This window comes from Microtus oregoni, unplaced genomic scaffold (assembly GCF_018167655.1).
Source record: "Microtus oregoni isolate MIOR12 unplaced genomic scaffold, Mior012 000088F_ref0000325, whole genome shotgun sequence".
NCBI classification, from domain to species: domain Eukaryota; kingdom Metazoa; phylum Chordata; class Mammalia; order Rodentia; family Cricetidae; genus Microtus; species Microtus oregoni.
The window spans coordinates 2,685,543-3,262,258 of NW_024544555.1; the positions used below are offsets into that span (position 1 = coordinate 2,685,543).

At 42.7% G+C, this 576,716-nt stretch overlaps 2 protein-coding genes across 5 annotated transcripts; one reads left to right on the forward strand and one right to left on the reverse strand.

Moving 5' to 3' along the window:
• The first annotated feature begins 30,434 nt into the window (after positions 1–30,434).
• Positions 30,435–31,615, forward strand: LOC121442244 (high mobility group protein B1). The gene has a single exon (XM_041643709.1). It carries the CDS (start codon positions 30,526–30,528, stop codon positions 31,171–31,173), a length of 648 nt encoding a protein of 215 aa, XP_041499643.1. The 5' UTR covers positions 30,435–30,525; the 3' UTR covers positions 31,174–31,615.
• A 22,759-nt stretch (positions 31,616–54,374) lies between these two features.
• Positions 54,375–463,615, reverse strand: LOC121442259 (serine/threonine-protein phosphatase 2A 55 kDa regulatory subunit B beta isoform). Of its 4 annotated transcripts, none has more exons than XM_041643737.1 (10): positions 463,255–463,615; positions 310,468–310,661; positions 152,586–152,683; positions 149,473–149,638; positions 138,425–138,537; positions 107,715–107,892; positions 92,145–92,309; positions 69,003–69,172; positions 57,833–57,924; positions 54,375–55,096 (listed from the first exon to the last, which is right to left on the reverse strand). In XM_041643737.1, exons 1-10 carry the CDS (start codon positions 463,326–463,328, stop codon positions 54,817–54,819), a joined length of 1,530 nt encoding a protein of 509 aa, XP_041499671.1. In that variant the 5' UTR covers positions 463,329–463,615; the 3' UTR covers positions 54,375–54,816. The 4 variants fall into 4 exon arrangements, with proteins under 4 accessions (XP_041499671.1, XP_041499673.1, XP_041499672.1 ...); XM_041643739.1 differs by lacking the exon at positions 463,255–463,615 and adding an exon at positions 310,779–311,107; XM_041643738.1 differs by lacking the exon at positions 310,468–310,661 and having other exon boundaries at positions 463,255–463,609.
• Positions 463,616–576,716: the final 113,101 nt, after the last annotated feature.

Here is a 576,716-nt window from a genome sequence, read left to right on the forward strand (position 1 = left end):
TTTTTATGGGCCCAGAATGGTCCTGGTTTATCATTTGGAGGCCAATTTAGTTGTTAAAAACGATCCATTCCCAGAGCAGTATGGTAGCACATGCCGTACTTGTAACACTCTGAAGGCTGAAGAAGGAGGGTTGCAAGTTCAAAGTTAGCTTGGGTTATATAATGAGATCTTGTTATTTTTTGACATTGAATTAAAATGGAATATTTACTAAAATACAGAAACATACCTTTCTCACATTACATTGTCCTTTTGTTGACTTTCCTCTCACCCACACCACCTTCTTTCAAATGAGAGATGGCTCAATGGTTAAGAGCACTGGTTGTTCTTCCAGAGAACCTGGGTTCAATTCCTAGCACCCACGTGGCAGCTCAGAGCTGGAACTCCAGGGGACCCGACACCGTCACACGGACATACACACAGGTCAAACACCAATGCACACTTTAAAAGAAAAAACAAATCTGAACCCTTTATTTAAGGTAAAATTCCAACTGAAAGAAGTCATGTGACCAAATGAACAAGACCAGAATAACAAACCTTGCCCTTCCATACAGTCTGGAATAGACTTGGGGTGCCGGGTCAGCTTCCTCCCACTGTGTGCCATTCCACAATAATCCATGCAGAATCCATTCCTGTGTGTCATTCCTGTTGTGCTTCTGGATTTCGCTTGTGTGTGTGTGTGGGGGGGGCATGCCTTGGCACAGCTGTGGTGGTCGGAAGATAACTCTGTGGGGTTCGTTCTCTCTAATGTGGGGTCTGCTGATTGATCTCAGGTTGGCAGGCTTGTGCAGTGAGCTCTTGACTCAATGGGACTTCTCACCATCCCCTTTAAAAAAATCTTTTTATTTGTATTTTAAGTTAAATTTCAAAATGTATTTTCTTTATTCTCTTAGTGTGGTCACCGAGTTCCCTGGAGCCTGTGAGGAGCTCGGAGAACAACAGCGGAGTCGGCTCTCCACTGCCATCTTTATGTGGGCTCTGGGGGTCCCATAGAGGTTGCGGAGGCTTGGGCTGCAGCTTCTTTAAATACTGAGCCACCCTCAGAGAACTAGAAATTGTCTCAAAGATTAACAAGAAGAAGAAGAAGGAAAGAAAAAAAGAAAGAAAAAGAAAAAAATCACAGAAGCCCATTGAAACCACCCTGTTGTATAATTGTTGCCACATTTCCAGTAGCCCCAGTGAGTTATAGTTTGCATATTACAGAATTCAATCATCACATTGTTCAATTACAGGTTTTATAATGTTTCTATCCTTCCTAGTCAGAGCGGTCAGTCTGTGTGATGATCTCTTTGGCAAACGGGAGCTGTTTCCATGGTTACTAAACCCAGCAGGACCCCTGGCATCTTGACACACATTTTCAGCATCCCTAAACATAACTAGCTCCAAGTGTTGCGTGTTCACTACCTTAATTCCTTGGTGGCGCCAGAAGGGAAGCTACACTGCCCTCTTCGAGATGACCGTGAACCCATTTGCGACCTAGAGATACCATCTGCTCTGCAGGCCATGGGTATTAATTGAAATTTCTCCATGCCTTAAAATAGCCTTAAATCCTACCCTCGAGGAGGAAGATGACACTTCTCCCAGCTCTCCCTGTGGCCACATCATGAGTACATTTTTTTTTTTCCAGAAGTGTTTTTACTGATTGGCATTCCTTTGCTTGGGTAACATTATTTTTTAACATTGCCAATTACAAAATGTATCAGAAAAAATTCAAAGGAAGAATAGTTCTTCTGATGGAGCAGGGAAGCTGTAAACTCCTGCTAAGTGTCCCCCACCCCCACCCCCTGGGTACAAAATGTTTGTGACTCACCCTTTCTGCTGAGAACATTGAGACGAAGAGCTTGAAGTACCCCTCCTTTTCAGTGCAGTGCGTGGTGAAGCCGACAGCAAAGTCTGTTTTCCCCAGCATTCTTCTACCTTATTATTTATCCCCTTGTATTGAGAAGTGGAAATATCTCTAATCTTTATCTTCCTAACTTTTGTTTTGTTTTTAGAGACAGAGTTTCTCTGTGTGGCAGCCCTAACTGTTGTGGAACTTGCTCTATAGACCAGGTTGGCCTTGAATTCAGGGAGATCCGCCTGCCCTGCCTCTTGATGTTGGAACTGATTGCACCACCATGCCTGGCTCCTAACTTGTGAATTGGCTAAAGGAGTTGATCATAAGCATTTTGTAGAAGGAAAAGGTGCCTCAGAGATGGTGACCTGCTTTTGGTTACAAAACCCATTAGTTGCTGAACTGAGACAAGTCTTTCTTCCCCAGATGAAATTTACAGATAAGGGGGTGGGAATCTAGGTCTAGACCACGTGAAACAGGTGTTGAGGTGGAATCATAGCCCTTGGTTTGGAAGTCCCACTCCTCTACTGTTGCTACACCCTCTGAAACTCTAACGGGCTGTACGAGTCCTGGAATCTTCAAGAGCAGCCGGAGCTGGCGGCAGAAGTCTAGAAACACAGCACTTAGGAGGCCGAGGCAGAAGTTCAAAGCTAGCCTGGACGAGATGAGATCTGTATCCCAAAAAAATTGTTTTTAAAGATAAAATACCAAGGAAAAACAGTTTTAAATGCCCAGAGGCAGAGGAGTACCTGGGTCTGTCAGGGGAGGCTCTGTGGCAAAGGTGAGGAGTGATGCCTCCCAGATCTCTCCATCTGCCTATTTTCAAATCCATTCCACCCTGTACGTGATTTTGAAGGGACCACACCTTGTACTGGCGGCGGCGGCGGCGGCGGCGGCAGCAGCAGCAGGGATAGAGACCCTAGCTTTGCTGTCGTCCACCAGCAGCAGCAGCAGCCGCACCACCACCCACAGCGGCAACAGCAGCAGCGATAGAGACCTAGCTTTGCCGTCACCCACGAGCCTAAGGTACTCCCCGAATCAGACACGCTGGCTCAGGTCAAACCAGATGCTTAGCTTCCACGCAGCAGAAAATTTCAGGACAAGCCAGTATGAAGTACAGCTGAAGGTCATTAGACGACATTTTGAAAAAGAGCTCGGAAGCACAAGGCTTCAGGGAATGAGGACACCTGGGGAGAAAACAAGTCACTCCTGAGTGTGACTGTGGGCCTCTCTGTGTTACCTCACTGTCTCTAGCCTTAGAGACCATTTTGGAGATCTTGAGGTTATCTTCAAAAGGTTGCTAAGGAAACTATATGAGGTCACATGTTGCTCCTGAAAGGCCACCAAACAGGATCTAAGTGGTAAGGTAAAACTCTAGGTCACTGGGAAGCTGAGAAGTTGGATGGCTTTACTGTCAACAGTCAAGAGTCCTATTTGTGGGTTTCTCTGAAAATGAAAGGGAGGGGAAGGAGGCCTGTGCTGGCTAGATGACACGGGCTAGCATCATTCTGGAAGCGGGAACCTCAGTGGAGAAAATCTGCCCACTAGATTGACCTGTAGGCAAGCCAGTGGTGCATTTTCTTAATTGGTGATTGACGTGGATAGGCCTATCCCACAGGGGGTGGTGCCAGCCCTGGGTGGCATAAGAAAGCAGTTTGAGGCAAGCCACGGGGGAAAGTCCATGGGGTAAGCGTGTTTCTTCATGGCCCCTGCTTTAGTTCCTGCCTCCAGGTTCGCCTTGGGTTCGTACCCTGACTTTCCTTGGTCACAAAGTGTGACCGATGAGTTGTGTGCCTAATTAAACATTTTTCTCCCAAAGTTGCTTTTGGTCATCATTTTTAAACGTTTATTTACTTGTATTTTATGTACATTGGTGTTTTGCCCACATATATGTCTCTGTGTTGGTGCCACATCCCCTGAAACTGGAGTTACACAAGTTGTGAACTGCTGTTTGGGTGCTGGGATTTGAACCCAGGTCCTCTGGAAGAGCAGCCACTGCTCTTAACTGTTGAGTCATCTCCCTAGCCCCTGTCATTATATTTTATCATGAAATAGAAAACTAACCAAGACAAGACCCTACCTAAGGCCAGGTGCTTTCAGGCCTGTGCTGGCTAGTTTTATGTCAACTGGACACAGGCTACAGACATCTAAGAGGAGGAAGCCTCAACTGAGGAAACGTCTGGGCTAGACTGGGCTAGAACCAAGCCTGCAGGGCATTTTCTTAATCAGTGATTGATGTGGGGGTGTCCAGCCTATTGTGGGTAGCACCACCCCTTGGTTAGTGATCCTGGGTTCTACAGGAAAGCAGGCTGAGCAAGCCATAGAGAGAGAACAAAGTCAGTAAGCAGCTCTCCTTTCATAGCCTCTGCAACAGCTCCTGTCTCCAGATTCCTAACCCTGTGTTTCCCTCGATGGGCTATGGAACCCAAATAAACCCCTCCCTAAGTTGCTTTTGGTCATGTTTTATCATAGATCATAGCAACAGTAACACTAATTAGGACAGAAATTGGTACCAGAACAGTGGGATATTTCTTTTTCTTTTTTTTAAAGATTTATTTATGTATTAAGCATACAATGTACTGCTGGCAAGGAGGCACGAAAGGAACCAGGTCTCATTACAGATGGCTATGAGCCACCATGTTGTTGCTGGGAATTGAACTCGGGACCTCTGGAAGAGCAGCCAGTGCTCTTACCCTCTGAGACATCTCTCCAGCCCCAGTGGGATATTTCTGTGACAGATATGATGACCATGTTGTTTTGGGAAGGATTGTGGAAGGACTTTGGAACTTGGGGCTAGGAAAACCGTTGAGAGTTTAAAGCTTGGTGAGCTTGGGAGATAAGAATGTTGGGAGCAAGGCAGACAGCGGAGGCCTGGCTTGTGACGTTCCAGAGGGACTTTTGGGAGTCACTTACAGACTCCACCATTTTTATGGTTCATCTTAGCTAGGGTTGAACAACCCACTGAGATTAACAAGAGACCAGACACTGGTTAGTTGGAGGTAAGAAATGAACAGTGATTAAGAAGAGGCCAGCATCACTGAGGTGTCATCTAGGAAGTGTTTTTCCTCAGAGTTAGCCTACAGCTGTGATCCGGAGGGGCCAGGGTTGCACCTTGCCCTGGCAGCTTAATTGGTGGTCTAAGAGTCACCCAGCTGGTCCTGATTTTGACGGCATGAAAAGCAGCTGAGGCTTGGCGCTGTGAGAGGCCAGGGGTAGGCTCAGTAGAAGCTGAAGTCCCAGGATTAAAGGGGTCATAGGGAGAAGCTGAGGCTTGGAGCCTTGAGGAGAGCTCAGGCCAGGCTATTGGTGAAACTGCAGCCCTGTTACTGCAGAGACTCCAGCATGTTGGAGACGCCAGTACCAGGGGATGACAAAGACCAGCAGCAGAGCACAGTTGAGAGACTTTAAACTTTTAAAAAAGAGGTTGGGAGGTTCACAGAGACTATGAATTTAAAAAAAAAAAGCCTGGATATTTTTAAGGAGACACCCTTTGATGTGTTTGATTTTGTAAGGCTGTGGGGCATTTCATAGTTATAAAATGTTTTATATTGTGATGTCTTTATTAATAGGTGATGGTGGGGATGAACAAGAAAGGAAAGGTTGTGGCTGAACATTGATGTGTTTGTGTGTCAAGGTGGCCAGGGGTCAGCTGTGCTGGCCAGTTTTATGTCAAACAGACACAACTTGAGTCATCTGAGAGGGAACCTCAGTTGAGAAAATATCTCCATAAGTTTGGGCTGTAGGCAAGCCTGTAGGGCATCTTTTTTTTTTCCCTTCTCCTTCCGGCTTTCTCTTCATCATCTTCTCCCTTTTTTTTCTTCTTCCTTCTTCTTCATTTTTCTTTCTTTCTTTTTTTTATTATTTAACTTTATTTTATGTGCATTGGTGTGAAGTGTCAGATTCCCTGGAACTGATCTTCAGACAGTTGTGAGCTGCCATGTGGGTGCCGGGAATCGAACCCGGGTCCTCTGGAAGAGCAGTCAGTGCTCTTAACCACTGAGCCATCTCTCCAGCCCCTTCATTTTTCTTTTAAAATTAAATTTAATTTTTTTGAGACAGGGTTTCCCTGCATAGCCCTGACTGTCCTGGAACTCATTCTGTAGACCAGGCTGACCTCAGACTCAGAGATCTACCTGTCTCTGCCTCCTGAGTGCTGGGATTAAAGGTGTGCACCACCACTGCCTGGCCAGCATTTTCTTAATTAGTGATTGAGAGTGGAGAGCCCAGCTCATTGTGGGTGAGTTCACCCCTGGGCTGGTGGTCCGGATTCTCTAAGAAAGCAGGCCGAGTAAGCCAGTAAGCAGCTCTCCTCCATGGCCTCTGCGTCAGTTCCTGTCTCTAGGCTCCTGCCTTGTCTTCCCTCAATGGATTGTGACTATGGATTTATATACCAAACAAACCCCTTCCTCCCCAAGTTGCTTTTGGTTGTGGTGTAATAGCATACCTGCCTAGGATAGGCCTTAGGCCTGGTTCATTGCTATTTTAGCATGTCAATATGTAAAAGGATTTACTGCTAGGTGTCTGCAACCTTCACAGTGTGGTGCTGGCATTCTCGCTTCCAACTGATGACTCAGACAGCCTGTAGGGGTAAAGGGTCACCTTTTCCTCATGTCCCCATAATTTCCCTGTGTTTCTATCTTGTTTTAATACGATTGCGAGTTTTCTTTTTCTCTTCCTAATATGTCATAGGTAACTTTTGTTTTTTCAAGATGGCTAGACTCAGACTTGCTATGTAGCTGAGGGTTACCTTGAACTCTTGATCCTCCTCTTTCTCTTCCCAGGTGCTGCGACTACAGGCGTGTGCCACCACATTCAGAATAAGTAACTTTCTATGCTGTCAGTGCTGAGGACACACAGCGTCCTCTGAATGTGAGAGACAAAAGGCTGGCCGGGCAAGATGGGTGTGTTCTTTAATGATCTCATGTTACTGATGTAAGCTAAGCCACCTCATCAGTGTTGGGTATATTCCTTGCTTGGAAACAGCAATTATTCCTTAGAACGGAGCATCCATACCTGAAAAAGCAGATAATGTTAGACATCAACGGCAAAGTGTTAAAAGCTTGACGTAGCTTTTCTTTCCCGCTTGTCACTTCGCAATGATTCTGTCATTTCTAAAGATGGAGAGAAAAGGCAGCGGCACAACAGTAGGGCAGGCAGCCCGGGATCCTTGGCGGGACTCACACAGCGTCTGCCTTTTGTTTTCCCAGCTTCCTTTCACCGTTTACTCGGTTCCAGTAATTACACAATCGCCCAGCATCCCAGAGAGCGGTGCGGTGGAGCCTGAGATTAGTACGCAGCGCCCCCTTGTGACGATTTAAAATATTACTGCCGAGCCAGGAGAGAAGGCAGCTTGAAGAGCCTTGGGTAGCATGAAAGGAGAGGTCTGGAGAAAACAAGGGACTATTGAAGGGGATATGAATGGAGTTACTGAAGAATTTTTAATCAGCATAAGAATATTTATAAACAGGAAAATGAACACATGGGTTAAAACGAGGCCCAACATGATGGAGGAAAAGAATCAGCTTCTCTTCTGACTTCTGGGGTGTGCTTCACACGTGTGCCTACACACCCACACCCCCACCTCCACCATCACCCCTGTCCCCAATCTCACATCCCCTCCATTCTTTCCACGTGTTAGAAAAAGTTCACAGCATCCATGAGGAGAAAGGTACAGCCTTCACCGCGGTTTGAGGGCGAGCAGCAGACTGACTTGGCATCTTGTTGGATGAACAGAATCTCTGGCCCCACACTGATCATCCGAGTTAGAACCCAGACTGGGTCAGCTCAGGCGCTCGCATGCGCAGTGGAGCACGGCAGGAGTGTTTGCTACGTGGATTCTAAGCATAACCTTGGGTTGGCTGCTAGCACTACTTAACCAGCTGTGGGAGATTGGGTACCATGTGCGCCTCAGTTTTCTTAACTGTGACTGATGAATTCTAGTGTCTGTATTGGCAGACAACCAACCCCACCATCGTCTCCAAGGTTTAACGAGGAATTATTACATTCTAGGCAACGTTTGAAGCTTTCCCACTTTCTTATTTTGGTATTTTTTTTTAAATATTTATTTATTCATTATGTATACAATATTCTGTCTGTGTATATGCCTGCAGGCCAGAAGAGGGCACAAGATCCCATTACAGATGGTTGTGAGCCACCATGTGGTTGCTGGGAATTGAACTCAGGACCTTTGGAAGAGCAGGCAATGCTCTTAACCTCTGAGCCATCTCTCCAGCCCTTATTTTGGTATTTTAATTAATGCTTAATTCATGTTTCCTCCCAATAGTTTTATTTTTCAGTTAACATACAGAATCATAGATTATAATTTTATCCTAGGGTTTCTATTGCTGTGAAGAGACACCATGAGCACAGCAACTCTTATAAAGGAAAACATTTCTTTGGAGTGGCTCGCTTACAGTTTCAGAGGTTCAGTCTATTATCATGGCCCGGAGCACCGGCAGGGTGCAGGCAGACGTCGTGCAGGCTACGTGTTGACCAGAACACAACAGGCAATGGACTGAAACACTGCGCGGTATCTTGAGCGAAGGAGACCTCAAAGCCTGCTCCCACAGTGACGCACTTCCTCCCACAAGACCACACCTCTTAATAGTGTCACTCTATTTGGGGGCCGTTGTCTTTCAAAACCCCACAAATATTTTCGTAGTATTCGTCATTGGCCTTAGCTGATTTTTGCCTCCACTCTGCTTCCGAGTCCCTCCTGTCTTCAGAGGTCCCCTTGCGCTCACCAATGTTTTCGTTTCATATGCAAATGTATATGTGCGCATGGCTAACTGTGGATTCTGTGTATTATAGAAAACCTGCAACATTTTTCCTTTCTTCCCTCTCCCAGGTCCCTTTCCCATTCCTCCCTTTCCATCAGGTACTTCCCACACCCTAGTGTCCTCCTTCCACTTTTGGGTCCTATTTTATTAATTTAAATTAGATAGATTCAGATGCTTAGATCTAGATCTCTTATGTGTGAGCACATATTTGCCCTTCCAGCTGTTCAGCTGGGCTGACTTCACTTGGCATTAATGGCATTTGGTCCCAGTCACTTCCCAAAGGGGGCATTATTTCATTCATTCTATGAGTGAGGAAAACTCCATTGTGTGTTTATATACCACATTGTTCTGTCCATTCAAGTGGGGATCTAGGCTGTGGGGAACCCAGGCGGTGCTGTGTTGTGGCTCTTGTTTTCTGAGGCAGGGCCTCATGTGACCTAAAGCTTGTGTAGCTGAGGATGGCCTTCAGCTCTGGCTCCTCTGCCCCCACCTCTACACTGATTTTGCTTGTGTCTCCTAATAGTTGATTAGAAGCCAACGTTGAAAGTGATGGCAAGGGGCTGGAGAGCGATAGCTCAGCGGTTAGGAGCGTGGGCTTCTCTAGAAGAGCACCTGAATTCAATTCTCAGCATCTAAGGCAGGCTTCCCGCAACCACCAGTAACTCCAGTTGCAGGGGACCAGGCACCCTCTGATCTGGCTTCTGCGGGTACTGCACTCGGGTGTAGCAGCTTATGCGCATATACTTATACAATTTTTAAAAATCAGAAAAAAAGCCATCCATTATAGGTTAATAAAAGTAATGATGTTTTCATAATAAACAGATTTTCAAGAAGCGTTGAGAGTCAAATGATTTCGTGTTCTTGTGTTTAAAAAGACCGTCTTCTGTGCTATCTGTTGAAGAAACACAGAATACGCAACCGTAGAAAATGTCATGGCATATTCAGGGGAGAAATGAACTAGGCAAAGATTAGGGAACAGTTTTATCTCATGAGTCCCTCTTTAAACTCTAGGGAAATTCAAAAGACTAAGGCACATTCACTGTAAACATAGGCATAAAGAACACAAACCATTTATATTTCTGCATTCATTGATTGCTTAGTGGGAAAGAATTCTGCTGGGGTTCCAAGTTGTATTTATAATGATTGAAGTGAGTTTCTCCAAGAGTGATAATTCTCAGTTCACTGATCTGAGCTAGCTGATGCTCCTGGAGCCTTTGCTTAGGTGTACTTGGCGAGCATCGCTTTCCAGTATGAGCTGCAGGAAATGCACATGGTACATTGTATCTTGAGTTGCTCCTGCTGCTAGAGGGGAGGGTGGGGGTAAAATGGGGATCCAAAACCAGAGATCTCTCTAGCTGCATGGATCTGTCAAAATACACCGATCAAAGTAAATTAGATTGGTATGGTTACAAAAGCTTTGCAGGCAGATTGGGAATGCCCTGTGAGGTGGTGGCTGCTCTGTGCGCCTGGAGGGTTTTCTTTGCTGTGACTCAGTGATGGAGAGCCTCCTGTGTGCTGGTGGTTGCTGCTTGTCTTAGTTAGGATCCCTATTGCTGTGAAGAGACAGCATGACCATGGCAACCCTTATAAAGGAAAATGTTTAATTGGGGTGGCTTAACATTCTCAGAGGTTTAGTTCATTTTCATTGTGGTGTGACATGGTGGTGTGCAGACAGACATGGTGCTGGAGAGGTAGCTGAGTGTCCTACATCTTGGCTTGCAGACCACAGGAAAGGGTCTGTCTCACTGGGTGTGGCTTGACCATATGAGACCTCACAGCCCACCTCCACAGTGACAAGGCCAGACTGTGTGATAGTGCCACTCCATTGGGAGCCATTTTCTTTTAAACCACTGCACCGTTTCCTCTTCTTATTTTCCCCGTTTCCTTTTCTTATTTTTCTCCCCTTTCCCGCTTTGCTTTTCCTATTCCCTTCTCTTCCCTTTCTTCTTCTCCTCCCGAAACCCCTTTCTCTTCTTCTCTTTCCTCTCCTCTTTTTAGTTCTGCTGTGGTTGCTATGAGTACCATGTTGGGATAAGGAATCTAACTTTGAAGTCTTAGATAAATACACTGTAATTCATAGATACTTCAAGACTGACTTAATCCACTAATAATCCAGACATGGGGGCCCATACTGTGAATCCCAGCACTTGGGAGACGGAGGCAGGTGGATGTCTGTGAGTTCAAGCCAATCTGGTCTACAGAGTTCCAGATCATCCAGGGCTATGTAGCAAAACTCGGTCTCAAAAATATTTTAATAATATTTAGAAACATGGTGCTGGTGCACACCTTTAAGCCCAGCACTCAGGAGGCAGAGGCAGGTGGATCTCTGTGAGTTTGAAGCTAGCCTGGTCTACAAAGCTAGTTCCAGGTTGGCCAGGACTGTTATACAGAAAAATCCTGTCTTGAAAAAAAACAAAGCAAAAACAAAAAAGTCAAAAAGCAAATATATGTAACCGGGCAGTGGTGGTACACAACTATAATCCCAGCACTCGGGAGGCAGAGGCAGGCGGATCTCTGAGTTCGAGGTCAGCCTGGTCTACAGAGCTAGTTCCAGGAGAGGATCCAAAGCTACAGAAAAACCCTGTCTCGAAAAATCAGAAAAAAAGAAACATGGTGGGAAAATTAATATTTTAAATGCTGGGGCCAGGGGTGCCAGGGAACAAAATGTGCTATATAAAGCAATCAATTCTGAATTCACAAATAAGTCTATGTAAAATATAGTACAAGAGAAGTCAGTATTCAGTATTCCCCTTTCACTTTTGAAGTGGTGGTCTGTTAAATTCCAGTTGCATCTCTCAAACATGTATCATCTGCTTCTGGGAGAAGATCGGGAATAGAGACGAATTTGGTTTTCCAGAGTCAAGGATCTTTTTGCTGCTGATAGAAAACAGGCCGGAGTCATTTGGCAGTTTTCTGCAGTTGCAGAATGTGGCCAGCAGAGGGAAGCAGAGTAAATGCTGCTCCTTGCCGAGGATAAGGCAGGGGCTGTGCAATCATCTCTAGTGGTAGCAGTGAGGCTAGCGGAGGATCAGCTTGCTCTTGGTGCTTGTTGATGGTTTCTGTGGGAAGAAAGCCCAGAGCTGCTGGTGCTTCTGATGCCTCAAGAGAAGGAAACATCCAGATTTCTCTTGATTTTTCTAATTTAAAAGCAGAGTTTAATTTCTTTTACAGCATCACTCTGAAGCTCAGAATCAAAACAAAACCAGCTGGAGGGTTGAATTTGGCCTGTGGTCTGCCAAGATCCAGACCCTTCGAGGGAGGCTGCAAATGGCCCGAATTTGTCCCCCTGTTTAAAATCAGTTTCTATACAGTTATTAGTGCATATGAATTTTATAATAATAATGGGTTCTGGATGTGTATAATGCATTTTGGTCCTGCTCACTGCTGTGTGGTTCTTTCAACCTATTTGTCTCTTCTTATAATGGAATATTCCGTGGTAAAGATAAGGATCCAGGAGACAAAGACAACACAGTTTCAGCATTCTTGGGGAAAGTCACCTTGTCTCCACTGGGATTAAAATTTCAAGATGATGATAGATTTATCTTGGAATCTAGCCTGCCTGCCGGATAAGAACCTTTCATCAAGAAGCATGTTAATTTTGTGGGCAGTTGTAAGTCTGTCACTATGCGTTGGAGGGGAATGACTATCCCATCCTTGTTTCGTCAAGCAATTTGACTTAAATACTCTGCTTTATTCTCAGTAGTTTCCACACTCATTAGTTTATTTCTTGACTTTTGATTTGGGAACTATAGTGAATTTCTGGGCCTTAAAAGAGCTTGCTCTCACAAATGACTCTGTCACCCCTGAAAGGGGTCTGCATTTCCACATAGCAACTGGACCATCGACCAGTCCTGCTATTCCTGCCTCCACCTCTCAAGTACAAGGATTACAGGTGTTTGTGCCACCACACCCAGCATAAAGTTGAAATAAAAATACATACTTTATTAAATTTACACGTATGTGTTTGGATGAGTGTATGCCATGTGTATGTAAGTTCCCATGGGGCCCAGAAGACGATGTTGGATCCTCTGCAGCTGGAGTTAAAGGCACCTGTGAGCTGTTCAACATAGGTTCTGGGAACTGATTTTGGATCCTTTGGAAGAGCAGCAAACTCTCTTAACTGCTGAACCATTTCTCCAGCCCCATAAAGTTGAATTTTTAAACATTCACTTTACGTGAATAGAAGAGATTCTGGGAAGGTAATTGTATTAATCAGGGCTCTTTAGGGAAACAGAGCGGATAGAATGTATGTATGTATGTATGTATGTGTCTGTCTGTCTGTCTGTTGGCAGAGGTTTTTGTCCTGTGCAGCCTGCAGTCTTTCAGCTCCAAAGAAACACACAGAGGTCTACATTAATTATAAACTGGTTGGCCTATTAGCTCAGACTTCTTATAACTCTTATTACTTATATTAGCTCATAATTCTTGTCTGTGTTAGCCATGTGGCTTGGTACCTTTCATCAGTGGGGCATTCATATCTTGCTTCCTCTGTGTCTGGGTGATGACTACAGACTGTGTCTTTCCTCCTGTTCTTGTTGCTCTGCCTCTACTTCCTGCCTGGTCACTCTGCCTATACTTCTTGCCTGGCTACTGGCCAATCAGCGTTTTATTAAAATACAAGTGACAGGGTACAGACCATTGTCCCACAGCATCCCCCCCCCCTTTTTAAAACAAGAACTCAGAATTGAATCTCCTTTGTTTAGCGCTTCTCCTGACCATTATCCATAACAACTTGTAACCAACATTCTAAACAAAGAAAAACATTCATAATTCATTTTTTGGAAATGTGGACATAGTTTTCTAGGCTACGTCCTGCTTATTGGGGGTGCTGATAATCTTACAGAGACCTAAAGAAAATTTAGGATTACGGTCAAATCCTGACTAGAAAATTCTGTGAGGCTTGATCATGTCAGCTATCAGTCTTGAAACTGTTCTGGATGTAGTACTCAGAGGAAACTCCAACAGAGGTCCTCTGAAACATTGGATCATCTGGGCCATCCGCTTCTACCGGAGATTTCTTAGGGGGATCTTCCTTGATCAAACCTGATTTTTCTTAACCTGGAATGAATCCATAGCCTCTCATTTTCTGTGGAAATAAAAACAAAACCTCTTCTCCAAAGTAACATATATTTTGACTTAAATTTTGAAGTCAGAGCATTTTCAAAATATGTATGCTGGATTAACCCAGCAACATGTATAATCAAATGTCTTTTAGCAGCTTTTGCTTCTTCTTCAGCATTCAAACAATTCAAAGAGAACATAATAACATACAGTATCCAGATTTTCTGTGTGTTTTCCGTCTTTATGTGTCTTTATTTTAAATTCTATTTCTTTTATTTTTACTTTTAATTTTTGGCTTTTTGAGACTAGGTTCCTCTGTGTATCTTTGGCTGTCCTGGCACTTACTCTGTAGACCAGGTTGTCCTTGAACTCACAGAAATCCACCTGCCTCTGCCTCCCAAGTGTTGGGATTTAAAGGTATGTGCCACCATATCCAACTACTATCTTTCTTTTTTAAGGACTTTATCTTTTTCTTTTCTTTCCCAAGCCTACATACATTTTTAAATACACTGCAAACTGTTCAGAGGTTTTCTTTGTCTTTGAATCCATCTTTACTGTATATTTCTCTTTTTTGCACTACATGAGTCTTTAATTTGCTGAGCAATATGGCTAGGATTAAAGCCCTGACTTTGATGGCTGGATCCACCCCGTTCCTTAGCTTTATGAGAGTCTAGCTTCATGGTGGAGGTATTGGCCAGATTCAAGCTTATTGCCACAACTCTATGGAGTTCCAAGGTCCCTGCCACCACCAAGAAACATGCTATTGGCTACTTATAAACATTATTTAAGTGTTTGGTGGTGGAGCCTCTTAAAAGAGTTGCAAGGTTTTTGCTTCTAAAGCTGAGTCAGGAAGCCTCTCTTAAATAAGGTGCACGTGCCTCTAGCAAACAGAGTCCACCTGAGAAAACGCTACCAAGAAGCCATGCTTAACTCTGTTCTATTTTGCCTAGAATTATTCCCCAAACTCTCTCAGGTTTTAAATGGATTTAGCTGTCATATTGACGCCATTTGTTGGCAGAGGTTTCTGTCCCATCTGGTCCCACAGCTGTTCATCCCCAAAGAAACACACAGAGGTCTACATTAATTATAAACTGGTTGGCCTATTAGCTCAGGCTTCTTATAACTCTTATAACTTATATTAGCCCATAATTCATGTCTGTGTTAGCCATGTGGCTTGGTACCTTTCATCAGCGAGGCATTCTCATTTTGCTTCCTCTGTGTCTGGGGTGACGACTGCAGACTGCATCTTTCCTCTTTCCAGAATTCTCTTGTTCTCATTGATTCACCTCTACTTCCTGCCTGGTCGCCCTGCCTATTCTTCCTGCTGGCGGCTGGTCAAACGGTGTTTTATTAAAATACAAGTGACAGGGTACAGACCATTGCCCACAGCAGCATCTATCATCTATCTATCTATCTATCTATCTATCTATCTATCTATCTATCTATCTTCTTATCTACCATCTACTTATTTATCATATGCCGGTCTATCATCTTATCTCTCATCTATCTAGAATTGGTCTAAATCTATCTGTCTATCATCTATTCTGTCTGTCTGTCTATGGGATTCCTTAGAGTGACTTACAGGCTGTAGTCCAGCAAGTCTAATAATGCTTATCTACTAACAGAAAGTTGAAGAATCCAGTAGTTTGGCACACTAGGTCCAATGTGTCTCTTTACATGCCACAGTTTACATGCTGGAAACTCTAAGCAGGCTCTAATGCCAGTGAATCCAGAGTGAGGGCAAGCAGGCACAGAGCAAAAGCGTCTTCCTCTCATTTCCTTCATCTAGGCCTACAGGAGAATGTGTGGCCCCGATTTAGGGTAAGTCTTTCAACCTTAGATGATCAAGATTTAGCCCCAGGGAGAATTCAGGAACATGAAGAACACAGGGGGTCCAGACCATGTGTTTAGGGTCTGACCTCAAACGAGAGGGTGTTCAGCCCTTCTGTGATGAGAGAGCAGATATGGAAAAGCAGATTGATGGTACCAGCAGCCATGGATATCTCTGGGTAGCCGCCTGGGGTCATGCTGTTGTCCAGTGACCACCCTGCAGCTGGGGCAATGCTGATCTGAGTGACATGTACAATCACCTAGAGCCTTGGTGACATCCAGGGATGTGTCAAAGACTGGGTCTGTGGCTCTACCACAGGCTAGCTCTCTGATGATGTCCATGGCCCACATTGCTACCAAAGGCAGTAAGAAACCTGGGCCTCTGGGCTGCTACCTGTGACCATGCTGGAGTCTGGGGGACATGTCACTGTTGGGACCTTGTCAACCTTAGTGACCTGTGCTGCCACCTGTGGCCATAATATTGCCTGGGCTTGAATTACTGCCATGTCCATGTCTGGGTCCATGGTCCCATTCGTCAGGGTAGTCTTTATCAATGTCCACAGCTCCAGTTACCACCAAAGGCAATGCAGATGCCTGGGGACAGGACCCCAGCATGGGAAAGCTGGCCAGTCTGGTCTACAAAGTGAGCTTCATGGCAGCCAAGGCTACACAGAGAAACTGTCCTGAAACTCCCCCCCCCCAAACAAAAACAAAAAAACCACTAAAAAACCAGCAGCAATAACAATAACAACCCCCAAAGCCCTCGATGTTAGGAAGATAAAAATAAATTTTTCTCATTCATATATTATGTTACAAAGTTCAGCTAAAAAGAAAGTCATTCCTTAGAAAATTATATTCACATAAAGTCAAGAATTTTAATATAAACCTACTAATAAATCATTTTATTATAAAAAAGAAAGATTATTGAGCATTAGGAGAGATTGATATTGGAAAGTGGTAAGATATGGGAGTTGCTGTATGACTTGTGCTTTCTGGGTGGATTTGGGGTGAAGCCAGACAGTGGGGGGCAGACAGTGGATAGTTTGGGTGATTGGGGCAAATTAGGTCCTTGCTGCTTTGAAATAGAATGGCATTTAGGACTGAAGAGACCAGTTTCCAATGACAACAGCCAGCTCATTCATGTCAGCTCATGCAAATGACTTGTCTGTCGGGCCAGTTGTCCAGGTATGGCGGAGGGAAGGGCACAGCTGGGTCCTTGGGGGTGAACAAATCAGGCTCCTTTGCCACTGGGAAAGGCCTCTCCTGCTTCTGTCTCGACAGTACATATTGGCTTCTTGCTGGTAAGAAGAGGGGGATGTGACCGGAATGTGTAGTTGAACTCTTAATGGCACCCCTCACATTCCTCTGTCCCTCTAACGGTGGTCTCTTACCTGCCCATATCTCCGTTACCTGGAAGATAGCTTGAGACCATTAGGATGTGAGGTTACGTTTTCTTAGCACTACTTAGCAATCTTACTCTTGGCTGACACAGAGTAGAATGGCCTTGTCTGACTTACTGCACAGGAGAATTGCCTGCTGGGATTCCTCCTCCTCCTCCTCACTATCCATAACGTGTCCTTAAAGGCTGTAGGTGGTCAGTCCACAGGTGAAGTGTCCCTGAAGTGGGTAACCTTCTCACATTCCGAAGAAGATTCTTTGCGGACGTGCTAACTGAAATAGCCTGGCCCTCACATGGTTGCTGCTGCGTGTGAGATCCAAAGGCCATAAATCCCATCTGCTGTTGTTAAAACAAAACAAAACAAATCAAAAAGCTCCCTCTTTAATTTAACATGTGATTTTCCGTTTCCTTTAAAATCAAATTTTACTTGGACAATTGCCTCCTCTCAACAGTTTTTCCTAAAAGTTAAATCTGAGAGATAGAGTTGTGTTCCCTCTGTATTTCTCTGTAATTGCAACCCTCTCCTGCTCCCAGAGGTTACAACTGATATTAGATTAGTGTATCTTGCAGACTGAGAGATTTACCTACTCTGTTATTTTGGTTTACATTTGGCTGCAGGATATAGGGAAATCACAAATAACAATAGTTCGAGCAATTTAGAAGTTTCCGCCAGATGTAAGGAAAATCTGGAAGCAGGAAGTCCAGAGCTGGAGGGTAGCTCCATGTTATAAAGGATCCTGGTCCCAGTCTGCAAACCTTTTATCTGTTCTCCATCTTTAAGTTTCCCTGGTCCAATGTGATGATAAAAGCTGTAGCCATTCCTCCTTCATACCAGATGCAGTAAAAAGAATGAGGGTCTTATTTATGTACACGTCTAACTACATCTCATTGAGCAGAGTTTAGTCAAAGGGCCCCATGTAGCTGCAAGAGATGCTGGTTACTAAATTCTTGCTAAAAATACAAATCATGCTTCTATTAAATAGAACAGGGTGAAGGCAATGGATCTGTCATGAAAATGTGCACAGAAGTGTGCAGTATTACTTTTGGCACATCAAATGTGATTTTGCATCTTATTTTTTTCCAGTTTAATGTGGTTTTGGGTCTCAGCATATATATATATATATATATATATATATATATATATATATATATATATCCTATTCTACTCACTGTTACCTAGTATACATATTATAGAGCTATAATTTGTTCAGTTGTTTCTCTATAAGAGATCATTGGAAGTTTTTGTTTTTTTTTAATATTTATTTATTTATTTATTATGTATACAATGTTCTGCCTACACGTACCCCTGCAGGCCAGAAGAGGGCACCAGGCCTCATTACAGATGGTTGTGAGCCACCATGTGGTTGCTGGGAATTGAACTCAGGACCTTTGAAAGAGCAGGCAATGCTCTTAACCACTGAGCCATCTCTCCAGCCCATTGGAAGTTTTTTTAAAAAGTACTTAGGTGCTTTCCTTTCTGTATCCAGGCACAGGAAACTGATATATGAAAGTGGTTGTTGGTAGAAAGGTTGCATAGGTAGAAAATTGTAAGGTTGGGCCCAGATCTGCCAACTACTCAGAATTTTACAGATTATCTTGGTCCATCACAAACAAACCATTATTGGATCCTCCCATCTTGGTAACCATCTCTGTATGCACTGAGCATAAGGACTGGGACAAAGGAGCCAGTGAGACAGGGTTAGGGTCCAGCTCTTCACTGGAAGAGCATGCAGTGCACATCTAGTCGATAGCGACCTTGCCTTTTCCAATCAACGCCACGTGCTATTGGAAACCCCAGGGTGGGAGGAGCCCTTGTCTGCACAGAGACAGTTTATGGGGAAGCCACCATTCGCAAGAGCCTCCTAATTTGTCTTCCTTCCACTTTTATTTGGCTTGGCATGCACAGCGAGCTTTTAAAAATAAAATGCCAGACAATGCTAAGCTCATACTGGGTTGAACCGCTTACAGTTTCTTTCCTACCTAAGGTTCTCCACGTTTATCCCTTTCCCAGAGTCTTCTCCTGGGTCTCTCACAGCAGGCTTAGAATCACATTCAGGTGGCAGGAAAAATTGTTCCTCTGGAAGTTGTCCCCACAAACGCTTCTGGTTCTGCAACAGTCATCAGCAGCTCCTCCATTGTTCTCTTGTCCCTTGTCTGAAATTCCTGTACGAGGGCATGAGTGGGTGAGCTCTGTAAGGTGAAGCCTTTGTTTCGGCCACGATATAAACAAGGCTTGTGTGTGTGTGGGTGGGTGGGTGGGTGGCAGCAGGTGAAGGCTTAGCCTTTTTGCTACGTGCTTTCTTGGAATCTGCTTTTTCTTTTCCAGTGTTCTCAGAGCCTGTACCCCCACCATCTGCCCCTCTAAGGTTCGTGCCTTTCCTGTGGTCTTATCATTCAGCTTTCCTGGCAGTGTCTTGTCTCAGGAATACTTCATAGGTTGGGCTCCTTAAAGATCCACGAAAAATAAAAATAGTATCTCAAATACAATAGGAGCCTACAGTGTGAGGTGGGACACCAAGCAGATGTCTTTCAAAAAAAACACTCAACATATACTTTCACCCCACCCTGGGGGAAAAAAATCAAATTCCACTCCTTTTACGGTGTTTTGTGTATAATTAGCTATTTATTTCTACAGTTAGAGGGGTAAGAGCAGGTGGAGTGGGCACATGCCCGTTCAGCTCCCATGTTGCTTCTTTGTCACTAAAATAAAAATTTTAGGATGATCCCCTTGGCAGGCGATCACACGTGTTATGTCAGTGTATTTAAAAAGTGGGTAATTCATTTGTTAAATGAATACGGCAATTATTAATTTCAATTTATCCTGTTTATTGGGAACAGCTGTTCATTAACATTTTATGTAACTGCTAATTTTAGAGCCAAACTAATTACCTCAAACACAGCGCTGTGGTATCCTGAATAGAAAAGCATCCTTAACTGTCCTGCCTGCCAGGATATAAATATAAAGACAGCAAGCCCTCTAGGGTGCTATTTTGCAGCTGGCCAGGTGGGGGCTCTCTTCAACTGGAGTTCAAGCCATATGTTGCAAAGAGGCTCGCCGAAGAAATGCTGAAGACCCACCGTGGCAAATCACCCCTAGGGGCCAGGCAGTTAGAAGAACGAAGTCGGAAGACCCTCATTGGTCTTTCTTTTGTCACTTTCGGTCAAATTTAATTATGAGAATCAGGGTAGTAAACGGTCATCAACCATCAGAGAGAGATTTAAGAAGACCCTGATGATGTGTAGGGACGGTGGCAAACGAGATGGGACGATGGCCATTGGAAGGGCTGCTGGGGTCTGGGTAGGTGTGTGCCGGGAGGTAGGAGCTGGAGCGGCTTCTCAGGGGAGCTAGCCATTGTCATCTGGGACTGTAACAAAAGTGCAGAGTTACCGACTTTTCAGCGGAAACCCAATATATGGGTTGTTTTTTTAACGGGAAATTTCCCAAATATGAAATGTTAGCTCAAAGTTTAGTTGAGCATGTAGACTTACGTAGTACCTGTGACGTCAAGGGCCACATATGCAGAGCTTGCTAGGTAAGAGCTGCTGCTGGGTGAGAGGTTTGTTCAGGCGGCAGACACTTACCAGCACACATGAGGCCCTGGCGTGATCTCCAGCACTGTGTAGACTAACGTAGTACCTGTGACGTCAGGGCCACATATGCAGAGCTTGCTAGGTAAGAGCTGCTGCTGGGTGAGAGGTTTGTTCAGGCGGCAGACACTTACCAGCACACACGAGGCCCTGGCGTGATCTCCAGCACTGTAGGAAAAAAACATATGGTGCGATATGCCTGTAATCTCAGCATTTAGGAGGTACAAGCTATATGGCAAGTTTAAGACCAGCTCTCAACATGAGACCCTGTCACTCCCCCTGTCCCCCTCCTAAGCACTCTCTCCTCTGTGGAAGGTAGTTAGGAGATGGTGAATTTGAGGACAACTCTAATTCATCTGGTATCTTTAATTTTTCAAAGAATTTTTTTTATTGTTTTAAATTATGTGTAAGTAGGGGTGTGTGTGTCTGTGTGTGTGTCTGTGTGTGTGTCTGCGTGCGGGTATAGGCACATGAATGCAGGTGCTAGCAGACGCCAGATGTGCCAAATCTCCTGGAGCTGGACTTACAGAGAGCGGGCATGGGGATGCAGGCTGATTGAGAAGGGTAGCAAACACTCTTAACCACCGAGCCATTTTTCCAGCCCCTCCTTTAGTTTCTTTTATACAATTGTCTATTTCTTTTTCTTTCTTTTTTGGATTTTTGAGACAGGGTTTCTCTGTAGCTTTTGGTTCCTGTCCTGGAACTAGCTCTTGTAGACCAGGCTGGCCTCGAACTCACAGAGATCCACTTGCCTCTGCCTCCCGAGTGCTGGGATTAAAGGCGTGTGCCACCACCACCCGGCTAATTGTCTGTTTCTTTAAAAAAAATTAATCTGAAGAAAAGCTCATAACCCTCACATTACCTCACTTTTCTTATACAATGCAGGAGTTAGGACTTATTTTTCTACAGATTCTAAATCAAATTTTCATGATCTATAACTTTGATATGACTAAACTCTTATAAAAACACAAAGCTTACAGAGAACACTAAAATAGTCTTTTTTTTTTTTTTTTTTTTTTTTTTTTTTGAGACAGGGTTTCTCTGTGTAACAGTCCTGGCTATCCTGGAACTCACTTTGTACTCCAGGCTAACTTCAAACTCACAGAGATCCACCTGCCTCAGCCTCCCAAGTGCTGGGATAAAGAAAGGCACCCCCGCCCGGCCCAGCTAAAGTAGTCATTTTCACGTAGGAGTGACTTTACTCTTTTTAAATCTTGCTTTTGTGGGCAAATTGCCTTTAACATGGAACAGAGGGCCTTGGGATTCAGTGGGTACGAAGACCCCCAGGCCCCAAGATTCTGCTGTTAAATGATCGGGGTGTGACAGAGAACCTCCAGGGATTCTGCGGTATGAAGGTCCCTGGAACACACTCCAACTCCTTATTTTTTATGCTAATCTAAAAAAAAAAAAAGAAAGAAAGAAAAAAAATAAGAAAGAATTGGAACGAGATCTTGTGTGTTGGCATTCAGCGTCTGTTTCTGTCAATTCTCAGTCCTCAGGTGCCTTCTCCAAAAGCCCGCGGTCACTGGTACTCTAGAAGCTACGTTAGGTTCCAGTGAGCAGACGCTCAGGAGACTTTGACGATAGATGGGAGGCAAAGGGCATTTTTCCCCCCGGGTTTTGTCGAGTCTGTACATGTGAATACAGGAAGCAGCCGGGCTGTATGTTCACTGTTCATTCTTGAGCTCCATGGTGTGAGAAAAGCTGTGCTCCCAGCGCTGGTGGTAGCCATGGAAACAGCGACAGCCTGGCATCTCCAGGGCTGTGACAGTTGATGATCCCGGAGTTTGAACCCGTTTCAGTCAGCACTGACAAGGTTTGACTGTGGTAGCAAGTTGCTGGGAACCTTAGACCAGTGATTCTCAACCTTCCTAATGCTGTGACCCTTTGTTTAAAACAATTCCTCATGTTATAGTGACCCCTGACCATAAAATTAGTTTTGTTGCTACTTTGTAACTGTAATTTTGCTACTGTTATGAACTGTGGTGTAAATATCTGATGCAGGATCCCTGGTATGTGACCTGTGTGGGGTCACGACTCCCAGATTGAGAAGCACTGCCTTGGATGATGGGTTTATGCTAGGCTGTGCCTGAGCACAGTGCTGCTGGCAATAAGACGCTCTGGCCTGGAAGCAATATGTTATGTCTACTCTAAAAAAAAACATCAGTGCACAGGACTGTCATGTGTCCCACCTCTCCACAACAGGAAGTGTCCCTGGGAAGGAGGTGAGCTGGGGATATTTGGGAAAAAGCACTTATGCGCCGGTTCACAGATGCCTAATTGTATACCTAATTGTGGCCTTGAAATCCCATTCAGCTGTCTCAGGATTCTGCGAGCTTCAAACCTAAGGTTTTGAATGAAGCCGCATGCTTCTAAATCAGTGGTTTTCAACCCATGGGTCATGACCCCTATGGAGGTCACATAGCAGATATCCTGCATATCAAATATTTTTACACTATGATTCATAACAGCAGTAAAATTACAGTCATGAAGTAGCAATAGAATAATTTTGTGGTTGGGGGTCACCCCAAAATGAGAAACTCGGCATTAGGAAGGCTGAGACCTACTCATCTAAAGGTACTTGGACTGGTTTTTGTTTCTTACCAAAACTTTAGCAAGTTCTTTGCATTTCCTGGGAAGGTGAACAGGATCCACCCACATCCTTTTGAGGAGCTACTTTGGGGTGTTTGCCATGTCTCTCCTCTCTTACCTGGGTAGCTCCAGCTATCACGGGTAACATTTGCTACTTCGCATCTGTCTACAGTCACATCTTTTTCTTCTATTGGCCTGAAAACACCTGAAGACCCTGGCTGCCTTCGTTCTTTTTGAAACAGTGTTTCTTCTGGGTAGCCCTGGTTGTCCTAGAACTCAGAGATCCACCTACTCCTGCCTTCCAAGAACTGGGATTAAAGATGTGCGTCACTGAGTGGTCCCTGTAGGTATCATACAGGAAAGTGAACCATGCAAAGAGAGGAGATTGAAAACCGGTGCAGATTGGCTTGGTCAACCTGGACCATACTTCAGGGAGTCTGATAACAAGCAGTTTATTCCCAATGTATTTAAACCTGGTGCAATTTGGAAAAAAAATGTCCTGGCTTAATACAATTCCCATTGCACATTAAGCGTAATTACATTGACACTCAACTAAGGATACATGTCATTTCTTCCACAAAGATGGGTTCTAGAGATAGGCTACCTGTACTAGCTTAAGGACCCAAGGAAAGGTCTGGCTTGGTCTCCCTCATACAGATAATGACTGTAGAGGTCAATTGGGCTATTAAGCACCTCTGGTCTTGGTTGTGGGAGTTCGGGGAGCCTCCGGCTATAAGGGTCACTTAGATTACTACCCATCTCGGGCTTGATATAGCCTGGCCCAACAGATAACACAGATTACCAGGCAGTTAAGCTTCCAATTCTCAGCGTTCTGGATGGAAAAACAGGCCTTTCATCTTTCCCATTGGAAAGATGTTCATGTATGCTTAACATTCCTGGATTATCTGGAGACTTGTGGGTGTAAGACCCTTGGTGCCGAGCTCCCAACATGCCACGGTGCCCGGCTGCCACCTTTGCTCTCAATCACACTCTCAGGACCCATTGCAGCTCAAGGCATAGAGTGTTTGAATGAGGGAATCAGTCCCTGCTTCATTAAACCTTAACTGGAGTTCAATTGGTTAATAACCATGATTTAATATTATTACTGTCCCAACTTGGATTACAACCTGAGTTTATTAAGGCAAGTAGAGAATTCCGAATGGTGTGAAATGTACATTTCTTCATTTTTTTTTCTGATACACAGATCTTACTAAGATTTGTCGCATGTGACAGCACAGTTTCCACTGCGTCCAAGTAGCAACTGAGAACAGCAGCATGTCATTCTGTAAGAACTGGCACTTGTGGAGTTTCAAAGTTAGCTCGCAGGAACTTTATTCTCAATTAAATCTAGTTGCACTTTTGAAAAACGCTTTAGGCCACTCCAAGCTTGGCAATTAACATTTGGCATCGATAAACAACCACAACAGATAAATAATAACAGACACAACCTCGCAGGCCATAAGCATTGCCCATTAAAGGAGATGGTAGCAAGTCAGTAGTTAGCATGTTGATAGGGGGATTTAGCAAAGATGGCTGGAAGCCCCAAGAGTTTGCAAAGCAGGGGCGATGTCTTTAGTACAGTTTACATCACTAACACACTAAGAACAAGTACAGCACGGAGAGCTCATTTGTATTAATGCTTTACATCCTTCGGAGTTGTCAACAATTAGTATAAAAATATTCAAGTTGCTGGGCGGTGGTGATTGCATGCCTTTAAACCCAGAGCTCAGGTGGTGAAGGCAAGCAAGTCTCTGTGGGTTCAAGGCCAGCTTGGAATACAGAGTGAGTTTCAAGACAGCCAAGGTTACACAGAGAAACCCTGTCTTGGAAAAAAAAAGTGATTCCAAAACTTTTAATAATCAGAATTTATAGAAGAACAATTTTGAATTAGAAATCAAGTGTACAGAGACTCAAAAAAGGAAAAAAAGAATTCATATAGAAGAGAGGGATCAACTAGAATCCCAGATGTGGGGTGCTTTAGAAAGTAGAAACACAGTAGTCACCTGCAGCTTCTATCATTGCAGTGAGTGTGTCAGGGACCACCAGAGGCTCTGTGATGCTGTCTCCCATACAAAGCATTCAGTGAGCACTGATGGCTGTTTCCCTGGAGTGGAGGTGAAGCTGCTTTCACTTTTTTTTTTTTTTAATTCACAAACTATTTCCATGGTGGTATTGTGTCTCCGGAAGCACACTTTCCAAGGTACTATTCTACTTCTAATTAAAAACATCCCTTATTTTATTTCATGTGCATGGGTGTTTTGCCTGCACATATGTCTGTGTACCACATGCGTGCTTGTTACCTCGGAGGCCAGAAGAGGGAGTCGGGTCCCTCTGGAATAGGAGTTACAAGTGGTTGTGAGCTGCCATGTGGGTGCTGGGACTCAAACTTGGTCCTCTGGAAGAGCAGCTGGTGTCCTTAGCTGAGCCATCTCCAGTCCTCTTCCTTTAATTATACCTCTAAGCCTCTGCTTGTGTGATCTGCACCTGTGGCGAGGAGTCCATAGACTGCAGGCAGACGTGAAGAGTTAACTGCCACGCCAGACTTCCTGTTCCGTGTGGTTACGCTAGGCTACTGTTTGCAGACTTCAGCTGCCTTCCTAATGCACAGTATGCAGGTCTCTGTGTGTTCTTAAGTCACTCTTCATCTTGGCATAATCACTATCTTTTTCCTTCCACTAGCTCGGGAACTCCCTGAGGCCTTGTCATGTTAAACACAAGAGAACCTCAGATCTATCTTTCCTTTACATAGGACTTGAGGCAAGTTGCTCAAATAGAAGAACTTCTTAGGCAAGCAGAGGAATGTACTCCTGGTATTGTGGACTCTGAGCACAACAGGGAGTCCCTACCATCCATTTTGGTCTTGAACAGGGAATATAGGCTTCCTCCAGCATCCACACCGACCGGGGTTTCCAAGATAGCCCATGAGTTGGACTTGGTCTGTCTAGGTATCATTCCTGGATGCTTTGGGTCCGTGTGCTGAGTGTCTTATATTGTGCCAATGTCACCCCTTGCTCTTCCATCATGAATTCACCTCAGAGGAATGTATTTTTATCATCTGCCATCTCACTCCTTATGGCTACCGTGGAAGCTGTTAAAATAATACTAATTATAGCAATAATAATAGCTGCCACTTACCGGCCATCTGTTACATTTTATTAAGTTGCTAAGAGCTTTATGTGCGTTACCTTATTTATTCTTCACAATCATCCCTTTGCCGTGGCTATTCACTTTGGGCAGAGTTGCCCTTGTGGACACTTTGATGTGACTTCCTTGTGTGAGGGGACTCTGCCTCCAAGAACACCCAACTTTGTTTTCTTCTGTCTCCAGTAAATGTGTCAGCCGGTTAGAGTCTTGGGTTGGATTCTCTGGGCATCATCCAGGAGACAGAGAAGGAATAAGGGATGGAAGAACCCACTGTGCAGCTCGCAGTAGCATCTGGACAGATGTCTTACTGCCCAGGCTGAAAGAACTTGCAACTACCGCTGGGCTTCTATGTGTGCACATCCACGCTTCTGTAGACTCTAATGTGTTCTTCTCTTGCTAGAATTCGGTTGTTATAAGTCATTCACCCTATCAAATCAAGAGTGGCACACTGTGTTCTATAGTTTAACTATGAAATGTCCCTCATAGACTTGTGTGGAAGCCTTGGTCCCTAAGTGGTGGTGTTATTTTCAGAATCTCTGGAAACTTAATATTTTGTATGTGTATGAGACCAAATCTCACATAGCCCAGGCTAAAACTCATTGTTTAGCTGAGGATGACCTTGGACTTCTGATCTTCTTGCCTCTACTTCCCAAGTGCTGGGATTTTAGATGTGTGTTCCTATGTCCCATTGTGGTTTTCTTTTTTTTTTTTTTTTTTTTTAAAGGACAGGTTTTGCCATGTAGCCCGGGCTGACTTCAAACTCACGGTAATCTTCTGCTCTCAATATTCTGAGTGTACCTGGTTAGGGATTGTTCCTGGAAGTTTTAAGAGTGTGGTCTCGCTGGAGGGAGCAGGCCATTAAGGGGCATGCTCATAGGGCTGTGTCTTGTCCTGACCCCTTCCTGTATGTTTTTGTCTGCTTCTTGGCTGCCATGGTATGAGCTGCTTTCCTCTGGCACAGCCTCCCTACCGTGGCCGACTGAAGCCTCTGAAACGGTGAGGAAAGCAAAACCCCCTCCCTTAAGCTGTGAGGTGCTTTCTCATAGCAACGAACACTACATGGCTGCTCCTCGCTGCTTTATAGGCCAGACTGAAACTCAGGTAGATAACTTTATTGAGGCCCCATGTGAGCATGTGGCGGGGCTGGGGCTCAACCCCATGGCCGTCAGAAATCCAGTCTTCCCACTGGCTCTGCTGAGTAAAGAAACTCCAGACTTTGTAAAGTATATCAGATGCGGGAAGGATTACCACCGGCCTGCTCTTCAGAAAGGACCCATGACTAGGTTTCTTCTCCATTTAGCTAGACATGCACTACCTTCACTGTTTTGACTTGAGATGATTAGAATCCCCCTTATTTAATCCTTTTCACCCATTTTAACCCACCAAAGAACTTTCAAACTCCAGAGTGATTGTTAATTAAACACCATTTTTTGTTTCTGCTTCTTGAAATCTATAACTCCAATTAGAAAACAAAAACACCCAACTGCATAAAACTTCATCGCTTGACGTCCCAAGACAGAGAGCAGCCATAAGACAGTGACAGGCCAGAGATGGATTCTGGGCATTTAACAGTAAATGAGGACGCATTTGCTAATGGGCTGTAGCCTGGAGACCTGAGGCTTGGCTGCAGCAAACTGGTTACCATGTCAGTTCATAAATGGGAGCGGAAGGAGGTTGGGCAACAATATGCCTGTCGATGGCTGCAGGTCCGAGAGGGACAGCTTTTCATGAATGTATCTGTGGAAGGAATTCTGCAGAACTGCTGGGGCAATCCCGGGGAGATGGACACAGGAGCCTGACATAGGCTCCCAGCAACTCCTGGGAGCTGTCAGTTACCGTTCCGGGAGGTGTCCTACTTTTGTCATTTTATTCCTAAGGAAGTTTTTTTTGTTTGTTTGTTTTTTGTTTTTAATAGAGGTGGCTTTAACTGTAATTTGTAGGTGTGAAAACTAGCATTCAGAAAAGCCATCAGAAATTAGAGAGATGGCTCAGCCATTAAGAATACTGACTGCTCTGCCAGAGGACCTGATTTCAGTTCCCAGTCCCCAGTGGTGGTTCACAACTGCCTGTAATTCTAATTCCGGGGGATCCGACATCCTCTTCTGGTCTCTGCTAACTCTGCATGCAAGTGGCTCATAGACACACACGCAGGGCAAGCACTCAGCTACATAAAAACGTGCATAAAAAATGTCACCAGTTGCTGGGGATTACCAGGAGGGCCATGTGGGCCACAGACCTGTTTTTTGACTTGAGAGCTTTAGCCTACGGCCTGGCAGGTGACGTCCTTCCCCTCCCTGGACCCATTTCTGATCCAGAAGAACTCTCAGGGTGAAAGCTTTGAAGCTGGGCAGACCTGGTGTCACTTGTCTTCTTACTGCTGGGTAAGTAGATGATCCTTCCTGAGCACTAGAGTCTGTTTGTCAGGGGCAATTTTAAGGACATGTCATAAGATATAAGATGGTAACAGCATGGGAGACAGAGCCCGGCACACGCTGACGACGGTGTCAACACTGCCACTGGGTTTTTTTTTTTTCTTTTTTTTCATTCCCCTTGGCCTTTCAGGCGCACAGGCATCTTGTGTTTATCTGCCTCAGCACCTGTGGCACTGCAGGATGTCCTTCTAAGCCCTGGTTCTTCACCTGCCCTTCTAGTCTGCAGGTGGTCCCAGCCTCCTCTTGTGCGAATGCTGAGCCTCCGTGTGCTGCTGGGAATACACACGGGCATGAGACTGTATTAGCACTGTCAGAAAGCTCACGTTGTGGAAAACTTCAAGCAAATTTAAGCAAAATGTCCTTGAATATAAACTGAAAAGTGGAGAGGATTTGTCCCATAGCTAGCCTCTGACTGTGAGACCCAGGCTCCAACCTGGTTTCCCTTTGCTGTTTTATCTTTTTTTTATAAGTTCATCTTTATCTTTTTAAAAATTTATTTAATTTATTTATTTGTGTGTATGTGTGTGTTTCTGGGGTATCCACAAATGTTAATTTTAATGGTATGCTATTTTTAAAATTATTTAATATTTTTTATTATTTTTGAGATTAAAATATAATCGCATTACTTCCCTCTTCCCTTTTTCCCTCTAGTCCCTTCTTTATGCCCTCCAGCTCTCTTTCAAATTTATGATCTCTTTTTAAATTTTTGATATATGTATTTACACATATATGTATATGTATTTTTAAATATATAAATACAACCTACTCAGTCCATATAGATTACGTATATGTATATGAATCCAGGTCTGGGGGCTCTTCCCTGAGGAAGACTATTTCTTCCCTTCTTAGTAGGCATTGTTTAATTGCCTGTAGTTTTCTGTCTAGGACTGAGGGCCCAGGATCTTTCCCTTTCCCATGGTAGTGTGTCTATTGGTGTGGTCTTTGTTCAGGTCTTGTTTAGGCATCCATGCTGGTGAGACTTCATAGGTGTAGCTTCCCTGACATGTCTAGGAGACACACTCTTACAGCAAACTTCCTTTTCCTGTGGTTCTTGTTCCTTCTTGTTCTTCCGTCTTCCTTCTCCTTCTTCCTTCTCCTTCTTCCTCTTCTTCTTCTTCCTTCTCTTCCTCCTCCTTTTTCTTCTTGTCAGCATGCAAAGTGGTGGGTCTCGCTTGACTTTTCCACACATAAGCTGTCATTATATATGTTCTCATCTGTTCCTCTCCCCTATTCCCCATCTAGAAGGAAATGAGAGTTTACATCAAAGAAAACTTAACGAAACAGAAGGGTTAGTAATGAAGGGTCAGAGCTGTTTTAGGCTGTACCTCTTCAGACTTGGCCTACATGGTTAGAATTTGATAAGAGCTTTCTTTAGTAGCCTCATTTGAGTTTAATTTGAATTATATGAGGGTATCTCTTTGTTGGTTTAAATACCTTTGGAAGCTAAGACCCTGAAGCAACAGCATACTTGGTCACATCTATAAAGGCAGCAACGTTCTAGAAATAGCCTTGGTTTAGTCAATAGTTTTCCTAACCTGAAGAGGTTGGCATGACAATTCATACCCTTAGATTTCCTCTGATTGTTTTTGTGAGGAACAAAGAAACAAAAACCAAACAAAAGAAAACCTAACTTCTAAACACCAAGTGTTTTAGCTAAGGGATACAAAAATTCTGAGATTAACCAAATAGGAAATAAAGGGGAAGCTTTGTTAGTCTTTGATTTCTTTTGAAAATATGAAAGTTATACATCAACATAAGAATTATAAAAGGAAGGCAGTACATTGAGCTCCATAGAGACAGCGCCGGGGCAAGCGAGAGCCGGACGGGCACTGGGCGACTCTGTGCCTCGCGGACGAAAATCAACTAAACATGGGCAAAGGAGATCCTAAGAAGCCGAGAGGCAAAATGTCCTCGTATGCATTCTTTGTGCAAACCTGCCGGGAGGAACACAAGAAGAAGCACCCGGATGCTTCTGTCAACTTCTCAGAGTTCTCCAAGAAGTGCTCAGAAAGGTGGAAGACCATGTCTGCTAAAGAAAAGGGGAAATTTGAAGACATGGCCAAGGCTGACAAGGCTCGTTATGAAAGAGAAATGAAAACCTACATCCCCCCCAAAGGGGAGACCAAAAAGAAGTTCAAGGACCCCAATGCACCCAAGAGGCCTCCTTCGGCCTTCTTCTTGTTCTGTTCTGAGTATCGCCCCAAAATCAAAGGAGAACACCCTGGCTTATCCATTGGTGATGTTGCAAAGAAACTGGGAGAGATGTGGAACAACACTGCTGCAGATGACAAGCAGCCCTATGAAAAGAAGGCTGCCAAGCTGAAGGAGAAGTACGAAAAGGATATTGCTGCTTACAGAGCTAAAGGAAAACCCGATGCAGCGAAAAAGGGGGTGGTCAAGGCGGAAAAGAGCAAGAAAAAGAAGGAAGAGGAAGATGATGAGGAAGACGAAGAGGATGAAGAGGAGGAGGAAGAAGAGGAAGATGAAGATGAGGAAGAAGATGATGATGATGAATAAGTTGGTTCTAGCGCAGTTTTTTTTCTTGTCTATAAAGCATTTAACCCCCTGTACACAACTCACTCCTTTTAAAGAAAAAAATTGAAATGTAAGGCTGTGTAAGATTTGTTTTTAAACTGTACAGTGTCTTTTTTTGTATAGTTAACACACTACCGAATATGTCTTTAGATAGCCCTGTCCTAGTGGTATTTTCAATAGCCACTAACCTTGCCTGGTACAGTCTGGGGGTTGTAAATTGGCATGGAAATTTAAAGCAGGTTCTTGTTGGTGCACAGCACAAATTAGTTATATATGGGGACGGTAGGTTTTTTTTTGTTCGTTTTTTTGTTTTTTTTTTTCATCTTCAGTTGTCTCTGATGCAGCTTATACGAAGATAATTGTTGTTCTGTTAACTGAATACCACTCTGTAATTGCAAAAAAAATTGCAGCTGTTTTGTTGACATTCTGAATGCTTCTAAGTAAATACAATTTTTTTTATAAAAAAAAAAGAATTATAAAAGGAAATAGTCAAATGCCTCCTTCTCACCCTGTATCCTTCCTGCGTGCTCCTGATGCCAGCAATTTCTGGTATAACCCTTGTGGGTATTTGCTATGTCAACACATGTAAACATGCCTCTTTTTTAAATTTTTTTTTTTTTTGAGACAGGGTTTCTATGTGTAACTTTTGGAGTTTGTCCTGGAACTTGCTCTGTAGATCAGGCTGGCCTTGAACACACAGAGATCCACCTGCCTCTGACTCCTGAGTGCTGGAGTTAAAGGTGTGCGCCACCACCACCCGACAAAGATGCCTCTTTTTTCTGCATCACTTTCTTTAAAACACAAACGAAAGCAGGAAGTGCACATTACTGCGCAGTACTCTGCTTTTCTCACTGACTGGTACCCTCCCCTAGGGAATTTGCTCTTCCTACTGAATCAGTGTGGAGATGAAGACAACGTGTATGAATAAGGGTGGGGAGTGTTGTCATGACCCCACAAAACTGCCTAAGGTCAGTAGTGATTCAATGTCTGCTTTCTGAAGCCAAGGGGGAAGCATTGTTTGGGAGCTTAAGAAGAAAGAGGCACATCATGGGGCTGGCAAGATGCTTCAGTGGTTAAGAGCACTTGTTCTTCCAGAGGATCCAGGTTCTCAGCATCCACACGGTGGTTCTCAACCATCTGTAATTCCAGAGGATCCGACACCCTTTTCTGACTTCCATAGGCATCAGGAATGCACACTGTGTACAGACATACATGCAGGCAAAACACTCATAAAATAAATATATCTAAAAGAAGAAAAGAAAGTATATTGTCGTGTAAACAGAAATGGTCAGTAGTAAATTAAAGAGCATGTAGATTTGGCATGCTATTTTTTCCCTTGGAATATTGCCACTTTATTGACAGGTACTTCCATTAGAAAGATGAAATTCTGTGGAGTTATTTTCTTGACATAGCCTCTAAATACTTCGTCTGGTATAGCAGTCCTGGAGACCCTTGAGAAATTGTCTGGGCTGTGGACTTTGACTGCAGGCAGATCCATTCAGATAAAGATAAATCTCTAACTTTTAGGGGTGACCCATACAAGACTTCAAGCTTACTGGTGCCAGATCTTAAGAAGTAGACCGTTGCTGCTGAATTTATGGGGAATAGAGTTTGTGTTATGTTGGAGTCTATTATTTTTATGACTATAGAAATTTTAGGAACTAGAAAAGCTGATTGCAATATTCTAGGATGATATGAGCTTATGAGATTTGTTTCCCACTGTTCTTTTCCTGATCGCCTCCTTCCAAGTGATGTTGTATTAGACCAACTAGTAATTCATGTACAGTAGTTGTTAGCAACCTGGGATTCTATGAGTTATTGGTCCAGGTGGGTCCTTTTACTTCCCAAACACAGGAAATTGTTACTGCTGTTGGTTGCTCAGAACTAGGCAGGAAGCTCCTAATCCTGAAGACATCTCACACACACACACACACACACACACACACACACACACACACACACTGGTTGTAGGACATAGAAATCAAGCTGGACCTGAGCTTGAGGATTCCTCTTGGCAGCCAGCCCTCATAGTGCTGGAAGGGGCTTTGGGAACAGTCATAGGAGAAAAATCATCAATCTTACTCGGCTGTGGTCTCTGTATGCTACACTACAAACCTGCTAGGCAAGCTGTGCCCACTGGTGCCAAAGAGACGCGGTGGTTTGAAAGAAAATGGTTCCCTAAGGGAGTGGGCCGAATTAGGAGGTGTGACTTTGTTGGAGTAGGTTGGTTTTCTTGGAGTAAGTGGGCCACTGCGGAGGCAAACTTTGAGGTCTCATGTATGCTCAAGCCAACACCCAGTGTCTCAGACCACTTTCTGTTGCCTGTGGGTCCAGATGTAGAACTCTCAGCTCTTTCTCCAGCTCCATGTCTGCCTGCATACTGCCTTGCTTCCCGCCATGATTATGGACTAAAACCCTGAACTGTAAATGAGCCACCGCAATGAAATTTTTTCTTTTATAAGAAAAAAGATCAAGTGTTTTCCTTTATAGGAGTTGTTGTAGTCATGATGTCTCTTTGCAGCAGTAGAAACCCTAAGACAAGTTACAAGTCTGTTATGGAGGAAACCGAGTGTTTTCTGATTGTATCTGAGGCAGGGATGGTGGTAAAACCTAGCAGAGAAGCTACTGCTGATGTCCTGCTAAATGGACACAATGTGACCAAGGTGTTTTCCAAGTATTTACATCCACACCCATTGATTACTACCTCGGTCAGTTACTGCCGTGAGAGTGCTGAGAACAGGTGACTGTTGCCTGTGTAAATGGAACATTTGTATCGCTTTCCCCAAGGTCCAAGGAACACTGTGGCGAGGGGTGGGAAGACTCTAAGAACTGGGGGAGGGGTGGGATGCTGTGCAGTGATGTCTTTCAGGCATGACAAGGCTGATGCGCTCATAAACTCACAGCAGGTGCAGTTAGGTGCAGTTACCTGCACAAGATTGGGCCACCATCCTGCCATAGAGTAGGGACGGGCTGTGAAGCTGGACCCCTCCCCCACGCCAGAGAATTTCTGGGCAGTTAATGAGGGCTGTGGAAGGAAAAATGTTTTCTTCAGATACTGGTAAGTTGTTTGTGCTTCTGCAAACAACCCTTCCCATAAGGTTTTACGAGCAATTCTAACTAAACTAACTGGGATCCTCCCTCCCAAAGTACAAGGGCAGCTGGTTGGCTAAAGGAAAATGAGCAGGGGTGGAAAGGGGACAAGAGAGGGTCATGGAGGGTGAATAAGATTGAAATAAATTATATACATGCGTGGAAATGTCATATAGAACCATTATTGTGTATAATTAACGTAGGCTAATGAAAAAATACATTTATAAAAGCATTGTCAGAATGTCAGAGCAGACGGACCTAGCTCAAAATTCTGTTCTGTCACCTACCTAGCTCAGGTAGGGCAAGCCAATCTTAAGTTCAACTTTTCATTTATAAACTAGGGCTAACTGCCCTTCCTGGCATGGTGTAAACACAGGACACCAGTGCAAGCTGGGAGTGCAGTGACCAACAGAAATGAGTGTTGACGTCGCCTTCCAATTTCACCCTGATATTAGGGTATTTTGTTTTATAGATGAATCTGTGGCACATTCATCACTGCTTTAAAGGAAAAACAGGATAATGACTTTGAAACCAATTTCTATGACCATAGACTGCTATTCAAAGAAGCATATCTCGTTGCTGTTTTGGGGTGGGGAGGTAGGTTTTTATAAGGACGCTAGAAATGCCAGGTAAGGTGGACGGTAGAGGGTGATTACGGCAGTGGCCACCATCACATGTATAGTCTACTCCACTATTCTCGGGGCTAAAAAGCAGTTTATCTCCACTGCGAGTGAAATTCCATCACCAGAGCGAACCGAGAAATGCCTAAAATCTTAATGCACACCTTCGCTTGAGTCGGTCCCCTGAATCCAGACAGTGAAAGGGAGCCTTGGGAATAAGCAGCCAGGAATGTCTTCCTGTCCACACAAGGGCTATTGAAAATGCTGAGTTCCCCATTGAGAGGATCTTTTCCAGTCATTTCTAGGAGTAGAGATCACCCTGTAGCTGTTACACCGATTTTTCAGCCAAAGCAGGGAACACCCTCACAGGCCTTCTGAAAATCAACTTCTACCAAGCCTAGTGTGTATGTGTGTGTCTCCCTCTCTGTGTACGGGTGCTTGTTTCTCTTTGTGTGTGTGTGTGTGTGTGCGCGCGTGCCCACCTATTCCCCCCTCCCCCATCTAAGTCATCTAAGGGCTGAGAAAAAGCACTGAGAAAGACATGGGAAGTCGATTTATCACTAGAACTTGCTTTTTTGCCAGCATAGTGGACCTCAAGGGAGCCTTAATAAGGTGCTGATGAGTCCCTTCCCTGCCCCCACCAAACAGTTCTGGAAACACTAATTTACAACTGTTATACCCCCTTCACCCTCAGGCTCAGTGAGACCTCCCCTCCTCCACTCCCCTCTGGACGCAGTAGGGATGCCGGTGTAGGGAGGAGTAGTATGGACAGATTGATGGTCTTGGGACCACATCATCACATCCCGGATATCGTGTCGATTATCCATCACCCAGAAATCCTGCAGGGAAAATCAAGAGGAGCCTGGAAAACGAAAGGTTACAAATTCCCATCTAGTTGACTCTGGTAGTTTTGGAATTCAGTGCCAGCTCGTTAGAGACATCTGGAGAACAGGTGCCTCTGGCTTTTGCAATCCTGGGGTGTCCTCCCAGAGTCACCCCAACAGGTAGAAAGGGCTGTGTGACTGTAAACACAATGCTCCTTTAAAAAAAGTTTGCTTGTTGTTCCGGAGTTTGATAGGTTTGAAACACTTTTCTCTCAGTCAACCCCTCAGTGAGGCATTTTTTTTTTATAGTCCTAGATGAGACCAAAAATGGGTGTTTGAGAAGATGGCAAATGCCACTAGTTAAATATAGCCCGACACGGCACCTCAGAATGGCTGGCAGACAGAATGTGGGGGCGCAGGCTCTGCTGCCAGGCAGTGATTCAACCTCTCCCAGCCCATTTCCCCATTTCGTGAGTAAGACATTGTATCGACTGTAATGCTTGCCGTGCGGATTAAATTAGGTCGTCTACATTGTATGTTTCCAGTGGCCAGGCTTCAGGAGGTTGCCCATCTCTTAATGCACACATTCAAAGTCTCTGTAGGTCTGGGTGAAGCAGACTATGCTGGCTAGTTTTGTGTTAATTTGACACAAGCTGGTATCATCAATGGAGAAAATGCCTCCCTAAGCTTGGACTGTTTCCAAGCCTATAGGGCATTTGCTTACTGATTGATGTGGAAGAATACAGTCCATTGTGGGTGGGGCCACCCGTTGGCTGGTGGTCCTGGGTTCTGTAAGAAAGCAGGCTGAGCAAGCCAGTAAGCTGCACTCCTCATGGCCTTGGCATGAGCTCCTGCCTTGAGTTCCTGCCCTCACTGCTTTTGATGCCAAACTGTGATGTGGAAGGGTAAATGAAATAAACCTTCACCCCAACTTGCTTTTGGGTATGGTGTTTCATCACAGCAATAGAAACTACCTAGGGCACTGGTACTTTTTCAGTTCTGTGCTGTAATATCTGGTACCTCTGGAAGCTGGTCCAGAAAGTGTCACGTGACCCTTTTTGTCCTGGTCCCAATATTTCCCACGATTCCCTTCCTTCATCCCCTCAGAGAAATGCCAGTCCAGCAACTGTGGATCCATCTGTCTGTGGGGCAGACATGCGTGCACGTAGTAGCAGCTTGCTATACACAAGATGAGCGAAAGCCTCTGCTTTCCAGCTGCCCGTGTTCTGGTGGGAAGGGCAGAGATCAGGCATACATGCCAGGGAGCAGGGGGTACTGTGAAGATGACGGGTCAGGAGGGGGGGGGATGGGATCTGAGCCGGTAGTGAAGCGTGAGTGCAAGGCAGAGCCGAGTCACGTAGAGTGTTCTGGAACTTCAAACCTGGGTGGAAAAGGGGGCGTGACAGGGAAGTGTGGCATGAGGTGAGAGAGAGGGGCACAGTCTAGGGCTTAGGAATCTCATGGACATGGACTCTGTTCAAAATGTATGCAAGGATTTTTTTAATTTTGAAAGATTTTAAAATCTCTTGCTATTAAATTCTCCATGTTAAAAACATTATTTCAGTTTTTCTAGACTTTTAAAGCAGACACAATTTGTCAGAAGTTAAAAATGAATTTTTTTTCTGTTGAATAATATCACATTTAACTTACAGATTATGAAACTTGAATAGCAAGAATTGAAGTTGCTGGGGAAGGATCACACATTTTTGTGGGTACCAAATTAGCTGTGAGGTCTAAAATAGAAAAATAATCTCTTATAAATTTTTTTTTATAAAACTCTCATTTCAAAATATTTTGCAAAGCATACAATTTTATTTCTTCTCAGCAGTTTTATATCATTCAGAAACTTCTAGAAAGACTTCTAGAAAGGTCAGTGGAAGTAGTTTGCCTTCAGAAACAAGAGTTCACACCAGGAAGATGAATCCTGAAGCCTGTTCCCTGCGCAGAAGTCAGAGGGGAGGATTTGAAGCCAGTACTTGGCAGGTGTGGTTGGGGGCGTGGCTGAAAGGCCGGAGAAGGAATGACAGACAGGCAAACGAGCAACTCTACTACAGCCCAGGCTCAACACAAGAAATCCTCGAAAAGGAAAGTCTTGGATTTTGAAGCCAGAAGAGCTTGACCTCAGATCTCAGACTTGGGGTAGCTATGGGTGCAAAGTAGGGGAGAGATAGGGACGAAGGCATAGATACCGAAGCTTCCTGTTTGTGGCCAGAGATTGGCTATCGCTAGAGTGACCAGAGAATGGTGAGCAGTGGAGATGGCTCAGTGGTTAAGAGCATTGCCTGCTCTTCCAAAGGTCCTGAGTTCAATTCCCAGCAACCACATGGTGGCTCACAACCATCTGTAAAGAGGTCTGGCGCCCTCTTCTGGCCTTCAGGCATACAGACAGAATATTGTATACATAATAAATAAATAAATAAATATATTAAAAAAAAGAATGTTAGGTGATTTGGAAACATCTCTTATGGGCAGCTAGTCCCCAGGGTCAACAGTATGGGGGAGGGTGATAAGTGTCTAGCAAAACAAGTGACTTTAGCTCTGGGAATGCTAATGACTGTGCTTTGGGGAAGCTGTCAACATTTAACCAAAACAGAGGGACTTTACAAAATGCCAGGTCCATGGCTAAAAGTGTTAGGGAATTGTTTTCATTCCTGTTTGTGGATAAGGTTACAGAGGCAGTTGACGGGGAGCAAGCAATAGCGGTCCTTAGGTCAAGAAACCGTGGTGGCTTAAACTAGAATAGCGTGAGCAGCGAAGGTGGGAAACGGATGGAGTCAGGAGTTTTTCAGGAGGCTAGGTCAAAACCTTGAGAAACATTGGTAATCTTGGCACCCAGGTAATGCAGCAGCGGTTCCGCCTGGATGCTTTCCTGCCAGCTATGCCTGTCTGTGAGCCCCATCTCTTTTCACCTTCTGAACTCTCCCTTCTGTGTGTTCTGCATGGGAGCTGGGCAAGGCGGAGCAGCGGCTGGCGCTATTTTTAGACCTTTTTATTGACAGCCTCCTAAATGCCCAGACTTGTGCCTGTCCTTTTAAGGACTGCGGAAAAACTTCTGGAGTCATTATCACGCTGGTGTTCATCATGATGATCCTGGGGAGAACGCCATTATGCTTACCTGATCAGAGAAATTCCCTTTGCACTCTCCCCAGGCTTTCTCACGGGACTCTGTTTCCCAGAATAGCACAGTGGTATCTCAGAACAGGGTTGTTAGAAGCTCGGTGTTCAGAATCTCGTATGCATTGAACATGCTGCCTAACATCTTGAAAGCTAATTTTCTATGTGTGAAAAATGGGAAACCACTTTCTAGGGCACTTAGGGAGCTTCCAGGAGGCTTTGTGTGAGATCTGGCAGATGTATAGGCAATTGAAAGTGAATTAGCTCGTACAGCCATTGTCATTCCTACTGTTGTTTTTATTGACTTAAGGAAGTCGTGCGCCTATTAAAATGCAATGCTGTGCATGAGTCCTGATGGCTTGCCTTCTTCAGGTGCTCAGAGACTCAAGAAGTATTAAGGACCTTAAAAGGCATGTAAGTGTGATGGAGGTGTTTTCAGAGGAGCGCCAGCTGTTTCTAGTGTTCTAACAGACACGGGGACCTCACCTAAGGGAGATTATGTAAGAGAGTTTTGGGGTCATCTACCTTCATGCCTCATCCTGCACACGGGTTTCTTCTGTGACCTCCTTGTCTGGTGCTTCTGTGGCATCCTTGTCCGGTGCTTTTGTGGCATCCATGTCCTGTGCTTCTGTGGCATCCTTGTTTGGTGGTTCTGTGGCATCCTTGTCCAATGCTCAGATTTCTGGGATCTGTTTGATATGTTCCGTGATGCTGTTTGGGGATAGTCATTTGTTTTTCCTATGCTCAAAGGATTTCCAATCCTGGAATATTCCATTCTGTATCCCATACTTTACTCACAGATGCAGACACTCCTCTTGACGGGCAATCTCATCTTCTTGAGATATTTGAAGGGCACTGCCTCATGAGAGTTTGCAGCTGGGTATCATGAGTGAGAAAATTCTTTCACATATTGAACTTCTGCTGATTCCATTCAGCCTCTATTCGTTTCATACTTTTGGCTTATTAAGTCATAGGAATGTTAGATTTTTTTTTTTGGTTTTTCTCTCCCCTTTCCCCTCTCCCTCCTTCTTCTTCCTCCCCCTTTCTCGCTGGTAGAGAGGAAAGGAGGTAGCAACTCAAAGTAAAAAGCAACTTTCCTTGACTTTGGGTTTGAATTCTTGTTGAGTCTGATATGTGAATCACTGGTATGAGCAGAAACTTTGGCCAGCAGTACCCTTCCTGCAGTCTGTAAGTTTGACTTTATATTTGTTTCTTATTAGATACAACCTAGAATTCATTTCCTATAGGAGATGTACAACCTTATTTTTGGAATTCTCTTTGAAAGGTAGGGTGAGGAAAGGGACCTTGTAGCAAAAGTAGAAGCCTGGGCCAATCACTGCAAAGGAGGTATTAAGTCTGGCCCTAATGTGGTAGTAGTTACTTAAGTTACTTCCCTGGATAGAGGCTCTTATGATAGAGCTCAATGACTCTGTTACCAGCTTCACAGACGTCATTCTCTCCATCAGACTGTCAGTCTGATGAGGGCAGGGAAACAGAGGGCAGGGTTTGCATCAGCCGGTGCTGACAGACTCGTAAATAAGAAAACAGTTTTCCATGCTGTGATGGCTAATGATTGTCACCCTGACAGGATCTAGAATCACCTAGGAGAAAATCCTCAGGCCATGCCTAAGAGGGATTATGCAGCTAGGCTGACTGAGGTAGAAGTATACACACTAACTACAGATGGCACCATCCCATAGACCGGGGTTCTGGACTAAGGAGGAAGTGAGTGGAAAACCAGCGTTCATCTCTCTGCTTCCTGACTGTGCTTGTCATGTGACCAGCTGCCTCAAATTCCTGTTCCCTGGTTCTCCCTGTTGTGGTGAACTGTGTCCTGGAACAGTGAGACAAACTAAGACCTTCCAAAGGGGGAGAAAAGGAAGATTTCTACTGAGTTCAGGGAGGAAATTAAAGGGCTGTGGATTGGAACAGTCGGTGCTTGCCAAAGTCTTGAAACCATAGAAAAACCTGCTGTGGCTTTCAGATTGACTGAAAAATGTTTTATTTCTCCCACATGGCTGTCTAGATTCAGATTCAAATTATTCTTGTGGTAGCATTTTGCTCAGAAAATGTGTATTTTCAATCTCAACTTAATTCCTTTAAAAATTATTTTTATTAAGTGTGTGTGTGTAGGTGCCCACTGAGTCCTGAAGTAGGTGTTACAGGATTCTCAGAAGCTGGAGTTACAGGTGCTTGTGGGCCACCCCATGTGGAAGCTGAGAACAGAACTCAAGTCCTCTGCAAGAGCAAGCAAATCACTGAGCAATAGTCTCTGTCTTCGCCCCCTAAAGCCGGGATAAACAGTATCTATGGCATTGACTTGTGGTGACCACGTAATGAGATCTGACGCGTAGCTACTGTTTATTGAGCATGTAATATTAGCGAGCTATGGTCTAATAGAACTAGGAACAGTACATTGTGTTTTTACAGAGAGCTGATTGTACTAAAATAGGTTCCTTTTATTTCATTAGCAGCATATGGGAAAAACCAATAAAAATTCAAGCTGCAACTTCTAGGGGAGTCTATTTGGAATGGAAGTTTTTTCTTCGCTTTTATTTATTTATTTTTCTGGACCTGAATCAGTATTCTCTAAACTGATCCCACGCCTCAAGGCGCCCAGGGCTCTCGCATGCATTCATCTTTGCTTATTGTTTGGACATCAGAGGATCTGCCTGGAGCTGACTGTAGAGACCTAAATTCAGAACGCGTCTGCCTATAAGGTCGAGAAAGATGGATGACTTCCGCCCCCCGAAACTGTTATTAGAGAGTGAGTGTACTAACCTATCAAGTGAACGGAGGGATGGGGGAGAGGTGTGCCCCACTGGGAGAGGGAGGACACAGCTTCAGAGAGGAGTCCTGATGGATTGGTTTGTATCGGTAAACCCAGATCTGAGCCTGGGGCGCTCTGGCTGTTGGAACCTTAGCCCAGATGTTCAATGACTCACACAGTCGCTGTTCAATTTGAGTCCGTGACATTTGTACAGTTGACGGGATTTTATGAGACGTTTTATAGCACTTCCCTGCCACTGTTTAGAGAAATAACCTCATGAGAGCCAACCTTCTTTCTTGTTCCATTTTATGAGGAAAAAAAAAAGCTCTTTGAGGTGGGAGCATACCTCCGTGGCACAGTGTCTGCCTAGTGTGTGTCCTGTGTGTGAGCACTTCCCCCACCCCCACCCAGGGGATGGGAAGTTTGATCTCCAAAGCCGCAAGAAAAACGAGGCCATTTATGTTAGTTTCTAACTGAGTTTCCCTACCTACTCAGTTCCTCTAGCATTCTACAGATGCAGGCCAGCATCAGGCAGCAGGAGCCTTTACCTCTGGTCTTCAGAAGGGGCTGCATAGTTGAAAGGATTCCCTGGTCTTTTGGAATAGGAATCAAGGCTGACAGAGATGGACTGTCCTGGAATACTCACTGTTCTTGAGGTCTGCCTTTTTGTTTCTGAGGTCTCTCTGGGTTGTTAAGGGTTTAGGAGTAAGACAGATTAAATTTGCATCCTGTCTTTCTGCCGTCTCAACTGTCATCTTGGGCAAGCTACGAATCCTCCTGAACCTGTCTTCCTACCTGTAGAGTGACTAGCAGCATTGTTTTAGGTCTGCTGGGATGGTTTTTGCGGCATTTAGCAGTGCCTGGCACAGCGTAAACCCTTCAGAACTGATACCGAATGTCGATAATGACAGTGGCTTCATTTCTTTCCTGCCTCCGTGTAGTGGTTGGTCTCTTTCCCTGGTACTGTATAATTTCTGTCTGTGGATCAAGACGTGTACCTCTCAGTTTTTTCTCCAGTATCATGTCTATCTGCACACCATCATGCTTCTTGCCACAAGGATAATGGACTAAACCTCAGAAAATGTAAGCCAGCCCCAGTTGAATGTTTTCCTTTATAAGAGTTGCCATGGTCATGGTGTCTCTTCACAGCAATAAATAAAACCCTAACTAAGACAGAAACTGGTACCATGGACTGGCATATTACAGTGATAGGCCTGGCTGTGCTTTTGTTTGGAGGACTGTGGACTTTTGGATTTTGGATTAGCAAAGCAGTTGAATGCTTTAAGTATCGTAGGAACATGGAAGACAGTGGTGCTGAGGGTGATGTGAATTGTGGGGGCCTGGTTCAAGCGGTTTCAGAGGAGAAGAATTTTAGTATGTGGCCCACAGACTGTTCTTGTGATATTTTGGCAAAGAATACGGCGGCTTTTGCCCTTGTCTGAAAAGTCTGCCTGAGGCTAAAGTAGAGTTTTGGATTAATTCTCTTGGCAGAGGAAATCTCAAATCAGCCTAGTATTGACTGTCATGTGGTTATTAGTGTTAACTCTTATGAATATCTACAATGAAAAGGAGCAAACCAGTAAGCAGCCCACCTCCATGGCCTCTGCATCAACTCCTGCCTCTAGGATCCTGCCCTGTTTGAGTGCCTGTCCAGACCATATTTAGTAGTGAACAGCAATAGGGAAGTGTAAGCCAAATAAACCCTTTCCTCTCCAACTTTCTTTCTGGCCATTTTGTTTCATGGCATCACTAAAAACCCTATGACATGGCTCTACCCTCCTTACAATTCCCTCATCACCAAGTGGAACACATTTCTCAAGTTCACTGACTTTGGACATCATCTTTAAAGCCCCTTAACCATTTTCTTTCTGGGTTTCTTTGAAAAAATATATAATTTGTAGGAACCTTGCCTTTCACAGAGAGAGTTCTGTTTTCTCATCCGGAGCCACTGCCCATGGGTCTTGCACTTCTGCTGGCCCCTTCCCTGTTACTTTGTGTGGTCCTTCTTATGTAGGTCCTCGGCTCAGCTAACATGTTCATGATACAGGTCCCTGTGTAATCCCTACTGCAGAGGCCACTACAAGCTAATGCCTGATTCTCTGTCAGGTCAAGTGACATCTAGGCGATAGCCATTTTGATTTCCATACCTAGAGTTCTATCCCCACCTCGGTCTGACTCACCTGACTCCCCACACCTCCCTGCTTCCTCATTCCCCACCTCATTTCAGAGTCTTCATTGAGCAACATAGCTGTCAGCCAAGGCATGTCAGTTAGCTTCTCTTTTGTTGCTCACACGAAACCAGTCTTTCTTTCTTTCTTTTTTTTTATTGAGAAAAGGAAAAAAAAGCAAGTTTCTACCTCCTCCCAGCCTCTCATTTCCCTCCCCCTCCTCCCACCCTTCTCCCCCTCTCCCCACTCCTCTCCCTATCCCTCTCCAGTCCAAAGAGCAGTCAGGGTTCCCTGCCCTGTGGAAAGTCCTAGGTCCTCCCCATTCCGTCCATATTTGTATTGATTTTACCTTTTCTGTTTTCCCCTTTATTCCCAGTTCAGGGTTTATCATTTCCTTCTCCTGGGCCCCTGAGGTGCAGCAGTTTCTTTTGAGTTTAAGACATTCTATCCTTCAGGGAAGTTCATTAAGACAGAAAGCAAAGAACTCAAAATAGTTTCAGGAAGTTCCTGAAACTGAGCAGATTCACTGGACCCTCGGTTCCTGGGAGTAAACAGTAAAGACGCTGAGAGTCACTCTCAGACAAGACAAGCTGCAAAGAAGACTCTCAGACCAGCTTTGCTACTTGGAAAAAGCTGATACCCAGTAGCCTGGACTAAGCAGAGAGAAGCTAAGGGCCGACAAGAAGCGATGGGTTGACCTGCCTGTAAGAGGACTAGACCACTGAGCCACCAGAAAGGGCACTCACTCTCCACCCTGTTGATCTGCCTGCAGGTTGGGCCCTTCAGCTTTCCCACTTTGGTGGACTGTCACCCGTGCTGGAGTGGGCTTTGGTGACAGAGCTCTCTGAGTCATCTATGCTTCTATATCTTACTCCTCACTCCAATTCCGGGAAGAAACCCCGGTAAAACTCATAGGTTCACCATGTTGGACTTTGGGGGCCTTTGTCCTTTGTCTGTCATCAGTTCCCTTATCTGGGGTGACTATATGTTTGCTCATGTCTCCCCGGGAATAGTGTCGCTGAACAGCCACTTCAACATTTTCCTAAGTACTCTCCTTACCTTCAGCCTTGTTCCCTTCAAATCTTCCATTTAAACAGTTGCTGGAGAGAACCTCAAAAACGCAATACCAACTAGGTCAATACTCCTTTCCGATCTTTGGGGGCGTTCCGTAGCCTACTGTGAGTCTAAAGTCTGGACAGTTCTCTGCAGACCGCTCTTCCTCTCTCAGCAGCATGGGAGCCCAGCTTTGCAGAGACGCTCCCCTTCCAGCTCAGCCAGACAGCTCGCGGTTCTCATGCTTTCATACCTAGGTGGCCTTTGCCGTTCTTTTGGACTTAACCCACTTTCCCCTCCTTCAGAAGAGTGGATGTCCTCACACAGCAAACCCACAGCAACCTCTGTATCTCTGTGTTTACCATGCAGCTTTTAACGGGCCTATTTGGGATGACACCTTCTATTTGTCTAGATTCTCTGAGGCCAGGGCCTTGTGATCTCTGTAGTTCACACCGAGGCATTGGAGCTATAAAGTAATTGGAGAGGAAATTATTATTTAACTTAAATTTTTAAAAAATAATCTTTTTTCATTTTACATACCAATCCCAGTTCCCACTCCTTCCCTTCCTCCAGTTCCTCCCCCTTTCCCCCCACTTCCCTTTACCCTCCTCACTGGCACATCACTATGAGGCAGGACCAAGCCCTCCCACCCGTATCTAGGCCGAGCAAGGTGTCCCTCCACAGGGAATGGGCTCCAAAAAGTCAGTTCATGCACTAGGATAAATCCTGGTTCCACTGCCAGGGGACCTACAGACTGCCCAAGTCACGCAACTGTCACCCACATTCAGAGGGCCCAGTTTGGTCCTATGCAGGTTCCCCAGTTGTTAGTCTGGAGTCAGTGAGCTCCCATTAGCTCAAGTCAGTTGTTTTTGTGGGTTTCCCCATCATGGTTTTGACCCCTTTGCTCATATTATTGCTCCTCCCTCTCTTCAACTGGACTCTAGGAGTTTGGCCCAGGGCTTAGCTGTGGATCTCTGCAACTGCTTCCATCAGAGGCTAGATGAAGGTTCTATGATGACAATTAAGATAGTCATCAATCTGATTACAGGGGAAGGCCAGTTCGGGCACCTGGAGAAGAAATTTTTAAGAAGACAAAACAGTTCACAGTATTAAAGCTTGTTGTTAATGATACTTAGTGTGGTAAATAAATTCAGTGTGCCCACCTGTGCTAACTAACATCAAGCACGTCAGCCTGGGTTTGAGTAGATTCATTATTTTGGGAAGATGGGAGAGTGAAAAATGACATCCATATGATGCAATAAACTGGACCTTCAGAGTTCATAAGACGTGGTTTCTAGCCCCACCTTGGAAGAAGTCTCTTTGTAGCTGTGAGAAATCGGCACTATGTTTTTGGTCATGAAAATGTCTGAGTTGAAACGTCTCCAAAAGCAGTAATCTGCAATTATCGCTCCTCGCCCAGGCGGTTATGTCGTAGCGAGCACATAAAAAGACAGTCATAACAGTCTTATGTAGAGTCATATAATCTTACTATGAACCAACCCAGTGGAGATTTAATTTGTAAATGGAGCCTCAGTCCCGATGTAAAAGATAATAAAAGCTTTACAGCCTCTGTTTTCAGGCTCTGTCCCTAAGCTATCGGGAAGCATCCTCCACAGCTACAGGGAAGATGAATTCAGACAGGATCCTCCAAGGGTCTGCTAATGTGGTGTTGAGCCCATTTGGGCATGTAGCGTGTGTGCATACATGTGTGTAGTGTCATGGCAAGAAGAATTTGTTTCATGCTGGAGAATGAGGGGAAGCTGTAATCACTGTTCATGCTGGATGGTCCCCAGAGTCTCTCCTGGGACACACGAGAGTGATGGAGTGGGTTAACCATCTCTGTGCTGGCCGGAGGCAAGAGCTGCTCAGAGCCAAGTTCCACCCCTGCGATGGGACACACTTTCTGTACCTGAGGAAACTCAGGTTGCTTTGAAAGTTTCTTCCTCTGTGACGGACAAACAGCTATGGTGACATTTGTCTAATAACCAATGGATGTGTTCATCTTAGCATCTGTCACCAACAACCATCACAAATGAATGAATGAAAGCTTCTGCCTCTCATTTCAAGAGGCAGGACATGAGGGGACGGAAAGTGGAGCTGACATTCATTAAGTGTTCCACTGACAAGAGGACACAGCTCCAGTCTCCCGCCCCTGCCCCCCTCCTGTGAGAATCCGAGAGAGGTGTTTACACCACTGCATGGTGTGTTTGTTCACATCCTGGGGATGCTAACCTGGGGCTTTGTGCATGTGAGGCAACTGCTTTATCCCTGAGCCACGTCCTTAGATTAATCATCATACCACTTTTGTATTATTGTCTTGTGTGTGCGTGTGCATGTGTGTTTACATGTGTGCGTGTGTGCATGCATGCGTGTGTGTGTGTGTGTGTGCACGTGTGTGATATTGGGAATGAACCCAGTACTTTGCACATGCTGGGCAAGCAGTAGGCCACTGAGCTGTGCTCTAGCCCGTCAGTGTGTTTACTATCAGATTTGTGTTGTATGCTATAGAATCCATTTTGCTTCATTGAGAAATGGGTTGTGTTTAACATGCAGTCGTACTTATTTGTTGCTTTCTGATTATTCACAAGCATCTTGTGTTTGGGGTTGGAAACCAATGGCTTAGAGGAAATACGACTTCTGGTTGTGCCATAACCAGAAAACCAGAGGTAAGAAAGCTATACTGGGGGAAATTCAGGTTTTTTTTTTTCAATTTTTCAATTTTTTATTGGTGTGACTTGAATATATAGAACAAAATCCAGCATTCACCCTTCGCCATCCTTATCAATCTATCACCGACCTCCTCTCTAATTTACAACCTTCCATTCCTTTCATTGCACTCAGAAAGTCCCCTCTGCACCATGGACACTTAGGCAAATGAGCTTTCCAGTCGTCTCCCCTGCCCGCCTTGCCCCGCCAAGCGGCTGCTCAACCCCAAGAGATTTCCTTAGGGAACTGGCCTGCTTTTCCTTAAGAATGTCCCAGGCAAGGTTTGTCTCCCCTTTTTTTGAGAATAATCACTCTTGTCACCCCCATAGCCTCATTATGGGGAATATTTAGTGCTGCAGCCAGGATGTGTGTGTGGGGGGAGCAATAACTCGGATGCGATAATACTGCTTCCTGCGTCAGTGAACACGGTATTGATTGTAGGCTGTCAACCTTTCTGCATGCTTTGCGGGGTCCCAGAAGACTAACAGCTGCAGGGAGGGTAATGCATCAGGCCCGGGCACATGTGTTCTGTTAACCAACATGACTCTGAGCTTGCTTGCTTGCTCTTAATGCATCTTGGCTCACTGGCTCTCAGATTTCCTTTTTAATCCCCTGAGTCCTCCAAGCAATCCTTTGGTGCTGTTTGGATCTCCAGATGTTGAGTTCCCCTCACTCAGCGGCCACTGTTGGTCTTGTGATCTTCCTAAGGGCGAGAGCTCGCACTGACTTCTGGGTGTGCCGATTCACTCAACAAACATTATTGAGCATCTAGGATGTGACGAACGTTGCTCTGAGGATCAAGAGTGGACTAAGCAATGTCTCCTACGTATGGAACTTAGAGAGTCAGGGAAAGGCCTTTCCGAGGAGGTGACAGTCCAGCTGAGGCCATTAGTGTATCCACTGGGGACTGGATAATAACTACTTGCTAAGTTAGGTTGGAAGCTGGAATTCCTCAGGTTAGCTGCTCCTGGACTAGTTTCAGACAGGCCCCACGGGTGACCCCAAATGAGCCAAGCATTATTTTCTCATTGTGTCCCTCACCCCTCAGGATTGTCTGTCCCTTGCCTCTTCTAGTCAGCTGCCCCGCAGCATGGTAAATTCCTTAAATACCCACATGTTGTTTTGCCTGCACGTTCTACCCTGAGGCCTGAAATATTATTTTCTCTTCCCCTGGACGACTCACTCCCGTTTGTCTTTTAGGTTTCACCTGAGGAATTGCCTCCTGTGCAGTTCCTCTCTTTGACTGAGGTGGTCCTGTGCGCCCTCCGTACCTGCTCTGCCCAGCAGGGCAGGTGTGGTTCTTTGTAGTTCTAATGGAGACGTACGCATACACATTCACACAGTGCCTCTTTGGGCCAGGCACCCTTCTGCGAGTTTGGAGGGTACCAGATCTTTCAGTTTTCACACTGAATTTACAGAGCACGGTTTATTATTAGTAAGGGCACTGGGGCGCAATGACGTCATTTGTCACGGTCGTTCGGCTTTTCAGTAGTAGAGATCTGGTTGCATCTAAGGAGGCAGGCAGGCAGAGAGGCTGGTGGGCTTGCCCCCTGAGGTGCTGAGCCAAGACCCTGAGCTGCCACTGTTGCCTGCGAGGCTGTCCCTTCCCGTGTGCTACGGGTTGTATGTAGACAAGGGACCAGCCCTACTGCCTTACAGATGAGCTTGGCACGTGTTTGTCAGGCATTGTTTGATCAGCTATTAAAGACTTAGTGAATGAGTGACTGCTCAGAGTTCCAAAATGTCATTTTTTCTTTGGCCATTGAAGTAGACATCTTTCAGCTCCAGTGTCTGAGATTCTTGACACCCACAAATTGAGTCCCACAGCATTCTGGCGGGAAGGGCAAATCATGACCCAACGAAGGCAAGAAAACGCCACACTGATGGCTGGTCCCAGAGGCCTCTGGGTTTTCCTCTTAAGGTTCATTTTGGGAGAAATGCACCTGCCTAGAGTGAAAACAATAGCTAGGGTGGCCATGGGGGACTCTGCCTACCCAAGAATCCCAGGGGCGACTTAGAGGGGCTGGTGACAAGGTGAAGGGCTAGCAGTGGCTATTCTGGCCCCACAGCAATCACTGTCTTCAGTCTCTTAAGTCAGGAGAAGGCAGACATGATAGGCCCCGCTGGGTCTGCCCTAGCAGTTTATCTAGTGTGACAGATCTGAACTGGGGTGCGGTGGGGATAATCAACATTGGGGTCAGAGCTGGAGGTTGGAAACCCCACAGAGTGTATGGACTTTGTACTTATTCCTGGTCATGCACCGGTATTTGCCCACAGTGTGGTCCGTTTCTGTGTCTCCTCATTGGTGAGAACGGACAAGTCAAGGTCTCTACACATCACCCATCACTGTGGAGGAAGAGATGCAGGATCTGGAGGAGGACTGACCTGGATTAGTCTCTGGGCTGTCACGCAAGCCTTTGAGTCTACCACGGCAATGCGTTTCTACCCATGAGGGATTGCAGTGATTTTCATAGTCACATGGTGACTGCTCGGTAAATATAGCTTTTCTTTTTTGCCCCATTTATTATGTTTAAATACTTGGATGTGGAGCTTGAGGAATATTTGTAACTGGGACTAGGGGCGTGGTAGTTTAGTGGTGGAGTGCTTGGGTGGCCTGTGTGAGGCTCTAGATTCAAACCCAAGTAGCAGTAATAACATTGTTACTGGGTGAGCGAGAGCCAGGAGGGTTGGGTTAGCTCTGGGGAGCTGAAAATGCACTTCTAGTAGCACAAGGAGAGTGTTAGCTTGGCATCTTGCTCCCATGCCACACCACACCCACTCTCGCTTCAGCTTCTCTGTGGGGTTCCATCTATTTGAAGCACTGTACTGTGTTTGGGTGCTGGATGGCATGCCTCAAAATGCTGCTTAGGTGTCAAAGATTCTGAGTAAGCTTTATCTTATCACTTTAATAATCCAGTCCCTCTGTAGTTCCTGTGCGTACTTCACCCTGCCTTGCCTGATACAAATGCACGGATGATGTGTTCAGAACTCCTACATGCTTGTTACCTCCAGCAGAGGCAGGGTCTTGCCTGTCTCAGTACCTCCATCCTTTTGCCTGAGAGCTAGTTCCTGATTTCCACTCATAAGCTGTCAGGCTACCTCTGATGTTGGTGAACTTAGGCTCATGGTTAAAACTGACTTTCCAATCAATACTTTCTCTTTCTATATTGTGCAGGATGTGGATAAGAACATAGACCAAGCATCCTGGTTTTGTCTTTTGTGAATTGTGTAAACGTTGTCGTTTGCTTCCTCTACCGTAACAGTTCAGTCACTCGCTACACAACAGTATATGGGTCAAAGGTAACTCACATTACCCATCACCCATAGGGTTATAGGAGTTGACAGATTCTTCTTGCCAGGTGCCACTGTGGTCATTCTTTTTTTTCCCCCTGTGGTCGTTCTCAAGTCCTAGTGTAACACATTGATCATGGTTATAATGATACTGGTGTAAACAAATCTGTCCAGATACATTTAGCCATAGAAATACCATTTCTCTCTCTCTCTCTTTCCTTCCTTCCTTCCTTCCTTCCTTCCTTCCTTCCTTCCTTTTTTTTTTTTTTGAGACAGGATTTTTCTGTGCAACAGTCCTATCTGTCCTGAAACTAGCTCTTGTAGACCAGGCTGGCCTCAAACTCACAGAGATCCGCCTGCCTCTGCCTCCCGAGTGCTGGGTTTAAAGGCGTGCGCCACCACCACCGGCAATGCACGTGTAATTTGTAGAGCCAAGCCTGGCCCGTGAGAAGTGCTGGTTAACGTTAGCTTTGTCTGTAGTTGAGCCAGGATTTCAACAGCTCGGTTTCAGTCAGACACACCGAGTTGGAGTCCAAGATCCATCTCTCACTGGTGATCTCCTTGGCTAGAAGGACAATCTGTCATTCTCCATTTGCAAAGTGGGATTCGATGGCTTTGAGTGTGGAGGGAGGAGGCGACAAAGTGTGCATGCAAAACACTCTCATAATCCTCAGGAGGCATGGCTGGTGTGGCTGGTCTGCTGTGCTTTAAGCAGCAGAAGAGGAAGGGCAGGAGCCCGGCCCGAAGCGGTTAAGAAACAATCAAATCCCACTGCCTGCCTGCCTATCCGGCACACTGCCCCTTGTTGCCGGCTTACATCACTCTTATTTATTGTGACTTTTCTTCCTCCTTTGGACAAGAAATCATGGCTGTCTTAAGCACAGGAAGGCGTGCCTTCCATTTTATTTAATCGAACTGATGCCCTCCAGCCGTAATCTGATGGCTCTTACCTCACGTAGTGCAGGGTCCTTGGAGCCAAACAAACTTGTTCAAAGTAAAGCAGGCTGGTTTTCAGGTTATCTGGGTTGGCTAAGTAAAGCTTACCTGGGGCTCAAGGAGACGAAAAGGAGTCACTGCTCAGTATCTGGCAAAGGGCCAACAAGTGGTGACAGATGGTGGTTAGTACCACCTGAGGGCTTGCTCTAGTGACATCCTTTCCTGTGTTTGTCTTTTTGGAGGTTTGTCTGAGGCTCCCTTTCAAGTGCAAGGCAGAGTCTGGTGGCCTTGTGCTCTAACTCATTCGCACGTCTCTAACCGACCTCCAGATCACAGGCTGCGCTCTGTATGGAGTTTGTTAGACAGTGTGGGGGCTTGTAGTTGTAGTGAGCCTGTGAGCTTCTTAATGATGATCAGAACCGAACTGTTCATGTATATGTTTTGGGGAGCAATGATGTCTCTATTATGTGCAAACCATCGAGATATGCTAATGCCTCTGAGGGTATTGATGCCATGCTTGTTCGGTGGTTCTCAACCTTCCTATAGTGCAACCACTTAATACAGTCCCTTCTGGTGTGGTGGTCCCCAACAATAAAATGATTTTCATTGCTACTCCATAACTGTAACTTTGCTACTATTACGAACCATAATGGAAATATCTGTGTTCTCTGATGGACTTAGTGACCCCTAAGTGAAAGGGTCATTGTTCGACTCCCAAAGGGGTCCCGACCCATCAGTGGAGAACCACCATGCCAGCTATTTGGACTTAGTAAGCCCACCTTTGGTGGCTCACAAAGTGACTCAGGAGGTGTGTGCATACATGTTTCACATACGAACAGTTAATGCAGCTTCTGTTTGAAAGAAACACTAGCCCAGCAGACCAACATTTTAGGGATGTTTGTCCTTGGGAGGAGGATAGCATGCTTCTGAAGAAAGGTGACTAAGAAATGTGTAATGAACAAGAGTAAAAGGAAGGCTAGTGTTCAATTTGCTATAAATGATTTGTATACACACCCCACCTGGCATAGTCAGAGGAGGGGGATCCCCAAGAGTTGGGAGCAGGACAAGAAGATGGCAAACATCTGTGACTTGTCCTTCCTACCTATTAATGTTCTTTAGGAGCTGGAGGAATTTCTCATCAAGGAAAGTCTCGCAGAGCCACTTTCCTTGGAACTTTCTTGGTTGGTGGCCCTGAAAGATGCCCAAGGTGCAGCTGGCATTGCAGAGAACTTGAGAAACATTAGGAAAGTCACATCATCACCCTAATGTGCCCGCTGCGTGGAGAGGCAAAGGCTTGTGTTTTAAGGCTCCTGAAATTGGGATGGATCTTACAAAATCGTTATGACTTAAGTAGATAGTGATTTCCACTCCACAAAGTCGTTAGCATACAGACAACAGATTAGAAATTGAGTCAGCATGATGCTTCTATTTTTTTTTTCATCCTCCAAAGCGCATTAAAATATTGGGAGTTCTAACAAATCTAGAAACGGAAGGAGAATTTTTGTAGTGAAAATCTCCCACCTCAAGTTATTTCCTGTCTATCAGATGAAAATGGGGGCAGATGTGTTAAAATAGAGCAACAAGTAGAAGCCTAGGTCCCACTTTTTGGACATAGCGAAGCACCTTCTACACTTCCTCTCTGAGTGTATAAATGCTTTACTTTTGAACTTGCTTATGGAAATGGCTTTTCAGAAGTGGTGCATTGCGTTATCTCAAGAGAAGGATAAACCGGCCGCTGTGATTAATGATGAAAAGAAATACTATTGGTCAGAATTGATGTTTCATGACAGTTCTTGGAGGAAGCTAAGTGTAAGGAAATGTGACTTGAACACGAGGCCAAGGCAGCAATGATGGTTTGTGTCCAGAGCCCATTCCCTCTCCCCCCACAGCCCCCCATCTCCTTGTTGTTTGTAAAGAGGGAGGGAGCTCTTAAGTCTATTTTTCCAGTTTGGCGAGTTTGAAGTGAGCTCAGAGATGTGTGCTTAGGTTTACAAACCAGCATCTTTATGGCCTTTGTTTTAGACCCAGTGAGGACTGATGGATGCCTGTTTCTGGAGAAGAGGAGGGGTTGCTCAGGAGGAATAAACCCACAAGAACAGGCCAGCCTTTCTTGGAGGGCTGCTGCTGTTATGCCTCACTGCTTCATTGAGACCTCCTGATACCAAGCAACTGGGGCACAGCCTTGTGAAGTCAATGGGCAAATCCTCTGGCAGAGGTTGAAGGGAAAGAGCCAAGGACCACGGAGGCAGGGATTAGATGGAGCCATTTAAAAGGAAACAAAAATAAAAGCAAGAGTAACAAGCAATGGAAGGGTTTTGGTCTCAGCTGGCCTTGCCAAGCAAACTCTGGGAAGCCCCGTGGAGAAAGGATTTTCTCTGAGTTCCCTAAAGTGTTTGTGGTGCTTTGGCCATTACATTCCCAGGCTGTTTCTATGGCATTTACCAAAAGAGAAAGCAGTGTCATGATGTCTTTTCCCTTCCCATTCGGTACCGCTTTCTCAGCCTCATGAAATAAGTCTCTGGCTTCAATGGGACTGTTTAAAAGGAAATGGGTGGGAAGGCATGGGAGATATATACTGGCTAGGCCTGATTTTTCACAAAGAGAAACTCTCTAAGAGTAAACAGTGTTTATTTTTTGTTGATTTTTTTCAAACAAATGGAATTGCTTTTAATTAAAAAAAAAACCTTATTTCTTCGCCTTAAATACTACAGACAATCTCATTTTTATCGCAGCAGACACCTAGAAACAAAACACGGAACCCACCAGAGAAAACTGGGCAATGATGAATGCATCAGAAATTCAAGTCGACTATGGGAGAATTAGTGCCAGTTGGCAGCTCTCGGTTCTAAAGAGAAGTGGCCCGAGCTTACCGAGTTGGACAAAAGTTTCTTAGAATTGGGGAGCTGGGAACATTGAACTCCTTTTTAATCCTATTCCAATTGTTTTATGCATAGGGAAATAAAATGCAATGCATCAAATGAAGACCCAAAGAAACATTTAAAAACTCGTTTGACTAGTATTCAGTATGTGAGACTAAGTAATAGCTTGTCCTCCTAGTTAACCTTGTCCTGGAATATATATAAGTTATTTGTAGCCGCCACTGCTATAATGTTTTCTGAAGGATGCCAAGCTGTATGCAGGATCTTTTTGCTAAAGTCCAGACTGTCCACACTGATCTCGTCTTTTCTTCGCTTGCCCCCGACGCACACTTTTCGGGGTTTGAGGATAGCCCGGGGCTTGCTGTTTTCCCTCGAGGCCTCAAGCGTCACATCACGCTTGGTGTTGCGGTCGAACATCCTGAAGAAGTTGTTGTAGGAGCCGGTCATGATGACACTGCAGGGGAGAGGGGAGACTGAGTATGACAGAGAAGGGTGGCAAGACATCCCCAAAGCATCTTTCAGGAGCCAAGGAGGCTTAGCATGGACATCTCAACTCACAGGGGCCAGAGGGCTAAACTGGGAGCACTAACGTCTTTTTGAGTCATTAAAAGTGCCAAGCTCTTTGACTGGGCTTAGGTTGAGATAACCATCAGTATTACTTATTTTTATTCCATAGAGACTTTTTGTTCTTGGGTCACTAATATGGTCCAGTTGTTATGATTCTAGAGTTATTGACTTTCCATTAGTGTGAGGTGTGGTGGTTTGAAAGAAAATGGCCCCCAAAGGATGGCACCATTAGGAGGTGTGACCTTGTTGGAGTAGGGGTGCTCTTGCTGGAGGAAGTGTGTCACTATGGAGGTGAGCTTTGAAGTCTCATATATGCTCAAGATTCCGGTAGTCCAGTGTCTCGTTTACTTCCTGGTGCCTTTGGATCAAGATGTAGAATTCTCCAGCACCATGTTTGCCTCTCAGCCATGATGATAATGAACTGAACCTCTGAAACCGTAAGCCACCACTTCAGATAAATGTTTCCCTTTATAAGAGTTGCTGTGGCCGTGGTGTCTCTTTACAGCACCAGAAACCCCAAGACAGGGGCCACAATGTGGAGGTGTAAGCAGGAACACATGGAACCAACAAACTATTTTCCAGGTTTGACACACAATTGTTGTCCTGGAATTTCTGGGCTGTCTGAGCTCAGGGAACTTAGCTTGTCAGTACTGAAGCAGTGACCACCACAGGGAGGCCTCTCTCCTTTTAGGAGCCAGCTCTATAATCTGACGTTTCAGAAAATGTGGCCAGAAAATGGATGCCATGATCTTACCCGGAGAGACTATAAACAGATTTGACTACCCTAAATCTAAATTTGGAGGAAAGCATTGTTTTTGCAATCTCTCTGTCCTCGGGGATGTCTGTGATTGAGTGGGAGAGTAGTGAAGGCCGAAGACCTTCCAGCAACAGGGTACTGAATCTTTAAATCTGGCATTTCAAATATAGGTGGCAGGCAGTGGGGAGGTATAGTGCTGCCTGTACCCCGTGTGTACCATCTCATGGTGGCACCCCAAAGAGGCTGACAGATTGTGTTTGGGAAGGAATGCCTGATGTCATCTGTGTTTTGGTGGAGGGAAAAAAAAACTGGTAAGGCTGGCTTGCTTTGGGAACTTCGTCAACTGTAGATTAATCAAAGGTTGAGTTTTGTTTCACTGGCTATGGATAAAGGGGTATCTATCTGTCCGGGTGACCCAGTGAACTGTCATGGGGACATGGATACAAGGGGCTCTACCACCACAATCACAGCTTTCAGTAACTCATGCAAGGCAGTTTCAGGGGAGATGAAGGTGTGCACACTGACAACGAGTGTGACAAACACAGAATGCACGTGTGCAAGGCCACTGGGTGTAAGTACCTAGCCACCTGATTCTGCAGCTTCTGGGACACTGATGTTCACTTCTCTATCAAGATCTAACTTACTTTTAGGTAAGTCAGAAGGAATATGTTTTACCCTCAAATATCTTAACTTTATCTGAACCCTGAACAAAATTCCCAGTTTTGATATGGAAGAACTGATCTCAGGACTCGAAGTCGTAATTATGGCTTGCTAATGTTCAAGGTTGAGCCATTGCACCAATTGTCCAATTTCCCGTCTCTTTGCTTCCTCAACTGGGAAACAGAGATGATGGAAACAACCTTGCTGGATTGTGGCTAGGGTAAGAGATGTGTGTAAAAATGTCTTGTGCATAGACACCTAGTCGTTGTGGTTATGAATCTATGTTAATGAGGGGAGAAATGGAATAACAACAGTTGTGTAAATTGTATCAACTAACAAAGACTAAGCGGTTAAGGAATAGGCTGGCTTCTTTCCCTGGGGACTCTGGTTCATATGGTTCAGCTGCTTTGCTCTCTTATCTTGTAATAAACTAGATAGTTGCAACCCGGGTCCTTCGCTACATGTTTACTACATCTCGTTCAGTTGAATTCTACAGAAGAAGATTCAGTGGCGGTTTGGGAAGAGGGCAAGATAGTCAGAGACCATGGCACTGACTTGAAGCTGGAATCTCAAAAAGGCCTGCTGTGCAAAAGTCCCATGCTATTGAACACTATGCCACCTTCATCAAGGAGCTAAGTGAGCCCCAACAGCCTGCATCTAGTTTATAGCTAGTCAGAGAATCATCTGTATTTGTCAGACTGAAAATGAACTATTGGGAGGTGATATGAAGTATTGTAGAAATCAAGGGCCTTAAAACACTAATAAATCACTCTGAAGGAATGTGATAAATGAGATTGGCTTGGATTCTGTTAATGAAGCACTACAGACTTCAGTCAGGTCTGCTCTAGCAGCTTCCAGGGGATAGGTCTAGTAACCAGAGTTATGCAGGGGAGGATTTCCTGGTGTTTTACCAGTGGTCTTGAGTAGGCATCTGGCCCTAGCTTTCGGGTGCCTTGTATGTCAAAGACACCATTTTCTTGTTGACACTGAACTGTCATCTGCACCAGGTCTGAAACAAACTTGGGGCCTCACTGCATCCTTCTTTTTACAGGCTTGGCCACAGACTCCGGTTCGTGGCCTGCATAATGTACCCTGGCCAGGTCTTGGGGTCCGCACTGAACTCCTTTTGGATGCACCCCATTTAGGGCAAATCATCCAAAGGCTCCTCAAGGAAAGACTCTCAGCCCAAACACAAATGTTTCTTACCTGTCGGACCCATTCCATACACACTCAAATTTATCAAAAATGCAGTCATTTTCATAGAGGGAGCACAACTTGCTGCGGAGGTAGTCATGAACCTGAGAGAAAACATCAAGAACATGGCATCAGCATAACAGGGGCGGAGTCCTGTGAACATTGACGCGATGACATGAGCTGTTTAACCCCCCCCCCCCCCCCGTGTGCCCTCTGGCATTGCAGCAGTTGGCTCTGCACTGAATGCAAGCTCAGGGCCCTGTCTCTAGGAGGAAAGCCTGCATCAGTGAGCTTCTCTCATGCCAGTGTGGACTGAAGAAGGTTGCTTGTGTAGAGAGTGGCATAATGCAGGAACCCGTAAGTGGTAGTATTATGTTTTGTTTTATTATTGTTGGCGTATGCCTGCATGATGTGTGTATGGAGGCATGTGTACCTGTGGCAGGCAGAGGACAGCTTTGTGGAATTGGGTTTCTCTTTCCACATCAATCCCAGATGTGGGCTCTGGGGATTGGATCAAGGTCAATACTAGGTGTTAGAACTAGTATTCATTTAGGCTTTTGATACACGGCTGCTCATTACAAGTCTGCTCTGGGCTCGAGGCAGAGCACTGGGGAAAGAGACCATAGAATGGAATAGATCCATGAGAAGTTTTGGGCAGCGCTAAAATCACAGAACATGGAAGAGTGGAGAAGGGCACTGAGAGATGAGGGACATTATTTTTTATAGGATGAGGGCACAAGGTTACATGTGATGAGGTAACACACGGCCTCTGCGGAGAGTGAATGAGTCTGAATGACATCTGGAGGTAAGGCTTTCTGACCTTAGGGAAGAGCATGCATGAAGGGCCACAGGTACAAGTCCGGGAAAGAGTGTGACAGACCAATGGAGAGTAAGCAGATTGTGAGCAAGGGGAAGAAGGACATCACAGGAAGGGCCACCAAGTCTGCATGTTCCAATGAAGGGTAAGCACGCATGGCCAAGGGCAAGAGACATCACAGGGAGGGCTGCCAAGTCTTCGTGTTCTAGTAAAGGCTAAGAGCGGAAGGCCAAGGGCAAAAGTTTGGCGTTTCCTTCACTGATGGTGGCTCAGACTAGGGCAAGGGCAGCTGCTAAAATCTAGTGGGATCTGGGATCTTTTGATAGGACACAGAGCAACCCTGCAGGGTGGAGCAGAAAACTAAGTCAAAGAAGGTTCCTGACCTCTCAGCTGAGTATAAGCTGTCTGGGCAGGAGGGGCTGCTGAAGTCCTTCTGAGGAGACAGAGAAAGCCCTTGATTTGAAAACTGAATCCCTTAATGAAAGAAAAACACTGATAACTCAAGCTAAAATGAAGGTAGAGGTGAAAAAATATTCAGGCTCTCAATTAGAAAACTCAGGGGAAAGCCTTTTAGATAGAAGAAAAAAGTATCAGGTCTCAAATATTAAGTAGAGGAATTAGATCACACAAACAAAGAACATGAAAGATTAGAATTCACACAGAAAAGGACTATACAGGAACTGTGGGACACTATGAAAAGACCAAATCTTTGAACTATAGGCATAGATGAGGGAGAAGAATCTCACATTGTCGGCACAGACTAGATCTTAAAGCTTATAGAAGAAAATCTCCCCTGAGGAAAGACACACCCATATAGATACAGGAAACACACAGAACAGCAACAGAAAAAGAGCTCCCCATGGCATAACATAGGAGAGAGAAAAGTATTCCAAATAAATGGAGCCAGGAAGCAAGCAAGCAGGTATTGCTATTCTAATATTATGCCTTCATACAAAAATTAACCGGGCAGAAAAGCAGATAGGCTAACTGCAGATCTTCACCTCACCCTCCTCTCTTCCAAACCCCGCCCCAGTCTCATCCCCAGCTCTGTAGCAAATCATCTGCTGCAGCCTTCCCTTCCTCTCTGATCTCCAGAAGATCAAGCAGATCTCTTTCCCCAACTCACCCTTTGGTCCCAGGTCACACAACTCCAGGATTCCCTGGGAAGCCATGGGCCACACCTCCCAGGGAAACAGTTAGGCTAACTGCAGATCTTCCCTCCTTTCTCTTCTCCTCCAAATGCAACCCCCCCCCCCCCATTCCTGTCTCAGCCCCAGCTCTGTAGCAGAACACCTGCTGTGGTCTGGTCTCACTTTCTGCCTTCATTAAAAGGCAGTAAAGCAGATACTGGTGAAACACCTTGCTTTCTCCTTCCTGTGGACACCCTTCTAGCCTATTCCTATTGCTAAGGGTCAGCTCTTTTTTTTTTCTTTAACAGTCAAATAATTCATTAGCAACAGAGCTCCTAATACCTAGAAAATCACTGTACCTGGAACCCCCAGTGACTACACCTGGCAGGATCCCAGAAACATTTTATACCAGGCAACACATAGCCTAAGAACACTGTCTTAAGAACCAGAGAAGGCAACATAAATAAAGAAACAAGGTAACCAACAAAGACAGGACCAGAAACCAGTACCTTAGAATTACAGTCATTCCAAACTCAGATGCCTGGATACCAGTGTGAAAACATTACTCCCCGGGCAAAGTCTCCACGAGAACCCTGCAACCCTACTGCAATAGTCCCTGAGAAATCCAACATAGCTGAAGCACAAAATAAAATTGAATATGATAGAGGTCCTTAAAGAGGAAATAAATAAATCCCTTAAAGAAAACTATGAAAACCCAAACAGTGGAAGGAAATGAATAAAAATAGTTCAAGACCTGAAAGTGGAAATAAAATCAAAGGAAACCGATACCCAAACTGTGGCAATCTAGAAATAAAAAATCTAGGAACTCAAAGAGGAACCTTAGGGGCAAGCCTCACCAACAGAATACAAGTGCTGGAAGAGAGAACCCCAGGCGTTGAAGATAAAAGAAATCGATACCTTGGTCAAAGAAAATGTTAAAGCTAGAAAACTCCAGGCATAGAACATCCAGGGAATCTGGGACACTGTGAAAAGATCAAATATGTGAACAAAAGGAATAAAGGAAGGAGAAAAAAAACCAAGGTCAATGTCACAGGAGAGATTTTCAATAAAACTATAGAAGAAAATGTCCCCAAACTAAAGGAGATGCAGATCAAGGTACAGGAAACCAAATGGACTGGACCAGAAAAGAAATTCTCTCAGCAGATAATAATCAAGACACTAAGTGTATAGAACAAAGAAAGAACATGAAAACTTGCAAGGGAAAAAGTAACACATAAAGGCAGACCTATTAGAATGACAGCTGACCTTTCGATGGAGACTCTAAAAGCCAGAAGGACCTGGACAGATGACATTCTACAGACTTGAGACCACAAGGGCAAACCTGGATTACTATACCTAACAGAACTTTTAATCACCATAGATGGAGAAGGACATTCCATGAGAAAACCAATTTTTTTAAATTTAAATTTATTTATTTATTAAGGATTTCTGCCTCATCCCCGCAACCACTTCCCATTTCCCTCCCACTCCCCCGATCAAGTCCCCCTCTCTCATCTGCTCAAAGAGCAATCAGGGTTCCCTGACCTGTGGGAAGCCCACGGACTGCCCACCTCTATCCAGGTCTCGTAAGGTGAGCATCCAAACTGCCTAGGCTCCCACAAAGCCAGTACGTGCAGTAGGATCAAAAACCCACTGCAATTGTTCTTGAATTCTCAGTATTCCTCATTGTCCGCTATGTTCAGCTAGTCCGGATTTATCCCATGCTTTTTCAGACCTAGGCCAGCTGGCCTTGGTGAGTTCCCAATAGAACATCCCCATTGTCTTAGTGTGTGGGTGCACCCCTCGTGGTCCTGAGTTCCTTGCTCGTGCTTCGTCTCCTTCTGCTCCTGATTTGGACCTTGAGAACAGTATCTATCTACATATTCATCGCTCCAGAAGGTGTTAGAAGGAAAACTTCAGCCTGAAAAGGTTAAACACACACACACACACACACACACACACACACACACAACATCACAAAGAATAAATAATCCCAGATCAGCAAACCAAAAGGGGGGCACTACCACGACAAAAATAAGCAGTAATCAATGAACACTGCTCATTGATAACTCAACATCAATAACATCAATTCCCCAATAAAAAGACTAAAAGAATACATGTAAAAACAGGACTCATCCTTCTGCTGCAGCCAAGAAATACACTTTAACATCAAAGATCACCTTGAGTTAGATAGACATCGTCTCAGGGTAAAAGGATGGAGAATGATATTCAAAGCAAATGGAACTAAGAAACAAGCTGGTGTAAGCAATTTAATATCTGACAAAATAGGCTTCAAGCCAAAACTATTCACAGGAGAGGGGGAAGGACACTACATACTCATCAAAGAAAAAATTCAAGAGGACACCGCAATTCTTTATATTTATGCAGCAAACAGTGGCACCTAAGTCATAAAAGAAACATTATTACAGCTTAAATTATACTCAGCCCTCACACGCTGACAGTGGGTGACATCACTACCTCACTTTTGCCAGTATACAGGTCATGCAAAGAATAAACAGAGAAATGCTAGAGCTAATTTATACCATAAACCAAATGGACCTAACAGATGTTTACCGAACATTTTACCCAAACACAAAAGAATATACATCTTTCCAGCACCACATAGAACTTTCTCTAAAACTGACCACATACTCGAACACAAAGCATGTCTCAACAGATAAAAATAAAGTTGAAATAGCATCTTGCATCCTGCCTACCTACCATGGATTAAATAAAGCTGGATATCAACAACTACAGAAACAACAGAAAGCTTACGGGCTCATGGAATGATGGAACATCTCACTACAGTCAATGAAAAAATGGGTCAAGACAGAATTAACAAAGAAATTAAAACTTTTAAGAATTGAATGAAAATGAAAACACAACATACCAAACTTAAGCGGCACAATGAAGGCAAGTCTCAGAGGCAAGTTCATGGTGCTAAGGACCCACATTAAAAAAATTGGAGTGTGCCAGGCAGTGGTGGTATACATCTTTAATCCCAGCAATTGGGAGGCAGAGGTAGGCGAATCTCTGAGTTTGAGAGCAGCCTGATCTACAAAGCAAGTTCCAGGACAGTCAGATCAGTTACACAGAGAAACCTTGTCTTGAAAAATAAAAACAAACAAACAAAAAACAAAAAAATCGGAGCGATCTTATAGTAACAGTACCTGAAAGTTCTAGAAAAAAGAACCCTCACCCAAAAGGAGTAGATGGCAAGAATTAATCAACTTAGGGAAGAAGTCAATAAAATAGAAACAAATAACCACAGAGCAGGGAGAATATCCAAATTAACAAAACTAGAAATGAAAAGGGGGGTGTACAACAGACACTGAGGAAATCCAGAAAATTAATTATAAGAACATACTTTAAACCTGAACTCCATCAAGTTGGAAAATCTAAAAGAAATGGATATTTTTCTTTTCCTTTCTTTCTTTCTTCTTTCTTTCTTTCTTTCTTTCTTTCCTTCCTTCCTTTTTCTTTCTTTCTTTTTTTTTTTTATTTCTCAAGACAGGGTTTATTTGTGTAACTGCCCTAGCTGTCCCGGAACTCAATTTGTAGACCAGGATGGCCTTGAACTCCACTTGCCTCTGCCTCCCAAGTTCTGGAATTAAAAGTGTAGGCCACCACTGCCTGTTGGATATTTTTTTTTGATACATGCCACCTACCAAAATTAAATCAAGATCAGATAAACAATTTAAACAGACCTATTACCCCTACTGAAATGGAAGCAGTCATTAAAAGTCTCCCAACCAAAGAAGGCCCAGGGCCAGATGGCTTTAGTGCAGAATTCTACCAGACTTTCAAAGAAGAATTAATAACAAACTCTGCAAATTATCGCACAAAATAGAAACATAAGGAACATTGCCAAATTCATTTTATGAGGCCACAGTCACCCTGATACCAAAACCATATAAAGACTAAACAAAGAAAGAGAATTACAGACTGATTTCCCTTATGAACATGGATGCAAATATTTTCAATAAAGTACTTGCAAACTGAATCCAAGAACACATCAAAAAGATTATCCACCATGATCAAACAAGCTTCACCCCAGATTTGCAGGGGTGGTTCACCAAATAAAAATCAGAAAATGTAACCTACCACATAAACAAACTGAAAGACAAAAACCACACGATCATCTCATTAGATGCAGAAAAGGCCTTTGAAAGAATTCAATACCCCTTCATTCTAAAAGTCTTGGAGAGATTAGGCATACAAGGGAAATACTTTGACACAATAAAGGCAGTTTACAACAAACCCATAGCCAAACACCAACTTAAATGGAGAGAAACAGAATAATTCCACTGAAATCAGAAACAAGACAAAGCTGTCCACTCTTCCATACCTATTCATACAGTATTTGAAGTCTTAACTAGAGCTATAATAACTGAAGAAGATCAAGGGGACACAAATTGGAAGAGAACAAGTCAAAGTATCTTTATTTGCAGATGATACGATAGTATACTTATGTGACCCTAAATTTTTCACCATCTAGCTCCTATAGCTGACAAGTTCTTTCAGCAAAGTAGTAGGGTATGAAATTAACTCACAAATCAGTAGCCCTCATATAGACAAACGACAAAGGGATTGAGAAAGAAACCAGGGAAATAATATCCTTCACAATAGCCTCAAAAAATATAAAACATTTTGGGGTAACTCTACCCAAGCAAGTCAAAGACTCATGACACTGAAAGAAGGAATTAAAAATAGTAGAAAATAGAACCTTTTCCCATGCTCATGGATTGGTAGGATTAATCAGAAAAAATGGTCATCCTACTAACAGCAATATATAGCTCCAATGCAATCACCAATAAAATTCCAATGCAATTCTTTACAGATCTTGAAAGAACAATTTTCAGCTTCATGTAGAAACACAGAAAGTCCAGGACAGCTAAAAACAACCCTGAATAATAAAAGAACTGCTGGAACTATCACTATCCCCAACCTCAAGTTGTACTACAGAGCTGTAGTGATAAAAACAGCATAATTTAGCACAAAAACAGATCAATGGAATTGAATTGAAGACCCAGACATAAATCTATACATAATCTATGGTCACCTGATTTTTTTTTTAAATAAAGAAGTCAGAAATATATACTTGAAAAAAGCATCTTCAAAAAATTGACCTGATCACATTAGATGGCTGTATGTAAAAAAATCCAAATAGATCCATATTTATCACCCTGCACAAAACTCAACTCCAAAATTGATCAAAGACATCAACATAAAACCAGGTACACTGAACGTGATACAAGAGGAAGTGGGGAATAGTCTTGAACTCGTTGGCAAAAGAAAAGGCTTTTTGAGCAGAACATTGCTAGCAGAATTAATAAGTATGGTCTCATGAAACTGAGAAGCTTCTGCATGGCAAGGGACACCAACCTCAGGATGAAGCAGCAGTCTACAAAATGGGAAAAGATTTTATCAACTACACATCTGATCGAAACCTAATATCAAAAATATATAAAGAACTTAAACTTGATATTAAAAAAGAGCCTAATTAAAAATGGGGTACAAATCATCATGGAAAATTCTCAAAAGAGGAAATGCAAAATGGCTGACAAACAAAGATATGCTCAACATCTTTTGTCATAGGGGATATGTAAATTTCCCTTTGAGATTTCATCCTACACCTGTCAGAAGGACTAAGATCAATAAAACAAATGACAGCTTAAGCTGTTGAGCAAGTACAGAAAGGGGGAACACTCCTCCATTGCTGATGGGACTTAGAACTTGTATAAAAACTATGGAAACCAGTGTGGATGTTCTTCAGAAGATCAGAACTGATCTACCTCAGGATTCGGCCATACTACTCTTGGGCATATATACCCAAGGGATGCTCCACCATGTTCACTGATGCTCTATTCATAAAAGCCAAACACTGGAAACAACAAACTACCCCTCAATGGAAGAATGAATAAAGAAAATGTAGCACATTTGCACAATGGAGTATTACTCGGCTGTTAAAAAAAAGTTAAATGGTGAAACTTGTTCGTAGATGGATGGGATTAGAAAAAAAAATTCTGACCGAGGTAACACAGACTCAGAAAGACAGATATACTACGTATTTGCTTATATGTGGATGTTAGCTGTTAAGTCAATAATAAACAAGCTACAGTTCATAGAACTGGAGGTTAGGTATAGAGTAAGGGACTGGGGGTAGGGATTGATCTTCCTAGGAGGGAAATAGAATAGATGGTTATGGATGGAAGGATGGGTGTTACTGGAAAGGGAGGACCAAGTAGGGATGGGGAGGGAAGACAGGAAAAAGGGAGGTAGTATGGGGGGAGAGAACTAAAATTAAGGACCATTTGAATGGCATTATGGAAGTCTAATATAGTAGTTTCCACACACACACACACACACACACACACACACACACACACACACACATATATATGTGAAGGTGATCTAAAAGGAATCCCCAAATAATAGACAGAGCCCCAACTGGATATCTCTTATCACCAAATGAAACTTCCAATACCAGGGACAGGCCACATCTAATTGGGTTGTTGATCAAAGGGGTCCCATTAGAAACCCCAAACAACCCAGGCTATTGCCCAGGCTATAGGTTGGTATCCACAAACTGATGGCAAGGCTCTATTGAAGACAACACCTACACAACATTGAACATGGAGTAGTCCAGCAGATGCCCACCTAGAGCGACCACTCTAGGTAGATACCGTTCTACTATGGTTGGTTTCGATGGTACTCTGTGTGCTACCCTTTCCTTCCTGCTTGTGTCTCTGAAGACACCGCCTTCAGCACTTCAGGATGATGTGGGGTTTTGTTCTCAAGTCCACATGCTCAAATGGAGTGCCCTGCTGCTCATGACTACTGTTCCTGTCTTATTCTCAGTTCCTTTGATGTCATACATTCAAATTCAACTTCTTGCTATCCACGTCATCAAAATCACAGAGTCATTCTTTGAAGCAACTTGAGTACCTCCTTCTCTCTCTCTGTTGAGTACCCCCCTCTCTTCCATTCTTTCTGCCATAATTTTTAGTGACTCAAACACATGGCTATTAACTACTAGATCCAACATATTCAATGATTTTCCTTCCTTGCCCCCACAGTCACATGACTACAACAGTATCTAATGTGCAAGTCTACTTCTATTGTTACTTCCTTTCTTTTTAGTTCACAGTACCTTGATTCTGTCAGTTCTTGAAGACCATTGATCCAAGCGCTTTGTTCTTCCTTAGCTCTTTAAGGTTGGCAACTTCGCTCATAATATGCAAGTTCAACAAACCTCTGTCTTTCAATTCTACTCCCTTAAAACTGCACCATTGGGTGAACTCCTTCTGTCACTTGTGCCAAGCAGGTGAATGTGATTGGAAGACACGATCACATATATTTGTCTTAGTTTATTAAAAATATTTTTTTTTGCAACAAGTTTTCATGCATTCCAAGCTAAGGATGTCTTTGAACTGATTCTCCTGCCTCCACTTCCAGTGTGCTAGGATTACAGGTGTGTCCCACCCTGCCCTGTTTATACATTACTGGGGAATGGACGGAGGGCCTTTTGCATGCTAGGCAAGTACTCTACCAGCCAAGTTATACTCCCAGTCCGTCCAGTAAGCAGCACCCCTCCATGGTGTCTGCATCAGCTCCTGCCTCCAGGTTCCTGTCATGACTTCCTTCAATAATGAACAGCAATGCTGAAGTATAAGCCAAATAAACCCCTTTCTCCCCATCTTGCATTTTGGTCATGGTGTTTCATTGCAGCAACAGAAACCCTAAGACAGATTGTATAAGAACTTTAAAATCTATTTATTTTCCTGTCTCTTCACTTGTCTCTGCTACAGTGTTTCATTTTGGTCATGGTGTTTCATTGCAGCAACAGAAACCCTAAGACAGATTGTATAAGAACTTTAAAATCTGTTTATTTTCCTGTCTCTTCACTTGTCTCTGCTACAGTGTTTCCTCCCCAGTGCGACTAGAATGTTTGAAAATCACAGTGACAAAATGTTCTGGAGTTGGCAATGGCTCTACAATTCTGTGACTATACTAAAACCCAGGGAGCTATCTGTTCTGAAATGAGTGAATCCTGTGCTAGACGAATTGTATCTCAAGCAAAACATTATAAATCAAAGCTGTCTGCCTAGATTCCCCTTTCCCTGCCTCATTTCTTTTTTATCCAATTAGAGATAATATAAAAATAAAAGCAGCTATTTTTGCCCCTTGATTCATCTTCTCCTTGACCCTTGCCTGGCTTTTAAAATTCCTCCATTAGTGTTTCTGTCATCTTCTACCCAGGGCTTAGGGCAAGTCCTTGGTGTTTCATCCTTTCACATTCTATAAGGAAGCAGATGTCACTCTCTCCATCTTCCCTGTTGTTCCATCATGCTGCTCACATCAGCACCATCTCCTTTCCTGCAGGCTGCTTGTCATGCTATAAGGTGGAACCCATTGTTTTCAATGCTATTTCTTTGTACCCAGTCAGAGACAAGGAGAGTTCTCAGTACCAGATTTCATAAGACCAGGCCCCACTTTAGTCTTCAGGCTCAACTTTCTGCCCCCCTGTTCCAAATCAAGGCAAGTTTTCTCAATCTCAGTTCTCTTTACTCCAGGTCTTTGGCCATGGTCGGTTGGTCGGTCTGTCTGTTTGTCTGTCTGTCTCTCTCTCTTTTCTTTCCTTTCTATTTATTTATTTATTTATTTATTTATTTTCAAGACAGAGTTTCTCTGTGGCTTTGGTGCCTGTCCTGGAACTAGCTCTTGCAGACCAGGTTGGTCTCAAACTCACAGACATCTGCCCGCCTCTGCCTCCTGAGTGCTGGAATTAAAGTCATGCACCAACACCTCCCGGCTGCCAAGTATTTTTCTAAGCAAATGTCATTGCTAATCAACTCATGATAGTTTAGTCTTCACCTTCCTTACCCTGCAAGGTTTCCCTCCCTACCTTGGGTTCCCCTGGTCTCAGCACCATCTCTTGCTCAAATGCAGTGAGTTCCTTGTTTACCAGTCAGCTTCTTCACTAGAGAGCTTCATGAGAGCAAGGCCATGCTTGTCTTGCTCACTCTAGCTATGGTACCCATTCCACATAACATTTTCAGAATATATCTGTTACTAGTCCAAGTCCACATGCATCCTTATCTTAAATCCTATGGCACTTGCAGCCTGTAGTATTTTATGTAACACATCACTCTGAACAGCCTTTCTCTCTCTGCACAGTAAACATCAGCAGGCAGAGGCTGACGTAGAAGCCCACCAAGGGTGGATTCTGTACCTGGTAAGTCTCGATGGGGCGATTTTCCATATTGAGATCCCAGACTTTCACGGTCAGATAGTCTCTGGTCATGATATACCTCCCACTGTGGCTGAACTTCACATCCGAAATGGAAGAGATAATTTCAGAGAAAAACGATCTGTTGCTTGGATCTTCTGGCTCTTCAAAAACTGTAGAAATAAAACAAAAGCAAAACATGATGAATACAACACAGGCTTGTGATCAGATTCTAAAGTTTGGGCCAGACAGAGCGCTAACAGTGAAATCAGAGTTTCTATGGAGGGCGGGTGTCTATAGAATATAAAGAAGTTGCCAACATGGTTAGCTCCCTGGAAACAGAAAAAGAAAAACAAAACAAAACAAACAAACAACTGGTGAACTGAAAGATTATCGTATTTTCAAGGGACTGGTGTGGGCCCTGTCTCACACTCTCCTCGCTGGGACACTGCCTGTCTGAAAACCCAAGATCTGGACCATGTTTTCCCCCCATGGATGTCATGTGCATGCTCATATGTGGAGACATCTTAGAATTCTCTTTTTAAATTTTCCTTTCATCTCTCCTCTTTTCTTCCCTGTCTCTTCTCTATTTCTTTTTTTCATGGTGTTAGTGATCAAACCCAAAGTCTTAGGTATGCTAGGCAAGGACCACTTAGCTATACCCCAAGACCATGGAGTCATTTCACATGCTTAAACATTTTTCAGTTTTTTCTAAAACATGTAATCTATATTACTCTAAACTATAACGCAAAAGTTAGTGGTTTTATATATAATGATGTATTTATGAATCATACCACAATCTAAATTCAGATGTTTCTACCAATTCCCTCTCAAAAAAAATCCCCTTTATTTCCCATTCCTATAATTCTAGGTAAATATTAATCCACTTTCTGGGTACTTTATGGTAGTAATTTCACATCTTATGCAACCACAGATCATAGGGCATTTGTGCCAGACTTAACATAGCATACTATTTTCAAGGTTCATTATGTTGTAGCATGTTCTTTCCTTGGCTAAATCCGTGCATGGAATTGCAGGATTCTGTTGACCCACTGAGAAGCTGATAAACATTCGAGCTGTTCCCATTGATACAATGGCACTGTGAATCTTCACATACAGTTTTTTTGTACAAGGTCGATGCGTGTTTTCATTTTTTTCTTGGATTGCGATGTAGAAAAGCTCCAGACTGTCTTAGGTCTAAGGTCAGGTTGCCCTTTGTTTGGATGACATAAGTGCCTCTGGTGTCCTTCTATGTAAATCTAAAACTTGGAGTTTTAGATTCTCAGGATCTTTCTTGCTGGCGATTCTGTTTCTAGCCTATGATTTTTCCTCTCTTTTTCTTTGTTATTGTCACATGGATACAAACATATAATTAAATAAATGCAACCTCCTTGAGTCCATTCAGTGTCATTGCTGGAATAGGCCATCTCTGGACCATTACTTCACAACCATCTCTTTGGTTTAAAAGTCTCATTTCAATGCCACCACCACGTCGGCTTTGATGATCTTGACAGATGAGAGGAGGTGAAGGTTTGCTTGTGATGAGGAAGGAGCAGACTCAGACTCACGCATGGGTTTTACATTGCTCACTTCTGCCGACTTCCCTTCCACGGAGAAGCACAGCTGGCAGGCTCTTCCGTTTGGAGACAAGGTCGACTATTTCCCATAATGGGGACACAACTGGCAATTTCCATAGGGAGTGAGGCAGATGGCCACTTTGCTTTGGAGATCTGCAGGCAACAGTTCTGCCTCTAGAGAGAAAAGGCTTACCGACTGAGATACAGCCAGCCATTTTTACTACACAGAAAGTTCAATAGTTTTTCTCAACGAGAGAATTGGCCCACAGTTTTCCCCCAGAGGGTAAGAACTCCCTAGGGCTGTCAGCATCAGCCTTTGTCCAGCTGAGAACAGTGAGAGAAATGGTTTAAGATTTAGTTGGTGCCTACTGTACTTAATATGCTTAGTGTCCTCATTTCCAGACATGGGCTAGAGATTGGGAACTGAGACCATATTTACCATTGGAGGATTCAGAGGTGGGAAACAGTGATATGTTTTTTATACACCCTTTATGATTCCACAAATTATTGTTCCTCAGTGAACACTGCAGCCCCATGGTGCCTTGCACAGCCTGGCGGAGAATAAGTGTATTGTGGAATAATCTCATTGTATTCCGTGAAGCTGTGTCTTTGCCAAAGTGCCTACTGATTGGTTTAATGAAGAGCTAACTGGCCAATAGCTAGGCAGGAAAAGGTTAGGCAGGACTTCTGGGCAGAAAGAGAAGAGGAGGAACTGAGTCTAAGCACTGAGAAGATGCAAGGGGATATGCAGAGGAAGCAGGACATGCAGGAGGAGAGGTAAAAGCCACGAGCCTTGTGGTAACACACAGATTAATAGAAATGGGTTAAGTTATAGTTATAAGAGCTAGTTAGAAACAAGCCTAGCCTAAAGCCGAGTTTTCATAATTAATAAGAAGTCTCTGTGTCCTTATTAGGAACTAGTGGTCAATAAGTTTACTACATAAGTGAATGCAGAAGACATCATATCTGCTCTTAACTTTTACATTTTTTTTTTCTGAGACAGGGTTTCTCTGTGTTGCTTTGGAGCATGTCCTGGAACTAGCTTTTGTAGAGCAGGCTGGCCTCGAACTCACAGAGATCCGCCTGCCTCTGGCTCCCGAGTGCTGGGATTAAAGGCGTGCACCACTACCACCTGACTTTTACATATGACTCTTAAAAAAAGATTCCTTATGTGTACTTTCTTCACAGATGTCTGAAAATAAGCATTCAAAGCCAACACTACACATGAGCCCCAAACTTATTTTGGGGGACTGGGGAAAGCTTAGTGACTAAAGTACATGCTGCACAAGAATGAGGACCCCTAGACCTGGATCCCCAACAACCATGTAAAAATCTGGAGGTGCAGTGCCCATATGAAACACTAGCCCTTGTTATGGGAGAGGCGTTTGGAAGATCCTGGGGTCTTGGGGCCTTGCTGGCAAGGTAGCTTAGCTGAAATGGTGAGCTTCAGATTTAGTGAGAAAACCTGTCTAAAACAATAAGAGAGAGGGAGAGAGGGGAGAGAGAGAAAGAGAGAGAGAGAGATAGAGAGAGATAGAGGGCGGGGGGCAAGGTACACCTATAATCCGAGATAGGTTGCTGTGAGTCAGAAGAGGCCAGCCTAAACTACACAGAGAGATCCAAGGCAGCCAGAGCTTCATAGCAACACTCCCTTTCAGAAATCAAGAAAGGGCTGGAAAAATGGCTCAGTGGGTGATGGCCCTTGCCACCAAACCTGAGGATCTGAGTTCAAACCTAGGAACACACATGGTGAATGGGAGAACTCATTCCTGTAAGTGGCCCTCTGACCCCAACATGTGTCCAGAGCACACATCTCATGTCTTCAATAACAAAAACCAAAGCAGCAAAAATAAAACCCTATTGATTCAGCTAGAAGACTCGAAAATACACAGCAGCTTTACACAGAGAGAAACGATGAGACAAGGGGAACTGGAAGCAATCAAGAAACATTTAATGTTAGAAAACACTTCGGGCTCTGCAGGCTTCTGTCGTAATAATTCAACTCTGCCCCAAGAGTGCAAAAGTAGCGTATGTAAGAAGGGAAGAAATGAACACTAGGACCAGCTCAGGGACACCAAGCGTTCTGTGTCATACCAGGCTACACTACCACCACGCACAGCACATGACCCTAAGTCGACAAGTACTGGGGACCCACGTGGCATCCAGAGAACAGAGGGTACAGAGTTAGCAGCTGGGTTGGATGAGTGAGCAGGAAGAGCCAGGTTCACTTGCTCTTTGTTTGTTTCCCATCTGCCTTTGCTCTCTTCTTTCTTGCACTTGAGATTCAACCTTCAGGGCCTTCATGAACCATCCAAGTGCCTGTGCTGTCTCCTTCTCAACTTACTGGCAAACTTGGCTCAACTTCAAACTTGTATAGATTGTGTGTGTGTGTGTGTGTGTGGCACGGGTGTGCTCTTGTGGGTGGAGGACAGAGGTCAATGTCAGGTCTCTTTATCACTCACCACCTTATATATTGAGACAGGGTCTCTCACAGAACCTAGTGCTTACTTATTTGGATACTGGCTCACAGACTGTCCAAAAAGCTCCAGGGATCCCCAGGGCTGGGATTACGGGTGTATGTCATTGTGATCAGCTTTTTGTGGGGTGCTAGAGATCAGAGTCAGGTCCTCATGTCTGTGCCTCAGTCACCTTCCCACCCCTCATATTGTTTATAGAAGTTTGTACGTGTTTTAGATCCACAAGGAGATTAGGAAGGTTCCAGTTCAGAGAACAGGCTTTGTGGAAAGTAAGTATTGGGGACAGCAACAGCACCCGTCATCTGCCCAGCACAGTATGGAGGTAGACTCAGCTCTGCTTCATAGCTGAGGAAACAGGATGGAGAGACTGGGCCCCACAGGACCCCATGGTCCCTGACTGCACACATTATAAGGGTTCACTAGCTCCGAGGGTGGAACCTCCTTGTGCAGGGGCCTCAGCTGGAATCTATGATCTAAAGAGAAGGGGAACGAGACCCTGTGCTCGGCTTAGCAAGGGCCTGTCAATCTAAAGCCGGCATTTGGGCTAGCATCCGCAGAGAAGTTCATTAACTGTGGGCCTGTTTGTAGTCCTTTCGTGAAGAATAGTCGTTTATTAGCTAAGCAGGTCTGGTCCCTTTTGCGAACTGCCATCCTGGAAGGATATTGATTGAGGGGGCTCTTTGAGCACATTCTCTCCAGCAGGCAGCAACCATAGGAGGCGGCTCCAGTCCAGACAAGATGATGAGTTGGCAGTGGGGGTCTCGACAGGAGCCTAATGAAGAAATCTGCTAACAGGCAGGCCTGGCTTTACAAGGGCTTGCATTGGTCTTTTACCCCCATTATACTCCTCTCCCTGCAAGGCGAGTGAGGGCCAGAGGCCCACGGGGGTCTTATCCTTGTCTCTGTATAACGGTACTTTTCTAAAGCCAGGGGTGCCGGGGCGCCAGGATCATGATTGCAGTGTCCTCAAGTCCTTGGAATCCTGCCACACAGCACAGGTTAGAGACTCGGGCTTCTCTGCACCACCCCCTTTCCCCACAGAAAGAGCTCTCTTTGCTCCCTCCTTTCCTGTCTCTGATAATTTGTTCCCAACAGGAAGCTTCTTGCAGCTGTTCCACAAGCAGCCCCAGCCCCCTAGGGAGTCTCTGCCCAGGTGGAGGAGATGGCGAGTGAGTGGCCCGTTATTAGGGGTGATCGCTGGGAAGCCGGTTGTCATGGCACCGTGGAGGCTAGGGCTGCACTCTCAAGCTGTCCCTGGTTCCCAGGATTTATACATAATCATTGCTAGGAGAGGCAGACACACGGAGGGGGAAGAGAAGAGCCGTGTCCTGCTGACAGCAATCTCTTTGTAGACCAAGGTGAGTAGTTCATGCTGAGCGGGGTGGTCCATCTCTTCAGGGAACAAGCGCTGCCAGGACCCTGTGTGGGCTGGTCACAGCCTCACTGTCTTCTCATGGCTCCTCGGGATGCTCGTGTATTCCCAGAGATGAATGTCTACAGAAATACATTGTTACGAATCCACTAACAGATCAGGGTGTGGTGTCCAAAGAGTGCCCAGGTGGAGCAGTGACATTGTTACTGGTGAAAAACTCTAGTGCTGTGTTGGAGGAGGCAGGGCGACTGTTCTGTGTCCTGGTCATGTGCTAAACTCTTATGGAGGTGAAATAAGGAGGCTCAGAGTTGCCTACCACTGGTCGTTGAATTGAGGGTTGACTCTACAGTCCACTACTACCTCCTCTATGGTCTTGCTTCTCCTCTGCTGATGATACTGAGAACACACACTTTAAGGCACTCCATATGTGTGTGTGGACTTGTTCCAGAAACATGAACTTGAGCTAATCCAAGTCTTAAACCTTGGGTAAACAGCCAAGCACAATGGTTCATTATCTCTGTGTACTCACTAGGCACAGCTAATGAGTGGAGCCATCTCTTTGTGGATTATCATAATGCACCAGGTGTAAATGTGGAGAATAGTCACCAAATTCAGTAAGCACCCACTACCCTTCTCCCACAGCTCCAGGCACACTGTCATCATAGGTTCTTCCTTCCTTTCCCATTTGTCACTTTTGCTGTTGCTGTGACCAAACGCTTAACCGCTGTGGGGAGGGAGGATTTATTTTAACCACTCCTCAGATAGATAAGCATGTTCAAAAGCACTTTCCCAGACGAATCCAGAGGTGTGTTTCTAGGTCCCGTTGTATTGACAATGAAGATCATCCTACATTCCTTCCCATCAGTGTTCTTTAACACAGGGAAGACACAATCTATAGCTGTCGCTGGAATTAAAGGCTTTATCCTTCAGTCGGCACTGCTGTTCATATGCTCTCTTCAGTGCACGAGGCAAGTCCTCAGCAAGACCCATGGAAACGAATCCATGTTGTGTTGAGCTGGGCCTGATGCTATATGCTTGTAATTCCGGTACTTGAGAAGCAGAGGCAGGAGGATCAGGAATTAAGGCCAGCGTTGGTTACACAACAAGTTTGAGACTAACCTGGACTCCAAGAGACCTTGTTTCAAAAATTGGAACTAAGCAAGCAAACAATAAAACTCATAATGTGTTGATTTTTCAAAAGCCAGACTCTTGTACAAACGCTTATGCTCTCTCTAGTTTTCTTAGGTACCTGTCTTATGCGGCTATATCTCAGGCCCAGTGAGGCAGAGATGGGTTATTTATCATATCACTGTCATTATCATCAGTGTTCACTCATGGGTTTCAGACACTGGGTTGAATTCAGCTTTCAGCTTCTTGTTTTTCTGAGCTTGCTTTTGTGAGCCCCAGTTTTCCCACCTTTATCTCTGACTTCATGGACTTTTGTGAACGACCACCAAATGCTAATAAATGGTGATTGTTTGTTAGGTGCCAGACATCGCCTCTTTGAATCCTCATGACGGTCATGTAACTCAGGCCCTAATGCTGACCCCATTTTAAACAGGTAGACAGATACTCAGGCTTGGAGAAGTTCAGTAGAAGCAGCCCAGGTTACATACTTGGGTTGGTTTTAGCCCAGAACCAACACTAATGACCACTATGATGTACATATATATTTTCTTCATTCTCATTAAAGCCAGCCTTCCAAGCCACAGGACTCTGACAAACATCGATAGCTGGCCTTTGAGATTTACTGTTATAAACCTCAACAGAATACAAGAAAGCCACCTGCTAGCAAATAGTTGTTCAGTGGATTTAAAATTTAAAATTCTCTAAAAAACAAAAGCCTTCTTAGCACCAGGCATTGCCCAGTTGGGTTTTCTCTCTATTCTAGCCTTTCCCCCTCCCTTTGTCCCTTGATACCCTTTCTGGCCTAGAAACCATTACTTTCTTCTGTGAACAATGGTGTCAAGATCTGGTTAGGACACAAAAGTCAATGAAGAATATATATATATATATATATATATATATATATATATATATATGTTGACCCATCATCTCTCTGGGGTATTAGGCAGGTATGGAACACCCTGAAAACATCATTAAAGATCAACATTAATAATGGTAAGTGTTTAACAAACAAGCATTCATTTTGATGTTGATTTTTCTATAAAGAAGTAAAAATGTTGAGGAAGGGTAGCTAGCTGCTAGACCCTCCTCTGGTGTCCTGGTTGCTTTGAGCAAAAGACTGCCAACCAATCACATAGATGAATGCTTTTTTTTTTTTTTTTTTTTTTTTTCCGAGACAGGGTTTCTCCGTAGCTTTTGGTTCCTGTCCTGGAACTAGCTCTTGTAGACCAGGCTGGCCTCGAACTCACAGAGATCCGCCTGCCTCTGCCTCCCAAGTGCTGGGATTAAAGGCGTGCGCCACCACCGCCCGGCTTAGATGAATGCTTTTTATGCCAGTATCATTTATTTTGGAATGCCTTGAGGCATTCAAACAATAATAATATTCAACAATAAGAGCTGCTTGCTCCAGCTCCTGAAGGAGCATCCCCGCCTTGCACTGTTTCATATGGTCTGTGGTAAACTTGCTGCTTCCATAAGCCTTGGCAAACTGTAGCGGATCTTGCAACTATTTCTATGGGGGTCAGAGGGAAAACTCTTCCCCTGTTCACCTAGCCGGTGGACTGCTGTGCTTGGTATACAAGGACAAGGCTGTGATTGGTGCAAACACAAACATTCATTTGGATGAAAGGTTTGTTTTGATTGGTACAAACTTTCTGTCTATTGAAGTGGAATTTTTAGACTATTTAATGAGCGAAACGGATGGGGGATAACATCCAGGACTGCTTATCGTCGTAATGTTTATTTTAAGTGGTCATCTCCTCCCTTCTCCCCTTCTTTTGTCTCTTTTCTTTTTCTCTCTCTCTCTTTTTTTTTTTTTTTCTGTACTGGGGAGTAAACATAGGTCTTGGTGCATGCCAGGAAAGTGATCTACCACTGAGAGATTGTCTCATTATCTGCAAGTGTTCTCCTTTCTTTCTCCCTTCCTTCTACTTCCTGTAGAACAGGCTGTACTGGAATTACAAAGAAAGAAGTGGTAGCTGGGCCATTAACAGCTGGTGGCCAATAGGCCAGCCAACAGAATCTTACTACGTGAGTGACTATATGACTATATATATGGCTATATAAAGGGTAGGAGAGCCATGGAGAGTACCAGAGCTGTAGAACAGACCATACGGCCTTGACTCCACTGAGGGGTCTTGACAAAGGCCAGGAGAGCTGCAGCACAACAATGGCTGACAGCAGCCACAGGGGCTGCAATGATAACAGTTGCAGGGCTAGAAGCAGCAGCGGGGTTATTAAGGGTCAAGATCCAAGAACAGCAACATTGGCTGCTGTCAGGGTGAAGGAATCTTGACTTCCAAGGCATGTACAAAAGTGCTGACATGTGTTACCATAGGACTAAAGGTCTAGGGACCTGTGGCCTGCATGAGAATTGTAACACCAAAGTGTGTCCCTGCTGCGTTTGCCTGCCTGTCATTGATGTCAAACTCACAGGGATACGAAACCTTCAAGACCAGCAATGAAGAGCTTCTGCTTTCAGTACAACTTCCTATTAGAGCAGGAGGACCCCAGGCAGTAACAGTACCACCCTTTAAGTTATCTCTTTCTCTCTCTTTCTCCCTCCCTACCTATCCATCTATCTATATATGTCAAATAATAATTTTGTATAAGACTCTATTATAGAGCTATGAGAGAACTTGGGGGTACAGATGTTTGCCACAGAACTTGAGTTCCTGGAACATAAAATGTGGGAGGGGAAAACCCACTTCCAAAAGTTGACGCTGACCTCCTATTATGTGACACTAATGCATGTGTATGCACACATGCATGGATGCACACACACATGCAGAATAAATTAAAATGTGAAATCATTAAGGTCTATTACATAGGTTATTAAAAATTTCAAGAAAGCTTATAGGAAAAAAGTTTAAAATTGAGATATTTCTGAGTTTGGGCTTGTTTGATTTTCCTAGGAACTGAGAAATCTTGTATACAGTGCCCTTTGCTTAAGAATCAGCACTACTGGGCCGGGTGGTGGTGGTGCACGCCTTTAATACCAGCACTTGGGAGGCAGAGGCAGGCGGATCTCTGTGAGTTTGAGTCCAGCCTGGTTTACAAGAGCTAGTTCCAGGACAGGCTCCAAAGCCACAGAGAAACCCTGTCTCAAAAAACCAACCCCCCCCCCCAAAAAAAAACCCACAAAAACTTACAAAAAACAAAAAAACCCTAAAATAATCAGCACTATTCTAATAACATATTTTTACACCCATAGATCAATGGATCACTGACCCTCAGCAGAGAAGCTTTTCGTAGTAGATGCCCCACAAATGGACTCTGCAGAAAAGGAGCCCTCTGAGTGCTCAGCCTCGAATGGGATGTTTTCCTCCAAGCCCTCCCCTTAGGACTTAGGAATCTCTATGCAGAAGAGGGGGAGGAGAGACTCTCAGGCTAGAGGGACTGGTATTTTGCAGAATCTACAAAGCAGATGCACTTATGAACCCATAGAGACTGTGATCATATACACAAGACCTGCAGAAGCTCAAGCTAGACAAAGTCCCATTACAGAGGGGGGAAAGCAGTGTGACGACCCAACCATAGTTGAGAAGCTATTTACAAGGGATACGTGCCTGGAGAAAGGCAAACCAGTTTTCTCCAATGGCGTAACACTGGGTATCAACCACACTCCAGGGCAGGCTGCATGATCATGAGCAGCTGGCCAACACAAATTGTACTGCATAGTTTTTAGTGGCTTTTTAAAAAACCTTCTTTATTTTTCCTTCCTTCCTTCCTTCCTTCCTTCCTTCCTTCCTCCCTCCCTCCCTCCCTCCTTCTTTACCTCCTTCCCTCCCTGCATTCCTTCTTTCCTCCCTTCTTTCCTTCTTTCTTTTTTTTTTTAAATCAAAAGAAATAATGTAAAATTGAGTGGTCATGAGGTCAGGGTGGGGGTCTCAGTGGAGAAGGGGGATGGGAAAGAATACAATAAAGCATGTATGAAATTCTTGAATAAAAAAAATCATCATTATTATGTTATGAAACACATGCCATTTTATCTCACATTTGATCTCACATCATTCATTCATACACCCAACCAGCATTAGTGTCTGTGTTATGCTAGGTTCTGTCTCGGGTCCTCTACCATGAAGGACTTCCTGAGGACAACAAGTATGCATTTGACTAACACCAGTTCATAATTCTGTGGTCCGACAGTGACAGGAACATGGGAGGTTCTTAACAGAGACCGGCAGTGTTTGGGAACACCTGGGATCATTTGGGGATAAAGGCATGCACCATCACTTTTTAGTCCAGTTATTTCCCACTATATTCAGAGTAACCCTGTGTGTGTGTGTGTGTGTGTGTGTGTGTGTGTGTGTGATGCTGGGGATGGGTTTCAGGGTGAGGCAAGCACTCCACTATACAGGCCACATGTGCAGTCATTCAGCTTGTACAGTTTGCAGTTAGCATCTGCTGTCCTTGACACTGGGAATCCAAATTTCACGTTCAGCTTAAAATGAACTTTATGTTCAAAACACTTCATAGTTTCCTGTTCTGCACTAGCATAAGCCTTCTATCCTGCCACGTACAGCCCAATATTGTGTTAATATTTGCTTTGATTTCCATGTTTTCTCCCCTAAGCTTAATGATCCCATTTCTCCCCCTCTCACATGTAACTTTTCAATTGACAACTTTGTCTCAATGCAGGGATTTTCAAAAGCCATTACAATTTCAGGATATACTGGCTGACCCTAGGGTTAAGAATGCCCACACAGAAGTTAATTCCTACTGAAACGCTTATACTGAGGTTAAAGATAGAAAAGAGAGTATCATTATGAGCTTTATGGGGTGAGCACTGGCTGCCCGCTGCTGCCTCTGGTCTGTGGTTGGGGATGATGGGAAGCAAGCAATTCAACAGAGAAAGGATTTGCAAGATAGCCAGAAAGCTGTTTGAGTGGATGGCGGCACTCACGATTCAGTCACTGATGCCACCTGCTAAGCTGTCAAAATAGAATTATGTGAACCACACGGGGGCTCGAATTAGCCGATATATTTAACACAGGTCAATTACACACATAAGAGATCCCCGCTTCGCTTCTTCCCCTTTCAGTACACACAAGTACTAAGGGTGAAGACATACATCATTTAAAGTAAGAAATAAACCGGATCCCTGTTAATGCTCTGAGTAGCCTTCCCTGGATTTGAATTCCTCAGCTACCAGAGCAAACACACACACACACACACACACACACACACACACACACACTAACCCAAACCAAACTAAGATAAGACAAAGACATCCAGCCAGGCACATCCATGCCTGTAACCCTAGCGCTTGGGAGATCAAGGCAGGACTGTCTGGGCTAAACAAAGGCTATGACCTTTAGGAGTTTTCAAAAGATAGACTATGGATCTTTTCCTTTGTTTAGAATGTTGGTTACAAGTTGTTATGGATAATGGTCAGGAGAGAAGCTAAACAAAGGCTAATAGATTCAGAGTTCTTGTTCTTTAAAAAAAGGGGAGGTGCCGTGGGACAATGGTCTGTACCCTGTCAATTGTATTTTAATAAAACATATGCTTTGAGGAGTGAAAAAAAAAGATTGGTTAGGAAAAAAGCTGAGGCAGGGCTTCCAATGTTTCCTAGCAAAATGTGTCAATGCAAATATTTTATGAGTTTTTTTTTTTTCAAATCTCAGCGCTCACAGAATTTATGAACCCCCTCCAGTTTCTCTCCTCTCTAATCTTTGCAAACCTACCAGTGAGCCCCTTCATTTAGACCAGTGCTCAGACTGGAGCACTGGGGAACATTTTTTGTTTGTTCGTGTGTGTGTGTGTGTGTGTGTGTGCACTTTCTCGCGTATGAGCCAAGGATCAACCTTGAGCCACGTTTCTCAGGAACCATCCATCTCATATTTTTGAGTCAGAATCCCTCATTGGCTGTAACTTGCCACTTAGGGCAGTCTTGCTGGCTGGTGACCCACCAGGATTACGAGTATGCACAATCATGTCTGGCCCTTTTGCATGGGTTCTGGAGACTGAACTCAGGTCTCCATGCTTTCACACTTGCAAACCCTTTCCTGCCTGAGCCATCTCCTTAGTCTCTTTAGCCTTGGCTTTCTTTCTGCTTACAAACAGACCTACTAGTTCATACTCCAGGCTGCTCCAAACTGTCCGGTTTGACATCTCAAGAACTTTCTTGATCTTTTTGTAATAACTATTTTTTTCTGATGCTTCATTCTTAAATGGTCCCTGAAACCTTCCTAGATGTCCCTTCCCCTATTATAATAACAAAGTGAGTCTTTATCAGGGCCATCATGTTGCCCAATTTCCTGTTATCTGCACAGATAACCGTGAAGGGTATACTAGTTGTGCAAAGGGGAGTTTGAATATAGCTCCTTCCTCACGTGCTCTAAGTCACCAGCTCCCGGCCAGCTGTCCTTCTCAACACAATGGCCAGTCCTTCCCATCCCTGCCCACTTGCCAAGCATGTCCCTCCCAGTGCCTCTGCCTTGCTGCAGCTTCTGCTCCAGGGACTCTCTTCACCAAATCTGCCTGTCCGTGTGACTGGTGTTTGATTTTTTTCTCTGTGAGTAGATGTTGCATGGGCCACAGGCTCTATCTTTAGTGCTTGGCAACAGTAAATGGTTACCGGGTACACGAGTCACAGATGATCACAGCTTCACAGACGCCTCCCCATACTCAAAAGTTACCTTGCATTTTTCCAGCTTGAGAAAGCACATTGCAGCTTTTGAAATTATGACCTGTTTACCATCATTTTTCCTATGTTCAGTGTTTAGGAATCTATTTTAACCGTAATAAAAGTTAGACATGATAAAGGGGCCCTTTTCCTAGGTCTCTTTCTGCCCCTTCTGTTCTTCTCCCCTCTCCCCCTCTGCAGGAGATTGCAAACAGGGCCTCCCACTTGCTAAAAGCATATGCTATCAGTAACCTAAACCCCAGCTGCTAGAAATGCAGTCTTAAAGTTAGAAATGAACCAACCAGTCAGCTTCTTCTTTATGCGGGCCTTCCCCACTCTTCAAAGGGAAGCGCCAGATGCAAACCATCATATTGCATGATTACAGCCGTTTGCCTCTTTAGGGGATTTGTTCAGCCCTGTGCTATGTGCCGAGGGAGTCGTAAATAGAGTCTAGTCATAGGGGAGGTCTGACTTAGTGAGAAGAAGCAAAGCAGATTAGCGAATACATGGCATTTAGTGTTCAGAGAGGGCATTTCAACTGGCTCGGGAGTCCAGAAGGTCTTTTTGGTCAAATATGCTTTAGCTAGAACTTGAGGGATATGGTGGGAAGAAAGTTGGCTCCTAGGGTATCTATCCCCTAACCCCTGCAGTCCTTCTATGACAGCAAGTAAGACCAGAGAGGGTTATGGTTGCTAATTAGCTGATCTTAAAATGAGGTCGTTCCACTTCATCTGGGTGGCTCTCATAAAAAAACAAACAAACAAACAAACAAAAAAAAAACAACAAGTGTCCTTAAAAGAAAAGGACGGGGCAGAAAAGGAGGCAGTTCTCATTTCCCTGTTTCTGGATTCTCAAAGCCTGGGAAGGGAGGCAGTGTCTGAAAGCTGAAAAACTCAAGGAAGTCAATTCTTTCCAGAATGCCCAATGAGAAGACAGCCAAATTTTAGCCAGCAACAGCCGTGTTCCAGGTCTGGACTCCAGAATGTCAAGATGACAGCCATGAGAGGGTTAAAGCCATTGGGGTTTTGTTACAGCGGCTCGGAGAAGCACTGGGTTTCCTTGAACTCCACTACGAGAACTCGCTTGTGCCTATGACTAGTTTGTTGGTAATGGCCCATCACAGACAACAATGACAGGTAAACTGGCCCAGAGGTATTCTGAGGGCCAAAGCCACTTATGACCCCACAGGTGGCCCTCCCCATCTTACATGTCTTGGTGTGGAGTAGGTGAAAAAGGCTGTAGCCATGTGCAGGTGATGATTTCAACCTCTAGTGCTTTCTTATCCAAGACCTTGAACAGAGAAGAGGGCAGGACCTGGGACGGTGTCAACTGTTAATGAATGACACTCGCTTCCAAAATTAATAAGCTTTCTAGTCCTTAGGAAAATCCACTCCACTGCAGTCTTCAGAATGACTAATTGACAGAACTGGTAAATTAATCAAAAATGGAAATGAAGATGGAAGAAGGGGGATGGGATTCTATTTTTACCTGGATGTGGGGCTTGTCTGCTCTGTGGTTAACTGCTGTTAAGCTTGAATGGGGTAGGCGTGTGTGTGTGTGTGTGTGTGTGTGTGTGTGTGTGTACTCTGTCTCATGTATCAAGGCTGTTTGGCTTTCCTCCAGGTGTGGTGTGTGTCTCTGTGTGTTTGCAATCCTGTCATCAGGAAAAAAGCCATTCTAATAAAGGGCTTTGTTTCTCTAACCTAACCAAGCTCGCCCACAGTAAACAGTGTTAATTATGCCCAAGATCGATACTGAACCCCCTTTGGAGGCTTTAGGATGAATCGCAGCTGCGGTTATAGTTGATGCCTTTGGACACATTCCATTAGGGGCCTGGGGAAGGAGACACAGGTTTATTAGGGGATCTAGTGGCTTAGAGAATCTGGGCTTGGCAATTAAGTTTGTAGATGAGGGATGAGACTGGATTTCACATCCTGTGCAGAAGCTGAATTAACCCTGCAACCGGAAATATTTAGGCTAGGACACTGGGCTGATGTGTGTAGTATAAACTGCAGACCCATGAAATTATCTTTCTGGATACTGAAAAACAATCGTGCATTTTCCCATGCTAAATATGCAGAATAGTAGTGACTTCTCTGGGAAGTAGACAGACATGGGTTCAAATCTGGCTCTGGCCCTGGAATCGGGCAAGTTTCTTCATCTCTTATCTGTTAGCCAGGACATTAATCTTTATGAAAATTAAATAAGACATAGAAGACTCTGAAACAAATTGCTCATCCTTCCGCATGCCTTCCACCTTTGGAGGGAAATGAAATTGCTGTTTTGGGTTAAGCATCAAGCTAGGGTGTTTTATTAACGAGGCTATTCACTAAAACCTTTCAGTATTTAAGACCTGCGGTACTATCACCTTTACTTCCTCAACATAAAAAGGCCTGGTGGTCCCTAATCATAGTCTATTCCAGACATATTTACATGCACTCCAGGATTGAATGCTGAGTAGAAAGTCTGCCTTCATGGCATTGAAGGAAGGAATTCCTATGGCCTTGATTTGGGCTATAGTCTTGCCCTTGTAGAAGGGCCCACTGGGTGGAAAAGGACCACAGATCTCAGGCCTGCTAGTGGAGCCATTTAAGGGGACTGAGGCTTCCAGGTGCTTGGGCTCCTTCCTTGGGACTCTCCATGACTACTTGGTTCTGAGTACAAGTTAATCTCTCCCAACGGGGTGGGATGGCCGGAGGCAGGCAGAATGGAGGCAAGCCTGCCAGAGCCACTGGGAAGCAGAGGTTCAGTTGAAGGACTGACCCCATATTTGTGGGTGATGTGGCGTCACATGATTGAGTTCGCTCAACAGAAGCACACTACAACATGCCAGGCAGGATATTCCTCCTTAACTTAACAGTGAAACGCTGCCACAGGACTAAGTCTCACGTTCATTTTACCCAGTCTATCTTCATTGGCTTCACAGAAGCATTCGGCAACATTGGTCCTAGCACCTTTCTGAGCTTTGCTTATGCACCTTGGCTTCCTCCTACCCCCAGAAACTCATCTCCTACCTTCTCCACACCCCGTTGTTCAGTGCTGATTGACATCCACTGGCCTTGGTCCTGGGCCTCCACTCTTCTCTACCCATACTGTGTCCCTTTAGTAGAACCATTCTGTCCCACCTCATGAAACACCATAAGATGCTTATGACCCCTCAACTTCATCCTTGTAGTGTAACGTCTTCCTGAGCTTCTAGATCAATGCAACTAAGACCAACAGACTTCTCTAATTGGATGGCTCCTAGGCACCTATATCTATAGACAGTTAAAGAGGTAGTCTTAGTCTTTCTACAGCAAGCCACTTCCCTCTCTGGCCTCCTCACTTTGGTATCTTTCCACTGTACCATCAGCCAAAAACAACACATGACTTCACATTTCCCCCTTCCAGCTGCTTCCCCATTTCAAATCTCTTGTCAAGTCCTCATAGCCTGACATTCCGAGAGGACCACACCTATGTTCACTCCTTGGTGGTGGCTATCATTTCTTCTGAGACAATGGAAGGAGTCTCCCGATCAGTTTCCTTGCTCTTAGGCTGACTGCCCCATTTTCAAGAAGTCTTTTGAGGGCATAAACACATTCCAACGTAGCTGTGTTCTGAGCATGTGTGTGTGGTATTCATCTGAACGGGGGCATGTGCTTATCTATGCATGCATGTGAAGCCAGAGGTTAATGATGGATGTCTTCCTCAAATACTCTCCACTTATATATTGGGGCAGGATCTCTCAGAGAACCTGGAGTTCATGGAGTCAACCAGTCTAGCTGTCTAGCATGCTCCAGTTTCTCTGTCTCTGCCTTCTGAGGTTTGAGGTTACAGGCAGGGCGCCATGCTCACCAAACATGTACATGGTATTGGAGATCTGAGGTCCAGTTCTCATGCCTGGGTCACACAAACACTTTACCCAGGGAGCCAGCTCCACACCCCACCCAAGTCTTTCTTCATGCTAAAAACGAGCTATTATGTGCTTTTGTTGTTTCAACATAAAAGACATTGGGTACGATGTCAGTAGGTGATATAATCTTAGGGGACACTGCCATTGACCCAAATGACTTTATGCAGCACTAGACTGTGTTCATTTCCTGCTAATGGCTCCTTATCTCACTTGGAATGAAATCCATGGATTTTTTCCCAGGCTGCACGAACGGGGTGGGATGGACGGAGGCAGGGCCAGAATGGAGGCAAGCCTGCTAGAACCACAGGGGAGCAGAGGTTCAGTTGAAGGACCGACCCCATATTTGTGGGTGATGTGACATCACATGATTGAGTTTGCTCAACAAAGCACACTACAACATGCCAGGCAGGACACTCCTTTACTTAACAGTGAAACGCCCACTTTTTGGCCATTCCTTCTACACTCCTCTCTGCAGATTCAACCCCATCCTCTGGCCCTTTGTCTGCTCTTCAAACACAGATGCTCCTGAGCTAGGCCTATCTCTGGATCCTTCTAATACTTCTGCTGTAGTTCAGAGGCTCACACTACCCCATGGAGGTAGCTCTACCCCAGTTACTCTCTGACCCTGCATTATTTCCTATTGCTTGCACCACTGACTGAAAATGCATTGCATGTGTATATTTTGAATGTACTTGTTCCTTTGTCCCATGGGATGTCACCTACTGGATGGCAAAAGCCAGAAGATGTTTGATATGTCGTAGTTGAATCATTGGTTCCTGGTGCTCTGGTGAATTAGAGGAGACACATGGACTGAATTCAAAGCACACAGCCCAGAACGGCCAGTTCAGCTCTTGATCCATGGATCCTCTGTAGCAGGAAGCTGATGCTTTTCTCAGGTGGTCAGGGTGGAAAGAAAACACAGCCATGGGGCTCTCACATCCCCTACACAGTGTGAGCACACAGCATGGCTCTTATCAAGAGCAATGGGGAAATCGACATGGCCAGAACAATAAGAAGCCAGTGAACTGCACAGACCTGAATTAACCCACAGCTAACATTTGTTTTCTACTCTCTATAATTATATCACTTTCTCTTCTGATTGAGTAGTGATGCTGGGTACCTCACAGGGTGGGCACGAGGATGGAATGGGCTCACACTTGTGTATTTGGCTTGCTTCCTGGACATTGTGAAATGTCACAGAAATCAGCTGTGGTTATGGTTGATGATGTTATTATTTCTTCACTATCGCTACCTATCCTCCTGGTCTCCCTCTTAAAACAAGATGCACATGGTAGGGAAGAGAGGGGGAGGGAACAGAGAGGGAGAAAAGGAGAGAGAGAGAGAGAGAGAGAGAGAGAGAGAGAGAGAGAACATCTTCATCACGCACCATGCTATCTGTCAGACACTGTTCTGAGGTCATGGGTGTTACTGTATTTAACCCTCCAAGCATCTACAAGGCAAGTACAACCAACCACTAGTCCTTATTTTGCAGGTGAGGAAACTGAGGTAGGGAGAGGCAATCGGCTCAATTTTGCCATTGTGTCATAGGCTGATAGTGGTCACCTTGTCTTCACTGTACTCCTTACCTAGGCTCTGAGTTTACTCACTGCGGTCTGGAAGGAAAAAGAGCCAAACTGTCCTGGGCCATGTGTGGAGGGAACACCAGTCTGGACTCCATGCCACCTGGCAGACCTCCTGTGTCTCTGATGGACACTTTGGGGTATAGGGAGTGTGGTTTATTCCTGCAGCCCCCACAGTGGAGTTAGGGCACCCTGGGTGCTCCTCCTTTACTTCATGGACTCTCTCTAAATTATACAACTACAGCTCCAACCGAGGGTCAATCTAGAAAACAGGCCCACATTCCATGCCACCCAGCCTCCCTCCCTGCAGCTAGTCTCTCATGGTCTCTGCGCAGTCACGCTCACACTGCTACATTGTAGCTTTGCAGCCCTTTTATCTCAGGCAACTCTGCTGTTCTTGTCTTCAAGTGTGTCCACAGGATGCCAGAAAGTCAATTCTCTCCATGGTTTCAATGTATCCCAGTCCCAATTGTGGGTTTTCCTGACTCTTTTTTTCTTTTTAATTAGTATGCAAATTTATATTAATTTTAGATAAATGGTAAAATTATGTGTATAACAAAGACTTGTCTTAAAACAAAATTCTTAATGATTTTCTAGCAACATTTCTGCTTTTCTTCTTTTATGCTGTTAGTACAGTTTGACTTATGAAGGGCTAAGCTCAAATTCTACTTACTGCTACTTAAGGATGACTTTTGAGGAAAAAGGCTTCTTAGCTCAGAACCTCTGAAAACAAATTAAAATCCTCCTTAGAGGAAAACTGCTTCAGGACCATGGAAAGTTCCCATCCTGCATGCTTCCCAAAAGCCAGGACCAGGAAGCCTTTCAATACACAGTTCTTGTGGTCCTGATGCTGTGGTCCTCCATCTCTGCACTCCTTTTAAAAAAGGGCCGCACTCCCTGCGCTTACTGTGTGTGAAGTCTGGGTAAGCCTGATGTCCACTATCTTTTCCTGCCCTTACTGCCTGGAGGGAAAGCAATGGCTTGCAGGAAGGGACACTTGCAGGACAGCTAGACTCGAGTGCACGGTGTGGCAGAAGCCACAGGAGACCCTGCCACCCAGGTAGAAGGAAGGAGAGAACTGACTCCTGAAAGTCCACTGACTTTCACCTGAGCTAACATGAACAGAATAAATAAAGATGTGGTACCTGCATGCCCTTGTTCACACACATGCCGCACACTAAATCAAATTTAAAAATTGAGCAAAGGATTGAGAGACAGCAACATTTTGTTGTCCATCAGTCAGGGGAACTTTGTTAAAGCATCCTTGTTAAGTGCCTAAGCCATCTCTCCCAGGTCTATGTGCCGCCGACCTGTCTCTTTCCCACAAGCGCTCAGTCTGGCTCCATGGCAGTTGTAAGATAATTGAGGGTCATGGTGGAAGGGTGTTCCAGACAGGGGAAGAACTTATACAAAAACCCCAAGGCAGGGAGGGGCTAAAAATGTTGGTGGTACAGGAAGTGGGCCAGTGTAGTCAGATTCCCTGGAGCCTAGAGGGTGGAGACGGGGGCAGAAGACGATCCCTGTGGGGCAGAACGGGAGCTTGGATTTGAACTCTTTTGGTCTTTAGGCTGGCTTCTATATCACCTGGCTAGTCTCTTCCCCCACTGCCCAGTACATGTGTGTAGAAAGAGAAGCCGGGCCCAGCCCAGCAGAGCAGAGCATTGCTGTCTTCAGCACCCTTTGTTTCAGGCGCCTTAGACTACAAACGCGAACACCTCACTGCCGCCAGGAGCAATAGGAAAAAAAAATCAGAAAATAGAGAGGAGAGGACAAATCATCTCTTCCAACCCCTGCTGAGCATGCAGAGTGAGGGACATATGGAAATTAATATATTCGGCTCTGATAACACGGTTTTCCTCGACGTTTTGATTAAACGCTGACGGTTATTAAATACCCTCCTCCTCCGTGCTCAGCTCCGAAAGCCAGTGTTGCTTTTCATTTTGAACTCTGATGGAACTGTTGCGGGCTGCTCACACACCTCAGCAGAGCCTCAGCCCGCTGCAGGCTGGCATCGGAGGGGAATGGAGAAAATCGATATGAGATGTCAGGCGGGAGGTCAGAACGCAGGCCTCCCCCTGTTGGCAGGCTCTGGGGCCGGTGGCTTTGGAACAAAGGGAGGTGTGCCCTGAAGAAGGTCAGCTTTTTGGCCCAGTCAGGGAAATGAATCTATTTCTTCTTAATTAGATTACCAGGCTGGTGCCTTGCAATGAAGAGCTGGACCAGGCTGGGGTGGGTAATGGGCAGCTTTGCTGAAGGCTTGGAATGTACCCACTAGCTCCTGGGTCTCCTTAGGGACTGCGCTCAGGACTTTGATCTTGTAGGGGTGGCTGGAGGGAGGAGCAGACTCTGGGGGCTCCTGGGCAGGTATCCTGAGAGACTTCCTGCTTCTGTGTACAGGATGGTCCTTTCCTATACTCCTCCTACTCCTTGGTCTTTATATTTCAGCTCAGCGACCATTGCCTTGTAAGGTCCCCATGATGCTAGCTGTCAGTGCAATGCTTCATGCCACTTGGGAAACCGGCGATGCTCTAGGTGTTCGTGATCCTCTAACAGAGGCAGGTGTCTTTACCTTTCCATGTGCTTCGTTTTCTCTGTCAACTTGACTGGTCACAGATGCTCAGCTGCTTGGTCTGACATTCTGGTGTTTCTGCTAGGGTGTTTTGGGATAAGTTTAACATTTAAATCAATAGACTGAATAAATATTAATGTGGAGGAGCCTCATCCAATAAGGTGAAGGCTTGCTCGAAAGAAAGAATTGGTCCTCTTGTGAGTGGCAGAGCCTCTCTCCACCTGACTGGTTTGGGGTTATGGTGATTGCCCATTGCAGTCGAATTGAGACTCTTGGCTCATCAGCCCGGTGGCACGTGGGTAAGACTGTCCCCTCTCCCAGAAATTTAGCTTGCTGGCTGCAGATCTCAGGATTCAGTCTTCATATGTGAGCCAGTTTCTAATAATAAATCTCTTTATGCATGCCACCTGCCATTCCCCCTGCTCTGTTAGACCTTGGCTAATACAGCGAGCTCCGAGAGACAGAGAAGTACTGCTTTTGCTCACCCTAGAGTCTCCAGAGTTGGATGTAGTGCCTAGCATATGGCATGTACTTGGTAAATCTGAATAGTGAGTAATGGGGCCTCCTGTATCCGGTAAAAGGGTAGGGGTTCTAAGTACCTTAACAGTGACAGGCCTGGGGGCGGGGTTCAGAGGAGGATGGGAGCCATTCTGGATGCTGTCTTGTCATGATCAGAAGATGTCAGCACTATCTTATTCAGGTAACAGTGTGGATCTCTGCCCACATGCCCTGTGGGGGATGTGGGGCTCAGGAAGATTACCCGAGGTCACATGGGTACCAAGTGCCAGAGTTCAGCTCTCCTCCCCAAGTACTGTTGTAAACCATTCTCATCTAAAAACCTTCGGAAGCCTTGTCCATTCTCCAGCTTGAGTGCTGGGCTCAACCGGCCAGTCAGTCCACAGTCTGTTCTTCTGCATTCAGGACTCATGTGGGCCTGCCTGACTTTAAAGCCCAGGCTGGTTGCTGCCACACTGGCTGTGATGGCATCACAGCTGCCCCCCCCCCCCCCCGCCTCAGGAATATCTGTGGGTCAGGGTCCCTCCCACCTTGTTCCATATTCACTTACCAGAGAGAACCCTCCCAGGTAGCTCAGGTTACCCCACACTCAGCAGGTCCCAAACAGAACACAAATGCTTCATGCCTAATAAGACTTCTGGAAGCCCCCATCCCATATACAGTTCATGTCAATCCTTGGGTGTGTCTTCCTCCCCCTTTCCCCTAACCCTGCATTTACTCCTACCTCTTCCTTTCCTGCTGCTACCATACCATGGTTCTCAACCTTTGGGTCACAACTCCTTTGGGGGACGGGGTCACATATCAGATATTCTGCATATCAGTTATTTATATTATGATTCATAACAGTAGCAAAATTACAGTTTTAAAGTAGCAATGAAAGTAATTTTGTGGTTGGGGGTCAGCACAACATAAGGAACCGTGTTAAAGAGTCGCAGCACTAGGAAGTTTGAGAACTTTCCCTCATCTCCCTTGTTTCTTCACTACCCACCCCTCATAGTCCACAAATCTGGGAAACTCTGCTGTTGAGACCAATCTGGATTTCTCTGCTGCTGACCACGACACCCCATTTCCTTGTCACCGCCCCCCTTTAACAGTCTCTTCACTGTTTCCCCAGGGCCGTTCTTCCTCCCCATAGCAGTGAATGACCTCCACAGAGAATTCAGATCAGATCCCACTGCTCAGCCCTTGCTGGCAGGGTTCTCCCTGCATCTGTGTGCTTCCAACTTGAACATGGGGCTTCCCCTTCTCAGGAACAATAAATGTGGGGCTGACTCCCCAGTCAGCCTAACACTTGTGATTTCTTTAGTCCCAGTGTTAAATGAGATGGAACCCTTCCAGGGCCCCCTCCTCCCACATGTCAGAGGCCAGGACACCTCTCCCCCAGGGCCCTTGTGCCGGGTACTCACACTTGGTATGCCTGTCACACAGGGCGGATGCCCGCATGTCGCACAGCCGGATTGTCCCCTTGCTGCTGCTGTATACAAAGGTGTTGCAGTGATGGGGGTGGAACTCGGCTGCCGTGATCACCTCTGTGAGCTCCTCCATGTTGGCTGGCTTGATGTCCACGATATCTGGCACAGACGAGTAAAGGAAGGACAAGGAGAAGCGGGGAGAGCCTGGGGCATGAGCGGCCCTTGCTGTGAGCGCTTTGGGAGCATCTACCGCCTACAGGGGCATCTCACTGGGAGGCCATTAGCAGAAAAGCAGGCAGCAGTCATTTCTGGCAGCTGAGGCTCAGGGACTTTAAGGGATGGGGGCTACCCCGTAGTCAGTGGTAGCATTAGAACTTAGGTCTAAGCTGGGTGTGGTGGCCCATGACTCTAATTGCTGAACTCAGGAAGCTGCAGGAAGAGGATTGCTGCGAGTTCCAGTCTAGCCTGGGCCACACCAGGGAGTTCCAGTCTAGCCTGGGCCACACCAGGGAGTTCCAGTCTAGCCTGGGCCACACCAGGGAGTTCCAGTCTAGCCTGGGCCACACCAGGGAGTTCCAGTCTAGCCTGGGCCACACCAGGGAGTTCCAGTCTAGCCTGGGCCACACTGTGAAACCCTGTCTCAATGAACTCAAGTTTCCCGACTCCTCGATTCTATTTCATCTTCTGTGACGTGTAGAGGAAGAACTCACACTTGGCCGGGAGATCACTTGAGAGTGTCTCCCACCCTAGAGCAGTAGCTAAAAATCCAGCCAGTGCCACTGTAGCCCAACTATTGATTTTGAACTCTTCCTGGGATCTCTTGGTTGGTAGATGACATCTGCAACAGGCTGCAAATCCTCTTCCGTGAACTATCCACAGAGCCATAGCAGGTGCCACTCAGGGAAGGGTCATTAAAAAGTCTCTCAGGATGCGTAGCCCGAACTTTGTCTCATTTAATCCTTACAACAATATGACGAAGAGCACTTTTACACCCATTTTCAGGGCTGGGAGTGGAGGCTGTGTGAGCATTCAAGAGGTTTCCACAAGAGACGTGCTTAATGGACTGGGGAGAGAGACACTCAGCAGGTGAAGGTGCTTGCTGCTAAGCCTGCTTGAGCTGAGTTTGATCTCTGAGACCCATGGGTAGGAGGAGACAATTAACTTCCACAAAGTGTATTCTGACTTCCACAGGCAGGCAGAGGAACATGTTCACTACTCACCTATACACACACTCTATCTATCTATCTATCTATCTATCTATCTATCTATCTATCTATCTATCTATAGATATAGAGGTAGATGTATATACATACATACATACATACAATACATACATACATATATATCCAGGTGCAAAGCCTGGGAGATTTTAGAATTGCCCAGATTATCTCAGGCCTTTTAGTCTCCATAAGCTATAATTTTCTAGGGCTGGGGTTTTGGGTGGGAGCTTAAGTGTCAGAAAGAAATCATCTATGTGGAGTGAGGGTTTGGGATAATGTGGGGTATACTCAGTTTTAGCCAGCAGATTCCCACCTCCTCACTCTCCAGTATATCCCTTTGTAATATATATATATATATATATACACATATATACATGTATCACATATACATATATATGCACACGCACACACATATGTATATATACATATATAGGCACAACGTACACATATATGCATATGCATGCATACATTTGAGGCTATAGCCTTATATATCAGAATGAAACATTTAGGCTTATGTTTATAAAAGCAATTCAGTGTAGATAAAAACAAATTCTTTCCAAGGATATATAGCAGAAGTGAAGGCATGGGCTTGCATATGCCCTGCCATATCCTGGCTGGAGCTGAGGTTCTGTCTGGGGACGAGCTGTACCTTGTCATGTGGATACTGTGGTGCAGCAGAGCTGAGCAAGGGACCTGCATTCCACCGACTCTACTACTCACAGGCCGCCTTTCTCATGTTTGCCCCATAACCAGTTTTTTTTTTAAACTTATCATGTTTTTCTTTAGATTGCCTCACTCTTCATCTCAGCTAAGTAGTCAGCCAATATTCACGAAGGGACGGGTTTAATCATCTACATGAAAATGAACACACACTGATTAAAATGAAAATGTGTGGGCCAGGAATCGTTGTGCCACGCTTTGGAAAAAAAAACCACGCTGCATGAACGAACAGTCGCTTGACAGAGGCCATCCTAGAGATGCTTCTGCCTAAGCAAGCAACACAACTCCCTCTTTGGCATGGAGACAGGCACAAACATGCAATAAGCTCATATTTTGAGTCCTACTAGCACCAATAAGGTAGCCATGTACAAACCAGTGTAGACACGTACTAGCTAACAGCATCTAGGTTCCCGCTAGATCTGTTGCCACATGGGATTTGTTCCAACGGCTTTGTACAGGGTTGTGCCTCTTGCTATTTGATTTATCTTAGATCATCCCGTTGCAGTCTTTCTAAAATTAGTATGAGCCTGTGCTAACATCACCTTTTGGCACATTTTCATCTACCAAAAGCAGATGCAAAGATTACTTGGTTCAACAGGGCATACACAGTCCTGGATTAACAAAACACTACCTCTCAACTAAGCCTCTGCTTTTGGGACACACACCTGGGACACCCAAACAGTTCGGGAGGGGCTGCAGGCTGCAGCTCTGATGTGCTTTCTGGCTGCTAAGCTGCGCCTTGGGCTTGGCGTCGTTGGATAGGATAAGCAGAGAGGATCCTGTTCAGTCGCTCCCTACCCCACAGTGCCAGCAAGCATGTTTTCCTTCTTCCAAAGTAAGTAGGGGAAAATCTGGTGTCAGCTTTCTCAGCCTTTGTAAGTATAGCTCAGCAAACAAGCTGCGCTGGGAGGGATCTTCACTGTGTGGGAGAGGGAGGTGCTACAGCCACAGCTATTTTTTATCGACCTAAAAATAAAGCCCCGAAGTCAGAAGATGAGAAAACAAAGTGCCTAAGCACATCTGCGCCTTCAGGAGCTTCCTGCCACCATTGAGGACATCTTCCTGGAGCAGAGTCCAGTTGATCTGCCTCTGTCCACTGTTTCCAGATCCATCCTGCCTCCCACCCACCCTTCATCTGAAGCCACTTGATTTGTCTCCAGGATCTGAGTCTCCCTCCTACAGTGCTTGGGTTTGACTCAGGTTTGGTCAAGGGAAGAAGCCATGATTCTATTCCTTTTTAGCACAACCGTAGCTGTTGTTTACCGAGTGCTGAGCTTGCCTGGACTAAGCGTCTTATAGTCTCATTTGTCCTTCATTCCAGGCAGACAAAGTCAGTGCCATTAATAATCCTAATTTACAGCTGACAAAATAGAGGAAATAAATTTTTCTCTCTAATAAGAACAACCTTTTGTTTTTTAAATCTGTTCTTTATCATTTTTATTCATGTATTTATTACATTTTGGTGACTTTGACCCCATCCTCCTTTGTCTCCTTCTGGCTCCTATCAACCTCTCATCTTTTTTTTTTTTTGTATATAAGCATTTATGAATATAGGCATTTATTTTTCTTGGGCAAGTATCTAAAACTTCTGGATTACAGGGCAGATGTATAGTTAGGCATATTTTTTTTTAATTTATTTATTTATTAAGGATTTCTGCCTCGTCCCCACAACCTCTCATCTTCATGAGGTTTCTCTGTGTAGCTTTGGTGGTCCTGGAACTTGCTCTGTAGGCCAGGCTGGCCTTGAACTCAGAGATCTGCCCGCCTCTGCCTCCCCAGTGCTGGGATTATAGAGGTGCACCACCAATGCCCACCCTTCACCTGTTCTTTATGTTCCTTTCCCATAATCAAACACTTTTGGTTTTTGTTTATTTTTTTGAGACCCAATGAGCTTACCCGGAACCATCTGTGTGACTGTGGCCTTACATTATTTATTTTGAGTGTGTGTGTGTGCACATATGTGCCAAGGTGTGCAAAGGACATTGGTGCAGTTGGTTTTTTCCCTTCCACTGCGTGGATCCTGGGGATTGAACTCAGGTCATCAGTCTTGGTGGCAAGAGATTTGCTGAGACAATTAGCTGACCTCTGAGATAAATTTCTTCGGGTTGGATATGGGGTAGAGCTGGGATTTGCACTCAGGCTTGTGCAAGGATTCTTTACATGAAGCCACACAGCATCCTGGGAAGAACGGCCCCACCCAACCAGTTTCCTTGAGTGGGTTTGTCTGGCTCTAGAGGAACAGTGACTAGCTACTGTGTGTGTGTGTGTGTGTGTGTGTGTGTGTGTGTGTGAGAGAGAGAGAGAGAGAGAGAGAGAGAGAGAGAGATGGAGATCTACCTCCTTCGAATTTTGTCCCTGAAAACTCACCAACTACATTTCAACGATGGTATTTTCCAGAACAAGAACTTTTATGTCCTATGCTATAACTGATTTGCTTGAACTAGATGTTGGGAGAAAAATCTGACAAGGGCTTTCATGTCCTATTTTCCAAGGGAGGACTTTGCTGAATTCTTGAAACGTGTGAGAGAGTCTGGCTGGCAAAATTTGCTGTCTTCTGAGGAAGGCAGGAGGAAACTCACACCGATGCCCGGAAACCCAGGCCATTTCTCTCTCCTGTTCCAAAGGGGGATGTGTGGCTTCAGCTCACAAGTTTCCCCCTTCATACTGGGAAGGAGAGAGAAAGGCGCTAAGCAATGTGAGGAGCCCTGTATTACTGGAAAGTGGAATGATGTATTTTGACAGTCAATTTTCTCCATCTGATCCTTTTGAGCACTCTATCCATATTATTTCCCTGTTGTTCCAAAGAACTAAACAGCAAAAGATATCACTGAGCGCGTGCCTAATATACAACCCAGACAGCCAACAGATTGCCATTAAATTAACCCTGGGGCCTGACAGGTCTGCTCTTTTCGACCCCAACTGCTTGGGGGTATTCCTTATTAATGCTAAACCCAGGCAAATTACCTCTATAACAAAAGGGGTTAATCTGACTCTTGGGGGGGGGGACTCTGGAGACAGCTCTGAGGATGAGATGGGGCATAGCCAGCCTGGCAGCTGAGCTCCATGCTCACAAGGCAGAAGGCAGGAAGGTGAGGGCACTACTGTGCCAGGCAGTTGCCTAAGGCATCATTGAAAGTAATAATTGAAGACATCGGGAGGTCACCCCTCCAGGGATTTGCTTTGAACAAATAAGCAGCCCAAGCCATAAATTACAGCACCAGTAGGATGAGGGGGCGGATGGGATCAGGACTGGGTGGCGAAGGGAGTGGGGAGCCTTTCACTCACTTATGTCATCCACGTTCGGAAGACCCAAGCTCTCTATACCTGTCCTTCCCCTGCCTCCCGTCAATGGCAACATTATGAAAGATTGACACCAACCTAAATAAATATGCAGAATCACATGATAAAGTGAACTTTAATAAACCTGCTATTAAATTATTTTTGCAGTGAAATGTACAAGTATGTAAAAAAAAGTCCGCATTGTATACAAAATTCTACTCTAGGAACCTAATGCCATTTGAGCCTATATCTGAAAGGGATGAGCTGCAAGGGAGGAGGGACATGGAGCTGCTTGTGGTGATTCTGTGAGGGAGCATCTATGAGTGGTTGGTCTTTTCATATCCGTACCATTCTCCCATTTTCATTCAATGAAATGGTAAGATTTTAGAGTATAATAATATTTAAGACAGATTTTATGCTGATTATATATCAGGTTAGGAAAATTGGATATAAAATACATACTACAGTCTGGTCGTTTAAGAAAATATGATGAAGAAGAGCATAAGAACTAGACAGGAAAGCCAGCCACATCTTGTAGAGAGAACAGGTCCCAAAGTCAGAGAGAGCATCACCTGGGAGCAACTGGAGTCCATTCATCTACTAATTCCATGACATTCCTGAGGATGAACAATGTGCTGGTGATCTGTTGGGTACAGTGGATAGGCTGGTGACCAAAGCGGGAACAATCCCCGTCTGCAGGGTCTATAATAAGGGGGCTGTGGCTGACAGACAAGGTAAATCAGTTGCCTTAAACAGTGCTCACTGGAAAGCAGAAAGGGAAGGAGGGCCTCTTTTTATCATTCTCTTTTTCCCTCTCTGTGTCTGTGTGAATGTGTGTGTGTGTGTGCGTGCGTGCGTGCGTGTGTGTGTGTGTGTGTGTGTGTGTGTATGTGGTGGGGGGGGGGGGTGAGAGGTGGAGAATTCCAGGCTGAATAGAAGAAAGGCTCCTAACAAATCAAGACTTTGAATTTCTTAGTTTTTTTCTCCTGCTACCTTCTCCCCCTTAACCAATACAGCTGAATTAGCTGGCGTCCTCACAACTGAGAGGCAAAATCAGTGGTGAGGTTATTGGTTATTTTATTTCATTTTCCAAGACCTCTACCATGACTGTGTCCTATTAAACCAAGAAAATAACCTTTGCTTAGAGTCTTTCCTGAGAGCTGAGACATGCCCCGAGCTCTGAGGGTAGAATGCAAGAAAACACTGATAAATACCATGTTTGGAACAAACGTGGCTGGGAGACCACTTTCATTCCTTCTGTTTAACTGAGAGAACTTGAGAAAGTCACTTTATCTCTCTGGGGTTCAATTTATTTGCCTTCAGATGAATAGAATCCTATTAACAACCTCTAAGGATTTTAATTATTAGAAGAGATAATGGAGAGAAATCATTTAAATCATTTTCATATTGGATAGAATCCCGTTTTCTAAAGGAAGTACACGTATCCGAGAAAACCATTTCCAGGCAGTATCTTGGGGTCAAAGTGGCTGTCCACACATGCCTCTGTCCCATTGCGTTGATTCTTATGATACCGACAACTATCTTCCTCCAGTTCTGGATAAACCAGGCAGGAAGGAGAAAGTTGAGGAAGATCCTTGCAGAGTCGTTACACACATATAGGACATGCTACATTTACAGGTCGAGGTTACTGGATTTTCAAAGCAGATAAGGCTGCCTACATGCTATTGAAAGTCTTCAGTTCTGAAGTGGGGAAATAGTTGAACGTTGGCTTTGAACTCCGAGCCTATTACAGTTGTACCCCCTTTTAGGGGACACATGTTATCATGCGATCTTTGCTTTTTTTTTAAGATTCAAATTTGAAGCAATGATCACAAAGGGCCTGATTTTGTCAGCTAAAATCACTGGTAAGGCATTGGTGATTTCTGAACAGGCTTCAGGGAATAGACATCCTTTAGGAGCTTAAAAAGCCAGTGTATCCATGGAGTATTTACCAAGTACCAGGTTCAGGCTGAGGGGCTGACAGACATGTAGGATGTCACAGTAAGTCTACAGGCTGCTTCACAAGACATTTGATGCAACACCCTTTATGACTGGGGAGTTCTTGAGAGCCCCACACCACAGAGTCTTCTACGTACATGTTAATAAGCCCAGAATTGTGTTTTAAAAAAATTCATAATCCAAGATTCTGTTCAGGCATTGTTTCCATCTGCCCAGCTGCTGGAACCCTTCCTGTCTATGCATCCTGGAGGAGACATGCCATATAGTATGTGTTTGGTTCATTGGCATGGCTGAATATAGATTTTACTGTATCAGATGACTTGGAGACAGGCTGATAAAATTTTAAACCTCAGATCTGATCAGTTATAGAATCTCAGATGATCTTGAACATAGAAACTCATGCATACAGAGGAAAAGTTTCTGGGTATGGTGGCATATACTAGTAATCTTGGCTTCCAGGAGGCCAAGGCATTGAGAGACATTGAGAGACTGAGTGTCAGGCCAGCTTGGGCTATGCAGTGAGACCCTGTATCAGTAAACTAAAATAAAGATGAAGGAACTCCAAGAGATGGCGTATATCTGTAACACACTTGGTGTTTCATATAGGCTCAAAAACCCTTGACTTGTCTTCCCTCAAAGGCCCTGTGTGTGTGTGTGTCTTTCTGTCTAACACTTACTTTGATGGCTTTGGGGAATGCTAGCATTGTTAAATTGACCTTGGGATTCCCCTTCTCCTGTTTCAGATTAGTCTCAGTTATAAGGGATATTCTTCTTAGAAAGTTGGAAGACAAAAGGAAGAAAGTGATGTGCATAGGCCCAGTCATTTACCTACTTACTCCACCTCAGTGTAGCCATAAAGGGATTTTGTAGACAAAACTGAAGACCCCATAATCAGTTGAATCTAAGTTAATAAGAAAGGAGACTATGTAATGTGGGTCTGTCTGGAAGACATTTATTTACTTATTTTGAGAGAGGGGTTTTCTATATAGCCCTGGCTATCCTTGAACTCATTTTGTAGATAAGACTGGTCTCAAACTCAGAGATCTTTCCGCCTCTGCCTCCCAAGTGCTGGCTTAAAGGTGTGCACCCCATGCATGGCCTAGCCGGAAGACATTGAATAGCGAGCTCAGGGTCGCAAAGTCCTGGGTTTGAGCCTTAGTCCTGCATGGACTAGGAGTGTTGGCACAGGGAGGTAAAGGTGGGAAGATCAGAAACTCAAGATCAACTTTCGCTGCAGAGTGAGTTTGAGGCAGGCCTCAGCTAAGGGAGATCCACTAAGAGAAACCTCAGACCTTCCTTGAGAGCTGGCAGGTCTTCCATTTCTGTTGATCACTCCCCAGTCTTTGCTCCTGACTGCTGCCTGTGGACCACCTTCCGCTCCTGCCTGAAGGGTTCCGCCTGCTTGTGGTTTTCTGTCCCTGACTCCGTATCTTAAACATGGATGGCACTTGCCTGGCCAGCCTTACACCTACAGGGACAACACACTGGAAAGGTCCATCACTAGTGTCTTAACCACTCCTTCCCAGTACTCATCTTTTTTTCTGCATTCACCCCAGTTCCATTCATCCCAGTTCTCCAAGTGAACTCTATCCCATTCTCCCACCAGACTACAGGCCGTGATAAAGGGAGGGAGCTGGACTCTTCGTGTCATCTCAGTTTGCTTCCTAAGTGCTCGGCAATGCTTATGGCATTTACGTGACTCATTTTTGAGACTTAGGGGTCTCTTCTAAGCTTCTTTACATTTTCAAGAGCAGAAAGTCCATGGTAGTCACGACGGGTCAATGGATCAAGTCACCAAGCTGGTGGAGTGTGAATTCTATAACCTTTGGTTGTCTGAGGAGAGGAAAGCACAAGACAGCATAGCAGAGAGAAAAGTAGGTTGAGAATATGATCTCCAGAATAACAACTGCCACGCATGGAACCTTCACCCTACACTAGGTAATTCATAGGATCGTCCATGCAGCCTTCACAATGACCTCCTGAGCCAGCTATCTTATTATTTCTATTTATTGATGACAGAATTGAGGGATGGAGAGATCTCAAATGACCAATCAAGATTATGCACATTTGGGAGGCAGTTCTGCCACGCATGGAACATTCACCCTACACTAGGTAATCCATAGGATCGTTCATGCAGCCTTCACAATGACCTCCTGAGCCAGGTATCTTATTATTTCTATTTATTGATGACAGAATTGAGGGATGGAGAGATCTCAAATGACCAATCAAGATTATGCACATTTGGGAGGCAGTTCTGGGTTCAGGTCTAATGCATCTGACACCTCAGTCTTTAGTCCTGAGTCAGGTGGGGAGTGCACCTGTAAGCCCAGAATTTCAGGAGGCTGATGCAGGAAGATCTCCGAAGTGGGATCCCATCTCAAACAAATAAAAAGTGCAGACACAGCTGAATGGCTAGGCTACCACCCTGCCCTGTGGGAACTGAGCAGTCCAAGAGAGGCATGCGGCCCAACTCCTGTTGTCTGTCCCAACTATAAGAGGCCCAAGAGGTGCACCTCTGGAGGAGAGAGACTAGGTACCATGAGGGTAGCCTCTGAAATTGGGGCTTAGTGTTTACACAAATAAGGCAACTGGCTTGGGGAAACCTTCCAGGGTGGCTTTCAACATGAGGGTGGGTGCTGCCTCAGCACAAGCAGGCTATGTGCTGGACTTGTCATCAGAGAGATGCTCTTCAGGACCAGGAATACAGTTCAGTGGTGAAGCATTTACCTAGCATGCATAAAACTTGATCCCAGAACCAGAAAAGGGGGAGGGGTGATCTCATTTTATATAAAATGCCAGCCTAAAATTAATTTGTGCCTTTGTTTGGTGTGGGACAATAGTCTGTATCCTGTCAATTATATTTTAAATAAACGCTGATTGGCCAGTAGCCAGGCAGGAAGTATAGGCAGGGTGACCAGGCAGGAAGTAGAGGCAGAGCAATGAGGATTCTAGGAAGAGGAAAGTTTCTTCTGCAGTCATGACCCAGCCACAGAAGAAGCAAGATGTGACTGCCTCACCGAAAAAGGTACATGGTTAACATAGACAAGAATAATGGGCTAATACAAGTTATAAGAATTAATAAGAAGCCTGAGCTAATGGGCCAATCAGTTTCTAACTAATGTAGACCTCTGTGTGATTTCTTTGGGACGTAACGACTGCAAAAACTGGGCAGGACAGAAACCTCAGACAACATTTGCTCCCAAGGTGGGATGAAAGACATATTAAGAAACAGGGAGTTGCTGTATCTGGCTTCTGTGTCCTCCGCCAGACTTGTGTAGCCCTGACCCGTTAATCTAAAAGGGAGACAACTGACCACGATGTGACCAAGTGTTGTACTAGAAGCTGGAAATCACAGAGTTGAGGCTCTGTGCATCCTGAATGGGGCAAGATGACAAACAAAACTACCTTATGAAGATGCTGGGATCAAATAAAAATATCCAGGTTTTTTTCTTTCGGAGATATCCTTACACAAAGAGTATCCTTGCCTAAGCTTTCCAGTCTGTGTCCAGGGATGGCCATCTGCTTAGAATTCCTCCTGCCACAGGGACCTTGGTGTGCACTAGGCAAATATCGCCACACCTCCTTGCCCAAGTTAGCTTATAGTCTCTCTCTGAATATCTCAACTCAACGATCAGTTCCTCAGCGAAGCCCCCTTCATTTTCTAGTCCAAAACCAGTTTTTAAAAAATGTATTTGAAGAATTTAATTCTCTTCTATTAAGAGCTTGTCTCAGCTCACAATGAAACACATATTGGTGTTATTATTTGTATCATGTCATTCTGAAAATTCAATTTTGTTTCTTTTTCTCTTTTCTTTTGTCAGGTTTAGTGCAGTACCTGGCACAAAACCTGGCCCCAATGTTTGCAATTTTACAAGATAAAACTCATTGGCTGATCAATTCTTAGCTCTCCTGACCAACAAAGAATTCAAAGGAATCTGTGTATAACATGCTTTTCAAAAAGAAATAGTAACATGTGTGTGTTGGGAATGTGTGTTCAGCATGCATGCGTGTGTGCATGTATATGTGTGTCCAGGGTGCAAGCCTATGCGTAAACATAGAGTCAGAAAAGGTTATTGGCTGTCCTGATTTATCATTTTCTGCTGTGTTCTCTTGAGACAAGTTCTCTCACTGATTCTGAAGCTCCCTATTTTGGCTAGGATAGTTGGCCAGCAAGCTCCTGAGATCTGCCTGTCTCTGTCACCCCCAAACCCCAGGGCTGGGGTTATAGTCATGTGCAATTTTTAAGCTGGGGATTCAAACTCAGGTCCTCATGTGTGTCCAGCAAGTGTTCTTACCCACTGAACCATCTCCCCATTCCCAGAGAAGCAATGTGTTAAGAGCAAACTTCGCTTATTAAAGCCCAGGGCCACCTCTTGCTCTAGAAAATTACTAACCTAGAAATGGGGTCCTGATGCATCAAGATAATTTTATTTACTTTAAGAAAGGACCCATTATTTGGGATGGCCTGGGTGTCCGTGGATAGAGAGGGCTTGTGGTCAAGTACCCAAAAATTAGGATGGGCATGCTCTTACCTAATGCTAAATGTGAGGCCCTAGACCTCAGACACTCTGAAAATGGATGCTGATTAGATTATAAGGAGCAACATTTGATAAAAATCACCAAGTCTAGAGCTGAAGGAGGAATGTAGACTTAAGAGTGTAATCTAGACAGTGACAAAGTAGAAATCATTGGTCATCATCTCTAGTTTTTTTTTTTTTCATCTCTTCAACAAGAAGCATAACTTTTATCAGACTTTGTTATACTGATCTGTTGTGGAATATTTGATAACACTGTGACCCCTGAGAATGTGTTAATAAAATCAATATTGGCCGATGGAACGGAGTCAGTGATTAGTTGACAAGAATTAGCCATAGAGAGTACAGGAGATCCAGGAAGATGGATAGAGAGACACACAGGCAGGAGTAGGGAGGGCCTTAGAGATTTACAGTGTTTTGGTTTGGGATGAATGGAGAGACGTTCATTCTCTCTGAAATGTGAAAAGAATGGTCAGCTGGTTGCTTCTCTGCCTCTCTGAGCTCCCAGGTTTCTACCCCAATATCTGACTCCTCAGTCTTTATGGTGAACAGAACTATAGAAACTTAGTTAAAAACTATATCTGGTGGCAGCAGCAGAGTCAGTGCCAGCAGGAACAGAAATCCTGCCAGGCTGTGGCCTGATCAACGGAGCACTGACCATGGGGCAGCAGGCCCTACAGACGGTAGTTAAAATATCATTGGATTCAGGAGTAGCCACTAAGTCAACAGAAAATCAAGATGTTTGTTTACTCAGTAAGGCATTTCTCAAAACGTGTGTGTGTGTGTGTGTGTGTGTGTGTGTGTGTGTGTATGTGTGTGTGTGTGTGTGTGTAAGAGCGTAGTCGGGGGGAGGCAGTTTTGCCATCTCACAGTTCTTTGGTGGTGTTCTTCCCTCCGGAGGACGAAGTGGAGAATGGGAGTCTGGGTAAATAAAAGGCATGTTGTGAGAAGGTTCACAGTCAGAAAGTGGTGGGCCTGGGTGTGAGCTCTGTTCTTGTCAGACTCTAAATCCTGTGTTGTGAGCTGTGACATCAGTGCTGTGCTTGTGTGTCCCCAGACAGACTTCCTTGCTACTTGTCTCACTGAGTTAATTGTGGATGTATACTGTGTGATTTAAGTGGAATTTTTAGCATCTGTGACCTCACAGGATGCGAGTTTTCTGCCTCTACTGTTATGAAAACGGTCCATGTATTTCTATGAAGCATCTTGCCTGCCACCCCAGGCATCCCAAGCCATGCTCCTGCCTCTGGTCGATAAAAGGCATAACAGAAGAAGGTGCTAAACAGGAGGTATTTAAGACAAGGGTTGTTCTTGATACTTTTCTGAGGATGTTGTGGAAGAGGGCTGCTGCCTGCTCCAGAGGTAGCTACACTTCAGTGCAGAGAGGCTAAAGGGCCTTGGTTTGCATACCTTCCTGCCTGGGGGCAGTCTGGCTGAAAGGCAGTATATAGATATCAGTTATCATCACCCACATGATGACAGTGATTATTTTACATATGGCAGCGGTAAGGGTGAGCGCTAAGGTCTCATTTGTATGCCAGCATCTGGCAGGCTGTCACACATCTGTAGAAGAGAACCTAAAAGGCACTATTAATATGTCCCCTTTGCATTCTCCCCAAGGCATCTGTCTCCCCAAATGCCTGAGAAAGTTCCTTTCCCTCTTGAAAGCCTGGAGGCAAAATTCAGAAAACATGCCACCTAGGCTGGGGAAGCATAAGCTCAGAGTGACAGCTGGCTGAGCCCAGGCAGATTCCTGGTTCTCGGAATAGATGTGAGGAGGCAAAGGCGACCGCCATCTACGTTCATTCTATCAGCAGCTGCTCTGCCAGGAGAACTCTGCAGTCAGTCAGCTATTCTCCGGCCCACACAGTGTGACATGTCTGTTCTGGGACCAATGAGAGCTACCCAGTCACAGTCCCAAAGACCAGTTCTCAGTGTCTCCAGATGTATCTCAGTGCCAGAACTTGGTTACGGACACCTTTCCTAAGAACCTTAGGGACCATAGGATGTCTCTGTGGTAATGGCTATCGAGCTGTGTGCCCTTGCACAAACATCCTTTCCATGTAGGTGTGTGAGTTGCATCCCCGTGTGCGGCTGTTGCTCTTCAGAGGACCCCCACACCTCAAATAGACAGGATCTCCTCCAGGTCTATAACTTACCAATAGGCTAGGAAGGCTGGAGAGTGAGTGTACCTCCACCTCTAGTGTTGGTATTATGAAAAAGTGCGGTCACATCTCGTTTCTTTTTCCTGAGTTCTGGGGATCAAACTCAGGTTCTCGAGATTACTGAGCAAGCACTTTGCCAACGAACCCATTCCCTCAGCTCGGCTTTAACACTTTGCAAGTTAAATTTCCAAGCTAGGCTTCATAGTGAAGAGTTTCCTATAGGTCCACTCTGACCACTGACTACAATGGTACTCTGGCTGTGTGCAAGGCTTTCAGGTACAGAATGCTAAAATCCATTGGAATAGAGCAATGGGCCATTTGGGGCTCCTGTTCTCATGAACATGAGAACATGGTGTCAGTGAGTGTAGGATGGGGGAAAACTAAAAACCACACATGCTAAAACATGCTAAAACATTTCAAGTTCTGATGAGCATGATGAAGACAGCAAGGATACAGTCACTTGGGAACTAATGGGAGCCTAGTCTCTATAGAGACAGTAGATTCGATTGAGACTGGAATCAAGAACTCTGGGGACACATTTCCCGATAGAGGGGACAGCAAGTGCAGAAAGAGGAAGAGCAAAGCTTAGCTGGGAATAGAAACATGGTTCTCTGGTTGGAGCAGAGTGGGTGAGGCAAGAGCGACATGACAGGTGTCGGAGGCAGTCAGGCCCAGATGGTGTGGAATCTTCTAGACCCTGGGAAACGACTTAGAGTTTCCAGTTCACTGGAAAGTTACGGGAGTGTTAGGTGCACAGTCAGGATGTCGTGTGGGTCACATGGTAACTGATAGGCAGGGCATGTGTGCTGAAGGAGAGGAATCAGGCCCCCATAGGGGAAAGAGACAATGGTGGTGGTGTCAGTGAGTGTAGGTAAGAGTGGGGATGGAGGCATCTCAGCTGTCCCAGGTTCACTGTGGACAGCTCAGGGATGGGCGGGGCTGGGATGGCAGGAGCCGGCAACTGAAGAAACAAGGTTGATTGGGAGCCAGAATTCAACTCCCTGAGGGCTGAGAGCAGGAACTGAGTTGGGAACTAGAATTAAGAGTCAGGTTTAGGATGGACTGGATGGGCACACCCTAGACCAGTGGCTCTCAATCTTCCTAATGCTGGGACTTTTTAATACAGTTCCTCATGTCGTGGTGACCCTTAAACCATAAAATCACTTTCATTGTTACTTCATAACTGTAATTTTGCTACTGTTACGAATAGTGTAAATAGCTGAGTTTTCTGATGGTCCTGAGCGTTGTGACCCACAGGTTGAGGTCAGCTTTTATCACTAAATACAAGATGAATATAATGATGTCAGATACTGGCCTCACACAGACACTCGGGAGTCGTTTTGACTTTTCCCAGTTTGAGTTAAGTGGAAGATAATAACGCTTATGGTTTTTGTTTTGATTGAGATGCTGGCATCAAACCTGGTGTCTTGGACCTATATCCTCAGTTGCATTAGGACTGCCATGTCAAGCTGCTTTGGGGCCATTATTTACTGTGTAAAAACATGATTTTAAGTTACATTCCAGAGCTAGTGCTGCTGCTGTGCCCACAATTTAAGATTTTCCTTCAAAGTTGCCAGGCATTTCCATTTTGATGTTTTTTTTCCTTACCTCTTTCTCCCCTGCCCACTCCTACCTGGATACCCTTGAGTCAGACCAATAGGCTATTGGCTTGGAAGGAAAGGATACTAAAACTCTGATTGGTTATCTCAAAGTTCCACAGATTAATCCTCAGGTCATCAGCAGACATGTAGGTCTCGTAGTCGCTGTTGACGGATATGGAGTTGATGTGGTATGTGTGCGCATTGGCAAACACTCTTCGTGGGGTGGCCTCCACCATCAGGTCCATGGGTCTCAGGACGGGCACCTAGGATATGAGAGAGGCACAGTGCTCAGGACAGAAGTCTCTTTTTGGTAGGAAATGGGTCGTGCTGTGCCCTTACCACCACACAGTAAGTCACAACCCTGAAGCCAAGAGTGACAGAAGGCAGCTGCCATTCTCACCACATTCTGGGCCTTGCAGTTGTTGACATCTGGCAGTGGGAGATAGGGGATGGTGACATCACATCTTTATAAACTTGAAACACTTCCCCAGCGCCCTTCAGGGGGACTTAGATCCCATTATGGGAACATAGTCTTCTAAGCTCTCTCCCAGTCTGTTTCCCCCTTTTTTTTTTAATTTAAACATTTTATTTTTTGAAATATGAGTGCTGTGTTTACATCATTTCCACCTGCTCCTGCCCCATCTTCACTTTGTCTCAAATTCATGACCTCTTCTTTGGCTATTATTGCTACACACACACACACACACACACACACACACACACACACACACATATGTATTCATACACATGTGCACATTTACACACATACACCCAACCTTCTGAGTCCATTTAGTGCTGGTAGTATGTATGTTCTTTCTTTTTTAAACAGGAAATCCATTCAAGGAAGGCAATTGTGGGAAAAATCTTAGGAATCTGTCATTTAGCTTCAACCTCCATTCATCTTTCTTGTGTTTTTACATCTTGCCCCCAGTGGCCTGGGTCCCCTTCTAGTTTTACTTTTAACCTTTACGGGACACTTATAGGAAAGCCTTCCACTACCTAAGACTCTAGTGACCCCAAATGAGCCGATAGCATACAAGTGCTTGGTGCATCCTGGTTGGCCATGGGGCATCTTTGTTTACGCCAATTGTCCACAAGTACGAATTAGCTAGTGTCACATTTAAACTGGTCCCCATTTGGACAGTAAATTATCTGGTCATGCTTCTGAAATTTAGAAGGTATTCTGGAAGTGTTTACTGAAGGACTGAGGAGAGCAATGTCAGCAAGCGTTTTCTTCATGGTGGGCTGGGGAGCTAGGCCACTGAGAGAGAGAGAGTTCTCTCAGGAAAATGTGAACAAAGACACACTCTTCTAAAAGACCCAAACAAGCTAAACTACAGAGCACAGCAGAGCTCTTAGATAGAAGCAAGGAGACAAAGAGCCACAAAGATCTTCTCCCTCACAAAGACTCTCGGAGGAGCCCTGGCTGGCATGACAACAGGGGTTAGATTAAGACTAGCTTCTGGATGAACATCACCCCAGGATGCAAGAAGAGGGGGCCCTAAACCCATTGGTAGTCACCTGACAGCACCCTCTAGAAGGCAGAGTTCTCCCAGTCCCAACTTGGAGCTGTTCACAGGCTCATGTGTGTGTGTGTGTGTGTACGCGTGTGCATGTGCGTGCACATGAACAACTCTGAGAACACACAGATGGAATAAGGTCTAGACAGAAGAGATGCTGGGTCCCAGAAGCCAGTGTTGGGGGTCTTCTATGTGTCAGGATAGAGGGGGGAGTTGGTCTCTTGGGTCTCATATGCCAGGCATAAATAATGGTTTTGTGGGAGAGTGGGAGACTTCCGCTTTGAGCTTATGTAACCACTGACTGATGGGCTGGGATGTGCCCCATGATCTGGTCATTGACTGAACCTACTTTGTCCTCTTCCTTTTGAGGATGGTCATGGGGATTTATTGAGGTAGTCACTCCCCATCCTACGCACTCTTTCAGCAACACCAACTGAGCCTTGTACAAAGTCCCAAGGGCTCACCTGGTAAGCACTCAGGACCCCTGCCTCACCATCACATGGCTGCCATAGCTGGGGGTGGGGAAGGGGTGGAGATGGGGTGAAAGATCACACAGCAATTGAGCAAGTGCCCCAGGGAGGAGGCACAAGGCATAGTGGGTCTTGAGAGGCTTCCTGAGACTGGGTGAGCGGGTGGGGACATGAAAGAGGAATGTGAGTCCCCAGGTCAGCAGAAAGGGGGTTGAAGCCGGGATGGTAATAAAGCCCACTGTGAGAACAAAGGTGACAGGGTAGATTGGGGGTAATCTACAAGAAGGGGCTCTGTCTACATCAAGAAGGTTGATATAATGAATGTGTTTGTGATGACCTAGACATGAGCAAGGTCAAGCTTTGATCAGACCTTTCTGGAGGTACAGGGGGGCTGAGCTCCAGCTTTCACAGGTAGGTGTGCACAAGTGAACACCCACTGAGGGCTTGTGTGAGCTGAGGTTTCACAATGGATAAAACTAAGCTTCCCCCATGAACTTGGCCCTGAACTAGCTACTGAAGCATCCGTGCCTGGCCAGGTACTCTTCACATAAGACTCCCAGATAATTCTTTCAACAGCTATGAAACAGGTACCAGCACACAGTAGGATTACAAACAGAATGCAGAGGTCAAGTTACTGTCCCAGGGTAGCCCAGATATGAGAAGGCACAGATGGGATTTGATCTCAGGACCCATCTGACTACAAAGATGAGAGTTCTTTCCTCATCTGCACTGGGCAGGAACACTGCACAAGGCGGGGACTGGCCATTGCTTTGTTAGTGACCTGGATAAATAGCCAGGGAGGCTTGTAGAAGAGAGGCATTATGGATGTCACACCATGCTGTGTGCATGATGTCACCACAGCCATCGCCAGTTTTTACAGTAAATGGGCAGAGCATCTATTTTGTGTGTTTTCAGGAACACACGGCACCTACACTTTTGCAGTTGGTCATAAGGATGCTCACACTTTAGAGCCTTTCAATGCTCCCCAGGGAGGCCTGAATGCCACCCAGGCACCAGGGCCCAGGACACTGGGATCTGTCAGGCTTCCATGAAATCCTTGCCCTCTAACCTGGTCCTTCATGTCTGCACTGGGTCTGCAGATTGCTCCTGTGGCTGTGTCTGATGCAGAAGAGAGCGTGACAACAGGGTAAAGAGGCATTTCAAAGTAGTAGCTGCCAGCCCAGGGCTGCTGCCTAATGTGATGAGCCTGGTTGCTAATGCAGGCTGACACCATCCATGATGGGTCGTCTAATGGGGAAAAGCTCGGAGCAGGTGTCTGGGGATGAAGCTCTCTGATGCTCTGCACAGATAAAGGATGTAGGGGTGTGTGTGTGTGTGTGTGTGTGTGTGTGTGTGTGTATGCATGTGCATGTTTGTCTGTGTATGTGTATCTATGTATATGTCGGGGGAGTCCCTGAATCATTCTTATGTTTAGGTAAAGGCTTGTCCTCTGTCCACGATGGTGTCATAAGGAGGACTCTCTGCAGTTCAGGAAGGACCAGATGGGCAGATTAGACAGCCATGTTGGGACCATGATTCCTGCATGGTCTGATTATTCCTTCTGGGACCATGCAGGGAGAAGAGCGGAGCATGATTTCAAGAGTGACAGGCGATGTTTGGGCTTTCTTTGGTGAGTACTGTTCTGGCAGCCTTCCTGTGCTGTGAGCCAGCCTTGGTGTTCAGAACCCCAGGTGTCAACTCCACCCCATCCATGATTTCATTCTGCTTCCCTGGAGCCAGCCTTGGAAAGGGCTCCATTTGCCACCCTATAAGGGAGGATGCAGCCCAGTGTCGCAGAGAGAGAGAGAGCAAGCTTAGCTTTCGATGTTGGGAGAATAAGACCTTGATCTGTAGCTCAGGCTGGCCTTGAACCTGTGACCTGCCTGCCTTAGCCTCCGAGGGCTGGAATCATGAGCAAATGCCCAGCCGGGCCTGGCACCACTTAACTCAGCTGAAGCTTTCATCGGAGGCTTCCTGGCAGCTGCAGAGGCGCTGCACCTGGAGTGACCCAAGCTGGGATGCAGCAGTGTCCTCTCTAGGTCAGCCTGCATCCCTCCTCCTCTGCTCAGGTCCAGTGTCTTCCTGAGGTTGCTTGTGCATGTGAGTATTCTCACACGCTTGTGTGCGTGGTACTGGGAGAGACCAACCCAATCCCATTTTCCCCCGACACCTGGCATCCGGCTATTATATCCACTGATGGATTTCCCTGGGGACGAGGGGCAGCCTGTGTCTGACCTGTCATATAGGCTTACGGAGAGCCACTTTAGTCAATTCCCCTTTCCAGTGGTGCCCTCTCAGTGAGACCTTCTATGAACACCCCCACATTAAGTGACACCCCCCATATCTACTGCCTGGAATGTTTTAAACACTTAAGCCAGTTATCAGTGGATGATCTTATCTTCATGATCCCCCCCAAGGGGCAGATAAGAAAGGTGCGGCACAGAATGGTTGAGCAATTAATCTAAAGTCACACAGCTGGCCCGAGGCAGAATCAAGAGACCTGTACTCCTTGGATCAGGAGTCAGTCTGACTCTCTGTCTTCCTGGTTCTGTACCAGGCTACACAGATACTTGAGGAAGGGGTGCTGAGCTGTACTGGAGTTCAGTGGGAACTTCTTAGGAGGTATCTCCTAGGGATGTGGTGGCAGACTCAGAAAGGAGAGGATGCTGACACAGATGGACTAGAAGGGGGGCTATGAGGGAGTGTGTGTGCTCCTGAGAGTTGGGCCATTAGCTTAATTAGTCACTCAACAAACACAATTAGATCTCTTCTCTTTATCAGGCATGCCTCAGGGCAGACACAGTCAAGTTTGCTTCTGTGGAGTCTCTGTCTATCTGTCTGTCTGTCTGTCTCTCTTTCTCTCTCTTTCGCTATATGACATGGCTTCTCCAGGAAGGCATCTCTGAGGGGTGCCATGTGAGCAGATGCCAGAAGGGCATGAGGCAGGGGCACCCATGGATACAGATGTACCAGGGCTGAAGGGCATGAGGCAGGGGCACCCATGGATACAGATGTACCAGGGCTGAAGGACATGAGGCAGGGGCACCCATGGATGCAGATGTACCAAGGCTGAAGGACATGAGGCAGGGGGACCCATGGATGCAGATGTACCAAGGCTGAAGGACATGAGGCAGGGGCACCCATGGATGCAGATGCACAAGGCTGAATCATGTGCAAGGCATCAGAGAACCATGAGATTGGAGAGGATGCGATGAGCAGAGAGGAGCTGGAGAAGATGCCACGGTCAGGGTGAGGATGCTCAGGAAGCTGGGAGGAACAGTCCTGCTCACACTGCTGAGGAGCCTCTGTTCTCATTGTTATGAAACCTTGAACAATATGGATGCTTGTCCAATTATCAAACCCACCTGGGGGGGGGGTAGAGTCTGGCATGATGTACCCGCCATTAAAGGGTAATTCAGTGTAACAAACCAAATCGAGTCTGTACAAAGACTGTCAAATAAAATAAGCCACTAACAAATTAAATTACTCTCCATTTTTGGTGGGAAGAATGCCAGTCAGTCATTTTTCATTTAAAAAATTATGCCTCTTAATTCCATTTTTAAACATGAAAAGGAGCATTAAGAGGCCTCGTGGGCTGTCTCTGATGTCACGTCCCTTCTGGTCCTCAGAGAACCGATGGAGCGTCAAGCCTCACTCTGGTCAAAGCCTTGTTTCCTCTGTGAATTGGTGGGTGGGTTGGGGAAGCAGGAAGGACAGGTTGGCTCAGCTTCTGATGACATATCAGAGCTGTTGTTTCCAGAATGAACCTGCCAATCAACAGCACCCCGCCAAAACCCCCCAGGAATCCTATCCAAATAATATAATTTTTAGACTTTCCTGCTCACACCCTTCAACAGCCTCAATATGGCCCTAATTTCTTCTTTTATAGGCTTTGCTGTATAGACTGAAATAAGCCCCCAGAACAAAACCCCTTCGAACTAAGTCAGGCTTTGTGCTTCAGGATATTAAATAATCCTTTCATTTGACATATACTTATTAAGTGCCAATCACTGTGCCAGGCAATATGTGTACAGAATGAACAAAACAGATTATACTGTGGAACTGGAGGTGCAATAGGAAAGAAAGACATTCATGTCTCAGGCAAGTGTATTGTTACAGTCTGTCACTCACTCCACACTGACTTTTCATGAGAGAGAGAAAGAAAAAAACAAGGTTCCCAATTTAGATTAGGGGATCAGGTAGGCTGTTTGGAAAGAAGGGAGAAGCTCACTCTCTCCAGAGCACCCTAGTTCTTAAGTCAGCTGGTCTTTTTGGGGACCTTAACTCGGCCATTAGGTGATGTCTGGAGACAGCTCTGGAGTAGCTGAGGGGATACTCCTGGCATTAGCGATCAGAAGCCAGGGATGTTGCTAAACACTGCACAGTAGACACAACCGTCACAGAGAATTATCCAGACTAGAATGGCAGTGGTTCTGAAATGGAGAAGCTGAACTCTTGAGGAAGCCCTTCTGAGATACAGTATAAGCTGAGCAGACAGAGGAAAACCTGTGTCAGCTTACAACAGGTTGCCGAAGGTTCAGCTCAGGCCTGGGGACAGAAATCAGTGAGGGTCCACGTGCTCTGTATGTGCAAAGTCCTGGCGTGAATTTCCATACATGTGCATATGTAACATACACACATATATGCACACATACCTAACATTTACTTATATATACCTATCTATGTATTTACACGCATTACCTATATCCTATAGATCCACTCCTATCTATCTATCTATCTATCTATCTATCTATCTATCTATCTATCTATCTATCTATCTAATCTATTATCTATCTATCTATCTATCATCCATCTTTTCTTTATCTTTATTTCTTAGAGATTTAACTCCTATTGGCAGAGTATGGATCACACCCCCACTAATGCCTGGTGGAATATATAGATGTATAAATATATATGTATCTATACATAGATATGAAGGAAACTCAATGCATCAATGGTGACTGTCACGGCAGAACAACAATTTCACATTCTCACTGTATGGAGAAGGGAGAAGAAACACCTTCCCCGCAGAAGATAAACTTGCCGTCTAATTACCACTTTGGGCAGAAGCCCCAGCCGCTGCCAGTTCTGTGCTCTTTTCCCCCAGACATTTCCATGTTCTGCCAGCATCACTGCCTTTCAAAGCGTGTTTCCCTGATGACTGCCTCCTCTGTTATTTCCCTCAGTGTTACACGCTGTATAATCTCACATGAAGGAGGAAACATCCTGAAACGTTACAGAGCAAGGCAATTCGAATTAACACATAGCTGGGGAAGGGTGGGTAGGGAGAGGTAGTGGCTTTGTTTGGATGAGTTTGGTTAAGATTCGTCGCAGAAACTGCCTCTGCCTCTCACATGGATTATAAAATCCAGTGATGTTTGTTATTAGGATAAAGAGTCAATGAATATTTGGTGGCTAGAGATACCAGGCCTTGAGCAGTATCATCTAGTCTGCTATTTATGACTACAGAAGATGCAGAATCAATGATATAAATGTAAATTCAATACTAACTTGACATATCTTGCCAGCCAATTTCCCTGGGAAGTCATTTACACAAGGAAGGCCCACATGCATACAATGATACCTTGCCAATACCCTGAAAATGGGGACCTTTCTTAGATCTGGGCTTAGAGCCCTTTGGAGCTGATCTGTGTCAGTTCTGCCTCCCACCTGCAGGTGGTAGTAGTGATCACTGGTGCCTGTCCCACAGGACCGCTTAACTTTCAATGCCCTCCCAGGGTTGAATGATCCAATTCCTGGTTCTGGCTGCATACTCAAATCCAGTAAGCATTCTTGTTTAAAATCGATTTCTGGGCCTTGCCACCAGAAAGTTAAGTCACCATGCCTGAGAGATGAAACTCAAGGACTGGTATTTTAAAAACCAACCCCCTAAACCAGGTAACCTGTATAAACGCACAGCTGGGAACTAATAACTCTGGGGCTAAAGGGAAGAATTACCAAATATTCATCACTTAGCAGAAGCTTTTTTGGGGGTATTTAAAATGATTGCCACAGCCAGCCAAAAGAGAGCGATTGCCCCCCACAAGCCCTGCCCTTTACTGAGACGTTATTGGCATTGTAGGGAAAGAAGAATCACTTGTGTTTGAGGGTGTGGCCACTGATAGGTTCTCCATGTTCCTGTGGCTGGTCCTGCACCTAGACACATATAGGCAACACTAGCTGAACTCAATGGGTTATCATCATCATCATGACAAAATAATGTTAGAAAGGGAAACAGTATGTATAGGGTTATATTTCATTATACGCATGCATGGAATTCTCAAACAATAATAAAAAATAATGAAATCAAGTATTTTGACCCTCCCAATACAAATGTTTTATACTGGTGGGGGTTTTTGTTATTGTTGAAAGAAACTTTTTCTGATTATTTTTATGAGTGCACAAGGAGCTCCTTCATGGAATATAAAAATGATTAAGGACGTGGAGTAGGGGAAGGGCCTGCGAGGAGATGAAGAGGGGATGGTGGGTTGACAGGATCAACATACCTTATACACATATATACATAGGAAATTATCAAAGAATAAATAAAGACAGGAAAGGGTTTTTTATTTGTTATATATAATGAGTTCCTAAGAACTGGCAATAAAGCAAATAGCTCAATAAAAATATAAATCGAAGATATACACAGAAAATTCAGAGGAAGAGAGAGCCAGACATCATAGGTATGCCGATCTAGCAGCAGCCTGCAAGAGTCTCTAAAACCCTCCATCTTGCAAAAGATGGGTCAGATTCCTTTAAAAATCTTTATTCATAAAGAATCTACATGGCAGATCCTGCTCGGAATTCACTACAGTTTTATGACCAGGGTAGCTCTTGAGACACAAAACAGTCGCTTCATTTTCTTAGCTGAAAGCATTCAGGCCCTGGGCTGGGGTGACCCTAGGGTGACCCTTAATGTGAACTATGCCGCCTGGATGTTGTAAAGGGGAAGGTCAAGATGATCTTCTCACCAGAGGTGAAAGCAGTGGGTCTCAGCCTTCCTAATGCTGTGACCCTTTAATCCAACGACTCATGTTTTGGTGGCACCCCCAACCATAAAATTATTTTTGTCGCCTCTTCATAACTATATTTTTTATGAATCATAATGTAAAGAACTGTGTTTTCTGATGGTCTTAGGCAACCCCTGAGAAAGGGTGGTTCAACTCTGAAATGTGTTGCGACCCACAGGTTGAGAACCCCTGCCACTGGCCAGCCAAGTAAGAACTGCAACAATAACAAAAAGTCAGAAGTAGATACTAAAAGAAGAAGAATGCAACTTTTAACTTTAGAAAGTCCTTCTTAAATGGAAACTTATCAGCACCTGACGCCCCCGCCCGCCCAAAAACTGTTGGAGAATACTAGCTTCCTTTGTTAGGTATGATCACAATCTATTGAAATCTAGATTCCTTGGGAGAAGAGGCTGCACAAATCACGGTCTACCTAGACACTAGAATGGCTACCATTTCAAAGAAGACGAATTGGCTCAGAGGGTTATCTGTAGAGCTAAGTGGTGTGGGCAGTATAAGAACTGTATCCCCCCACTGTTGTTATAACAACATGGGAAGGCAGAAGCATGGAGAAGATACAAAAACACTCATACTCCAAGCAGTAACATTCTTACCTGGGAAGAGCCTCTATATGTTATTGTCTGACTTGTTGCTATAAACATATTTTCCTTTTCTAATATACAAGGAAAGGAAGGGGAAAAGAAACAGAACACAAAGTTGAGGACTAGGAAAGTGGGAGGTGGATCTGGGAGTCAAGGGGAGAACTTGGAGGTAATATAAAAAACACACACAATTCTCAAAGAATTACAAAAATATTTATAAAAACATTTTACAACAGTAACAGTGCAAACTGACTTTTCTATAAATGCTTTCTTTTTTCTCCACTTTGCTTATTTCTCAGACATATACAGTAATAAAAATCTGCTTACCATGTAATTATTATTCCCTTGGTGAGTTTATTAAATTAGGAAAGTGTTTTAATTTGGTATAAGTGTTTCAATTTATTTGGTTACCTTATCTATTAAAATTACTCATTACATTTATAAAAAGAAGAAAAATCATCATATCTAATACCTCACAGGATAGAATTCTTAGTTTTCTTCACTCTGGCCTATAGCCCTAGTCTCTGGGAGTCTGAGCAATCAGCAGTTACCCACAATGCCAGATCAACAAAGTAAGACTGCATCTCACAGAAAGTTCAGCAGGAAAAGGTCCTTGGCTGGCGATCTTCGTTTGATCTCTAAGACCTACACGGCAGAATGGATGGAGAGAAGGAACTCCTTGAATTGTTCTCTGACTTCCACATGTGGACTTGAGCACATGCATGCACACACACATATACAAAAACAAACAAACAAACAAAATGACATTATAAGCTTACTTCATCATGCACTCGCCTCTCCCTGGGGGAAAGTTGAGCCCTGTAACAACACCCCCATTCCTGTGAGCTAAGAGCTGCTTTGCACACCCCAACTGTCAGCACCATCAGCATGGGGAGGGGACAGGAGGAGCCATGCCAAGCAGAAGACAGGAAGGTCAGACACTCCCATAAGCCGTTGGTACCACTGCATTTACTATACACTGTTTTCTGTGATCTCCCCACTTCTGTCTCCCTAGTTTCCCCCCAGCCTAATGAATCCCACTGTTACAGTTAGCAGGACATTCCTCATGCTGTGCAGGCTCTCCATCCTGCTGACAGTGCTGAGCACTGTGAGAATCCTGAGACAACAGACCTCCAGGTTCTGTCTTTAAAACAGAGCACCATTCCCAGGGTCACTTCTCCCTAATGCTCCTTTGGCAGAAATTATGTTTGTTTGGAATGTTACTTACAACTACCTTTAGTCTTCTTCAAGCAATGAGCCCAGTTATCTCTCACAAATTTTATTCCAATCTTAGAAGTTCAATGAACCCTTTTCATGTAAATGACTCTATCTATATATCTATCTATCTGTTTATGTGGTTCTTCTGGGGCTTGAACTCAGGGCCTTGAACATTCTAGGCAAGGGCTTTACCAGTGAGTTACACCCTCAGCCCTGTAATGTCCTTTTTAAAATTAGATTATAAACCATATAAACCATATTATGTAGGTAAACTGTACAAAATAAGAAGGTCATCCTGGGTGGAATAAGCGTAGGTAATTCCATCTTTTGGAACAATGTAGTCTTATTGGCACTAAGAGTCTGAAATCTTCTGTCCTTTACCCTGGCCACGTTTCCATATCCTATTAGCAAGCAGCTGATTCTTCTCTTCACACTCACCCATGGCTTTGTGCTATAGTGTGGCATCCTGTGTCTATTCCCTTCAAGGTTTTCAGGTCACCATCCATATCCTGAGTCATCCTGACCCTTCTTTGCCCTCTGATCTCTGATTTGGGGAAAGGTGAGCTATAAAAAAAAGGTGGTGGGTTGGAGGCCATTGCCTAGGACTTGAAATGTTCACTGTATTTCTCTCTTCCTGAAGGGAGGGGCATGAATTATTTTCCCCAAAGTCAATGCCTGCTCCTGACTTCTACCCAGGTTCCATTCTGTTGAGGACACACAGGACCTATAACCCAGGAATAAGAGTTATTCACCGAGTTCCATTCGCGTGTATTTGACATGTGGATTCGGTTGATCATGTGCACATACAAGAAAGAGGGAAATAAATGCATGCGTTGATAACCCACTGCCACTGTGTCCCCAGTGGGCAGAGGCCCCCGAGTGAGCATGAGGTAGGGAGGCAGCAAACTGCCCTGTGTAGTCAGATAGGTGGACCTCATGTCTGTTCTGGGGGGGAGCATGGACTCTCTGTAAGAGGTTTCTTTTCTTTTTTTCTGGAACTCTGTCGCTTTAAAACCGCCTGCCACTTCACCACCCTTCCCTGCCTCGTGGAAGCTCAGCACATACTATCTCTTATAAACTATACAAAAAACTTGGGGATCTCAGTGTTAGGTTAGGCAGATTGTAAGGGATGAAGTCACTTAGTTAACACCGTAGGGTGGGATATGACAGTAATCTCAATGTCACCAATGTTAACAAAAATAAACAAATAAATAATTAAAAATTTAAAAAGTTGTTCGAGACCAGCCTGGTCTACAGAGCTAGTTCCAGGATAGGCTCCAAAGCCACAGAGAAACCCTGTCTCGAAAAACCAAAAAAAAAAAAAAAAAAAATTTAAAAAGTTCAAAAACTTGTGACAGTTTTAATATATTCATTCAGGTGGGATTTGGCATAAGCATAAGTATAAGCAGAGAGGGAGAGATTGAGAGAGAGAGAGAGAGAGAGAGAGAGAGAGAGAGAGAGAGAGCGTGCTCAGCACAGAAGAGCTTGTACTAGTATCTAAGTACCACGGTGGTGGGGCCTCTTAGTCACAGCCCTCAGGGAATCACACGTAGTTGCTTCTCAGCACATTTTTAGGAAACTTTTCTAAAGATAAAGATCACTATGGCAGTGAACTTGCAAATGAAACACATTATGCACCTAGTAGCCCATCAAACAAGCGCATGTCCAGACAGAAAACTTGCAGAGCAAAGGAAACGGAAGATTTTCTCATGCAGGGACTTCTAGTATAGTCTTTCACCAGAATCATTTGAGAGACACAGCATACACGGACTGCCGAGACCTGCAGTCTGAGACTCTAGCTCAGTTGGTACAAGGTAATGCATACCGACTTTTAAAAGTGCCCCAATAACTGAAAAACAGCTACAGTAGTGCTTGTTAGACCTCAGATACCTGCTATTCCTTTTTAGATATTTACCATTGATCTATTCTACACAGGCAGTAACTTAATATTTACTTTAAATGGATCTATTTTTTAGTTTACAACATTTATTTTGATTGGGAATTTTACAACACTGTAATATATATAAAAGAAAGTTTCATGTAAATTGTCAAAAATCATAAAAATATATTAAAAAATTTGTATTTAAATTCTGATTGATACAGTTATCTGGGAAGGATCTAGAGTTTAAAGTTAGCTATGAATTAAACAAAAAATTATAAGTGTTCTGAGTGAGGTTGAAACTATTATTGCAAGAGCCAGTCTTTGGGCTTGGCATAACCAGAATGATAAAAAGGGAATGGGAAGACCAAGTTGCTGTGTGTGTGTGTGTTTTTTTTTTTTATGCTTCCTAAGGCTATGTCTTAGACCAGTATAAACATAATGGACTTTAAGAAACTTGGTGACATAGGAAAGTGACCACCATGCTACCCAGAATGATGGTTCACACAGTGGCTTCAAGTACTGATAGAAAGTTTATTTTCCCAGTGTGGTGGCATATCCCGATGATTCTAACACTTGGGAGGCTACACAGTGAGTTCCAGGACAGAAGTTATGACCTTGTCTCAGAAAAAAAAAGAAAAAAAACAAAGAAAAAGGCAATTTTCATCAGGTGTAATATTGGATCTCAGTAGATTGTTCATTGCTAACTCAGGCATGTTTTCATAAGTGGGGACTGAAGAGCTGGTTTGACAAGTTCCACTTCCACAGTGGGGATGCCTGGCTGGGCACAGAGGGTTCCTCTCTCTTCCATGTGTAACTCAGGCCTTCAGATGCAGTGAATCGTGGCTGTGTCTTAGATACTTGCTTCCCTAATGGCATCTAATCCCATGGGCTTGCCATGTGTGACCTCATGAAGCATGTTCTCCCACACACCTGATCATATAAGTGCCCTCAGTGAGCCAAGCTTTATTACCCAGAGAAGACTGAGGTGCCATTCTACTGGGAGGTCTCATCTTTCCCAGTGAGCACACATGGCACCCTCTAGATACATGGCATCTGAAGCCATGTCATGTCTTCTTTCCATTGTACTACTGGCTTCTGTGACCTCAAAGCCCACACATGTCCCTGTGCAATAAGAAAAAGAACGAGATTCTGCCGAGGGTCTGCTTAGCTTCTAGGTAGTAAAGGGGACACCCTGCAAGGAACAAATGGGGATAGTGGGCTTGAGAACTAAGTTAAATGATATGCAAAGAGAGAGGAAAAAAGATATAGCTGGAGGTGAAGAAGAAAAATAATGAGCTCCTTTTCCCATCTGAAAGGAGAATTTAAGTGGCAAAGGAGGAAACCAGGAAGCCTGTTGGAGCTTGGCAGGGGGTGATTTATTGATCAACACCTTAAATGTGTGCCCAAAAGAAAGGCACACACTTTCTTATTATTTGAGCCAGCGTGCAAGACAAAAGGCATCCCAAGAAGCAGGGGCAGATGTAAATTTCTCAGGAGGAGAAAATGAGGAAGTAAGATTCCTTTCTTCTAAGCCTCTGAAAACAAAGCACTGGTTTTGAGGTTGAAGAAACCTCTAGGCACACAGCTGGCTTGGGCACTGACGGACAAACCGCTGAGGCACAGACTCAAGTGAAGTCTTAGGTAGAGTCAGAGACATCTTAGCCTTGCCCTAGGAGCATGCAAGGGGTTTCAGCAATTTCTCAGGGATGTTGCTAGTGACGGGAGATGCGGTGGAAGGGCAGGAAGCTTTGTCCCCATGTGAAGCTTTGTTATTGCAAAAGTAGAGACTGCTAGCTGAAATAGTAAGGGCAGCTGGAGAGAAAGGGAACCAAGGTAAGGTGTTGCACGTAAACTCTGAAGGCGGCGGACGAACACCCTTCTCTGTGCGCTTGCTTGAAGAGAGCACAACAAATCTCGACGCTATCTCTAGAGTCTGACTCAACAAGCTTCCCAACTGCTTATTTTTCCCTTCACAAGAACTGTTAGTTTAAAATGGCATTCTATTCTAGCTCTATTTATAGCCATGCAGGAATTTTTTTTTTTTTGGCTTAAATTACAGAAAGTAAGTTAAACCTAGATCTTGAGTTATGACACCAAATATAGGGAGACATTTTCATTTCCTAAGGTTGCAGATTTAGGCAAGCTAAGTTTACATTGCATTTGGAATTTTAATCTCTTAACGTATATGCCACTTCCACTGCTCATAATTTTATTTCTTTCTCAGAAGGGGCGAATGCCAGCTCCCCTGTGCTGTGGAATCTTTCCATTTGAGAATCAGTAGAAATTACAAGAAGGTACAGTCTAACTAAACACAAATACAGAGAAATCTATTCCTCTATGATAATCCACCTTAGTACTAATGCGGATAGAAGCATTCCTCCAAGAAAAACTGTCCAATTAAGGGTGGGGGCAGATTCTAGAAGACACTTAGAGTGTCAGTGTTGCATTTGAGTTTTCAAAAGTTCTAATCACTTCCTGTGTGTGTGCATGTGTATATGTGTGCATGAGTGTGTGAGTGTGTGTGTATGTTTGCATGAGTGTGCGTGTGTGCATGTGTGTATGTGTGCATGAGTGTGTGAGTGTGTGTGTATATGTGTGCATGAGTGTGCGTGTGTGCATGTGTATATGTGTGCATGAGTGTGTGAGTGTGTGTATGTGTGCATGAGTGTGTGAGTGTGTGTATGTGTGCATGAGTGTGTGTATATGTGTGCATGAGTGTGTGTGTGCATGTGTATATGTGTGCATGAGTGTGTGAGTGTGTGTATGTGTGCATGAGTGTGTGTGCATGTGTATATGTGTGCATGAGTGTGTGAGTGTGTGTGTATGTGTGCATGAGTGTGTGAGTGTGTGTATGTGTGCATGAGTGTGTGAGTGTGTGTACGTGTGCATGTATGTATATGTGTGCATGAGTGTGTGTGTGTGAGTGTGTGTGTGTTGGGCCAGAGGTTGACATTGGATATCGTCTTTCTCAATCACTCTTCATCTGTATGTTCTAAGGCAGGGCCTCTCACTGAACCTGGCATTCACCAATGGGCTAAACTGGCCCACCAGGGAGCTAGGGCTCAGCCTGTCTCTACTGTCACATCTTAGCTAGGGTTACAGTGGCATCATAGGACCACAGACCCTCACCACCACATCCGGCTCTCACTTAGGAGCGGGTGGTTCAAACTCAGGCCATTGCAAAGTGGGTACTTTATGGACTGAGCCCTCTCCTGAGCCTGAGTCTGAAAATGTAGAAGGGGTTAAAAAACTTCTGCCAGGAGGAAAATACGCTTGTTTTTTTTTCTTAGTGGTCAAGATGAATTAGAAACCGAGAGCGCTTTCTGTCCTGTCCTTATTTAAGGAAAAATAATCTCCTACTCAGAAGCGGGGTGGCAAATTTTAGTTCTTTATTTGTATTTTTTACTGGTGCCCACAAAATAAAGACATGACACATAACATTTGACAGTGACTCCTATGACCTAAGGGTAAACTGGTTCAGAAAGAGAACTCAGCATTTGGATGACTGACAGATGGAAGCAGAGGCAGAGAATTTAAAGGGAGATTTACAGCCAGAGTCCCGAGGGGCTCTTAACAGCTTCCCAGGTGCCTGTTCTTGCCACCACCCCAGGGTCCCTCATGGAGATGCCGAGGCTTCCGTGTCTTGCATGAAGTCACTCTTCAGCAGAGCTCTCCTGGCTCAGAAAGAACGTTCTCCCCAAATTGGGCATTATAGAGTGAGGGACCTGCTTACCTCGACTTACTGCAGAGATTCGGGTGGGTTGTTTTCTATTGCCACCTTATCTGTACTTCCAGAGACCAACTGACTACGAGATGCTCAGCCCCCGTTGACATAACTAACTGCAGTACAGCTACACCCGATGCTCGGGGGAATATGGAGGGAGGGGGGCAGAAAGCTCGTCAGAGCTAGAGATTGCCCTCTGCTTTGGAGGATAACTTCTTTCCCCCAGTTTTGTCCGTTCTGCCTCAACTACCCCAGAAGCAGTACAAACCTTTTATTTCTCAGAGTTTGTGCACAAATGAGTCCTAGCCCTTCTCTAGCTGGAATCTTCCAGGCTGTCACATTCTGCAAGCTGTGCGGTGTTTGTTACACAACATGCAGGATGAGGAGCATTTGCCTACACTGTCTAACCAATTTGAGTCTTCTTTTTAATTATTAATTAATTAATTAATATGCATGTGTGTGTGCCCCCTTGAACTTATGTACACCAAATACTTGCATTCAGGAGCTAGATCCCCTGGTACTGGAGATAGAGGGGGTTGTGAGTCATCATGTGGGTGCTGGGAACCAAACCCAGGTTCTCTGCAAGAACAGCAAGTGCTTTTAACCACTGAGCCAAACCAGGTTGTGAGGGCACACATCTTTAATCACAGCACCCAGGATGCAGAGGCAGGAGGATCTCTGTGAGTTCAAGGCCCGCCTAGAACAGAGCTAGTTCTAGGTCAGCCAAGGATACACAGAGAAACTCTGTCTTGAATACCAAACAAAACCCAAACAATATCGAAACCAAAGCCCAAACAAAAAATCTTATTAAATGTGTTTAACTTGTTGTGCTTAAGTTTTTTGCTTTCTAAGTTTTATGCTGTTAGTGTGTGCCTGGAAACATCCCGATGTCCTAGACTGTGGGACAGGATAACAATGGTTGGCCCACCTCAGTGATGGATTCCCTTGAATGAAAGAAAACTTGCAAGAATAACAGCCATGATTGTTAGGTTGATTATACAATGAGAAAATTCAGGATCAAACATACAGCGAGTGTCATGCCCAGCACGCTGCCCCTTGGAGTCTGAGAAAGCTTCTATGGGCTGTATTGTTACATTAGCAATAAGAGATGTTGGCAAATGCCTAGGGAAACAAATTATCCCTTCCAGGAACCACTTGAGTATTTATCCCTGCCATTCATCTGGGTGTGGGGCTCTGATTTTTTTTTTTTTTTTTGCATGGATAGCGGAACTAATCCTTCTTTGAAGCTAAGTGGAAGCTCTTTCTAGGGTGCTGCACTCCTAACCCAAGCCTAGTCATTCCTTTCTCTCTCCAGCCTCACCCCTGCATGGGAGATGGAGGTAATGATTTATATGTGGTAAACAGCTTTGACAGAGGCACTCCATCTTGACTTCCTCCGTCCCCAAGACTAATTGGAAGCTTATCTTTTCCTTTCTGTAATAGGGAGCTGTCAGGTTCTATGACCCACCACACAATTCAATCACTCATAGAAGGGTTCACCTTTGGTGACGACACCTTGGTATTGGAGAAACTAGGTGGAGGCCGTGCCTTGCCATGTATCAAAATAATGGCAGTTAGGGTCTAGAGTGCAGCACAGCATAGCTGACAAATGCCACCGGCTTCCTGCATTTAAACTCTCTGTCACAGCTGGGTGTGGTGGTGCACGCCTTTAATCCCAGTGCTTGGGAGGCAGAGGCAGGTGGATCTCTGTGAGTCTGAGGCCTGCCTGGTCTATAAGAGCTGGTTCCAGGACAGGCTCCAAAGCTACAGAGAAACCCTGTCTCGAAAAACCAAAATACCAAAACAAAGCAACGACAACATCAGAAACTCTCTGTCGTGACCAGGAGGTACCTACTCGAGTGCAGTGTCTCTAGCTTGGTATGTCTCCTGTCTTGGGTATAGAATATTTAGCCATCCAAGCAAAGAAGGAATGCTCAAATAAAAAAAGAAAGAAAGAGAAGAAAAGCAAAGCAACCCACCCAGAGAAGAGAGCACCAGCCAAAGCTGAGAAGAGTCCTTAACAAAGCCCCCATGCTCAGTGTGGCCTTGCTGGCAGCACACTCCCCTGCCTGAAGTCACTGTCACCCTCTTCCTCCCCATGCTCTGCTATGCTGACTCTCACGTGGGTTTTCTGTGGCACTGGGGCTCAAACCTTAGTCTGTTGACATGCCAGATGAGCAGTCTACCAACTGAGCTACACCACCAGCCAAAGTGTATTCTAGGCCGGCCTTAAACTCTTGCTCTTCCTTCTTCACGTTCTTTAGTATTTGTCTACCTGGGTTTGGCACCATGATGGGACAGGTTGTTTCTAAGTTTACAGCAGGATTCGTTATAGTGACGAGCAAGAGCATAAAATTGGTACGTCTACTATTTTAAAAGATATATTCCAAACTCATGAGATCTAAGCCTCATGAGAGCAAGGATCACATATTCTTGCCATAATTGTATATATGAAGAATGAAACCTTTATATACATATATATATGTGTGTGTGTGTGTGTGTGTGTGTATGTATATTAGACAGAAGTTAAATAAGACAGAGGGTTTTTCATGACCTAATGTGGAATTTCTATTTCAAGAAATCCTGACACAGGGTTTGAGTGAAGACTAAATGTGGATACAGTGCCTGCCATGGTGTCAGGCAGAAGGATGTTCTCAGCTGATGTGAATGAACTTGAGCTGTCAAGAAGGAAGGTTACTAAACATCCTTCACCATTAGGTGGCTTGGTGAGTGGGAGGCAGTAAACCCAAGTGAAGATGCTGCCGGAAGAACTGGTCTCCCAACTCTTTGACTCAGTACTCTCAGCTAGCATTTTCCAAAGTCAGGTTCACTGCTATACCTGTTCCCCCCAAAAGATCAGTGGCCTACTGTTTTGCAGTTCATGATAAGGTAAAACGGGTTCAAACCCAAATCGATGACTGACTTCATGAACTGGAATCTTGCTATGGAAAACAGGAGTGAGTGTCAGTAGAACAGTCGGGTGGCGTAGAGTCACTGATGACTCTAACTGTGGACCATATTTTTAGTAGAATATCTTAAATAGTAATTCTCCTCTAAATTGAGAAAAAAGTTCCTTATGGCCAAATAAGCTTGACGGAAAACACTTCACTCCAGAGCCTTTCTGGACAGTACATATTACTGACTTAAAGTTTTACAGAAACTCTGAAAAGCATGGATTTTCTTGAACTATAGCTTCCCATGCCATGCCAGCAAGACACATTGGTGAGCATGTGTTTGTACTATAGTGGCTTCTTATCACTTCTAGAGTAGAGAAGGCTTCAGATCACAGCAAATGCCTATGAAAGCATGACCCGGCCCTAGTAAACACCTTCCAGGTGGACTGCTCTTTTCCTTGTGGCTCAACCATTCTAAGGAAACCGAAGAATTTTGTATTTTCTCTTCTGTTGAAAATGTTTCCTTTAAATATAAAACTAACCTTTTATAAAAGTTTTTCTCTCACCAGTTTCTTGTTTTATGCATTAAAAAAAGACTGTCTTCACATTCTCTACCCTCAGGGATGGCTTTCAAAGCCTCTACTGTCTGGTGAGGACTGGTATTTAAAACACTTTCATCAGGGCATCAGTTGGAGCTTGGTTGGCAATGTCCTAAGATCAAAGTGATCATGTCCTCTGCTGGGCTTAATTCTAAATCCATTTGTGCTAATTATTTTCTACAAAGATCTTATGTATAATGAGCAGAGGACCTAGACACCCTCTTGTGATTTCAAATTAATTTCTTAGCATAACTTGGTAGTGAAAGGGAATCTGACATACACATTTGATCTGCTAAGAAAGCCAATTTGGAAAACAAATCCAAGTCAGGCAGAGACCCTGTTAGCGTTCCCAGGTAGTGAAGCCATGAGCATCTGCATGCCTGCATGCTCATTTCAAGGACTGAGAAATTCTTCCCCACTTCCATCATCCAATTATGCCTGCGTGATCATTTCCTTTTAAAAGTATAACCATATATTGCTTAGATGAAAGATGGGAGGAACACACGCCTCTTGTAAGAGAAAGCTGCGTGGGTCAGTGTGACCGAAGGTTGAAAGGGTGACGTCATCTATACTTGCAAAGCCTGAAAAAGCCCCACGGACTGCCTGTGCTCATCAGCCTTCCTACAGACCATCTCTGAATTCAGGTCAATGAATGACCAAAGGTAAGGAAAGAGAGCGTTCCATAACCTGGAATCATGTTTAGCCCCCTGACCATGGTGTCCTAAGATAAATGACACCCATAACCATGGGAGCATTTGGACTTTGTTTGGGTCAAATGTGACTCTTTTCTAGTACACATTTCAGCATCTTACATCCTTGAGGATTAGTCCATGGGGCACATTCCAAAGGGCTGGCGAACAAGATACGATGATAACTTGATCCTAATTCAGGTATACAATTCCTTTTATACTGCCATTCATGTTGGATCTAACTCCAGAATGTTAAATGTTCCATACTAGAAGAATCTCTGGGATGAGAGATAATGTGACATTGTCAGGGAACATGCTCTGACTTCAAGGGAGCTAAGGAGAGCTTTTGCCATGTTAGATAGACTCTCCACCAATTTCCTATTTTATCATCCCGACTTGTGCAAGAATATACAATCATCCTCATGCTATAGATGATGGCTGCCATCGGATCGAAGATTGATCCCCTTCCTAGTGACTCTTATACAAGATATAGTGTTAAGAACACTGACTTTGGAGTCAAACTGAACAGGTTAAAAACACAACCCTGCCACTTGGTAGCTGTAGACGTGGGCAGGAAGCTTCAGGGGTCATAATCAAGTGTCCCCATTGCAACTTGGGAGTTATAGAATTATCCATTCCACAGTTTAATGTCAGGGTATAATAAAATGTGCTTATAATCTGTCTTCCAGGTCTGGCACATGGCACACGCTTAATAAGTGTTTTTAGTAGTTACTTAGTTAATGCTGGAATATAGCATTGGGCATAAGGTAGCTGCTGCCATGAAGCAGCCAGAGTGAGAGGGGAAAAAGCTTGAGTAACAAAATAAGAAACAGCTAGAGTCAACCATAGCGAGAGCCACAGCAAATTGATCTAAATCAGGGCAACTGTATTCTGATGCATGTTGGTCTTTACAGATCTTAGGAAGAACGGAAAACAAGTCAGAGACTCTCCAGTGTGAAGCTGATCTTAGAGGCTATTATGACAACATCTGCCAACACCAGTCTCTTGGTCATAGAGGGTAGACATGAGTAAGTGCCTTTCTGTACTTCTGAGTAGTTGGCTAAGTGTGTGTGTGTGTGTGTGTGTGTGTGTGTGTGTGTGTGTGTGCAGGGAATGTGCATGGGGATGGGGTGGGTTTACACACACACACACACACACACACACACAGCAAATTGATCTAAATCAAGGCAACTGTATTCTGATGCAACGCTGCTTTCATGTTGGTCTTTGCAGATCTTAGGAAGAACTGAAAACAAGTCGGAGACTCTCCAGTGTGAAGCTGATCTTAGCGCTAGGTACCCTTCCTACTCTCTTTCCTGAAAAACAATGAACGCACATTGTCAACACCAGCAGCTTCTATTGCCCGTATGGCAAATTGCTCTCTTACCCCACGCTTATTTATATGGATTTTGGCTTGAACCTCAATTTCAATGCATACAACAGACATTCAGTCTTAATAAGAGGCAGGACAGCAATATGAACTGTGGAATTAGAAAGACAGTAATTCAAGTCCAAGCACCACCACTTATTAACCTCTGACCTTAGGTAAGTGCCTTAACCTTTACAACTTGAGGTGCCATGCCCTAAAAAATGAGGACCACATTAGTCCCGCATTACAGGTTTATCTGGAAGAGGAAATTATGCCAAGTGCTTCTGGAACACAGTGGATGCTTGCTAAACATGAGCTGCTTTTATAATTCCAACTGAATTAGTTCATTTGGCTACCGCTGAAAACTAGTATTGTCTCCCTGGATATTAGCCAAAGGAATCAGGCAACAAGGAGAATAGAAACACTCGCAATTCTCACTCCTAAAAGGCTAAACGGGTCCAGACATGGAGGCTTGCCGGGAGCCTAGCTGCCTGAGGTTCCTGTACAGTGTTTTCTGATCCCCTAACTGAAACTCCTTGACACAGACAGATATAATCAGATAACGACAACAATCAATAATGATAACAGAAATTATTATTTATTTTCATAAACACAGAATACGTGCATCCTGCTGCGTTACACACATCACATGCCAGTATTCACTTTTGGGGCAGTCAATCAGTGAGAGCTCTCAATATCCACCCACAGAGGTAGGAGGTTGAGAACGGAGCTGGGGATGAGAAATTACCCTCGGCAGAGTGACACATTCACCAAGTTAATCTAATCCAGGGGGGCCATCGGGGGCTGTGGCAAGCCTGTGAATATGGAACAGACTTGATTGATTTTCACTGCAGGAGCTAAAACTCCATTGTTATTTGCAACAAATATCAGGAAAGATGAAGCCGTGAAAGGATTGTATATCAAGCTTCCAGTGCAGCCATAAATCAGAAAATGAAGTTTAAAAAATTAAAAAAAGGGTTAGAGGAAGGCTAGATCTGTGTCTGAAGAGGCCTCGGTTATTAAAGCATAAAGCCCAAATTAAAACTAAGGGCAGTAAAAGCCAGTCTCAACTCAACTGAACATTTGCCCTGGAATAAAGATGACACCTTGGCTGCTCCTTTTTGTGGGTGGGTATTTACAGCCACATCACCAGAAGGAAACAGACAATAGTATACTTTTTCCTGCCTTCCAGGTGCTACAGCCACAGCATCAAAGCTGGCATAACCCTGAAGACTCATCTTGGAAACCCCGTCCTCATCCTGCACCTCCTTCGTTCTGTGCATCCTCCAAATTGCCATGGCAACCTTTTGTGTTACTCCCGAGAAGTAACACTGAGCCTCTCAGCCAGCACACTTCTGTAAGCGTGCATCGGAATTCTCCATGGGTTGCCTGGGGAGTCCTTTCAGAGTTACCAAGACCAGCATTCCTTGTGCTGAGGTCAAGTGAAAGTTGCTGAGAAAGAATACTGGGTGATTACGAGGCACACTGCATTTTGCTGATTTCACAGGCAGCCTGTCTCCTCTCTGCACTGTGAGGATTGAGTGGTTCATTTGCCTTTCTAAGACCACCTTTGCAGTACCTGGTTTGTGCGGTACCTACCATGTACCCAACATTTGGAAAGTTCTCATCATTGTAGAAACCAAGGACCAGGCCAAAATAGCTTGCAGAGTGTGGAAGACAGGATTTTAGGTGCACACAAATCTTGCACCCTATTCCTGGGTCTGCTTGTTACTATCTTTGTTACTATCTTTGACTTCTCAAGCCAACACTCACCTCTCAACATCTCTGCTTACAAATCTCTAAAATGGGCAGAATGCTGTAAAATACAAAACTGCTAGCCCCAAACCTATGAAGGGCTGGAAAAATGCAGTTAGTATTCTATAAGTTAAACTGGTAGAGTGTCTAACCAGCTCCCTTAAAAGCAGATCAGGTAGCTAAATTGGTAGTTCCCTGAGAGATTGTTCTTTTGGGAGATGCTAACTTGCTTAACCCTACGACCTATGAGAAAGAACCCTCAAGAAGTTCCCATGGGGAGCAAGAGCCAGTTGATGTTCACATCTGTGAGGCTGTGGCTCGGAGGCATCTAAATGGCCACCAATAAGATTTGCAAAAATCATGGTCATATTAAAAGGATAAAGGTTAGTTCTGCAGAGTCAAGAATACGTAACTGATCTTAGGGGTAGAACAGGTATGTCCTTGGGCAGGAGGCAGGAGAGTGGACACATGACACCGTCTAATCATCCAGGGAAGAGCCAGCTGGTTCCTGTGAAGCCACCCAGTATGAAAGTAGCCCTTTCGGCCTCTAAACACAAACTGTTGAATTAAGAAAGCTTCGTTAAGGACTTCCGAGAGATGGAAATCAGTGATGGAATTCCCCGGAAGTATGGTCACAAAGTATCATCTTCTTAATGAGTAGAAACCATGGAGAGAAGGAATGAAAATCCCCATTAGGTTTTGGGTTGGACTGGGCTTCGAATCCCAGCACTACCATATCAGAGCCATGAGACTGTGGGCAAATATCTTGCATGCATCCCTTGACACTTAGTCTTAGCTCTGTGTGTAATCCATTCTCGTGACAAATGGTGACCTACTGCCTAGCACATGCCCACACTGCTCCAACGGCTGAAGCTTCGCCCCCTCTCTTTCCATACAGAGTATGGCTTTCTGAGGGATGAGGCGAGGCAGGCAATGAGCAAATGGCTTATTAAGTTATGCTCAGAGCTAAGAAAAATGATCAAGCAAAGGACACGGAGAGTAACCGTGAAGGAGCGTGCGCCATTTCTCACCAAGTATTCCGGGAAAAATTATTTGATAAAGTAGAAACTGAGCAACCACTGACAGGAAGTCTATGGCTTCAGCTGGCCTAGAGAATAACACAACCTTCCTGGCAGAATTATGGCACTAACACAATGGGATAAGGTCATAGAAATCAGTGCATAACGTCCAGGTACAACCAACAAGCAATGCTGTTATCATCGTTACTTAAATACTATTTCCATTAGCTGTTAGGGGAGTCTGGATGAAGTCCATTAGAAAACTTATCTCATTATGTCTCCCTCACCTTCCAGAAGACAGGTTATGACAAGACACAGCTTGAGTGCTCACACCTTCGAGAGTCTATTTATAACAGGTTTAAAAGCAAATGTCGCCCTGGCCTAGGTTCCCAGGGCAATGTCAGCCAGTCATAATGAGACACACGGTATCTCCAGGCTCATTCTGCCCGGAGAGAGAGTGCCAAGGGTGATTTCTTACTACCTAGCTCCCATCCATGGCTAATTAATTCACTCGACTACCAATCCTGTTGCCTAGAAAGGGCTCTGGGAGCACATTGCCCCTGGGTACTGGGAGCCCAGGAGAGTAGAGCATAGAGGAGCTTCCTAAGCACATAAAGACTCAAGGTGTTTGTTTCTCTGTGCCGTCTTGGGAAACTCAAGTGAGTGAGTGTCTAAGTGTGTCTGCATGTATGTGGGTGTGGGGGACGTTGTGAGCACTCTGCCCAGGTATAATAAAGGCACCAATCACTAGGAGTGGCATTTCAGTGGCTGGAAAGATGGCTCTGGGTATAAATTATTCGCTGACAAGGGGGAGGATTGGAATTAGGATCTCCACCTCCCATACAAAGGCCAGCTGGGTGTGGTGGTCTGCCTGTAATTCCAACTTACAGAAGGCAAACCAGGGAATCCCCAGAGCGAGCTGGCTAGTTATCCTGTGGCAGTTACATGAGAACTCAGGGTTCAAGCGAGAGATCCCTGAGGAAGAAGGCGGATAGCAACCAAGGAAGACAGCTGGTGCCAGCCTTGAACCTCCACATGCTCGCGCACACACACACGTGCACGCGCACACACACGTGTACCCACAGATGGGAACTTGCACACACACCTCTACTCAAACCACACACATATACGTATGAGAGAAAGGCATTTCAAAGTCCCGAATGTATGTGTATAAGGCTGAGAGCCCTGACTTTTGGTTTAGGTCTCAGCCGTGAAATGGCAAGCAACAGAAAGACAGGGAGCACGTTGCTTTCTCTTTTGGATCCTGCATCAGATGTCAGGGCCCAGTGGCAAAGCAGATCCATGTCTCCTTTACAGATCCGGAGGCTGAACTTGGAAGTCCCCTCTTGGAGCTGTCACGGCACACAAGGAAGACAGCATGCTTGTGTCTAGCAAAGCCTCAGCAAATACTAGATTCCAGCAACTTGCTTGCCAAACACCTGCCCAGTCCTCCTTATTGTGTGTTCTGAAGATGAACTGAGGCATTATGTAAGAAGGCGTCCAGTGGGTGTTGCTCAATTATCATCATGATTATCTTGGGGACATAAGGATACTGAACAGGGAGACAGTCTTCTCCTGGGCTCCTTGGGTAACAAGTGATTGGATTTGAAAGAGCATCTTCCATTAAAGAAAAAAATAAGCCAGATTTGCATTCTTGCTTTAAAAAAGCTGAGCCTCTCAGAAATAAAACAGGATGGGTTCGTTACACAGTGAGGATTAATTAGCTGTCGGGTATTATTAAGTGTCCCTACTCTCGAGACCCACGTGGAATCGGATACTGTGAAAATGAGCAAGTGGGAATCATCGTGGGGGTGGCTGGGTGGGAGACACAATCGCTGGCAGTGCAGATTTCAAGAGCTGAACATTGGTAGATTACAGTCTGACTGATGTCATATCGGAGCGCTCTCTGGTGGGGTCATGGTCCCGAACCCAGGGTTCCTAGGGCTGCCGGTGGTAGTGGTTTTTTTGTTTATTTGTTTGTTTTGTTGTTCTCAGCTTCTTTCTCCATCATGATGGAAAAGGAAGGGAGAATGGCCCTTCTGGAGCTTTAAAGGGGAGACTGTGAAAGATGTGGCTATTTACATGAAATAGGTGCTATTTTCAGGCCTCAGAGTGAGGAGTTGAGTGAAACATGGGTAAAATAATTTTATAGCAAATATGTCTCCTAAATTATTATAATTATGGCTCACATGATTGAAAAGTAACAGCTCAAAAAAAAAATTCACAATTCTAAGGGAGTTGGTGGATGCTAAAACCCAGTGACCACCAACCCTGGTGTTTTAACAAGTGCCAGTGTCAAGTGTCAAAAATGCAAATTGGGTCTCAGAATGAGAATTTTTCCCAACCCTCTGCTTGGCAGCTTAAACATACGGTGAAAAAAACGGGAGTGTCTTGTCCAGTGCCACACCGCTGTTATTAACAACTGGAGTTTGAACTGTTATTTTCTAACTGGTAACCATACCTCAGGGCCTCTGTCAGGGTGATGGGGGCCCACTTCATTAGCATCATTGTCTTTGCCTCAGTCATTCTCGCTCTCTACTCCAGAGGGAATGTAAATAGGCCTTCTTTCCTCCCTCACTGGGATGGAGCCTCCAGGGGGTTAGGCACAGATCTCCGGAATCCCACAGCATGCCATTGGCAATGGGGAACCACAGTGGGCACTACAGATGGCCTCTGAAAAATTTCATGCACGTAGCAAACAAAGGCAGATGTATCAGTTAACACATTAAAGATAATTTCAGAGGCACCAAAACGCATTGATGTCACATTAAGAAATGAAAACAAAGTACTTCCCCCTTGGAATAATTTGATCAAGACTGAGCCCAAATTTAAATTTTTCGCTTCTCTCCCTGTATCTTCCCATCTGTCTGTAGCTTGTGGTTACTGGTCTGTCTGTTGTATGTATGCGTGTACATGTGCCTGATGTCTGTCTGTCCCTCAAAAAGTGGGGTTTCTTTGTCATTAATGAACAGCTCAGAAAATGTGGCATGGGAAAGAGAAGAGGGAACTTTATAGAACTATTTAATTTCACAAGGGGAAAAGTTGGTATTCTCAACTGATCCAGAACAGCAAATAATACTGCAGACGTTATCAACCTAAACCCGTTTTGCTTCCAACATTTATGGTGGATGTTTGCTTTTTAAAGTCGCTTTCAGCCCATTGGCTGCTTCCAGCAAATGATTACCACAACACACATGTACACAGAGGCATTACTCTGGGCCCAGGGTATGGAAAAGTATGTAATTTAAGATTGGCTATGCTTTAGTCTTGGTTCTAAAAGATGATTATGTGGGCGATCCCAGGCATACTAAGATCGTTTACATTGCTCTCTTAAAGGCAGGTTAACCTTAAACAGGCCAAGCACATAGGAGGACAGCAAGGAAGGACATAGTCTGAAATGGTCGCAAGGTGTATTAACGTGGTTTCAAGGTCTGGAAAAGTTTATAGTCTCTTTGCATGCAAGAGATGTTTTCAGAACAATGTATCACTACAGGCAGAGCCCTTGGCAGAACTCAGGGGCACCTAGTCCATTTGTTTTCCTCCCAGGATTGCCATGCTCCAGGGGACAAAAGACAGTCTGAATTCCTGTCTGATTTCCAGCAAGGTGTTTACTTATCCACAAGTAACGTTTGGAATGAATAAAACAGTATTAAAACAAAAGCTGACTTTCTTTCTCTCTCACATACACATACAGGCCTGTTATCAAGGAGGGTCAGAAAAGTGATGCTGACACCGTGGTGATGGTGAGGATGCTGATGGTAATGATGGCTGGTGATGCTGATGCTGACGGTAACACTAAATAGGCAGCTAACTTGGAGCGTTCTCTGGGTGCCAGATACCACATAGGGGAAGCTCTTGGTCTCTCACACACGGTGTCTCATTGAATCTCATCTGAACTCCAGTGAAGAGTGACCACTGTCATCTGTGTCTTAACTGATGATAAGTCATGATGGAGATAGGTCACTGGAGATACAAGGCTTCAAGCCAAAGGCCCACCATCACCAGCCAGAGTTGAGCAGGGTCATACTTTTCACCCTCTCCAGCCCACCAGCACCTTCCTAGCCATCATTATGCTTTTTATGACGGCGGGGCAGGTTGAAACCTCCCCAACCTGGTCTCGTGCAGAAATGGGGAGGCGGCATCAAGACACAGCGACCACTGAGTGTGAGCTCAGGAGGAACACAACTAAAGACACGGTGCCCATCAGCACGGGAAGCCCCAGTGGCCTAGCGCTGGGGCCAGCAGTGTTCGAAAGCGTTTGAGGAATAGATAGATGGATAAATGAATGGGCCCGTGAGCCGATAATCACAATGCTCACTTTTGCTTGTGGAGCTAGAGTGACACCTTTTCTCTCCACCCACGCGTGCTTTCCCGTGACCCCTCTTTCAGGCTTAGTCCTCTGGCGTCTGGAAGCACATAGTTTACAGTTCTAAAGTCCTGCGGGGTTAGAACTGGTCCCGCTATGGCCTTGCTTTACTGTGTACACTGAGCAGATTCAAAGCAAACCATCCAGTCTTAAACCACTTTTACCTACAGCTAGAGCGGCGGTTCTCAACCTGTGGGTCTCGACCCCTTTTGGGGTTGAGTGACCCTTTCACAGGGGTCTCCTAAGAGCATTGGGAAGCACAGGTATTTACATTATGATTTATAACAGTAGCAAAATTACAGTTACGAAGGAGCAATGAAATAATTTTATGTTCGGGGGTCGCCACACCATGGGGAGCTGTATTATAGGGTTGGAGCGTCAGGAAGGTTGAGAACCACTGCACTAGACAGTCTTCTCTTAATGGCCCATTTTTAGAAATCTATTATACTAGCACCTCCCCCTGAGGCCTTTCCTGGCCTCCAGAACCAAATGCCATTTCTTTCTCCATTGCACAAACTCTCAATCTCCGTCTGTACATTTGTCTTACTCTGCAGACTGAGGGCCGTTTGAGTGTGAGTCCTGTAATAGCTCTCTTCTTACCAGGCTATGCACATCTGGAGGGCCCTAAGGAAGCCACACAGACAGAGAGCAAAGTCTACACACATGCCATGCGTAACAGCAACAGGGGAAGGGCCTTCCGCCTTTAGTTCACAGACACTAGGATTTCTGGCCAGTGTTGCAGGGGGAGAATGGAAAAGAAACCTGTCGGGACCGAAGTTCAAAAGCATTAGGCGAATGCTGTGTATTAAATGCAGTTTCTTCCCCAAATGCTCATGTGTGGAAGGTCTGGTCACCATGTGGTGGAGGATCTAATCACCAAAGGTGATTAATCAAACAGGCTCTCTTCAACCATAGTCAATCTCTTGTCGGGTTCATAATTTGGTGGAATTATTGGAAGAGGGGGCCTGGTTGGAGAGAGGAGATCTAAGGATTTGTCTTTGGAGGGTATCTTGTCTCTGACTTCATCCTGTCTGTCTGTCCCTTTGTGTTTGGACCACTATGAAGTGAGTCCACTCTACATATGCCGTTACTGCTGTTACTGCTTCCTCAGCACAGCCTGAAGGCAATGGACTCAGCAGGCCCTGGACAAAAATCTCTGAAACTGTGGGCTAAAATAAACAATTTGTCCTTCAAATAGTTTCTGTCAGATAAAATAGCACAGGAACAACATCTGACAAACACAAGAGCCGGGTAAGGTTCTGATAAGTGGCAGAGTTTGAACCTAGGTCTGTTAGATACGGATGCTTGGGTTCTCCTGAGCAAACCTTCCAACCTAGCAGCTTTGTGCCCCTTCTGCCAACTACAGAAGGTATTCAAGACATGCTAGATAATGTAAATAGACAGGCCAAGAATACAGCAACGGATGGCAGTGGCCATGTGGCAAGTCCTTAGGGACAAAGGAGAAACATGGATTTGTAGTCATTAGGGCCTGGCACCTTTCCCATCCCTCCATCTGCCACCAGACTCAAGCAGGCTGGGGCTCTGCCCAGTGCCTTCAACCACATATTATAGTTGTAATTTGCTGCTGTGGCCAGCATGTGCCCAACTTTAGGGGGGCATTTCCCTGCCCCTGGTAACCCAGACTGCCAAAAGGCATGGCTGGAACAGTCAAGCCACTCACCCGCAGGGTCGTGATGGTAGCAGGATCCCGGAGCCGGCCTTCCTCATCTTTCAGGTTGTAGCCTTCTGGCCTCTTATCGCGCTCACTGACTTTCCACAGCTTCACAGTTTTATCTGTGGAAGGCAACCAGAAGTAAGGATGGCAGGACAAGGAAGTCTCCTCTGGGGATGGGAGATGGGGTGCTGGTGGCCAAGGTAATGATGGCAAGATGGGCTATAGGAGTCAGCTCTCGAAAGTGCTGTCCTGTGCACATCCCATGCCATTTGAAGGAAAAGTTCACAAGGCAAGACAAAAACACAGACTATGTTGGGACAAATGGCTTTCTATGATGACATGTTGTGAAACATACATTTTACATTTTAATTTGACTCATTTAATATTGACTGAAGCTGAATGAGAATAGTCACATAGATAGAGTTCACTGTGTAACTGTTAGTACATGGAAATGAATATAATGTTCATGATCTCTCTGGGCGGTAACCATCTCTATTTTTAGCATCCACACTTCTTAGACACTGGAAATTTCTGTTTTTTTCTGGTGTGTACCTGTTCAGTCCCAAAGAATCACACAAAGGCTTATAACAATTATAAACTGTTTTGCCTATTAGCTCAGGCTTATTCTTAACTCTTACAGCTTAAAGTAATCCATAATTCTTGTCTATGTTTATCCATGTGACTTGGTACCTTTTCTCAGTAAGGCATTCTCATCTTACTTCTTCTGCATCCAGCTTGGAACTGCATCTCTACTTTTGCTCTTCCCAGAATTCTCTTAGTCTGGTCACCCCGCCTAGACTTTCTGCCTGGCTACTGGCCTATCAGCATTTTATTAAATTAATACAAATGACAAATCTTTACAATGTACAAGAGCATTATCCCACATTAGGTCCTCGCTATGCCCCCAACATCCCTTCATAACCTCGCGCTCTTGACTTCCTCAACCCTCTCGTATTGCTGACCACACTGTTCCCAAACTCCTGTGGCTTCCTTCTATGCTATCTATCTATCTATCTATCTATCTATCTATCTATCTATCTTTTATCTAATCTATCTGGAACTGAGGGTTAAACCCAGGACGTATAGATGCTCCAAAAGTTCTCTGCCATTGAATTACTTCCCCATGACCTTTTCACATGACTCACTCATTTTTTTATGTTCCAGCCTCAGAGTAGCTTATATAGAGCCCATATACAAACGGCTGCATTCTAATTCTCCATTCTCCATTTTTTCTTTGTTTTTGACCACTTGCTCTGACTTTCCCTCCTCTCTCTCCTTCTTTTCTTCTATATAGTACACTTCCCTATCAATTGGCTAAGCTGGTCAATGATTTATTTATTTATCTGTCACTAGAAATTTCTGGAGTTTTATCTGTCATATTCATCACCATTATTACAATATTTAGAGGTACCTGGGGTATTGTTCAGGCTCAATAATATCAATATCCATTATCAAATATATATTGGTCTGAATGTGAATGGATCTTCTCTCTGTAAGAGTGTCTTTTATAATATTCAGGGAAATAAAATGATGTAGAGATAAAACAAAAACGCTTTTATCAGGAGGAGGGCATAACTCAGTTGTCTAGCATATGCAAAGCCCTGAGTATCAGTCCCTCAACTCTGTCCTGTCCTGTCCTGTCCTGTCCAGTCCTCTCCTCTCCTCTCCTTTCTTCTCCCCTTCTCTCTTATTCCCTCTGTTCTTCCATCCACCCTCTCTCTTTTCCTTCTTGCTTCTTCCTGATAGTTCCAGGATGTAAACTAAAGTCTAGACTGTCCTATTACCTTGCATCTCTTGATGACACCTGCTCTTTTCTATAGCACTGAAACAAACATGAGAACTCCAATGCCTCCAGGTGCTGACAGCTCAGGGTAATGACGGAGGTGAACTGGGACTCTGGGGAACTGGCAAGGCATGCTCCACCCAGGATTTCAATTCTGTATTTTTAGAAGACATGTTTTGGCTAAGTCAGTCTTGTCTGTGTGCCATATGGCCTTGAACACCTTCCTTATCAGATCACACATTTGCAGTCTGTGATTGTCTTCATCTTTCCTTCTGAAAGGCAGGGACACACTTGATTTCTCTGTATTTGTCTGTTAGACAGGATTTGGTGTGAGATACTGTAGGGCTTAATTTTCACTACTGCCTTAGACAGCTGTTAGGTCTCAAACCCAGGACAAACAGCTGAGATGCCTATTGGCATAAGAAAACAGATTTCTGGTTGCCAGGTTCTCCCAGAACCCTTTAGTTCTTACCTGTTACAGGGTCTTCCTGGCTAGCATATCCTGTCTCTACCCTGAATTCTCCAGCACAGGGCTGGGCTCTCCCTTTTCCTAGGTCCTCTGGCTTCTATATAACTCAAGCCATTTTGACTGTACCAGTCTCTTGGCCCAGGTTGCCACCTCTTGGTCGGTGACTCCTCTTTGGCCCTTCCTCTCTCTTCCCAGCTCAGTCTGGCCATGTTAATGCTGGATTCTTCTAGATGTCTCTGTCTCTGCTTCTGGCTGTTTTCTTCCTCATATCTACAAGAAATCTCCTCCAACATACCTAGGAAGAGTTACGTCCTTCTCTCTTTCCCCTCCCCCCATCTCTCTCTTTTTCAACTGCTACATGGCCAAGGACTATGGTCCTTGTAAGAAGGTACACACAAAACAGTCCTGGGGAATGATCGTAAGGAGATAAGGGCGTGCAGAGTGCCCACTTAAATCTCAGTTCAGTATACATTCACATATTTCCATATTCCACAGGTGTCGCTCTGCATGCCGTTTTATTATACACTGGTGGAAATGCCATCTTTCTCATGGGAATCTTAGGATAAAATGAATCAGCAAGTTTAATCTCTCAACATGGTGTCTAAACAGCAGCTGTCATTAGAATTAGCAACGCCGAGCCACAACTCGACAGTAAGAGCAGGGTATGCTCTTGCCTTGAGCGTCATCCCACAAGGATGTCTACACATCCGTGTCTTCTGGGGGAGAAAAGCTGACCCGCTAAACTGCTCTTAACGGGATTCTTTGGCCTTCTGTCCTGTCTCATTTCTCCACTGCTCACCAGGCTCCACACTATCACCTCCCAGGTCTTCCCTTCTAGGAGGACCACTCTTGCCAGCAAAGGCACACGGTCCCTCAGTAGTTCATACCTTCACATCTTGTTCTTAGAGATCTCAAAAGTACTATGCTGTGGGCTCTCAGCAGCAGTAGTGATATTTTAGTGAAAACCCACCTCCATACACACGGGTATTATTTGGGCTCTCAAGCCTATCCTCTCATGGTTGGTGAGGCTGCTCCTCGCAGGATCCATGGTTCTCATCCATGTGCTGGGAGGAGGACCTTTCCAAGCTGTGGGCTGAATTTAGAACTTTCTAGCTCTGTGCTCACATGCCTCTTGTCCCAAGCTCTCTTGAGACCCTGCTCACGTGAAGCTGCTTTTTTTAGAGCGAGAAGGTTAAACATGGACGACCGTATTTGTGCAGTCACTTGATCTGCTCCTCATCAGCTGTGGCTGAGAACAACCCACAAGCCAGTGAACTTCATCACTAAATACTTGCTGTTGTTTGTCTTTGAAGAGTGTCCAAATCTAGTTACTTGCAAGGCATTTTATCTTGTATTTTGTATTTTAAATGATTAATTGCCATAGAGAAAAATAGAAATCACAAGCAAAACACCAGGATCAAACTTGCCTGTATGACCTCCAGTTAGGGATAAACCACAATCAGCGTTCTGTATACATTGTTTTTGATTTTGGATGGGGTCTCCCTGTGTAGCTCTGGCTGTCCTGGAACAGAGACCTACATCATCAGCCTGTCTAGTGCTGGGATTAAAGATGTGCTGCCCCATGGCCATCTCTTGTGCATACTCCTATATTTTCTGTATGCAGTAATTTGTGGTAAGGAACTACAATAATAGTAAGTATTTATAATAACATTATGCATTTAATCAGTTTCTTTCTTTTATTATATAAGAGGTACATGCCATTGCAATTGGAAAGTGAAAATGACCAGAAAAGTTAGAAAAGAAAAACTTCTCTCAGTTCCAGTGGACTAAGATTATGGTGTACAGTTTCTGTAGTCTTCCACTATTTCCTGACTTAAGCCTTCTAATAAGCCCTATACTATATAGGTGATATCTGGATTCTACCCAATTGTATATTTATACCAACAGCTATCCACATACTGTGTTTACAGATGCTATTATATGTAATCTAGTACTCTCTAGGATATATAATTTGTAGTAAGAATCTGTTAACAACTATACATCTAACAATGGGAGACTTATTATTAAGATACAGAAGACTGAAATCACATGAGGAAATAATAAGAAGTCATTAGAACACAGAAGAATCAGACCATACAGAGACCGAGACGGTCACTTTATACTCATAACAGGAACAATTCATCAGGAGGACGTCTCAATCCTGAATATATACGCCCCCAATATAAAAGCACCTACTTATGTAAAAGAAATATTACTAGAACTCAAGGCAGACATCAAACCACACACACTAGTAGTAGGAGACTTCAACACACCTCTCTCTCCAAAGGACAGGTCAATCAGACAGAAACCTAATAGAGAATTAAGAGAATTATTGGAGGTAATGAAGCAAATGGACTTAACAGACATCTATAGAACATTCCACCCAAATAGGAAAGAATATACCTTCTTCTCTGCAGCTCATGGAACCTTCTCAAAAATTGACCACATACTCGGAAACAAAGGAAACCTCCACAGATACAAAAAAATCTCAGTGTCCACCTGTGTCTTATCAGATCATCACGGATTAAAGTTAGAAGGCAACAACCACGCTGCCCCCAAAAAACCGACAAACTCATGGAAACTGAACAGTCAACTACTGAACCACGCCTGGGTCAAGGAAGAAATCAAGAAAGAAATTAAAGTCTTCCTTGAATTTAATGAAAATAAAGGGACAACATACTCAAACCTATGGGACACAATGAAAGCAGTGCTAAGAGGAAAGTTCATAGCACTAAGTGCCCACTTAAAGAAAACGGAGAATGCATACATTGGGGACTTAAAAACACACCTGAAAGCTCTAGAAAAAAAAGAAGCAGACGCGCCCAGGAGAAGTAGAAGACTGGAAATAATAAAACTGAGGGCTGAAATCAACAAAATAGAAACACAGAAAACAGTCCAAAGAATCAATGAAACAAAAAGCTGGTTCTTGGAGAAAATCAACAAGATCGACAAACCCCTATCCAAACTAATTAAACGACAGAGAGAGAACACGCAAATAAATAAGATCAGAAATGAAAAGGGGGACATAACCACAGACACAGAGGAAATTCAGAGAATCATTAGATCTTACTACAAAAGCCTGTATGCCACAAAACTGGAAAATACAAAAGAAATGGACATTTTTTTAAATAAGTATCATATACCAAAGCTAAACCAAGACCAGGTGAATGATCTAAATAGACCGGTTTCTCGCGAAGAATTAGAAATGGTTATCAAAAATCTCCCTTCGAAAAAAAGCCCAGGACCAGATGGTTTCAATGCAGAATTCTACCAGAACTTCCAAGAAGAATTAATACCTATACTCCTTAAGGTATTTCACAATATAGAATCAGAAGAGTCATTGCCAAATTCCTTTTATGAAGCTACAGTTACCCTGATACCAAAACCACAAAAAGACCCAACCAAGAAAGAGAATTACAGACCGATCTCACTCATGAACATCGACGCAAAAATTTTCAATAAAATACTGGCAAACCGAATCCAAGAACACATAAGAAAAATTATCCATTATGATCAAGTAGGCTTCATCCCAGAGATGCAGGGCTGGTTCAACATACGCAAATCTATCAATGTAATCCACCATATAAATAAACTGAAAGAAAAAAACCATATGATCATTTCACTAGATGCGGAAAAAGCATTCGACAAAATTCAACACCCCTTTATGATAAAGGTCTTGGAGAGAATAGGGATACAAGGGTCCTACCTAAATATAATAAAAGCTATTTACAGCAAGCCAACAGCTAACATTAAATTGAACGGAGAAAAACTCAAAGCCATCCCACTAAAATCAGGAACACGACAAGGATGTCCACTCTCGCCATACCTCTTCAATATAGTGCTTGAAATTCTAGCAATAGCAATAAGACAACATAAGGAGATCAAGGGGATTCGTATTGGAAAGGAAGAAGTTAAGCTTTCGTTATTTGCAGATGATATGATAGTGTACATAAGCGACCCCAAAAATTCTACCAAAGAACTCCTACAGCTGATAAACAGCTTTAGTAACGTGGCAGGATACAAGATCAACTCCAAAAAATCAGTTGCCTTCCTATACACCAAGGATAAGGAAGCAGAGAGGGAAATCAGAGAAGCATCACCTTTCACGATAGCCACAAATAGCATAAAATACCTTGGGGTAACCCTGACCAAGGAAGTGAAAGATCTACTTGACAAGAACTATAAGTCTTTGAAGAAAGAAATTGAAGAAGACACCAGAAAATGGAAAGACCTCCCTTGCTCTTGGATTGGGAGGACCAACATAGTAAAAATGGCAATTCTACCAAAAGCAATCTATAGATTCAATGCAATCCCCATCAAAATCCCATCAAAATTCTTCACAGATCTGGAGAAGACAATAATCAACTTTATATGGAAAAACAAAAAACCCAGGATAGCCAAAACAATCTTATACAATAAAGGATTGTCTGGAGGCATTACCATCCCTGACTTCAAACTCTATTACAGAGCTACAGTATTGAAAACAGCTTGGTATTGGCATAAAAACAGAGAAGTCGACCAATGGAATCGAATAGAAGACCCTGACATTAACCCACAAACCTATGAACACCTGATCTTCGATAAAGGAGCTAAAAGTATACAATGGAAAAAAGAGAGCATCTTCAACAAATGGTGCTGGCAAAACTGGATGTCAATCTGTAGAAGAATGAAAATAGATCCATATCTATCACCATGCACAAAACTCAAATCCAAATGGATTAAAGACCTCAATATCAGTCCGAACACACTGAACCTGATAGAAGAGAAAGTGGGAAGTACTCTACAACACATGGGCACAGGAGACCACTTCCTATGTATAACCCCAGCAGCACAGACACTAAGGGCATCATTGAATAAATGGGACTTCCTGAGGCTGAGAAGCTTCTGTAAAGCAAAGGACACTGTCACTAAGACAAAAAGACAACCCACTGACTGGGAGAAGATCTTCACCAACCCTGCAACTGACAAAGGTTTGATCTCCAAAATATATAAAGAACTCAAGAAACTAGACCGTAAAAGGCTAATCAACCCAATTATAAAATGGGGCAATGATCTGAACAGAGAATTCTCAACAGAAGAACTTCAAATGGCCAAAAGACACTTAAGGTCATGCTCAACTTCCTTAGCGATCAGGGAAATGCAAATCAAGACAACTTTAAGATACCACCTTACACCTGTCAGAATGGCTAAAATCAAAAACACCAATGATAGCCTTTGCTGGAGAGGCTGTGGAGAAAGGGGTACACTCACCCATTGCTGGTGGGAATGCAAACTTGTGCAACCACTCTGGAAAGCAGTGTTTCGGTTTCTCAGGAAATTCGGGATCAACCTACCCCTGGATCCAGCAATACCACTCTTGGGAATATACCCAAGAGAGGCCCTATCATACAACAAAAGTATATGCTCAACTATGTTCATGGCAGCATTGTTTGTAATAGCCAGAACCTGGAAACAACCTAGATGCCCTTCAACGGAAGAATGGATGAAGAAAGTATGGAATATATACATATTAGAGTATTACTCAGCAGTAAAAAACAAGGACTTCTTGAATTTTGCATACAAATGGACGGAAATAGAAAACACTATCCTGAGTGAGGTAAGCCAGACCCAAAAAGAGGAACATGGGATGTACTCACTCATATTTGGTTTCTAGCCATAAATAAAGGACATTGAGCCTATAATTCATGTTCCTAGAGAAGCTAAATAAGGTGAATCCAAAGACAAACACATAGGCATCCTCAGGAATATTAACCTTCATCAGGCGATGAAAGGAGACAGAGACAGAGACCCACACGGGAGCACCGGACAGAAATCTCAAGGTCCAAATCAGGAGCAGAAGGAGACGGAGCACGAGCAAGGAACTCAGGACCACGAGGGGTGCACCCACACACTAAGTCAATGGGGATGTTCTATTGGGATCTCACCAAGGCCAGCTGGCCTAGGTCTGAAAAAGCATGGGATAAATCCAGACTAGCTGAACATAGCGGACAATGAGGAATACTGAGAACTCAAGAACAATTGCAGTGGGTTTTTGATCCTACTGCACGTACTGGCTTTGTGGGAGCCTAGGCAGTTTGAATGCTCACCTTAGGAGACCTGGATAGAGGTGGGCAGTCCTTGGGCTTCCCACAGGTCAGGGAACCCTGATTGCTCTTCGAGCAGATGAGGGGGGGGGGGGACTTGATCGGGGGAGGGGGAGGGAAATGGGAAGCGGTTGTGGGGACGAGGCAGAAATTCTTAATAAATAAATAAATTAAAATAAAAAAAAAAAAAAAAAAAAAAGAATCAGACCATACAAGGAAGTCATATGCAGTCATTAAAAATTATGCAGTATTTTAATAAAATATCGGTTAGGAAAACATTCTTGTTGCTGTATTATTAAATTTAACAGCCTGCTTTAAAAACACCTTGAAGAAGAGATCATATTTCTGTTAATAGAACATTATTTATATCTTTTTTTCTATAAGAGACATGAGTAGTAGTTCTCCCCGTACCTGAACACCTTTGCTTTGTGTCTGGGTATTTTTTAAATTTTCACAATGAGCACCGTAGTGCTCTGCCTGACATAAGCAGTCAGGCAGGAGGAGTAACCCAAGCAGAGCAATGTGTCTTTGTGTGGCAGATCTCTTCAAGGTCTATTTCACTATGGAATGCTCGCTTTATTTGTCTTTAAAAGTTACGACGCTGAGGACACAGTCTAGTAGAATTAGTAACTATACTCAACTAATGAGATAAGCACCCTTTCCCTCCAAAAAGATAATTGATGGAATTCAATCCAGTTCCCCAAGGTTGTGCTGCCTGGGGTCATACTTGCCTATATTATCACAGCATTTTCATTTGACTCAGAAATCTTGAAGCTTTGTGGAGGAGGGGGGAACCCCAAGAAGCATGTAGCTGTTAATGTGAGAAATGGCTTTTCCTTTCTCTTGCCTTGTTCTCCGAGTAGTTTATCATCACTTGTGGCAGCTTTAAACACAACCTTATCATTTATCTTCATTTTCTCTCTTATATAGTAATTCCCATTGTCTTCCACTAATTTTTGAATGTTAACCTATTTGGCTTAGGGGAAGATGTTCAACCTTAATATTAGTATAGAAAAGAAAAGCGCATATGAACATGGGAATTTTTCTTCGAAGAGTCATTCTGAGATGCAATTGGCATTTGAAATAGCATCCCAAATGGGAAGATAATATCCTTGTTAATCAAAAAACTATTTAAAAACTCAATTAACAGAACATTATGCTATATAATTAATCTTCATTGAATTTCACTTTCTTTCCCATCCCCCCCCACAAAGTAGTTAATAAGCCTTTGGATTTTATTGCAATAATCAATAGGCTAAATTTCATACTATAATGTAACCTAGATATGGAAGACAACCAGACACTTCTTCGATACCGAACTAATTACATGAAAACCCACCATAAGTCTCCTTCACAGTAATGTGTGATAACAGAGTCTCGGAGTGAGACTTGAACAGAAAAGAAAAAAAATCACAAGAGAATAAATGGAAATAAGATGAGGTGATTTGGCCTCCAAGAGATCAGGGTTCCAAAAGGTAAACAGAACAATAAAAGCAGTTATAAGAAGGAATGAAATTAACTGGAATATAAAAAAAAAACAGAGACATAGACACCTGATCATCCTGAGGCACGCTTGAATCACTCCCAAAAAGCTAATCAAGAGTGGTCACATTTCAGATCTGTACCCTGGCTTTATATTGGAGGGGTTGGAGGATCATCTGCTTTACATTCTCTTCTCCTTTTTTCTATAAGATTGACCTGTGACTCACAGTATATACTTTCAAAATTAAATATGATAAAAGGGACAAATTTACAAGTGACCCACAGTGAACAGTCAAGGCTTAGTAACAGGAAGCCCTTGGCTGTGTGTCTTTCTCATCTTTAACAAGATCATATGCTTGGTTGTGTCCTAGACATTGCCTGCATTTTTCTGTACTTGATGCGAGACTCTTGAGACATACAAGCATGTATTCATCACAGACTCACACACATGATGAAATGAGTCATTCTTTAACCTCTTTGCTTGGGCAGCGGTCTGTAATTCTCTCTTAATCTTTGTGTTACCCTTTTCTGTTAGCATTCTTCAGTAGTGACTGAATTTCAAACTGGTTTTGGAATTTTTTTTTTTAACCCTCAAGAAAGGGGTTAAAATTCTGAATGCAGGCAACTTCATTCCCGGAGTGAATATGGGACCTGGCTTTATTCACCTGCCAGCATCCTTTCTTCTCTATGGGTTATCAATTCTCCCTACAGGGAGAGTTTGAAGGCAGATAAAGAGACTTTTTCTTGATCAGTTTTAGGGAGCATCCCTAGCTCCTCCGGTCTTGTGCTCCCGGTCCAGAACTTGATTTTCTCAGATACACAGACATCTGTTTTGCAGGCCCTAAAATATATTCAGGGATTAATAACTATTTTTTCAAAATGCCGACGGCATGTTGAGTTTCCTGAAATGCGTTCCCAGAATAACATGCGATGAATCTTAAGACAGGAAGTCACACCCCCTCAAACACCTGCAAGCAATCTCCATTAGGAAACTGCAGATAACGGGTTCCACAAAAATTGGGTCATAAATTGGATATTTATAAAAAGAATAGCTACTATTTACTGAGCCCAACTCTGCGTGTGCCATGATTTTTGCTAAACATCTTGCAAACAGGGTTTCTAAGTTTTTCACAAGCCCTTAAGGGACGGAGGAACACTGAGGTTAAGAGAGTCTTACAGGTCTGGTTGACTGTTTCTGAAAATATTAAACATGAGAAAGGAAATCACTTGCACATACCATTGGTCGACAGGAGAAAGTAAGCCGCGTTCTGCTGCGGGAGCCATCTTATCTTATTAATTTTTTCTTCTATCTCTAAACTCTTCAGGTAATCGAACTCGGGTTCATGGCTCTGGAATGTGCTGTAAACATTGTATTCACCCCTACGGTGAACCTGGTTTTTACTCTGTAGGACGGTAGAACACACACATAGAAAATTAAGACCATTTAAAGCAAGTGCCAACTCTTTTTTCCCTCTGAGCAAAGCGGTTAGGGGTGGGCTGGCAGGCTACATCACAGCGTGGGGAGGCCAAGATCATGGCAGTCATAGATTCAGCTTTAGTGTACTGGTTCCCAAAGCATGCACTCTGTTGGCTAATAACAGAAACATACACACACACACACACACACAATATGCACTTTTATAAATGATATCTTTAAACTATATTAACACAAAGTGTATATCATAACATATACATAGAAACAGAAGGTGCCGGGTGTGGTGGTGCACAACCTTAATCCCAGCACTTGGGAGGGCAAGGCAGGTAGATCTCTGAATTTGAGGCAAGCCTAGTCTACAAAGAGAGTTCCAGGACAGCCAGGGCTGTTACACAAAGAAACCCTGTCAAAAAACAAACAAAACAAAACAAAAAACAAACAACAAACAGAAAACAAAGAAGCAAGAAAGAAAAGAAAAGGAAAGGAAACAAGTTAAAATAGGATAAGACTTTGCAATCAATATAAATAGAAGATCTAATATTCGAATCTGCAGATGCTCACACATACTTATAACAATCCCTATGAAAGGTACAGAGTGGTGGCAACTTTCAGTGCTCACGGGATCGCTGAGACATAGGCAGATCTGAGAGAGGGACCCTAGAGGCTCAGGGCTGTAAGTGACTCTTTCAAAGTCACACAGCAATTGTGGTGCGGATTTGGACATGGGTTCCTCCCACCTCCATTTTATCCAGTGTCGTGATGAAAGGGCCATCTGCACATGAGTGCCATCTGCATCAGGAGGAGAAGAATGGACTTTACCTCCTTCTTTCCCCTAGCACTAATTATGCAAAGTGCAAACAGCAGGCACTAAATAAATGATGAGACACAGGAGCACAAAGCCAAGGGCCTGAAGTCACAGAAAAAGGTGAAGAGGAGGAAAAAGCCTCTTGAAGAGGACAGAGAGAGAGAGACAATAGGGAAGATGGATGGCAGGTATTTTAGAACCGTGCCACCCAAATCGTGTCTCGAGATTTGGCTTTGAAAAATCTGTTCAAAAATTAAAATTTGGGTTTCATTAAACATATTTTAAATAGAAGTTTGATTTTTAAAGAAAAGGGTCCATTTAAAATATATGATCTTAAACGGAAACAGGACACCCGGAGGCGTGTCTCAGCTTGCCTGGAAGTGGGTACTTCTGTTGAGTTTAGTGGCCTGCAGACACTGAGGACTGAGGTCCTTTGGAGCAGCTCTGGCGGGAGTGATAACACTATTAAAGGGTCACTGGCCTCAACTGATGCCACACGGTCTTTGTCAGACAAGCCATGTATGTGCCTGAGCCCCAAACTCTGCGGAAGCTGAACACTGAACTCCATGATCTCATCCTCGCTGATGTTTGTGTTCTGGTGAACCCACCCATACTGCTTTGGAAGGTGTGCCCCCCATCATTCTCCTAATGAGTCAGGCTTCCCAAATTCCCCCGTAAATGAGAATAGGTGAAACCTATAAATAGTTAGCAGGAAATGCGGGGTGGAATATTACTGGCGACATGCAGCCTTGGGTAATTTATGCTAAATAGCTCTTCCAGTTCCCCTTAATCATAGCTGTGAACCTAATTGGATTTTTTTTTTTAAATTGGAGATTTGAAAATCAGTTTTCAAAGGACTTCAGATGCTGACACCCTCGATGCTCTCCTGCTAACTCACAGAGGACCGGTCCACCTTAACAAAAAATTTCTCAGAGGCTTGATTTGCTACCATCCAAATCAGACTGTCAAGTGTGTGTAGCATGTGCCAGACCAATTAGCACCAGACAGCTCTGGAAAAAGCAGGAAAAATTCCAGGTCACGAAGAGCGATTTAGTTCTTACTTGCCAACTACATTTTCATGTTTCTGGGGCCAACGTAATAGGCTGGGTGCCTGATTTAATGCTGAGTACTTGAATTTACACAGAACCCCCAAGGGATTATGAAGCCCTTATAGAAATTAATTGCAAATAACGTGCAATTACCAAATATATCACCCCTAAATGAGGCTTTCCTCTTTGGAGGGGGAGGTGTAATGCAAATGGCTTGGAGGCACAAGGCGGGCATTAAATTGCTAGGGAAGTCTCTTGTGGAGTCCTCCTCTTAACACCAGGCCTCCCCCACATCTCCCCAGTGCCCAGGGAATCTCGGAGGAAGACAGTGGCAGATGGGAGAGTGGCTAAAACACACACTACCCTGCTGGCAGGACTAGAGTGTGCCAGCAGAGGGCAAGGAAACCAAATTGGGCCATTCTGAGAAAACAGAGACAGGCCTGGGAGGGGGAGCATCCTCAACTCATGTGGGGGAAAGAGGATTTCTAGTGGAACCCAAGCCCCAGGAAGAAACCAGCCCCAGACGTGGCATGAGAGACGATACCCAGCACCACACTAACGTGCCATCTGTTGGGCCGAGAAGCCCTTTTGAAGGATTTCACCCTTTTGGTGGGCTGAGCATCATTTTCTTTATTGACCCGACATGCCCTCCTTACAGCTGTTGTCAAATAAAGCTATTTTCCTCTCCCAGATGTATTCTGGCAGTACCTGAAATGAAGGGAGATGGGATTTCAACACCCGGAGGACAGATCCCAAGACAACAGCTGGAGTTTGCTCCTCCAGAAGCACCTGTGGAATTGTGCAGGTCAGATGAGAACAGCTGCTGTTTTCCAAGGTTCACTATGCAGAAGGAGCCCTGCCCGGGGAGAGCCCTCTTAGGGGTGCTTTTGTGAGCTTGAACTTAGAACTGCGGATGCTAATGACTTTCTGGCAGTTTTACTTTGGTGAGCAAAGAGACAAGGCAAGGTTAAGGGTGACAGACACGTGAGGATTAAGGCACAGTGGGAGGCCTCCTCTTAAAAAGGGAAGAAAATGAGAATTTCCAAGTGGCTGACACTTACCTCCTGTTCTCGCTGAAATATTACAACCCGACCCCCCTTGTCCCCTGTCGCTAGTAACTCTCCCGTGTGGTTGAATTCTACCGTAGAGATAATGTCAGCTGAAAAGAAGAAGACAAAAGCAATTTGAGTAACGGCACACTTACTTCGAAAGGGTAGATAATAGACACACTTTCCTGTGCATTTAAGGGCTTAGGGCTCCGGCTGTGCAGTGGAATTTACAGGGTTTTATGTTCTGCATTTTAAGTACCACTTGAAGCAGCAGTTGGGAAAGCGAATTTCCTAGGTGGCCCCCACTGCACTCTGGGCTGCTCCTGGAATATCTGAGGCAAACTGAGGGGCAAGGCGTGTTCACACCCTTTGTTTTGTGGAAGAGAAAGTGATTTTTTTTTCCCTCATGGAAATGGCGGCTTCCTTTGCTAACTTTCACTGTCCACAGGCCCCTATTCCACTCTAGGAAGTCCCCACACAGGTGTCAGTGGGGTGGTTGGCGCTGGCTCTGATAACTGAGGGAAGCAGCTTGAGGATGTCAGTGCTGATGCCAAGCACAGAGAGCACAGGGGTCGCTGGGATATCTCATTCGCGTTCGAACTTCACCCAGGCTCTCCCTCTTGCCTAAGCCCAGAACCTCACCTGGTGATCACTCCCTTTTTCCAGGACAGGGTACTGGAGAGGCAGTGTCACAAGGTCAGAGAAAGGGGCAGGCGCTAGGAACACAGAGCATCCATAAGTGGAGAGGGAACATCAGCTTGAATGCGGGTCACCCCGGTGGCGCAAAGACAGGTGAATCACCCACGACTGGATTTATTAGGGCTAGTTTTTGAGACAATGTCTGGGGTTCATTTCCCCACTATCTTTCCCCCACATGACATCAGCAATTGGAGGGAACAAATGAGCTTAGAGATAAGGAGGAGAGAGCCTGAAAGAGAAGGGAAAGGAAAAAGAACAAGAGAGGCAAAGGATTGTGATTAAGCCTCTGACTGGGGGACTGGCTGAAGCTTGAACCTATGACAGCAAAGGCAAGGGCAAGGTGGAAAACCATGGCAACAGTTCCAAAGAACTCAAGTCTCATCTCTTGCTTGTGTATCATCATCTTAGGATGCTCCTGGTATGCCGGCATTAGTTAGATAAATGACATAAAATTTCCCACCTGACAGCAGTGTCTTTTCCATACATGAAAATATTCTTAATTCTCACCCTTTGTGCAGAAGTAGAGAGAGTCATACATTTTATTTTGACCCCATCAGTAGTCAGTTCAAACTCCACAGGGAAAAGAACATGGAAAAAGCAGTCCCTTTTAAGGAGCAGGTGCAACATGGCACATGCTGTCTGAGCTCCTCAATCTTTAAGGAATTGGCACCCAGACATCTACATCTTAATGTAAATACCGCAAATTCTATATACCGACAATATTTTTTTCAACATGTGACAGTAGAAATAAATTTTTCCTGTTATGAGACAGGGTCTCTCTGGGTAGTCCAGGTTTGACCTGATGTCAGAGATACTGCAGACTAGTCTCCAACTTGACAGCTTCCTGCTTCCCCTTCCTGAGAACCGAGGTTTGGGGGTGTGTCACCAAGTTCAGGGCTAATAAAGGAAATCTTGTCTGCAGGCTGAGGGGGAGGCTCAGCGGGTAAAGTACCTATTGTGTAAGCCTGAGGACCCAAACTTGGGCTCTCAGAGCTCACACAGGAGGATAGTGTGGCATTCCCATCTCCCATTTCAGCACTGGGCGGTAGAGATGGAGGTCCTGGGACCTCGCTGGCCAGCTAGTCTAGCCGATTGGTGAGCCCCAGGTTCAGTGAAAGACTCATCTCAAAAAATAAGGAAGGAGAGGGGTTCAGTATGAGTGGGAGGGGATAAGAGAGGGTATGTATGATCAAAATACATTACATATATATATATCAAACTGTAAAATAATAATTTTAATAAATATTAAAAATATAGAGAGAGATAGAGGAAGATGTCAGATAACAACCTCTGACACATGGGGGTGTGTTTGCACATCTATACAAATACCATGCTCACACAGGCATATCCCCTTCACACACTAATCTCATCTATGGGTTGCATGTGGTTTGTGGGTCAAGTGTCTATGATTTCTGGCTTTTAACCATCTTCAATGTAGATAAGTCAACCTCATTCCTTATTGATCTAAACTGGAAATCAATTCCATTTTCTCAGGAAATGAAGCACAGAATAAGCAGCATGGTTGCTAAGCTTGGAAGGCCAATTCCTAAATCAGGAACTCACAAACGAAGGCAGAGCAGAGCATGGCTGGAGAACTGGCCACTTGTCCTCCTTAAAGCTCGGGTATCTTAACAGTTTACTCTTTGCTTGGAGGACAGAAGTCAGCTGCTAGCTGTCGGCAATTGCCTTAGAATGCTCTCTCCGAGATGTACCGAGGGCTAGTGTGTGCGACCAGCATCTCTACTGCTTCTGGCCTTTCTGTGAGGACAGAAATAGCTTCCTGATCTGCTTAGAACATAAGGTGGACTCAACTGTCTCTTTTCTCTTTCTAGCTTCTGTCAAGTCCTAAGTAATGAATCATGACTCTCACACTGTTCAAACACTAACAGAGAGAGTCAGAGAGAGAGAGAGAGAGAGAGACAGAGACAGAGACAGACATAGAGAGAAAGAGGATGTGTGAGCAATGACAAGGTGGTAGGGAGACCTGGCTAGGAACAAACCATGTCAACCTCACTTCACCTTTATTTTGTTTTGCGTTGTCTCAGATAGGCCTCGATATGCAGGTCAGGCTCACTTTGAACTCGCCAAATGGCCTAAAGCCTGGCCTCAAACTCCTGATCTTTCTGCCCCAGCCTCTGGAGTGTCATGGTTACCAGTGTGTGCCGTCATGTCTGGCTCACTGGGGCTGAGTTTTAATGTTCTGCTTCTGTGCAGCTCATGCCCTTGCCTTGGGCAGCAACGTTGACACACAGAACTCTGGACTGTGGGCTAGGCAGCCTCTCCACCGAGAGCTGAGGGTGAGCTCTTTCCTTTGGGTGAGGTTAGGTATCAACATAGTTAAGTTCAAACATGAGCCCTGGTTCATCTCTCAACAAAAGGCCACTCTCAGCAAAGCAAAAGCTACTTGTGAAGACGTGACTCTACTCAGACTCTGAAATGTCTTTCCTTAAAATCTAAATCACTGAAAATAGGACAGGATTCAAGTTGAAATCACATAACCCCAGCCAGCACCACTAGAACCATCCATAATGAAATATAAGGTATTGCCCTAGACCATAAAATATTTCTCACTTATGTTGCAATTGTCCCCATTGTTCAGGCCTCTGCCTTCCTTGAGAACCTTGCGAGAGAAAGAGCGACTTGAATGGCCGGAGCATGCAATTCCTCTATCCTCTTTCAAAGACTTTTGATTTGTTAGAATCCTACCAGCCAACCTGGAGGGGATAGGAGGCTGCTGCAGATCAGTTGATATCTGTTTTGAACTTTCCTGCTTCCTGACTCATTTATCACCGCTAAGCAGCTAGGTAGAGCTGGAAGACTTCACTGTCCCATCCATCTCTACTTATCTCTGTCTCTGACTGCCTAATAATTGATAGAAAACTCATGAATCACCTTCACATTCCAATTTCCAAATACCGGGACTTCAGATGCCCATTTTCTTGTGTTTGAAACATGCTGTTCATAGAGCAAACCTTGGCTGCTCAAGACAGGCGGACTTCTGTGAGCCTGGAAAGACGGGGAACTGGGCCCAACCGTAAGCTAGCAAACGTCGCTACAGCAACCTCATCCTAAATCGTGATTGACAGAAATCAATCCTTCCCAGGGCATATGACTCTCACCATAGATAAGTTTATAGGACAACTCAATATTGCACTAAATTTCATTTCAATATAATTGCACTGCCGGGTATGAAATTAAAACCTGAAGCATTTCCCCTCTAATTTCTATATGGGTGGTGATAAAGCACACACTGGCTGAGAAACAAAAGCCCCAGACAGTGCCTGGGGTCAAATGTGGTTAAAGGGTTTTCTCAAGGAAACCCTGTGTGGTATGAGACTGGCCGTGCTCCCCACCTATTCGTGCTGATTTAATTTCCACAACACAGTGGCCTGCTAACCCTGTTTCTAGCTCAATTGGCGCCGCGAAGACTGACTTTTTTCTTTTAAAAAAATCAATCTGGGGATCTTACAAAAGTTTCACACTAGTAATTTTCTACATCAAGTCTGCATTTACCTGAACAATGGATATTGACTCGGCAGTTGTATTCACAAGATGGGAGGCTGAGGGGGAACAGAGGGAGCCCTGAAATTATGGCCTAGTCTCCCATAGTGTCTCCCCAGGCTGGAGTCAGAACAGAGTACCTGGTCAAAAGAGATGCGTGTGTGACTGGGTGACATATGGACTGGGGTGGCATTTTGATCAAAAGGACAAGGTGGCTTATACTCAGAGTCCCTGGGCCCACTGGTGGAGCCATTGCACTGTCCAGGTCGCTGGTACTGCCTCTAACATCAATCATGGTGATAGAAATGAACAGGTAATGAGGTCAAGCCTTATCTTCCATCTAAAACACGTTCCAAGGATAGGGAGCCATCTGCCCTACTGTATTGACCATTTGGTCCCACCCACTCAAGCCTGGGCTTTCCTCCTGATGATCAAGTCTACTCTTGGCTGTTTTTGTATCTTTGCTTCAGACAAGGATGTTTGGAAGGATGGAAAATTCACCTCACAGCATACCACAGTAGTGAAACTACAGTAGTGAACTAGCAGTTGCTAGGTTTCTATAGGAAAAAGTAGGAGCATCCCTCTAGGCGAGGTGTCTTGCCTCATTGGCCATGGGGGCATCAGGAGAATGGGCATGTATACCCATGCTATTCCTCATAGGAATCTCTAGTCAGACTGCCCATGGCCTTATGGATCATTAAACAAATGGGGAGCTTTGGGACCTGACAGGGGAATCACTTACTCCTGTCTCTGTGAGTCTGTGGTCTCCCTTCTCAGTCTTGGGTCTCAGTTTTAAGTCGACACCCATGTTTTCAGGTCAGGTTTTCTTGGGAAAGCTTTCGTAACTGAAATAGTGTCTTGTGGTCCAATTAAGGGGCAAGATACAAGCTACATTCTTGTCTGCTCTACACTTCCTGCCTAACCCAGACTTGACCTTTGTTATGTGAACAGTGTCTGGGGAAATGAAATTCTTTTTCTTTAATGGGGTATCATGAATTGTGTCCACACTGGTTTTAACTTCAACCCGATGCTATTCTTCCTCTCACAGACGACTATTAGGACAAGTATCCAGTAGTTTCACTCTTAAGGATCATATCACAATTGTGCCCTCAGTTAACAATATGTTAGTCTGCTCTTGCCTTCCAAGTTCAATAAGGGCAGACAGCGTGCAATGGAGGAATTCTTCTTGGGTAACCCCTACTCAGTCCTTACCTACTTCTATGCTTCATCTATAGAGCAGAAAAGTCTGGCTACTGCTTCTTCTCCTTTGTACTCAGGTGACCAACAGGTCACTCAGGTGATAAAGAGGGTAGGACTGAAGATTCTAAGGCGAGTTTATTTTTCTAAATTCATTTTTATTATTTGTAATTGTGTATGTGTATGCATCTGTATGTGGGTATGTGCATGTGAGTTCAGGAACCCGCAGAAGCCAGAGGCATCCAATTCCCTTGGAGCTAGAATTAGAGGTGCTTGGGAGTTGCCCAGCATGTGTTCTTGGAGCTCAACTTTGGTCTTTTTCAAGAGTTCTTCACTCTCTTAGCTGTTAAACCATCTCTCCAGCTCCCGTGGCGGGGGGGGGGGGGAGGGGAGTTTTATTCTTGTGCTTTATCTATGTGTTCTTGTGATATATGTGTTATGTTTTCTTATGATTATATGTGTTCATGATATGTGGGTGGCACAGATCATGTGATATGGGGTAACATGAGGACTTTAAGAGGCTAAGAGACTGCATGTTGACAGCTGGAGAAACGGGACAATATGTTTAATGACAAGTGAGGAGCTAAGACCTTCTTCAGGTCAGCTATGTCTGAGCTTGCAAAAACACTTGACACTATGGCTTAAGTCACTGTTAGAATGACTTCCCTGCTATTTGAATGTAAAAGTATTCTTGTTTGTTTCTTTGTGTGGAGCTGAAGTTTAAACCTTGGACTTTACTACACCTTATCCCTAGAAGTACGTCACTAAGCGTACTGTTCTGCCTGGGTCTTCCTCATAGTTCTCAGCACAGGACCGGATTACTAATTCAGATTGAACTGGAACAACATGGCTCCCTGCCCCCAACCAACGCCCCTTCCTCTGTCTCTCATGTGCACACATTAATTTCACTCTCCTACACGGCCAGTTTCCCTTTCCACTTGGTTAATTAGAATACGGCATGATTTGTTTCCTCCTTCCCCTGCTGTGGAGATGGTGTACTATTTTTCAACCGTGCAAATATGAAAGCAGGGTACTGTGAGAGGATGCCCACTCCAATTCACACATGGTGGCCATTATAAAATTATGCCTTCAAAGGGCCCTAGCCAAGCCCTGTTCGGGAGTTGTGCTCTCTCTGCTCGTCTGCAGCCAGACTCTCCACGCTTGCTGAGCTGTGAAGGTCCAGATGGGAGGAGGCAGGTGAGTCATCAGCACCATGCTGTTCCCATTAAAAGGCACACGGCTTCACCGGGATGGCCAGCTCTCCAGCATGAACTGTCGCGAGGCGGCACACATGTGGCACATGTGTGCTGATGGAAGAGGGAGCTTCCCTACAGATGGAACGCTACTTCCCCACGGGGTAGAGGTGTCTTCCCAATGACAAGTCTCTCAGTGCAGAAAGACACAGTGGGAAAGTGATAGCCGTCTGGACTTGCCTGAGAGCCCGTGTGGGGAGCAGTGGAATCTGCTGTCAAGGTGTCTTCCATCTGTCACCCACTCTTCCAAAACACAGAGGAGTCATTATCTACTCAGGTGATGCAAACCCTGCCAATCTTTCAGACCTATTATCTGAGCAATGCGGGGCATCTGTAGCTGACCCTGTTTGCTGCTCACGCATCAGGTCCAAAAGGACAAAGGATGGTAGGTAGCTCCAAGCCAGGCACTGTGCCACCAAAACACACTTGTTATGGCATTTGCTAGGCACATCTTTAGTCAGGAATTGTGCTGCGCAAGATGCTCTGAAGTCAGTAAGGCAAGATGTCCATTCCATGGGAGCTGAAACTGCCCTATTTGAGAGTTGGCTCAAGTATCGCTTTTCCAGGGAAGCACTGTGACTTCTCCCAAGGCCAGGCTAGTTCCCTTTCATTTGCAGCCTCATTGCTCCCCTTACTTCCCCCTCATAAGTTATCATCTCTTGTCATTAGCACTTATTACAGCGGTATTAGGATCATTTGAACGCCTCTCCCACGCACCAAATTATAAACTCCACAAGGAACCCTCAATGCCTAGCTGGACGTCTCAGCACAGGACAGATGCCCCTCAATGCTTTGTTCTTTGGTGGATTGCCAAGGAAGAGTCAGTACCAAAAGCAGACCACTGAGAACAAAAGTCTGAACAGAGCAACAGAGAAACACTGGTGGATGCACGAAGAATTTGAAGGTATGGGGAGCCAAGGGAGCACGTCGTTAGAACAATGAGTGAAGACTATAGAACCAGGTAGACAGATCAGTGAAGAACAGGGTCCCTTGAGTCACAAGTACAGGAAATAGTTAGGGAAGAAAAGGGCCCAAGGCAGTGTGCTCTTTGAGAGAAGACAGGGAGATGATGACCGAACAGGAAGTGAGTTCTGAGCTTTTGGCTGTGACATGAAAGGATGCTATTTAATGAGTTATTTAGATGTTTTAGAGCTATGAGTAGAGTATACTAAAATTTCCCCCCAAACACAAGTGGTTCTTAAGCGTGAGTGGATTCAGTGTAGAGGACTGAAAAGGCGTGGTAGGTGAAGACACAGGAAAGAGAGGCTGTGGAGACAGCCTGTTTGGCAAAGTGCTTGCCACACAAACACAAGGTCCTTAGTTTGGATCCCCAGTATGCGTGTAAAATCGACTGCCACCTCAGTTCTAGGGTGGAGGCTGGAAGCAGAGGTAGGTGGATCTCCAGAGTTTGCTGACCAGCCATTTTAACCAATAGGTGAGCTCCAGGTTCAGTGAGAGACCCTGTCTCAAAACGTAAGGCAAAGAGTGGCTGAGGGAGACAACTAATGTTGACCTTCAGTTTCCACACCTCTGTCTTCCCCACCCAGACACACACACACACACGCGCACACACACACACAGACAGACACACACCAGACATACACACACACAGAGATACAGACATAGATACACACATACACACACACAGACAGATACACAGACACACACATAGACACACACAGACAGAGACACATACAGACACACAGAGTCATAGACACAGATACACACATATACACACACACAGACAGACACACACATATTAATACACACACACATACAGACACACAGACAGAGACACAGACACAGATACACACACACACACAAAGACAGACACACACACACACAGATTTACACACAGACACACACATACAGACACACACACACACAGACACAGACACATAGACATTCACACACATAGGCGCACACACACAGACATACACACACAGAAACTGTAGGGGGAGAGGTTATTCAAAGATAGCAGTAATAGAGGATTTTGGACCACAGACTATGAATCCCAGTTTTCACATTAAAAGAAATGAGAAGTCATTGTTGCAGTTTGAAGTGACACATCTCTCCACATCCCTACATTTAAGAGATTTCTATTGTGCACAGAAAAAGCAATTGACCATTAGGTCCAGTACAGTCCTCCTTAAATTCTATATGGTCCTAAACAAATGAATGAAAACAGTAAGAAATGAGTTGGAGCCTTTCCCTAAAACATGGTTTCTATGACAACAGAAAGATTCGGAGGCTGCTAATTCATATGCTATTATGGTGAGGTAGTTTTTTCAATAGTAAACATTAGAATCAAGTGTGCCATCAGTATTTTGACAAATCACTTGAGATTTTGCTGTTTCTCTTTCTGACCTGAAGTTGAGGTGTTTTGAAGACTATGATAAGATATGAGTCTACTTCAGATAACCTTTCCCAACCTTAAAAGCAAGACTGGATACACAGGGTAAACAGGAAGATAGAATGAATAGTGCCAATTTCGTCACCAGTGGGCTCCAAGTTTCAATGAATATTCACAAGGAAAGACACTGTAGTACACACATCTTGCTTTTCTACCTTCACTGACAACTGGAAACTTTGAAAACATATTGTATTTTACTTTTCAGGAAGTTAAATGCAACTCATATGGTTTATATGATGGTGAAAAATATTAAACAGAAAATAGAGAAGAAATCAATACTAATAGATTCATTCATTAATCTATCTGTCCAGCTAATAGACTCTCAAATATACCAACTGTAGCAAGCACTCTTTTAGTCAAGCCCTGAGATGTTGGTTAATAAAATAAAAAAAAAAACTGTTCATGTAGAGCTCATGTTGTAGTTGTGGGGAAAGGACACAGCAAATAGCATTTTATATTGTGTTCTGTGAGGACCAACTAGAACTGAGCAGGGGAGATGAATAGACTGGAGGCTGAAGGATAACTCAAAGAGGGTGTCAGTGACTGGCCTACGGGGCAGCCTGCAGTAGGCAAGGGGTTTCCAGACCCAGGGGCCAGGAAGAGATCATAAAGAGGAGCATGCATATGTCAAGGGTAACCAGAGCAAGGCAAGGAAGGAGAAAATGGAGGCAGAGCACTGAGAGGCCAGATCATGCCAAGTTCTTTCACGCCACAGCAAGCAGTTTGGCTTAGATGGAGTGAGACGGGCACAGTGACACAATGTACTTGAATCACCAAATTGCACATTAAAAATGGTCACACCAGTAAATTTTAGTGGGGTCCTACCCATAGACAAAGAACCACAGGCATCTAATGACCACTGAGGGAGGGAAAGTTAGGATTTCCCAGGGATGAGCCCTAAGAATGGTTATCTAATCGCAAGTGGTCAGCCCTGTTACAAACATACAAGCAACACCAAATGGACATAGCAGATTACATTTAAATGTTTGTATATGTACAATGCGCACGTGTAACAATTACAATGAAAAAGAGGCCATCAATTTGAGAAGGAGTGAAGGGGGTTAGGGAGAGTCAAGGGATGGGATATAAAAGAGGTTGGGATAAAGAAAAATAAGCAGGAATGATATAATCATATATTTTTTTTTTTTTTTTTTGGATTTTCGAGACAGGGTTTCTCCGTAGCTTTTGGTTCCTGTCCTGGAACTAGCTCTTGTAGACCAGGCTGGCCTCGAACTCACAGAGATCCGCCTGCCTCTGCCTCCCGAGTGCTGGGATTAAAGGCGTGCGCCACCACCGCCCGGCGATATAATCATATTTTAATTACATTTTTTAAAACTCTAAATTCTGTTACAAACATTTTACTATAAAGTAAATGGCAGGTTGCTGGGGAATTGTCAACAGAGGAACAGTAGATTTTTATGATAATCAGTTTGGGGATGTGAGGCTGTGTGTGGAGGGGTGCCATTGGGAATGCATGAGGTAATGCAGGTGAAAGATGGAGGAACTCTGGTGCAGGCAGCTGCCGTGGAGGCAGAGAGAAGCCAGATTCTGCATGTACGCTGAGGGCAACCCATTGGAATTTGGTGATGGACCGATAACAAGAGTGATTTCGAGGTCTGTGCCCTTGGAGGTGTCTCACTGGAGGTTTGAATTTTGAGAGCCGAGCAGGCTTTTGCAGGGACACACAGATGTTCAGTCTCATGCATTGGAAATGTGAGAGTTTCTAAATAGAGCTGGTAAGTGAGTGGGCTGCTGGAAATGGGGTCTGGAGTTTAGGGTTTTGGAGACTGCTAACAATCAAATGATATTTAAAGGCACAAGGTGGTATGATATCTTAAGGAGGGTGTTTGGTAAAAGAAAGGAACAGAACCTTGGGACATTCATCTAAAGATGGGGAAAGGGGCTGGAAAGATATCTCAGTAGTTAAGAGAATGGCTGCCCTTGTAGAGGAGCAGAGTTTAGCTCCTGGGATATAGTAGCTTACAACCATCTTTAACTCCAGTTCCAGGGGTTCTGATGGCCTCTTCTGGCCTATTTGGGTACTGCACACATGCAGTGCACATACATACTTTCAGACAAACACTCATACACAGAAAATAAAAATAAACATTTAAAAGAAGCTGGTGGAGAGCTTGGCATCCTAGATGACAAAAGAAATGTGGAGTGGGTAATGTTGTCCAATAATACTAATAGATGAGAAAAAAAGGCTAGAATCCACCTTTGCAGGAATACTGTAAAGGTCACATTTAACTTTGACAAGTACAATTTCTGTGGACCTGTAGGAGTGTATTTGAAAGAGGACAGAAGGAGAGAAATTTGAGATGATAACTATAAGTAAATATTGCAAAGAGTTGTGGTGTACAGAATGACAAAGAAGTGTGTGTGTGTGTGTGTGTGTGTGTGTGTGTGTGTGTGTATGTGTGCATGTTTGTAGTTTGTAGCTGAGTGCTTGTCTATTATGTGAGGGGTCTTGGGTTTGATTCTTGGGCTTCACTGAGATGGGTAGAGAAAAAGAAGGGAGGATGGTAAAGGAAGTGGGGCAAATGGGGGTATTTTATAATATCATGGAAGTAATAGCGTTGCTTATTTGCCCATGAGAAAGTTGCAGCAGTTAAGGAGAAATGAATGATGAAGATGGAACAGGGTGGAATTGCTAACTGAACACAGAACTGTTCTTAAGAAGGAACAAACCTGAAACCCGGACATTGTCACTACTAACACTTAAAGGGACATCAGCACAGGCTCCTTTCCTACCCAATGCCAAAAGGCAGGAACAAAAAAAGCCTTTGAAATGCTATCTACACATAAGATTTAGCATGTCTCTCAAGACGCTTAACACTACTTAGTACCAACAAACTCTGCATATGAAAATTATTGAAAGGGTTTATTTTACAACATATATTTTCCTACACTTCAGCTCAAAGTGAAAGGTGATCAGAGAGTACTACTTGGGCATTTTAGAGTTCCTTGTGGCAGCTGTGAGGACGTCAAAACCCCATTGTTCTTCTTTTGTTTCTTATCCAGTTCCCTCCTCTCACCAAATTCTTTTTTTTTTTTTTTGAAGCCAGGCATAGAGAGGGCTCTATTCTTCTAGCTACCAATCTGCTGACCAAGCTGATGGATGCTCACCTGTGCACACTTTGAAGTGATGTGCAATTATCCCCACCCCCCGCCCCGAGCTCTTCCACATGGGCAGCCAGACCCGCTCACAGCCTTTGCTGAGCAGCTTTCCCAGCTCATGGAAACAAGCCTGTCAGATGGGGAGAGAAACCCTGCACGTTCCTCCTTGATTTATAGACACTTACCGATGGCCAGACCAGGGTGCTGGTACCAGGAACAGTCCAGGCCATGTGTGTGTGTGTCTTCCATGAAGTCTGTCTTTAATGGAAACTGTGGCTGCACATTCCTTACTGTGCAAAGACTACAGGGAAAGGATGGCAACTGTTAAGAAGACTCAGCTGAAATGAATGAGCTGGTGACGTAGTTCCAAGCGCTTTCACTCTTAGGGAGACGCCACTGTTGCAGATTAGAAAGACAGAGTTGCTCTCTGAAAATGTCACCTACTGAATGGCTTTACTATATCTCAGGCACAGGACTAGACGGCCTGTGTGTACCTCTTCTCCCAGGTCTGTTTCCATCCTCATTCAATGTCTATGTCTTCTCTGGCCAGAGGCTGTGGTTTGGGTTTTACGGTATGTTATGTTATGTTACGTTATTTATTTATTTTTGAGGTTTTTCGAGACAGGGTTTCTCTGTGGCTTTGGAGCCTGTCCTGGAATTAGCTCTGTAGACCAGGCTGGTCTCGAACTCACAGAGATCCACCTGCCTCTGCCTTCCAAGTGCTGGGATTAAAGGCATGCGCCACCATCGCCCAGCCTACGTTATGTTATTTAAGTAGCACTTTAATTCTTTGACCTTAGATGGGGCTGGGGGGTAGGGGTGTCAAGTTACTTGCTCCAGTTTGGAACATTAATGATTAGGGGATTTGAGATTTGAGCCCCAACTATAGTCCTCCCCCAAATTACATATTTATGTATTTTGTATTTGTGCACTCATGCATGTGCTTGTGTGTATGGGAGTGGGCATGCATGTGTGGCGCATGTGTGGCACATGTGTGGAGGTCAGAGGGCAACTTGTTGGAGCTGGTTCTCTCCTTCCACTACATGGGCCACAAGGATCAAACACAGGTTGTCAGGCAGACACTTTTACTCAAGGTCCTCTAAAAAGGAATTCTTATTCACAGTATGCATATGTATGTATATGTGTATCCATATATAGCTGTGTGTATGTGTGCATGTATTATTTTTTTAGCCCATCACCCAGGGTTTTGGGTGTTACTTATTAGGGTGGCAAGTTAGGTTGACTGGGATCAGCCTAATGTCATCTTTTTCACACACCTGAAGTTTGAGCCACATTTAATCCTTCACCCCCTCTAGAGAGTCATGATCTTGACTGACTAGTTCTCACTCTATTTCATTTCCCCAATATTTTAGGATTAGCATCTTTTAGAAATAAAACGAGATTGGTTTCCACTTAAAAGTTCACTAATCTAGTGGGAATTCTCTTATTGAAAAGGACACACTTAATTTGGGTTATGGTACAAACGTCAGCAGATGACTTGAGTATATGAAGGGTGTAGGTTATCTCCCTAACTAGGTTATGAGTTCCCTGAAGACAGAATCATATGTTTGTTTGACATCTCCCTAGCCTTTCTTCTACTACATAGGCTCTTATATTGTACACAGCAAACAAGACATAGCTGGTCCATAGCTGGCTAGTTAGGATGCCCATGGGACAACTGTTGGTTTGTACAATGCGCACACCAGCTTACTTGTCTAGAACTTGTTATTTCCAATGGTCCATGGCTGCAGCATCATGGTTTGGGATACATCTAAGATAAAGCTGGTTGTTGAGAAACTAAGCAGCCATTTTCCGAAGCAGTACCCCAAACACAGCAGATGGGAGAGGAATGGACATCAGGTCAAGTTTCCATTTTTTTCTAACTTATCTGCTTTTAGGGAATTCTTCATCGACAGGTTTCTTCAGTCTAAATCTTTGCCTTTGGAGAGGATGGGAAGGCAGAGGGCTCAGGATATCTGATTGCTAAGAAATGTGGCAGCAAGATTCCTTCCTTCCCAACATGGTCTAGTGTAGTTTTTTAGCCATGACTATGTGTTTGTTGATTATGTTCTGAAAATTCTTGGGAAGAAATAAAATTCAGTGTCTTATCTGGCAACAGGAGAAATCAAAGCATTTACTACTAAAGGTTGTTCAGTGCTAGCTATGATCTCAAATACACTTCTTGCTTCTTCAGTAGAATGGAAACCATTATAAAATGTACTAGACACCATTCTAAGGATGTCCTGTGGTTATTTAATGGTAATGAAACTGTGGTCTTACATAGCTTCCTGACACCTCTTCTCACTCTATTCTGGTTGTGCACGTGTTTGCAGGACCCCATAAAAATACCTTGCCTCCCTCTACTTTGGGGTATTCACACCTGATGCTCCCCTTCTATCTAAAGACTCCCCCATTCTCCTTTGGCTTCCATCTCTTTATTTGGAAAGTTTCTACTTAACTGGCACCCCTGAGAGCAGCTATTTCTGACGGCACCTTTCAAAGCCTTTCTACATCGCTCCTCAAAAGGAGCACACTCTTTCACCATGAAATACCAGAACCCATGGTTTTATGTTTGTTCTGGTGTTGTTACTGTGTTCCCTGTAGACTGTTACTGTGTTCCCTGTAGACTGTATAGTCAACCAGGGAAAATGGCATAGCTGATATTTCACTGGCTCAGTGTTTCATGAGTAGCAGGGACAAAGTTAGTGCTCACTGGAAGCATGGATTCTTGGGATACTCATTAATCTCACTGATACTTGTTACCAGTGACTTGGGCTTGTGTTCTCTAATACTGTACACACACCTGCGTGCATACACACACACACATGCATGCATGCACACATACATGTACACACACATGCACACAACATAATGGGTGCATTAGAGCCTAGGAATTATTAACATGTAAAACACCACAAACCTACACATGCTCAGCTAATGACATACACACATTTTGAAATGTACACTCTTGTGATACTTCAGTTTTAGCCCTTGTCTGAAACAGTTCACACTCTTTGGCTCTTCAGGAAGAAAAACATTAGCACACCAGAGACTGCCTCGGGAGATCTTTCTATGCCAAAAGTCTGACCCAGTGTGCTACTTCAACCAAACACATCTGATTGGCTCGCTGGATGACTGAGAAGGGATTGCTGGATTAGACAGTTTATTAGTGGAGGAGCCAGCTTTGAAGGCCTGCTGGTCTTTGTTCTGTGCCTGGAGTTAGCAGAATGCTACAGTGAAGGCTGAGTGACAGCTGTCAGTGAGTCAATAATGGCAGAAAGGGCAGCTACCCAGACTCAGTTTAAGTGACAGCTTCAGCTTTTACCTAGGAGATAATCTATGAAATGGTGGGGAATATTCTCTCTCTCTCTCTCTCTCTCTCTCTCTCTCTCTCTCTCTCCACACACACACACACACACACACACACACACACACACACCCCTTGTAGTGGTGCCAGACACACATTAACACTGAGATCAGAAGATCACTACTTATAGCAGCAGTTCTCAAATGCTCACATATCATATACCCTGCATATCAGATATTTACATTATGATTCATAACAGTAGCAAAATTGCAGTTATGAAGTAGCAATGAAATAATTTGATGTTGGGGGTCTCTGTAACATGAATAATGTGGGATTCCCCTCTGTATGCTGTGAATATGATATGTTAATTAATAAAGAAGCTGCTTTGGACCTATAGCAGGGCAGAACTTAGGTAGGTGGGAAAAACTAAACTGAATGCTGGGAGAAAGGAGGCGGAGTCAGAGAAAAGCCATGTATTCCTGCCGGAGATAGATGCTGAAACTTTAGACAGTAAACCACAAGCACTTGGTGATACACAGATTACTAGAAATGGGTTAAATTCAGATATAAGTGTTAGTCAATAAGAAACTAGAGCTAATGGGCCAAGCAGTGTTTTAATTAATACAGTTTCTGTGTCATTATTTTGGGGCTAAGTGGCCGGGAACTAACTAGTGGTCTCCTCCTACACACGAGGAAATGTAATGGAGGGGCACAGCATTGGGAAGGTTGGAACACACTGAACTTCAGTGAATAGTTAACAGATGGCTTTGGACGTCAGAGAGACACAGTCCATCCCTGCTATTTGCAAGTGATATGTTTTTAGGTCTCTGAACCTCATTTTTTTTTTAAATCTGTAAAATAGGACCATGGTAGTGGCTCCTTTAGGGGGATCAGATGAGGGGTGAGTGCAGTTAAGAAGTGGACAGAGCCATGTTGCAGATTCTTGGTAACTGTGGTCATGTTTTTGCTGTTTTTCCTAGTGCATCACTCTCATGGGACTCAGAAAAGGCAGTGCAGGGTTCCACAGTTTACACAGAAGGACTACCAATCCCAGCTGTAGTGGGTTGGCCAAATCTCACCAGCAGAGCTATTTTATTGTTTTGCTCAATAACACTACAGTGCCAGCTCACATTGCATCCAAATTTTTCAACAGGGTGTCAACATTTACAAATCACAAAGTTTCATTTGTAAAACTCCAGATGTTATAATCACTCTTCCTCTTTCATCTCTCTCCCTTCCTCTCTCCAGCTCTGATTGCTCTGATATTTGCTCTGTAGCCCAAGTTGACACTCAACTTCCATCTCAAGAGTTGGCTTATAGGCGTAGGCCACCACATCTGGCTAGACTGTTATTCTCATTAACAACAACAACAAACAACCACAGGCAGAACCGGGCTGTTATTCCCACACTGCTCTTTCAGTCTATAGCTAGGGAGCAACTCCCTATATAAAAATACCCCAGATCCTGAGTTGACAGGGTCTCCCACCCTCCTCTAGTGCAGTCCCAGCACCAAATCATATTGCCAATGCCTTATTTACCCACCCCGGCTTTCCTGACCTATCTGTACTCACCTTTCAAGCTACTTGGTCTCTGTGAACATCTGACTCTGATTCAGCCTCCGAGGATCTTGACTGCCTCAACATCCTTTGCAAACTGGCCTCTCTACAATCTCCTCAGTTCCCCACAGCCTAGGGCCATTCATTGGCACCAGCTGGTGGAAGGGTTGAGCAAGGGAAACCAGTGAGTCACAGCCAAAATGTCACCAGATGTTGACTCCAGAAACTTACTCTTAGCTTACCTAGAATCTTATTCAATGCCATCTAGACTGAGGGTAGAGGACAAAGGAGAAGCACGTTACACAACAATGACTGGGAGCTGAGCCCTTGAAAATACGTCCTAGAGATTAGTAGCCCCTACAGTGAGATTACTTGGAAGAAAAGATGTGCTCTGAGAAATGCTCATCCTTGATCCCTAACATCAAGGACTAATATAGGTGTGTAAAGTTCAGAAGTCCTGCACAAAGAGGCTCAATCCACAATTCATACATCTAAAGTGATTCATTGACCAACTACTATGAGCCAGGGGCTGTTCTGGTGTTGGTGACAGTGTTGACAGGTACATTTCTGAACTCAGGTAACTTCTTTACCATGGGGTACAGCTGGACATTTTTGTCCATTCCCACATCTATGTGACAAGGTGATGTGGTAAGCACTGCTACTTAGGCATGGCCCACAGCCCACCCCAGGGTCTTTCCCCAGAGGCCCTTTACAATAGTATATGGTAGAGACTGTCATAGCATTTATGCAGAATGAAGACCCAAACCACTCAAGAACAGTACTCAAAGAAATGAAAGAGTCCAAGGAACTCTAGTAGAACCTTGACTTGGGAAGAACAGCATCCTTGTCCTGACTCTGGGATTTGGGGAGCGCTGCTGAGGACACTACATGAAGGGTTAACTTGCTTCCCCCTTATCTCCAGCCTAGAGATGTTTTTCTCTTGCTTTAATGTGACCCAGTTGGAAATGTATTTGTTTTTCACTGTTTAATCTTCTGTATCGCCCACTGTTGATTAGATTTAATTAATTTATGTTTCTAATGAATTTAGAAACTCGCTGTGCTGTAGCAGGAACATTTTCAGACAGCATCTGGCCACCAAATGGATTGATTACCTTATCTGCAAAAGTCTTTCAAACATCTGGGGCCAGATTTTTGAGACTTTCAGAAGCCTTTGCAGAGGTGTATTATTTTGTAAATAAATAAAAAAGCATGGCAAATATCAAGGTGGGGAGAGAGAGAGAGAGAGAGAGAGAGAGAGAGAGAGAGAGAGAGAGGATGCTAGACACAGGTAGGATTCACTTTGATTTGAAAATCTAGATCCTGGCCCTCCTCCAGTTTGAAAGCACACTTTGCTGCTCATTGGCACAGCTTCAATGGCACAAAGAGACTCATCTGAATCTATTTTGTTCAACATAATCAGAATCCAGCAGGTCCAAGCCCAGACCGCCACCCTGTGAACTTCTTTGGCACTTCCTTCTGAATGGAAACTCCCCGTGATCATTAGGATGAAACATTTACAGAAAACATTTAGAGAGAAGCGCTTTGCTCTCGTTCATTCAGCAAACATTTATCGGGGGGCCGACTGTGTGCCTGGCACCGGGCCACGCGCACCTCTTCATCAGCTGCTCTTGGCAACAGCCCTGCAGGATGGCAGGCTCTGCTCTTTCAGTCACACAGATATGGCCGAGCAGGATGTGAAATGATAACTAGTGCCAATAGTACTAATAAAGAATAGAGATGTGCACACACACACACACACACACACACACACACCCTATGAAGCACTTTACAAGCACTAACTTGTGCACCCCTTCCCCGTGGGATAGATGTCATTTTGTCGCGTCCTTTTTAAAGAGAGGAGCCAAGGCACCTGGAGTTTATGGACTTGCCCAGTTATCCAGGTAGCTTTCAGCAACACCTGCCTTCTAGCTTGAGTCTTTGCGCCTTGCCTCAGGCCTGTCCCTGTCTGGGTACAGCTCACTGATGACCGCATTAGGCCCTATTCCAGGGCCATCAGTGCATTGTGTGTTAACTTGCATCCACTCCTTATCCAGCGAGTGGTACTATTCTTCTTGATGCCATGGAGGATGCTGACGGTCTGAAACAGGGAGTGGAGGCCACCAGCAGCTGGCAGCAGGGCTGGAGCTGAGCTCGGGGCTACAAAGGCTACTTACTGCCTGCTGATAGATGAGACAGAAGGGAGTGCCCGGAACTAAATAGCTTGGACAAGCTGAAGAATGTGCCGAGAAAAGCACAAGAGAAACAGCTCCATCTTGAGAGATAGGTGAATGATGGTGGAAAGCTCATTGCCCGACTGGTTTTTCTGGCTCAAGTTCAAAGGGAGATGACTGACAACCAGGTGGCTGCCCATAATATAGGCTATAATAGAAAGCTGGTAACCCGGAACATCTGAAAATTTATGGACAACAAGTGCAGACTTTCGCCACAGTCAGCTTGCCGGTTCCACACTGCTCTTGAATAAACCTGTTTTGACCTGGTGCCTGTGGCAAAACAGAAACCGTTTCTAGACATTTCTTTTGTTACAAAGACCTCTTCTCTCCTTCCACTCCTCTCTAACCACTTCCTCAACACACAGAGGGTGGGTCCTCTGTCTTCCCTTTACTTTTCTACCCGCTCCCTCCCTGCCAAGCCAATCTCCACCTCCCCCCCCCCCATGTCTAACACATATGTATCCAGTCCCTATAGTTCTTCCTGCAAGTCTTCCTTGATTTCCCTAGTCTGCTCAGGTGTTCATTTTAAGTGTATTTTAAGCACCTTATTTCCTCCTCTGCTACACTGTGAAGTCACTGTTTACAGGTCTCCTTGTTGATACGACATGCTGGCAATCACTGCATCTGCAGTGTGTGGGTCTAACTAAATAGCCTGTGAGTCTCTCAGCACGCCCTTGGCTGGCCTTCCTGTTTGAAACCTCTCACCTTCATGCCTCACACCGTATCCTAGAAGTTACTAAATGCCTCCCTAAGCTGTTATTGTTATTTCTCCCTTTATCACTACCCGAACCCTTGCACAGAAATCAGAAGAGTGATAATACCCAGGGGAAGAAGAGGGTTAAGTCAGAATGGACCTTGAGATCTTGTGAAGTCTTGAAAGCACCCCAAAACTTAATCTGGGTAATAGAGACTGGGTGTACACATGTAAAAACCATTGGGACAGACATTGAGAAATACCGTTCTTTACGGAAAGTGATGACTATTTTAGCATGCACAAACTGATGTTTTGATATTCCACTTGGTTGATAAAACCCAAAGCTCCCTGTTCTGGTGTTGAAAGTTTGTCAACAGTTGGTGGACTCGTCAACCTGCTTGATAAACTCACTTTTCTCAAATGCGTGTCCTGTTCTTTTCAAACTCTTCTCACTTATTTTCACACCTCGGCTTAAAATTGTGCTGCAAATCTTACCCTAAATGTCTGCCTCTCTTACCCTCACCTTGCAGAAACTCCTTCGACTCTTGGAGGATGGGGACAAATCCATGGGGATTGTGTCAGCAACCACACCAATTACACCAACCTCCTTTCTCCGAGTCCTTGACCCTTGTCTGGTTCATTCATTGAACCAATTTGTTTTGAAGATGGTAAGCCCTCAAAGGCAGGAACTCCACTGTACTTTGTATTCTTGTATTTAGTGAGGGACCAGCACATTGGTAGGTACTTAATGTGTATCTCTGTATGTACCGAATGCTGGCTTCTGCTCCTAGCCCCTGAACAGCCGTGAGCTTGAATACAGGTTAAAAAAGCAAGTTTTCTGTCTTTTAAAATAAAAAACGTGGTGGTACTCAAAAGGACAGTTGATGTAGGATTCAAATGAGGTTTCAAGCCCATGTTTTGGCTCTCACTGACTCGGTCCAATAAATTGCCATCACCAAAATTCATTGGCCCCACTCATCACACAAAGGGCACTTTCTCAGAGGCTATTGTGAGAAGTAAACAAGAGCATCAATAGTTTGAGTTGACATTTGCTTCCTTATTCACTTGGATACAGAAAGCACAGTCACACCCCCAACAAAAGCCCATGTTCTCAGCTACTGTGCGAAGGATCCAGAACAGCTACTGACTCCCAGGAGACACTGAACACACGTGAGACCTTATCATCAGAGCTATTATACACACTTGGGAGGTGTCAGAGAGAAACACTTATAGAGCAATAGGTGAGAAGAGGAGGACAGGAAGAGTGGGTGCACTGTGAGCTGTACACACGTGCACACAGACAGAAGGAGTTTCATCTGCCAGGCTTTCCTTAGAGAAATTCCAGCACATCCCATTAACACAGTCCCCAAGGCAAGAGCCAACCTTTGACCTTTACGTATTTAATATCTCTGCAGAGATTCTGAAGCCATAATAATCATCGTGAGATGGTGCACAAAGACAAGTGTATTTGGGAGTCCCGAAAGCTTTCTGCTTTAGCTGTCTGTCGCTCAAGTGACTCTTTCATCGCCTTAATTCCTGTCACTTCCCTTCAAACTTTTGACCTTAGGATAGCTCTTTGATTGCTCAACAGGATTTTGACGGGTAGGAAAGAGGAACAGCGAGGAACGAGTTCCATTGTGTCCTGACACCCTCATTTACAAGACAACAGTTTAATAATTCTAATTCATATCCCCGTCTATGCACGCAATCAATAATTCATGGCAATCCCTCTGCTGCATTTGTAGTGACAACAGAAAGGGCAAGATATTGCTTCTCTTCCACTCACCCTCCTTTCTTCACTTAGTCATGCCTGGAGCCTGGAGAGTTCAGAATCTCAAGAAAACAGTTTCCATGGTGACTCTTCCTTTGAGTACCCAACTGTATTTCACTTTTTCTGGAGTGAATTAATGCTCCTTATTGCTTTCATGCTAAATATATTGAGGATTAGATTTGATTTCCTCTGCAGCGATACAGTTTTATCAGGAAAATGGAAAGGAAAAACACAGCATGAAGAAACTGTCTTTCTGTCACTATCTTATCACAGAGAAGAAATAAAACAGTTCAAGAGAAACAAAACAGCATCCGACCATAGGCTAATGCATACAAGTTCCTGGAAACTGGGATATGTATACATTCTCTTACAGTGTTAAAAAGCCTGTCTCAGGACAAAGTAACCTTAATTCCTCCAACTCTTGAAGGTGGTCTAAGATGACCACAGAACACCGGCTACAGAAAATGCTTTGATATTTGAGGCACTGATATTGCTCTCCCTCAACACAATATGTATAGATTATACCGGACACGGAAGTCTTTGAAGCAACAATATCACACCTACTTGATGTTTTAATATGGTGACTTTTGCTTTCTCTAAATCTAGTGGCCTTTATTTGTTAGAAGAGGAAACCTCCCTAAGACTCCTATAGCAACCTGAATTTCTCCCCAAACGGTGTATTGCCCCAATTTCCCACTAGACCCTAATAGGTAGTGCCTATGTCTATTCTGTTCACTGCTTATTCCTCTGTCTGGCACAACACATGTGGGCCGGGGCACACCAGAAAACTGGAACAAGGACTCTGTGAGTGGTAACTCAGGCATGGAGGTCTCCTTTAAGCCAAAAACACATTCAAGATCCTCAATGCTCTTCTGCCCCAACTCCTGTTCCCTTTCTGTCCTACATGCAACAAAGGGTTAAAAGGACTGTTCTGTCTGAGGGAGGAAGGGTGAGGAACAGTCTCATGGGGAGAGTACTTTCTTTGCCACCAACCCACTCACACAGCTTGGAGTCTAGTCACTGGGCACAAAAACCAGGTAGAAAAAAAAGAATCTTACCATTTGGAGCTGTGGTTCTCAATCTGTGGAACACGGCCCCTTTGACAAATCCCTATTTATAAAGTATTGACATTATAATCCAGAACAGCAGCAAAATTAGCTATGATGATAATTTTATGGTTTGGGGCCACCATAGCATAAGGAACTATATTAAGGGTCACAGCATTAGAAAGGTTGAGAATCATTGATTTGGAGCCAATCAGTGAGTATACAGTATGTACATTAAACTAAATATGATTGCTTTGGAGACAAAGAATTAAGTAGATTACTGATCCCTGAAAGTTTATGTCTAGGAAGAGTTCTTTGGGGATCACTATGAAGCAAGCCATGGTTGGGTACAAACTCGTACCCTCAGGTGCTAACAATGTTTTCATTCATTCTCTGTATCAAACACGCATGAACATCTCCATCTGCCTAACAAATTCATGTATTAATGTTGTTACTTTTCATTTGATGAAAAGAAATTCAGATTCAGGAAGGCTCTAGGCAGCTTCTAACAACCTAAGCTCTGCCAGTAGAAGAGCCGAGATTCAAATCCACACAGCCTGGCCTTTGAGTCAATGTCTTAGCTACACCATTGTGAACCTTAGGCTCTTGGGGTCTGAGCTAAGCCAATAACCGCACCAAGCATTTCCCATAGTCTCCTTTGATGGGTAAATTACCAAACTTCCGTGTTCACAAATGCTGCTGGGCAATCATCAGGATGCCTAGAGAGCCATAGAAGATTCCAGATTTCAAAAGGAAAAGCACTTCAGCGATTTTGTGTGAATGTTGGGTTTATGCATCCCTGTCACCAGGATGTGAATACCTACAACAGGACTCCTTGAATTCATATTCCCATATGAAGGGGTGCTAGGAAGATGGCTGAGTGTGGCCATTTCTTACAAGATGACATTCTCCAGTGTTTTGAGAAATCCCAGACGGTGTTCTTTTGGATTTCTAGACTTGCTTGCTGAAATTCGTAAGTTAACAGTGTCTGATGTTCTGCTCCACTGCAGGCAGTAGCAAGTGCAAGGTCTTAGTATGCTGCTGCTGGATAGTTTTCATTTCCTACTCTGGATACCTGAAGTATATTAAACATAGATATGATTTCTTAAGGCCAGGGAGAAAGCATATTATGGTCTAAAGGGCAAGACTGCAGGATATGATTTTTCTTATTTTAGTTTTTCTTTTTAAATGACAAATAATGGTTGTTTATAATTATAGGGTACAGTGTGGCATTTCCATATATGTTTACCTGATGGAATGATTAAGTCAAACTAATTAACATAATCTGTTACTTCATACCATTTTTGTTGTTTGTGAAACCATTTAAAAGCCATTTGATTGGTAACTTTGAGCTACGCATACATTACCCTATCTGGAATTTCCCTACTCTGCAATTCTAAGACTCCTTCCTTTTATCTAACTAAAATGCTGTACCTTTAAACAACAGCTACCCCTTTAGCCCCTGAAAATGACCATTTAACTTGCTATTTCTGTGAATCTGACTGTTAGAGCCCACCTGTATATAATGCCATACAGCAATTACCTTTTTAAATCTAAGTGAAATTTTCACTTTTAATTTTGCTTCTTTGATACACTTCTATTTTTCAGTTTCCAGTATTAAGCATATGTAACTTTAAATATAAATTTAAATATAAAATAGGTAACCATTTGTAGATGAAATGATTTCTCAGTGAAAGAAGGGGCAGGACATGGAAGAGAGATTTGGTTTAGTGAGTGTAGTCCACGAGAGGCAGCATTAGAAAGGGAACAAAGGTGTCAGCTCAGTGTTACTCATGACATTGTGTGACTCCTATAAATGGAATAATTGAAAATGAAATCATCTTTCCATACTTAGTAATAAAAAGAATTATTACTTATCAAGCAGAAAAAATATTACTTTTTGCTTTTTCTGCCAGAGGAGAGAATGAGCTTCGTGGTTATATTATTTATATATCCCAGGTCACAGAGTTCACCTTGGATGTATAAAGACCATAAGGCCCCAATATTTGGGAAGACTAGACATCTGTCATTAAAGAGTTGGGTGTCAAGGTGAATGGCCCTGAACATGTAGCCAGAGATACTCTGCATTTCCATGAGAAACTGAGATCTTTGTGGCTACCAATGGGGGAGAGTGCTTCAGGGTGAGTTTGGAAGGAAGAACCTGGCGTGAATATCCCGTTCTGCCAGAGCCATTCACTGCATATTCTTGGATTCATTTCTAACCTCCTCATTGCTAGATAGCACAGAATACACCACGAAGATGCCTGATAGCAGACACAATTCCAAAGACGCTAGGATGGATAAAAACAAAAATGGAGGGTTATAGCAGAAATAATAAAGAAAAAGAAAGGCAAAGTGAGCACCTTTTACTGAAGTATGCCTTTCTGTTTTATTTATTATTACAGTAGCAATTCGGGACTATATAATGATTATCAGTTACTTGCCCCTAAAATGTTTACAGAAGCAGTAGGATTGTGAGACCTGGCAGCGCCTGGAATGAAGTGCAGTGATGTGTATTTATTAATGCATGTGCCATCTGAAGGCACCTATTGTTCTGCTTATAGTTCTGGGCAGAAATGTAAAATGATTTTTTCCCAGAACCCATAACCACAGTATGCTAATTTATTATTATATGATTAGCACCTTAGATGGCAGACAAGGACAGCTGACATCTCTAGAGTCTCCTCTACTTTTCCTCAGTCTCCAGAGAGTTTGAATAACAAAGAACTCAGGTTTGAAGTCACATGGATCTCGTCAAAGCTTAGCATATCACCTATTAGATGATAGCCTTTGGGAGATTTGATTCCTTCTGTAAGACAATACAGACATATTTTCATCTTTTCATAGAGAGGCGTGAGGTTGAAAAGATAAAGGAGCTAACACTATGCCTGGCATGTAGTAAGTCCTTACAAACCGAAACAAACCAATAAAACAGGGATGAAAATTTGGGGGCAGAGTGTGTGCATCCATCGAAATGTTTTAGATTTTTATAAGAGGTTTATCATTTCTCAAAGGGGGTCAAACTCATCTCTGTATCTGTATCGTTGGCTTTGGCTTCCCCTCTTTATCGGCAAGGCAGAACTATAAATATCTCCTAGTGACTTGATGATTGAGGTGAGGGCCAAGGACTCTTTCCCCATTTGCTGTTTGGAAACAACCTTTCCAGGAGATACTTGATGGCTTGCAGGGATATTTATGACTCAGGCCTCCTGGCAAAGTCCCTGATGCTGACTCATTTGTTACCCTGAGAGAAAATGAGGCAGCTGAACCGTCAATCATGAATTCTGCTTATCAGTGGTGGCAAGAGGTCAGAGGTAAGACACTCAGTGTAGGGTGACTATGAGAATCAAAAATTTTTAATAATGCCCCTTTGCCCACATACACGCACAATAAGAGGATTTTTGGCACACACACACACACATGCATAAATGTGTCTTCAAGGTCCTCCTTATTGCAAAGCGTTAGTGAGACAATGTTAAATGATAATTTTCTGTGGGATCCCTCAGCCTTCAGCTCTGAATGCTCAGGAACTATCCTTTCTCTTCAAAGCAAGGGAAAGCAAAGTGTCAGGTGACGGGAAAGGAGGACGGACAGGCATAGGAAAGAGGCATTATCTGGAATTTCCACAGTGGCTTTGGCCTTGAAAGCAAGAATAACGGGCAGCCTTCCTGAAATGGAAACGAGAAAACAAAACCATAAAGGTAAATTTTATAAACACTACCATGAACTACAATAGCATTAATGAAATCGTGGTGCTTATGCTCTAACCACCAACAAATATGGCATCAATAAAGCACACTGAAGGCAAGGATTTTGGGATATAAAAACAAATGAGAAAAGAAATACTAATAGCTAACAGTTGCTGGAATATTTGGGGCTAGGAGCTGAGCTATATATCCTTGAATGCATTCTTTGTTCAACCCACAAACACTACAAGGCTGTGTGTTCGCCCAAGTCTAGTTTGTAGCTGGGGAACACCAGGCTTGGTGATGGTGGATACCTTGCTTAAGGAAACCCAACTGAACTGACTGATCCTAATCTTGTACTGTTGCAGCTTCAGCCAAGAAAAGCTGCACTGGAAACAGTTCCATTTGTTACTCATAAATTATTGACACACAGCATTACTCTCGGCTCTAGATGTAGAACACGAGTGAGAATTTGGGTCAGATATGGACTTATGGACTCCTGGGAGAGCTTAGCATCACTTTCTCTTCACATACAAGCAACAGAGGCCCTGTCCTCACTATTTAGCAACTCACATCCAACCGAACAACCGAGCAATGCAGTCTATGCACATCTGTGAAAGCATGGGAGAGCATTTACAGAATGGTGAGAACAGGACCGAGCGTGTACAACCAGTGGCACTTACAAGTTTGTCGATGCCTACAGGAAATACTTTGTGGGGTGTGAAGTTCACTGGGGCGTGTGTGCCTCTTTCTAGTTTCCCATACAGATGGGCCCGGTAGAGTTATTCTTGACTCTGCATAAATGAATGAGGTCTCAAATTCTAAGTAAGTGACATCTGAATGCACTCCAAGTGGCTAAGAACTGCTCATGGACATTTGGCTTCCAGCAGGAAGATATGAAGTGGCATCAGCTTCAGAAAAGGTGCATTTGAGGCAGGGAAGGTATACACAGAGGGAGGGAGGGAGAGGGAGAGAGAATTGATTTAAGAGGACATGCTCTAATTACTACCATGGGTGAGTTCTGCTAGCCAGACCCCTGTGTTTTGAGGTCTTTACAATATAGTGGTTGAGCTTTCATACTGAAGGTTAGATTGATTAGTGACATTAACAACAGAGGTCAGAGTGGAGACTGTGGCAGAAGCAGCAGTGAGAGACATAGCAATTGCTAACATTTACTGAGCACACTCAGGTTCTGTTCTGTTCTCTCTCTCTCTCTCTCTCTCTCTCTCACTCTCTCTCTCTCTCTTTCTCCTTGTAGTGTTAGGGATAGAAGCAAGGCCTCCCACATGCTAGTCTCTAGTCTCTTGGTCACCATTTTAACTGTTTTACATGTATCATAGAGTTGGTGTAAGAAACAAATAGGCAAAGCATCATTTCCATTCAGTTTTTGCAGATGTTCAGTTCTCTCTTTGTTCAGTCTATGTAACTACTGAGGCTTTACTATTTCCAATTTGTAGCTGTGGAAACTGAGGTACAGCATGGCTACTTGCTACCTCTGCTAGTAGTTTTCATAATTGGGATTTACTACGAGGTTTGTTTACTAGCAAAGCTCAAGATCTGAATCGCTAAAGCTTTGGTACCAATGCCTCCTTCTATTTGGTCACATTCAGACAACCCTAGGGATTACCCTCTTCTACTCTGTCCCTGTGAGATGGGGCAGCAGCATCTTGGTTCCTCAGAGGTCAGACGGGACAAAAATCAGTATGTCCTCAAGGGCTGGTGTGATAGCCCAGATTCTATAATGTGGAAGGGGTCTGCTCTGTGCCTCCTATCCAAAGAGCTGAGATCCAGGCACTCACCTCACCATACAGCCTTCTCCACACCAATGGCATTTCCATTTCCTCACTGGGCCCAGAGCGAGAATGAAAATGTGTTTTCCCAGGAGAAGATGCAAAGGCCCAAGGTTAACGTGTAGGAGATGAACTGAGCCACACAAGAGGAAAGGGAGTGGGGAGCGGATCTGCTTTGGATTCCACTGCCAGAATCCCCGTATTTTTATTATTTGTATAAATCATTTGGCTTTGAAGACACCAAAGGCCAAACCTCCAAGCACCCTGATGAAAATAAATTGGATAGCGTAATAAATAACGGGCAAAACCAGGCTGCCAAATGAAGAAGGATTTAGATCATTTAAATCCTAGGCTAGGAGTTGTCGAATCCAGTTTAATGCTGGTAAGTGTGGGATAATCACTCTTTGCAAACAGTGCTATCCCACCAAACACCCTCGCGCAACCCCTTCAGTTCTTTTACCAACCCTTTGCAAGCTGAAAGAAACCCGGGGGGGATTTGCAGAGTGAAAAGGGTGTTATAGCCTGAACAGAAATGAGCCCAGGTTATTATATAATAATCCAAAATGCCTCTGCTGGTCTTAGAGGAAATATGAAGAGCCAATAGAATGTCGTGAGGTTTGATTAGCTACAAAAGGACTCTAAGACAGAATAGATGTTAGACTGCCAATGTGGACAGCCGGAAGGGGGGTGCTCCATAGTTGGGTATAATGCAAGAAATAAAAAATTAGAAATATTGCCGGGTTGCCTCTTCAATGGCCTGAGGGTGAAATAAATACTGAAGGACACAAGCCACAACAAGAGAAAACACAGTCATCCGATGGCCGGTTCTTAGCATGTGGGGTTATTTATACTGGACTCATGCCCACACTCAGAGACTTGGCCCCGGGAACAGAAGCAGGGCCCTGCCTGATAAGACTAGAATCTTAGGAATGTTCATAAGCAGCCGTTGGCTGATGGAATGATGAACGATTTCATTCACTCACCAAATACTGATTGAGCAAACACGTGCCATGTGTTGTAGAGTGGAGAAGATATCATTGTAAAAAACAGGCTGATGGTGACAGTCACCAACGACTGAGCACTCCTACTGGGTCACAGGGTTTGCATACATTTGTGTCTTCAGTCCTCCCAACAAGTCCAGGATATAGGTATAACTTAGAGTAAATAACTTGCCAAGGACATATAGACACGAATGATTTTTTTCCTACCCAGCAATAATCTCCACCTGTCCTAAGTCTTCTCCTCTCCAGGGCTCCAAAAGAAGGAAGTCACAGCAGCCATCATGAAAAGTGTGGTTATCTCTGCTGCTGCTTCGTGGAGACCCTAATATCACCACCCACCCTAGCTCCACACACAAGTTTTCTATGAACCAGAATGACTAGAACACTCATGTTCTGGTGCCATTTGATACTTTTTATGAACACTACCTTGAGGGGACAAAACCAGGATCTTGCAAAATTGGGATCTTGGGGGTGGAGTGGGATGGGGTAAGAGGAGATGGGGAGAGAAAAGGTAGAAGGGAAGGAGGGGGGACTTGGGAAACAGGAGGATTGGGATAAAGGAAGGTTGGACAGAGGAGCACGGAACCACAATTCTTAGGGTGGGCAAGAGACTTGACCCTAGAGGGGCTCCCAGGAGCCCAAGCTGAGGTCCCCAGTTAGTTCCTTGGGCAGCTGAGGATAGGGAACCTGAAATGACCCTATCCTAGAGCAATACTGACGAATATCTTGCATATCGTCATAGAACCTTCATCTGGTGATGGATGGAGATAGAGACAGAGACCCACACTGGAGCACTGGACTGAGCTCCCAAGGTCCCAATGAGGAGCAGAAGGAGGGAGAACATGAGCAAAGAAGTCGGGACCACGAGGGGTGCACCCACCCACTGAGACAGTGGAGCTGATCTACTGGGAGCTCACCAAGGCCAGCTGGACTGTGACCGAAAAAGCATGGGATAAAACTGGACTCTCTGAACATGGCGAACATTGAGGGCTGATGAGACGCCAAGGACAATGGCACGGGGTTTTGATCCTACTTAATGTGCTGGCTTTGTGGGAGCCTAGCCAGTTTGGATGTTCACCTTCCTAGATATCGACGGAGAGGGGAGGACCTAGGACTTACCACAGGGCAGGGAACCCTGACTGCTCTTTGGACTGGAGAGGGAGGGGGAAAGGAGTGGGGGGAGGGGGAGAAGGGTGGGAGGAGGGGGAGAAGGGTGGGAGGAGGGGGAGGGAAATGGGAGGCTGGGAGGAGGTGGAAACTTGTTTTTTGTTTTTTTTTTGTTTTTTGTTTTCTCCTTTTCTCAATAAAAAAAAGAAAGAAAGAAAAAAAAAAAACAACCAGGATCTTGCAGCTGTGTGTTTTCCTCTCTACTCAGCCATTACTGAGTGGCACATGTACTATGTCATTTCTTCAGTGAAGTGACCCCAACAGGGTCTTTTTAGAGGCAATAACTGCCTTGTGTTCTCTAGCTCGGCACTGTCTGACAGCAAGTACAGTTTTAAATGTTCTAGTAGTAATGTTTAAAAAGAAACAGGTAACCAACATATTCCATTGAATCAAAACTATCATGAATTCCATTTATAATAATAACAACATAACATAATGTTTATAACATTCATAACATAATTTATAACATAATAACTTTTATATAATACCATTATTGAGATTTACCCGCCTCTTCTACTAAGTTTTAGCTTCTGGCACGCATTTTACATGTGATTCACTGGACACGAACGTTCGCTGCAGTTTTTGTGCTTATTTAACTTGTCTTGACTAGCTTTGACGAGCTGTGCCTTCTGTGGTGTTTACTGAGTGTCTACTTCATGCCAAGACTTGTACTGGGCATTTTCACATATATCACACCTTGTCTTCCCAGGGGCTTTCCATGTGAACACACAGGCCTCATGTCACAGAAGAAGGGACTGAAGGCAGTGCCTCAAGTTTCCAGACTGTGGGGACGAGGTGCTTCCAACCTCTTCCATACACTCCACAGAGCTTTGCACAGGGCATGATTCAGCTAACACCTTGGGAGTGGGGGGAAGGTCACTTTGTAAGTCTTGGAGGAACCAGTATTTCAAGCAGGTGTGCCTGACACAAAGGCTTGTGCTCTTTCATCTAGGTCCCTTTAATTCTTTTCCCCTCTACTTTAATTCTCATGGAGTTGCTTTGACCCCCAAGGCGAGGCACAGAGGTGCCCCAGTGCTTATGAAGCAGATCAGCCATTTGTCTAAGCAAATGAATACAGATGGGAAACTCTCCACTGGGATGGCAGAACTACTGTGTCTATGAGTTTTTGTGATCACTTTCACAGTTTCTTAGTATCTACTGATACCAAGAAGGGCGTGTGTGTGTGTGTGTGTGTGTAGGGTTATGTACGCCACAGCAAATGTGTAGAGGTTAGAGAGCAATATATATAATATATAGGCAATATATATAATATATAGCAATATATAAAATATATAGGCACTATTTTAGCATTATGTAGGTTCCAGCGATTGAACTCAGGCTATCAGGCTTGTGCTGCAGTATTTTCACCCACTAAGCCATCTTTGGAGGCCCAACAATTAGTTCTTAAAAGAGGAATACTCCCTAAATATTTTGCGTATCTCTGTGTAAGACATTGGACATCTTTCAGTTAAGTGGTCTTGGCTCTGCCTCTGCTTGTTTGCCAAGCAACCAAGAGTCAGATTCCTTATAGGCCAAGAGTGGCCTGCTCAGATGTGGTGAGAACTCTAATTAGATCCACACTTCTTAGGGAGACAGAGGTGTGTGGGCCATTGATTCTAGCTCATACTCAAAAGTCTGGAGCAAATTATACACAGAGAGTTTTAATAAAATAATTAATTAGTGATTTAATCCATAACAATATTTATTGGCCAACCAGTAGGCTTTTCTGGTATGATAAGAATCGCGTATATGTCCTTTAGGACAGCATAGCAGAGCATTGGGCTCAGGCATATTAAAGAATAATTGTAATAAAATGTTGATATGGACAGAGTTTTAGGTAACACACAGGAGGCATATCTAAACAGAAACTCCAGAAATCAGGGGACTATCCCTGGGGAGAGCTTAATCTTTCATCGGGGATCAAACGAAAGCCAGTTTGGCCAAAGAACAGAGGAAGGACAGTGCACAAGGAGACTCACACAGTGTGGCGCATTTAGAGGCCAGGGAATTTTCATTTCGAGATGAGCACAAGGCACTAGGGATGCACAAAGGAAGAACACAAGTCCAGATGACACTGGGCAAAGACCTTGGAACTCTTGATGAAACTCTTTATGGATGGTAGGAAGAAAAGGCATCAAAGGAGCCAGAATTGGGATGTAAGAGCAGACGACTGGAGTCTTGTGTTTCACTCTGTTATCTCGCACATTCCACGACCACTGGTTTATTGTCTACCTCTCTTACCCTCCTGAGACCCTCAATGCAAAGGTTCCTGCCTTTATTATTTTCAATGCATTGATAGAGTATCTGCAGCAAAATCGATGCTAAATACTTATTTTGATAAATGTCTGTAAAAACTGTTAGTATATCTGAGGGGTCCTGTTTATTTTAGGGTGTATTTATTATCCAGAGGAGGGAGAGAAGGATAGGGATTGGGGGGGGGGAGGGCGAGAGGGGTGGTACATTCAACTAGATTCCTTGGACCTCCAGAAATTACATTTAAAAAATTATGTCTAGATATTTGCATTATTTAAAGAGTAGGAGGTATTAATTTAACTCAGATTTTCGAAGGGGTCTAAGATATCCAGGATTAGGAACATTGGGTAAAGTAGTCTCTTAGGAGAAAGTAGTTTGGAAAGCTTTCTGGCCAGGGAAGGCTTCTTAGGGGTGAATCAGTTGGATAAATGACAGTTCACACCAACAGTAGGAAAATGAGCAGCCAGAGAGGGATCTGATCTGAGATTCACACTGAAAGGAGCTGTGGAAATAGGCTTTATAGAAAGACAGTGGTATGGTGGCAAGCTATCCGATATAGTTGTGATCTGAAATGTTCCCCAGTGGTTCTGTTCCAGGTTTGGCCCTCAACAACTGTGCTATCCTATAGGAGGAACTGTAGGGGACTGGTCCTAGCTGGAAGCATTAGGTCTTTGGGTCATACCTTTGAAGATTCTATCTGTCCCTGACTTCTTCCTTCCCCCTTTCTGCACTGTGGCTATTAGGAAGTGAGTAACCATATTCCACCACGCCTTCTGCCATGAAGGTCCAGGAAAAATGGGACCAACTGACCACATACTGAAACATCAAAGCTCTGAGGTAGGGTGAGTCCTTCTGCCCTGTACATTGTTCTCTTCAGGCATTTAGCACTGCAATAGAAAAATGGAGTGGGTGATATTTAGAAGAGAAAAGAACTTTGGAGATGATTGGCAGCTACTTGGTCTTTAAAGAAGAGCATTCTGAGCAGATGTGAGAATCTTCAGAGTGCAGACATGCAAGGGAAGCAAGGGGCTTTGAGAGTCATTGTGTGTAGAGACCAGTCTAAAGGAAGAGCCCTTAAGAGTCAAGGGAGGGAATTCAAGGAAGGGGAGACATTAGCTCTTTAGTAATAAAGCCCTTGGAGCTGGGGAATCTGCTCAGTGGGTAAAGTGCTGGCTGGGTGACGATGAGAACCTCAGTGAGCCCCCCGCACCCCACACCCCGCACCCCCCATCCTGCACCCCCACCCCACACCCATGTAAAAGTCAGGTGGGTGGTACGGAGCTGCAAATTCAGCACTGGAGACAGAGAGAGAAAAATCCCCTGGGGCTCGCTGGCTGGGTGAACTAGTCTAGCTGATCTGAGAAGCTTCATAAATAAGGTGGAGAGTGGTAAAGAGAGCTCTACACACACAACACAACACACACACACACACACACACACACACACATATTCTGGTAGGGGTTGGAGATGTAGCTCAGTTGATAGAGTGCTTGCTTAGTGTATACAAAGTCCTATGTTCAATCCCAGCACTGCATAAATTGGGTGTGGTGGTGCATGTGGTAAGTAATGTCAGCACAGGTGGAGGCAGGAGGATCAAAAGTTCAAGGTCATGCTCAGCTACCTGTTGAGTTCAGGCCAGCTGGAGACACAGGACACAGTCTAAAGAAGAAGAAAACAAACAGACAAACACCGGACCTTGAAGCTCTAGTGGAACTTATCTTCCTTCATCTTTCAGGAATTTGAGTTTTCCACATTAAAGTCATAATCTTTAGTTTGTTTTTTATAGAGATGGTTTTAGTTACTGTTCACATCACTCTGACAGAATGCCTGATAGAAATAAGGAGAACGGACTGCTTCTGGTTCGTGGTTCAGGGGATATGGTCCATCATTGCGTCATGTGGGGAAAGACATGGTGGCTGATGGCTCTGGTGGAGAGAGAATATGGCAGGAATGGCTGTCTCAGCAGTCAGGAGGCAGACACAGCCTGTGAGTGGGATAGGTTTCTCCTGTAACCTGCTTCCCTCAGCTAGACCACTGTCCATGGTTCCACAATGCCCTAAAAGCCAGCAGCAACTGGGGACCAAGTATTTCAGATGAATGAGACTTAGGAGGACATTTCACATCCAAACCACAACCAAAACACTGCTGTGACTTGAATGAGGAATGGTCCCCATAGGCGCAGGCATTTGAACACTTGACAGCAGCTGGGGATGCTGTCTAGGGAGATAATGAAAGTTTTCTGATGTGGAGCCTTGCTGAAGGAAGGATGTCACTTGGGGTGGGCTTTGACAGTTTATATTCTTGTCTCACTTTCCAGTTTTCTTTCTGTTTCATGTGCTCAGCTGAGGTGTGAGTTGCTAACTCCCTGCTCTGGCCACCACCCTGCTGTTGCTCTTGCTAGCCTATCAGAGGCACAAGCTAAACTTACTTCCTTGAGTGGCTTCTGATCAGGACATTTTTATCACAGCAGTAAATAAGTAACAAATACAGACACATATGGGAAAACACTTCATTTTGAAGACACAGGGGTTGGATAATTATGTAACTATAGTACTCATGTATGGAATTCTTTTAAAAACTTCCAATTAAAAATAATGAGTGTTCTAAAAGAAATGAAGGTCATAGGAGGGAATGGTCTCATAGACATTGTCTCATTAAAGGAACACGTTAAAACGGTGCATACGTGCCTGGGTTCTATTCCAGCTCCAACTCTTTAGGGATGAAATTTAAGAATATACCATTAAAGAATTGCTTTCCAAAAAGTTGTAAGTTTGTCATAGAATTTTCTTTCTATTTTTTCTTTTTATTTATTCTTCTCTCATCCCGATGGCAGCTTCCCCTCTCTGCACCCCTATCACCATAGAAAATCTGAAAATCCTTGGTTAGCAAGGGTGAAGCTGACTCCATGAGAAAGGCTCCGCCCTGGAAGATGCCCCTGTTTTCTCACACACATAGGTACTTTAGACGTTAAGAATGAGAGGTGAGCTTAATACAGAGTCATAACTGAATGAAGTAGACATTTAACCTGCCAGGACATTTTTACATTTTCAATTATACTTAGAGGCTGAGGTTGGCTGTGCTGACACTTGGGACAGGAGCAGGTGTGAGATATTGGCTACTGGTGGTGGACATTCATACAAATCTCACCTCTGCATGTACTCCTGGACAACCAAATCTTTTTTTTTTTCTATTCTCAGCCTTCAGACTAGAGTCAATACCTAGGGGAAAAGAACCTCCTGGGGCTGCCCCTCTTGACAGATGGTGACAATGCATGCTCTGAGGGTTCTTTCCTAACAAGGGTCAGATCACCCTTTCTCCAGTTTGATAGCGGGATCACCCCTGCCTGTGATGCAGTAGCGAGAGTCCATGATTTTAGGTCACATGGCTTTGAACTTACTCTACTATGTCATATTTTATCCATTCCTGTATGCTACCCTAAGTGAGATCTCAAATAGCAGAGTGAAAATATAGTTTGGGTCAACTACATGTTGGCAGAGCCACATGACCCTGACTTCCAAATATAAAATGGTAGAATGTATGTGGTTCTAGATAAGAAATTGCATTTGCTTTGTGCATGTATGAATGAGAGAGTGTGTGTTCTATGAATATGTATGTGTGTGTCTCTGAGATACACACACACACAGAGACAGAGAGAGATGAGAGAGACAGAGAAAACTTTCTTGGGTATACACCTCACAGGTGATCCTTCATTGAGGTAATAAGATTTCCTTAATGGAGCCCATTAGACTATCTTCTTGTAATTATCTCTGGGGCCAATCTGTCTGTGTAACGGCTCTGGAGGAATCGAGTCTTCACGTTCTTACAGAGGAAATTGGTGTGCACATGTCAGAAGAAAGCCATCTTGAAGAATTACTGGCTAAGCGTCTCAACAACCACCTAGGGGGCTTTGCTGGGACCAAAGGAAACTGTCGGAGCTGGAACTTTATTGCTCCACAGTGTATTTCTTTTTTTTTTTCATGGGCTTTTTAATAAATTTGAAATGTGCACGACGCCAATGGCATTGGGGACTTCATGCCATCTGGTGAGGTTGGGCAGGCTGCTGCCTGCCTGCTCTCTATGTGAGAGGGTATGAAATCTTAAAGGTTGGAGAGACTGCCAAAACTCTAAATGGCTTCAAGCACAGCAAGTGGCTAGCTCCTTTGCTTCACTAGAGTGGTCTGGTCAGCCTTCCTGGTGCCCCCCCCCCCCGGACTGTTGATGCCCGGCATTGTGGACGTGAATAGTAAGTGTCATTCAGTGTATTTGAAGGTAATTGGATTTTTTTCGAGACAGGGATTCTCTGTAACTTTTGGTTCCTGTCTTGGAACTAGCTCTTGTAGACCAGGCTGGCCTTGAACTCACAGAGATCCGCCTGCCTCGGCCTCCCGAGTGTTGGGATTAAAGGTGTGTGCCACCACCGCCTGGCGGTAATTGGATTTTATAACAGAACATTTTATTCTTCCTTTGCAAATTAGTAATGTGCAGGGCAGAGGAAGGACTTATAATGAAGAAAGCAATGATGAGAACATAACCGTAAATGACCATAACTCTTTGAGTTGAATGTGCCCTTCCAAAGTCGATCTGGAGAAGTTCTAATCCCTAGTACCCCAGAACAGGACTGATTTAGAAAAAGGGTCACCACAGAAGTACTTATTTTAGATAAAGTCATTAAGATGAGTTCTAATCCAATGTGATTAGTGTCCTTATGAAAAGAAAAAACTTGGGATAAGAAGACATACATGTCCAAAGGGAAAACTCCATATGAACATAAAGGCCGAGAAAGAGTGGTGCTTCCCTCCCCATGGACCATCAAATACTACTGGTAAACCACCAGGCACGGGGGCATCCTCCCAACATCATGATTATGGGCTTTTCCAGAAATGTGAGATGATACATCTCTGTTGGCTAAGGCACCTGGCCTGTGGTACTTTCTTACAGCATCCCTGGTAAACCAAAGTAATAGGGACCAGTTCAATACTGAGAAGTTTGTTCATCTCATTTCAACGTCTTAAAAACCTTTTGGCTTGAAGATTGGTGTGAACTAGCTATCAGCGGGAATCCAGAGCTTGGTGGGTAGTGGAAGGGTTCTTTGTCTTCACCAACACTTCATTCACTAACCTGAAAGGACGCTGGGATTGACACTCTTGTTCCATCCATGGCTTAAAAGTGTATGAAGTGAGCAAGGAAGGCTAAAGGAAAGCATCAGATCCTGGGCTCTATCCCAGTGTGAGTCATGAAAGTATTCTTTGCAGAAGGAAAAACGATGAACCCCTTATATTTATGGTAAGTAGTAGTTGATAATCATTAAATTAATTAGTGTTATTAACTAATTAATAAGATGGTATCCCTGTGTTTTCTCACTGTTTACCCACTTTCCTCCTACAAGTCTGATGCATCTCCAACTTCTAAAACACCGAAGCTTGATCATGCTTCAAATTTTGAAACAATCATTTCATCTTTTTGGGTTCTGTGTAAAACTTGTTTCAAATCCTTTTTTTGTTGAGTCGATCTCTTCCAGCTCCCTCCCAATAGGCCCCGTGCAGGACAGAGCAGCAGAGACCACTAAACCATAAAGCCGAAAGGGGCAAGAACCCCACAGCGGTCAGTTACAATGTGCCTCAAATAGGACAGCCACAAAATCATTAAGCAAATATTGCTGCCAGTCAGTCTGCCTCAGTGAGTGGTTATAGGTAGGATTACCAAGATTAAAACCAAGACCAATGGTGTGCAAATACAGGCCCAACTGACCTTATTGATTCTCCCCTGCTGAGAAAGAATCACAGCTTAGCAGGCAGAAATCAATTCAGCAGCATTATGTTAAGCTGAGTGTAGGTTTATTCAACACCATGCCTGGATAGCACATTATAAAGTAGCAAAACCCAACAAAAACCAGCAGCCATAACTACATAAAATATGCTGGTTTACAAATACTTATGTGTTTACACAAATAAAGATCTACTCTTCTAACTTGAAATCTGAAATAAAATGGAGACAATTATAGACCGTTCTGTTAGTCCCTCCTTCCCTCCCCCTATTCTTCAAAAGGACTCTGTATTCACTTGGCTACATCAGCCATTCCCAGATTTCAGGATGGAGTGACGAGAGCAGACATAGATTTATATGTTTACAGCCCGAGACGCAGTAGCTGCTGATTGCTTCTGAGGAATTCATCCCTTTTGGCTTTTACATTAAAGGAATCTGGCCCTTGAGCTCCAGTGCACCAGGGGGAACAGAAGATCCATTCTTCCCTTCTGCAGTGAGAACTCACAGACTGAAGCAGCTTTCAGAATCAACAATGGGTGGAAAGAACTGGCCTTCCAGCAGTGAGCAATGTGAATGTCCACCCCTACCTCCCGTGCGTGTCACCAGGGAGCCATCCTGTGTGCTCCTCAGCCCTGGGACCCGAGCCAGGCAACCATTTGTACTTAGGGGTTCAGCCTTAAACCCCAAACTCTTCAGAAGAGCCAAAAGGAGTCCCTTTCCATTTCCAATTGCTAGGCAACGCTGAGCAACACATTTTACTACAAGGACTTATTTGTTGTTTTGACTGAGAATAGATTTGAGTTGTTTCTCCTTTAGCCATGTTACCCACTCCTGAGCCAACCTTCCCCACTAAGACATGTTTCTTCTGCCTCTGTGGTCTTCCACAGATATTGTGGAATTTTAGGTATATCCTGGGCCTCTAGTAAGGAGATTGTGAGGCAGTGGACCTTTCTTAATAAAGCCGTATGTGTTGACTGAGGTTTCTGTTTTCCTTGGTTCCCACAGTTGTTAAGTCCCAAAGGAATCACACAGAGGTCTACGTTAATTATAAACGGATTGGCCTAGTATCTCCAGCTTCTTATTAACTCTCAAAACTTATATTAGCCCATAATTCTTGTCTGTGTTAGCCATGTGGCTTGGTACCCTTTTCGGTGAGGCAGTCACATCTTGTGCCCTCTGTGTCTGGATCACGATTGTAGACTGAAACTTTCCTCTTCCCATAATTCTCATTGCCACACCTTACTTCCTGCCTGGTCATTGTCACCCCACCTATACCTCCTGCCTGGCTACTGGCCAATCAACATTTTATTAAAAATAATACAAGTGACAGGATAAAGACCATTGTCTCACAGAACATATGGGCAGCACAGAGATCTGGCAAATAGGAGGATATAAAGTGTCTGGTCTCAACTCAACAGGGGGAAAAATTATTAACCCAAATGCTTCGATGATTTTAACTTCGGCCCCTAGGCAACAGGAGACATCTCTGCAGCAGTGTGGAGCCTCATCTCCCTATAAATCTAAAATGTGCTTGAGTGATGTGGTCAGGATGAGGACCATGAAGTTGATGCCATCATGTCTGAGAACTGATCAACCCCTGCTCTTCCATCCTGTGATCCTCTTTGCTGAGCTTGCTTCAGCACCCTCAGCATCCTCACCTCAGACCAAGAAGGATTCTGAGCACTCTTCTAAGCTTTTGAATTTTCCCAAATGAGATAATAGAGACCCAATTCTTAGTTTGTTTGTTTGTTTTTTTTAATATCTAATAAGAAAACAGTATAATAGCAGCTCGGGGAGTTGTTAAATGACGATGTGACTGTCGTGTAGGCAGAGGAACATTCTTCAAGGATGTCACCATGAGCATCCTGTGCCGTAATCAGGACACTCTAAGCTTCTAAGTCACAGCATCTTTTTGAACTCTCGTTTCTCCATCTAAACTGCTTGCTTTCTACACAGGGAGAGAATGAGGTAACGGGAAGCCTGGGTGTCTTTTAAAAATGGCGAATTGTCCTAGAAAAGGGACTCCCCTTTGGAGCAACCCACTTTGGTTTTTGGCATTAAGCAGCGCATGCAGTTCACTCCTGGCTCGGTGACAGAGTTTAATTGACCTGGCTACAAAAACCTTACATTTATTACGTGCTCCACCTGTGATGGCCATGCATCACGCTAATCAAAACAATTAGGTTGGGGACCCAGAGAACGGCTGTCCCCACTGTGCAGAACCCTCCTCGCTTCCAGAAGGAAATGAGCAGCTGCCTTCTGGTCTCTCACACTGCTTCCCCTTCTCGGAGAGAGATCTCAATCAGATCCACCTCAGCCGAACAGCATCCATCATGGTGTCATCGCACATCTGTGAGGAAATACTGACTGACTCAGAAACTGCTTTGGGGCTGTGGGTAAAGAGAACCACATGTAGTAATCACTGGACAGAACAGAGAGCTGGTGACAACCAGAGTCAGGGGCAAGGCATTCCAGGGATGTATTCCAGAGGAGGGGGAAAATGAAAAGGAAGGCAGGCAAAGAATTTATCCTCTCGCTTGTAAAGGGGAGAATGAAGAGTGGACTTTGGGGACAAGAATGACCTCACTCTGTGTATTTTGTTGTGTGGATTTTTTTTTTCATCCACAGGCAGAGTAGCCTGAATTGATCATTTCTGATGGAAAATGTGGCTGGAGTGAATGCTGGCTCTGTGGTGGCATCGTACTCTAGGTTTGATCTCATGTGATAAGATGGGCCAGGGCACCGCAAAGCCCACTGTGGACTGAGGTTCTCGAAGGGCAGCTCAGCAAGTTCACATGCTGGATTCAAATGCAGGCTCTCAGCCTTGAGCCTTTCCTAAGTTGGGCTGGCTGTTGTCTGGGGACAAAGCATCATTCAAGGGCTACAGACTAGGCTGGATCTACTATCAAGACCACAGACCCTTCCATAGGGTTCACCACATGTCAATCACCTGCTGTGGGATTTGGTTTTACAAAGAGGCACTTTCCAAAATGGCCCCATATCTCTAAAATAGCAGCCATGGTCTACTCTGCTTGCTTTCTTATACCACTCAGGACCACCTGCCCATAGATGGTACTGCCTCTAGTGAATTGGGTCCTCCCATGTCAATCATGCCAGTCTAGAAAATGCCGTACTGACCAGCCTATAGGCAAATCTGATGGACATATCATCTCAGTTGAGGTTCTGCTTCTCGGACAACTCTAGCTTGAGTTGAGTTGACAAAAGACTAACCAGGACACACGGCAGACTCACAGGGGCTGCTGCCAAGTATCCTCAAAGTTGAGGGAGAAATGGAACTAGTTCAGCGGTAGGAGGCTTACATGGTCTTACTTGGTGTGCATAGAGGCCTGGCTTTTATCTCAGCATTACAAAATGAAACCAAAGTAAACTAAATATATTCAGAATCTGCCAAATACTGTGAGAACTAACGTGAGGGAATTCGCTGCTCCAATATTAGCATGTGGTTGGTGATATATTCCTTTCAATCATATATATATATATGTTTATATATATACAAACAATATATATATACACACATACATATAAAATTGGACATAATTAAAAACATACTGGATCCAAATCAATGTCAAACAGATAAGGAGGCATCCAAAGGAATCCCAAGATTTGAGAAGCTGGGTGGAGTCTAATGGGGTCCATATGTAATTATAATGCAGTATAAAGTGAAAACATTAATTAAATTCACGTGCACCACTTATCTTTAAAAAGTTACCAAATTGCTACAGTATGCCTGGTTATTAACTAGCTTGGACCTACCTCCTTAGTAGACAGAGCGGCGAGGCATTTCTTCCAGCCCAGTAGCAATGTGAAGGCTATGATTGCAGTAGTGAGCATGCTTTGGGCAAGGTAGCCTAGGACCCTAAGCTCTAGGAACTGCAGAAAGGCTGCCGCCTCCAAGCAGCAAGTGGCAGAGTGAGGGATGCACACTGAGACTAATTTTTCAAGACAAGGACCATGATGTTTTCAGTTACGCTGTTACTATAGAGACAGCTGAGGATGTCAGTATGCGGTTGTATGAAATGGCGCTGTGAATGAGAACGAGGAAACACCCAGCTGTCTCCTCACTGTATCAACACCTTACAAAACATCAGGAGTGCGTCACAACCAGGTTGCGAACACTGAGTCAGCCAAGGTACAGAACATCCCATTACTGCCAAGGTCTCTTATGGTACCCTCTCATAGCAACGCCCACCTCCTTTCAGACTCATTCTGTAACCCCTGACAACTGCTCATCACCTCTCTGTTTTTGTAATCTTGTCATTTCAACAGTGTAACTGGAGTGAACAGAGTTAAGAAGAGGTCATGACCCAGGTCATAAACTTCGAAAATTGGCTTTTTCATTCATCCTCTTTTTTTTTGGAGGCTCACCTAGGTTGTTGTGGGTACCAGTAGTTTACTCTGTTTTGTTACTGAGTCATATATCCTGGAGCCTAGAGACAGAACAGCTTGTTTAGTTATCCACCTATGTAAGGACACCAGACTTATTTTAAGTTTTTAACAATCATGTAAGATGTTGCTATAAATATCATTTATAAGTATCTATACACACACACGCACACACACACACACACACACACACACACACACACACACACACACATATGGTGCATGAGCATACATTTTTATTTTCTAAGATAAATGTCCAGAAATGCAATTTTTGGCTACATCATTTGTTTTATAAGAAATTGCCATATTGTTTTCCAAGATGGCTGTACATTCCACATTCCCACTGACAGTTTGTGAGGGATGAGTCACTGGGTTCTAGCATAGTGTTGCTGCTGGTTTTCACTCAGCCACTGTGATACATGTGGTCTGCATTTGCATGTCCTCCATGGCTAGCTCTGTCTACCATATCTGGATGAACTTGGCTTTTATGTGTCTGCTATTGCTTATGAGGTGTCTCCTGTCTTTTGACATTTTATAATCTGATTATATTTTTGATGCTGAGTTCTGGAGGCTCTTTGTATACCTAGAAAAGGGTGTTTGTGTGTAGTTTGAATATTTTCTGTGACTTGTTTCATTCTCCAGTCAACCTTTTGCTGAGTAAGTGATCTTCATTTTGTTGAGGCTCAGTTTACAGATAGTGCATTTGATGTCAAATGTAAGAGCATTCTTTGTCCAGTGACAGCCGGGTAACTTTCTATTTTTCCTACTTAAAAATAACTTTATATATAATTCTATGACCCATTCTGGAAACCTAGCTATTTTAGCTGACTTTGTTGAAAGATTGTCCACTGTTCAGCTCTTCTGCACCTTGGTAAAAATGGGTAGAACATCATTTGCATGCATCTACTTCTGGATCCTCTATTCTGTTCCTCTGGTCCATGTCTTTAACCTTTCATTAGTGATACAATACTGACAACTGTAGATCTGCAATGAACATTAAAATTGGGTAGACACAACCTTCTTTCTTTTAATTTTAAAAATCCACAATTTAGCTATTCCAGTTCCTTTGACTTTTCATATCTATATTTGGTAGGATTTTGATGAAAGCTGCTTTAAAAGTGGGGAGCATTGACAGCTCTACTTCGGGTGGTCTAGTCTGTGTTTCAATCAACAAATGACAGCTTTCATTTATTTTAGGATTAGGTCACACGTTCATTGGCCCCGAAGGGGTCCTATACAGCAGATATAAGAACATTTGATAGAAAACAGGATACAGAAGCATATTTCTATAAGAAAGTAAGAACCCCATCAGTTGTTAGATGACAAAGAACGTGGCTTCAGCAAGAGGAATAGGAGTGATGGTGAGGGTTGCTGGCTAGAGGCGAGGATTTCCTCTATGTATGGGACAGCTGCGACCCAGTTCTTGTACCTAAGAACATGGCCGCCATAAAATCCATTAATTAGTATGCTAAATAAAATATAAATTAGGGACTCCCTCCCAGAATATAGTAACAAATATCATCTTCAAAAAGAACACGAGCCCAGCATTGCTACGACTTATAAATTTTAATCAGAAGTCAGAAATCCATTAAAATGTTGGCAGCTACTCTGAATTTACATAAAACAAAATAGGCCAAATACGCTCATTAGTAGGCTGGATCCATGTCAGAAACCTCTCTTTGTTATCTTTACTTAGGAGTCAACAAGGGAAGGTCTCCAGCCTTACAGCACTCACAATCCACCCTCGGCAGTACACAGATACCGTCAGGCCATGCTCCACGCTCTCTGAACATCAGAGTTCCTATGATAGCGGGCACTCTGTGATCTGGGAGGCCAAGGATGGCTCTGCAGAGAGAGACTCTCTGAGTTGTCTGTAAACATACTAGGAAAGGCAAGCAGGTACTTCCCAGAGACTGCAGATTATAGCGTGAGGTAGTCTTAGGAAACTAACCCAGCTGTGGCTTAGCTGTGTGATTTCGGTGTCATATCTGAGGCATCTATAGATAGGACCAAGAGAAGCAGAAGTCAGTTTCAGAGCACCTCGGAGTGGAAGGGAAAGAGCGCTTCCACCTTTCTCCACGCCTGGGCCACTACTTGTCAGTGGAGATAACAAAGGAAACCTAGGAGAAGAAAGTGCTCATGCTTTTCTAATTAAATCTGAGCTTTCTATAATTATCCGTAAGTCCTTGTACAGCCTGAGTCCTTCCTGCCTTCTCAGACTTCTCTCCTCTTTCCCCATCTCCCCGTTCTATGTCACAAGGTCTTTGCATTTTGTCATTTAATCATTTTTCCATCTGATACATTTATTAAAGAACTGCTGATTGAAGACGAGTTTTTTTGGGGGAATAAAGTTAACAAAGCTGACTTCAGTTCCTACTCTAACGGAATTTACATTCTAATAGAAAACCACAGACACACACACACACACACACACACACACACACATGCACGCACGCACGCACGCACACACACACCCCTACTGTTGTGTAAACTATAAAGAACCACAAATGCACACTGAAGAAGAAAAGGGAACCCATGGTGTGAAAGCCTGAAGTGAGAAACTTATTCATTTTATTGTTGAGAAGCCTAGGCAGGGTGCTAGGGCAGAAACGTGATTGGCATTTGGGAAGAGGAGTCAGGGACTGGAATGCTACAAACCTTTCAAGCTTAGATTTTACCCACACTGTAAGGAGAAGTGATTGAGGGACTCTGTGCAGGCCAATGACATCATTGCAGAGATCACAGGCAGAGAAAATAGAAGAAGAGAAATTGGAAGCCTTAATACAGTCCCAGGGAGAGATGGCTTGGACTAACATGGTAGCAGTGGAGGTGGGGACAGGCAGGTGAGACAGTGTGAAGGTAGAGGTCACACGGTCATCTTTGAAGATGTAAAATGTGACAGGAAGGAATCCAAGATGGGTCCAGAGGCTGCATCTTCACTGACTGCTCATTTATTGAGAGGAGAAAGCGTCTGCCTCTAACTTTGCGATCCTAATCCCGACTCATCCGAATGACTGAGTTAAATGTTTATCTTGGTCCCAGATCATTTCCATTCTGCCATCCACTCTCAGATTTTATTTTCCAGAACTTAAAAGTATCCAAAAACATCTTACTCAGTTTACTAATTATATTGACTCATTATCGGGAGAGGCAAGAGGATAAGGACAACGCCCACCTTGTTTATTGTACTCTCTGCAGGATTTACTTTGGAGCTCTTGGGATATGCCCAATGAATATCTGTTGACTGAGATTTACAAAGTGTGAGACAAACCAAGCAAATTTCCGAGTTATGTACACACAGTCCTTGTCAGAGCAAGCAGATAGTGGGTGTGCCGGTGTTCATTCACTGGGGCAATTACTATGCCCGGCTCCAGGGAAACAGAGGCCAGCAGGGAAGGTACCGTCTGCAGCCTGTGGAGTTTACTGGATTGGATCCTTCTGTGCAGTGCAGCAATCTCCAGATCGGTGACTGCTATTAGTGACTGACATTTGAAGGAGGGAGACACTTGCCAGCCTAGGATGGTTGGTAGCCTCTGTATGTCTGGAAGACAGTGGATTCCTAGTTTTAAACAAAAGGCAGATGATAACTGGGGGAGGGGCTGAGAATTCAGGGATTGTGTGTATCGGTAGAGCCAAGGACTGGAGGTAGCTGTAGCTAGAACAGCAGTTTTCTTCCCACGGAGACCAACATGCTCCATCTGTGCAAGTGACTTCTCAGCTGCTACCATGAAAGAGGAAGTGGTTTAAATGAACACTAATCAACCTGACTCTCCTGGGGCACCTTGTACCCGAGAACCTCCAAGTCCTTGGTAAACGGCAGTGAAGCTTCCTTGTCTTCCGAAGAGCAAGTCCTTGGATTTTCCTTAAGTCAAGCAGAGTTGCAGGAAAGGGGCTGTGATTGTCAGTAGACTAGGTGCCAGACAGAATAATTCCCAGGCCTCGTAAGAACTCAGAGGGCCAAATTGCCTCTAAGACCCCAGGCTATTTTGCATAACAGGGTTCTGCCATAAAGTCCCCCTAAGTGTTAGGTAAAGGGCGAATGAGTGACTGAAAATGAGAACAATGGGAGTGCACGGGAAATTAGCAAAGAGTATTGTGGTAAACAGACTACTTAACTTAGAAGTTTTATTCTAATGCATTTTTGCTAGAGAAAGCCTAGTCCTGTGCACTAATGAGGCACAAGTATGTCTTCTCCCCGCAGTGTGATCTGTACCAGTGAAAAATCTGAGAGCAATCTTAATGCGTATTGATCAAGAGGGGCATAATTAAATAGATTACAGTGGTTCTAAAGAACTGGGCTGGCCAACGTGTGTTTTCATTGGGGGATAAGACAGATTAGAAACTGAAAAAAGCAAAGGGCAGGGTCATGTGTGTAGTATGGCATATAAGGTCCCTTCAGTAAGCCCAAGGTTCTTTAGTTTCCTTACTTTAGGAAAGAGAGCTTGTTTAGTCTACCCATGAATGTGGATCAGATTGCTGACTCGTTTCTAAGGAATCAATTATGGCAGAAGGAATAACGCGCTCCTTCCAAGGTTGAACCATACAAAGGTAGCACACTGTGGTTTCTTTTGTGGTGGTCCATCTTTCCCTCTAGAGGCACCCTACAGAGAACACTCAAGGGGCCCTTGAGCAGAGGCCCATGTGGCAACCTGGCTCCAGGAATGGAGATTGCAACCAAGTACTGTGCCAGTGAGCTGTCACAGAAGCTCATTCTCCTGCCCAGCCCAAGTTGTCCCAGAGTATATTTCTCTCTTCCAGCCTGACTACAACCTCCACAGAGGCCCTAGACTGACCCCCCGAGGCTTAGTCATCCTTGGGTTCCACTCTCTCAGACAATGTGTGAGGTAAGAGATGTTGTTATTCCAAGACATTTAATTTTGTATCATGATCAATAGCTAATACATCCTTTATATAAACATGAGTTTGTATAGTTGAAGAGACCTATATATATACACAAAGAGCACAGAGAGTGACTTGGAAGATGTGCTCTGAGGAGTAAAGACAGAAGTGAAGACAGGGATTAAAAATTGGTTCTGATTTTGTTGTGTGGCCTTTATATACATGTAGTGTTAGATAAGGCTCAAGGGGAAGAAACACAATGTAAAATGGCACTTCTTCATAGTGCCAGGTAAAGGAGAAAAGGCTGGGGAGCTCGACTTTGATCATCTCCAAGAAAAAGGCTTGCCTGGCAAATTTGTTTAATAATAAGCAGGCTTATCAATGGGGCTCTCCAACCCATGGGGAAAGCCAAATCCCTTCAGCTATCTTAACAGTCACCTCAGCACAAGTCACACACAATAAGTGATTGTTTTTATTCATGTTTCTTATCTAATGTGGAAGCGGGTCACAGAGACCTTTATTTGAATAAAGCCAATCGGCAACATTCTCACTTCCAAAGGGCACCTAAGTTCTTTTGAAGGTGACAGGTTATTTAAAAAGCCAGGTTATATATTAACAGAAGCTGGTTTTATCGGGTGGCTCAGACCTAAAGAGGCTGTGTTATCAGGGAAGGGTGGAGACGAGGTATTTTAAGTTTTACTTTGTACTTTATTCTAGGCTTATGCCAACTTCTTTTTGAGCCTGGGGTCTCCGTCATTTAAACGCAGTGGGAAGCAGAGGCCGATCTGCATCTGTGGCTGCAGGCAGCAAAGCATTTGCAGTAGAATTGGGTCCTGAGCTTAACTGTGTGCTGCCTTCTGGGTGACCGGCTGGGAATACAACCACGATACATTCATTTCAAAAATCCCTTTCCTGCATCCACTAAAGGCAGCTTGCACACTTACATTTGCATATCTCTGACCCAGGGTTCTGGAAAGCAAGAAGAACAGATTCCCGTTGAGCATTTCTCTTCTTCGACTACTGAGTAGATTTAACACTTTCGAAGGGTTCTGATCTGGCCTTTCCGTAACATCGGTTGCCATTCCAGGAAGCTCCGGGAAGCTCCAGGACAGCCCTTGCTGGGCATTTCTCATCCTCCTGTGTGTGTCAGCATCCATTACACCATTTGATGGCAGAGTGACCTCTGGTTGTCCGATCTGATGAGGAGGCCCAGTGATCCTCAGCATCTGCAGAGACAGCTCTGGCTTCTTATCAGATGGGCACACTACTAAATAATGCTGCCACTGGCCAGTTTTCTGGGCTTAGAAGGGAGTGCATTATAGCAGCGGTGATTGAATGTAGCACATCCAGTGTGACAGTGCACTGTGTTACAGCAACTGTGATTGGACCTACCACAGCTGGTGTGACAGTGCACTGTGTTACAGCAACTGTGATTGGACGTACCACAGCTGGTGTGGCAGTGCACTGTGTTACAGCGGCTGTGATTGGACGTACCACATCCCTTGTGATAGTGCACTGTTATAGCATCTGTGATTGGACATACCACAGCTGGTGTGGCAGTGCACTATAGTGGATTTGATGTTAAACATCTCCCTGTGTTCCCCATGAGTGGGTACCATAAGGGAGAAAAGTACTCCCTAAGTTAAAGGAAGCGAGGACAATGGAGGGGAAGCCTGAGCTGAAAGAGAGAGTACGAGGAAGAGAGTGAAGGCCATGGTGAAGGAGGGCTGCTAATTATTCCTCTGTGTTGAGGGAGGCAGAGGGGTAACAACACAGTTTTATATCAATTCCATATATTTATGACATTTAGTATAAATTTTATCATTAAATATATCTACTGCATGCCGTTCTACCCAAGTTGAAAACACCACTGGTGGCAGCCTTGTGAGCTGTGGACTGTGGAATGGGGAAGCTAGACGAGGGACGCAAACATGGAAGAGGAACACAGCCGCGGTGAGCTGCGGAGTGCAACTGACGTTTCTGCAAAAGTAGAGGGGAGGCCAGGAACCCTACTCGAACTGCCCTTGAGAGGGCTTTGCTCTTGGGTATGTGTGGAATGCTGGAGGACACTCAGTGCTTTTACTAGTTGCTGTTTATCAAGCATGGGAGTCACATGGGTCTGTCTTGAGTTGCCCAACTGAATGGACCTCTAAATCTGCACAGGTATGTGGCTGTGGGGCAGGAAGAGATGCCCCTGTACACCAAACGATGTTGACAAATAGGGGACCGTTAAACCAAACTATAAAGAAGTCCAGGTTTTCCATGACTTGATCTGGACAGATGTGGAAGTACACTGCTCCCCAGTGTCATCTTGGCATTTGAAGGTCACAGAAATCCCCAGGGCTTCATTTTTGTTTTCTACAAGATGCTGATGCCCATTGAGCAGAGTCCATTCATGTTCCTTAAAGACTTTCTAGAGTGAAGTTGAAGTCAAAAGATGATGTTCTACTGGAAACCGCCAAGGAAGAAGCTGAGATTCCCACTGACAGATTCACAAACCTGACCTGAGATGGCACTTGGTACGATGACGCTATTCCTCGGCTGCTTTTGCTCGTGTGATATATCTGCTTGTGGACTCTTTCTTCCTGGTTGGCCACCTCTATCACACAGTACTGATAACTGTGATGTCTGTATTTCTCTGAGACTACTCACACGAGCATTTCCCTTGGCTATAGGCTTTTCATTGTCAAGTGAATGGGATCGCAAACAACTAGCCAGAAGCTTCAGCCAGCAACAACAAAAGAACATGAAGCAGCTTCGGAAGAGATGAGTTCAAGACCAGCCTTGGAAGACGGACTCTCACCTTCTGAGTTCGTTCCACCTTGGTTAAAGGTTAGCAACGTCTAACTCAAAGGTTTGTCCCAAGGATTAAGATGGATACCAATGGATAAGGGAGGTTATAAAGCTCTACTCCTAGCTGAGGAATTACAAAAGCCTATGGCTCCTATGGAGGAGAGAGTCAGTGTTCTTCAGGGATGTGGCCCCCCAGTAGGTTACTCATGATCCAGAGGATGACCCTACACCCCTGTACTAACTGGACTCAGTAGGAGAAAGAAAGATAACATGAAGTTGCAGTTGGGGGCGGAGCATGGTGTCGGGGTCTGCAAAGGAATTGGAAGGGGCAATGTGGAATAGACATGCATGCTAAAGTATTTTGGTACTATCATCACCATCATCTGATAACATAAAATATGTATAAAATCTTCTAATATTCTTATTGCTGTATACAATTATTCAGTCATCTGGTCAACGAATTCTCCATTAAGTTGGATTCATGAAAGACCAAAGTCTTTGTCTGATTTTTGTTCACCTTGAATCCCCGGCATCCAGGAAAGCAGTGGGAGTACCCTGCAGTGACTCACACCTACAGACTAGTCAAGAATAAGGAAGAAGGAACAAAATCTAGTCCAGGGACTGATGTGGAGAGACAGAGAGTGTGACTCCCATTTGACACAGAGGGAAGGGTTGGTTTTGCCATAAACTAAATTTCCAAGCTACATTTAGCATAGAACAGGGTCACATCCTGACTCCCTTCCCTGCCTATGCTTATCTAATTCTGATTTCTGCCCTCTCCCACAGGGATTCTCCCCCCTTCCCAAGAGAATGAAAGCCTAATGTTCCCCTAAACCAGCCTTTCAGTCTCTTCCTTAAGCCATCTGCTCTTTTATCTGCCAAACATTATTGATTTTATTTGAAAACTTTTAATTAGATGCTTCCAGGCAGAGGCTGAGTTAAGTTTAGAAGCTTCGAGCTTGCCTCATACTCAGCAGCTGCAGAATGGCACTGAGCCTCATGAGCTAAGTTCATTATTATCTCTATGTTGATGTCATCTCTCTTCCTCCCATACACTGCCGTTCCAGGAAGCTACAGAGCCTTGAAGCCATGAGACAAACACTGCTTCTCAGAAGCCACCTTTTATGGGATTTTCCACATATGATCGGATGCTGGTAAAGCCACGAGAATAAGTAATTCTCTTCCCTTCTGTTCACCAATTACCTGAAGCTACCCAGAAGCTCCCTAGGCAATGAGTCAGCCAACTCATGATGCTCAAGAAACAGGGCCTTAGCCAATGCTTAAGACTGAAACTGAGTTTAGAGGCACATTAAGGATAGTCAGTCAAATGACAATGACCCTGTTCCAGAGCCATCCTCATCCTCCCCCAAACTCCTCTGCGGGCTAGGGAAGTCCTATATATCTTACAATAGCCTAGTGTGTGTGCATCACCCCTACAAAGATCTTGTTATGTCCATCTCCCAGCCTGAATTAGGCCTTTTATTTTTTTCACCCCAAACACCCCACACATGCATCACAACCCTTCTTAAACTTCTGATACCTTTAGTCTTATTTCTTTTCACTCACAGACTTCAGTTTCTGTCCATACACTGAGGACAGACACAAATGAACCATTTTAGTGTCCCTTGAGCCTACCCAATAGCTTGGCATGTGGTGGGTGTTCAATATGTGCTTATTTGGAATAGAAGGGATCCTTCCTTAGACTTCAAGGTACACTTCATTGAGTATGGTCAAAGATTCCTTAGTTCATAGTTTAGCACTAAACTGATTAAAAAATTTATAGGATAAGGCTTTCTCCATCTGATCTAATTTTGTATAAGGCATACAGACTAGAATACGGAAGATCTCATAACTAATACTGATCCATATCACACTGGACAAAATTGCTTCTCAGTTATTGCAGTATTTAATGCTATATGTACTGTCTGGATTAGTGGCTTTCAGCCTCACACTTAAAAAATTAGTGTATAGTCACTGTGCAAAATGATGAGTTTCATTATGATATTTTTCACATATATATTTGTATACTTTGTTTATATTTCCCTCCTCATGGTTTCTTTACTCATCCAAAATTTGCTTTTTAAAAATATTCATGTTATGTTCATACACACACACATTTTAAGTCTAGAATCTTCTGCATATGAGAGAACGCATTTTGCAATATTTTTCTCTTAGAATTTGGCTTATACATGGTACATTTCATTTCTCTATCCATTTGTTGATCTATATTTAGAGTGATTCCATGAGGGTGTTGTGAACAGCGTCACAATAAACATGGATGTGGTCACATTCATTAACGAAGTGTCCACAGGGTGCGCTGCTGCTCTAAGAGATGGGTAGACTCTCAGAGGATATGGATGGTTGGCGGGTGAGGTGAAACACAGTTGTTTAAAATGCACCTCAGCAAGCTGCTGTGGTCGCTCACACCTGCAATCCCAGGACTTGGGAGGCTAAGGCAGAAGTGCTAACTCCTGTGCCCCAGCTGCCATTAGTGATTGTGTTGGTGAGCCATCAGCTATTGCAATGAATCAACAACATCGAACGATGCCAGATTTGTGATTACCTGACTCAGACTGTGGCTATTCTCCTGTAACATTGGGCTACAGGAAAGGTATGCCTTTTGAAGCCGATGAACTTTATCTTATGTAAAAAATAAATGGGATAATTGCATAGTAAACACTTAGCACAGCATGCACCATACAGAAAGCACCCCATAAACTCAGCTCTCAGTGATAACAGCAATAATTACTATTTATTGAGTGCTTATTATGTGCTAGGAACTATGCCAAGTGCTTTATATGGACGCTCTTAATATCTCTGGGAATGTTTCGAGGTATTGTTTTCATCCCTATTTTGTAGGCAAAGGAAGGAACCGGTGTGGTTGGGATCCCTCTATCTTCACTGTTTGTAGGGCCGCTGTGGAAAAGGCAGTGTGGCTCAGAGTTCAGCGAGCTGGACTGCAGTCCTGAAGGAAGCAGCGCTTTCTCAAGGCCTGGTGCCCTCAGGGTGCTGGGCAGCCAGCTGATGGATGGTGCAGAGTGATCTCTGCTCTCCAGCAATTCAAAGTCGGCCTGGAAAAGACAGGCGAGATAGCCAAGAGGAAGGTGGTAGAGAAGAGATAAGACAATAGTGATGAATCATCAGGGAAACAGTTTAAACTGACTTTACTTGGCCTTCAAGGCTGAAGCAAGGGGGTTGGGTAGCTGGGTTTTTTTGGTAAGAGGCTGCAGTTTGCACTGCACTATTTGGACTGCGAATCATTGGTTTTGCTTTTGTGGGTGAGGGATCAACTAGATGGCTGTACTTTGGAAAGAGACATTTGTAATCATATACAAATTTTGGTGGTGACTTCTGATGTCTGCCACCAGCCATAGTAGACTTGTTTAGAGGGCAGTCAACAATGGCTCGAGATTCTCCCATCTTTCTGCATGGCTGGGTTCATGGCCCTGTGAACACTCTCCTTGTTTCTGTTCCATCCCTGAGATGGGGAACATTATAGCTCGCCATGTCCCTGACTTGAGTGCATGCAACCTGCTAAGTAACAAATGTTTGATAGATGATAGGTGTTAGTTTTTTCTGACTTTACAAGGGAGGAAAAGGTTGAGGCTCACTGACCTAAGATCGAAGTCAGACATAGACTCCTCTGAGCCTGGCTGAGTGTTAGCTGGAATTTTGGCAGGGGCAGGGGTGGAGGGTGAGAAGATATATTTCACACTTCCAATTAGTTTGAGCTTAAGCCTCTTTGTACCTAACATTTCCAGTATGGAGTCATCTTCGTCTCTTGATCAGCTTAGATTCTGAAGGGCCATTTAAGGATAACAGGGTAATACGATTTCCTATAACATCTGACCACTGATGGAATTCTTTGAATGGATAAAAGGCATAGAAAAATAACTATTGATACTGTCCAAGGCACAGAGTGGTCCAGGATATAGAATCATCTTTCACATGAGAATTGACATGTATGAAAAGGAGGCTCAATTATAAACTATTGCTCAATTTACTCAGTTTTTCAGAGACTTTCGTTTTCCTCATCAGTGATATGATGATTTTAAAAAAAGAGCCAGAATTATTACCCTGAAAGAAACCAGACAAAGTCCGTGTCTGCCTTGCTGCAGGCTGTCAACAGCCAGTGGCCTGTGCAGAAGGCCACCGACTTCTGACCAGAGTCACTTAGGCCTCTCTGCTTGAGCTCCTGTCATTTGGCTAATGTGCCCCACATGTCAGTAGAGTGACCTGTGACCTGTCTGGCCCCAGGAGCAGCTCTGTGAGCCTGTTCTGCTAGATTTCTGCCTAGAGCACTTGGCTGTAACAGAGTGGAGAGGGGAGAAATCAATACAACCTGAACTGAATGTGCACTTAAAGCATCAGCCTTCAGCTCTGGAATCGCACCCTGTCACTGACATCCAAAGTGCTTTTGCTCAGCGACAACTAAGCAGACACGAGGCAGGAAGTGGAAATGGCTCCAGGTGCAGGCAGAGAAATACACACAGGGGCAGGTACAGGCCGCAGTTCTAGCGAGAACACGCCCCGTTTAGTTCACATTCCAGCTGTGGGTCCTTGGGGATGTTTCTCAACCTCTCTGAGCCTCGGTTCCTTATTTAGAAAGTATAATGGTGATAATTATCTTACCCCAAAATAGTAGGGTTGCTTTGGTGTTCATGGATTTAACAAACACAGAACTGATGGATTTGACTAAAGCTCAAGGTGACTTACAAGGACAGCTCGTGAGGGATGAAGCCCAAATGCACCGACGATCATTTAATGGGCCCTCAAACACATGTGTAACTTATGTCACCCAAAGATCTGTTCAAAGAATGTTTGATAATTTCTGTGGTGTGCTGCAGTATTAAGGACCAGGGATATGAAAAGTGAGTTAAAGAAAATTTCCCTTTTGCCAAGACCTAGCAATTTGAGAACAAATCTTCAGCAAGAATTCATAGAAAAGAAGAATGGGTGAAGGAAGCAGAGGAAGAGCAACTACTTTGCCTGGAGAGGAAGGATAAACAGAGTTAGTGGGAAGGACCTCCCAGATAAAGACTGCTGTAGGCAACTGGCATATGATGCCAGCCTTGTGTGCCACCTTTCAAGAGATTCACCTGGAGAATAAGTTGGGACAGGTCTGTACATGGACTTTTGCTCTCTCGGGCTTTAGTGTGCAATAGGGAAAGGTATTATTCCATACAAGTATTTAGGGGGCCATTTCTCCAGTCTAACCAAATCTATAGCCTATCAAAGACCCAGATCAGTAATTCCACAAACCAAGGACTGCTTCTGGTCACTGAATCACTCCCTAATGGACACGCTATTTCGAGCAGGCATTGATTTCTCAGCCCTCCTGCTCCCTCCCCGCCCCCCAGCTTCTACCCCTTGATAATACACTTGTCTACTTCTGCTTTGCCTGCAAGACTGAGTTTATTACTCTTCATTACCCATCCCCATCCATTCATAAACAATTCCAAAGGGAAGGTCACAGCCTCTGGCCTTGAGGTGTCTGGGAAGGTTAAGAGAACTGAAGGGCTTCTAATCTCAAAGGTGATCAACCATGCCAGACAAAGTATGTTGATGTTTGTAGATCATCTCCACCCTCTGAAAAAAGAGCACACGCATACTTGTATGTTGCCTCCTCTAAACTATCCTGGTAGCTCTTCTAGCATACTTGTATGTTGCCTCCTCTAAACTATCCTGGTAGCTCTTCTAGCTGTTACTAAGAATTTACACTATTTTTTTGGTTAATCACATATGCCATTGTGGTGAATTAGCATTTCTGCAATTTAAGAAGATTCTTCAATATTAATACCTTGGAAGCAAATGAATAGTCACAAGTAGCGGTTTTAGAACAATAAGTAGATTTTTGTAAAAAGTTTGTCATAACTGCTAATTTGTGATAAATTTACCTCTGTTATCCCATACCAAACCAATGAGGAATGTGTTGTGGCCAAGTTAAGACCAATTTTAAATAGTTGTTAAAAAACATGGCTGTAAACAATACTATATATCACATACATAACTAAGTCAAGCCATTAAGACAAAAAGTCTCTAAATCTGTAAGACAAAATAACATCGGAGTGCGATCACATTCCTGGGCATGAATGGGTTCTGGAAACACAGGGATAGAGATCAGGTGTGCTAACACACGCCACAGGTGTGAGGGTCATTTTCAGCGTCCACTGTCCTGACAAGATGCTCCATAGGTAGTTTTAAAGAGTGAGAGAATGAGGAAAATCTACTCATGCCCCTGCCTATTCTGAATATTTAAATGTTTCTTACATTTGAGCCAGGATTAGGAGGGAACACACAAACTACACACAAAAATAACCCAAGCATATTGGCACCTACTTATTATTGATAAAATTTAAGTGGATACTCTGAATTGTAAGTAGCTGAACAGCACCTAACTTGAAACCATTAAGACCAGTATTTTCCCTTTCCGTCTGCTGCACTGGCCCTTCAGTGTCAATGTGTATTCTTCCAGCACCGTGTGCATCATTTTCAGACCTTTGTTTCCTTGTCAGATGTTTAGAGACGGCAGTTAATTCATGTTTGACATCACAGGAAGCACTCTGAATAAATTTGATATAACAGAGCCAAAGCATCTATTAATTCTCCCACATAACCATCAGCGAGACTTTAATTAAGTCTCCCTGATGAGTGGGATGACTTTCACTGGGTCTCTATTTCTTGTGCCACTAACTTTTAAGTACAGTAGAGTCACCTTGGGGAAGCATTTCCATCCACTGAGCATCTTAGACCATCCCTCTGTCTTAGTTTATGATTGAAGAATGTATTTAAGATGGAGGTATCTGAAGTGTATTCTTTTTCACAGTCATTATTATTAGTAATATAACGTTACCAAGTCATTAATATCTATTTACGGAGAAAGAAAAACCAATAGTATTTCTTAGCGAGCGTATTCTACTCTGTGTGTCTAGATAAAATGATTGGGATGTCTTTGCTGGTGCTGTCTGCCCATGGACAGTTGCTACAGCCCAAGTAAAGGAGAAAATTCTACTCTTGCCTCTTAAACTTAATTTCAAGATAAGATGACTTGAAAAGTAATGTAAGGGAAATTTTCTCTAAATTAGCATTTGAGAGGAAGCAACCATTTTCTAGTGGTAACACTCCTTGCAATATTCCAGCGCAGATACATGGGCAAAGACGTGTGACTGTGCCACTAAACAGGGAGCATGCGTGTGCTGGGATGCATGTAGATACTGTAAGTAAACAGAATGAACCAAGCTAACTTCTCACTAACATGCAGAACATATATTTCTTTTAGCAAATGATGTGGGAGTGATTTCTTTTTTTTTTTTTTTTAAATTTATTTATTTATTAAGGATTTCTGCCTCGTCCCCACAACCGCTTCCCATTTCCCTCCCCCTCCCCCGATCAATTCCCCCTCCCTCATCTGCTCGAAGAGCAATCAGGGTTCCCTGACCTGTGGGAAGCCCAAGGACTGCCCACCTCTATCCAGGTCTCGTAAGGTGAGCATCCAAACTGCCTAGGCTCCCACAAAGCCAGTACGTGCAGTAGCACAAAACTCAAATCCAAATGGATTAAAGACCTCAATATCAGTCCGAACACACTGAACCTGATAGAAGAGAAAGTGGGAAGTACTCTACAGCACATGGGCACAGGAGACCACTTCCTATGTATAACCCCAGCAGCACAGACACTAAGGGCATCATTGAATAAATGGGACTCCCTGAGGCTGAGAAGCTTCTGTAAAGCAAAGGACACTGTCACTAAGACAAAAAGACAACCCACTGACTGGGAGAAGATCTTCACCAACCCTGCTACTGACAAAGGTTTGATCTCCAAAATATATAAAGAACTCAAGAAACTAGACCGTAAAAGGCTAATCAACCCAATTATAAAGTGGGGCACTGATCTGAACAGAGAATTCTCAACAGAAGAACTTCAAATGGCCAAAAGACACTTAAGGTCATGCTCAACTTCCTTAGCGATCAGGGAAATGCAAATCAAGACAACTTTAAGATACCACCTTACACCTGTCAGAATGGCGAAAATAAAAAACACCAATGATAGCCTTTGCTGGAGAGGTTGTGGAGAAAGGGGTACACTCACCCATTGCTGGTGGGAATGCAAACTTGTGCAACCACTCTGGAAAGCAGTGTTTCGGTTTCTCAGGAAATTCGGGATCAACCTACCCCTGGATCCAGCAATACCACTCTTGGGAATATACCCAAGAGAGGCCCTATCATACAACAAAAGTATATGCTCAACTATGTTCATGGCAGCATTGTTTGTAATAGCCAGAACCTGGAAACAACCTAGATGCCCTTCAACGGAAGAATGGATGAAGAAAGTATGGAATATATACACATTAGAGTACTACTCAGCGGTGATTTCTTATTAATAAAGAAACTGCCTAGACCCATTTGATAGGCCAACCCTTAGGTAGGCAGAGTAAACAGAATGGAATGCTGGGAGAAAGAAGCTGAGTCAGGGAGTCGCCATGATTCTCTCACTCCAGACAGACGCAGGTTAAGATCATTCCTGGTAAGCCAGCTTGTGGGCTACACAGATTAATAGAAATGGGTTAGATCAATATGTAAAAACTAGCCAATAAGAAACTGAAACTAATGGGTCAGGCAGTGTTTAAAAGAATACAGTTTCCGTGTAATTATTTCGGGTAAAGCTAGCCGGGTGGCGGGACACAGCCCGCTGCTCCGTATTTCAACAAGCAACAATCCCTGAAAGTTTTACTATCCTCATGGCTTCCCCTTTTACAGAGAAAAAGGGGAAATTTGAAACATTAGTCACCTAAAGACTTATAATAACTACGCCAGTCCAAAGGTTCTGAAAAGTCCCATGGAGAAAGTCTGAGTTCTGATTCTGCAGCGGCCAGTGTTTCCCAGCCATCTAGTGAGGCTATCTAGCTCCCTTCCCTCCGTTCTCAGTATTTCCATCATAACTTCTTGTTCATGCTGACCTTCTCTTTCATCCATGTCCACGGCTATAGCCTTTAAATCTACTGGCCGTAACCTTCTGTCTGCTTTCCCCAACATTGCCTCCATGAACAAATGGAATGATCATTCAGAGAAAAACAGTGTCTCATCCCTCCTCAGCTCTCACCCTTGTGGGATTTCCACTGCACTGAAACAAGTCCTCAGATTCCCCAAGGCCTGTGAGACTCAATGCTCTCCAACACAGAGTCTGCCCCTCCTCCTTCCACTTCTGATGTCTGAACTGCCGCCTCCCCAGCTAAGCAGCTAGGTATTTCCCGTGGTCATGGCTTATATTTCTGAAGGTTATTTTTTTTTATGGCTTCTTACTTTTCAGATGTCATTTCACTATCCTCTCTTCAGACAAGTTTCCATTATATCCCATTGATTCATGCTCTCTCCCCTGACATGTTGCTCCCTAACACAATGCATTGCAAAGTGTAGGCCCCAGATCAAAAGGATAAGCAGCAACTAAGAACATTTTAGAAGCACAGGTTTGCCGAGCCCGTGGGTGTAATAGTGGCGTGAAAGTTATGGGGGTGACTCTCTCTGAATAGATTTAAAATCCTGTCCACAGAAATAAATATGTGCTGGTTCTATAAATTTGGTGAATATACCATGATTTCAGGGTGCAAAGGCTCCATGGGGGGGGTAAATTTACTATATTTTACTAAAGGGACATAGTATCAAAGTATACTCTAAATTTATCTCCATGCCTATAGACCAGAACTCCTCAGAGAAATTTTTTTGTGTGGTCAAGGGTGGGCAGTTAAGTGCAGAGAGTATGTGTGATGCTTAGCCACTAATAGGCATTTGTATCATTATCCTTTCTCCCAAAAGTTCAGGAACCAATGCAGAAGGAGAGGGGAAAATTTCTAAAAGCCGACGGTCAAGGAGACCTGGAGCTATACATTGTCTTTGGGACATGACAGGATGGCTGTGCTCATGAATTCATAGCAGGCATAGCTGCCTATACAAGACCAAAGCATTCAACATTTCAGTAAGGAGAGGGGAGGGGTTGTGAACTCCTACCCTTGGTCGGGGAGTTATGGATCGTTGATGGCTTCTGGGGGAGAGAGGGCTGATTATCTTTAAGGGTGTAGCTGCTGTAGCTCAGTTTATGCTCCAATGGTTGGCCCCCCATCCTTGAGGAGATGGGGAGCACAAATTGGACTTGGTAGGTTATTAAACAACAACAACAACAACAAAAGAAGACATAAAGTTGGGAGGGGGTAAGGATGTAGGGGTAGATCTGTGTAGTGTTTGGGGGGTGGAGGGATAACAAATATGACCAAATATGTTGTATGCATGTATGAAATTCTCAAGGAATTAATACAATGGTTCTACTTATTTTAAAAAGGAAAACTGGCTGTTAAATTTCATCCCAGACTTGCTGAACCAGATCTCTGAGGACATCCTGGCCACTGTGTATCCTGAAGTCTGCAGATGAATCTGATACACACGTGCTGAGGGTCTCCTATTGTATGTGTTTCCTGCGTGTGCGTCACAAACTGCAACAGTTCCTTCTCTCTTTAACCTGTGTAATGCAGGACCTCTCAGGTGCAGGTGTCTGTCTTTACAATATTCATGGAAGTATAAGAGGCAGCCTAGTAATAGCTCCTGAATGAATGAGTGATGTGGAATGCATGCAGGGAAATAATGCCTTGTAAAGGCCCCCGTCAGCTTAGAGTTAACCTTCCAGTATCTGTAGGGATGGCACGATACTATTCCATATATGCCGGATTCTAGACACTATAAATAAACCCAAGAACAAGTTTTTTCCTTTAAGAATTTACAGGCAATTAAGACTTTAAAATTGAAAGAAACCCCACAATTTTGCCATCCTGTTAAGTAATATAAAAATAAGACCTAAGAAAATATATTAAAAAGTTTTTGGAATGGGCATGTACTTGTCTTTGATTCAGTTAATGTAGTTGCAAAGAAAATAACCAGAAATATGTACACAAGTATCTAAAATATTCATTTCCAGTGTTATTTATGCTAGAAAAAAAACCAGACGTAAACTAGATGCCCTGTGTCTCTAGGTTAGGGACATTGATTTTAAAGTATCTTCGAAAGAGAAAAAGAAAACCCTAGCAAATCACTATAATTTAAAAGAATTATTAATCCTGTATGAATTTGTCACAACATTAAGTATAAAACTAAGTTTTGAATTCAATATAACAGAAACACTAAATATACTAGAAAATATATACAAAAATATGAACAGATGTCTCTAAGCTATGTCATAACTGGTAATTTTTCTTCATGTTCCTCTTGTCTTCAAATTTTCTATAGTACACTATTTTAGTTAGAGAAAAAAGTGAAAGGCAGCAGGTCAGGGTTGAAGGGAGAACGTCTATTTCCTAAGTAGAAGACAGCCCTACAGAGGAGTGCCATCTGAGCTGGGGTTACAAGGCCAAAGCTGGTGTCAGGAAGGCACCAGCAGAAAAGCATCAGTCAGCAATGAGGAGTGGGTTCAAATGACAAGGAACAGAACACTGAAAGTGAAGATCTGATATAGGGCATCATCATATGTAGCCTACCGGGAACATCTGACATGGGGCCATTGTCATATGTAGCCTGCCGGGAACAATGTATTTGTTTATTTTCTCAAAACATGAAGCTCTATATGGACTGTGGCATCTTGATTAAACAAAATTAGACTTTATTTAGGTATGATGGGTTCAGAGTCATAAGTTTGAAAAGACACTGTTTTCTTGGTGCATAAAAGTGCCCAATAAATAGAAACAATTATAAGGTTCCATGCTGACGGATCATGGAAGAGGAAGGGAGGAGACACTCAAAGATATCCTCACATCTTTAGATCTCAATCTCCCAATGTCAGAATTCCAGGAGCATGCCAGAGTCTTGGTTTGGCTCTGATCAGTGCCCAGGAAGACAAAATGAGCAGTAAGATAGCTCTTTGATGGCTGTTTATCACTCAACACCAATACAGAAATTTCAAAGGCCAAGATAAGGGGCTTGACAACCTGAAGACAGGCGATAAGGCCTCGACTTCTGATCACCAAACACAAGAACTCCTTTGTGAACAGGTGCTATTAATTTTTTTAAACTCTGTCTTGTGCTGTCAATCATTCTCAGGTCAATTGCACATGAGCCTACTGACCTAAGGAATACTCATACCTAAATGAAATCTAGTTGGATGTAAATTCTGAGAAAGGTGCATGTGGTTTCAATAGAGGGGATTACCTTGGAAATGATTTATACCAGTGCTAACAAACTCAAGCATCAGTTGAACCCAGGAAGATAATTAGCTGTCTACCAAATGTTCCTTTTATCCCCAGGAATGAATGTTGGCCTAGGACACAGTTAGGTAAAAACATTCCCAGCTTCCCTTGCTGTAGCAGGCATCCCAGAAGTTCTCCAAATTATCCTTTCTGTTATTCTTGAGTATATAGCTGATTCATATTTCTTGGTACTCTTTGCATTTAAGAAAGGCATTTAAGACATTTAAGGCATTTCAGATAGTGTTCAGAGAAAGTGGGGAGAGATGATGTACCCCATATCCTGCTCCTTCATAAGCCTTCAGACTATACTCCTCGTCTTCATTGCCAGGAAGAGAGAAAAGAATCTAAGACCCTCTAAGAGATCAGAATGTGTGCCTTGTGGGCGTGAAGTCCCACCCCATGGAAGGCATCCAACACATGTGCATAGAGCTGTTCATAAGGTGTATCACAGCAGAAAGTTGGAAGCAACTTAAATTACATCCAAAGGAAAATGGTTAAGTAGATTCTAGGATATCCACTTCAGAAAAAAGAAATATAACTTAAAAAAAGATTGTTATCTTGTCAGGGAGTAGGGGAGATGACTCAGTTAGCAAAATGTTTGATGTACCAGCATGAAGACCCAAGATAGACACCCTGTCCTGCAGAATTCATGTAAACAAAACTAGGCATAATGCCCACATGTGTAATTCCTGTGCTGGGGAGGCAAAGACAGGAGGATTCCTATCACTCACTAGTTGGTCAGCCTAACCTCATAAGCTCAAGGCCAATGAGAAGCCCTATCTCAAAAAGTAAGGTGGATGGATAACTCCTGAGGACACCGAGAGTAGCCTTCTGATCTCCATACATGTACACACACACACACACACACACACACACACACACACACACGTGAATACACAAACACACATACACAAAAGATTATAGGTATAAGTGCACAGCTGTGGAAAGAGCTACAAAACCCAATGTTGGAAAATAATGTAAAAAATTATCATTATAGTCAGTGGTGACTAAGTAATGAATGATGCAGTGAACATAAAAGTCTTGGCCTAGTCAAATGTGGTGGTACAGCCTTATAATTTTACCACCTGCTGGACACAGACAGAAGATCTTGAGTTTGAGGCCAGTTTGGGCTACATAGTGAGACAAACATTCAAAATAAACAAAACAAAAACCCCCAATTAAAAAAAAAATCAAGGAAGCAAACACCAACAAAACTGTGACCTTTGCAGAATTTATATGTTGTAGAATGTATATTTTAAAAATCTTAAAACCATGTTAATAATACACATATATTTAATTTGAAATACAGAGGGACATTGCAGATCGATGCCCATTGATTTGTTCTTGATGATGACCTCTAGAAAGGTGGGTGGCATCAAAGTTCTGGATGGTAACTTTTTGGATATAGTCTCCATGCCCCCTGAACTCCTTATCGGCTTGCATTTGTGCATGTGAAGTCTTTTTGTTGGTCTTCCATTAAGGGAATGGCAGAGCTACTCTCTCGAAGTCTGCTAGTTGAGCCCCAAAGGCTATCGCAGGAAGAGAGGGGCCTACTTCCTCAGCGAGCATTGTCCTCCATTTCTTCGCTCATGCCTGTGACACTTCTTCAGACTAAAGCTTTCTGTGACAGCAAGAGTTTAAGAACAACCAGCCTTGCTCATATTTGGAAAATTAAAATACACAAAAGAATAAAGATAAGATGACTACTTGGGCTTTCCTCTAGACTAATCCCAGGTCATTTAAGGGTCTGTATTGTCCAGCCCTTTTGTTACTTAGGCCCCTCTGCCTGTAAAAAGCAAGATTTTAGTTTTCAGATGTCAAATGTCACTCAATAAATATCACAAATGAGTTCTGAAGAGAAATGCCTTTCCAAATAGAAGAGTTTTGTTTTATTGTAAGATTGTGTTATAACCTCGAAGACCCCTGTAACAGCGAAGATAAAGTTAATCCAGCAAAGCATTTTCTGCAGAACAGAGGCACATTATTTCCTTCAGATGGAATTTTAAATCAGCGTAAGGGATTAGACAGCCTTATCTGGCCGGCGGAACTCAATTCCGAAAAGCACGATGAACTCTGGGAAATGGTCCTCCTGTGCCATTTGTGTTCCAGCAACTCTGTTTGGCCCTTCCGTGATTAATATATCTGATACAATTCTGGAGAGCCGGTGTCTTTTCCCCTTTAGCACTTCGTTTTGCTGTTTTGAAAGGTCTGTACAAAGCAGAGGCGGGCTTCATGTTCTTTCAGTCTGGGGCTTATTATGTATGATCTGGTTTGAAACGAAGCAGGGGAAATGGCCTTAGTGCTCTCGCTGCCTGCCTAGTGTTAGAGGAAACAATACATCTTCTCTCGTATTAGCACAGTCACCAAAACAACTCATTATAACATCATTACAGAAATAAACAATATTAGGACACAGGCTGAACAACACACATAGCCCACAGGTAATTGAAGTCTTCTTGTTGTTGTTGTTTTTTTTTTTTAACCAATCCTATTAGCTTGCCTCCATAGGCTCCAGGACTAGGGTATTTTCTCCTATGTTTTGTGTAAATGATCAGCTGTTTCATTTAGTTTTTTAAAATTTAATGTATTGTTATTGTTTGTGTGTGCATATGTGTGTGTACATGCATGTGTGTGTCTGTATGTGTGCATGTTCATGTATGATGTGTGTATGTGACTATGGCTACAGATGTCAGAGGAATTGGTTTTCTCCTTCCACGGTGGAATCTAGGAATAAACTCAGGTTGCCAGTTTTGTGCAGTAAGCACCTTTACTGGTTGAGCCATCTCACTGTCTCATGATCAGCTGTTTTAACTCAGACTGTCTTCCCACCAATCTAGCTTTCCCTGAACAATTTTAACCTTAGGGTTGATTTTAATTGGCTTGTTAAATGTGAACTATCCAGACAATCTGTTTCTCTCAGCACTGATAGTCCATATACAGGGGATTTTTCCTCCTCCAGAAACCCCACCCTACCATATTCCCTGTGCTTTTGTTACAAAACAGAGTAATGCATGAAATACCTTTGGACTTACAGGCACAAGATGAGAGAACTTCACAACAAAGCAAAAGTTTGCACCATATTGCAGTAACTACACATTCCAGTAAGCTGGGATTTATTCTGGTATTGCAAAGGAGGCTGAATATGTGAAAAATCCATCAATATATTACATTATACTAATATAGTATTACATATTACAATATATTACATTAATATTACATTTATAGAATCCACAGTAAGAACACATCTACATCTTTGATAAGAAGATGCAGAAAATGCCCTTGATAAAATCCAACACCATTTTAGAAAAAATATAATAAATTAGGAACAGAAAGGACCTCTACATGATAAAGGTGAAGTGTGAGAATTTAGCATCACACTTTATAGGGAAAGACACATAGCCTTTCGGCTATGACTAACAACAAGACCAAGACAAGATATCTGCTTTCATCCTTCTGTTTCAATGTGATACCACAAATTCTGGCTAGATCAACAGCAAGAGAAATAATAACCATCTGAAATGGAAGGAAAGAAGTCAAACCAGGCCTGCCTGTAGATGATATCTTACACCTTTATCTCTGAAGATTATGCTTCATAAGCCTTCTAAAATTAATGAACAAGCTCATTAATTAATTAATTAAATCAGCAAGCTCAGGGTAGATCTCTCTCTCTCTCTCTCTCTCTCTCTCTCTCTCTCACACACACACACACACACACACACACACACACGCACACACATGCCTAGGTCCCAGTTCTGTAAACAATCAATGAATAGTCTATAAATTAACAAAAAACTCATCAATAGTGGGGCAAAATAGATAAAATTCTTATCAATAAGTTTAACCAAGGAGGGGTGAGATCTGTGTAGCAAAATCTAAAGGATAGGAAGACTACTTTCAAAAGTGTCTAAAGAAATGTGAGACCAAAGGGCTGGAGCGATGGGTTAGCCTTCGGGTGTTACTGCCCTTAGCAGAGGACCTAAGCTTGCTCCTCAGTGCCCACACTGAGCAGCTCAGAACTATCTGTAGCTCCAGCTCTCAGAGATTCAGTGCAGCCTTTCTTTTAGCCTCTCTAGGCACCTGCAATCCCATGCAATATTCCCACAGAGACAGAGAGGCACAGACACAATTAAGAATACAGTCAATTAAAAAAATAAGTACTTCTCATATGTGGTATATTTACATGAAGTGATATCTGTAGCAATTCTTACAAAGACCCCAACAGCAGTCAGTATTTTTTGTGTGAAAATAGGAAAACTGATCCTAAAATTTGTGTGAAATCTGAAGGGAGTAAAAACAATAGGCAAAACCATCTTCAACAAGAATGAAGTCAAAGTCTGGTGTGGTGGGGGATTTCTATCACACCAGCCGAGGCAGGAGCTTGAGTTGTGCTTAAATGTGAGACCCTAGCTATCAAAGAAAGAGGGTGGAGGGTGCATATGCCTTGACTTCAAAACTCGCCACAAAGCTATGCCAACCCCAATGGTGTTGCATTGCTGTCACAGAAGCTATACCCACCCGTGATGGAATTGAGAGTACAGAAAGAAACACACATGTTGCCAGCGGTTTTCTGTAACTGTGCCAGGACAACGCAGTGAGAAAGGCATTTCAAACAAAAGATGCTAAGAAGGCTGGATGTCTACATCCAAAAGAATGAAGTTAGATTCCCACTTTTCACAATACACATGGAATTAAGTCACAAAGGATTTGAACCTATCAAACTTTTGGAAGACATTCTGGGTGACCTGAGTATGACCCTGACATTGGTCATGGCTAGACACGAAGGCAGAGCAACACAGGGAAAACACATAAAACCACACTCAACCAAAGAGTGTAGAAAGAGCACCACCAAGAGTAAAATCCAATCCCACAGAATAGGATAACATATCTGAGAATCACATAATCGATGGTAGGGTCATGTCCAGAATATAAAGAGAACACTGGCAGATCAACGATGGTAAGACGACCTGGAATCCTGGAGTGTGTAGTTCAAAAGTCAGCCATTTGCCTAGCACATATGTCTGCTTTTGATCCCCAGCACCACAAAAGTGATTCAAATGACAAGTTTTATCATATATATGTGTATGTGTGTGTGTGTATGCAGCATATATACACATACATATGTACATAATTAAAATTTTTAACGTGTCATTATTGACTTTTGTAATACAATACTACCACACTATTACAGACACAAAAACCATTTACAGTTTTTATTTGTGTATGCTTTTTGTTTGTGAGACAATCTCATGCAGTTCAGGTGACCTTAAAATTAATCCATAGCCCAGGCTGGCCTTGAATGCCTGATCCCTTTGCCTCTACCTGGGATCACAGGGAGAAGCCATTATGCCTGGCTCTTACATTCAATTTGCTAAGCACAACTGTAAATCTTAGAAAGTGGCATATTTTTATTTGCAATGGAATTTAAACATATTCTTGTATAATAGAGCTAGAATATGCATTTTGTTTAAATGTATGAACGTATATAAATGTTAAAAAGTGAGTGTGGGGGCTGGGGCGATAGCCCTGCGGCTAAAACCTTCCAACCCTGACAGCCTGAGTGTGATTTTGTTCATTTGTTTGTTTTACCATGAAACTGCAGAAGCCCAAATATTCTGAATGCTTCCAAGTTGCTCTCTGGGATGAATACAGCATTTACACCCCAACTGTACAGTTTTTTTTTGTTCTCATTTTGTTCTCATATTTTTTTCAAAATTTTGGATGAGATCTGGATATATCCTTCAGCTCATTAGGAGTTGAAGCTTTCATGAAAATAGCACAAAAAGTTTCCCCAAATTAAACAACCCCCCTTCTTCCTCAGGTGAGGGCAAGCCTCCTCTTTCCAGTATCTCAATAATGTTGCTTTCCTGTTCCGGCGATACCTCTCCTAAAAATAATATTTGCTATCAACATCTGACCTGGAATTTCCATATTGTTTACCAGGGCACATAAGATACATTATCTTAATTCTTAAAAGTCCAGAAAATTTAACAGGTTTTTCTATGGAATTGCAGATCAGAGAATGAAGTTCTGCTAACCACAGCTGCATCGTCTAGAGTTTCCAAAGACAGCACATGATAAAGACGTGGCCGATTTCGGCATGCGCTGCCTGCCTCAAGTATGCAGTGTGTTCTAAAGCAACTCAAGTAAAGCATGTCACAGTTATTGCCAGTGTTGTCACCTCCTGATTATCTTCTTTCCTGTGTTTTCTTCTCTTCTGGTCATGGTGATGAGCTGTGGTGTCACCCCTTTCTGGAATTTGCTTACAGTCTCTTAAAATTTCCCTCTTCTCGGTTGTCAGCTTTCTCAGCAATGAAGAGGGTGGTGAACAGAGGAAACGTATTGATACAAGCTGACCAAGCAGGGACAAATAGATCAGCACACAGAGATGGGCCACGGAAGACATTTTTAAATAACGATTCTGAAAATTCAGAGTCTAATCAGACACATGTGTCTCTCATTGTCTCTACCTGCTACCATGCCTGGAATGAAGATGCCTAAATCCCCATTCGTGGAACAGGGCCACTCTCTACGAGAAAACAGAGCCAGGGTCCAGGCTGTCCTGTGGGTCTTCAGAACAGCTAGCAGCTGATGGGAGCACATTAGTGTGGGGGTCCAGTGTGGGGCAGGATGAACCTAGCTCTCCAACATCAGCAATACTGATGAAAACCCCGCTCGATTTGTGAGCCGAGTCACCCCATCTGGAAAATCCCTCATCACGAATAGTTGGAAATGACATTTTGCCTCTACTTTTCTCAGTCAAGCCTGAACCCTGAAGCAGAGATTCAACAGCAGCCCGTCATCTGGATGCTGTCAAGGCTAACATTCCAGGCTCTTCAGTTCTCGAGAGCCATGTCAGCTCTCTGGGCGCCAGCACAGAGACAGAAGCTCTGGGCACTCGGAACAGACTCACGCTCATACCTGGATTCCAGGAAAGGGACTGCTGTGCTGGTGCTTGATTCTGACATTTGCTATCATGAGATCTGAACCCCACGCCTGCTGTACACTGAGGCATGTGGTTGGCATTTATAGAGACCCTGACATTCCGCACTGTGGTTGGTTCATGATTGGTGTCAGACAAAGGGATGTATTAAATGACTGGCAGCTGATGATAAAGCTGGCTATGATTGAGGTGTAGTTTCCCCAGGTCTAAAAACTCACAGTGTTGCCACTGAAGCATGCCGGGGAGAAGATAAAATTTAATTAATAATTTCCGTAGAGGCCAACAGTCTATTACCACTATGTTCCTGGATGGTTTTTGCAATGACCTTATGGCTCATAAACATAGATACGCACTTGGTCATAGTCTCATCCCCAAGTTTAATTTATGACTCAGATTGTGCTGCATAATTAGATCGACTGGAATGAAGATTACCTGATGCTGGAAGCCTTACAGACTCTGCGAGCAGTAGGTGTGTGCCTCCCTCCCTTCTGTTCACTCTGATGCCTGGATTAGAGAGTGCAATTTCCGAGATGAATAGCTGGCAGCATGGACATAAAGGCAAGGCATGTCTCACTGGTAGATGACAAATTTGCTTCTTCATTAGTATCAAAGAATCTGTACATTGAATTGGGTAGCATTTGGGGGTGGCGTTTTTTTAGATTGCTATAATATTAAATGGAATGGTTCAATCTGATTGTTTTTAGCAATGCAAAATTGTAAGGAAGCATGTAATATTGGGTAGATATTTCTCTACTGGAGTAAAATACATGCTCCTTTAATATCCATGAACAAATATTTTGGACCTATTATATATTCAATACTTGCTATATCCATAGGAGAAACAAATAGTCTTAGTTATCTTTGGGATCAGTGTTTCAAAATGGGAAGAGTAAAAATTGAGTAATTACCAGGGCTAGGAACATAATTCAATTGGTAAAGGTCTTGCCTTGCATGTATGAAGACCTGGGTTTCATTCTCAGAGGTGACACAAGAATGCCAGGCATGGTGGAACATTTATAATCCCAGTACCCGGGAGGGGGAGACAGGAGGGTTTCTGGGATTCACTGGCTAGTGAAGTCTAATCTGATTGGTGAGTCCAAGCTAGGGAGATACCGTGTGGCTAAGGAGATACACGCCTGAGGTTATCTTCTATTCTCCATTAGCATGCTCACACACATGCATGTGCACCTGCGCACACACGAAAGCACATACACACACACATGCATACATACACTAGACAATAAATATTGGATGCACTGATCAGTGAGTTGATTGCGGCATAGTTTGAATATTTTATTGATAGAAAACATAGACAGTGTTTATGAAGTCAGAAAGATAACATGTTCAAAATGAGAGTCCCTATCTTCTTGAGAATGAGAGATTTCTACATGCCTTCTGCCAGGTCCATTGCTAGCAGGAACACCAAGGATGTAACAACATTTAATGGTTTAGCCCTTAACGAACACTCCAGAACACAACTTGAACCACAAATGTGGTATTTTCTTCCATGGTTCTGATCTATTTCCCTAAGTTATCACCAGGTAGATTGGCTTTGCCCTTGTGCCTGGTTAGAATACAGTCTCAAAAGACTTTAAGTATGAGACATACAAAGAGAATCGCTATGTCCTTTTTGGGGAAATTCCATTGGTTAGATGTTCATTCCTAATTATTTATGCACTAAAACCTTAGACCTTTGGCCAAGGTAGTACATAGCTATAATTATGGAACTTAATAGGCTTAGACTAGAAGATGGGTTTTAGACTGCATAGCAAGATCATGTCTCATAAAACTCAAGCAAACAAACAAAACAAAAAAACAAAGTAAGGAAAGAGACAAACAGAAAGCTCTCTGCTTCCTCACTTACTCTTCAGGGAAGACTTCAAATACCATCTAAACAAAGTGTAGCAGTCCCTTTGTAGTTCCAGACAACTGGGCCGGGATTCCCTAGACAGACCAAAATTCACAGATGCTCTGCTTCCTTATTTTTTCTGTATTTGTACATAACTTATATTCATCCTCTCTTATGCTTTAGCTCATCTCTAGGAAGATTCTTGTAATATGAGTATCATGTAAATATTATGTAAATTATTGTTCAGCCGACATGCAATTTTAAGAATAAGTTTTCGATTGGTGGTTTGTTGAATCTGTGGATGAGGAATTTCTAGATAATGAAGGCTGGCAGGCAGTTGCAGAGCTGGTACCACTTTCATTTCTGCCTTTAACCATGCACTCACTTGTGTATATCTTGCCCAATTCCAAACTAGTGGAGGCACCTCACATGCTGGCTGCAATGCATGTGAGAATAGGATGCAGCCTGCAGGGCCCAAACAAGCCACTGTCTTTTCAGTCCCCACTCACATCCCAGCTGAAGATGGTGACTGCAGCTAACAGTGACAGGGTACTCATTCTCTCTGGACTATGCTAAGTTCTGCAAATACAACTGTGCCATTCATTTGCCAGTATTGCTATATTATACGTATAGCACTATGCCAGGCTGCAAGGAAGGGACCTAAAACAGATGCTTTGGTGAGCCCACCCCAGGCCACACAGAAAACACTGGTAATTCTCTTGGTCCATGTTGAAGTCTGAATCTTTGCTTTCACCTCTACATCATCCAGTGTCACTCGTAACTTGAAAACTTATGCAGTTTCCCACCAAAGGATGTAAAAGTGTGTCTATGTATCACTGAAGGAGAAAACTTCAGCTCCACAACTGTCTGGTGTCAAGCGTCCAAACTTGTGCAGCCTCTGGACCACTGAGTACGTAGTTTACATGAATACAACCATCACAGCATTTGAAAAGCTGATAGGCAGGCAAGCTAAGTGAGCATTTTAGATTCTTACTTAGGTAAGCTTTCTCTCTCTCCTCTCTCTCTCCTCTCTCTCTCTCTCTCCCTCTCTCTCTCTCTCTCTCTCTCTCTCTCTCTCCTCTCTCTCTCCTCTCTCTCTCTCTCTCCTCTCTCTCTCTCTCTCAACAAATCAGAATGTAAGTGATTTGAGTTGAAGGCCAAGACAGAAATTTTTTTAAAAATAAAAAAAATCCATATTGCTTAATCACATATTTTCCCCTTGGACTATTGCTGTCCTTTGAGAACTTGGAGTCATCCTGACATGATGAAACAGGAGAAAGGAAGATGATTACTTTGAGATTCAACTAAATGGGGAAGGGTGATGTTGTTAATGTGTTCCATTTTGGGTCAGTCTGATTCTTCCCCATCCATTGTGTATGAGAACTAGAAGGTTCCCACTGGTGCTAAAGTTTTTAACTATAGTAACTTCAAACCTAAAGAAGGATGCTATTCTGAACTCTCTTGATGTGTGAAATAGCATGTGTTCTATACTAATCTAAGGAATCCAAAGGTTTCCCCTGAATGTTATCCTGGAGATCATTTACCATTGTCAGATTACAGAATGCAAAGAGGTGGCTCATGGGAGTTGATACTTCAGCCTGACCATTCAACTGACACCTTACTCTTCAAATAATTGGGAGATTATGTTCATCCTCTCTAGACTTTGCCTTCTTGCCTAAATCATATCATAGCAGAGGAAAAGGAGATATCCTAAACCAAAGACCTCAAGAGCTTTTTCCTCTTTTTGCCTGTATTTTTTAGAGTTGACCAACAGGTTTTGCATACTTCTTCATGTACAATGTCCACCTCCATCAGCCACTTCACTATCAAATCCTTAAGCTTTAAAAGATGTTCACATGAATGCGTGTGTAAGAGCATGCCAGTGAGTGTGTATGGTGTGATAGAAAATAACCAAGAGAGAGGGATTGTGTGAATCAAAATGTGGCTATAGAAGGATCATGGGCTAATTTATCAAGTGTGGAAAAGATTCCTCAAAATTGCTATCAAATATCTTAAGTCAAATTGTTCTCTCAGGAACTTTCCCCCCCCCAATGCCTACAAAATATATAGGTAAAAGTTGTTATTTTAATAGTATCAAATCAGGGCTGGAGAGATGGTTCATTGCTTAAGCACTTGCTGTGGAAGTATAAGGATCTGAGTTTGGATCCTCAGTGTGTACAAAGTTGGGTAAAGCCCATGTCTACAGTTCCAGTGCTCCTGTGGAGAGACAGGAGGAAGACACAGAAGACTCCTTAAGTCAGCTATCATCGTGTACCCTTCAGAGAACAACAAAAACAAGAGAAAGCAGAAGGCTAATGGGAACAGTCAAGGTGTTCCTCTGAGCTCCACATGTGCACTGTGGCATGATGGTGCCCAAATTCATACACACCATCCACTCACAGACATGAAGAATATCAGAACAATCCAAGTCTAAGAATAAAGGTTGCATAAAATAATCTGCATTGAGATAGCAGGTTGCTACAAGCTACTAAAAAAGTAATGGGGCAGAAGAATATTTAGGGACACATGCATCCCATTCCCAATCTGGCTACTGAAGCACATGTGGTCATCATCTCAGGCCCAGGGGTAAGTCACAGCTCAAGGACACAGCATAGGCTGAAATGAATACTCTAAGGTGTGATTATAGGGACGATGATAGTTCTGCATAAGGCATAGTGTAAATATAACCCTGCGTTGACTGAAACCCCGTATGTACAGGCTAACAGGTAACATTTCTAGAAAGCTATTGATAGCACCTATTTGGCGGAACTTTAAGTATCTCTTATTTTAGACTAACCACTTTCTCTTCAGTTGATAAATAGTATAAATATTTCACACTTTCTATTTAACTGTTTCATATTTTCCCCAGTTTTCCAAAGTCGAATATGATTTGCTAATTGATTTTAACACCATGTTTTTAATTTTTTTTTAATGACGAATGTCAGAACCTGTAAATGATGTTTCAAGCAAAACAAACTCCAGCCAACAAAAGACTACGAAGCACTCACAAGGGCCTTCTTGGAGAGGGGTGCCTGTCTTTGTTTGTATCAATAGGTACAGAATTATGACCATGTCTGCAAAAATCTTTTTCAGAGGTGTGATTTCCATGAACAGGAAACAAAGACTTCCAACACCCAGGGCTTTAACCAGTCATATCACTTTGATCCAGGATGCAGAGATTTCAGTACTGTCTGATCAGGGCACAGGAGGAACCAGAAGATGCTTTTTCAGAGAACAGCAGTAACTGACAGTGTGTGACGATTAAATTTTAAATTAGATAAAATCTAGAATTATTTGGGAAGAGAGTCTCAATGAGGGACTATCTACATTGGGTTGACCCATGGCATGTCAGTAGGAGACCGCTTTAAATTAATTCATGTGGGGAGACTCAGCCCACTGTGGGAAGCATAATTTCCTAAGTAGGGGTCTCGAATTATAATGGTAGAGAAAGCAAGCTGTGAACTAAACATATATGCATCTATTTTTCTCTGTGCTCTTGACTTTGATGTGATGTGAGTGACATTTAAAGTCCCTGATGCTGTCCCTGCCATGATGGACAGTGACTTAGACTTGTAACCCTCCCCAAAGTTGTGTTTTGTTGGGACATTTTATCACAGTAGCAGAAATGAAACTAGAACAGAATGCCAGAAGAGAACGAGGGTATAAGTATGTTCACATAATTTTTCTGGGTGTGCTTGTTTGCGCACTTTTAGTATTTAAGGAGCAGAAAATATAGACCACCCAGATTTGTTTACAATGTTTACTGTCTCAAACCCTCACGTGCTAAGAACACCAAACTCAAAAATGTGTCCCCTTTCTCTAATTATCAATAAGAAAATGGGATGTTTCAGCCTACCCGCCACTGCATCAAACTTCCAGTTTCCTCTATACAACAGAATGATGCAAAGGTTTTTCTCAGTAAACAATTCTAAAAACAAAAAGAAAGGTCATCTATGTCAATACCCAGGACTGAAAGTGTGAATAGTGAGTAGCTTCATCAATCTAAAAAGGCCTGGACCATACGCCTTTGTAAAATAACTATAATCATTACTAAGTCAAAGGCGTTTCCCATCACACTGAAAGATTACCATGAATAGAGGTCCTTCACAACCTCGTTTAATTAAGCCAGGCCAATGCTCCAGTGCGGAAATGGATTCATAGACATGTTTCTTAGGAGCAGTGGGCATTCCCCTTGCCACAGTCTGAAGCACCCTTTTCACATTTTGAGTAAAAATGAACACTTCTTGTTAGTGGCAAATGAGAACTAACATCGACTAGAATTGGTACTCTAAATACATAGACACAAGCTCATCTTATTTTGCTCTTAGCTTTCTTGTGAAAATGCTGCTTTAAACGATATCCCGTATGAGCACAATTTCTTTTCATCTATATCTCCGTACACTAGCGTACCACTCAGGGCTTGGAGCTCTGGCTCAGCAGCAGAGCGCTCGCCTAGCATCGAAGAGACCCTGGACTCCACCCTTAGCGTCGCCTCCCAGCCCCCACAGGACACTGCTCTTTCTTTTCTAGCTGGATGAATATTCACAAAGGAAGGCTTCTTTCTGTCAACTTTACAGAGTGTCAGCTTCCTGGTAGGCTCAAGGCAAGACAAACTTAAAATGCTATGATGCCTTTGACTGGACACACACAGGAGGAGGAAATAAATCTAGAAACCAAAGGGGACTGGACATCAAAGTGTAGGGGATCAATCATTGCAGACATAGAAGCAAACAGAAAATGAATTGTCTAAGAGCATGTGGAAATTGCCATGAGGTTCTTGTCTAGGAACTATTTCTCAGCCTGAAGATAGTGCTGGAGTCAAAAGATTCCTTTGCTTCTCAGGGGCACATATCTTAATAATGCTGCTTAAATGCAGTGTGGTTGATCTAGGTTTTCAAACTCAAAACCAGCCAGGAGCCAGTTTTGAAGTTGGTATCTTCCTATCCGTCCCATGTTCCGATTAGAAAGACACTACCGTTTCCTGGAACACTTGGCTCGGGATTCTGTGTCCACCTGTGCAAACTGCCATCCACTGCCAGGCGCTCTTCTGAGGATGGGCTGCTCACAGGTGGTAGAGACACTTATAGCACCCTCTGTGTTCTGTGCGTTCCTAGTTCATAACTGTTGCTTCCTATTCACTGCGTTTTCCTCTCACCCAAGGCAATGCTTCTTGGTCATTGGAGAGGATGTGAGACTCCCAGCCTCTCCCCACAGCCCTCCAAACTAAGAGAGAAAAAGAAGGAGGACACATTTGACTATGACATCATCGAACGAGTTCTCTTTGAGAGACCAGAGAAAGAGATGAAGTTTGGGAAGCAATAAAAGTCAGGGCCTTAATTTTTATTTAAGTTCAACCACCTCAGGAACCTTTTCCCTCCAAGCTTATAATTTGCTCAATGCTTTTTACAGTGCCATCCATCTACACAATGCATTGCAGGGTTTATCTTGCTCATCCATGGCAACACTAAGAAGCTGTTCCTATGGTAACTCTCCATTTTGCTGTTGGAGAAATGGGAGCATGAGGAGGTCAAGGTTTAACCCAGAGCAACTTGGTACTTGAGTAGCAGACACAGTAGTTCAATTTGAGGTCTGTTGATAAAGCAAACAAATACACATAACTAGTATTTATAGCAACCTGTATTTCCCTTTTTTGAATCTGTGTGGGGAGTTGCAAGCTCAGGTAGTTTCCATAGGTGGAGCAGGCTCAGATTGGAATAAGGCAGTTTGGAATTCCCCTAATGATCTATATGGGAAGATCCCCATGGTCCCAAGCTAGCCAGTTGTAGCCATGAAGAACCTGCCCCACTGAGGGCACACAGCCAAATCTTCAAAAGAAGATGTAATCATGGATACTCATTAATATTTAAAAATTTTCACTTGTAGTTTACACCTGAAATGCCAAGAATTTTGAGGAGTACAGAAGCGCTATGAATTCCAGTCCTGCCTGATTTTAAAACCTTGTCAACTCAATTCTATATTAACTGGGTGACTCCTTGTGTATGTTCCTAGCCCTTCTTTTTCCTTCTTGAAGTCAAACCTCGACAATAATGACAGCAGCATGCTTCAACGACAGGGCACGTCTTTGAACTATTAAGTCAACCAATCAGAACCTATGAGCGGGCTCATCAAGTAAACACGCTTGCTGCCAAGCCTGAAGACTTGAGTTGGATCCCTGAAATCCACACGGAGGGGAAATCAACCCCTGCAAGTGCCTTCTGACCTCCACACATATGCATGAGGTCCCTAAATAAGTAAATGTGAAAAAGGCTTCCTAAAGCCCAATCACAATTAACCAGATGCTGAATCTATACACCCCAACGAACTTCTGTACAGTTAGAATTGTTGTTTGGAGGACACTGTGGAACGTTGCACTGGCTTTCACTCTTTTCACTACCAAGTAGATATCTACACACTTATTTTCTACCACAATGGTAGAGTATGAGCAAACCAGAACTGTAAAAACAATTAACTTTACTGCCTCTTTCATGATTCATATCCATACCCGGTTAATTTTGGTGCGTGATTTTTTTAATTTTCATTTTTAAAATATAAAGGTTGTTTATAAAATTAAAAAAAGTAGCCGGGCGATGGTGGAGCATGCCTTTAATCCCAGCACTTGGGAGGCAGAGGCAGGCGGATCTCTGTGAGTTCGAGACCAGCCTGGTCTACAGAGCTAGTTCCAGGACAGGCACCAAAACCACAGAGAAACCCTGTCTCGAAACACCAAAAAAAAAAAAAAAAAAAAAGTAGTTAATCAATCAAATCACATGCACAGTAAGGTAAGAGGCCAAGTGCTGAACTCTGTCCCATCAGGGCTCTAGGAAGCCATCCTGAAATGAATCAGACAGGGAGGGCCCTGTCTTCCCAGCTAGTGATGAGAACTGGTTCCCTTTCCTTCTCTAGGCTGTTGTGCTGGCATCTCTAACGTTGCTGCTTAGCGAGCTGCCCACTGACTTCTATTGGTCTGACCATTGTTTGTGTCCTGGGGAAGAGAGCAATTCCTCTGAGGCTCTTATGTACAGCTGACTTCAGCCGCTTTGTCTAAGTTTTAGAAATGATGGTGAATACCACACCCAGCCAGCACATTTTTTTTTCGTCTTAGCACATCCTGGTTAAACAAGCAAACAAACAGCAACAACAAAACCAGGGGTAGTTGTTCTCTAAACAGGGAAGCTGAAGTTGTGAAGAACAATCTACAGTACAATTTTGGGTCATTTGGGTGAGTACCGTTAGCGCTCTGGAAGAGGGTGTGTTTAAACACAGCCTTTGGCTTTGCCATCAGACACAGCTGCAAACTTCTCCAGTGTGAGGCTGGCTCTCGTCAACCCCTGCACCCAACCACTGCTTTTGTTTCTTAAGACTTTAGGATGGGAAGATCAGTCTTGCTCAGGGTTGGTCCCAAGCACCTGGCGCACACATGAATAAATGTTTATTGAATAAATAAATACAGTGAAAGGAGAGCTCAGATCAGCGGGGACCAAGATGTAACATCTACGCCGTGATTTATTCATTCAAATGTGTCAGAATAAACTCATGTCCCTAAGGACGATGCTCGAGGAACAAAAGGTAGGTAGCTGTTGTTAGATCGGAGGTTTCTGTGTAACTGTGCAGGGTGGAATCTGGGGGCACTTGCTGGGTTTTGTCCAGCCAGAGGAAGAAGAAGGAGTGTTTCGGGTAAAGTGTTCAAAAATCAGGGAAAGAACAGCTGAAATTGGATGAGAACAAGGAGAGGAGACTCCGATGGGGTGTGTGAGGTGAGCGCTCACCAGTGTCCAGAGAACGTTCCCTAAAATACTATCATCAACTATGTCGCTGTCATTGGATACGGGCAGCATTCAAAATATAACTCTGGGGCATTTTCGACACAGAATAATAAGTGTGAATGCAGGAGGGTCTTTCATGGAGCAGACAGTCCAGGGTGAAATGACCAGAGAAATACAACCTTGAACTGTAATATAAAAGAACTCGGATGAGTGCCCAAGGCATCATTGACTTTAGACATTTGGTGAACACTCAGTGCCAGGCATGTGTGGGGCCCGAGTGACGCTGTAGCAAGCAGGGAATCTAGCTCCCTTATGCTCAAGGAGAGGGAGGCATTGCCTGTGACAAAGAATCTCCATAGGTGACAGGAATAGAAGGTGGGTAGTGTGACACTAGACAGGAAAGGAGTTCCACGTTAACTAGGTTGTCAGTACCGGCCTCTGAGTGGCTGCTGAGCTAAGAGCTGAAGGATGAGCAGAAGCCAGCCTGCCTAGGAGAGGGATCCTCCGTGGGCCAGCCATAGGTATAAGGTAAGGTGATGGTGAGGAAAGCAGAGCCTGGGTCAGTGAGGCGGGGGTTGGGTTAGGCAGCCAGAGAAGCATCTGCCAGGATAATGGGTAGACTGGCAAGGATGCTGGGAAGTTGGCTGGAACGCAAAGGTAAAATGTAATCACAATGCAAGGGCCTTGACACACACCATCTCTGGGGGGAAGGTTCTTAAATACTGGCCCTCCAGGGGGCAGGAAATAATGTAGTCTAGCTAATTGCCCATAGGGATGGCTCTGTACGTTAATGTAAAACTAGGGATTATCTAGCCCCAGATGTAAATGAAAAGGGCACAGTGGGTCACTGGTTTTTCCAAGACTCTTCTCACTTGAGGTGGAAGTAAAAATGCCAATTACCCTCATTTCAGCCCAAAAGAAACGGGAGGGGGAAAACACTGGAGAATTGTGATTCCGACTGACTTGAAGATCATAACCACCTCCCCAAAATTAAGAGCGTGGGGGGGGGACCCCTTTGCTCTTGGGACCTCAAGTGATTAGAAAGAGTTGTTATTTGGCTGATTTTCACACTTCATTAGCATATGCATGATTTAATGAGGAAGCATGCTGGTGTGGGGGCTGGCACAGCAAGGGCAGGTCTCCCTACCCACATTCTAGAAACTGGGGCAGCAGCAGCGGGAGTACTTAATTACGCCAAAGAGGCAACTGAGATCATCGCAGAGAGGGAAGAACCCATGACATGACGGAGCCTTGCATGAGCAGAAAGACACCGATGTCCCCCTCCATCCAGGAGCACTCCTGTGCTCACAGCCCAGGGTGTTAGCGCCTCAGGACTCCCCCCCAAAGGCAGAGCACCAGGGCGCCCACAGTTTCTTTTGCTAAAGCCAAGAAGAGTAAAGCTTTATGAATGCCTACATTCTTCCTGACGCCGCCGAGGAGAGGGAAAAGGGAGTGGGGTGAAGTTTTGTAGAAACAGAATAAAATGAACTCTAGAAGCAGAGTCTGGCCTCCCAGTATCAATTCCGGTTTTTCAGATTAGATCCAAAAGAAAAGCAGCGAGAACGAGGGCCCTACCTAATGCTTCAAAGTCGTTAATCTTTAGTTTTCTGTTAATTCCAGTAAAAACAATAAGGACAACAAAGCAAAAACCCAAACTCCTTCCAAGGAAGATGAAATAAAAGGCAAGGCATAGCTAGGCTCGACAGAAAGATGGACCAGGCACAACCACCATACTTTCTGGACTTGCAGTTGGTGCATGTCCTCCAGAAGCACAGATATAGGACCCAAACTATGAGGATCTTCCTGAAAAGAAGGGGCAATGAGAAGTGATGATACCAGGGGAAAAAAGTCACATCTGTGTTAAAGATTTTACAAGCCTGAAAGAGTGATTAGAACCACAAGGTCTGGAGAGTTTGAATGGTGCAAATCTAAACCTGAAGTTATCTGGTACTATCCTTAGTCCCTTTAATATCCATTAATTGTATATAATCTAACGTCCCCATGGACTACCATGACAAACCTTTGGAAATTAGCTTAACATAGACCATTAGCCTCTACCAACCCCAAAGCTGAGATGCATCTCAAAATTCCCCTCTCTGCTGTCACCTGCCTCACTGCTGTCCCCTACCCAAGGCTTTGATTTATGAGTTTTGTTCCATGACTGTGGAAATGCACCTAAGCACCTGCATGGTAGAATACATCATGCCAGGCAGCCGGAATCTGCTCCTGGGCCAGTGTCACTCATATCCGGCACACAATAAACCATCTCTTCTCTTCTTAGGTGTGAGAGCTGTGTTCTATGTGAACCTAAGGAAATGTAAAATCTCCACCTCGCTGGAGATCATGGAAGCTGGAAAGTGTGTCCACTTTGGCCAGTCGGAGACTTATCAATACTTCTGTACGTCTTGGGCTCCTCCATGTTAATTCTCCATTAGTTTCTTAAGAAAATCCTTTTTCTTTTCTCTCAGTTTCATCTGGTGTCTCTCTCCTCTCTTTCTCTCCTCTCTCCTCTCTCCCCTCTCCCCTCTCTCTTCTCTCTCCTCTCTCCTCTCTCTCTCTCTCTCCTCTCTCTCTCTCTCTCTCCTCTCTCTCTCTCTGTTATAGACCTGAGCTAATCTGTGAAACCTATGCCCACTAGAAAAATGATTGTTTCAGGCATTAGAAAAAAAACCCACCTTGGATGGATACAAGTTAGGTCCAGGCTTCTGCTGCCCTTGGAAGACCATCCCAGCACACTCCTTTTGCTCTTTTCACACCCCCTGCTTGAAGCTCTCCAAACACGTCAAACACGTTCATACCTCTGCTTCTGCAGACACCATCCCACTTCTTGGCTGAATGAAGGAATCCATCAGCTCTTCCATCTGTTATTTTGGCTTGAATCCCCAAACCTTATGCTACCACATTTAACTCAATAAACACGCACTCACTGCTATTACCGCAGAACACTGCCTGGCTTCCCGGTTCCTGCCAACGGTCTCCACACCCCCACCCACCTTGTGTTCACACTCAAGGGGAGTTTAAGAAGTGTGAATCTTCCTCTGTCAGAGAGAATTCTACCTTGGTTAACTTCAACTACTCCATATCACTGAGAAGCAAGGGATCAAGGAAGGAGTGGACTCTAAATAGCACTGTTGTTAGGAGACATTTCCTAACGGTTTAAGGCAAAGATGGAACGTACCACACTGTGGCCACCAACCTCATGCCATGAGCTCAGAGCCTGTAATAGCTGCCAGGTATTCATAGGGAGCAGAGCAGAGAGATGGCTGACCCAGGGCCACAGACCCAAGGACTGGATCAAGTCTTACCTGAGCTATGTCCCTTTCGAATTTCTAAGTTGTTTAAAAACAGGTCTTGATCTTTAACCCAGGCTGATGATATGAAACTCCATCTAAACCCCAGGCTATCTTTAGACTGAAGGAATTCTTCACAAATGCTGAGCATACAGGTATGACCCACCACACTGGGCACCAATTTTTAAAAACAATTACCACACAGCAATGCACTTGCATGCTTAAAAATATCACAAATACCATCATAGTGTGTCATACATGAAATGTATCAGACTGAAGATGAATGTTAACACCCCAAAAAAGCAGGAATTGACTGCTGCTTCAATACAACACATTTTTGAAAATTACAGATCTGAAAGTTGTTAGGATTTCTTTGGGGGCAATGTCTATTCTTACACATGCTTTTAGCGTAAAAGCTTTTGGAAAACAACAAACAACTGGTTGTTTTTGGTTTGGTTGGTTGGTTAGTTGACTGGCCTTTCCCCCCCCTTTAATTTTGTTTTGAAATAGGGTCTTATTATGCAGCCTTGGCTTCTCTGGTATTGGGATGACAGGCATATACTACCATGTCCAGTACAGTGTATTTAGGCAGTTGTATGAACTAGATACATTCTACAATACAGAAGAGCCCTGAGGAGTGATTCTTGCAGCTTGCCTCTGGTATAAAATTGTACAAAATTATACGCAAAATGTCACCTGTCCAAAGGTCTATGGTGGTGGAGGTTCAAGCTTGTGCTAGGGAAGATGAGCATGACACCTATTCCTCAGTAAGAATAGCACACACAACACACTTGTACACATACACACACATGTGTGTGCACATACCCAAAGCTCCAAGATGCATACACACAGAACATTAAAAGCACCACATGAGAGAAAGTGGGAAGTACCCTACAACAGATGGGCACAGGAGATCGCTTCCTATGTATAACCTCAGCAGCACAGACATTAAGGGCAACATTGAATAAATGGGACCTATTGAAACTGAGAAGCTTCTGTAAAGCAAAGGACACTGTCACCAAGACAAAAAGGCAACCCACTGACTGGGAGAAGATCTTCACCAACCCCGCAACAGACAAAGGTCTGATCTCCAAAATATATAAAGAACTCAAGAAACTAGACTTTAAAATGCTAATTAACCCAATTAAAAAATGGGGCACTGAACTGAACAGAGAATTCTCAACAGAAGAAGTTCAAATGGCCAAAAGACACTTAAGGTCATGCTCAACCTCCTTAGCGATCAGGGAAATGCAAATCAAAACAACTTTGAGATATCATCTTATGCCTGTCAGAATGGCTAAAATCAAAAACACCAAGGATAGCCTTTGCTGGAGAGGTTGTGGAGTAAGGGGCACACTCATCCGTTGCTGGTGGGAATGCAAACTTGTCCAACCACTATGGAAATCAGTGTGGCGGTTTCTCAGGAAATTCGGGATCAACCTGCCCCAGGACCCAGCAATACCACTCTTGGGAATATACCCAAGAGATGCCCTATCATATTACAAAAGCATTTGTTCAACTATGTTCATAGAAGCATTATTTGTAATAGCCAGAACCTGGAAACAACCTAGATGTCCTTCAATGGAAGAATGGATGAAGAAAGTGTGTTATATATACACATTAGAGTACTACTCAGCGGTAAAAAACAATGACTTCTCGAATTTTGCATGCAAATGGATGGACATAGAAAACACTATCCTGAGTGAGGTGTCCCAGACCCAAAAAGATGAACATGGGATGTACTCACTCATAATTGGTTTCTAGCCATAAATAAATGACATTGAGTCTATAATTTGTGATCCTAAAGAAGCTAAATAAGAAGGTGAACACAAAGAAAGACATATAGTTATCCTCCTGGATATGGGAAGTAGACAAGATTGCTGAGCAAAAATTGGGATCTTGGGGGTGGGGTGGGATAGGGGTAAGGGGAGATGGGGAGAGAAATGTGAGAAGGGGAGGATGGGGGGAACTTGGGGAATTGGGATGGTTGGGATAAAGGAAGGATGGATATGGGAGCAGGAAAGCATATATCTTAATTAAGGGATCCAGCTTAGGGTGGGCAAGAGACCTGAACCTAGAGGGGCTCCCAGGTGCCCAGGGGGATGTCCCCAGTTAGTGCCTTGGGCAGCTGAGGATAAGGAACCTGAAATGGCCCTATCCTATAACCACATTGATGAATATCTTGCATATCACCATAGAACCTTCATCGGGTGATGGATGGAGATAGAGACAGAGACCCATATTGGAGCACTGGAATAAGCTCCCAAGGTCCTAATGAGGAGCAGATGGAGGGAGAACATGAGCAAGGAAGTCAGGACCGTGAGGGGTGCACCCACCCACTGAGACAGAGGGACTGATCTATTGGGAGCTCACCAAGGCCAGCTGGACTGGAACTGAAAAAGCATGGGATAAAACCGGACTTTCTGAACAATGAGGACTGACGAGAAGCCAAAGACAATGGCACTGGAGTTTGATCCTACTTCATGTTCTGGCTTTGTGGGAGCCTAGCCAGTTTGGATGCTCACCTTCCTAGACCTAGATGGAGGGGGGAGGACCTTGGACTTTCCACCTGACTGCTCTTCGGTCTGGAGAGGGAGGGGGAAAGGAGTGGGGGAAGGGGGAGTGGAGTGGGAGGAAGGGGAGGGAAATGGGAGGATGGGAGGAGGCGGAAATTTTTCTTTTCCAAGAAAAAAAAAGCACCACATGATGTGGTCAAAAAAACTGGACAGATAAATACTTCAACTTTTAGAATGAATACATGAGAAAAGCCCATTTTCTCAAGTCTTCTTTCAGATTTGATTGGTAGTTCATATGCTGGACCCATATTGGTATAGTTACACAATGGAGTATTACTCAGCAGTAAAAAAAAAATAACATCTTGAAATTTGCATGTAATTTCAATGCAAAAAATAAAAATCTCTGTCCTGAGTGAGGTAACCCAGACCTAGAAAGATGAACATAGTATGTACTCACTCATAAGTGGATACTAGCTGTAAAGCAAAGGATAATGAGCCTTTAGTCCATGACCCTAGGGAAGCCAAGTAATAAGAAAAACCCTAAGAGAAACACATATAGATCCTCCTGGGAAGGGAAAATAGACAAGAAATTGGGAAAAATTGGGAGCATGAGTGTGGGGGAAGAAGGAGAACAGAAGGGGAGGAGGGGGGAGAAGGAGAGGAGGGAGGAGAACTTGAGGGAATAGGATAGTCAAAATGGAGGAAGGACAGAGAAGGAGAACAAGCAAAGAGCTATCTTGATTGAGGGAGCCACTATAAGGCTAGCAAGAAAGCTGGCACTAAAGAAATTCCCAGGAATCCACAAAGATGACCCCAGTAAAAGTCTATTTTTATGCTTATGAAAATACAGGTAAACAGAGAAATTTTCCTAGATAAAATTTCAGCTTTTTGAACCAAATAATTCCTGGTCCAAACAATGCCACAAGTGATAAATATCCAGCAGACCTTATGCCAAACAAAGATAGGGCTGAGAGAACCTACCAACAGGGTCCAGTGTGCTTGGCTGTCCTTGCATCCATCAGATGCCCTTAAGGACCTTGCTGTAAGATTAAGGTTCCTAGGTGGCCTTTGCTTTGGATCCAAATTAAGAAATAAATAAATTTTTTTAAAAAAAGAGATACTGGGTAGAACTTTGGAATGACATTTGATTTGCATCATGGGAAATTCTAAACATTTTGGACAAAATTACCATACTTTGATTTCCGTCTAGTTGATAACGCTCCACATGAAGAGATTGATAAATCCAGACTGTAATTCAACTGTGCATTCACAGTTCAGACTGACCGAAGGAAGATATCCATCCATGACTAATGACTGTAGCTTAGCTTGGACAACTAGTTTGATGTGCTTTATAGACATCTTCCATCTTTTTTAGCCAACCATAATCAATCTCCTACTTACACTAAAATTGTTCTGATTACTAAAGAGGGTGACAGAGCACCATAATATTTAACGTAAGCATGCAATTGGTTCTCCTTTGTCATAAACTGCAAAGCAGAGTTGTAAACAAAGTGGGTTGCTGTGAATGCCCACTTCTTTAGCTCTGTTCAAATAGACAAGTACAGAAATGCTCGGAAACCCACATATCACTCCAGTAATTTGACAGTTGGATAAGCCCAGACAAACAGGTGGAAAATAGCTACTATTTGTTCCCAGTTTGGGTAAAATCTCCTGCCTCTACCAAACACCACTTCCAAATGATGCTGCTTCTATTGCTTTCTGTTTCTATTTGGGGTTTTGAAAATAGCCCTTTTCAAATTGTCTCTGTTTAAATAATATGACTAATCACACATCAATATGGTATAGTTTCAGTTTAATGGAAGAATTTTTTTTCACAAATCATTGACTCATCAAACTTATTGGTTTCATTAGGATGTGGTCAAATGGAACAGAATGGGTATAGTTCCAGTGGGAATCAGTATGAAGATTCTGCAAGAAATTAAAGATAGAACTACAATTTGGCTCAACTACGCCATACCTGGACATATACTTTGAGGACTCTAAGTCAGATTATAATGGAAAAACTTGCCCATCTATGTTAATGAAGATGTGCTGGTTTCTTTTTCCATCAACTTGAAACAAGCTACGCTCATCTGGGAAGAAGGAATCTTAGCAGAGAAGATGCCTAAATAGGATTGCCTAGTAGGCAAGTCTGTAGGATGTTTTCTTGACTGATGATTGAAGTGGAAAGACCTACCTCACTGAGTGTGGTGCCATGCTTGGGCTTGTTGTCCTGGATGCTATAAAAGGTAGGCTGAGCAAACAGTGGGGAGCAAGGTTGTAAGTAGAATTCCTCTGTGGCCTCTGTGGCAGTTCCTACTTCCAGGTTTCTGCCCTGTTTGAGTTCCTGTCCTGACTTCCTTTGATAATGAGCTGTGGTGTGGAAGCGTGGGCTGAAATAAACTGTTTTCTCCATGAATTGCTTTTGGTCGTGATGCTCTATCACAGCAAAACCCTAAGACAAGAGGAATGACTCACAGCAGCCAAGATATGGAACCAATGTGGACACATTAGCAAATGAATAAATAAATAAAGTCTCTCTCTCTCTCTCTCTCTCTCTCTCTCTCTCTCTCTCTCTCTCACACACACACACACACACACATATTCACAATTTTATTTAGTCATAAAACATAGTGAAATTATATCAGTTTTAGGAGAACGAATGACACTAGAGATCAAATGTTGAGCAAAATGAACAAAATTCAGAAAGACAAATATCCCTTCCCCAATATATGGAATTAGATTTAAAAATAAAAACACTGTAAGTAAACTAAGGGGAGAGAAGGTAGGAGTGGGAAGAGGAGGGGGATGAGGGAGGGACTTGGGTGAAGATGAGTGGATGACCTCCTATGCCTCTAAGAAAATGCCATTTAAAACCAGACATATAGGGATAAAAAAAGAGCACAGGAAGGGTGGGCCTGTACCTGGGTGCTACAGAGCTTGGCTAGCGTGGGGGGGGGGGGATGGGACACTAAGATTTAGAGCTGCCTAGATAAACAAAGAGCTCCAAGCAGTTCAAAACAAAACCAAAGAAAGAAAACACAAATGGAATCCGAAGCAAGGAAGTCAAGACAGCAGCAGTTTCCAATCCGCTACACCCTTTCCATTGTGGTTAGGATCACATCTATTTATTACTGTTTTCAGAGTTTTACCATAGAGAAATGTATAATTCCAGGTACCACACTGGAATATGTGTACCCTAAAATTGCATCATTGCATTTTAAATAAGGCAGTATAACATTTTTAGAGGTAACAATAAATATTTAAAAACACGGAGCAGAAGGTTCAAAGTCACAGATAATATACATTAATTACTACTTGAACCATACTATACTTTTAGGACTCAAGACCTAAAAGCACTTTAAGCTATACAAAGGAAAACATGAATAATAGTGTCAGTCCAGCTTTTTCTTTATTTTATTATTTTTTAACTTTATTTTAAAAAAACTATCTTTTTTTCATTTTACATACTAATCCAAGTTCACACCCCTCCCTCCTCCTGTTCCTTCCACCTTCACCTCACCCTACTTCCCATCCACTTCTCAGAGATAGTAAGGCACATTGTACCCTCCCTACTATATCTAGGGTGAGCAAGGTATCCCTCCAAAGAAAATGGATTACAAAAAGCCAATACAAGTAGTAGGGATAAATCCTGGTCCCACTACTAGTGGCCCCGAAGTCTGCCCTAGTCAACTGTTACATTCCCAGGGCCTAGTTTGGTCCTATGCTGGTCCCTTCCCTATTCAGTCAGAGTTGGCAGCCTACTAAATGGGAAAAGATCTTCACCAAGCCCACACCAGACAGAGGACTGATCTCCAAAATATACAAAGAACTCAGGAAATTAAACATCAAAATACCAAGTAACCCAGTGAAAAAATGGGAGCACAGATGTAGACAGAGAATTCTAAACAGAAGGATCTCAAATGGCCAAAAGACACTTAAGGAAATGTTCAACATCCCCAGTCATTAGGGAAATGCAAATTAAAACAACTCTGAGATACCATCTTACACCTGTCAGAATGGCTAAGATCAAAACCATCAATGATAGCTTATGCCGGAAAGAATGCAAGGTAAGGGGAACACTCCCCTACTGCTGGCAGGAATGCAAACTTGTACAGCCACTCTGGAAATTAGTATGTCGGTTTCTCAGAAAATTGGGAATCAACCTAACTCAGGACCTAGCAATACTACTCTTGGTAGTATTTGGGCATATATCCAAAGGATGTTCAATCATACTACAAGGACATTTGTTCATAGCAGCATTGCTTGTAATAGCCAGAACCTGGAAACACTAGATGCTCCTCAATCGAAGAATGGATAAGGCAAATGTGGTACACTTACACAATGGAGTATTACTTAGCAGTAAAAAAAAAAAACAATAACATCTTAAAATTTGCATGCAAATGGCTGAACTAGAACAAAACCATCCTGAGTGAGTTAAACCAGACCTGGAAAGATGAGCATGGTATGTACTCACTCATAAGTGGATACTAGCTGCAAAACAAAGGACAACAAGCCTATATATAGTCCATGACCCCAGAGAAGCTAAGTAATAAGGAGAACCCTAAGAGAAAATATATAGATTCCCCTGGGAAGGGGAAATAGACAAGATTTCCTGAGAAAGCTGAGAGCATGGGTGTAGGGGAAGAAGGAGGCCAGAAGGGGAGAAGGAGGGGAGAAGGGGAGAGTGGAGGAGAACTTGAGGGGATAGGATAGTCAAGATGAGGGAAGATCAGAGATAGAGAGTGAGGAAAGAGCTATCTTCATTGAGGGAGCCATTATAGGGCTAGCAAGAAAGCTGGTACTAAAGAAATTTTCAGGAATCTACAAGGATGACCCCAGCAAAGACCCTAAGCAATAGAGGAGAGGGTGCCCAAATTTGCCTTGCCTTGTCGCAGACTGAAGACTATCTTAAATATCACCATAGAATCTTCATCCAGCAGCTGATGGAAGCAGAGGCAGAAATCCACAGCAAAGCACTGGGCTGAACTCCCAAAGTTCAGTCGAAGAGTGGGAAGAGTGAGAATATGAGCAAAGAGGTCAAAACCATGATGGGGATACACACTGGAACAGGTCAGCTTTATAAACTGCATGCATTTTGACAGCTAAAGATTCTTCCCTAAAAATTTTAAATTTTGTTTGAAGTTTATGAGTCCTTTAATAGAACAGAAAGTAATATAGATGATAATTTAACACACAATGCATTAATAAGGTTTTATATATATATACATATATACACATATACATGTATATGTATACATGTGCATGTATACACATGGTTGATTTGATAAAGTTTTTAAAAATAGAAATTAGAGTCTGTTGATTCATGGAATGCTTAAATAGCAACTTCAGGGAGCTTAATTTTTATTCTTCCAATCATATTGAAATTCTTAAGTGATTTCACTAGCATTTGAATAACTGTTTCAGCAGAGAAAATAATTTGAGAAAAAATTGAGATACTGTGTTATTTAACTTATGCTTATTTGATTGTCAGCTGCATTTTTTTTTACTTACTTATTGGCTTTCTTTTTTTGAAGCACAATCTTGTTGTTAATACAGGAAGTCCTTAGACTCATAGTGATCCCGCTGTTTCAGTCTCCCAATTTTTGTGCCAGCGAAAATACGGGGATAAGAAAGAAATTATTTCTCACTCAACCCAGCATCTATCTGCAAACAATCTATATTATTTTACTATCACTGTATCAAGTGTTTCGATAGCATTCCTTGAAATAGCTAAAAGGTTGTTCTCTGTTTTCCATGGTTGTGAGCAAGTTTTCAGCGTCTTGATCTATACCCCAGGGCCAGGGAAACTATTTACTCATGAGGACTTTTGAGAGTAGACTGAATGTCCTTGTGGGCATGCACCTAAGGGACATAAAATCTGTCACTTGAGGGGTCATGGGCATTCCCATGCTGACAACTGATGATAGTCAATATCGGGAAGCAATAAGTATTAGCAGATGAATGGATACAGACGACATGATTCATGCCACTGAATACTGTTTAGCCTTAATGAAGGAAATGCTAATGTGTGCAATAACATGGATGGATCTAGAATCTATATTACACCAAGTGAGAGACACAGATGAATGTGACATGATCTCACTTATCTGTGAATTTTATTAAAGCTGAAGGCAATGAACCAGAGTGAAGGGTATTTACCAGGAAAGTAGGTGGGTAGGTTGAAGGAGATGGGGAGATACTGGTATTCATTTAACAATGAAAAAAAATCCAGGAGATTTGATGGCTTAATGGTCTCGATAGAGATGATAATTAACAATGATATGCCTTACACTTAAAGTTTCTGAAGAGCTGAGGTTAAATATTTCTCCTCCCATCACACATGTGCATAACAAACAAAAGAACAATCAGGTTTTAATTATAAGAGGAAATAGATTGTCTAATCTGATGGCTGTAGTCATTTTACCTTGAATGACGGCATTTCAAAACATCCAGTTGCATACCTCCGGCTTATACAGTTCTTGTCCATTGTATATCAATAAAAAATAGTCAGTTTGCAACATAAAAAAGATGAGATGGATATAAAATGCATAGAAAACAGTGAAGAGTCACAGCACACAATTATCTCTTCTGCACGCATGCTCAACAGGGCAGACGTGTGTGCACATAATGTGTGTGCACAGAATCTGGCACTGTTTTTTGCCACTCTGCACTTCCCTATTACACTCCGCTGCCTAACACTGCCTCATGAGCATCTCTGCCACGGCAGCCATTCATTCACTGAGCTTTACTGCTGACTCACAGGATGCTGCACCAATGATGAGAACACTGCCCACACTACCTAGCAATGATCTGAAATCCAGGGAGGATGTCAGAGGTACAGTGGTGCGGTCTTCTTACTCATTAGGAGGAGTCAGAGACACAGGGCCCCTTCATGATGGGTCTGTGTGCATTGGTGAAGTTTAGTGTGCACAGGTGATCTGTGCCCACGCTTCTAAGTCTGCAGACATCTGCTTCCCAGCCAGCTCATCATCAAAGACAGAGTCATCCTAAAGGATCGAGTAGGCAAACCAAGTGACTTACCTGGTCTCATTAGGTACAACATGATTTTTTTTTTTTTATTGAGGGACAAGTTTGGATTTTGAAATGAAACACTATTTTCCTGGCATGTGCCTGCTCTGGCAGCTGAGGGGCAAACATTCTCTCTCTTTGAATGTATCATCTCATCATGTCGGACATACCATGCACTACATCTAGAAGCCTAGAGTAAACCAAGGCAAGAAAGATGTTCTCCAGTGAGGTACACTCTACTGTATCTCCAGCAAATGTTAGAGCAGAGAGCCTGCCCATAGCTGATGGTTCAATAAAGATTTGCTTTGTTGAATGAACACACAAATGTACAGTTTAGGCAGTCCCATCAACAAGTCCCGGGAAAAAACTTAGAAAGCCTGTATTCCTAGGTACAATTTTGTCTCACAGCTTCCAAGTCTGGCCAGAATGCACAAGCTTTCTGTCAGGCCTCTGCTGACCACCTAGTACCTCCCCATCAGCTCGCTCATCCAGTAGGGATCTGCATCCTTCAAGTAAGAAATGGAGTACCAGTGTAACACTTCCCCAAGCACTTGGGCATCAACCCTTTGTCAGCCCCCAGGGCTCCTTCTGTGCCATCACTGCACTGGAGTGGTTTCACGGTGGTCCATGCAATGAGAGGCCCCAGTTCATTGTCTCATACAGAACACAGCCCTCTCTGATAGGTACTAAATGCTGCTTCAGCTTCTGTGATATTCAAGGAGTTGAGGGTGCCCCATCTGTGGCTCTTTCCTATCATATAAAACAAATAATTGCTTTCGAAAATACATCCATGCCACTATTGCTAATTTTTTCATTTGTCCAAGCTATGCCACTAACAACCTCTGGGTATTTACACAGTGTCTTTGATTATGCAGTGGTTTTGTGTGTATTTGATTATGCAGTAGTTCTGTGTGTACAGGACTATTACAAAGTGGGTCTGTGTATACTAAATTCACAGCCCTGATATTTCAAATACATTCCTTTGCTTTGTTTTCCTCAGCCTCTATTTTTAGCAACAGGACAATAACACCCGTCTTTCAGACCTCTGGAGGGATTAATGTTCTTACTTGCTGGAAAGCTAGAGGAAGCTGTATCCATGCTGCATATAACACGATATATTTTGAATTCTGTGCTTAAAAAGATCTCTCTTCTGTGCATTTCACTCAGGCTTCCAGAAGCTAAGCTTGTGTCTGCCATCAAATGGAGTTAGTGACCAGGCAGGGACTATCTTGTGAGCTCTACAGTAAGGGGCACACCTGAGAACCTAAATTTTAAAACATTCCCTTCTTTGTTATATCTCTGGCTGTTTGTTTCAGAGCCTGACACTTTGATTGGGGCAGAGGACTCCAACACACAAGTACAGTTTTCCTTCTGACATGGCAGAAAGCTACTGCCTTGAGATGTAGGCTTAGCTTCTGGAGGGACGAGCTTGACAAGTGCTTTTGAAAGCTATACTCTGTTGGCATTAAAATCAGAAGCTGGTTCAGGTATGGTGCGGTTCACAGGAAGCAGAGGCAAGCAGATCTCTGAATTTGAGGCTAGCCTGGTCTGCATAGCCAATACCAGGCCAGCCAGAACTACAGTGATGCCTTGTCTAAAAATAAAATAAAACCACTAGTAAAAATTCAACAACAGTTAACACTGTCTAACTATGCGCGGGTGCGACGTGGCAATGAATATTTACTCAGAACATAGCACCGTTCAGGAACACAGCTGTTTGCTTTGCTAGAACTGGATCTTTGAACTTCAATGACTTTACGAAGCACTAGAATTCTAGATGGGGAACTGCAGCTTTAAAATAAAAGTTGGTTTTCTCTAGGGAACACAAAACCTAAGGGAAATCACAGATTCCAGTCCATGTCTGCTTGATCCCGGAGTTTGCACCAAGTCATCCATTCTGCTTTCCCTTCCCTTGCGTCTCACTTCACAGACTCTGTTCATGCGTACCTTCCCCAAGCTCAGTCAAACTTGACAAGGTCTGAGACTGAACACCACCTTATACCCAGAGACGGGTGATGGACACAGGAGCCTTGAGGAAACTTTTCGGCTTTTAGAGAGGATGTCTGTTGATCCTCATTCTAGGTCAGGCAGAATAAAGCTACGGCCAAAGAAAGTTTTCCTTCCTCCTCAACTGTTAAGTGGGTCAATGGCCTGTTCGTTAAACGATGGATGTGAGCTAGGTTCTTATATCAAATCTTAGTCTTTAACTATGGCTATAATTCTTCCTGTCTTTGTCTTTAATAATTATAGCAGGCTAATTTAAATATGAATAAAGTAAACACTGTAACAAAAAGGGGAGAAGAGAGAGTGCTCAAGCGTGAAAGGTGGTTTGGCTGTGGTGGTGTTGGGAGGGGTGTCTATTTACTTTTGGTTAAATGCCAGCACTGTGAGAGTCTGAGGTCAGTAAAAGAGACATGAAACCAATTAGGGTTTCTTAGCTTCTGGCTGCTTTGTGCCTATGCATATTGCACACCCACAATATACAATTTTGCAAGAAACTATGGATGGATGCAGGCAATCTACCATGCTATAGAATGGCTTGGGGCCAAAATCCTGGGACAACACATGTCCACTTTTCAGACTTGGGTTAAAAGTGCTGCAACTCAAAAGAATGGGGTGAACAAAAGAGTCAGAGCGGGAGCAAAGCATGAACCCTAGCAGTTACCACCAGAAGCTTAAGGAAAAAACACACAACCGCCTAATCTCCGCAGCTCTGTGCTAATGGCTGCGACTGTAATTTCTGCATATTTTAACAGATGTTCTGTTTATAAAACTGCAAACAGATTTAGGGTTATGAATAAAGTCAGAAGGCCCTGGAGATGTTTCTTTGTATGATTAACTGACCACAGGCCATTTGTTTTACAACAAAGATGCTCAATGATCCATGGTCCATGATTTATCCCAGCCCATGTGTACTAATGGCGGATGTCTCCATGGTACTTCTCATTAGCATGGGAAGGCAGATTGGAGGAGAACAGATTATGGGAATAGCTCCCCCATTGCTCGATATGATAGTTCATTAGCGAGTGTGGAGTCAATCTGAAAGAAAACTAAAATAACCAAACGCTGGATTTGAAAAATTATAACAATTAAGGAACTCAATTTGATGATGAAAGAATATGGCTTTGAATAGTCCCAGCTTTAGATGCTTTGATTATCTGGAAGCGAGAGGTTGTTCTATGTTTGCTAAATGAAAAACAAATTATATTAATATTTCTGATAATAGTAAAGTCACATGCCTGGCTGCTGTTCGTCAGCTAACTACACACAGGCAATCTGTTCTCACGCTGTGCGATCTCTATGGAATAGAGGTAGATATCAGGGTTGGGAGGCTCCCAGGATCCTGGATACCCCTTTTTCTTTTTGATGATGCTTCTATTATTTAGTTTTTTTCGCATGTGTTCTTCTCTTGAAATGTTCTGTCTGTTTAACTCATTTGTGCTCATGCTTCTTTACTGCATGGTCCTGATATGAGCTCATTTGTTTCATTAAATTGTAAGTTTCAAGACCAAATATTCTACAGGTAATTTGTTTTTTAGTCTAAATTCCTGAGAAAGTATCTGATAGGCTCAGATTTTTTCTTTTCTTTTTTTGGTGGTGAGGGGCGGGGGAGGTGGAGTGCTATGGAGGCTAATGTCACCTGAGGGATGACAATTGGTTTTATTTCTGAACCCTTTCTCCTCTTATACAATCAGATCCCTTCTCCAAGAAAATGAAATTTCATATCCGCACCCTCATTTTCACCAACAGATGATGAGATAAAGGAGAAACAGAACACACATACCCAGAGGTACACACATGCACACCCAGAACAACACACATGAACAGACACCCATCCCCACAATGCACAGATACATATACACATGCACATGTGCACACTGAATAGAATAGTATAATCTCTCTATAAAGAAGGCATTCTGATATTTCCATTAAGATAGGTGCAAGTTCACTTATGTTTAAATCCTAAAAGATTTAAACTCAGCTGGGGGTAGTATCTCATTTCTGAAGTCCAACACTCAGAAGGCTGAGGCAGAGGGATTGCTGTGAGTTCAATGGACTACATAGTGAATTCCAAGTCAACTTGGGCTATAAAGTGAGATCCTATTGCAACAAAACACCTCAAGATATAAATAAATAATAAATAAACAATCCAGAAAATAGTTAATCTTAGAAAGAGCCCATGGGCCTTGGTTGGGTTTAGGGAATGAGGAGCTGTAAGTTCAAGGGCATCAAGGGTCAGTTAGACAGGATGGTAATGTTTTGTAGAGATAACGTACAATATGTCTGTAACTAACACCATTGAACTTTATCCTTGAAATCTACCAGGTAGGGAGAGCGAAGGTGCCAATCACCACACACCCACACACCTACGCAAAGGGACGGTTAACTCTGGTAAGAATTTGATCCATTAATTAGCTTGATTGTGACATTTCACAGTGAACACATGTATCAAATTCTTAAGTGGCATCCCTGGAAGTCAACAAAAGAACTGGACAAAAGCAGTAACCTCTATAAACCTTTGAGTAGAGGCTAAGTGGATCAGATTCCCCAAGATGAGAAAGCTACCAGTGGTAGGTCTAGCGCATCCTAAGGAGAGAGAAGGGCTCAGGCTGTGCTGCGAAGATAACCACCCTTGCCTTTGATTCGTTGTGGAGCAGTATTGGTTAAAGACAGTTTTGTTTGCACTTCATAAAGAAAACACAAGGCTCTACTCCATAAAGGTGTTGGAAGCATGAGAGGCATGGACAGGCACTTACAACAATGCCTGGTACAGAAACCACGTGGAAATGCCAGCTGTTATCCTAATCCTATCGATACATTTTATTAACATCAGATAATTATAAGGACTTTTTGATAAAGGATTCCGAATATGGAGGTGAGTTAGAACTCTAAGCGGCCCCACTTAACCGAACTGGAGTAAGAGAGAGGAGAAGCTGTGCAAATCAGCTTGGGTAATTCTGTTCTCACTGTGAGTAGGCGGAGGGGACTCCTCAACTGGTTGCAAATGAGGAGGGGCTTTCTGTTTTACAGAGGTTAACCCTGGGCAGGCAGATGCCCTAAACTTTCCTCGAAAGATCTTTACCATTGTATGATAGTTCCTGAAACTCAGAGGCAACATCTGACTCCAAGGAACTTACACATTCCGGGCCCGTTTGCAGCTTCAGATCCATTTTCTTCCAGTCTTTCTTTCCTTGGTTTCTCTGGGATGTATAGAGCCTCCCATTCAAAATGTCTGGGTCAATCTCAACATCTGGCACAGACTCCAAAATTCGGTGGATAATTAAATTCTACCCAAGAACTCAACAGGGGGTGGCAAATGAAAACCCCGGGGGCATTTGCCTGGCTCTGGAAGTTTCATTTGTGTGCAAATTATGACTACGTGTTTGTGGGTGCAGGAAAATTATTGAGTGCTCCTAAAACACCGTCTCACTCCATCTGTTGCCAAAGTTCACATCCAGTACCAAATTCAAGGGAGCTACATGAAAACTAACTTGCACTCTGAATTTCAATGTCCCTGGCAATGCAAACAGACACACTTAAACTTGTTTTAAAAACGCCGAAGCCCTGGGACTTGTACATTGATCCAAGTTATTTAACTAAACAAGACATGGCGTTTCCTACAAGAGGGTTTTAGCAGCAGGTTGGTAAACAGCTTTCCTTTGTTTTGCACACCCCAAATGATGGTGAGGGGGAGCTAAGGATTTTGTGAGGTCTCTCTCCGTAAAGGGAAGACTTGCAAAAAACGAGAGATCAGACCTTCATGTTTGGCCCAAGACACATAAACCAGCATCCATTTTGCAAATGTGTTGAACCAAAAGGATGTTGGGGGTGATTGGAAGGACTCCAGATTGGCTATTAGAATTCAGTTTCAGATGCATTTTGCTCCTGTATTACATTAATATGAAGCCAGGGGTTAAAAGCAGAGCCCTATGGAATGTTCCTGTTATAAAAGGTAGGGTGCTGGGGGACACTAGAAACACAGTCAGCTTGTGGGTGTGTATGAACTACAAACACATGCTGCTCGGACACACACCCATTACCGTCTGTACCTCTCAATGCTCGCCAGATACTTCTGTGGATGCAGAATTGGGGCACCTTTAAAATGCATGTTGTAAGAGCAAACCCCAGGCGATTCGTAATGCACCATTTTCTTACATTATTTTTCAGGACTATATGAAATTCATTATTAAGACTCATGTAAGCCTCATGTGGGAGAATGGGACAGCGCAAGATTTTATCAGCCACATTTGTTAACTTTAGCGCAGCGGAGACACTTTTAAAGATAAAGGCCATTAATGTTTCAGCACATCATTAAATTTAAATTCCGAACTGAGCACTGTTGTAAGTGAGAATCCCACCAGTTTTAATTGGGCATTTAATAACAATTCTCTATGTGAAAAGAAGTACTGGATGTTGGAAAGAAAAAAAAAAGATCCACAATGGAATGAATGTTTGAGAAATCCTATATTCCAGCTCAGTCATGTGGTTTTAGTGAGTCAGATTTAGGAATACCCTATGTTATGTGTAGTTCCTGAAAACACAAAGACAGTTTGGCCTAACCAGACTGGGGTAATAGGGTGGGATAATGGGGTCCAGAGCAAGCACAATGAGTTTCAACTTGTCACTTAGAAATGACATTTCCTGGGCCTCACTTTTTTCATTTACAAACTGGAGCAAAGTGATCATCATCGTCATCATCATCATCATCCAGGGTTAAATAGCCATCACTTAGAGAACATTTAATGTATGCCAGACATAGCTATAGATAGCTCAACATATTTTATTTAATCCTCATTATATGCTATTTTTAAAGAGAGGAAGCAAGACCTAGAGACCAGCAATGACTGGCTCCAGGCATCTCTACTACCACTCAAGACCAAATTCACTGTTCCCCAGCCCTGTGTCCTCCATGCCCGCCCTGGCTCATCGACTGTCTTCTCAGTTACACTGTAAACATCCTGAGAGCCAGCCAGGGCTGTGACTTGAGACCCAGTAGTTGCCAAATGAATGAGTGTATCATCTGAGGTTGTTTAGGAAGACAGAAATCAGACGCTGCTCAGAAGCTGTGTGTCCCCTAGAATGCTTAAATGGAACACAGGGCAAAGACTGTGGGCATTCTAACGTGACCAATATGCTGGCCACTAAACCGTTAAGCCTGGGACAAAGCTTGTCAGACAGAGTAATTGTTAAACTTTGCCAGTGGCCTATCACACAAAGCTACAGGCAGAGAAGTAGAATGTCCAGCAGTTTCCACTCCACGGTCAGTCCTAAAGGAGGGAGTCTGGGAATGAGCAGAACAGCCTAGTTGGGGGTGGTCTTCGCATCTAACATTTTGCTGCGATAAGGCGGTTGGGTTCCGAGGTGGCAGTGCCAATGACGGCAATGCTACTTTGCTCAAGTGCTATAGGGTCAGGTCTTATGTGGTGGTAAGAGATTAGCGTTGCAGAGAGAAGGATTTCGTTGCAGAGAGTGATTAGCCAGATGCTTAGATCAATAGAATGTAGGTCAAACTGGGCTCAGAAGTATGCACGGCTCTTATTACATGGAACGTTGAGGACTACAGAATCACCCAGGGGCTCTGGGCCTTCTGAGTATGAAGTCGGCCACACCCTTCCGCAGCCGTATATGCATTCTTTACTTTAGCCAGCCATCCTGGCTTGCTGACTCTGGGAACGTCACTCTCTACTCTTGGAACTGGAGAGAGGCAATAAGACAGATGGGGTTGTTTAACTCAAATGCTGTTCTGTTCTAAAGCTGGGAAATAACCCCACACAATCTAACTTGCTATCCTCTCACCACCACAACAAAAAATCACCGTCTTTGGAAACGGAAGTGTTTGTTCCCCATTTATCTGAGGGGTTATTTAGATAGCATCAAAGAGACTTCAGCTTCAGTATCCCTTACCAAGTTGTTTTTTTTAATAAACTATGCAGCTCACAATGACCAAGGAAATATATTTTTCCCATGGACATTTGTTGTTTATTTTTGTCTTTCCAAATGGAGCTGCTATTAATTTTGATGTCCCTAGAAATAAAATGTGGGCTTCCAGGAAATGGCTAAGATGGATGCACTAAGCACCTATTGCTACTTTAGCTGTAAAGCCATATGAAAACCTAATGTCTTATAACCAAATGCAAAAAAAAAGTTCAAAAAGAGAGAGGCTGGAGCTTGTGTTACTCATTTTTTTTTTTTGAGACGAGGTTTTTCTGTATCTTTGGTGACTGTCCTGAAACTAGCTCTTGTAGACCAGGCTGGCCTCAAAGTCACAGAGATCTGCCTGCCTCTGCCTCCCTAGTGCTGGGATTAAATGTGTGCACCACCACTGCAAAGCTGCATGGATCCATGTTCAATTCCCAGAACCAATCTGTAATTCCAGTTTCAGGGAAATCTGATGCCCTCTTCTGATCTCCTCAAACACCAAGCAAACACACACACACACACACACACACACACACACACACACACACACACAATGTATATGTATCTAATCAAAACACTCGTATACATAAAATAAAATAAATAAAAAAATAGAAGAGAAATACCACTCATGGCTGGATAATGATTCTCTTAGAAGTTGTGGGTTAAAAGAAAGCTTCAATACCAAGTATGGGACCCTTATTACTACTTGTTCAGGGAGGACCCAGTAACACCTTCCCCAAACAACACAGACTTTTGCCATTCCACTTGGCTGACAACCAGAACTAGATAAGACCGTATTGCTAAAGAAACCCCATTTCTTGGCTATAAGATATGCAGAAAGAAAGCTGGAACTGAGCTGGAAAGTTCCTCCCTGCTGGAGAAAGTGCTATGCAGGCTGCTTGGGGGGGGGGGGGGGGAGGCACCAGGAGTTCTACTAGGAACTATAACAACTAAAACCCTAACCTTGCCAGACAAGATATGCCCAATCATTCACCAGTGGCATGAACACCATGCGTGTAACCAACCCCTGTTTGATTGGATTTGAAGCCACAGGAAGGAACCCATACTTGGTAGAGTAACCCACTCAAAACTACAAGTCTACAAAAGTCACATGTGAATAGTACTCTAACGTAGACTGGCCTTTAGGTTCCAATAGTGACGGGTACTGCTAGCCACTGTCACACACAACCTGGAGCCCTCCCAAAATGTAGAGGAGTGACACAGGCCGACTGGAAAGAGCGCTGGAATAAGACTCAATGTATTTTAGCTCCAGCTTACTGGGAAGTTTTTCATGTGGGCCAGTAGAGTCATCTCTAACCTTTCTCCTCCTCAGATGACACCCAGAGTAGGCACTGGAGCAGACGGGTACCCTGCAGTCTGCAGAGTGTCATGTTATCCAGGAGAATGTGAACATCTGGGAGGTGCAGAGTGAGTGTGCAGAAGGAGAGGCCTGTGTACCCTCCACTGTCTCCATGTCCCCTGTAGCATTGTTCTGGATGCTCATGATTTGTTAACCTAAGAGTGGGTCCGGCACCACATCATCTGAAATGCCCGGGAGCCTTCAGAATTGCAGCCTCTCATTCTCCACCCGGTCCTGAGTCAGAACTCACGTTATAACAGGAGCTGTATGTGATCCACCCAAAGATTAAAGCTTTAGAGCTGCTTGTCTTCAAGTCTCCTCCTAGCATTTTTGTTCTGTAATTCTATCCAGTAGTTCAGAGCATTTCACATTCATAGATTACCTACCTACTTTGGGCGCCTGCCCTGAATTGCCATGGATTCATGACTAAGGAGCCATTTTCATGTTCTGTTGTGTTCGGGTATGATTTTGCAGAGTCAAGTGAGGCTCATAAGTTTCTTTTCATTCTTCCTCCTCTCTGATCACAAAGTTGGCCAACATTGCTATCCAGAAGGGGGTTTTAATCCACAAGATGTGCATGTTTCATATTAAAAGGTGATGCACAAAGTTTGCTAAGACCTGACCTGAGCCGGACATAGAATGAAGCACCTCCAGGAGAGTAGGACCCATTGCTAGTTTCATTTTACAGACAAGACATATCAGTCTTGGAGAAGTAACTTGGTCTAGTTCCAAGCCAGAACATATCAGAGCTGGGACTTGAACCAAGATTTGCCTTCTACTAGAATTTATGTTCTTGATCACTAGGGACATGCCCTTCCCAGCCACTTGTTTAAAACTTCCAGGGTACCTTCTCCTAGGGATCTCCATACAATCTTTGTGCCCTCATGCATTCTTGATATTGTCTCCCCTACCATATGACATTTCCTATTTGTGCTGTCCAGTGGGGTGGTCAATAGTCACATGCACCTATTTAACTTGAGGCTCAATGAAAATGTAAGCTACTCATACCAGCAACACTTGAAAAGCTCGGTGGTCACATGTGTTTAGTAGTTCACATGATGGCTATCACAGATCACAACTATTCCTCTCATGGAACAAATTCTTTCAGAGAAGAACATTCCTGAAAACTCACCTTGCCATCATTAGCCTTGTCCCGTATTTTGCTATTTTTTTTTTTTTTTTGGTATAGAAAGTTCTGTTCTCAAAAGCATACACTTAGAAAAGTGACCCCTGTCGCTCTCCACTGACAGGTAAGAGGGTATATAAGGAGAAAGGACTAAGTGATTCTGAATTCCCAGGGAGATGGGGAATTCTCAAACTTGACCGTGGTCTCAGGTTAAAAGACCATTTCTACCCAGGAGAAGCCTGGTATGCTATGCCTGCTTTGCCAACCTTGGTTTCTATGATTCCCAGCAACAACAATTCTTCACGCCAGGGGATAGAGCCCAATCAAACAGAGTTTTATTTCTTCTCTGAAATAAAATAGAACTGACTGGCCAAGGCATCTCCAGGGACAGCTGCTGTGGGACTTTCAATTACTCAGTAACACTTCAAGTCAATCCCACTTCCATGTTGGAGCTTGCTGTCCACATTTATCTCCACTGGGCAGGCCATCTGCAGACTTCTAATACCATTTTCACTGTTACCTTGTAAATGCAAAATCCTTGAGGCAGAAATGCCCACTGCTAACAATAGAGTGTGTATAAATACCCACTTCTTCAATGCTAAATGTCCTCAAGTTTGGAATCTCTAAGAAACACACACACACACACCCCACATGCACACCAAGCACTTGCTCAGAAACTGCTTATTATATGAGCTCAGAAATACACACACACACCACATGCACACCAAGCACTTACTCAGAAATTGCTTATTATATGAGTTCAAAGTCACACACACACACACACACACACACACACACACACACACACACACCACATGCACACCAAGCACTTACTCAGAAATTGTTTTTTATATGAGTTCAAAATCACACACACACACACACACACACACACACACACACACCACATGCACACCAAGCACTTACTCAGAAATTGCTTTTTATATGAGTTCAAAATCACACACACACACACACATACACACATACACACACACCACATGCACACCAAGCACTTACTCAGAAATTGCTTTTTATATGAGTTCAAAATCACACACACACACACACACACACACACACACACACTCCCCACATGCACACCAAGCACTTACTCAGAAATTGCTTTTTATATGAGTCCAAAATCAAGGCTTTGAAAACAGTAGAGAACCCACTGACAGAGAATGACCTTCTGCTTGGAAAACTGTGACAAAGAACAGGGACAGTATTGGCCACTGTTTGCAGACAGACTCACCTGTCTATCAGGGGTTGAGTGACAACAGACACAATAACTATCTTTCCCCCCCCTGAGGGCCAGCTTTCATTTCTTTACTTGTGTTCTTTAATCTGGATCTTTTGAGGTGGGAAAATATACATCTAATCTAGATCTTCTGAGGTGAGGAGATCCACCTTTAATCTGGGTCATACCTTGTGCTGGCAACCCATATAAAGGACATAACAGAAGGAAACTTTCTTTTTGCCTGCTTGCTCTTGCTCTCACTAGCAAGTCCGTTCCTTCACTGGCCTTTGAGCCTACATCTTCAGGATTTCAGAGTATACAAAAGACCAGCTGAGACATCCAGCCTCATGGACTGAACAACTACTGGATTCTTGGACCTTCTGTTGGTAGAGAGCCATTGTAATACTAGCTGGGGCACAGCCTGCAAGCTACTCTAATAAATTTCCTTTCTCCCTCCCTATGGTTTCATTCTATATGCTCTGTTCCTCTAGCAAACCCTAATACAGATATACAGTTTTGAATGTATATATGTAATGTGCATGTAGCAATTAGTAAGTATACTACCCCCAAACAAGGTGCTTATTGCTGAATAAAAATCAATATTTAAAGATAAGCTTTGTTTTGGGAGTTGGTGGGTGGGATAAATACTCAGAGCAATGGCAGCCACCTCAAGTTCTTGGTGAGCTCAAACAGGCATGGTTTGTAAAACTTCTTAGGATCAATAAAGCATGCCAATTAAAAAAGTATCTCCTCATTCAGAACAAAAACTTCACATTTCCCATTGCTCTGCTCTGTTGCTATTTTAATCATTAGAAAACTTGCTGCCTGGTTGCTTTTAACTCCCAAGTGGCTGAATAATCACAAGACCTGGGACTTCCTTGAGCAACAGGAAAGGAAGCTGGTGGGGAGCAAGGGAGGGATGACAGGCACCATTAGGGCAGAACCCAAGAATGGATGGGGATAGAAATGGAGAGGATAAGACAGAGGCTTTCTGGCATGGTCACGGCACTATTGGATGGGGCTAGGACTTAGGTCAGACCCAACACCATAACATGTAAGAGAAAGCAGGACAAGGAGGGGGAAGGACAGCTAGCTACAGGGCACAGTTGCAGTTGCTAAGGGTAGACCCCCTCTCTGTGCCTCATTTTCTTCATCCACAAAATGGGTTGTGAACTGAAGATCCCAGAAAGGAGAAGCGCTATACCTGTGTCAAAGAGTCGACGAGGCTGATTGATGAATTAGGATGTCCATGATGGTAGAGTTGGAATGTTGAGGTTTTGGAACCAAATGATTTGGCCTATTTTTAAGCCCTCCAGTGGCAACCTCTTTACTTGACAAAACATCCCTGCAAGTCTCTGAAAAATTCTTTTGGAATGTACAAACAAATGCTGAGTTTCCACGAACCCAATGTCTAAGGATCCGGGGAGCTTTGGAGGCCCACATCAGAGAGCTTTTCACTCTGCTACATCCTGCCTACCTGATATTTCTACTAATGTGTTTGAAAAGAGCCTTAATTCACGATTACCTTTTATTCTGTTGCCCTAAAAACTTCATGAAGCTATTCACAGACTGGAACGTGGTATTTGGAGTAACCTGGATCCCTCATATTTGACATCAGAATAAACTGTCCCTTGGTCCCCTTGTAGTGTTTTTGTGTCCAGAGGGGTCCCAGAGAATCATGAAAATGAAGTGGATATCCTAGGTAGAGCATTGAACACAGTGTCGGAGAGGAAGTCTGTATTTATTCAATTGTAAGCAACCCAATGGGGTTAACTTACTTTTCCATCAGAAAATACAGAAAGGGAAAAGGAATTTTAAGACTCCACATTAGTCATTCCTCCCGCCCTGACTTTCTGAACCAAGTTTTCCATTTTGCCAGCTTCTTCAAATGCTGCTGTGTTTCTTTGCTGCTTCTCTTCTTGGAGTCCCAGGGATACAGCAGTCATGCATACCATTTATCCTGTGGAATTAGAATCTTCTCCACAACAGCTGGACAGATGTGCAGCTGCCTGACTTGATCTCATTGCCTGCCATGGGGCCTAGTGCCTCCAGGAGGGCCCACTCTCCTCCTTCAGCATTTAGGCAAGCGTTGAAGCTCTTGCACTTAGCAAGTCAAAACACTCTGCTCTGGAAATGTTAGTCCCCTAGCCCTGGTTAGACAGCCCGGCATTGACTCCGTCATTCATGTTCCCTCCTTCCATTCATGTCCATTCTGTATATCTTTTCCATTCTTACTGTGAGACTGTTGATGACAGAGGAGTTATCCTCAAATTTCTAGCTATTTTTTAAACCTTGCACAATACCTGAACATACAGTGCCTGCTTGGTAAGCATAGGAAAGAATTAGTATTCACAGAGCTAGAGAATTTACCAAGGGTGACAAATACCTTCAGGAGCCCAGGCAGGTAAGATAAATACAGGTGTGGTTTTTAGCTAATTGAGGAGTGAATGTTTTGGCTAAAGGCATTTCCCCCCAACCCCGACTTGTTTTAGAAGAAAGTGTTGCCTGAACAAATCCTTCCACTACTGACTTAGAGTTTGAAGGCCTCTGGAGTTTGTTGGTCCTGCTGATACTCTGGAGTTCATCCCATGATAGGGGTTGATCTCCTCCGCTGCATCCTACAGACAATAACTCATCCTAAGGCTAAGGGCATTGTCAGGGATGGAAAGACAACTCTTAGTCATTTAAATAGTCATTACTTTGAGGCAAAGCTGCTTCCTCGCAGTTTTTACCCAACTTCATTGTGCCCTTTGACACTGGTAAAACAAGCTGAAGTCTTTTCTTCATGATTTCCCTGCAAATACTTAATGATATTTACCCCATCCGCCAACTCTGCTAGATGACATCTTTTGGCTGTGCCTTCTATCAACATGACAAAACCTCCACCACCGTGACCACCTCTGTTATTAATGATGGGATCTTTCAGAAAAGATCTACATGTATACCAGGAAGTTTAGTAACTTTCGGCACATCTCCTAATATCAGGCAGTTTATGTACCATGTTAAAAAATAAAACACTGAAGAGTACAGAAAAGATCTTTACTACAGCAGGTGAGAAGGCTCAACAGAAAATGAAGCATAGAACATCATCTCAGATTTTTAAAAAACCATTTTAAAATCAGTTTGAGCCAGATGAAAAGTCAGAAAAACTACATTGACCAAAAATTATTTCTCCTAGCCAGAAAAAAAATACACCATTTCTTTGTTAAGTGGTATTTCTAGAATTAATTAAAATTTAAAATTGTAAGATTGCAGGCTTTTTTTTTAGTTTTTCGAGACAGGGTTTCTCTGTAGCTTTGGAGCCTGTCCTGGCACTAGCTCTTGTAGACCAGGCTGGCCTCGAACTCACAGAGATCCACCTGCCTCTGCCTCCTGAGTGCTGGGATTAAAGGCGTGCACTACCACCGCCCGGCTTTTTTTTTGGTTTTTTGAGACAGGGTTTCACTGTGGCTTTGGAGCCTGTCCTGGAACTAGCTCTGTAGACCAGGCTGGTCTCGAACTCACGGAGATCCGCCTGCCTCTGCCTCCCAAGTGCTGGGATTAAAAGCGTGCGCCACCATCGCCCGGCGATTGCAGGCCTTTTAAATGCCAAAGAACCATATATAACTCTAAATTAGGGTCTAGTCAATGGGAAATGGCATCCAAATCTACATGTTTAATGTCCCCTCTCTTCCCTCAGTCTTGAATACATTCTGATCTGGAGAGGCCTGAACATACTTTTCAAAGGCTCTTAGGAGGTTTGGATAGATGACAATAGATGGTTACTAATGCTGCTGAATAAATCTCTCTCCTTGCAGCCTCCTGGTTCTTCTGACTCACTCCTGGAGTTAGCAGAGACCCTGGGGGCCTCTCTTAAGGAGTGCTGATCTTAGGGGGTCCGCCCTCCCTAGGCAGATGCAGGTGGCTTTGTAAGACCTCAGGGAAGGGATTGGCATTGATCCTCATGCAATTCAAGTTATTGGATTTGGCCCATCCATCTAGACTGTCAAGATTTTGCTGTTCTGGCTCCTCCTTCCAGCTGTGAGTCATCCTAAAACTCAATCTAAATGACATTAAAGGTATTGAAACAAATCTCCTCTCTTTCCTTAGATAAACACTGCCAATTTCTTTCTTTTTTTCTTCTTTCTTTTGATAATCAACCTGAACATGAGGCCTAGGTATTTGCCGTCCTGGAACAAGGACGGCAAATCCTTTGAACATTTTTGTCCTTTGAAAAATGAGTTGATGATAAATTTATTATTTTTATTTTATAGATGACAAACGATTGTCTATGTTTACAGTATATACTGTGAAATGGTCAAATCAAGCTATTCAACACATTGACCTACGAGCAAATATATCTGCCACCCCTTTTATATAAAAACAATAATTTATTTTGAAGCCACTTCTCAAGGATCTGTTAAGTTGACATTTGTTTCTGTAAAGCCATCTGAAGTGGCCAGCTCCTAATTGTAGGGACTAGAACACATTGCAAGGTTTCTTCTGCTCCATCAATAATGTCCTGATGGTTCTGCGAGGCCTGGAACAAAGTGTAGTTGCCCAGTTCTGGATGCATTAGAGCCATCTGAGAAACTTGTCAAAATCGAGCTTCTCAGGATATCTTCCGGTGAGTCTTGTGCAGGGCTCAGACACTCTTAGTAAATGTCCTAGATGACTTGACACCAGTGCCTTGTGAGCACTGAGCCCAGGCATTCTGGCATGAGGATTAACTATCTGATGGCTACTATAGGCTTGATGCCTTGGGCACCTTCGCCTCCTCTACAAGCTTTTCCCTCACCATTCAGTCCCAGCTGCTTTCGAATTGGAGGGCACCCATAATAACATCTTCCTTGTCTTCCTTGTTGAAGCCCACCAGCTCTCTTTAGCTTTTGTTTTGTTTTTGTTTTTCCCATACTGTCTCATGCACTGACTCTCTCATGACCCTCTGTACGGGATAAACTTCAGCCAGGCTCTGCAGTTCACTCATCTCATACTTCCTGTGGTTTTGACCTCACTTTTCTCATTCTCCTTTCCATCTGTGCCCCTCTTGCTGGCATTCCCTGTATCTGCCTGCCCGTGTCTGCATCTTTAAGGTTCACACCAGATGTACCACCTCTAGGAAACTCCTTGTGAAGCCTGTCCATCTCCAACTCCTTCTTCCTAAACGTTTTTCTTCAAAACCTCTACCCTATTTGCATATTTATGGAATTCATTTTTTTCTACCAGATCATATCTGCAAGAATAGTAATTTCACAAATATAGGTTAAATGACTAAATGAACTCACAAATAAGCTATCAAAAAATAGAAGGACAAAAATCAACAGGGTTCCCCAAGAAAATGATACAGGAATATTAGCAAGCAGCCTAATGAACATATACCCTGCTTGCTGGACTCCCTATGGTGTACCTGAATTTCATTTCTTCAAAGGGATGTAGCCAGCTTCTTTTGCTAGTGATCCAAATACATCACTATACTTACATCTTTCCCCATGGCAATAGAGTTAGGTGTTTTCTGCTAAGAGCACATGTGCGATCCTGGAAGGTTATAGGGAATCCCAAAGGGAAAACAGGAGTTGTACACACCCTTTGGCATCCATCACCAGTAACACACTGCATGAACTCATGAAGACTTCTCCTAACTCTTAGACTGCTTTGCCACAGCCTAGGACTGCTTCTCACTTAGTCTCATCTACTACCATGGTCCAAAGCTGCTAATGCTTCCTCTTTGTCTCCAAAGTGAGGAATCCTTTCCTACTTTATAGCTTATCCATGCTCCATCTTCCACCTATCATGTCTTTTCTTCTTCCAAGTCATGTCTTAAATATAGTTTCCACAAGGTAGGCTTACCTACGACTGAGACAGGCTGCCCAATACAGCCATAGAGAAAGAATGCATCGTGTTTGAAGTTTATATATTCCTTTTGTAAACCTTGATCATGGGTCTAATTTGTTTGTCCACTAAATTTCAAACTCGAGAACAAGGAACAGAGTGGTTGCATCTGCATTTCTCAGTGCTATGCCTGATGAATAACAACATTTGCTGACTGAAGGGATGAGATGATTTGTAAGAACATCCATGGGGACTCTAACAACGGTGAAAGCACAGGGAGGTCGCAGTGGGTCATGATATTAGTATGTAAGCATGAGAACCTGAGCTCAGACTCCAGCACCCATGTCAAAAAGCCAGATATGACTATGCACACCTTGGAACCCCAGTGTTGGGGTTGGTGGTAGAGACAGGAGGATTGCTCTGGCTTGGTGCTGCTAGCTTAGTGAAAAACATTGCGAGCTCCTGACTCAGCAAAAGACCCTGTTTCAAAGGAATAAGTTTGAGGGCCTAGAGACCAGACTCAACATCTTCCTCTGACCTTTGCAAGATTATATACACATACACATACACACATGCACACACAGAGAGAGACACCCACACAGACACAGACACATAAAGGCAGACACACACACAGACACACACACACAGATACAGACACACACACAAAGACAAAGACACAGACACACACACAGCACAAGAAAATGATGGGGCTTTCCTCTACATTTGAATCTCAGCGCCTCCTCTTACTTGCTGATTAGCAACCAACTTTACATGGTAAAGTGATCAAGACTTATAAACTTCTAAGTTGTTTTTAAAAAGAATCTATCTGGAACATCACTCCATTTTTCAAAAGAAAAAACAACCAAGAACCAAAACCAAAATAACAACAAAATACACAAAAAGCCTAAAACCAAAACAAAACCCTAACTTAAAAAGGAAGTCCTTTTCCATGTTCAAATATCCCCCTTTATCTTAGGTTATTTATTTCTTAATGACTCAACATAGTTCCTATTATTGTTATTTTACAGATAAGCAATCTGAGACTCAGGGAGCTGAAGAAATGTAGCCAGGCCCCTGGGACAAGTCACAGCAAGAAAATGACATTGTTTAACAGGTAGCTGATGGAAAGAGTGCCTGCCTGAACACAAAAGATGTGAATTTTAGTTCATTTTCTGCCACTAATTCCTGAGGTGACCTTGATCCACTCATTTAATCTCCGAGTCTTAATTCTGTCTCCACAGAGATAGAAGCTGAAGATTAATTGGGACCAGGCCTTCAGAAGTTTTTAGTTAGGAATAAAGAAGAAGATGCCGATGCCACAGAGATGATTATCCCACCTCATCCCCGCCCTTCAACAACCAACAGATGGCCTTCTCCTCTCAAAATGAAATACCCCTACCAAGGTCAGCTATGCCTACAAATCAGTATGTGCTTTTTTTTTTCCCCCAGCACAGAATCTCCAGCTGGAAATCAGCTCCAATTCTTCCTCCTTCTTGGGCCTTGCTCTAAATAACATATTTTGAAAACGAACTATTTTGGGGCCAGGAATCTGTAGCTCTGAGCTGATTCATCGCTTTTGCCACCAGCCCGCCGCTCTTCCTCTTCGGCTTTGTGAGACAGAGACAGTTAATCTCCACTAACCATTTCTCAGTGGGCTGCACAAAGAGGGTTCCTCTTGTCACCACAGATTCCTTGTAAAAGATTGCAAACCTAAAGGTGAGCAGAATCACCCAACATGCCTAAATCTAAAACTGCACACATGGGGGCAGGGTTAGAGGGAAGGAGAGGAGGGAGGAAAAAAGGACTCACAAGAAGAATAAAGCTGAAATGGCCACATGTGTTTCTGGTTGCAGAGATTCAAAGTCTGACAATTCCTGATCATTTATGCACACACACACAAACACACACACACACAGGATACATAAAATGTGTTGCTTTAAAACCTGTTTCCATTGGTTAGGGGATGGTCATAATTTTCCCTGCAAGATTTACCTTTCTAACCATGTTTTTCTTGGATAAATCTGTTCTGGAATGAGTTTGCTGTCCTTGAGTAAACACTGGGGTCATCCTGAAAAGCTTGCTAGAGAGAATGGGCCACCAGGCCAAGAACAAAAACATGTGGTGTGTGGTACAGATGCTCACTTGAGGATAACAGAACTGGCTACTGACTTCTTGAGCAGAAAATACTTCTCTAGGAAAGCTCCCGTGTTAAGCGGAATTTTAAAGTACTGCATAAGCAAGTATTGTGGCCAACAATTATTCAGGAGAGAGAATGGGCCATGCTGATTGTGGACATTTCCTGCCCTTCCCTCATCTTTGGGTTGTGTCTCTTTTGAGCTCAAGACAGAGACCCATTCACAATGCTACCCTCTTCAAATGGATGTCAGACAGGCCAAAGTCACCGTCGAAACTGACCTCTACCTCCCATGCCCTGTTCTACCTCTGTCCCAACCTCCCTCACCAAACCATTTAGGACCCTATCTACCCCAGGGCCAAGCTAGACCCAGGATCCATTCTGAACACCTCCCTTAGCTACACCACTTATCTTGGCATACTCTCTCCCTACATTCTTTACATGAACCCCCTGGGCCCCAGCTTCTATTTTTAGATCTCTATTTAGGCTGTTCTTTTATAATATCCTTTCTTGTACCACGTAATTGCCCTCCTCGATGTTCTCTGATAATTCCTGGAGCTCAGTCATCAGGTATTACTCTCTTATTAAATCAAGCTGAGCTTGTCCCCTTCTCTGGAGTCACAACACTCTATGAGCTAAAAAAGGTTTGCTGGACCTGCCTTCTCTCACGGCCTCGGAGTCTCAAAATGTGGCAGGACTCAATGGCACTGGATTTGGGGTCAAACAGACCTCGGTGAAATCCCACCCATATCTTATTATATTGGAGGTAAATTCTTTTTTTAAAATTTATTTTTCATTTAATGTATGTGATTGTTTTTGCCTGTGTGCTTCTATGTGCACCGAATGTATGCCATGCCCATGAAGGCAAGAAAAGCGCATTGGATCTTTTGAGACTGAAATTATAGACATGTTAGATGCGGGGAGTCAAACCCAAAACTTCTGGAAGAGCACCCAGGACTCTTAGTGGACTGAGCGGTCTCTTTAATCCCAGGAGAGTAAATTCTTTATGTGTCAGTGTTCTCACTTCAATCAATGACAACGCTTAATTTGATAAGATTAAAATAAGAAATAAATAAGAAAAATTCAGAGTATTTAATACCTGGTTAAGGGGTATAACCAAAAGACAAAAACAAAACAAAACAGAAAAACCCCATTGCTATTAAAATGATTTAATTTTCCCCTTGGTATTTAGCAAAAGCATGAAGGGATTTATTTCTCCACTCTTCAATGTAATAAACAGAATATCTCAGCATACTGGCACACTAGAATGCCCCCACACTTACTATGCTTGTGTAAAAGGCATTGCTACTATTTCTTTTTCACCAATAGGTGAGACCTTGAGTTTCTTTGCTCGGGACATATTGAGTAGGTGGTCCAGGTAAGACTAGAATTCTCCTTCAAATGTTATTTGCATGAAGAAGCATTATTTTACACCATAAAATTGAATCCTTCTTAAAATAATATGGCATTTAGTCATTTGTACTATGCCACGTGCTTGTCCCAAATATGATGGCTATTTTCAGGAAAAGAAATTTGTAAAACAACCAATCAGTGAGATGCCAGGAAGGGGACAGTTTCCCCAATCCTGGGCAGATTCTTGTGAGTGAGTATGCAAACTTGTGAAAGCTTCTGGAAAATGAAGGTGGTCCTTTCTGGAAGTCCTCATTTACCAGGCTCCTCCCAGCTCAGTACTTATTTAAGTCACATGTTCGCAGCCCTTCCTGTCTACTCCATGTAATGTTACCTCTCTATTACCCACACTCTGTATCACCCTTTACATCTAATCTCTTCATAACATTTTCCCCATATAAAATTCTTATTTAGTTATGGACTCTTTCTTCCCATAGAATATTACAAATATAGGGGGGTCGTTATCTTCCTGTATTCATACTTGTTGACCTGTTATTTGGTCACTGTTATATGTCCAGCATCTAAAACAGTGCACGGCATATACAGGCATACAGTTTGCTAAGTGAGTGCATGAGTATATTCATTTTATCATTACCAAAACACCAAGATAGATTCTTCTAGACTTAATAATCACATGATAGCCTTAAAATTAAAAGCAATGTGATTCAGTCCCCCCAAATTAGAACCCATAAAAATGTGAGCCAAATCTAAATGTCACTTATAAAGAGTTGAGAACAAAGGACTCTCGTCTTTATTTATATGTAAGGGAGGCTGAGTCTTTTGGCAGAAGAGACTATTTGGAGACACTCCTCTCATTGGAAAGGAGGTGTCCCACATGCTTCTTCCCTGGCTCGGAGGTCAGACCCTTCCTGGTTTCAATCTGGAGATCTTATCTGACATCCTAGGGGTCATTTGTGATGACTTTCTGCATTGCCAAAACAAAATCAAACAATCCAACTAACTTGAACAGGACACCACACACATACTAGGAAAATGCACAACAAGAGGACGTCAAATGCTTATCAAAGTAATTTAGTTTCTAGAATTAACTTCCAGATATCTAACACTATTGTCTAGTTCATATCAGAGTAAAAGATCTTGGGATTGTATTAAATTATCCATAATATTATACATGATTCTCAAGCAGAAGTGTGAGAAAACTCCTACATACTGAGTTTTTCTTTAAATAACAAGAGAGAGTAACAGAACAATGTAGTTCACCTATTATCTAATAGAATGATTTTGCAAAACTCGGCAAAACGCAAGTCCCTATTGCTTCATTTAAGGCTATTTTAATACAAGAAATTGGGGGAGGTTCAATCAAACTTATGCAGTATTGATTCTGCAAGTGCCGTGTTAAAATTGGAGCCAAGCACCCATTCCCATGCCGGCCCTCTGCTGAATGGCCTGCTTGAAGAGTACAGGCACCAAGCTGTTTTCCATCTTCTTTTTCCTTTGAAGCAGCAGAGACACAAATTTCCCTTTTCCAGATGCTTCAGAATGTTGCACAAAACATGACTGGGATTTGATATATATAATTATGTCAAATCTGATAACAGTATGGTTCACTGATGATCACAAAAGCTTTTGAATGTGAAGCTATTTTTTTCTTTTCTTTTCTTTTTTTTTTTTTTTTTTAAATCTTGAAACACAGCTTGTCTCATCCTCCCAACCCACCATTAAAAATCCAATTCATGGCTGGGTGGGTGGTGGCACATGCCTTTAATCCCAGCAGTCGGGAGGCAGAGGCAAGCAGACCTCTGGGAGTTCAAGGTTAGCCTGGTTTACAAGAGCTAACAGGACAGGCTCCAAAACTACAGATAAATCCTGTCTCGAGAAGAAGAAGAAGAAGAAGAAGAAGAAGAAGAAGAAGAAGAAAAGAAAGAAAAAATTATGACATGAAAACAATCAGAGAAGGCATCCAAGTCATTGCTCAGGTTGTTTACCATTTCTGTTCTTTAACTTTTGGGCCAACGAGAGCAGATGCTGTCAGCATAGCAGCAGTGCTCTGCCCTCTTCAGTTCATGAGTTAGGTCCTTGACTCCCTAGAGACTCTTCAACAGATGCCATGGATTTTCTCCAAGTCCTTTTCACCAGAGGAGAGGGTAAGAACATATAGGACAGTGGAACATTGAAGAGAAACAGAGGGGTGCCCACTGGAAAAAGAAATCCTGAAAGGCAGCCTTGGCAGCTGGGTAATTACTGAAGTGGGTTTTAATGGAGATAGAAAGAAAGCCCCAAGTAGGTACTTCCCAGTAATTAATTGAGCCTCTCTTCATTCTAAATTGAGAAAAATACAAAAATCAATAATTTTAAATGTGTCATACTTATCGACACTAATGAAACCTCCCGAGGAAGCATCTACTGCAACTCCACCATGATTCTAAATTTATGTTCCCTAGTGAGTGGACATAACAAGGTCAGGTCAGTGCCCCTGGGCTTCACAGAGCTGACGTTATCAAATAGATGGGACCTTGTCCACAGGGCTTGGGGATCAGTCCTTTGGAGGCGAAGGCTGAGCTGTCCATGGTGCTAGAAGAACTGCTTACTGTACTTTTTCTTTTTGGTTCACCAGGAGACCTGTTTGGAAATGTGTTCTTTCCCAAGGCAGTGTCTGACAAGCTGTGGATATCTGGATAAAGGAAACACGGACTCTCTGGACACTCCCTCTTCATGGCGTCTCAGTTTACTTAGACTGCTTCAGTAAATGCGCTCCTCTCCTTTCCCTCAGGTAGCAGTAACTCATGGGAGGGAGTACATTACTTCACATTTTCTTGTATTTTTCTTTGTAAATTAAATCAATATTCTATCTTTCCTGGTGGAAAGTGAGGGATTGTTGAAATATGGACTAGCCTGAATGAATGAGTTCAAATTTAGTGCCTTGGTTTTACCCTTTATATATAATTCTCATTTTTGGGTGTACTTTATTTTCTTCAAAAACTATAATAGTAGATTTCAAAAATATTTTGCAAATCAACATTTTATAAATATGCATGCATTTATTGATACACTTTAAGCTTCTTTACAGCATATGCATTAAATGATCTTAATTCACAATAGATTTTTGTTGTTGTTGTCCTTGCCAAATCAGGATAGGTCTATAGGAATAAAGGGCCCGTTTCCAGAAAGAGTCTGAAGAGTTATGGATGTAAAAATATGTAACATAGGAGAAGGTAAAGAACTGAGAAAATTAAAAATTTCAACCTACTTAAATAATATAAGGGTCAAACTCCTCCAAGACTACCACAACTGCCATTTCTCTGGTGTTTGACATTAAGTGGAAAAAATACCTTAACATAATAAGCATATGTGCCATAAAAGTTAATCTGAGTGCCCTTACTTTAAGGATCAATGGGGTAGAGTGATTAAAAACTACCCATTAAGCACAACAAAGAACTAGAGAGCCAATGTTTGCAGTTGCAGTCATATTATTCTGAATTTGAAGTGCAGAACAGCAAGCCATCCTGTCCCTAGCCTCCTATATCAGAATGGGCCCTTAGTGGTCCAGAATTTTGTTGTCCATTTATTCTTAACAAGAATATTTAGGGTGGGCTGGAGAGATGGCTCAGTGGTTAAGAGCAATGGCTGCTCTTCCAGGGGTCCTGAGTTCAATTCCCAGCAACCACATGGTGGCTTACAGCCATCTATAATGAGATCTGGTGTCCTCTTCTGGCCTACAAGCACACATGGATGGAATATTGTATACATAATAAATAAATAAATAAATAAATAAATAATTTTTAAAAAAGAATATTTGGGGTGTAGGGATGCTGAGTATTGAATTCAGGGTCTCATGCAAGCTAAGTATACTTGCCATTACTGGGTTGTACACAAAGTTGAGATTTGGAGACCAAGGCCAACATAGGAGTGGCCGTCTTGAAGACAATACTTTCCAAATCAGGGAGCTAAATGAAAAGTCCCTTGATAGAAATCAAACCCTTGTTTGATGTTCCATGTTTGACACAGCAGAAAAGGGACAAATCCCTGGAAGTGGGACACTGATTAATCAGTTTATGGATTCAACATTCCCAAATCACCTAGAAGTCAAAACACAGCAAAACTGACAAATACATAATTTAAAACTGCATTTGTGTTATAATTCCCTATCTACTGAAATTCTTTCCATTCTTAAAGATCCAGTTGATAAAGGATGCTGAGAGCAGGAGAAATAGTCTTCCCTAGGGATGAGCACACTATCTATCTAATACCAAATGATCAGCCCTGAAAACATAAAAGTAACATAGAAGGTTGTATTTATATATTTAGGAATATATGCATATAAATAGATATTAAGGATATATACACTATGAATATATTATATATAATTATACATGTTAAAAATAAATTCCTAATTATACATCTCTAATACACACACACATACACACACACACATATATATTTCACTTAAAGAAAAAGAGTCAGGCCATGGACTTTTAAGAGAACAAGTGTGGGTATATGGGAGGACTTGAAGTGAAAAAGGGGGAAAATGAAAAAAAAAATACCAAGGTGATTTTCCTGACTTTAAAGACAGCTCCAAAGCATAGTAATCAACATTTCTCTGCCACAGCTGTCTATATACCTTACATCAGACAACAGTCACCTACAACCTACACTCTGGAATATGCTTTTTTTTTACTTTGCATGATTTAGCATATGGTTATTGGTTTATATGTATAGATTGTTTTCTTTATCCTTAATGGGACACAGGCTCACAGTCAGGTGCTCAATATGTATTTAGGTGAAGTCATAGTAGTGACTATATTTCACTGAAACTTTTTGGATGGCTTCTGCTTCTCCATTTACATAGCTTATGAAGACATGATAATGATTTTTCTGTAGCTTTCACTATCATTTTCCTCATTTTGAAGCTTATCATGAGGCTAAAACTGTAGATAATTGGAATAACTGGGAATGAAAATAAATGAAGGCTGTAGAATTGATAGGGATTACGTTTCACCATTGTAAACCCACCTCACAACCCCCACCCAGCAGCTAAGGATGGAAAATGTCAAATGTCTTCTTCAAGTGGATAAACTCTGTTCCTAAATGAATTGATTTTATTGAACACAAGAGTCACTTTCAAAAGCACCATAGGGAGATTTATGCTTGAGAATTCTTACAAGGTATAACAAAGAAAAAAACTGCAGCATGGGTCAGAGCTTAGACCTTAGAAGGTAAACAGTGGGAATAAAAGGGAAATAGATGCTTTATTATATCAATCATGCTTAAAGCCTCATAGAAAGACAAGACTGGGGCATTGCTCTTTAGCCCAGAGAAATTTATATGAACCTTTTCAAGGGAGCACAAGCTGTCATATATTCAGTAATATTTACTATGGTAGATTCTGGGGTTAGCTAAATCAACAAAAAATCAGTGAGGTCCTGTCCTCAAGGATCAAGAGGGGGAATAAAGAGAATTTCTATTCATCTACCTTGCACACTCTGTTAAAAGATCATCTTCGCACATACAGTGTGTTTCCTGTCCCTAGCTTCACTGCACCTCTGATATTACCAAGGAAAGAACAGATGACACAAGCAGTTAATCTGATTTGATAAAGCCTTTAATTCCCTTGGTAAATACTGGAGAAGAAAGGAGATCACTGAGAAAGGGAACCTAGAAATACACTTTAATCCATTTTCCATCGTCTTCCTACACCCTTAAATAGAAACAATAAGACAATTTCTCGAGACGGGCAGTCTCTGCCTTGCTCAGGAGAAAGAAAATTGCAAGCCTTCCTGGCCTACTTGAAGTGATTGTCATAATCCATCAAAGGTGCTCCTTCAAGGAAGGACCCTCCTGAATTGGTCCTCTATAATATCTCCATGAATTTTATAACCTATGATGTATGTTCTCTAATTCAAAGGTTTAATTTCCTTTTTCTTTGCTTTGGTGGAATGCTCTTTTACCATCAAATTAACTTGATTTTCATCTGTGAAACACATTCTCTTCCAATCTTTTATTTAGTTTTTGGATTAATATTCTGAACCATTCAACATCATCCTAGAGAAACATGCTTATCAAGGGACAATTTGACCAAGGAGATCTACAAGCCCCAAGAAAGAGCCAGTGTAATGCTTCTCAGAGCATCCCTTATTTATAGACAGCTTAATTGCATCAGGTGACAGAGGACTGAGCTGCTTTCTGGGATGAGTTTTTATGGTTTACTCTCCAAAAGCTCAGATTCCATCTGGGGCAGCAGACTGTTGTAGAGTTCAGCTATTAATAGCTGCTGGTGCACACTTCCTCAGAGTTGGTAGGTCCAGGGCTTTGTGACAGCCAGGCAGAGATAAGACCAGAGGGTGACTGCATGGACAAAAAGAATCATCCATTTTTTTTTTATTCTAAAACAAAACAGATAGCACTGAAAACATGATGACCCTGTTTTATTGTAAGCCAAACTCTCTCTGCAAAGCACTCTGCCTTGGAGTTCTTAGGTCTGACTCTAACCCAATGGGATGCATTACTGCTTCTGTTGTTCACGGAACTCTGCACAGGGTGCTAAATGAAAACAGCTAGATTGGCTAACAACCGCAACTGAGGGGGGAAAGGTAAGGGTTTTCCTAGAAGATCAGAAGTAAAATAAAAGAGTTTTGCTATTTATTAGGCAGGAAGTAACTTGAAAGACTGGACTTTCTTTGAAATCAGAAAGACTTCCCTAAACTCCGTGGAAAAAGAAGAGCTAACAACCACTCTTTACAGGGAAGAAGCCCCATCCCCCACTTCAAGTTTATTTTATGAGATTTAAAAATGACTTTGATCTCAGCTCATTTTTATCATAATGAGCGTAATAATAATACAGTGTGAGACAAGAATGACACAGATGTCATATTTAATGTGCTACTTTTTATTAATTAATCATTCCTTTGCACCAACTTTTCCTAAACCACCCATACTTGTCTTATTTTTAAAAGAACTTCCTAATATCCTGCCAGGGAAAACATATTTTGGGCATTTGATTCATCATTATGCTGAATGGCTAACATATTTAGAGGGAGTACATTTATAAGTTTACATATTGTGAACACAGAAATATGAAGGATGAAACTTGTATGTAATGGAAAACAGTAAGAAATGGAGAATGGGTCAGCATATGTTCTTGTTCGGTCTGCAACATAGGTACTGTCCTTTGGAAGTCACACATCGCCAAAGGCAAGAGGTAAAGTAGCTCAGAAGTCAGGACTGAGAGGGGAACCCTCTGCTCTCACACCTTAGGAAAGTTCCCAGCATTCTCAGGGATGGTACATCAAGAACTCCTGATTTATTACATAGCAGCACCATATAGAACTGACCTTGCAAAAGAAGCACACCAGGTAGGTTCATGGAGATGGCAAAGAATCCAAGAGAACTCAAAACAAACAAATAAAAAACCCAAACAAGAACAACAAGCAACAACCCTCTCCCTCAAAAGTAACCCACAAAACAAAACAAAGCAACAAACACACACACACAAAAACAAAAACTAAGGGCTTTTTCCTAGTAAAGCATACTCCTAAAATACAATGAGCCTTTTACTGCAGGAAAAAAAAAATGGTTCAGATTCAGGATATGGGGTCATAACGCACTGAACTCAATCAGTTAGTAAGGATCTGGATGTTGCCATTGTTTGGGGGAATAACATGATTCTGTAGTGTGGACGCTTACTTTACAAGGTTACAGGAATGTTTTGTCTTTGCTTTTTTGAGTTAGGGTTTCTCTGTGTAAGAGCTCTGGTTGTACTGAATTTTGTTCTGTAGACTGGGCTGGCCTCGAACTCAGAGATCCGCCGGCCTCTGTCTCATGAGTGCTGGGATTAAAGGTATGTGCCAGCACTGCCTGACTACAGAACATATTTTAAACAGCATGTTTAGTGCATGTTTAGTGCTGGAGGTGTATTTAGCTGATGTTTCTGTGGCCCATATTTGTATTTTCATCACCACCATGTGATAAATATTTCTAATGTACAGAAATTTGGCTTTGAACCTCCACTCTGAGTCCTTGATCAGGGCTTTAGACTTCTCTGCAAAATAGAGCCCGCCATACCTACTTTACGAGAATAAATTGGATAAATAATGCTATCTAATCACTTTATTACTATGTGATATGACTTATCCCTGTATGAAAATTATTTACTATGATGATACCATGAAAATCATAACCACTTAGCGATCAGGGAAATGCAAATCAAGACAACTATAAGATACCATCTTACACCTGTCAGAATGGCTAAAAAAAAAAAAAAAAAAAAAACCAATGATAGCCTTTGCTGGAGAGGTTGTGGAGAAAGGGGTACACTCATTCATTGCTGGTGGGAATGCAAACTTGTGCAACCACTTTGGAAAGCAGTGTGGCGTTTTCTCAGGAAATTCGGGATCAACCTACCCCTGGACCCAGCAATACCACTCTTGGGAATATACCCAAGAGAGGCCCTATCATATAACAAAAGTATATGTTCAACTATGTTCATAGCAGCATTGTTTGTAATAGCCAGAACCTGGAAACAACTTAGATGTCCTTCAACAGAAGAATGGATGAAGAAAGTATGGAATACATACATATTAGAGTATTACTCAGCAGGAAAAAACAAGGACTTCTTGAATTTTGCATACAAATGGATGGAAATAGAAAACACTATCCTGAGTGAGGTAAGCCAGACCCAAAAAGAGGAACATGGGATGTACTCACTCATATTTGGTTTCTAGCCATAAATAAAGGACATTGAGCTTATAATTCATGTTCCTAGAGAAGCTAAATAAGAAGGTGAATCCAAAGACAAACATATAGGCATCGTCCTGAATATTAACCTTCATCAGGCGATGAAAGGAGACAAAGACAGAGACCCACAATGGAGCACCGGACAGAAATCTCAAGGTCCAAATCAGGAGCAGAAGGAGAGGGAGCACGAGCAAGGAACTCAGGACCGTGAGGGGTGCACCCACACACTGAGACAATGGGGATGTTCTATCGGGAACTCACCAAAGCCAGCTGGCCTGGGTCTGAAAAAGCATGGGATAAAACCGGACTTGCTGAACATAGCGGACAATGAGGAATACTGAGAACTCAAGAACAATCACAGTGGGTTTTTGATTCTACTGCATGTACTGGCTTTGGGGGAGCTTAGGCAGTTTGGATGCTCACCTTACTAGGCCTGGATAGAGGTGGGCAGTCCTTGGGCTTCCCACAGGTCAGGGAACCCTGATTGCTCTTCAAGCAGATGAGGGAGGGGGACTTGATCGGGGGAGGGGGAGGGAAATGGGAGGCGGTGGCGGGGAGGAGGCAGAAATCCTTAATAAATAAATAAATTAAAAAAAATCATAACCACTCAATAAAGTGGATGTAACAACTAAATAATAATGTATATAAATTTCAACCTTGGTGCTATAATCTCTACATACTAGATAGTGGAGATACTTTATATCCATTTTCTTGTTTTTGTTAATATCAGAATGCAACAATTTATAACATTTCCAGGTATTTCTGACTTTTTGCTGACTTTCTAGCATTGTCGTTTCTAAAATGTCCAAATCTGCTTATCACTTTAAAATGCTTCCAGTGTCAAATGACATTAAAAAAAAAAAAACTACCTCATATATGTGGCTTGGGAGGCTGAGCGAACACATTCCACATAGGGATTTGTGTCTATGTCCCTAAGTAGCAGGGAGATTGAGCCTTGGTACTTTCCAGCTCATGCAAGCTTTACTCAGAGCTAATAATCTCATTAAGCTGTTCACTATTCCCAGCAGGAATATATGCAAGGGTCCAAGTAAACACACTTCCTAAGCTGCCTTTCGGTGCAGGGGAAACGTGGCATTTCCTGCCTAGGCCCTTGCTTCACTGGGAAAAGGCAATGTCTAGCTTCCGGTGTTCAGAGGCTATGAAATCCTGATACCTCACCTACTGTGGGAATGGCGTTGGGATAATTTCTTCATTCTTGGAGGCCTTTTCACAGTAAGCTCTGGAGAGCGGGAAGTAGTGAGATAGACCACAGGCAGGCTGAGTGTCTCTGCTCTCACCATTCCAGCCTCTCCCTTGACCCCCAGCCGCACGGCTGACAATTTCAAACATTTATTAATATCGATCTCCGTGTGCCCTGGCAATCAATACTAGATGTCCAAAGGACCAGATAATATTCAATGTGCAGAACTGAACTTGTTTCCACATAATGCTGCAGAGAAATTGAAGATGATTCATTAGAGGAATCAATTTATCTCTTGATGACTGAAAATGATGACCGTGTTTTGCACACCCTCGGCTTAGCTAATGTTCCTCTAATGAGTCCCTGCCAAAACACTGCTACCGCCTGGCCAACCTTAACCAACTAACCGATGATTTCCCTGGAAAAACTGTGATTTTATGATATCTTCAATTTGAAAAAAATTTTTTTTTAATCTATAACAAATGACTTATCTTTCAATGATAGAAATCGCTAGCACTCATTGAAGACTTGCAATGTACCAGGGCAGGGTTTACATGCCTTGTAGATACAACCCACTTCATCCTCAGTAACTTCACGTAACTCAGTGCCATCATTATTATTCATGTCTTAAGTAAATGAGAACATTGACATTTTGACAGGGTTGGTGACTCTAGAAAGGTTACCATCAGCTACACAGAACTGGAATTTAGAAATGTCCTGTCTGAATCAGGAGTCACAAGTCTTGGCCAGACCTCCACAAGGTCCTTCTTGGTAAATTCAGTCATTTCTAACAATGTCTCGCTTTGGCCACAAATCTTTAGCTGTTCTCAGCTCACCTAGCATCTTCATTATTCAGGTTCTATTTTTAAGACTCAGGCTTCTAATTGGTGCCCTGAGTTATACTCACTGTGTTTCCCGTATGAAAAGTCTTACACCTGGGCCTGAGAGAACTTTATGCTCTTCCAGAAAACCCAAGTTCAGTTCCCAGCATCCACACCAGACAGCTTACAGTACCCGCTACTCCAGTTCCAGGGGACCCACCAACCTCTTCTGGCCTCTAGGGGCACCACACATGTGTCACGCACATAATATATTTAAATAAAAACACCCCCCCCCTTTAAAATCACACACCCTTATTAGTTTTCTAGAAGGTGGAAACCATTGAACTGTGTTTCAAAATGGGGTTTCAAAAGTTACCTTGAGATGATATGACAATCTCATAAGCATTTGTCTCCCTGTCTATAATAATATACAAGTAGAAAAGCAGTTATCTTTTTTAAATCTCCAGTAATTCAGTTAAGCATATTGTTTTCATAAACTATGTTTGAGAGAAAAATACCATTTTTATAAACTGTGTCACCTTACATAAACTATGAAACTTTCCTGAACCTGAGTTCAATACACGCTAGGTTAGAAAGTGATGGAAATACCACCACTCATGTTTGATTGCTTCTTATGTACAAATGCATATTTTAGACTCACTCAATATTTGGCATGTAAACATTCAATGTGTTAACGTTGAAAATAGATAATATTTTTGATATATTTCTATCAATATAATTTTATCACTGACTTTGTGAAATGATAACAGAAAACTTACTAGAAGGCCTATAATTTGACTATTCCTTTCCCATTCCCCGTGTTGCTATGAGAAAACCTACTATAGTTGGTATGCTGTTGATTCAGTTCTCTCTTTCCTCTTTCTATTTCCTTTTGTGTGTTGTGCATGCATGTTTTCATGTGTGGGGGTTCACATGTGTGCATGCGCGTGTGTGTGAACTTGTGTGCACATGCATGTAGAGGTCTTGGGTTGATGCTGGGAGTCATTCGTCATTCTTTCACCTTACTCCTGGAGGCAGAATCGCTCATCAGACCCAGAATTCACCGGCACGGCTAGCCATCTGCTCTGAGACCCCTGGGATTACAGGCAGACTGACCTGTTCTTTGGTGTTTATATGGGCTCTGCAGGTCTGAACTCTAGTTCTCATGCCAAGCCTTTAACCATGGAGGGCTCTTCCAGCCCCTTCAGTTGTCTTGTTACAGACATGTCTTCCAGGCCGAGAGTGCAAAACCATCAGAAATCACAATACAGACTCTGAGTCCAAATGTGCAATATTTCAGGTTCTTCGAGGGGAATGTTTGCAGCTAAGAGCCGCAGAACGGCTCTTGCACAACCATGGTCAGCAATCCCAGAGTACTGGGTGTGTTAGGATTACACTCTCAGGAGGGGTAGCAAGAACTGAACCTTCTCACTTTCTTTTTTAGTATGCAAGGACAGAAGGAACAACCCACTGTTCCGAATTCCAGCTGACTTGGCTCCACCTGTATAAAGGTGATTTGATTATGTGTCTCTTTGGTGACATAAAAGGCTATACATAGATGTAGGTCAACACGGTTCAATAGAAACAAAACATGATTTAAAAGTCTTATACCTGCCACAGTAAGAAGTAAAAGAGAAAAGAAAAGCAAAAAAGAAACAGGTGAATTTGACTTTAACAATATTTATCTCATCCAGGGATCCAAAATTTCTTTATCTTTGTGGTGTTAGAGATTGAACCTGCATCCTGTTATATATACCATGCATGTGCTCTGCCACTGACTTATGCTGTCTGCCTCAGAATTTTCATTTCTACATATCGTAAACATTAAAGTGTTATTAATCAGATATTCCACATGTATTTTATACAAAAATCTTCAGAGTCTGGTGTGCATTTTCCATCCAAGGTACACATCAAAAGAAATCACAACATTCCAAGTGGATGCAGCTACAAGTGTCTACCTTATTCAAAAGCACTGTTGAAAAAAGGTCAAAAGATATGAGGTAACTTCTTTTTTTTTAATTTATTTATTTATTAAGGATTTCTGCCTCGTCCCCACAACCGCTTCCCATTTCCCTCCCCCTCCCCCGATCAAGTCCCCCTCCCTCATCTGCTCGAAGAGCAATCAGGGTTCCCTGACCTGTGGGAAGCCCAAGGACTGCCCACCTCTATCCAGGTCTCGTAAGGTGTGCATTCAAACTGCCTAGGCTCCCACAAAGCCAGTACGTGCAGTAGGGTCAAAAACCCACTGCAATTGTTCTTGAATTCTCAGTATTCCTCATTGTCTGCTATGTTCAGCTAGTCCGGATTTATCCCATGCTTTTTCAGACCTAGGCCAGCTGGCCTTGGTGAGATCCCAATAGAACATCCCCATTGTCTCAGTGTGTGGGTGCACCCCTCGTGGTCCTGAGTTCCTTGCTCGTGCTCCCTCTCCTTCTGCTCCTGATTTGGACCTTGAGATTTCTGTCCGGTGCTCCCGTGTGGGTCTCTGTCTCTGTCTCCTTTCATCGCCTGATGAAGGTTAATATTCCTGAGGATGCCTATGTGTTTGTCTTTGGATTCACCTTATTTAGCTTCTCTAGGAACATGAATTATAAGCTCAATGTCCTTTATTTATGGCTAGAAACCAAATATGAGTGAGTACATCCCATGTTACTTCTAAAATTGAGGAAGAAGAAGGAAAATTGGGGAAGCTGGCTTATGAGTGTCTGCAGATATGACCCAACTTTCAGGGATGGTAGCCCCCTAGTACCATGTGTCACACTGTAGCGCTATTGTCTTCATTCTCAGCATTTCATGAGCTCTTATTTGCATGAGCTCTACGTTCAACTCCCTAACAGTAAGCCTAATATGTACCTGTCGTGTGGTGGTAAAGAAGTCTCTCTTTGATATATAAATCAATAATAAAAAAAGAACAGTAGTAACCAACCATTAGCTAGGACCTGTTTGGTGTTTTGCATATAAATTCTTTCTAACAGGATAAATTTGCAAGGAGCCACTAATGCCATTATTGTATGGAAGGGAAGGGCAAAGCACGGTGCAGCTAAGTTCTCTCCCAAGGTCACAGATTACAAAGAAGAGGGCAAGGGGAAGGACAAACATACACAGAGGACAGTTAGAAAGGAATGAGAGCTGATACCATGCAAGAGTGAGCTGCCTCGAAGGTCAAGGCAGCATACACTAACATGCTAAGGGCCAACATGTACTAGTTTGCGAAATATTTCTTAAACAGTTCCATTTCTGTTATTCCCCTGGACCCACATTCTCTTTCTGACAAGATTTCCTTTAAGAAATAAAAACAAATTAGCTTTATGAGATAAAGGGCATCTGGAAGGAGGGAGGGAGGGAGAACGGGAGGAGTCATTGGCAAGAAGGAAGACAGAAAGTTTAGCCCAGTTCTCCTCACCATTGCCTCTTTAACACCCTTGCAAAGTGAATCTTCATGGTCTGTGGGAAGACCAGTGCCTGCAACAGCGCTATGCTTTGAGAGACTGAACACAGTCTCCACATCTCCTGCTCAGCAATGTCCTCTTAGCTAGGAACTGGTTCTGACTCTATTCTGCATAACAGAGACGTCATAGATATCTATTTCATCTTTGGAGGTGATAGAAGAGCAAACAGTACTTAGGGGGTACTGAAGAAGGAGGAGGAGAAAGAATGAACTCAAGTTAAGGGTCCTAAAATGCATATAAATGTGATTACTAAATATTAAGAAGATGTATTCGTGATGGAAGTGAGGTTAGGTGTAAGAAATAGAGAAAAATCTTTCTCATTGTTCCACTTATACATAAGATTAAGATATTAGCTCTGCTGATTCTGTTGAACAGAGACCTTAGAGAACCAGGACTACATTGCAAAAGAACACGATGGGGTTCTAATCTGCTGAGTTCTTGGCTGTGTTTGGGACAGCCACTACCGCCCACCCCAGTCCCCTCTTCACCTCCTGCGGGTGGGGCAGAGGACAGAATGCAGATGGTGTCACCGTTTCTGCAACTTTATTCCCCTTCCCTTCCAAACATTTATTTTTGCCTCCCCAGGGCATCAGGAAGAGCATGTTCTCACACAGTCTTTCTGAAGCCTTGCCAGGTTTATCTTTAGCATTATCTCAGGGCAAATAAGACAGAGGAAAATAGCATTTGGGGTCGAATGTAGAAATCTTAAGTCTTATTTAGCCTAAACTGAAAAAAGCTAAAATAAAAGGCTAATAATGTTGATTCTGGATTCTATTCCCCGCCCCCCCCCCCCCCCACACACACACACAAGAGTTTCTATTTAGAGAGAGGACAGGCAGTGGAAGAAATAAGATGGGTTTTAGCACTAACAGCTTTGGCTGTAACTCAGACTAGATCAATGGCTGGGTGATTGAGTACCCTGGCTTGCATAGATGTAACGTTCTTGAATGGCTTACCCGTGCCTAGCATTTTATCCTCACACTGCTTTACAGTCTGCATTAGTTACCTCTCAGAATCTCTTATGGCACTCTTCCTCTCCAAAAGAAAATATAGCACTGTCTTCACGGTTTTTATAATAATTAAAGGAGATCACAACATCTTCAAAATTATGAAGTTTACATCTGGAATGTCATAGCTGCTTAGAAAATCTTTCCGTCCTTTCCTCAGCTTCAGAGCAAACAAATTAATCCCTCCTCCAAGTCAACTTGTGAAATAAAAGCACAGGTCTAGAAAGTAACTAAAAATAAAATCTTCAGACAGCCCCACGAATCTATTGTCTTAAAGTACCACATGTGTATTTGGAGGTCTGTCCGTCATGATTGCAGGATTTCAAGCATCCGTCACAGATACTGACCATTCAGACTGTCCTATTTTGATATGAACTGTTTGTTTTACAAAGCAAAATAAATTGCTTTTCTTTTCAGCCAGGAAATGTGGTATGTATGTCTCAGAAGTCAGTATTATCAAGGTGGCCAGAATATTAAAGTTGTGTATTCAAAGTAGTGAACATATTACCCGCAGTGTGTAAGATATTGTCATTGGAAGGGTAATGACAGAAATAAGCACGCTCTTGATCTGATAAGCTTCCTCTCCAGCAGGGGAAGATACAATGTCTGTCCTCAGGGAGGCTAGCCCAGGGGCAGGAAAGAGGCACACACTTCCATTAATCAATAGTGGCCAATATGCTATATTGTAAGCATTAAATTACAAAGTAGTAACTCCAAGGTAAGGAGTCATAAGAGCTGATGTAACCACTCAGGGGGCTGGGGTTCCAGGGAGGGGAGTGGAATTGGAGCAGAGACATCTGAAGGTGACAGAGGACTATTCAATGTCTTCTATTGTCCCTTTGAATCAAAAAGTAGCCACCGCCTGTGTGACCATGATTCAAAGGACAAGGCATTCATGTATTGAAGTATGTCTTATTTGTTAACGATGACCAAGTGCTAACTACATTTCAATTGTTAAGCTATAGTTAATTTTAAAGCACAGATGTTGTTTGACATTCCAGTGCTTCAAAGTTATCCTAATATTAGACATGACAAATAACGATCAATGAGGATCTTGATCTCATCACTTTCCTTAATTACATAAGGATACTATAGTCTGCTGAGCACCACACATAATCTTTGGAAATTCTAACAAATCATCTCAATAAGATATATTACAAAATTGTCCCACTCAGAGAGTGTACAGGAGATTTAACTTCCAAGTAATCCAGGGAATATATATATATATATATATATATATATATATATATATATGTGTGTGTGTGTGTGTGTGTGTGTACACACAACAAACTCAGAATCTACTTTATATATTCCCAAAAGAAGGGGACTATGTAGCAGTCTGGTATATGGTTAAAGAAAAAAAATACAAAGTAGAAGATGTAATTTCATTGCCTATTTCCCCCACAAATGAATCCTCCATTTCTCAAAGCCTATATTTTATTCATTTATTACTATTTTCATTATTCTAGAATTTTGATGTAGTTGTGCTCATTTATTCTATTTTATAGCTACCAACAGTGTGAGATGATGATTCTTGAAATACATTGACATGTTCCAAATGTCTGAAAAACCACTCTCTCCCAGGCTAGGGGATCCTTGCTCACTTGACCACCCACATACAGGCAGGGCCCTTGATGAGGCATCTCTGTGCTTCTGCACAATTTTAATAACAGCCATTCACGGTTAGAAAGCAAATGAAGTCTGCACATTTGCACGGTTGGCTCCACTGGGCAAAACTTCACTTTTGGAAACCTATTGGAGATGTCAGTAGAGCATTCTGGACACTGAAAACATGCAATTTCTTTAGGAAGAACTGATTGGTTCTGCAAAAGAGTGGGATCCAGGATCTACACATCTTTCTTTTCAGCACTTCCTGTCTTTATATCATCACGTGGTCCTTCTGGGAGTGTTACCACTTTTGCCTTTCCATCATTAGAATCCTCATGTAGATACGCAGAACACACTTTTGTTCTAACTTCTCCTGTGCACTATAGTGACTGCCCGAGGAGATGGTTTTTTTTATTAGTACATCCCTTCTTTTAAAACCTTTTAGTCGACTTCAGAGCATGTAGATGATATTCCAAGTCCTTGTCATGACTTGCCAAGTTCCATGAGATCCAACATTTTGCTCTCTGTTTTATTTATTTATTCAACTATTTAATTATTTATTTACTTATTTCAGTTTTTCGAGACAGGGATTCTTTGTGTAGCTTTGGTGACTGTCCAGGAACTAGTTCTGTAGACCAGGATGGCCTCGAACTTACAGAGATTTCCTTGTCTCTGTCTCTCCAACGCTGTGATTAGAGGCGAGCGCCATCACCGCCAGGCTAACATTTTGCTCTCTTATCTCATGCCACTTTTCGACTGGGTTTCTGTTCTTTCCGCATGCTCCCAACCTTGGGGCTCTTGGACGTGCTGTTTTCTCTAGTTGGCACACTAACCCATTTTCCGACTTTCTCTCTCAACCCACATTGACATCATCTAGAGCTATCCCTACCATGTTCTGTCGCTCTTTTTGTGTCCATTCCTTTATCATTTATAAATATTTCATTTTGGAGAAGGGTTTTGTCTCCATTTCCAATGACTCTTCCTTATACTTATAAGCTCCATGAGGGACAGATCCTATGTGTGTTCATCTCATGCTTAGAACTCAGTGTATAGAGTGGAACTGGGACTGGTGTTCTAGCTTGCTCTATTAATAGAGGGTACTCAGTAAATACTGATTCAAATAAAAAGAAACATAACTCGAATATATATATATATACATATATATATATACATATATATCTCCCATGTGCATGAGTAAAACACAAACATTGACAAATTTATTTTTTAAAAGATCCCATCAGTGAGTAAGAATTTAAAATTTAAATTTGGAAACTCCACATATGCACTGACCAATAAAGTAGCCACTAGCCATGGAACTCTCTGTATACTTGAAAAGAATCTCTTCTAAATAGAATGAGTCATAAGTAAAAACATATTTTCTGGGGTTTAAAGACTTTGTTAAAAAATACAAAATGTCTCATATTGCTGCGTACATATTGAATGACATTTTAACACATTAAATGGTACTATTGATATTATCCATTGCATTTTCTTCTGTAGCTGTTAGAAAACTAAAATTACCTGTGTGACTTACACTGTATTTCTATGGAATGACCTGGCCTTTCTCCGTTTCCCCAGCATTCATAGTCATCTTGACGTCTATCATGGCATATATCACAGAGGGAAAATGTACAGAAGTCTCGAAACTACTTGCAAATTCCTAGGTTGTCCTGGAGCTCTGGGAACCGGCAGGCTCAGATGGCTTGGCGTACCTTTCCCCATCTGATGGGGGATTCCCCTCTACATGCTGTAAATATGCTTTATTGCCAGTAATCAATAAAGAAGCTGCTTTGGACCTATGACAGTGCAGAATAGGACAAGGCAGGAATTCCAAGCAGAGATAGAGGAGAAAAGAAGCTGGAGTCAGGGAGATGCCATGGAGCCACCAGAGGAGAAAGGCACCTGTACACAGGTACTGGTAAACAACAAACCTCATGGTAAAACATAACACAATAGAAATGGGTTAATGTATGATGTAAGAGATAGCTAGAAATACGCTTAAGCTATTGGCTGAGCAGTATTGCAATTAATATAGTTTCTGTGTGATTATTTTGGATCTGGGTGGCCGGGAAAAGAACAAGCAGCCTCCGCCAATATCAATCACTTTGTATCTATTTTGACACTCACATTTGCATTCAGATTGCCTACTAACTCACCTACAACTTCATCGTTTCTAATTTACATTATTAACATTTTGTTTGTAAAAACTTTCAGACTAACAGGAAAAGTCAAGAGATAAATAATACACAGAGCTCTGACATTCCTTCTGCTCCGTCTCTCCTCTTATGAACACCTTATGTTGCTATGGCACACTGATTATAATTAATGATCTAATATTAAACACATTGCTACTAAGAAACATAGGCATTTACATTTCTTTGGTTTTTACCTAATGTCCTTTGTCTGTTCTAGAACCATCTATGTCACATATACTTGTCTTGAGAGAGTTTCTCAGACTTCCCTTGCCTTTGATGTTAAAGTTCTTGGCAGCTTTAAGAAATACCAGTCAATGTCTGTTGTAGGATATCCCTCTTGGGATTTGCCTGGTTTTCCTCATGACTGAAGGCCCACGAAGCTAAAGCATCATTTTTATCACTTCGTATCAGTCAAGGCGGCCTACTGTCAGCATGACTAATGCCTATGTTGACGCTGCTCACCTGGCTGAGGCAGTGTTTACCAGGTTTGTTTCTGCAGCAAAAACTCCCTTCTGCTTCTCTCTGCATTCTCTGGAAAGATGCAGCCAACACTTCAGGAGCTGAACTATGCTCACCTGTGGTGCTTCTTGAGGGTGTCATCCACATTGTTTATTTGGGACTCCCCAGCAGGGGATTATCTTTCTTTCCTCACATTTATTAACATACATTAGAATCATGTTATAAATGCACATATATTACTATGGACATCTGCTTTTGGGAAATGATCTCAAGCCATTTTATCTCACTATTCAAGTTGTCTACTTTGTCCACAGAAGCTCTCTCATCGGTTCCCGTGTTTTTTTGATGTGTCCTCATCTATGGTTCTATTGGGGGCTCTAATGTATCATGTATATCCATTTTCTAGTAACAGCATCAGACAGTGCTCCAGAGAGTTCTAGGTCTTCAAATTGGAGAAGGGTTTTGGAAACTGAGATGTGAGTGTTAATTGTGCTCCCTGATCCTGGGATGCCTCTCTCAGCTGTTAAGAAAATTCATGTGCATATACACACACACTTGTGTGCAAAATACACATTTCTACCAATAGGTGCCTATACACAAATGAACAGGTCTCCAATTGTAATTCATAAGCACATTGAACACTTTGGCTCCTTTCTCTTTCTTATCTCTGAGCCCTCACCCAACAGTGACAGGCGAGGGGATGTTCTAGAGACAAAATCAATGCTTCATTTATGGCAGAATTCCCCGTGTCTGGGGACTATATTTTGAGTTGATTACTCCGAGTTTACCCCATAATCTAGAAAGGGCTAGAGATAAATATGCAAATGTTACAAAATACAGATTTCAAAGACGAAGATCACAACAATTTATTAGGGCAACTGCACAGGAAGGTGCTCCAACAAAGGTCTCATTTAAATGTTTTTATTCAACTCAGCGAAGGGAAAATGACAGTAATGGGTCTAAGCCACATAGAAAGGATCCAGGCTTCCCTGGAAAGGATTCAAGTGTCTTAAAATGATTTGTTTCTCCACAGCAATTTACATTTATTAAAATAGATAATAGACATAATCATTGTCAAAATAGAGCTTCTAACCTTGTATAATGTCTTAATACATTCTGCAAGTTCCTGACAAACAGGCACAAAGCCATGGTGGATTAGATTCATAAGTGGGGGATCGTTCTTATAGCACAGCAGAAAAAAAAAAAAAACTATCTCACACTTCTGGGAAGGAAGCTAAGAGCTGAGAACAGCCTTTGAAGGTGGAGGGTGAAGTACAAAGAGAAAGGTGCTATCTTGATGCCTTGGCTGAAGAGAGGACCAGGCTCTGATGTGACACTCTGCATTAATGATGCTAATTTATGCCTGGATGAGTGTGTGCGCATGACAGAAGGAATTTAAAGAGATCTGCATTATGCCAGGAGCCTCTTGCAAAGGCATGTGCTGTGTGCAGGGACTGCTTCACCTGGGCATGGATGATGCTTGCTCTTTGTCAGGTCCATGGGAACAAATCATTTGCCTACTCATTTTCAATCTACTTTTTTTTACCCTGAAGACAGAATATGCTTTTTCCTTTCTTTTTCCTTTCAAGAAACAAATTTGGTCATTGCCTATAATCTTCCACAAATTTAAAAAAATTTAAAGAAACAGTTTCCTTAGTCCTACTAGAAAAAGCAAAAGGGCCACACATACTCTCAAAGATCTTCAGAATGGGGTACCTCGCTAATTATATCCTGGGAAATTCAAGCTTCATCAGCCATATTCCATTTCTTAGAATGAGCATCCTCTCTTCTACATGATCCAGCCTTTGTATGTGTGCTTATCCCCTTGGAACAGCCTCCCAAGCCTTCAACGTCACTCCTACGATGCCTTAAAGGTTGGCCATTCATTCTTTTATCATTGAAGATTTCTTTGTTCAGGTTTGTCTTTTTTGATGTACACTATCACAGTAGCATGATATCTTCCTCTGGAGTGATGGTCACATTTGCCATTGTGCACTTAGCTTTGGTACTTTTTGATTTATGTGTTTTCCCAGAGGGTCTTGTCATTTCACACTGTGGCACCTAACTTCTTGCCTGGCACACAGTAAGTGCCCGATAAATATCCATTCAGTAAATAAAAAACTAACCACCCCAACCACCCTCACAATTTGTCAAAGTTTTCTGAGCATGAGAACTTGAGATGCTGAGGGATATGCAATTACACACCAGAGATTTGATTGGTTGCCATAGGGATAAGTGTAAGAAATAGCACAGCTAGGCTCTTAGTTTCCAAAGATACAGAAATAATGAGATGAAAGAAATTAGTTTTTGGACCTGAATCTATGAGAACATGAAAAGTTCTAATCAGAAGAGCCCCCCCTTTTACTTATGCTGTTTTTCAGTGACTAAGTTAAAGTCATTGTTATTAAGGACTTTTGGGTTATTTCACAATTTTCTAAATGCTGGTTTCAAAGCACTGATCATCAAGTCTGGACTGCATCACTCTGTATTACATGCTAGGTGCTGCTTTAGGCATTGGATATACACTGAACAGGAGAGACAGGCACTTACCTTTGGGTGGATGGCGTAGCCAGCACACTAACAAGTGAGAGAAATGGCGCTAGATAGTTTCTCGTGATGCTGAAAGGAGATACGGCCATGAAAGCAGAGAAAGAGAAGACCAAAGTGGACTTTATGAGCTATGCTGGTTCCAGTGCCCGCCTGGATAACCATCATGACTCTACAGTACCAAGTAGATCACAGTGCTTTTTACTTTTCTGCCTGATGAAGACTAAAGCATCTCATGCTTTCATAGAATTTAAATGTATTCTCTTTTGGAGCAAGTAACTGGGCAAAAGAAACCAAAGTTTTTCTATGGAGTAATCTAACCGATCAATGTCTCTACTGACAGTTGTGCACCCCCAAGATTTAAAAAACCCTGTTCCCTAAGGTGGCAAATCTCACCAGAGCATCTATTTCATGCCAAGAAAAAATTCTTCACTTGGTGCTAGGTGAGGAGTAATTAGGGTTATCCAAAATCATAAAGGCAATAGAGAGATTATAAATTTTACAGAGAATATATAAGAAATCTCCAGGTAACCATGGTAAACCCCTAGGCATAGGGCAGTCCTGGAAGCTTCTCTGGCTCTTGATAATTATGTGCAAGCTATTTGCTGGATGAGTGGACATGCATCAAGAGAATTAGCCAGCCAAAGTATGACTGCGGGGGATTTGGAAGAGAAGCAGTTGCTCACTTAGCAAGAGGAAAAAGCACAGTGAAATGGTATCCTTTTCATCCCCCCCTCTCACCCGCCACCACCACCACTAAAGCCATAAAAGGTCAGGACGGAAGAATCTCACAAAATGGAACCATGGCTGTCCCAAAGCCTGAAGCTCAGGGCTCACCACCCAGCTCACTTTCTCCAACCGAGGAGGGAAATCAACAGATGGACACATAGCTCCAATTATATTCCTGAGCAAATAAACTAATAGTGTCTTTGTTTTTTCACCTAACAAATTATGTTTTGATTACAGGTCATTAAGTGACCGTGAATACATCAGACTGCTTGCATTTCACTTGGAGGTCAGAATTATAGCCTTGTCCTCACACTAGCTCCGTCCAGCTTCCAAAGGGAGAAGTCCCTTACCTGCCCCCAGGCAAAACTAAAACTAACAATTAGCCTCAGGGATTGGACTATGATGCATAAGAGTCCATTATTTTGGTTAATTGTTGTTCTGCCTGTTTAGAAGTAGCTACTCCCTTTGTAGCAGAGACAATCTTTTTGCAAAAAGACAGTGCAGTCACTCAAAAGGTTCTTAGCCATCCTCGGTACCTGGCAATGCTCCAGTGAAGGAAACAGACCTGTTTCCGGGGTACTACTGTACACTCTCCTGAATTCATGACATAATAACTGATTTGAGTTCAGATAAATTCAGGAAGCAGGTTGGTACCAGAAACATAGAGGTCACAAGAAGAGAATAGAGTGTAACACACGCATGCGCGCACACACACACACACACATACACACACATATGTACGCATACATACATGATCATACATATGTACGTATGAGCCTGGGAGGGTCTTGGATTATCCACACTAAGAGCCAAGGTTCTTAAAAAAAAAAAAAGACTTGGATAATTGCCAAGCCTCAGTTTCATTTTGTGCTGAGCTGTGTACAGTGGGCTGTGGAATGATTAAGAGAGATTAACAAACTCAGAAGGTTTGAGTACCTTTTAGTATAGCAATTGCCATTTGGGACCAAATCCATGATCCAACTTGTGGGAAGTTCTTTTTTTTTTTTTTTTTTTGGTCCTTTAGGGAGAGTCACTTTAGTCACTTTAACTACTAACATTCTAAGTCCACCAAATTACAGTTTTTTTTTTAAACAAGCAATGGCAGTTCATATGTCTCTGCAACCATATTTACATTTTATTCTGTGCTACTTTCTGAACAAATCACTCATGCTTCGACTCCCATGTGCACAGGAGCAGGAGAAGTTAGAGTTCTATGCTGCTTCGAGATCCTTTCCAATCAGGAAGACTGGGTTTTACCCTACAGTCTGGCTGGCCTAAAACTCACTATGTACACCAGGCTGGCCTCAGACTCACAAAGATCTTCCTGCCTTTGCCTCCAGAGTGCTGGAATTAAAGGTGGCAGACCAGCACTCCCAGCCCTTGTTCATCTTTGAATCTGCCTGACAAAGGAGTTTGGTTATGGATTATACACAGCGGTAGAAAATATAACCCCTAAAATCAAACTTACCAGTTTTCATATCCTAATCTACTTTATGGGGGTTTTGTGTAAGCTTCACCTCCATGTGTAAAGCACACACAGTAATAGTGTCACTTCCTAAGTTTGATTATGGCATGTCAGCAGGTAAGAAATCCACAGAAAGTGATCTGGGCACTAAATGGCACCCAAGTGCTTAATAATTGTCAACTAGTCTATGATTCAAGTAGACACTCCTTAAATAAGATGGCCACCAGCCTCTTTACACCAACCTTCTGTCATGGTTCCTTGTTTTGGGAAATCAGAGACAGCCATATATGGTTTTATGTCACAAGTGTTAAATAATTTAATGTTGCAAATTCAAGACAATCTTAAGCAAAGTCTAATGGATTCTATTTTTAAAGCTAGGTGAATTTGTGAAGATGACACTTCTCAGAGACTACGTCCACTTTATACCTCACATTTATTCATTCATTAAGCTATGTAAAATGTTTCCATAGTTTCCAACTCCTTAGCATTTTTCAAAGGGCAAAAGGGGAAGCAGGCATCCATTCTTGCCATCTTCTCAAACTCAAACGCTCTTAAAATGCCAGCTCCCAATTGTTTCTGCTGCAGGCTTTGTGCTTTTGGAATTTTGATTTTGACATACAAGTATGATCTCCTCTCTCTCTCTTTCTCTCTTTCTCTCTTTCTTGCCCATGGTAGAGAAACACAAACATTGGAAATTCATTCAAAAATCTTTCCTATTTTATCTTGTTAAAGCAACATCATCACATGCAACATTGAAAATTCTATTGTGGGTTGTAATGAAACAAGATAAATTAGCAATAGGAAGCCATCACTAAAACAGATGAGAGAGGGAAATGTGAACTTTCTATACCCCAGGATAGAACTAAACTGAACTTCATACCACAGACACACAGACACCCGCCCCCCCACCCCCCCACAACTGAAAAATAAGCCCCATCTCTTATAACCTTACTTTAAAAAGTTATCTACATGTATGTCTGTGTGCCTGCTTGTCTGCATTTACCACGTGGGTGTGCCCTTGGAGGCAAGGAAAGGGCATCAGCTCCCTTGAAACAGGAGTTCCAGGAGGCTGAGAACTACCTGATATATGTGGTGGAAACCAAACCCAGGTAGGGCCAGTGCTAGAGTAGCAAGAGCTCTTAACCACGTAGTCATCCATCTTCTCAGCCCCTCCGCCCACTCATCGTGCGCTTAAAAGATACATTAAGAAGTATTTTTGGAGAACTAAGTATATAATTAAGTGGAAAACCACCTGTTTCACACAGGCAAGGACATGGGTTTGACTCTCAACATTGCTAAAAACAACAACAACAAAAAAATTATTTTCTAAAGTACGCTAGCTCCCCTGGTTCACCGATGCTGGGCACATTTTGTCTATATCTGGACAGAGAGTATATACCTACATATCCAGATATACATAAAAAGCAGACACGTGCTCAGGTATATAGTATTTTCTACCCTTATTCAGCCTTGGACCACTTATTATGTTGCATTTGCCCTGTGACAAATATTTCTTTGAGAACTTCCCTTCCTTCCTTCTCTGCTTAAAGGTAGCTTTTCTCCCATCTGATTTTTGGTTTGTCTCAGTACGCATATCCAATGCTGTTACAAACCCTATCACAAAGGAGAATTTCTGGTGATTTTTTTTCTTAAAATACAACTGTTTTCACTTAAGTTTTATTTCCAGAATGCAAAACTACATCCTGTCAAGCCAAGCACCTTTGCCATAACTAGTTTGAAGAAATGAATGAAAAATGCCATCTGACCAAAGCAAGGACTCTCAAATGTTCAGTATCGGCGCATAAATACTGCTTGTTCCTACCACACAGTGATTTCAAAGTCACCAACGTGTTCAGATTGTCCAGTCCTCATTATATGCAAAGTAAGAGGCCCATTTTATCTCTTCATTTGTCTTCAGACCCCAAGCCCTTGTTCTTTGTTCAACCAATTAATACATTTGTCTTGCTCACTAGCCTATTCAACCTGTCCCTCTATCATCAATAAAGCAGACGGTGCTCTTGTCTCTCTTGCCTACCTGTCACTCTCTCTCTTGGTGATGTTAAAATCATTAAATTTATCATTCTCGTGTATATTTGATTAAAATGGCATGTAATTATAAGTCAAATTGTCTCATATACAGTTATTTTTTAATATATTAAGTCTCACAGAATAAATATTAAGCAATTAAAATTATTGACTCCGGGCTTCCATGTTGCTATTTGGTCAAGAGTAGTAAGGCATAAATGATAACACCTTTTTTTTCCATAGATGCTTTCATCTGGGTAATTCATTCTTCATTATTGTGCCAGTATTCTCTCTCTTGGGGTTTCTCTTTGCTCCTGTGACAAATACAGGGTTCAGATCCAGGATTCAGGAGGGGGCAGTGATGCTTCAGATTTTGGGTAACATACAGCTGCTTTTACATACCCCAGCCCCCATCCAGTCTCTTAGGTGAGATTGCTCTGGACACACAGCTAGTTCCAATAAAGAATAGCTTAGATTCTTACAAAATTCCAACCCAAGATAATATATGTATCACTTAATAAAGATCAAATTACCACCAGCCTGAACTGATACTGGCTCAAATGTTAAAGATTAGGAAGTAACGTATTTATATTCTATTCTGTCTTGCACTAGTAATATTAGATGCTATCGGATTTATAGACAACCCAGCTAATATTAATGAAAACAAATCCTAACATAACTCAGCAAATGTGTCTCTGGGACCATCTTCGACTTATGTTGTATCACATGTGTGGAGCTTACAGCAACCTTAAGAAATTAAGGACTATGTTAGCTTCATTTTTATAACAAAAACACATGGTTTAGGAAAGTTCAATAGTTTGCCTTAGAACATAAAACTAGCGACCTAATCATCTATGTTCTTACCAACTGAAATATATTTTTAGTATAGTACCAAACTATACAAGGGATTATAAGGACAAAAGTTATATGGTCCTGTATGAATTGTATTTGTAACCACTTTAGTCTTGTAGAAATCCTGCAAACAATAGAATAATTACTCATTTATTGTTCAGTCCATGGCAGGGACAAAACTAACTAGTCAGTATACAGCTATTGTCTGATATAATTCTTCCAACAGATACCTATGAGTCAGATATTTGGTTGTGAGACACAGCTATGAAAGAGGACCAACCCCATGGGTCCTCTTTCTACACTTTTAGAACTTATCAAAGAATGTTTAGTTCTTTGAGGTTTACGTTGCTGGCTAGGGACACAGTGTTTGACACCCTTTGATTTGTCAAGTGGACAATGATTTTAAAAGCGAGACACCACTCTTATCCAGGTCCGACAAAGAGGTTAGAGGATGCACAGAAAGCCAAAGACTCCAAATTCTCACTCATAGGTAGAGGTTGAAACAAACTGACTTCGTAGAATGAGAGAGAGAAAGGTGGTCACTAGTAGCTAAGAGAAGAGGGAAGAGTAGAGATAGAGGGGGAAGTGACTGCTTGTTTGAAGAAAGGTGCTGAGAGCATAGCCTAGGATCACAAGGCAAAAGAAGCTAAGAGTTAAGGTGAAGGCAAACAGCTGTTTCCTCCAAGGAACCTGATGTATAGGACACTGATGGCCACCATCTTGCACAGAGATTCAGCAAAAAGAAGTATTTTTCCCCAACCTGAGATTGCCTCTAAGTGAGAATCTAAGTATTTTCTAGGATTTTAACATGAGAAGAGCCATATTCAGAGAATCAGAAACCATAACCTTAACAAGTTTTTACCACAAAGTAAGCCCATGATTATAGATAAATTGATGGACACCAATGGTTCTGTTTCCTTGTTAAGAAAATAAGTAAAAACAAAAACATATTCATTTGTTGTTCACTGTTATAAGAGCTTCACATACAGTTTGAAGAAATTCAAAACTCCTATACGTATGTTAGATAGCACCTCTATTGTATCTAACTTCTCCAAAGACCAACATTTGATCACTTTGTGTTCAACCATTTAGGAAACTTCGTTTACTGACAGACTAATCTGAAAGGCCAGATGATGAAAGTATCATCAGTACCAAAATGTCTGTGGAAAGATTTGCTAAGTTGCTTTCATGGTTAAGAGGGATTCTTTGCCTAAGATTCTATTTCCCTGAAGACTTGACAAAAACAGATTAGGTTTTGGCCATATGAAATGTCCAGAGCATCTTTCTATGAAAGCGATACCAAACCACCATGTCAACATTCAGGACACAGACACCCTCAGGATTTCAAAAAGGGGGCATCAGCATATTTTGCTGAAAATGCCTCTGTATTCCTATGTTCCCATCCAGGCTTCAAAGTACCATGTCATTGTCTCTTGCTAGTCTGCATTAGAAAGCATAATTTCCCCAAATAGTAAGGCTGGGCAAGGCGGCCCAATATGGGGAGTTGGGTCCTAAAAGCCAGTAAAAGAGTCAGAGACAGCCCCTGTTCCCCCTGTTAAGAGTCCCGTAAGAGGACCAAGGTACACAAGTAACATATATTTCTAGGTCATTCCCATGCAGGTTCTCTGGTTGTCAGTTTAGTCTCTGTGAGCCCCTATAGGCCCAGGTTGGTTGATTCTGTGAGTTTTCTTGTGGCTTCTTGACCCCTCTGACTCCTACAATCCTTTCTCTCCCTCTTCAGCAGGATTCTTCAAACTCAGCCTAATGATTGGCTATGGGTCTGTATCTGTTTCCATCAGTTGCGGAATGAAGCCTTGCCTTACCCAGCCTTAGTATGCAGGGAGGTGCTTACGCTTGCTGCAACTTTATACACTACATTTTGTTGACACTCATGGGAGACCTGTCTTTTTCCAAAACAGAAATGGAAAACAAGTGGATTGGGAAGTGGAAACAGAAATGGTTGTGGGAAAGGACTGGGAGGAGTGGAGGAAGGGGAAGTTGCAGCCAGGATGTAGACTAAATAACTAATTAACTAAATAAATAAATTTATAATAAAAAGAAAGCATGAGTTATCTTTTTTTTTTTTTTGGTTTTTTTGGTTTTTTTGGTTTTTTCGAGACAGGGTTTCTCTGTGGCTTTGGAGCCTGTCCTGGAACTAGCTCTTGTAGACCAGGCTGGTCTCGAATTCACAGAGATCCGCCTGCCTCTGCCTCCCAAGTGCTGGGATTAAAGGCATGCGCCACCACCGTCCAGCCATGAGTTATCTTGTATATAGACTAGGACAAAGGGAAAGGACCTAGTAAGGACATCTTTCTGCAAAGAGAAAAGACAAATTTCAGAGTTCATCTTAAAGAAATGAAGCAAAGATGATATATAATACTATTTACTGATTTATCCTCCACCTTATTAAGCGACTTATCCAAGAACTGCAAGAGCAAAGAGAAAAATTAAGGAAGAAATTCCCCTAATAACTTCATCTGTATTGTAGACGACGGCTTAACTTCAAGTTATCTATGGATTAAAATGGCTTTGTGGTGTGATTTCATCAGGCTGCTTTTCCTATTCTGCTTCTTCTCTTAAAATATTTTGTAGGTCACCAAGAGCAGGTAAAACAAAGATCCTGCTATTCTAAGCCTACAGTTTCCCTGGAGCTAAAATCGGAAACACATATTCTTTGAAGGTACTGTTGGAGAGCTAGAAATCTGTTTGATCACTTGCTCAAAATTGAGCGCTAGGTTACGCGACCAAGGTCACTTTTCAGTAAGTCGATCGAAGAGCACCTGGAGGTTACATGGGTCATAAACCAAGCAAGAACACCAGGGTCCTCAGACATACAACGTAAAGCCACATCGTCTCACATGCGGATGGCGTTTTCCTGTCCAGTCTACTCTGCTGCAAACAGCCACATTGCAGTACACTGCTCCCTAGCAGCTGCCCCCTGTGCAGACCTCCCCAGTAGGTCCGGGTGTCACTAATCCACTGATTAAACATTTTAAGACTAGCTTTGACAAAGCATGCCAGAAATTCCTTCAGAGTAATTAAAACTACCTTCTGTGTCAATAAACCCAGCCTGCGAGATCTTTCATGTGCAGAGGGGTTGGCTCTGGCCCACTGGCTCTAGGACATTTATTTTCTCAGATGGGTTTTCCATTACCGCAATTGATTTTCACTGATTCATCTAGACCCTTGCCTACCCCGCTATGAGGTGTCGGAGATGATGTCAGAGATATTATCTTACATCTCCTGTTTCAATCAAGAGATAAAGACCTAAGGAGGACTGAAACTAAGGCCAAGCTCACTGTCAATGCTCTTACCCAGCCCTTCAGGCAAGAGGCCTGGAGAACAAGGTCTCGCTGCAAGCCACTACCAGTCCAGAATTCTAACTGATTTTCATCTGTGGAATTTTTGTGTCATCAAAGTGAAAGGAGGAACCCGGGTGAACATCTGTTACTTGCTATCCAGCGGCTCGTCTTCCACACATAGCAGGCACTCTGAATCATTTCTCTGTACAATCTGACAGCCTATTGTTCTTATTATGTAAACAATGTGGACAGTTGTTCACAACTGTCACACATTACAGGAATATGGAGTAGAAATTAACATTTCATCAGTCTGAGATAATCACCGTGAATATTTTGATAGCTGACTTTCTTATAGGATAATACACACATACAAGTATATATAAGTGGAACCCTATGTCCATAGCCATTTTATCATGGATATCTTTCATTTTCCTTAAACTATGGGGGGTTGCTTATACAAAGGATATTTTGCCTATCAGAACCAATATGAACAACTTTTCATATTTTTCCTTAGGAGTGTCACAGCACGCCGACTCAGAAACAGGTGCGAGGTTGCATGCTCAATAACTACTTGCTGAATGATTTAAGAATAGAACAACAGAATAAGCAAAAATGAATGTGTGGAATAGGAACAAGGCAGAAGAGGGTGTGAGTCCCTTAGAAAAATCACATGTTGCATCATCTGACAGCTCCTCTGCTTCTTTAAACTTTAACTGGGGTAAGAGGACTCAACTTCAACATCTTTACAGGAATCTACAAGTGTGAATTCCCATGCAAATTACTCATTCGAGCCAAGCAGCTGTCATCTTGTGGAGTCCAGCTTTGCCCCTTTGCGAAAAGAATTATCCCAGCTGGGCTTGTTGACTGTTTGTGCCTCCTTATGGAGGGACAGGGAGGGTCATGGGACCCTCACTTAAGTATCCAGCTTCTCCTTACCACTTGCATATAGTTTCAACTTAACTGCATGTGGCTGGGGGAGGGTGTCTATATATATAGGTAGAGGAAGGAAGACTAGGGGAAGGGGGTTCCACCTAAGTCACTAGGCCGAAACCTCCATTCCTGCTGGGTAAAGGCTTCCAGGGGTGGCCTTGCTGGGGCAGGGGGACAACACACACAATGAGTAACCTCTCATCCACACTCTGTAAGGAAGTCCAATAAACTCCTTGGTTCCCCAGAGTGAACTCTGGCAGGATTATACCTCTGTTGGCCACCGGAACCGCTGGAGAAGGGGTCGATGTGACTTGTGTGTCCCCGATAGGAAGGAATGTCAGCAACACCATGCAAGCAGCTGCGGTGGAGTCAACCATGTCCTTTCCAGTGAAATGGAGTTTTAAAAGCATCTACCTAGCATCTACCAAGCCAAGGACAACCTTACCTCCCATGCGGTAAGCTAAAAGGCAAAGATGAAAGCATTGCCTTTGAGAAAGGGTCTGCCTTGCCTGGGAGGAACTCTGCAGCATCTACCTTTTTCCCTGGCTGACTGAACTTGGACCTCAGTTTCCATGCTCATGAAGTGGGAAGAATATCTATGCTCCATAAAATTGTGATTCGTCGATAGCTTACGGCATTTGGGGGAAATAAACACTTTGATGAGAATCTGTGGGTTGGGACTGAGCATGTGGATAATTGGGAAGGAAAGGAGTACACACGGGGGCAGAGAGAGCAAGCGATCCAGAGTGGGTGGGACCCAGCACCATCCACCTTAGGTAGTTTGAAGATGAGCAGACAAACAGGAAACATTAACATTCACAGGGGAAACACCATGAGCAGACTAACCTTCTTAAAGGGCGAACAAGAGAAAAAAAAGTTTTGCCTTTTCAGTATGTGCCAGTGTCTAGATCAAAATGATCCTTGGGAGGGACCCAAAGGCAACCTGCTTGTCAAGTTACTGGAAAAAGAAAAGGACCTGGTGTGCATAAGTGGGATCTAACCCAAGTTTCTAAGACATATGGGAGAAAAATCCGATCGGAAAATTTCCATTTCATATTGTGCCGAGGAAGCTCCAGGACTGACTAAGCATGCTGGCAACAGAAACACAATGTGACAAACAGACTGCCTTTGTGTTTTTCCCCACAGCACAGAGTTCAGGTCCTGCTGAGACCTCAGCGTTGTATCCATCTCTGGCTCTGCACAGGGGCAGGAGATAGATTAAAACTGAGGTACCGCCAGGGATGTTAGATGCTATCCCATAGGCCTAGGGAAGTCATGGTTTTTCTCTTAAGCTAGCACCATCGAATAATTCCCAGAAGCAGAGTCCCACATATCTGTGCAGCCTTAATTCCTACCTTCAAGACAGAAGAGGGAGGTAACATTAGGAGATTTAATATTATCATGAAGGGTGATTTTAAAACTATGTTGCCAAATTTCCACTGAAGCTCACTGTTTCTAGAAGATGCCTTAACATTCGTTATTCTCTAAGGAAACCCTAGTTTTCCTTCCCACCCCCATACATATTTATCCACTCAACCAACCATCATCCATTCATCTAGCTATCTATCCAACCATCCTTCCATCCATCCATCCATCCTTCTATCCATCTTTAAATTTTAAGAACTAAGCATGTAGAACATATACTCTATCATTTTTAATGTTTCATAAAATGTTTTAATTTTAAAATGGCCTCAAAGGACCTGACTTCAGGACTCCAAGGCAATGCCCCAAATATCCAAATCAAATGAACCAGAACCTCCAACTGATTTCCAATGGCAAAACCTAAAGACAGCACAGGTTCAGACAGTCAGCAGGCTTTGAAAATGGACTCAGACCCGCCCAAAGCATGGCAGTCATAACTTATTCACATATATCAAATAGATCTAATCTATACTATTTTCTCATGTCCTCCAAATTACAGTGCCATTTTTGGGGGGAAACTGGTGATGTTTGGAAGTCTTAAGACAACAAAGAGCAGAATTTCGCTCTCAGCCTTGCCTGAGTTCAAATTTCATTCAACTATATGTTCATTGTATTAACCAGAAAAAATAAAGGCACAGCTTTTAGAAATGTCAAATTTGTGCCCCAAGAGAGGTCAGCTCATTAAACAACCACACTGGTTGTCACACTGGGTCAATAATTCTTTGAAGTCACCTACTTACTAGTTTGAGGAAAATTAACATTTCTGGGTCACCAGGTTCCACATACTCATCTACAAATGATGCCTGGGAACCACAAAAGTAATTTTATTTAACATAAGTGGGTGACTGTATCCCAGGGAGCAAGCTGCTCACCCATGCACTTGATGGCTTAGAATTGAGCCTGCCGCTCTGCTCGGAAAGGGCAAAGGAGCCAGAGCTCCAGGAGAGCCTGGGCCAAAAGGTTTAGATTAAAATTCAGTTTATCAAATTTTTCTTACTGTCATCCAATATAATTTCCCTGAGATGAACTTAAAAACCCTAAAAAGCTGTGGCAATGAGAAGTTGGGGCAAACGGTGGCCAGAACAGGGGTAGGAACACACCATAGAGGTTGGAAAGAATTCACTGGTACAGTTATCTCAGAAAGATAAAAATATTTCAGAAACATAGCTGCTTGAGTCATGTTACCCAGCACGTGTGTCTTTAGAAGCTTGTTATAAAAAACAAGACATGATTTATAGACAACATACTATTTATCATACAATTATAAGAAAAATAGGCATAATTTGAACTTATGACATTAAGGGAATAGTAAATATGATTCTACTATAGGATGTTATAAAACAACACCCCCCCATAGTTGAATCCAAACTGACAAATGTCAGATATGGTACTGTTTTACATGTCAATCTAGCATTCTCTCGATTGTCCATCCCTGTGTGAGTCTATCTCTCTTTTGTGTGCACATGTACACGTCTGCACATATGCACGCACAGAGTTAGAGAGAGATAAACACCTGGAAGAAAATATATCAAACTATTGATGTTAATTAGTTTGGAGAATTGATTTTCTTCTAGGCTTTCCTCTACACACGGAACACCCACTGGTGTGAACGTACTTGGTTTTTTTTTAACATCAGTGCTTTTCCACACTATGCTAATCTTACTGGAACACACCCATTGCCACAAGCTACAATGAAAGAGTTGAGCTACTGGGATAGAGAAAGCGTGTGTGTGTGTGTGTGTGTGTGTGTGTGTGTGTATTCTGGTCCTTGTCAAAAAAAGCTCATTGACTCCTATGTAGAACACCCATATACTTGTGCAAAATGGAAAGCATACAAAATTTTCATGCCAATAGGTTATTTATAGGGAATTATGACATTACAGTATATATGTATGTATATGTATATATATATATATGTATACAAACACACACATATATATAAAATCTAAAAGGTTTGTGTTTTAAATAAAAGCCATTGTAGCATACTTAAATTTTTGCTTAAGAAAGCATGCTTTTGGTTTAGACATAAAAATTACAGGTTATCTTTTGTGTGGAATCTAGATTAAACTATCTATATATTTACATGACAGAAAACAACATTATATATATTACATTACATATGCCTACACCAAGAAAATAGAGAAAAAATTATTTGAGGGAGCAAAAATAAGCAAGATACAGTTGTCTATGTGAAAATGTTAAAATGAAAGCCCTTATTTTGTATACCAACACAAAGCTGAAATTTAGAAGTATTAAGAAGTGGGCCAGTATCCTGAATTGTAAATAAAGCTACTTTAGGAGGTGACTCTCTGGAGTAGGCATACCTCTGCTTTTCTTCTTGAGCTGTGTGTTTTTTTTTTTTTTTTGAGAACCAGTAGTATTTGTTCCCAAATCTCTTGATGTCTATTTTTGGAACATATCAGGCTAAATGAGAAAAAAATATGGTGCAAAAAGAAAGAAAATGCTTGTTCCAATGAAAAGTAAATAGAATGTTTTTGAAAAAGAAAGAAAATGCTTGTTCCAATGAAAAGTAAATAGAATGTTTTGAAACGTAGTAGACAATCATAAACACCTGCAGCAAAGATAGCTTATGAGGTGACTATGCACATATATTTATCACTGTATCTTGCTCAAGTACATAAAAATTAGCTGTGGGCTTTACCATAATGGATTTTGTGTGGGCAAGAAAACTATAGCTCCAGATATGAGATCCATACAACATGTACACATTTTGCTTTTCTCTGCAATTAACTAGTACTTTTCCTAAAAGGGAATGCCATTATCAATAAGATAGCTTTCTGAATTTTCTCAACTCTTTTTCACACATGGGGTGAGAACAATTCTGTGCGTCCAACATCAAAACAATGCATGTTGCCCTATCCCCTGCCATATTTTTGTAATTAGAAAAGACTTGGCAAAGATGCACGAAGAGCCACCCAGGTCATCTTTTGACAATATGAAGGCAAACACAGTAGCCACACACAGCATGGTGTGTGTGGTTAACTACATTTGGAGATCAGCAGAGTGTCATCTGCCCAAATAGATGGGAAGATGCTTTGCATCAAGGATGCAGGAACTACAGCAGCCATCCCCCCTCACAGCACACCCTGCTCTATCCTTGGAAGCCCACAGTGTTGTTTTAAATGAGTAGATTTGCTCTCTATATGGTGACATTGAAGGATATATCGTGACCTTCCTGATTTCCAAAAGGGCACAAGGGATTTGCAACTCTCCATGGAGTCTCTGGTGTAGAGGGGAGAGTCTATTGTGCCTGTCAGATCCTGTCAGGGAGAGTTCCGTTTCCCCGGCTGGCACTTGCTCTTCCCTGTCAGCGAAGCAAGGTGGGCAGCACTCTGCTCACCAGATGGTTATTTGTCCCACCAGCCACCGTTGCTGCAACCCGGAATCTCTCCAGCCTAAAGCTGCCTCCAGCATCCATGCTGCAAGGCACTTCCTGCCAACAACTTTGCCAAATGGCTCCTCTCAAAATCATGGGCTGCCCAGACAGACTGGCTCCTCCATCTGCAGCAGCTTTTGGCAAAGAGACATTTCCCTTTCAGGCTCTACCTCTTGGCTGCATTGGTACCGTCTTGCCAGGAGAATGATTTGGCCCCTCAGTATAGCCAGACCTGGACTTCTGGAGCCATTTAGAGCTTGTGCCTGGGTTCCCAGCCCACCCCTTGAGCACAGTATCTGAACATACCAGAGACCCAGATGATCATGAATACGGACAGAAATTGATGCAGACATTTACAGCCAATAAAACTACAGATTTGTTCCTTCCCTCCCCCACCTCCAATCTCATCATTAGCAGATTAGGAAGGGGAAGCTCAGAGACTCAAAGTGACTAATTACTGTGGCGGGTTTGGGAATCCTACCCAGGGCTTCTGAGGTACATCCTATACCAGTGGGTTCTTGATAAAAACAGGAACCTTTGTTCCGGTGTTGAATCAGAGAGTATTTTAGAAAACTGTATTGCCATCGTGACTTCAGTTTTCAGTAGTTATGGTTGACCCACTGAGTAGAGATAGTCTATTGCAGCGTTGAGTCAGGGGTCTTGAATCAGGAAGATTTGGGTGTGATCTGTGCTGTACTATTGTAGGGTAGTAACCTCAATTCTGCTTAAACTTTTCATTTAAAGGGAGACACGATGATTACTGGCTCCGGAAGTGTGAGGGCTAAAATGGTAAGAGAGTCTAGAGGACCAATTGCCCATGGCAAAGAGAAAGCCTTCTCCAACCACCAGCCATCATTCCTGTTTATGGATACTCAGGTCAACACTCATTTTAGACACAGTTCTGCATTCATGGTAGTGGAGTGCCTGGTGCTCTTCCTTTAAGGCCCTTGGTGGCTAACTGCATAACCAAAAGTTACATGGAGAATATCGGGGGGTGGGGGGTGTCTTATTGCCCTCCTCCTCAGAAGTATGAATCAGCATCTATCTCATCTTTGAAGATGATAAACCCAGAAAAGAGGATGCGGCAGTTTCTATAATACAAATGCAGAAGGGGCTGACCATCCATTCACAAGTAAGTAAAACTGTGTGCACGGTCATAACACAGAGGACTGTGTAGTCACTAGAAAGCATAAGTGCACCAATGCTACCCTGTCATAAAGGCTGTTTTAAAATCTTTTTCTTGTACTTCAGCTATGTTGGAGTACTCAGGGCTTGCGGTGGTAGGGTCACTGGGTGCTAGTGGACACACTGCTCTGGCTGTTATTGATTGTATTTTTGTGCTGGTGTCTAGGCAAGGAAAAGTTCAGACATGAAAAAGACTTTTAAAACTATAAAAATTGTCAGACAAAAACAAAAGTACAAATAAACAAACAAGGTATACTCATTTAAGTGATCAGCCCCAGGAAGCATATACCACCTCTCAGATCTCAACTTTCTCTGGTCAAAGCCTGCCCCACCTCTAAACGCCACACATCTTTTGAGCACCCCCACACCCTCCTCTCTTCTTTGCAATGGTCACAAGGAAGGAAGGTTTGTCCTGATAATCTGACTGTCCCTTCCCATTGCTCAGGTTGGCTTGTTCATTCTCCAAATAAATCAGCGAATGCAAATTTGTTATCTTTGGATTTCACATATGCCTAGTATATCATTACTTCTAATCTTTAGTGACCTTGGAGCCTAAAAAATTGAGGGTTCCCAGGTTATCGGTGACAGAACTTTTAGTGACCTTTTAGAACTAACTCGTGTCTTCAAATGGAGAGCTGAGTCAGGCCCTGGAGCGAGATTTTAGGTCCCCATTGGAATGGCAAAAGAAAGGACCTGGGAGGAGGATGACAAGTCAGATGGAACCTTTCTTCTTGTCATAAAGGCTGGGGGAGTTGGCCAAAGAGCAGCTTTGGCCTCAGGTACCTTCACATTTGTGTGTAAAAAGAAGACGCACCAGACAGCATCTCTGCCACTCTCTCACTGTGGTCCAGGCACTGACAGGGGTTGTCACCAGCCTTTGCAGATGGCAGTGCCTCAGCTCAGCCCAGGAACTCACCTCACTGTCAATATCTTCGGGTGTGGGAGGTGTGGGAGGCACTGAAAATGTTGTTCATAAAACTCCAGCTAGTTTCTCACATCTTGACTTCTTAGTGCCATAACTATTTCATTCCTTTCATATTAGAGAGTAGAACTAATCCATAGGAGTATGTTAGCCAGGGGCTCTAATGCTGGCTGAGGGAACTTAGCTCCCTCTTAGTGAGAGGCTAGAGATGGCCCAGAAATATGCTATGCTATGTTGGGAAAGGCTCCGTCCAGGGAACCCAGAAGCACTGGCTAAGCATAGCGGGGTATTTGTCATCAGTAGAATTCAATTTGAATTCCCTCTCCCAAGATCTGGACAAGAAACAGAACAGTTGGGCAAAAAGCAGGTGCCCAGAGTCAAGGCTGTCACAAGCTCCACTCTGGTCATGTTGCTTAAATAAGTATGTTTGCAATACGAATGTGTTTGTGGAGTTTGTTTGGTTCTTTGTATCATGGAATTTATTATTGTGAAATGAGGTTAATACTTGATTAATGCAACCACTTTCCCAGTTTTCACAAGGAGCTTAGATACGTAAACCTGAGAAACACCTAGGAAAACGCCTCGATTGTAGTCAGGACTCATGACACCTTCCCTCAGTTTGGTGTCTAAATTGGACCCGTGGTTTCTTCTTAAATGCACATGTCAGAGTCTAAGGATGTCAGTCTATAGCTGTGCTCTTTTCACTGAGCATTATCAATATTTTGACAGGACTGGTGTAATAATATTCACCCCAAGTTCACTGCTATATTTCTGACCAGCACTCATAAAGGGCTTACGCTTGCCCCTGGAGACCTGGTTGCTAATAATGAATACTTGCTGGTAATTTCAATGCACTCTGGTTATTATGTTGAGTTGCAGAACATTTCCTGTCCCCAGAAAGGCCATTGACAATAGCAGACGGCATAAGGCAGATTCTTCCCACCTTCCATTCCAGGCTTTTCTGAGAGCTTACAGTCTCATCCATATGCATTGGAAGTGTACCATCCTGTTCTTCCATTAGCATACAAATACCAAAGCAATTGAAGGGACTGGAGGCAGCTTTCTATTGTGGGACACCACCTCCTTTTATTGGTCCAGTGCCTTCCTGTATCTTCATCTTAAAAGTCATCTTTACACACCTGCCCAGATTTAACCATCACAGTATTCCCTTTGGAGTTTACATGGGATGGAGGAGGAATCCCACGTTTGATGCTGCAGAATTTCCCTCAGCTCTCAACTTTAAAGACATCCAAACTCAGCACATCTGAGCCTGGATCCTTTTTTATTTTACCACCTGCTCACACATGACATGTACTCTGAAACTTTTGGTATTTGGGTCATTATGATATCAAAACCCCCATTGCCATGTGAAGTGCTTTTTGCTGTAATTTCTTGATTCCAAACAAGGATCAGTTTCTCGATAACTTCTCACTCAGTGCCTCATGTTCTTCTCTGAAATACTCTTCTCTCAGGTGGCTCATCTGTTCACACGGTTTCAGATAATTTTAATATTCTCTTACTATTGAATCTAATTTAAATATTATGTCTAGGACTTTCTTCTGAGCATCAGAGGCAGATAACTGCCTACTCTAGACCAGTGGTTCTCAAACTGTAGGTCTCCACTCCTTTGGGGTTATATATCAGATATTTACACTATAAATCATAACAGTGGCAAAATTATAATTATGAAGTGGCAACAAAATTATTTTATGGTTTGAGTCACCACAACGTGAGGCACTGTATTAAAGGATTGCAGCATTAGGTGGGTTGAGAACCACAGCTTTATTGTCTTGATGTAAAACTATATGTGCCATGGCTTTCTTCAAACTTACCAACTGCCAAAGTATGTTTCCTGTTTCTCTGCAAGAATCCTGTGTATGGATCCTTAAAGCAAACCTCTGGGAGTTGTCTTCAGCACCAGCTACTGCATTCCCACCCAAACAATCTTATCAAGGAAGTCTGAGACAGTCTTTCCCTACGATGAGTCTCTAATCCACCTGCCAGTCCATGTCTACTGCAGCTATCATCCTGGGTATAAATGTGTCTCCTCCTTATCTCCCGGCTTCCCTTTCTACCCAGCTCATATTCTCCCTTCTAACCCCACCCTACACAGCAGCCAGACTGAGCTTTTGAAAAAAACAAAACTGATATTTCTCCTTTAGTGAAATCCTTTAGTGGTTTTTTTTCATCCTTCTTTGGACGAAATCCAAATTCCTTTTGAGCAATGAGGTTCGATAGGATCTGGCCCCTGAATATCTCTTCAGGTTCCCCTCACCCAACCCTTTATTAAGAAAATTTCCAAACAGGCAGCAGAACGAACAAAACTGCTTTATAGTGAGTATCCATGGGCCCACTTGGGTCTTATCATTAAAACCTTACAGAGCATTTTATCATACTGCTATCCATTTACCCGCTCCTCTGTTCTTCCATTAATCATTCTTGCGTTTGGTGTATTTCCACATCACTACCAACTCCACCCTCATTTTTAAATACTCGTCCCCTACAGTCCAACAATAGTCATCTCTCCATTCCTTGACTATGTTAGTTGGTTTTGAATCTCTGGGTTCCTGTGCCCATTGTCCCTTCTCCCTAAGACATCTTTGGCTCTTGATAATGTAGATCTCATCCTTCAGTTCACAACCTAAAACTGCCAAATGACAACCTACCCTTGGATCCTAATCTAGACTAGACCTATGTTCTGCCATGGGTGTGCCCTACACATTGACTTGCTAAAGTAATCATCCAATGTTTTACCTCTCCTGCTGGACTGGACATCTCTTGAAGGCAGAGGCCATGTCTGTATTTGAACATGCATTTCTATTTTAACCTTTGCTGAAAGCCAGGTGATATTTCTAGAAAGACTAAAGGCAGAACCCATAACTGGTAGGAACCACATGAAGAAGTTAACCCATTCTTTCTTTAATAATGTATAAACAAGACAGTTTTTCTTAAGGCTTCTGGGAGAAAATGGGGCTCATTGATGCCAAGATATAACCAGCAATTAACCAGTGATTAAGAAAATTGCTTAATGACAAGTTCTCTGGCTAGAGGATGACTTCTGCCATGTTCTAATAACTCTTCCCCTCAAAAATACCCCAATCAATATGCAATCTAAACAAGACAGAATGTTTGATATGCAAGCACAGGTAAATGCCACAGCTATGGTGGATTGGGCTGATTTGTGGTAGCCGATATCCTGAATGCTTGCTCTGTATCAGATAATTTTTTCTGGGGTTCTAATGTGAATTCTATTTGTTTTATTTGTTTGTTTTTGTTTTTTGTTTTTTTGAGACAGGGTCTCTCTGTCTAACAACAGTTTTAGCAGTCCTGAAACTAGCTCTTGTAGACCAGGCTGGCCTCAAACTCACAGAGATCCACCTAACTCTGCCTCATGAGTGCCCCACTACTGCCTGGCTGTGAATCCCATGCCCTTTATGACCCCATTTGGAAGTACAAGGTTACTCTAGAAAATCCAAAGACTGCCGTATTGAAAACAGGAGTTTTGATTACTCCGGCAGACATCTAAAAATGCAGAAGGTCCCATTTAGATCTTAGAAATCCAAGACACGAACCCTTGGTTAGAGAATCTTGAGTCCCACATCTGACCGACCAGTAAGTATGTTGACTTTAAGCTTATGGTTACCCCAACTCTGTCACCCATTATATGTCACCTCTGTGCACATTTAAAAATTACTTCTGAGAAGAATTCTACTTTATATGGAAAGAAACTCAGCTCATACACTCTGGAAACCATTGTCATCTTTCTGGTCATAGGAGGTAGGAGGTGGCACGCAGAATTTCCCAGTGAAAACATGTGGGATTTAGGATGGTCTCTACTTGAAGATTACGTGTTCTTAAATGGGTGGCCTTGTAACTAGCAACATCTCCAGGCCTCAGGGGCTTCAGTTGGCATTCCACTCTGGATATGTGGAAATGCACAGAGAAATCTCAGAAGAGTGTTTGGAGTAGAAAATGCCTGATGATGCTGATCCTGACTTGAGAAAGCAAGGAAAGACAGAAAGACAGAAAAAGGTAGGAGAGAGTAGTAATCTTGATGGCCCATAAAGGAGACAGAGAGAGATGAGAGATAGATAGATAGATGAGAGAGAGAGAGAGAGAGAGAGAGAGAGAGAGAGAAAGATCATAGCATTTGCATCGCTCTTAGTCAGATGAGCCTGCCTGCAGCTACCACTTACAATGCAAATTGAGCTTGGAGTCCTTCACAGTAACTACACAGCAAACCCCTTTCAGCTTGAAATAGAACACTGTAGAACACTGCAGTGTGGGGTGATCCAAGCAAAGCAGGGTGGGGGTTGGGGTTCAGAGAAAACATGAAGGAGAGTTTAGGGGAAAATAGTCTGCTGTATTTGAGCATGTAGAAGTGTAAATGTAGAGAGATAATAAAGGAAACAGAGAAATACTATCTACTAAAGGATGAAGAAGATAATCCACCAGTAAGTAGGTTTAAATTGTCAAGAAGAAAAAGAACTTTTGGGGAGAAGACTTGGATCTGGTGCTCTCTTGGGGGCAGGCTGGCACTTCCTCAAATGTTCATTAGAAGGGGCAGATAGGTTCCTTCTCTACTGTCCAGCTCAACTGAAAAATAATAAACCAAGACTAGAGAGAGTTTCTTACACCACCAAGCTTTTATTCCATTTCCCCCTCTTCCCAACTCTTCACTAAGACCAGGTACAGGCATTTATGAGAGACTGATTATATACACCAGAAAAGATCAAAAGCTCTGCTCTATAAGCTCATGCTTCATTGTTACTATACAAACTCAAATGTTTCATCCAGAATTAGAATTTATTAAAAAAACATGCAATTAAATAGGTACAAAGGTAGTATGCAAGACCCTGGAAACAATAAAGAATATCATTTTAAACTTCCTCCTTCCACAAATGACATTCCTATACACCTGGCTCAGTCACCTTCTCACTTTGCTAGGTTTCCTTTTGCCTGTCCAATGTAATATAGGATATATAAAGAAGGCAACCTTCGTTCTTTGTAGTCACACACAGAAAGCTCCCCATTCACCACAAAGCTAACAGACTCAAGGCTGGCTGCTCTGGTGGATGGAAAGCCTAGATGTCATATGCTACCTGGTCACACTCAGTCACAAAGCACAAAGACTTGACATCACACCGCCGCTGTGGAAATAGTTTCAAAAAACCAGCAACAATGGTATTCATCATGGGGCAGGGATGAGTGGTTCATCTTAAAATTCATCCCCAGGGTCTCAGGGCTTGCAGGGCATCTGGTACCACAGACATGGTGGACTCGATGGTCCCCAGACATGGTGATGAAGGAAGTGTTTTTAATAGCACTTGGAGTTCTTCTATCTAAACTTCCAGAGATGCTTGCAGAGGGTGGCACCATGACTCCCTCCCCCCACATGTGTCTTTTTATTTTCCCCAGGCTGGCACTCTTATTTGAACCCCTGCCTTTCTCTGGCATTCTTCTGATATGATTAAGCATTACAGAGATTTCAGCATTCTAGAAGAATCACCTCCGGCTAAGATGCCCCGGGACCTTTTCCCTAAGCACCTTCACACTCTCTTTCTCACACGGGCTGGGCTATTACCATAGGACAATGCAGTGCTTTGTATTAGTTGCCAAACCAAGACCCACAGGTAGAAAATGAAGCTCAAATGCAAAAGTTGTGTCATTTAAATGAAACTAAAACGTCTCGGACACAAAAGGAAGGGTGCTATCCACCTGCTGACTTTCCCTGAAGGCTTGCCCAGTGCTTAGGCTGGTGATAGAGCGAGAGCGAGAGCGAGAGCGAGCGAGCGAGCGAGAGAGAGAGAGAGAGAGAGAGAGAGAGAGAGCTAGCGAGCACAATTTCACCTCTTGCCAAAGCTCAGCTTGCTGAACACTCCTGCTTTCTGCTGGCTGTTGATTCAGCAGAAAGTACTGCTGCAGAATTCATAATGGTGATTTTTAAAGGCCCCACGGATCCCGTTGCTCGCCCCATGTGTCAGCCTCGTTTGCTCGCCGCGGAACATGATTCCCCTCCTACATTTTAAAATTTTCTGGCTAACGTACTTTCAGGGGGAGAGGGCTCCCCCACTTTTGCAAAGGGCTTTTTGGGGGTTGTGATTGTCTGAGCAGGTAAGCCAGTGAGTCAGAGAGATGAATGGGCAAGATATGAAGCTGTGCCCTTACTCACTGCAGCCACGGAGAGCCATGGTATCTCGTTATACGCAGAGAGGGGTGGCTCAAGGTCTCACTGGCCCCCTCCCTTCTTCCCTCAGTCCAAGATTCCTGTAAGCATCTTAGGGCAAGAAGGGGTCATTTGCTTCCTTGGGATTATCTGTCTGCCTGGGAGCCGCGCCCTGAAAAGCCTAATCCCTAAAGGCCATTTTGACTCCCGGGGGCACCTGGTCCACCTGCTGCTGAACTGGGGCTCTAGTCACAGAGCCCCGATGGATATGCTGATCCCTAGGCAATTCGGGTGTGAGCCTAGTCTGAGCCTCCGCCCCAGCCCAGCCCCAGAGACCGGAGGAGTCTCTGCCACTAGGCGCCTGGCCGCTGGGCGAAGCACAGCTATCCGCAACTTGCACCCGACCCCAGCGGCGGAATGCGGCCGAGCTGGCATTACCTTCGGTCGCATAGCTGTGGTCGCGCAGGAAACTGTTGTTGATTTTGCGGGTATCAATGTCCTCCTCCATTGACAGCAGGCTTACTTGCGTGGGAACCAGAAGCCGGCAGACAAGTATCCATGATCCCACCCCGCAGCCAGTCTCACAGGAGAGGGGGGCAGGGGAGCCAGTGGGACTGCACCATGGTCCGAGCCTGAGGAGGAGACGGGGAGGCGGAGAGAGAAGAAAATAAAAACCCGGCAATGGAGCTGTCACCTCCTCCACTCCGTTCTCCGCGGCTGCGGTGGCTCCTCCCGCACGGTGCGCTTACTTCAGCTCCAATTCCCAGCGAGGATGCTGTGCCTGCCTCCTCTGCCTCCGGGTACCAGGAAGCCCTGGTCCCCCACAAGAGGTCTGGTCCTGCCCGACTGCCCAGGAGGCACTCCCAAGCGGGGCTGGGGAGATGCCCAACAGGTTCCCCTTGGTAGGCAGTGGCTTCAAAATGCAAAAAAGGAGAGCCCTCCTCCCTTGGGAGAGCGGGCAGCCGCGACAAAATGGTGCCTTTCCGGACCCACACTGCAGTGGCGAGATGGCAGGGGCAGGATTCAGGCTTGCCTTGCCGAGACGAGGGTGCTGGTCCCACGGGAGGGCGGCTCCCACAGGCGGGGGCTAGGAAAGCTGGCAGGGAGCTAGGCAGGGCGCTGTGGCCAGCGCCAGCGCTCTCCACCTCACACCCACAGGCGCGCACTCGCAGCTGCTGCTGCTCCTGCTGCAGGAGGCTGGAGGCGGCTGGTGCATTAAAGGCGAGGCTCCTCCCAACCGCGTCAGCAGCCCCAGGACTCTTCCCCAGCAGCAGTGGGAGTCCAGGCAGAGGCTTCGACTGCTCTCTGTTGCAGAAGTGTGCATGCAGCAGCCAAGGACACCTGGACAGCGAGTGGCTAGCTTGCAGGTTCACGGGGCGGGGTGGGGGTGGGGGAGTGGTTGTGGATGCGCTATTTCAACCTCTCCCCTCTGGTGCCACGTAGCCAAGGGTGGCACAGGGCTTGTGCTCAGAGACCCTTAGCTCGTTGCTTTGCTCCAGACACCTGCCTGCACTTCATTCAGGTCTGCATTTAGAAGCAGCTTCCTTTGGGTAGAAGTCCACATCTAGGTCCCTTTTGCTAACGGGATGTGAAGTAGACTGCCCTTACTGAAGTTCAAGGGCGAGAGGCCTGGAGCTCCAAACCTGGAGAAAGCTGGAAAAGGAGCTTATTCAAAGATTAGCCCTCTCCGCGAGGACTAGAAAGCAGAGCAGGGGCCAGAACTTTGAGACTGCTATCATGCCCGATTGCTTTCCAAGTGGTCTAACATTAACATGTTGGTGTTCGGAAATGCATCTATATGGTCAGAGACGTAGTCTATATAATACAGGCTGAGTTATGGGTCAATATACTACGACTGAAGAAGCACACTCTCTGTAGCCCTTTAAGTTTTCTTTTGGACAGATACAGGGGCTTCTCAGCTCAGGTGTAGCTTCTTCAGAATGTCTACCGTATGCCCTCAGCATAATAGGTCCCTGAATGCAGAAGGAAGACCGGGACCAACGAGAGCCACTGCTACCTGTATAGACTTTAAAGAATCTAATGGCACATACAAAAGACCTGTCTTCTTCAGCTCAGAGCAAAGGCAGGATCCACTCCTCAGCCTACACCTCCCTAAATGGCAAATTCCACATTCGAAAGAAAATGAGCTTGTTACTGTTACGAAACACACAAAATAATTTAACAGAGCAGTCCAAACCAGGAGAAGAACAATTTGGAAAAGAACTTCTCTCTGATTTCCTTAGGAAGCAGTATGCATTTCTCTGAGTGTCACTGTAGGGAGAGATATCAGCAAATGTCTTGCTCAGTTAAACTCCACGAGTTTAGCCAGATGGGCCCTGAGGGACCTGTGAGTTAATTATATACATACAATGAATGCTTCGGGTAACACAATTTAGAAAGAAGTATTTGAAGTTTTTCTTAAAAAAATGGGAAAACAAGTCCTTAACTGAGGTTGAGAATTGCCACTAGGTTTTAAAGGAAAAAAAAATAGATGTTGTCTGGTGGGTGAAAAACAATATTGTTTCCACCCCAAGAAAGTAACTGCATCTTTTGGGGAAGAGGGGAGTCGAAATGCTTTCCTGCAATTAGGAGGTGAAAGGTGGGCTTCCAGTAGATTCTATTTTAGTTTCATGTAGTTATTAAATCTTACATGCTCGTTTGACTCTTTGTTCAGAAGCCACATGTAAAATTTAAGTGACAGATGAGAATTGGTATAAGTTGGTGCAATCTGCTTCATGGTTGTTCTACTGCTGGCTTCTTGCACATTGAGCTGGGAGCCTCACCAAGGCTGCAGGCTTCCCATAGGGACACCTTTCTGCTTCTCTTGGAGACTGGCATGTGGTACAGAAGAAAGCAAAGGAAAAGGATAAGTCCATTTCTCAGGGCATCAGGGAGCAGAGGTGTCTTGCCTTCATATGAAACGATCTGAGAATGCGTACAACAGCAGGGCTGAGGACCTATTGGGAAATTCACTGCCTTGTCAGTTTAGAATATGGGCTGGATTGGAATAGAGTTGTATGATGTAGAGCTGTATGATGTTGTGGGATCAGGCTTATTGGTCAGATTAAGTGTGAGGAATTTTCCATGGTAAGCCATGAGAAATACAACCTTCCCCTAGCCTCTGAGTCAACTAAATTTTCCCTTTGGTATGTTCTGCAATATTCTGCCTGCATTCCCTCCTCAACACAAAAAACACAAGTCATAGGAAGGCAAACGAGAAGGACTTACATTTCCACTCATTAAGTGGACTTCAGAGTTATGGAAGGCTGTTTTTCGTCACTGAGATCACACTATAGACCTCTACTATTTTTTCCAATTATTTTTGCCTTTTTAACAACACTTTATTTTCCAGCATTTGTTTATCATTATTATCGCCAAATATTTTCATCATGTCTCTAATATCAGGTTATCTGCCGCTTAGAGATGCTCGCTTATACTTATTGAATGGTAATACACATTGAGTAAATAAGTAAACTATCGAATATAGTTAGTGGTATTTAGTCTTTTATTCCTCTATCTATGACAAAAATCAGGCAGAAACAATCTACTGTCAGCCTGCAGTTTTCTAGCTTATACCTCCTGCTGCTATGGGAATAATTGTTCCCATTCAGTCCTACATGTATGTATACTAAAAATTACTAGACATTTGATATGTGCTAGCATTGGTCTAAATATTGGGAGTACAGACAATATGAAACAAAGTTCCTTTCTTCACAGAAGAATGTGAGCTTTGAGGTGGGCCACATCCTATAATCAAGCCCACCGGTGTGGTGGCTAGGAGCAGAAGAAGCATAAGTTCAAGGCCAGCATGGGCTACACCTTGAAAGGGAGATGGAAAGATAGCTCGGCAGATAAAGATGCCCACACCGTAGCCTGATGACCTGAATTTGATCTCTAGAACCCACATAGTAGAAGGAGAAACTGACTCCACAAGCTATCCTTTTACTTTCACATTTATACGTTCTCTCTCTCTCTCTCTCTCTCTCTCTCTCTCACACACACACACACACACACACACACACACACACACACATACACACACAATATAATAAAATATTCAAATAGACAGACCATAGCATAACATCAAGTATCAAGCGGTGACATCAGGGAAAGCTTATTTCATCTACCTACTATTATACACCTGTGTCTGCGAGCAGGTTACACAATCTCACTGAGCCACAGATTCTCTTACCTATAAGTTAGGGAGAAAAATGGCATCAATTTTATAAAACCTCTGTGAAGATAAAATAAAATAACATCTGGAAAGAATGCTTCACTGTTGCTTAGAGGTTTCGTTTTGTTTTGTCGTATTACCACCGTCGATTTCTAGCACACTCGTGTGCCAGGCGAGGACCCAGGATGGAGAGTCCACACGTCAGTTTGTGAGATGGCTAGTTAGTCTCCATCATCACGGACCTTAGCATCCAATTTATAGTTTAAGTAGTGGGCCACAAGCTCCAAAGGGGGTTGTAGAGGGAGCTCGGAAAGGCTGACCTAATTCAGCCTTGAGTCTACATAAAAAGAGCCAATTACAAGTACACCACACTCCTATGCTACCCCATTCAGCACAACAGGAAGTGGATACGTCTTTTTTTTTCCTCACCCTTGTCCTTGGTCTCCTCTCCCAACACAACTCTCCCTGCTTGCCCAGGTAGGCTAGTGCTTCTGACACACACTGAGACCCTTGAGCGCAACCTATGCCCTTCCCACATTAAACAACCACAACTTTGTTAAACCCTTTGATCCACTCCAGTCTCCTGAGTTATAATGTAGTCTTAAGGTGTCAGGCAGTCCCAGTTTGTACCCCCGCTCAGGCATTTATGAATTCCTTGAGCTTCAGCAAGCAGTTTTGCATCTCTGGGCCTCTGTGTCTACAAAGCAGGCCAGAGCCCTAGCAGTTCCTTCCCAGGGTTGTGGAGTGGCTTCAGAGACAATGTAAGGGAAGCACTTGGTCCAGGCTTGGACTAAAGCCAGACCTCTCCAGATGAATGATGACTCTCCACAGTCCTTCATGGAGACCTCTGTCTGCAGAGAGGCACACTACATGTCGGTCTGCCCCATGAACACAAGTGACCTAGAAACCAGAGTGTTATGATCTCTGGTTGTCTTGATGAACAGCTAGAAGCAATATAGATGATATTTTAGCACCTTGCAAAAGAAGCCTACAAGCTATAATGCTGATATAAATGTGAGGAAAGAAGACTTTTCCTTCTTGGTGCCTCTGTGGCTTCAGATTTAACTACACATCCTCAATGGAGGAATCCCATGGATTTCCTTTCCAGGAATTCCACTCACCCAATGTCCACCCTACTCTCTGAGGTGGTTTAAGCGCTGGCTGCCCAGAGACTGACTTCCTGAATGTCAAGCAAGTTTGTAATTCTTTCTTGTGCATGCTACAGCATGTAATCCTCCATGAGTAATTCTTTAGTATGGCATTTCACTTAGGAAAGGAAAACAAAGCCTTTTGTGGGACCTTTGTACACTGTGTGAAGATATACTGCTGTGACTGGCTTAATAAAGAGCTGAACAGTCAATAGCTAGGCAATAGGTATAGGTGGGATTTCTCGGGAGAGAAAGGAAGAGGAGAAAAAAATTAAGGGGTGGGAAACACAGAGAAGAAGATGGAAGAGAGGTAATGCCACATGACAAAACATAGATTAATATAAGTGGATTAATTTAAGGTATAAGTGCTAGTTAGGACCGAGCCTAAGCTACAGGCCAAGCTTTAATAATTAATAAGAAGTCTCCATGTCAGCTGACTGGCAGAACAGAAAAAGAATTGCTACAAAAGTCTTCGGCCCTCCCAGTGCTGTATGGACTTCAGATTAGGGACTACTTGGGACCAAGATGTGTAGGATGCACATCTCTGTCCAGTCGGGTCTCAAGTGATGTTATGATGGTGGTATAAGACCTGAAATAGGTTGTGATGACAGTTATATCAAAGAAATAATAAGTTTCTTAGAATAACTATGTACACCAAGTTGTTATTTTTTAAATGTGAGATCCAGTCTTTAAACAATTACTAGCAATTAGCAGATCAATAGAAACTCACCACTTGCTGCAGCATCTTTACTGCACCCCATTGCACCCACCCCTCTGCACCCACCCCTCTGCACCCACCCCTCTGCACCCACCCCTCTGCACCCACCCCTCTGCACCCACCCCTCTGCACCCACCCCTCTGCACCCACCCCTCTGCACCCATCCCTTGCTGAAGTATCTTTATTGCACCCCTGTGTTCCTACCCTTTTGCACCTATCCCTTGCTATCTTTGCACCCACCTATTATCTGTTCTAAGTCTTGTCTTATTTCTCAACACTATTTTCCTAAACTGAGTCAATTCCAGACCATTCCATTATCTAAGGAACTTCTATGACAATATTAAACAACTCTTAAATTCTTACTTTTAACAAAAAGATTACTCATATTTATCAGAATTTTTTTTTTGACAGGGTTTCCCTGTTTAACAGTCCTAGCTGTCCTGGAACTAGCTTGTAGACCAGGCTGGCCTTGAACTCTCAAAGATCCACCTGCCTCTGCCTCCTAAGTGCTGGTATTAAAGGCATGTACTACCACTGCCTGGCTATCAGAAGAAATCTTATGAATCCTTTGATTCCTTTCAAGTTGGTTATGACATTATCATGGTAGACTCCTGAATGATTGCTTCTGGAAGGTTCCTACACCCGACAGTGTAAGAAACGCTGGTCAATCTCACTCTCCAGGAATCTTCCTTTTCTACAGTCCAGGCCCCATAGTTTCTTCACCCTTGCCTTGATAAGCCTAGGTGTGAATCAAAAATATCTACAAAAACATTCATTGGCAGCTCCTCTTCTTGTCTACTGTGGTGCTGATGAAAACAGAACCAAAGCACAAAATCCAAAGCCCAGATCTGAGGGCCAAAAAGAAAACATCATCTTAAACTGTTCTCAATCAGTGGTTCTGGAGTTAATACTGGCTGTCTTGTACAGGGTAGTTTTAATTTGCATCATATTTGTTAAGTACAAGCAATGATCTCCAAAACCAGTTAAGCAGCTCTGGGGGCACTGTCTAGCACCTGCTTATCATACACAAAGCAAAGCGTTAGTATACTTTATAAAGAAGAATATATTGAAAAACAACTTGTAGATCTAAAACAATGTACCAAAAATATCACTTTATAGAAGTTACCCTTAGAAAATAAGGTAAGGTTCAAGAAAAAAAAAACTTAGACATGAAGTTATTTCTCAGAGTCTTGTTTGAGGAGTGGGTAACAACTTAAGCATCCATTAACAGAATTAGTTGCACAAATGATGGTGTCTTCACATATTGAGCAACTATTGAGTTCTTGATGCAATAATGATGGTTAACATTTAATGAGCATAGGCACTAGGCTCTGTGCAAAGGGCTTTATTTTCTCCATCTCACTGAATACTCTCTATAGTTCCTAAATTAAGCCCTATAATAATTTCCATTTTACTGAAGGTAGAAGAGCATTAAAGAAGGGACTTGTCAGAGAAATAGGAGTCTGGCTCAGCCACGTTGGGTCTCTGAAGCCCATGCCCTTAACCACTGTGCTTGGTGGAGGTGAGTAGCAAGGGTCGCAATGGGATCTCCTCAGTTTCTTTTCTAAACTACCTGCCTCTAGATTTCTGATTTGTACCTCATCAGGGTGAATATTCTGTCAACTGAAAGTCATAACTGTGAGGTTGGTGAGGATGTGATAAAATCCTTGGGACTTTGGGACTGCAGAGTGTAGCCACACCGCATGTCACAGTTACTCAAACCTTTGCCATTTTACAGGGCACAGCGATTGCCACACCACCTATACACAGTCAAAAGAACGGAAAGCACAAAAAGGCTTGTGCATGAATGTTCACAGCTGTATTATTCAAAATAACCCCAAAGTGGATACAACACAAATGCCCATTGATTGATGGACACACACACACACACACATACACACACACACACTTGCACACACACACTTGCACACACACTGCAATAGCATTTAGCAAGAGAAAGCAGTGAAGTATTGATACATGCCATGTCACAGATGAAACTTAACAAAAACTATGGCTGGTGAAAGAAGCCAGACAAAAAAATCCATTTTGAAAAGTTAGTAGGCAGATTTGTAGGGAGAAAATAGATTAGTGACTATCAGGGGCTGTGGGGGAGGGGATGTAGGATCTGCTACTGGGTTCAAGAGCTCTTTTTAGGGTAGCAAAAATGTTCTAAAATTAGAAAGAGGACACAGATGCTTACACAAGTCCGATGATCCCCAAGACTGATGAGTACGGTGCTTTCAAACATTAGATTTTATGGAGTGTAACTTATATCTGAATAGAGCTCTTCCTAAAGGATGAGTAACAAGCCATTGCCACCATCACTGCTGGCATTCCCAGTGAGAGCTGTGTCCTTCAGACTTACCAGAACATCTCACGGTAAAGGTAGTTGTTAAGGTTCTACCATAAAAATGGCAAAGAGCAGAGTAAGCTGCTGCCAGTTTTAGACAAAAAGGTGAACATGACATGGCCATGTGGAGTCTTTATAAACCTCTTGCCCTGGTATTTTTGTCAAAAACAAAGCAAAACAAAACCCTGAAAAACAAACTACCACCACCACCACCACCAAACCACAAAATAAAACCCCTTAAACTCTTAGAATGTATCGTTTTCTAGTAATAGAAAATAAAAAATAAATTGATTACATGAAGTATTTTATAGGCCAAAGCCTTGTGTTGGAAAGATCAGATCATCCTTTGTTCATGGAAGTCAGAAGAAACTTGTAAGAAAAGGTGCCTATGATCAGTGTGCACACAATGCACTGAGCCTCAGAAAAGTGATACAAGTATTTGTCATTAATTTGACTGCTGCCACATTGAAAAGCTTAGAAAAACAGAAGTCATTCATTTTAATAATTGTTTTAAATGCCTAGTTTATGAAAATACAATTATTTCAATACATTCCAAAATATATAATTTCAACATGCAATCAATAAAAAAATATTTGATTCACTACAAAGTTAGCTTTCTTTTGTACCAATCTTTGAAAAAAAAGGTTTATATTTAGAAATGTCTCAAAATGGCTATAGTTCTAGGGGTAAGTAACCAGATATGCTAGGGTTTTCCCAGACTGAACAGCAAAGGTGCAGAGGAACTGCTCCCAAAAATGTCATTCCATTGACAGAAAAGCATTTTTACATATTCTTTCAGAAACAGTTATTCTACTAAGGACTGGATATAACATTTGATGACCCTCAAAACTATTTCAGGTTATACAATCAAAATATAAAAATATGTATGGTCATAAATTTTTACTTAAGATTATTTGAATGCAATTTTCATTTCACTCTAGAACTGCCAAACTGAATGAACAGAGTAACCAAATAGAAAAACTGTAAACGTACCTACCTGGAATACCATAACCCATAGTTACTCTCTGGCAGTTACCCATCAAATAGGCCAACTGCTTGACCAAACACCTATGGCTTCAGTTTCAGCTGGGAGACAAAACCCAATATAAGCAGATGTCTTCCCAAAAAAGATTTTTTATGGTTGTTTATCTCCAAACTGTTATGGCGCAGGATCCTTTCTCATATATGAGAACAACCAGGGCTTTCATAGATTAGATTGGAGAGCAGAATTTTGTGGTCACATGCTCAATGGAAGACTCTCTAATGACGTCTAGAATTTGGTGCTTCACTGCCTTTGAGACAGCTATGGGAAAGTTTTAAGTGTGCAACAGCACAGCCTTCTCTTCAAGGTACTTTCCCTTCTGATTCCTGCCCTCTATTCCTCTGAGCTGCCTGGATGTTAGCTCTGAGGCACACCTGCTGGGTTTTCCTCATTGCCTTGACTTGTAGAGGTCAGAGTCCTGGACTTCACATCCCCAGCTCTTTCCTCAGTTAGCACCCAGATGATTTCGTAGCTCCAGATCTGAGCTTTGAGCATGGACCTCTCCCCTAATCTTAGCAGCTGAGCCGACGTACCCCTGGGTGCCTATGCAACATCTCCATCCTTAGTGCTGCCTGCTATGCCAGCTCCACTTCCTGTCACCAAGTTCCTCTCTTCCCCGCATGCTTCCCATCAAATCTGCCAGCTCTAACTTCAACATGTATCTGTAATTGACCAATTCTCACTATCCCAGCTGCTATGCCATGCTGCCCACGCTGCTCTGCTCTAGTTACCAAGAGTGTTTCAACACGAGCCACTCTCCAGGCCTCCTGAAGCAGCCTGCTCCACCAGCACAGGGTTTATTTTTAAGATTTTAACTGTGTGTGTGTGTGTGTGTGTGTGTGTGTGTGTGTGTGTGTGTGCATGCACAGATTTGTGCGCATAAATGCAGTGCTTACAGAGGTCAGGAGAAGGCATCAGAACCTCTTGAGCTGGAGTCAAAGGACATTATGTGTGAGCCACTTGATATGGGTGCTGAGATACAAGCTCTTCACTGCTGAGCCTATTAAAAGCTAAGGTTCAGGTCCTTAGTTTACCATAGTTTATTCCCTGCAGCAAAGTCAGTCCTTTAAAATGTAGATCATTCCATGTCATTTTCTACTCAAAGCCTTTTGTTAAGTTCCGATATGTTTGGACCAAAAGCTTCTTGAGATGTGGAAGGATTTGGCTCTGGCTATAGTTCCATTTTTTTTTTTTTTTGTCTTCTCTGAAGTACCACCAAATATTTCCAACTCCCCCACTGACATAGGGTCATCCTAATTGCTCATTAAATATCACAGGGATAATACTCTTACTCCAGAACCTTTGAATCTGATTTCCTCTCTGATCTCAAGTCCATCATCAGGTATTAGCATAACTCAGGGATTCACTTCTTTGGGGAATCAACCTTTCTAAGGTGGTTTCCTCTATATAAATAAAGCCATACCCAGCAATCCTCCACCAATCCTCTATTCCCGTGGTGCAAACAGAGAGTATACATTGGTCTGTCTTTGGTTACGATACAAGGAGAGAATGATATTTGGGGAGTCGGGAATTCCTTGTACCCTATACTTAGCACCCACAACAGTGCCTGCTTTGTTAGTTACTCTAAGCAGTGGTTGTCAATCTGTAAGTCTCTATCCCTTTGAGAGTCGCATATCAAATATTCTTCATATCAGACATTTACATTACAACTCATAACAGTAGCAAAATTATAGTTAGAAAGTAGCCACAAGATAATTTTATGGTTGGGCTCACCATAACATGAAGAACTGTATTAAAGATCCATAATACTAAGAAGGTTGAGAACCAGTGTTTGCGGTAAGGTGTCTTTGGCTTCACTTTTTGAGTCCAGGTCTAATGCAGCTCAGGTTGGCCTCAAACTCACTCTATAGCGGAGACCTCTGACTTTCTAACCCTCCAGCCTTCACTTCCTCAGTGCTGGGATTACAGTTGTGTGTTACCATGGCTGGTTTATGTAGTCCTGGGGATCTAATCCTGGGCATTGGGTATACTAGGCAAACAAACTACCAATGACAGTTGAACTATATCCCAGCCTTCTAATGCACCCAAGTGTGTGTGTTTTTAAAGAATGGTGGTTTGAATAGGAATGACAAACCTGTGTGTCTGAATGCTTGTCTCATAGGGAGTGGCACTATTAGGGAGGTGTGGCGTTGGAGGAAGTGTGTCACTGTGCAGGCGGGCTTTGGGGTTTCAGATGCTTAAGGCCAGGCACAGGGGCACACAGTTCTTTCCCTATAACCTTTGGATCAAGACGTAGAACTCTCAGTTCTGTCTCTAGCACCATGGCTGGCTGCATGCTGCTGTGTCCTACCATGATGATGATGGACTAGACATCTGAAACAGTAAGCCACCCACTGAAATGTTTTCCTTCATAAGAGTTGCCATGGTCGTGGTGTGTCTTTATAACAATAGAAACCCTAAGACAAAGTAATGAACAGTAAAACGTAACATTTGACCTAGCCCCAACAGAAGCTGGCCCTTTCTTTAAGCTGCAGGAGGTAAAGCTGTGTTATACATGTGAACAGTTCGTACTTTAGGTTGGGGGACAGCCACAGGGCACCTTAGGGTAGAACCAACTACAGTACAGTGATTACTTGATTTGGGCTGGGAGCTTTGGGTCACATGATTTTCCATGCACCTAGTTACTGAGTCCAATTCTGTGGCAATCATTAACAACTTAGTCATGCCCATGGGACCTGCGCAATGGTGTTCCAATGGCAAGCCCGACCACCAGGCTTAGAAAAGCTCTGGAGGTTGATGGTACCCTGGGCAGGTTGTCATAGTGATGACAGTAGGGTGATATGCTGAAAACAAGGGAAGCTTTGCCTGAGATGCCTCCAGATCATGTTCAATACAATGCTTCCTTGGTTGACCTTAATATGTACTTTTCCCTATAACGAGCTGGAACCGTGTCTATGACAGCATTCAATGAGTTTTGCTAATTCTCCTGACAAAGTATTGAAATTGGGGTTAATTTGGGACCTTCTATTTGTAGCTGATGCCAGGAATTAGGGTAATCTGGAGGACAGTTCTTCCAAATTTTACAGCTTGCCTAATTCTCGGTAGTGTGAAATACTCTTTTGACAAGGTTCAGGTTGGAAGGTGGGCTTATAGGCCATTAGGTTTGGCCCATCATCATTTTGTGGACAGGAAACTGAACTATAGAGAAAGGGAGAGACATGCCCAGATTACCTAGTGATTTAGTAATTGGCCCGAAGTATTACATTAGTTAGCATGTCTTCTAGGCTCCACCACTAGGATGCTTGATAACTTTCATGACTGACAAGTATTACAAAGTGTATATGTACCACATTTTTAGTAGCCCTAAAATCATATACATACAAGTAATATTATATGAACTGAGCAGTTAGCATCTATATATTTGAGTGTGTGTGTGTGTGTGTGTGTGTGTGTGTGTGTGTATCATAACAATTAGAAAATAGAGTTCATAAAATTAAGAGAGAGAGAGAGAGAGAGAGAGAGAGAGAGAGAGAGATGGAGAGGTGGGGGAGGCATGAAAAGAGTTGGAGGAAGAAAAACAGGAAAACGATGCAATTATACTTTAATTAAAAAATTAAAAAAATTCCCCAAATCAGTAGGCCCAGTTAAATAAAACTACAAAGTAACTGGTTTGTCTTGCCTGCTCTTCTGCCCTGTTCTGAACCACAAAGGAGCTGTAGAAGAGGATCATGGATCATCAATCTTCCTGGTCCACAGAGAGAGAGAGATCTGAGCAGGAAGTCTCTGTTTACTGGGAACCAGCCCCAAATACCCCTTCCCACACCTCCATAGTCTGTTATTTTCCTCACCTTAAGCAGAAAACTGCTGACCACAGGCAATTTTAGAGGCCACAGGATGGACCACATCGCAAATTTTGCCCAGCATGTCAGAAACATGGTGAAGGGTTCAAGGTGTTACACAAACAAGGCTGCTGTCCTCAGTGTGAGGACACTGGTGTGGCAAGCAAAAGAAGGCAGAATCCCAGTGCTACGTGCACCTTGAACTTGCAAGCAAGGTTGTGTATATTTTAAACTCAATAAATATTTATGGAATAAACGCAGGAGGAAAATAATCATATTAAACCTCCCTCAAATAGAGACCCTGCAATTTCCATTTGGCATCTGACAGAGCCACAAGGACTGAACTGGAGATAAAGATGAAAGAGTATGGATTTACATCTGAAAAGTAGCGTAGGTTCCCCGAACAATGGCTTGAACACGTGGGGATCGCAGACGTTTTGGAGAACTGAATGCAATATTTGGATTCCTTCCCTGGGTGTGTGAGGTGGTGGGACCTGGGGTGACAAAGCTTGGGTGCTTACTGCTTCCAAATGCTGACTCACTAAGTCTGCTTTACATAGTAGAGAAGAACAACAAACTTGCCTGCAGGCCAAGGAAAGGTATGAGGTTGAAGGCAGGTTTCGAAGCCTGCTGCCAGCTGGGCACACTTGGGTGAGAGGAATAAAAGTGTTATCACATAGGCCACACTTGCTGGTAAAGCTACAAGACTCCATTTGAGTCTTCTCAGACAGGTAAGATAAAAGAGGCAAACTTAAGGACCATGCTTTTGAGAACCTGATTGGTTCTGAGTTCAGATCTTGGCTTTGATGTAATTGTGGGTGAGGTGATAATCATGTTTGTTTTTAATTTCATTTGCAAAAGGGTTAGCAGCAGTTACGTCACAGAGTGGTTGCATAGTCTAAAACGGCACACGGCATATAACACATCCAGTAACAGTGAGCGCTCGTCATCATATACGGGTAACTGTGACTGCTCTGTGCCTGTCATTGCCGGGTTAATTCACTTGTCCAGTTCTCATTCTGGAATTGTTTCACTCTTACTGTTTTTATTTTTCCAAGTTTGCTCAAAGCCATAGTTGCAGGACTAAGCAGTATGAAATTGCTGGTGTGAGTGGGTTTGTGAGGAGGCGGGTCTTCACCCGCCACCAGATGTGCCTCGCTTGCTGTATGCTTACCACGAGCCTTTGAAGGCACTGGCAGGGAGCTCACACCTTGATGGGAGAGATAAGGTTTGAAATGTATGTTCAGGTGATGGAACCTCCACAGCGTAAAGATTTAGAGGCATTTACCCAAGTGAGGAGGGTGTCAGCGGGTAAAAAGTATGCACGAGGTACCAGCCCGCGACGCTGAGACTGTTATGTGCCGGAGCCACTGTAAAATAAAACCACAAGGTTCTCTGTTCACAAAGCATTAGGGATTTTAAGACGGCAATAGCAGAATGTGTTGTCAAGCATGACATGCTGTGTGTGAGGAGGACTTATGTTACTGAATGTGCTGTAGACCATGGAGCTGGCCCAGCCTTGAAGGACAGGAGAACTCAGAGAGAGATTACCAGATTACCATCTTTGGCACAACAACACTGTCCGAATTGCTGGCTAAACCTTTCCTATCTCCCTCTTCGCATACCCTCTTGTACTTTTCCTTCTAATTTAAATGTTTCTACTGCTTTAAGAAAACCCACACAGATCTTATTCTTCAAATCCCAGCTTAGCCCCAGCTTAGAGAAAACACGATAGAATGAAGAGCCCAGACTCAAAATTCAACAGGCAAGGGAGGAGCCTGCTTTCCATCAACACTGAATAGCAGGCAATGTTTATCTGTTCTCTGTAAGTCAGTGTACTGAACCAGTGGGCAGCCAACTGGAAATCTCTCACAAAGTAGGCAGGAGGATTTGACCAGAGACCATATTATGTTTTTTGGCCACCCAGACCCAAATAATCACAAAGAAACTATATTAGTTACCAATAGCTTAGGTGTATTCCTAGCTAGCTGTTACATCTTAATTAACTCATTTTTATTCATCTGTGTATCGCCACAAGGATGTGGCTTACTTTATGGTTCTGGTGTCTGTCTCCTTTGGTAGCTACATGGCATCTCCCTGACTCTGTCTTCTTTCTCCCAACATTCAATTTACTTTTCCTGCCTAGCTCTATTCTGCTCTGCCAGGCCAAAGCAGCTTCTTTATTAACCAACGGTAATGAAATATATCATAGCATCCAGAAGGGAATCCCATATCAGAAGGATCACCAGACTTCACAAATACAGTAGGAGCTTAAAACACTCACATCCCACCAGACTTCACAAATACAGTAGGAGCTTAAAACACTCACATCCCACATTGACACAAAACTTAAAAAAAAGTACTCTTGATAAAGTTTCCTTCATTTTTGCAGGCGCAAATAGGACATACAAAATGCCCACTAACATACACACTCACATACACATGCATACATGAGCACACACGCAGACATGCATGCTGTCTCTCTCTCTCTCTCTCTCTCTCTCTCTCTCTCTCTCTCTCTCTCACACACACACACACACACACACAGAGCCCCCAACAGTTCCTGCCACACACACACACACACACACACACACACACACACACACACACACAGAGCCCCCAACAGTTCCTGCCCAACACACACACACACACACACGTGCATGTGGACATGTCTGTTTCCACAACAGAATCCTAATTAGCTTTGGCTTATATGAATCTGTTTTCTTGTTCTCTTATTTAACTTCTTTTGGTTCTTGAGTCGATCTTTTATGAATCCCACTTTACTCTCTTCACTAAATTAGCACTAATCTTTCTGAAACACAGATCTGGCTTTCTGTCACTCTAATTTGAAGCGTTGCCTATAACAGTTTCCTAAACCCAAAGACACAGAATTATCGATGTCTTTTGAGGTATCATCAGTGTGTAGTAAAATAGGTACAGAAATTGACACCCCGCAAACCATACAATAAAACCAATCACCCCACATGATCTTATAGTTGCTGTTTCTCTTGATGTGATAAAAACACCATGACCAAAAGCAACCTGGAGAGGAAAGGGTTTATTTCATCTTACACTTCCAGGCCATGCTCCATCATCAAGGAAAGTCAGAGTAGAAACCCAAGGCAGGAACCTGGGCATAGAATTGGAAGCAGAGGCTATAGAAGATCTATGCTCACTGGTATGATTTCCAGGGCTTGCTCCATTTGATATCTTATACATCACTGCACAAACTGCCCAGAGATAGCAGTACTCACAGTGGGCTGGGCCTGTTCACATCAATCAAGAAAATGCTCCACAGACTTATCCAGAGGACAGTCTAGTGGAGACATTTTCTCAGCTGTGGTTCCTTCTTCTTAGATGTCAAAGCTATGTCAAGTTGACAAAAAACAACAACAACAACAACAACAATAAAAACCCCACAAGACAAGAAACAACAACCACAGCCCTATGATGCGGCTTCTGTTGGAGGTGTCTAATGCATGTCAAAAGACAGAATTCCTGTCATAAAGAAGTTAATTTAGCTTTTTCTAGGCTGGAATTTCCTGTAATAAATGGATTCTATTTACTTTCTACAGAAAGATACTGCCAGTTGCAGGCCTGAAATTTGTCAGGCTCGTGGGTGCATCTTGTGAGCTTCTGTGATCAGTCCCCTCCAGAATCTCTGGGTTTCTATGCCTCCTCCTACCTATGCCCTATCCTCTAGAACCAGTGGGCCATTTCTAGTTTTTTGAGGAACTTTGAACTTTGCACTACTGTGCTTGCTGTCAACAATATCTTCCTACTATTCATCCCTTCACTGATTCCCCAGTGACGTGTCATTTGTCCCTTAAGGCCTTGATCAATCATCCTGTAAAGACATGCCACTGTCAATAACTGCTTCCTATCTGATTTTCAAGAGTTGATTATTTCTCCAAAATTTTGTAGTCAAAATAATTCTGATATTTGTTAAACAGATTTTGGTTCCAGATGCTCAGGAGCAGATTGCAGTGTAGACAACCTTTCTAAAGGGTCAAAGTAGCTAATGCTTGCTTGGAAAGAGAAGAGCAGATCATTTCTCTTTCTGTCTCTTGAGTGCTGTCCACTTCTCCTTAGTTTTCTAATCAAGAAGCTCTGCGAACAGTCCCAACCTTATCCTTTCTCTTCATCCACAGTAGCATAGACCCACATAGCAGCTACCCTTTGATAAGGTCTTCAACTCATGTAGCCACTAACTCAACTCAGGGCACTGCCACGTCTCAGCATGCTTCCTCCTGTGGCCCCTTAGCAAATTTTCCATTCTCCATGCACCATCCCCTGTAGCACAAATCTGAAGTTCCAGTTAACCCTCCAATAATCCCTAAATGCTTCCCATAACTCTTAGTGAAAGATAAATCCAAGGACCCTTAAGACAGAGCCACAAACCTATTAGAGCTGGGGAGGACTTTTCTACGCTCATTTCCATCAGTTAAGATCTCATGGTCTACACTGGGAACCTTTAGGAGCCCATGGGAGTTTCCCAGGCTTTCTGGGCATCTGTGTGTATTTTATTTCTCTTGACATTCTCTTCTGCTCTTCCTCTGGACAATTCTGAGGCTCTAGACACTAATGGAGGATGATGTCCTTCTACTGTTTGCTTACACATCTGGGTATTATCTCTGTTGTGACTCTTTGGGTCTGCTCTGTGTCTTACTCATGGCTGGATCTGTGCCTAACAGAAGCAACATGAACTTGTAGGTTTGAATGAATCGTTTTTTTAATCTGTTAGTTGACTGGATCAAAGAATAAATAAATGGATGAAAGAAAGTGAAGCCAAGAGGGGCAATATGTGTGTCATGAGAGAAGGGACTTAAAGCATTATCTTGTTCCTTTGGTCTTTATCTCCTGTGTCAACATCCATCTTATTCCCTTCTGTGCCCGGAGCTCTGTGAGTTCACTCCAACTGCAGGGCCTTTGCATTTTCCTGAGCTTTCTTTCTTCTCTTGCCCATAATTAAAGCTGCCCTATACTTCAGAGTATACATCCTTCCACAGGATTCTCACTGACACAGACCATGCCGGCCTCTCTACAATGTGTCTGTCAATACCCCGTGTCCCTTTCTCTGCTCCCACCATGGTCTGCAGGTGCTCACTGAGTTATACAGTACATGGTAAAGTCAGGAGAGAATCACACTTCTTATTTGCTACTAGGTCCTGGTGCCTTTGTATAGGGCCTGGCAAGCAAGTGTGGTTGTTTAATGGAGGCAAGACTAAAAACAATGTCTCATCAGCAATTTGGGTTTGTTTTTGTACCGTGTACACGGTGATGGAGGAAGGTCATTGGTTAAATAAAAAGAAACTGCTTGGCCCTCATTGGTTAGAAGATAGGTGGGAGGAGTAAAAAGAACAGAACGCTGGGAGGAAGAGGAAGTGAGCTCAGACTCCACAGCTCTCCTCTCGGGAGCAGACGCCTCAGAGAGACACCATGCTCCCAGCTCCCAGGCAGACGCACGCGATGAAGCTCCGATCCAGGATGGACGTAGGCTAGAATTTTCCCGGTAAGCGCACCTAGGGGCGCTACACAGATGATTAGAAATGGGCTAAATTAATATGTGAGAATTAGCCTAGAAGAGGCTAGATAGAAATGGGCCAAGCAGTGATTAAATGAATACAGTTTGTGTGTTGTTATTTCGGGCATAAGCTAGCCAGGCAGCCGGGGTGCTGGGGACGCAGCCCTGCCGCCCTTATTACTACAAATGGCGCCCAACGTGGGGCTCGAACCCACGACCCTGAGATTAAGAGTCTCATGCTCTACTGACTGAGCTAGCAGCCCCGCTGCCCTTATTACTACAACACGGTAGGGCTTAGAAGGTGATAGCTGTTTATTAAAATAAAGCCTGGAACTTTTTTTGTGTGTGTGTCTGCAAACAGCTTTTAACTACTATGCTCAAAGGAAATAAATCTATCTCCACAAACTTAGCAGTGCATGCATATTTTCATGCCTCCTTGAAATAAGTTTTTTAGCTCCTTTGAAATAAATGTTGTCAAAAGCCTCCCATCTGCCAGGCTCCCAACTCCACCTCATTAGGCAAATAAGTAGCCGCAGAGTCCGTGTCCACCACAGGAGAGCACAGGAGCACTAACGCATCCATCCCATAATGGGCTCTAATTGGGGCACACTGGTTTGTCATGTCACAGCTTAGTCAGTGCTGCTTCAATAGGTAATTATTAAAATGGAAAACAAACAGTCCCAAGGAGTCATGACTGCTTGATAATTGGGGCTAAATCATCCTTGTGTTGGCCTGGAACCGTGTTCCATGCAGATGGCTCCACAAAGGGCCTAGAATATTCAAAGAGAGATTCTAAAGTGTGTGGAGTGACACACGTTTGATCTATCTACAAAGAGTCACATTAGTATATATATATATATATATATATATATATATATATATGTATGTATTTGAGGAGAGGGCAGGCCATGGCATTAGAAAGCCTTTCTTCCCTCAGAATCACATCGGCCCCCATGTGAAAGGAGCTCACTGAGCATGCCAATGCATTATGCTCATGTCTTCATAGCCATATTATTGCTATTATATTATTGCATCATTCACAGCTAACACCCAAGGAGATATTTCTGGTCATCGTCGAGGCAACCAAATCTCGAACTGCTCTTAGCATGAAGAGTACAGGAGATCTGAGATTCCAACCCAGGATTACTGGTCTTTACACTCCCACAATGGTGCCCTTATCCTCATGGAAACACAAAAAGCCATGGCTAATCAAAACAAGGGGTTGGGAAAAGGGATGTGGTGGTCACGAATGGGAATATGCTCATTGTATACTGTATAGTTGGTTGAAAAATGTTCTTATGCAAAAAAATACCATGTGCAGTGATCTACACATGTGAAAATTCAGATACATTAAAAGGAAAATGCCGACAATTTCTCTGAAGAATAAAAATTCATTAATCACAAGATGTACAATCAATGGAACATTCCAAACTTTAAAGGCAATGGAGAGAGTTGTTAGTACCAGAAAGTAGAGGACTCTGTGAAATAATTGGGTAAAGTAGAGGCTCCAACTACCAAGAAAGATGACTTAAAATCCTATAAAATTTATTTTATTTTATGAGTATGGGTGTTTTGCCTGCTTGTGTGTTCATGCTCCATGCAAATGCCTGGTGCCTGCTGCAGAGGCCGAAAGACATGTTGGAGTCCCTGAAACAGGATTACAGTTATGAGCCACTTCTTGGGTACTGGAAATTAAATCAGGTTCATTGAAAGAGCAACTAGTGCTTGTCACTGCTGAGCCATCTCTCCAGATCCAGGAGACTGATTTTTACTTTGAATTTTTCTTTTTACAAGACAGTGAAAAAGAAATGTGTAGCCCTGGCTGTCCTGGTTCTGTAGACCAGGCTGGCCTTGAACTCACAGAGATCCACCTACCTTTGCCTCCTGAGTGCTAGGATTAAAGGGGTGCACCACCACCGCCCAGGGATTTTTCTATTTTGAAACAAAGTTTCCTTAATTAAGAAGCAGATTCTCTAAGAAAATCTGGCTTAGCCCTCAAAATTGTTATTGATGCTTTTTGATTTTGGAAAATCCAAAAGAGAAAATTACTGTCAAAATGAGAATGTGCATGTATGTTTATCTCCTTAACCCCAAGCTCTTTGTAAAATAATAGAGAAGGTATAAAGCAGATCTAACTCACAATGAGAGGATGTGAGGAGGACCATCAAGTGCACGGTGGAACTCATATGCCAAGGAGAGAGCAGTGGAAGGATGATAGCAGGGGAAGAGCTAAGCCAATGAGGGTGTTTTCGTCCTTTGCCCAAACCTGGAGATGTTTGGTAGGTAGTAGTGTCCAAAATGATGTGAGGGGAGGGCTGAATGTGTGTGTGTGTGTGTGTGTGTGTGTGTGTGTGTGTGTGAGTGTCTATGCCTGTATATGTCTGTGTGTGCTAAAGTGACATCCATAGAGAGATGAGTTGTGTGCCTAGTATCTTAGTGTTCAGTTCTCTACATTCTATCCTGTGAGGACACAGCAGAAGGTTCCTCCTCTCAATGAAAAATTAAAGTAGTCTAGAGAGGTTCAAGTCGATGAGTGTGGGGACAGGATTCTCCAGAGTGCATCTGAGCATTTCGAGTTTCCAAAATGCATTCCTGAGCCTTACTCTTTAATGGAAATTTCCTGTAAATGATCCCTAATGATATTCACTCAACCATTCTAAAAAGTCCTTCTTTCACATGAGCTGGAGATATGAGATCATATTGTCAATTGAGTAAACCCATATGTGAAGAAAAACTAAGAGAAATAGACATAGATACTGGAAGAAACAAATATTTCCAGGAGTATAAACAAACGTTAATTAGTAGATAAAGAAATATTTCAGAAGCCTATTAATCAAGAACAGGATGCTGCAAAATAACTGTGTGAACACTGGTGATGTGGCTCAGTGGGGGAAATGTGCTTGCTGTGCAAACACTAAGATCAGAGTTCGAGTCTCAGGTCCCACAGTATGAGGAGAGCACGGACCTCCCCAAAATCGTCCCCTAACTTCCATGCGTGTACCATGTTCTGTGTGTACACTCAAACACATGAACACACACATGCACACATATGCACACAATAGAATAAATAATACTACTATATGAAAAAGTATATATTTTTTAAATATGGTAAAGATTCCTGCTGTGGGAGCCTGGTTCACCTGAGATTGATCCCTGGAAGCCGTCTAAAGGTAGAGAGTCAAACTCCACAAAGTTGTTTTCTGTGCTGTGGAATGTCTTTGTGTAGACAGACAAGATAATAATGAAAATTTAAAATTTAAAAGTAAAAGAAAATGTCAGAAAGAATAAAATAATGATGAATAAATAAAATTAAGTGATCATAAAGATCTATCTATCTACCTACCTACCATCTGTCTATTTATCATCTCTCTCTCTCTCTCTCTCTCTCTCTCTCTCTCTCTCTCATCTATTTATTATCTATCTATCAATCATCTATCTAGCATCTATCTACCTACCTACCTATCATCTATCTATCTATCTATCTATCTATCTATCTATCTATCTACATACCTACCTATCATCGGTCTATTTATCATCTATCTATTTATCTATCATCTATTTATTATCTATCTCTATCATCTATCTATCTATCTATCTATCTATCTATCTATCTATCTATCTATTATCTATCTATCTATTATCTATCTATCTTCTATCTACCTATCTACCTATCTATCATCTGTCTATTTATAATCTATCTATCATCTATTTATTATCTATCTATCTATCTATCTATCTATCTATCTATCTATCTATCCATCTCTGTATGTATTTGTGTGTGGAGGGAGTAAGGAATGAAAAGGGGGGATTATAAAGTGATATCTTATGTATATGTATAAACATACACATATATGTATGTGTCTCAGAACAATAGCTTGTTACCCATAACCCTGGTGCATCGACAAGTAGAGTATAAAAGAATGGGTTCTCATGTCTGCAAAATACTTCCCAGAATAGATACAGTTTGTGGCTGGAAGCTGACAGTAATGCGAGGTCCACTCACATCCTCGTTTCCAGTTGGTGACCCTTGATCTCTTGTCATTTCAATGCAGGCTCCTATTTACATGCACGCATGCATGCACGTACGCACACACGTGCACACACATATACACACACACTTCTCAACTGAGAAGAGTGGCCAAGAGCAAAGAGCCATTCTCTTTACTATTTTAAAAGATTCACAACTATGTAATCATTGAGCATTTTTCCTATATTCATTACTTTTTAAAACTCCAAAGAGTTTCCTGGAAGAAAACAGACATTGGTTTTATGCCAATTACCATGTCACTGGAACTTCCTTGCCAGACACACTGGTCCCTTAAAAACAATGAAGCAAGCAGAATGGTGGTGGCACACACCTTTAATCCCAACACTTGGGAGGCAGAGGCAGGCAGATCTCTGAATTTGAGGCCAGCCTGGTCTACAAAGCGAGTTCTAGGACAACCAAGGTTATACAGAGAAACCCTGTTTTGGGGGCGGGGGGAAGCAAAAAACAATGAAGCAACAACGTGAAATGCCCAGGAGAAAACAACTTTCTGAGTAACCTGCCTAACATTCCCTTACCAAATGGCTGAGAACCTTAGGTTTCTTGAATTTTTGTCGTCCCTTTGCTCAGTCATCTGTTGTAAACCCTAAAAGTCTGTTAAGTATTATTCTCCCCTTAACAAGATCCGCTGCTGAGTCAACCCTGAGAAAAAGGGTGAGGCATAAGATCAGAGTCAGAAAATGTACACAGGCCAATCTTCCATTCTTCACCAGACTGTGTCCCTGGGCCTTTGGGACAAACAAAGGCAGAGTAGTTTTGCAGAGTGAAGAAGGTGCAGGCAGGATGCAGGGAGAGCCATCCATCACAGGGGCTCTGGGGCCAAGGGACATGTGAGCGCCAGGTATAAAGGAGCATCGTGTCATTGACGCTACCTTGGCAACTCGCAGAAGTTAATGTTTCAGCTGACAGCACACACAAACACAGTTGAAGAGATTTCACAGATTGAGACAGATTCTTCTTTGAAAATCAAATACAAATTTGAAGTTCTCATTGTATATTGGTGGCATGTTGGTACTGATTGAAAATATCCATGCAAATGAAACTCCCCCAAAGTATAGACCCCACTACACCCCTGAAGGTCTTTTACATTCATGAATTTCCTGAATTCCATTTAGAGACTCCAGACACAAATACAGTCTTCCCTCAGTATCTGTGGGTGGGCTGGCTACAGGACACACCACAGATATCAAAATCTACGGATGTTCTAGTCCTTTATATTCAATGACAAATTTGCATGTAACGTACACACATGCACATATATACACACATATATCCTCCCATTTAAATTATTTCTAGGTTATTTCTCACTAACGCAACAAAAGTATCATACAGATGGGTGTCACACTATACTATTTAGGGAGTGATGACAAGAAAAAAAATTCTGTACCTGTTCGGTCTAGACTCAATTCTTTCTGAATATTTTACACCTACAATTGGTTAAATCCATGAGCACATAACTCATAAGGAGGGCTAGCTATATTTAACACGCCTGATGATCTAGCTGTCCTGTTAGTCATATGCATGTCATTGTCCTCAAGAAGTTTTGGTCTATGAAGACAATGAACAGAGTTAGATGGAAGACAAGAATGCAAGGAAAAAGAAATTTACCTCGATGAACTATTCATGAGCAATTATTCCAGAAGGCAACATTTCATGATACAGAACATCTACACAAGGGGCTGATGTGACCTAGAGAATGGCAAGAAAACAGAACCCTAGTGCAAAAACCTGTAGACGGGAGGAAGACTGCAGGGTTCACGAGTGGAACAATGGGCTGAAGGGAGAGAAAGAACACTTGGAACTGGAGAAGTGCACAGAGGATCAACACAGTAGCCGCCTGGCTGTGCAAGAAACTGGAACAAAACCCCAATTGTGATGGAGAGGAATTCACTTCTGATGAGGGGTATGAGTTGACACATAGGATTCTTTCATCTGCCCAAACTCACCATGTGCAGATTCTACAGACTCTCAGCATCATCAGACTCTGATGCTGCCTTTCTGACCCTCTAAAATTCTGATTCTCCCCACCTCTCAGAAAATACTAATTGAGACTCTATGCCATGAAAATACTCTGTGAGTCCATATAGTGGTCAAATAACAAAATATAACTCTCTACATTTTTAAATTTCCTCACCCTCCCATCCAAGCATCAGCTTCACTCTGTGACCTGTTCTGTAAAATCTGTCTCCAATTCTGCCCAGTTCAGGTTTTTCTTTCTGCTTATTTAGTATCAACAACATTGAAGTTAGATCACTGCCATTACTAACAACATTTAATACAGTACTTCCAATACAAACAGACCTTTCCAGGCTGTGGGCTTTGTTTTGTGCAGCTTACATAGCTGAACACATTTAATTGTCACAAAAATCCTGACGACTGCGTTTTGACATACGATGGCCCATTGCCTCTTTAAGTGTTCCTTTTGAAGGTTATTTTTCTCTGTCCTCTTTTCAATCCATCCTACGCATTTTATTGACAGACTAAGTGTCCCTATAACAGCAGAAAATGTCCTCAATTCAAGCTGAAAGCCACCCAATGCTCTGGAAGGAACATCCTAAGTAGTGATACTCAAAACAATGCATTTTCAATCTTTCTTGCAACAGTTCTCAACTGTAGTCAGGGTAATTCTGGGAATTCCTAAAACACCCCACAGGAGCACCACAAATCAAAACTGCCTTCATAACACTAAAAAAGTATTTGCTTCGCCTTCTCTTGAGTGTATAGCAGAGTTTCCCAAGACTGCACGGTGTGAAATATCATAGCAAAAAAAGTACAGAGTGCCAGAAACGGGATGCCTTTTATTATCCAGACATTAAATAAATATCCAAAATCAATATGAAGCATTGCCACTTTCTTAGTTTTTTGTTTAGAAAATGTATGCAAGGAGATCAAAATTTGACTGAGTGACAGAAAGTAGGAATTTGAAGTCTTGGGACTATATACCCACTGAGTCTCTGACACGGCTGTTCAAGCTTAGTCTTAGGATAGGCAGAGGAGTGAAAAAATTCACAGCTAGGCTGTAGAGAACTGCACAGGAACCAGTGGGAAGCACTCTGCTTCAGGTTCCAGTATGTAGCCTGGAGAGAACGCAAGCTTTCTGGTGAAAACTAGTGTCTAACCAATCTGGAACCCAAATGCTCATCAGAACAGTTTGTATAAAGTGGCTGCCCTCAGCACAAGATGGGATTCATGAGTAATAGGACCTGTAGAACCCCGAGAGGAAAGCAGAAGCAGCTGGAACTTCATTTGTGGGTTCAAAGTTAGCAGACCTCAACATGAGGACATTGTACCAGAGGTCATGGTAAGTCCAGGTTGTAGTAGCAGGAGGGCGTAACATTAGCAAGAAAATAAGATACAAAGAGTGACATGTAAGTCTAGGAGAAGAAAATATATTTAATAATTTTAGCTTAAACATTTATCAATCCTTTAAAAAAAACTTTTGTGATTCAACAGTTAAAAGATAATCCAAAACACTTGAACAAAAGGACATACAAATGACAAACATGTTTCAGAAAATATGTCACTAGGGACATGCAAGTCAGAACTGTCATGTATCATTGTACTCCTATCCTGAGCCTGGAGCACGGCAGAAGCATCACTGTGGAGGAAGGAATCAGATTCTAAGTATATTCTGATTCCAAGTTCAGGAAACTGCAGTGCTCAACATACCCTCATATCTCATGAGCAAGTGAATTATTAGTTTTTTCTTTCAATGCATCGATTTTGATAAAAGACTTTGCAGTTGTGTGTATGTGAATACGTATGAAGTAGGTTGGTCCTAACTATTTAACCAAACAATGTTTGAGACACCAAAACCCTTCTAAGTTGTCTGTCATGCATAGTTCCCAAGTTGTAGCTAAGGAGTCTGCGCATGGGCAGACTGGGGCGGGGCCTGGGGTTCAGTGAAAAGCCAATGCTCCCCACCCAATCTGTTCATGCACGAGCTTCCTCAATAGCTCCTGGAGGCAAGTCCCAGTGAGAAGGCAGCTGGCCAAGGGAGAAGAGAGCTTTTTCTTGGGGTTAAGAAAAGGAAGCAGAGACAATAGGAAGAAGAAGGGTAAGTGAGTCACTTCTCCTGTTTCTGACCGCTCCCTATTCCCAGAATGGAAATTGACACAGGCAAGTAAGTGACTTTATTTGGGGTCCCAGGAGACTGAAAAACTCCCCCACATTAAAACCAGGGAAAAGAGCAAGGGACTTGAGAGGTGACTGGATCTTGAATTCTATTCATTTGCTCAGAGTGTTCCTGGGTTTTTATTCCAACCTCAGTACACTTCAAGGAATGGCAGTGTGACCCTTTCTCCTGTCCTGATCAGGGAGAATTCCTCCACGGCTGTGCACATATTACCATCCTCTTAAGGGGTCAGGAAAGCCCTTCATTTCAAAATCTGATTTATCCGCATCCGTAATCTTCCTGTTAGCCGGGCCATCTGCATAATAACGTGGCATGAAACATTCTTGCCCGTGCTTTCCAAAACACAGAAAAAAACCTCCAGAATAATGGACAGCATTAACCGTCTTAAGCAGGGACCCATTTGCAGATTGAGAGGGCAGCTTGCAGCTGCCACCGTGTTGCAAGCCTCACGTGTCACCTACCGTGACACATCTTGAGAAAAGCCAGGGTCTTTTCCAGTCTGCTGATTCTCCGTTTCAATTAGAATAGATTTAGAGTCCCCAAGCTCCAGTTTCTAGGTGGCCTTGTACAATATTATTAATAATTCAATCATACCTGGGCTGATAACAGGTCACATTTCTACCACCCTACACATACAAAGCCTGAGCAGATTAAAGGACTACCCCCATGACTAATTTCTTTAGCAGTTTCATATCTGATTGACATCCATTTATCTAATTGCTGCTAGCCGATTTAATTTCATCTTGTTAGCTTAAAAACAAATGGGAAAGACATGTTTACTTTTTAAATATTCGACTCATCCTTTCCCATTGTCTGAAGCCTGTTAAGATATTCTATTCCATGCAACGGATCTTATAATTTATCAGTTTTCATTTTCCAAATTCATTTCAGCCGGGTCTCGCTATTTACAGTCTGAAGTCTAATATAAAGTTTAATCTTTCCCTGCAAATAATTTCATGTTTGTGTGAACTCAGTAATGAGGAAGGCAGCAGGGTGTTCACTGGCAACCTCAGAAAGCTGTAGAGGCAGACATTTGAGAAAGCTTAGTTCTCATGGGTTCTAAGATTAGCTTAACCATGCATGGACTGCGGTACCCAGGACAGGTTTCCTCACTCTGTTCTGAGAAAAGGGTGTAATGATTTGGGGGATGCAAAATTTACGGGGGTGGGGGTAGAGTCTCACCCTTGAGAGCTGTGCAAGCATAGTCAGTACCCATATGACCCTGGCATGGGGATCACCATCATTAAATTTCTGCAGTTGGCCTTGCAGTGTGCTGCAGCTCTGCTTCTGGCCCCAGCCTCTGAGTACCAGTTGCCTTGTTTGCAAAACAAGGTTAGCAATAGCTTGTTTCCTTCTTACTTTTAATTTTTTGGTGTATTTTAAAAATAATTCTGTATGTGTCCCCTTGGCATAGACCACTGCCATCTCCTTGTCAGCCCTAGCCACCCTCCACCCTCCACCCTCCACCCTCCACCCTCCACCCTCCACCCTCCACCAGCTCTCAGGCTCAGGTTTCTGTTTGTTTTCATTTTATCACACACTGGGATAAACCAAGGCCATCTGTGCAACCATGGGTTTGGAGCTATTCACTGGTGTCCGCTGGGCTCACGGAAGGTATATAGCCAAAGACAGTGACAGGGACACTCCCTTTCCTAGGTTCTATGAGCAGCCAATACTTCAGTCTTGTGTGGGCCCAGTGCAGGAAACCGTAGCTGACCTGAGCTAGTGATTGGAACAGATATATCGAATTGGGAGAATGGCCGTTCATACTCCTTCTTCCTATCTTCTGGCACTGACATCCATTCCCTGTGTCTTTCACATTGATCCCTGAGCCTTGGGGGTGCTAGGGTGCCTGACTTGCAGGAGTCCCTTACCTTTTCTTTTCAAGAATAAAGCAGGATGTCACCAGCTGTTCCCTGAGCACAGCATGGCTTGCCTCCTGCGAACATTTCAGACCATATCTCCCAGTGCTCTTTCTAAAGATTTTCTCCACTCTGATCACACTGCTCTCTTGGTTTCTTGAGCGCATCAATGTTCTATTCCTCTCAGTCTACCACAGACCTTCCCATAAGCTGTCCACAGACTAGAAGACTCTCTGCCCTTCTTCCCATAGTTAACTTCAATCACATGTCCTTAGTGCCTACATAAGGTCTCTTTGAGTCATACTTGGTACTTGGCAATCATTTATCCAATTGATTATTACATTTCCCATTCAATAAGCTCCCAATGGGCAGGAATTTGGTTTGCATTAGCAGCTGAGTTACTATCCCTACAAAATCAGTAGGTGCACGACAAATAATTTATTTGATAAAGGTCATATTTTCACCTCCTTAATTGTCATACGGACACCCTTGTCAGGTACAGGTCATGTGGTACGTTACATGGGCATCCATTTCTTTCTGTACTGGCAGTGTGTTCGGCCTGATTTTCCTCACTGTAAACTCGAATGCCTTTTCCCACTCCACTGCCCACTTAAATTGCATTTCCTTTTGTGAGGATCTACAACCTTTGAGTATTTACTGGCTCATCTATACTGGTTGTTAAAGAACAGGTAGTGTATTATGCTTGATTGGGTATAGACAATATCTAACGCCACGTTCCCCACACCCAGGGTTTCTTCAGCACTGTGGGTCACGAATCACAAGCAAAAGACACCATGAAAGCGAACAAGTTTTCTGGGAAGTTATGGGATATCTTAGGAAGGGATCTATTTAGCACTTGAGGAGACAATGGCCACTTCCTGAATGAAAGATCTCTCTCTTGTTCTTTGTGTGTGTTCAACATTGGTTGTTTTCTTAAATCTTCATTACATTAATTTTGAGATAGGCTATTTTGCTGTATCTGAATTTCAAATATTTTAGCTAGACTGGCTGTTTAACCCCAGGGAGCCTCCTGTTCCAGACCCCCTGCCTTGCCAGTTTTTTGTTTGTTTGTTTGATGCTTTCTTGTGTGTGCTTGTGTGCGCATGTGCGTGTGTGTGTGTGTGCGTGTGTGCATGTGTGTGTGTGTGTGCTGGGGATTGAACTCAGGCCCTCATGCTATGCACAAAGGACTTTCCTCACTGAGCCATCCTCCTAACGGTGAATAAGTAGGCGTTACTAACATGAGAATTACATGGGAGAGGACTATTGAGAAAGGTAGGGGAAAGATGCTGAGGTATTCTGCACACATTCAGAGTTGGCACACACCACAATTTTGTTCTTTTAACTGTTCCTTTGTTTATTGGGCCCTGAATTTATCCCCAGCAAACATTAAGTCCCTCCACTCTGCCAAATTCTAACTGATACGCAAATAAAATTGTAAGACCAAAGACAAGCCTTATGCATTCTCTCTTTGGGACTGTATACTGATATGCCTAGATCCTATCTATATCCAAGAAGAGTTATTAAATTTATGTCATGTGTCCAACCCCCTCAACAGATATCTGTGAATGATTTCATTTTAGGACATTGATCCTATGGAGATCTTGTTGGCCTTGGAAGAAAAGATATTCTGAAGGTATAATTAAGTTTAATTTTGGCTCCAAGACTTGTTGCTGTGATTTCAGAGGCATACTGCAAGCCAGTTGCATTAAATAAAAACAAAGCTAAACCAATATTCCTTCTCATCATCAGTACTATTATTGTCTACTTGGGATGGTGGAGCGAGAAGAGAAAGGACTGATGCTTAGGTAACTGCCCTGTCTGAGGGAGGCGGGGTGGGGAGATCCATGGGACTTACTCTCACTCATTATGTGACTGACAACATACCCTAAATTTTCAGATTAGCTCAAGTCAAGTCAGAAACATCGAAATGAATTCCCTACTTGGTAAAAGTGGACAGAAATAGAGGTTACTACATATCACCAGGGAACATTGAAATTCTATTTTCATCTAAGCCCTCTCTACTTTTTGACATCCCTCCTCGCCATAGTTTCCTTCTTCCGAATCTGTCACATTAAAATGAGTCAGTCTCTTAATCTCCCGTTGACCTTTCCCTGAGGAACCCCACAGGGAACAATCCTTGATTTATAGCTCCATATTCATTTTGGAAAGGTAAAACTGAATTGAACAGGGTGAATTGGAGGGACTTGGCCTTCCTTTCAAATAAATACAATAATGTACTTGAGTTGGTAGCTCAAGTTCAAGGCCTCCAAGCTGAGCTCATAAATCCTCCTGTGAATCAAAGTGAGACCCTAAAGAGAAATTCAATGGTCGAGAGAGCCTCATTTTCCTATTTCCTGTGCTCCACAGAGGTGATACTGGCTTAGGGCTTTGTGTTTTCTTCTCACAAAGACCTTAGACCTTTTTTTTTCTATTGTTTTTATTGAGCTATACATATTTTTCTGTTCCCCTCCTTCCCCCTCCTCTTCTACCCTCTCTTGTACCTCCCATGCTCCCAATTTACTCGGGGGAGCTTGTCTTTTTCTTCTTCCTAGGTAGATCCATGTGTGAGGGTTTTATTTATTTATTTATTTATTTATTTATTTATTTATTTTTTGTTGTTGTTTAGGGGAAACCTAACTCCAAATCTCTGTGGTTATAAAGAACAGGAACAATGGCATGGTGAAGAGCAGGTGGGTTTGAGAGGCAATATTAACTCTGCATATATGAAATAACAACGAATATAAATATTTAATTCTAATGTTTGGATAGGAGGATTTCCTTGGAAGTTGATTTTAATGCACATGTAAATTAATTATGATTCATGACATGCCTTGCACAAATCATTATTTTGGAAAATGATGCAATCACTTAAAAACAATATTGACATTTTGAGTGTTAAAATACTCTTAAAGATGGATTTTTCTCTCTGTAAAGAGGACCTCCCAAAATGGAGTCCTGGCCACGTGGCTTCAGTTGGTTCTACTTGAGCAAGCTGGTTCTACTTGAGCAAGCTGAGTTTTAGAGATGATTCCTGATAGAACCCTTTGTGGAGCTGTGGTGGGGGCGGGTAACAGTTTACACTCCCCCCCCCACTACACCCCAATTCCTCTTCACACACAAAGAAGTTAATGATTTTTGTGTTGTCTTAGAATCTCAGGCCATGTTCTAGTTCAGTATATGTCTGTAACCACCTCCAAAGTTGATTTCCTCATACAGCTAACTAAAAATAAAAAGTCTTTAAAATGTGGGCTCCAATTAGCCATTCAAATGACTGCAGAAGTTGCTGCTTATCAGTTTGGCTGGGACTTAAAGGAGACGCGTGCAAGGATGACTCGGGTGAAGAATAACAGTCATATGCTGGTGCCCAAGCAGAAGAGACTTTTCCGAACAACAAACTGCTGTATTTGGCTGTATTCAGACACAAGGAAATAGGCTTAGCAGCCCTACAGGGGCTCCAAGGAGACTTGGCAGGGGCTGTAACTGTGCTGAAGTTTGGGGTCTGAGCACTTCAAGTCTTTCTCCAGCACAAAATCATCTCCCACTAGCTTACTGCTCTCAGCACTAGAGTCAGCTGTGACTCCTACAAGTAGTTATCCCCAAGACAGTCCAGTTAAAGCATATAGTTTTATAAATGGCCAGGATGGCGTTCTATCCTTCCTGTTTATTCTCCATATTGTTTTTTAAAAGGAAATCCTATGGTTCTATTTTCTATACAGCCTCAAGTGTCCTTATTTCTCTTCAAAGCATCATCAGTCAGGCCACACCGTTCCCACTTTCATCTGGGCAGCTACCACACCCACCTCTTTGTTTCTCACCTTCCACTTGTGTCCCTTGCAATCTATGGACTTTATTAAGTAGCCAGAGGAAACTCATTTTAGGAAACATCAGAGTATGCTGAGCTTCTATATAAAATTCCTTCACCATCTTCTCATTGTATCCAGTATAAAACCAAAATTGCTTGCCCTGGCCTTTAAGTAAAAACATTCTTCCCACAGTCTTTTGCAGACTTGGCCTTTCTCATTCATACATCATACATTCATATTCATACGTTCATACCTGATCAATGTATGATCAGGGAAACCTCTCAGTTTCTCTCTCTCCTTTCTTCCCTCTCTCCCTCTCTCTCTCTGTCTCTCTCACACACACGTGTGCAAGCACACACATGTGTGCACACACTAATACACTCAGATATTTGAAATGTAGACTTCTTCTATAATTATAATTTCTTCGGAATAACAATATGTAATATTTCAGCAACCTTAGCAGTCATTATCCACTAAAGATGTTCATCCTGTAGATTATAATAATGATTGGTGTGGTAAAATATGCCCATTGGTGTAATAGGGAGAGATGGTATAGGACTAACCTTCTCCTGACTGAATTTAAGGTCTGCTCCTTGGACAGAAACATATGTCTACTATTGCAATTCCGACCAAGGGCACATGGTTGGGGGGAACTCACAAACCCCAGGGGTAAAGTATTATTTTTTTGCTCTGTGAATATAGCATCAGACCGCCTTCTAAATCCTGTCTCTGTACTCACTGATTAGAGCAGCTCCTGGAACTCATTAAAGAACTCCTTAGAATGGATGACTATTAACACAGAAACTCAGACCTTGTGCCGAGAATAGGTGCCGAGTCCTCAGTCACACGTGGTACATCTATTTCATGTTGCCCACCCCTGAGGCTCATGGACCACTGTGGGCGATAGCGGCATGGACGGGGTATAGGAGCCAGAGGTCAGGGAGGACCAAAATCAAACAGTTTCTTCTGGACGTGACTGGACCACGGCACCCATGAAGTCTCAGCAGCTGTGGCTGCTTGCACAAGATGTGTAGAAGATTGAGTCTTCAACATTTCAGCTTGGTGGGGGAGGGAGTTGGGAGGAGCTCACAAGCTCCAAGCCCCTAACTGGGGAGCTAGTGACACCGACTGGATGGTTTCTGAAGGGGGGGGGGGAAGTTGATTCTTTTTCAGTGTGTAGCCCCTGGTGGTCTGACCACACTCCAGTGGATGCCCCTACATCCTTGGGTACATGGGTGATACAAATTAAATTTGGTGAGCCATTAAAAAGAAGTTGACACAGAGTTCGGAGGGTGCAGAGCGGTGGGGTGGGTCTGGGAGGAGTTATGTAGGGGGTAGGAAGGAGTAAGAGGTGATATAATCAAAGTACATTGTATGTAGAAAAATAATATATTTAATGAAAAAGATGTTCTTTTACCTGAGTTTAGCTGTCACTCTCAGGTGCAAACCTAGAGAAGGAATATGCTCAGTCATTCCATTTGTTAATAGTTCAGACTCAGCGGCCTAAGCAAGAGGCTTTTCTATTTGGTCCATATATTGTGCTAAATTCTGACTTACCATCATAGACATACACTGGTATTAGTTCCTTCCCTACCGCCCAGGGTCTGCCACTTCTTTTCTCCTTCCTAATTCATAAAAGTCATTAGCACAAAGGAAATCTCTATTTCAACACTGCTCCTCTATCTTCCTAGTCAATCCTCGCAGTACAAGCTTCTGACTGTTGCATTTACAAGCCTGGGCCCTGCTTGCACCAAGCATATTCCTTACCACTCAGTTGTAGTCAAGCTGCAATGACGCTCAAGAATACTCTCTCCCTGCACCTCATCATTCTAAGAATGGTAAAGCTCTGCTTTTATTCTGAGAACCCCCAGCTCTCATCTTGGGAGACACTCATGTCCCCTTTTACCTAGAAGTTTGAAGTTGAGCATTGGTAAAGGAAATCATTGTTTTTATTCACTTTGAAGTAGTCTCTATAGCAAGCAACTCCTTGCTTGATCTAATTATCTATTCTCAAACCCCCATGAGCCATATGACCAAGCTAATATTTCTAAGGGCATTTGAGTTTTTGAGTTACTTAAAACCTAGAAAAATCCAATGGAAAAGGTGAGATTCTAACCAGAAGTTCCCCGCTATCCAGCTTTGACTACTAGAGAGAATGTTCTCTTCCTCTGAGGGCATAGTAAGTCTCATCATATCTTTAATCAAGTGGTTTCAATTGTGCAACATGCTATGTGTACATGGCAGAGATGGACAAAGGAAACAAGAGCTTTCCCTGGCTTCATACATGTCTGCCTTGTGGCTGTTGACTTCCCAGAGTCACACCTAAGATCTGGCATCCATGGAGTCTGCTACCGAATGCACACAGCTACTGTGTGGCTTGGCAAGTGGTCCAAGATCTCTCTGATTACAGATTCTTGTTGCATAGCTATATTACCTTCTGCTGCCATCTCTCATTTGAGTAGTTGGGGCCATGTTCACTGGTACCACTCTTTAACCCTTGCTACATACATGTTTGCCTTGTCATTATCTGTGTTTGTATTTTTCTCATCTAGCACCTGTGGTTTTCCTCACCATATATCTGTTTCAAGTCAGGGTCATTCTATATACAGCATGGTATAGGAACTCCAGGACCCAAACTAATATGCGCCCTGCTCTTAGACTTTGGTAATTATTGGTGCAAGTGGGAATTTAAGAGAGTCGTTTGGAGTTATGCTTAAGGACACACATGTATGGTAGGACTGGATCTCACCACTGAGGTCACGTCAGCTTTTTCCATAAATAAAACAGGCTACAAATGCATCATTGACCATCTGAGTTCCAACTAATATTCTAATACTACTGTCCTGCCTAAGTTAGACATTTTAAGCTTTTAATGCGATCTTATGTCACAATCTAAACACAGCAAGACCTAAGGCAAAGGAAGTGAACAATGTAAAAAACTAAAAACAACTATCTTGGCTTTCCTCCTGTTCCACCGAGCCCTGTGGTTATCACTGCTACCCAAGAATGTAGAGCATTTGACCCTGAAGCACTGAGCTATTTGACCCAGGTGAATGCATACGTGTTATCTTGCTGTCTACCTGTTTCTTTCAGGGATGCCGACTGAAGCCTGGGGAGTCTTACTCTTCTTTCTATCATTCCTGTCCGCTCACCGCCCCCCACTCCTGGCTTTCCTTGCAAGCATATAATCTGGCCCACCTGCATTTTTTATATGTTTAGGCTCCAGCAAAGAATCAATTATGGGAATGACAGGCCTGCCAGAAAGAATTATGACTTCATCACTTAACAAGTGTGTGAATTCTTTGAGGAGGCTGTAAGTGGGGAATGAATAGGAAAACAAGGAGGAAGAATATGCTTGCAAAGACGCTTGCTTTGGGCTCTGCACTCTGTCGCCTCTTGTCAGGGATGGCTTTACCAGTCTTCCCAGAAGCAGTCACTTAAGTTTCTTTCCACAGCGCAGGCAGAGTTTTGGTCCTTTATCTCACACTGATAACACAAAGTGTAGTGCCTGTAAGCTGAGGCTAAGGATACCTAACCTGGACAACACAGGGTTACTAGGTACTCTGCTAAGCTTCTCCCATATCTACATAACAGTCCCACTCTCATCTTCTAAGGCCTTTGCCCATTTGTTAGGAGAAAGTCCGAATTTTTTAACCAAGTCTGTGGGAGTCTCTTGAGTCTCTGCCTACCATTGCCCTCTCTGGATCTCACGCTACTTTGGATATTCCTGGAATGCTTTGTCTTATCTATATTCAGGTTCTTTTGTTTCCTCCATGGCTCTGTTGTTTCTCTTGTGTTTTCCTCTTTGAATACAATTTCTTAGAAATGATTTCTTCTGCTTTTCACCTGGCTAACTCATACTCCAAGACCCTGATCTATTTTCATTAGGAAGTTGGTCTTTAATTGCCTAAACTAGGTATGGTTCCCTGTGATTTGCATTTCTTTTTCTTTTCTTTTTTTCTCTTTCTTTCTTTCTTTCTTTCTCCCCCAAGACAGGCTTTCTTTGTGTAACAACAGTCCGGCCATCTTAGAACTAGTTCTGTAGACCAGACTGACCTTGAAATCACAAAGATCTGCCTGCCTCTGCCTTCCAGTGCTGGGATTAAAGGTGTACACCACCATCACCAGGCTTGATTTTCATTTCTTTGCCCTCCACTTCCTAGTGACTGTTTAAACATATATACCTTGATACAGTTTGAGTGTAAATTGTCCCCCATAGGCTCACATACTTAACCTTTGACCCCTAGCTTTGTGTGGTTTCAGAACCTTTGAGACATGGGGCCTGGCTAGAGGAGATGGGCTGCTGGGTGGTAGGCCTTGAAGTTTATAGTCCACTCTGATTCTTGATGCTTTCTCTTTCCTGATCCTTCCAGATACGAGCAAGCAGCCTGCTGTTCCTGCTGCCACACTGAGACTGCTCTTACCACCACGCTTTCCTACTAGGTCAGGTGTTTGGTGGCAGTAGCAACTCTACACTGTTTGTACTAGATTTGCCCTCTGTGGAGGCTGGCATCATTCCCAATCCCCAGCTCTTTCTCTAGCATCTAGTTGAATGCCTGACATATCATAAATCAACCTGAATAAATGAGAAAAAATCAGTTATATGCAAAATCTACAGGACTAGTCTCATTTGTTTTTTTTTAAGGTAGGGAAATAGGTTAAAGGGGGTTAAGTAAGTTGCCTAAGGGTGCAAAGCGAGCAAACCGAGGAGCTAAACTTTGAGCTCAAGATGGATTGTCAAACCCACGGTACACAATCGCATTGCAGCATTTGCCTCTGTAAAATTTCTCATAGCTATCACAGAAAAGAAATCAGTATAGACTGTTTATCTCGGAGAATAAATGAGCAGAAAAGGCTGCGAGGATTATTCTGGAAGCCAGTCTTTCTCTTGTCTGATGTCCCTGTGCCATGAAAGAAACCAGGTGCCCTTGCCTCCTTTCTCCACTCTGATACTTGGCTTCTGCCTCTCCACTACTGGTAGTGGTGGATCTAACAACTGCCAGCATTAGCATTTGGCCTTCCCTACAGATCTACATAGAGAAAAAAAAACAAAAAACCCACAGTGTGTTTCTTACATTCCTAGAGAGGTTGCCCAGGCAACAAAGACAGACCCGGCTGAGACATGCCACAGCATCTGCACATTCTCCCAGACTGATGCCTGAATCTGTGGGCAGCAGCCAACTGTGCTAGCACACCCTCATAACAGTGTGCCATAGAAAGACTCACCTGGATATAAAACGTCCCCACAGAGAGCTAAAACAACAGCTTGCAAGTCTGACTCTCTGGTCAAATGAGAATCTCAGCGTTTGAGCTACAGGTGAAAAGCGCAGTAGTTCCGTTTTGCAGCTGTCCAGAGGGAAAAATTGGCCATTGAATTACACATTCATTTTTAAAAAATTGAGTTAGTTCATACAATGGCAGCTGCTGACACAGCCTGTCTCTTAATAGCTGTGTCCCTGTCCATAATGTCCTCATCATGAATTTGTTCATCTATATAATGGGCTTCTAAACATGAGTAATTACCAGAGATACTTGAGTGGGAACAGAGAAAAGGCTAGTAAAGTACATAATTTGTGATTATTGGGGATTATTTGGGTTTCTTTCTATCTGAAACAGCAGTCTGTTGTCCTTGCTCCATGAAAGCAGGCGAGCTTGCCTGTCTTCTGCACCCTGAAACATTCTTTTGTATCTATTTTATTGACTTAAATTTTGTGGAAAAACAAAAAATTTGTTTGCTCCTCTAACTTGTAACTTGGCTTGCAAACCCTGGTGAGGGCTGTCTTTGTGATGTACTGTAAAGCTTTTACCCAGTTGAGTAGAGCACAGGACATACATAGTGAGGACCCAGGAAAGGAGCTTGAAGCATCAACCATGGTACATGCAGACAGGAGAAATCAGAGTAGAAACTAGATCTTTGGAGGAAAATGCACCGTCCTAAGAGCAGCTAAGTGGCTTCTTCAGGGAAGTAGTGATGATGTCTAACCTGATTGTTTTGTTCAGAAACACTTTCCAACTGAATTATTCCAGCGCAGCTGCTTTTTTGGCTACATATTTGCATGTCTGTTGGTCTCTATCAGAAGACAGATTTCGGAGCCCTGCTGGTGCATGTATACAAGAGAAGAGGAGGCTAATCATAGGCGGGGAGCCCCAGACTAGCCAGCTCCCAACCTCGAGCACTTTATGTATGCATATAAATGTATGTACGTGTTTGTGTTTATGTGTGCCTATGTGTATGTGTGCAGGTAGGTATGTATGTATGAATATATAATGTATATGTATATAAGTATGTGAATGTTTGTACATACATGCATGTGTGTTTGTATATGGGGATTGAGTAAATATATTAGTTATATCCATCCATCTTTTTTTAAATGCTCAAATAACCTTTTATTATATTAAAAAGCTATCCTTCAGGCATAGTTTATTTTTTTTTAAGTAATTTATTGACCACCAAAACCTCTTCGGAGAAAATTTAAATTATTTCTTTAAATTAAACCATTTCTGAAAAACATCAGCTGTTTTTGAGTATAGGGAACAATGAATTAGCCCTGGGCTTTGTTCTTGAGTTCTGAAAAATCCAGAGAAGCAAATGAACGACCTCCAGACGTTTATTTGAAAAGCTAGCACCAGGGACCAACATTTGCAAACCACTGAGAATTTCCTCTTTTAAAAACATACCTCATGAAGTGCTAATTAATAAATGATATGTCTTATTAATGCCCATATAATAATTACCCAGATCACAATTCCATCTGCTAAGTAGCCGGCAAACAAGACAAATGACTGCGTTCAGTTAAACAGATTATCAAATGCCTTTGGGAGTACAATCTAATAGTCCCAACTAAACCATGAGTCAAATGGCCACTCCGTTTGCCACGTGGGCGGGCTGCAGCAATATCATCTCTTGTGTGAAAGATGACAGAACTGAGGAGACACGCAGCTCCTCCCTCTCTCTAGAGAACGCCATCAGGCAAGTGACATGGCTCAGGTGTCTGCCTCTTATAACCTTGTACTGAAGCTTAGGATTTGGTTTCTTAAAAAGATACAAGAAAAAAAAAGTTCCCAAAGATGTCACTTCCAGTTAAACACTATCCTACCCAGAGCATTTGGTGAAGTTTCTCAGCTCTTAATACAGAGAAGGAATTTCATCTTCCTGTGAATATGTCGTCATTTTATCTCTGCTTTTCTCGTGACATTCATTACCAGCGCGTCTCACAGCTTGTGACAGGCACCTTAAGAACAGAGACCACCTCTTCTGAACCTCTTAGCAGTAACAACAACAACTAACAATGACAACAAACCATGACTAAGTACCATTCCTAGTGACGTTAAGCGTGCCAGTTGCTTGGATGCACGCTTTAATTTTCCCAGCTGTTAATTCTTTCAAATGTGTCACTTCGTTTCCACAATTCACAGCACCACATCTTCACGTTGCATATGGCACTTCAGTGAGGATGAATGACAAAGCTTGGATTTGTTCCTAGATATGGAAGCGTCTCTGTCTGAGCTCTGAAATGCTATGCTTATATGCTTGCATGTGTGACTTGTACCTGTTTCATGTAGGTCAGGGCTAAGTATGTAGCAGACATGGATGTGAGTTGCACCCTCACCTGTGGCTTCTGCCTACATGTTCATTTTTACCAGGGTCACATGATGTCAAACACTATCCTTTGCACTGTTACTGCTGGTTTCCCCAAAAGAGTCTAGGAAAGATCCTCTTACCTTTTTGCTGTTGTTGTTAACATAAATATCTCTCCAGGGCTCCCCCTTCTAGCCCAGTATCTGTCAGGATGATATTCACAATTGGTCTTTTTTTTTCTGTTGTTATTCTGGTGTTATTCACATGTTGGGCTGCAGACTGGGTGGTAGGAGGCAGCCCAGTGTTGCTGGTACTTCCCCCCAGCTCTCCTCAGCATCCTGGGCTCTCAAGTCTGACAGGGCAGGAGCCCTGGGATGGTCACTGACTTCACAATAGTCAGTGTTTCCTGTTGATGCAGCAAGGGACTTTTGCTGGTTTAATCCCCTCAGTACACAGGATTTTATTCCATCCTGATAATAACACCTCTGCCATACATCCCGTGTACTTGGAGGCATTGCACTTTACTCTGAGCTCTAGAAGGAAATCATGGTTGGTTTATGCCAATCAGCCCTTGCCAAGTTCAAATGGATGACTCAGTTATGACCAATGAGAGACAAGGAGATGTTTGCAGCAGCACTGGAGGAAAAACTGCTTCTTAATTTAGAAATTTTTTTTTCCTTTTTACTGAACAATCACATAGAAAAGGAAAAATCCATAAGGTTATCAAATCACTTCGGAACCATGAAGTCCAACTTTTAGAATGAGAAAGATACCGTGAAAAGATGAGGAAACTTGGAAAGGAATTGGTTTGGATGATTACTAAAGCCACCTAATCAAGGCTTGTTTTAAAGCTTGGACTGTTCCTGGGTTCTTCCATGAAATCAGAGCTGTAATTCTCTCCATTGATCAAGACAGTTTTGATGTTCAGACTTTCTGCGACACTGAAACGGAAAGATTTTTTAATAAACACAAGTGACAGCTCTGACTGTTTCCTGCTCATTGTCACATCCATGCCCCCATCCCCTAAAATACAAATCTCACAGTTAGTCCAAAGGGGCGGAGAGGATGTCTTACTGGCTCTTTCCAGTGCTCAGCCAGAAAAGCCAGAGAAGAACTGGCTTGCATGTTTTAAGTATGATCACAGAGTGCCGTCATGTATGCTGATGCCAGCAAAGCCTCCTCAGTGCTTTCTTTCTATGGTTGTCACAAAGCCTGATTATGAAGATGCAATGAGATCACTGCTATGGGACCAGAAGTCACGGCCACATTCACAAGCAGGCCAGGCTCTCCAGCAAAACCCATGTGGCCACTTCCAGGGTGTCATTTATATTAAATGTTTCCAAATGGACGGATAATTATCAGTTACTTAGAAAAGAGTGTTCTCTCAGCCCTAAATGGAATGTCTCCATCAAATCCCTGCCTCCGGAGCTTGGGGAACCCCACAGAAAAGGAGGTGAAAAGAGTGTAAGAATCAGAGGGGACTGAGGATACCAAGAAAACAAGGCCCTCTAAATCAGCACGACCAAAGCTCATATGAACTCACAGAGACTGAAATGGCGTGTACAGGGTCTACATGGGTCCTCACCAGATCCTCTGCATCCATATTATGGCTTTCAGTTTAGTGTTTTTATGGGATTCCCGAGTGAATGAATGAGTGGGTCTTTGATTCTTGTGCCTTCTTTTCAGTTCTTTTCCTTCTGTTGATTTGTCTTGTCAACTTCAATGGGATAGTTTTTGTTTTATTATATCTTATTTTGTTATGTGTCATAGCCACGCATTGCACAATGACTGCCAGGATACAGCCTCAATAAGTTCATACATTTCAGGATAGGGGCATGAGAGTTAGGAATAGTAGGCAAGAGGAAGAGAACTATGAAAGAAATACAGAGGAGTTGGAGTAAGATATTGCTGAACCTGTGTTCCTGATCCCCCAATGTCATGCTGCAGTCTGAGAAAGGAAGGAAGACCGTGGTGATGGTTGGCAATTGGCGTCCACCGTCGGGCTATTTTGCACCCCACTCAAGCGGGTAGCCCGCTAGCTAACACAGCACCCTCCCGGGTGCTGTTTTTCAGTTCGTGACTCTGGCCCCAGTGCCGAGTCCGAGACATACTCGGCGACACAGGCCCATTCTTCCTGCCTTGGCTAAGTTTTGCAGCGGAACCCCACTGCCTGAATTAGCAGAAGCTCAAGTACCTGCGGTTTTGCAACAAAACCTGCCACAGAGTCAGATTTGGTCTGATATAAAGTGACTTGGCCGGGTAGTGGTGGCGCACGCTTTTGATACCAGCACTTGGGAGGCAAGGGCAGGCGGATCTCTGTGAGTTTGAGGCCGGCCAGGCAGTGGTAGCACACGCCTTTAATCCCAGCACTTGGGAAGCAGAGGCAGGCGGATCTCTGTGAGTTCGAGGCCAGCCTGGTCTACAAGAGCTAGTTCTAGGACAGGCTCCAAAAACACAGAAACCACCACTGGCAGGAACCGATCATTGCAGGTAAAAAATTTTTCTTTTATAAATAAAATGTCTGAACACATTACTGTTCAAGAATTTAACAGTTTTTTTAATTGTACCATGTGGGAGATTTTACAAGAGGTGTCTATCACCCCACATCTATGGATCCTTCTGGGATTCGTAGTTTTCATTGGCACCAAATGGTTTGATAATAGAAATATGATAAAGTCTTTACGAGACGAATCCAGGATTCTTAAGGCAGAGATTGAACGCTTAAAAACAATTGAGAATGATAACAATCTTCTCAAGAATCAGTTTGAAGTTCTCCAGGCTGATAACAATCTTCTCAAGAATCAGTTTGAAGTTCTCCAGACTGATAACAATCTTCTCAAGAATCAGTTTGAAGTTCTCCAGGCTGATGTTAAGGAGAAATTCATTACTATGGAAGAGGGAACAGCTGATTTGGATCGTAAGGTTCAGTCCCTTTCTGTAGGAACTGAAACATTAGTGGCTGATATTAAGGAGAAATTCATTACTATGGAAGAGGGAACAGCTGATCTGGACCATAAGATTCAGTCCCTTTCTGTAGGAAATGAAACATTAACTGAGAGAATCAAAACTGCTGAATGTGACAATCGGATTTTGTCTAAAGCTTATGACAGATTGACGGAAAGATTGTCAATACAAGAAGGCACGGTTTGTGCCATAAAAATTATGTCCAAAGATGAGATGTTATCTCTAATGGACAAACTTCATACTTTAGAATCCTCAATGAAGGCTTTGGAACATAATTCTGGACAGGAGATTCAGACATTGCAGAAGGCAATGGTGAATAGAATTGAAAAGATTGAGGAATTTCTAAATTCTGATGAAGAAGAGCAAAGGGTAGAAAGGCAAATTTTAACTACATCTGTGGGTAAGTCTCTCCGGGACAATTTCCACAAAGCTCTACCTACAGCTCTACCTGCCTTTCCAGTAATAACAACAGAGAAGGTGATTGGTTCCAAAAACCCTAGGGTCATCAAGGAGGATACATGGGAGCCTGTCCGTATGAATGACCTCAAGGAAATTAAACAGGCTGTTATGACTTTTGGGATACAAGCCTCTTTTGTTAAAGAGATGCTAAGATCTTGGGCCACGGCAAGCAGAGCAACCCCCTCGGACTGGCTCCAGCTGAGCTCTGCGGTACTCGAGAGATTTAATTTAAGATGTAGCTACTAACAGTATATCTTTATCTAGGGTGTTGTTATTTGGTATTTTGGGTCTTACGGTGGTAACCATTTTGTTTGCTCTTTGTATTATGATAAAAAAAAAGTCTTTTGCTTTCTTTTACCTTTTTGGATAGGGGTATTGAAATATCATGAGAAGTAAACGTGGGTGCATTCACTATTCACTGGATTTCCCTCTCAGTACTATCCGATGTATCTGTATTTCTTTCATATTTCTGTTCCTCTTGCCTAATATTCCTAATCCTTATGCCCCTATGCTGGATCTTACGAATGTGTTGAGGCTGGACCCCTACAGATATTGCCCCAACATGTGACTACAATAGATGGTTTCTAATGTGGGCTGATGGCAGTTAAGTCTTTAAAAAATGAATGAATGATTGAATGAATGAGTGAAATAAAATCTAGCTGCTAGGGTAAAGGTTAACAACTGAACTGCCATTTATACCTGCTAGGAGAAGAAAAAACAGTTTTTCAATGGAGTGACACTGGGTATATCAACCACTCTAAGGCAGGCCTTATATTCAGGAGTAGTTGACCAACATGGAATGAACCCCACAGTTTTGTTTGTTTGTGCTTTTATTTGGCTACAGTTTGGTTTTTGTTTATTTTTCCTTTCTTTTGGGGCCTGATTTTGTTATTGTTTTCTTGTTTTTCTTGGGGGGGGGCATTGCTATTGTATTGGGTTTTTATATTTTTTGCGAAATAACTTAAAGTTGGGTGGGTAGGGAGGGGATCTGGAAGGGCTTGGGGAAGGGGAAGAATATGATCAAAAATATATATGAACTTAAAATTACTTTAAATAATAAAAATGTAATATAATATCAAAGGAAACTTAAAAGGAAAGGAGGGAGGGAGGAGGGGAGGAAAGAACGAGTATTCTCTGACTTGGTCATACTGCATTTGTGTACAAGAATAGCAGCCCTAGGGAATCTCAGTGGTGAGGAGACAAATAAGAGAACCCTATGCTTTAAGCCCGTACTCATCTGTAGCAGAGTGCATGTAAACATGGCAGCCTCATTTTGATGGGACAGCTGGGACTGGATCTTTTGGACTTGTATTTATAAAGGATGCTCTGTGTCCATTGCTGGACATTACAAGGATAACAAAGAACAGAACAATCAAAAGCAGACAGCATTGAATCTCCCAGGGAAATTTGTCCTGAGGGAGAGACAATGAGGCAGCATTAGTTCCTGCTTATTTTTCATTGGTAATGAAGTTGGGTAAGCTCAAAGCACCTTGTGACCAGAAGGGCCCTGTTCTTGACTTAATGACCTATTGCCCCCATCTTGAAATTTGATATTCATTTTGTATGAGGGGCCTATGTTTTTTTTTTTTGTTCTGGATCAACAATTCTATACGAAGTCCTTATTATAGATGCTATAGATCTCCGCTGCCATCTTCATTGAAACTGCATGAGGGAAGAACAGAAATTCTCCCAAAGATTCCTCTGTGATGGTCCAGTGATTTCTTAGGCTTTCTGACTTGTGTTCTCCTTGATTACAGTGCTTAGCTGAATTCTCTTGCTGTACCTTTCTAGCTTTCTGTTCATTTGCTTTTTGTCTCTTTATGTGTGCAACGCATATACATGTGTAGCATATATGCATATGTGTGTGTGAGTCACAGCATGAATGTGGAGGTCAAAAGATAATGTTGCAGCATGAATGTGGAGGTCAAAAGATAATGTTATGTGTTGGTCTTGGCCTTCCATCTTGTTTGAGGAGGGGGTTTATTGTTCACTGTTGTCTTAGGCTTCTTCTGTAGTGATAAGGATCATGACCAAAAACATTTGGGGCATAAAAGGTTTATGTCATCTTATACTTCCTGGTCACAGTCAGTCGCTGGGAAAAGTTAGGGTCAAGCAAAACAGGAACCAAAGTAGAAGCCATGGAATGTGGCTGCTTACTGGCTTTCCCTGCCTGCGTTTTCATAAACCCCAGGATGACCTGCCTAGGGGTGGCACCACCCACAGTGGGCTGGGCCCCCTCTCATCAGTCATTAATCAAGGAAAATCCCCTATAAACGTGCATATAGGCAACTAATGGAAAATTTTATCAGTTGAGGTAACTATAGCTTGTGTCAAATCGACAGAAAAAAAAATTAGCCAGGACAACCATTATCATCTGTATACAGCAGGGTCACTGAAGGGCAAACTTCCACAGGCATTCTTGTCTCCATATCTGATATTATCATAGGCATGCTGGAGTTATACATTCAGCTTTCTGTGACTTTCAGGGATCCAAATCCATGTCCCCAAGCTTGCATGGCAATTGCTTTATTTCTTGAGCATCTCCTCCGTTCCATTTGCTCTTTTGTGTGTGTGTGTGTGTTCTTTTCTTGGCATTTGCTGCAGGCTTGCACTATTACCAAGGAATCACTACCTTCTCCTGAATGATTCACAAGCAATTTTGAAAAACAGAATCTTTGCCACAACATAAACCACTCACTCCTTTCACCTTTGTGCCTTTACTAATAGACACAGTAGACTTAACAACGCAGTATTAAAACAGTCTCATGTAAGCCTCTATCTTTTAAAGAAACAGAGGGAAATGATATAAATGTATTCGTGGGATTTTTTTTTTTTACACTAAATCTCATATTTATCAGGTGAAGCCTTCCTTTCTTCCTGTGGATTCATGTCACCTTCTGGTGTCACATGTGCAGAACTTCCTCCGTTCCCTCATTCTAATCAGGCACATCTGCTAGAAAGTTACACACTCATGTCTGTTGATCCGCAAACATCTTTGTTTCTCTTACGTCTTTGAAGAACAGTTTTGTTTGACACAGAATTCTTGTTTGACAGTATTTTGTTCCTGCGTTGTGGGCATGTCACTCTTCTGCCTTCTGCCACCAGTGGCTCCTGATAACAACAGCCTGGTTGCACTGATGTTCACCTCTCTGCAATGAGTCACTCTTCTGCTGTTTTAAACGAATTTTTGGGGGGATTTGGCTCTCAGTTTGGCCAGGGTAGTTAAGAGGTGAGACGATTTGAAGTTAAAATGTTTTTGTTTCTTTAAGATTCTTGGATACATAAGCTACTTTAATAAAAAACAAATATGAGAAGTTTTATACCAACCATTTTCCTCCCCTTCCCCTATCCTTCTATTCCTGCTTCACTTTTGTAGACTGGGTCTCATTATGTAGCCCTGCCTTGATTAGAACACACTATATAGACCAGTCTGACCCCCAGCTCACAGCCATCCTCCTGCTTCTGCCTCCCAAGTGTGAGGATTACAGATGTACGCAGCCACATATTTTCTGTTGGTTTCTTTGCTCTCCTTTGAGACTCGTTTTATGATTGGTGAGCTGTCTCGGCCCTCTGAGATCAGTTACCTTGCTTCTCTTGATTTATAGCCCACAGATTCTGTCTCTCAAGCCTGCTATTACTTTAAACATAAACAATAGTGGTCGTCCAGATGAAGAATATGAGAGCTCTCTAGTGACTTTTCTCATCTCCCTTGTTTCTCCTGCTACTGGAGGTTCCATTTGCCCTTCTCAGTCATTTCTATGCCATTATTATAGACCTCTATTTGCTGATCTACTGTTATCTTCCTTTCTTTTAATTCTTTCATTATAGCATGCTTCAAGTTCTTTTTTAAAAAAAATATTTACTTTGAAGCCTCTGTCTGTTTACATCTTGTACACAAGACCATTGCCATTGCCTACTTCTTTTCCTGAGTGGGGGCCACACTTGCTGGATATACAGCAGTGTTATTTTTAAAATGGAATCTTTCTGATTATGTTGCTCTGAGTTCTGACTTAATTATGTTGCTCTGAGTTCTGACCTTAACAGCGACTATTGTTTGTTTTGCTTCTAGCTTCTCCAGTCTTAATCTATTCCTTTTATGCCTACCAGTGACTGTGTATGAGCTGCACCCTAAAACGCTGAACCACTAGGATCCCCATTCTTGCAGTGGGCTTTCTTTGTGGTAGAGGCACATATTCAGATTTAGGCTGTTTTCAAGACTTGTTCAGTTTTTGTTTCTGCTGGATTCTTTTGAGCCTCACATGTACATGATATTAACCAGAAGCACGGGGAGATTTGTTTTCTCTCCAGTGTCTCCATGTGCAGAGCTTCAGGCAACAGAGCAGTTCCCAGTGAGGTGGATGAGAGATGCCTCGGGCCAGAACATCTCAAATACATACTACTCCTATTAAGATCTTGGTGCATTTATTGATTTAGGATAGTTTGCACTGAATGAGAATGGATCCCACCAGCTCATATATTTGAATACTTGCTCCCCAGTTGGTGGGACTCTTTGGGAATGTTTAGGAGATAATGACCTGGCTTGAGGAAGTGTGGTCCTGGGAGCAGTTTTTGAGGTTTCAAAAGACTCATACTAATCCCAGTGTGTGCTCTTTGCCTCCCGTTTGTGGTCAGAGGTGTGAACTCTCAGATATTCCTGCTGCCACACCTTTGCTCCACTATTGTGAACTCTAACCCTCTGAAGCCATAAGTACAAATTAAACACCTTCTTTATAAGTTGCCTTTGTCATGGTATTTTATCATCGTAATAGAAAAGAAACTAAGACGTCCAAGATTCACTAGGTAGCCCCAGCAGGCCTAGTATTTGCTGTCTTATTGAGGTTGGAATTAAAGGTGTGGACTCTCACACCCAAGTAATCCCAGTAGTTTTAAAAGCAGAAACAGTTCTCAGAGTATTGTATGCATTGGTTGATTTCCAAAGCACGAAATGGTTGTGAATGTCAATGGGAGAGAACTTACTCGATATCCTGACAGGGCAATAGCTCTAGGTCCTGTGCTCCGCCTTGGGTTTTGACTTTGCTCGTCTCTTCTTCCGTCCTGGATGTGTTTTCACATGTTTGAGCCCAATATGCACTAGGGACTTGAGATTAATAAAATTTCTCTTATATAGGTGAGATAATTTTAGCAAAAATCATATACTACCACTACAAGAAACAGGTAAACTGGCTTGCAACAAGCTAAGACATTGAATGAGCATCCTAAACATCTTGTTGGGCATTTTTACTGCTATGCCTTTCTTCTATGCATGGAGTAGCAGATGATTACTGAGAGCCTTCTTTGGGTCTCTCATCACTCTACAACTGCGGAGACTCCGGTCATCAATGCTGACCATCTTTTCCATTAAGTCTGGGCTTGGTCTAAGGGTCCTCCTCAATTAGATCTCCAGATAGCCATCACCTAGTTGAGCAGATAGGATCCCTTTTTCATGCCTCCATCTCTCCAAAAGTAGAAGCTAAAATTCTTTATACCACCTTCTGCGCTTCCACGCATCAGTCAAGGCTTTGGGTCAGTTTTGGGCACAAGGCATACCAACTTGTTTTACTTTCCCCTTTGATGTCTGCTTCCATTCCTGTGGGCATTTCTAAATCTATTTTCATGATTTTAAAATCAAACCCACTTCTTAGCCCTTTCCGGAGTTATATTTTTAAATCAGACAACAGTTAACAAAGAAGCTCTAAGGGAAACATACTTTGAAGAAATGTCAAGAGAAGAATTCATATTTAAAAAGAAAAAGAGGCAAGAGGAGGAATAAGGGAAGAAGAGAGGAATTTTGTTGAGAATTGATAGATATTTTATTTTAATTTTGGTGATCCATGCAATATTTTGAGTTCATGAAGTTTTGAAGTTCTGAGAAGTCTTGCACGCAATTAATAAGCTTAATTAAAAGTTGTTTTCAATATAAGCTAAAAATTAAAAACAATATATTCCAATGTAGAAGAAAAATGAGTAGTAGCTGCAAAATGTAGGCTCAGAATGGGCTTATGTTTGGCTCTACCTTTTTCAGAAGTTACTTCATGTCTCTGAAGCTCCTTTACTGTCACGTGGGAATCACATCTATATCCCAGTCCTAGACGAGAACTAAGCAAGATAAATAGCCAGGGTCAAATATGGTAAGTACTCCCACCATTTTCGTTAAATTAAACAACTATTTGTATCCCAAGTATCAGATGCTAGGGATATAGACTAGAAGGTGGCTCTTCACCTCATGAAATTTGCATTCTGTAGGCAGGAGGCAGATTAAAAACAAATAAACCAGTAGATGAACAGTTTCTGATTAGCCACAGTGTTATGAAGAACATAAATCAGGGTTATATGTTAGAAAAAAAATGAATAAGAGCCGCTTCAAGCTGGATATCCCAGAAAGCTTTTCAGAGCAAAGGGGTCTTGCAAATATCGAGAGCTGAGTTGCGAGGAGCCAACGGAGCAAGCGACCATGGAGGAACGGAAGGAATGGAAGGGCAATAGGGAAAAATCCTCTCAGTTTGTTCAGTATGGAGGGATAGTCTGCGTGACTGGCTAAGGAGACTGTAGGTCGCAAATAGCACCTTTCCCTATACTCTCTTCCTAGTGGGCAGGGGAAGGAGAGTGGCTGTGGGAAAGAGAGCTAATTAGCACGGTCCTGGGACTCAGGGAGACGTAGCCAGCCTCCTAAACAGGTTTCTTAGGTCAAGGGAAGGATCCGCTCTGTTCACTAAGGCACACACACACACACACACACACACACACACACACACACAAAAGGGAATGTGAGCTATCAACTCAGAAGATAAGGGCACGTGAATTGAAAATGCAGAAGTCGGGGCCACACCTGGCTCTCATTGTCATTCTTACTGGCTTCTGTTGCAAGGCTTGCATTCTTGTGAAACCGATGCTTATTTCTCTTTTCTGATTTGCTAACCTAAATTTTTTTTTCTGTGTTTTCTCCCTACCGTTCTTATGAAGGGCACAGAGCAGTCTCTTGGGTGTAACTAAACATCAAGAAAATGCTTATCAAATGTCACATGCTTTTCCCTTTTAACTCATAAAAAGCTGCTTCTTACCCATACCATAATTAAGTCCTTTAAAAAATAAAGCCTTCTCTGTGGCCAGTGACTTGCCAGTGGCAAATTCTCATTGGTGCTCATTTGGCCTTACCAGAATAGCCTAGAAATGCTGTTCCCTATTGTGCCAAGGATCATTTTTTTTTTAGTGTTCTTCTCAATGACTATAGATCAAAGGAAATATCTCTGTAACCCAAACCACAGCCTTCTGCAATAACACACCACCAAGCAACAAGGGGAGAGAAATGCTTTCCGTGGGCATGCTTTTGTTTCCTATCTTAATGTTTTCCAACGCAGGCTTAACCTGCTTGCTAATCTTTTGCCACATAATGGGAAATGGAGGTAAGAAGCTAGCTGCTCTCCCTGCACCACTGAAGAAACATTTTCTTGAGAATGTATAACAGACCTTCTCAGAAATAGTACTCTGTCTTAATAATCTCCCTCTTTAAAAAATATTATTCTTGTGTGTGTGTCTATGTATATGTATGTTGTGTGTGTATGTCTGTGTGTGTGTGTGTGTGTGTGTGTGTGTGTGTGCCACAGTGGGCATGTGGTAGTCAGAGGACAACTCCCAGGAGACAGTTCTCTCTTTCCACCATGGGATCCAGGAGATTGAACTCAGATCATCAGGCTTGGGGGTAGGGTAGGCACCTTCACCTGCTGAGTCATCTCACAGACTCTAATGTGTCTCTCTACATGGACAAAATTTTCTCATTTGACTTAGGCTTGACCAAAGACAGTTACTAATCAAAAGATTTGAAGAGTTTTGTTTGCTTATTTGTGTTCAGGATGTACTTTACAATTTCCTTCTCTCTCAGATTCTTACCTTTTTAGTATTCCATTATCCCCAGGGAAGGGTAAAAAGTTTGGGGGGAAGGAATTGAGGCCAGTTTGACCCTTCTATCAGTAGGTATGGTAAATGTCTGGGTGAATGGCTGACGTAATTGCAGTTGCCCAAAGAGAGCTTGGATACACACCTCTGAGTTTTAGCCATGCCTTCATCTGTTCTTCCCCACCAGACAATAGAGTTACTCAAATGAAAAACATACCAGGGTTATCTTAGTCACTGCCTAATGAAGAAGGCTTTCCTTTAAGTCACTGGTGTGGACTGTTATTTAGAAGCAAACAATGGGGATGTTCTATCGGGAACTCCCCAAGGCCAGCTGGCCTGGATCTGAAAAAGCCTGGGATAAAACCGGACTCGCTGAACATAGCTGACAATGAGGAATACTGAGAACTCAAGAACAATGGCAATGGGTTTTTGATCCTACTGCACGTACTGGCTTTGTGGGAGCCTAGGCAGTTTGGACGCTCACCTTACTAGACCTGGATGGAGGTGGGTGGTCCTTGGACTTCCCACAGGGCAGGGAACCCTGATTGCTCTTTGGGCTGACGAGGGAGGGGGACTTGACGGGGGGAGGGGGAGGGAAATGGGAGGCGGTGGCGGGGAAGAGACAGAAATCTTTAATAAATAAATAAATTAAAAAAAGAAGCAAACAGTGAGTGCATAGCTGGATAAGTGTGTGTATAGGTACATGGGTGAGTGGAGGAACGGAATTAACTCCTCTCGCCAGCCTCTCAGCTCACCTGGATCCCGTCATTAGCATCATCTGGAATATTCCCTGCTATTCTTCCCTAGACTTCCAGGGAAATTCCTACTCTGAATCTCCCTCAGTATGTTTGTGCTAATTTGTTTGAAAAGGCTCAGTCCATCTATTGAGTTCACATCATATCATTCCCCCCGCCACTTCCTTCTTGTACTTGTTCAAATCCATCTCCAGCGAACTGGGATTTCCATGTCAGACTCATCTGTTCCCTAGAGCTATCAGTCTATCGCTCCTCCCGCCTCCCATCCCTGTTTTCAAAGATAAACTGAAACATCTACGATATCAAAACAATAGATGCCATAAAGATTGTGTGCTGCTTTATGATTTTATTTCTGGTTGTGATCAACAACCAGATCAACAAGGTCACATACTGGCTTTGTGGGAGCCTAGGCAGTTTGGATGCTCACCTTACGAGACCTGGATAGAGGTGGGCAGTCCTTGGGCTTCCCACAGGTCAGGGAACCCTGATTGCTCTTCGAGCAGATGAGGGAGGGGGATTTGATCAGGGGAGGGGGAGGGAAATGGGAAGCGGTTGCGGGGAGGAGGCAGAAATCCTTAATAAATAAATAAATTAAAAAAAAAAAAGAATCAGTGGGGCAGCTAGAAACAGTGTCTCTACCAACAGCAGCATTATATGTACCAAAAGGTCCACGTGGGAATTAGTGTATACCGCTTTAATTACAGCGGGTTGTATTCTACCTTGGAATTTGTAACTAATTCTGCCTTGGCTTTGAGAAATTCTGTACACCCCTCCCCCTACCCCCACTTCAGTTTGGCAGCAGAGATTCGAAGTGAAAAAGGATTGGAAGGTAATCCCATGTGTTTCCAATTGGATGAGTTTGCTTGTAAAGTTATTTTTTCTAAGCTTTTTTTTTTCAATTAACATATTAGATCCTTGAGGAGTAGCCTGGAAAAATGCCCAAGTTGCTCTCTGGTTAAGGAGAATAACAGGAAGTCTGTATCCAGGGACCCCAGTCCTCTGGTTAAGAAAGCGGGTCAACACTGCACATTAATTATTTATTGGGGGGAATATATTTAAAATGACTACTTGGGATTTCCCCCGCTTTTCCAACAGATAATCGGTTTGGCCTTGCTGCTCCATTCTTAAGGAGAGAGAAAACAACAACAACAACAAAAAACTATCCCAACTGCACTTGCAGTGTTATTTACTACTTTGCTTTGCTGTGAGATTTCCATCCACTGCAAGCAGATTAACAAGCTTCCAAACAGAGGCAAGATGAAACCCATGCTAGAACCTGTGGCTTCTAGGGACACATAGATGCTCAGAGGTGCTCCAGAGTTATAAGAGACACTTTTTTCACAAGTGCAAATAACACTCCCCCCTCATACAAGCTGTATGTGTATGTGTGTATAGGGGTGCTGGGGCCTTTGGCCTCAAAGAATGTATGTGAAATTTGTTTAGGTCTAGCTATAGCTCCAATCGTAAAATTAAATATTTGAAAGTTGTATCCTGTTTCACCAGAGCTGAAAGAGAAATCAGAGAACAAACAGTATTCAAGAGGAAGGTGTGGCTGTGGCGAGACAAGGCTATTGTTCCCATAACATAGAGCACATTCCTCCCAGTCTCCCCTTGGTGACATGTGTGCATAAGGAGGGCTGGATGCAGAAGCATGAAGAAGGTAGCCTTGACCCTGGCGTGGAAGGATGTCTGGAGTCACCACTCTGACTGCAAGGCTTTTCTAATCTACCCCGCTCATCAATTCACGTAAGAACTGACTTATTCCTTCACTATTGTGTGATTAGCTTTTCCTAGTTTTTAGACACATCAATGAGTTATATAGATTTAGACCTAGTCCTCAAAGCACTTAAAGTGTCCCCATGTCCCTCCGCACTTACTGTGTTGAAATCCTGATACACAGATGATGGTTTTAGGAAGTGAGACCCTTGAGAGGACCCTGGTCATGGAATGCCTTCCAGAATGGAATCAATCTCCTTACAAAGATCTTGCCCCCTTTACATCAGGTGAGGACACCTATGAGCCACAAAGCTGACCCTGGTGTGCCACCAAATCAGACAGCTCCTTGATCTCAGGAGTCTCTGATCTCTGGAACTGTGGGAAATAAGTTTCTGTTTCATCAACATACCTGGGTTGGAATTTATGACATCAGTACTAATGGATTGCCATGAAGGGTGTGGCAGCTATACACCACCTAACTGTGTCACATGATCCAGCTCACATGGAGAACAGCAAGGCGCTTGGAGCACTCAGCAGCAGCTTTCTCAGCAACAACTGGGGAGGTGGTGAACTGTCATAAAATAAAGTCTCTGAGGAAGCAATGTATTAGCCATGCTCTAAAGGTGTCCTAATTGGCTTTCTATTGTTATTATAAACACCATGACCCAAAGGAGCTTGGGGAGAAAAAAGTTCATTTGGCTTACACATCCCAATCACAGTGTTATTGAGAGATGCCAAAGCAGAAACTCAAGCACGGCAGGTAGGAATATGGATGCAGGAACTGAAGGAGAGATCACAGGGGAATGCTTGCTCTCTATGGCTTGCTCAGCCTGCTTTTTTCTACATTCCAAGACCACCTGCTGATGGCAGCATTGACAAGCCTCCCACATCAATTATTAATGAAGACAATTCACTACACACATGCCTACTGGCCGATCTGAGGGAGGCACTTTCTCATTGTGACCCCCTCTTTTCAGATGACTCCTTATTTTGTCACATTGACGACAACAACCAAAATTTATCAGTTCTCCAGGTAAAGAGGGAAGGAGAGGAAACAGAAAGGGATGTGATGGTGTGCTGGAGAAACTCAAGGAAGCTTGGTATTTGTTTTATGGAAGGTTTGGAAGAAGAGTAGAAAATACCATTAGAGAGGCTGAGAAATATAGCACAGTTGTAGAACGCTTGCCTAGCATGCACAAAGTGGTGAGTTTGATCCCTGGCACTGCATAAACCAGGTGTGGTGACACGTGCCTAAAGTCCCAGCAAAAGGAGGTGGAGACAGGAGGATGAAAATTCAGAAAAGCTGGCAAGGTGGTTCATCAGGTAATGACACTTGCTACCAAGGCTGATAACTTGAGTTTAATCCCCAGAATCCTCAGGATGAAAGAAGAGAACTGAGAACCAACTCCTCAAGTTGCCACCCCTGACCTTCACATGTGTGTCATGGTGCATACACTACCCCAAACACATGCAAGTTCAAGGTCACCCTCAGCTATTGCGTTCCAAGTTATCTTGGGCTATATAAGACTATTTCAAAGAGCAGCCACCACCACAAACTCCCCCAACTATTCCTAGGTAGTAGTAATGTCATGGTACTTTGCAAAAACTAGACATACAATTGACATCAGATAAAAAAGGAAAGCCTTCTTAAGGCAGCAGGGAACACTTCAGTTTCATAGAGTAAGGTAAGACCTAGAAATAAACCTAGGTCACTACTGACACCTGATTTATCAAAGAGGCCAAAAGCATAACCTGGAGAAAAGCAGCCTTTTCGGCACAGCTGCAGGAAAAGTTGGATATTCCCGTGTAAAGGAATGAAGGCACACATCTCTCACCCTGTACAAAGATCAAAGACCACATGGCAACTGCAAAAAAGAAGCAGGAGGAAGCACTTCTAGTCACAGGCACCAGTTGGATGGGCTTTGTGAAATGGATCCCAAAAGTTAAGAGAAAACTGTGAGACTTGACAAATGAGGTTGCTGAGATCGAAAAGCTTGGGCACAGGAAAGCAGGTACCAGCCATGGTGAAGACACTGCCTACTGAGGGAGAGAAAACCTTCCCAGCTATTCATCTGGCAAGGGCTTAATAGTCTAGAATACATGATGAACCCCCCAAAAAATTAATAAACAAAGGAATCAGGCCAGTCAATAAAATGGAACTCACTGAGCAGCCCTTCTCAAAAAAAGAATGAATGAATGATAAACACATGAAAAATATTTGACATCTTTATCCAGGAAGGCAATGAAATCAAAACTACTCTAATATCCCATATTTCCCAAGTCAGAATGACCACCACCATCAAGAAAGCAAATGATATCAAACGTTGGTGAGAGTATGGGAGAAGAGGACTAATGCGTTGCTGTAGGAATGCAAATTAGTCCAGGGCCTATGAAAATCAGGATGAAACATCCTCAAAACCCTAAAATCTACCATGTGACTGAGTTGTGTCCCTGTTGGATGAATGTTTAAAAGAATTAAGTCAGGATGCAATAGAGAATTCTGCTTGTTCGTTTTCAGTGTAACTCTGCTCGTAATCACTGTGTTATAGAATAGGCCCAAGTGCCCATTAAGAGATAAAGCAATGTACTACATATACGATGTAGTATTATCCACTAAGAAGAATGAAATCTTATCATTGTCAGCATAATGGGTAAAATTCGAGATCCTCAAATTAAGTGAAACAAAATTGACTCAAAGAAAAAAGAATACTGTATATAGCCTCTCATATGAAGAATTTGGTGTAAACAAAGAAATGTTGGGATGAGTTATATGACTTGGGAGAAAGGGAAGCGTAGTCACGGGTTCACTCCCTGGAGCCTACATGGTGGAAAGGAAGAACCAACTCTGGCAAGTTGTCCTTTGACCTCCACAGGTGCACTGTGACAGTCCTGACCCTTGCAACAGGGTAAAAAATAGGCTTTAAAAGTAGAAGAAAGGCTATTTGGAAGGTCGGAGTATTAACAGGAGGGGAAACAGGGACAAGATTGAGTATAGAGGTAGATTTGTTTGAACTACATTATATACGTGCATAAAATTTTCATGTTATTTTCTAAAATAATATAATTTAAAAATAAGTGTAGAGAGGAAAGGAAAGATAATTCCAAGGAGGGACCAGATATTAGAACTTTGCTCATTTGAGACCTAACTTCGGATGTCTTCACGGGTTCAGATTTAGGGGGATCTCCATTTGACTCTCATACTCTGATCCTGTGTTGCCTCTCATACTCTGATCCTGTGCAGCAGCTTAGGCAAGCGGTTTGCTCTCTGCACTGTGTAACACGGTACAACACTCCGCAGGACTGCTGAGAAGAGTTAAAGATGGAGGATGCCTGTGCCTGGTACACGGGAGATTATAACAAGTGTCACTTTTCTTATGCTCTTAGATAACAGTCTTCCAGGAATCGCGGCTAAAGGAAGCTCTGCTGCCCTCAGTTTAGGCACAAGCCAGGTGAAATGCATTGATCTTTTAGAGTAAGGTCCTTCCTGTGGCTCAGCTGCGTAGACATTATGAGAGCTCGGCCCTGTCCTTAGCTGTGAGACAGTGAATATCTTCTAGGATAAGCATTGGCGTTCCTTGACTAAACACCATTTTATCCATTTGGGCATCCATGGGTACAGCCAATCCTTTCCATGTTGCTTGGTATAGTTTCCTACAACCCATCGGATGGCCCCTGGAGAGGGGATGAGAAGCAGATGAACCCATCTGATGGGCATGCACGGGCAGCTGGTGAGGGAGGTATGTTTTTCCCCTATCATCCATAAGAAATCTTGCAAGCGGTAAAATAAAAACAAAGAAGCAACCACAGATTTCTTATTATGTGCAGTTGCTTTTAAAAACATGTCTGCTGAGCTTCTCACGGCCATTCGGATTGCTTTTCACAGCACTAGTCTCAAGCAAACAAAAGCTCTTTCTACAATTAGTGGGACGGCGCTCACAAAGTAAAAAAGCTCTTTCTGAGCCTAAAAGAGAAGATTTTTTTAAAATCCTGAAGCCTTTAGACTTAATGTCTCTGCATGAAAACTGTAACACACCTGTACTGAAAATATACTCAGACCATGTAGCTGGGGAGCATCATGGTAAGGATATGGGGTATTGCCATATGGTCATTGATCCACTGGGAGAGATGCATAGCCAATGGGCTCTCCCACCAGACAGCACTCATGCCCGATGCTTCTTGGACTGCACCAGTATCCACTCTTCAGACAACTGTTTGAACTGGGCAATATTCACTTCCGTTTGCCAATAAGAAAGTCGATATTCAAGTAACTGAGGCTAAGTTACCAGATTCTTTTCCAAACGCTGTTAGGTGCTCAGAGTCAGGATTGGATAGAACAACATTACCCAAGGGTCGTGCTTATGAATGTAGCATGATGCCCCTTACCTTCCCTTACTTAGAGTACGCCACAGTAGAGTACTAGAGTGTGTGTGTTTGGTGCTCACTTAAGTACTAAGTATTGTTGAAGTGCGGTGGAGACACAGGTAATGGGCTTGGACTGAAGGTGGAGAAAGAGAGTTGGAGCTGGACCAGATTCTCAAGGGGCATTTTGGAGACTCAACAGGAGTTGGTCAAGTAAAGAACACAAGGAAAAGGGAATCCTGTGGGTTAAAGGGAGCAGTAATCACATATTCACAAAGAGTCAGGCTCTTGGGGTTGCCGGTATCTTAGTCTAGCTATCTGTTACAATCAAGGAAACACATGGGAGAGAGGATTTAAATCCATGGCTGTCTGTCTTCTATATGGATAACGTTTTGGTTTACTTACATTCTGCCTTATTTCACAAAGGGTTTGAGGTAAAATTCATTACACGGTTTTAATGCAATGACCTTCCTAATTAAGTTTTTCTCAGCACTGTCGTGCTCATCTCTGTATTCCCTGAGCCATATGCAGGGAGACATCAATAAGAGTTGAATTGAATTTGTACACTCTGAGTTTGCTGCAAGTGGTTAGCAGGGGCAACGGGTCCCAGAAGCTCAGTGGGCGGCTGGGGAAAGCTGGGCCAACACTCTGACTTGCTTAGGCTGGGCCAGCACAATTCGCTGCATTGCAGATGCCTCAGATTACAAGACATCTATTACTTCGTGTGTTTTTAAGAGAAAAAAGATCCCAAAGTTTGTCCGTAATGACTCGATAAAGCTGCGATCCTCTGCATGATACAATCTCACTTCAGATACAGGAAATGTGAAAAAGATTTGTCTACATAGAACATACATGGTAGTGACAGACTCCCACCTCGAATAGCCAGAAGACCCTGGGTGGAGAAAACAAGTCCTTCTAACTTCCTATTGCCAGTTTTCCCTCATAGCGTAAACCTTAAAGATACTCCAAATGCCGAGCCAGCATTTTGTCTTCTGGACCTGAGCCTAAGGAAATAATTGCATGAGTTTATGGGAGCCATTGCAGAGCCTTTGACACAATCAGAACAGAATCCCCAAAGTCACTCGAATCGTCTCCCTGACAGGCCTCGCGTGAGAGCCAGACAACAGCGTGAGGCAACAGTCCAGAAATGCTTACTTAGATGGAAAATGCTTTCCGTGTGATGTTTTTAAAAATCAGTTGAGGCACTGGCTATCAGATAAAATTGTAACTAAGAATGGAAGTCTGTTTCCAGAGGGAAAATGTTTGAATTATATATAGCAAAATGTTAGTAAACATTTGGATGAAGGGATTTTAGCCAAATTTTTTCTTTGTGTTCTCAGGGTTTAAAGAAGAAAAATCCAACACTGCTCAGCTGCAGGCTTTTAAATAGATGGTATGCCAACAGACAATGGACCGGTCACCTGGACGTAGAAACACCATCTCTGAAAGCACTTCTCGTGGCTTTTCTGTTTCTCAAATGAGCCAGGCCGGTCTTCAACTGCTCTCAACTGTGGGGCCCTTGTGAGAGGAGTGTGGGAAAAATTGATTGCCTATTGGGAGTAGAGCTTCGTCACCTGGAATATTTCCTCAAAAGTTGCTGCTTGAAATGAGCAAACAAATACCTCAGGCTACAGCTATCCTGGGAGACTTGGAAACTAGAAAATTATGATGTAGTCTCAGGCCCTGGGAAGGGAAGGACCCCAAAGTCAAAGAGGCAAAGCCCAGGTCCTACAGGCAACAACAAGCTTAGGCCTAAAGCCTTTACCATGACTGAAACCATAATTCTCTCTCTAAGCACCACATTTGACAAATTTAGGGCTTGTGTATTTTTCAGGTTGTTTATAATTCTTTGTAAGTTACGTCATTCCCTAAAATACACATCACTGGAACGAAGAACTCATTTTAAAGACAAAAGTTCCATTTTGACTGTATTTATTTATAAAGTAAATGTCCTCCCAGCTTACATAGCAGACCCTGAGTGTTGAAGGCCGATCCTGCTGATTGGAAATGGCTGTTCATAGCTTCTCCCCAGCACAAGGACTGATACTGTGATTTTTTTTTCAGTATTGCCTTATACCTCTTTACTTGGAGCATAAGGAAAACAACCATTTCTTGTGTTGCCCAACCCCAAATGTCTACTACTTCCTTAACTTAGAATTTAGTTCCCATCCGAGTTTTAGGTTGTTATCACATTGAATTGACTTACAGAGTTAAGTTTGTCTTTGCTTTCCATCAGCTCTGCAAGATTTAAGCCCCCTTTAATCTTCAACAAAACTATATCCTGCCATGCTACCCTCTATTATCTACCTATCAATCGTTCGCCTTGCTATTTCTCCATCACATAGGACAGGTGTAACCCGAAAAAGTAAAATATAAGGGGCTGTAGAAATTTCTCAGCAGTTAAGAGCACTTGCTGCTCTTGCTGAGGGCCTGAGTTCAGTCCCCAGCACCCACACAGGATGGTCACAACCACCTGTGACCCCAGCTCCAGGGGTGGTGATGCCTGACTTTGGCCTGTGTAGGTACTTCCCTATCCCCACACGCGGTACTCACTCGCACACCCATACACACATAAATGAAATAAAGGGAAAATGTAAAATGCAGATTTTTGGCTACCATGGAAACGTATGACAAGGAGATGGTTTAGCACGTAAGGTTCAAGTGTACTCTAGTCTCCCATCACTTTCGCCGTTCTCTGTATGATAGCACACCATGATCTGTGTGTCCCCCCCCCCCCCCCCCCCGCGCAGGCTTACACAGCTGCTAGTTTCAGTGCCACGCACTCCTGTCAACAGACCTAGACTGGAGTGACTAAAATATCCCATCTCCTTAGCCAGGAGAATTAACTCAAGCATGGACACCTAATCCAGACCCAACCACCAGAAAATTCTCAGAAGTATGTGAAATCAAGACCAAGGAAGGAGAATTTCTCTTCCTTTACATGTTGCAATGAGAACGCAAGTCAGGAACTAAAGCCGCCTGCTCTGGCTGGACACGAGGGAGCCCATCTGCAGAAAGGGAAATAGGCCGCCAACCAAGAAGAGCAAAGCAAACGTGGAACGTCACAGTAGAAAAGTTCAGGGAGTTCTTAAGGACCGTAGGCCCCTCCTCGACTTTGATTCCTAGTAAATCGCTTTGTTTTGGTGGAGGCTTGTTGAGCTGAGTTTCTGTCATTTCGAAGTGCCCACATTCTTGGGTAATCCCTGGTCCTTTGCTTACCTCCCGAGTCATCATGGGTACATAACAAGCTCTAGAGGCATGCAGAGTTAGCAGGGCAACATGGAATTCCCTGCCACGAGGCAGAAAATTAGGTGTAGTTTTACATTAAAGCATAGTTACTCTATGTAACAGGATGTCTTTAGCTCAGTGCCTGATCTCTGTAAGCTGCAGCCTTCCCACAGTGGACACCTTGTTGCCTAGTTGCTTTCCCCTAATGTTAGCCCAGAAGTGGCATGGTATATTCACTCCTGATACAACTCTGTCCTTCATTTTGTTTCACTGAGGACCTGACATAGTCAGAAGGCACTGGGTTTTCAGAGCCCTGTTTTCTTGGTTCTTAAGGTTCTCACAGACCACCTAGAAAGAAAATGAATGTGAAGCTACACAAGACGCGACCAGAACTGTACAGAAATCCAGGCTGACTTCAGAAGGCAGCTGGAACAGAGGACTCTCCTCCCCCCAGCACTCCCTTCTCCCAAACAAATGCCATATGTCTGTTCACGACGCATCCTGGCTCGCTGCTATGTGCTTGACCTTCGGTACTGAAAAGATGCCAGAACACTTGGGACCTCATTTTCTCTTCAGCTCATTGCTACAACCGTATTTAACATGGTTGTGAGGAAAAATGAAAATGACGACAAGCAGGCCTGGGATTCTTCCAAGCAGTCCCTTAGTGAGACTAATCTCTGGATGTGTCATGGCATTTGTGAGGGTTCACAGAGGGAAGTCTGTTGAGGCTTTGGGAAATGACGCTTAGGTTGCCTGCAAGTGTGTTTGGATCACCCTCTATATAGACTTTTGAAGAGTAACCAAGAAGTAGGACTGACTTCCTTCTTTCTCCTTGTCCCATAATTCAGTGCCAGAAAATTGTCTTGCAGGCAGAACAATCTGTAGTGGGGCCTGTGGCTCTAACGGCAGCACAAGAGAATGGTGAATCTTAACTCTATGTAAATTGTAAATAAAATGTCCTCAAAAATGAAACGTATTCTTATGCTGGTTTTCTCAGGACAGCACAGGAGAGTACTCAAAATGTGAAGCTTAGAGAAACTCTCACAGTTTAAGAAGCCACAGATCCAAGTTAGAGATAGGTAACGAGGCCTCAATGGAGGAAGTATGTCACTGGGGACATGCTGTGAAGAGTACAGCTTGTCCTCAGGTCCTTTCTCTTGCTCTGCTCAGCAGATGCCAATATTCGAACACTTTTCCTCAGCCACATGATTCCTCTATGATGCCCTTGTCTTATATTGGGTCTCAAAGCAATGGAGCTGCCCACCACATACTGAGAACCTTGAGGGTGAGCCCAGAGAAGTTTCCTCCTATTCTTTTAGGCAGTTTGTAACAGCAATGGAAGGCTGGCCACTACAACCCAGAATTCCTCTGTCCCTTCTAACATCTGGATCTGCTGGCATCCCTTGGCTTGAACACACACCATTTCAGTCTCTGCTCTTCCTACATTTTCTCTCTTACAGGCACACCAGCCACGCTGGATTAGTGGCTGCCCTCATCCAGTACGACCTCATTTGATTTGATAACACCTGTAGACTCCACTTTTAAGATCCTATTCTGAGGCATTGAGGGTTAGGACTCGAACATATGTCCCTTGGGGACACGCTGTAACCAATAGCAGTTGTATTGCTACCCCTGGTTTATCAATCATAAATGTTTATTGTAAAAATTATAAAGAAGAAAGTAAAGCCATTCAGATTTCTTCTGCCAAAAAGGTCATGCTAACAGAATTTCTTTGCAAGTATTTCTCAAGATAATTTTTTCTTTTGTTTCTCTTAAGAAATCAAACTTTAGAATAGAGATATTTGGAAATGTGCGTCATTTCCTCCAGATGATAATAAATTATGCTATGGTTATGATCTCTCTTTCTCCTTCCCTCCATCCCTCCCTCTCTTCTATTATACTGGGGCAACTCCCTACTTTAGATAAGTGTTTGTAGACAATACAAAAGATATTTCTACCAATCGTTTCCCACCAATAGCATGTGAGCGTTCTAGTTTTCCTTGTAGGTCAAAAATGACAATAAGATATGGAACTTTAAAACAAAATTTAGGGATGTCTATAAGTATGTTCTCCCAGGAATTCTAAGTCTTTGTTCTTCACCAATCTTAAGTATTGCATGCGTATCCATATTTTTGTTTAACAGCTTCATAATTTTATTTTTATAATGGGTTAGAGTTGAGGATTAGACTTGGTGTCTTGTGTCTAATGTGTTCATATTTAAATCCTGACTCTAGAAGGCCGTGGGTGGGGTGTGGAATTGTAATCCAGAGAGCCTGTTAGAATCCTTTTTTTAACTTCTTCATTCTCAACATCTGGAGGGAGTGGAACTCTGAATGGGGAAATTTAGTGTGTTTCCTGTTCACCTTTCCAATGGATTGTGTTTCTTTAATAAAGAGTTTTCTATTAACTCACTGAACAAGTCACACTCCAAAAGCCTTCAGGAGAGCAAGCCTGAGCTCCCGGGCAGGACACAGCCTTTCAGCTTCAGTGTGCAGAGTTAATTGAATTTCTGCACATTCTTGCTAAAACTACATCCTTTCTCTGCTTCTGAAAACAGACTATGGATTTCTAGAAAATAAATGACATTGTGGGGTTAATCTTTACTCCACTCTCATCTGTTTCAAGTGCAGGACTGACAAACGTGGGTCTTCCCAGCGTCAGTCATCCCACTCACTTGCAAACCATCTCAAAGCTTATTATTGTGGACTCTGAGTTAAGACCACTTTGGAGAGTCAGTAACTACAAGTTTGATTTTTTTTTTTTTAAAAAATGAGTATATAGCATAAGCACAGATTGGAGTATCCTTTCCTCAGAGGAAATCTGTAAGGACCCATGAGTGGTTCCAAATCACAAAATATCTTCAGACAAAATGAAGACAGTATCCCCAAACATCTTCCCTTGACCTCCCAGAGACAAGAGGCTCCCCAAATGCACCAATCTTTACACAGTGTCCTTTAGGTAGGTCAGTGAGTGATTCTTTGCCAATGTGTTCAAAGAGAGGCAGCCCCAATGCCTTGTCTTTGGTGGGTGACAGTTCACACCAGTGACTTGCTATTTAGTTTCAGAGAGCAGTGTCTGCATCCTTATCTCTTTAATTAGGCAAATGAATACAAATTAAAGTTTTAATCTCAGGCTGAACATCAATGGTATTTTCACTACAAGGAGTTTCCTAATGGTCTCATTACTGCTCCTAAGTGCAGCACACTGAGGCGTTTAAGTAGCTGAACTGCTGCTACATATATTCTTTGAGAACAGGTATCCAGGTAACCATGGCAATTGTGTCTCCAGGCAGGATGGTGGTGGGGTGGGAAACTATTTCATTAATTGAAGGGAAGAGATTGAAAAGAGGTTGTTGAGCTGTAGATCGGGGGGGGGGGGAAGGAAGGGGAAAAGACAGGTTTCACAATCTTGTTTTATTCTGATTATCAAATTATGTCACCCAGAGAAACTCAAAATGATTAGAAAGGTTTGGAGAAATTACAAGATTAAATGACTGTGCCATTCTTAGCCTTTCTGCATTATTATCAAGGTTAACCTGTATCAGATTTTATTCAGCTGGGCTTTTATCTGGTTTGTTCAAAACTTGATGTATCTCTTGAGAAGAGAGAATTGTGGCTGGTGACCCAAAGGAAGAACAGGATGACCCAGTCAGTAAGAGAGCTGTGTGAATGCAATTGAAAATCTATTATTTCTAGTTGGTAGAAACTGGAAAAGTTCATTTTCAACCCCACTTTCCTGCCTTCCTGATCCTTGATATTATCTAGATTTAAACAATGACTTTTTCCCTCCCTCCTTCCCTCCTTCCCTCCCTCCCTCCCTCCTTCCTTCCTTCCCTCCTTCCCTCCTTCCCTTCCTTCCTCTCTCCCTTCCTTCCTCTCTCCCTTCCTTCCTCTCTCCCTTCCTTCCTTCCTTCCTTCCTTCCTTCCTTCCTTCCTTCCTTTTTTCCCTTCCCTTCTCTCCCTTCCCATCCTCTGTCTTCTACCTTCCTTCCCTCCCTCTCCCTCATTCCTTCCCTCTAGCCCTCCTCTTCACTCTTTTCTTTCAACCAAAGGTGAGGAGATATTGGAAAAAAAGTGATAAGGTGAAAAAAATCGGTCAGGACTGGGTTCTCAGAAGAGACCCAACTTTGTTTTCATTTAAGGGGTGCTGCAAACTGGTACAGGGTGAGCACCTGTGGTTTCACCAAATGTGCCCATGTAACTTGGAGCTTTGACTTTCTGATAAAAACTCTTCTAGTAGACAGCGTAGGATTCGTGAAAACCCAATTGCCCCAAAAGGATCTGGTTTCTAAGTCAGGTGGGCCATATTTGTGGAATCTTTTTTCAAAACAGGCTAATACACAGCACTGTAGTACTAGGTGACTCCCTGACTCCTAAAGACTACTCACTCACGTCGGTGCTCCCTGGACAATGTGCCATGTCGTTAATGCAGGTAGAAAAAGAGACAGATAATACCAGGGGCAACCATTACTAAACAAGGAAGCTAGGATTTGGATATCTTTTATGGATTCATTCCTCAAAGAATAAATCCACTTCTATTCAATCACTGGGGCAGGCAACATTATTTACAGAATCAAGGCAAGCAACCTAAAACTGGGTGGATAATTATTAATCAAATGGATTTCATTTTAAAACAAACATTTCTTTTCTGCCAAACAGATTTTTGTTTTGGAAAGCGACTAACTCTGAAGAGCAGGGCCAGAAATTGCCGTCTGCGTTACAATAGCTCTTTGGGTGCCGTCCAAGTGCAACGTGTTCACTACCTTGCTCTGCTCTGCAACCCAGAGGCTCTTAGTTACAAGGAGCTGCAGCTGCTCCTCAGGGGCTGTGCTTCCAGGCTGCACCACCTGCAGAGACAATGGGAAATGGAGGGACAGAGAGACCTGTTTCCTTAAGGCACGGAGGACGACGGGGGACAGGCACTCTTAGCTTTGTTATTATAGAGAGCATGGCTTTCCACTGTGTGTACATGAGACTGAAGACTAGGAAGGGAGGTGACACCTGCCTGTGTTAGATCTCTGGGATAGCAAGGTGTTGAGTGGGCCTCTGCTGGTAATGCTTAACCTAGACAAATATTAGCACTGTGCGATGAATGAGGGGTGGACAGAGGGCTGAGTGAATGAAATTTCATTTAAGTGTATATGTGTGTGTCTGTATCAGTTCATGTGCAATACCTATGGGGCACGTACCAGAAGAGGGTATCAGATACCAAGGAACTGGAATGATGAGGTTGTGAGCCGCCTTATGGTGCTCAGAAACGAACCCTGGTGCTCTGCAAGAGCGTACATGCTTTTAACCGTGGAGCCGTTTTCCAGCTCCCAACCATTTAATGTTTGAGCCAACCCCGCTATTAGTCACATGGACTCTATAGAGTGATTCATCGAGAACCTTTTTTACCCCCGTGTTCCACTTCCTAGGCTGTAGCCACTTAAGCAACAACCTTCCATAAAAAGAACATACAATTAACTAGTAGCTAGCGTAGCAGAGATCCCCGCAGTGCACACTTCAGCTTTTTGCTTGCTCTACTAGAGACAGAGATAAATGCCTTTTCCTTGTTCTCAAAAGTGTCCGTGAAGAATTTTACTTGCAGTGTGACAGTGAGCGATGCTTGAATCCACGGAAATTAGTTTTTTCCTTTCTAGTTTTGGGATGTAAGTACTCAACTTATATTCTGGTAGACATTTCCTATTTCAGAATCAGTATAATTGGTTACTTTTCAGACCCCGAGTCTGTTGCTTAGTCTTGGTGCATCTGACGACCATAGGTCTCCATTGCGGACTATTTTTATGACCTGGAATCACATCAGAGCTGCAAGATCAAGGGATTAGGGTTTGTCACTGCACTGATTGGATGGAGAACAGTATGGAGTCTATGAAATCATCTCTAGATCTGATTTGCATTGTAAATGAAGATGCTAGCCAGAGGTCCTGAGGAAGTAACACAAATCAAACATGACATTGCTACTACAAATGCTCAATTCATGCTAGAGGGTGCCACCGCCACTGGAGAGAAATGTTTCCATTTGTACAATTGAGGACTTTGGTACTTCTCTCTTAAGTGGCTGCTGGTGGGATGGAGATCAGGCAGGTGGAGGATCTGTTGGGAAAATACTCATCCAGAGAGTTAGAAACGAAAGAGAACCAGCAGGAGATCTTCAGCTTGGACTTCAATACGACTAAGCAGAGGTCCACACAAGGTCTTGTACAAAGGCTCATCGTTTGAGAGCAAATACTCCATAAGATGCCAAAGCCTGGGTCTTTCAGAAGCTGAACTCCTACTCTGGCATGCATTCCATTGACTTCTGTCCCTTGTTTATAACCTCTCCTGTGGCAACATGTCTATGCGGGCTGGGTCTGTTCTTAGCATGCTTGGTGACTGCTCCACGGTTTCCAAAGGCAGAGCATGTGATTTAGGTTGAGCCAATCAGTGCTTCCCAAACTCTGACCACAGACCAAAACTGGAATGTGACTGACATCTGATGAATCAGGGTCAATGAAGTCCATTCCTGCTTCTGAAATTGGGGCAAAAGGAACTCTTGGTTGCTGATCTCAGAACTCTGCGTGTGAGATGACAGGCTCAGGGCTGCAGCCAGAGAGAAGAGCCAACAGACAGAAGCCAAGGTGTGGGAGCAGATGTAAGGCATAGAATGCCAAACTAAGATGTGGTCCAAAGCCTTGTCCCCTTCTGTCCGAGGCCAGCCGGCTCCGACTCTAATGAGACAATACATCCTTCTTTCTACTCTAGTTTTTTTGGCTCTCTACAAAAGATCTAATGGCTCCCTCCCTGCACCTTTCCCAACATCTTTTAGCATCTAAATATCTCTCTCTTAGTGGAACCACTAAATGAATATGACCAACCCACATAACTTATGTTCTGGATTCTCACCTCTAGGGTGCCACCCGTGTACCAGGAATGTCCTTACCCTTCTCTTTTCCTCATGGCCAAATAACACTTAACATCGTTCACAGTTAGCAATACCTGCTCTCGGAGGTGTCATTATGCTCTTCCTGTATTCTCTACAAGGCAAAACGGAAAAGATCCCTGCTTGTATTGTGATGACCTTTCCCTTAATCTGTAGACCCTTTATGAGAGTGCTTTTAGAGACTGTACATCTCCCAGAGTCTAGGAGCACTTCATGATGGGGGCCTATGAGTTTCACTATATGCAGGGGTGGGGTACATTTTTAGGGCACCATCTTTATACCTATGGTCTTTGTGTTTTAATATTTGCTCTGTTATTTCTAAGGGTGTAAGATTTAGATATATCATATACTCTTCATTGTGTCTTTGCTTTTAAATCTGTAAAATGAGGTGTACCATTAATACCTAATTTACAGACATCATGGGGTGAAATGACTTAATCTGTGTGTAATATTAGAATAGCATAGTGTTTTCATCCATATTAGCACTTAGTATTATATTTCTAACTCGAATGCATGTCATAAAAGAGATATCAGAAATTGTATAACTATGGGAAGGCAGCGTATACTCTGCAAGTCTTATATAGTAAGTAGGGGAGAAAAAGAAAGCAATAACCCAATCCTTATGATTTTATTTTCTTAAATTTATATGTTGTGGTGATATATTGAAATCATACGGCATCAAGGGACTCTGGGCTGCTGCTGTTTCATGGAAGCTTCATTCAGTCCTGCTTCTGATCCAAACACATTTATTGGAATGCCATTGTGTGTGGCCCTGGGAATTGGAATTGACTGAAATAACTCCACCTTCAAGAGGCTCATGATTTGGTAGGTGAGTTGGGCAAGTATATAAATGAAATTGAGTGGATGTGCAGCCCATGTTAGCTGTGGTACATGGAGGGTTGCTCCTGAAGCTTCCTCACATCCACAGTTGAAGAATTAGAGACACAGACTCCTGGGTCCCCTGCTGGAGCTTCTGAAAAACCAGGTCTGGGACTATTGATAGTACTTCTGTACAAAGATCTGTATGCGTTAGCTCTACGACGTTTAGCATCATCTAGGAGATGCGCCTCTAGGGCTCTTTCCCGAGAGGATTAACTGAGGCAGGAAGGCATAACCTCAGAGAGGATGGCACATGGCAACAGGCAGCCCAGGTAGAAAGAGTCTGGAGAGAATGCATTGCTACCTGCCTTCATTGCTTCTGGACTGAGTGTCTGTGCCACCGCCACTGCCGCCACTGCAGCCACCATCGCCATCCTCTAGGGACACCAGATTCCACCTTGTTTAGCTTTCCCATTGAAACGGAATGCCAGAGACTTTCAGGGAATCTTCTAGGCCTTCAATACCAATTTGAACTATTGGCACCACTGGGATCTTTGCCTCTGTAGAACATCGGTGCTACTGCTAGACTTCAAAGCCCCTATGGTATAGACAATCTAAAACCCCCTTTAATAATCTACCTTACATATACACAAATGCATTCTTATCCAATACACCCAAACTATAAGGGATAAAGAGGTTTAAATACCTGAAAGAAAGAACTTGAAAACCTCTTATATGTCATTCTATTGATCTGGTCCTGAGAGAATACTGCCTACTATGGGTGGTTTCTGGTATAGAACACAGTGTGATGGTCTGTCTGGATGAGTTAAGGAAGACTGCCTGGTGTAGGTGATGTTGTACTATAGTCCTATGGGTAACTAGGGCTCTGCTAACCTTTGACAGGAGCAGGACAATGGGAGCTTCAAAAACAGATCTTTTGGTGCTGTTGTCCAGGACGGAACATAAATCCTGGCAGTTTTACCTGCTGATTCGAGAGTATGTGACATCATTTCTTGGTTCTGTTTTTTATTTTCAGTTCCAACCCAGCTGCACAGTGAGTCCTCTGGGAAGCAGTGGTAGGAGACATTAGGATCTTTCTCCCAAGCACAGGTCTGGTCGGACTGAGGCAAACGTCAGCACTGTTTTGTTTGTGTCCGCAGTGCTGGGGAACAGCACAATGCCTCATGTGTGCCAGGTAAGTGCTCTCCCACTGAACCATGCCTGCAGCCTCAAACCCCAGTTCTTTTCAAAGCTCCCAGGTGACGGCAAACACGTAGTGAAAGAATTGCTAGTTAGACAATGCATGGTGTCCTCAAAAGACCCCAGGTACTGGCCCTAGCATCAGATGTCACATGCCTCTCTGTGGGGGTGGGTCCTATGCCTTACAAAAGCTAAGAGAGGCTGAGTCTCTTACTTGAGAAACAACCAGAAGGTGTGATCCAAGCGATGATATTTTCCAGAGGCTTGCAATCAACAAAGTAATGCATTTTGAATGCAATGCAGAGCAGAGCAGAGCAACACAGGTATGCCATCCACTCGGTAATTAACAGATGTACCACATCACACGTATTTTATTCTCATGCCAAACTATTTAGGCAGAGTCGGGGACATCACAGTGCCTGGCACTATCATGGCACCCTGGCTCTGTCATTCTGTGTTTGCATGAAACCACATAGAAATGAGACCAACCATCCTAACGTAAGCTTCTTCGAGCTCCAGAGGCAAAGGAAAATGGTCGCTATCTCAGGCTCCTACTCACCAGCTTGGCAGTTCTTCAAATTAAATCCAGGGCTATTTATTAAAACTGGGACTCTGGTCACAGACTCCATGTTGACTTTATATATGTGGTCCAACCCTGGCACTCGAGATTTACTGAAACGTAGTGTCTTTAGAAATTTTGGTGATGTTTGAGTTTCTAGAAGCAAATTTTTGCCTACCTGAGGAACTGAGCATCCTATGGTCTTTAGTGACTTTTCCACAGAAGCCATTGAACAACCCATTTTCTTTGTTTCTGTTTTTTTTCTTTCTTTTTTTAAAAAAAATAAATCCAATTTTAGGCTGGTTAAGTTTCAAAAACACTCATTTGTTACAAACCAAAAGGTGCCTGTGGAGATTATTTTCATTACACCCACTGGCTCTCTTTGACTGGTAGGTGCATTCCCATAGGGCAACCCATTCCCACTACGTTCTCCAATCTGAGAGACATGGTCAGTCAAGGTGAATGCATGTGATTCACGGAAAGACAGGATGCATCGCTCAAGACTTTGGGTGTTGGGTTAGCAAGATTCTCAGAAGGCAAATCACTTGCCTCTAAACCTGACAAATAGAGTAAGATCCTTAGGTGAAGGAGACGGCCTACTCCAGCGAGTTGTCCTCTGACATCTGCCTCCACCCCGTGTAGATAAATAACTGAGCAATACAAGAGGGGAAGGGGGAAAGAGGGAAGGAGAAGGAAAGAGAAAAAAGAAGAGGAAGGAGGGAAGAATCAGGTAGGCTTAATCCTAGGATAGTCCTTGGAGACTTAGACACTCATTTGCCCATTATAAGTTAGGCTTCAGGTTTATTGAGCTGCCTGTGATCTATCAACAATTTCCTCCTTGCTAAAATCTGGAGTTGGTTTCTGGTGCTTGTAGTCTGGGATCACGGGATGTGATCTGTTGCTAAATTATGGCTAGTGTCAGAGGAGACTATGATCGAGTGAGAGCATGATGGAATGAAATTAGGAGACTAATCTTGGATGTTAAATATGTGATACTCATAAGGCTTGGAAAATGGATGACCTCGATGGGTACCTACTGCAGACCCAATGTCAGCAAATGAGCAGAACCAGTAGATAATAGATAATAAATGGGAGCCCATTCTTTTAATTAAAGAACCAGGGAACGTTAATCATGGTAGATTTGGACATGTGGCTTCCAAATGAAGAGCATATTTGAAACTAATAAATGAAATGTATTTAGAAAATCAAAACAATATATAGTACCCCTGGATTCACAATCCAAATGCCAAATGGCTTGTGCTAAGTTACACACTCTTCCAAAAGTCAAAGCAGATCCTTGGGCCAACCTAAAAAATGAGGTAGGAAATATTCTTGAATCTGCAACTGGATATACCTAATAATATACCTAATATACCAAATAAATCTATCTTATAACTTCTGATAAGATGCTTACCCCCCACCCATCCTGATTTTTTGCTATAGCTCTTTCATTAAAAATATAGGACACCCCCCCCCCACCCTTATACGCTTCTTACAGGAATAAGAGAGAAGAAGGTGCTGCGCCTCACCTGGGCAAAACAGTAGAGTTGACCCTGGTGGTGTGAATACGGGTGAGCTGGATCTGAGGACCTGAGAACATAATGGCTGCAGACTGCATGGAGTGAGCTAGCTCAAGCAGTGCTGGAGGGCTTGCCCAGGGAAGGCCACTGAGGGACAGCTGACCAACCCAACTGCTACCCAGGCCCAGAACCAGGGCTATGAGTTACCCTACTCCAACATCCACTTCATCTGTGAACTGTTGGAGTCTGTGAAGGGGATGAACCTACAGATCCAAAACTGCAGGATCTCTACGACACAGACAACAACAGGATATCCAAGAGGAGCCCCAGTGAGAACCCATTATCGATGGTGTCGCAAAAGCCAGAGGTCTCAAGCCCACGCCAGACCAATGACTCATAGTAATGAACACTTACAAGTAAAGATGAATGGACTTAAGGTAACTGACTCACAGGCCACACTACAGCTTCCACAAGATTCTTCTCCTTTTTTGTTTTTGTTTTTATTTTAAATTGTGCTTTCTTTTTGGGGGGAGGTTGCATGGGCAGAAGGTAGAAATGAGGAGATGAGGAAAAGTGGGTTCAGGACGAATGATGTGAAATCCACAGAGAATCAATAAAAGTTGAGAAAAAAAGTACAGACACATATATAGACACAGCCATACTTGTAATTTGTAATAAGTCTGAAGGGTAAGACACCAACTCATCAGCAAAACTTATCGGGAATTTGGGATATAGTTTTATCATCCAGGGAACAATCGATATGCATACCTTCAAGCATGGGACATATTGAGCTGCCATTTAATAGCATGAGACAAGCATTTCACCCTGAACTTAGAAGAACTTCCCATAATTTAGGTGGGAAAAGGCAGAAACAAATTAGAAGTGTTCATGAAGCCAATCAAAGATGCATTACTTAAATAACAAAGAGATATAACATAAAGAGATATAATGTAAACAGAAATGTGAGTCTGAAGGATTGTCAGCAGGAAATGATCCCCTGAGCCCCATCAAGGGAAGACGCGAACATAGTTTGAGGTGCACAGTGTGTGGGGTACACAGCCTATATTAAGCATAACCATTAGTCCTTTAGAGAATATGGTGCGCACTAATGTTATAGCAATCCTGTTACTGCTGCTATTCCTAAATCATGTTAAAATCATGTTTACATGACTATTAATACCAAGGGTGTATCCAAAGCCAAATTTCTATGTAAAAATGCATATATTTGAAAATCAGTGTGGCAATTTCAATGGCCTGTTCCCAGCGACTGAGCTGCTGAAGATTTTAAGTGGTGTCCGCTGTATTGGTTGGTCCTGTGATGATTGATCTTCATTGTCAGTTTGACTGGATTTAGTATCACCTAGGAGACAACTTCCTGAAGGTGTCTGAGGGTGTTTCCAGCGATGTTTAACTGAGAAGGGAAGACCTGTCTGCAATGTGACCGGCTACCTCACACTCCTGCCACCATGCCTTCCCCCCGTGGTGGAGTGGACCACTAAACAGGCAGCCACAAGAAGCTCTCTTCCCTGAGTTCAATCACAGTGATCAGAAGGGCAGAAGAAAAGATAAAACCCAGTACTGAGCAGCAGAGCAGTAGCCACCAGAAGCTCGTCCTGTGATTAGTTTATTGATCTTGGGTCTGGTTTGTGGGAGAAACATGGAAGAGTTTAGAGGTGTGGCCTAGAGAAGCCCTTGAATTCTATAAACAGAGTTTGGTGGACAATTCAGGTTGGGACTTAAGAGAGTACTGAGAAAAATGCAGGCAGTGGAAACCTGGCTAATCAAGTTTCAGAAGAGAACACAAACTCTAAGGAAAACTGGGCTGGAGACCACGCACACACACACACACACACACACACACACACACACCATGTAAGATCTCTAGCTCAGTTTCCTATGGAGTCTATGTGTGTGGTGTGTGTATATATAAAGCTATATATAATAACTAATACAATATATTGGTTCTCTTATTCCTTTCTTTTGGAACATGAATGTTTCTTCTGCGTCCTGTGTGAAAGTGCATTGCTTAGTTCACAGCTAAGAGAGTTTCTAGAGTCTCACAAGGGATTTTCTACTCTGGAGCAGTGTTGAGGCTGTGATAGACCATGGGAAGCAGGATTGGATACATTTTTTACTGAGCTAGCCATGAGCCTGTGAGACCAAGGGTGGACTCTTAAAAGACATGTGACCAGCTGTCAAGCTTATAAGTAGTAGACTTATGATGCTTAATATTGACTGTGAACTGCAGTAGATGTAGAACCAACTCAAGGTAAACCTCTGAGTGTGTCTATTTGGATGTTTCTACCTTTATTCAAGGTGGGGAGACAAACTGTAAATGGTGGTAATGTTCTGTATAGCTGGGGCTCAGATTTAATGTAAGTTGGTACAAAAATAATTGCAGTTTTGAACTATTGAAATCTGTCACTCAGTGTTGGTATATGTTATTAAGTAAATGAGACTGTGTTATATATTATTTAAATTTATTTTTTGGAATGACTTATCATTGGGCATTTATTTTATATTATGGGAACGATGTTATGGGAATGATGTTAGGGAGCCTACAGGCTACAGGACCTATTGTGGAATGTATAATGCAAAATTGGCTCAAGAATTTGCAAAGGAGTTCTGAGGCTAGGGGCTAGTGGATGGCCATCAGAAGTTTACAATAACCAAGTGAGAGCAACCATTAAAGTGAGTCCTCTTGGGTACCCAAGAGATGTTGCCAATGAGAACACAGTCGATCATATCAGGGTTTTGCAACATTTGAGAGAAATAGGAAAGGTAAAAAGCTTATAAGTTGGTGCTTCAAAACCTTACCAAATAGTAACAAAAGAAAATTAATTTGAACTGTTCTCCTATCCTCTCCTATTCTATATGACAAACCATTTTTAGTGGCTTGTGACTTGTTATAAAATATGGACTGTATGTAACTAGCAATAATCAGTGGCTGAACTGAGAAGTTCCAATCCTCCCAAAGCCAGACTTGCACCAAAAAGGGGTCATGGTCATTACTTGGTGGCCTGCTGCTGGTCTCAACCACTGCAGCAGATGTCTGAATCGAGAGGAAACCATTTTATCGGGAACGTATGCTCAATAAATCAATGACGCGCACTAAAACATGCCCACAGCCAGCCTTGGTCAACAGGAAGGTTCTAATTCGTCTTTCCACAACGATGCCTAAGTACATGCCAATACCTCAAACTTCTAAAGTGGAGTAAACTGGGCTGCAAGGCTTTTCCTCATCCGCTATACTCACCCGACTTCTCGTTGACTGCCACTTCTTCAAGCATCTTAACAACTTTGGTGGGGGAGGGGGAATGACTCTACAACCAGCAGAAGGCAAAAAAAAAAAAAAAAAAAAAGCCTTGCAAAAGTTTTATGAATCTCGAAGCATGCACCCCGTCCCCCTCTTTCTTTAAATGCAGAAAGAAATTTACTTCCTGTTGGCCAAATGCATTCATTGTACCGTGGTTTCGATGTTGATCACTAAGAATGTGTTTAAGTCTGCTCTATGATGCTTTGAAAGCTCGTTTGCATCAACTTGAAAGAGAAATCAAGTGTAGAGGCAGAGTTCACCCTTCTCTGCTTCCTGTGGACATGGTAGCAAGAGCCACCCTTTGGCTGCGTGCCCTTCTCCATGATGGCCTGTGTCTTCCAATGTGAGCCAAAACAAGCCCTTTTCTCCTTAAGTTGATTTTACTGGTTATCTCATTAAAGCCATAAGAATGACTAACATAGGCCACAGGGAAAGACTGAAGCTGCTGCTGGCATTTCTAAGTTGGGATCCACAGGGCTATACTAGTTGGCTGGCATCTGAGATATGAATTTTCTCACTTCTCTTTATCCTCTTCCCTTCCTCCCCTCCCCCTGCTGCCTTTTTCTGAATTTTGCCAACTTAGAAATTAACTCAGGGCTTTGTGCATGCTAAGCAATAGCACTATCAAAAACTCTATTCTCTGATCAACAAACCAAGCAAGCCAAGCACCTTCCTGGAGTATGAGGGTTCTTAAATTTCACTAACAGAAAAAAAAAAGGGATTCTCTGACTGCTTTCTATATATCAAGCTATATACTAAACATTTAATTCTCCCAATAGCCATGCCAAAAAATCTTATCATTTCCTTCCTTCGCAGATGATGTCACAGATTCATTTGGGATGAATTATTTTACCATCACACATCTAGTGAGCAGTGAAACTATAGTTTAACCCTAAGGATTTTTTCAGCAAGAAATCACACAGCACCAGGGGTGCCAAAATATACTAAGGCTGGAGTCTAGGAATAATTGTCTCCAGGGATTGCTATGCATCTGGTTTCACCCCACCCAAAAACCCGCTGTAATTGTATAATGTCTATGAAACTATCTAGAGGTCTTGTTAAGGGGGGAAGATATTCATTTACTAAGTCTGGATTTGGTCCTGAGGGCTTGGGTTTCTAACAGGCTCCAGGTGATGCTGATGCTGCTGGCATCAGAGGACTTCTGAGCTGTCCGTGAATAATAACAACAGACACAATATTGAAATTGGTTTTTAAAACAAATCATGAACCCTGTCCCTAGATAAACTGCAAGCATCCTTATATCCTAATAGTGCTAGACCCACAGAAATGAAGCCCCTCGGTGGGTACTGAGTATATGTGTGGGGTGGTGGGTGCTAGGGTTGGAACACAGGGCTTCTCACATGCTACACGTGTGCTTTTCCACTGAGGGATTTCCTCAACTCTCACTGAGTAATTTTAAAGTGGAAGAATTCTGACTCTTGAAATCCAGTGCAAGAATATCAACTTGCTTCAGGTGGCTTGGCTCATTTCTGTAAGGGAGAGGTTAAGAGCAGCAAGCCTGAGACCCGAGAGGTATTCGAAGGAATCTTGGATATTTGAGCTCTAAAGAGATGTCAAGAACCCCATTAGAACTTAGAAAAATGACAGAAGAGGTATGATTCTAGGGATTTAGAGAAACATTAACTGAAAAAAAAAAAGAATTCTCTGGCATTAAATTTTCATGTATCTATCATATTTTTACTGGTTATTAGAAAGTCCTTACGGTTTAATCTTGTCCCACTAATCCCGAGTGGGAAACTCTGCTGCTCTTCACTCCCGCATTCTGTGTTTTGTTATCTGATCCCCAGCTATGTGAACTGTCATCATAGAGAATGAATCACCCTGGTCACTCCCCGATGAATTCACTAGAGATTTTATCAGCCTTTGTTTGACCAGAGATTAGTCTTTTGATCTCGGGGAGAAAAAACATGTCCAGCTGAGGGAACTCTTGCAATAAGGGAGGCTAACCTGTCATCGTGCTTGTGTGTGTTGTGGAAACACTTGACACTTAGTTGGGCTTAGTTTCTCTTTCCATAACTCCCTCAGGAAGAATGCACGGCACACTTGCGCCAGTTCACAGACTTGAGAGGGCACCCCTGTTCAGGAGATGAGAGATACTCACGTGCACACCTGCCTTGGTCTCTTATAACACAATACTGCACACTGAGTAGATCACAGAAAACATGGGTTCCTCATGGTTCCGGGTGCTGTGAAGCTTAGGCTCAAGGTGCAAATGGATTTGGTATTTGGAGAAGACCACTTTCAGGTTTATCAAACACCGTTCTCATTTTGCCCTTATATTCCTATGGCCAAAAGGGCATGGGAGTGCCCTGTGGGAGCTTACTCTTATGGCTTCAGCATTTGCTAATATCATTACCACATTGGGGGCTAATATCACAACCTATGAATAGAAGGAATATAGATGTTTAGTTTATAGTAATGTCTTACTTGGATTTGAACTCATAGTGATCCTCCTGCCTCTACCTCCCAAAGCTGGCATAAACTTGTATGATAAGAATGCGCTGCCATGCCTGTCTTATCCTAGCATTTGTAATGTATTTTGGAATTCACAAAAAGTGTCTCACATCTAAGACATCTATAAGCAATGTTTCTCCAAGTGGAACATGAGCCCAGTGTCCTCTCCCCTGCAATAAGTAGATGCCTAGCGGCTCGAACAGGACTTCAGAACTGACTAGACGTAAATTACAAGTTTTGCCTTAGATATGCAGCAATTTGTATTCCGTGACCAGCAGTTGTGATGTAGGAGGTCTGAAGGCAGGCTTAGCTGACTCACAGACAAGCATCACCTGTTTTTTGTCGTTCAAAATTTAGAGGAAAAGTTGAAAGGTCAGGAAAAGAAAGGGGGAGTATTAAGGATGAGTAGGGAGAAACGGGGGGAGGGAGGGAGGCAGCAGAGAGTAACTGAGGGAGTAAACATGACCAAAGTGCCTTATCTGCACACATGAAAATGCAAACGACATCCTGTGTTTTCTACAATTAATATGCAATTAAACAAAAACAAAAACCAACAAAAAACCATCATGTCCCAGAGTCTGCATCCTTAAAAAGCATCCCATGCCATCTTTAGCTGCTCACAGTTTCAAATGGGAGACAGTTATGTAAACAAATTGCCATCCTGCATGAACAGGCAATAAGTGGAAGTGTACAATAATACCCACAGCACAAACAGCAAGGAGCGGGCACAGTGAGACGCGAATTAGGCCTGAATAGGGCGGCTTCTTCCAACTTAGTGCTTAATTTGAGTCTTGAGAGACAAGGTCGTCCGGTCCCGTTGAAGGTAGAGGCACCTAACACTTGAAGGTAAAGGCACCTAATACAAGTACTTCTGCAGGTTGTACATCACTAGCTTTGCATTTCCAGTTGCGCGCTCACAAACCTAAGTTTATTTTTTTGAAGCAAATTTCTGACTTAGAGCAAGGAAGTACCTTGAAGAAGTATGAAAAGAAAGTTATAAAGGCCTGTAGAGTTGTTGTGAGCTGCAGCAGGAGGAATGGGAAGACCTGTCCTGGGTTTCGTGGATAGCCAGCGTCCAGGAGGAGGGACAGAACCCCAACTGCTAGCGCTGCCTGCCAAAGATGCGTCTGCTTAAAACAGGGAGTGAATTTAGAATTGAGGAAAAGCACCAAATACCTGGGGAAGCAGGGGATGCTGAGCTGGCGGAGGCATCAAACATCACACCTTCTGCTTTCCGCCTCCCAGTGTTTGTAACGAGTCTTTAGTCATGCAATAGACTTGGCTAGATCATGGAGCAGCTGTCTCCTGAAGGCCCCACCCCTCCAAACTCCAGCTGTCACCCCTGAAGAGCAGAGGTCTTGATTTCCCGAGAGGAACCCTTGCCCCAGGTTCCATTCTCTCTAGGCCTGAGCTGTGTCTCTCCAGCCCTGTTAAAATGAGTCTCCATATCCATTCCAAAGGCTCCAAGCCCAGTCAGATGTTTCGGCTCTGTTTTTGAAGGAACTATCACTGAAATGATCTGCTTGCATAACTACTTTCCCAGATGTTACATTTCCCCTCAGAAAGATGAGGAATCTAATCCGTAGAGTATCTTACAACCATTCGTTTTGCTTTATTATTATCATAACCATTAAAGTAAGGCTTATTTACCACCCTCCATGTGCCCATCAATTATTCTAACTATTTATTGTTGTAACTTTTGTTTAGACTTCATAAGAATTCTACAGTGTCATTATTTTTTAAATTATTACTTATTTTACATGTATGGGTGTTTTGTTTGCACATATATCTGTGTAACACAAACATGCCTGGTGCTGACTGAGGCCAGAAAAGGGCATCAGATTCCCTAGAACTGGAACTGGAGTGACAGATGGTTGTGAGTTACTATGTGGGTGCTAGAATTCAAACCCAAGTCCTCTGGAAGGGCAGCCAGTGCTCTCTTAACTGCTGATCCCTCTTTCCAGCTCAGTGCCGTTATTTTAACCTAAAGCAAAGAGGACCCAAGGAACTTACTCTGAGTTCCACAGTTGATTAACAAATGCAAGGGCAAGGACACACATTCAGGACCACCTGACTTTAAAGGCTATAGGACCCATTAGTACACAATCCTGCCCACTCTCCTTTGCCTCAAACAATGAGGTCATCACCGTCCCTGTCATCCCTAACAGTTGTGACCTATGCATTTTCTGTGCAGTTACCTGATGCAGTAGGTTCTATTGTTATCTGCATCTCATATTTGAGCAAATCATGTCACAGAGAAATCTAATCAAATCCTCAAAGCCATCTGGCTAGTAAGCACTAAGAGGCGGGAGCCGGGGAATTTAAAATGCTTTCTACGATCTTTAAAATTGCACCCAATTTTCTGATTTTGTTCTTATGTAGTAGTCTTAAACTAAATCCACCATTTTCAAGGCATTAACATGTAGAGGAATATACTGACTTATTTGGATTAAAATTCAATTTAGAGGAGATTCTGGGGTCTCTCATAAAGAAATATGCTACTGAGAAACTAATTAGACTTATTTGCTTATAGAAAAGCAAATAAGCCAGTATGTCTTTGTTGTGTTATTTACTCATATAAATGTTCAATAACAAAAAAAATTTTAAAAAGCTTATAGCCTGGTGGTGGGAGTATACACCTTTAATCCCAGCACTCAGAAGGCAGAGGCTGGCTGATCTCTGAGTTTGAGGCCAGCCTGGTCTACAGAGTCAATTGCAAGACAGACAGGGCTACATACAGAAACCCTATCTCATTTTTTTTTAAAGGAAAGTTTAATAACTGATGTGTATTCAACAGGTGCCCACTGTCTCAGGGACTAGGCAGTCTAAGAAGACTGGGACTCCATTCCTGCCTTCCTAACACTCATAGTCAGTGTCAGAGGCGCAAAAGAAAACAAAAGACTACAGTATTGTCACCATAGCTAGATAGACCAGGAGTTTGACTGGGGTGAACTCTCTGACTTATTCCGCTTTCCCTCGACCCAGAATGGAGGTCAGTGCCTGAAAGTGAGGAGTAAGGATGTGAGTGCTTCCTAATGCACACATGGGTGAATGGATGTGCCCAACTCTGGGGTACAGGAAGGGGCTATGTTATCTGGGGATGGAGAAGAGATTGTGAAAAAAGCTTCCAGGTCCTTGAAGGTGGTACTTCAACTGTACCAAGAGTAAGGACCAGCAAGAGTGGGCAGGCAAGTGAAGACAGGGGTAGGAGGAAGAGACCAGAGGGTTAGAGCACTGTGAGCCATGATATTTCATGGTGTGAAGCTTCCAGGTTTGGGGACGGGGTTGGGAGGGAGACAGAAAAGTCAATCCCTACCATTCCAAGGAAACTCGTGGGAGGCTAGCAGCAAGATGGGGAGGCGACATTGGGAGCACATGTACAAGACCAAGGATCCATATGACAGCTGTCAACATTGACAGCTTGAACTTGACTGTGAAATCATGGCGTGGCCATCAATAGATCACAGCAGAGATGTGCTGGAACAGTTTCAGCTGCCTGTAAGAATATAAGCCCCTCTTTCCCAGTCTTCATGAGCTTCCTCCCATACCAGATTTAGGTTTGACAAAAAGCAAACCAACAAAACCCCCAGAAACCAGCCCAGGGTTCTCCCTAAGAGGTCCCCTTGTCCTCACTGAGAGTAGCTGGGATCAACCCATAGCCTTTATTTGCTTGAAAGAGCAACCATGTCATCTGTCATCCATTGTCTTCTTTTATTTCTTGGGAGAAAGACTCCCATGCTGCCTTACAACCTAGCCAGGGTCTAGAAACATTAGGAAGTGGGCTAGAGCGACTAGACAGGACTAGACCAGAGGCTGACACACGTGGAGCAGGCAGGAGAGACAAATTCAAGCAAGTTAGGCTTCCGAGCTCAAACTTGCATCTTTCAAGCAGGACATTAACCCTAAATTCTGGTGGACAGGCGGTCACATGCTTCCAGAGAGCAAGTAGCAGCTTTAAATCTAATAAAACGGAGGCTCTGTTGCTGGCATCCGGGAACTTCAAGCCCTTTCTTGTTATGCAACATGTCCATCATTCCTCTCTAATGCTTTAATGCTATCCCCTGCTTATAAACGCAATGTATGGCTGTTGTAAAAGTTCCAGTAACCAGAAAAAACATGACCTTAAAGTGGAAGGTGTCTTTATTGCACTCCCCAGAGCCGACCGAGCTTAAAATTTTGGTAAACCTTTAGCTCGGCTCTTATTCTCAGGGGCACACTCTATTTGTCTTTTCTCCTGAGAAGTTATCTTAGCTGTGCGATTTTCCTTTTAATACAACATGAACATAGATTTGCACTGCGACTTCTGAAGTCTGTGACATATTCCATTATGTGGTTGTAGCATAATTTTCCTAATTTGTTCTTCATAGACAGTTATTTCTCATTTAAAAAACAAAGCTTAGAGAGTCAGGTGTAGGTGATAAACAGCCACCTCACTAAAACATCTGCTATTTCTATAGTTTTTGCATAGAATAAAATTCAGAATCTGGGTTGCTGAGCCCAGTGGCATGCATGTTTAATGCGCGGATCCACACTGTCTGGTGCATTGCCCTCCAACGTCCTCCCACCCCATCAACATGCTGGTTTGGCTGTCTTTAATGTCTTGACACATAATTTTCGGTTCCAATCTTCGTCTATCATTAGGTGAAAATTAGCACCAAATTGTGACTTTTACTTTAGATTTCTTGGATTACTAGCCAAGCAGAGGGCCTTCTCGAGTGATCATTAAGCATTTATTCTTGTATAATGGGTCTTCATGCACGTTGTTCATTATTTGATTGGGGATGTTTTTTATGGGAGTTTTAAATTGCTGGGGATAAAAACCCTTATAGTCTAAAATAATAATTTGGTATAGCCACTATTGATAATGTCGATCCTAAAATCTGTCCAACGTCAGCACTGGGTGTTTAAATGATAGTTTTCAAAACTCGTAAACTCTGTTCTTCCAGAGAGTTGCGATTATCAAGGAAACGGATTAACAACCAAAAGGAATTTTTATCTTTATTATTATTATTATTTTTTTTAAATAGTGATGTCCCAGTTCATAAATGTGGTCTGTGACCCACTTTAGCTTAGGTAATCTCTTGTCTTTGCCTGTGTGTCTCCCTAGAGACAAGAATGAATTATGAAGACACCACCTAGGGTGTTTTAGCGAGAAAGCTAAGCTTGGCAAAAGCTCGCTCAGCTAGTCTGTGATTCATCTGTTTTGCATGGCTAGCCATAAGCTTCCAGAAAGGAATGCATCCATGTCCATAGCTCACCGCCCTCGCCCCCACCCCAGGATGATCTCACAAAGCTCAGCAGTGGGGAGGGTGTCCTGGACATTCAGTGTTCGGAACCCGAAAAGCTCTGATACGTGGAGAATATCACGCTCATTTCTTTGTCTTTGTTGGTCAGTGCAGGTTCCCGCTCCTGCCAGTGATCCCTAGACTTCGTCTGCATTGCTTTCCTTAAGTTTTAGATGAGAGAGAATCTAGTGAGTACCTGTGTGTGTGTGCGCATGTGCACATGTGTGTGTGTGTGTGTGTGTGTGTGTAACAAGCTTAAGGCGAACCTGACCTATACAGAAAGATGCTGTCATCAACAAACAACACAGATAAGCATGGTTGAGAATACAAAACCCTTAAAGCTGAAAACCTGGGAGGTGGTATTAACCAATCAGAGACCATTTCAGAATTGCAAGGAAGACTCTTTGATTCAGATCACCCTCAAGTGTCCTCAGGCCCTTGCCAGAGGTCACAAAGCTAGATAGTGGCATGGCTGGGAAGGCATCACTGGGAACACATCTCAGGGCTCTCTGCCTTCAGGGTCATTTTTATGTAGCTAGTCTCAGATCGCTTTGCCTATTCCCCTTTGTTTCACAAGCGTTTGGACCAAGGACTGCTGTGCCTAGCTACTGCATGGGGGGGGGGGGGGGGAGTTCTTGGCAGAGCTGGGTAGAGGGTTCAAGACCCTACAGGGTCACCACTGTGGCCCTTCATTGTGCTGACTTACCATGGAGATGATGGTTCAACTTAATGAGGGAATATTATTAAATGAACAAACGTGATTGGGACAAATTGTCAAGGACGGTTTATACAAAGTGAGCTAGAGCCCATCTTCCTCACTTAGTTCCCCATTTAAGGATATTTCATATGAATTCCTATAACAACCCTGCAGACAGCCTAATGTCCAATCCAATAAAGTCAAAGCCAGGGAGGCCAGTCATTACCTGTGATTTGCTGTGTTCACTAAAGCTCTGTGAGTCCTGACCCAACCTAGAGACGTAGAAACGCCAGCCAGACTGTCTCCTCTATAGTCACTTTTCTCGGTATGGCGGGCAGTGGGGACTCGACTGGGCTGAGTGATCTTCCTGGCTGTCCTCTGGACCACTGCCCACTAGGTCCCCTCTCTCCACTGATTGGCTAGTTTTCTACCTACAGGGGTTTCTAATCCTTTCTCAGGCAGAGCAGCTATTGAACATTAGGCTTCTCAATCTTTTCCTTGGGGTCCTCTTTCCTCCTCAAGTAGTTTATCCCCAATTATTCTGATGCCAATATGACCCCTTTCATGGGTTTCTCTGCCTTTTTCCCGCAGGGGGCATTATCCCACTGTTTACACAGTGTTACTATTTGAAGGACACCAACAGTCATCGAGGGTACCTTGTGCAAAGCCATTCGAACAAATCACAGCAAGAATGCAAGCCCAATCGCTGACTCCCCAAGCCCTGGCTTTGTTGAAGGACATTTAATCCCCAACTCACTGTACTGAGACCTTATTACTTTTGTTGACTCTCGGAATACTGTATACCCAGGTGTCCTTTGAATAGCACAATTCAAATCGTTTGACTTCTCCGACTTCCTTAAGAAGGTTCTTACAAGGGCAGTTCTCACAATGAATAATTTACCTTTCTCGGGACGAAGTTCTACTGAGACCCGACCTACTCCAGGCGCTGTGACCTCCAACCACAGCCTTTAAGTCAGCCAGCTGCTATGGCTCCAAGATGGTCTGGGTCTTGCGAGCTCACTGAAATCTTTAGTAACTATATCCGCCGTCAGCCATCCTTCTATCCCATCAGCTGCTTAAACCCGAGGCTCCACACCACGTGCTTTGAGAAACGTGACAACAGACTGCAAGCAAGTGCCTTCTGTCTCCGTTCTACCCCAAATTAGTGTGCAAGCTATTAATAAGCCTGCTAAACAGAGAGAGTCAAAATAAGTTTATGCCCAAATAATTTTGGCAAACGCTTGACTATTCGAAATTCCCTCTTGGGCAACTCTGTGGTCAATATCAGCACATTAAAAATTCTGACAAGTTCTGTTAAATGGCTAAACTTTGGCTTGGTGGTTCTTGGATGTGGGCTTGGTGGCTACCAGATGTGAGCTTGGCAGTTCCCAGATGTGAGCTTGGCCCTCTCAGACACGGACTTGGTCGTTACCAGACATGAGCTTGGCAGCTCTCAGATGTGGGCTTGGTGGTTCTCAGATACAGAGCATGTTTCTTTTCAGACATGGGTCTTGGCATGGGGGCTGTGCCTGATCTTGAGCGGCCTCTGGGGTTCGCCCTGGATAAATGTCTGCTTTAATTCTCTTCTCTGTGTCTGATGGGCTTTAGCAGATGGTCCTTTGGGGAACTGCAGGGCTTACCCTGTGATTGACAGGGGATAGGTCAGTGTCCTCATCTGTAAACTGGAGGGGATGGGACATCTTGTCTCTAGCCTCCTTCCCGTTCTTTCACCCGTACTCGTCCCGTACTCGTGGTACTTGCAGGGCCCCAGACTACAATCTCATGGTATACCGTGACATATAGACACTGAGCTGTCCCATCCCGTGTGCATCATGGGAAGCGCTCTGAGGAATGAGTAGCCTGGTTTGTCTTCTGGAGCCATGGACTTTGCTCAGCCAGGTTCCACTTAACAGGATGCCTACAGAGAGGTGCGAGGATGCTGGGTCTCCCGTTCTTATTCGAAAGAAGAGGATGTTGGATGTGTCCACCGTTCCTCTAAGACACCATTCCAAAACTGTTAAGAGAACTCTGCCCCCACCTCCCTTCTATACCTGCAGTTTTCAGATATGTTGCTGGCTGCATTCCTTTGGGCTGGGTGGGTGTTATTAAATACTACAGGGGGATATTCAGACTAATAATGCATGTATTGGAATATGATGCTGTAATATTGGATGTGATTTTTTCTGCTTTAATAACACTTGATCGTGATAATATGCTGTCCTACAATACAGAAGAGGACACTGTGATGATAGATTGCTAAGCTAGGATATCACAAAAACCTAGGTTTGAAGCTGATACAGGATTTAATCAGATGTCCATCCCCGGGCACACTGTTACTCTCTGACCCTCAGACTCTTTATGAATTAGGGCACTATGTGTGACTCACTGCCTGGCTGATCCAGCACTGTGAGGTTTGTGTAACTCTCGCTACAGTGGCTGTAAAGGTGTTAGCTTTAAAAACAATTATTTCAGAGAGAAATGCAAACAACAAAGGGAGGGGGGAGAGTGATACCACACCAAGTCCTGGAGGTCGAATCTCACACACCCAACACAACCACAGAAAGGATTGTGATTTGTGCTTGTAGCAAATATTAGGTAGCCCTTAGTATTGGCCAGCCATCCCTGCGGGACCTCATTGTTCATTGTGAAACACTGCCACCTTGTGGACAAATTGGCCACATGCAGGCAAGAAAATCGTGGTTCCATCAGGTCACATGAAGAAGAGGCCATTACATTCTGGTTGTTGTGTCTGGGCTCAGCTTCTAAATTGGGGAGTCATATCCAGGAAGAGACGAGGGGTCTCTGCTTGTGAGGAACATGTCAAACGGATGCAGAGATGCAAGTGTTCTTTCCTTTAGATTGGGGCCAGCCATGTGGATCCGAGCCAAAGATCGGTTTCACCTAGGCCTCAATACCCTTTATAAACAAAATTTAATATTATCTGAAATATTTATTTATGTTTGCGTTGTGTGTATGTGAGTCTGTGCCCATCCCTAACTAGAAGGGAAGCGCACTTTACTCAGAGTGCATGTGTGCATGCGTGCACATGTGTGTATACTTCTGTGCCCATCCCTAACTAGAACGGAAGCGCACTTTACTCAGAGTGCAAAGTGGAGCAGCATATCCCTTTCAAGGATGCCTTGCATACAAGACACATCTTCATGGCACATAGTAGGTGATCCTAAACATAGCCAGTCAACAGAAAACATTAATAATGGCAGTAGCAGTAAACACAGCTATCCTGATTTTCCATGCACAGAGTCGTTCCTGGACACAGATTGTCTCCTTTAATCTTTGTGATCACCTTGCTTGCTGAGGGTAATGTCACTGCTATTTAGGATCAGAAATGTCTGGATCCTAGAAGTGCTCTTTCAGGCCAGTAATCATGGTCCCTCTTTGTCGGTTTTACACTGCCAGGACCCATTCAACCCTGCCTCTTAGAATATGTACGAAATACCCGTTTTACAAAATTGAAAGCAATTTCCTGAGAATACTCAGCTCAGGCTTAGAACTCGGGTCTCTGCTCAGTTCTAAAGGCTCCACTCCTTTCTCTATGGCTCACAGCTTTGGACACAAGGACGAGCAAAAGATTTTACGTTTCTGTCCTATGAATCCAGATGTGAGTTTTGTCAAAAGTTTCTAAGAGAAACTCTCAGGTAATGAAAGCTGGATTTCCTGTGGTCATGCCTCTGTCTCTATTGACACTTAGCTGTCCCCTGCAGCCTCACCTCAAATGTGAGCATTGTAGGATTCACGGAGATACTGTGAAATCCTAGGTTTGGGATCGATGGATTTGCTTTCAGCTACGGCCCTATTGCTACCATTTCCATCTCACTAACAATGAACCTCAGTTTCTGAGAGGCTAAAATAACTTTCCCAATGGTAACCCAGATCCAACATCCTGGCTTGAACCCCCACAGTGGCAGGTAGCTAGCCTCCAGGAAGCACCCCTGAACTCCAGAAGCCCTTCTGGAAGCTAGTCCTGATGAATTCACTCTCCTGCCACGGGAAAAATAGTCTTTCAGTATAGCACTTCCCAGACTTCCGCAGCTCAGAAATGGTGCTGTAGTTGGCACACTTGGGGACGAGGGGCATCCTACAGCTAGCTCCCCTCCCCTCTGTGTTTGCAGTTTCCCAGCCTATGGCTACTCTTCAATTAGTTTCCATCTGTAGGAACAGAAACTCCCTAGGGATACACAGGCCAGAAAGAGACCAACTCAGCCAAGATCCCAAAATATCTTCACTGCAGCAAGCAAGCTAGTGATGCAGAGGAGGAAAACATTCCCTTTTATTCCCTGGATCGTTCCCAGAGGCAGCCCACTCAGCTTATGTAAGGTGCGGATACCATTGAGGGATGCTACCACAGTCCCAGGAATCTAGGACAACCCTGCCAGTTACATGTTAATTAAGTGATTTAGGGGCCACCCCCTTGCCCTTTTGGGAAAAGTTGACTCTTTGTGACTATTAAATGGCATGACCCAGATCACCAGACCTGGGCAAAGGAATCAGACCAAAGACGGTGGCAAAGTCATTCTGAGAGATACAGTTCAAACAACTCCCCTCTCCCTTGAACTCCTCCTTTGACGCATCAGGAAACAGTATTCAGAAGACTTCCGGGTCTCAACACATTCACACACACAGCTTTTGTGTATACATACAGCCGTGGGTGGAGTCAGATATTTCGAATAAATATCTGATAACACCCACTCATCCCTCTCTCCACTCGCCCCCAGAGGCTTGGGACATCCCAGTGAGTTAGACAAAGGCTGGGCTGGGGACTGGTGAAATACGGGCTCTCAGGGTTGTGCCGAAGTGATCATTGAATGGCACCTCCCTTCGCTCAATGTGTAAGACAAACAGGAAAGCACAAATATCCAGGCCAATGGCAAGGGTGGATGACACAAGGAACTGCCTTGCCTGGTCAGATGGAGGTGCCAGCACTGAAGGGCTAGATCCCTCTGTTTCTGGAGGGATTCGGATTTTATGGCACACCTCTCCTTTTAATCTGCATTGTTAATGTCTCTCCATTAGTATTTTAAAGCTAGGCAAACAAAACAGTAAATCAAGCATGGGTTTGCAGTGTTTGCCAATTTTCAGACACACACCCGGGCCAACTCTAAAGTCACTGGGCATGGCATCTGAAGAGCGGCAGAATACAGATGTGTGCAGTCTCCAGGGCCTAACTACCACTGAATGGAGCAACTGGGAAGAAATCTTTGGTACTGGTTCCGTGTCACACTTAATGAGAGGTGGGTCAGCTCTGTGAGGTGAACTTATCACAGCAGAACAATGTCATCATCAGCATTGTGAGTGGACAACATGGCAGAGGCCCGAGGGTAAGCCGTCCTTGCTCCCTCAAGGTCTGGCCACGGTCCATCCTTCTCTAACATCTGAAGCACTGATCTGGAGGCATAGGAGCAAATGATGGCATTAAGGTTTTGTGCAACATCAATTTTTTTTTTTTCCTCCCGGTAAGAAAGAGTCAGGAAAATCAGATGAGGACACATGAAACTCTTGCAAATCCATTCGGAATTAGCACCGTGTACTAACTGAGCTTGAGAACTAAGAAGCAATCAAGAGGGGCTGGAGAGGTGGTACAGCGGTCAAGGGTGTTTGCTGCTCTTGCAGTGGACCAGAATTTAATTCTCAGCACCCGTGGTGGGCGGCTCACAACTGTTTGTCACTTCAGTTTCTGGGGATTCAGCACTCACTTTTGGTCCATGTAGGCACTCCCCTTCGGTGAACACCTGAAGGGGAAGCCCAACCAATCACCTTGTTTGTGGGGTGTGTTCCCCCAGGGCTCCAAACAGCCTATAAAACCATTGATGTGTGCTTGTTTTCCCTCTTTGTTTTCCTGCACTTCGCTGGAACTCTGGCTTTGTAAGTTCCCCTTTCTTCCCCTTATTAAAGCTGAATATTTTATATTAAAGCTAGTCTGGTTAATTCTATTGACCGCTCGCCAACAAACACCCTCACACAAACACAGACAGAAAAACAAAATTCTTTTAAAAGGCAGGCAAATCAAAGGAGACAAATCCAGCCAATGCTCTAGAATAGGCTGAACTTATACTATTACTAACATGTAGGAACACGACACTTCCTCAGACCAGCTACCAACACACTAGCATAGACTTCCTATCACACAACCAGTGACACCCACTAACATAGTGCTTCTTATGTACAAACGACCACTAACACACACTAAGGGAGTGCTTTATATATACAATATATAGCTAAAGGCCTTTTTAATATACGATATTCAAAACTAGCCACGAGGTGGGATATACTGATCTTTCCATCTCATTCATTAGAGACTGGAAGTCCAGAGGTGGTGGGGGAAGGTCAGGGTAGTCGAAGCCTACACAGCTACTAAGTGGCCAAGGTGGCTTTTGGAGTACACCCTCCACATGGTCTAAATCACTGAAATTGCTGTCTTCCTAGGCAGGCTCTGTGCCACATGGGAAAATGTCACATTGATTAATTTCTTCACTCTAGGCATAGAGAGAAAGTCCCATTTTTTTTTTTTGGTAAGGAATTTGAGATGAGAGCACGCGGGAGGAGTTTGATGGAGGAGCGAGAAGGATGGAAATAATGTCTACACGGTACTTATGAAATCCTCAAATACCATATACATTTAAAAAGTTTGCATTCACTCATTCATGCATTCATTCATTCACTCGTCAGGTTTTGTGTGTATGTGTGCCATGTGTGGGGGTCAGAGGACAGCTTTTAGGAGTTAGATCTCTCCTTCCATCGTATGGGTCCTAGGGACCAGGATAATACGGCTTGGTGGCAGGCATCCTTTACCTGTTGAGTCCTATTGTTGGTACCTGGCTTGTTTTTAACAAACAAAATATAGAAGATGCCACAAGATGATGTCACCAGATTAAAAGATTGTGACTTCCATCCTCGTGCGCGTCCCATCCATATTTTTTTTCACATTCCCACCACACTGCACAAGGTTCAATGTCTTTCTTCTTCCTCAACCTCTCCTCTCTCTCTTTCTTCCCTCTTTCCTCCGCTTTCCTTCTTCCTGCCATCCATGCTGGTGGGTGTGAGCTGAGATCCTTCCCTTTGACTCTCTCAGCCCAGGGGAGCCTCTTCACCTCTTGGTGAAGCAGCACTGCAGAGGCCCACACGGCTAGCTCGGAAGCAGATTCTTTCAGACCCGCCGGCAACCGTGCACAGAAACTTGGAAATGGATCCTCCAGGCCTAGCTGACCTTTGAAATGGCACAACTCTAGCTGATGGTTTCACTACAGCATGAGAGACTTCTGGCCAGGGGAGCCTGCCAAGCCATGCTTAGATTCCTGACCCACAGAAACAGAGCACAGAAAGCCTTCTGGTTTTGTGTGACGTTTTGGAGTAATTTGCTAGGTAGCAATAGATAAATAGCACAAGTTCCTTAGGTAACAGATTATGACAAGACAAAGTAGAGCTTTCATCTTTTACATTTAACTCTTTAACTGTAATTACAAAGCACACGTGTGTGTGTGTGTGTGTGTGTGTGTGTGTGTGATGAGATCAAACATCAAATTGTATGACCGAAACTTGATGTTTAAGCTGGGCAGGATGGTTTCACTTGTGATCCCAGCATTCTTCGTGCTTGGTGGGTGAAGACAGAAAGCTAGCCTGGGCTACCTAGTGAGCCTGTGGGTAGAAGCAGCTCAGTGTCAAGCACTGCCCAACCTGCACAGAGTCCTGGTCTCCACCAACAGTCACTCAAGGAAATAACAGAAACACACAATACCAAGGTTCCTTTTAACCATTTTAAGGGCACAGGCCAGCAGTTTAAGTTCACATTGAACAATCCAGGCCTTCTTAAAAATAAAGGTCTGTATGATTCATCAGATAACCCCCTTCCTGCCCCGCTGGCCACCACCATTCCACTCTGTCTTCCCATGAGCTCCAACACTCCTGATGCTTCTATGTGCAAATAAAACACCATCCATCCCTCTCTTTTTGTGACTGGTTTATGTCACTTAATGCAATGCTTTCAAGTCCATCTCCCAGCCAAGGGAGAGACTACAGGAGGACATAAATAACAGAAGAAAAGCTTTGGCTTGCTTATGAGCTGCCTATATAGACATTCTTGCCAGACTTAAAGAGAAGAGAGAAACCAGAATTCTATGTCCATATTGTTGCTTGTGTCAGAATTTCTTCCTTTAAGAGACTTGATAATGCTTTCCTGTGCATATCACCACATTTTATCTATGTATTTGCAAGTCAGTAGAAAATCAATCCCGTCAGATCCCCAGGAATTCTCCAGACTTCCATCTCCACTTCGGGACTACTGAGACACCCAGCCACAGCGACGGAGCAGATAGTGTTTTCTCAGCCTTTCCAGTATAAAGAGTCATTGACTGCCCAGGCCATGTGGTGCAAACTTATTTAACAAGTTTCTGTTGATTGTATAGCCATCCTATCAGTTCTGTTCCTCTGGAGAGCCCGGACTAATGGACTCTCCTTTACAGCTTTTAATTGGGCTGTTTCTATTGCTAAGCTCTAGAAATCCTTTATGTATTCTGAATGCCAATTCATTCTTTCCAAATCTCTTTTCCCTTCTGAGGGGAGTTTACTCTGTGAACTGCCCCATTTGCTACATAGAAATTTGTAAATTTTGAATTAGTCCAATTTGCCTATATTTTTACTTTGTTTTAATATCATATCCAAAACAATCATTAACAAAGTTTTTGTTGTTGTTGTTAAGAGTTTTATAATTTGGGTTTTATATTGAGGTCCTTGATCTCTTTTGAATTTTTATGTACCACACAGGGTTAGGCTATAGCTCCTAAGTTGAATTTTCTTAGCTGATGCCCACATATGATAACAATGTGCTGAACAGAGCTTCCCCTTCCTGTGATTTTGAGTATTCCTTGGTTCATATAGAAGATTCCTATGTATATCAAGATAGTTCTGCATGTTCCATTGAGCTATTTATCTATTTTGGTTCCAGCGCCATATGGTTACATTTAATGTAGGTTATATTTATATTCTAATTAAGCAGACAAAGTTCCTGTTTCTTATTCTTTTTTTTTTGTTTCCAAGTTGTGAACTGATTTCTTCCTGACCATATTTTAATAGGTTTTTCTTTTTAGAACTTCACACATGAGCACGGCATCTGCATCATTCTCGTCCCTCCCCTATCCAACGCCACTTGTGCTCCCTCCCAAATCCATGGTCTCCTCTTTGTTATCTTCCACTTTCTCTGCTTCTTATGCACATGTGCGCACACACTTGCTCACGCGCATCCCCCAACACAAATATCCATTTAGCTTTGCTTATATGTCCATGTGTCCAGGAATATCCACTTGGAATGGGACAACCTATCTGAGAACCTGCCCTGGAGGAAAGCTATTCTCCCTCTCTCCACGGGTACTAAGCACCTCTAGCTCTTTACCTATGGGTGAACTGCGTGGAACATTCCTTTGGAATTGGAGTGTCAATGGGGGTTGTCATTTTAATGATATTCCTATTACCCTACAAGCATCACCTCACTCCTCGGCCCCCATAAAAATACAGAGAACAAGAAAAGTAGGTATAACAAGATTTGCATTCTGTAGCTTTGCTCTCTCTTTTTATATGCTTCCCTATTAGGGCATCATCTCTCTGAGAGCATCTTCAGCTTGCTATTTGCTCAAGGAAAACAAACCAACATGACACCAGAAGGTTGGCATCACTCTTGAGTGCCCTGAGAGCCTGGCCATCGGCAAGCAGCACCATTATGTGCTGAGGTGTCTGATTCAACTCTCCACGTCTTTCAAGATCATTTTCTTTTCATATTCAAATCCATAGTTCAGCCATGACAAGGACCAAGACCTCAGATTCTTGGAAAATTGACAAAGCCTTTCCCCACATGGATTAGGCTCAGAAAAGGCAAAGCCTTCTTCCCTTGATCCAAATGCAGGCGTTATCAGTGTGTACAACAACTGGCAACTCCAGCTCCCTCCTTCCAGATGCTTCTGGCCTGAGAATGCTCACTGCATGTTGTACCAAATTCTTTTCCTTATGCTGTGTGTAGTGAATACACCGAGGTCCAGGGTGATGGCATTAGTAGGCACTGTTCCATCAGAGCCCACACAGCCTATTGGACCCCAACTCTAGCATGTGTGTGTGTCTGCTGTTTCTGTAGTGTAAGTGCTTTTCCTCATTTTCTCACCTCCCCTAGTCACGTTAAGGCACTGAGCCTCACTGGTGGTGGCACTCCTGAGTAATGACTTCTTAGTCCCTAGGAAGTCTTAGTCCCTAGGGAGACCCCATAGGGTCTCTATGGTGTCCTTTTGTGTGCTGTTATATCCCCCCCAGCAGAATCGATTATTTTGCATATTATCAACCCTCACTCTGTTGCTGAGAATTATATGGAAAGTAATGACTGTCATCTCTTTGAGCTTTTTAAGTTTACCTAAACTTAAAAACATTGAGAAGAATTTAGATGCATGAACGGGTATATAAAGTAAGACAGCATGTTTAATACCTAGCACCTTTTGCCCAGTTTATCTCCTGTTATCAGTGTGTTGCGCGACTACTCTACAATATCACAACCAAAATATTGACAGAGCTACAAAGATCCAGAATAGTTTCATCCCTGAGGACCCCTCACACTTCCCTTTCATAGGCACCCCTCTCGCCTCAGCTGCCACGAGCCTTTTGCCTAGTTTATCTCCTGTTATCAGTGTGTTGCGTGACTACTCTACAATATCACAACCAAAATATTGACAGAGCTACAAAGATCCAGAATATTTTCATCCCTGAGGACCCCTCACACTTCCCTTTCATAGGCACCCCTCTCTCGCCTCAGCTGCCACGAGCCTGCCGGTCTATCAGCTAGCTGTGTCACGGCAAGGATGTTATACAGACGGAGTTGAGAAATTGAATATATACCCTGATGTGACCAACACGCGAACTGACAATATGAGAAACTCAATTCACAAGCTGACCAGCAATCAGCCCAGGATGGCAAAGCCTCAGCCTCGGCCAGAGTTGGCCTGCGTGCTCAGAACTTACTTTTCACTTTGACTTATAATTTAGCAATGGCCTGAGAAACTATGTGTTCCTGAAGCCAGCTCCATCGTGTGCCCTGCTCCTGGCTGGTCCTTGTTTCCATCAATATTTTCGCTGCGATTCGCTCTGAGCTTATTTTGTTATTTCAGGTCTTGAGGCAGAAACCTAGACTATTGATTTGAGACTGTCTCTCTTCGAAGTTAGTGCTATAAATTTTCCCCCTAGCATCAGTCATATTCCATAAATTTTGATGCATTTTATTTTCATTTCTGTTCCATTTGATAAACTTATTTCCCTGGAGACATCCCCTTGAGGCCTATGGGTTACTTAAGGCGTTTTTTAATTTCCAAGTACTCGGAAGTATTTCTGTTATCTCTCTTTTCCTGACTTCCAGTTTGATTCATTCTGGCCAGAGAATGCACTCCGCATGATTTAATTATACGAACCTTGGTGAGATTTGATTTATAGTGCTAGATATTGTCTAGGTCCCAAAGTCCCTTAAAAAATCATCCTTTTTAGATGCAGGACTTTAAAAATGTATGCAGAGAAAATATTAAGACAGTTGTAATATCCTGCTGATTGCGGCTACATTCTTCTGTGTCCTTACTGCTTTCCATCTAGGTGCCTTACCTAATGTTTGAACAGTCATTATAGTCTCGGCCACGATTACGGAGCTGTTTGCTTCTCCTTGCAATCATGTTGGTTTTGCTTAATAGAGTCTGCAGCTTTGTTGTGCCATCTGTTTGTGTTTAGGGTTGGTAAGTTGGTCCCCCTCTCTTTCTGCAGCTTTCTTCGTCCCAATGTTAACAAGTTATTTTATTGTTGCCATGTCTGTATATGAATTTTTTATCTTTTTATTTTCAGTTTATTCATATTCCTATATTTGAAATAACCTTCTTATAGACCACTTATAATTTGGTTATTAGACAATTAACCCTGCCCCCTTCTTCACTTTAATTAATGCACTTAGGTTATTTGTTTGTTAGCTTTTGATGCATTAGAACTTATATTTGTCATCTTACTTATATTTGTTTTGTTTTTCTTGGCGGTGAGATACTTGAACATTTCTTTTTACATTTTAAATATTTAAAAAAATATATGTTTAGTGGATTAGTGCTTTTCTTGCATGTTTATCTATGACCACGTGAATTCTTGGTGCCTGTGAAAACTGGAAGAGGGCATCAGATCCCTGGACACATGCGTTTGTGGGTCACCATGACTGTGCTGGAAATCAAATCTGATTCTCTGGAAGAGCAGCCAATGGTCTTAAATTCATGAATTCATCTCTCAGCCCCTAGATATCCATTTTTATATGGCTTGCCTGACTCTCCCTTTCTTTTTTGGGGGGCCTCACACAGTCCAGGATGTCCCCAAGATGTTCTCAAGATGACCTAGAACGTCTGGTTCTCTTGCCTCCAGCTTTCCAAGTATTGGGATGATAGGAGAGCGCCACCATGCCCACTTCTGTGGGGTAGTGAATATAGAACTCAGGGCTTCATGCATGCTTGGCAAGCCTTCTACCAACTAAGCTACACTAGTTTATATCTAATGTTTTTGAGTATAAAAACACTTTACACTTTTTAGTCTTTGTACCACTACTAAAATGCTGTTTAAGATACCACACTCTAAAGACTACTATGGTTGCTTTATTAGCTCTAGTGCAATGTAAATGGCTCTTTTTATATTTTTCCATGTGCAATTATAGCTACCTATACTATTTTTATTATATACATTTAGAACTGTATTAGATGATATTGAAAATTTGTTTCAACCATGAAATATAACACAAAACTCAGGAAACAGAAAAACTACTGTATTTTCCCAGCCTATATCAGTGGTTCTCAACCTTTCTAACCCTTTCATACAGTTCCCCATGTTGTGGTGACCCCCAACCATAAAATTGTTTTCATTGTTACTTCTTAACTGTAATTTTGCTACTGTTATGAATTTTAATGTAAATAAATATATGATAAGCAGGATATCTGACATGTAATCCTTGTGAAAGGGTGGTTTGACCTTCCAAAGGGTCACAACTCACAGGTTGAGAACCACTGACCTAGAGTCTCTCTTTCTCATAGGCTAAGCTTCCTTATTGTTCCTGTTGATCTTTTGGAGGCTTTCCTTTAGGATTAGCCTATTGTCAGATACTCTTAGTTTTTTCTTTTTTTTTTTTTCCGTCAGAGAGTTGCTGTGGAATAATCCTCTTGTACATTGTAAAGATTTGTTATTCAAATTGGTTTAATAAAATGATTGGCCAGTAGCCAGGCAGAAAGTATAGTCTGGGCAATCAAACTAAGGATGATGGGAAAGAGAAGGGCAGAGTCTGGAATTGCCAGCCAGACACAGAAGAGAAGGAGATGAATGTGTCCTGCTAATAAAGGTACTGCCCCCTGCCCTGTGGCAGAGTGTAAATAAGGAATATGGTTAACCTAAAGTGTAAGAGTCATCAAGTAATAAGCCTGAGCTGTTGGTCAAGCACTTATAATTCATATTCAGCCTCTGAGTTGGTTATTTGGGACTGGGCAGTTGGGACAGGAAACACCTTTTTCCAGAGACTATCTCAATTTCTTTGTTAGTCCTTAAATTCTTTATTTCATTATAAATTTATAATTATATGTATTTGTACATTGCATATCATGACTCATGAATAAATTACTAAATTAAGCTAATTGCCATATTATTGCTGTAAATATTTATCAAGTACTTGTGTTGAGGGTACTTGAAGTATAATTTCTTGGCAATTTTGAAATGTATAACATGCTATTAACTATATGCAGTGCAATAGATTTAAAAAAAATGTCTTATTCAATCTGTCTGCCTCGGTACCTTATGGCAATCACCTAATACTTCTCACTTCCTGTCCTCGAATGCTTTTTGTTTTACTCTCTACAATGGCTTTGACTGTTTTTGATTGCACAATTGAGAAAACACAGTGTCTTTTTGTGTCTAGCTTAGTTCATTTACTGTATTTCCCCCTGATTTTTCTTTTCTATAAAAATTTTAAAAAGATTTATTTACTTTTAATTTATGTGTCTGTCTGTTTTGTCTGTATTTATGTCTGTCTACATTGCCCATGGGAGCCAGAAGAAAGCATCCGATCTCCTGTGCTTGGAATTATAGAAGTTTATGAGTCACATGTGGGTGCTAGACTTGACCCAAGTCCTCTGGCTGAGCTGCCAATGCTCTTAAGCATTGAGTCATCTCTCAAGCCCCAGAGGTTTTCTTTAAAGAGGGTGACTAAAATTTCATTTCATGTACACAGCATATACGGTGTATTTCACTTGTTCATCTGAAGGCAGTTCAACTCATTCTACAACTGTTGAATATGATGCTGCAATGAACATGATATAGAGTATTACTTACCAAGGCTTTTTGAGTAAATACTCAAAAATAGGTTTGTCAAGTCATTTGATAATTCTACCGTATTTTCAGATTTTTTAGGAATATTCATTGTTCTCCACGATCATTATGTTCATTTACATTCCCATCAATGGTTTACAATTATTCTCTTTTCTCCACATTTTGTCAACACTTTTATCTTGTGAATGACAGCCATCCTGGCGGATGGGAGATGTGTCACTGTGGTTTTACTTCATGTTTTCCTAATAATTCTATTGCTCTAGCAGTTCAGTGGTATCATCCCTGTCTACCTCATCCCGTTTAAAAAGCCTTATTTTTATTTGTGTGTTTGTTTGCATCTTCATGAGTTTATGGCAGAAGGAGGCTTGTGACCCCTGGAACTGGAGTCATAGGCAGTTGTGAGCCACCCAGTGTAGGTGCTGGGAACAACGTCTGAGTCCTGTGTGACACAAGTGCTTTAAACTGCGGAGCCATTTCTCCAGTGTCTCCTCATTCTCTTTGGCCTAATTTTTCTAGTTCAGGGCCAACACTAATTATATCTTCCTTCCTTCTTTCCTTCCTTCCTCTTTCCTTCCTTTTTATTCAATAGTGTTCTTTTTTTTTATTTTGGATTTTTTCTTTTTTTCTTTTTCTTTCTTTCTTTTTTTTTGATTTTTCGAGACAGGGTTTCTCCGTAGCTTTTTTGGTTTCCTGTCCCGGAACTAGCTCTTGTAGACCAGGCTGGCCTCGAACTCACAGAGATCCGCCTGCCTCTGCCTCCCCAGTGCTGGGATTAAAGGCGTGTGCCACCATCACCCGGCTTCAGTATTCTTTTTTTTAAAAAAAGTTTATTGGTTTTATTGAGCAATGCATTTTTTTCTCTGCTCCCCTACCTTCTTCTTCTCCCTTACCCTTTAACCCTCTCCCATGGTCCCCATGTACCCAATTTACTCAGGATATTTTATCTTTTTCTATTTTCCATGTAGGTTAGATCCATGTATGTCTCTCTTAGGGTCCTCATTGTTGAAACACTATTTCTTTCAGTTCATGTAATTTCTTGTTCTCTCCTTGGTAAATGCCTTTCAGTGGAAACTCCTATTTGACTGTTAGGCAGCTCTGGATATTATTTAACTCTTCTGTGTCTACTGGCTTTGTTTTTCTACACTGCTCTGGAAGGATCTGAAATGGCACCACTATCTTGCACTGCTTTATGAGGTTAGTGGCCAGGCTCCTCACCTGGTCTCTAATGATACTTGAGGGACTTTTCACTACTAGTGAGTAGGGTGTGTGTGTGTGTGTGCATGTTGTGTGTCCATGTGTGTGTGTGTCCATGTGTATGTTCATGTGTGTGTCCATTTGTGTGTGTCTCTCTCTGTTTCTGTCTCGCTCTTTCTCTCTCTGTCTTGGGTATGTTGTTTGTATTGTTTTCTACTGGCCTTTTTTTGTCCCCTCCAAATGGGAGGACTATTGTGAAACCTTGTTTATTGTATTAGCATACGAGAGGTTGGACAGAGTCTCATGCTTGCCAGAAGATGCACTACCATTGAGCTATATCTACAGATCTTAGTTCTTTTAATCAAGGAGTTGATAGGTAGCACAGGCTGGATTTGAACTAGCAAACTTCCTGCTTCCACCTTCTGAGTGCTAGGACACCAGGCTAAGGGAAGCCTTGTTTCTATTGGGTGGAGGTGAGAGTCCCCACTCTTCACTAGGCCTTCTTTAACTCACTCCTCCTAGGGAAGAGGAAGGATACCCTGTCATGATCAGATTGCCATGGAAACCCAAGCTCTACCCATGATTTAACTGATTCTTTAGAGCAGAGGCCCCCATTGCAGTAGAACTCAGATAAAGTTCTAAGTTCCTACTTATGAGTGCCCAAACTTCATTCCAGAGGGATATTGAGACATTTCATTACAGACTCTTGAGGTGGGAGGGGATGTTAGGCAACGTGGCCTTTGCTAGCTGGGATGCTATGGTGATGCTGTTTTGAGGTGTGGCATCTTGTTTTGGTCATCATAAATTTATTCTTTCAAAGGAGCATCTAGTAAGGACTATGCACAGTACGATTTTAATTTTTTTTAAAATAAAACAAGTTTTTAAAAGATCTATTTTTATTTTATGCATACGACACGTATATATGTATACCGTGTTCATGCCTGGTGCCTGCAGAGGTCAGAAAAAGACACTAAACCTCCTAGAACTGGAATTAACAGCAGTTGTAAGTTGACACTTGGGTCCTGGGAACCAAGCATGGGACCTTTGCAAGAGCAGTAAGTGCTAAGCCATCTCTGTAGTCCCCCCGAGAATGACATTCAGAACATCAGTTCCACTCTGAATTGGCACCATGTGAAGTTTCTCCTAGCATCAGCTTTCTTATTTGCAGAAATAAATAAGGGTAAGAACATAGGACTATTTGGAGGTTTTAAATAGGTGCCCTCTGCTCCTGCTTCATTGTCAGCTCAGTAGCCGTTGCCATCATTATTGTCTTAACTGCTGTAGTCATTGTCATTGTTCTATTAACTAGAAATATCCCACATTACTTTTCTTTTTCAGATGTGAGTGATGTACAGACAAGATTCTGTTTCCTTGTGTTATGATACTGAATGGTTGGTATCCTAACTCTAAGGACTCGGGGCTGCTATTTAAGTCAGAAGGCAGGAGCAGGCCCAGGAGCTGTGTGCGACCTGCAGTAAACCGCCTCTCATTAAAAGCACAGCTCTTCCCCTCGGGTATATATCCACTTCTGGAATAGCTGAATAGGCCATGAGTTCTGGAGGTCAAGGCAGACAGTCAAAAACATCTCTTTAGCTAGCTCTTTCTTATTCTGATCGTCCAACTGGGCCAGATGGTCATGTGACAAGGTAATGGTCCATTTCAACCAGTTTGTATTGCTAGGCTTTTCTTATATCATAGAGCTAATTAACAAGCTGGCTTATCAGAGGAGTTTTTCAGAGGAGTAGGTAGAAGGTGTCCACTCAAAGACATCATAGCCTGATTAGCCAAGCAAATAAGAAACCGAGTCATTAAGGGACCCCATCCTTTGGCACACACTTAGAAACGACCATCCTACCATATGGTCCTGAGTCAAGATTCTAATGAAGGCTTACTGGGAGTCATCGCAGGGAACCCTGAGAGGAGAATGAGACGGGAAGAGAAGGAAGCCTGTAAGCAATATTTAAGCAGTTTACTTATATCTCAAGCTTGTAGAACATGGCACTCACCCACTTAAGTGGGGAGACAAACATGCCAGTTTTTATCCACCAAGGTTGAGGTTATCCCCAGGCCTGTTAATTCCTGTTTTTGCCAACTTTGCCTGCAGAGCCTTCTCCTTCTATACTCCAAGCTCGGTGTTTAGCAGCAGGAAGTCATGCACACCCATGGTGAGTGCTAAGGCCATGGGCAGGGCAGGGCAGTCAATACATTTTATTGCTAGCATTGTGCCATGCACACAGGATAGCATGCTTGAAAAACTGACACAATTCTTAGTTGTCTAGGTTCTGTTATTTAATGGAGAACATGGAAGAATAAACAGGCAATCATCATGTGGGGTGATGAAGGCTGTGATCATGAAGTATAGAATGCTCGAGAACAACTCTGAGGAGCTCTAATAGAGATGGGGCAGGGAAACCTCCCTGAGGGAGAGGTCAGACTTTCCCAGTCCAGCTCATACTCCATTCTCTGTCTTTATCTGGCTGTCTCAAGTACCTTTTTTTTTTTTTTATTTCTTAGATTATAGACACCGCTTCCTTAGAAGGAATTTTTACAACGATTTCACTTCCCAATTCTTGGTTCCCATGGCAATCGGTATTCATATTAAGATTAAACAGGATGGTGCCTGCCTTTTTCACTGTTATAGCCCCAGTATTTGGTACTGTCTGGCATGCAGTGGAAGGCAATTATTATTTGTTGAGTGAAGGAATAAATGATCTGTCTGTAGCAAAAGCTACACTTTCTATTGTATCTGGGGCTATAAAGAAATACAAATTATAATTGGGAACATAGCTAGTGACAGGCCTGCCCTTTTGAGAGCTAATTCTCTAAGGTAGAGTGGGCAGATTTGAATTAGAAATGACATGGGCACTTCCAAAACACTGTAAAAGAACAAAAGGTTGCCTTTGCTACCCACCTACCTGCCTTATGACAGCCCCGACCCCATTATTTCTGGAGTAGTAGTTAGTATATGCTGGGGATCATTTTATTAGGACTCAGAGGAAAATACAGAGCTACCAATGTAGTCCCCAGGACTCTGAACTAAGGCCAAGCCAGGGGACAAGGCAAGAATAGTAAACAATTCAGGCAGGCAATCTCATAGTAGAGCGAGAATTCTCCCAATGACCTTCCCAGTGGTGCTAGCAAGAATGTGTCAGCAGAGGTTGTTCTGGAAGTGCCATAAAGCTCTTAAAACTTAGTCAAATAAATTGTGAGAGACACGCCATGATTCAGTGTGCTCTGAGCAGGAGTCTCAATTCTTTAATTATGGTAAAAGAACGAAGACAATGACAATTTTTGGCAACTGTGTAGGAGTCATGGGAATCCCAGAATTAAGATAAATGATCTCTTTTAAATTCAGTTGTTTTCAAGATCAGTGACAATAGGGCTTGTGTGTGTGACTGTGCTCATAAGCACGCCTTCGTAAGGATAGCAATTAAGCTGGGTCTGAGACTGAAATGCTCCTGGGTTGCCCAAGAGAGGGAGCAATCAGTCTAGCCGGTAGATTAAAAGACATCTTCATGGAGACATATTTGAGCCTGACCTCATGTGTGGAGGGAGAATTTTGACTCTGGGAGGTCATCATGAGATGCCACCTGAGCATGAGAAGAGTGTGGAGGTGCAGTGCAGGCTCATCCTCCCCACATGATGAAGGCGGGAAGAAGGATAGCAATTGGGTATGGAGGGCTACAGCTATAATCTCAGCACCAGGGAGGCTGAAGACTAAGTCTGTGGGTAGTCTGGCACAGGAAAAAAAATAGCAAGAATAAAGAAAGAAAACTGAAAAGCAAGAAGGGGAGAAACTAGAGTATGAGGTGAGAAGCTGCAGCTGTATCATGGTCACTAGGCTGCCTGACTGTGAGTAGGCCTGGCCAAAGAGAACTCCGGGGTCTTCACACAAGGGTGACTCAGTATGGAGCTGGAACACCAGTGACAAGGAGCGCCTGCCCTTGGCTGCTGGCAGAGGTCACAGAGGAGTCCACTGTTTGGCTCTGGGGTGGAATGGGCACCCCGAGGAACTAGATGAAGGGAACCCTGAAGCTTCCTGCTTGGAACCAATGTCACCAGAGAGGGACTGGAACTTATGCATCATTATTTTCATTCTCTCAATGAAGGTACTTTTTCAGGCAGCAGGCCTCAGGGTAAGGGCACATGGCTGGGAGTTGTTTTCTTTCCCCTCTAGTCTTGCCCCATGTTAATGGTTCTAAGTCTGGGGCTTTTCCTGACTTTTGGCAGAAAAGATCTCTTACTCTCTTTGAACTTCTGTCTGTGGGTTTTAAAATTCTGAAGTTGAATCACAAAACTGCATCCACCACTAAACCTTGAGGTCTTCCCAAATTTACTTCTTCCAGTACCAGACTCAACCTAAATTAGCAGGCCATCTGCATCTTTCAAGTAAACATCGATGCCTCACAAGGAAACCCAGAAGCAATGGTGGGATTTGAAGGAGCAACCAGGGACTTAGGCCTGAAAAGGAAGGGGTCACCTGAATGTGGGGGAGCCCTTCCGATTCTCAGATCCCTTCCTGAAGCCATTCTGCCCTGCCTCCTGGTGACAGTACTTTGCTCAAATCTCAAAACCTTTAATTTTACTTAGTCAGTTGCTCTTAAAAACCACTGACTTGGGGGACTGGAGAGATGACTCAGTGAATAATATTCTTACTGCACAAGAACAATGGGGGATCCAGGTTCTTATCTAGTTCCTGTGTTCAAAGCTGAGCATGGAGGTAGGTGTGGTGTGCAATCTCTGAGTTGCAAACATGGATACAGGAGGATCCCTGAGCTCCCTGGCCAGGCTTGGCCTCCCTGGCCAGCCAGCCTGACCTAATGAATGAACCACAGTTCCTAGTGGGAGACCCTGTGAACAGCTTCTGAAGAATGACCCCTGAGGCTGATCTCTAACCTCCAAGTACATAGGCCCACGGGAACACCTGCACAAACACCTACACACACACACACACACACACACACACACACACCACACACATCACAGATGACAGGGATCGTTGGGCTAGCACTACACCATTAGTCTTAAGATAGCACGTCTACTGGTTATTCTTCAGGAGCCTGGTAGCCACTTTTGGTTAAGAGACTGGCTCTTGGTCTTGCAGGTCACTCAGAGTGAGACAGGATGAGGTGAAAAGGTTTGACATTTCTGTCCTTATATTGTGTCTGCTTCCTTTGCAGCCTTAAGCTTTAGACTAAGGACACCTACCGGTCTTCACGACTAGAATAAAGAAGTAAAGAGGTGGCCCTTGAGGACCTGGACATGAACCATTCTCCCTTGAATTAGCCCACATCTCTCTGTCAGCGCCCCTGGAATTGGAGGCTCGCCTGTGAGGCGCTTCCATCTGTTGGGCACTGAATAAACTCTCTTTCTCTCAGCCCTCTGTCATGTGAGTCATTGACCTTGTCAGGTGGCATGGACTTGAACCCTTCGTTTGGTTAACTTTCATCATCTGTAGACCATCTCCCCAGGGTGGCTAGCCCTTCACACAGGCATTTGAGAATGAGACTGCATGTTACCACATCCATGCATGTAGTAGTTTTTCACCTATGCCCAACACATTCTTTTTTGTGTGTGTTTATTGTGCTACACAAATTTCTCCACTGGCCTGACACATTCTTGACAATCCCATGGGATGCTTGTCATGCAGGCCCTGGACCTAACAAGATATGCCATTTCCCTGCCCAGGACCTGCTCAAGCAGAAACAGGCCAAGAAGCACACATCCTAAGGAAGCCTTCAGATGATTCAGGAGAAGGCTAACATTTGCAAGGAAATACACTTAAAGTTGGAGTAAAAAAAGAGAAGAATACATCATCACTCATAAGCAACACATGAATATATTCATTATTTTGAGCCAAAGGCAGATTCAGTGATATATAGTTGCATAATTTATAGAATGAGTAAAATTCAATTTTTGTAAGTAAAGTGGACACTTTTATGAAATCTAACAATTTCTCTATGGATGAAAAGAGAAAGAAATTACCCAGGAGCCTTAGCTATAATAAACATTTCAGGAAATGTAAATGTTGGAGTTTTATTTGCAGGATCTAGACGCATGGATTCCTAGTCCTACTTTTGCTTCCCTTAAAAGCTATGCAAACGTTGATTTCAATGAAATATAAGTAGAAACCACAGGTGTCAAATATGATTGAGTTGTTCACTAGAGAGATGGAGGGAGTCATTCAGATCACTGCACCCCATCTTGCGTCCATCTCTCTTTCTACTGAGACCCAGTAGCTCAACACACGACCCATCACTCCAAAAAAAAAAAAAAAGATTTTACTTTCTATACCACATACAAACACCCCTAGGGCATGCTATCATATTCTTGGAACTGGCATTCTAATTAATACAAATTTGTTCCATTGTGATTATTTTCCCTAAAGACCTACAATGGCGTAGAGAAAGGTGAACCTCACTTGCAGGGGCCCTTTTAGGGAGAGAGGAGCAAAGCTTTTGCAGCTGGGAGAGTGGACACTTGCCTGCGAATGTACTCCGAGCAAATACCCTCAGCTGAGCCTGAAAACCAGGGGCGGCTAAGAAGTTGCCAGCATAGGAAACGGGTGACTCAGTCCATCTGCCGGCACATGCTGCTTGGGCAGATGAGACAGAATACGTGGGCTTCCTTTCTGCATGGCTTTTCCTGAAAACCCACCTGTATTTATGCATTCACAGGCCTTCTAGAAAACGGCAACATGACTCTGCCTGCTGTTCCAGTTCTCCCAGAACTGAGTCAAGTCCCCTTTGGAAAACACCCAGCCTTAGAGAAATCTGCATCCTCTAGAGTCCTCTCTGCGCCTTCAGGACCGTGGTTTGGGAACTGTTTCTTTAAATGCTAAAATCTTTTCTCCAAGATAAATCATACCAGAAATAAATTTTCAAAAATTAGACTTCATTTCGCTTGCCCTTTCGGCATCCCCCTCTATCATTCACTGACCCTGAGGGTTCCAGGAAGCCTGGTTTATGAAGCACCACTGGTAACTGTTAAAACAGACTGAGGCCCAGACTTCAGGGCCTTTAAAAAAAAGGCAGCGTGTCTGAGAAGCAACACAGCCATTACTAAAAAGCCAGTATCCAGTTCTGAGAGCTCCCCTTACAATATATCCCAGTAACATACTGATTTATGAGGCTGGCGCAGTTTCTAGGTACCAATTCACTCACCCTTTGGTCAGGTAGCTGAATAGATATTAGCAAGATTGATGGTCATTGGGGTTGTCCCCTCTCTGTTAATCAGCAGACTGTAAAAACAGCAACTGAAGCTGCAAGACTCTGGTCCCAGGCCATCATGGCATCTGAGATGTAGACATGACATTCTGAACATCTCAGAGTCCTATCTAGATGGAGGCTCTCTGGTCAAGAACAAAGACATACACATACTGTTATCCCTTCGTTTGCCAGACAGGAAACCACCCTTCAGAAAAAGCTATCTGTTTTTTACAGGCTTTAGGAATAATAGAAAGCATGTCTGAACTAGACTGGCATTATGGTCTCTTTGGCCACTGTCCCTGTCACTTCTTGAGAGAGTGTCCTATGCACAAGTGTTCACTCTTGTGCCTTGAGCATGTTCTGCTCTGCTGTGGTCCCTTGGGCTTTCTCCCATTCTCACCTCTTAGGGGCCTTCACTTTACTTTGTGAAATGACTACCTATTTTCTACACTATGATCTACGCGTCTGAATTGTTTTAACAGAACTCATAAGGACCAGGGAGCTGAGCGGAGGCTTGAGCAGGATCCTGAGGATATTCCAAGCAAATTTTCATGAAATGCCTGCTGGCTTCCATGTACTAGCTAGCTACTGTGGATTTGATGGTGAGCAAACCAAGACATGGGGCCTGCCCTCACAAAATATTCTGTCAGAAAAATAGTAATACAAATCGATGTAAACTGGAGGCTGAGGACGAGGAAAGCCGTAAGGATGGTTCCAGGCCCTGATTCTCTGGACAATGAGAGTTCCACAACACCACGGCAGGATCTTCCTACTTAGTAATTTGGAGCCCTGGCTGCACATGCCAATCATCAAGGAATAAAAATAACACCAATGCCGATCCCCAAACTGCTCCCCACAGTTTCCAGCCTGTGTTGTCGGAGTGAGATTTCGGAATTTGTCCTTCCTTGAAGAACGAATTTCCTTGGGTGATTCTAACATGCCACCAAAGTTGAAAAGCACCACCGGGGCCGTTGCCTCAGGGGAACTGACTTGGACCCTGCTCTATTTGATTACAGGACACCATGGAATGAGGACATGAAGGCCTTCAGAAGTAAAGTGACTCACTCTCCAGACAGCAGCTGATTTCCAGGAAACCCAGGCCAACATCGTTAAGTAAAGACCGAGAAATTTGCTAGCCATGCCTGCCAGTAGAGGAGGGCCAGCGCAGCAGGACAGAGAGGACCCCATGTTTGCAGATTAACTCCAAGCTTTATCTTTCACGTAAGGTATTAAGATTGATAACGGTGGGACTGATGAGACAGCTCAGTCAGTAAAGTACTTGCCTCTCAACCACAAGGACCTGAGTTCAAGCCCCAGAATGGATGTAAACAAGCCGGGTGGAGCCTTGTCCACTGTGGCCCTACTGCTGGGGGCAGGAGGTGGGTGGAGACAAGCAGAACCCTGGAATCCATTAGCCAGCCGGCCGAGACTATTTAGCAAGCTCCATGCCGGGGATAGTTGCTCCCCAAACACATACAAGAGAAAAAACAAAAACAAACAAAAGAAAAACTCAACCGAAATTAACATCAAGGTGGAACGTTCCTAGGAAGCAATAGCCAAGTCATCCTCTGGCCACCACATGAACGTGTTCAAATATGTCCAAGTATTCACATGCCTGTACACTCAGGAACACACACATACACGAACACATGAGAAACAGATAATGATTTTCCAAGTTGAATCTACCCCAGCCGTACCTGGAGGCTTGGTTCTCATGCCGATTGTTGCTCTGGCTGATAACCCTGAGGTCTGGAGCAGGGCCTGAAAGTTTGCAGACGGCCAATATCCCCCTAACATGCTGCTGCTGCTATTGCTGTTGCTGCAGGCTGGGATGAAGGCACCACTGATAGACACCAACACATGAGTAGTATTTTCTTGGTGGAAGACCGGGATCCTGTTTTTATTTAAAATTTGATATTTTATGCCTTATAAAGTTTGGCGTCAATTTTGGCCCTAACTACTGTGCTACAGCGCTCCTCATCTTGATCACTAAGCTTTGGAGGGCTCTGCAAATCTTACAGGTGAGACTGGTGCCTTGTTTTTAACCCTAATCTGGTCTACCTAGAGACCACTCACAGAGAACCTGTCAACTAAATGGCCTCTAAAGGCCCCTTTTGTCCTCATCTTCCATCACAGTTAGTAGGGGTTGCGGCACAACAAAGGCGCTCTCAACTAAGCTTCCCTGTTCAGGACTGCAAAAGTGCCCCGCCATTTGAAAGATTTGCAGCCATGGAAAGGCCCTGCACAGGCTCCGCTTTTCCTTATCCACTGCTCTAGTTGACTTTCTACTGCTGAATTCAAACCCAGGATCAAAAGCAACTTGGTGGAGAAGTTTTGTTTTGCTTACAGGCTGTAGTCCATGATGAAGGGAAGCAGGAACTCGAGGCAGGAGGCAGGAACTAGAGACGGTAGAAAACTGCTGCTAACTGTTAGCTTCTCCCGGCTTCCTCAGCCCCTTCTTATACAACCCAGAGCACCTGTGATGGGTTAGCCACCTTCACCCGGGCTGGTCCCCTCTCAGCCAATCATTAACCAAGAAAATGCCCCACAGACACACCTGCAGGCCAATCTGATGAAGGCTACTCCTAGATTGAAGTTCCCCTTTCCCAGGTGACCTTAGCCAAAAGCCAAACAGCACATCCTCCAGATCAGAAAGTTTCTGCTATTGATCACTTAGCAGTTGGTTGAAGCAACACCCGTAAGGCACACATGTGAGCTGAATGCTCTTGGGGCTGTCAGCGTCATCAGTGTGCCTTTCTTTCTTCATCTACTATGGTTTCCCTTCTGGTGACACTCACCCTGGTTTTTTTTTTTTGTTTGTTTGTTTGTTTGTTTGTTTTTTTTTGAGACCTAAGAGGAACTTTTAAATTCTTTCAAATCTATCTACTATTTAACAAACCACACAATTTCCTGTTCCTCCTGATTTTCCAATTTGTTGCTTGTGGGTTTACTTAATCTGAAAGAGGTAGTCTATGAGGGCAATATAATGAAATGTAGCTTTATAAACGAAAGTCTGTAGGACTGTCTTTCAGATCGATATTCATTACTTATTAAATAGTCATCAAACAAATGGCTGGTTCTTCCCAAAGAGGACAAGAACCACTTTCATTCATGTTGTGGGACACAATCGCTGTAATTGGAGAGAATGGCACTCACTAGATCCTGAGCAGGAAGTCAAAATTTCTATAAACTTAAATTTCATAATAAATTCACTTTCTGATGCCCATATACATGTGCCACCCCTGGGCTGGTACTAGGTTGGTACTGCTGATCTTTGCTAGGACAAATCTCAGAATCTAGCAAGAGATCTGAGCTCTGCTTCCACACAAAATTCTCGGTAAATTGCTTGTCCTTTCTGGAGGGAACTCAGTTTTAGATCTGTTTGACAAATTATCTAATTAACTTGGTCATTTGCCGATCAGCAGCCCAAATAGAACCCTAGATCCTGGTTTGTGAACTGGATCACACTGATGTCTAGTCCTCGTCAAATCATCAGCATGAGAAATAATATTCTTGAGTTGTCCTTAGATATCACTGTTGGCGCTCCATTATTTATTGATGCTTTAGTGATTAGTATCAACACAAATAAATGTTATAAGCATGGACTCTTTAAAGCCCCTTGCTTTATATTATTTGGAAGCTCTTAAGGAGACCCTGAGTGTGTTTCTACCCACCAGAGAAACTGTCTTTATGATTAAGGGCCAGGAAAGGTGTCCTTCTAGGCAGCTTCTGAGGTTCAGTACTGTTGACAGCTGTGACCCTATCCTGTCTTTTTATTGTTTTGCTGAGCAAAAGTCTGAAATCAACTTCTAGAATGGTTTAAATACTCCATCCTTTGCTTCATATTATTTTCTAATGTAAGTGTTGATCAACTCCATTTTTTTTCATACATACTGTGAAAGACACCTGGAATCCTTGTATAGAATGGCAGGAAATGAACCTTTACATGATTCATGTTTCCTCTAAGACAAATAATATATCTTGTGTGTGTGTGTGTGTGTGTGTGTGTGTGTGTGCGCGCGCGTATGTTTGTTTTCTTTTTTGTTTTTTCAAGACAGCCTTTCTCTGTAGCTTTGGAGCCTGTCCTGGAACTAGCTCTTGTAGACCAAGCTGGCCTCGATTCTTAGAGATCTGCTTGCCTCTGCCTCCCAAGAGCTGGTCTTAAAGGCATGTGTCACCACCACTGCTCAGCTTATCTTGTATGTTTTTAATTTCCAAAAATTGACTGAGAATTGACATGTTGCATGCATTTTTAAATGAGGGAGAAGGGAAGATTAAAGTCAGTAATAAAGACACCTTAGGTATGTCAGTTTTCAGTAGCAGAGGATCTTAGCTATAAAAATTTACCATAGACAAATGGCAAAAACCTCAAAAAATTAAAATATGAAATGTTTCTGATACAAGCTGAACATTTAAGAATATTTGAAAGTCTAAATATATTATTTCACATGTTCCCAATTAATTTTAATAACACATAGATGGACACACATTTATCTGTCAGGAAGACATTCCAGTTCTTGTTGCCTGAAAAAAGGGCTATAAACAGAGCATATAAATGCACACATATACAACTACCAACCCAGCAGCATAGGAAAATAAATAGCAGTCATTACTGAATCCACACACTTTGGTGCCATCTAGATCCATCCTTTACTCTTACACACACTCCGACAGCACGATTTGACCAGCACAACTGACCACACCAACTGGTTACAGCTGACCCCAGGTCAAGACAGCACCACCTGCAATGACAGCGTCTCAACACTTCATGGTGTCTCTCATCCTAGCCAGAGAGTCTCCGCATGAAGGCCAGTCACCCTGCAGACATACAGTGCCGTCTCTCTGCTTGGAGGGTGGTGGCTGTTTGCTGAAGTTACTGCAAGAGGAAACTCTTCACTACACTTCCTGCCTCTGACTCCTCTGGATGCCATTCCTGTTCCTATGCTTCTGCAGTACAATCTAACCATTTTTTCTTTTTATTTCATTTTAAATACAATATGCACACCCATAAACTTGTTTCCATAATACTCTTTACCAAACCTGATAATCATCTAACTTATTTCATATTTACCCATGTGATACCTTCTCAATAAGACCATTTTCTACAACCTGACTTAAAATTCTAAACACCTTTTCATTTACCTAAAAACTTTCTATTTTTTTATTGCTTATTTTTTTGTTTCTTCTAACTTACCACATACATAGTAAAATATCATATAACTGTATGTAAACATAAATGTCTGTTTAATATGTCTGTCTCTACCTAGGTATATTTAAACAATCAACATCTATATTGCTGGGTTTGGGATTTTTTTTGTTTGGCTTGGTTTTTGTTTTGGTGTTTTGAGATAGCCTTGTCTGTCCTGGAACTCATTCTGTAGTCCCAGCTGGCCTCTAACTCATAGAGATCCACCTGCCTCTGCCTCTCAATTTCTAGGATTAAAGGCATGCACTACCACTGCCCAATCTATGTTGCCTATATTGACAGGAAGGATTTTGGGATCTGTCTTGCTCACTGTATATAATACTGTGTCTGGGACTTATGAGGTGTTTGATAAATGTTTGTGGTATATATATAACTGAGCCCCCAGACTCTTGTCTTGTAGTCAATCTCATAGACTGTAGTGGGGTCCACCCTATGTTACTGCTCCGCTCTAAAACTTCAGTGGCTATGTATAGATCCAGAAGGAAGTTCACGTAATTGCATTATGATGGTTTGGACTTCCTACTAATATTTCAGCCTGCTCTCTCATTTCCAAATGATTGATCTCCTTTGCTCTGTAGTGTATACATCTTCCCATGTGTTCCTTCCGCTTAGATGGCTCCATTATTTCCTATCTGAGGGGCCTAAACCTACTGTTTTCCATGCATAAGTCGAATGCTGTCTCCTTGGTGAGGTCTTTGACTCCTCCAGTGGTAGGTCATTCAGTTTGCTCCTGTCTGAATCTAACCATTGACTTAATTCTCTCTCATAACACATTGTAGTCCTACAGGGCACTTAGCATAGGGGAAAGTTCTTTACCTCTCTCAGACTTGATGTTTTCAACATAAAGTGGGACTATAGTAAAAAACCTACTAACTGCATGATTTAGGAGCTGGGTCATGTCTTGGATGTAAGCCTGAGTTGCTGTTTCTTCCTTTGTCTTCCCTTCCCACTCCTTCTCCTTCTTTGGTAGTACTGGCATTGGAATCTAAGGCTTTATACATGCTAAACAACCACTGAGCTACATGCTAGGCCCTAACAATGTTAGCTAGTATTAGTATAATCACTAATATAGTTTCTTCCCTGAGATTACCTATATGCCTGTGTCATATGCCATATTACCCGATAATGGAGCAACAATTCTGCTATAGGCTTACAAATATAAGGCCCAATGTCATGAATGGGACATCTATATTGGAGTCATTGGCCAGTGAGTTCCCATAGATCATCAAATATTGCAGGTTATTGACCATTGCTCTTGGTTACTTTCCAGAACTTGACAGTAAGATGCTGTTGCTGAAAATATGACATTTCTGAATCACAAAACAGGGAGACATTAAGCTGGTACTGACTTGGAGCTTTCTCCCTACTGAGTAGCTTCCATTGCGCTGGACTATACTGTGCATGCTATGATAGGAGAAATGTAATCACAAACCCTATTCTGCTGTGAATCTGGTGACCTGCACTAATGACCGACCTGGCAACTCAAGCTCACTGGTGCGATAACGGCACGAATATCATGGAGTACCCAATCACTTTGTAGTTGATTGGGTGTAAGACAGATGCCACCATATAGAACCCCTATCTGGGATAGTTATCAGGGTCAGAATTCTGTGGCTAGAAGGATCATAGGCTGTAAGGAAGATCCTTCTCTCCTTACTCTGCGAAAAGGACGTAGTGTTAAACTGACTTCTCGTGACCTATGCCTATACTCATAGATTAGTGCATCTCTCAACTCTAATGGTGAGTCAACCAGTTTGCTCTTCTCTGAATATTCTTACCAGTTTACTTCTCTCCCATCCCATATTATAATACAATAGGGCACTTAGCATGGGGCAAGTTATTTTTTTATTTTTTATTTTTAACTCTCTCAGCCTTGACTTTTTTCAACATAAAGTGGAATGACAGCAAATAGCCTACTAACTGTATGATTATGAGGTTGAGCCACACATAGCATATAAGCCTGAGCTGTTGTTTGTTCCTCTTTCTCTTCCCTTTCCCCTCTTCTTCCACATTGGTCATGGTATAGAAAATAAGAGACTGTGAAATGTTCAGCCTTAAGTGGGATGTCCATAACATCCCCCCCCCCCCCCCCCCGCCACACTCTCTCTCTAGATTCAGGGATCATTGTGGAATTGGTTTCAGGGGACAGAAATACAGTAAAGCCATAGGTTGTGGGTGACTCCAACAAAACAACAGAGCTTTCCAGGTACAACTAGGTGTTTGTTCAAATGAACTCACAGCAGATGTGACAGCATACACAAAACCTGTGCCAGCTCACACCAGACAGCATCTCAGCAGGGAAGAGGGTGGAAGGCATAAAGTATCACCCATAGCTGGGGAGCTGTTAGAAAGTGATAGCTGCCAAGAGAGGGAGAGTTAGGTTTTTGGGGTTTTTTTTTGTTGTTGTTGTTTTGGTCGAACACATTCCAGTGGATAGCCACTCACCCGGGAATACATGAGCAGCACCGAATGGACTCAACAGGAAAACCAAACAAGGACAAAATAGGTGGGTAGAAGTGGGAGAAGATCGGGGAGAGGAAATATGATCAAAATGCCTGCATGGAATTCTTGAAGAATATGGGAAGGAATAACTAACACTCAGGACCTTTTGAAAAGGCTCAGGGGTCTATGCAGACGAGGAGGAAGAAAGATTGTGGAAGCCAGAGGTGGTGAATGGCTCCAAGGAAACAGCATTTCCCAGACACAGCAGGTTGATGCACATGTGAACTCACGGAGACTGCAGCATCACACAGGGGACCCAAACAAGCTCAAGCCACAAAATTCAAGCATAGAGAAGGGGAAGTGGGCTTAGCGTCCCACCTCTTGTCAGGAAACTCTAATTGCTCCCTTTTAGAGAGGGAAAATCAGTTTCTTTTTCTTAATGGAGGAACACCAGGTATATCAACAATACTTCAAGGCAGGCCCTAAACTCGGGAGTAGTTGTCCAGCACAAATTGGACTCCATGATTTTTCGTTGTTGTTGTTTTTTCTAAATATTTATTTATTTATTTATTATATATACAATACAATATTCTGTCTGTGTGTATGCCTGCAGCCAGAAGAGGGCATCAGACCTCATTACAGATGGTTGTGAGCCACCATGTGGTTGCTGGGAACTGAACTCAGGACCTTTGGAAGAGCAGGCAATGCTCTTAACCGCTGAGCCATCTCTCTAGCCCCCTGTTGTTGTTGTTTTTTTTTTGTGTGTATTATTTTTAAGAGATATAGAATGTGAAATTAGGTGGGTATGCAGGTGAGAAAGAATCTGAGAGAAGTTGGAGGAGAAGAAAGAATATGATCAAATATATCATATGAAATTCTCAAAAAATAAGTAAAAGAATTAATAAAAATATAAAAAGAAATATACTCGTGTTATTTTCTTGGTAAACTTAGAGTTTCTTGAATACAGAATAAATGATGAATTTGCCTATCTATGCATGTATTTACTCTATATATTGATCATTTGTTGAATAAATTTGGGAATTAAGACCATGACATTTCCCTCCAAGTTAAAACAAATATTCTTGATGTAAAGATGCTGACTTTTAAAATCTAATCATGTTCTAGCAATTAGATACATCCCAATGTGCCTTTATCCTCAAATATTGTTTGTATAGAATTAGGAACACACTAATATTAAATATTCTTATATTTCCTAGCCACAGGAAAAAGGCTGGTTAGCTAATAAGGTATCACTCTAAACTTTTGTAAAACTATCTTGGGAAACTATATGGACAAAGAAGAGAATCAACACATAGAAATAAAGTCCTGAGAAGATCTAGTCCTCATCAGGAAGGAGACAGTCACAGTCACAGATACACATGGAACTGATATACCCAGAAGGGATGGATAAGGGCTTAGCTCAGGGTGTTGTGAGCCCATGGAGGACAGCCAGGTCTTTTGTCCCATTGTGGCTATATTTCCTAGAGGAGACAAATCACCAAGCAAAACTAATAGAGAAGGTGAAAATTCATTAAAAGAAGAAAAGCAGAATGGATACTCTGTTCTGGAACAAAATGTCAAGAGACAAGAAGGCCAGAAACAGCTTGGTATGTGCTGGAATAGCACTAACATTTTGGCATGGTCTAGAGCAGTAAGGAATCTGGGAAGCTGAATGACAGGTTATGCATCAAGTCGTGAGTACTCTGGTGTCCAGTGACGTTGTGTTGTTGTGTGGATGTGATAGGATCTTTGGCATAGTCAACTCCAGTGAGCAAAGGCTTCTCTTGCTAGCAAGCACAGTGGTCTCATCCTCACATAGTGAGCAGAGTGCACATCAGAAAGGAAGTGACAGGACAAAAGTCATCTTCCTAACCCCTCCCCAGCCACCTGCTACCTTCTTCGTCCATCCAGGTCCCACCTTCTACAGTCTCAGCACCTCTAATCAGTCTATCACATTTCAAATGAACCAACTAATTAAATCATTTATTTTGCCGGAATCCTCATGAAATACTCATCAGAGGTATGTCTCTGTCCTTCAAAGTCACTATCACAATTAACTATGATGATCCATAATACAATGCTCTGGGGATTTCACTTGCTGGTAAAGAGGAAAGAATTTTAAGTGGGAAGGAGGCATGAACAATCAGATTTACACTTTGAATAGATCAATCTGGTTAAATGGGGACGAGAGAGAGAGAGAGAGAGAGAGAGAGAGAGAGAGAGAGAGAAACAGAAATAGATAAGCAGAGTGTTACACAGAGACAGACAGAGATGGAGAGACACACATAGAGAGGGTGCTAGAGAGATGGAGAGGCAGAGAGACACACAGAGACACAGAGGGCCAGAGAGAGACAGAGACAGAGAGTCTGAGAGACACAGAGACAGAAAGAGACATAGAACATGGCAGAGAGAGGAGAGAGTTAAATAACAACTTTAGGCAGGGAGAATGGGTTTCATAAACCAGAAATGAGGGGCTGCAGTCAGGAACCATGGATAGCAAAAGCATCAGGTTTTGATGATTTGTGTTTTGTGGATTAGAGAAAGGAGAGACTTGGCTTTCTATTCCAATGATCCTAGTCACTGGTGAGAAGGAGCGGGGTACAGACTGGGCATGTGACATGAAGCTGATGAGACTAATTTTAGTCATTCTCGGGGATCAGTACACTGATAATCTTGACGTTAGGGAGAGAGCTGAGCTGGAGGTAACATTTAGATTTCTTAGAACACAGAGTAGTTAAAAGAGTGGTACTGTGTAACTCATTCAAGGATAAAGTTTATGCCAGGGCTAGAGTTCTGATGACCACAGCAATCACAGCAGGGAGGAGGAACCCCACAGAGGAAGGCCAAGAAGAGGGAAATACATTTGTTGACACAAAGGGAGTAGAGAATTTCAGGAGAGAGAAATTGATCAACAGTATCAAATGCAGTAGCAAAGTGAAGAAAGACAAGTATTTCTGAGATTTGGCAAAAGGCATTTGAAATTGGGTTTAGTGCAAGAAGGAAAAACAAGATAGCTTAATGCCTGCTGCTTGGAAACGATGATGTCATGCTAACAGAGGACAGGGTGAGAGAAGGCTCCAGCAGGTCTGTTGCTGATTTATCCTGTCTAGGGGGAGGATTTCCAAGCAGGAAAGGCAGAACCCTGGAACCAAGAAGGAATTGAAGCTTAAGATGATTTAGAAGGTAAGACCAGGCGTGAGTGGTGTTGCATATAAGAAGTTTCCTAGGTCCAGGTTAATTGTCTACTAGAACAATCTCCTCCTCCATTGCACATGTGCCACACACACACACACACAACGAGATACACATGCACACACAGATACATGCACACACACACAGATACACATGCACACACAGATACACACACACAGATACACATGCACACACAGATACACACACACATCAGTTAGAAAACTGTAAACATTATAAAAAAATGTCAACAGTGATTAAATCCTGGAGGGGAATAAAAAGAAAAGGAGTCCAGGAAAATGCAGGTTGAAATGTAGAAAATATTATTGATATTATATAGAACAGGAATGCTTATTCTGTGTGGCTTTAAAAGATAGAATGCCGAAGCACAGAAGTCCAGAAGCACAGATTCATCTAACGATTTGCAACAGCTCTCATCAACCAGGGTCATCAAGGGATGATCTTCTTAGACAGCAGTGGTTTCTGGCCTTGGAAATCGTCAAGCTGATCTGTCAGCTGGGTGTGATTTGATTGGGCCCATAACCAGTACTCATAGCTTTACCTTTTTCTGGAAAATATCATTTAAATTTAATTTTTTCTTTTTGTGGTAAGAAAATGAAATAAGTTACATTTATTGTCCCTGGATTTTTCTCTAAGGATTCTTCTAAATGAGAAGCCTCATATATCCAGACTCTAGAAACCATAGTAAACATTGAATGATAGTGGAAAGAAACAGGCTGGCCAGCTACATTATCTGGAACCCCAAGAGGACTGGAACGGAGTCTCAGGGTGGTCTCCTTGAAGGGGGGGTGGTGAATTAGACGGTGTTCTGTTCTGCTCTGGACCACCAGATTTATAGGAAAGTATTTAGCGGTGTCCCAATGCCAAGCACGGCTGCTCTGGAGAAAATGAGTCAAGCTAGACCCTAGGCATGCTCAGAACAGAAGGTGATGCTGTTATAAAAGACTGTTTATCATGTCCCTGTAGGCCAGTTAAAATGAATTAGAATGATCAAAGGCATTAGCACTGAGTTCTTGCTTTGTATAGCTCAGCCTACAAATCAAACACAGCTCGCTGTTTATTACGGGGAGGTCATAATTCACAGAGGAAGGTTCCGAGAGGTCACTATTTATGGCTACCCAAAGTGTTTCATTTGCAAAAATTATAAATGGAAAATCTGGCACTTAGTTAGAAATGTAGATCTACTGATACATAAATTTGCCCCATTGATTTTTATGTATTTCTTAAACTGTGCACTGCTGCTTTCAATATTGCTGTGGAACAGATTGACCATAAATATTTGAATAACTGCTCTTCAGCAATCACAGCTACTCACAACGGTAGCCGAAGTTACCACTGTGATCTGCTGAGGTCAAAAAAAGGCAGGGTAAAATAAGAATGATTCTGTCAATTATTACTTAGTTTTGTTCCATCAACTGAAGACAGAGAAGATTCTTAGATTGTGCTTGTAACTTATTAGGCACCCAAAAAACATTTTCAGAGTGGAATTTATGCAGAGTGTTTACTACCAACATGGAAATGGGAGATCACAGACTTTACTTTTCCAAAGTCCTGAAAGGATAGGACCCTAAACCCTGCCAATATGAGTTTTAATGCTGGCCAAAGAGTTTTACTCTGTTTTTTAATTTACCCATTACTTTATAAAGAAACTATGTCAAAAGTTCAGATTGCTTTACATCAAGTGTCTTGAACCAAAATAATGTTTTTACCTTGACAATCAACTTATCCAAGTTATTTTTATCATATGCATTGCCTATCTCACCTTTCCCTCGGCGGCATGTGATGTATATAGTTATTGAAACTTTTCTCAAATAGTCCTGGAGTAGCTCTTTTCAACTTGCCAGGGCAGTTCTGACTGTCCTGTGCTTCAGCCTTTAGAGCACATGGCTCAGATCTGCCTCCAAGACAATGGTACTGGAGAAGTGACATATCTCAGTGTCGATAATGGAACTGGCCATTTCTTATCCATGAAGGAGTTCTCTAGAAGGCAACTGTTGCACCAAGGTGCATCATCAACCCGAGGAAGACTTTCTTAGAGCTATAATAATGGAGTTATAATAATAACCCCTAATGGGCTATATAATATGTTATTCAAGCCCAAATGGTCATTCCTAAACCATATATGACCATATAGATAACATTAAATGGACATAATATATATACATATCTATCTATATGTGTGTGTATTATTGCTATAAAAGAACTATATATATGTTGTTATTAAAGAAGAAGAGGTATACACACAAATAGAATTCAAAAAATAAAACTGAAAACTGCTATCTTCAGAAGATGCTGGCCCTTGGAGTCAGAGTGACCGAGCTGAAGTCTATTTTCCACAGATGATACAGCCTGATACCAAATAAAATGTAATCAAAGGCAAAAAAAAAAAAAAGAAGAAGAGGTCATGAAGTTGAAGTTGAAAGGGAGTGGAGGGCATGGGATGACTTGGAAGGAGAAAGGGAGGGTTGGAAATGCTATAAACAAAATATTCTCAGAAAAATTTAGAAACATAATTAAAAATAATACTTTTCTATCCAGTCTTCATTTATTCACCCTTCCTTATAAACATGTCAGATTTACATCACTTTCTACAGCTATCTCAGCTTTGTTTCTTTCCTATTTTCTGCCATAAGCATTTTTCCTTATAAATATTGAAACACATTCAACTCTGTATTGACATTTTATCCTGTAGAGCCTAGGCAGGCAGCAAACTATGATACATACTCAGAATACTCTCTACCTTTTCTTAAATGCACATATATTTTTTAATTTCATAAAATATGAAAAATTTATATTTAAATTATATATTTCTATAAGGCTCTGCTAAATGATCTCCTTTTTATAAGACTTGAGTTTTACTGGGATAAGAATCATGTCTATTTTATCCCTAGAAAGTATCCAACTGTTAAAAAGATCATAATTTATTTGCATAGATTTTATTTAATGAATAAATGAATGACAAAATAGTGACAGCTGCATACTATTAAGGAAGTCTTGGGATTTTCATAAAGAAGGCTGAACAAGCTAGCTACAATAGACTATCAATAGGAGGAAGGGGAGATCAAATGGAAGACAAAGGGATTCAAGAGTGTCTGAAGTTTACTGAACTGTGTCTTTCTGCTTATGGGCTCTTGTTAGGATCGATGGACAAAGTGTAGCCAATATTACAAAGACCTAGGAGCACAGATAATTAGAATCTGGTGCTATTATTAGTACATTAATTTGAACGAGTTCAGCACCAATGAGCCTAGTCAATATTAGTCAAACCTATTAAACCCATGTGATTGTGAAGATAATGAAAAAAGAAAAAGATTCCTAAACTAACCAAACAGATTTTTTTTGAACCTTGAAAGGTTAGAAATCTATTTGAGAAAAGTTGTGTATAATTGGTTTCTAGGGGACTGTGATATGACATCTGATATGTTGCCATCAATTCTTACAGTCATTGTGAGACTTGGGACTTCCTTGAGTGCCCATAATATTAGTAGATTGTAATCCTATGGTATGGATATAAAGTTTGCATGTACAGGCTCATAGGTTGAGAGCATGATACCCTGTTGGTGGTTCTACTGAGAAGGTGATAGGATTGTGAGGACATAAATGATGATTTCTCAGATCAGTAGGCTATAAGGTGGTAAGGCCTAATTGGAGGAGGACGGCCACTAGAGATGTGCCCATAAAGTGTCGTGTTTTGTCCTGAGATCTTTTTTTTTAGACTACCTCTGCTTCTTGGATGCAGTTAAGTGACCAGCTTTCCTCTACCACATCCTTCTGCCATGATGCCAAACCCATCAAATCCACGTGATTGTTGTCAAGAGATGAGCAGTTCCCCTATCTGCCCCCATCCCTACTGTAATGTTACTCTGCTTCACCTCTGGCAGAATCCACAGATACAGCCAGCCTTGCACTGATACCTCTGAAACTATAAGCCAAACTTAGACATCCCACCTTCAAACTATTCATCAAATGTGTTTGTCTCATGATGAAAAATTGATCAGCACACATATTTTCAAAAAGTTGACCAACATACATGATCTGTGGAAAAATATGTAGATATTGAACATAAGGAACTTGCTAGAAGGAAAAGTAAAAAATAGACAGGAAAATTATGCAAATAACAGCTTATCACAGTCATTTTTTTAATTTTAATAAGATAATATAAAACTATCTAATTAAGAAATTCAACAATACACACAGCATAAATACAAGAAAACCTTTACCATGCATACCATAGCAAGATTATTAAAAAATGGTGGAAAGGACAAAAAGGTTTTAAATGTTCAGAGAAAGGTCAAGTGAAAGATCATAACGCAACTGGAACTTATTGAAATAATAAAAGAAAACTCTCAAAATCTACAATACTAGGATCCATAAAAACATCCTTACATCCTTTAAAGATTTTTCCAAGGCAGAATAAAAAGCAAGTTAATTCATTGTCACACATGATTTTAGATGTGAATTCAAATCTGCATGAGAGAATACACAAAACAAATGGTACGCACATGAATAAATATGGAAGAACTGTCCATTCTTTATTTATGACTTAAAATATTTATTAAACTAAAATGAATAATAATAAATATGTTACATTATAAAAGCGTACTAAACTTTAATGAATAGCATATGTAAAAACAATGGCAAAAAGTCAGGCATGGAAAAGTTTATTTTTGTTATATTCTACAAAAGTGGTATCATACCGTAATATGTTACAGACACAAAACACAAACTCCAAAGAAACCCACTAAACAAAAAACTAAGTGATATAGCTGATGAGTCAACAGAGGAGAGAATATGCTAAAAAAATAGTCAATTAATACAAGCAAAGTGAGGGAACATGGAAATACGGAGCAAAGAACAGATGGATAAAGAGAAAAAAATAGCAATATGGTAAATTTAAAAATGGAATGAGCACACCAATTAAAAAGCAGAGATTGACAGACTGGATAAGATGTGGGTCCAAACTAAGTACCGTCTGAAAATACTTTATGTATAAAAGGATAGGTCAAAATCAGAGGGACAGAAAAAGATGTCTCATGAGAACACTAGCTAAGGGGACCATCTGGGCTCCACACAAGGACGACAGGACATTTCCTCTGTGTCACAGGGGGCAGTTCCCTCCAATTCAGATCGTGTGTCAGCCTGACTTGGTTAAAGCATATTCAGGTAGCTGGTGGGCATTCCATCTGGGTGTGTTCGTGAGAGGAGTTTGGAAGAGGTTGGCATTTGAATCAGTCATTTGAGGCTCCGTCCTTGGCACTGGGGGTGGACACATGCCAATCAGCCCAGCACCCAGACAGAGCAGAATGGTGGACTAAGGAAAAATTCCCTGAGTTTTCAGGGTATGGTTTATTCATCTTCTTCTGCTTTCTAATGTCAGAACCTCAAGCCTACAAAATTCAGGACTGACAAGGGGTCCCTTAATTCTCAGGTTACTGGTCTCCGATTGAGATTCCCACCACTGGCCGCCCTGGCTCTTAGGCATTTGTCTTTACACTGAATTCCCCATCAGCCTTCCTGGTGGACAGCATATTATGACATTTCTAAATTTTCAGATTTGTGTGGGCAAATCTCCTACTAAATCTCTTTTATACATTTCTATATATACCATTGGTTCTGTTTGTTGGGAAAACACTGATTGAGCATTGATAATGAGGTCACTTCGTCAGAAAGATATATGCACAGTCAGGCCCTAGCCCTAGGGGAGAACTATAACACAGTATTAAACGGACTTTGAATGACTTTCATTGTTATACACATAGATCGGTGTATCTCTACATTTATGTTGAGTGGACAGTAATTAACACAGACACCCACAACTGGTCAAGGTGCAGAGAATAAGAGATTGCAGAGTGCTCAGTCCTGGTTGAAACATCTGTATCTTTCTCCTTCTCCCAAAGCTCAGGGAACATTTTGGAAGCAAAGGCAGAAAGATTGTAAGAGCCAGGGGTGGGCGACTACAATAAAACAGTGTTTTTGGCCACAGCAGCTGTACATATGAATTCACAGCGGTTGTGTTGGCATGTACAAAACCCATGCAAACTCACACTAGACTAAATCCCAGTGGGGAGTGAGAAGGGGGAGAGCTAGTCCCGGCATAGGCTAAAAGGCTATTGGAAGCTGATAGGTGCTGGGAGAATCAGTTCTATTGAAGCGTGTGGTCCTAGGTAGGTCAGTCCCAGTGGCAGGTCACAGATCCAAGAGTATATGGACAGCAAAAGTTGTATTTGATGGGTTTAAAAAAGAAACCAAAAAAGGAAAACACTTTTGGGCCAGGAGGGAATAGGGGTTTATCCAAGAGGAGTTGGGAGAGGAAGTAAATATGATCAAAACATATTGTGGTGAATTCTCCAAGAACTAATAAAATGAGAAAACGACATAGTATATTAAATGTGTATAGGCCCCACAACATAGCCTTTAAGTATATAAATAACAAACCATCCAGAAAGAAAATGGGAAATGACAAGCTCATAATTATAGTTAGAAGTTCCAACATTCTCTCGGCAACTCAAAGTCAGCAGTAATGCAGAATAAATGAACAGCACCATCAGGCAATATTTTCATTTGATTGAGACCAAGAAGCACATTGGTATCTAAGAACACCCCCACACATGTCTTTTTATTACACATGGATTATCACCAACAGAAGTCATGTATGGGGCTGCAATACAAGGTTCCATGAACTTAAAAAGATGGATATTCTGTAGAGAATGAATTCTAGCTCCAAAACATTAAATTAGAAATTAGCAACAAATGTAAGCTGGAAGATTCCTCAACATTAGAAATTAACTAGTATGTTTTTTTTTGTTTATATTTTTTTTAGTTGTTGAAAAAAATTTCCGCCTCCTCCCCGTTACCCATTTCTCTCCCCCTCCTCCCACACATCGCCCCCTCTCCCCCTTCCCCCACTCCATTCCCCCTCCCTCTCAAGACTGAAGAGCAGTCCAGATTCCCTGCCCTGCGGGAAGTCCAAGGTCCTCCCACTTCTATCCTGGTCTAGGAAGGAGAGCATCCAAACAGGCTAGGCTCCCACAAAGCCAGTTCATGCATTAGGATCGAAACCTAGTGCCATTGTCCTTGGCTTCTCATCAGCCTTGATTGTCCGCCATGTTCAGAGAGTCCGGTCTCTCTCAAAAATACCCAAGAAAACCAAGAGAAACAAGAAAAAGCAGTCAAACAGGTAAGGGAAACGGTTCAAGATTTGAAGAATGAAATGAAAGTAATGAAGAAAACACAAACCGAGGGAAGGATGGAGATGGAAAATCTAGGTAAACGAACAGGAACTACAGAAACAAGTACTACCAACAGATTACAAGAGATAGAAGAATCTCAGACACTGAAGATACCATAGAGAAAACTAGTATGCTTTTAAATAATTCATGGTTTAAAGATGCCAGAAGACAAAGCAAACAATATTTTTAGTTGAATAACGTTGACAAAATACACCCAAGTCAAGAAATTGCAGATAAAGATGTCCTCAGAGAGAAATTCATGACATGAAAGTCTTGCTTCAGAAATTGTGAAAGAGTGAAATGAGTGATCTATGGTCCCATCTTTAGATCTACAGACGAAGCAGTAAATAGAATACACTGAGGGAAATTCAGAAATAAAACTGGACAGGTCCTTTACATAGAGGAATGCAGGCAACCCATCTGGAGTTGGGTTAATGGGAAGGGAGACTGGGAAAAGCCAAATTAACAGGATTGGGAATGGAAGAAGAACTTTCATTATAGATCTTATAGACATTCAAAGGCAAACAGGGCTGTGAAGGCTCAGCAGGTTACAGTGCTTTCTCTGCAAGTCGGAGGACCTATGTTTGAATCTCAGGACCCTCATAAAAAGTCAGGCATGGCTGCCTGTGCCTGGAAGCACTGTGCTGTGGGACAGAGACAGGCAGGTCCTAGGACCTCACTGACTGGGTAGCCTAGGCCAAAGTAGCAAGCCTCAGACTCACTGGGAGACTTTGTTCAAGACAGAGAGTTACACAGGATGACATCTGAGATTCTGTTCTGGCCTTAGCATGTGCTCATACAAGTGTGTCACAATACATTCTGATGAATACAATACACAGACACACCACAGCATTTTAAAAATGATTTATTTTTGTTTTATGTGCCTAAATGTTTACCCACATGTCTGAAAGTGACACTGGAGTTATAGATGGTTGTGAGCTACTGTTCAGGTGCTGGGGACTGACCCTCGGTCCTCTGGAAGAGCAACCAGTTCTTTCAACCAACTAGCCATCTCTCCAGCTCCACCAAATAAATCAGTTTCTAGGGTCTGGGGAGAATGGTTCAGTGGTTAGAACACTGGATAATCTTCCAGAGGGCCCTGGTTCAATGACTAGCACCCACATGACCACTCACCATGCTCTATAACTTCAGTTCCAGGGATTCTGATGCCTTCCTCTGGCCTCCACAGACACCAGGCTTGCCTGTGGTGCACAGACATCTATGCAGACAAAATGCTGGCAAACAAATAATAAAATTAATGTGCGTGTGTGTGTGTGTGTGTGTGTGTGTGAGAGAGAGAGAGAGAGAGAGAGAGAGAGAGAGAGAGAGAGAGAAAGAGAGAGAGAGAGAGAGAGAGAGAGAGAGAGAAAGAATTTGCCTCTGAGGACACCAGAAGAGGCCTTGGAAAAGGAGTTGCAGGTTAGCTACCTAGTGAACAGGGAACCAAGCCTCAAATCCTCTACAGGAGCCACTGAGCCATTTCTTCCGCCCCAAGAAACTGAATTTTCAATGAAAAGCCATCGCAAAACATGGGTTCAATAGGTGGTCATGCTAAAGTCTGTCAAATGCTTAAGTACCAATCTTCGGCAAGCTTTCTCAGACAATGAAAGAGGAGGAAACAGCCAACATACGCAGCCAGCTCACCTGACATTAAAATCAGGAGGAAAAAATGCTTGGAACCTTGAGCTAGGCAACGAGTTTTTATCTAGGGCAATACAGTATGGTCCATGATGAAACCACTGGGCTCCATTAAAATGAAAATCTTCTATTCCTAAAAGATAGTGTTGAAATAAAAAGAAACCAACCAGCAAGAATTTGCAGATCATATACCCGATAAAGGACACATCAGTAAAATACATAAAGACCTTTTCACAGCAGTGTTATAAGGAGGCAAATGATGTAAATTAAAAAAGGATACATGGGCAGACATTTTGCTAAGAAAGATAAACAAGGAAATAAAATGTGGACCAGGTATGATAAGTCACAGCGGAGCAGTGGTAAATAGTTCCAAGTAAATAACAACAGGGGGGCATATGGGGAAACCATGTACCACTGACTGAAAAATACCCCCCCCCCCCCGTGAGCTTACTGCGTATTCAGTATTTTACCTTGTTAAAATAATGGTTGCATTAGACAGCACAGCATACATCTATTAATTAAAAATTAATTTACATTAGATGTCAGAATACCTCCTGTTAGGTCTCACAGGCAGTCCACCTATCCAGAAACGAGCTCAAGCTGGACTGAAGAAGGATTTCTGGAGGTTAGATAAAAGTTCCCTAGAAACTTGTGAAATGGATTTTTCATCCTCCAAAAGGAATCATTTCCTTTGCCTCTGGCAGAAGGGACGTACAGCTCTCCAACTTACATACCTATCTGTGGCGCCTATTAGCATACTAAATTCCACGCTGGCCTCCAGGCCCCTTCAGTATCACAAATACCTGCTACACACTTAAACCTTCATACCAGCAGTCTGGCTGGCTTTCTGCCCCTCCCCCACCCAGCTACTCATACTCCTTATCATCCAGATGATTTGTCTTCCTCCCTCCCTTTCCCCCTCCCTCTCTGCCACTGTCCTCTCTCTCATTCTTGGCCTCTGGTTTTCTCTCTCTTATCCACAATAAAGACCTTCCCCCAATAACATCATGTCGGCAGTTTCTTCACTGTGCCCCCATGCACACATTCCCCCGCAAAACTTAGAAACCTCATTACATCGGCTTCCTTCCAACATTTGTGTTACTTACGTCCTTTATTTTTAAACTTTCTATGGGGTGGCTGTTTGTTATTTCTACCACCAGGTAATACTTTACATAAGTTTGTCTAATTTTAAAAGAATTTCTGCTTCCAACAAATTATCCCAAGCTGTATTTATTTGTAATGTTTTGCCTTTATGAAAATTTTTGTTGTGGGATTATGTATGGGCAGAATTCCAGAGCTTGCCACCCCTGCCCCCCGGTTTAAAGCTCTTGTTCTGTAACCTCAGCACTTCTGTGTTGAGATGGGAAGTGGGGATAAAAGACACCCTCCCGGCCAGTTGTCCATAGGCCACCTAGCCAGAATTTAGTGTAGACCCCTCCCGGCCAGTTGTCCATAGGCCGCCTAGTCAGCACTTTGCGTAGCAGAAGAAACAAGAGAGAAAAATCTCCCTCAACAGGGTGGATGATGAAAGTTGTCCCCTGACCTGCATACACACATTTATACACTTATGCACAAATACACAAACACACAATTCAAATAAATGAATACGACAGCCACCCCATTCCCTTCAGGTTTCCTAACATGATTCAAAACATTCAAGTTCATTTCCTATTAAGAATATTAGGATTTAAAAATAAATTGGTCTTTGGTAATAGTATTCCTCTTCGTGTGCGTGTGTGTGTGTGTGTATGTGTGTGTATGTGCGTGTGTATGTGTGTGTATGTATGTGTGGGTATGTGTGTGTATGTGTGTGTGTATGTGTGTATGTGTGTGTATGTGTGTGTGTGTCTGTCTGTGTGTCTGTGTGTGTGTATGTGTGTATATGTGTGTGTATGTATGTGTGTCTGTGTGTGTCTGTGTGTGTATATGTGTGTGTGTATATGTGTGTGTGTATGTATGTATGTGTGTATGTGTGTGTGTGTATGTGTGTGTACTACTGGAGACTGAAGCTAAGGTTTCACCCATGCTGGACCAAGCACTGTATCATGGGAAACATTCTGAACTCTCATAGCATTTTATCTTGATTGGGGTTAATAACGCTTTTGGAATTTGTAGCTTAACGACTTTCATAAATTTTAAACAATACCAGCCAGTGTCTCTTTAAATATTGATACTCTCTCATTACTTCTCTCACTTACACTTCTTAGACTTCAATACGAAACACGTTAGCTCTTTAAACTTGGGCTCGTGTGTCTTTCAGGCGCCTTTTCATTTCCTAGAGCTTTTTCTTATTGCTTCAACCTGAGTATTTATTGACCTAGCTAGCCAGTAATCTATTGAATTATAAATACAGTGTTTTGCATGCTTGTCTTTTCCCGAGGTTCCCACTGAAGGCTGTGACCTAGCTATAGAATGCACCTGTGCTCCCTCCCCCCTTCATACCCATCTTCCCTGCTTGCTGCTGTTCACACTGCACCTGTGCCTCCTGGCTCCAGAAGATCCTCCCGAGCTGCCGTGTCCCTGGACGCCTTCCTTTGTCATTTGTGTTCCCCAAGAAAAGAGCCATTCTGTTGCTTGCTTGGAGTAATTAGATATTATTTGCATATCAGACACTTCTTTGTAAACCTCGTAGTACATAGCTGATCTATAGCTGTCTGCTGGCTTAAAAGTGGGACAATCACAGCTGAATTCAGTGTCCTCACAGGGCAGGCCCCTCCTGCTCCCTCCAGCAGCAAAGCAGTTCTTTATCTCAACAACTCAGCCTGGCTTCTGTAACCTCCTTTGGTGATTTTTCATAGTTCAAATTATAACAATTAGGTTATCCTCAGGACTTCATCCTGGGCCCCCTTCTCTTTTCAGTTTCTGCCCTTTCTCTCAATGGTCATCCAGGGTCATGGCTTGTTGTGCCACTTAGATCTCCGGTTCCATCCTCTTTCCAGTACTCCGGTCTTCAATGTTCGCTCACCTAATTGATATCATCTCACGGATGGATACACAACTCAAAGCTAATGTATCCACACAGAAGTGTGATACCCTGCAACAGAGGTCTGGGAACTTCTATTCTAATGCAGTGATTCAACAGCCATTGACATGTCACTGTCTCTGTAGAATATCAAAGTAGTTTTAGGCATCTGACATTTTGTTATAGTTCTTATTTTATAGAATATAAGTTTCCTTGGAATAGAAAGAGGGTTTCCTGTTTGCTACCTCATGATCAATATCTACAACTTGGTCCAGACCACAGTGTTTGATACTGAATGGCTTATGGAATGATTATCAGATGATGTTCACATTCGAGCAGAGTAGCAAAACAGAGCTGGACTTTAGATCTTTTTCTTGCTTGGCTTCTGGTTGGACTGGAGAGGTGGGATTGTGCGTAGATTGGGAGGCTAAGTTTCATTCCCATCCTCTGCCATCTATAAGCCTTCATCAACGCAAACTTGGGGCTGGCATTCACATCTCACGCCTCGACACTGTACTTAAACTTTGCTAACTCATCAGCAATCCCATTGTATTTACCTGCCATTGTTCCCCTACTCAGTCTCAGCTCTCCGTCCTCTACGACCCTAATCCCAACTTGCATCCTCTCTTGACAATGAAACATCCAAGCCTCTTACCAGTCCTTACTCCTAACTCTTATTTCCCTAGAATTATTTTCCGCACAGTAACTTTATCTTGTCAAATAAAAACACATCTTGTCCTTGAGCTGCCTTGTTCACCAAAGGTTATTCATCATGTTAGAATAAAAACCAGGCACCTACCCTGGCCTGTATGTCTGTGCAGGGTTTGGCAGCTGCCTCTGTTATGACTCTGGCTTCATTCTTCTCACTAGGCCCCACCTACACTGCACTGCTATCTTTTATAGTTACTTAGCAAGCTTACTGTTTTTAATACTATTATTTTAATATCTTTAGATTTATTTTATGTGTCTGCCTGTGTATATATGTGCCTGCATGTGTGTATACATATAAACTGTGTGAGTTCCTAGTGTACAAAGAGTTCAGAAGAAGGAATATGGTTATCTGGAACTGGAATAACTGGATTGAGCCATCAAATACTTGTTGGGAGATGAATATTAACACATAGAAGAATACAAATCAATCTATATCTATTGCCATGCACAAAACTCAAGTCCAAATGAATAAAAAAAACCTCAACATAAAACCCACCACAATTAACCTCATAGAAGAGAAAGTGGGAAGTACACTTGAACACATTGGAACAGGAAACCACTTCTGAAATATAACCCCAGTAGCACAGACACTGAGAGAAACAATTAATAAATGGGATCTCCTGAAACTGAAAAGCTTCTGTAAAGCAAAGGATATGGTCATCAAGACTAAAAAGCAGACTATAGAATGGGAAAATATCTTCACCAACCCCACGTCAGAAAGAGGACTGATCTCTAAAATATAGGAAGAACTCAAGAAACTTGACAACAAAAGAACAAATAATCCAATAAAAAAATTTAGACAGCGAACAGACCTAAACAGTGAACTCTCAACAGTTGAATATAAAATGGCTGAAAGATACTTAAGGAAATACTCAACATCCTTAGCCATCAGAGAAATGTCAATCAAAACAACTCTGAGATTCCATCTTACACCTGTCAGAATGGCCAAGATTAAAAGCACTGATGCCAACTTATGCTGGAGAGGATGTAGGGTAAAGGGAACAATCCTGCATTGCTGGGTGAGAGTGCAAACTTGTACAGCCCCTTTGGATATCAGTATGGTGGTTTCTCAGACAATTAGAAAGCAATCTACCTGAAGACCTGGTAATACCACTTTTGGGTTTATACCCAAAGGATACTCAATCTTACCACAAGGACATGCGTTCCACTCTGTTCATAGCAGCATTATTCATAATAGTCAGAATCTGGGAACAACCTAGATGCCCCTCAACTGAAGAATGGATAAAAAAAATGTGACACATTTACACAATGGAGTACTATGCCACTGTAAAAAAATAATGACATCTTAAAATTTGCAGACAAATGGATGGATCTAGAAAAAAAAACACATTGAGTGAGGTAACCCAGAAAGACAAGTAAATAGTACTCATTCATAAGTGGATATTAGACATAAAGCAAAAGATAACCAGCCTACAGTCCACAACCCCAGAGAACCTAGAGAGCAAAGAGGACCCTAAGAGAGACATATAAGGATCTACACAGGAAGGAGAAAAAGACAAGATCTGAGTAAACTTGGAGCGTGGGGGTCACAAGAGAGGGTAGAAGAGAAGAGGGGAGGAAGGGAGGGGAGCAGAGAAAAATGTATAACTCAATAAAAACAATAAAAAGAACAACACATAGACATACAACACACAACAGCACAACCACAGAGCTGTTCTCAAGCTTCCCCCATGTTTAAAACTTTGTATTAGGTCTTTGAGAAGTTTGTATAATGTGTTTTGATCATATTCACACCTTCCCCCAACTCTTTCTTTCCCCATTTCATTAACTTTGTGTCCTTAAAGAAAAACTATCAAGACCATTTGACGCTGCCCATATATTCTTGGATGTGTGACCTTCTACTGAAATTTAGTTGACTTCATGGGGGGGTACACTCTTGGAGAAACTGGCTCTCTCCTGCAGCTAAAGGTTGCCAATAGTGTCATGCGTGGCCCAGGCTGGTATTTGGGCTCAATTCCTCTCTTAATGCAGGAGTTTGTCTGGTTTGGGCTTGCACAACTCTTGTGTTGTGCTGTCACAACTGCTGTTGTTTCATATGTACCTTGCTGTGTCCAGAGACACTGTTTCCTTATATTTGATTACCTCTTCTGGCTCTTATTCTCTTTTCTCACCCACTCCTCTGCTATTCTGAAATGATCCATGAACATTGGCAGGAGGGAGAGGGCTACACATGATCTATTTAGGGCTGAGCATTCTGCAGTCTCTTGTTTTCTGTGTCTTGGCCAGTTGTGGGTCTCTGTGTTAATCACCATCTTCTAGAAATAGATGGAAATTAAAAAAAAGAATCGTCTATCATCTTGTTGGACTGAGTCATAATTTGTTTTTTATCTAAAAGTTATAGAATAAGTAAAGTTTAAAGTCCATATTTTCTTTGTCTCCATTTCATTTTCTTATAGAACTATTCTGAATTTGTTAGAGCAACAATAATTTAACCTATTTTGATCTCTGATTGGAGCCAAACAATGTACTTTATTATCTAATTTATTTATTAGGTTATCTCTCTCAATGAGGTCCTGTTATTGCCTATATTATATATACAAGGTACTTGAGGTATAGAGTGTTTCTATCTCATTTTAAAGATCACAAAGATAACTGACATTTCATTTGACTATCTCAAGTAAACTTCAAACATCAGCCACCTATGATAAGGAAAATGCTGGCTTGATTTTAAGTGTTGTTGAACAAACCTCCTAGTAATTCCTTATGGTCCTAGAGATGGGGAGTGGGGGGGTGCAGTGAGTACCAACTTTTTAGTAAGATACCTCATAAAATATTGGCAGCAAATCCTGAAAGAATTTGGCCAACGTCATTCTTGGAAGTATGAACCAATGAGTAAAATCAGGTCACTTTCCCCTCTTCTATTTGAATAGTAGTAGATTCCCAAAGCTTGGCAATAAGGAAAATCAGACAGGCTGGCTTTGTTTACCAATCAACCCTAGGTTATAGCATGACCATAGGAAACAAAATTACATATAAGTTGAAAGTTTCTAAGATATTTATAGTTTGAAGGAGGAGAAAAAGCTAGGAAAACAAAAGACCATGTAGACTAAAAGACTGTGTTGCACACAACATTAGCTATTTTGATGAAAATAAAGGGGAAAGGCGGTGTAGGTATCTAGATAATTGAATAAACTTTAAATTTTTAGTTTGTCATTTAGTACCATAAAGATACAAATCTGTTGAACCACTTTACATGGTATTTTAATAATGGTTCCTAGTACCCAATGCATTTTCTTGATTTTTCAAAATTTTCTACATTAATATCTTAGACAGTGAAGTGTAGTTTTATACATCTGGAAGATAAACTCTTTCTTTAAAACTGATTAGATGCAATCATAGCATTAAGAATGGTTTCTAAAATCATTTTAATGATAGTTTACTTTGCAAATGAATGGAGGGTTAACATCTTAAAAAATTTAAAAAACATTAATTGACCAACTGCTTGTATGGAGTAACTTTGTGAGCAACATTATGAATTAGCTTATTTGAGTCTACACCAATTCAACAAACTAAGTAACTGTCTAAGATAGCCTGTTGTAGCTACAAATACACCTATACAGTCTTTCTTGGGAGCTCACCCATGTTGGCTTACAGGGAAGTTCCCATAGTTCCTGGGAACTCTGAGTGTGTGTTGAGCTATAAACATGTATATATGTATAGACAGATGTATGTACACATTCATAAATATTTATGTGAGTTCTCTGCCCCCTAACACTCTGAAACTTCACAGTGCAACCGTTTCTTTTGTTTATGTTTATTAGAGAAGTTTCAGGATGGGAATGGTGGTGAGCGCCTGTACTCCTAGATTCTGGGGAAACTGAGGCAACAAAATCAAGAATTTGTGGTCTGTTAGCAACACAAATAGGTTTCTTTCCCAACCACAAGACAAAAACAAAAAAACTGAACCTAACCAAACAACGAAACAGAAAAATACCAGCTTGAAAGTTGCCAATTGGAGTTGTGATGCTCTGTACTGCAAAGTGACTTGGGGACTGGAAAATTCTTAGTCCCATTTACCTTGTGATCCTGCATCACTTGGGATTTTATTTTCAATTTGCTGAGATGGGTTTTTGGAGATGAGGGTTGTACAGTGGTAGTGGTGTGGTGTGTGTGTGTGTGTGTGTGTGTGTGTGTGTGTGTGTGTGTATGTGTATGTGTGCGCGTGCGTACACATTGCCACACGCATGTGCTGGGTGACAGAGGAGCCACTGTGGACTGTGGGAAAGTGTATGTAGATGCCATCTGCTCTTTGTGGAATGGTACTTAGAGCACCCAGCATCTTCAGAGTGGTGTGAGAGAGAGTTAATCATGCTGGGAACAACATTTTCTGCCTGCCCACTCCTAGGCATAGTGCCAAATTTTATTTTATTCTCTAGGTTCTAGTCTTTGGATTCAGTGAAAGAATGATATTCCTGAAGTATCTCACACTGGTGAGATACTTTTCATAAGAGTTATGAGTGATTGTTGAAAAGACTTTACTTTCCCAAGGGCGAGCATCTATTTCATTTGCCATTGTGAGCCAGCATCTGGTCTGCTGTCTGGAACAGAATCAAGACTTAATAACTAGTTAGGGATGAATGAGGGAATAATAAATGTTTTAGTTTTATTGGATCAGATTATGTCTGGAATCATTGCTTTCCTGGGTCACTGAGATGCTGGCAATTCAGATTTGCTGTGGGATATTTTTAGACCCAAGTTTCTTTGACTAGGTCTTAGCTATGTTCCTATTGCTCTAATAAAACACCATGACGAAAACAACTTGGGGAGGAAAGGGTTGATTGTATCTTACAGCTTGTATCCATTATCCAGGGCAGTAGGGGCAGGAGTAGATGCAGACACCATGGAGGAACACAGCTTATTGGCTTGCTTCTCCTGGCTTTCTCTGTTGGAAAGCACCTACAAAGAGGTGCCACACTTACAATGGGCAGGTCCCCATAACAACTATCACCTAAGAAAATGCCCCACAGGCTTGCCTACAGGCCCTTCTTTTGGAGGAATTTTCTTAATTGAACTTTTCTCCTTGCAAACAACTCTAACATGTGGCAAGCTGACAAAAGAACTAGCCAACACTGACCTATTAGCAAACCCACCCCCACGTGTATTTTTAAGGGTGTGTAGAGTCATCATTAAACCAGTAAGGGTTTAAAAACGGAGAATGAACTGGGAATAACTCATGGAATAAGGCATGCTGTTATTCGCATTGGTTTTGTATCATTTCGGTTAAACAAGAAAACAAACGACAGTATAACACGACTGACAGAGGAATATATTATAGAACAAGCAAAGTCGAAATAGCATGAAAGATGAGCGCTAGATAGGGTGGACCCAACCATCCATCTTTCCTGGGGAAAACACTGTCTAGATCCTAGAAGCAATTTAATGAGGGTTTCAGAAGGTTTGCTTCTATCACATCAAACTTTGAAAGAAAAATACTGAAATCCTGAAGCACTGGGGAAATTATGTTCTGCTGTTTGCTTGCCTGTTTTAGCAATGTAGAACCAGAAGGTTGAGGAAAGTGGAATTCTAGAGGAAAGAGTCAGGCGATCAGAGACGGTAGCATGAGTTGGGCCCTTTAGTTTATTATATCAATTTATCATACAAATCCCTATTCATTTGAAATATTCTTCTATCTTTATGCCATATGGGGTACAGAAAGATTCAGGAAGTAGCCTAAAGTCACTCAGCTAGCGATGTAAAACCCAGAAGAGAATGCAAACAGCTAAAGCAAAACTCGTTCTTTATGGCATTAACTCAGCAGTTGCTAGATCAAATCCTCAAGTGAGGTTGCTAGATCAAAACCTCAAGTTTTATACGGCTAAGACACACTGCTTCTTTCAAATGTGAAATAAAATATAAGGGCTTAATTTTTAAAGGATTTTCTATTTTAAAAAGTAACTCTACAAGCCAGGTGGTGGCGTACTCCTTTAATCCTAGCATTTGGGAGGCAGAGGCAGGCAGCTATCTGAGTTATCTGGTCTACAGAGTGAGTTCAAGGCCAGCCAGGGCTACACAGGCTAAACCCAGTTTCGAAAAACCAAAAATTGAAACCAACCAAACAACAACAACAACAACAACAAGCAAACAAAAACCAAAACCAAGCAAAAATCCTTCAAACTCTCCAACCCAAGGATAGGGCGTCCCACACAAATCTTTTATTTCTTGAATACATCAAATTACCCCAGTCCCTGGGACTATGTGCTTGCAGGTCTGTCTGCCTGGAATGGTCTTCTCTAAGTTTTTCATGTGGCTGGTTCTTTATCCCTGGGCAAGTTTCAGCTCAGACAAATCTTTCCACAGATGGCTCCCATGTCTTCTCTATTCCCATTGCTCACCCTCCCTTAGTCACTCTCCCCTCCCTATTTTATTTCCATGTTTTTCCCTGCCCTCATCCTGAGCTAAACATTTCTGGTCACTGATACTCCCTGTGTTTGTCTGTTTCCTGTGTAATGCAAAATGAGTTCAGCCACAATGGCTGCTTGCTCTTTGAAATTTCTCAACCTTCACATCGTCTTGGCACATCACAGAAGCTTCCAAAACATTTGACAGTAAGAAAAGAAAGTGTGGGCACATGGTGGATGACTACTATGGGGGTAACCAACCACTTTCTGATTAGATTTGAGGGCTATTCCACAGGAGGGAATCCATGTCTGATACCGTAAACCCCATCAAATACTCATGCTTGGGGAGGAGGTCATAGACCCTGATGGGGATACACTATTGTTGCTTAGCTATATGGAAGGAGTTTCCATATTGCTCATGAATATCTGTTTATACCCGCAGACATATGTTACTCTTAGCTTTAATCGGAGACATGTCTCTTCAATGTGAACTACAATGAATGCAGACTTAGGGCTGCCCAAGATGCTAAGACTAAGTGAACTTGAGGCTTAGGCTTCAAGAAGATATTTATAGTACTTCTTTTAAGGCTCATGGAACACTGCAGAACAGGGTGCAGAAAGAATGTAAGAGCCTAAAGACAGGGACAAAGGCTGAGAAGAGCTCTTCTAGGTACAGCACAACTGTACAACCACTGGAATTATGAACTCACGGCAGATGTAGTTACTGGCACTGGGCCTGAGTGGGGACTGTTCTGGCAACTGTCATCTACACTGAGTGATGCTCTCTTGGCTTCTGAAAGAGTCCAAAAGAAGAGAAGTCATTGTCTTCAGATGTGAATCTATTGGTGAGCACACCAAGCTACAGTGAAGAGTTCCAAACCCATTGTCCTGGATATGGCTTTGGCAAAAAGATAGATGAGTCAGAATATAAAGCAAAACAAAAATCTATGAATGTGGAGAAGAGATTTCCGAGGAGGAAGGCAGGCTGACAAGGGCAGTAGGGAGATCGGAGAGAGAAAGAAAGGCAACTAATCAGGATGGATTCTTTCCATTGAAAAAATAAAACAAACACGGGCAAAAGGAAATCTTATGTGTTGTGAATGGGGATATAAACCAGTCTGAACACTATGAGTATTAGTATAGAGGTTCTTCAAGAACTCCTTCATAATCACTCCTGGGAACCTACCCAAAAGAACTCCAAGTTCATGGAGATATTTGGATATGAATGTTTAATGCAGCACTGTTCACAATGACTAAGTCATGGAACGATCCAGGTGGCCATAAACAGTGGGATGGAAAAAGAAAACTTGTTTAAACACACAGTGTTATTCTTTCAGCCATAAATGAGAACACGGTTATGTCATTAGAAGACTAGATGCCACTGGAAATAATCATATTAGGCAAATTAAATCAGTCTCAGAAAAATAAATACTGCATTCTTTATCTCATTTATAGTTCTGAGGTTTTTTTTTTATATAGACACATAAAATTAGGTTTGTATATATGACATTAAAGTAGAAGCAAAAACTTTCAAGGAACAACTAATGGGAAGGGCTAGAAAGGAAGGAGTGGTAGGGAGTTGGGGGATATGCTCAAAGTTACTGTATATTTGCAGGAAAACTGAATATGGAACTCAGTATAATAAAAAGAAAAAACTTAAGAAAATATTGAAATAATGAACATCATCTTTAGGGTTGGAGCCTGCAGACCCCAGAGACCTTCGTGTCTCTAGAGCATAGGCCCACCAAGCTGCCATGAATGGTGCCATCAAATAGGACAAGAGAGAGCTGAGGCCCAAGAAGCCCTTGTTAATAGCTACCTCTAGTGAGCCGTTGTGCTAAAGGGGTCATCAAAGGGACCATTGTTGTGGTGGTTTAATGAGAATGGCACCCACAGACTCATGTATCTGAATACTTAAGTCTCCAGCTGCTAGGGGTCTGGGAAGAATTGCAGACTGTGGAAAAGGTGTGTGACTTGGGGGTGGGCCTGCAGTTTGGAAAGTCTCCTTCCATCCCCAGGGCACTCTTTCTGCCTCCTGCTTGGGGCTCTGTGTGAGATGTGAGTTCTCAGCTTTTCCTCTGCCAAGCTTTTGCTCTGTCATCATGGACTCTAATCCTTTGAAAAATGAGTCAAATTAAACACTTTCTTTCCTAAGTTGCCTTGGTCATGGTGTTTTTTTTTTTTTTTAATCATAGAAATAGAAAACTAAGACAATTATGGCTGCTATTTACAGGTTGTAGTTATACTTAGGTCCATATAAATTCACCATTTGAATTTTACCCGAATCTTTTTTATTTATCTTCTCTCTCTTTCCCTTTTATTTTGGGTGTGTTAATGCGTGTGAAGATACACCTACATATGTGGGTTCACATGCACGTGGAGGTTCAGGGTCACGCTTAGGTGTCATTCCTCCGGAACCATCCACCTGGGACTTTGGGATTCAGTTAGGCCAGCTTGGCAGTGAGCTCCAAAGATGCTCCTGTCTCTCCTCTCCCAGTGCTAGAACTGCAGGAGGGCACCACCATGGGCCTCATCTTCTGTGGATTCTAGGATTGACCAGATCCCCATGTTTAAGTAAGGAGAGCTTTACCTATAGAGCCGTCTCTCTGTCCCCATGACTTCTTCACATTCAGCTCTCACTGTCACTTGTACCTAACACTTCCCTGCCTCCCCCTAACAGGATACACAGTATGAAAAACTCACTTGCCTTGGGCACATAACCAGTGTCCAGAGGCATTCTGGGGAAATAGTTCAGAAGTGAGGCAAGGAACAGGCTGGCAGTCCATTCTGAGAATCGTGAGGGACGGAGGCTGGGGAAAGTGCACAGAGTCCCTGCTGAGCCTCAAGCACTGTTTCAGATGATTTTCCACCCGTTCGTTCATTTGTTTGCCTTGTTAAGCTACAAGTCCTGGGAGCCCAGCTTTAAGAAGAAAAAAAACTTGTTTAGAATAGAAGTCAACTTTTCTCATCCTGTAAATTGATGTCGCACGAGGCAAGTGGTTCTTTAATAGAAGGTTGCGGATCACCAGAGCCTCCAACATTCACGAAATTCACTGAGCTCAGTGCAATAACCAGATAGTACTGTATCCAAAAATGTCCAATAGAGAATTGTAAGCAAGGCCTTGGCCCCCATGTTCACCTACAGGATCATTCTCATGTATCATTTCAGCGAGGGTTTCGCTGAATAGGAGCCAAAAGCACAATTTCCAAATAGAAGAGCAGGAACGAGCACAAATAAAGCAGATCTAGAGGAGGCTGTTGGGAACGGGTTCAGCAAGCTCAGTTAGACTGGGGAAAAATGCAGGCTGGCACGGTGTCACGCTGGAGATTGGAACCGGAAAACCACAGGGCACCAGTTCTGATAAGATCAGGCTATACCAAATCCCCAGGCTGAACTCTTCTCAGCCCGGCCCAAGAACTAGTGAGTTCAAGGGCTCCACTGTAAGGTGAGGAGTACTAGACACACAACCTGGAATTTAAGGGCCCCATATGAGGAAGGAAGCACTTAGAAGAGACTTCTGGAAAGTTTATTAAGTTTCCAGCTTATTCTGTGTGTGTGAAGAGGGCCAGTTTCAAAGAAAGATGTGCCTCCTTTACAGGACTGTAAAGTAATCAGGCTCTTGCCTAAACTTGGCTCAGCTCTTTGAACGTAGCTGGAAGCTGAATCTGATCCTCTCCCCAGGGCTTACAAGATGCGTGCCAGCAGGGCCTAATGAGGTACCTTTACAGTGTTGCATCCTTGGGAACTTTCCTGTCCTCCAGAGCTTCTCCTGGTATCCAAGCATCACTGGATGGTGGTGACAGGACTGGAAGAACAAACCACGGTGCAGGGGGTGCATATGCTGATCACAGCGGTTTACAGGGCAGCTGTGCTGATGGCTTTGTGAAATGCTGGGGGGTGGGAGTGGGGGATAGGGAGTAGGGGGTAGGGGCGGGGTAGACAGGACTCTGCACCCCCTTCTAGTTCAGGCTCTGTGATGAGAATTTCCTGGAGTAAATGGGGTCACAAGGACACAGCAATGCCACCGGAAACTGCTCTGTGCACAGGCCGAGGAGGAGATGACCTCTGCCCGTTGACTTTTGGCTTCAATCCAAAGGCTCTTCTCTTAGCAGGTCCTCAGCAATGCTCTCTTACTGACTTGGGGAACAGCATGCCTGTCTGTGAAAGTCACACCTCAGCTTCCTTTTCCCACTGTTACAACCCTGATCCTAATTCTGATGTTTCCCCCGTGTTTACTAGACACAGAGAGAGGAGGTCCCCGAATGTGTCTTAGGGTTACTATTGCTGCAATAAAACACCATGCCCCAAAAGCAAGTTGAGGAGGAAAGGCTTTATTTGGCTTACACTTCCACATTGTAGTCCATCACTAGAGGACGAAGGAACAGGAATCAAACCGGGCAGGAACCTGGAGGCAGGAGCTGATGCAGAGGCCATGGAGGGGTGCTGCTTACTGGTTTGCTCCTCACAGCTTACTCAACCTGCTTTCTTATAGAACCCAGGACCACCTACCCAAGAATGGCACCACCTATAATGGACTGGGCCCTCCCTGATCAGTCACTCATTAATAAAATGCCTTACAGCTGGATCTTATGTAAAGGCATTTTCTCAGTCGAGGCTCCCTCCTTCCAGGTAGCTCTAGCTTGTGTCAGTTTGATAGAAAGAAGACTAGCCAGAACAATGGCCATGACTGATGGGGTGGCCACTGGAGGCTACTTGAAGGAATTTGAAACCCCTGTTTCAATTCAGTCTGCTTCATAGGACCATGAAAAGAGAGAGTAGTCACTAAGATAGACATTTCCTAGCCTTCCTTCCAGGACCGGCTTTGTCCTGTCTCTTCTGACAACCCACTGTGTTGCTTACATATGAATACACAGCTGAGCATATGTGCTCTGCTCTCTGAGGGCTTTGATACAGCAGCTCCAGCTTGCTGAATCAGCAAGATCTGAAAGCATTCTTAGAGACTCTGCCCTAAGACAGCCTTTCTTGACTTCTAAATTTCATGCTTTCAAATGCAGAGTCTGGAAGAGAAGCCCCCATCCCATGCTGGAATATTTCCTGACTGTCAAAAGGAGCATAGTGTACTGCTTCTGCTGTCACTCACCAGAATAGAAATCTTTCTGGATGTCAGGACAAGGGACAGGTTCCCATATTATTCAGACTTTCACAAACAAAATTCAGGAATTCGGAGCACACAATGAGACAACTACATGTCTACTTACTCTAAGGAAACAGAAGGGATGCTTTTAGAGATCACATATCTGCTTTAGTGTGTCCCACTCTATGAAGCGTGTTATATATTCTTTTTCCCCTAATCTTTTCAGAGCAGTTACGGAAATTTTCAAAACTTTACCCAATCTAACAATTGTTTTCTAAAATTTTTTTTTTTTTTGGTTTTTCGAGACAGGGTTTCACTGTGGCTTTGGAGCCTGTCCTGGAACTAGCTCTGTAGACCAGGCTAGTCTCGAACTCACAGAGATCTGCCTGCCTCTGCCTCCCAAGTGCTGGGATTAAAGGCGTGTGCCACCATCGCCCAGCTGTTTTCTAAAATTTATGCCGTTATAATTTTCAGTTTCTCTTTGGTTTGAGACGAAACTCTATAACTCATGGTCACAGACACATGAAATTACGTGCCTCTAAAGCCTTAACCTCCCCTCTTGGTTTCTTTATGCAGTCAACTAGCCTTTCTTCACTGTTTTTATTTTTGTAACCCTTTCCTCCGTGCCAACAACATAACCCTGCATTAGGCATGCTAAGCACTGTCTCTGTCACTAAGCCATGAACAAGTCCTTCTTTCCTCTTGATTTGCCTTAGCTCTCTATTGACTGGACCTCAGACATGCTCTCCTTGACCTGCAAAATTCCCCCTCACTCTACCTCACTATGATCTATCCATTCTTCAGAACTCAGTGCAGTGACCCTTCCTCGGGTCATCCCCATTTTCCTCTGCATAATGAAGAGAGCCTTATCAGACCTTTCCCTGATGCCAACACTCACCATGGCAGTGTTATCGCGGGGTACAATTGTTTTATTTGCCTCCCACAATGGCAGGAAATATATCTATTTTTGGTATTGATGAACAATCACCTATCTGGCATCTGACACATGATGGAGATGCTCTTTACTCCTGTATCTGTCGTTTTGGAATGGATGGAAGAGTATACAAGTGACTCCACTGACAAAGATGCTCACCAGTCCCATTTGCTACTGCCGTCTCCAGAACAGTGGCATCCCATGAATCACCAGCAGGTTCTCCAGCAGGCTTCCCTAAAGCACATCATTAAGGCTATATCTAGATCTGCCTCCCAATTGCTCTTGTTGCTCACTGCCTTTTCAGACACTTGTGAAGATAAAGACCTTGGCCATCTCAGCCCATCTTTCCTCCCAGTCCATCCCAAGAAACGATGACTCAGAAAACTAATGGACCAGGCTCCCTAACAAGGACAATGATTTCACTGTCTGTGATTTTCCTATTACAGTTCTAAAATTGGGTCCCAACGAAGGAAAGGCCTAAGGGCACAGATATCAGGAAGAAAATATGGATCCAGGAACACAGATCAAAACAGCACTGACTAGTGTTGGGTATATACGAATGCCAGCAAATGGGGAAGCGTTTGGGAGAATAAAAAGTGAAAGCAGATCCCTTTGCGTGAAGACATGGTGGACTGGGAGGGACTCTGGCTGCGCAATCAGACCAACTTGGCAGTGTCGCTGGAAAGACCTGGACAGAGAAACTCTCAGAGAAAACAGAGGCACTTAGGTGTCTTCTAGGCACATTCTGCTCAGCATCACAGGTCTTTACAATAAACATGAAAAGGGAGCACTGTTTCTTCCATTCTAAAGGTAGATAAACAGACACGTAAAGGACAGATAAGTTTAAGTCCAAACCAGAACTCAGCAGATTCTTAGTATTTCCAACTAATTAAGCCATCTGTACAGTCCCCACTTGGTGTGTTCGCCTGTACAGTATGGGTAATATGCTGTAGGATTGCTGTAGTTGTTAACCTCGACGAGACAGCATGACCATCATGGACACACAGTTGGCTCTTATTACATAGTTTCCATTCTCTGTGTTTTCTATTAGCTTGTGAGTTCCTTATGGGTTTTCTCATGAACTCTTGAAAATAATTATGGCTTCCAGGTGTGGGAAGACACGAGCAGGGGTTGTACTTTACAAAGGATATATCGTTTTGCCCAACAATAGCATTGTTGTGTGACCTGCCGTTACTGTAACAGATGAGCCTGGCATAATCGGCTTATAAAGGATTAAGGTTATGTGGGCTCACAGTTTCATCCATCTCAGGATGGACATCGTAGAATCTATTCACTCCTTGGCTTTAGAGCCTGTGGCCGCACAGCCCATCCTTCATCCTCGAAGCAGCTCCCAGCAAATTAACTCACTTTGCAGCCATGGCTAAGAACAGAAAGAGGAAAGGGCTAGGGTCCCACTTCCTCCTTCAGGGCATTCCTCCTATGATCTCAAGCCTGCCACCAGATCTTACTTCTCAAAGGTTCCGCTGTTTCCTAATAGCACACTGTGCAGAGGACTAAAGCTTTCGCATGAGCCTTTGGAGGGACATTATACACAAACCTCATAGAGCAATGAGGTTTTACTCTGCTCTGAGTCAACTCTCCAGCACAGAATTAGACAGCTTCTGAAGATATGGCAGGGTCAGGAAATGACCTGAATCTAGGACAGCTAGCCCCAGACTTCTTCCCATCACCACGCCGTATTCAAGTGCATAGGCCAAGAGTTGACTCCTGAGATCTGTCCAAATCTGAAGAATATTAATATTACCAGCTAATTTTTTCTTGGGTACCACACCCTATACTTGAAATGAATTGCCACATTCATTCACTAAAGCAACTGTTTATTATGTGCATAAATTTTATCCCTTCTTTTGTATGTGACAAAGTTTAAAGCCCAAGGAATTGGATTTCTCTATGTTTGGTAGACATTTTAGTCAATACCCAACATAGTGCAGCTTGAAGAAAATTTACAGTTACCTTGAAGCAGACAAATACTGAACAGATGGTAACTAAGTGACTTTTCAGGAGGGAAACAATGACCTTGGTTCTTCCCAGGGCAGCCACGCTCCTGTCAGATATCTTTGAATGCCTTTACCACAAACAAAGTCTCTGCAGCTGTAGGATTTTACTCTGTCATTTCAGGGAAACTGATTGAGCAATTGTCCTCCCCCAGGACTCTCCCATTGAGCCTGTATACAGTCCTTCCTCTACCTTCACTATTTAATTCCAAACTCTGACTCACAGAATATTTAACTTGGAAATTCTATAATCTATGTCTAGAGTTTCCATGTCCAGGAATTATAATCTTGCAGAACTGTGATGCAGTCATATGGATTTTCCGTGGGTGATTCTTATGCACAGTTGGGGTTAAAAGCAATGGACAAAGTTTTGTGTGTGTGTGTGTGTTTGCATCTTAAACTAGGAAGACTCCCATCTTTCATTTCCCCATGAGTTGAGGACAATTCCTAAAATGTGGTGGGGCAGATAAGAACTTGGACTCCAGCATCAGACAGTCTTGGCACAAATCCTGAAAGACTACATTTTAGCCTGGTGGTTTCTGGGCGCTTTACCTAACCAACCACTCCTTGCCTTGTATCTTCATCTAGCTAAAGGTACAAAGGTGGTATTTTTGAGATTTATTAACTGTATGATTAATACAGGCACATTACAAGCTAATTTTGTAGGCAAGACCATGTACAAAAAATCAATATATCAGAAACTACTAATACCTATATATGGCTAGCAATGTGGTAAGTCCAACAGGGATAAAGAAAATCACACGATGCTCCATCCACTGAATGGATACAGACATTATGGTTGGTACTTTACAGCACTATTTTATTTTCATTTTCATAATCGTATGCTGCTATTGTTAGAGAACAAATGCACTAGTTTAATAACTGGAAGTCTGTCAATCATTATCAAGGCAGTGACTAGATCTCAGGATTGTCTGGTTTCAGGGCACGTATCTTCCCACATTATACTAAAACTTGAAGCAAACACTCCTTCATATGTTCCTTTGTGCAGCACACAAATGCTGGTTACACACTTCCTAGAAGCTAAGGACTGTACTCGATTTGAAACCTCTGCCACATTAGGTGTACAGTGGAGGAAAGCTGGAAATGAATAAGTTAATTGGTATGTAAAAGTGAGGCAAGGTAGGTGCTATAAAATAAAACAAATCAGAGCAAAATAAAGGAGGAAGTGGGGCGGGAGAGATTGCTTGGCTTCAGATGGAAGGCTGGGAAAGGATTCTCTGTTGAAGAAACGTTTTGCGAGATGACTGTGATAAAGCATGATTGAATTGTAGGTATTTTTAGGAGGCTAAGCCCAGGAGGATTTACCACAGAATTGGAAGATGAATATAAGGGAAAGGAGGAGTTGTGAATGATTCTAAAGATTTTTTTTTTTTGGCAGGACTAACTAGGAGAATGGAGTTCTCTCTTATTTCTTAAGATGGAAAGGAATGCTGGACAAACAGGTTTTCTCCAGGGCAGAAATCAACCAGTTCTGTTTTGAGATTCCTACTATGCTTCCAGGTAGAACTGTTTGGCAAGCAGCTGGAAAGCATCTTAGGAGTCTAAGAAGGGCTGGACGGTGAGGGAGAAGAAGATAGAAGGATCAAACCTAGAAGACAAGTCAGCAAACTCCTTAGGAAGGAAGCAGCGAGCCTACGGCCCTGTGTGACGGTGATGCTGCGCATATCTCAGAGGAGACTAGCAAAGATGACTAGATTCATAGGTGTAAGGAGGGATGTGACTCCGAGAAAACCCATCTTGGTAGAATGGCACAAAGAAGAAACTGGAGAAAAGAAGGGTGACAGCCAATGCAAAAGACTCTTCCAAGGGGAGTGGGAGATTGGGCCATCGGTGAAGAAAGATACAGGTTTATGAGATGAGTGAGTTCACGTGACTTATTGTGTGTGTGTGTGTGGACTGCATAAAGGCTCTGTGGAGAGGAAAACCCTGGTGCTGATGAAAGTGAGCAGAGCGAAGGCATGAAATGGCTGGAATGAAGAGGGGGGATGAGATCTTCATAGAGCAGATGCTCGGTAGGCCCACTCACCCACTGCCCATCATATTTTAAAAATACACTTAAGACATAAAGTAGTAGCAAATGACAATATGATCTTGTCCCATTTGATCTTAACAAAATTCCCTTGAGGTAGCTATTATGATTTCCATGTCACAGACACACACACCATGCTTTGGAAAGGGTTTTAAAAGCAGGTGTGTATTTGTGAAGATGAGAGAGGTTGATCAGAAACTGAGTAGGCAGAGAAAGCTGTTGGGGGAGGCACATGTGACGTGGACTCTGAAGAGTGGGATGCTTCTAAATATGTGGAAAAGATTGAGAAAAGGATTTAAGAAACAAGGCAAATAAGAATTCTGTAAATACAAAACAGCAAAAAAAATGCGAGTTCATTCTTTGTATATGTACTCTGACACGGACTGCATGAATTCTAATCCTAACTTCTGCTCTCAATCAGAGTGAGGCTCCAGACATGTCACCTCGCTTCCCTGGGGTATGACAACAATGCTATTCACCTCAACATTACTGTTGGAAGTAGACGCACACACACACACATTTTCATCCATGTACACACAATAAAATTATCGCACTATATCTCTTATTTATCTTTATATTAGTATTATTTATGACACAGTGAAGAGTTAGAAAAATGTGCATTTGTGTATGTATGGGAAGTGACCTACAGAAAGCTTATTGAAGATGTCATTGAGAGATGATTCAAGATGACCCTTCTGGTGAAGAATCCTTACAGACAGAATATGGGTGAGTCTGTCCATCCACTTTCCCATTCAGCCCTCAATTTTAGACGGGTGTCATGAATATCTAATGAAGGTGAATCAAGCAAAATCCAGCTCCTAGCTCTCCAGGACACAGATATGTATGAAGTTAAGTAGATCCTTCCTTTCAAAACATCTGGGAGGTTGTCCTCACACTGACTCAGAAGAAAGTGTTCAGGCTGTTGTGAAGGCTACAGGGGCTCTAATGTTAGGGTCAGAGGGTTGAGGCTTGGTTCTTGGCTCTGTTACTTTATTAAGTTTTGGCTGAGACAATTTGCCATTTAAAACACGGTGATAATGGTATTCAGTATGGATGGGTATTGTGAGGAGCAGGTCAGAGACTCCCGACAGTGTCTCTGGCTCTCAGCTGGGCTCCACAGGCTTCCTTGGGGTTGTTTGCCTTTCTTGGAGATTCTCTCTTCTGTGACTATGGTTTGTGTGACTCACACCCTCCATCTTTGAAGTCCTGAAGAAGTCTTCACAGAAAGACTTCTTTTAGATCAGTTTCTAGGATGAGTGGGGGTTGTGCATGTGAGTGCAACAAGAGCAATCCATGCTGCAGAGGGGGCTCTGGCAAGGCACACCCCCTTGTTTGTTTAGGACAGTAACCATACCCTGATTGTTTAAAAACCAAAGAAGGTCTTCCAGTGTCTGCTCCCAAATTAGGTTCCAAAAAATAGCAGCGAGTCTCTTTTTACTTCATTGCCCACACATTCCTGTGACCTCTTATTTCCCTTTGGCCAGTAGGCTGCCTTTAATAGTTTCTTTTAGCTATAATTTATATGTCTCTCCAATTATGAAGCCATTTTTTTTTTCTCCTGGATGAGTCCTTTCCTATCAAGGGGTAACTCAGTCACATAGAAGATACTACAGCGACTTCTCAAACCACTATTCAACCGTATCATAATTTGGCTGTTCCTGTTTCAGACTACATCATTTTATATCAAGGCAAAGAACCATAGGACCAACTCAATGACTCAATTGGTAACGTGCGCCTTGACAAGGTACGCATGACAACCTGTTTGATGCCCAGAACCAACATGGCAGAAGGGGAGAGCTTATTCTTCAAGCACCATAATGCACTCTCAGACAAACAGAAATAAACAAACATGAATCAAAAAATTAGCATTGCAGCAAAATTGGTCTCTTAAAGTAAGTCTGCTTGAAGATCCCTGACCTGCATTGACTAAAAAAACTTGTGCTTATATGACAGTTGTGTTGTGTTTATGTGTTTCTATTGGGATGCTTTTTGCAACGTGATGCACATGATTTTGCACTTATCTACATCATACCCACATATGTGTCATCCTTTTGCCTGCATGAATCCATCCAGTGTCTATTTTGCACTTGACATTGTCCTGGTGCTGGAAGTACAGAAGGACACGCAGTTACACATGGGCTTGCTTCCACACTACCGTCATTCATCATAGCAATGATTCCATCACAATTTATTTGCCACGGCAAACTAGGTGTATCCTCTGAAGTGGAGAAACATGGTCTTAAATAGCTATGATGAGTGGAGGGTCAGGGATGGCTTCTGGGATGGAACTGGAGTTGAAGATGGGAGTAACACTGTACTATGGCAGAATGGAATCCTAATAGCCTATTGTTGAGGGAGAATGTTGAGGGACCAACGATGGACTGTGTGGCCAGAGGCCAAGCAAGATGGCGCTACATTAAGACAAACAAAGAGAGAGGTTGAACAGGTAGCAGAACAAATAGGATTTTAAATACAGATATGTTTGAGAGCACGGGATGGAGAGTAGCTCCCCCCTCTCATTTCTTTTTTTTTTTTCAACAATCCTAATTTCCCTTTATTGTTGGCTTTCATATTGATTCTCTTTTTTTTCTTTTTTTATTGAGAAAAGGAGAAAAAAAAACAAGTTTCCACCTCCTCCCAGCCTCCCATTTCCCTCCCCCTCCTCCCCCCCTACGTCCCCTCCTCCCCCCTTCTCCCCCTCCCCCCATTCCTTTCCCCCTCCCTCTCCAGTCCAAAGAGCAGTCAGGGTTTTCTGTCCTGTGGTAAGACCTAGGACCTCCCACCTCCGTCCATATCTAGGAAGGTGAACATCCAAACTGGCTGGGCTCCCACAAAGCCATCACATTACGTAGGATCAAACCCCCGTGCCATTGTCCTTTGCGTCTCATCAGCCCTCATTGTTCGCTATGTTCAGAGAGTCCAGTTTTATCCCATGCTTTTTCAGTCACAGTCCAGCTGGTCTTGGTGAGCTCTCAATAGATCAGCTCCACTGTCTCAGTGGGTGGGTGCATCCCTCGTGGTCCCGAAGGAGGGAGAACATGAGCAAAGAAGTCGGGACCCCCTCTCATTTCTAATGTGATGTATGCATGTGAATGCATGGATGCACATGTATGCAGAGGCCAGACTAGTATTGGAAGCCCTTTCTTCTATCACTCTTTACTTTACTGCCTTGAGATGATCTCTCACTGAACCAGAAACTTGCCATCTGGGGTAGGTGGGCTAATCAGTGACCTCTTCAATCCCCAGCGTTGGGGTTATAGGTCTACACAGCCATGTCCAACTTTTTGTATGGGTGCTAAGTATTTGAACTCAGGCTTTCAGGCTTACAGAACAGCTTTTCGTTTATCTACAGGGCCATCTCCATACGACTCCCCTTTAAAAATATGTATGTATGTATGTATGTATTTCTTATGTGTGTGGTGTTTTTCCTGCATGTATGTGTGTGTATCACTTGCATGTGTGGTGCCTGTGGAGGCCAGAAGAGGGGTCAGATATTCTGGAACTGGAGCTATATATGTCTGTTAGTTGTCATGTTGGTACTGAGAATCGAATCTAGGTCCTTTGCAAGAGCAGCAGGAATTCCCAACTGCTGAGCCATCTCATCAGCCCCAGGACTCCATATTATAAACAAATCACTCTGATTACTATATGAGAAAACAAGTCTTCATCTGATGGGTTAAATAACAGAGAAAGAGAGAAAGCAAAAAAAAAGCACTAATTTATGAAGGTAATATTCTGGATGTACTTTCTGTATTAAGTATCATTTTGTGTTTGGACAATGCATTGGATATAGCAAATTCAGTGTATATGAAGGCCAGTTTGCCATCATTATTGCCATTAGCAAAGCCCCCTCTGTGGTATTCTGAATGTATTTCTTTGAAGCTGTCTCCTGGAAACCAAGGTTCAGAGGTGCCAACACCTAATATCACCTTGCTGGCACTTGGAAGAGGTGGGGTTCCAAGCCAGCATCTTCCTGTTGTGGGAAAACAATAGGAAGACAACTCAAGTCTTCACTATATAGTGTTCTTCCCTCAAGAGGCCCAGAAAGACTTTACATCCTAAAGTTGTTTTAGAACTTTTCTTAGGGAACTATTGGAGTCATTTTGTATTTATTTTCTAATAAGAAAAATTATTCCTTCTTCACTTATCCAGTTAAATAAAACATGGCATTCATAGGTGTAAGTAAATAGGTCAAATGTAGAGTAGCAGGGTTGCTAAGAAGAAACACATATCTAGCGAAAAGCAAACCAAACTCATACTCATTCTGACATGCTTTTCTCCTTATATGAACTTTAAATAAGGTAACTAGTTTTGGGTGACACTGCCATGTGTTTGAGGAAGTGGGTTGGGCTTGAAGATGGAAGAAGAAAGAAAATGTGAACCTCCCAGGAAACACGGGACACTATAATCAAAGTCAGACAGTGCCTGCATTTACAGAGCTTTAGGAAGACTGCTATCTGTCACATTTCATTCTCAACCTCCATGGGATGAGGGCTTCTTACTTCTGTATTACAAGAAGAGATTGGGTGCAGAGCAATTAAATAGAGTGGGCCAGCTGGCTGGGTATCTGACTCATGTCTTTTTCACTGTGTCCCAAGGCCTTGTCCATGATGTTATTCCGGTGGAGGCTATTTTCTTTCCTAATTGTCTTTATTAGATTCACAAGGAATTCAAACACAGGCTCCTGGTTTCCATCTCTGTGTCTATTGATGGGGGTGAGGCAGAAGTTGTTTGTTTTGAGACAAAGTGAGGTTTCTATTTTGATAGAATTCATTAAATCCATTTAAAAATACTTAAAAACATTCTTGTTGTGGTAGCCGCTTTGTCTCTATGATCAGCGTATTTAGTCTGATCAATGCACAGGACACCAACTGAGATCAAGTGTTTGGGTTGTCAGAGTCCAAGCTGCGAGGAGAGGAGAAGGGAGGCAATTTGGGAGTCAATCAGAATATAAAGCCATCAAGGCCCCTACCAAATGGCTTTAGGTCTTCTGCATGTGGGAAGCTCTGGAGATTCTGATCCTACCCCAATATTTATAAGCACACATGTAGAAATTTATTAGGTTCTTCCCCGCCCCCACAAGGGAGAACAAATTTCCAGTGGGTCATTTGCCCTTTAGCTATCAACACGTTTAAAGGGACGCATGCACATATAAAAATAACATATTAAGAAATCAGTGTCTATGAAAATGTTATCCTCAGTCTCAATGTTAAATCATCCCAAGCACCTATTCCCTTTTCCCATGGGAAGTGTGTGAAAATCTACTTCATCCCCAAAGTCTGCTTCTCTCCTATGCTATCCACAGCCCTCAATCCCAGACTCCTCCTGCAAGGATGAGAAATAAGGGTGATTCAGAACAGGCTGCACGCCCTCTCCATCTAAGATGATGGTGGCTGGACAGAGGTGGTCTCGCCGTTGGTGTCCCTTTTAATACACTTTTAGGACAACTACCAAAGGTGACGATTATCCAGCCTAGTAGCTTTGCGTGAAACCACACTTTCCTGGGAACATCAGATCAAAGGAAACAGGCAAATCCCACACGGAAGAAACACAAACAGCTCCTTGGTGGAGAAATGCTGAACTCCGCAATGCTTAGTGGAAGAGGTCCTGCCAGATGTTTACCAAGCACACATGTGCACAGAGAAAGTACACACCCTTGTATACATGCCATGGCAGGCTAGAATTCGAGGTAGTCCCAGATAGATTCTGGGCAAGGCCCAGCCCATGCTCCTATCAGATAATTCACTTAGAAACCCCACAAATCACATTTCCAGCAAGTACCCAAACTGAGCCACCTGAGTACAGACCGAACTCCAGCCTAACAGCCAGCACTCCCCAGTCACAGACGAGGCTAATTCTATTTTGCTAATTGCTTTCTTGGGCATGCACCAAGTTATTAAGCAGTGACATAACAGGGCTAGGATAAGCGTGTGTGGCAGCATCCCCTGACTATTTTTCCTCGGCACTAGTTCCAACGACTTGTTTGCATGGTAAACGGAACGAGGGAAATTGACAAAATATTTCTGAATGACTTCAGATCAGCTGCCAGCTTTGAGATCACCTTCGCAACACGAGCCTGCTCTTCAGAAAACACTTCCCTTTCCTTGGAGGAGGCAGGCTAATTTTCGGAGCAAATCTATATATCAGCTACGAGCTTCCCCAGGAACGAAGCTGCAGAAAGCAGCGTCAGCAGAACCTGTGGGAAGTCAGACACCAGCCCACTTTGTCCCACCCACCCAGACACTCTCCCTCTCTGGTCTGTACCTTCCGTGTGGCAGCTGGAAGAGAGGATGGTGTTTGGAGGTCTGAAGATGTAAGGCAGGTAACGAGAGAAGCATTTCATCTTCCAAAGGAAAAAGAAAATTCTAAATGAAAAACCAGTCTCCCGAATCCATAAGGATTCTCTCGGCCTTGAAAGCTGGCTACATCACCAATATGTTTATGTAGGTTCTCTCCCAGATCTGCAGAGCTGGGAAGCCCAAGGAATAACTGGAGATGGGTCCCATTTTGCCATCAGCGCCTGGAAGCAATGCCTTACATTTCTGCAGGCTGCTCAAACTCAGAAGCCCCCAAGCAAGCTGGGATAGAGCCTCTTCATTGGCTGGAGCTCCTCCGAGCAGGATTGCTGAGTAAGTCAGTCAGTCCTGCCTGTAAACACACGCTGCAACGTTCTGCCTGGAGCGTCTACCTTTCCCGGTGTGTCCGTCTCTCAGTAACAGCAATGCAGCCGGACACGGCAGTGGTGAGGATAACTGACCATCTCCTATTTAGCTGAAAGATCAGATTAAACAAAGACAGCATAGTGTTCTGCCCTGGAGGGGATGGCTGTTCAAAAGAGCCACCCGTAATGCCACGGATCTCAGGAATATTAAAGTACAGTGCAATGAAATGGATCTCTGTCCTCTGCTTAATCTAGATTTAGTTCCTTTTTTTTTTAATTCTAAAGCTCAAACAATAGGGCTATTTATCATTTAGGTGAAGCCAAAAGCCGGGTTGTGTCGTCAGGGATGGAAGGCTAGTCCAGACAGAGTCTGTGCTTCACTGTAGCATCCCACCGTCCCCCCCCACCCCACCCCAGCCGTATCACTGAAGCGTGAATTTGGTCCTGAGCAGCCCCCTGGACAAATATAAAGGCAAACACAAAAGAAGAGGCCAACTCAAGGGAACTGACCCTTCAACAGCTCGTGAGCATGATAGCATAGAAAAATATAGGAAGTAAGCTAGTACAGAAATTATACGGTTATTCTAAAATTCAGAGAGAGAGAGAGAGACAGAGACAGAGACAGAGAGAGACACAGAGAGAGAGACTATGAAAAGATGTGGCTGATCACTGGACCCTAAGTTGGCACTGGGTTAGTTTGGTGTATGAAATAAAGTGGCCGTGGCTGCAGCAGGCACTGGAAGGCAGGCAAGCGCGGGGCTGCAGCCGGGATTTATAACTTCTGTCAAAGGCACTATTGTATATGATGAAGAGAAAGAGCAAGCGTCCTTTGTGCTGTTTCAGAGACACAGGGAATGATTTAAGTAGGCAAATATTCCCCTGAGTGGGACTTTAAAAAAATAAGAATTAAAATAAAAACATGCCTTGAAAAACCTCAAAACCATTGTAACACACAGCCCCACAATCCACCCTTCCCTGCTTCCCACTTCTGCTCTCTCGTGATGATGAGAAACTTTATAAAAATTGCTGGCAGACAGAGCCAGGCCATCTAGTACTGAGATCACCACAAAACCTTCTTTATCATGGCCAGATATAGCATTCCATTCCTATATACAGTTTGGGAAAAAAAAAAAAAAAAGCCTAAATCAGTGATTCTCAACCTGTGGGTCCTGACCCCTTTGAGGTTGAATGACCATTCCACAGGGATCACACATCAGATATCCTGCACATTAAATTCATAATACTAGCTGTCAGGATTCATAATAGTAGCTAAATTGCAGTTATGAAGAAGCAACAAAAATAATTTCATAGTTGGGGGCATGGGTCACCGCAACATGAGGAGCTATATATATCAAAGTGTCACAGCATAAGAAAGGTTGAGAACCACTGGCCTAAGTGATGTTGCTTGCCTTGTGGGTGATTTCAAACTCAGAACCTGGGAGCGTGAAGTGGGTGAGGTAAGTTCTTCCTAAGAGACCCTTCACATTTGAGACAGTATGGCTGCTTAACCTGAGGCTTCTGTTTAGCTGTAAAACAGGAAGTAAACATGGCTCACCATGTGTATTCTCGGAAGAAGTGGGACAATTAACCGTAAAACACATAGCACACTGCAGGCGCTTGGTAAACTCCCACATTGCTGCTGTGTCGGCCTAATCATGCATGAACGTGTGCCCCTCCGAGAGCCTCAGAATGGTGGGCGTGGTTAAGATGTGTGGCACTGATGTTTGGCAGCCTTTGACATTAGACCCTAGTGAACATGAACTCACAGGGACAACTTGGTCACCTTGAAGCCTCGTGGCATGCTGATGAGGATAATAACAGAATACACTACAGTGAGGGTGAGCAGAATGGTGGGTGCATAGGAAGGAAATAGTACATTGTAGGCTGACAAGTCCATGCCTGGCCTCCAGGACTTGTACCCGACTGTGGCAACGAGGGAGTAAAGAAAAACACAAACAGATGGACAGACCAAAAGCTGCGACTAGGTGGCCTCAGTTCTTGACTGGAAATAAACCTCAGTGCCTTAGAAGCTCAGTTTATTGTCCAGAGCTGACCGGAGAGGCTGGGTTGTTACTGGCAGATAAACAAGAAGGCAGGGTTTATGGAGTGCAGCTGGATCACAAAGACAGGCTTACACAGTGTTGATAGACGCAGTCTTCAGGAGGGCAGTGTCTTAGGGGCGAGTGCAGAAAGCTAATGGTGGACATTTTCTGTGCTTTGTCAACTTCCATACTCCAACCAGGAGGTAAGGCTTTGTTCTTTAGCTCAGTGTCTCCCCATTGGAAAAAAGACTTCACCATTTTCTTCTTTGCCTCATCCTTGGGGAGAAGACTGCCCTTTCCCCTGAGTCTGAAGCTCTGGGTTCCTTGACATGGTGGGGCCTCTGCCAATATCGTATAAACACTCAGGTCTTTGCTCACATGGGATTCCTCTGCTCCTCCCTGCAATAAGTGCTTCATAAGTCTGATTCTTTGTGCTCTTTGTAGTAATAGCCACCCTCAGTCAGAGGATAGTCCTCTAGTTACTTATCATACCTAGATGATCACATTGGAAACTACTCAAGGTAGACATCAAGGTCTAATTCATATATGTAAATGTTACCTGGCACTCATCAAAGTAGTTCAATAAACAGATGAATGAATAACCCAAACTGTAAGGGTGAAACCTTTTGAAAGGTATTTTATCTCTCCTTTCAGAGGTCCTTTGTTACCGAAATGAAGTGAGCTTGAGCCTATGAAAAGCTGACATAGATCATTCAACCAAAGTCATCATGGAAGTCGTGGATCCACAAGCCTCCATTCTGCGTTAGTGTCAGTTAAACAGTAGGCTTGCATGCAGGAAGCACCTTCTGAATCAACAGCAGTGAGCAAATGTTTTGTGAGTGAGAAAGCACTGACCGTCGTCCATATCTACCTACAGGAAACTAAATAGATACACAACAAACAGAACACTGCTCCATCCATCAGAAGGGAAAAACCCCACAGGCTGTGCCTAAGTCCCAGGAAGGCCACTGCTCAGCTCTCAGAACACTTTGACCCGAGTTAAGAATAAATTCTCCAGTGCAAATTTAAAATGGCCGATTTCTTGCTAGGCCCATAAGTCCCGCCTCCCCACAGGAAGAACAGGAAGGGGCAGGAAGAATCGGAAACTTCCTTGAGGGACGAACTCTAATGCAGGCAATGTGTTGCAATTCATCCGGATGGCTCCTGTGTGCCTTCCTGTCCTTTTTCCTCTTGCTCCACTCAGGAACCCCATTTGGTAGGCTATTCAAAGGGGACATCTTTCTACGCTGGACTCACCTGGCTCACTTTGGAGGTTTAGGTTCTTACAGTGCTGGACCAGCTGACTCAGATCCTCCAGGGCCAACAATATGCTTTGGAGCTTCAAGAACCTGTTCAGCAAGGAGGTTGTTTTCATGCCTTGTTTTTATGGATTAACACAGATGAAAGTATTCCCCAATAACCTTGTCCTAAATCACGACCCTTGTCTTTCATCCAATAGTTTGAAGACATTGAGATGGGTGATTAGGTAGGCCTTAGAAGAATTGATGGTGGGATGGAATATAAGATACCATCCCTTTTGTAAAGCGTTGCACAGCCTATGAAAGCAGACAAACACATAGAGGCCATGATTGCAGGGAGGGAAGATGAGGCTATTCCTTGGGATTCTAAGGCCCTGGTGGCTAATGTTAGACATCTGCACCTTGCCTTAGGATCTTATACATGGTCCCTGTTGCTGGGAGGCATAACAAATGAAGAGATAACAGTCACTAAATAAAAGTGGAATTCCTTTTGGCCTCCCCGCCATGTTAGTACAGGGAGAATATTAGGGGGACTGTAAGGGTTTGAAGTCCAAGAAGAAGAAGAGACGACAATGGCAGGGATGGTATTGGGGGCAGGATAGAAGTGGGAGTAGAAGGGAGTCTCCATTGGGAAAGTTACAGGCTTAGGAGGAAGGAATGCTAAAGTGATCCATTTTAGGTTCTGCTTGAGACGGTCCGGAGTCCCACAGAGTGGAGTCCCGAGAGAAAGAAAGATTCTGACATCAAATAGGGGAGAGAAAAACAATTGTGTTTCTTGAACACTATGTTATAGACAGGGCTGCTCCAAGCTTCTGCAGATGGACCTCCAGGGAGATCAAAAGCAATCACTCTGCCATGCCAGCTCCCCCTGGATTCTCTCTTGCTTTGGGGCCCACGGACGCTGGGCCGCCTGCTTGCTTGATCCCACAGGAGCCATCCCCACAGCCTGCTCTCACTGAAGCTGGAGCTTGATGGGAAACTTATGCTAGAATCTTCCTCTAGCATGCCTTTACAGCCCCCTGTAGGGGAAACCTCATCATTATAATTTTTCATTGTGCTAAAAAGGATACAAAATCCCATGGGTGAAAAGGGAACTTGTAGCTGGGCCCTAACGTCTGAAAGGGATAGAGTAGGCTCATTTATTTAACAACGGAAAAAACTTATAAACCCTCTCAGCACCCAGGTGTTCTGATCTGCTGACAGTTGACTTTGCATGGTCGCCTCTCATTGGGTAGGCATGAACAACGCCAGTCAGACTCCAGGTTGGCTCCTCTTGGCCTGGTAGGCCTTAACTTCCTACTGTAGCTTCTTGATAACCAATCCGGATGAGTCTGTTCACACTCCCACTATCAAGTCAAAGTAAACTACTATTCCTCCATCTCACCTTAAATAAAATGTCACCACTCTGGGACAGGTTTCCTAATGCCTTGGACAGGTCTGTATCCTTGCCATAGTCAGTCAGTTACTACCCATGTCTTCCAAAACACTTGTTCACTATTGAGTATGCTTATTGAGCATTTACTGACTTCAGGAAATCTATAGAGCAGAAGATGTGTAAGGCACCGGTCCTCTTCTTCAGGCATAATATTCACATCAAACATAAAGGCTGTAGCAAATAAAAACCAAACAATTCAGTAAAGTACTTAGGATTCTGCCTGACATGGAGTGTTCTTCACTTGCATTGGCAATTGCTCTGTGCTCTCTGATGCCAGCCAAGCTAATTTGCAGAAAGGTAGACATTTGACTTGGGTCTGCTGCAACTCAAGTTCAGGGTTCACTGCCTGGAACACTCCAGAGCTGGTTAACCACAGCTTAGACTGAGTTGAGTTATCCTGAGTGAGCAGAATTGGACAATTTTAATCCAAGTTCTCCTAGTCTCTAGCTAGTTGTGAAATCAATCCACAGCATAGTAACTTATGATCTGGAAGGAAGATTAAGCTCAAGTGTGCGTTTGGTCAGACAAAAACTAGTAGTTCATATATTCAGGCTAGGGATATAGCTCAGTTGGCCGAGCGCTTGTCTGACCTGACATGCACAAAGTCTTAGGTTGGGTCCCTAGCACTGCATAAACCAGGTATGATGGTGCTTGCCTGTAGTCCTAGCACTGAGATGTGGAGAAAGGAAGATCGAAAATTCAAGGTCAACCTCAACTATGGAGCAGTCCCAGAATTTGCCTCAAAACAAAGCAAAGCAAATGAAAACACATCAGATTCACACATTCACACAGGCTTTCCAAGAGCTATCTCTTAGGCACCGGAGGCTCAGTGAATTGAGCTAGTATTCTCAAAGAGTGAGACAGCGCAAAAATAAGCATTCTAGCAACAAGATGACTTCAGACAGCTCAAACTGGAATGAAGAAGCAGAACTGTGGGTGCAGAAGAGAGTGGCTGCTTTACGTAGTCGGTCAGCACGGCTTCTCTGAAAAGAGGCATTGAACTAGGCAAGGCTCAGAGAGAGTCTGTAAATTATTTAGCCTACCCAGTTTAGCTTCACAGCAATCTTTTTCTCTGAATCTAAGTACTGAATTGTTTCTAAAACAACTTGTTTTTCCTCACTGCCTTTTATCTTTATTATTTATTTATTGCCGTGCAGGGTATAAGCTCAGGGCATCACACATGCTAGGCCAGTACATTCCCAGCGCTATTTCATCCCTTTAATGCGAGCCCTGTAAGGCCACAGATGCTCTGCTCATACCTGCCCACTGCAACTCTTAGACCTTCCAGGGTCATCACTAGTGATGTAATTCATATGTTTGATTGGCAGTCTAGACCAATTATCCTGCTGGCTCCCTTCAAATGTGACAAAGGCAACAGAGAGGTGGCCAGTCGAAGAAATGATTAAGGGGACTGGAACATTAAGAGCAGGCTTAGTTTAGGGAGCAATTACACCACATAGCAAAGGAAAAACAAAATGCGGTTTCAACTGAAGATTTTTTTTTTGGCTCTCACTGAAAAGTCCCCAGGAGGAAAAGCATAGAAGCCAAGCAGGTTTCCTACTAACATAGATAGCCAGCCATCTTACAGAACCTACAGGGAATAGCTAAACAGTCCTGATGAAGAGACATCAGTGCAAGCAGAAAATGCAATGTTTAGAAGCTCTGAGGCATGGAGATTGGATTTGCTTCGAATAGATGATGACAGTTGTGATAAGAACAACCCTCAGTTCTGAGTTCCCCCTCACTCTTACTAACTAGGTCCTAGCTACTCAGGTAAGCATACTGCCCAGACTATCTCATTTAATCTTCTTAAAAACCCTAGGAGAGGTGGCATGGAGCTAAGGGAAAATGGGGTGAGAAACATGAGAAGGGGAGGATGGGGGGAGCTTGGGGGAATGGGATGGTTGTGATAAAGGAAGGGTGGATAGGGGAGCAGAGAAATATATATCCTAATAAAGGGAGACATCTTAGGGTTGGCAAGAGACTTGACTCTAGAGGGGCTTGCAGGTGTCCAGGGAGATGGGCAACTGAGGAGAGGGAACCTGAAATGACCCTATTCTATAGCCATACTCATGAATATCTTGCATATCACCTTAGAACCTTCATCTGGCGATGGATTGAGATAGAGACAGAGACCCAAATTGGAGCACTGGACTGAGCTCAAGATCCAAAAGAGGAGCAAAAGGAGGGAGAACATGAGCAAGGAAGTCAGGACCACGAGGGATGCACCCACCCACTGTGACAGTGGAACTGATCTATTGGGAGCTCACCAAGGCCAGCGGGACTGGGACTGAATAAGCATGGGATGAAACCGGACTTTTTGAACATGGCGGACAATGAAGGCTGGTGAGAAGCCAAGGATAATGGCACTAGGTTTTGATCCTAATACATGAACTGGCTTTGTGGGAGCCTAGCCTGTTTGGATTCTCACCTTCCTGGACCTGGATAGAAGTGGGAGGACCTTGGACTTCCCGCAGGGCAGGGAATAGGGACTGCTCTTCATTCTCGAGAGGGAGGGGGAATGGAGTGGGGGGGAGGAGGAGAGGGGGAGGTGAATGGGGGAAGGGGACGATGTGTGGGAGGAGGGGGAGGGAAATGGGAAATGGGAGGAGGCAGAAATTTTTTTTTCTTTTCAACAACTAAAAAAAATAAATATAAAAAAATAAAAAATAAAAAAATAAAAAAAACCCTAGGATAAAGTAAACAACCTTATCTTTTTATACACGAGGGAACTTATGGAGAGGTTAGACAACTGAGAGCCAGCAGAAGAGCTAAGATTCCAGTGCAGATGTCTCCTTCACACCTACCCAGGGCTGTTGGGACCTAGTGATACTTGCTGGGGTAGTTAATCTGAAATTAACTCCATTTAGTCTAACATAAGAGAACCAGAAATTAGATTGAACTTCTGTATATATTTATTTGGAGCCTGTGGGTATTTGATCAGACCCAGTAAAATTTACATTTGCATCCATTTGAAAGAAAGAATTTGTTAAGGACCACTATTATCACGGAGGAGAAATTAAGCAAATCCACACACCTACCACTTCATGACTCCAGGGGTTCAGTGTACATTGGATGATGTCAGGGACACAGGTTAGATGAGTGCCTGTTGTACAGAACAGAAAAATGAGCAAGAAACAGGGAAACAATAAAGAAAAGGAAGGGACAGGGATAAGGGATGGAGGGAAAATAAATGAAGTCCCGAAAACAGGAGCATATGTAACAAAATGCGCAAGGACCATACCAGAGTAATAGATAAAACATGGATTAAGAAATCCCCATTCCTAATTAGGGTTTTAGGAAAGATTACATGCAATCCTTGAATTGGCAACATTTGAGACGAGTTTTGAAATGAACCTCAAACTCTGGAGACAAGTTGAGAAGAATATTCTGGAAGGAGCTAACAGGGAAGCATTAGTTTGGCTAAAGTGTTCTAATTCATTCATTTCCCTGCCCCAATTTATTCTAAGCTCATGTATAATAGAACATACCTTAAATAAATAAAGCAGATTCCAACTGCTGTGCTTGGACTATGCATTAATTATTTCTCATTGGAAATAGTGGACTTCAGCTTCCATGGACAACAACAAACTGTTTATTCAGCTTGCACATCATCTCAAAGCCTTTCAAGAAGGTATTCCTAAGAAGAAGGTATTCCAAGGTCAGACTGTGTGCTCAGTTCCTCAAGAGGAATGGCACTGCCTGCCTGCTTCCTGCATAGCTCTGGGTCTTAATTAAATAATGAGTAATATAAAAAGAAATTGCCATGCTGAGATAATGACAGCATTCTCCAAGGATTTCTCTCACTATGGTAGCTACTTTGGCCTTTGACCATTCTCGAGGATTTAGCCCATATTTCCTTGTGGACAGAGGAGAACATTAGAGAGGATTTTAAGACAACCCAGCCCATGAATCCAGGTAGAAAATCTTTGATTTCTGTCCCCTCGGGGCACCCTTAAGAGGTGTAGAAAAAGCATCTCAGAAATCGGATTTAATATATTTTCTACAAGACACTTTTAACACATTTCTCCTGTTCTTTTGAAAAGCTGTAACAGTAAATCCTTCATTTAGCCACAGAGAAGAAAACACTATCCAGTTCTTCAAGGAATGATTTCCTCTTTCACAGAGCACCTTTCTCTCCTGGGAGGATCACTCTGCCCAAACCAAACCTCAGTCAAGCTGTTTGGCTTTAGGGTTTTGTATTTTATAACTTAAACTTCATGTACCAGTCTGTCCGCATCCACACTACATCGGAGAGTTCATGAAGGTTCATCTTATTGTCTCAGTCTATGAGTATTGCTTGACAGCAGGGTCCTCAAAGCCAGCGTCACTGACGTGCTATGGGAGTGGGTACTGCACAAGGGAAGGGCTCTTCTGTGGATTTCAGGATGCTTAGCAGTGTTGTCCTCCTCCAAATACTAGATGCCACCAGTGTTCCTGCCCTCACCTAAGTCATGACAATCACAAATATTCTCTGACATTGGTAAATATGATCTAGGGAGGAGATGGAAAATCACAATCTGTTCTATATGGTGGGAAGTCTGCTTTATAGAAACGTGGCCTCTGAGACCGAGGTTGAGGATGGGACCACATTTACTGAGACAACACAAAATCTGATCGAAACATACTAGACTTTAGCTTCTCCACCATGCTTCTTACACATATGGTGTGTAAACTATATGAAACAATGTTTAAGTGCTTTGTGGTGTGGGAGAATTGTCTGTAATCTGTCAATCATATTTTAAATAAATGTTGATTGGCCAGGCAGAAAATATAGGCAGGAAAACTAGACAGGAAGTAAAAATGATGTAATGAGAACAGGAAAATTCTGGGAAGGAGGAAGTTGATTCCTTCCACTCCTGCCCAGATCACCAAAGCAGCAGGATGTGATCTGCCCCACTGAAAAAAAGATACTGAGCCACATGGCTAACATAGATCAAAAAAATGGGTTAATCAAGATGTGAGAGTTAGCCAATGAGAGGCTAGAACTAATGAACCAATCAGCTTATAATTTATGGAGACCTATGTGTGATTTTCTCTGGGGCTAAACAGTTGTGGGGTACCAACTGGGACAAAAACCAACAACAACAAGCAGGCCTGGCCCCTTCATGTTACAGCTTTGAAATAAAAAAAAAACACAACTGGATGTTAGTTTTTAGTCTATCAGCCTTTCAGGCAACTGGTGATATATAGGCACACTGATATCTTTATTCTTCAACTAATCATTTAAAAATGAAAGCATTCTATCAATCAAATGTACTGACAGGAAGTTTTACTTATCAGTTAGAAATAAAAGTTGTAACCAGATGAATTTCTTTAAGAGTCTCTTGTCTTAGTTTTCTTTCTTGTGGTTAGAGAGATGATACCCATGCAAATATGCATTTGTATTTTCAATAAATACTTGTTAAGCACTACCATGGGCCAGCTACTGTGCTGGAAACTAGAAAGGCTTTCATACTTTGTACAGTGGACTGGAACTGGTTAAGATAAAGAGAGTTGGGGCAATTCAAGATGCAATCCAAAACAGGATGGTGACAACAGGGCAGGGGAGTGGTTGAAAGATTCAAGAATCTGTCATGTTTATGAGGCAAAATTCACAATATTCAATAGAGTGTGTGAGTGTCTGGCCCTGGGAAGTTAAGAGAGCAGAGCTGAGGATGACTCTCAGCTTGGGTATGGAATTGACAGGAGCCATTACCATCAGTAGCAAAGATGAGAGTGTGTAGGGGGGTCTTGTTGAATGTCAGTCCCAAGATTGTGCTCAGATGCAGGATCTCATTTAAAGCTGGATACTCCTCTGTGGCATATCATCTATTATTCTTGGAACATCAGGACTCTTGTAGGAGGCTGCTTGTTCATTTCCCAGCCACCCAAACTCCCAAATAATCACACAGAAATTATATTATTTAATTTGCTGCTTGACCAATCACTTTAGCGTATATAAGAGCTAACTAGCTCTTATATCTTTGGTTAACCCATTTCTAATATTTTATATTTTTTTTTACCACGAGGTTTGTGGCCTACTGGCAAGGTTCTACCTGGCAGCTCGCATCCTTCCCCTCTGGTGGCTCTGTGGCGTCTCCTTGACTCTGCCTATTCTCTCTCTCTATCTTTTCCAGCCTGGCTACACTGTTAAGCCATTGGCCGAACGCAGCTTCTTTATTTATTAACCAATAAAATAACACATATACAGAAGGACTTCCCACACCAGACTTTAAAAAAACCTTTTCATGACTGATGTACAACAGCTTCCCAGAGATTAAAACATTCTATACTGCAAGGAAACTCCTTAAGAAGGATGGCAAACAACTCAAAATAGCTTCAGGAAGTTCCTGAAACTGGCTAGATTCACTAGGCCCTTCCCTTCCACAGTAAATAATAAAAGCTGAGTGTCCCTTTCAGAGAATTAAAGAGCCAAGCTGCAAAGAAAATTCAGACCAGACCAACTGCCTTGAAGAAGTAGAAATGGACCAAGTTGCCTGGAAGAGGTTTAGACCAACTGAGTTCCTTGGAAAAGACACTCTCCAAACTGCTGAGCTGCCTGTGCTGAGCAGTGTGCTCCAGGTGTCCTAGCTTTTGTGATCTGTCTCACCCATGCTGGGGTGAATTTTGGTGATGCAGTTATGAATCATTTCTGCTTCTGTAAGTAACTCCTCACCCATATTCCTGTAAGTAATCCCAAACAAAATTCATGGTTTACCAAGTTGGACTTTGGGGTGTTTTGTACATTGGCCTGTTGTGGGTTCCCTATCTGGGCTGAGTAGATGTGTGTGCTGCATCTCCCCAGAAAAGGTTTTGTCAGAAAACAATGACACACACTGGGAATGGCAAAGCCTGGCTCAAACTCAGCAGGCTGACTTCAGAACCTGCTTTGTCAACTACTACAGGTAGCCATTATGGATTTCACTTGCAGGTTTCAGCCAGAAAGTATTTAGCTATCTAAGATGCTTAGTCTCAGTTTCCTCAACCCAAAATTGGTATTGGAAATTCTTCTTTACTGGACTGGGGGTGTGAGAAAATAAGCATCGAAACTAACTAGAGAATGGTCATCTATTGAGTGCTGAGTGTTTCCTCCATGCTGTAATATTAAATCCTTCATATGCATTACTAATTTGAATCTCACAAGGGTCCTTGTAGTATCTTCACTCCTTGTCTATAGGGTCCTGATAGAGAGGTGGAGGCATAGAGAGACTAGCTACCATATTCAAGGGTTATGGAGTTTGGTTACACTGCTTGCTGAGAATGTCTGTCTGGAGTCTAGACTTGTTCATTGCTGCCTGAGCTGGGAGATATAGTCCCAGAGGAGGTCTAAGTCAACCAGCATGCAGGACCTACAGTGCTGCACCTCCTGAGTGCTGTGAACCAGTTTTAGTCAATATTAAGATTGTTGACTTTTCAAAAACTCCAGGAACTGTATGTTTAACTTTTATTTATTTATTTTTTTTGAGACAGGTTTTCTCTTTATCTTTGGAGCATGGAACTCACTCTGTAGACCAGCCTGGCCTCAAACTCAGAGACCCACCTGACTCTGCCTCCTAAGTGCTGGGATTAAAGCTGTAAGCCACCATGGGCTGGCTCCAGGAACTGTATGAAGTGAACAAGATAGATAGAAATGGCTTCTGTCTTGATGCTGTTCTTGGTGTCTGGAGAGATGCTTAGCAATTAAAGAGCACTGGTTGCTTTTCCAGAGAACCAGGTTTGATTCCCAGCACCCACATGGTGGCTCATAACCATGTGTACCTCCAGCCCCAGGGGAGATGAAGCTATCCTTCATACTAGATGCGTACATAGTGCACAGACATACATGCAGGTAAAACATTCATACACATAAAATAATTTAAAAAAATTAAAACTCTCCTGAACTCATTTATGTGATCTAGATGGAAATTTATATCCAATGATCCAGTTCCATTAAGCCCTTGTCTTTAAACCTTGGGAAAAATAACCCCCCAAAACCCACTGTTCTACTCTCTGTTTTTATGAGTTTGACTTTCCGAGATCCCACAAGCAGTCACATGATATTGTGATGATTTTTCTGAGCCTGGCTTGTTTTGTGCAGCATGGAGACTTGGTGTTGTTACACACAGTGAGACTGCTTCATTTAAAAGGCTGAACAACTTTTTAGCTGGAAAGGACAGCAAAGATCTCATCTAACTCTGTCATACCCCAAAGGGGCCTGAGCAGTGGAAACATTGCGTGGAACAATGGAAGAGTGAACTCCAGGGTTGACTGTGTCTATTCCTTCCTGTATTCAGTTCCGTCACCCACAAAACAAAGAGCGTTTGCACACATCTTCCTCTCCCCTTCAACCAACCAGCTGTGAACCTCAGGGTTCAAATCACAGTTCTCGCTGGCTTACCTACACCCTGTGGCCAATGATGAGCTGACAAGGCACAAGGAGTACTTAGCAATTGTCCGTGCATGCTGATGTAGAGACAATCAGCTAGGGTGGCCTTTCTTCTTCCACGGCACTGAGGCAGTGGATCCTGAACCTGGAATCCTTCACAGGTGTTGAGATGAGGTTTGTCTTGCTTGCATGCAAATGGCAGTAGCTTGAGTGACCACCTGAACCTGGAGGCTACCTGTGACTCATTTAGCCAGTTTGACAAGTGCAGGTGCCTGTGCAGACATCAGAGGAAGATGTTGGATGTCTTCCTCTAATGCTCTCTGCCTAATTCCCACGAGGTGAGGTCTCTCATTTAATCTGGAGACCACCATTTCTCTGCTAAACTGACTGGCCAATAAGCCCACAGTGTCCCAATTGCCTCTTTACCTACCAATGCTGAGGTTGCAGGCATGTGCAGCCATGCCTGACTTTTTCTGTGTGTGCTGGGGCTCCCAGCTGTTCATGTCTGTGTATCAAAGCACTCTTGCCTGCTGAGTCATACCCTGGTCTCTGTAAGTTACACTTTTAAAAACATTTTCTATAGTATATTTGATGAGAAGATGCTCCATATGTGAATCATGCACTCAAAAATAGCAAGAATGAAAATTCTGAAGCATATGTAAATGATAAGTCATTAAAAATTGCCTTTAGCTTTACTTGAAAAACATGTAGTTACTATTAATACTCTGAAATTATTACCACCTAAATTTCATTTGTACAGACCTGTCAACACTGAGATTACCTGTACAGTTGATTAATGGTATAGATGAGCAAGAAGCACACACTGAAAAATGACTTATGCCATGATATTGGGAAAGTGTGCTTCAAATTGTAAGAGTCATTCCTGATAACATACAGTAAGGCTTCCTTAAAAACAACTAACAAGGGCCAAAGAGGTGGCACAGTGAATATGAATACTTGTTCTGCAAGCAAGAGGACCTGAGTTTGAATGACCATCACTCACATACAAAGCTGGTCATGGCTACACCCACCTGTAACCCCACCATTATGGACCAGAGACAGGCAGATCCTGAGACCTCACTGGCCAGCTAGTGTAAGTCAATCAGTGAGCTTCGGATTCACTGATCAATTCCTAGACAACGAGGCAGAGAGCAGTGAGAACGATAGAGGAAGATATTGGCAGAGGCCACTCATTCATTCCCAGCTGTTCGGACTTGAAATAAACACATAGGAACTGTATTAGTTAAATCACCGACTGGCTTATTAGATCTAGTTTCTTATTGGCTAGCTCTTTCATCTTAAATTAACCTATTTCTATTAATGTGTGTATCGCCATGTGGCCGTGACTTATTCACAAGTTTCCAGCACATCTGTCTCCTGTGAGTGGCTACATGGCTTCTCACTGACTCCGCCTACTTTCTCCCAGCATTCAGTTTAGTTTTCCTGCCTAGCTCTAATCTGCCCTATCACTGGCCAAAGAAGCTTCTTTATTCATCAACCAATAAAAGTAACACATATACAGAAGGACTTCCCACACCAGGAAGACACACAACATTCTGCTCTGTATTCCACATGGGTTAGTTCATGTGCATATGCACATTCACATGTCTGCATCACACACACATGTACCAAACAAAGAAGAGAGTAATGACCCCCTCCCTTTGAAACCCAGTGGAAGCTATGCCACTGATTAAGCCACATCTGTCCTGTTTGCATCTGACACTGCTGTCGAGCCAACTCCAACTGCACCCTATTCCTCCTCATACAGATCAGACTTTGTTGGGATGTCCTGCACTCAGGCATGAAGAGTCTGACCGGGACACGAATGAAAGGTTCTATGTGTAAACCACTGAGACTAATCCCATCCTCCCCGGCAGTGGGTGTCTGAAAGGAGTACAGATGACTCAGAGTTAATCCGAGGGGTGGGTACCGAAATAAACTTGCTATGGGCATTTGTGGAAAAGATTTGTTTGGAAAAGTAAAAGCAGGATGTTCTCTCACTGGGTGTGATTCGGTCTGAGTCTGATATCTGGAGCTGCTACGCTTGTCTTGAGACAAAGCTGACACCAGCAGGGTAGGAAGACAGAGAGAATCTGGGCCACACAGGGAATATATCAGTTCTGGTCATTCACTGTCTCAGGAATTGCTGTAAAACTGAACACTAAAATAATCTCATAACTGGCTCCTCCCTTACAAATCTGCTATTGGTCTATTGTTGCCAGAAAAAACAGGATAACTGTTGGCAGCTGGGCATCCCATTTGGGCAGAAGTCCAAGTCTTTGCGATAGCTCATAGGATCCTTCCTCCTCTCCCTCTGTCTCTCCCAAATTCCTCCTTTGCCCACCTTCAGACACATTGGCCTCTTCTCTGACTGATGCTACCATAGCTGAGCTCTTGCCTGGGTGCTTCCCCCTCTTATCTGGAATTCTCAGGTAGTCACAAGACTCGACCTCTTGATAGCTTTATACAAAGTCTTAGGCATCCTATTCAAAAGAGAACTCTATGCCCTTACACCCCTTACTGCTTTGTTTCCCCCATAATATTTGCCTTACACTTTTACACTCAACTTATTAGCCCCTAGAATTCTGAGTGTGAAGCAGATGTTCAGTAGGTGCTTGCCAAACTAGATAAGAGATAACAATCCTTTATTTTTTCCAGGTATTTGGTAAAGGTTGTCGATTGCAGCCTAAAGCATCATTCATAGTGTACTGTCAGGCTGCCAGTGTGTTCCCAGCAGCATGCTGATCTTAAACTCACACTGAGTATCTCTAGAATAGAGCACTCCCACTCCAAAATGCCACTCTGCGTTGGGCAGTAGAATGTGGGCAGTAGATTATTTGCTAGTGTAGAGTTCAAAAAATTGCTTTTGTTATTTACGAGATTTTGAAAAGTGGAAAATTTGTCTCTATGCCTTGGCACCTTCTTGCTTTCCACACTGGTGCTTGGGAGCCGTTAGCAAATAATGTAAGTGATACTTGCACAGTAGCACTGAGATACCACCATAGATGACCTGGTGACTTTAAACGACCACCGAATAACTAATGGGTGGGTCACATACACAGCGTGGATATGCCTAATCATTTCTGGGTGAGATAACGTGAGATTTCATTTTGCTATTCAGATGAGCATGCAAATGAAAATCGATGGACTATTTCTGACAAATTTCTGTTTAATATTTTTGGAGCAAGGTTGACCATAGGTAACTGAAACCATGGAAAGTGTAGCCAGAGACAGAAGAGAACAACTGTGCTTATTCCATAAGCATTAACAAAACGCCTGTTTTGGGCCAGGACCCTCTTCAGGAGGCTCTCTCAGAGGCTAAGAACACCAGTTCTGATGTCTGCTGAGTGTGGGATTGGGGTAAGCAGATAAACTTTATGCCTCAATTGTCCCATTGAGAAATGGGGTGCAAAGATGAACTGAAAATAGTATATTGAAATAGTTTTTGCAGAATCTACCCTATGAATGGAATTTCATTATTTTTACTCTGGTACTATTCAGTGATCTCAGAGAGAGATCTTTCCCATCCTCTGCAGGGAGTCTAGGAAGGCAAAGTCATTAGCTCAAAGATGAGGATAAAGCATGTACCTAGAAGTCCTGTCTAATTATTGTTCTTTTTCAGGTAACAGATTGAGTCCTGACTGTTCTGGGGAGCCTCCCTCCTCTCTCCCCCGAGTACAGAGTGTTAGGTGACCCACTGTTTTTCCAGCAAATTTCACATTCACCTAGATCATAACTGAACATCACTTGGTATCCCCAGGAGAGTGCAAACTGCTTCCAGGAGTGAGGGCCAGGACAGTCTTGTGCATGACAATGGCTTCATTTTCCTTCTCTGTACCTACCATACATTAGGTCTTCCAGAATTACACTGCTGTTATATTAAATGTTTCACCTATTTAGCATTAGGGAAGGAATGAAAAGAACAACCATGGAGTCTTTTCTTTTCCCCCTTCCCTTCCCTTCCTTTCCCTTCCCTTCCCTTCCCTTCCCTTCCCTTCTTTTCCCTTCCCTTCCCTTCCCTTCCCTTCCCTTCCCTTCCCTTCCCTTCCCTTCCTTTTCCCCTCTCTTCCTCCCTCCCTCTCTCCCTCCCACCTATCTTTCTTTTGCATTTGGAGATGTAATTAGCTAATGTAATGTTTGTAAGTGAGCACAATGTGTGGGCTCTGTGTGGCACAAAGGACCTGCTCACGTCCTTTCCAGCGTCTACTCCTCACAGGCACCCGCTGGGTTCTGCGAGCCCTCTCACATCACGACATCCCCCCCTCACCACTGAGAAAAGGGCTTTCATCTCATGGCACGGTGTTCGTAATCAGACCAATTTTGCTTCCAGCTGAGTGAAGCCCCAACAAAGCAAAGCAATACAGGAAATCCCTTTGTAGACTCCTGGGTGCTGGGAAAAAAAAATAACCCAGGCTTTGCTTTGACACACAGAGGGAAGGTTTTCACTCCAGTCAGTGCCTGAGGCTGACAACTAGGCTGTACAATGACCTCTGATTTTTGGCATTCTGGCTTCCTTTGAAAGTGCTCAAAATACATTCAGATCCTACATTTGCTTTGCTCTTGTAAGGAGCCCCTGATGTAAGGTAGTGAGGAAGAGAATTTCTCAGTGTGTCTCTTGGATCAACCTATGGTACAACTACTTGGAAGGGCTATGGGATACACAAGTTCATTGGCCTTATTTCAGACTTTCTGAATCAGTATCTTTAGTAGTGGGACCTAGGTCTATGCATCTGATGGCCTTCCCAGGTGATCTGTATGCACCATGAGGTTTGACGATCAGTTGATGTTCTTTAGAAGGGCGCTACTTGGATATAGTGAACCAAATTTACAGCTAGGCTAATCTGATTGCAAACTAAACCCTTGGGGGAGTTGACTGTGAAATCTTCTGTCCAACAGACAAGATTTCTTTTCCCTGAAATGGAATGTCCTCCCAGAGCCCCCATTTCACCCTGAGACTAACAGAAGAAAGCAGAAGGAAGGAAGGAAGGAAGGAAGGCTCCATTTTACATCTTTCAGGCTTGGATGTGTGGGGTGAAGCTCCAATCATCCAGAGACACTGAAGCTGCTGAACATCTGGAAAGGTTATCGGCAATCACTGGCTTTTTTTTTTTTTTTTTTTTGTGAGATGGGGGTGGGGCCTTAAGTGTTCACACTGCATGGAAACATCCCAATCAGTACTTTTCTTCTAGGGAGTCAAGCAAAGAGTTGCAATCACTGAAAGACGAAATGGGTTTCTACTGTCCTTGAGTCTCAAACACCGGTGCAGAGCTGAAACATCTTTGTGTATATCATCAGCAGAAGACTCTCCTCCACCAGCCTATCACTTGACACTGTCAGCTTTTACGTTAAGGTGTGTGGAATGCTGCTCACATCAACAGCCAAACTGATGTATTTTTTTCTCTCTTATTAGAAATCTGAATCAATAGAACATCTCATCCTTCCTTCCACATGCGAGATCTTTTCAGAGGAAGGGAGAGGAAAAAAGTTATCCCCGTTTAGCAAAACAGAATAAACACAATTATTGCCCATGAATAAAATGAAATGGCCTGTGAGGACAGACATCGAAGACCAATGAACAAACAAAAGGAAATCAATTGCAAACTGTAGCTGGAGGAGGGAGACCCACAAACTCCGCCTAATGAGTCTGAGTTTTCCTATGCACAGAGTCAGATATTGGCTCTCAAGATATTGTTTGATGGCCAGCAGGCCAGGTGTGCTGTCTGCAGATTAATCCTAATAAGGATAGTGTAAATCTTTATGGAATTAAATCACCTGTCATATGAAACATGCATTCTAGGCAGAGCAGCTTCAAGGATTATAGAGAACTGGGAAAAACTGGGTGTTTGTCTTCCTCAAACAAAGCGGGGTGAGTCACATTTAGATAGCATTCTAACCCACCGGAGGCTGAAAGTGTCGCTAGATCTTTCCACAGCGTGTATCACAGAATCTGCACTTGCTGTGCTCCCCATGAGCTACAGGACTGTGCTTTTGGTCACGGTGTTTTATCACAACAATATAAATCTAAGAGAGATTGGTACCAGGTCAGGAGGTACTGCTGTGACAGACTTGACCCTGTCGTTTTGGGAGGATTACAGTAGCATTTGAACTTTGGGAATAGAAAAGCCGTTGAGTGCTCAGATCTCAGCAGGCTGCTGTGTGGGACCTTGGAAGATAAGAATGTTGAGAAAAATGCAGATAATGGAGGGCTGACATTTCAGAGGGAAGTTTGGGAGTCCTTTAAAGACTCTCGGGCCCATTAGATATTTCGTGTGAAGACTTCGTGGTTCTGTTCAGCTAGGACTGAAGAACTGGCTGTCGTTAACAAGAGACCAGAGTCAGAGGCAACTCTGGGAAGCGTATCAGGGGTCAGCACACAGAAGCTGTGGTCTAGAGAGCACTAAAGCTGTACCTCATGCTGGCAGCCACACTTGGTGATGTGGAAGATTCTCCCAGGTGGCCTGGCATTGAAGGCACCAAGAGGATCAAGGACTGTAGCTGAATTATGGCACGGTGCGGGGCCAGGAGAGGTCACTGGTGAAGAGCCACCTCGGCTGCAGTAGAAGCTGCAGCATTGAAGTGGCCATAAAGAAAAGTTGAGGCTTGGTATCATGTGACAGGGTCGGTACCTCTGAACCCAGGAGAGGCTATTGGTGAAGGTGCAGCCCAGTTGCAGTGTAGGCCCCAGGCTTTTGGAGATGTCAGCATTATGGATGATCACCAAGGATAGCCCAGCAGTAGATGGGCAACACAAAATGAGCGCAATGATATTTTTGTGTAATTTCTGTCTCATATCACTTGGTTTGGGCATTTTTTTTTGTCTCAGGGTCTTTGGCTTGTCTATTATGGTTTCTGATTTTGTTTATAGATTTTTGGATTTTATTAGATGGACATAGGATGCATTTATAACGCTTGTTTCATCTTCCCATGAACCTAAGGGAGTTCTTTCGCAAACCTCCTACTGAAGACACATCTTAGAAACAGAAAACAATAGAAAATTGTAATGTACAAAATTATTTATTAATGTATTTCAGTCTGTATTTCTCCTGCTCTTCAATAATAGGTCATATGGTTTTCATCTACATACTAGCATTCTGAATAAAAATAAAAACATTGCAGCAAGACCATGAATAAATAGCCTCCCTTAAGTTTCATCACCTAGATTAGTTTTTACTCAGAATTAAAATTCTGCAGAGTGGCCCAAAGCTCATAGGCTCTCATGTGTACCAGGTTCACAGTAAAGTTCAACCCTGCCAGTTGTTCATTCTTCATTCATTTCAATGAATTTAGACCAGTGTTACGTCATCTGTGGTATACACACTTGCCACCAAGGCTGTGCGGTCTGTTAGAGCCGACCCTTGCCTCATCTGGTCAAAGCAGGTAAGCCTGGATTTAACCCCCCCAGAAGTGTCACTCCAGTTCCTCCCACTGCCTCTCACTCAGCTGCTTTAGAATACAGACATCCTTGGAGAGAGAAGTAGAGGTAAGACCCCCGAACTTATAAGGTGACGAAATGAAGAAACCTAAAATCAGATATTCTAAGAGGGGGAAAAGGATGCATAAATGTAGGCGCAGCATCCTAAAACGAGAAAACTCCCTAGGAGTCAGAAAAGGTGCCATGTGCAGATGTCAGGACTCAGGGATGCCACGACTCCAGTGACCGGAGTCACTCCCACTTCACATTCCTTCCCCGGTACTTCCCGGATAGCCAGCGATCCTCTGCTAAGACACTGGAGGAAGAGATACACATAATACATGGACTCCGAATTCTCCAGAGCAGAGGAGAGGTCCTGAAAGAAGCCTTGCGGGCTCAGCTGTTTTTATTTTGCTGACGTTTGGTTCACTCCAGGGCTGCATCATTGGTGAGAACAGAGTAAACTTTCCCAGAAAACAGAGCAGAAAGCAACGATTAATCGACTCCATCTCAGAAGCTCTTCTGGAATGGATGAGGCCTCACAATGGAAGAGCAACAAACAAATCTTTTTAAATCAGAAAGCATCACAACCCCTCCCCCAGAAGGGGTGCCAGGAGCCAGGGCAGCCTTTCCTACCTTCTGTAGTTCCAATCTTGATGGTGCCTTTCCCTTGGCTGAAGCACCATGAAGGATCTGGGTGAGTGCCTCGATTCCTGAAAGTGATACAGGGAGACATGGTAGGTCCTGTTCATACAGGCTAAGAAGAGTGGAAACAGTGTAGCTCACGCATTTCCAAGAGGAGGCATGCGTACCAGATACCATCTTCAGAGAAGAAACCTAGCAAGAGTGCATTCTGGGAATGGTTAGTTTCTTACCACATCTTGCCCTGATTCACTGCTGCGTCTCACACCTCTTCCCATGCCAGGCTGGTGTGAACCTGAGCGATTGGGGTTCACCCCTTCCAGGCTCTGGCAGTATCCCAGACTTGCTGCACCTTTGCGCCCCTTGTGACTGACCCTTTCCGTGAGAGCACGAAGGCTTTCTATCGTCTTTCTTCAGAAGACACAGTTTCCTGGAGGGGTGAGAGGAGAAGAAGGGGGACTTTGTTGTTGTTTTTTAAATGGAATTACACAGCTTGCATGATTGAGCGGCCAGTAGATTCAAGCACATCCCCTTTCTCTCTCTCTCTCTCTCTCTCTCTCTCTCTCTCTCTCTCCCCTCCCTCTCTCTCTTTCTCTCTCTCTCATGCCTCTTGACAATTCCAAAGTCATACTAGTGAGGAGGGGAGAGTTAAAAGAAAAAAAATGAAGTACAACCATTGCAGATGCAGATAATAGTTGATAAAAGATTTATTTATTTTATTTTACATGTATATTTCTGTTTCAAAGTCCGATTGTACATTTGGTAGGGCTAAGTTTTATGGCTCGTTTTGATCCTTGGTTTTTACAGATATCCTTATTTAATGCTGAGATACATAGTCACGTATGTTCTAATTTACTTACTAACGAGCAAATTCCAGTCACAGAGTATTTTTCGGAAAAGTGCTGGCAAGATAGCTCAGTCAGTAAAACACTTGTCATGTGGAGATGAGGGCTGAGTTCGATCCCCAGAACTCACACGGGAAAGCTAAGGCTGGTAGTGCACTCTTGTTATCCAGGACTGGAGAAGTGGAGACAGGAGGATTCTTGATGAGTGATAGGCCAGTGAGAGTCCCTCAATCAAGAAACAAGGTGAATGGAGTTTGGGAAAGAATGCCTAGGGTTGTCTTTTGGCTTCCATGTATACACTTGCACACACCTCATGCACTTGCATGTGTGCATATGTATACATACACACACACACACACACACACACACACACAAACACACACACAAACCCTTTATGGAGAGTAGTGGTACTAGGTTCCTTTTTAGCATCACGAGTATTTTCTTCAATGATGCTATGTCTGGAAATTCGGGAAAAGTCAAAGTGTGGGTGAGTATACAAATTTAAGAGTGAATCAGTCCAATGCGGGACGAAAGGATCCATGAATTGTTAAGACACCAAATTGGCTCTCTAGAAAAGTACAGCCAATTAAACAGTCATCTTGTGGTCATCAGCTCGTTATTGGGTTTCTAAATAGAAAGCTTCATTCCCTCAGTCCTCTAAGAGAACAGGCTCGCCCTTCGTAGATGTTTCTCACTGCTGCTGGAGTATGTGAAGGGAATATTGTAGGGCCATTGCTAAGCGTGAATCCTTTGCAGTCCGATGGTTGGTAGCTCAGCTCTGTCTTGAGATAAATTCATAAACAGGTTGAGGTGTTGTTTCCTCATCTTTAAGGTGGAGGCCATAACAGTACCCGTTGTTCTGAGTTGTGGATATGGAACACAATTCTCACAGTCACTCGATTCCTCACATCTTGACCAGAAATGTCAAATGTTCAGTAGTAAGGAGCAGGAACACGTGTGGGGAGATGATGTCAGTAGAAGAACAGGAACACGTGTGGGGAGAAGTCGGTAGTAAGGAACAGGAACACGTGTGGGGAGAAGTCAGTAGAGGAACAGGAACACGTGTGGGGAGAAGTCAGTAGTAAGGAACAGGAACACGTGTGGGGAGAAGTCAGTAGAGGAACAGGAACACGTGTGGGGAGAAGTCAGTAGAGGAACAGGAACACGTGTGGGGAGATGTCAGTAGAGGAACAGGAACACGTGTGGGGAGAAGTCAGTAGAGGAACAGGAACGCGTGTGGGGAGAAGTCAGTAGAGGAACAGGAACACGTGTGGGGAGAAGTCAGTAGAGGAACAGGAACACGTGTGGGGAGAAGTCTAGCTCTGTGGAAGGCAACATGTGTGCACAGCCACAAACCACCTCTGTCCCCATGCAGACCTGTGGAGAAGGAACCACAGCTTTGTGTGAAATCAAACTGATTCTATGTGTGGAGAAACCAAATTGAAGAGATTAATAACAGACCGAGAATTACGAAGCCATGAGTTATCTGCTAATAACCGATTCCGATGTTTATGTATGGGCTACCTAGGATGTGTGTGCAGGGTGAGAGCTGTCAGGATCGGTTACCATGAATGGTCCAGTCAGCCGAGGTACCTCAGTTCCCTCGTTCAGAGCCGGCCTTGAGAGGACTCAGTGGTTGCCCCCACACAGTCTTTGGTAGCAGATGGCAGTGATATGGGGACAGCTTATACCTTACCCTTTTTATCACATCACCTTCACCTAGATGTGATAACAACAGTGTCTGGAGAGGTGGTGCAGAGGTTAAGAGCCCTTGCTGAACCTGGATCCAATTTCCAGCACTCACATGGTGGCTCACAACCTACCTTTAGTTAACTCCATTCCAGGGGATCTGGTGCCCTCTTCCGGCCTCTGTGTGTACTACACACATGTTGCACAGATAGATGTAGGCAAAACATCAAAAAGAAATCTTTATTTTTTAAAAAGTGATAACAAAACCAAGAAGCCTAAATGCAGAGATGTGTCAGGATGAGTATAAGAAAAGCTATTCAGAAAATAGGTATTAAATGAGTTGACATTGACCTGAGCTCAGGAGTGCTAGGCACAGAGGGGAGCCTAAGGACTCACTCTATTTCCACAGAGAAACAGCTACTCAGTGCCTCCTGAGGGTTGCCATGGAAATTTTAGCCCAGTCCTTGAGGATTGGTTTATTTTGAACAGAAGCCGGAAATCTGTATTGCACTGTGAATAATCCAAGCATTTCATTAATCCTCTCTCTCTCTCTCTCTCTCTCTCTCTCTCTCTCTCTCTCTCTCTCTGTGTGTGTGTGTGTGTGTGTGTGTGTGTGTGTGAATGATAGGTCAACTTCAGGTGTTGTACCTCAGAAACACTATCCATCTTGTGTTTTTAGGCAGGATCTCTCACTGGCTGAGAACTCACCAAGTAGGCTAGGTTGGATGGCCAGTGAGCCCGAGGATACTTCTGCTCAGTGTGCACAAGTGTGGACAACCATTTTCATATGATTTCTAGGGTGCAACTTAGTTCCTGATGCTTTTGTACCGCAGGCACTTGACTGACCGAGTTGTCTCCATGGCTCATAACTCCAAAATGCTACTTAGAACACTCATGGAACATGGCTCCCACAGCACCAGGCAAGCACAGCACATTCACGGGCTGGGTGTGTGTTTTGAGCAGCCAGTTTGCAAATTGCCAGGTAGAATGTTTATGCTGAAAGACACCTGACGTGATACCTCCCTCCTGCCCACTGTTGTATAGATCCGAAGTCAGACCCAATGGAGGAAGAACGGATAGCATAGTACAATTACTTCTGAAGTAGAACTATCAGAGCTTGTCTTTGTGTGATGACGCTACCTGGGTGAGGGTCGGGTGAGATAGCTTTCTATATTTAGTATATGTTCTTTGGGGGTGACGCATTAGATTGTTAATATAGCTGGCTGAGATAATTAAGACAACATAGTGAGAAAGAAAAATTTGTTTTTTCTTAAATTATAGCCCTTGACAGCTTCCTCCAACCCCAGTGCCAAACGATACTCCAGTTGCTATGGCAACAGTGTTGCTGAGTGACATTTTCTACCACAAGGCTGGTGATGATTTAGTGGCTAGACATCCTGGAAGATGCTCAGTCCTTTACCCTCTGCTTTGGTTCAAGCCAGATCCAAGGCTTACCACATGGCCAGGATGTCAGCTCACTGATGGCCCCCACCTGTATTTCTAGGATTGCATCATGCCTGGCATCTGAATTTGACCAGCCCTTGGCATGCATTTGGTCCAGTCACTTCACTTTGAGGTAGAGGACATTGAAGCCTAGTGCATGGGATAGGGCATAGCCACAGCATTAGTTAGTGGCAGAGTTGGAGGCAACCCAGGGCTCTCCTGCGTAGGACTTCACAGAGGCTGGCTACCTCTTTTATGCCAACTCAACTTTGTGAATACAATGAACATGAGGTATGAGATGCAGTCATAAAAACTCCTCATTGATTGGGATGGCAGAGTAAAAAAGTCCTTCCTTTGGCCTGGGGTTTGCACTATTTCTGCAGAGAGGCAGGGGAGAGAAAAGGGTGAGGTAGGAAGAGGATCAAGACTAACTGGCTTTAAAATGCAGTGTTACAGGCTGTCGAAGCATATTCAGCTATATTAAAAAAGCCTACCCTGGGGCAAGCCTGTGAGTGTGTTGTTATGATGATACCATGATATCCTAGATAGTCTGTGTGACTATGTATTTTGCTAAGCTACTACCCACACTTTCTACATAGAAGACCAGATCTCTAGGTGATCCTGGTGCTTCTGAGATAGCTAAACCTATGGAAACTTCAGACATTGTAAAAAAAAATGGGGCTTTCTATTTTTTACCTTAAAACCCTACATACCACTTGGTGTTAGCAAGTTCCTCTGTGCTTAGAAGAGACAGGCTGTTTCTGCATCCCAGCTTGCCTGTGAGCCCATAAAGAGCAGGAACAAGCACGAAGGTGAAGCGCCCGGTTCTGAAATCAAACTTTTCTTTGTGTAGAATTGAGTCTACCACTTACAAAGGTGACGGAGAAACCACCTTCAGATCAATTTGTGGGTTTAATTCACTGAAGGAGTCCGCTGGCAATCAAACAAATTGCTAATTGTCTACACTGGCCATTGCCACCGTCCATCTGGTGGGAGAAAGGGAAAGGAAGTGGAAGGAAGCAGCTGCCTTCCACTGACTATTAAGAAGGTAGTAGATTCAATTAGGGAACCATGGTGATGGGGCATACGGGGACTAAGGGAAGCCGGAGGCATCGTGAGCTGGTGGAGTGTCTCACTTCTTATTGCTGTCTTGATCTGATATCCTAAATATATATTTGCTAAAACAGGGAAGGCTGTATTTGCATTTGTGAAGAAATGATAGTGACATAATGTATCTTTCTGGAAACCTCACTTATTCACAAATTAAGGGAAATATAGGTGCCTAGCATTGCTCAATAGATGGATATGATGAGGGTGTGCACTAGACGTTTAGAAAATGAGAAAGCATTTGCGCATTTTTGCTTAAAAGATCCCAAGATGTTATTCTGTAGTGTTATTAATAAGGAGCCTAAAGGCTAGGGAGATGACTCAGTTGGTAAAGTGTCTACCAGGCAGATTTTGAAACCCAAGAACCCACATAAAATGCTGGGTATAGTGGTGATACTAATGTGAAGGTGTATATGGCGGCTGCATGCCTGTAATCACAGATAGGCCAATGTGGGGAGGAGCAGAAACACCTAGGTCCCTGCAGCTCACTAGCCAACCACCCTAGCTGAGTTGATGGGCTCTAGGGTCAGAGAGAGAACTTGTCTCAAAAAAAAAAAAACAAACAGGTGAGAAGTGATTAAGAAAGATATCCAGGGTTGATCTCTGGTCTCTACATGCATGAGTACACACACACACACACACACACACACACAGAGATACATCCACACTAACAGGTAGAACAAATGTCAAACACACACTCACACACTCACACACACTTTGACATAAACTCATGAATACTCTCACACCCGCACACACTCTCACACTCAAAGCATGATTTTTTTACTCATCTTCTCCGTAATATGAGAGTAATCTTTGCAATCATTTCCTAATACATAGAGAAAGGATTTAAGAAATGACTGATGCAGGACTCCAATTCTTCTCTTTCTAAAATCTTTGAAGACATCATTGATATAAAATAAACTGTAGACTTTCAGAGAGTTCAGGTTGATAACTTTTGAGATGTGCTGATGAACTCCTTTAGGTGGTCACTTCAATCAACTTAAAAATCAGCCTGAGCCCCAATTGACTCCCATGCCTTTTTCAGTCCTTTCTGCCCATTCTTCTCCTTGTCCCCAGTCCTAGGCACCTCTCATGTGCTTAGTGTTTCACATATACATACGCATTTTCCTCATGCTATATGAATACAGTATTAAGGTCTTTACTCTGTCATCCTGCTTTGTCACTCAGCATAACTATTTTGAGACTAGTAGAAGCTTTTTTCCCATGTACCAATAATTCATTTCTTCTGATCAATGGGAGCACTCCATCGCATGATTATACCATAGTTTGCTCATCTATTCGCCTGCTTCCACTTTTTGCAATTATAAAAAAATAAGATGGTACAAATAGTTGGCTATATGTATTTTGGGGTTCCTTAATTTTTCTTGGAGACCTACCAACCATGGAATGGCTAGACCACAGGCAAGCAATATTAAACATTTTATGAAATGCCATAAAGATGTGCTACCAGCAAGCCTGCTCTTCTTTGTCCTTACTGGAGGGATGGATGTCCTGGGCTTTCTGTTATTCTTTGGTTTGCTTTGCTTTTGAGACAAGGTCTCTGTAGCCCAGGCTGGCCTCAAACTACACATGCCTCCTGCTTCAGCCTCTGGAGTCTGGGATTATAGGCACAAGCCTCCGCACTGGGCCAGAATACTTCATATCCATCCCGGTACTGGGAAGGTTCTAATATGTTGTGTTTTATAGTTTCCCACAAAAGGTTGTTTTCTGGGGATGGTGAAGGGGAACCATTGAGTTCCTTACCGTTAAGTATATTAACTGTTGACTCCACTGACATATTTATCAGGTTAAGGATGTTCTATTTCCTTTCTAGTCCATTCCCTCTCCTTTCTTAATTTTTGATTTTTGTCATTCTATAATGTATATTTCACTTTAAAGTTTTTAGAAATAAAAATACTTGAAGATTGTGTAATTATTTGACTTTATGTAATAAGGTACTTATGCTTTTTAAAAATTTGTTTCTTAAAAATTTGTTTCCACAGAAATTACATTTATTTCTATATGTTAAAATTTTATTCATTATAGCATATTATTCTTTTAACTGACTATTAAGTTGGGTTTGCTAAGGTTTTGGGTGAAATTTCTGCATTTAGACTTGTCTTAGTTAGGGTTTTATTGCTGTGAACAAATACCATGACCACAACAACTTTTATAAAGGAAAACATTTAACTGAGTCTGACTTACAATTCAGAGGTTTAGCCCGTAGTTGTCTAGGTGGGAAGCATGAATGGCCACACACAGGCAGACATGGTGCTGGAGAGGTAGGTGAGAATTCTACATCCAGATCTGCAGACAGCAGAAAGAGAAAAACACTGAGCTAGGTTTAAGCATCTGAAACCTCAAAGCCCATCCCCAGTGACACACTTCCTTCAATAAGGCCATACCTCCTAATAGGGCCATTTTCATTGAAATCACCATAATACTCATGAGAGAAATGGATATCAAGAAATACTAACCCAGAGGATCAGTTAGCAATTACTACATCCTGTGTTAAAGGAATGAAAGAAGGACAAACTCAGAGAAACACAGAAAAGCCTGCAGCGCACTACGCCTGTCTGCGCTCTATGCGCTATCATACAGTTCGCGAGCTTTGGGCAAGGGGCTAGAGGTTGAAACACACACAGACACACACAGAGACAGAGACACAGACCTCTAGTCACTGGTAAGAAGCCCCTTATTCAATAGCACCATGGAGGCTTATATACCCAACAGTCAAGTGGGCCAACAGGTGAAAACCTTATCCTCTGATCCTCAAGGCCAAGGCAACACGTGCTCGTGAAGCAGAGCTGGTAAACAACTTTGACACAGCTTTCATAACTCAAATCAGAAGGAAAGGAAAGATCTCTAGCAGGGAAGAGCAGCTGGAGACCAGGACTCCAAATGGTCCCAACAAAAGCCAGAATCCGGTAGGCTGGGGTCTCAATGAAGAAGCCATAGTATTACAGAAGGTCAGTATCTTTATTATACACAGGCAAGCGGGGAGGCAGGTTTAGCTCATCTTGTAGTAGCTGGCTCTGTAGTGTAGCAGTCTTGAGGTGGTAAAAGTCTGTGAAGAAATTTCCTGTTCTCATTGTCAACATTCACCTCAGACCCAAGGAGGACTTTGCCTTCTCTCTGAGCCCCACTGGGGGAAGCCTTTAATACTCCTATTGGGGCTGAGACGTTGGTCCTTAGCAGGGCCACATGCAGGTCAGCAATGCGCACTCACTGAGGACTCCACTGGTTATAATCCTTTCTTTGTGTGGTTTTTAATTACATACACAGTCTCTTTACTGGGCATCATGTTGAGTTATTTAATTTTTCTCATTGTTTTTTTCTTGAGTGGCTTTAGTAATTTGAGTAACTTCAAGGAACTTCAAGAACATTTCTTCTAAGTTGCCGTATTTATTTATATGTTGGTATTCATAATGCTTTCTTATACTTTTTAGTACCTAGAGAACAGCAGAGTTGTGTGTATAACTCCAAAACCGATACCGTGGTATCTTTTATTTCCAGTCAGTTGGTTAGTCTTTCCAGAGGAGCAAGGCTGTCCTGTGTCTGCTTTCTAAGGTGGTTGGTGAAGTTACATCTTTCAAACACAGGCATTTGCCATGTTTGGATACACCTGCTTCAGAGTTTTGTTGCCCAGAGTAGCAATGTAGATATGGCAAAAGCTTTGAAGGGGTGGGTGGTTAATGCAAGGTAATAATTGTTCCACTGTCTTTAGAATGCGGGGAGTAGTTCTGCAATCCCAGGCGGCATCCCTCAAAGGGACTGCTAAACCGGAGCGAAGCCATCACATCCCTGATTACCTGTCTCACTGTGTCTTCCACTCACCTGTGTCCCCACCACAACCTCATCTTCCCTGATGTGTCAATAGTGCAGGGGCCTCCCCAGAGCAGGTGCCATGCGGTTTAAAGTGTGAGCCTTCAAGACTGTGAGCTAAGGAGGTTGCTTTTCATGCATTCTCAGGTGGCTACTCTAGTGAAAACAGTCTAAATCAATGCTGCAAGAATTTGTTACATACTATTTTAGTAGTATACTGAAAATTCTGATATATTGAGTTTTCATTTTAATTAATCCAAATTAATTTTTAATCTTCCTTTTACCTTTTTCATCAGCTATTGGCCTATCAGCTGATACATTATTTAGTTTTGAAATCTTTGGGAGAGTTCCCAGAGATACTATTCATATTGATTTCTAATTTAATTTCATTATTGTCAGTGAAAGTGCTTTATTCAGATTTTTTCAGAGTGTGGAATTAAATCCAGCATTCTACCATTGAACTGTATCTCTAGACCCTTGGCTTGATTTAAATCTTTTCAATTTTATTGAGAGTTATGTTCTGATCCAAATATGGCCTCTCTTGTTAAGTGGACCAGGCACGCTTCCAAAGAACATACTTTGCTATTGTTAAATTTCTTATAAATATCAGTCAGGTCAATTGGCCTGTGGCACTTCAGCATCCTGTATCCATATTAGTTTTCCATTCTATCAGTTATTAAGAGGAGTGTTGACGTCTCTGAACGTGGCTCTGTGCTTGCCTCTTTTTCTTTCATTTATTTTGGTTAGTTATTCTTTCTTTCTTTCTTCCTTCCTTTCTTTCTTTCTATTTTTCAAATTCTATAGCAATGACATACCAGCATTTGGGATTGTCATTTCTTCTTGGTGAATTGGTTCCTTCCTCATCACTAGGCATCTTTTCCTTAACATTAGCCCGGCATACAGTTTAACATCCTTGAACTTTTGTCCTAATTGTGTGTGTTTTTGTGAGAGTTGTGTAGGTGGATTTAAAAGAATATCAAATCTACAAATCTCTGTCTTAAGTGCAGTGTTTATTCTATTCATAATTACTGAGATTTCTGAGGTGGGTAGATTTAAATCTGATTTTTTAAACTGTTTCATTTGTTTTTGTTCCTCTGATCATTTATTTCAGTGCCTTCTTCAACACTGGATATGTTTTATCACTTTATTTCACCTTCCTTTCTGAGCACTGAGCTATTTTTCTCAGCTCTGCTGTTTCGATGGTTGCTGTGGGGTTTGTAGACTGTATCTTTAATGTATTACAATCTGCCTCATTATCCTATGCTTCTTCGCGTATGTTATCAAAACGTCCTAATAATAGGACTCCATTTTTGTCTGTCAGTTTGTGATAAGGTTTTCATCTGCTTACTACACTGATATTGTTTTGTGTGAATAGTCAATAATGTTTAAAAGAGATTTTATAATACCAATGAGGCTTTTATGTCTGCTCATATTGTCACTACCACTGATGCCCTAAATTTCTTACCAAAACCACATTTTTCTATCTGATATCATTTTCTTTCTGTGTAAGAAGTTCCTTTAATATTTCTTAAAATGCATGTCTTTGGGTTATTCATTAATTCAGCCTTTATATGACTCACTGGGTGTGAAATCCTGCCATGACATGGGGCTGGATCTCTACTAGCCTATTACATTAACAATAAATCTGCAGTCACCTTTGTGTGTATTCTGTATGCATGTATCTTTTTAATTCTGGACATCTTCAAAGCTTTTACCTTTAGCTCTGGCTTTGTGATGGCTATGATATGTATTGAAATGAACTGTTGGCTCTTTTTTTCATCAAATTTGGAAAAAAATTAACCATGAATTCTTCAATGTTTTTCTATATGTATTCCTTCAAGCACTTAGCTCTCCAAAGGTTTAGAAATGTTCTAGTCTACCACTCCCCTTTACTTGGACACCCTGTATTGTTGTCCTTAAGTTGAGCTTTCTTTATCATCAGTGTCTAATGCTCCACAAGCCATATTCAGTGCATTTTTTTTTCATTTCAGTCTTTGTGGTTTTTATCTCTACAGTTGAGCTAAATTTTTAAATTTTCTTTATTTCTTTTATGGTTCTATTATGTTCTGGACCTTTGCAACACAACGTTGGTGACTACTATAATGGCAGTGTTCATCAGCTTGTAGGGCACTTTAAACAATCACGCTTTCTTTCCCTTAGAGTTTGCTTTCTCCTCTTCTTCATGATGGGCACATTCTCAGAGTTGACAGGCCCTGTCTTGAAACACTTTGCTGTCTTGAAACACTTCTTTCTAGCTTTCCTTTGATGGGGTACCTTTTCCTCGGAAGCAATGTGATCTCTTCATGTCTTGCTACTAAAACTGATTCACTGAAACCAGAAAGAATGATTCTCATACCTAAAGATTTAGCCTTTGAAGTACTTTACTTGGTACTCCAGGCAACCAGAATGTTTCAAGTTTGGTGGATGAGAGTCTGTTCTGCTCCTGACTTGGAGCAAATGCTTGTCGCTCAGTCTCTGTATAGATATGTAGTTTCATCATCTATGACAATCAGTATCCTGTGAACTAGATGAGAGACATCCTCTGTATGACAAAGCACACTGTCAGCTCTTCTTTCCAGTACCATGTTCTTCAAATCAGCTGACTTTGTCTTCCAGAGAGGGTGCTGCCACTCCCTGCTGCATCTCCTCCAGACAAGGAATCTCTTGGGATTTAAATGTATCCCTTTTCTTTTGGCCCTTTAATGTGAGCTGGGCAGTTATGACAACAACACCCTCTTTCCCCATCTGTGGTGGTTTGAAGTTAAATGGTCCCCATAGGTCCATAGAGAGTAACACTATTAGGAGATGTGGCCTTGTAGGAGGAAGTGTGTCCCTGGAGGTAGACTCTGAAGTCTCATATATGCTCAAGCCAGGCCCAGTGTCACTCTCTCTTCCTGCTGCCTGCCAATCCAGATGTATGACTCTTGCCCCCTTCTCCAGCACCATGTCTGCCTTCCAGCCACCATGCATCCTGCAATGATGACAATGGACTAAACCTCTGAAATGTTTTCCTTTATAAGAATAGCTTGGTCATGGTGTCTTTTCACAGCAACAGAAATCCTAACTAAGACACCATCTCTTGGCATCACTGTTCTTCACTGTCTGATGTCCAGTATCTTGGAAGCCTTTACCTCCTGCATCTTATCTCCATCTTCATTTGTTTCAGGAAGCAGAAAAAAATTCAATACTTGAATATGACCTTGGTCAGAAGCAGAAGCTTAATAAACTAAACTAACAATGCTTAGCACTCCCCTAGGCCATAGACCCTCTTCTGTATTTGTGTTGCTTTCATTGGTTGAATCAAAAAGCTGTCTTGGCCTTTTGATATGGCAGCCCTTAGGTGGGTGGAGTAGACAGAACAGAATGCTGGGAAGAAGGGAAGTGTGGCAGATGCCATGAATCTCCGGCCTGAGATGGAGGTAGGTTAGAATCTTGCCAGTAAGCCACAGTCACGTGGTGATACACAGATTTAATAGAAATGAGTTAATCAAGATGTGAGAGTTAGCCAAGAAGAGGCTAGATATAATAGGCCAGGCAGTAATGTAATTAATACAATTTCCGTGTGGTTATTTTGGGGGCTAAGCTAGCCAGGTGCCTGGAAGCCAGGAGGGACGCAGCTATTCTTCCTCCTACACCTCTTCCTTAATAGGATTTATGGATTGAGCGGAAAACTCTGGATGGCATTTATCTGCTCTTTCTACTCCTTTTTTTTTAACTCTTAGAAATGTCTTGTCCACTATCACTGTGTTGTTAAAAAAAAAAAATATGCTGGGCTCCTCTTACTTTCCACAGTCTCTGTACTTTTACCTGATGTTTTTTCCAGTAATTCTTCTGCTTTCACTTCCATCCAATAAAAGCGCTAAAGCTTAAAAAGTTCCTGCTTTCCATGGCCAGAAGGTTTGAATAAGAATGTCTCCTACAAACTCCTGTATAAGAACAGGTGGTCCCTAGTTGTGGCATTCTTTGGGGAGATTTGGAGGCGTGGCCTTGTTGGAGAAAGTACATCATGAGAGGTGGGCTCCGAGAGTTAAAAACCTAGTTTCGTTCCTAATTAACTCTCTCTGATTTATGCTTTTTGTTTGAAGATATCCCTCAGTTTCCTGAGGCCATGCCTGCTACTTCTCACCATGTCTTTGCTCACACCATCATGAACTCCCATTCTTCTGAAATTGTAAGCCAAATAGAAACACTCTCCTTTGAGTTGCTGCTGGCCCTGGCATTTATTACAGCAACGGAAAAGTAACTGAGACACCCTCTAAAACCTCCCATCGTCTCTGTGACTTGCTTCCCGAATGTGCCTTTTGTCCCATTCCACAGATGGGGCTTTCAGCTTAAGACAGTGTTAGCCAGTGAAATCAATTATTCCAAGCCATGAATCACTGCCATGCTACATGTTCCAACAGCAGTTCTGAGACCAGTCAGTCCCTCACAGGAACCACTCTGGAATCGCATGTACAATCCAAACCATTCATTTGGCTTTAGTGTATGAGATTGTTGTTTTCTGTATCAAAATCCAGTGCTAGACACACGTCCTAGCTCCCTAGATGGTTGATAATCCTTTCAATTCTGAAATTTCTCTTGCCTTTGTACAGAGAGTCAAATGATGCCAGGCACACCTGGTTGTCTCCGCTGAATCTGTGTTCTCCTTTGTGTCTTACAAAGTGATTCCTCCTTTTGTTCAGGACTAACTACCGGTTGCACTGACCCTTACCCAGACCCTCTCCTTAAATAAAAGAGCCTTGTAATCTCAGACTCCCTCGCCTGTGTGGGTCCAGGCACCAACCTACCCCTGCTAGGAGCAGCTGCAAACATTTTCATTCTCGCAGTACAGATGCTGCTGTCTCCTCCCCTGTCCCCATTGCTCCTGTGGTCATTTCAGAAACAGGATATAATGATAGGAGCCACTACAGACTTCTGGCGGTCCAGGGAGAAAGAGAGACAGGAAAAAACAAACAAACAAACAAACAAACAAAAAACCCAACAACAACACTGAGATCATTGCTCTGATGTGTTTAAGCCACTGAACCAGAACAGCAACTGCCTGTCTTTGGTTACTCAGGACAGATACACAAATCTCAAGAAAAACATGGCTTGAAGTCACTGTTTAGTTGGTCACAGCTGAATCAAAGTCCCTGTGTAAAAATGGAGAAATAAAATGTTGTTTCTGTGTAATTTAATCAATTTTAATTCTCATGCAGCAAAAAAACCGGTCTTTTTCTTAGAAAACAAATCGCTTTAAAAGTGCCTCTGGCCCATCGCTTTCAGCCTTTACCCATAAGGTCAGAGTCATGGGCAAACAGCCCACAGTACAGTTTATTTACACCCTTATTCGTAGATTCTGAATTCTCTGGAGACAGGATCTGCTTTTGTGTATCCTTTCCCCCACTTAGAACGTGATACCCCATGGAGCCTGATTTATAAACAGAAATAGAAGCAGATCTTTAATCCCATGGTGGAAGACCTTCCCACAGGACAGAAAGCAGTGCACAGGTACCTGGTTTAAGAAGCAAACAGGAGGGAGTCAGAACACAGGTCAGCTCTTGATCACACTCCCTATAATATCGAAAACACCACGTGGCTCTCCAAGGAGACAAGTGTCCTCTGACACCCTGAAGGATACAAAAGGAGCCGTATGCAAAGAATTCTGCACAGAGGCTGTAGCAAATACGCTCCATTTTCAGCATCTTCTGTCCTATGACATTTTACCGAGAAAGACAATTATATTAAAAATTAGCTGTCACACTTAGTGAACTGTGTGCTTTACATGGATCGTGAGTCATAAGCCGCTAGTGACAGGCAGTCAACAGTGGCCTGAATGGCTGAGTGATGCTGGTTATTGACTACCAAATGTTTGGATCTGGAGGTGTGGTATTCTCCAGCCCATGGAGTCAAAAGCTGACAGGAACCTGTGACAATTCAAATTATCTTTCTCCTCATGCTTGTACATAAAGACTAGACAAATCATCCTGGCATGAGTCTTGGAAAGCCTGAGTCACCGGTGGCAGCTGTCTGAGGGTGAGGTCACACTTCTGCCTCAAGGCGAGAATGTCTTCTGGTTAGAGTCACTGAAGTGGACAGATGGATCAGGCAAAGTCGACATTCGCATTGGCATTGTATTGTGTGGTTTTGCATGTCTGAGGCCCTTATTTTCAAACGACATGGGCCTAGGAAATATGACCGAGCATGAATACTAGAGGAATAGATCAAGAGAAGCAAGGTAAGAAAAGGCCCCTTTTCCTGAAGTTAAGGGGACAAATTTACAGTGAGGTCTCTGAAACGAAGGTAAAATTTGCCATCTTTCTTTTGTACAGACTGGTTAGACTGATAAATAATACATTTGTATTGTGCTTGTGAAATATGCAAATGGAGTCCAATTTGCAAATAAATGCCTTGAAGAATTTTTATAACTTCGGGGGTGCTCTAATCCTGGGATTTGCAGCCTTCTTCTTTCTGAGGCCTTTATATTATTTTGTGACAGCTGCCATCAATTTAATGAAGCTATACGGAAAATGAAGTTTGGGGAGCTCTTATTTTCTTTTTTCTCGCTGAAAGAAGAAAATGATCAAAAAAAAAAAAACTGGCAAGATGGGAAAGGCCCAGCACATTTGTAAATAGGGAAATAACGCATGTCACAGAAGAGGGGAGGAAACCCAGCCAGCTAAGCAGGCGCAGCCTTGTTGGTCATTCCTGTCCTTCACTCCCATTCCCAGCATCCTCTCCTTGCAGTGGACGTGAAGGGCATACAATTAGAAGCTCTAAATTTAGATGCTAACATAGTGTCTGTAAGAAAGCATCAGCAGGAAGTAATGACCGAATTTGCAAGCTTCGGAAGCCCTGTAAGAAATGGTCATTCCATATGCAGTACAGGACCCCAAGCTAGAGAAGAGTGATAGGCAGAACCCACACTGCTTCCTTGCAAAGAAGATACCAGTCCCCTTTTGTGTACGCAGCCATAGTAGGGAAAAAGAGCAGGGTCTTACATGAAGAAATGAACAAAACTGCCAATCCCCTTGGACATATGCTTTTAGTTTACTGTTAGGGAATAAGTCTCTAAATAATTACAAGTGAGACCGTGCTCTCAGTAGCCCCAGTGCTCCGATGTTAAATAGAGAGAAAGCACAGAAGGTTCCCAGAGGCTCGCCAGGGTCAGATAGTGGAGCGTGGCAAAGCTGGAATCAGAAAGAAGGTCATTTATTCTTGAATCAAGGCTCCTCTGCACATCTTGCTTCTCTAGCAGGTGCCTCTTTTGCCAACAGCCTTGTGGAGTTCCTCTGACTCCTCTGTGTAGGAGAGGACTTACTGGCTAAAAGGAATTTTAAAACATATTTAAATGAATTCTTCATTAATAGTGAATTAGTAAAAGTAGAATTTAATTAATCTTAATTGCCAACTCCATCCGGGAGCTGGAGGCAGGTTCCTGGGCACATCGTAGGAGATTATCATCACTAGGTTAATAAATGTGGGAAGGCTTGCTCACTGTGGATGGCGCCATTCCCTAGGCTAGAATCCTGGGCTGTTTACAAAGAAGAAAGTCAGCAGCTGAGCACAGGCACTCCTTGTCCTGCTTCCTGACTGTGGAAGCAACACGATCAGCTACCGCCAGGCCTTTGGGCTGTGACTTCCCTGCCACATAAACTGTACCCTGGAACAGTGAATCAAAATAGAATTCCTCCCTTACACTGCTTTTGTCAGGTTATCATATTGCAGCCACAGAAAAGTAACTACGACACCTGCCAAGTACAAAAGGTGGCAGGATAGAGGGACACTGTGCAGGAAAAGGCAGGGGCTCGCTTTCTTTTTTTTTTTTCTTTTTTTTATTGAGAAAAGGAAAAAAAAGTATCCGCCTCCTCCCAGCCTCCCATTTCCCTCCCCCTCCTCCCACCCTTCTCCCCCTCCCCCAAACTCCTCTCCCCCTCCCTCTCCAGTCCATAGAGCAGTCAGGGTTCCCTGCCCTGTGGAAAGTCCAAGCTCGCTTTCTTGATGACTTGGAGCCTCTTATGTTTCTTAGATCACAGTTCCCACATAGCAGAACCCTCTTCTCTGGCTAGAGTCTTAGGGGCTAGAAAGAGCATCTCCTAGAAAAACCAGGTATGGGGGAGCCCTCAAAACATAAGAAATATCTGGCTCATCTGTGGAATGAACCCTGCTTGCTGATCCAGATTCCGATCGAACAGGAAAGGGGTGCCAAGGAAAAGGGGACAGGGCAGGGCCTAAGCCACCTTCTGACTCCTTCGGCTCTGTCCAAGAAATGTGGGAATAACAAGGAGAGGCAAAGACAAATTATGATGGCAGGAGAGATGGAAGGGGCTGGTTGTCATTGTAGATGTGATCTTTCTCTTAGCCGCCTGCCCGGGATAGAGTTGTGCCCTCTCACGTCAAGCATTCATCTAATACATTATTCAGCAAAGATTTATGGGGGCAAGGTCACGGGAAAGGAAGACACAAGGCTGCCGTTCTTATGAAGCTGTCGTTGTAAAGGATGGGAGGGGTTACGGAAATGAAATAAACTAATATGCGGGCGGGGGGTTAGGTGCTATACATTCTGTGAGGAAAGAAGATGCTAGATTCATAGGGAAAAAGAGCAAAAGGGGGTATTGGAATAAAGACCTTAAGGACAAGATCAGACCGGTCAGGGTGGTACGTCTGTAGAATAGAGACCTAAAACAAATGAGTGATCCAGACAGGAGAAGTATCAGCGGTACAACAGCACACTGCGAATGGATTCACTTACAGAAGCACACATGTGTGTCTGAGAAGCAGCAAGAAGGCCGTGGTGGCTTCTGAGTAATGACTAAGAGGGGTAGGTACAGTAGCTGAGGAAGACAGCTGGACTGTGGGCCAAACAGCTCATACTTGGTTTAAATGTTAAGGATATTGTAAGGACTTTTACTTGGTCCTCTGAAGGATAATAAAAAGCTATTGGGGAGTTTTAAACAAAGAAGATTTGTAGAAAAGCAACAAGGCAGAATGGCTATCACCAAGAAAACAAATGACAGCAAATATTGGTAAGGATACAGGCAAAAGGTACCTTTCTACTGTGCTAGCATATAAAATGGCTGCTGCAGCCACTGCAGAAAACTTAAAGCGGAGAGGGGACTAAGTTGAGGAAACAATATGGCAAATCGGCACCAAGAGTGTGGCTGTTGTGATAAATCTGACTGTATGATTCTCAGGACCATGGAACTGGCTTGTAGGAGGAATGAGGAAGACCTTGGAACCTTGGGCTAGAAAAGCCCTAGAATTCTATAAACAGAGCCTAATGGTATATTCTGGCACAAGATACGGAGAGACAAAGTTCAGATCATGAAATCACAAAGAGAAAACTGGCAAGAGGCTATTTATGTGATGTGTCAGTAAAGAATCTGACCATATACGGTCAGTGTCCTGCTAACTTGAGGGAGGCTGAGGTCAAGAGTTATGGACTAACTTGTTTGGCAGAAGTAATCTCAAGACAGGAGAGCATTTAGACTGTGCCATGGTTATTGTTCACTGATTTTTAGCCAGGTCTACACCTAGGGAGATCAACAAGTGGAACAAGATATGAACATGTTATTTAACCATGCCATTCAGGGAAGAAAGGAAGGGGGTTGAAGTTGCAAATGAGGAAGATGCTAAGAAATCAGCTCTAAGAGTTAAAGAAAATTTCTGCCAAGGAAGAGAAACATCTTGCTGTTCCATGGGACAGTAGGAAAGGTATCCTGAGGACAAAACTCTGCCCATAAAGGCTCCAACTTGGGAAGAGCCAAGTTCATTTGAAAGAAGAGAGTCTAAACTACAAGGGAACTGCAAAGGGTTCCTGGCTCTAAACAGGGGCCTGGATGCACATAGAAGTCTGTGCTCCTGTGGTCCAAAGGAGTCAGACTCCATCTCCAGCTGAAGATAGATTGAAAACATTTTGCATCACAAGAGGACCATGAACCTATGTGGACAAGGGGCAGAGGTTTTGGTTTAAAAAATGATGTTTGGGTATCAAGTTGAAAGGGGTAGAATTGTCATGGTCAATATTGACTGTCAATAAAGCAGGATCTAGAATGATCTCGGAGGCAAACCTTTGGGAATATCTGTGGGGGAAGATCCTAGATTATGTCAGTTGAGGTGAGACGCCTCACAGCTGAAAGTGGCACCACTCCACAGGCTGCGGTCCTGGACTGAAGAAGAATGAGAAAGCCATTGACCACCAACATTCATCTGTTCTTGCTCTGTGAAAATAGAATGCAACAAACCATCGCAAGCTCTTGTCACAGTTACTTCCGCGTCATGATGGGCTGTCCACTTCCTTCCTTAAGTTGATTTTGCTAGGTATTGTCACAGCAGTAAAAAAATCTACCCAGGTGGTACAATTAACAAAGTCATAAATTAATGGTATAAGAAAGGTGGCACCAATGAGTGATGTCAACATATCTTTGCCTAGGTCATTAGAGGAGTGGTCTTAACATTTACTGAGACAGGAGAGGGCAGGTTAGGAGGTGTTTTGTGTATGCTGTGTTTCAGAGGTACACCAGTTACGAAATAAACATTGCATGATATTACCCTTGCTAGTTGTAGCCCTTTCTCTATTCAAGGTTTTTGTGCACAACCCTTGCTATTTGGCAAGATGTTTGACTTGGAGTGACATCCATCCAGTGCATCGGAGTTGTGGTTTCGAGCAATGACTGCATTCCTTTCCTGTGAGTAAGGAATATGAGTGACTTGGAGCAAGCTGTCAATCAAATGGATAAACATACGCAGTGTAAATTTGGATCAACGTGAAGGACTGAAGCCTCCCAATCATCTTTATGGACCCGGGCTGACATCTATTACATCCTGTCCAGACAGATGCAAGTAGCCTCGTGCCAGGATGCAGGGGAAATCTGGAGCCAGTGCTCCCCCATTTTTTTGACACTCAGGCCAGATCTTGATTTGAGACCAAGGTTCTTAAATACTAATATGATTGTATCATTTTGATAGGCCTATAAAGAAAAAGTATTTTTTATAGTAAAATAAATTTCATTGCTTGTAATCTACTATGGCTGTCTAACTTTGAGTTTCCTATACATATCTATTTAAATTTTTATTGGGTTCCCTTATAATCCTCTTTAAGACTTTCCCTTATCCCCCCCTGTCTCTTCAGGCAGAGTAGTGTGTGGTCTATATTTTGCATCAAGAATCTCCCACTGCCCAGTTCCAGGAACACAGACTAAATCCCTTGCTTCAGATTTAACCACATCTTTGTTTCATTCTCTGTATGGACTTTTGCTCTTCATGAGCCCTTCAATAAAACAGATTACTAACCAGACTCAGGCTGTAGCTGTGTGGTAGAGCTTGCCTAACAGGCATGAAGCCATGAATAACGGCAGTGTCACCAACATTTTAAACCTTGTCCAGAGTATGGACTGGATGCGGTAGGGGTTGATGTCTATAATCTGCCATGAGGATTGCCCAGAGGCTAGTGGTGGAGGATTGCTATGAGATTTCTTAGTAATGTTGACATCAGCCTAAGCTACAGAGTGAGACCCTGTCTAAAAATATCAAAAACCAAAAAGGGGTCATTAATGAATACCTTATTTTATATTAACATTTAAATTTTTTATTGTATTACATAGCAACCATAGTTCTCCCTTCATCTCCTCCTCCCTCCCTACCCCCATCAACTCCTCAAAGAGAGTAAGGCCTCCCATGGGGAGTCAACAAAGCCTGGCAGGGGTTGAGGCAGAACCAAGCCCCTCTTCCCATCAAGACTTAGCATGGTATTTTATCATAGGGAATGGGCTCCAAAAAGCCAGTTCATGCACCAGGGTTAAATTCTTGTCCCATTGCCAGGGGCCCCACACAAAGATCAAGCCACACAACTGTTATCCACATTCAGAGGGCCTAGTTGGATCCTATGAAGGTTCCCCATCTTTCAGTCCAGAGTCTATGAGCTCCTACTAGACTCTGTCAGCTGTCTCTATGGGTTTCCCCATCATGACCACTCTTGTTCATATAGATATTAACACTTTTGATAGAGCAGTCCCTGTGTGGTTTGCTGTACCTAAGAATGAGCAGTTCATACAGAGCATCTCAGGGGAGTTCTCAGTGTGGTCCTGATGAGGCTGCAAGAGATGAGGGCAGACCTTGCCATTCTTGCATCTCTCCCATCATGGCATTGAGTACTAATATTTGAAGAACACCCATTGCGCCTACCACAGAAGATGTGGAGTAAAGGCATCAACTATGGTAGACATGTCCAGTGAGCATTACTCCATGCTGAAAGAGGTTGGGGGTATCCTGTTCATATTCCTCTCTCGGATATTTATAGTGGGTGCTTGCAGAATGGATGCTAGGAGAAGACTTAGATTTAAAAAATTGTTTAAGAAGTCTTAGATCTGTTTCATCTTATTTAATATAGTAGTTTCATGAACTCACCTTTGTTACTAGGCATCTTTAGGAACATTAAGTTCTGTGGAACATAATGTGAAGGGCCTGAAATAATTTGCTCTTTCTAGAAGTTAGTGTCATAATGGATGACAGCACACTCCTGTATCCCCAGCTTTGAGGGGCTGAGAGGTTCATATACGCACACAAGTTTAAGGTCAGCCTAGGTGACACAGTGCATCCTATCTCAGTCCATCAGGTCTCCACAGCACAGGCTTTAGCTGAGCTAAAAGGCTTGTTTTCAACCCTGCTACCCTACTGTAGAATGCCACAGCCTTACATGCGTTCCTTTGCCCCTCTATGATTTTATAAATTAAGGTTCTGATCTAGTTTAACCTGTAGTCATTTTGATTGTGAATGCATACAAATCCTGGTAAGCAATAAACAGTATGATTTTAAAAGTTAGGTTTACCTTTTTCCTCTCCACAACCCTGCTTCCATCTCGGTCAGCATCCCTGGCTTAAGTAGTCTGAAGCAGTGTCTAAAAGCAAGGAATTTAGGTTAAAAGCCAGTTCTGCTATTTATTAACTGTGCGGTCCTGAGCCAGTCACTTGGCATCTCTGGGCTTCAGTATCCTTAACTATTAAATATAGATCTTGGGAGGTCAAGCCCGTTAAGCTTGTGGAGTATCTAGCCAGGAGGGTAGCAGAGCATGCTGTATAAGCCACCCCGGGGTTCCACTGCTCAATTCCTGCTTCTGCACTTACTTGATAATCATCCTGGTATTTAATTTCACTATCAAGAACAGAGGTGATTCTTGGTAGTCAGCCTTGAACTTCCAACAAAGAAGTCAGCCCAGTCCCCATTCTATTCCCAAATTGTCCCTACCTCCCTGGGAGAAATGGGGCCTGTCATTAACTTCCAAACCTCTGGCCCAGCTACAGAAGTCAGAACAGATACAATTTCCCTTCCTGCTGTCTCCCATGCATTTGTTTTCCCTGCATGTCAGATGTTTGACTTCTAACTGTCCTCTGGCTGCAACCACTCAGGCAAAATGAAGTGGACAGATGGAACAATTACTCGGAAAGCTCTGCCAATGGGAAACAAAACAAAAAAGACAACAGAAGCAAGCGCCTCATAGAACCCTGCCACTGAGAGGAAAGGGCTGATTGGTTTAAATTATTCCCACAGCCTCCGGCATCCATTGCATTTTCCAGGTAATTGCTCCGCTCTCGCTGTTCTTTCAGGTATTGCAGCCTCACATAGGCCTTTCCTGAAGCAACTGATGATGTATTTGGGCAAGGTTTGTCTGGAAGCAAATGTTTGAATGACTTCTATCGATTCTTTGGCTTTCGTGATAAACACGGGTGTTGCAGCACTGGGGAAATACTGGTCTCAGGATGGGAAGACACTTTAGGATAACACACACGTTCACCATTAAGTATTTGAAAAAAAATTGGAGACAATTATGGCTAATGTTTCAGCACTCTCAGTCCAGCATCCTGGTTTCAGATCTTGCCTTTGCCACATTTTTGCTACTGGACATAGGATCAATTATTTAACCCCCTACTTCCAGTTTCTTGGCCTCTCTGTGGCAGATAATAAGAGTACCTACTCACTGAATGATGGTGAAATGAAGTCGTAACGTGACTTCATGTGACAGCATGGGGCCTGGCACATGGGAAATCCCCAATAAATGGAGAGTTTTATTAATGAATTATTAATAATCAGCCTTCTGTTTCAAGCGATAAGCATTAAAGATAGAAAAGCCTAGTACTCTAGATGACAAGAGCAGAGACCTCCACATTGTGGCTTTTGAGCTCTCAGTTGGCCCGTCTGATTGACGGGCTGCTACAATTTCACATTATCTGGAGCATGTCCTCGTTGACTGAGAGGTATCTGCATAGAGGAGACCATCACACTCTATGAAGTCTGCCTGGTGCTCCTAATATGAGGATACTCTGGCTCAATCCTAGCCTAACAGTGAGACTCAGTTTGCTGTAGGAGTAACAGGCTTTAATTGGACCTTCCAGGCACAACCAGCAGTCTCGGCAGGATAACACGGCACCTGTTCTGGACTGCTGTGGATGCTTTGTGCCTATGGGCAGAAGATCAAGCTGCAGAATGCGAGATGTGTGATGTGCTTGTCAGACTCCTGCTGATCTAGAGCAGAAATCAAAGCACACCTGGATGGGTTACGTCTCAATTTTATCATCAGTGAAACAAGGCCATGCAAAGAGATCAAAGACTTCCGCAAAGATAGGACATTATATTAATAATGTCTACCACATACCCAATACTTCGAGTCAGGGGCCTGTTTGGTTTAGCTCCTGTAACCACCGTTCAGAGAAGACATTCTGATTTAGCCTGTGCTACGAGGCATAGAGGGGCTAAGTGATCACCAAACTAGGAATGTGTAACTATTTGAATCAGAGCCTTCTCATTTCATAAATAGGAGGCTTAATTGCCTGCTCTGTTTTCTTTGAGGGAGTTTGTGTTGACCTGGGGATAAGTTTCCTGGTGGTCTGAAGCAGAACCCTGACTTTTTTCAAAATTTATTTTTTTTATTTAAATAACATTTTCCCATTTATTTTACACACCAACCAGTTTCCCCTCCCTCCTCTCCTCCCATTGTCTCCCTGTTTCCCACTACCTCCCTCATCCACTCCTCTATCTCCACTCAGAAAGGGACAGGCCTCCCAGGGGCTTGCACAAAGCATGGCACATCAGGTTGAGGCGGAGTCTACCTCCTCCCCTTAGTCAGAGCAAAATAATTCAACATGGGGAACAGCCAAAAGCCAGCTAGGCGCCAGGGGGAGGTTCTGGTCTCACTGTTTGAAGCCTTACTAAGAGACCAGACTATAGGACTGTCACGCACATGCAGAGGGCCTAGGTCGGTCCCATGCAGGCTCCTTGGCTGTTGGTCCAGCATCTATGGGCTCTTGTGAACTAAGGTCAGCTGTCTCTGTGGGTTCCTCCACCATGACCCCATCTGCTTGATACAATCCCTTTCCCCTTTCTCCCATAAGACCCTCAGAGCTCAGTGCCGTGCCTCTGCTTCCATCATTTACTAGACAGAGTATATCTGATGGCAATTAGGGAAGTTACCAATCTGTTTACAGTATTCTCTTATCCCAGATCCATCCCCAAAGAAAAATAGTAAAGACAATGGGATACTCTTTGTCATGATTAATAGCAGAGCAACTCTGGCAGGTCCCCTGGCAGTGGGAGACTGCACAGTGGGTGGGAGACAGACAGATATGCTGTGCAAAGAGAGCTTGAGTAGAGTTTATTTAGTGGGCATTAGGAAGGATATAAGAGTAGGGGGTTATGGAAGAGGGAAGAAAGAGAGAGTGGGGACAGAGAAAGAAAGAAAGAAAAGAGAAAGTGAAGAAGAGAGAGGCAGAGACTGCCTCTTGAACAACACACACACACACACACACACACACACACACAGAAAGGGGGGAGGGGGAGAAGGTGTAAGATCAGCTTGCCTTGGCCAGAACGGGGGTGGGGGTGGGTGGGTGGTGGTGGTTAGGGTTGGGCAGAGTTTGTCTCTTAAAGCAACAGGGTACCCAGGTGACAGGAAAAGACCAGAAGATTTATGAAGATTTATAATTACAACGTTCCCACTTTTTTTTTTAATAATAAAAAGGCAAGGAGTTGGGCATGGTAGGTTAAAGGGGTGAGGGCGTAGAGTTCTCAAGACTACTTTCTGCTGATTTGTGGACATTAGAGTCTTGGGGAATCCGAGAGAGCTGTGTTGCTGGTCATGGGGTAACTGGTTGTTTCACTTCTGTTCAGGATTTGTGATGTGGAACTGTCTGGTGTCTCTTGGACCTGGCAAGGTGTTGGCAGAGCATAGAATGAGGTTAAGTTTAGGAAGAAAAACTCTTCTTTAGGTCCTGGTAACTGAGGAGGAGGGTTCAGGACCAGGGAAATGAGAGAGGGTTGTATCTGAGCTATTTAAGGTGAATCCTTTAATTTGGTTCCCAGGAACTCACAAGAACTCTTTGAGTTTGTGAAAACGCAAGCCATGCATTGTATAAACAACAGCATATTTATGCCAGAATGACTTTGACAGATGTTTTTGTACAATGAAAAATATCTTTAGAACACAACCAAAAAGAATTTAAAATCCTGATCTTTTAATAGTGCTAGTACTCTACCAGAGTTAGATTAATAGCTTTTTAATCAGCATTTTATGGATAATATTAAGACATAATGAGAGAGAAAAATTTGATAGCTTGCATTTGTCCCCAGACCTTTATAACCTGTAGGCACACACCTTAATAACTTGCATTTGTATATCTTAAGATACCTTTTACTAGACGTGGTAAGAGGTTATGCTGAAATTTGCGAGATTGTCCTTTTTAATCTGACAAAATCTCTCGTCTGTCAAACTGCATCAGAGGTCTTTGAGAAGGACAAAATTTTACTTGAGTTATTGATTTAAAAAATGATAGAGAAATTACTCGATTGGCTATCTAGAGTCACTCCTCAGGGTCCTCCATAGTTGTTGAGGGCAGGGGCTTTCAGGGCTGTATTTGCCTTCTGTTGTTAGTGCAGGGCCTGACAGGCTTCAGAAGATCTCATATATTAGGAATATGTAGGAAGACAAGCCTATTTTGGCCTGAGCATCTTAGGCAATCAATTCCAGTGATTCTGTCTAGAGATCTGTAGGAGTTTAGATGAAAGGTAGTTCCTCCCAGTGGTTAGTACTTTCACTTGATGAAGCAAATTGTGGATGGACATTGTTCTCTGCCCATCTGTCTTCTGTCTTCTGTGGAGGAAATAGAGAGCTGCTGCCAGGAGCCAAACTTTCTCTCTGTTATAAAAAGCCTTTTAATAATTAAATGTCCCCAGATTTCTGAGCACTTGAGGGCTGTTTATCGGGTATAGATAAGTTATGACTACAGCATAGGATCTGCCTGGAAAGCTGGGTTCAAGCTTGACTGCACTGGTTTTTAACTTAACTGTTTGAAATAGAAGCTCAACAGTAAAACTGACAAGAGTGAAGAAATGTACAACTATATGCAGCTGAATTTAAGTTCCATACACATCTACACACACAGAGTTAAAGCTAACTTACATTCACATGTTTACAAGTCATGTTCAGTTTTATTGACGGAGCCATTTCCCCAGTCTTCTTTAGTGCATTTTGTTAGGAACATTTTTTTTTTAAGTTGAAGAGACTGAGTACTTGTTTGCTGGGCAATGGACCAAAATGGACTCTTTATTTACTCACAATATGTACTTGGTTTGTTTTCTTAAAAAGTGTATATGGTGTCTCCGAGAGACATCCCGAGAGACACTGAGAGGACACATGGTGGTTCAGACCTTGTGGGACAGGAGATTAACTTTCCTGGTAGTTGGTTCCCCATGCTCCATGTGGTCACTGCTCTCACAAATGTGGACATCCACTCTGTAGCTGGGGATTTTATTTCTCCAGCATCTTTCTCCTTCTCTGTGCTCCCAAGATTTTGTGTCTAGGCACAAGGATGGAGCCATCCTCTGGCACTGGCCTTCAGGTGGCTCATCAGGAATTCAGATAGTAGCTTGGAAGCCATGACCTGAACAGTTTACATCCCCCTCATGCCACAGGGTAGGGATGATGATGTGTCGGCAAACAACTGTCCATAACCACGGTGTGTGTGTCAGGCACCATTTCATTCTATCCTCAGAGCATCTACTGGGATGTGGGGTGCGAAGCTTTCCCTTTCTGTAGAAATGAAAATTGAGGCTCGGTGTGGCAAGATGCTTCACAAAGAATCATGTAAACAGAGACTGTGCCTTCATTATCCAGTCACCCAGACCCGAATAATCACAGAGAAACTATATTAATTAGAACACTGTTTGGTCAATGGCTTGAGCATATTTCTAGCTAGCTCTTATATCTTAAATTACCTCATTTTCTGCATGTCTTGTTTTTTTTGGTGGCTGGCTGACTTCTGCTTGACTCTGCCTACTCTCTCTTTGTCTCTGTTCAGATTTCCTGCCTGGCATTACTATGCTAAGCTATTGGCTAAAACAGCTTTATTCATCAACCAATAAAAGCAACACATATACAGAAAGACATCCCACATCATATTTTTCTGCCTCTGTCTTCTCTCGGGTCTCTGAAATATCTCATTATAATTCTTAAACCTTGTCTTAGAAATAGGTTGTCCCTGAGTAAGTTTTTCACATCTTGAGGAGTGGGTATAAAGAAGCGGTAGTAAATGCAACTGCTACCTGTCTAGAAAAACTTCACAGTGAAACAGTCTCAGATTCGTGTCATAACCTTTTGTATATATTTTATATTTAAACAGATTTTTGAGAAAGAAACCACTAGGACACATCTGTAATTACAAGTTTATGTAATGAACTGTTCGATTTTGTCACATGACTAGACTCAGAAGCCAAAGATCCTTGATAAATTGGAAAAAGAAGATCAGCAGAAGGTCTAAAATAATGTTCAACAGATACAATCCAATTATGCACATCCTTGTATAAGAGATGTTTTCAAAATACCATTTTTCAGTTTTGTGTGTATTTAGGTTCTCCTTGAAAGCATTTGATTTTCAAAGAAAACCTATTTCTCTAGTGTCTATACACAAACTGTAGCTATTCTCATGAAGTGTTCAATGCATCAGTTAAGTTGAAGGAATTAGGGTTGACAAATCAAATCTGTTCTTTAAAAAAACCCACATGCTCCTTTCTCACTTGTACACCCTCAGGCATAGGGCCATCCATCATTCCAGGGTCTGGAAACTGTTTCAGAATTGCTTCAGAGGCAGTGGTTAGAAGCCATTGCAGGTGGTTTCTGGTTGAGGGCCAAGACATTTTGTGCATTTTTTTAGATATCTACATAGGCACAAGAGATTAGCTTTGATAACTGTAATAGAGGCAAAATATCATAGTGATTAAGTATGTAAGTTCTAATACTAAGCAGGTTGGTTTTAAATCTGGGCCTTGTGACCTTAACCCCAACATCCTATATCTCTGTTGTAGCTTCAGCACACAGAATAAAGAAGGTGTTTGTGGACACTTCCTAGAGTTATTGTGAGGAAAGTGTATGAAAAAATAGCTTTGTGTCACTTAGGAATCCATGACATAGTGAGAAGTGAATGATTGGTAAAAAGCCAGCACTAGTAACACTTCAGCACTGCCAAAAGCTACCTGTAGTAGGAAGGCTGCTTCTTTGTTCCCAGTTGCCCAGACTCCCAAAATAACCACACAGAATTATATTATTTAAAACGCTGCTTGGCCTATTATCTCTAGCTTCTTATTAGATAACTCTTACATATTAATTTAACCCATTTCTAGCAATTTGTGTATTGCCACAAGTCTGTGGCTTACCAGGTAAAGTTCCAGTGTCTGTCTCTGGCAGGGCTACATGGCTTCTCTCTGACTCCACCTTCTTTCTCCCAGCATTAAGTTTAGTTTTCCCCACCTACCTATATTCTGCCCTGTGCAAGCCTAAGGCAGTTTCTTTATTAACTAATGTTGTTCACAGCATACAGAGGGGAATCCCACACCAGTTACCTATCAGCCATGTATATCATTACTGCCCCCCCAGCCATGCCTACTACCACTGCCCCCCCCAGCTTTGCTACCACCATACATCTTAATACAATCTTAAAATTTTCTTTTCCCTTCCTATTTTTCTTTTTTTATATTCTTTTATTCCTTTCACCTATAATGGGGAAGAAAATTATTTCTCCTGTGAAAATGAGTCCCTGGAGATTTGAAAACTGGTTTATTTGAACAGATGTGTGTCACTGAACAAAAGATCTCGGTATGCTGCGTTGACATATTTCTTGAAAAGGATGAAGTATGGGTTATATAGAAATTCACATTCCTGCTCAAGATTCACCTTTTGAAAGTCTCAGGGCCACACCAATGTTTCTCTTCCCTGACACAGCCACCACCATATTCTCTACTTTGCCCAGGACCTTAGGAATTATCTGCCAAGTTAAGAAACAGCCAGAAGGCAGGTTTATGTGGCATAAATACAAAGGACATTTAACACATAGCAATCTATCAAAAGATGTTAGCTTAATCAAGACTTTCAGACCTGCTTTTATTGTAAACTGGTCATGCTACCCCAAATCAGGTTCAGTTAGAGACAGCTGAATCCAAGGCTTCCCAAGAGACTACCCTCCTACTCTTTTCATCTCTCATCTTCCTCTCTGTTCTTTCCAGGTAGGTTTGGCCCATGTGTTAGGAAACCGTACTGACAACTTCAGCCAACAAGTCCAGAGGAAACATCATGCTTTTCTCCAGTCACTCTACAAACATCCCAGGCAGGCAGCATTCATTGATTAGGCTCAGTCATGCGCTGCCCTGAAGCTATGGCCATATCATTAGTCCCATCTGTCTCCTGAGCCCAGCAGAGGGATGATATTTGGGAACACAGAAATGGGCTTTGGCAGGGTAAACACTTGTGTAGAGATCTTGTTTGTCCTTTACAACTGTCATAGCTATAAATACCATAAACACAGCGATACCCATAGCACTCTGAGAGATGGACAAGTTTCTATGTATCACCCTTAATCCAAATCCGAATCTCTTTTCATATAAGATTATATTCAAGTTTGAATTATTCAGGAGTAGCAGGTCCATAAATTCCTAGTTTTACCATGCCCTGTCCCCAAAATTTCAGACAGAAATAATCCCCCACCCCCAAACCTGTTACTTTACTGAGCTTATATCTGTTTTGGTATTTGCTATGTGGCCTCTTTTCTCTTAAGTAAATTATTTAATTTTTCTGCTTAAGTTGTGGAAGCTTTTATTTGAAAAAGAAAAAGACTAAACAAGAATTATCAGCTCACAGAATTTAGGAAAGAGGCCAAGACTAATTCTCCCACAGAAATGTTTTGAGCCACTGTTCTTGCTACATCAATGGAATGAGAATTGCTCCCTATTTCCATGGTCACATCCTCAACACTTACTGCTTTCTCAGCCCTATTGCTCACAAGGCAGCTGCCATAGCGCCAGCCCTTTTCTCCTTTATTATTACTGACAGAAAAATATCTGTTTTGAGATCCCCATGACTACCTCCTATCTTCACAAATTATAAACGAAACTTCTGGCTGCTGTGGAATGAATCCCTGATTAGGGCCGCATCATGTGCTTTGTCTGAAGGTTTTGTATAGGCTAGAAACCAAATATGGGTCGAAAAAAAGGAAAGAGTTTATTTTCAAATGAATCTCTAATCTGGAATCAGGAATGAAACAATAAATCAGGGTCAAGAAAAAAAGAAAAACAACTCTCTCTTCAGCCCCCATGTTTGCTCATCATCTCAGCCAGGGTGTCTGACTCATGTGTGACACAAACTATGGGGTACTCAGTGAAAGCTTGCTAGAATGAAGGAGGAATAACATGACTAACTAGGGTGAGTCAAGCATTGTCTGGCTGCTGCTAACATTTTCACACTGGATTAGTCAGGACTTTCTTCAGAAATGGAGAATACTGGACTATGGGGTCATTCACTAGATTGATTAACATAGCCTGTGCCAACTAGACACTTCTCACACACGCTTTTAAATTGCCTTCCATACTAGAAATGTTTCCTACTAAAGGCATCAGGGAGGAGATCACTCAAGCCTTGCTGGTGTGATACCCTTACCTCTTGGCCTCTGCACTGAGCTCTGCAGATGACGAGAGAAACTCTACCCACGCTGGGAAAGTTTAGATTAGATGGACTGCAGGGCTGGAAAAGGGTCTAAGCAGAGCATACCCTAAGAGTTGCTTTCCTTTGCTTTCTCTGCTCCACAACACTTTGGACTCTGTGAAAGTTTAATGAGGACAATGATATCTCTGCCCAGGGCTAGATAAAGATGATGGCAGTGCTGAGTTGTGTCTTCTAAGCAGGTGCTGTTGATATGGGACTCGATCTTTTCTTTTGCATCCTCAAGGATGCTTTCCAAACATGGGTGTGGGGTGCAGAATTGTAGTTTCACCATCACTGATTGCTAAACATCCCAGACAAAGACAGTAAGCTCTCCTGGGCTCTACAATTCCTTTCTAGCCTCCATGCGACAAAGGAAAAGAAAGGTTAAGAGACACGGAGGAAAATTAACGAAGGAATGCCATTAGTAAATTCCTTCAAAGATTGATTCTCATGAAACCAACTTCATATTTTTGAAAATCATAATTCACTGTTTTTCTTCACTTTCGTAGGTGCTCTTGAATTCATGTTGGCTACTTATAAAATTGAAAGCCAAGAAAGACTACACTGTTAAGGGGTCAGCAAAGATAGGCTCCCAGATTCAACATTACTGAAAATAAAATATATTGTTGGGTGGGAAACCTGAGTTCAATCCCCAGATCCAACATGAAGATAGCAGGAGAGAACCAACAGAGTTGTTTATTGACCGCTGACCTTCACATACTTGCTATGACCCTCACATGCCCATACTCACATAACAGAGAGAGACAAAGACAGAGAGAAAGAGGGGGGGGCAGACAGAGACAGAGGAGAAAGAATATTAATGTGTATTAAGTGCTCAACTATAGAAACATACAACTGGATGTAATTTTATTTTAGGGCAACAATGATACTGCTATTTGTCAGTATATACCTTGGAAATTGGGTCTAACATTAAAAAAAACCCAGCAGGCTGACATGTTTATGTGGTAAACAAATGACAAAAAGTAGATGAGAAGCAGGAACGACACAGGAGAAGTCCACAAGGACATTAGTGGCTGATGATTTGTTCCTTAGTTTATTTAACTCCAGCAGACATTGGCTGTCACTTTGTACTAAAATATGGTCTGCCACAATAGCTTTTGGAAAGATCCAAAAGTGTTAATCAATGTTAAGGGCAGAAGGCTAGACCAAACAACAGTAAATTACCTTCCAGGGAACGGCAGCTTATTTCTGGTTTGATGTGAAGATGCTGGGGGAAGAATAATGGGCACCATGGGATGTCTACTGGGCCAGAAAAAGTGTAATAGATATTGTACCAAAAGTAAGCTATCTTCAAGATCTAACGGGAAATAAAATATGCTTTTCTCAAATACTAGAGTCTGAAAAAAACTGAAACAGATATGATCTACAAAAATGGGGCTTGATAGCTGAATTATATAAAATGATTTCATTTTTTAAAACAAATAACAAACTTTACTTTCCTAGTTTTCAGAGCAAAAGATAGTCATTGAATATATTTTCTTCAAATTTAAAGATCAAAATTCCTAAATCACCGTCTGAAAAATTAGTGACCAAGTATTCTAAGATTTTCTTTCGTGTCTCACTAGCATTTATTGCTTGCTTATTATAAAGATGTTTTTAGAGAAAATTTGGAAATTAGAGAAAATACTAAAAGATTTTGAGATTAATTCTAAATGTACCGTTGAGTTGTAATAACTATTAAATTTATTTGCTCCTGGTATTTTAACCATAAACTTTTGTTTGCATAGTTTTATATACAATCATATCATTTCTTTCCCACCTCTTCAGATTATAATCATTCAAATCAGTATTAACTTTAGAAGTTTCTGGGACTAAATTCCCAATGAGAGCAACTTAAAGAAGGAAGTGCTTATCAGAACTCATGATCCAAGAGTGCCGACCATCATGGTGTGGAAATCACGGCAGTAGGAACATGAGGCATGTGGTCAAATTCTGCTCACAGTCAGGAAACAGAGTGATGGATGCAAGTACTGAGCTCTCTTCCTCCTTCTCACAAGTGCAAGGACTTCAGCTCAGGGACGGTGTTGCCAACAATCCAGGGGGTTCTTCTCACTTCAATAACTTATCTCACATTCCCTTACAGGCCTTCCCAGAAGCTGACCTGACCTGTAGGACCTCTCACAGGTGCACCCACACACTTGCTTCCAGAATGATTTTATAATAGATCCTATCAAGCTGACCATCAATATTAACCACCAGAAACCCACTCTTGGGCATTTATCTTTGATAAATGAAGATTTATGTTTATGAGTATGTTGGTTTGAATATTGATTTAAGCTTCGTGTGTACTACTCAAGAGCTGCAAACACCCAAATTTTGCCTTTAAATAACTGAATGACCAAAACTGGTCAGCAACTGGATGGAAACACAGGGAGGCAACGATGAGCCTCAATACTTACGTATGCTGAGTTAAAATGTTCAAACTACCTTAGATATTGCACACATTCATAAGACATTCAGGAACATATGGAGATGGAGAACACATCAGTAGGGGTCATAACATGGCCAGGTAGGTGCCACTATCTAAAATAGAAGACAAGAGGGTCTCATGATGGAATTGGTCTATCTCTTGACTGTGGTGGAGGCTACAAGATATGACTATGTATATAACAAAATTAATGACAAAATCACAAACACATTAAATGAGTACATTCAAAATTAGTGAGTGTTGAGTAGGATTGACTCAATGTCATTTCTTTTTGACAGTATGTCGTAGCTGTACAAGGTGCTAGGCCCGACTAGGTAAATGGTAAAAAAATCTACAGCAACTCTATTCTGACAATTGCTTCTGAACTTACAATAAGATTAAAACGCTCAGTGTGTGACATCTAACTCTATGAAAATGTCCCTATGTAACACAATTTTATGTAGAACAAATATAAACAATGAGAACATTAAAATTGCAATAACAATAAAATGAATTTAAAATACAGCATGAACATTTTTACCATGTAAGCATGACTTTAGATGGGAAGGTCTACAAACATAATTTTGATGCCCACATAATAACTTATTAGACAAACATTATTTATCTAACCAGCTCTCTAACACTGGATTATTTAATGCTGAGCTATGTGCAATGCTAGCTGTTTACAAATCCCACTGCAAAGATCTGCGTGCATGTAACTCATCTCATTTCAGAATAGTTCCTTAGAAACTGTCTCTTAAAGTGAAAGACTGACATTTACAAGGCAAAATGGGTCCTGTGGTTGAATATATTGGCAAATGCTTTTTCCATTCTGGGCATGATCAGTCTTTATTTTCATGGTGAATCACTCAGAAACAATAATTTAACTCTTTTAATTTTGTTCTAAAAAAAGTCCCTGACAAGCTAAAGATGGATTGCCAAATCCTTAATTCTCATCTCTTCATTCTCCGAAGCACAGTGTGCAGAAAGACTATTGGAAAAGTTAACTTGTGCCACTTTCTAAGCACAAACCTAAGGAAACAGACAGACCCTGTCCTGAGCATGTGTGTGTTTGTGTGCGAGCATGTGAATATGTGTGTAAGAGTGTGCAGAGGCCAGATGTCAATATTGGATATCTTTTCTCAATCACTCTACTAATTAACTCTTTAAAAAATTAAAAATTATTTTTAGCTTAAGTTTATAGCTTGTTTGCCTGCATGCATGGCATGCACGTGCCTGATGCCCTTGAAGACTAATAGATGGCATCTGGTCTCCTGGAACTGGGGTTACATACTGTACTGAATGGTCAACTTGATGTAAGCTAAATGGTTATCCTAACTAAGATGCTTGACACTGTCAACTGCCATGTGGGTGCTGAGAATCAAACTTGGGTCCTCTGGGAGCACAGTCAGTGCTCTTACCCACTGAGCAATTTCCAGTCCCTATACCTTGTATTTTGAGACAGAGCCTCTCACTGAATCTGTTGCTCGCTGACTGGCTAGACTGACTGATCAAAGAGTTGTAGAAATCTGTCTGTCTCTACCCCTCAACACTAGATTACAGCCATATATGTCTCAGTGGGTAAAGTGCCTGCCACATAAACCTGAGGGTCTGAGTTCAGATTCCCCACACCCACATAAAAAGGCCTGATCACACATACCTTCTAGTCTTTCCCAAACAGTTCCATTAACTGGGGACCAAGTAAGTACTCAAACATATGGCCTAGGTCTGAAAAAGCATGGGATAAATCCGGACTAGCTGAACATAGCGGACAATGAGGAATACTGAGAATTCAAGAACAATTGCAGTGGGTTTTTGATCCTACTGCACGTACTGGCTTTGTGGGAGCCTAGGCAGTTTGAATGCTCACCTTACGAGACCTGGATTGAGGTGGGCAGTCCTTGGGCTTCCCACAGGTCAGGGAACCCTGATTGCTCTTCGAGCAGATGAGGGAGGGGGACTTGATCAGGGGAGGGGGAGGGAAATGGGAAGCGGTTGTGGGGACGAGGCAGAAATCCTTAATAAATAAACAAATTTAAAAAATAAAAAAAAACATATGAACCTATGAGTGTCAATCACACTCAAACTACCACATACTTGCAAGGTATTTAATACTATGTCTGTTGGGGGAGGGGGCTGCTCATTGGTCCTGGTTGCCCAGCCACGAAATAATCACACAGAAACTGTATTATTTGCAATATTGTTTGGTCAATAGCTTAAGTGTATTTTTGACTAATTCATATCCTAAACTAACCCATATCTATTAATCTGTGTATTGCCACTTGGCAGTGACTTACCCACCAATGTTCCCAGTCTCAGGCAGAGGATCCCTGGCTTCTCCCTGATTTCGCCATTCCTTTTCCCAGCATTCAGCCTAGCTTTCCCTGCCTACCTAAGTTCTGCTTTGCTATAGGTTCAAAGCAGTTTCTTTACTCATTAATGGTAATCACAGCACACAGAGGGGCCTCTCACATCACTATGTCCAATATTTAGTAAGAGCTCGGTAATAATTGTGTTGACCCTATCACTGGGCAAGTATGTCCATAATATATGAATGAGGAATTACTATGTTAATAACAGAGGTAGCTTTGGCTTCTATTTTCTTATACTTTAAACTTCACATGGTCAAGTTTCTTCCCACAAGTTGCACAGTACTTTAAGTCCATGTTTCAGGGACAGGGATAAGGAAAATTCCTACTCTGCAACAAGGTTGATGAGCTTTTACTGTAATAAACCACACAGTAATCATTTCTGGCATTGTGGGCCACATGTCGCTCACCTCCACTGTTGGTGGCATGAGAATAGCCCCAGGCAATCTGTAAAAGAATGGGCAATGAAACTATTAACAGAACTGGGTTGCATCTGGACTGTAGGTCTTAGAATTTTCAGTGTTTCTTCTAGAGGTTAGATCAAGAGAGAATCTATCCAGAGATGTCCTAAAGGCAGTGCTGAGACTGGAAGCCTGTCTGAGATTTACTGTATGACATGTCGCATGGGCCTTGCCCTTCAAGGCAAATGGCATCTTACTAGGCATAGAGATGAGTGTAGCTTCACTATTTCATGTTACTTTCTGCAGAATTGGCTGTATCAGCTGCTTCTACAAACTTTAATTGGTAGTGATCTATGCACAAGGCCTACATACTCCAGTACTTGGTTAAGCTGGCAATTAGGAAAGTCAGCTCTTTTCTCTTGAAGCAAAAGTGATTTGGATTCTTTTTAAAGCCTGGAGTGGATATTTCAAGCTAACTAAGCAAGATGTAATTACTAAATATAGACTTTGTGCTTTCATGGAAAAAAAAACCTGTGTGAGCAAGGAAAGGTCTGGGTTTGACTTCTTGTTTTAGCTTCTAACCAGTTATGGAACGTGGGGGAAGTCATATCCCTGGGTCTAGGTACAGGTCTAATAATTCCTTCTTTAGGTGCCTATTAACACTTAGAAAATTATAAAATATCATATGTAATTTATAAACCTTATAGTTAATGATTTGTCATCTCTCAAGAATAAAACTTCTTACAGTAGGAGTCATGTCACTTTAAATCCACATTTATTTTCTTTTTTATATTTGTTTTTATTCTCTTAAATTATGTGTGAGTTCATAAGTATGTATGTGTGTACAAATGCATGTGTACATGTGTGTGTGTGTGCATGTGTGTGTATGTGCATGTGAGAGCAGGAACCTGCAGGAACTGGGTCCCCCTGGAGTTGGAGTTGCAGGAGATTGTGGGACTCCTGATGTGGGTGCTTGGACTCAAACATGGCTCCACTGGAATTGTCACATGCTCTTAACTGTATCAGGCTTTCTTGGAACACCAACCAGCAACCAAATCAAGACATAGAAGAAATTTATTATCAATTATGAATGCTCAGCCTTATTTGATGCTTGCCCTACTACCTCTTATAACTTAATTTAACATGTTTCTCTTCATCTGTTTGACCTGCTTTCACTGCTCCCTCTGTGTTTGGTTGGCTGGAGACAGCCTGGCTGTCTAGCCCTGGGTGTTTTCTTCCTGGTTTTTTTGTCCCTTCCCTCCTCTCTCGAGCCGATATTCCTCCTCTTATTCTCTCTGCCTGCCAGCCCGGCCTAGCCCTCTACCGCCTAATTATTTGCCATTCAGCTTTTTATTAGACAAATCAGGTGCTTCAGGCAGGCAAAGCAACACATCTTTACATCATTAAACAAACACAGCATAAATAAACATAACACATCTTTACATCATTAAACAAATGGAGCATATGTAACACGCCTTTACATAGTTAAAGTAATATTTCACAACACTTGACCACAGAGTCATCTCTTTAGCCCTTCCTTTCTTGATACAACACTTAAGCACACTGAACATCTGATGATCATTTGCAAGGTGAGCATCTAAATGGGAGGGAAAAGTTAGTAAACTCAATGATTAAGACAGAAATTACAGTGAAGTTTTTATTTTATGAAGCCAATTAATATGTTTTGAAAGACTGTTTTTCAAAAGCATTTGTTTATGTGAGTAATCTCACTGAATCATCATCTCGGATTCTCTGCCTCCACATGGCCATGACTCATGGAATTCAGCCATCATCCAGCTTTGATTCAGAGAGCACACTTGATCATTTATGCTGGCCCTACTTCTAAATGTAACAATAACTTTTTTTTCTCAACAGAGTATGCATAATTGTCATTGGCAGCCTTTGAAACAGCAGTGATGGGAAAAATACTTTGGTAATTTATTCTAGTATTTGGTTTAAGAATAATTAACCTTTGAGAAAGCTACAGTTGAGTTCAAATAAGCACCTGTAAACACTAATATAGTTGATACTTTAAGGACATTGTTAAACAAACAAGTTCGTTTCACTTCTATACTGCGACACTACGCTTTTTCTTGGTAAGGTTGGCTTCTCTTGAAGGAAACTTAACAGTTTCCTTAGACAGCTTTGGAATTTTCTGTCTGTGAATAAATGGAGGCACTGAAGTTGCCATACTATATATAAAGTATGAAGAATTGATCTGGAACTTGCAAGCAAGCCCATCTCCCAAAAGATCTTTTATAATAAAAAGTCTCTATGGATGTGACTCTTGAATAATGGATGTATTCAATGGGCTGTGTGATGCTTTTAATGCAAACGGTCTCTTCTGCAATCCTGTGAGAGTCAGAGTCTTCTGGTGCACAAATGGCATTGGTCCTTATCAGAACTGTCTGTGGCTGCCAAGAGTGAACAGCCTGGCTCTGGAACTAAGGGTTGGTAGAAATTACCGCTCATCACAATGATTGTTCTTACCTTTGAATGTGCAAGGAGAGGAACAACACTCTCTCTTCAACTCCTCCACACACAGCAGGACACTGGCTATCCAAGGGATGGGAGGTTTGAGTTGAACACTATTTTTCTGGTGGGTATGATTTGCATAAACCTACACGAGAGATTTTGATTCTTCTCCTTTTCTGAGAGAAGTAAGACATAAGATCTACTTATGAATCACCGTCTCCAACAGTGATTGGAATTAAAGGCTCTTGGTTTCTACCTTCCTTGTTTATGTGAATTTAGATAACTCTGATTGTGGGCTGTTTTCACAGTTTTTTTAAGCTGCATCTGGCTCCCATAAAGAACCTGTAATGTAGAGTTTATGTTGTTATTTTTCACCCGAGGGGGAGCAAACAAAGAAGGTGACGAAATGAGAAGAAGCTATGTTAATTACTACCATAACCTATAATTCTCTAATTTATGTTAAAATTTACTGAAGAGTTTGAAGGAATGAAGCATAGATACACCGTATGTTTCCAGAAGATCTTTGGGTGCCCCACTCATTGCTCAGCTACATCAGGATTCATGAGCTGTATGACATGCAGCCAGGAGCTCAGATGAGGAGTGACTAAGGGTCAGGTAGCCTTGCAGGAACAGATAGTACTGGCAATGTGTTAAACCCACCAGTGAAAACTACAAGCCTTGTTTCACAGTATACAATTTTCAAATATAATAAAGATGAAAGAGTTTTACAGTCAGCAGCCTCAGTTACTCAATGTCTTAGTCAGAGTCCTATTGCTCTGATAAATCACCATGACCAAAACAACTTAGGGAGGAAAGCATTTACTTCATCTTATGTTTTCAGTTAAAGTTCATCACTGAAGGAAGTCAGGCAGGAACTCAAGCAGGGCAGGAATCTGAGGCAGGAGCATTCAGAAGCCACGGAGGAGTGCTGCTTTCTGGCTTTCTCCTCATGACTTGCTCAGCCTGCTTTCTCTAAGTACCAGGGACCACCCTCCCAGGAGCTGCATCACCTCCAGCAGGCCAGGTCCTTCTATATCAGTCACTAATTAAGAAAAGGCACTGCACACTTGCCGACAAGCCAATCTTCTTACGGAGGCATTGTCTCAATTGAGGCTCTCTCTTCCAAAATGATGTTAGCTTGGGTCCAGTGCACATAAAGCTAGCTGACACCCTCAGCTTCCCAAAGAAATAGAATCTGTAGGAGATGCGTGAGGAGCTGTGATTTATTGTGAGGAATTGCTTCAGGCAACTGTGGAGGTTGAGAAGAACCACATCCTTCTACCTATAAGTAGAAGATGAGGAAATCAGTGCTGTGACTTCATTCCAGATCTGACTCAGGGCACCAATCACCATGAGAAAGAGAACATGGACATTGCAGCAACAGACACATCAGCACGATTTCCATGCAAGCAAAGACAATCTTCTTTTTCACTCTACCAACTCGAAGGCAAAGCTGATCCTCAGCCTACAACCAGGTCAAGTCCTGAAAACTCCATGGTAAATTGGAATGTTTGAACATACATATCCTACCACTGAGCATCACTGCCAGAATCCACCAACATAGTCCTCTGCAGATATGAGCTCTTGACCGTCAAAATTGCTGGGTCAACTGGAAGCTGTGGTTCTCCTATAATCCCCATCATCAGGCAAGAGTCCCATTATCATATATTGCTTGCCCAAGAAAAGACCAAAATTCAAAATAGAGGTTCTACCAAACTTGTATCATTTCATACCATCTTAGTGTCAGAAAGATGCCAGTTGAACTAGGCACAGACTGCATTCATCTCTGTTAGAAACAGAGGCGTGTCCAGAAACCACGTTTCACTAATTGTCTGGTGTCCCTTAGCACCATCATGTTAACATGTGAAATCAAAAACTTCATACCCATGTAGTCACCCGCTGTTAGAATTTTGTTATGTTTATTAACATACTTCCTGAGATACATGTCCTTCAATGCACTCAACAAATCATTTCTCTATGACACATTTTAAGATAAGCTGCACACGCTGGAACACTTCTTCCTAGGCATTCATGAGTATCATTCGCTGTGTTTAACATTTGTTTACGGTTTTTATATGAACTTTGCATGCAACAATGTCCGCATGCCAAACATTATGCATCCATAAAGTGTGATGAGCTGGGCATGGTGGCACATACCTGCAATTCTGGCATTTAGAGGTAAAGGCAGAAGCATTAGTTCAAGTCCATAGGATACATAGTAAGTCCAAGGCGAGCCAGGGATGTATAATACATCACCTTCTGTTAAACTGTGTTATGGACATAGAACACCCCCTTCAGAATATTTCTTCAGGCCCTTCACAGTCAGTGGTCACACCCATATCCCAGTATCAGAGGCAGCTGCTAGTCCATCTTTCTCCACTTTGCTCAACAAATAAGTCTGAGGTTTATCCCTGATAACTTGTGGCATTTTACGTTTACCTTCTAAATTTTGCCATCTTGCAGACCAAGGTTTTTAATTTGAAGTAGTTTATCAGTTTATTTCTGATAAAGAATTAACATAGATCTAACCATATCATATAGACTTCTTAATTTCCATTTTGTTTGTTATGCTGTGTCTGTTTGATGAAATAACTCGATGAAATAACTTTATATTTATTCTATGTATGTATATGTGCATGTACATATTTATCCATCTATCTATCATGTATCTACCTACTATTTCTTTTACTTGTTAGCTAGTATTTGGTTGTAGGAATATACCAAAATGGACTTATTCTCCTATTGATTGACTCGACAGTTCTTCCAGTCTGAGCTATTGTGTGAAATGACCCAGGCTTCTGCTACAAGCCTTTTGTGAAGCTCTATTTTTCTTATTTGGGGGGGGGAGGTATGTGATTATTTATACAAGCAGCAGCATGAACAGTTTCAAAATAGCTCTCCCATTTACATAACTGCCAACAGCATTTGACAGGTCAGTTGCTTCATAGCTGCACTAACATTCAGAGTCAGGCATCTTAATTTCAGCCATTCTGGAGGGCACCCAGTCACTTTATGTTGTTATAATACACATTTCACTCATGACTAATAGTGTTTAGCACTTTCTCCTATGCCTATTGGTCATGAATATTTCTTCTTTGTGATGGGTTTATTCAGACCCTTTAATCAATTTTACATTTCTCTCTGTGTGTGGTAGTGGGGTATTTGTTGAGCCTAGGTGCTTGTTTTTCACTCATTATATTTTGACTCATATATTTTCTCCTAGTGTGTGGCTTTTTGATCCATTTTTCAATGGGTGCCTTTTTGACAAAGAAACATTCTTAATGTTGAACACCCTAACTTACTTAGTGATTTTTCAAGAGCACACTTTGCTGTCTTTCTCTTTGTCCATTTGATAGCCCAGGGGCTGCATCTGGCCAAAGGCAGCCACAAATACAGACTAGCATAAAACTATAACTTTACTTAAAACATGAGTTTTATGATTTTTGTTTGACTGGATGGCTACCAAATGTAAGCTTGGCAAATGGCAGAATAGTGCACAACATCAAAAGACTGGCATACCTGGCAGAGGACACACTTTCATGCTCTACTGTAAAGGTTTTGCACTCATTTTATTTTCATAGGCTATTCAGTCATTCCCATTTGATTTATTGCCATGTGTACTCTTTTCCCACTTGCTTCTTTAAACCTTCAGTAGAATCCACGTAGGTCTGTTTCTGGGTCTGTCTGTCACCGTGTTACCTTGGCTACTGTACATGTGTGTAAGAAAGTCTACTAATATGTCCTCTTTCTTTTGCAAGGTTAGCTGGCTATACAGGATCTTCACATTACTATGTAAATGTTCTCAAGAATACCTGTTATATCATTATGAATAAGATTATACTTATCTACAAATCTGTTTGCTAGAATGAACATTTTAACAATGTGTGGATATTTTCCAGTTATGGATATTTTAATAACCCTTGAATATTTTTGTGTTATTATTGTTAAGGGTGTGTAGTTCAGGCTGCTGTAGGTCTCACAATTTTCTTGTGGTGGCCTTTTAAGTGTACAGTTATAGGCAGAACCTCTATGCCTAGCTTTAGGAGTTATCTATGCTTTAGCATGAAGAAGTGTTCCATAGTGTTTGTTCAATTTATTCCTAAATGTTTTAATTCAATATAAATTGGGCTGCTTCTAAAATTTTACTTGATGTTTTCTGCTACTATATAAAAATACAGGTGGTTTGGGTACATCAGCCTTGTGCTAAATTCACTTATTTCTCTGACTGATTTTATGTTCTTTAGGAAAACCAATGTAAGCTCTCATTTCTACCTTATAGATAATAATAACTTCTGATATTATTCTCCAAATTTTACACCTCTCTTTTTCTTTTCTTATCACAATTACCTTTCCACTTTTTTCTATCTTGGAGAGATTGTCTAATATTAAAGGATAAACTTAGCTATTGTTTTTTTCATAAATGCCCTTTATAAAAGTGAGAAAGGTTACTCTATTCTTAATTAGCTTAGAATTTTATTATGGGCTGATTTCTAGTCTCATAATTTTTTCATTTTTAAGAAAACTCATTTCCCCTTCTCTTCCACTAGTGATGTGATACATGATAAATTGCACAAAAAGATTTTAGGATATTAAAAGCAACACTGCATTATCTGAGAGAAATTTTAGTAAGTACAGTCTATTATCACCATAGTTCTTGACTGAACTTGATAGTAGTTCATGAAACTTTATAGTTTTTACTCTTGGGAGTTCTTGCTCTTTGATTCTCCAAGTCTTTGTATTCTTTTTTAAAAATGTTTGTTTATTCACTATGCACATCTATATATGTGACAACTCAGTGTTCTTTGTAAGCATTTTCCTGGCTTAATAGAATGAGGGGTAAATAGTCATTTTCTGAAGCGATTTATGTAAGCATTGTTCTATGTCTTTAAATATTTCCTAGAATTGTCTAGTAAAATCATCGGGTCCTAGAATTCATTTCATAGGAATAAGTTTGATATATTTAATTTTCTTGCTGTTTGGATTGTGTTTAATCTGTGCCAGTATGGTCAAATATTATGTTTTAAAGTCTTGCCTGATTTCATCTAAGTAGTAGAATTGGTTAGCATAGAATTGTCTGAAAGGCATCATAGCGGTTGAGAACATCTTACAGAAGACCTCCATTCAGTTTCCAGAACCCACATCTGCCTTCAATGGCCTGTAACTCAGGCTCTAGGAGATCTGACACCCCTAGTGGCCATTGACGGCAGTGCACACACATGGACACCCCTCCCCCCCCACAAGACACCCATCACATAATTTAAATAAAACCAAATCTTAAAAATGGGCATAACATCTATTCATGTTGTTAATACTTGTTCTTTTGTTGGAGGTGAGGTATTTTCATTTGTTGTTTCAGTGAACAAACTTGTGCTTTTATCTTTACAGTTTTTTCTTTCTCCTTATTTTCAACTTCCCCCTTTTTTTTACAAAAAACTCAGATGATTGATTTTGTATTTTTAAGTGAGTATTGAAAACTTTAAATCTCACCTTAATTTCTATCAGTCATATCTTATAATGAATCATTTTATGTAATCATTGTTTTATATCTTCTTTAAATATTTCCTAGAATTGTCTAATAAAGCCATTGGTTACTAGAATTAACTTTATAGGAATAGATCTGATAACAAATTTAATTTTCTTACTATCTGGATTTTTTTCTATTGTGTCAGTATAATCCAGTGCCATATTCTAAGGTTTTGCCAACCATTCACTTAAAAAAAAATCCTTCTTTTTCTTTTTATTCCTTCCAGGAACTATATAGATTATTGCTGTGGGTAATTGCTTTTGTACACTGTATATTGGTTTAATAAAACGTGGATTGTTCAGTAGCCAGGCAGGAAGTATAGGCAGGGCAACCAGACTAAGAGAATTCTGGGAAGAGGAAAGGCAGAGACACAGTCACCAGTCAGACACAGAGAAAGCAAGACAAGAATGCCTCACTGAGAAAAAAATACCAAGCCTCATGGCTAAACATAGACAAGAATTACGGGTTAAGTTGTAAGAGCTAGTTAATAATAAGCTTGAGCTAACAGTCCAAACAATTTATAATTAGCATAAACCTCTGTGTGTTTATTTGGGACTCAACAGCTGTGGGAATTGGCAGGACAGAAACTTCCATCTACAGATTATTTACTCTCCAATTTCAAGGTATTTGGAATTTCCTTAGAGCTAAAGTATTTATGATTTTATATTCACTGTGGTCAGACGGCCTCCTCTTTTTTTATGTCAATCCTTCCATATTTAGTAAAATGTTAGTTTTCTGCCTAGAGTGTGAGCTGTGCCCAGAGGTGAGCGCACCTGCGAAAGCATTGCGTGTTGCCATGCTGGGACAGAATTCTATATGGAATTAGTCTGGCACACTTGAAAAGATTATTCAGATGGTTTTTGTCTTGACTGAATTGCTGGCCCTGTTTATTGTCTAAGAACCCAACTCCACGATATTGACAGTGTTTTTTTTTTTTTTAAATCCGTCCGTTGTTGCTTACTTTACTTCACATTCTGTCAGCTGCCCCATGTTCCTGTGATAGTTACGTCTTCTTGACGGACTGACCTTTGCAGTGGTCACCATCAATCTTTTTTCCTTCTCTTGAGACCTTAATCTTTTTTTTTAAATTTATTTATTTATTAAAGATTTCTGTCTCTTCCCCGCCACCGCCTCCCATTTCCCTCCCCCTCCCCCAATAAGTCCCCCCCCAGCCCGAAAAGCAATCAGGGTTCCCTGTCCTGTGGGAAGTCCAAGGAACCCCCACCTCCATCCAGGTCTAGTAAGTTGAGCATCTAAACTGCCTAGGCTCCCACAAAGCCAGTGCGTGCAGTAGGATCAGAAACCCATTGCTATTGTTCTTGAGTTCTCAGTAGTCCTCATTGTCTGCTATGTTCAGAGAGTCCGGTTTTATCCCAGGCTTTTCCAGACCCAGGCCAGCTGGTCTTGGTGAGTTCCCAGTAGAACATCCCCATTGTTGAGACCTTAATCTTAAACTCTTGCATTTCTGGTGTAATTTTAGAGTCTTCGGCTCCTTTTCATGGCAGATTTCAAATAACCTGAATCGTATTGTGGCTCTTGCCATACCATATAGATGGGCTTTCCTGCTTTTGTTAAGTTCTGTTTCCAATTAGAGAGTCATCCATTAATATTTAGGGTAGTGTTTATGTGTTTTGGTTTAGATATTCCATTTTGTTTTGTTTCCCCAACTTATTATGAATTTACTCATATCTTGTTAATTCTGCTTCATTTTTATATTTTGTGATTTTCATAAAATAAGATGTAGCTTTTATTATCTACTTTTATTTTAACCTCATTTAATATATATAATTCTTTAGAAAGACAACATTAGCTATAGTACTCATCTTTTATGTCATATTTTATATATATTCCTTCTTTACAAATTTATGGTCTTTACATGACTTTTAATTGTAAAAGTGATCTCATATATCTTTATTATTCTTAAAATTTTAGTGGGATTCTTAAAGTTATGCTTTTTGTTTACTCTTAACATGAGAAATATTGGTTTCTGCACATTTGTTTATTTAGATACTTACTGTTTTTGGAGAAGTATTTTGTCCTATACCAGGACAATTTTCCAACACCTACAGCATTGTTTCTGTGTTACATCTTCCTGTTCTGGCAAACACATTCAGAATAATTCTAATAACCGGTACAGTAAACATTTACAATTGTTCCCAATTATCCTCAAAATGATTAGCCATAGCCATCTCAATTTTTCTTCATTGCATTAACTTTGGAGATTTATTTATTGAGGCATGACTTTGAAAGATAAGGACACTGATGGATTTGCATTTCCATTTTTCTATTTTACAGTAATTTATTTTCTTATTAGTCCTACGTTATTAGTATTCAAAATGATTGGTCTCTGTAGTGATTTGAATGAAGTTGCCCTGCACATTTCCTGACTCTGGGTATTTGAATACCTGGTCCCCAGTTCATGACGCTGTTGCTCCCCAGCTGATAGCGCTGTTTGGGGAGGTTTAAAGGGTACAACCTTTTAAATTATGTGACTTGGGGGCAGGATTTGAGAGCTTACCACTTCTTTATTTCTATCTCCCTTTCTCTGCTTTGCCCTTGTGGTTTGGACATAAGCATTCAGTTCCTTGCATCTGCTGCCATGTTCTCCAACTATCTGGGACTCTAACACTCCACACCTGTAAGCTAAAATAAGCTCTTCTATCAATTGCTTGGTTATAGTGTTTTATCACAGCAACAGGTAAGTAATTCATACAGTCGAATCAACATCTACACATCAGTACCATACATCATTTTTAAAATTGTATTTCTGTATAGAGTTTTGCAAGTCAGGCTCCCAGAGCTTGTAGTTTTTTGTTATAGCTCTGGTAATAAGGCACTACAACTGAGTCCTGCCTCACATTCCTGGAGATTAGAAGTCTGGAGTATCGATGTTGGCACTATTTAAAGTCAGCAAGGAAGGGAAGTGTTCTAAACCATTGTCGATGACCATCTTGTATATTTTCATACCATCTTTCTCTAGTGTGCTTGCTTTTGTGTCCAAATTTCTCCTTTTCATAAGGACACTGGTCATTGATTTAGTGAGCTGCTTGCTCCAGCATATATGTATCTTTTTAATTTACACCCCCAGGGGTTAGTTTTACCTACCACCTTCACACAATCCAGAATCACCTAAGAAGGGAATCTCAGTGAGAGATTGAATTAGCTTGGCCTGTGAGCATGTTTGGGGCAGGCAGGTACTATCTTGATTATGTTAACTGAGGCAGGAGAAACCACCACTGTTAGCTGCATCACATCCTAAGAAGGACATTTAGAAGTGTGCGCATATTCACTGTTCCCTGCTCCTGGTTATGGATGTGACTTGACAAGATCCCTCAATCCTGTGCCTGTGATGTTCCTGCTCCAATGCATCATAACTTGGAACTATGCTTTAGCACCATTTCACCCATAAGATGCTCTAGTCAGAGCCTCTGCACAGCAATAGAGCCGAAAGTGAGACAATAACACAGGTCACATCCTGAAGAAAGGAGGATTTGGATCTCAGTGGATACATTTGTTAGGGGAAATAATTCAACACATAGACAGACTTCAAGGACATGCATGTTAATAAACATTCTCCTATCAGGCCATGCAGAAATGACACCTTGAGCTCTTTTAAATTCATGGATAACAGTATCTTATTCCTCTTCTCAGAACTATGGAGACATGACTCCACTATTTTTGAAATTGGGAGGTGCCAATTTTACCTGGCTAGAGATTTGCAATGAACAACCTGAGCAAGTGGGTATCCATCAATGTCACCAGTGGTTTTCAACTTGTGATTCTCAACCTATTTAGGGGTCGCATAGTTGATATCCTGTATGTCAGATATTCCCATTATGTTTAATAACAATTGCATAACTACAGTTATAAAGTGGCAACAAAATAATTTTATGGCTGGGGGTCACCACAACACGAAAAACTGTGTTAAAGGGTCACAACATTAGGAAGGTTGAGAACCACTGCTCTAGACAGAAACTGATTAGGACTGAAAACAATGCAATTCAAATGAACTTTTCGAGTTTCTGTCCAAAGATGGTCTAGTGGACTCTGATTGACAGAAATGAATGACAGGCACAATTCCATGGGCTTATAATATAACATAGGAAAAATATGGCTATTTTGTATAGCATCATTCTCATGTTTTTATTTGGAAAACTCATGTTTAAAAATCTCCTGGTAGATGGGTCAGCAAGAATAGACAAAAGCTGATAGCAGTAATTATTATTTACCACAGTTGGAATCATATGATAGAATCAGATCCCACACTGAGTTTGTCCAATTTATAGATTCAGAATCTGATTAAGTACTATTTAAGGGACCAAGAAGATCTCCACATGGGTTATTACCCTAGCTACTTTATCACAATCACCAGAGCCTAACCCTGTTCTTCTTAAGTCACTGAAGATCCCAAACAATCAGGAGGACTTCTGTGGTAAATTTGAGCTTTTGTTTTTGAATACAGGATTTCTCTGTGTAGCCCTGGCTGTCCTGGAACTTACTTTGTAGAAGGTCAATCTGGCCTCTAACTCAGAGATCCATCTGCCTCTGCCTCCCAAGGGAAGGGATTAAAGGCCCACGTCACCACCAGGTGACTAAATTTGAGCTTTTAATCCAAGCTACTCAGTTAACTGAAATCTAATAGATGAAATCTTGTTTCCATACCATCTCCATGGAAGCTGCTAAGGCTCAAATACAGTTATCATATTTCTTGACTTGAGCATTTATGTTAGACCTTACCCTTCCTCTGGAACGCAAGTTCTTGAAAAAGGAACTGTCTCTCTCTTGATCATCATTACATCTTTGTACTTAGAATACTGTCAGGAAGATGGCATCTCTTTGATTAATAAGTCAACCAAAATTATTCCTTCCTTGTTTAAATAATTGATTTAGGGGTAAAAGTCTCACATTTATGTAAACAGAGACTATACTTTCGTTCTGGGCCATCAAGACCCGAATAATTACACAGAAACTATATTAATTACAATACTGTTTGCTCTATCAGCTCAGGTTTCTTATTAACTAACTCTTACATCTTAAAAAAATCCTCATATCTATTATTTTATATTTGACCACATGGCTCACGTTTTGTTACCTCTTGTTTCTCAGGTGGCTACATGGCATCTGCCTGACTCCACCTTCTTTTTTCTTCTTCTCTGTATGGATTTACCACCTTGCTATATTCTGTTTTGCCATAGGCCAAAGCAGCTTCTTTATTAACCAATGGTAATAAATCACATCCACAGTAAACTGAGGAGAATCCCACATCATCTCCTCTTTTCTTTCTATATAAAAAGGAAAGTATTAGCTTTAACATAGCAAAATTACAAATAACAAAATAGGTATCAAGCAAGAATTACAGTTACAATATTTAGTCTTTTGTATCTAGGAAAATTAAAGAAAGTATTCTATCATCTATTTTATCTTCATGAGTCTAAAGTTTTATATTGAATTTATCTTTTATCATAACTAAGGAAAATTATAACAACAACTATCTGTCTTCAATTCCATCAAAGTCTCCAGACAGATATAATATTACCTAAGTAAATAGAAACAGCATTGTAAGCAACTTCCAAAACTCTAGAATTGACAGAAACATCTTGCTGCCTGGACAGTCACCAAAAGTTCTTTTGTAATGTTGGGGCATCCATCTTCAGCCTACAGGCCCATAGTATCTGGCAGACTTTTCTATGAAGCAGGAAATTTGAAAGACTGTTTTGACAGTTTTTCAGTCACTTTCTTCTGTGTCCTACATAATGTCTGGCAGACTCTTTCATGAAGCAGGAACCCTGAAGGACAGTCTTACATCCTTTTGGCAAGTTCAGCAGCCATTTTTCTGTGTGTCCTCCTGCATCTCAAGTTTACATAGTATACCATCAAGCAGTCCAAGCAAGAGCAGCTTCTTGCCCAAATGGTTAGCCTTGTCACATTGAAGGCAGATTTAATAATGAGTTTCTTCAATGTCTATCAACCACTCTGAAGTAATTGATGATGCCAGAAGCAGACATGTCTCACTGTCAAGAAATGTCTAAGTTCTTATTCTGTAGATCTTTAATAGTTGAAGACTATCTAACTGAAATATATCTCTGTATATCTATAAAACCCAACTAATGTACGATTTGTAACTAAAGTTTGATTTTAGAGATGACTATTAATCTGCACTTCTTAACTATACATTACATTTTTAAATGAGCTGCACAAAAACAATACCTTAAACAATAGGAGAAATACATATACACAGTGTAACAAAATTGACCTTAAATTTGTATCAATAGACCAAGATCCATACTAATGCAAAGTAGTCATCTCTTTATCATATCCCCCTTATGTTTTTTTTTATTTTAAAAATTTACTGTGATCATTAACCATTTATAGTAAACCCTTTTAAAATGAAAACAAACATTTATAAACAATAATTTTGGGGATTTGGGCATAGTTTTCTTCAAACTGTCTTCTGTTGTTTGTTGGGCAAAGTATTTTTAAGGTTTGCAGTGTCCTTTTGGGTTGTGTTGTGTCATGAAACAACATTAGCCTGGAAGGAAACCACAGGTTACAATCCTCTGTGGAAATAAAAGCAGAACCTCTTTTCCAAAGTAACATATCTTTAAACTCAAATTTTGAAGTCAAGATACTCTTTAAAAAAATATATATATATATATGTATATATTGGTTTAGCTTAACAGCCCATACAATGAAATATTTCTATAGTTAGCTCATTCACAGTCAAAAATTTAAAGAAAACACATCACATACATAATTTTTTAAATTTATTTATTTATTAAAGATTTCTGCTTCCTCCCCGCCCCTGCCTCCCATTTCCCTCCCCCTCCCCCGATCAAGTCCCCCTCCCTCATCAGCTCGAAGAGCAATCAGGGTTCCCTGACCTGTGGGAAGTCCAAGGACCACCCACCTCCATCCAGGTCTAGTAAGGTGAGCATCTAAACTGCCTAGGCTCCCCCAAAGCCAGTATGTGCATTAGGATCAAAAACCCATTGCCATTGTTCTTGAGTTCTCAGTAGTCCTCATTGTTCACTATGTTCAGCAAGTCCGGATTTATCCCATGCTTTTTCAGACCCAGGCATACACAGCATTTTTCCATTTTTCCATGGCTCATTTTGTATTATTTTTACTGTCTCTTTTAAGACTTGGTTTTATTTTTTAAACGAGTTATTTCTTTTTGTAACTGTCTATACTCTATTTCCTCTCTCTTCCAAGCCTATGTACATTTCTTAAACACACCATATCTTTTAGAGGTCTTTTATGTCTGAATCTGCCTGTTGTATATCTGAAATCCTTTTCTGACAAGAAGCATTTTTTTAAAAAATGGTAAACCATGCAGTTGCTGCAGCCCTGGATGTTGGCTCTGCCTCTCTCAGCCTTTCAATATGGCAGAGGTACTGCCAGTTCTGTGAGCCATGCTCACTGCCCCAGCTCCAGAGACACACAGGTCTATGTCACTTGATGCTTACAAACCCCATAAGTGCTCCATAGCAGAACCTCCAGAAAGAGCCAGTGCCATTCCTGCCACCACCAGAAAGCCATCTCTTAAAGGAGCCATGCCTCTGATAGCCACCAGCAAACAGAGCCTATCTGAAAAAAATGTAGCTACCGAGAAGCTCTAAGTAACTACAGTTTAGTGCTTCTGGAAGCCTTTTAAAAAAATATATATATTATTCTTAGACTTTATGTGGATGTATGTTGCTGAATGTTGGGTGCCATTATGTAAACAAAGAGTGTGCTTTCATTCCAAGCCACCCAGGCCTGAATAATCACACAGAAACTATATTAATTATAATACTGTTTGGTCTATTAGCTCAGGTTTCTTATTAACTAACTCTTATATCTTAAATTAACCAATTTCTGTTATTTTATATTTTACCATGAGGCTAATAGTTTGTTACCTCTTGCTTCTTGGGTGGCTACATAGCATCTGCCTAACATTGCCTTCTTTCCTCCTCTATCTCTGCATGGATTTCCCACCTTGCTGTATTCTGCCCTGTCATAGGCCAAATCAGCTTCTTTATTAACCAATGGTAATAAAACATATTTACAGCATACAGAGGGGAATACCACATCATTTCAGTATGAAACACATGGTGTCGCATCATCTTACCTCTGATTGATTACCTTTGAAATCTTGTAGGGAGTTCGTTCTTCTTGGTTGTCTTTCTTATCCATTCATTATAGTCTAGAAGTACTCAGAAATTAGCTAAAGCTATTAGCACAAACATTTACATGGCTGCTACTATTTCCTTTCTATGGATACAGACACTAAAGTCCATAGGGACAGAACTTTGACTCCAAACCATGCTTACTCTCATCAGGTCATAGCTTCCCTCAGTGTGCCACCTGCACTTTGCAGCCCATGATCTCTCAGGTGTCTGGGAGAACAAGGCCCTCTTCTCAGAATAACTTCCCTTGCTGTCCATGATTAAATTCTACTCATCGCTTGGTAATTAGCTCAGATAGTCCTACAGAAGCCTTTCCCACTTTCCCCATAACAGGCTGGATTATGGGCCCTTCCTGTATCATCTGAACATATTCTGTGCAGTTCTCCAACATTGTATTTGACACACATCTGGAAGTCTTATTTGTTTTGTGCTCTTCTGCCACCGCTAGTTCTTATAAATTGAAAATACCATTTGTTTTAACTCCTGAAAAACAGCCTAGAGCTATGCTGTCTAACTGGGCTCTATCAGCCATGCGTGTTTATTGACCACCTGAAATGGAACAAATCAATATTGAAATGCACTGTTAAATACACATTGACTTTTGAAAGCTTAATATAAGGATTTTAAAATATGTCAATAATTTTTCATATTGAATACATGTCAAAACAATACTAAAATCCATTAAGCCCATCCAGTCTTAGGTTTTAAGTGTAGCCAGTAGATAATTTTCATGGCATATAATTTTTTCCAGGGGCAGAGAATAATGTTCTGCAGCATCATAGAGACATCAATAAATCTTTGCTAATGAGTAGGTGATTGAAGGGGTGATGCAAAGCCACCCTCCTAGATTAGCCTTCTTTGGTATTTCTCTGTTGTCCTCTTTTTAAAACTATTGCTGCCCTTCAAGCTATGGCTATCCTAGTCAACAACTGCAACTCTACCCTGACCAGCAATGGTTTAGTTGCAAGAGCCCCAGCCTGAGAAAATTCTGTTCCCTCACATGCCAACTCTTTCAGAACTACAAAGGGAACTTACCTAAATCTCTGTCCCTCTAAAGAACTCAAGAATCAAAGGTTGAGGCAGAATCTTGCTCCCCAGAGAGGCTGAATAGCAAGTAGCTCACCTCCCTCTCCCATGAAGTTCTCTTATTTCTACTAGCCCCTCCTTAAAAAACCTTCTCCACCTGGCTCCTCCCTACAACTTCTGGTCAGCTAGTTGCTGACATCCTCCTGACCGCAGGTGAATTTTATTTAATCAAACACATCTTTACATCATTAAACATATGTTCCAGAGCATAAACAAAAGTAACACATCTTAGAATATTCTACAACATTTCTCTAGTATAAATTTCAGATAGCCCGCATATCAAAGATGGTCTACTGTATGTTTTTACCTGTGCCTACACTATAGCTCAGACTGTTGATGGGCAGAAATATCGCCAGGGCATAAAGTCTTAGTATATGATTATGGGCAAGGGACTTAGTTGTCAGCTTCATTTCCCCAGATATAACTAAGCAAAGGCAACACAGCAGAAGAAACAGTAGTCATAAGCTCTAAAGTTGTGAATTAAACTGCAATTCACCATGGGCCACAACACATCATATTCATAAACCATTCCTTCCAGCTGAATTTCTTTTTTCTTTTTTTTTATTTTTATTGAGCTCTACATTTTTCTCTGATCACCTCCCTACCTCTCTCCTCCCTGCTTCAATCCTCCTTCAAGGTCCCCATGCTCTCAATTTACTCAGGAGATCTTGTCTTTTCCTACTTCCCATGTAGATTAGATCTATATAAGTCTCTCTTAGAGTCTTCATTGTTCATTGTTGTCTAGATTCTCAGGGATTGTGTCTTGTAGGCTGTTTTTTTTTTGCTTTATGTTTAAAAACCACTTATGAGTGAGTACATGTGGTAATTGTCTTTCTGTGTCTGGGTTACCTCACTCAAAATAATGTTTTCTAGGTCCATCCATTTTCCTACAAAATTCAAAATGTCGCTATTTTTTTCTGCTGTGTAGTACTCCATTGTGTAAATGTACCACATTTTACTTATCCATTCTTCAATTGAGGGGCATTTAGGTTGTTCTGGCTGTGACAAACAATGCTGCTATGAACATAGTTGAGCACATGTCCTTGTGGCACAATTGAGCATCCTTTGGATATATACCCAAAAGTGGTATTACTGGGTCATGAGGAAGGTTGTTTCCTAATTTTCTGAGAAATCACCACACTGACATCCAAAGGGGCTGTACCAGCTTGCACTCCCACCAGCAATGCAGGAGTGTTCCCTTTTCCCCACAACCTCTCCAGCATAAGTTGTCATCAGTGTTTTTGATCTTGGCCATTCTTACAGGTGTAAGATGGAATCTCAGAGTTGTTTTTATTTGCATTTCTCTGATGACTAAGGATGTTGAATATTTCCTTAAGTGTCTTTCAGCCATTTTAGATTCCTCTGTTGAGAGTTCTCTGTTTAGGTATGCACTCATTTTTTTAAATTGGATTATGTGTTCTTTTCATGACCAATTCCAGTTGAATTTCATGATATAGGACAGAAAATAATCCTTGACCCCAGAAAGCAACGCAGTGGAAAAGGAAGTAGAATGAGATTCATGTGCATTTCACAGATATTCAATCCACCAGGGAACATTTTCTTGCTTTGATGTCCTATAAGTGAAGCTTAAGTTTGTCAATTAAATGCCATTTATTCTGATCTGTCTAACAATAAACTATGACTGTACAATTGTTCCAAGAGACTGATGGGGTTTAATGATGTCTTCTGGCATTCACTGAGCTGAGACTCCTGAAGCCAGCCTTTAGGCAGGTCAAGTTGCAGAAATGGCTGGATATTTTTAGCTTCTCTGCATTCCTACAGAAGTTTTTACCTTAGGTTTCATTCTCATGTGGAATAGACCAGAGGGACAGTGGTATTCCTGAAAACCACCTCAAGAAGAACACCAGTCCTAACACCGGCCAGCTCTGTGCACACTAATTTCTCCCCTATCTTCTTTAAACCTTTGCTTTCTTACTGCCCAGTGGGTAATGATGAACTTGCAGAACTATGGAGAAAATTAAATGAAATAATAATGACAAACACTAGTAGCTTCCTGGTGTGTGGTAGAGATGCAAACAAGGTAGATGTATGTGTGTGTTTGTGTGCACATGTATGTGCACATACATGTGTGTGGTCATGTGTGTGTCTAGCAGTAACAATTAGAAACCATTATACACCTAGTTTGTCCAAAGCCTAATGAACATAAACATTTTTTAGTTCTACCTAACTTGGCATCAAGACCACATTAGCAGGTATTGTGATATAATTCTTTTATTCGTTTGATTTCTAGTCAAAAAACAAAACAAAATGCTGTATTTATAAATTTTTCTTTTATTAAATTTTTGAGATGTATTTATTTTTATTTTATCTATATGGATGTTTCGCCTATATGTATGCCTGTGTACCGTGTGTGTTCAGTGCCCTAGAAGACTTGAGCAGGATGTTAGAACCTCTGAGACTGGCATTACAGATGACTTTTAACTGCTATGTGGGTGCTGGGAATCAAACCCCATTTTTTTTTTTTTTGGACAAGCATTTAGTGTTCTTAATCCCTGAGCCAACGCTTCAGCTCCTATTTATATATTTTCAAGCCTCTTTTTAAAAAATAATTAAACTTATTAATTTATTTTACTTCTCTACCACAGTTTCCCTCCCTCCTCTTCTCCCATTCCTTCCCCTACCCCACTTCGAACCCCACCCCCATCCATTCCTCCCCTCTTTCTGTTCAGAAAGGAGCAGGCCTCCCATGGATATCAACAAAACATGGCATATCAAGTTGCAGTAAGACTAAGCACCTCCCCAATTATTAAGGTTGGGCAAGTCAACCCAGTATCAGAAATAGGGTCCCAAAAGTCAGCCAGAGGGACAGACCCTGCTCTCAGTGCTAGGAGTTCCACAAATAGACCAAGCTATATAACTGCCACACGTATGTAGCAGGCCTAAGCCAGTCCCAAGCAGGCTCCCTCATGGTCTGTGCAGAGTCTGTGAGTTCTTATGAGCCCAGGTTAGTTGTTTCTGCGGGTTCCCTTGTGATGTCCTTGATCCCACCCCCACCCCCACCCCGGGCCTATAATCCTTCCTCCCTCTCTTCAGTAGGATTCCCTGCGGTTCAACCCAATGACAAGCCTCTAGATAAAGGAGAGATGCTACCAGCATTTCCTTGTGAAATTTTAAGTCAACTGAGGAACAAATGATGCATTCCCCACAATTCTTCCATATTCTGAGCTATTAAAGCTTTGGTAGAGGAGGCACAAATTTTCATCCTGTTTGTTTAATTTTGAGATGTACAAAATGAAGTATTAAAAAAAACCCTAGGCATTCCCTCTTTTAAAATGTCACATTATATAACTAATAAGGAAACATAGAGATGAGGGAATTTTCACATGTCATTTCATCCTATTCACAGTGGAAACAAATTTAGTCTGAGAGCATCTAAGCATGAATATAAAAGAGCTTCAGCCGAGAAGGATTAGCCACTAAAGAGAAGGAATAATAAGATGTATTTCAGACTATTCAAAACTACCTAAACAACATTATTTGCTTAATCTTAATTGTTGTCATTTTTCTTAGGAAATAGCCATAAAGAAAAGGGAGTAAGGACATGTATAATTCAAAGGTTTTGTCTGCATAATTGTATCATAATTATAATAACAAGCAATACTGATGACGATAATGTCTAAAATACTAATCATTCTTGTGATCCAAGCATTTTCTAACACATTTTGTGAAGATGCACAGCAATATTAATGGCAAAATAGCAACCCAAACCAACAGATAAAAAAGTGATGATGGGGATGGAGTCTAGCGGAATTAACGCTTGCGATGATTAATATTGATTGTCTACTTAGCAGGACCGAGAATCACAGAGGAGACAAATTTATGTGCATTTCTTTATGTGCGTGTCTGTGAAGAAATTTCAAGACTGGGTTAGCTGAGGTAGAAAGACCCAGCACAATTGTGGGTAGGCCCATTCTGTGGAGTACCAGACTGAAGAGAAAGAGGAAAATGATCTGAGCGGCAGCATTCATCTCTCTTGCTGCTTCCTGGGTGCAGAGGCGACATGACCAGCTGCCTTGTCTTTCTCTTGCTATGCCTTCCTCACCAGAGTGTATCATATCATCAACCTGTCAGCGAACATAAACGCTTTCTTCAGTTGTGTTTATAATGTCTTTTGTCACAAAAATGAGAAAAGTAGCAAGTTCCATCACTTGCTCAACATAAAGGAACTTGGACGATGTCATGCTAATGATACAAGAAAGAGTATAATCACAGAAGGAGAATGTTGGGTGCAGAATTTATAAACTAGAGGGAGGGATGGATATGGGGATGGGAGAGATGAGGGGACATGGAGGAAGATTAATCAAAATCAAGGATATATTTTAAAACCCACATAGAACTCTCCTGTGTTGTAAACCAATTAAAAGATATAATTAATAAGGAAGTGTGAGGTGAAATATTGCATATGGCTAGATAATGCTGTAGACTTACCAAACAAAAATCTCAGCACCAGGAGTAGGATAATTCCGTAAGAATTCTTGGTTGGGGAGACCCCAGAAGTCCCCCAAACTGTACAGGATCATACCATTCGTCTTGGTTGCTCATCAGAACTGGATGATAAAACCTTATTGCTAAAAATGCCACACATCTTAAAAGCAAAAAAAGAAATCAGGCTAGAATTTAGCTGGAAGTTTCATCACTGCTACCTAGCCTGCATAGTATTGGAAGGCACTATGTGTACAGCTTGGGCAAACTTGCCAGGTAAGATGTGCCCACTTGTGTAATAATGGCACACTGTTGCAGAAGTGAACAAGCACTTTCTGAATTTAAGACCTGTTTCATAGAAGGGAATCTATGCCTGTACTTTAAACCCGGTAAAACAAACAAAGTATGTCCAGGTAGGTCAAAGACTCTAGAGGGAACTGACTACCATTGCTTAGCTAAACTATCCCATTATCAAACTGTCTTCAAAGTATCTGTGTTTATATCCACAGACAAATGCTTTTTCTCAGCCTTAGAGAAAGCTCTTTGCCTTGAGGAGCAGTGAATGTACAAGTGTGTGGCTGTCCAAAGTACCAAGAAAAAGTAATGGATGGGGTCTCGGTCTTAAGTAATACATTTATACTACCCCTTTAAGGGTCATAGAACACTGTGAAAGGGGATAGAAAAAGCGTAATCACCAGAAGATCAGGAGAAGGATTGAGAAATACTTTCTTCAGGGTAAAATATGGCCATTACAACCCTGATTTCAGAGTAGATGTGGCTGCCTTTGCAAAAGGCAGGGCCTGCCAATAGTAAATCAAGGATTGAGAAGGGGCTTATGGATTCTATGCCTTCCAGCTTAACTCTTGCTTACAGATGGATTCTTGGGGCAGGGATGGTCATTGTCTTCAGTTGTGTACACATCGGGTTCCAGTTAATAGTTCCAAACCCCTGGACACACAAATAGACCTGGCTAAACTCAATGGACCACCAAACAAAAAGATATGAATGCAGGATATGGATTTTTGTAAAAAGCAAGAGGAAGGAAGACAAGGGGGGGGGGGGAAGACTAAACAGAATGCAAACAGTATGGTCTTACATACATCAAATCTTTAGATATGTAAAAGCAGAGATTAAAATGATAGTTAATTGGAATGGGGAGAGAATGGTAGAGATCCAAAGACTATAAAGCTGCATGCTAACACAGGCTAGTCTAGAGAACTCGTATCCAACAAGAGAGCTGTTGTAGATCATGTCATTCTGTGGCCACATTTTTGTGCTAAGGTGGTCTCGCCACAAAGACACATGAAGGTAACTGTGAACCATAATGGCTGTAAACTTGCTTCATTGCTGGAACCATTTAAGTATATGGAAATGTATTGAAACATCCTGCTGTATGCCTTACATATTATAAAAGATAAAACTAGGCTAGAGTCTTGTTCCCTTTCTATCTGCCACACAACTTACTCCAATTAGCAACGCAAGCGGGGAAGCATAACGCTCTCCCTCCTTAGCTTAATGTACAAGACTGCCTCCTCTTATAGTAAGTCATGAGGAGTGAGTCCCTTACCAAAGATGGCAAGATCCACATTGGAGCAGTTAGTAGTATACCCTCAAGTGAAAACAATGACTAAATGTTAAGTTTCCTGTGGGATAACTATATTATGACACATAGTGAAAAGCTGCCTATAGAATGAGGGAGGTCTTAGGAAATGTTAGTGGCATGGTGATTATCCATAATACTTATACTTTGAAGTCTAATTTGGCTCCTAAAGTTATACATTTAGTTCGGGTATATATCTTAGGAAATGCTTAACTTTTTACTGAGTGTTGTGATTCTAAAAGTAGACTTAGTGACTTTATCTTATGGTTAACATCATGGATGTGCTGTTATATTAAATATGGGAATAGAGTAAGAACATTCAAGGTTCAGTATTTTACACTGAAGGATAACAAGATGGTATCAGATGAGTGCCAAGAACTACAGTTTATCAAATGTCTATTCTGCAAGATTAACACTAAGAATTTCAGAATATCTTTACATTACTTAATGATAGCTAAAATGATTCCAAAAGGCTCTCATTACTTCCATTTTATAGATAAGGGAATAGAAACTCCGAGATCCTCGGTGACTGGCTGAAGGCCCCCATTGCAGTGTGAATGAGTTTCCTATCACCTGCCTGCAAAATGCTTGTTTTCATCTTCAAAACCAGGTACTCAGAATGAAGCTGCCTTGAGTTCTTCTTGTCAACCCCTGCATTCTATAGAGATCCACGAAGGCAGCATGTGTGTGTAGTGAGCCTCCAGAAACTGGAAAGGGCAGAGAAGTGTGAGACGCTGGCTTTGCTGGTCTCATATTTAGACTGCCTTGCACTAATGTAGGGTGGGTTTCCTGTTAAGAACACTGGAGTAATGAAGTTCTACTGTAGCAGGCATTCACTCCCTTTTTAAAATTGGACCCCAGAATAAACAAGCCGGGGATGTGATGGGCAGGCTACACACATTGTGTACCTACAGCACAGAGGAGCCTTGGCTTCATGGGCATTCTCCATTTCTCCGTTTACTGAATATGCCCCAGTGCAAGGTCCAGCAAGTCACTGCTACAGTCAAGAATGCAGGGCATAGAGGTGGGCCATTCTGCTCCAGCTCTGAGCTGGACAGGGATTTGACTTCTCTAGGCATCCATCTTTATATCTGTAAAATGAAAATTAAAATGTTTTTCTTTCCAGGATTTATGAAAATTGAATGAGCTAACTAGTCAAGCACTAGGCACCATCCATGGGACAATAGAAAGCACTGAATAGTGATAGCTCCTTCTGTTGGCATTTCCTTTAATACAGGAATGGCTTTAACTGGGATATCTAAATATAAAAATGTGTCCAGCAAATAAGCAGGTAAAATGGTACATATTAAAATTGAAGGACATACTTGCTACTACACAAACTTGCTACTTCCTACTGGTTCTCGAAAGAGCTAATGGCCTGTGAGGCTCTTGAAGGTGGTGACTAGAGCACAGTTGGTATCTTTACTGGGAAACCTGCAGTGTTTTCCTCCAATGGCCAGAGTATGTCCGACCTCCCCTCAGTCCCTGTCATGGGACCCTGCAAGGCAACCTTACAAACACCGAAGGGGTAGCAATTTTTCCAACGTGTCAACAACCCAAAGAAAAGGATATAGTTGAAGATAGTAAAGGAAGAGAGCCAAGAGGCTATAGGGTCATTCCTGATGTGGAGCAAGCCTTTGGCAATCCTATTTGCTGTGCCTCTAGCACTATTTCTCTTGGTTGGGAGCCATATGGAAAAAAGAACACTGTTATAAAACACAGAAGGAAATGAGCCCCACATAAAATAATGACCCCATCCTTTTCTGAGAGGCTTGTGGCACTTTACGGTCATTATATGCCATATTCCTCTGAAGCTGGGAGGTGACAGATAACTTTGGGGGAAGGAAAAGAACTAACCCCATCTTCACTGGGAAAACCTGTGTGCAGCCAATTCACCTGTAAAAGCAAAGTGAGATTGCTGAAGTCTTAATTCTATGCCATTGGCCTCAGTTTCTCCATTTTTGAGATGAAGGGGTTCCAAAGAACAGCTTTGAGGCGCCTGGAGTCCACAGAATAGGAACTGAGTTAGCTGGTAATTGTTAAACTAGGTGAGTTAAGAGGATCCTTCTTGGCTAAAGAAACTTTATGATATTTGTGTGTCCAAAGCAATGAGTCAGTGCCAGACACATGACCCTTGAAGAAATGGTGCTGTTTCTCAAAGCCGAGTTAATGTCGTGTGCTGAGCCACAAGGGCAAAGCACCCTGTGGTCCATGATGAATGAGTACCTTTCCGAACCATAGAGTTCTGAGGGACACTAGAGATGATCACCTTTTGAATGCCTGTCATATAACATCTCTGCCAGAGAAGGCAGGGATGTTTGGAGGGAGGCCAATTATTTGAAAGACAGCCATGACTCCTGCATAGCCCTTGACAGTTGTAAAAGCACCCATCAGCCAGTCTTCCTCAGCCCTCACAGGAGTCCTCTGTGGAGAGGAAGTGGTGACTTTAGCCCAAGCAAAAACTCAAATACAGAGCCTACATTCCTAAAGTAAATTTAATAACCCAGGCACTCCAAAGTCCACCCATTCTTTACGTAGCAAGCTGGTGTGGATTCCCATCAATCTCCAATTGCTACTGAAAGAGCCTTTGGTCTGAGGAGAATGAAAATTAGCAGAAGCTGCTCGTCGCTGCTGCTAGTGCTATTGGTTCACTCTGTTCCACGCACTTTTTTGAGCCCATTCCAAGTGGAAACATTTAATCACAATAATACCATAAGGCAGGCGCTATTTTTGTTCTCCATTTAAAGATGAACGAGGCACGTAGATATTAGTGCAACCATCCAGGTTTATAGAGCCACCGAGGAAGCCTACAAACGGTCAAGGTATCATTAAGCCTTCTCTTTCTGTCAAGCTCAGCAAAAGGAAGTTCTGTGGAAAGGCAGGGTTTCAAAAGCCCCTCTGTCTTTAGCTCCCCCGGAGCACGTCTCTCACTCTGCATTTATAGTCACCAGGGGAATATGTCCCCTCTTCTCTGTCTCCAGCAGATGTGCTGTTTTATTTTGTCCAAACTCTTCTCCCCAGTTGAAGCAGGCTGAGAAAGGGGCTGCCCTCCAATCTTCAGAGGTCTCTTTTATCTTCGGTGTTTTTGAGAAACCATTCGAGAGCAAAGAGAAAGTGTGAAGGAAAGGGAACATTTGAGCCTCAATCAAATTCAGACTCCGCTAATGTTCTCAGAACCTGCTAACTGCCAAACACCTCATTCATTTATTCATTCAGAGCCCAAGGCCTACTGAGTCACATGGAAGCATGCTTGTTTAGTGTTAATTTAAAAATACAATTGATCGCCTATAAATATTAAGTTTATAATAGCAATTATTAATAAGCATTTGGTCTTCCAGATCAGAAAGGGATGCCTAGTGAGCCACTGTCACACAAATTGTAGTGACTGGTCATAAAGGTTATTCTAACTCTATAGTTTTAGGTGCGGTGCACAGTGGGTTAATTATTTCACTCACTCAATGCTTGGCACTCATGTTATTTAATTTCTCTAATGACAATTCTAAGTGGTCAACAGACAAATGCTGTGCAAAGCACACATTTTCTTATCGAGTATGAACACAACTGGTGAAGCAATTTCTCATCAGATAATTCATGAAACAAGAGGGACCTTGTCCGAAGTTTCTGCTTGCATAAAACCGTCCACACTATGCTTTTGAAGTCATCCCATTTCAGGCCCCATTGTTAGCAAGAAGCAGAACCAGCTAGGGATCTTTCTGTGGGAAAACCCTTTTTGTTACGTATTGGTATTTCTCTTTGCCTGCCAACAAATTATACCTCTTTGCATATACTATATATGCAACAAACTTTATATATATATGTATATATATACATATATATATATAATAATTTTCTGAGTTGTGCTGAAGAAATTCTCAAAGCCAGGCCCTTATTATGATTTTTCTCTGTGTAAATTCTGACCGAGTATATGTTGATCAGAGGATGAAGGCTGAGATCTTGTCAGGATTACGGATTTGGGCACCTGCTCAGAGTGTTCTAAATATGATGGGGACAATTTTGCATTTTTACACTATTGTCCTTTCAATGTCAAAAGAAATTAGTGTTATTAACAGCTGGGCATCAGGATTATACAGACTGAGGACATTCAGGAAATTTCAGAAATCGCCTCATCTCTTAAGACATTGCAGCAGGGGCTGTGGCAACAGCTTGATGCTTGTTGGCCAAGGCTAATGACCAGAGTTTGAATGCCGATAGCCTTGGACACAACAGTGTAGGCATCTGTAATCCCTGTGGGCTGGTACCAGGGTATAGGGATAGATGGGGACAGCATATGCAGCAGTGGACAAGAGGCCCTGCCTCAGACAAGGTGAAAGGCAAGGACTGGTATTCCAGATTGTTCTCTGACCACGACACACCTGCATCCCACACATAAAACACACACGCATACACACACAGCAGGCAGTACTCACAACCTACTGCAGCCACCTTAACTGAAGACAGAGTTTGAAATGGATACACATTCCTCTTGGGCTGCCTCACCAACTCTAGTGTTGTCTGTGTGACATACATATGTCATTATGCCTGACGGGAGCTATGTGTCCCATGGGACTAGGCTTCCTGGAGGTCAATGGCAGACAGCCTGGTATTAGCCACAGCTGAGGCATAGACGGGTTTCTCGATTAGCTGGCTATGTGGGATATGAGCTTTGCACAATCTCTTTTATAATAATGATATTCTGTATATATACAAGACAAGGATCATTCTCTTCAGAAACAGCTCTGGGATAGGAAAGCACAATATGGGAATGTATAAGACTACAGCAGAACGAGCAAGGGAATAGATGGGTTAATGTTGATGGACAAAGACTGTTATATTATACTTTGAACTTTATGGATAGGCTTGCTAGATCCCAACCCCTATGATGTCTGCTGCATAAGAAGGTACTAAAAAGTATAGTTCAACAGGTGCAGAGAACTGATTAGGTATATTTGGTCACTAGATGAAATAGAGGGTTAGGAAGAGGAAGGGCCGTGATAGCGATAATGAGACAGAAACTTTCTATTCATAAGATGAATCCACTTGCCTGAGGTTTACATTCCCAAGGACAAGATTTCCTCTTCTAAGGATGCTTTATGTCTAACACCTGTTCCTGATAATATACTTTTCTTAAATATTGCTGATGTGACTAAAAGAAGCTTTCATACTGTGCCAACTAATGATACATGACCTTCTGATTTGTTCTTTGTTTGAATACTATATAATGAAAACATGAATTCAGTAAAATCGCAGCAGATTCCAACCACTCTCTTGTGTGTTGTGTCTGTCTGTCATTTGCCAAACTTGTGCCTTCCTGTTACCAAGACCCTGCTCCCCTGAGCTGGTCCGTGGCACTGGGCCATTGTTGGCATTCCGAATATAGACAGTGATGTCAAGCAAATCATTTTATTTCTCTGATCTCCAGTTTTGCCATTTTCTTTTGTAAAAGTGGGGGGGAATCAGAAACAAATCTTTTTTTTTTTTTTTTGGTTTTACGAGGCAGGGTTTCTCTGTGGTTTTGGAGCCTGTCCTGGAACTATCTCTTGTAGACCAGGCTGGTCTCAAACTCACAGAGATCCGCCTGCCTCTGCCTCCCGAGAGCTGGGATTAAAGGCATGCGCCACCACCGCCCGGCTTAGAAACAAATCTTTTAATAGTCATTTTGGGATCATGGCTCCCAGTTTCTTTGAAAGTAGAGTGAAATTTCTATATGCCTTTTCCTTTGAGATATGCAAATTACTTACGTTACCTTAATCTCTACTTTCCAAAATAAATAAGCAAAAAACAATAACAGATATTTTGCCTACTTAGAGACCCTAAGTTTAAAAATTCCAATTTATTTCTAAATTCAATTCCATGAAAAATATATTCCTTTTTAACAGCTGTGAAGTTTAGGATTTAGCAGCAGTCCATTCTTGCTCTTCAATGGGAAGTCCTGGGAATCCAGGGATGCTTACCTGGAGCAAACAAGATCCATCAGGACTTTCCTTGCTCAGTTGTGTGAGAGAATAGCTGTTTAGGAAGGAGTCGTGCTCTATAAGGCTCAGAAAAAGAACATAGGGTCACTAAGAAAGAGCATCCACGAGCCTTGATTGAAATAGATTATTTCAAGGAGAGTGTAATTGACTCCTGTCTGCCCGAACCTCCCCTAACATCTTCGTTTTGACAACCACTGTTGCGGGAGCAGTTGTCTGAGCTGTCTTCATGCAGCCAATTAGCGCTGTTCGGGTAATTATTCCATGCAGGAACTTAGGAAATAGGAAGACAAATTGCCTGCTTTGCCTTTAAATATATTTAAAAGAATTATATTTGTAGTTTGTCTGAGTGATAATTCCAAATCAAACAGCTTTCTAATTTTGGTGCTGGCTATTTCTTCTGGCTCTTTCTCATGTTGTCTTGTTTCCGTACACATGTCAAATGTGTGCAGATGAGTGTGTGCACTCGTGTTTCTGTCTAATTACAAGTTAATGTTCCTTGCAAATACATCTGTAAGGGTTTGGTGAGGGCTTAGATTGGATTCCATGCTTTCAAGAGAAGTGGCATTCTTTCTTCTGCTCTGAACCCTATGGAGTCTATTGGAAACAGTAGGGACTTCTGACCTTGTCCTTGACTTCTGAGGCATTTTGTGAGGTACAGGCTGTGTGGATTTGACCCCATGACCACATAAGGACAAATTTGGGGTTATGAATTATTAGAGAGATGTGAGGAACTCTCTTTTACTCCGCTTTCAGGGCTGCTCTGATTTGATCTGGGTTTATTTCCTGTTCTTTTTTGGTTTGTAGGATTTTGATAGAGACTTCGGATCAGATTCCTAACCTCAGGTGAGTTGTAGACTTCATTATTTGTTCCCGTGCAACCTTTAGAGTGGTGCTCCATGTCACACCTCTGGGGTGGGTTTCTGCAATGATTTCTGTATCTTTCCCTTCTACAGTTTTCACGTATTATGCTCTGGAATCCATTTTAAATTATGATAGCACAGGAAGTAATATATTGTCATTTGCATATATGCATACATTTTCATTCACATGCTAAGAAACTACATTTTATATTTAAAAAATCCTCACCTTAAAAAAAAACATAACCAGGTATCTTATTTACTGTTCTAATGTTGTGAAGAGACTCAATGACCAAGGCAATTTTCACAGCAGAAGGAATTTAACTGTGGATGTGTGTTGTAGAATATTATTTTAAATTGTGTTACATTTGTTTATGCTCTGGAACATTTGTTTAATGATGTAAAGATGTGTTGCTTTTGTTTATCCTGCAGTTGTTTAACTCTGTGAAGCTGTGATTTTTGCCTGCCTAAACACCTGAAGGTCTAATTAACAGCTGAATGGCCAATAGCAAGGCAGGAGAAAGGATAGGCAGGGCTGGCAGGCAGAGAGAATAAATAGGAGAAATCTGGGGGAAAGAGGATTACGTCAGGGGCCAGCCACCCAGCCAGCCAAAGAGTAAGAAGGAAAGTAAGATTTACAAAAGAGAAAGGTAAAGGTCAGTTTCAATCTGCTCTTTGAGAAAAAGAGAAGGAAGGCATCTTTGCCAAAAAGAAAAAAAAGCATAGGGGAAGTTTGAACAAAGACCAAGAGTAGGAAGAAAGCAATGGTTTGTGCGAATAGTATATCACTGAGTTTGAGGCCATGTCAGTGATAACATTCAGTTACATTCCTCTGTAGTCTCTTAATGCTGTACATTCAGTTACATTCCTTCAGTATTGTACAGGAAAGATGGAGACAGGGGAGTCTTGGAATCAATGATTTATCTCCTAAAACACAGGGAATTAACACAGGACATTACGTTATAGTCTATATAGAAACTGGGAGGGTCCATGAAGACTGAAGCTAAGATTAGCTCAAGGCTTGGAATCTTACTGCTGTGTTTTATAGCTCTGTGCTGGCAGAGAACACATGGGAATGTGCTTTCCCCATTCAAACCAGGAGGCCGTGAGAGCGCACCGCCAAGTGCACAGATGCAGGGGATATTAATTATCCCCATGGACAAAGCACCTGAGGACTTTGTGGGAATTATTAAAACGCCGAGCTAACTTATTGCATTTGAATGTCAATTGACTACATTTTGCTGCTAATAGATCTTTATTGCAGGGATAAATCATCAAATTTCTGGTTATCCCCTTCCTCGGAGAGCTGTTCTGACTCTCCCCTTTATTGAATTACATGGTGTGAGAACTGGATTGGTGCCATTGGATTGCAAATGGTCTTGCTTCAGAAACAAAGAAGCAATTAATGAGTTGGTGTCAGTAACCTCATCCCTTTAGGAAATGATGTTATCAATTTTCTCAGAAAATCACAGTTGGTTCGAGTTCCTAACTGGACAGTACCAGAAAGAAGCATTTGGACAGTTAAAGGTCAGGGGCTAGGGCGGAAGGATGGAGGGCATGGGTGAGGTGCTGTGTTCAAGCATTGCCAGTCAGTGCTTCCTCGTGCCCTCTGTACTTCCCCATTGATGTCTTCACATTAACTAGCCTTGTCCCTTTGTACCTCTGAAAGTCTAAATAGTAGCAAATGGTAAAGCAGGACAGAAAATGAGTTTAGTTTATTCTGTATTATTTCTGACACATAAGGCCTTAACAAATAGAAGGTTTTTGGTTTTGTTATTAACTCAGATATGATCAGCCAGCTGAAGCCACAGTCAGACCAGGTAGACAATTGTCTATTGCTTTTACTTCCCCAAGACCCACTCCTTTTGCTTCTATTGCTTAGTTGATAGTTTTATTTCAGAGAATGACTCTGCTATAATCATAAACTATCAAGGTGGGGCATTCTGGAAGTCTTACCCTAGTCTAGTCTGATGTGTATTATCTATTCAGTATCCAGAAGCTTGCAAGTCATCCTGCTAAACACTAAGGATATGGTCACAGCTCCAGATTCCCAGAGCATTTGCCAGTCTTGACCCTCCCAGAAAGTGCTTGGTTCTTCCACTTTCTCCTCTATTCCTTAAAGTTTTATTGGTTTCTGTTGCCTGGAAACACTCAACCCCAACTGACATCGAGTATGAGAATACAAATCATCTTCAGCATCATCTATCCTAATTGCATTGTTTTATAGAGGAAGAAGTTAGAGCCCGGATGGGATTATCTCTCCTGGGTCATATTGACAGGGCTGAGACAGCCCTGTTGCATCCTTTTACATTTGCTGTCTCCCCACTTTGCCATAATGTGTGGGTACCAAAAGAGTGCCTATGAAAACGATGATCCCGGGGTTGTGGTGAGTGCTGCTCTCAATTCTGCTATAACCATGGCTGTGTCAGTGTCTGAGGTGATGTGGCCCTCATCATTGAGCTCTTACCTAGTGGTGCGGTTCCCGCATAAAACAAGAGCCTACATTCGGCAGGAGGGTGCTGCTGGCCCCGGTTTTCTGTGTAAAGGGAACACTGGAGTTATCCTGGAGAAGACATGGCTCTGCTCAGCTAGACAATGTCCTGCTAACTGTCAGTCTCACGTTTTTCCTCTTCCTTCCGCCCTCTGTTTTCTTTTTACTTCCCCCTACACTGTCATCTTCCTTCTCTGAAAATATGATTATGAATTGGTTTCTCTTAATATCCACATCTCTCAATAGCCTCTGAAATTTCAGTTCTTTCAGGCTCGTATGCTTCCTTCACAATGGACCATGAGGATGAAAATGACTGGAGAATCAACTCACATTAGAGTTTTATAATTTTTGAGACTTGCATGAATAGTAATCGTGGGTAGGATTATCTAAAGCCCCACAGACCTTAACAGCTCAGCCTCATGCGGCAGCACACACCTGGTTCAATGCCAGCCCCACCATGACCGTGTGTGAGGGAGCAAAAGACAGGCAACATATGCTCAGGCCTCCCTTCCCTCACCCAGAAGCTAGAAATTAGAAAACTAAAATTTATAAGGATACTCAATATTATCTAATAGAATTTTTGCTTGTAACTTCCCTTTAAATTTTGCATACGGGTACACGTGTGTGGGTGTGGTCTCTGTACATGTTCACACAGTTATGCGTGCACCTATGTGCATGCACACATGGAAGCCAGAGGACAACTTGAATGTCTTCCTGGATCTCTCTGTACCACATCTGTGAGACAGGATCTGTCTCTGAACCTTCGTCAGTTCAGTCAGGCTGGTGAGACAATGAGCCCCAGGGTGTCTCCCATCTCTGTGTCCCTTGGCTACGCTATAGATGCTTGCCCCTGCTCCCATCTTCGAAGTGGGAGCAGCAGACCTGAACTCAAGTCTACAGGCTTGTGCAATCAGCACGTTACCCCCGAGCCATCCCCCCGACTCCACTCTTCAAACCTCATCTATGTGTGGCAGAAAAGTTACATCTTCTCTGGTATCCAGAGCTAGTCATGGAAGATGAAATTATAGCTCTGCCGAATGAGAAGAACATCAAAATCTGATGGATAAATCTGAGTGAACTCTGCCATTTAAACTATTGTGACTCTGTTCTCCCTCTTTCCTGCCTTCTAGCTTTGAAAGCAGATATGGTAGCAGCTTGAGCTTTCCTTTAAGGAGGAAAGAATCAGAAGAGGAAGCCAACATCAGGGCAAGGATGCCACTCTTGACCCGTAACTTTCTAATTAACATTCACGGTCACTTATCTCTCATTTCTTTGTCATAGTCAAAAGCAAACTATGCTTAGAACACCGAAGTCTCATGTACACCTATGAGGGGCCACCTTATGAAGCTGTTACTGCTTGATCACTTCTAAATGAAATGTACAATTTTATATGGTTTAGACTACTATTTTCAGTTAAAGCATTCATAATCAACTTGTCTTATATGCCAAAGGAATGCTCCCTAAAGAACTATGTTCCCTGGCACCTATGTAATTGATGCTAATTAAAATACTACTTCTATTTTAAGGCACACTCTTTCATATTTAAATATTTCTCAAAGCAGAATGAGTCCTACAAACAAAATGAATAACTAATGTGGTATAATTTCCCCCCTTTTGTGGTAGGGTGTTATTTGTTTTATATGTATATATGTATTATAAAAGATCATTTGCTATTGCATCATGACCAAGTTATGAAATTAACACTCACCCACTCCATATTAATCAGTTTATTAAAGCAAGTTTAATATGAATACTTTCTTTCAAAAGTAATTTATAAATTAATATAGGTTAATTGTGCAAAATAATGGGTTTGTAATGATCTTACATACATTTCTATAATGTACTTTTATTCATACCCCAATCGCACCCCATGACCACGCCTCTCAGAACCCCCTCTAGATCCCCAATACTCCCAATTCTTCAAAAGTGGTTATTAATTTTTTTTAATTGGGACAAATGAATAGTAGTGATGTATTTACAGGAGTACACCCAGTGAAAAGTCTCCAGTGTGACCACGGGATGGGAGCAAGGGTTGTATCCCGGACTCTGTGAACCTAGACCTTGCTCACAGGGAGATACAGACACATTCTGGGAGTTTATGTAGGGATATGTTGAAGTTAGATTGGAAGGACATCTGGCTGGGGCTCCCAGAAGTCCAAGTGGCTAAGGGGAGAGAAGGTAGTAGGCCACTACAACATGCTCAAGCACGGTCAGAGTTCCCATCTGTGGTGCTTTGACTGAGATTGTCCCCCATAGGTTTGGATATTTTAAAGTGCTGTCGATTGGTGGGTGGTGCTCTTTGAGCAGGTTATGGAACCTTTAGGATGTTCAGCCTTACTTGAGGAACTACATTACTGGGGGGGGGGGTGACCCGATTTTGAGAGATTATAGATTCATCCCCATTTCTAGTTTGTTGTCTCTACTTCCTACATATAGACCGAGGTGAGCTCTTTCAGCTTTTAAATCTAGCTGTTGGCCGCCATGCCCTCCCCTCCCCCACCATTATGGACTCTTCCTTCTGAACCATAAGTCAAGATAAACGTTTTCCCTTTTGGTGATGGTATTTTATCGCAACAAAATAGTCACGAATACATTGCTATCCAAGGTGGACAAGATGATGCACACCTGTGACAATATATAACCCCTGTGATGCTAAGGGAAGCAGATCATGAGTTGGCAGCCAGTTTGGGTTCCATAGTAAAAGATCAAAGTGTAGAGAGAGGCACCCATGTAAAAGTCTGGACATGGGCACTTTTCTGTCTATAATTCTAGTACTTGGAGAAAGAAAAGAGGAGTTCCGGGGCTTGCTGGCCAGTCTACACAGAACAGTTATCTCTTCATTCAGTAAGAGACCCTGTCCTAAGGAGAAGAGTGATCATCTTCACATGGCCTCTGCATGCATGCATATGCACATAACACACACACACACACACACACACACACACACACACACACACACAGTGAGAGAGAGAGAGAGAGAGAGAGAGAGAGACCCCAAAACAAACCAAAAACCAATCAAAAAATTAGCAAAGAATAGCTTTTGTCATTCTTTTCCTTTTGAGGACTTAAAACAAAAGCAGCAGGATTTTACTTTTCAGTTCTAATCTTGGGCCTGGTAATAGAGATGGGAAGAATTAGGTTTCGAACGATGCACCAGTTTGTGCATTTGAGTCATTTGTGCTGGAGCCCGCTGTCTCCTGTGTGGAAATTAATAAGAGAGATTACATCTGGCATTCCACAATCTGGGTCCACGTCATTTTCCCAGCACACCTTGGTCTACCACTGAAAGGTCTCTCTATGGTAGTGACATAAAGCGGTCCCCAAGCTTTGCATTCCATTAGCCATACTTCTTTTTACTCAGGGAGGGCGTCTCTTCCTAGAATTAGAAGTGGATAACTGTTTTTACAAATTCTACCCTCTATTGTCTGAGAACTTAATGTGTTCCAGAAATGGTTTGGGTCTGTGGTTTGTAGCCCATTAGTGGCTCACTGCTAGCAATTTTTTTTTAACAGCATAGACTATCATAGATAATATCACAGTGCACCCCTGAACAGGTTTAGAATGATACTGTGGAACAAGGTCCATCATGCACATGGCCTAGGCCAGGGATTTGGCATCACGAGACTCCCCGTTCACAGAGAAGTTTTTCACTGTGGTATGCAGGAGGCAGGTGATAAGAGAAACAAACCCAAATCATCTGGGAAAGGCACAGAGTATGGAGAAAATCTCAGGGTGATGTGCAGCTGGGTAGGGTCACGGCTGCTGCCTGAAAAGAACTCAGGGAGTTAGTAAAGCATATTTCTGAGTCCGTCTCTGAAAGTGTTTGCAGAGATTCGGAGAGTATGTGGGCGGCATCATCCCTCAGGCTGGGGACCTGGAAGGAATTAAAGGGGAGCTTGTTAGAGCCCCGACATCCTTTCTCTCTCTGCTTCCTGGCGGCCATGATGTGAGTAGATCTTCTCTATCAGAATAGGATAAAATAGAATAGGACAGAGGCCAGGTTGGTTTGGGACATGAACTTGGGGAGGAGGGGCATGGATAGATGGTCTGGATTATATAGATTTTGTGTTTCATGGATAGGACTTTGGCTGTAATAGCTGACATAGGTGTTATTCTAGCTTTTGTTGCTGTTGTTATTGTGATTAAAAAAAAAACATTGGCCAAAAACAACCTGGGGAAGGAAAGGTTTAAGTTGCCTTATAGGTTATGGTTCATCATTAAGGGAAGCCAAGGCAAGAACTTGAAGAAGAAACCATGGAGGGACACTACCTACTGACTTACTCCTAGGCTTATGTTCAGCTACCTCTCTTATAAAATCTAAGTCTACCTGTGATGTGGGATTCCCCTCTGTATGCTGTGAAAACCATTGGTTAATAAAGAAACTGCCTTGGCCTGTTGTTAGGGCAGAATAGAATGAGGCGGGGAAAACTAAACTGAATGAGGAGAGAAAGAAGGCAGAGTCAGGAAAAGTTATGTGGCCTCACAGGAGACAGACACTGGAACTTTATCTGGTAAGCCACAGCCTCATGGTGATACACAGATTGATGGAGATGGGTTAATTTAAAATATAGTTAGCCAGAAATACGCTTAAGCTATTGGCCAAACAGTATTGCAAATAATAAAGCTTCCATGTGGTTATTTCAGGAGTCTGGGTGACCAGGAACCAACAAGCGGCCTTGTCCTACAACATACTTGCCTAGTGATAGTGTGCTAGGCCCTCCTATATCAATCAGCAAGCAAGAAAATATCTTACAGACATGTCCACAGGCCAATCTGATGGAGGAATTTCTTTCCCTGGGAGTGCTCATAGCACCTTTGACGCTGTGATCTATACTCAATAGGGGTGAAGCTTCAAGGTCAGTACCAGCTAGATTTCTTCATGTTCTATGATTCAAGCATGAGGTGTCTTCAGCAGCGGAGTCTTGCTGTCATTTTCTGGAGGATAACCAAGAGCAACAGAGACAGCTCTAATGTCTGGAGGGACTTTTAGGGACCTCACTGACTAACACCTCTGAAAGCAGGAACCTGATCCTGGCACTAGGCTTTTTTTATTTGCTATCCTTTGGCATCTACCAGGAGCATAGCCCCTATGCCAGGCCCCGTTAATGACAAACATACAGAGAAAAAAATCAGGAAATTCTATTCACAACAGTCTCAAAAATCTGGGATAAATCTAACCAAGAAAGTGAAATATTTGTATAATGAAAACTTTAAGACACTGCAGAAAGAAACTGAAGAAAAACCTGGAAGCTGGGAAGGCCTCCCATGCTCACAGATTACCAGGATTAATATTGTGGAAATGGCCATTTTCCCAAAGGCAATTTACAGATTCTATGCAACCTCATCAAAACTGCAGTGCAATTCTCCACAAATATTAAAAACTAATCTTATAATTTATGTGGCAACACAAAAGGCAGAGGTTCACCGAATAGTTCTCAGTTCTTCAAGTAGCTTACATTCACAGAATGTCCGGAATGTCCACTATGTGCCAGGGGTTTGAATGCTTTATACACATGGGGAACAGGTTTCCTATGTCCAGGTCCTTCTCTCATGCCTGCTGAGAGCCCTGCCCTGTATTTGCCCTCTCTTCACTCTCTAATTTGCATGTCTATACATGCACATATCACAGACACACACACACACACACACACACACACACACATATACACAAACACACACCCTTCCTAAAGCATCAGCAATTATAGAACTGCTTGCTGAAGGCTTTGTAAAGAATAGAGATGAACTCTTCACCCATTTCATACAGAAAGATTTAAAGAAAGGCTACCAGGAAATATCTGGACTTCTCAACATTTTCCCTTGTTCGCTGCCCTTTGGCTGCTCTTCCTTTTTTTCTGTTTCCATTGTATAGCCTCTTCAAATGTCCATTTTGCTTCCATAAGCAATTCAAATTATCTTTTTTAGAGCTCATACTTCTTCACTAAAGTAAAACTCCAAAATTCTGTGCTAGTATGTGTAAATTCCACCTGATTACAACTTAAACAGTATCGATCCAGGTCGGTCTTTTGTCCAGCAGACTGTCAGAGAGTAGCAGTCACATTCAATGCTAGGAAGTGGCAAGGCGAGGAACTGAACTCAGACTCACCCTTAAAGCTGTGCCCCTTACTTTTGACAGGTCGCTTCAGGGGCATCCTTCTCATAGGGTGGGCAAAGGCAGAGTGTCACTTGCTAGGTCTGTAACACTTCAGAGGTCAGATGACTGTCAGCTCTGCTCACCCTGGAAGCCAGGGATCAGACAACTTGTTAGACCCTGAATGTGTCATTTCCCATCTGAAGCTCAGTTATAAACTGTGGACTGAGAACATGCTTATGAGATCATCTATGAGCAGGCTACTTTATAAGATCAGTTATGCAGTTGAGCAGTAGACTATGCAAAGCAATAAAAAAAAATCCAGTGTGTCTATAAAACTTCTTAAGATGGTTGAGTCAAACCTGAGCCTGAATGGAAAGACAGTTTTTCCTCTTGCTTTTGTTTTCCTTCTGGACACTATGTCCCTGCTTCCTTCCTCTATATACAGTTTTCTCTTGAAAGCTGGGTCGGGCTTTCAGGGCAATCATTGAGGCAGCCTGTGAAGCAGGGGCCATTGTCCAGCAAGAAGTCCTGTGTACAGCATAGCAGCAGCCTGCATCAGTGTATCCACACACGAAATGCATGGCCTGACTGCATCTGAGACGACGGAATAAGCCACAGAAGGGACCTAAGTCAGCCTCCACTCTGCTCCAGTAGTAATCGCAGAGTTTGGAAGTGAAGGAAGCCTCTGGGGAAAGCAAAGCACACACAATGCATTTCATGTGGCTTCAGTGGATATCTGCAAGAGAAGCAGGCCTTGCTTCAGCATAGGGCTTTCTTACATCTGAAGCGCTCTTTTAAGTGCTTTGCTTAGCATTAAGCATTCATTTCCCTAGAAACCGGAGCTCTCGCTTCTTGTAGCTTTAGCAATTAAGGACAGTTTTGGCTGGGCAGCTCTGACTTCCCAGCCGGTCTAGGCATGCTCCATGGCCTTTGCTTGACAAGGCAAGGCACACAGGAAGTCTTGCTGTTTATGGATGTTATTAGTTTTCTGGGAAAGATATGCTAAATCTTACTCCAGTGTAATAATTCAGGATCAATCTGCAAGGTTGAGTCTAGCAACAACTGAACTAAATATAGAGAAGCCGTAATTCTGGGGTAAGGCCATCCCCTTCACTCCACATCCAAACCATTGTGCCATCTCCACCGGCATGATTCCTGTCATCTCTTTCTCTGTGCTAGGACAAGAAGTGTGGCATACAACAATGATTAACTTTTGTGTCCCCGTGTGACTTATACTCAAAAAAATCACATGGTGCCCGAGAAATGTGGTTTCCAGTACAGTGTCCCCCACCACAGGGAGGATGCGCATCATACCTGAGGAGAGCAGTACCAGGGGTCACTTTGCTAAGTCACCAAGTGAACCAGTGTATAGAGAATAGAAATCTAGTCACTAAAGGGAAGGCCCATGCTGCTTTGCCTTTTCAGTTTGTGCCTGGAAACTGCCATCATCATCATCACCACCACCAATTCTTATATTGCAAGAAAAACACACAGGGAGGTTGTCTTCTCTTGTGTGTGCTGATGTTCTGAACTATGTGTTGGCATAGATGACCGGGACAGGCCTAGTCAGTGCTCTTCAATGAGAAAGGTCTATACCTATATCGGCTGCTGTGGATTCTCAGCCAGAGGGGAGAGGTACTGAGCTCATGGGTAATCAAAGTGTCATTCACAGCACACAGAGATGGGTCTCTAAGGAATGGTCCCTGCAACCCTTTCAATAAAGAAAAGTCCCTCTCTTTTCTCCCAATGGATTTCAGAATGAAACAAGAGAAAGCATTCTTGATAAAAGGCAGCTAGTCTTTTTTTTTTTTTTTGAGAGTATGTTTCTCACAGCAAAACAACTATAAGAAAGGCAACAGGCCACAAAGGATCCTACAATAAGCTCTGTGGCCAAGAAGCATGGGGCTTTGAGAGTCACCTGGATGAGGACAGGGCTGTGCTGAATTCTGAGCTGTGCCCAGGAGCCTGGAAGGTAAAAAAAAGCCACAGTCACTCTGAGAATGATCTCATCTCTAGAAGCACCAGAGATTGGCCGCTCACACAGGAACCCAGTCACAGCAATACCAACCTCTGAGAACATGTGAGACTCATTCATTAGGTAGAAACTATTAGCAGCTGACTATACCGATCAGTGCAGAGAATTCAGAACCTGTGAATGAGGCAGGTGTGCAGTTAGAAAAACTGGCATTTGAAACCAAACTCTTGTGGTCACTAGTGCTCACTAGCTGTGAGTATAGCTTTACTGCATGGCTGCTGTGGGGGTTAATGAATTAGTATATAAGGACTTTGTGCTAGGAAGCAGCTACGGTGCAACTTGTTTTGATTGTCCAGAATCCAGGTTCACCTGACACCAGTTACCTCCACTGTGCCACCCAAGTTCGACACCAACAAGGTCAGTGTTATGTCCAAGAGGTACACCAGATCAGCACCACAACAACCTAGTCTGTCTCCCAAAGCATTGCTGATGACATTGCTAAGGCAACTGGGTATTGGAAAGGTCTGAGGATGACAGTGAAACCGTCCATTCATAACAGACAGTCCTAGATGGGGTGGTACCCTCTGTCTCTGCCCTGATCGTCAAAGCCATCAAGAAGCTCCCAAGAGACAAAAAGAAGCAGGAAAAGAAGAAGCACCAAGGAAAAAAAATCACTTTTTATTTTCTGCCTGATGGATGGTCTTTTGCTAGAGACCTTTTAGGGACTATTGCACTGTCAGTGGACTGCAGTGTAGAAGGCTACCACCCTCATGGCATCATAGATGACATTAGCAGTGGTGGAGTGGAGTGCCAGTTTCTTAACAGGCAACAGGAGAAAATACTTCAATAAAAGATTATCTGGAAGAAAAAAGGATGAAAGCTTTTAGCATATAATAAATCCATAATAATCCATGTTCACAAGTACTATTGTTATTCCCATCTAGCGATTTCCTCCCAAACACAACAGCCCACAGGAGTTAATAGCATTACTGCCTAGAGACCCAACAAACACCAATTAAGCTGGGTTTGTGGTTGGCATGCACAGAGGTAAGTGGTACCCTCAAAGTATAGTGATGAGCAGGGCACCTCACCTGTGGCCTTCCTTTCAGATTGCTATCTCCAGCCTAACATGCAGCATGATCAAGTCCAGACGGATCAAAGACCTCAACATAAAGCCAGCCACACTGAACCTCATAGAAGAGAAACTGGGAAGTGCACTTGAGCACATTGGCACAGGAGACCACTTCCTAAATATAACCCTAGCAGCACAGACACTGAGAAAAACAATTAATAAATGGGACCTCCTGAAACTGAAAAGCTTCTGTAAAGCAAAGGACATGGTCAACAAGACAAAACGACAGCCTACAGAATGGGAAAAGATCTTCACTAACCCCAAATTAGACAGAGGTCTGATCTCCAAAATATACAAAGAACTCAAGAACTTGGTCACCAAAAGAACACATAATCCAAGAAAAATAATGGAGTGCAGACCTAAACAGAGAACTCTTAATAGAAGAATCTAAAATGGCCGAAAAATACTTAAGAAAATGCTCAACTTCCTTAATCATCAGAGAAATGCAAATAAAAACAACTCTGAGATTCCATCTTACACCTGAAAGAATGGCCAAGATAAAAAAAAAAAAACACTGATGACAACTTATACTGGAGAGGTTGTGGGGAAAAGGGAACACTCCTGCATTGCTGGTGGGAATGCAAATTGCTACAGCCCCTTTGGATGTCAGTGTGGTGATTTCTCAGAAAATTAGGAAACAACCTTTCTCAAGACCCAGTAATACCACTTTTGGGTATGAATCCAAAGGATGCTCAATCGTGCCACAAGGACATGTGCTCAACTATGTTCATAGCAGCTTTTTTTGTCATAGCCAGAACCCGGAAACAACCTAAATGCCCTTCGACTGAAGAATGGATAAGGAAAATGTGGTACATTTACACAATGGAGTACTACACAGCAGAGAAAAATACTAACATCTTGAATTTTGCAGGCAAATGGATGGAGCTAGAAAACATCATTTTGAGTGAGATAACCCAGACCCAGAAAGACAATTATCACACGTACTCATTCATAAGTGGTTTTTAAACATAAAGCAAAGAAAACCAGCCCACAAATCACAATCCCAGAGAACCTAGACAACAATGAGGACCCTAAGATACATAGATCTAATCTACATGGGAAGTACAAAAAGACAAAATCTCCTCTGTAAATTCGGAGCAGGCAGACTTTGGGAGAGGGCTGAAGGGAAGGGGAGAGGCAAGGAGGAGAGCAGAGAAAAATGTAGAGTTCAATAAAAATCAATTAAAAAGAGAGATGAAATCCCAATAGAACATCCCCATTGTCTTAGTGTGTGGGTGCACCCCTCGTGGTCCTGAGTTCCTTGCTCGTGCTCCGTCTCCTTCTGCTCCTGATTTGGACCTTGAGATTTCTGTCCGGTGCTCCCATGTGGGTCTCTGTCTCTGTCTCCTTTCATCGCCTGATGAAGGTTAATATTCATGAGGATGCCTATGTGTTTGTCTTTGGATTCACCTTCTTATTTAGCTTCTCTAGGAACATGAATTATAAGCTCAATGTCCTTTATTTATGGCTAGAAACCAAATATGAGCGAATACATCCCATGTTCCTCTTTTTGGGTCTGGGTTACCTCACTCAGGATAGTGTTTTCTATTTCCATCCATTTGTATGCAAAATTCAAGAATTCCTTGTTTTTTACTGCTGAGTAATACTCTAATATGTATATATTCCATACTTTCTTCATCCATTCTTCCGTTGAAGGGCATCTAGGTTGTTTCCAGGTTCTGGCTATTACAAACAATGCACCAACTGGCCTAGGTCTGAAAAAGCATGGGATAAATCCGGACTAGCTGAACATAGCGGACAATGAGGAATACTGAGAATTCAAGAACAATTGCAGTGGGTTTTTGATCCTACTGCACGTACTGGCTTTGTGGGTGCCTAGGCAGTTTGGATGCTCACCTTACGAGACCTGGATAGAGGTGGGCAGTCCTTGGGTTTCCCACAGGTCAGGGAACCCTGATTGCTCTTCGAGCAGATGAGGGAGGGGGACTTGATCGGGGGAGGGGGAGGGAAATGGGAAGCGGTTGTGGGGACGAGGCAGAAATCCTTAATAAATAAATAAATTTAAATAAAAAAAAGAGAGATGAAGCAAAGTTATATTTATATTTGTATATACACATGTACATACAAATCCATATATGCATAAATAGCATAGAACTAAAGAATAGAATAAATAGTTAAGCTTTAAAAAAAACTCAGAGACAGACAATGGGGTTCAGCATGAAGATAAGAAAAGCAAAGTAGCCAGGCACTGGCTCTTACCTCGACCTCAGTCCGAAAATGGCGACCCTGCCTCCAGGGATCTCAGAATGAGACTGTGGGTGAGAGCTATCTCCTCTCTAGTTCTGAAATTAATTGGTGTGCACCACTACTGCCTGATTTCTTTGGCAAGCTAGTGTGGCTACTGAAATTAAAGGCGTATGTCATTGCTGCCTGGTCTGTAGTAAGCCTGTGCCAGTGTGGCTGGTTTGCTTTTCTGATCTTCAGGCAAGCTTTATTTATTAAAATACAGATGAAATGCCACTACAGAAACTATTCATAAAAACCTCACACACATTTCAGAAGAGAGATGTTGTACAAAAAGCCCAAGCATTATGCCTTAAAACTCTTGAGTCTGTTGTGAGCAGAGAAACACTTGAGAGGAAATTGGTATAGCCCAGAGGAGCCCAAGGAGACAGGGCAGAGTGTGACATAGGCTCCTGAGTGGGAAGCTGGGACTGGAGCTACCAGTTAAAAAGTCACATTTAAGGGCTTCCAAGGCAGAGGACCAGCAGGAACTTGTTGACTTTGGAGATTGGTGCAAATCCAGAGTCAAAACTAATATGACCCCTCTTTGGTCCCCTTCGGAGCTATTTGTCTTCTGCCTCTGTGTCTGATGTAGCATCTTTTTAATTATCAAGTGCAACTTTTGAAATGTACAAATTTCACAGACTACTAACTTCTGCCCCAAGCTAAGAACGTGATCAGATAACATGGAAAGGCTACAGCAGAGTTTCCTCTGCTTTGCTACAACCCGCTCACTGGAGGTTCCACCCATATATCTGGGAAATGGCCTGGTTTATATTTCTTTTGTTCTGTGACTTCTAAAATTCATATAATCATGTTTACATTGGTTCATGCTATTCATGAACCCTTACTCTGTGTTCCCAGGCCATGGTCAGTCATATTTGGTTCAGAAGTAATGAGTTCTTATTTTCTCTGAAGTAAACTTTGTATTTTGTACTAACAGAGCAAATGTTAAATTTATAAATAAAACATTGCGTTTATTTATTTATGGTGTGTGTGTGTGTGTGTGTGTGTGTGTGTGTGTGTGTGTGTGTGTGTGGTTTCACATGCATGCACTTGTGGAGGTCAGAGGACAACTTAGGGAAATAGTTTCTCTCATCCATCCCAAAGTGTTGGTTCTGGGAATCAAATTCAGGTCATTGGGCTTGGCAGAAAACACCTTTAGCCACCAAGTTATTTTATCCCCTAGATGTTATATATTAATCCTTCTGAGAACCAGCAATAGAGGTACACTGCTTCATGGAAAAGTGGAGTTTTATACTAGGGTGAGTATATACTATTGGCAACTTTTCCTCTCCTCTTTGCCTTAAAGATAAAATGCCTCCACAACCCATATCTTCTCACAGAATAGTTCTAGCAGAGAAGCAGAGAACAGTGCTGTCAACATTTACACTGACATTTGAACTCTCTGTCTGAGAAGGTAACTTTTTTTTTATTTTTTTGTTTATTTTTTTTTTTTAGTTGTTGAAAAAAAAATTTCTGCCTCCTCCCCATTTCCCATTTTCCTCCCCCTCCTCCCACACAGAAGGCAACTTTTTAAAGCAACCTGAGAGTCACTGAGTACACATTCAACACCAAGACCAAGCTAAACACTTTGCAAATGAATCTCATGCCACCCTTACAACAGGGGACACATATTATTACTACTCATGTTTTCGTGCGCTAACTAAATTGAGGCACTAGCTACTTTAATGACTTTATTTTTGTAGAAGGAAGGTCTTATTTGAGGTTTATAGTCAAGGACATATAGAAATCCATCACCAACATGGATACAGGTAGGCATGAGAGCCTACAGCTCACATTCTTACACACAAACATGAAACAGAGTGAGCAACTCAGAATGGTGGGAGTCTTTTGAAACCTCAAACCCTGCCCTCAGCAACACATCCCCTCCAAAAGGCTACACCTCCTAATCTTTCAAAAACAGTTCCAACATATTAGCTGATGGGAACCATTGTCATCCTACCCTCTATGCCTGGCATATCTTAGAGTTTTTCCCCTGCCCACAGGCACTGTTTTAGAGGAGCAATGTCTTTCAGACACATGCAGAGCCTCTTTCTTCAACTTTGTTTATGCTTCCTTCTTGAAGAGCCAAGGCAAGCAGTCAACTTTCTCATCTGACAAACACCACCGTCATCAAAGGAGACTGAAAGGCTGCTACTGTGGCTGGGTCCCCTGTACATCTACCTCAGGGGACAATCTGTCACCTACCACTCCACTCCAGAAGACTACACGCTGGCAGGCCTGCTTATGTAACAGTTACTGAACACACACTGATAGAAAATTTTTGGTAGATTTTCTATTTCAAAGTTTTAGATTCAAAGCAAACTGAGGTGGGTAGGAGGTTTTGTAGTCACTGAGGGTCAACCATGTGGATACCACCTGCCACCAGAGCGAGCCTGTTCATGCCACCATCTCACTTAAGGCTCAACAGCCTTATGATGTAAAGTTTTACTGACCTCATTCGACAGATGAAGAGATTGCCCCTTAAATATGCTAAAAGTCTTCATGATGTAAGTCATTAGAAAAAAAATGCCCATTTCTTTATCCCAGTATTCGACCTGTCTAAGTTTTGCTCATTCATATCTTATGTGTCTCCCAAATTCCCTCTGTGTAACTTCGGCCACAACGGGGGAGGTTCCAGGATTTCTCCGTCAGACTGAGGTTTCTTTCCTTCTTGTTGTCGGGCTCTGTCCCGCATCTGCCACTGAAATCAGTCCCTCTTCTCTCCTGGCTACAGGGTTGTCTTGTTGAAGTGTATATCTTATCGTCCCACTCCTGATGAGAGTCATTATTTGATTCTCAATCATTTGTAAAGTAGTAATTTACCAGATTATCATGGCTGACTGTACCTTGTTGTTGTAGCCAAGATTCTTTCAGATTCAAGAAACAGAAGCACCTGTCAAACCAGCTTACTCAGGTAGGAACAGCTAATGGCTTAGGAAACCACCATGCCGGGCAGATGCTGAGAGTGGTATAGCTGGCCATATGGCAGACTTGTTTTAGCTTTTGGAAGGCTCTCCACATTGAGTTACAGAGTAGCTGCAACAGGTCGCATCCCACCAATAGTGAATGAAACTTTCCTTTTCTCCAAATTTCCTCCAGTATTTGTTGTCAGTTATTGTGTTGATCTTTACAATTTTGACTGGCCAAGACAAAGTCTCAAAGTTGTTTTGATTTGCAATTTTCTGATTGCTAGGGACAATGAACATTTTGTGATATTTCTTAACCATTTTTATTTCTTTCTTCCAAAATTTATTGTTCAGATCCCAAACCCATTTTTTTTTCAAATGAGTCAATTTTTTACCCCATTTTTGAGTTCTTTTTATATTCTAGATATTAATCATCTGTCAGATATATAACTGGCAAAGATTCTCTCTCATTCTGTGGACTTCTCCTTTCTATTTATAATTTCTTTAACTGTGTAAAGGTTTTTAGTTTTAAGAGGTCCTCCTTGTCAATTGCTAAGCACAGTTCTTGGGCAAATGGAGTCCTTGTGAGGTAGTCCTTCCTCTCACCTATATTATATAAGACACCACCTTCATTTTTTTCTAGAAGTTTTAGTGTTTCAAGCTTTAGAATGTAAGTCTTTGATCCATTTAGATTTAGCTTTTATGCAGAGTGATCAATATGGGTCTAATTTCCTTCTTCTATATTCAGACATCCAGTTTTCCCAGTACGTTTAGTAAAGATGATTTATTTTCTTTATGAAATATTAATTGGCTGTAGTTACATGTTTGGGTCTTCAATGTGTGCTTTTCTAGCTGGATGGAGAGGCTAAAAGTGGCACGGGAGGGGCCCTTAGGTTGAGATATGCAGGATAGGCCCCAGCAGAAGCCGATATGTTGGTAGTGGTGCAAGCAGGGTGGTCCAGCCTTGGTTGGGGCACTGGATGTGGAACCTAGACTATTCTCATGTTGATGAAACCACTGGTGGACATTCATTTGAGATCGCAGGTCAGCTCCTATGGGCAGCTGCAACTGTGAGGGCATTAGGCCTCATTGAGCCAATGACATTGGTAAGGAAGGCATTGAGTGGAGGAGCAGACAGACTAACCTAGCTAGACCCCGGAGAAGCAACTTCATTATTTATTATGCTCATCTTATTCAATAGCAGGTCTTCCCTTAGCTGTTTTAGTGTCAACTAGAACCCATCTGTGTATCACCCTTCCCAGTACTCATCCTACTGAGTGTCTTCATCTACTAGGCTGCTTTGAGTCATATGCTCAACTTTCACCAATCTGAAAGAATATGGTAGCTAAACAGGCACATCCAGGAGCCTGAGGATGTGTGCAGGCAGCCCTATCTGAGCTCAATATTATAAGAGTAGGTCCACATATAGATTAACATGTTTCAATTGTCAAAACAAGAGGAAAATAGTGCTAGAGTGTCTCAAACAAGACATATTTTATTAGCCAGACGAACTTCTTTCCTACTTCAGGTTCTGAAATTTAGCACATCAAAACAAGCATTTAAATTTTGTTCAAGATTTCATTGTGGCTGGAAACTCCGAAGGGTTCACTGAGGCAAGTCTTATTTGAGTCTTCAGGGTTGCACGGAGATGTCAGTAGAGCCAGAGCGTAGCCATCTGAGGGTCTAATGAGGCCAAATGCCCAAGATGGCTCCCTTACAAGAACGACAGTGGAAGCTGGGCTGGGATCACAAACAAATGTCTACCACTACTTTGTTCAGAGTGGGACTCACAGAATAAAGGGACTTTTATAGCACCTAGGGACTTCAGCTCTGGCATTCTAGAAGAAAAGGGATAAATCTGTATGGTTCTTCTGACCTTGTACCCTGTGTCCTATTCTACAGCATCACACTGCTGCCTCCTCCTGATCACAGGACTCTTAGATGCAAGCGGAGGATGTCCAGACCATGTTGTTAGGCTGGAGGACTGCTAAACAATTTCTAGCTACAATCACCTTCCACTGGTTCCCAGGAACCTTCTCGGCGGGTCCTGCCTTGACTGATATACTCCTCCATTTAGACTGCCATTTTTTTGTTTGTTTTTGTTCATGTCAATTTACCAAGCTCCACTGATGTCATAGGACACACCTCACTTTGAAACTCCTCCTCCTCCGCCTTCTCTCCTCACAGAAGAGTTTGTCATCACCTTCGGATAAACTTAAGTGATTACCCTTCTCAGAATGATGTTTTAAGATGTACCATAAAACCTTTTGTCTCTTTCCTCACCACTAGACTATAAGTACATGAAGGTTAGGGCCTGGTTGCTTTGCCACCGTACTCCACAATTAGCTGTCTTTTGTAAGTCCTCAGTATAGGTCCGCTGAATGGCAGAATTAGACTGTACAGCTAGAGTTTTTCAAATATGAAAATGCTATTCAATGAAAAACCATCATTACTTACAAGATAATGGAGCCTTTTACTGAGAAAATGTAATAGCATCTCGTGATAGCTTTCCACCTGACAAATTCTAAATGAACAACCTGCTATGCTCTTTAAACCATCGAGATTTCTCTCTTTTTACAGCTTAAATAACACTGACACCTAGTTGTTCTTTTTTTCTCCTTTATCTGATACTTGGTTGAGTGATCCATGGGTCCTCTCAAGGTCTTTACCCATGACTGTCTTTGATCACTACAATTATTTTCTGAATTGCTTTTATTTTGTATCTATATTTTATCTTATTTTTTTCCTGAAACATCATTATCTTATCTTTTGAAAGTTTTATTTATTTAGTATTCACAGCTGAAGGCCTAGTGTGTAACACACAGATTGTGAGAGACCCTGCAGATCCACCGAAAACCAAGTCATAATCCATTTGAAGAGGAAACCTGGTGACTAATGGAAAAAGAGAGAAAATGTCAACAGGAGGTAGCAAATATTTTCAGAGGCCTGTGGAGAGTCTGGGGCACCACAGTGAACAGGTATTACTACATAGACAGTAATAGGAGCAAGAGTCTGGAGCACAAGAAGATCAGAGTGCTTGTTCTATGAGACCAAATGCATCACCACCATTAGTGAGCTAGCACCAACATCAGGCTGAAGGCAGATACCATCATCATCAGTTCCTGATGCTCCCCTGTCTATCTTGCATTGTTCATAGATAACTGTTATGAATAAAACCCGAAACTGTGAAAGTACCAGGAAAATCCATGTAAGTAACTCTGAATAGGCAATGTTCTTCTGGAAGAGACCCCCAAAGTTACAAAATAAACAGAGTGGATAAATACCCTACAAAGTGTAGAAAAATGTTCGCTTATTATTCATTTCATAGAGGGCTGGTATCCAGATTCAACAAGCTAGGCAAACCATTTGACAGAAGAAATAGCAATCTAATTTTAAGAAGTGATCTGAACAGTCATTCCCCCCAAAGAAGAAATGCAAACAGCCAATGAATACATAAATAAACATTCACTATCATTAACAATTAAAAATAGCAATCGAAGCTGTAGTAGTGAGACACTATCTCACTTAGTATTACTCTTAGCAAACAGACCAAAACCCAAAGTGGTGAAGCTGGTGAGATGGTGGAAAGGGAGTCCTGGAATAGTGACTTCTCAATATTGGGAAGGTTGTTGGAGGAGGGTGGAAAAGTGAGCTATCTGCATAAATGAAAATAGCACACTGAGCCCCATTCATGCACAATCAATAACTTGTGTAAAATTAAGATATATTTGACAAAACATAATATGTTTTCTAAAGAGATATTTCTAAAAAAAAGACATGAATCTTATCTAACAGTTAACTAAGTTTTAAACAAATTTTAAAAATTAGGAACTTAATAAGTAAACATGATAATTCCCCTAAAGTTAATTCACAAATTCAATTGTATCCTAAATATAAGAGTGTTTTTTTTATTTGAAAAATCCAGTCTTAAAATGCATGTATGTATAATGCAAAGGTCTAGTTAAAAATCTGGAATTTGTAAAGAAAACCAAGTGTGGAGATTTTTGTCAGCAATGATCAGACTTCATTAAAAGCTATAGAAATTAAGATTGCATGAGCAGATTTAAATAAATCAAACAGCCGAAGAAAATAGGAAGCTTAGCCGTAGCTTTGAACAGATTTAAAAGCTCGAGTTAAGTCACAGAAGGCACCACAGGTCACAGGGGACAGAGCCTGTACCTGGAGCTGGGAACACTGTAGGGGATGATAACTACAGTCTGTCTATGTAGGGATGGCAAATTTCGGTTCGTGGAGCAATAAAGATCTGAACACAAAGAGCATGACCTCGAAAGATTAAAAAATATACAAGAAACTTCACTACACTTGAGTGTTTATTAATAACAACAAATATAAAATACAAAAGATTAAAATTTTACTATACTAACTCTAAAAAGCTATTTTTCAAAAAATATAAAAGGTATTCAATAAATATCAGAGATCAAAGAATTTTAATAACAAAGGATTGGCACATGTAACATGTGTACATCTCGCACACATATATTTGTACATGTTTATGTGGCAACAATAAATTTGAAATGGATCGAGCATTGGTAAATAAAAGTTCAAATAAGCCACAAATATGATGCTTCTCTCACCAGCCATTGTGAGACTGGTCATTAAAATCCCAGTAAAACCATTTCAGTCTCAGATGACAGGTGAGGATATTTATGGTTGTGGTGGGGGTGGTAAGGAAGTAGGATATTTAAATGACAATGGTTATCAGTTAACACCACTCCTTGGTAAATACTTTGTCAACATATAATTGAAGGCTATTCATGTCACATTGCCTTACCTTTCCCGTTCTTGGAATAGAGAGCTTCTTACAAACACTCAGACCTGTTATAAGCACGCCCAGCAGTTGGATATGTTTATAAAAAGGAATGTTATACAGCAATGAACAGAACCAAAGCTGCAGGCATCAAGTTATAGAAAAGTGCCAAATGATATTATTCACATAAAATTTAATAACTGTGAAATAATACTGAAAATACTTTAGATTCACAAGTGTGTAGTAAAAGCATACAGAGCTGATAAAATTGATACACACCAAATTGAGATTTGTGGTCATTTTTGTAGAGAAAATAAAAAGAGAGAGTCAATCTGATTGGTCGTGACCTTTATTCTTAACTTGTACCTTCCTCTGGTTATTCTCTTCTTGGTGTATATGTCTAAAATATGAATTTATAGTAACAATAAAATTTGATGATACAAATCTTACATTGTCACAGAACATACTTAGAATAAATATAAGTAAACAGAGTAAAACATATATAAACGCACACACATGTATCACCCAGTAAAACTGTCCATTTCACCAAAACATACGTGCTATAATCTTAACGATACTTAGTCATGAGTTTGCTACTACGTTTTTCAGTTTACGTGTGTTTGTACTCCATTTCCCCCGATGAGCATAATTAGCTTTTAGGGAGATTGGGAAATTAATCGCCAGGTATTTTTGAGGATGATGGTTGTGATAAACAGTAACAATCCACGTGGAGTTGTCTTTAAGAAGCAAACATCAGAAAAACCCAGAGCTGCATCCTTTCCCAAGACAGTATCAGATCTAGTGGAGCAAACGGCTTTACAAACAGAACATCACCGCAGTCTTCTGTGCGCGACCCAACTCAAAACAGACAGACAGCAAAACCAGGCGCGATGGCACCACAAGCGTGTGGCGCGCTTTGATATTTAACCAAGAGGCCCGATCATCTCTAACTTTTTTTTTTTTTATTGCGGAGAGACCTTAATGCTTAGCCATGAAACAGCCATCTAAACACGTCTTTCCCGACACTGCTTTTTTCACACCTAACGTCCCACTTCCTTTTCAAGCCTGTGTGGGCCCGGAAAATGGATGTGATCCTTAGATTTAGGCTGAGGGGTTTGTTTTGTAATCACCTCCTTGGCGCAGACACTTGCGCTCCTTGGAGCATCCAGCTTTGCGTGGGTGTGCGGCGCTTCCGTAGCCAACTATCCTGCCTAGCCTGTGAGAACACAGAAATAACCAAGATGTTTCCTGTAGGATCTCGCTTCATGTTCCCTCCTCCCAGAGGGATGTGGGGGTGGGGTGGGGGTGGGGAACTGTAACTCGGATAAAATTAAAAAAAAATAAAAAGAAAATCAAAGGGAGCGGCGGCGGCCAGACGCACAGAGGCGGAGCGGCGGCGGCCAGACGCGGCGGAGCGGCGGCGGCCAGACGCGGCGGAGCGGCGGCGGCCAGACGCGGCGGAGCGGCGGCGGCCAGACGCGGCGGAGCAACACCGCATACAGGAAGAGGCTTTCGGGGACCGGCGCAGAGGCAGACCCAAGCGGCGGGAACAGGCGTGCAATAAGGAGAGCAGATCGCCCTACTACAATCGAATCAAAGAGGTAGGCCTTTGGTTGGCCAGGTCACTGGCACAAGGGGAGCCTGGTCCTGTCCTGAAGATCCTTCAGAGGGGTGAGAGGGTTCTTGGCCTGCAGCAGGAACCACGAAAGAGAGTGAGGGCATTTTGTAAGCGGAGCCCTTGGCCAGCAGGGAAACCTGATCCGGTTCTTAAAGGACCCATTGGATAGGATCAATAGGAGGAGATGGGCAGGCGCCAAGGCAAGAATTCTCCCAATAATCCGAAAAACAACATGAAAACATCAGAACCCAATGATCTTACAACAGAAGTATTTGAACAACCTAACACAGAAGAAATGGAAAAAATCGACTTTATGAAGATAATAGAGTCCCTTAAACAACATGTAAAAAATGCCCTTATAGAAATGGATGAGAAGTATAACAAAAAGTTTGAAGAAATGAGTAAATACGTACATGATACCCTGGGAAACCAAGAAAAAACCATCAAACAGGTAATGGAAACAGTTCAAGAATTGAAAACTGAAATGAAGGCAAAGAAGAAAATACAAACTGAGGACCAGCTGGATATGGAAAATCTAGGCCAACGAGCAGAGTCTACAGAAACAAGCATAATCAATAGAATACAAGAGCTAGAAGAAAGACTCTCAGATGCTGAGGACACCATAGAGAAAATAAACGAACAGATCAAAGAAAACAGCAAAGCCAACAAATTCTCAACACAAAACATTCAGGAACTATGGGACACAATAAAAAAACCAAACCTAAGAATAATAGGAATAGAAGAAGGAGAAGAGTCACAGCTCAAAGGCCCAGAAAATATTTTCAACAAAATTATGGAAGAAAACTTTCCCAACTTAAAGAAAGATATTCACTTAAATATTCAAGAAGCATACAGAACACCAAACAGACTGGATCAAAGAAAAACATCTCCTCGCCATATAATAATCAAAACACAAAATATACAGGTTAAAGAAAAAATATTAAGAGCTGCAAAAGAAAAAGGGCAAGTAACTTATAAAGGTAAACCGATCAGACTTACACCTGACTTCTCGATGGAAACTATGAAAGCCAGAAGGTCCTGGATAGAGGTTCTGCAGAAGCTAAGAGACCATGGATGCAAACCCAAACTACTATATCCAGCCAAGCTATCATTCATTATCAATGGAGAAAACAAAACATTCCAGGATAAGAACAAATTTAAACAATACGTAGCCACAAATCCAGCCCTACAGAAAGTAATAGAAGGAAAATCGCAACCCAAGGAATCCAACACTGCCAACACTGCCTACAATAACCCAGGCATCTAATGACCCTTCACGAGCACATCTCAAAGAAGGGAGACAATCTCTACTACCAAAAGCAATAAGAATAACCGGAGTAAACAACCACTGGTCATTAATATCACTTAATATTAATGGGCTCAATTCACCTATAAAAAGGCACAGGCTAAAAGATTGGATACGAAAACAGGATCCAACATTCTGCTGTTTGCAAGAAACACATCTCAACCACAAAGACAGGCACCTACTCAGAGTAAAGGGTTGGGAAAAGGTGTTTCAAGCAAATGGTCCTAAGAAAAAAGCAGGTGTGGCCATACTAATTTCTAACAAAACTGACTTCAAACTAAAATCAATCAGAAGAGACCGAGACGGTCACTTTATACTCATAACAGGAACAATTCATCAGGAGGAGGTCTCAATCCTGAATATATACGCCCCCAATATAAAAGCACCTACTTATGTAAAAGAAATATTACTAGAACTCAAGGCAGACATCAAACCACACACACTAGTAGTAGGAGACTTCAACACACCTCTCTCTCCAAGGGACAGGTCAATCAGACAGAAACCTAATAGAGAATTAAGAGAATTATTGGAGGTAATGAAGCAAATGGACTTAACAGACATCTATAGAACATTCCACCCAAATAGGAAAGAATATACCTTCTTCTCTGCAGCTCATGGAACCTTCTCAAAAATTGACCACATACTCGGAAACAAAGGAAACCTCCACAGATACAAAAAAATATCAGTGTCCACCTGTGTCTTATCAGATCATCACAGATTAAAATTAGAAGGCAACAACCACGCTGCCCCCAAAAAACCGACAAACTCATGGAAACTGAACAGTCAACTACTGAACCACACCTGGGTCAAGGAAGAAATCAAGAAAGAAATTAAAGTCTTCCTTGAATTTAATGAAAATAAAGGGACAACATACTCAAACCTATGGGACACAATGAAAGCAGTGCTAAGAGGAAAGTTCATAGCACTAAGTGCCCACTTAAAGAAAACGGAGAATGTATACATTGGGGACTTAACAACACACCTGAAAGCTCTAGAAAAAAAAGAAGCAGACGCGCCCAGGAGAAGTAGAAGACTGGAAATAATAAAACTGAGGGCTGAAATCAACAAAATAGAAACACAGAAAACAGTCCAAAGAATCAATGAAACAAAAAGCTGGTTCTTGGAGAAAATCAACAAGATCGACAAACCCCTATCCAAACTAATTAAAC

Bases quoted from the DNA above. Each gene is read 5' to 3' on its own strand.
- LOC121442244 (XM_041643709.1), top strand. From the start codon at position 30,526: ATGGGCAAAGGAGATCCTAAGAAGCCGAGAGGCAAAATGTCCTCGTAT.
- LOC121442259 (XM_041643737.1), bottom strand. From the start codon at position 463,328: ATGCTTCTCTCGTTACCTGCCTTACATCTTCAGACCTCCAAACACCAT. The intron at 149,639-152,585 runs GTAAGTGTCAGC...ACCGTCCTACAG, and splicing joins TATTTCAGCGAGAACAGGAG to AGTAAAAACCAGGTTCACCG. The intron at 92,310-107,714 runs GTATCCTTTCCT...CGTCTGTGCCAG, and splicing joins GATAACCAATCAGAGTTTTA to ATATCGTGGACATCAAGCCA.